General features: G+C 33.1%; 11 protein-coding genes, 1 long non-coding RNA gene and 2 pseudogenes across 24 annotated transcripts; 6 read left to right on the top strand and 8 right to left on the bottom strand.

Moving 5' to 3' along the window:
* The first annotated feature begins 4169 nt into the window (after positions 1-4169).
* Positions 4170-334434, top strand: Grip (Glutamate receptor interacting protein). Of its 2 annotated transcripts, XM_067269339.1 has the most exons (20): positions 19080-19445; positions 19659-19721; positions 26632-26700; positions 26780-26843; positions 28854-28999; positions 29092-29254; positions 29324-29469; positions 29546-29690; positions 30690-30871; positions 30940-31122; positions 32686-32863; positions 35981-36198; positions 36273-36488; positions 36564-36708; positions 40538-40683; positions 47184-47218; positions 53232-53355; positions 53425-54011; positions 54423-55067; positions 334364-334434. In XM_067269339.1, the coding sequence occupies exons 1-19, from the start codon at positions 19352-19354 to the stop codon at positions 54657-54659; spliced, it is 3141 nt and encodes a 1046-aa protein (XP_067125440.1). In that variant the 5' UTR covers positions 19080-19351; the 3' UTR covers positions 54660-55067; positions 334364-334434. The 2 variants fall into 2 exon arrangements, with proteins under 2 accessions (XP_067125441.1, XP_067125440.1); XM_067269340.1 differs by lacking the exons at positions 19080-19445; positions 334364-334434 and adding an exon at positions 4170-4320 and having other exon boundaries at positions 54423-54973.
* Positions 54962-85120, bottom strand: LOC136974451 (cysteine-rich with EGF-like domain protein 2). The gene is made up of 10 exons (XM_067269357.1): positions 85047-85120; positions 82654-82808; positions 82467-82549; positions 71966-72026; positions 71782-71890; positions 71620-71708; positions 71329-71554; positions 55847-55933; positions 55581-55676; positions 54962-55512 (listed from the first exon to the last, which is right to left on the bottom strand). The coding sequence occupies exons 2-10, from the start codon at positions 82798-82800 to the stop codon at positions 55292-55294; spliced, it is 1119 nt and encodes a 372-aa protein (XP_067125458.1). The 5' UTR covers positions 82801-82808; positions 85047-85120; the 3' UTR covers positions 54962-55291.
* Dcps (Decapping enzyme, scavenger) lies at positions 85119-92992 on the top strand. Its single transcript, XM_067269361.1, has 4 exons — positions 85119-85468; positions 90025-90170; positions 90248-90472; positions 92691-92992. Exons 1-4 carry the CDS (start codon positions 85147-85149, stop codon positions 92973-92975), a joined length of 978 nt encoding a protein of 325 aa, XP_067125462.1. The 5' UTR covers positions 85119-85146; the 3' UTR covers positions 92976-92992.
* Positions 92973-116594, bottom strand: Dus4 (Dihydrouridine synthase 4). Of its 5 annotated transcripts, none has more exons than XM_067269348.1 (8): positions 116494-116594; positions 106182-106292; positions 103059-103180; positions 98834-98909; positions 97791-97832; positions 93809-93949; positions 93351-93559; positions 92973-93278 (listed from the first exon to the last, which is right to left on the bottom strand). In XM_067269348.1, exons 2-8 carry the CDS (start codon positions 106283-106285, stop codon positions 93004-93006), a joined length of 969 nt encoding a protein of 322 aa, XP_067125449.1. In that variant the 5' UTR covers positions 106286-106292; positions 116494-116594; the 3' UTR covers positions 92973-93003. The 5 variants fall into 5 exon arrangements, with proteins under 5 accessions (XP_067125449.1, XP_067125450.1, XP_067125451.1 ...); XM_067269349.1 differs by having other exon boundaries at positions 116581-116591; XM_067269350.1 differs by lacking the exon at positions 116494-116594 and adding an exon at positions 114383-114407.
* On the top strand, positions 135314-159850 carry LOC136974438 (ELAV-like protein 1 pseudogene; annotated as a pseudogene).
* LOC136974443 (tyrosine-protein phosphatase 99A-like) lies at positions 179927-233513 on the top strand. Of its 3 annotated transcripts, none has more exons than XM_067269335.1 (25): positions 179927-180343; positions 187399-187686; positions 194616-194739; positions 197040-197221; positions 198365-198546; positions 214194-214308; positions 214382-214579; positions 214661-214756; positions 216389-216573; positions 216647-216776; positions 216853-216961; positions 217041-217120; positions 217187-217284; positions 217366-217459; positions 224488-224564; positions 226466-226600; positions 226931-227002; positions 230261-230395; positions 230463-230614; positions 230685-230973; positions 231045-231215; positions 231283-231411; positions 231470-231738; positions 231813-231948; positions 232020-233513. In XM_067269335.1, the coding sequence occupies exons 1-25, from the start codon at positions 180268-180270 to the stop codon at positions 232164-232166; spliced, it is 3669 nt and encodes a 1222-aa protein (XP_067125436.1). In that variant the 5' UTR covers positions 179927-180267; the 3' UTR covers positions 232167-233513. The 3 variants fall into 3 exon arrangements, with proteins under 3 accessions (XP_067125436.1, XP_067125438.1, XP_067125439.1); XM_067269337.1 differs by having other exon boundaries at positions 179928-180343; positions 226970-227002; XM_067269338.1 differs by lacking the exon at positions 226931-227002 and having other exon boundaries at positions 179928-180343.
* On the bottom strand, positions 224781-297962 carry Grip163 (gamma-tubulin complex component 6). Of its 3 annotated transcripts, XM_067269333.1 has the most exons (31): positions 297806-297962; positions 295620-295808; positions 295396-295548; positions 293446-293555; positions 289797-289885; positions 289655-289715; positions 289300-289356; positions 283577-283707; positions 278861-278909; positions 272145-272293; positions 271866-272073; positions 270593-270752; positions 266374-266512; positions 266233-266299; positions 259951-260060; positions 259766-259857; positions 257027-257169; positions 253821-254052; positions 253575-253749; positions 251884-252554; positions 248161-248250; positions 243685-243832; positions 243469-243610; positions 243245-243401; positions 243134-243171; positions 242531-242663; positions 236856-236910; positions 236623-236784; positions 236337-236536; positions 233939-233969; positions 233515-233699 (listed from the first exon to the last, which is right to left on the bottom strand). In XM_067269333.1, exons 1-31 carry the CDS (start codon positions 297834-297836, stop codon positions 233630-233632), a joined length of 4242 nt encoding a protein of 1413 aa, XP_067125434.1. In that variant the 5' UTR covers positions 297837-297962; the 3' UTR covers positions 233515-233629. The 3 variants fall into 3 exon arrangements, with proteins under 3 accessions (XP_067125435.1, XP_067125434.1, XP_067125433.1); XM_067269334.1 differs by lacking the exons at positions 233515-233699; positions 233939-233969 and adding an exon at positions 224781-224960 and having other exon boundaries at positions 236320-236536; XM_067269332.1 differs by lacking the exon at positions 233939-233969.
* Positions 286029-288220, top strand: LOC136974482 (histone-lysine N-methyltransferase SETMAR-like; annotated as a pseudogene).
* Positions 300219-301625, bottom strand: LOC136974509 (cilia- and flagella-associated protein 251-like). Its single transcript, XM_067269419.1, has one exon. It carries the CDS (start codon positions 301623-301625, stop codon positions 300219-300221), a length of 1407 nt encoding a protein of 468 aa, XP_067125520.1.
* Positions 301726-302247, bottom strand: LOC136974479 (uncharacterized). Its single transcript, XR_010880648.1, has 3 exons — positions 302163-302247; positions 302018-302098; positions 301726-301850 (listed from the first exon to the last, which is right to left on the bottom strand). It is a non-coding gene; the product is annotated as an uncharacterized lncRNA (long non-coding RNA).
* Positions 317000-375833, bottom strand: LOC136974441 (uncharacterized). Of its 4 annotated transcripts, none has more exons than XM_067269330.1 (31): positions 375653-375833; positions 363357-363526; positions 363092-363270; positions 362833-362905; positions 362473-362540; positions 359093-359215; positions 358877-359018; positions 358642-358766; positions 356224-356412; positions 353101-353405; positions 352850-353027; positions 352532-352737; positions 352359-352455; positions 346617-346749; positions 337070-337274; positions 334982-335042; positions 333913-334187; positions 326236-326365; positions 326009-326163; positions 325797-325947; positions 325599-325730; positions 325289-325528; positions 325102-325209; positions 320946-321074; positions 320656-320868; positions 320461-320577; positions 320138-320245; positions 319739-319833; positions 319604-319652; positions 319428-319534; positions 317000-318243 (listed from the first exon to the last, which is right to left on the bottom strand). In XM_067269330.1, exons 2-31 carry the CDS (start codon positions 363487-363489, stop codon positions 317682-317684), a joined length of 4788 nt encoding a protein of 1595 aa, XP_067125431.1. In that variant the 5' UTR covers positions 363490-363526; positions 375653-375833; the 3' UTR covers positions 317000-317681. The 4 variants fall into 4 exon arrangements, with proteins under 4 accessions (XP_067125431.1, XP_067125429.1, XP_067125430.1 ...); XM_067269328.1 differs by having other exon boundaries at positions 358642-358769; positions 375653-375832; XM_067269329.1 differs by lacking the exon at positions 375653-375833 and adding an exon at positions 375333-375351 and having other exon boundaries at positions 358642-358769.
* A 9-nt stretch (positions 375834-375842) lies between these two features.
* Positions 375843-408575, top strand: LOC136974450 (transmembrane protein adipocyte-associated 1-like). Its single transcript, XM_067269356.1, has 12 exons — positions 375843-375955; positions 386675-386902; positions 386974-387106; positions 388540-388629; positions 391805-391877; positions 393831-393910; positions 395467-395583; positions 402161-402221; positions 403883-403985; positions 406946-407026; positions 407108-407237; positions 407309-408575. Exons 2-12 carry the CDS (start codon positions 386823-386825, stop codon positions 407492-407494), a joined length of 1134 nt encoding a protein of 377 aa, XP_067125457.1. The 5' UTR covers positions 375843-375955; positions 386675-386822; the 3' UTR covers positions 407495-408575.
* A 7090-nt stretch (positions 408576-415665) lies between these two features.
* LOC136974480 (ciliary microtubule-associated protein 2-like) lies at positions 415666-419740 on the bottom strand. Its single transcript, XM_067269389.1, has 10 exons — positions 419674-419740; positions 419252-419300; positions 419029-419178; positions 418833-418946; positions 418623-418757; positions 418189-418332; positions 417990-418118; positions 417055-417180; positions 416873-416979; positions 415666-415763 (listed from the first exon to the last, which is right to left on the bottom strand). The coding sequence occupies exons 1-10, from the start codon at positions 419730-419732 to the stop codon at positions 415700-415702; spliced, it is 1077 nt and encodes a 358-aa protein (XP_067125490.1). The 5' UTR covers positions 419733-419740; the 3' UTR covers positions 415666-415699.
* A 16239-nt stretch (positions 419741-435979) lies between these two features.
* On the bottom strand, positions 435980-443354 carry LOC136974510 (constitutive coactivator of PPAR-gamma-like protein 2; the record flags this gene model as incomplete). The annotated part of the gene is made up of 8 exons (XM_067269420.1): positions 435980-436514; positions 436590-436687; positions 440576-440660; positions 440728-440881; positions 442028-442172; positions 442618-442824; positions 442906-443020; positions 443105-443354. Coding segments are annotated over 8 exons (1268 nt in total), but the record flags the coding sequence as incomplete, so codon positions are not given.
* Positions 443355-448280: the final 4926 nt, after the last annotated feature.

Consider the following 448280-nt stretch of genomic DNA (forward strand, 5'->3'; position numbering starts at 1 on the left):
TGAGTAACTCGTCCGTATTACGTTTCAACAATTTTTTTTTTTTTTTTTTATAATAATTGTTCCGTTCTGTACTTTGTACAAATAAAATCCGACAAGTTTACCTGTAAGTGTAAAATCTTAATAAAAGTGAAGGAACATTAAGTAATTCTTAGCGCCCTGGCGCTTTTTAACATACGACTACGCTCCCGGATCTGGCATACTTTTATTTTAACTGTCGGTCCCCGCCGACACCGAGAAGGTCCTTTTAAATGGGCTCGCATTAGGGACGGGTTCCGACGCGTTCGAAGAGAACAGTTTCCGTGATTTCTGGACCCGTTCGGATTCCTGGGAGCGGTTGGCCGCCCGGCCACTTTGGACCATCGTCGGTCGTTTCTCTAAAAACGAGATTTACCTACCTACGCCGTCGTTCCGCTACGTTCCTCCTTTTTTCCCCGAACTCACCGACGGAAACGCAACTGTCGTGCGCTACGAAAGACGTACGGTACGTAATGGGCATCTGGCTTTAGCTAATGAAGGAACGTCGAATTCTCTGACCGTCACCGGAAGTTCGCGGGGTAGTCGCGGATCGACCCGACTTTCCGGCGAAGACTTCACCCTCAAATGCAAACGCTAGCATTAGCGTGCGCATTTGAGAAAATATTTTGTACAGGGTGGCCATAGTTAAAGTTTCCCTATTCAGAAAGCTCTGTAGCTGGAACTAATCAGTGGATTGACACAAATTTTTATACAGACTACACAAATGATAACGGAAAAGGATTTTTCAAACGGGACATTCCAATTTTTAATGCTGACTCGGCGCTGATCTCAACGTTCGTTAAAAATCGTTCCTTTTTTTCAATGTTGAAGTGGCACTGTTTTCAGCGCTGATTCAACACACACAGCACTCAACTGATATGTTGACCGCTACTTTCCAATGAATTGTGGGTAATTGGTGAGACATTTGAATGGAATCCATCTTGCTGAGAATGGAATTATGGGAACTAAGCACTTCGTACACGAGTTGGAACGTCGTTGATGACGTCAAATTCTTGGTTTCAACACTCAACACTCGTGTGGAAAATTGGATTGTCCCGAAAAAAAAAGGTTCAGAAACTTCCGCTAGGGGAGTTTACGGGAAAATCCACGAAACAAAACAATAAAAACAAAGAAAACGCATTTATTCGTTCCGCAGGGGCCATGTCTTCTGCGGAATGAAATTTGCTATTGTGAGGATTATTACCTCATTGTTCGAGTGAAAAATTTGAAGGCAATGAATGGTTAGCTGTTCGTCGCCCGAACAGTTAACCGCAACTTCTCTAGTGATGCGTAACGTGTGAAGTGAAATACGATCCTTACTTTGTCAAAGTTGCAACATTTCCACGAAAAACTTTTCATTGTGTTCTTTGAATGACTCCCAAACCAGAAATAACATGGATTCAGATCCGAAGAACGTGGTGGCCAGGCATTGGAACCCGATGATTGACGAAATGAGGGTGCAAGCACCAACCCGCTCAAATGTTGCAGAACAAGGCATTGTCGCTATTGAGGTTGGGCCACGAAAAAAGTGCGGAGCATGTCGTGATATCAGCGATCCTAGCGAAAGTTTTTTAACTATCTTTGTTTTTTTTTTTTGAATAAATTTGTTTCGCATTCTTTGCATAGGCTGTATACAAATTTTGATTAAGTCTGCTTATTGGTTACAGTACTTTGTAACTAACCAATAAGTGGTCTCTAAAACTCCAATAAGACTATTGAAAATAAATAAATTTACCAGAAAACTGATCATTTTAATCTCCAAGGCACTACTTTAAAGTTAAGTAACTTTAATTGCTGTACCATGTAAGTAAAAAGAAATATGTAATGAAAGTTAAACAAACCGACTGTTTATGTTGTATCCACCTTTTCCTCAGCAACTGCCACTAATTATATCAACACACCTGAATTTTTTGCCGAGCCTCAATGTTGTATTATCGACAAATTTACGTTACGTAGCTGCTCGACGACTATTGGTTAGCATTCTTTCCTTAATGTTTTTTATAATAGTTTCGACTTTTACCATTTTAAATTTTCGTATAACGGAACGTCGATTGCGCGGCCGGTGTATATTAAAATGCAAAAGTCGGTAATCTGACGCATCCGCCAGACGTTTGCGGCCGTAAAATTTGGATTTTTCAGATTCTCTGACGCCCCAGGCGGTCGCGTTATACCAGGGTTCACCAAACTTTTTTAGACAGAGGCCACATATCTGAGAGAATGACGAGCGCGGGCTGCATAACCACGTTGTTCAATACAGTACACTGATACACGAAAAGTAAAGACAACAAACATATTTATATACCAATACACAAACACGATGGCTGCAGCGAGCTCGTAATTGCTTTTGTTAGAAACTTCATTGCAGGTACTTACACAAAAAACGCTCTGATATCCAAACTCTCAAAAAGCCGAAAATTTCATACTGATTTTCTTGAAAATTATATTACTGTAATCAGATTGGACCGCTTCTGGCATTTTTACTTAGGCCTATACTATTTTTAAAAAATTAAATGAGTTTATCTATAATCTATGATATTTCCTTATAAATAATTATATTTTAGCTCATTTGTATCACGGTTTAGCGGAGGGCCGGGTGAGCTGACCTCGCGGGCCGTAGTTTGGTGACTCCTGCGCTAGACGGAAGCATCGTCGATTACGCGAAGCGTGTGGAGAGTTTCGTCACCAGCGACGGATATCGGCCGCTTACCCTTCGTGTAAATTGGGCTTAATGTGACCGTCATTTGAGCACGTCCCGTCGTCCCCAAATGTTTGGTGGAATGCGTGAACGTCCGGATTTAGAGGCACGGCGTAACGAATGTCACTTACGAAGAAAAGAAGCTTTTGACGTTACTGTATAGGGTACATCGACGACCGATTGAACAATCTGTTGTAAGACGGAATTACTCTCGCACGTGTACTGTACACTGTACAGTTCATTATATCTATAAGTAAATATTTAATTGGAATATTATATTGGAATATAATCTCCCAATATGGCTCGAGAGATATTGCCGAAACAAGTCCGGCAGCTTTCTTTGACTTCCCGGGGCTAACACACCCACCGAAAGACTTCTCTCGTGGAAATACTACGTGGTGAATATGGACAAGCGAGAAAACTGGGAAACTTGTTGGAACACGGATGACGATGCTTTTTGGTGAAATTTAGCTTGATGCCGCCGGTACTGGGAACTGGTGCGAGAAACTATACCGGGCACTCAAACACGGGGTCGTCGAGATGTAGGGCGGGAGTAAAGCGGACTCTGGCCATTTTTTCCTGTTTTTTGATAATGGCATATGTTAAATTATTCTTTATTGATAAAAAGTAGTCTTAAAGATTTATTTTCTGTCCGTAGAAATAACGCTAATTTTGTAGAAGTAGAAATCACTAAGTTCTCTCTGAACCCGGTACAAATTTCCCGGCCTCTCCCCATAGACGGTCCTGCTCAAACAGCGATCAAATCTTATGCGAAACACTCATTTATCAACGAAATATTTCGCGACATGTGCTTCCATCAGATGACAGAGTTCACACGATCTGCTGCACGGCAGTGAATTCGGGTAAGTCGCGAGATAATCTAATTCGTAAATTTACAATTTTCACAATTCATTTTTGTAGTATAGTGGTATCCCGAATATCCCGAAATGTATCCTGCTCCGACGTCCACTGTAGTTATAAACTCACAAGTAACAGGCTTATTAGGTCAATAGAGAAGAAATTTTTAACATTTATTGGAATCGATTTGAATTAAACCTACTTTTTTTTATAGTAATAAAAATTTTACTTATGTTCAAATAACTTTACTATTAAACAAATAAATGGAAAAATAATTCGATATCGCTCGATTCCGGTTAGCGTTATTTGGGTTCCGACATCTGGCAACACTTGACGTTAGAATGTATCGGATAGAATTAGTTCGGTGTCGGAGGACGGAGATGGAAATAAATTCTCCGATCGAACGGCGAAATAATCTATAAAGAAAAATTTTACTTTTTAACTTTTGCGTAGAAATTTCAAACATTTTACAAATTATTAACGTTTTACGTGTCGAACGAGTCTTACAAAAAAAAATTAAAAATATCGTCTGGAACTAATTAAAAATGAATGTTAATTTATGAATGACGTAGTTCTACGTCACGGTATAACGTAACCCGATTGGTTGTAAAGGTAGAAAGTTTTTAGAAGAAGGGAAGATTTCGTCGTGTGGCAGGGGGAAAGAAGAGATTGTTTACATTGGGATGTGTTAAAAATAAATCTAAATATGCCAGGGTGGACATCTGCTTGTTTCAGGCCACAAAGAAGCAACTGTGAGTATCGTAGATCTGTCCTCTCTCTTTCTCAAAGTAACTCGATCTGTTTTTTTTTATTTTAAAGTTAACTTTTTAAACCCGCATCTTCGTATTGTGTAATTTATACTAGAATAATCGAATCTACGCTGTTATATTGTCGAATATTTGATCATTTTGCCAGCATTTTTCGTGAAGTTTTGTCAATGTTTTGTAACGAAAAAGTTTCTGCTAAATTTAGCACGGATGCATCTCGGTTGAATGATTGCTCCTCTCCACTTCCTGCTTAACTTCTCCACTATATTCCCTACATTAATGCTGTTAATAACTTAATTTAGTAATTAATGTAGAGTTTAATATAAAGTATACAAATATCGACTTTCGTTATATCAAACAGATAATCGAACAAACTTTCTCCGATTAAGTTTATGCATATATTGTATTTTAATTTATTGTTTACACTAATGACAAATACCTTTTTTTTTTTAAAGTAGATTTTGCTGTGTCTTTGCGATTTTATTTAGTTTTAATTTTTATGCACGTTACGAGTGTCTTTCTTTGTTTGCTTTTGATTTGTTTTTAAATATTTTAACTATTCTAATTGTATTTTTAATAATTTTGAAATTTTAAACTGTTATTCAAAGATCACAAAACTTGTATTTATACTTCATGAATAATGTATTATTAATTAATGTAGTTCGTATTAACCTTTTTTCTTTAAAGGTTAACTAAATTTTATGAAAATTAATTGTATTCCTTGTTAAACTTTAAAGAATTGTTTGTTAAAGAATCTAATTCTTGGAAAAAACTCCTTAAATGTTCTAATATCTTCTTCAGAGAAAAAGATTGAAAATTTAGATAATCTTTAAAATTTTATTATTATTTTAAGTAAAACAGGAATTGTCAAATATTTATTTGAAAACTTGTAAATTTATTAGGAGGTTTTGTGGTGAGTATTTAAAAATCAAGCGAGCTATTTATTTCTCCAATTTTCTTAAATGCTTAGAATTTTACTTTTCGGAGGAGATAAAAAATTCTGTTTAAACTCTATAAGTTATAGTAGTTTTGATCTTTCCGGTCCGTTCTTGGAGAAAATTCCATTTAAACCCTAATATTTTACCGGAAATCCCAAAATATTAAGGTTTAAATGTAATTTTTCATTTTGATCTCCTAAAACAGAAAACTGTACTTATCTATATACATTTACATAATGATATTTTGAGTATTCTGTTTCCTCTGATACATTCTACTTTGCGGGCACGGAATAAAAGCCGTCTGTGGCACAGAAGGCTTTTATTCTGTGCTTGTTGTGGTTTCGCGAGCCTATGACGGGGGCGGTCGGGAGGGCCCGGCGAGGGACGGAGCGTAATGTGTCGGGGTCGAGGCCACCGTAAAAATTCGAGGGTTCCGACCCGGACTGGAGTCTGGATCTATGTAGTGTCGGGTTGATACTTTTGCTCCGATGATGGACTTGGCAATAACAGAGGAGGGAGTAACGGAGCTCTACCACACGACGCCTACACCTTCTACATGCTAGATGTAATTTCTTTATACCCTTCTGTACCCACCTTTGAGGCCATAATGCTGGCTAACTCTCTCCTACTAAAAAACGGCTTCAGCAGGTACTTGATTTACGAGATGCGCTTGTTTTCGTCACTGAGCATAACTACTACTGTTTCAACCAGAGAATTTATTTACAAAAGCAAGGGGTCCCCATGGGCACCCCTTTATCTGCCATCTTAGTGGAACTCATCATGAGAGAGATAGAGCGCAGAACGTTCGATTCCCCACTTGCTATCCGCTACTCGCACTTGTATCTGCGCTATGTAGACGACATCTTAGTAGCGTGGGAAGACACAGAAGAGGCCTTTCTTACCTTTAAGCAACACCTCTCAAGCGTATACCCTTCTATTAATTTTACCTGGGAGAAAGAGAACGACACTGCAATTACGTTCTTAGACCTGCGTATACGTAAGTCTCCAAAAGGTCTACAATTCTCGGTACACCACAACTTCAGCATAGCTCTGTACATCATCCCAGCAGAGGCTTTTCAGCCTTCTCGATATGTCAACGCAGCCATCGCCTCCCTCATAAGAAGGGCATTTTTGCTTTCTTCTACACAGGAGCTGGCCAATATCGAGTTAGATAACATTAGTTTGGCAGTACGCACGGCTGGCTTCTTGCGTGCAAAATTTACACATGTGCTCAGTAGGGTAAAGAAATCATTTTTTCCAAGTACCACTCTAAGCAGCAAGAGAGAGGTTTCGGTGATTCAAACATCGTTGCCATACCTCGGACCCCTCTCTATATGTATCTGCAGAATGTTTAGGAAGCGCAACCTGGTACTACCATTAGCTTTACTTCCAAGCTTACACAAGCTTCTGTGTAACGACAGAGACAAGCTCTCCACGCTCGAGAAGTCGGGGGTCTATGCTGTCCCACTGGAAAATCTAGCAACGGGAGCAAGCACACGATATATCGGGGCCACCACCAGAATGCTTGCCAGCCGCCTTGCCGAGCACCAAGACGATGTGGTGAGGGGTAGGCACACCACAGAGCTAGCAAAAAAGGCTCTCAAACAGGGTTACAATCCGCTATGGTCGCAAGCGCATATGCTCAAGTGCTGCAATGATAGAAAAATAGTTTTCATCTGGGAATCCCTCCTTACCACCATGCTAGAAGCATGCAACACTCCCACTCTTGATCTGCCCAATATTTGGGTCACGTTATTCAAGCGTTTAAGTGCGTTTTAGTGTTATCTAATATACGATTAGCATGAGCGTGTGTCTGCACATGCGCGGCCTCGCTAGTCGCGGAGCCAGATGCTCAATCGGCTTTCGAATGTTTTTGAATTTTTGCTTTACGTTCGTAACGGCTTTGGTAAAGCTTTATGCGTTCTATTCTGCATCGGATTTGTTGTTTTTAAAGTTTTTCAGCAAATTTATGCACTCGCCTGAAGACGACGACAGTAAGGTTCGTCGAAAGTACTTGCGACAATCAAATGTGGATATAATGCTGAACTCAGTGAACTTTTCGCAGTGTTTGTACAGATTCAGAACAGAACATACATTTGTCTTTGTTTTCAATGTTTCAAATCTTTTCACACTTGCTGATTGAAAAAAAACAAAAAAAAAAGGCTTTCATCATGAATCTTTCAACTTGTATGGATCCTCAACTAGTTCATATTTTATTGCAGTTTGCACTTTCATTGTAAATTGCAAAACCATTTATCATTTTCCTAAATAGTAATTTTATTTATAAATACAGTAAGACCCCGCTTAACGCGGGGATGCATTCCTAGACGACAAAGTGCTAAACGAAACAGCGTTAAACGAGGTCATTTTAACATAGAGTAAATAGGGATAGGGGAACATGTGACGAAAAATAAACAAATTTTACTTTAATTTTAAGTTATTTTTGTATTAATTTGTATAATAATATATGTTAAATAACACACAAACATATGTACACAGAAATATAAAGTTCATTTTTAGTGACGAAGGTCCTAACTTTTCTGAAATTTCTGTTTTTTTTTTTTTTTGCAATAAAGTCATGAAGTTTCATTTGTTGCTTTTTTCTTTCCTTAAGCAAATGTCGGTAGCAGAAGATCGCATCCAAAACTCCTCGTTTTGCTTTTACACGTCTTTCAAAAATCTGAATCATTGGCTACAATTAGATCAATGATTTTGGTAATTGTTACCAAACTTTTACTAAGGAAATCTGCAGAGAAATTTTTTGGGTTCTTCATTTTCAGAATCTCTATTATCCAGTTCTACACGAATTCCTTGTTCTGCTAGTTCTTGAAAGTTGTCGTTGGTAAGGCTCTCACCAGAAACCTGCAATAATTCCTCAATATCCTGCTCATCTACATCTCCTAGTCCTGCTGTATCAATTAGGCTGAAAATTTGGTCAACCTAACAATACAGCAATAGGCTCTTCTCGTTGAGGATTCTTGGATACCTTCAGCCATAACTTCTACCACACTTCGTTCATGCATTTATTAGCTAATTCTTGCCAAGCAAAGTTGATATTTCCTATGGCTTTCGTAATGTTACATTTTTTCCAAAATTGCACCAAACATAGATTTAAAGAAAGTACACCTTTTTGTCATCTTTTGCTGATTGGTTCGTGGTTTGTAAATAATCGTATTATATACAAATCAATGAAATGCCGCAATAATTTAAATTGATGTAAATCTTGAGCTTTTTTTAGGCTTTGAGCAGACTGCGTTATATTGAATCAGCATTAAATGGGGTCTTACTGTATTTCTTAACTGTCTCTGATTGATACTTCTTCCAAACAGCTCTTGACCACCCTTTCATTTCAAATATACTTTTAATATGATTTTTGTTTAAACATTATGATTAAACATAATTACTATAAATATATATAAATAAAAACACCAAAACAATGAAATTACTGAAACCTGACCACTCAGGAACATAGTTTTACATGTATATGCCACCCTTAAACTCAAAACTGAAACTTAGCAATTGTATAAAATTTTCACAAACAGTTGTAAATGGGTGCAATTAATTTGTTAATGAAGGAGAAGCATAAAATTTTAAGAAAAAAAAATTTGGTTTTATTGGATTAATACTCCAAGATAAAATTTAAGTCAATTAAAATAGATGAAATTAAACTTTAGTAAACTAGCCTAGTAGTTTAATTACACTAAATTTGGACAGTACCAGTAGAGATGGGCAATAGCTAACTATTGCCCATCTCTACTGGTAACCATGAATACAGGTATATATATATATATTTTTTTTTTTCTTTTTTAGAAATAAGTGCACCACTCTTATGGGAGTATAACACTAAGAATGATTCAAAGTAAACATAAAATTAGAAATTCAGCTTTTAGTGAAAACTAAAAAGTAAGAAACTAGAAATTAGAAATTATAAATAGTCTTTTCTTCCATATTCTTTGAACAAAATTGTAAAAGGCATCAAATGGCTTCTGAACAAGCTTACCCAGTGGGCATGGCCACCTGAAACCATGCATGAAGATTTCTAATTTCAGAATAAGTCTATCTTGATCATAAATTGGACAATGATAGATCATATGGTTGACAGTGTCAAGGTTTACTGTAGAGCAAAAGCAAAAGGCAGTTTCTGCCCGGTTATACATCAACAGGTAGCTTCGAAAATTACCATGCTCAGTAAGTATCAGGTCAGTCCGTAAGTTCGTGCGTATTTTTATCTACAAAAAAAGCAGCAAAAAATTTTAATTAAATTTTATTTCAATCTATAATGTATTCACCATTATTTTGTACAATTTCTTGCCATCTCGATGGTAGCTTTTTAATCCCGTCTTCGTAAAATGATTTCGGTTTTGAATCAAAATATTCAGAAATAGCCTTTTTTACATTGTTCTCATCCTCAAAAGTTTTCCCTTTTAAAAAATTGTGCAAACTGCGAAAAAGATGATAATCACCGGGAGCAATATCTGGCGAATATGGTGGATGAGGTAAAATTTCCCAGTTGTAGCTTTCAAGTTTCTGTACAGTTATTTTTGCAGCGTGTGGTCTGGCATTGTTATGCTGCAAGAGAACCCGCTTTCTGTTCACTAACGACAGTCAAATTTTTTTCAATTTTTCATTTAAACGCTCTAATTGCTCACGATACATTTGAACTGTAATTGTTTGATTAGGTTCTAACAGCTCAAAGTGAATTACACCGGACATATCCCACTAAACAGACAAAAGAATTTTTTTTGGATGCAACCCACCTTTTGCAGTCTGTTTTGGCTACTTGCCGCGATCCATCCATTGTCTTTTTCTCGTCACATTATTATAGAGGATCCATTTTTCGTCTCCAGTAACCGGCCTACCAAGAAAAGGTTCTAAAGCAATATGGGATAAAAGAGACATGCAAATGTTTACACGTTGTCGGTTAGCTATTGACAGTTCATGTGGTATCCATTTTCCTAGCTTTGAAACTTTTCCAATTTGTTGTAGGTGTCTATGAACACTGTGGGATGAATTTAAATGTTCCACAATTTCATCAACTGTTAAAGATGGTTCTGCTTCAACTAGTGCAGAGAGAGCATCGTCATCAAAGTCGACGGGTCTTCCAGTACGAGCCTTATCCTCCACACTGAAATCATTGTTTCTAAATCTTTCAAACCACTTCTGTGCAGTCCTTGCACTAATTACAATTTGATTATGTACAGTATTTATTTTTTTGGCTGCATTTGTAGCATTCTCACCACTTAAAAATAAAAAGTATAAAACATGTCTTTTGTATTGGTCTGTGTTACTTCCATTTTAACGAAAATAAACAACTGAAATGTTCACAATTCTGAACAGTATTATATGAATAAGATCCAATTTAACACTTCAGTGTAAAAATTATCACATTAGACTGACATTTTTAACAGCAAAACAAGATTTTTCTCAAGATCATAAAAATGGGCATGGACTTGTGGACTGACCTGATAGTTGAACAGTAGCAAACGTTAAATCTCTAAGTGGTGACCAGAATCTGCAATCAACACTAGGAAAATAAAGTCTTGTTAAGTCCAAGTCAATGTCCTTTGCACCTGACTTAGCTTCAAAGTCAGCTTTTTCATTTCCTAGTATGCCAGTATGGCCAGGAACAAAAATAAAAGTTATCTTATTAACATGATTTCTAATATGGTACTGGATATATGTGATTTTGTTGCTATTGCAATTGGGATTTAATAGGGCTTTTAAGAAGACAGAGTCACTGTAAATGTTGATAGAGAGAGTTTTGTTAGGTAGTGAAGTATAATTTGGTGAATTCATTAGCCTACAGGATATTGCAAATTCACATACAAGATTTATTTTCTTTTATTTTTCTTTTTGAACAAAAGTTGTTTTATATGCCTTAAAATAAAGTAATAATAATGATTTTTTTATTATATTTGCCAAGTCCAATTTTGAATATTGTTAAATCTTTTAAGATGCTATGCATCAAGAAGGAAGCATTGGAATTGAATGAAACTTTGTTACTGTGAATGTAATGATGATGATAACTGATTATAATATTACAGCAAAGAAACAATTTCCTGTGGAACAACAATGCAATTTAAAGAACCTTTAGGTACCTTACAGGACATTTTATTTCTGTGGATTTTTTTTGCCTATCTTTAAGTTAGTTTTCTTTAGTTCTGTATTTCACCACTGGAGGCACTAAATTCATGTTCAGTGGACTGCCAATTATTTCCATGACACTATGACAGGTGGTTTAAAAGTTATAGTTTTATTAATGTTTATGTAAATTTAAAATTTACAAGCAAATTTTAAATGTTTTCATATGTTTTATGTATTAAGGCAGATAAGAGCTTACAATAAAAGATCGACTCTGCCCTAAGACTGTTTGTTCCTGATGCGTAAAAAGGACATAAGATGAAGAAGGACTGATTTCTTTTGTTTCTGTTGAAAATTTTAAACATACTTTGTTTTTTGTTAATAACAAAACATACAGTCTTCAAATAGTAAAATGGGCCTGCTTAGGGGCAAAAGGGGCATACACTACCCTGAGGTCCTATATGAGCTCTCAACAATCCTATCTATAAGCAGTGGTGATATTCGAAATAGTTAACAAAGGGTTCGCTAGCAGAAAATTTTTCCCTGACAATCACTGACAAACGAAATGGAAGTTTTGGCTAGAAATAAATACAATACCTTTTCTTGTGATATATCTAATAATCAGTGGCATATTTGGAACGTAATGAGCCCTGGGCGAAGACCAGGTAACAATAGTATATTAGTACTGTTAACTTTTTTTTTTTTTCTTTTTTTAGGCAGAGAAATTTTTCACTTTGAATGGCATTGCTGATAATAGACTGATGTCATCATCTCTCAAAATACAATATCCTTTTTATTTGTTCCACAGCCATCTTGTATTTATCTCACGCACATGAGATTGTGGGATCTCTCTTATGACTGGATCTAGTTTCAAGAACTCTCTTGAATCGATCGCAATTAAACCTCGTTTTGGTTGAGATTGAAACGGTCGAGAGAGATTGCACCAAGGCATAGTCCCTGACCTTGCTCACAATCTAGATTGAAATGCTCAGTGCGAACGGGGTATAAGGCTCTAGTTTAGTAGTGTTACAGAGTATAATACATATATTTTAATATATTTAAAAAAAAACAAAACCACTGAGAAATGTTCTGTGTGTTTAACAAGGTTCGGAAAACTGAAAATTTTAACAACGGGTTTGGCCGAACCTGTGCGAACCCACTGAATATCACCACTGTCTATAAGTATATGTATGGTTGTATCTTGTGTAATAGAAAGTATTCACATGATTTCAATTTGACAATGCCACTTGATTATGATAATGATAGATATTTTGATATTACAATATTAACATACTGGATATCATATACCATAAATTGAGTGAATAGAAACAAAACTTCAATAAAATTTGTACTTGCTTGACAAAAAACTAACCAACAAATCAGAAATTTTTCAATGCTGTTTCTTTGGACATTATTTTTCAAAGTACAGACATTGTTTCGTTAGACTTGTAATACTATTACAGATGCCAGTGCCATTTGTATGTTATGATCATTAGATACATGATTTCAATGGTTGACAAACTTTGTTGGTAAGAGAAATATTATAACAGTTCAAATACATTGGGCAAGTTAGTAGCCACTTGCTGTTGTTAAACTTCTGACTAGAAAACTCACTCTGTGTAATGACATGCAGTGAGTAACACAATAAGTAGATGATGTCTGCATCTCATCTTTTACTTTAATATTTACATAATTGGGATGTTTTATATTCTATGATGGTGGATATTGTTCATAAATGAGTAATTGATATTTTACACTTTCAATAAGTCAGTATCTAACAAAGAGCATCAGTGTTGCCTGCAGGCTACCAGAGTTTTGTTGATTTATGATGCCAAATTTGGAAACGAGCAGCTAAACAGTAGCCAAATCAGAAATTTTATACTGTCAAAGAAAAAACTTAAATTTTTCAGTTTTTTACAAACATTATGTATACTTCAATCAGATTTATTTTTAAAACATTTTAAGTCTTTTACATTATTACACTGAATTTTTGAGGATACATAATAGTCACATGATGCTTTGCTTGTACTTGATTATACTAAATAAATAAATAACTAAAGAAATTACTTAAATTATAATTTAAGACAAATGAGCCTATAGTGGCCAAGTAGCTAAAACTATCGAACATTGTACAAGGGTAATTCCAAAAGTAAGATCTCCTATTTCTTCAAAAATACAAAGAAATGTTTATTTTCAATAACGTTCATATCATTTTAAAGCTTGAACATTTATCTATTTTTCTACATAATTGCCATTTCGGTCAATGCATTTTTGTAGGCGCTGTGGCAATTTTTGTATACCCACGTCACACCAGCTTGCCACCATGTTGCGGGACCATCTTGTGCACACCTTTCGATATTGCAATTTTTCCATTCAAATCTTACGATTGGTACATCAGGAAACCCCAAGAACCAAAATGCAGACATCATTCAGAGTGATTCACCGATTTTCACGAACGGTTTGCTCAACCTTTACGATTGTCTCGTCAGAAATTGACGGTCTCCCGCTTCTTTCTTTGTCGTGAATTTCAGTACGATCAGCTGCAAACACTCTACACCACTCGAGGACGTTTTTGACATCTATGCACAACTCGCCATACCCTTCTGTCAATTGGCGATGAATTTCAGTCTGTTTAACACGACAAGGCGGCGAGCTGGTATGACATGGGCATACAAAAATTGCCACAGTGCGTAGAAAAATGCATCGATCAAAATGGCGATTATGTAGAAAAATAGACGAATGCTCAAGCTGAACATTATTGAACATTATTGAAAATAATGAATATGAACATTATTGAAAATAAACGTTTCTTCCTATTTTTAAAAAAATAGGAGACCTTACTTTTGGGATTACCCTCGTAGTTTGTTTTGGATTCCCAGCTCACCAAGTTGGAGTCTTCTAGGTTTTCTTCACGTGTATCCACAAGTTTTCAGAACATGTTTTGAATTATGCCACACAAGGGCATATATCTTTACAGCCATTAAGATACTGCTAGTTGTTAGTGTAGATCTGAAATTTTTAATTTTTCATTGGCAACATGCCTTATAAAATTCAGTTCAGGTATTTTCCGTAGTGGTTAGCTGCCATAGTAGCCAGCGAGTTCTTTACGAGTGGTGTGAAGCCGTATGCATTGTACTGTACGTAAAAACACGATGCATCAAGATTATCCATGTATACAGTCATTTTAGTTACATTCATTTCCACACGATGAAAATTTAAGAAGAAAATGGAAACTGGCCATGCATGTGCATCCAACTAGATAAATAACTTGGCCATCATTAGATACACAAGTCCATACAGAATGATAACTTGTAGATAGGGCTTGTGATGGCTCTACATTTGTCTTAAGGACACAAATGTTTTGTGACAATTTATTAATTAAAATTTTAAATTTTACCTACTTTACCATTTGAAAAATAACTTTGTAATCATAGCTTTACTTTTAATAAGATATTCAAATATAGCTGGATATTCCAAAGGTAGCCATTCTCTCATGTCATTATTCCACAATTCTATGGTACTAATTGGTGAAAACAACTGTACATCTATAAATAAACTAGAAAATACAAACAGTACTTAATTACTTATGACTAATGAACAGGCTTATTACACACCCAGCCTATTTAATTAACTTATCTAAAATGCATTTTGTTAAAGCTGAAATTCATTTTGGATAAGTTAATTAAATAAAATAGGCTGGATGTGTAATAAGCCTGTTCATTAGTCATAAGTAACTAAGTAGTTTTTGTAATTAAATAATACAGTCAAGAAGCTTTTTAATATAGAAAATACAAGTTTCCAGAAGTAATTATGCAAAAATCTGAAAATTTTGCATTAGACTTAATTCTATGATATTCTGTGGATGTTTTGGACTACTTTATGAATTAAACAACAGTATAAATATTTCTTGATAGATAACAGTGACATTTTAGTAAAATTACAGAAGCCAATTTTTCCAATTATTTTCTAGAAATAAAAAATAGGATTTTAGGTTTTCTTAATTTTACTTTAAATTTTTATCAGTTTTAAAAGATACTGTATTTCCCCACCATGCATGTAGCATGCTTTTTTTCTTTACATTAGAAAAATTTTAACTTGTGTAAAAATTGAAAATGCTCTCTCTATAATTTAAAATATATAAACCCTTACAATTGCTAACAAAGTGGGCTTTACGAACCAATTTCTATTAGTCATTTAAAAATCATATTCTCAGTTATACAGTTTTGCAGTATCTTAATAGCGAGGTTGAGGCCGAAGTTTTAAACGCGAAAACGTGTACGTCGGACGTTCGGCGCCGCTTTCCCGTAAGCCTAGAAGTTTGACAATGGCGTTTGGAAAGTCGGTGGAATCATGCTCGACATTCCAAACGCCATTGTCAAACTTCTAGGCTTACAGGAAAACGGCGCCGAACGTCCGACGTACACGTTTTCGCGTTGAAAACTTCGGCTTCAACCTCGCTAATGACGGCGCCACGGTACAGGAAAATACACGAACATTCTATCAGTCCAATTTAAGACACACAAAAGTTTGATGGTCTTTTACAGTCTCCAAACGTGCAGGATCAATTGAAAACACTTATCACACTATCTTTTTTTTTAGTTCGGACTCTAAGGACGTTAAAAACTCGTTGAGGAATTATTGTAAAGAAATGATTTCTATAAATACGAAGAACGTACAAAAATTTCGTCGATTTTTAATTGTAATTTATTATAACTCGAGATCGGAGCGAACATTCTCGTAACTTTTATAATACTTTTTATGGTTCACCCCTGAAGGTTAACGACGTGATTTCGATAAAGTATGGTGGCTGTTGTGGCTACAATTCGGTACCAACAATTCTCTAACAAAGGGGAAAGCGCGCTTTTCCAGAAAATTGAAGTTAAACGAGCAATTATTTATTGTGACATCATCCCAACACTCGATTTTACTAGTGTCTTGCCGTTACACGTCATACTTTTCCTGTTAGCAAGTAGTCGTGCCGGTCACCTGCCTAAATTACGTTGGAGAAAAACTCTGATGCTATCGATCTCATTGACGTCACTCGAATAGTGACGAAATTGATATTTTATAGATTATAACTTAAATCGAAAGCATTTCACGAAAATAGAATTTGATGGTTAATATTCCCCAAGATAATCTTGGCAATATATTCGATATTATCGTTTATATAAAATCTCTCTTTTACAACGTTAAAAAGTAAATATTGCGCCGTTCGTAGATGCAAAATGATAACGAATCTAGTAACTAAAACTTGGTGGAAAATAATAAAAACCAAAAGAATGAAGAATGAATGAAAGTTGCGACGTAAAAATTTCATTCATTCCTTAGTTATCCGAGTTTGAATTATTTTGTAATTTTATTAATTAATATACTGTTCTAGATTTCAGAAATTTTGAAAATATTAAATATAATTTTATATAGAAAATTAAATTTCTTAAATATTCGACTTTACTGTTTTTTCGTAAACACATTTAAGAAATCTCGACAAATATTGCGTATGCTTCGTTGTCTATTTGTAGCAAATCACCATCTTTGATATCTCCGTACACGTCTCAAATTCTATCTCGCAACTGTTTTTAATTAAATAATATCGCGAGAATCTAGACACGGTCGAGAGATTTTAGGGACACCGAAAGAAATCCGTCTCGCGACATTATTTTCGGAATTATTTATAAACATTTGAGCATATTTTTTAAATCGGATTGGCATGCTTCGAGACTTTGACCTTACTTGAGAACTTAAAAGGTCAAACGGAACATTATATTCGAATCTTAAGTAAATTTTAACTTTCAAGTTCTATAATAATAATAATAGAGTTTTAAAATCTAGAATATCGGATTAAAGAATATATAATTACTCGATTTTATTTCATTGTTTCTCGAAATAAGGTCTAAAAAGTAGTTTTAATGCTCAGATTGTTTTAGTTTATTCGAGAGTTGCAAACCGCATATTGTTAATTAACTGCTAATTTACACGAATAGTCAAGAGAAATCTGTTTGCCAGCTAAAATCAATCTACGTTTCGGTAGAATTTACGTTATAGTTCAAAGGTTAATTTCGAAATAAGGGGCAAACTCTTACGGTAAAAATAAATTTATCCTGGAAATATTTTACCGTGTAAAGTAACAAAATTTGTTTAAATCGAAAACTATAATAAACTTCCACCAACTGGGGTACATTTTTTTCGAAAAATTGTACAGTAATTTAAAATTCCTCCACCATAGAAAAATTTATAATTAACTAGTGTTTTCGATATCGTGCATTATATAACTCGGCAAGTTACTAGTGACTTTACAGTACGTTGCCGTGTAGTGTACCGTCACGAAAAATTTGAGCTCATTTCCCATAATAAATTCGGCAGTAGAAACTGCTAAAGCTCGGTAAACTTCTGCGTAGAGCCGATTGTAATAAATTACTATATTTTCCACGTCGTCGGATTTTCGCGAACTCTCGAAAACCTTCACCTATCATCCCAGTTAGCGGGGATTTACTGCGTATTGATAAATCTATATAAATAAAAATGTACACGTTCGTTTGTTCTTAATAGCTAATCTCCGAAAGTTCTTCACCAATTGCTTTGAAATTTTGACACAACGTTGCATTCGAATACGCGCCTTTTTATATAATATAGATGTCGAAATTCCCCCCCCCCGCGGGGAGAGGGACAAAATTAAGGCTTACCGCGAAGAACTGGGCTTCTATTATACTATTTTAGATGCGGTTTTTTGCGTTTTTGATTGCGTTTTAATATGGTACGTCAAGAGAATGTACACTAAGAAGGGATTTTTCGAAATTCCTTCCCCCCGCGGGGAAGTGTTATACATTTATAATAGTTACGTTTTGAGCCACAAACGCGTGGCGGGTACTGCTAGTTATCAATAAAATTTCATTTAAAACGGCGTTTCTTATTGTTTTTAGTATAATAGCGAGGTTGAAGCCGAAGTTTTAAACGCGAAAACGTGTACGTCGGACGTTCAACGCCGCTTTCCTATAAGCCTAGAAGTTTGACAATGGCGTTTGGAATGTCGAGCGTGATTCCACTGACTTTCCAAACGCCATTGTCAAACTTCTAGGCTTATAGGAAAGCGGCGTTGAACGTCCGACGTACAAGTTTTCGCGTTTAAAACTTCGGCCTCAACCTCGCCAATAGTTTTACGCTTACACAGTTTTTTTTTTTTTTTTTTACTCGATATTTGTAAACGTGGGCGAGATGTTAAAAATATATATTTGGGCCTACATTCGAGACCTTCAGAAAGTGAACGTTCCAAGCGAGCTATACTTACTTTAAATGTTTTCAAACAGTTACTATTCTTGCGAAAAAGAAATCGTAACTTGTAGTTAACGTTTTCTTCTTTCTTTTCTTTTTTTTCAAGTAGACAGAAATTGCCGAATTATTTAATATTAAACACTAGGCTTAATTATATAATATAATTGCATTCTGTAATTAAAAAATGTCGGAACATTTGTATATAAAAACGATTGTAAAATTCTAAAAGGAATCGGTAGTTTGTAAAAAAGTTTTTAAAATTAATTCATTTAGATATTATTTTATAAACGACTTAAGACGATAACGGAAAGTGCTTTTAATCATATAAATTAACGAATTAAATTTGATCAGTTTTGAAATAAATTACACGCGATAACGGAATGCGAAACATTAGAAGAACATCGATAACGGAACGTATTCCATCAGTCGAGTTTAAAAAAAAAGTCTGCGCGTCGTAGCTCATAAAACGTTTTATCCGACGTCCTTCTTTGCTATAAGTGGAAAGACGTTTCGCGTAAAAGTTCCGTCCGGGTGAATCACTGGGTTTGCCCCTCGATCATTCACCTGCAGCTCGAGTCGTCGGGGTAAAATAAAACGACCGTAAAATAAGATTGGCAGAGTGACAGACGAGAAGAAAAATAGAATCGAGTCTAGTCTAAATCTGTTTGAGAAAAAAGCTATTTTTTGCTTCTCTCTTATACGAAAACTTAAGAGCGTCGGGTGTAGTCGAAATGACATGGCAAAAAAACGCCGTGGTTACCGTCGTGAGCAAAGTATTGCAGTTTTGCGGAAAGCGAGAAAGCTTGAATGATAATTCGGCAGTCGGTAAGTCGTGCGAAATGCAATTTACTTTTAGTTTAAACTCCTCAAACGAAACCACCACCATTATCGTCTCCGTCTTGCTCGGTGTTACTGCCGGCCGCCAGTTTCTCCGAACGGAATTAAATCGAATTTATTAAATATAACTCACAATTTAAAATGTAATTATGTCTACCTAATCTTACGTTATTTATATATATATATATTTTCTTTTTAAAGATAATTCCTACGGACGAGATACTTCGGAAGCGCTGGCGATCGATAGGATGGGATTCGTCAGTGGTAAGTTAGTTTTTTTTAACTTTGTAACTTACGACGTCGGTGTCGTTCGAGTGGGTCCGTCGTGGCGAATAATTCTTGTTTAACTCGTAATTTGACGTGGTGATTACTTAAAACTTTATTTTGTCGTATTTTTGCGTTCGTAACTACCACCGAAAAGTTGTAAAGGGCAGTTATTTATGGATAGTTATTTTTAGAGGGAAAAATTGCTTTGTTGTTTATACTATTAAGAAATTTATTTATTTTCGATTTTATGAGATTATAAAGGTAATTCGGTAGCTTCGTCGGTTTGATCTTTATAAAAGACTTGTTTTTATATTTCCTTGATTAATAATTAATCATTAACGTGATGAATGTTTTATTCTTACGAGTAACGCGATGCGCTCTCTGAGACGGCCTAGTTTAAACCGTTTACCATTACAATATCCGTAATTAAGAATTTATTCGATTTGAAAGATAAGAATATACATTAGTCGATTCAGTAATAAACTTTATTTCTTTTGTTATTGATTAGTCCTGATTAAACCGAATTTTGTTCTTATATTGTCGGAATTAATTATTAATTCTTTTTTCCTTTCCTTTTCTTCGGGAATATGTATTATTTTTATGTCTTAACCGTGTGCGGCCTTTGCACGTTTTTTTGGCACGGCTAAGTCCCGCGATCGAAAAAATCTAGTAACGTTACTTACGGTGGTCTCGGAGACCGTTCGTGAAAACAAACTAGAATAAAATGAAAACTACTACGGATTATCACGAGCTTTGCTTTTAAACTGCAGACCGTAAATTCGTTTAAAGGTACGGGAAGAGAAGATTTTCTCTACTAATAGGAAAGAGTTATAAAAAAATTAAATTTCTTAGTGGTCTGTCGGACTGCTTCGTGACTTAACCGTCGAGAGTTAACCGCCGTTGGCTAGGCGCGGTACTAATGTATCTTAAGGTTCTGTCAAAGATCGAGTACAAAATGGTTATAATTAAAAAACCCCCATTTCGAGCCTACTCGGGTTAATTCTGACGGATGTGTGCCGACGACAGTTGGGATTATGCTATTTTTGCCATGGTGAGGCTCTGGGAAACAAAACTTGGTTCAGATTTTCACCACTAGGTGAAAATATGGTGCTACGAGAATAAAAACCATAAGTTCGTAAAGTGAAATTATTTATTTCGCTTCACACGAAATTATCATTATTTTACACCGTGTGTTCAAATGTGACCGTCCACGTCAATTATATGTCGTCGAAGTGTAATTTGGTGCAATTGATCCATCTGCTTTTGTAGGTTCTTTCCCTTTTGTTTGTGTTGTGGTTTGACAACCATCAGAAGTAAAACAAATGCATATGTTGAATTTTATAAAATGGCAGATGCATGAGAAATTTTGTTTGGTGTCTGAAAAGTTTAATTAGCAGCATTGGCTTTGATTATTTGGAAAAAATGTAATGGGAACATAAAGATATCGTGAAAGATTTTTTTCGTGGATGTTACGTTTGTGACATTTGTATCAATATCGAAAGTAGCCGTGTGGTCGTGTCACGGCAAAGTGTTGGAGGCAGATTAGAATAGGCTAAAGTAACTAGATCCTAAAATGTAAAAAAAACAGGATGTTAGATCAAACACTTCAGTGTGACATCAAGTGAGTCATGTGATCTATTCCAGAGACAATTATCTGTTTTCTAGGTTTTTGACATTGTCAATCACAGATGTTACAAACACCCAATGAACATTTTGCTTATTCATATACTCTCGTTTACAAAATAATGACTTTCAGCAATAGCAATAATGTGTAGTTTACTGTAAAATATATATATATATATATATATATATATATATATATATATAATTTTTTTTAAAGCAAAAACCAGAGCCTTCTGATCAGTATAAAAGGGAATTTTTTAACAAAAACTCCCCTTTTATAACTGATCAGTAAGGCCTAGTTCTTTCAGGTGATACATATTCACTGTTCTGAGAAATGGGTTGCTAGACTTTAATCTGTATGCTTTATTATTTCCAGAGGCATTGCTACCCAGCTACCATTATTTATGGAGTGTGCTTTTCAAGTTTCTGGTCATTCTTACATTTCAGAATAACAATTATAAAATTTATATATAAAAAATTAAAATATTAGTAAATTAAAACAAGATTATTGATATTTTAAAGAGTTGGCCATCTATCTGTAAAAAATGAAACAATTTAAACTAATGATGTCCCCATAGTGTGATCTGACATAAGAAAAGAAATTGAGAATTTGAACTCTAGGTAGTCAGGTGCTTGATAAAATGAGAATTAGTTATTTCTTCATAAACTTAGAAAAGAGAGACATTATCGTCGTATTTTTCCTTTCCCATTACTATATTCTGGCATTGTGTAGAGGGACGGCCAGACGGCGAAGTGATTACGGTGTTGGCCTACCGCTCTGGGATCAATCTGGGTCATCAAAAAACCCCAGGAATTTTTCAGGGGGTGGTCTGTCCTAGGTATGTCTGGCCCCATTCCTTACTTGTCAAAATTATGATGGGTATGATTAAAAGTAATCAGAGGACTGGAAGAATCAAAAATGAAAAAGAAAGCCTTGTGTAGAGAGTTACTGCATTAAAATTAAATGTTGTTTTATGTTTAAGTGCATATTCACTTTATTTCCAGATGTGGAACAAAATTACAAAGAACAAATAGAACAAGATAATCTTTAACTATCATTAATCTGTCTGTACAGGATTGAAAATCTCATGGCATAACAAATTCAAAATAAAAAAAATTAATAATCAAATCCATTAATAATTTTTCATCCAATAGAATAAGTTTCTATATCTTTTGCTGTTTCTAGGAATAAATTTGTGTGTTAAAATTAATTTCGTGTCTATAGTGTCTGTGATTGTCATGTTATTTTTTTTCAATGGTGCATTGGTTTATTGCTGTCTGTCTTCATGAGTGACTACTGTTTGGGTATTGTCAATGAATTGTGTGCCTGTTCTGCATTGTTGTTTGATATGTTCAGATGTTTGTGGAATATGGTTGTTGTTGATTAAAAAATAGATTATACACAACTTTCTGCTTTGTAACAGTGAGATATGGATACTTGTGTTTGAATTTGTGATGTATTTATCTGTATGATGTCATGTCTATTTCTAGTTTTGTGATGGTGTAGTAGGTGTGGATGATGGCTTTGTTTGAGTCCACTTTATCTGTTAGCATGTGGTTCCCCCCCCCCTAGTGGTCAGTGGCTAAATTGAATGAATGAGTATGAAATTTAAATCTGCTTCAATATATATAAATGTACCTTGATTTTCCAGCAATAAAATGTTTTCATTAGTAAATGCTGATACTTTTGGAAACTTTCAATGCCCATTATCAAGTGCTCATAAAATGGAACATCACATTTAGAGCGAAAAAAGATAGAATGCACAGTCTTCAAATTTAAACTTGAAGAACTTAACACACTAAATTTCAAATATTAAGTAGAACCTTATATAAGTTTTAAATTGACAGTTATAGAACAAAAGTGAGTGAATATAATGATCATTTGAGTGGGTTAAAAATTTAAATATATGTTAAGTGAATGAGGGTTTCTAATTGTCTGACTTAGTTTTGGGTAAATGGCTGGGGCTAAAAATATGGTCAGGTATCAAATTAAAGCACTTGCTCTGTAGATGAAGCTACTGAAAAGAGATTTGAGAAAGATGCAATGTTTCTGGCGTGATTGAGTGGCAAAGATACAATGTTAAATCTATGAAACAAACGTGTCAGGTACTCAAGCACCTTTATAGTGATTTTTTTTTAAGTCCTACTACAAACACATTTTATTTGAATTGAAATGGAAATTCCTTATTTTTCAAATTCTCAAAACTATTTGAATTAATTGGATTAAAATTATCGTAAATGTTATATTTGTTAATTTAATGACGTTAAATTTAAATCTTTCAAAACCTTGCATAAATATAATATACATTATTAAATATAAGAAAGATAATTTGTCATGAGTAAAGAAATCAAATGTTAGAGTATGGAGCGTGTAGAGAAAACATTCCATTTACATTGAATTAGGTTCAACCAATAATATAGATAAAATGGCAAAAATTAATGCTGAATTGTTAAGAAAGTATTGTACAGGAGTTTGGATCCTAGACTTTTGGAAACAGATGGAAGAATTCTTTATTTTAACAAATCATTTCTTGCTATAAACAGTTGAAGTATCTCAGCATGTTGAAAGGTCTTTATATCAATGCAAAATGAGTCATCAAAACAAGCCAAAGCAGAAATTGATTATAGATAAGTTCTTCAAGTAGTTGCACTGAAACTAACTTTAGTAGAATTCATATCAACTGGAAATAAAACATTACTATAAAGTTGAGTTTTATTATTGGGCTGCAACTTGAAAAAATTTCCACTGTCTGTCTGTCATTCCTGAATCTCAAGAACAGTGTTAGATGAAAGTCAACACCAGATATTGAAAGCTTTGGAGCAGGAGGCCTTGATTAACTATATATGAACATCTGGTCTAGACCAGAAGTCATATGAATTCAATTCAAAAATTTTCCCCTGAATGGAGTTACATATGTGATAGTCACGCAAGTGTACAATAGTCTACAAGAGGCAGTACACAAAAAAATAACAACAATTATTTATTTTTTTTTTTTCACGTGATTAGCAATATACAGGATTCTTTCGGATTCCAACTCTTAATGTTATACAATATCCCAAACTGGGGCGAAGAATCGAGCAAATACAGAACAAAAGAATGCACTCACAAAAATAAGAAAAGACGGACTTTTAATCTTACGACTAACTTACAGTAAATTATAAACTAAAAAGGAAAGGAAGAGTAGCAAGAAGTTTTAGTATGATAGAGGAGGTTATAAGGAATACCTGGGTTCTCTGTTTGGTATTGACACACTTGTGGTGGGAAACCACTCTAAATCGTTTCTCGCTGATCTTTTTTGGATCTCTTTGAAGATTCTCCTTATACAAAGGATGTTGTCTCTCTCTCTCTCTCTCTCTCTCTTTATGTTAGCAGGGTCTTTTCTCTTTCTTAAAACCACCTTTGTCTCCCTTTATCCTTCTAGATGACGAGCAGGAGCATAACTTTTGCACGTCTACCTTCACCGAGAGTCCGACCCAAGAATGAACCTTCTTATCATTCTAGTAGCCTCAGGGACTTCACTTCCCATTGTTAACGTGGTTTGTGGAAAAGGTTACCCCTCCCACAGGAAGGAACGTTAATAGAAAATTTGAGAAAACAAAAGGAAGAAGAAAGAAAATTAAAACTAAACTTATATCTAATATATACATTAATATGGTGCATTACCACACATAGAAGACTGGCATGACTACATTGTTATCAGAAAAAGTATGATGTACAGGGGCAAGTCATTACTAATTTGAGGTGGAAAGCATATATTTAAATTAAATAAATTAAGAATATGATTAAAAATTGCAGCATAGCATTGTGATAATGTCACAATAAATAATTGCTTTGTTTTAGTGACTTGATATTATTATCCAAACTGTTTGAGTTATAGATTTAAATTTTTTTAATTAAGACGTTTGCAAATTATTTCAAATTGTTTATGAAATTATTTAATAACCTTGTCACAATTTGACACATTGATTCACTACAAATTATATCCTTTATTAGAGATTGTTTTTAATTGTTAATTATCTGTTGTCTTAATTATGATACTTTTCTGTTGTATATAGTACAGTTTACTCCCACTAATCCAAACGAATTATTTATTAACTGCAGCTACAGCATTTAAATGTTTTGTATATCTTTAATCATCGTACTTCCTTTACATATTATTAAATGGTATGATGTCAGTATAAGATACCTTATGAGTTTGGATTTCAGGAGCTAATGGTGTTTTTTTTGTTTTGTTTGCTCTGGAATCTACTGTGTTTCCTATTGGTAAAATCACTTCTGATTATTTTAGAACAGATGAGCACTTGGGCCCCTGGGCTGCATGTGATTCACATTAGTATTTTTTGTAGCCTATGTTGCATAAACTATTTCAAAAATATATAAAATAAAATAAAAATTTAAAATGATGACATCAAGTGGTCTATAGTTGTACTGAATATCAAGAGCCCACTTCGTACACAATTAAGATTTTAAAACATTTTCTATTCTTACATTTAGTTTTTTGGTTTCTTTGCAAATTCTGTTAATCTATTAATCTGCGAAAACAAAATAGGGTTTATTTACGGCACTTTTTTCAGTAAATATAGAAAGTGTATCAAATGAACTTCAGTTAGAGATATCTTGCAGCATAATTTTGATTTGAAAGATACTTTTGAAGAAAAAATTTGATTTGATAAAAAGTTTAATAAAAATCTAAGAAAATAAATTTTCCAACTTAAGAAAGTATGCAGCAAAAATTCTATTGTTATTTTACTACAACTTACATAAGTGAACAGTTTTTCCCACAATGAATTAAGCGAAACAAGAAATTGGCTAACAGATTATCATCTCAAAACTAATTTAAAACTAGGAGTGACTAATATTTAACCAAATATTTCAGATATGTTATGCTCCTATCAGTCCTGGAGTTAAATTATGTATAATTATGTTAATTTGTAATCATAAATGAGTAAATAATTGTGATTTACTCACATATTTTTTTTTTTCTTTTTTTCTCATGTGTGGCTCACATCAATTCAAAAGTTTTAAACGTAGCTCTTACATAGAAAAAAGGTTGTCCTTAATGGTTCTAGAGGCTAAAGGCACTCAGCAAAATTTTGTTCTCATCACAAGCTGATATTGTAGCTTAGTATTAATGATTCCATTTACTCATTAAGTTCATATCTGTTTATGTTGAATCAATTATAATTAAATATACTTGACCAATACATTAAAGTATTTAGGGATTTAATCCCAAATGTAATATAAGCACAGAGTATTGTTTTGATTGATACTTTTATCATTTAGAAGAGAAAAGAGGAACATCGATAGTGGAATTGGTGAAAGAAGGCCATACTTTAGGTTTAACAATATCTGGTAAATATAGTCCAATGGTATATTATATTTAAAATTCAGGTATTTATTACTGATATGATATGATATATAAATTTTTCAGGTGGTATAGATAAAGGCTGCCATCCACACATATCTAATTTAAGACCAGGAAGTATTGCCCACAGGTTAGTATATCATTTAATTTCATAAATTTTGTGTAGTGAAAGGAAATAAATGTTTTGTAAAAATATTATTTAATTAAAATTATAAACAGATTGTCTGCGTGGGAAACTTGTCTGTTCTTTCTTAAAATATTTGTTAGTCTCTTTTGCCTAGAGTCGTTTTTGGTTTCTGATGGCTGAAAATGTTTGTAGAACTCCAATAAACTTTTAAAGTTAATTTTTAAAAATTAATATTGTTAATTTTACAATAACATCAATACTTGTTAAATTATTTCTTGTTTTGCGAGGACATTAATTCAATATTAAAACCTTAATTTTTATTAAATAGTAATAAGTTTTTTTGTTTTCAGACACCATTATCACAACAAGAATACTACTATTTGAGAAAAAATATTGAAAGCTTAAATTAAGAATTGTTAATTTCTACATTTAAAAAAAAATCTTTAACAGAGATTTTATAAATTATCTAAATAAATTACTGTAAATAAATTGTTATGACCATTCTTGAAGTAAAAACAATGCAAAGAAAACAATTACCATTTATTTATAATTGAAAATATATTTTAACATTAAAATAAAAAGTTAAAATGGCTTTGTCAAATTCAATGGAAAGACATGTTCTAAAAATGTGTAAACATCCTTTGTATTTAATAAACTTTTTTTTTTTTTATAAACATTTATTGTGGGAAAGTTTTAACATAAGGATGAAAATTCTACTTCTATTTAATTACAAAAGGAAGTATTTTTTATTTCTTCTAACATATTTTGTAGTTACAGTTTAACAGAAACTTTTAATGTTGTTCTCCTCAGTATCACTAAATGATCGAATATATTCATATTTAAGATTCACTTTTTCAAATGTTTCTAAACTTAGTTATGTGCTTAAATTTGAGATTCTTTTTAAATTTAGGATGTTCTTTGCCATGCCTCAAAAGTCTTTATGTAATGAAAATTTTCTACTTAATTGAAATAATACTTAATTTCAAATATACGGTAGAGCATCGATTATCCGATCCCCTATTAACCGACCGCGTTCTGGTCGGCAAATTCAAATGTCCGCTAGTGACGTGGCGCTACGATATTTGGTTATGTCTTGGCTACTTTAATATTATTTTTGTTAAATTTTTGCATGTTTTAGCTGGCAGCACTGGCTCGACCATGAAAGGGAGGCTAGTATTTAGACCAGGCCTAATACACTATACTAATAATGTATTTTTTCATACTTTTCGGTTATTCGACCAACCCCAGTCCCCAATTAAGTCGGATAATCGATGCTCTACTGTACTATTAAAAGAATTTATCAAAAAATAAAGATTTTTAAGTTATATTTATAGTACTTGTAATTATTGTCCAGCTTTTTTCCTGAAATTTTTTTTTTAAAAGTTAGGATATATTTTAAATTCAAATAATTATAATTGTGTGTTTATAAGAGATATACGCACAGTTATTGCAAAAACAAAGTTTATAGTTACGATTATATATATGAATTACGTATTAAATAAAATAACATAATCAAATTACCATTAATAACTATTTTATTTTATGCAAATAGTATAAAATAAAATTGTTGTTAATAGTAATTTGATTAACCGTAAAATGTAAATGTATTAATGTTACCTTAGGTGCCAAGATGGCAGCTCGTTTCTGATTCCAGCAAGGAAACAGTGGGACACACGTTCTAACCTAACCTAGCCTAACCTATTCTAATAATTTGGTTGCTAATAATTACGGTAATTTATTAAAATAGGTTAGGCTAGGTTAGAACGTGCATCCCACTGTTTCCTTGCTGGAATCGGAGACGAGCCGCCATCTTGGCACCTAGGGTAACATTAACCCATTTTACAAAAGTCAATAATAGATTTCTTTATAAAGATTGTTAAATTTGTTTGTATTGTTTTTTATAAAATAGTTTGAGATAAATTTTAATATACCATTATGTATCTTAAATAGTTTTATAAATTGTTTGGTCACAGAATATAATAATTATTTTTTTGCTGGGAAAAATTTTAATAGGTGTGATGCACTTGCCGTTGGAGATTATATTGTGTCAATAAATGGCATTCGGACAAATAAACTGAAACATGATGAAATTGTAAATTTATTAAAAAATGCAGAGGAAAAAGTTACTTTAGAAGTGGAGTATGAAATACCTACTTCATGTAAGCCAATTTTCAGAGCTATGTAAATTATTAGTCTGATAATGTTCATAGTATATGTGTTACAAAGGCAAAATTTTGCCTTTGATTTTCAGATGCTGAATCATCGCCCTGTGTCTGCCCAAAAGTAATTCAAATTAAATTAGAAAAAGAAACTGGTAGTTTCGGATTTACTCTTCGTGGTGGATCATGCTTGGACAGGTTAAAATCTAGGCCTCTAACAATTACAAACGTTCGATTTGGAGGACCAGCAGACAGGTTTGTTTCTCAATTCGTATCCTAATAAAATTCGTAATAAGAGAAATTAAATGTAATTTTGAATTAAAGAGAAGGGACCATTAAGGCAGGAGACCGTTTACTTGCAGTCGATAGTTTTAATTTAACTTTGGCAACTCTACAAGAAGCCATGAGTATCTTGAAACAGGTTTCCAGGGAGGCATTATTTACTCTTGAATATGATGTGTCTATTCTAGGTTAGTTTTAAATTTCAATTATTAGTTAACTTTTTTAAAAGATTTATTTTAAAATAAGTTGTTTTGTATGTTTTAGATGCTGTTAATAATGCCTCTGGTCCATTACTAGTTGAAATAGACAAAACACCTGGTTCTAATCTAGGAATTACATTAACAAGATTGCCAAAGCCTGAAAATAAAATGGTCATTGAAAGTATTAAACAAGCAAGCATTGCAGAAAGGTAAATTTTCAAAAACTTTAAAATGCACAGCAGTGTATTTAGAATTAAAAATTCATATTTTAAAGACTGATTAATCAAATTTGAAACATGAAGATTTCTTTAACTATATAAAGTGTCTAAAAGAATGTTGTTGTAATTCTTTAATATTGTGTAAATAAATGAGTGGAAGGGTAAGGGGACTGGAAAGAAATCTGGTAATTTTCACTTGTACTAAGATAAAATTTAAATAATAATAGCTTAAAAGGAGTAATTTTTTTAAATTATGGAAAAGTTTTCTATTTTTAAAAAAGAATATTCTAAGTTTACAAAAATTGTATATGGTGGCATCTGTTAAAAAATATTATTAAAAGAATAATTTTTATATTTTTAATTATTATAAAAATTCAAAAGTTTTATTTTTGGTATAGGAATTATTCATTATTGGTATTTACAATTAAATAAACAAAAATTGTAAATGTCATTAAGAAGTAAAGTTTTCATTATGTCTGACCCCACTTGAGATATGACCCATGACATCTTCTCTATCTTCCAAATCTCTCAATTTTCAATAACCAAAACTTAACAGCATCAATGCTTGATATATAGAAGTAACTCTGCTGAGTTTCAAAAGTTTTGGTCCATCCAATCCCAAAATTTGACTGTTTGTGAAACTTTCCTATGTTATATTCTATAATAGCTGGAAAAGTAATATTTTGAACATTATTTTTTTAACACTCAAAAATAATCAGAACTTTAAATCTGATACTTGTCTTCCTTTGTTTTCAATGCTGCTATCAAAATACTCCAAATTCTTATTGAATTACAAGCTGAATTTGGTCAGTTGGCATAATATTAAGATAATCCTCCAGTCTCTTCATTTTAAATTCATTGGCACTTGTAAATTGTTTGATATAATTACTTTAATTATTTTTAAATAGTTAATAAAAGTTTCATACAATGCAGAATTACCAACTGATTAAATATAAAATTATTATAATTGTCACATCATTTTCCATTTAGATGTGGTGCATTGCATGTAGGAGATCATATTCTTTCCATAGATGGTACAAAAGTAGATCAAATGACTCCAGCCGAAGCAATGCAATTGTTGAAAGTAAATGTAAATGACATGGTCAAACTGGAAATTTTACCGGCGAGACAAATAGCAATTAAACGTGTTCCAGATGTAAATGTTCGAAGAGGTATTTATTATTATTCACCATTAATTAAACAAATACAAAAATGTTTCAATAATAACTTATTATTTTAGGTGCATTAATGCCGCCCATGCCTTCTTATGTGCCAAGTGTATCTAGTTTCAATACTTTATCATCATTTGGTAGGCAATCTTTTTCATCATATTTGTCTAATCAACCATTCCATTCTACAAGAAAGTGGTCTGGATGTAACGATAATACGCAATCTTCACTTCCGTTATCGTGTATTTCAAATGGTAAGTTTTTATTTTATTTTGAATTTAAATATCATGATAAACTATAGCATTGTGATTATTATCTATTACTACTATTGTCATTAGTAAGTCTGTCAGTATATGCAAATGTTTAAATGTTATATGTTAGTTGAAAGCTATAAGACCATGTTTCCACAGGTGAGAAAACTCTAGGAAGTCTTGCAAAAGTTACTTTCAATACTGTTTACACTAGTGAGTAAATTGCTGCAATGTTATCAGCGATAACTGTCATGTGAGAGAAGCTGTCAAAAGATACTGTCATAAGTTTTTGCAGTGTTGTATACACAGGATAGTTCAAGATGTCACAAGAACTATCACAATTTCAGTTTTACATACATTGAAACCATGCCACATAGATGTGAACGAGTAGTAGCTGCAATATTAGCATTATTAAATAAAAAGAGGTCCATTTGGGTCCAATAATGGATTCTGAAGCAAACAAAATATATTTGTTTTAACAATTTAGTTACAGAACTGCAAATATAAGACTCTTACAAGTTTTTCAATTTCATTTGTATAACTATGGTAGATTTCAAGATTTTGCTACAAAAAGTTGGATACGTTATTAAAAAGCAAGATACTTATATACAAGATTCTATAACACCAATAGAAAGATTCATCTTAATGCTATGATTTTTGGCATTGGGTAAACATATTTAGGCCTAATTGTCTTTATTTCTCTATTGAATTTGCTTAAAATTTAAAGTTAGTTTCAGAAAAAAATTCCAAACAATTAATTCAAACATCCCATTGCCATTTTTCTTAATTTTGATTTTTTTTGATTCATTCTCTTATTGGGTCCTTAAGTTGTGCACTTTTCTACTCGCTTCTTGGGTAGTTGTTGAAAATTCTCTTGCAATGTTAGTAAATAAAGTGTTTTTCTTCATAGTCTTTATAATCTACATTTCAGCAATCCCATAAGCAAGAGTTTCATTTGTAAAGTTCTGTTAGCTTTTTAACATTGTCACAGGACCAATTTTGTTCCTTCCATTCACTTGTAAAAATATTCAAATATTGCCATATAACCAACAAACTTAACTGTTGCCACACTAGCAGCGATAGTTGATTTTGTTGGTTGTATAGTATTCAATACAAGAAATTCGAAACTAATTGTATTACTTGTGAGATCTGTCGGACATTGACACGATTGTGTCTACATTTGCAATTTATTATGCTCACAGCAAGTGCTTGAAAACAGTTGCAGTACCATATACACAAGCAACTTGGCTATCTGACAGTCTGTCAGACAATACTTGCAGAAGTTTTCTCATCTGTGGAAATGTGGCCTAATGAAGCACATTTGCCAGTTTGCTATATTGGAAATTTTTGTTTCATACCATTTATATATTGGTAACAACCTTGGTTTAATACTACTAAATCCAAATAGAATAATGCAATGCAAGTTAAATAGCTTGATAATAATTTTGCTGGTTTTATAAGTTTATAAGATATTTGACATTGTTGCAGAAAATTATTTATTTGTTTACTATTATCAAAAATGTGCAAAAATTTATGTAACTAATAAATGCATATTTCTCATTTTAGCATCTCTTGTTTTAGCTGGTGTTAGTGGACAGATATGCCATACTGATACAACCCAAGTCACTTTATGTGCTGACTATTGTGGATTTGGCTTTTCTCTGCGTGGCTCTGCATTTGCTACTGAATTGTTGACGTCTCCTCCAGTAATTTGCAGTGTTGATCCTGGCGGGATGGCTGAAAAGTTGGTTTTGATAATTATGAAATAATAATTATTTAACTATATGCCTTCCTATTCCTATCTATTTGCTATATAAAATTCATTTCATAATATTCACTCTACACAAAAAACGTTTTGATGGTTTTCTTTTAAATAGAAAATAAGTATTTAAGTTATAGGAGGTGTTTTTTTTATTGAATCATTAAATATGGTCATAACTTTTTTGAATAGTCAAATCTTAAATTTTAATAAATTTTAGTATTGATTTATTATGAATGTATGCATTTTTGAAATACAGTAGAGCGTCGAAAATTGGAACGTCGGTAATTGAAATGGCCGGAAACTGGAACGATTTTCAGTCGGACTGTGTCATGCTGAATCGAACGTTTTTGATACTAGATTTACTTCTAAAGTATAATTTTTATGTTTTTTATATTCTTCAATATATTTATTTTGTTTGTACAAAATGAAGAAATAATTTTTAACGATACGATAGCCTCGATTATTATTATAAAAATTTTCGTTAGGCTTAAAATCGACGAAAATTCAACACGAAGCGACACGCAACGGAGAAAAATTCAACAGGAAGCAATACACAACGGAGAAAAATTTGAACATCGGACAGGTTAATATATTTTTTCGTACATAATCGGAAATTGGAAAAAATCACTACTTGGAACGACCCCAGTCCCCAATTGGTTCCAGTTATCGACACTCTACTGTGTGTAAAAAAAGTAGATATCATGTACTTCTTTCAATGGTAAATTTTTCTTAAACAGCTAATCATTATGTAATTTTTTTTCTTCTTAACAAGTAAACTTTATTTGTGAATAAGTAGATGTATTGAGAATATATATGCAGTGCCAATTATCTGAGGCAAGGTAGACTGAGGATGCATTGGATAATATGGAATGTTTGGTAAATTATTAAATGAACTGAATTAATGTAGACACATTTCTGCACTCTATTTTTATGTTACATGTGCTTAAAAAAATTGAACTTTTAAAAAACAACTTTTAATTTATACTACAGGGAAGTACTCGATCTTTAGTGTTCCTTGTGAAGGAACAAAGGAAAAAAAGAACTTAGAAGAAATAAATCATGCATTCTATGACTCCAATGCAAGGAACTTAAAGTTTATTTTAGTCTTTTTGATCACTTCTCTGTCCATTTGCTACAACAGACACTAAGACAAAGGAAACAACGCAAAAAAGAAACGAACTCTTGTAAAGTACTATTTTTAGTATCTTAGGAAACCGACACTAATTGCGGTCGGTAAAACTTCCGTTAACCTAACGGGTACTTTACGCGGATTCGAGATTAGTTTGCCAGGCCTGGGCTTTTAAGCGTGCACCGAAAAATTAGTAATAATAACGATAAATATCAAGCCAGATCAAAAGTTCAAATATATTTAATTAGTAACTAGAATGTACTACGTACAAAATGTCAATAATCCAAACAAAATTTATTAACGAAAAATCAACAAGTCAACCCGACAATAAAACTCAGCTACTTAGCTTAACTTAATATTAATTCCCCTTTGAAAATTCGACAAATTAAATACTTAGAAACTATGAACAAAATCTCTTACTAATTAAACGTCTATCCGTCACCTCACTGTACGAAGAACCTATTTCCTCAATCCTTTCAATATCGTCAAATCGTCAATCGAACTTCTCTTTAACACCTTGGATCGTCCAATTATCAATCTGGACTTCTATCAGAAAATACTTCGCTTTCGAATTCACCTCGCTCTCAAAGTCACCTCGATTTGGAAATCACCTCTCTCTGGAATTCACCTCGATTTGGAAATTACCTCTCTCCCCTTCAGTTAACGTACGGGTTTTATACTGTGAGGTGATGTCACACTTGAGCTGAGTTACTCCCCTTATTTACATACTCAGTTGCTAACATTAATTTTCTTTTCTGGCAGCTTTAAGTTTCCGACAAAGCTTATAAACCGTTTACAAAGTATTTGTCATAATTTTCTGGGATGTTAAGACGGTTTATCAAGTATTTCTTTACTAGTGAATGTGGGGACTCCTCCCTCCATTTTTTTTCTGCGGACTGTTACTTCCGCCGGGCAGCGCAAGTGCGCAAGATTTTCCTACGGCGCTTATTTTTTCCGTGAGTTGTTTTATCTTCATTTTTCATTACTAACAAGAGAGTGGTGGGGAACCTTCGTCCTAAATAAACATAAACCCCAAACAAAAGATAATAAAACAGAAAAATAATAATAAAATAAAAATAACACTCGGACTCAGTTCCTTACACTCTCAACTCTTGTCTACACGTCTTTTCTCCTCTTTCCTTTCAAAATGTCTTGCTTCTTCTCTTGAGCATATGCAATATTCCTTCTTGATCCAGGTTCTTTGGTTGTCATAAGGCTCTGGAGGGTTTATAGATTACCTTAACTATAACAATGCCCATCCAGACAAAAGAGCTGGTCACATAACAGAACACATGGTCTTCAAACAACAAAACAATAAAGCACTTTAATCAATATGATTATAAGTGAAATTAAAAGAAAATGTAACTCTACAATTAAAATTTCTTTAATCATTTCAAAAATTTTTATTGTTGTTAGAAGTCACCAGAGCAAATTCTTTAAAAATTCTAGATCTACTTTAGAGCACCTTGTGTTGCTTAGCTGGGATTTATAAAACAACTGTTCTGTAATGCATTATCTTGTCTTTCTCAACAAAATATTCTTCTACAGTTCATCTTGGATAAACAGGTGTTGGCTAATCAAGACTGTACCACATAAAGAGTAAATTTATTTATTAGATCATGTCATTTGACTCTATCATATCACTTGCATATTTTTTAGATAATAGTAAATTTGTTAAAAAAAAGGTGATCATATGATTATAATAGCTTCCCATTTGTATTGAGAAATTTATAAAATATGATTTAAGATTATGATTGATTTTATTAAATTTTTTATAGCAGCTTCTGATTGTTCTTAATATTAAAATTTTGTTTATATAAAATTCTTACATAAAGTTGTATTTCTTTCTTTTTCATCTATTTTCAAAATTGAAATTGTTTTGTGTGTTGTAGCATTTACTTGATACAAAATGTTACAGATATATAAAATTTTAACTTTAAAATTTATAAAATGTTTTAATATTTTCATAGAACTGGAGTTATTCAAGTAGGTGATCGTGTATTGGCAGTCAATAATAAATGCACAAAAGGCATGACTACAGATGAAGTAATGCATCTCATTCAACAATCTCATCCCCGTGTCACATTGGATATAGAATTTGATGTTGCCGAATCTGTTGTACCTAGTAGTGGAACATTTACTGTAAAACTAGCAAAGAAAGGATCTGGGTTAGGTATAACTATTGCTAGTAAGTATTAAATTTAGAAATCATAATTACAAAATGCTGTTCCAAGTAAGTAAATGTTTAAAAAATCTTGATAGCACCAAAAAATCGCCAATCTGGAAATTTGCCAGTTATATCAGACATTAAAAAGGGAAGCTCTGCACACAGAATAGGAACATTACAACCAGGAGACAAATTACTTGCAATAGATTCTGTTTCAATGGATAATTGTAGCTTTGAAGATGCTGCACAAATTCTTCAGAACTGTGACAACATTGTTAAATTAAGAGTTCAGAAAGATGATTCTTTCTCAGGTAAATATATCAGTAAATTTAATAAAAATAATTTAAGTTTCTTTTAAAATTAATTTTAATTTACCAAAATTTCAGAAGATCCAAACAGTTCAGGAAATATAGTATATACAGTAGAATTAGTAAGACATGGTGGACCTTTGGGAATTACTATATCTGGATCAGAAGAACCATTTGAACCAATCACTATATCTGGTTTGACTGAAGATGGATTGGCTGAAAGGTAAGATTTTAAAAACATTTTTCAAATATTTAAGTTTGTTTATCAAATTATAGAAAAAAAAGTATATTTTTATTTTTTCTAACATTTATAAAAATATATATTACTAAGATATAGGTTTTAAATACTGATTTTGATTTCAATGTACCTGTCCTTGTATCTTCAAGACAAATGATGCACCCTCTTAGTGCCCATAGGGCAGAAAGAGTAAAAAACAGAAACAGAGAAAAATGATGCATGTTAAAATGAATTTTTACACAAACTTATTATTTTTAATTTATTTTTTCTTAACCAAATCTTTAGTGAAAGAAAAACAGCAGTTATGTAGAATACTGTGGTGATTGTAATATTTTCTAATTATTATTATTATTATCATCATTATCACAAACACTCAAATGATATACAAATGGAATTTGGTCTAGACAAATGCAAAACATTATACATTGAAAAAGGAACTGTGAAGAAAGAAGACTTTTTACTCAGAAGTGGCAATATTATTAAGTCCATGGAAGAGGGTGAGTTTTACAAATATTTAGGATTTCAACAGGCTAAACTTGCAGAACATGCATAAATAAAACAAAGATTAACACTTGAATACCAGAACACATTACATGTAGTATTAAGAACACATCTAAATGCAAAACATACTATTAAAGCTATGAATACATATGTTGTCGCTGAATACACTTATTCTTTTAGAGTTATACACTGGACACGCAAAGATCTGGAGCGTGGAAAACAAGAACGACACTTGCATAAACAATATCATCCAAAATCATCTGTAGAAAGACTAACTGTTTTTCATAAAGGTGGTGGCTGTGGCCTGACTAATATAGTTAACCTGCACTACAAACAAATTCTGACACTGTGGGAATTTTTCCACAAAAAACAAGAAACATCAAGATTACATAAAGCTATAATTCTTGCAGACAGTAATCACACACTTTTAAACTTACATCCTGAGCATCTGGACATAGCACAACACATAAATAACATAGACACTATTAAGCAGTCATGGGCCCAAAAGGCACTTCATGGCAGGCATGCCTATGACCTAGTTCAGGACTATGTTGGCAAAACTGCATTAAAGTACTGGCCGACTAGGGGCTGTCTGTTTGGAGAGACCGAGGAGTTTATGGCTACCATTCAAGGTCAAGTCATAAACACTAAAATCTATAGAAAGCACATCCTGAAGAATACATCACTAACAAATGACTCTTGCAGAAAATGCCACATTCAGCCAGAAACAATACAACATATAACTTCTGGTTTTTAGGTCTTAGCACAGACATACTATTTACATAGGCATAATCAAATAGCAAATATAATACACCAAGAGCTTGCACACAAACACAGAGTATTAAATATCCAGGTACGCTACTACAGATATACTCCACAGGCAATATTAGAAAATGCCATACACAAAATAAACTATGACAGAGCTATAATCACAGATAAAACAATTCATCACAATAGACCTGACATCACTCTCATTGACAAATGCAATAAGATTGCCTATATAATAGACATCTCCATTCCAAACACTCGTAACGTAAAAAAAGTGCACACACTGAAAAATCAACGAGTACACTCCACTCACCCAAGAATTAAGGTAGCTGTGAGGATGGATAGGGTATTTGTTGTGCCTGTGGTCTTCTCTTCCACCAGTGTTATACCACATACACTACACAACAGTCTAGAAACATTAAACCTTAATAAAAACATATATGTGGCATTACATAAAGCTGCAATATTGAACACTTTGTATTGTTAGGAAGTTTCTAGATGTTGACACACATACCAATAATGCAGCTTAATGTTGTACTTAATTATTATGCCTTTGTGTCCTTTCCATCTTAATTTAAAATTTATTTTGTATATTAGTACTTTTTATATATTAACAGAACTTATTATACTGGAAAATATGGATGCAGATATTTAGTCTTACAGATCAAAAATAATGTTCTTTATTTAGTTCACCTGTGAACTAAATAAAGAACATTTCGGATGCAATTACTGAAATTAATATATTTTTTATTTTTGTTATTTTTAGACCTATCTATTCTTGCTAAATGTATACTTGTCAAATATTTGAGACAAAATAGTCTGTATTTTTAATATGTTAGATATACTTGTACAGTATGACCTCCATTTTACAAGAATTCAATACAACGAACTGCTTTGGTTTACATTTTTTTCCAATTCATGAAGCAAAATATTTGACACCAATGAATGCTGACTAGTATTTATGAGAACAAAAGTATTTTAAGTGTGTGTGTGTGTCAAGAAATTTTTACTCTCTCCAATCAGATGGTGTATAGGTTTGTCAGGAGTGCTATTTATTCTAACATGATTGGTCAGTTTAATAAACTTCATCTCCAAATTACAAATCTTTGTTTGAGAGGTTTTTGAGAAGGTATGCTTATAAACAGAGATAAAAGAACAAATAATTCACTTATTCCTAGCAGAAATCTGATAACAATGACTTATTTTATCTGGATGAGTATTTAAACAATCTGGAAACACCCAACAAAATATTTTCTGCAAAAAATTGTTAAATTATAAATGAATGGGGAAAATAAGGTAAATAAATTTATTATTAAATATGACTTATAAAATATTTCAATATGCATTTTTTGTTTTAAATATCTCCAAGGTCAGATATTTATTTCTGCATGCAAATTAATTCAGCAAAATTTAATTGAACATAGTTTTGCATTTCTTTCTTAGCTATTCATAAGAGTTCTTTGTTTAGATAACATTTTTATTTGAAAGAAATATCTGTCGTCCTGAAAAAATTTAATTTACAATAATAATTCTATTAACTAAACAAAATTAAAAAGTAATGAAAAATCAATGAGAGAATATCGACTTGGAAGTTATTTTAGAAGCATTTTTATACCAGACTATGATAGCTGGAATGGCAGGAAGGAGTGACAGTATGGCAAGGTTAAAATTGGGCATATTTTTACTTCTAATTATTTTAAATAAAATTAAACAGTAAAATAGCTATAACACAGCTAATCTACATTAAATAAGCTTTAAAATGACGTGTACAATTTATATTTTATACAACTGTCTTAACAAACTGAAATAATTTTGCTTTAATGTATTCTGTTTACAGAATGTTAAGAAATTAGACCAATAAAATGAAATATAGATGGTAGAGGAAAGTTAATACAAGCAATTTGGTCCTAAGAACTGGAGGTTGCCACAACCCATCTTACAAGATTTGTCTAGTACACTTTTGGTAGTGATTTGCTGCCCTATGATGTACAGTATAAATACCATACAGTAAAGTTTGACATTACTGATAAATATTTGTTAAAGCTATACACAGTAATTGTTAATTGCACTTAAAATTTGACATGCAATTAAAAGTGGGTTATCAATCCTCTCTATCAGCCATTTCATTTTGTCAGTCTAACTTTTTTAACACCCTGTATTTAAGTTAGTGCCATGAAATTGAATATTGATTGTAAATAGTTGCTCTGCATTTTTCTGAAAAATTAAAATTTTTAAATTTAATTTTGGATAGGTCTGAAATTAATTGCGAAATTAGTATATTTCTAATTTGGACTGGAAATTTTGTTATAAGGAAGAATTTTGTTTATGCACATTTTTATTCACGAAAACTATCCTCGAGACATTATTATGATTTGGAATTCAGATTCTCAAACTAATTTAAAATATCTATTATTATCATGATTTTATAATTTGCATATTTTTGAATTTTGTTTTGCAGATGTTTTATAAAAAACATTGTAAAATCACAGAACAAATTATTTGTAATTTTGAATAATTTGTTGCTTTTATTATATTTAATTTAAAGGACTGGAGCCATCCACATTGGAGATCGATTATTAGCTATTAATGGACAGAGTCTATGCGGAAAGCCACTCAGCGAAGCAATCACTCTGCTACAAAATTCAGACGATAGTGTTACTCTTAAAATATCAAAGAGATCTACTGATCAGAGTTGGTTAATTTAATTTTTAATTATTTATAGTGAAATATTTTATTTAACATTGGAAAAATTCTCATATTCTTATTTTTATTTAAATTTAATTTAATTAGGATTTTATGAGCAATTTTCAGTTTATTTTTCACTATAAAAATTTTTGCTTTAGGAATTTTTAAAAATTTGTAATTATAACTGACCAAGTTTAGAAAAAATTACTCTAAAAGTATATTATTGATATTTAAGACAGAAAATATTCTAAAAATTAGCTTTGAAAAAAATCATTTCAGTGTCTAATATGATGATTGGGTAGGTTAATGTAAGATTGTAGTTGCTGACAAATTCTCTAATTTTTATGATGGTTGCTAAAACTTGCAAGGTCACAAGAAAAAGAAAAGAAAAATTCAATTCTAAATAAGAATTAGATGCAATCCAATAGTATGTGACCTTACAATCTGAGATCACTAAAATGCTAGATTTGGACTTTCTGATTTTTGGGAATGCCCGTTACTTAGGTTTTTCCATTCATATAACATAGAAACTAATCCACAGCCATTAAAATTTGACAGTAAAGAAAATCTTAGAAAATGGGTTAGAGCCATTCAAAATTTATTAATAAGGCAATTACAATTAACCAAGAATGTCTATAGTGCAAAAGTAAAGGAAAAAAACTATCACAAAAACAAAACTGACCTTTAATTTTACGTTAACACAAAAGAAACAATTCTTAATTCAAACTTACGAACTAAGCTTCCATAAACTGATAATAAACAAAAATAGCTTTATGAGAATTCCCTTCTCTTAAATCAATCCATGATCAAATAACTATCGTGCCTTGTCGTCGATGTTTTTTGTTTTTATTTGTCCATTTATAGTTGAGAGTGACACCGCAATAGTCATCCAAGGTCATTTATGTTTTCTTACATATACAAAACTTTGCCATTTTATGATACTAATGATAATAAGTAGTAAGTTTTAACATTTTCTATAAATTATTTGAATTTAATTCTTCTATCAACAAACTTTGATCAGAGACAGAGGGGGCACTAGAGTTTGTTGCCTGGGGCAAGACATGCATTTGATGTCCTTTATCCCCCTACATAAAATTTAAAAAATTTTGTTTTGAAATGCCATACCTTGCTCTGTCAATCAATATTTGACTTGTGCCACATAATATAAATAAAAATAAAAATATACAAAATTTTCAGGCATATTTTTTAAATTTATGAAAATTTGCCCATACCGTAGCACTGGCCCTGATCAGAGAAAACAAAACTGCAAGTGTTATGCAAAAATTCTCTCACTATATATAAATTGTGTCTATTTCCAAATAGGTATCTAGTGAAGTAATTTCGACTTCAAAAATTTTCACCCAACCAAGTAAAATGTGCAAAAACTAAAGAAAACAATAAGGTTGGGTTTCACCTCCAACAGACATAACTAGAATGAAATAAACATAAAAGTGAATTACTAGATATAAGAATTATTTTTACTTGTTTTCTTTATGTATAACCAATGTCAATTTATGTATAAAATGATGAAAATGCTCATCTCGATAATAGTAATTTTTTCCACTTACATTCTGCATTAGACTTTCATGTTACAGTTCCTCAAAATTGTTTTTTCTCTCAAATAATCTAAGTACTGTAACATCTTAAAGATGAGGATGAACTTTGTAAAACTAAACACTTAATTTCCAGCATTTAATTTTTATATAAACAAACATTTTTGATTAATTTAATGATGATGGCTGCTAATTAAATTACACAAAAATGTTTGTTGTGTAATAAATTAATCCTTGTCAAATTATGGAATATGGCAGAAAATATACATTAAAAATTCTGAAACCATAATTAATGAAATGACTTTTTAGAAATTGACTCAGAGTAACAAAAAATGTGTTATGTAATTTTTTTGTTAAATTGAATCTCAGATAAAATCTTGGAAATATGAAAAACCTTTCTAAGAAAACACCTCAGTTAGGTGAACAGCCAGAAAAATTCCCTTCGAAATTGTCATAAGTTATGCCATTTGAATCTTACTTAAATGAACATTTCAATCAATCCCACTTAAAACGGGGTACAAGACCCCGCTTTAAGTGACAGTTGTAATTACATCCCCTAATTGTTCTCTAGTCAATAAGCATGTAGCTTATTTCTTTTGATATAAAATGGCAGATGGTATATTTATAAAATATAGAAAATACAGAAGATATAAAAACATTTTCACTTCTGCCCTTTCCCAACCTACAGGAACTAACAGTCTTCTTTCGCAGAGACGACCTTTTATTGTAGGTTATAACTCTGCTACAATATGCAAAACAGATTTCACTTCCAGAAACAAAAATTAAGTGAACAAAAGTAGCATAAGAATGCAGAATTTTCTAGAATTCCTGAAATGAGATATAAAGTAGTCAGTATTTGTCACATTGTAAAGTACTATTTTTTTTAGTATCTTAGGAAACCGACTATAATTACGGTCGGTAAAACTTCCGTTAACCTAACGGGTACTTTACGCGGATTCGAGATTAGTTTGCCAGGCCTGGGCTTTTAAGCGTGCACCGAAAAATTAGTAATAACAACGATAAATATCAAGTCAAATCAAAAGTTCAAATATATTTAATTAGCAACTAGAACGTACTACGTACAAATATCAATAATTCCAAACAAAATTTATTAACAAAAATCAACAAGTCAACCTGACAATAAACTTAGCTTAACTTAATAGTAATTTCCCCTTTGAAATTCGACAAATCAAATACTTAGCAACTATGAACAAAATCTCTTACTAATTAAACGTCTATCCGTCACCTCACTATACAGAAGAAACTATTTCCTCAATCCTTTCGATATCGTCAATCAAACTCCTCTTTAGCACCTTGGATCGTCCAATTATCAATCTGGACTTCTATCAGAAAATACTTCGCTTTCGAATTAACCTCGCTCTCACAGTCGCCTCGATTTAGAATTCACCTCGGTTTGGAAATCACCTCGGTTTGGAAATCACCTCTCCTTCTTCGGTTAACGTACGGGTTTTATACTGTGAGGTGATGTCACACTTGAGCTGGGTTACTCCTCTTATTTACATACTTAGTTGCTAACATTAACTTTGTTCTGGCAGCTTTAAGTTTCCGACAAAGCTTATAAACCGTTTACAAAATATTTATCATAATTTTCTGGGATGTTTAAGACGGTTTATCAAGTATTTCTCTACTAGTGATTGTGGGGACCCCCCCATTTTTTTTCTGCGGACTGTTACTTCCGCCGGGCAGCGCAAGTGCGCAAGATGTTTCCTATGGCGCTTATTTCTCCGTGAGTTGTTTTTTCTTCATTTTTCATTACTAACAAGAGAGTGGTGGGGAACCTTCGTCCTAAATAAACATAAACCCCAAACAAAAAGATAATAAAACGGAAATAATAATAAAATAAAAAATAAGGTTCGGGCTCAGTTCCTTACAACATGATAGTAGCAATCTGTGAGAATCTGGACTAAATGGAAAAATTTTTGCTAAAATTATTTCTCTCACAAGAGCAGGAAGTGATCGAATTTTCCTTCAGACTTGCTTTCTTGTCCAGAGATGACACATCTCTTGACTGACTGATCGGAAACATAACACAAAAAATTGTTATTGGTCTAACTTGTCAACATTGTCTAAAAAAGGGCATTGAAGTTTAGGGGGAGGATCCTCATTTAAAAGAAAAAAGATCAATGATCGTGGTTTGGTCATTCGTTATCAAGAGTTAGTTGACATCAAGTGTTCACTCCTGTCTTGGATTACTTCCACTACTCTATCAACGTCATCGCTCCCAATTACCGCCTAGGCCAACCAGCCATCTACTTACCTGCCCTTAGAGGATCTTACATCAAACTGTCTAACATCCCGACGAACCTAGAGGCTGTCTATATAATCAAGGATCAAGTGCTACCAGCTTATCAAGTGTCTAAAGACTACAGGTATTTATCACCGTGTGCATAACTGTAAACTCTCTCTCTCTCTCTCTCTCTGTGTTAGGAATCCTTTACGGTTTAATTGATATGCTATTTGATTACTATATAGTCAACCCTATGTATAATCTGATGCATAAATAAAAGGTTATTAATTTTGATAATAGAGTTGTAGCATGTAGCGAGTAGCATGCACTTTCAGATGTGCTGTCTCCAGCTCTCCTCCATCCCAAATCCGACCACTTACATAAAAAAACAAACTTAGTGGTCATCGAGGTTTCTGTATCTGTCCATAAGACAGTGGTGTCAGTCCTGACAATGCAGTCATCGCAGACATGGTGTCAGTCCTTTGGTCAAGTGGTGCAGGAAGCATAAAGGTATTTCGCACATTGTTACAAGTCTGCTCATTTGTAGTTTTGAGTATTGTATACTTTTGGAATTTTGGCTAGCACTCTTTTTGCCAGAGATGCATTAGTACAAAAAATTGAAGTTTTGAAACTTCCCGACGAGTTGACCCAAAAAAATCATGCTATATATGAGATTAAGATAAGCAACTTCTATATTATGAAACGTCACATAATCCTAATAATAAGCAAAGATGGCTATCCAGTTATAAATACGAAGAACTTAATTTGTTGTATTTGTAGTGTGGCTTGAAACAAAACAAACAAGGATTTCCTATTTCTAGACCAATACTACAAGAAGCACTTTGTTTTGCTGCTTGCCTTGACATTTCTGAGGTTAAAGCTTCTAATGTCTGGTTAGAAAAATTTAAATAACATCACAACATTTCATGTAGGATTCTAAGTGGGGAAGATTTTTAGAATCTTTGTAATGTTTTTGAAGGCGAAAACTGGAAAATGAAACTGTCCTATCTGATAAAGGGTTATGCTGCAAGAGACATTTTCAATGCTAATGAAACTGTACTTTTTTTATAATGCTTTGCCAATATGGCCTTTTACAAAAAAAAAAAAAAAAAAAATAGCATAGCATGAAGTGATAAATTTGCAAAAAAGAGTATTGTGCCGTTTTTTTTTTTTTTTTAAGTTTTACCGGTGAGATATCAGATCCACTTATTATTGGCAGCAGCATTTATTTGGGCTGTTTCAAGGGATAAGAAAAAGCTTCTTTTATGGAAACATGACTATCATACATTGACCAAGATTAATTGAAAAAGTGAATCATAAAATGATGAGGAAGAATAGAATAATTCTACTAGTTTTGGACCATGCACCAAATCACCTTTTCGGCAAATGCTAGTTTCTTTCTGCTAAATGCTCTGTTTGTTCTAGAAAATGCTACTTTGGCAACTTCATATTTGGGCAGCATCAGAAATGTCGAGGCTTTTCACAGAAAATCAATGCTACATTCTTATGGCAAATGAATAAAAAAAACTACAGTTGTTTTGTTATTAGAGTTTGTGGTTTAGAATTTTGATTTTAGGACTGTTATAATTACACTGTCATCTCAAGTAAAGGGAATGTCTCAATTAAGTGTGCATTTTTTTTTATCATTCCAAGGGTTGTTTACTTAAAAAGAGGTTTTACTATACTATTCTGTTTGCGTAAAGATGTATTAAACATGTCTGACTATAATTTTTACATTTGTAATTGTAAGTTGGAGAATTTGAAAAATGTAATAAGAATTTCAACATTTATTCAGAATTCAATATGAGCATTTTTATTTTATTTTATATATTTTTAATATTAAATAATAATAAAAGTAATGTAGTATAAAAAGAAAAATTTTATAAATTTCTGTTTAGTTTCAATTTTATTTTTAATACATTGAAGCATTTGTTTTATAGCACCAAATACCTAAATTATAAAATATTAATTAATATAATAGATAACATTTTACATAAGTTAATAGTTTATTTAAATTACAATTGTTATAACAACAGTTTTAATTATACATTAATAATTATATTGGTTTAATAACATTACAACAGCAGTTCTTGATTTTTGGACCTAATGTGCATTTAAAATTACGTACAAATGTTGAAAGTTGTGTAATAATTTTTATATATTATAAAGGGAGTTTGTTCCCATAGAGACAAAAATAAAAATTATAAAATATCTTAAGATTTTTTTTTATATTTGGTTCCTTCCATCCTGAGGACACCAAGAGAGCTTTTTTTTTTTGTACTTGTTACAGGTTTAGACTACAACTAGGTGATGACACATGGATCACCTGTTGAAAAAGAACTCTGGTTCCCTCAGAGCAGAGGTCCAAAGCTTTCACCATCTATATCTTATTTGCTTTTATATAATATATACTCACCATACAAGGGTAAAACCTTTGTATGGTGAATATGCTATATTGCATGAAACATATTTGAAATGTTAAAACTATAGATTAAAATAGACAATAAAACTTAATTTTTGCAAACTATAAACTATTTTAGTGTTACTGGATAGAAAGTGCTACTGCATGATAAATTTGGCACACAAAAGACAGTTTGAGTATCACTCTTTTGTATGCAACACTTTAGGATGATCAAACTCAAGGACTGCTCTTATACAAAATTTGCCAAATTAATAAAATTCTTTTTTATTGTATTTCAAAATAGATAATGTGAACAAGGCGAAAGAGAATCGATGCTTCGTAAGTTGTTGTTTTTATTATATTTTCATTTTTAAATGTGCTGTCAAATGTCTATGCATCAATATTTAAATAAAGATTTGCCGTTCAAAAACTACTTCGTAATTTCTACGAAGTTTTGGGTTTTCAAACTAGCCTCAATCCAAATACACAAACACGGATAGTAGCGTAATCAATTTGGAGATTTGATTTAATTGAAAAAAGCTACCATTATTATAAAATGTCGATTGACAATAGTTATTACTGTTGTAAAAATTATGGTAAATTGACAAGATAATAGTATTTCGATATTGTTAATGAAATTAATAATATAAAAAATTGAATTTTAAATAAAATTTCCCTGTTATTTAAAATTAGAAATGTAAAATTCCAGCAATAAGCTATTTCTATAGATTTCCCAAAGAGATTGAATGTGTGATATATATACATATGCACAATACATTAGGGTGCCAATATATGATTCAAATTATTACAAAAATTTATTAGAGAAATATTTATTGTACAAAAATTAAACTTCAATCTTCTTTAATCTTGTTTTTCCATATTTAACTAACTAGACCTATGATGTGCAATCCAAACCCATTTGTTGCCCGGTAGATGTCTAATCAATGTTAGATTTCTCGCCGAGCCTTCTGTGGTTGCTAGCCAATTTGATCTTCGGTGATTGTTTTATAATTCTGAATTTTAAGTTGTAGAGATTAGAATTTTTTTGTTGTAGCTCTGTACAACACTTTCGGCATTTACAGCTATTACAACATAAACTCTAAAACACAAAATGGTTTTCTTACCAGGAAGTCATGCAATTTATGATGAATTGTAGTGGATAAAATTAGAGCTAGTTCCTTGCATGTGCATGGAGTAAAACTCTGATCAACTGTCTTAAATTATACTAGTTTCATTACCACATGCCACTTTGTGAATAATATGTTTTGTTAATCACTTTCATCATTTATAGACAGCCATTTTGTGTGTGTAGGTGTGTTGTGATATAATTTGTTTGTTCTTGTTTTGAATCAGAAATATAGTCAAGCCTCTGTTTTCAAATGGCAACTGGTGCAGTTATGAGTTTGAAATTCTGTTTGTGAACTGATCTTTTTGAAAAGAGAGGCATTCAAATCTCGAGAATTGACTATAATAGTCATTGTTAGAACAACGAAATTTTGTAATTTGAAGATTATTGGTAACTGGTAATACATCTGTATGGTAGACAGAAGTTGCAGTTTGAGTTCTGCTCCAGGCCAATTCTTTTATTCCAGAAATTATAAATTAAAATTAATTTCTTATAATTATTAAAATTATCACAAGATGGCAGCTTAACTGCCTACCCTAGACAAATTACTTTGTATCTAATTATTAACTTAGCCTTATTACAGCCTGATAATTTGGCAGATCATCTGGCTTTAATCAAAAATTGGGTTGTGGAGTTTTATACAAGATTTCTCATTGGTCAGTCAGAAATTTAAATATGCACAGATTAATTGTCTTACCTGTTCTAACTACTACTAATATATAAATGTCATTCTTTATAGTGTGTTCAATAAATGTGGGCTTCTCTCACTTAATGCCGGTAATCCAATTCTGAAAATGCTAACCTGGAATGCAATTCCCATTATTTCAAACCATAAATATTATAACATGGGTTGAAACCCATAACCATTATCCTAAATGTGACTAAAACTATCTCTACATAAAGTAACAAACTATTGCATCAGGAGAAAATGCTTAAAAGATTGGTTTCCAACCAAATAATTAACAGTTAGAGATAGGTGAATATCACTTTTCTCAAGTTCAAATATTAACCAGATTTCAAATATCTAAAATACTCGAACATCCCAAGTACTTACAGCTGGGTATTTTGGAACATCCTACCCTTACATCAAACAAAATATAGTTCATTTGACACAGAATTAAACCAGGAAAGTAATAATACCAGAATTATTCCCAAGAAAATAGATAGGGTGACTAAATTTAGGGTAAATGACACCAGAAGTGTTTTTTTTTTTTTTTATGGGATTTTATTGGTAAAAATTGAAATGGAAATCATTGACAAAGGTTTCAAACTTGCCAAAGAATTGTACATAGCAGAATGGAAGTGAAAAATATGAACAAAGAATAAACTTTCATAATTAGAAACAGCATATTTTTGATATAATAAACAAAATAATGTCACCTTGGATTCAATAACAATATTGTTATTAATATAACCGTATCTTTTCCGAGATGCTCTTCCGGACGATTCGTATTTTGGTAAGCACAGTCGATTATAAATTAATGAGAGTATTCTACAAAAATTTTCAGATGTGAACTTTCACATCTGGAAGATGTAGTTACATGTAAATGAGAACCTTTTTTATAGCAAATTTGAGATGTTTCAATATGTTATTTAATGGCTATATAAGTGGTGGTGTATTTTTTTAGAACGAATTTGACAGTGGTATTCTCCAATACTTATAGATCCATATTTACTTAAATAATTATTTTTTGGAAATAATTTTGGTATTATTGTTTTTTTTTTCTTGCTTAATTTTGTGTTGAATGAACTACATATTATAGGGGATAAGGGTGGATGTCCCAAAATACCCAGTTGTTAGGCCGAGATAAGATAATAAAGTTAACTAATAAATATTAGGAATAAGTAAAGCAATAATTCATTTATATATTAATAAAATGAAACTAAAAACAATTTAGTAAATTTTAAGAAAGGAAACTTCAATTAAATCACTAAAATGTGATAAGATATAACTTAAAACTTTTTTTAAAAAAGTCTTCAAACTTTTAATTTTGACTGAGTTTTAAAGTAGCTTTTCTTGCATACTCTTATCTCGACTACAATAGATTAACAAATAATTGTCCAATAAAAATCTTCAGTAGATGAGAATGAGAAGAAAATAAGAATTCAAAAATGCTTGGGATCTAATCTGCACCTTTTTTTTTTTTGTCAGAAATTAAACCAGAGGTATCGAAGAGACGGTCTGTAGACTGTGGCAGATACAAAAGCATTGACAGAAAAAAATTAAAATTTATTCATTCAAATTTTTATAAAATGGTATTTTTAAAATGTTGTGTACATGTTAATAAAAGGTATTTATAATTGTAAGTAGCTTTAAGAATTATTTAACAACAGTGGAACCTCTATATTTCTCATTAATCTGTTCCTAAGAATCTAACAAATATAGAAATAATTTTTCTCATAATAAATAACTGATATTCGATTAATCCGTACCCATCCTAAGAAAGGATAGAAGAATAAAAATTTGGTTGTTTGTAAAACTTTATCTTTATTGTACTAAATAAATACGGTATAGTGGTGGAAGGGGAAGAAGAGTAAGGTTATTATTGTTTAGAATAAGACATACCATCAATTAAAACATTAGGTAATTCCGATTATGATTTCGGCATATTAAATTCTTTGGCTAAGTTGGAAACACTAGAGAGGTTACGGCCGAAGCTTTCGTCTCTAAAACGTGAATGTCGAACGTCGAGCACCGCCGTCTCGTAAGCCTAAAGTTTGACAATGGCGCTTGGAACATCGTTGGAATAATGCTCGATGTTCCAAACGCCATTATCAAACTCCTAGGCTTACGAGATGGCGGTGCTCGACGTTCGACATTCACGTTTTAGAGACGAAAACTTTGGCCGCAACCTCTCTACTTTGTCCATTTTCAGACTTAGCAATAATTTTTTTTTTAATCTCTATTGTCGTTCTAACAGCTTTCCTTTTTTGCTGTTTTTCTTCGGTGTGCTTCGTTGGAGACATTGGAACGTGAATTTTTGAAAATAATCAACACGAGAAACAAAGAACACGCACGACGACCACACGAAGCAGACCGATTCACTACAGCTAGCCGACATAGTGTTGCCAACTCAAAATTCAAATTTATAGCTAGACATTTTAATAAAAATATTCAAATCATATTGTTTCTATTAAAATTGTTTGATTTCTTTTATATCTAGATAGCTATGCAAATTACCTAAATTATAATAGGCATTTTTATAACGCTAAGTTGTTCATAAATCCACTAAATCTAGCAAAAAATTAGTTAAATTGGTAACACTAAGCTAACACGGCTAGCTGATTGGCACAGGTGTGCAATTGTAGTGCTACTGCCTGTGTTGGGAATGATGATGAATACAGAAAATACTGACAAATATGGGGGGGAAGTTATCAAAATGTGACAAATATCAAATATTACAAATATAGAGGTTCAAGTGTATTTTTCATTTTTAAGTTATCACCTCTCTACCTCTCTCTTTAGGTACTTCTGGATTTATTACGACTGTATGTAAAACATGATATTGGGGAAATTGCAGCATTCAAATTGATATTTTAACAGTATATTTCAGATCTTAAAATTTCACAAGATAATTGAATTAAAATTACCTTCTAGTATTGCCCATCTGTAAACGCTTGCCTCGTACACAGTAACACCGTACGTAGTTGCACGTCATACGATACGCATTACAGATAACATACAGAAATAAATAACTACAGTAATGTAATGGTGGGATTAATGTTGTCGCACGTTTCGGTTTACTTTACAGATCCACCGATATATGGGAATGGCTATTTGCATCCCATTGCTGCGGTATGTATGCATATTGTTTTGCACAGAAATATACAAATTTCTTATAAAAAGAGAGCAGACTGAAGCTTATTTTTTTTTTTTTTAAAACAAAAAAGAGTCCAATAGTTTGTCATGGGAAATTTTCTGAGCGAGACAGAGACCGGAAGCAAGAAAATTAAACCCACCACCTACTTTCAAAAGTCCGCACAAAATTCTGATGTTCTGCTAATTGTATTTGGAACATAACACACACAGAATCAAACAAAAGACAAGCGGGGGAGAAAACGTCGTATCGAATTTTCGGGACATACGTAAATTTTTCCTACGCGAGCACTGCCGGAAAACACGGACGAAGTTTGGTATTAAAAATCAATAGATATTCTGCAGGGTCTGCCCATATATTATTTAAATTATATATATATAGAATATATTTTGATAATTGCCAAATATTGTTTTAAAGAAATTCTATTTAAAAAACTGAAATTCATTTAGAACTTTATTATGTTTATCAATTCCTCTCTCATAAACCATAAATATTAGTTTTTCAATATTTAAATCTCTGTTCTACAATAAGGAATTTAAGTTAATATAATGAATACACACACTCTTCTCGAACTGCACTTACAAAAATTTAATTGACCGCACGTTAAAGGTTGGTAAAGTGTAGTTATGAATACATACGTTTTCACAATTTGTATATATATGTATATATTTGTTAAGTTTGATAAAATGATAAAAGGTGTTATTTATACAATTTTCAATTTATGTTAATAAACTTAACATATTTAAATGTTTGATTTTATTTAAGAGATTTTCTAGATTATTTTTTTAAAATTAACGTAATTATTGTAGTAGTGTTTGATTAGTTTGAACTTTTTTTGTGTAAATGACATTTTTCAAGGAGTAACAAAAATTTATCAGAGAGAGAATAAATGATAAATTTTAATGCTCTATTTCTTTACCATTAACGGAGGTTGGTTCTGTGCTCTGACTGTTTAAGACTTGGGCCGTCGTTTAAGGCCTCGATTACCAATTTCAAATTGTGAGCTGCTGTGATGCAAAACAGAACATGATATAATTACTATTAATATATGAGTAATTTTATCATGTTCTGCATTTCAAATTCTGGTCTTTTAAAATATTAATAGTGTAATAAAGTTAAAGTTTTTCCTTTGATATTCCTTACTCGATTCCTGCTGGAATGTTAGTGCTTTGTTTGTTATTGTAATTATTCTATATTTTTGGGTCGACGATCTAGGAATCGTTTGCGCTTATATTGCCGGATTCTGCTAACGTTCGCTCGTCGTAAACCGCATTGTGCACGAATTGCTCGTCTGTGGGTCTGCCGTCGTCCGAACCGCTAAAGATCTTTTCCGTCCCGGACCGAACAAATTAAAAATGGTTAGGTTAATTCTAAATAAAATAATTGACCTTACCGTTTTAATTTTCAGATTGACACCACTCCCATTTCGAGTATCGACAGTGCAGTGGAATCGTGGGCGAGCTGTGGTTTGGATCTTTCTGTTAACGGAATGCAGACTCGTCCAAAATGCGATGCCGAATATTGTGATTTGGGTAAATAGGAACCTGTGTCGAAACTTAAGAGAAATGTATCGAGTACGATTTATTTCGTTTCTGTTTCAGTTTGTACGCCGACTTCTTTAAACATCCGTTCTGCCTACGACGACAAGTTCCAAGCGTCTTTAAAACGGTCGGATCATTTGAGTGAAAATTGGGAATTGAAGACGACGAGTTCGCAGAGTTATGCCAGTTCGGCGGTTTCCGAAGAAGAAAAGGCAGATTGGTCCAAGGTGTTGGAGGATCTGGAGACTTGCGGCCAGTCGCAACTGCTGCGACAAATCGAGAAGACGATCATGGGAAGCGACCCTTCGGTGGAATGCGATCGACAAGACGATGCTCACAGAAATCAACTACGGTATTTTTGCGAAGAATCTCCCTCGCTCTCCGACGCTCAGGACGTCGACGGCGAGAGAGAGGAAAGAAAACAGGGAGGGAGGGACGGTGGCTCGGCTCGTTATCCGGAAACCTACTCTGTGCCCGTACCCATAGAAGTGCACCGTGTGACGTTATTTAAAGACCAAATATACGAAGATTTTGGATTTAGCGTCTCGGACGGGCTCTACGAGAGGGGAGTCTACATTAATCGCATTCGAGCCAGAGGTCCGGCAGATCTGAGTGGACTTTTGAGACCTCTAGATAGAATTTTACAGGTACGTAAGAGTTTGATTTCAGTTTTAAGTCCAGTTCTCTCTTTTGTGCACATGTGTCGGTTGTATATGTTTAAATGCACAATTGACCAAAAGAATGATCATCAGAATTGTTTCGGCAGTAACCGGTTCCGTCTTGGCAAATACGGACAAACAGTCGAAATTATTAAAAACGAAAACTTGGCAGGTGAAAAGTTTCTCCCGCTGTGCATAGTATTACTAATTTCAAAATCCATACAAATCAAGAGAACAAATATTTTCCCCCTTGACAACATTATACCTTAGCATGGGGCCCCTAAAACCGGATCAATTCTGCTGGTAACTTTCTACACGTTGTCATATCATATATTCACCATACTGAGAATTAGGCTTTATGCTATTTTACAACAATAAATGTCATGCCCGTTTGTTTAGGTCAACGACACCAAGACACACGACTTTGATTGTTGTCTCACCGTTCCACTGATTGCGTCTGCAGGCGATCGCATCGAATTAGTCATCAGCAGACCGGCGTACGGCGTCGACGTCGATCCTTTACGAGAAGGCATCCCGACAGATCAGCATCCCTGGGTGGACGACGACGACGGCAATCTGTACTCCTCGTCTCGCACACAATCAAATAATAATCAAATGCTAACGAAGACGCTCTAAACACAACAGGACGTAAATGTAAATAGTCTGTATAGATATCAAATACTCATCAAATGTGTAAATTGTCATAAGACTGGTTGTCGATATTTTTGCAATAGATTCGACGTATTTTGCTATAAAATTTCGCACAAAACTTATTGCATTATACAATGTAGAAACAATGCAGCTGTACAGTTTATATTTAAATGCTTTTGCATAGTTCAAATTTGTAGATATTTAATGGAATGTTTATTTTCATTTAATAATAATTGCATTTATGATATACATTTTATTTGGGTATCATCACAAAATAAAACTAATAATGCAATATAAAATTATTTGTATTTTTATTATTTTGCATTCGATTGCTATAAAATATTTACATCCAATAATAGTGCAGGCACCAAAAATAAAAACGGAAACGACCGGGTAAAAAAGTGTTGGCGTTTTTCTTGTAAAAATATTCGCAGTCATGCAAGCAAGATGTCAAAAGCGTGCCAAATTTACATTTTGCCAAACATATATATTGTAGAGACTACTATTATATATACAAATCTTGCCTCTATTTTATTTACGCATCGTCTGCGATGCATACTAATGCAACGGTCACCGTCGAGAGATTTACAACCCGAAGAAGTAAATTCGAAGGAAGTTTATAACGATAACCAAGACTTCAATAACTTGGCAAACGATCGCCGATCCCAATCACCCAAAGTATATTCGGATAAAGCAATGTATACTGCTACAAAAACACCTATGAGCCCGGCAATAATGCTGCTACGCCTAAAGATGATGCAGGTCGCAATGCAGAGACCTCCGTACGTTGCATATCTTGCTATTTCGATATGGAAGTTTCGTTCTACTACACTTTTCTCTATAAGAAAATGACAAAAATTTAATGCCGCCATTAAAAGAAATTTATTGCGACCAAATGGCACTCACCTATACACAATCCGTCTTCTAAAGTATACTTATCGGCACACTTAATACACACGTCCGGGCCGTCGCCGGTGCAACCTTCGCAAGATTTGTCGCAAGCTAACGACGTCGATCGATAAAATAACTTATTTTGTTACTACGCACTGGACCTTTTCGTACGTAACAACCGAACGATACTGCCGGGTTCTAATAGCGTAGTTAAACATATTATAGCCGTATTAAAATCCGGAGGCATCGTTCGACTAATAAGAATAAAATAAATTACTAACCGAGGCATCGGTAAGTTCCGTAAGTATTTACGCAGAAAGTATTTCCGGTGCAAGGATCTTTATCCGATTCCAGACATTCGTCGATATCTTGAAAATATTAGTGACAAAAGGTTAATATAAAGTAATAATGGTAAATACAATTGTTTAATAAACCAATAAACGCCTAAATAATCAAGCTACTAAATGGCTATAATTAATTAATACAGTAAATACAAATGAATTTGGTATAGAGGTAAGCGTTAAGCCATTTAGTAGCCCGATTTATTTAGGTGTTTGTTGGTTTATTAATATATATATCATCGGGCTTTAAGTATCCAAAGTATTGTCATACATTACGAACAAAACATAAACAATATATAAAATTTAAGATTACTACTTCCATTTTAATAATAATGATAGAGAAAAGTAAAAATACAATCATAAGTATAATAACTTTTTACACTTTCTTAAATGCAAAAAAAATCTAAAAACAGTAAATGTTCGTTTTGCCAGAGCCGTAAACTATTAATAATATAGAACATCGCGAGATATCTACACACGGTTGTCACCATCCAGAGCCATTTCAATACTTGTCTCATTGGGGGAAACAAAGCTTCACTGTTAACACTCTTCCAACTTACCGTTTGCTTCACTTGGTTGTTCCCGGAGTAACTTCCTCCTCTTTCTTTTTACCATATAATTTGGGGTGAAGAGAAACAATAGTTGTAAAATAAAAACAAACGTGACTTTTAAACTAGAGAAGTGAAAGGAAATGATTTTTCTTCACAAAAACTGTTCATTAGTTACATAGGTCTTATATTTTGCACACTAGAACTTACACAAAGAAAACGCTGCTCGAGTTGCTCGGATAATCTGGAAAACAAACATTACGTTCTGGCTAAAAATATTTTTTTTCCATAGAGACTAGTAAATTATAAAAATGTCGTGTCTCTTCGACAACTGTTTTTTTCAAAAGGAACCAAGACTATTAATTCAGCCTTAAAAATCTTTGATGCTATGCATTTCAGGTGAAAGGAAACACATCCCTTTTTAGGCTTTGCTGGTTTCTATAAATCAAGGAACAGACAGAAAAATTACAATTATTTGTCTAAAAATAGTGGAATCTGTATATGTCAGAGAAAACAATGCCAAGTCAGAATATCATATGCAAACAGACAGCAGCATAAATGCAGGCATTTCAAAGTGGACCATTTTTTTTTGTTAGAACTAAAGGAAAAAATTGGAGATCGGGCTTTTTGTGGGAATAATGCCAAGACATCATTTATCAGAAGAACTGCATTGGAGAGCCATTGTCAACTGAAGGCAAGCCAAAGACGGGTACGTGCGGCAAGATGGTCGAATGTGAGTCGTTCTATAATCTACAGCAGGGGTCCCCAACCTTTTTGTACCTAAGAGCACATTCCAGAATACCGGCTGGACGACGGGCACCATTTATTTTTTCAAGGTGAATTCGTATTTGGACATAGTTAACAGCGCCGGATTAAGCCTCTAGCAGGCCCTACACAAAATTTAAATTGGAGCCCCATTTAAATAAGTTGCTTCTAAACAAATCTTATATAATGTGACATTAGCATGGGTGACACCCGGTGCGGATATCGCGGTGTCACCCGGGAATATTTCTAGATGGTGCAAGAGATATCGTGGCGGAGATTACTTCTGACACACGGATGGCTGTTGACTTTTTTTTTTTTTTTTTTAGCTAACGACTGCTGAAATTTCTAGGTCACTCCAAGTTACGGGCTGTACACGTGATTTTACGGTATTCAGAACGGATCGTTTTACTTCATTTCAGGTATGGGAAATTGAATTAGTGCACATTTGGCGGAGGAGAAAAAGAAATCGGTCGCATTTTGCTTTGTGCTTTCATCCGTGTTGGACGCCATTTCTACTTTTGAATGGTTAATCATTCAAAGTGAAAAAACTTTTACATAGCATTTTATTGAAAACCGAAATATTTTTATTTTTATCGTGGTCGCACAGTGGCGGGCACACGTAAAACGATTGGCGGGCGCCATGGTGCCCGCGGGCATAGGGTTGGGGACCACTGATCTACAGGCTACGGAACTAATTTCGAAACATGGGTTCGGCGTATAGAAGATTCGGCCGAGGAAGTTCTAGAGCCACGTCTGCAGCTGTGCTGACCTAACTATTATTTTCTCTTGCTTGGAGCTACTGGAAGAATGAAATTGGCTTCTCCTTCGCAAAGCCTTCTGTGCAAAATGGATCTGTACGCTAGGTGACCGGCAATTTGCATACAACTCGCCTCGCCGGAGGGAACATTTGAATTGGGCACGGTTGCATGTGAATTGGACTGAAAGTCAACGGAAGTCTGCACTTTTCACAGATGAGTTCAAGTATTGTTTGCAGAGTAATTTGAGGCATTGTTTGATCTGGAGAAAACCAAGGAACCCACTCTCGTTCCTGTAACATTTGTGAAAGTGATTGTTACAGTGGAGGTAGTGTGTTTGGAGTATAAAGCCTTTATACTCCAAACACATACGCAGATCTCTACATGCTGTGAAGTAGAAACCTCAATGCTTGAAAGTATAAAGATGATATCCTAGATCCCTACATACAACCTTATTCAGGTACAATAAGCAAAACATTTCTTCTACAAGAAAATAATGCCGGTCCTCACAGTTTGGATGACAAAACGGTACGTTTAGGAGGAGACTATCGTGTATGTGGAATAGTTGGCTCGATCTCGTCGAGTACGTGGGGAACGATCTAGAGAGACACGTTGCTGCCTTCGACCTACCTCCAGAAACTCGGGAGGGGCACGTAACGGTAACGACGGCTCTCAAATCGAAACGGCATCGTCGACAGCACGGAACCACACACTGTATTGAGGTACTTATTTTTTGGAAGTTCCTACGACTGAAATAGGCATCTATCTGTTAGTTTTCTGACAGAAAACTTGTCAGTTGTAAATATTTTTATGCTATTCTATAAAACACTATATATTTCATGCTGTCACCAAGTTTCATAAAATTCCAATAATTACTTTTTTATTTATTGTGGATTTTCTGTTTGTTTCTTAATTTATGGAAACCAGTGTGTAAAAAAAAAAACAAAATGTAAAATGTACAGTGTAAACCACTAACCTTTCACTCGCATAAAAAACACACAGATAAAAGTTATTATTCAACACTAATTCACACGAAGTTTTATTGCTCATTATGCATACATCTTTTATATAAATGAGTGAATTGTTTCGTCGTCAAAGGTCGGCGGTTTACATCGTACGTATTTATAGCCCGAAGAGGGGTATTTTTCTTTCGTCCGAAATACACAGCATTAAAGGTTTTGGTTCCTTTTGAAAAAAACAGATACAGAAGAGATGCCAGTTACTAACTAGTCTCTATAACAAAAAATAATATTTTTATCCATAACATACATCTGATATAATAAAAATGGGCGAGCTTTTAAAAAGTACTGTCAAGAAAAATTATCATGTTTTTGAAGCGTACCGACGAGCCGGTAACGGAAAAGAGTTTCCCATACGTGAATTAAATCCTCACTCGTCTCCAAAAATCTCATCTATGGTGTTCTCCTGTGGGAAGAACCCCATATACTTCAATTTGACAGATTTAACAGACTGTATGTGCCCAAGAGTCCTTCCACTTTCCATATGTCTTCACTAAGTTTAAGAGAAATATCCTCACTAAAATAAATCAAGACCAATATGGGAACATACAAACAGATCTATTTAAAATTTGAAAAAGTCCAAGCAGTAGCTAAACCACTTTTATTGAAAACAGCCGTTTTTTGTGGAGGGAATAGAATCATTATACCACAATAAGGGATCAGTGGTTGTGAAAAAAGCTTTAAAAATATGAGTGATATTAAAAAATAGGTAATAGGACTTAATTTTCATTAAGTTTGTCAAACATAAAAAGCATGTATCCAACCATTATAATGTGCAAACGGGCCTCAAATCTAGAACAGAACTTTCTGATTTGCTAGTTGGTTTCTTTGTCAGACACACTTTGGCAATGATGTTGGGTGTTGTTTTCTGTGAAATCCCTTTCTAACAACAGCATAGTATGTCAAATTTGTGGAAAAATGTACATAATCGAATCATAGCTCTACCTTCTTGCCAAACGGTGTTATGGGTTGACGGTAATTATCGGTAATGGCAATAAGATATTATCTGTTCGGAGCCCCTGTCAACTACCATTTTGTTCCAAATGAAGCAAGTACCAAGAACATAGTTTCCCCACAGTTAATTATATTGATATTGTACCTGCTGAAGGGTTTGGTGTAGGTAATGTCTATTGAAAATCAAATGTTACAACTGAATCAAGATTATTTTTAGCTGTCTATCTGTAATCTTTTATGGCATTCTTACATTGCACCAAACAAAGGCAGAAGTTGGTAAGTTCTCTTTCATCATTTGCGGATGTGATTCTTTGTCTAAGTGTCACTAGTTCGGATTTTTTAATGAAATATTATGCTCTTCAATGATTATTCTTCTGTACTTATCCTGTGAAACATGTGCAACATCTCTATTCTTGCTGAAAAAACCAGCGATGCTCGTAGCACAAGCTTATGGAATATTCCATTGAAAGACGGTATTGTCTTTCTGAATGCAATGGCACTTGTACTGTGGAAATAGGAAATTTTGTTCATTGACAACTGTGCAACAGTTTCATTGCATTTCCTTGGATGATTTTGATATTTACCCCTTGTCTGGCAAAGGTATCATAATCCCAGCCTTTATTTTTTTCACAAGTTCTACCCTGCCCTTTCTTTTAATTCATTGCTTAAAAATTTGCAATTTTGCACCAAGCATGCATTCGCACAATTTCACTATCAGTATCTTACAAAAAATCCTTTCGGCAGATAAAGCCAAACTGTGAAATATAATGTATGTTTGTGCAGAAACCTCTATCAATCCCACAATAAACTTATTTTGAACATCACAGGAACTGTATTTCCAAAACTTCTGGAAAATAGTGTTTCTTATCACCCCATCACACCCACAATCCTGTCTCTAATTACATGGCCTTTTGCCTTGTATTTCTTTCTTTTCATATCATTTTACTTTCTTCTACTTTTCTTATCCTCCATAACTGTACATTTGCAATGAAACAACCCACTCACTGGCCAATGAATTAGAAACTTCCATGTATGTTAAGTAAATGTAATTTTGCAGCTTATATGCAAAACACTCGAGTCGTGAGTTACCTCGCGACGCTCCTATTCGTGTTCGCGAGCTCCTATTTAAGAATGCCGTCGGTCGGTATGGTCGTTAAGTTTATGAAAATGGGAAAAGCGAAGGACTCGACAAAGTTTCAAAAAAGGCTGATTGTGGGTGCCTGTCTTGCTGGAGCCATGATATCGAGAATTGTAGAGCTGACTGGTTTTTTTGAAGATGAGATATCCTGAGTGTTCACAGTTGATGTGTAAAAAAAGTAACTGTGGCTCCAAAACAGTTAATTGGGAACTCCACCGACATCGTCTGAAAAGGCTAGTGCATAAAAAAAGGTCTTCTTCACTGCAGCAATTGATGGAAGAATTTAGGTTGGATTTGGGATTCGTTATGTGCAGGGAACTGAAAAGAATATGTACGAACAGTCGCAGGCCTATACGAAAACCACGAACTTTCTGGTTCTTCACAGAAATCGGTCTACAGTGGTGCCAAGAGCACAATCACGGTACACTTTATTCTGTACCGACGGTAGACCGAGGGTTTGGAGGGAGTCCGTCAAAGCAATGGGCCCTGCTTGCCTCGTTAACACGACTCAAGGTTTCGGTGGAGATGTTACGGTATGGAGCACGTTTTGTTGGGACGGAACTGGTCCGCCGATATTCCCGGAAGGTCGGGTGACTTCCGACGAGTATCCGAACATTGCAGATGAACTCAATCGGTAGCAACGTTGCATTTTTTTTCTGTCTGCGACAGCTCTTTTTTTGACGACAACACTAAAAGAATTGTTCGGCAGTGATTCAGCGAGCATCGAGACAACTTTTGTTGCCCACTCTGGCCATACAGAGCCGAGATTTTAATCCCGTCGAGACCGTACGGAACACGTTATAACGACAGATCCGCCAGAAAAATCCGCTTCCGTCAAATCTATGCAAACTAAAGGAAAGTCTAGTTAATGTCTGGTATGTACAGGACTTAGAAGCACTTCTGCACCTTGTAGAATCCATGTCAAATCAAGTAAATGATGTAATTCGAGCTAAAGGTGGTCCAATAAAAATATTAAACGGCTGTTTCTAATTCATTGGTCAGTACGTGTATCTAAGGTTAATTGAATGAATAGAACAAGAGAAGATTGATTTGGCAAAAGAATGCAGTTTAATGCCTGCACATAAAATTTGGTAACCACAACTTCAACTATTGCTTATCTTTGGTGTCCCTCTACCCTCATCCGGCACATTACTGTCACTTCATCACTCTCCGACTGCTCAAACTTGCTGTCATATCTACAATCAACTGCCATTGTTTTGATGGTTACCTTCTTTTTCTCTGAACAAGTGTGACATACCAAACTCCCCTAGGCCTTCTGTTAATAGAAGTTTCAAGTATAATAGTGACTCCTAGTGTATATAACTGAAATTCATGGAAGGGACATTTACTATCTTTCTCACCCATCTACATATATTATGATTGTGATTTGAGAATTCTGTAACAAGCTAAGTTTGGATGCATCTTTACATTCAAATTAATTAGAAAAAAAGTTTTTATTCAAATCACATAAGTTTCCTTTCAAATTTTCTCTATCAAAATTGAACATGTAACCATGGAACTGGAATGTTTGTTCTATGGTTCACTTCACTCACTCGTTCTCAATACATACTATTTACGAAAATTCAATCCCTACGAGGGGATTGCTTTACTCCCTTATTCAAAAGTTTCGTGACGATGCATCGATTCCCAGTGCCACCACGGGCAGCCAACTCTTGGCTCACCCTAAAGATTTCACCCCTTGTTCTCAATACAGACTATATTTTTTTTGTCAAAATTCTTGTGATGATTCAGTGATTCACAGTATTTTTTTTTTTTGTTACAATTTTATACGTAGGGTAGATGTACCAGTTTTGGCCAGTGTACCAGTTCTGGCCAGAAAACAAATTTAACTTAAAAATATAATCACCACATATTCAAATCTGTCCAATAAAACAAACTTTTATTGTTAACTGTTCACACAGTTAACAATAAAAGTTTGTTCCATTTGTGATTATATTTTTAAGTTAAATTTGTTTTCTGGCCAAAACTGGTACATCTACCCTATATATAGTAGATGTAGTTAGTTACATCACTTGTTTTGAGTTCTGGAGATGGTCAAGATTTAAATGGCTCAATTTTGACAACTAGAGCTTTATTTACATAATTTCAATAATGAATGAAATTGCATCCCACTAATTCAAACAGATATTTTAATGAACATTGTGAACTGACATGGCAAACTGGCCTTCACTCTTCCTGGTTAGATCCTAGCCATTGAATTATTGTATATTGTAATTTTTCATTGTTAACAACAAGGTTTATAATAATTGTTATTGTAACATTTGAGTTTGACTAAACAAGGAAACTTGCAATATATTATCAAAGTCCAGTACTGGTATTTTTAGTTTAACAACAAGAAACTAAAAAAGAAATAAAAACTGGAGCAAGGTTTAACATTTTGAACCTTGCAAATTGTAATTTTCTGTGGGTTATATGCAGTGGTGTATTGGAATACAGCTCGTGTGAGCCAGTTAAAATTGCTGATGAATGGATAAAGGATAAACATTGTTTTACATACTAAAAGCCTTTCGCTAGTTTTCAAAAACATAAATACAATAAAAATAGATTTTTCCAAATTAAAACTTAGTTTCATAGTCTTTTCCTCTTGGGTAGAGAAAATAAATTTTAGTGTAAGTTTAGTGACCGACCGAAAGATTGAACTACTTGATTTATTAGATGAATCCATTTGGCCCTATTAACAGGGTTCTTACTCAAATGTTTGTTTTAAAGTCCACGACTTTTCCCGACCCCTACGTCCCTTACGGTACGGCACGTTAACAAAGTAAAATGGCATTTAACTTACTACGCACGTAAGCTATTGCTTCTCCAACTTCATAATTGCCGAGTTATTAAAATTAAAAGTAATTTATCCTGTAATTAATTTGCAATTGTATGAAAAATAGGATTATTTATTAACAAATCCTTTAAAATCTATGTATAAAACTAAATTTAAATTTGTCCCTTAATAAACTAGGAAAAAAAAAACAAAAACAATCAAAATGATAAATAATACCATTTAAATTATTTATCATTGCCCTCAAACGAGAGTGCAAAAGGTTAATTATGAAGGATTCAGAGAGAGTTAAAATATTTCATCACTGTTAGATTATTAAAAGTATTAGATTTTTCTCTCAAATTTATAATATTTAATAATAAATACAGCAGTTTTAAAGTCTAAAATTAAAATTGTTGAAAAAATGTTTCTTATAAATCCAATGTAAATTTAAAAAAATGATATAACCACATTATCACGGAGAGGATTATCCAAAACGAAGTACGGTAGTGCCTCGTTATATCGCACGTGTCGGGAAACAAGTCGATAGATACGTCTTTTTTGCAAGTCGTATTTGGTATGTACGAGAGTAGTTTCGACGACAACGATTGGAATAAAATAATATTTCTTTGCCAGTAGAAATTAAATGGAAACTGATTTTTTTTCATTATTGGCAAGAGCATGATATAACTGAATGAGCGATATAATGAGGGGCTACCTGTAATAAAAAAAGAAAATAAAAAGCAAAACATTTAGCAACACTTTGCAAAATAATGAATCTCCCAAACTAAACAAGTCACTGATACGGCGAAATAGAGCATTGCCAACAATCCACGAATTGAAGAATGGTACCAAAGCAAGGATATAAAATTCCAAAACTAGAAATTTACATCAAGAAAGAAGAAAAACCAGTCCAATTAATTACTAATTAGTTTATGCTTGATATGTGTTAGAACTATTTCATATAAAATAAAGTCTGTATGTAATAAACTAATATTATTTGTTTCATAAAAATAGTCTTTTTAAAATATTTCCATAAGAAATAATATGAATGGCAAAAATTTCTTCACAAAGATCAGAGAAAATGATGTATTTAGTCATAATGTGCAAAACATCCAATTTTTGATCACCAAAAAAATATATTTTAGAAAAATTTCTCATTTATAATTTAATATATGTATAAGCTTTTTATTATTTGAATTATAGTAGAGAAAGGTTATTATTATAAAAGGAGTTATCAGAAACTAAAAGTCTTTATGCAAACTGTTATATACATTCACGGGTTGCACTGCACGGTGTCGAAATCGCCACTCGGCAATATTTTTATTAAAGTGGCTATAAAGCCTCGTCCACTTATTTCGACGTTAAACGTGAAATCGAAGCGCAAAGCACGCTTCGGGAAAAACGGCAGTATGTTGAGCTCGCGTGGCAAGTTCAAATGGGAAAGCAGAAAGTGACTTTGAAAACCAAAGATAGTTTTCGCATAATGCCGCCCGTAACCTCGGTCGATAAAATTCCACATTGGGGAATTTTTCGAGGTGACCGTTTTTTCACTTTAATCTTTTTTCAGTCGAAAGCATAAAAATTTTGACGTGACAGAACATTTGAAATACTGTTTAAGCATTGTGATCAAATGTGTTATTCGGAATTACTCTTTAAAAAATTATTCAAAAATGATAACGTATAATCCGAATCCCAATAAAATATTCTGTCGCTACCAAGTGATTTTGGTACAGATCTTCTATTCTGAATGTCGTGCAGATATTCTTCCCATATTTCTACATCATTCTATATTATTAATTATAGAATTGTGTAGAAGTGTAGAAATGTGGAAAGAATGTCTAGAATTTGACAGATAACTAAACAAATAGGACAATGCAGTATAGATACAAATGGCATTTAAAGTACTTTATATTAGAAAGAGAATAATAAAAAATGTGTCAAATGCTAGCACGGTTACTCGGTTCGTTGCGATTCTAGACAATTGAAATTCCGAACAGAATATCCGTACCAAAATCATTTGGTTACGAATTAAAGAGGTGATAAAAATAGAAATTAACTTCTGCACGAGTAAAACTGGTGGCGATAAATATTTTGAAATGGTGGAAAAAATTTAAAACTGGCAAAGTGGTTGGTGATTTTTTTTTTACAATTTTCCAGAGTGACCCCTACATACACTATTACCAATAAAATAATTTAAATCATTAATGTAATGATCTAAATAATTTATTAAAATTAAAAACATTTTATTACAGGTGCTAATTAAAAACTGAGTCCATGGATAACTATTGTGATTATAATGTACACTGTTAAACAACCAAAACTTAGTTCTAAAAATTCAACAGAAGGGATTTTTCGAAATTCCCCCGTGGGGAGAGGGAGAGGATTAAGGATCACCCCGAAAGAACTCGGCTTCTACTATACTATTTTAAATGCGGATTTTTGCATTTTTGACTATGTTATAAAACACAGTGAAACTGTGTTTTATAAAAAATGCAAAAACACAAAAAATGCAGAAACACAAAAAATGCAAAAATCCGGTATGCCACGAAATGCGCATTAATAAGAAATTTTTGGAAATTCAACTCTGAGGGAAAAGGAGGAGAAAGTTAGTTTTAGTCAGTATAAAGTGTAAATAATAGAGAAGGAAAGTAAATAGTGGCACATATAGCGTACATTTTGGAAATTAATAAATATTTTAATCATTTCCACTGTTCGGGTAACCCGAAAACAATAAATCCGAAATAAACAAATTTAAGCAAATATTTGAATTTGTTCCAAATTTGAAATATAATTTTTTTAGATTTTAGAATTTAAAATTAATCATTTTATTCGAGTAAGGTTATCCTCAAGTAAGTTAATTCTCCATTATAATGAGAATTAAGTTACTCGCCTGAGCAAAGCTGGGCTCATCCACTAGAGTAAGCTAATATTATGATAGTTGTAACACCGATAGTATATTAGACTCTTTCACATTCAGTCGTCCCATATCCAGACTGATCAAAGGTAACCAAAAATTTTTGAAAATATTGTACACTACTCTGAATCTTCTGTTTCTATACTGCAGTGTGTACATTTTTTTTAGGTTTTTTTTTTTATTAAGGTTGCATTGACATTTATAGAAAGATACAATATATCAACCACCACTGACTTGATAATGATGAGATATTGGCATGTGTAGCAGCTTGTAGGCAAATTGAAAAGAACAAAACAAACAACTTTAACATATTACTTATTTTTGTCAATTACAAAGTTAAAATAAACATTTTTTTATACATAGAGTAAGCATATATGTTACAGTTTTATTTAAAAATGATCACACTTCCTTAACTGAATTTAAGGACGTGTGATAATTTTTAAATCTAACATCTGGATTTTCCACATTAGTTTGGATATGGGTGAGTCTACTGTAATAACCTCATAAGCACAATTATTAATAACTTTTTAGTTTATTTTTGAAAGATTTAATTAAAGTAGAAGGACTCAAAACACAGCTCTATCTCTTTCCTTTGCCCATAAAAAAAAAAAGTTTTCAAAACAGAATTTACTTCAATATATTCTAATAATTATCATACAATTCAGATAATAATGAAGAAAATTTGAAACCAATATCATAGCTCAGAAATTTTCCTCACAATAAATTCCTATCCACATTATCAAATGCTGACAAAAGGTTAACAAAAAGCCACACACCTTACAACACTTTCTCATTAAAATCTTTATTTTACACACGTTGATTCAAAAATTATCATCTATTGGCAAGTAATTTGATCAAAAACCAGCCTGATTCTCATGTAATACTTTGGTCTTTTAACCCTAATAATCCAGAATCACTTCTATATTGATTTAGGTATATAAAAAATTTTTCTTCTGGTGTAATTCTAGTGTCCAAAACCTTATTGAAACAATTCATCAAAGAAAAAAAAAACAAAGGGGAGGATTCTAATCCTGGTGCTTTTCCACATTTTAATTTGCATATCATATTTCTTAACTCATACTATGAAATATTTAAATCTAAAATCCAACCATCCAACCAATACTTGCAATCACTAAAAACTGTTAAATCTATATGGCAATAGAATTCCAAACAACTTACAAAAATGCTCAAACCAATCTCTCAAAGACATCTAGTTCATATTTTGCAGAACTTCCAAAAATCATCTATTATCTCTGCAAAACCAGGTGGCAATTGTATACTAGAGAAAAAATTTTTTCTTGGCTAAGCATAAATTTTTTACCAGACTGACACACAAAATATCCTGTAGTAGAAGTTAAATTAGTTCTACAAAACCCAATTTCTAGTTGTCGTCAAGAATTGACAATCTAATTCAAACTAGGTATACAATTCACTATACTTAAAAATCATCCTATACGTAACGGCAATCCAAACAATAATCTCACATATTCTAGATAAAATAATAGCCGACATGTTTAAAATATCATCTATAAAGCTATCATTAATATTATTATTCCAAGATATTCTTTCATATAATACACCTAACTCCATTATAGAAGGTTGTTATATCTCATTCCTAGATGAAAATATAAAAGGGCAATAATCCAAAAAAGAGCAAATGTTAACATAAAACAATTCCAGATTTGAGGTGAAATAATCCCTAGATTGATAATAAAGTTCCATGATTGGACACAAATGTTATTTTTCACACTTGTCACCAATTAATCATCTCTATCCTTACATTATTCAAGTAAATTATGTTTGCTAAAAGTTATAAATAAAGTCTTTAGACTTAAAACTAAACATAACATTAAAACTTATACAAAATTTACTGCAAACATTATTCCAAATAATATTACCTTCGTTGACATGTGCAATAAAATCACCTAGAAAATTTACATTACATTCATCTAAAAACTTGTATCATATACAAAATACTCAGCCAATTTTCTTTACGCATATAGACATACTAAATAAAAGTTTTACTGGAAGGAAACACAATATTTATTACAACCAAGAACTTCTCTTTATATATGACTTAATAAATACTATCCAACCAGCTTTGAATCCACCTCTATTACAAACTTTAAAAGAATCACCAATAATACAAGTGGTCTTTCAAAATATCCAAATTAAGCCTGTGGAAAGATGAAGAAAATCAGGTTTCAAATAGAAATATTATCTCAAAATTCAATAAATACTCCCAGAAAAATCTGGGTTTATTACAGATTCCAGAACAATTTCAGCAAGCCACAGAGATAATTGATTTGATAGTTACTTTGAAGATACAGGAATCTGCTCTCCAGTTTTTATTTAATTCCCTCTATAATTATTTTTATCATATAGGGAAAATAGTACGGTTTATTGACCACCCACCAGACAGTAATTGGCTATTTCAAATTTATAGAACTCTTATTAAAGCGTTTCTGGAAATATTGCATAGTAGAATGTTATTAGCAAAAAATCCTGCAGGGTTTTCTGTCATTGCATGTAACCAATAACTATAAAATTTTGCATTTTCATAAAACAAGACACATTTTCTGTTAAATGATTGGATTGGATTTGCAATTTCTAGATGCTGGCAGTAGAAAGACTATAAAAAAATAAATTCATCAGTAAGTATAATATTTCCCATTTTAATCTTTCTGTTGTCATTGGTCACTTAAAGATATTGATTTAAAAATCTATAACTGTATTATTTACCCTATTAAATAAATAGTTTGAGCTTCCTCTAATTTTTTTTGTTCACCAAACGTTCTCAATTTATATCTGATATCTCATAAGCTGTGAAAAACCATTTGCATATACATTTGATTGTTTATTCAAGAAAATTGCTTTCTTAAAAAGCAACTTATCACCAAAAGAGGCAAAGTGGCACACAATTATTCTAGGCTTATCTCTAACTTTCTTACTAACTTGTTTAACATTAACAAACTGTAAAGAGGGCAGACTCAAAATATCCCTAAAATAATTTTTATCACCTCAAAAGTATCCAATAATGATTGCCCGTGTCTCCCCTCTAATCCAGGAATAACATTAGGTAACTTGATCAACCAAAGAAGAATAAATAATTCTTTATTGAATTAATTTCATAAATACATCGTCGACAGAAAAAGTCGGCCCTCTCTCAGATAAATATGAATATTGAGAATTTTTTCTATATGTGTCAATCTAGCATCAGAATCAACCATAGCTTCCTGTACATTCTTAATTCTTTCTGATAGATAAACTAATTTTTTAATAAAATCAACTTTACTATTAAGATACTCTAACTATACTAAATACTATTACGGTAGAGAGTCGTTCATCCGAACCCCGGTTATCCGAACGATTTTCAGTCGGACTGTGTCCTGCCGAATCGAACGTTTTTGATACTAGATTTAGGCCTACTTCTAAAGTATAATTTTCAAGTTTTTATATTCTTCAATATATTTATTTTGTTTGTACAAAATAAAGAAATAATTTTTAACGATACAGTAGCCTCGATTATTATTATAAAAATTTTCGTTAGGCTTAAACGACAAAAATTCAACACAAAGCGACACGCAATGGAGAAAAGTTTCAATGTCGGACAGGTTAATATATTTTTTTGTACATAATCGGTTATCCGAACAAATCACTAGTCCGAACAACCCCAGTCCCCAATTGATTTGGATTAACGACTCTCTACTGTATATGCAATCTCAAAAGAACACAAATTTCTTCATATAAAGATTTTCCTGTCCCAGAAAGCATATTTCATCAACCTGATAATCCAACTCGGATCCGGATCTAGCCGTAGCTCTTACTCTGTCATCAATAATCGGAAAAAATAATTTTCTCTTCCCAACCCGAGACATTCCGAATAATAAGAAGGCATTCATTCATAAATAAAATGAAAAAAATTAGCAACACTTTACAAAATAACAGATAGTTTCCCAAACTGCATAGATAAAGCTTGCTTCCATATTGAAATACCACACTGCCAATAATTCACAAATTGAAGTATAACACCAATGCAATGATATAAAATTCAAAACTAGAAATTTACATTTCAAACTCTAAGAAATTCCCATAAGAAATAGTCTGAATGCCAAAAATTTCTTTACAAAGATCAAAGAAAGTAACACATTTAGTCATAGTGTGAAAGCATCCAATTCTTGATTATCAGGAAATACACAAATTTCTCATTTATAATATAATAAAAAAACAGAGTTATTTCAAACAGAGAGTTAAAGAGTTTATGTATATTCTATATAATAATACATGTAACCATTATGCATTTTAATTTGATTAATTTTCATATGTATTTCATCATACAAACCGCAAAGATTAAACTATTACAATAATTTCTGGTAAAAGAGCATGAAACTGCCAAAAAGAAACATTTATTTCTGATAATCTGATAAATAAATGTCATTTTTCAATAGCTAATTTTATGATTATCTTCTACAACATCAAAATAAAACATAAATTAATATAAAAATTTATTATCATTCTTAAATTTACATGATATGATTCATATTGTAACTTACCCATACAACCATCTTCAATTATATATCTATAACCATCTGCACAAACTTCACAACCTTTTGAACCACCTTCTCGACAGTGGCCTTTACACGACCTGTCACATTTTAGACATACGTTGTCGTCATCTGTGGTTTCTTCGTAATAACCAATTAGACATCTATCGCAAACTTCACCGGTGTATCCTTCGTCACATTTACACTGACCCGATCCATTGCGGGTACCAGATCCCTATATTAAAAGGAATATTATGTATTTAATTTAATATTAAAGTTTTTAACTGTTAAAGGATTTACTTTGCATTGACCGTGACCACTGCAAGGTTTAGCTATGTCTCCAGGGCACGCTTTACATTCTGGCCCATAATGATTATCTGGACAGCAAACTGTAATAAAATTAATTAACAAAACTTTTCACAATGTCTTATTATTTGTCAGATTGTTGTCGATATCTGATACCTTTTAATTTATCAATGCAGAGATATTGATAGAGATCTGGTGTAGAATTTCTTTTATGGAACCACCATTCTTCTAAAACTGCTTCCTGCTCATCAGCCAGTGCTAAACACTAACAATTTTATAAATATATTATTTTAAAAAATATTAATGATAAATATGAAAAAGCAATAAATTTAATTTTTACCTGAATTTGCTGATCTGTATCTTTACATAATTTTTCTTGAATCTCCACTAATCGAACCTCGCTAAAAATGATTATAAAATTAAATAAATCTTAAAACAAAGTTAAAGTTAAAATTCTAGTAAAATAAAAATCATAAATGAGGTTTCTGATAATTAAAAAATGCAAGTTACTTTACAGCAATAAGCTTAATCGCGTTTTTATTATTTTTAATAGTGCTTGTTATAGTAATTGTCAGGTGACATTTGCTGGCATTCCATTGGTGATGGTGATAAATAATCATTCATTATTAGGAAGATATTGATTTGTCATCCATCTAACTGGATATACAAACAGTAAAAATGTCTGAATGATCGTTTTAGGGGGAGTGCTGCGACTAAAATAAGGAACATTCATCTGGGTAGCAGATTAAGAGTTGACTTAAAGATGTTCACTTGGAGAAGATAAATATGTGGATGTAAATGCCGTAATGTAGAGACCAGAGTAATGTGAGGACAGAACTAATTGCAAGATGCTGGATTACCAAAGATGTAGACATGGATATCAACTGAAGGTACTGTACCTAGGAGCCAAATATAACTCTCTCTCTCTCTGTAGTAACTTAGCAACATCAATGTGTAAATATGATAATAATAATAAATTAATTAACTTTTATCTCATTAACTGTTGAACATGGTCACTTTCTGTCCAAATTTACATGACAAAACATCTCTCACTAAGGTGTGTCAAAGATTAAAGTGAAGTTCACTGACCAGCTCTCACTCTGGCCAAGGTCACTTGTGTTGAAAGTAAAACAAAACCCAAGGCATCTCTCACTTGTTTACTATGTATAATTAGGTTATAAGACCACACAGCAACCCACGTATGGCAATTTTAGCAATTTTACAGTACATCTCCATGCAAGAGTTGCCTTATTTTCTGTTGATTCATCCACTCATCCATTCTTTCCCTACTCTATACCACTAGCCTCTTCTTACAGTCAAATCATATGAGTAGTTCCTAAACACTCAATAAGATTATTACACAAGGGCGTACCCAGCGAGGGGCAGGGAGGGGCAGCTGTCCCTCCCTAGAAGAAAAATTATAGTATAGTAATTGACACACAGCACAGTCATATCAATTTAGTATCAGTTTGAATAATGAATATTATGACTAGACTAGAGCCATCTATCATGAAATCTCACTCTCCCTCCCCACTTCCTCGAAACTAATATGAGGTGCCCCTCTCTAGTTCAGATCCTGGATGTGCCACCATTATTACATTTTAAATACGTATCTATTTTCTAAGCTTTTTAAAATAATTTTATTATGGAAAATATAATGCTTTTATTACATTACATTCATTTTATCTTGTTAAAAGAAGGCAAAAGGCAGTTTTAAATTCTTATCTCTGGCCAACCCCCATACGTAAATAATAGACTTTTCTCTGGTTAATATCGCTCTGCCTATTAGCACAAGTTGATTGATATCAAGGTATTTGGTGCATTGTGGATTTAAATATTCCATTTAATATCACATCGTTTGCAGCTACAAACAACTCAGCAAAGTGTTATCAGCATTGTCTATTGACATCTTTTTAATTTATAACAAAATATGAGATTTATAACTTATGAGTATTTTTTAATGGTTTTTAAGTGTGAAATCTAACAGTTTTCTTGTCCAAACTGCAGTTTTTGTGAGTGCTTTAGCAGTTTTCAGTTTCAGAATTAGCAATACTAATTATACTGTACCCTCATTTAGTTATTCTTATTAAGCAAAGTACACTGTAAGGATTTATTGAACTGTATAATTCTCATTATGATAAAAGAAATGGCAACTAAAATTTTTTTTTACTTTTTGATTATAGTATATGTAATAAACTGTGTGCTTGATAATGTATCTTAGTTGTTTATTAAGTGTATATGGCAAGTATATGACATATACAGTTGGCCTTCCTGCACTGGTGTAATTAAATCTCAAGCTTTTCTATTGTACTCCAATTAATGTCACCTTATGCTAACAGTCCTACAGATGTGATATTAAACGGATGTGGCTGTAAAGTAAAATCTAATTATTGGAATTATGGATATTATTCTCAGCAATTTAGTGTTATCAGAATTAGTAAGTCTTAAAACACACAAGTTAAAATCACTAAAAAAACTTTATATAAATTCTGATTACAATAAGCAGTTATTATCATTTTCAATAAAACTTCACTTTAAAAGTTTTCTTATTAATTGCTTTAACATTGTCATTTTAATATCAGAGTCAATAAAACTAGAATTTCCAGTAATTATAGTCCTACTTACATATCCAGCCTAATGTTATCAGACTGTTATTGTTATCACTATGAGTGATTTCCAAAGTGATTGTAATAAGCAAATCTGTTACCTGCCAGATGAATTAGGCAGTAAGGGTATCAGCTTCCACTCTGGGCAATCTGTCCTGAACATGTTGTGCCCAGTCCATCACCACCCAGCTGAACCCACAATGGGCCTGGAAAAAAAGGCCATCTTAGTGCCCACAGGGCAGAAAGTGTCAAAATGAAAAACCAAGCTACTGTTTTTTTTTTCCACTCACCTCTCTTTTTATTTTCTATCCAGAAAAAATATTTCTGGCCTATTTGTCAATTTCTTCATCCAGAAAGCCACACTCAACCAACAGAAATTTGTTTAATTCTGTAATTAAACAAAAAGTCTGCTCGTCAAGTGTGACTTCCTAAATGAAAGAACTGACAAATAGGTTTGGAAAAATAGTAAATATACTGTGTTAAAATTACAAAAATATCTTAAATTTTTGGATTCTATTATTCTTTCCCTACATGTTAGTTACAAAAATCTTTTTCTACATTCAAAATATGCTATTTGAATAAAACATGTAAAGATCACAACAATCACCCTTGGTTCTTATTAATTAATTAATTATTTAATTAATAGAAACCAAATTAATTAAAATTTAAACCAATGTAATTTTAATTTATGTTTAATTAATTAAATTAGTAATAGGATTGGTATCAAAAGTGTTTTATTATGGTGTTGACGAAGTGTTCCTACATGGTATGTATGCCAGTGCCTAGGGCTATGCCAGATCAAAGTCAAGACATAACAGAAAAAATCTTTTGTGTATGTATCTGTGTTTAAGAAATTTTTGACTATGTGACACATGTTTAATATGGCAGCCTTCTGCAGCATGATGTATGTGCTGTTATGAAGCCCTAACGTTTCAAGACTTTTGTGGAGTGTATGTGATATGACATCAGTGCAAAATAGGATTAATAGCACAATAAGTACCTTATTCATTTTCTATAGACACTTGATTTTGTGGGCATTTCTGAATATTTACAAATTTTTTCATTGATTGTATTTATGTATGTTGTGGATGTTTGGAACAGCAATGTGTTATGATGTATATCATTTTGTTTTTGTTTGTTAATAAATGTGAAATCTGATATGTTGTAATGGACTATTTTGTGTGATTACGGCACAGTACAGGGTATCTACAATGAAATGCCCAAAAAATAATGTGCTTGCAGGACATAAGGAATAAAGATATGATATGTTTATTAACAAATATCTGTCTGACAGTGTTAACAAATATCAATCATACAACACTACAAGTTTATAAAAATGTATGTTAGTACACCCCCATGAGCTCTCTTTATGACACATAAGAAATCGAGTCTGTACTCGATTTCTTCCCAGGTCCTCTGTAACATCTCTGGAATGATAATGCTGAAAGCTTCCACAATACTGACAGTAAAATCTTTAAAGTTTTACACTGGATTTTTGTAAATGTTGTTCTTGATATAGACCAAAGAAGGAAATCCAGAGACGTAATGTCAAGTAAATGTGAAGGCCATAGTCCATCTCACTCTATCCATTGACATGGAAATGTTTTATTCAGAACTCACCAGACATCTAGCAACCAGTGAAGTGGAGCACCATCTTGCTGGAACAAGCTATTTGGCTGCAGATGTTCCAGCTGAGCAAAGGCATAAAGCTGTAGTGTGTCCAGATATACATTGCCTATGACAGTGTATTCCACAAAGGCAAAAGGTCTGATAGCCATGTTCCTCATGAGACCACACCAGACATTGACTTTTGGGCTGTCTTGTGCATGTTCTCTGATACAATGAGAATTCTCAGGTCCCCATATTTAAACTAAACATTATGCCTGTTTATGGCTCCAGAAACTTAAAAAGTTGTCTTGTCAGGGAACAGAATGTTTGACAGAAAGTTCAGATCTCTTTTATTTCAGTGAAGCATGTCAATGGCAAATTCCTGTCATTGTTGTTTGTCATTTGGCTTTATCTCCCACAGAATCTGAAGCTTATAAATATACAGATGCAACCAATTGAGTAGAACCTTATGCACAGTTGCACATGAAATCTGCAATTCCCAGGAAGTTTGTCAAATTGGCTTTATCAGACTCTGGACAAACATTTGGCAGATGCTCTCAACTGCAACTTCAGACACACATCTTCAGCCATCTCTGAGTTGTTTCAGCATGCTTCCATTCTCCAGAAATTCCTTGTTCCAAGGAACCTGATGCTTCTTTCTAATAAACATGGTAAAAGTTCCTTTGCACCACAATAATGGAACAGAAAAGAACTGAGAATTTAACAGTTCTTGTCTGCTATGTACTATACAGAAGAGGTTAAACTGACTTGAAATGGTTAAATATTTGCTTGTGTCTGAAAAGTTTTTTTAATAATACCCATTTATCATCTTAACATTATTTCAAATAGTTGAAATATCTTTAATTGCTTTTCTGTCCACATACTTGGTTAAACATTGATTTAACAGTCATTTCCTTAATGAAAACCAGAAACAGACTGGATGTTGCAGTGTGATTTTCTTTGTTTAACATTGTCCAACTTCAAACCAGGCATAAGAAAACTTGTACAAGAATATTAAGCCAAAGGTTCACATTAAAAATGCAAAAATAAAATGTTTTAAATTTATTTATAAACTTCCTTATTCATTACTAATACACTTACTTTGTCATTTGATTGATTTATTATTATTTACTGATTATATTTCATTACTTTCCTTATGTCATTTCTTTTTTTTATTGTAATTTATTTTTAATATTTTATTTTTTTGTTCATTTTTATTTACTCAATGTTTAATTTTTCTTATTTTTTCTAAATTACTCTTATATAAATAAGAATATATAAGCTGTGATCACTGTTTACTTTTTCAACTTCACTTGAAAATCGCTAAAAACATAAGAAAATATACATTTGATAGGTATCGATGAGAAATATGTATTTTAGGAAAATATACGTTGGTTTATGAAAATCATATGATAATGAAGAAAAAGAAATAAAGAGGCCATGAAAATTGAGAAAAGCTCAAAGGAGACCACAATAGAAAAAGGTTGAGAAAGGCAGATCTATGTTATCTTTCACCTGGCTGTTTAGACCAAATCATTGGCCATCTTGTTCCGTCTAGCTGATGTGTGCCTTTACCCAACAAAAAAGAGCCCATTGTGATACTACTTCCCGTCTTCTTGCAAGAGATGTTTAAATTCAATCAAGTATTATCATCTTGAAAAGATTTGAGAGTTTCAAGGACAATCCTACTATCTGTTTGAATGACTATTTTAATTTGTGATGTTATCTTTTCATCACATTACTTGATAGCCAGCAGTTCAGTTTGGAAGATACTGCATTCATTCCCCAGGCACAGTTGTTTTCCTTCCATTCTGGTACAATTGGTAAAGACAGAGGAAACAGTCCCAGTTCTGTTCTCATTCTTGAAGCTGTCCATGCACAAGTCAATATTACAAGTCTGCTTGTTGTTTGATTCTGTTACCATGTAATATTTATTTGGTTTTCTCAGGCTTAGAAAGTCTGATTTAGTCTGAATATGATTTCCTTGGGTGTGTTGATTCAGCAAGGTCAATATATATCCATTATTTATTTATATATTTATTCATATTTATTACATTCAACTTCTATTTAAACAACTTATTTAAGCAATTATTTATTTATATTTATTCGTTTCTTCTGTTATAATGTCAATAGGTGGGAGGCCATAGATCACTAACAATACCTCTTATAGATACAGGGGTTGCTGGGAAAATTTTTAAAAATCAGCAACCATTTTGCCAGTTTAAAATTTTTTTTTTGCAATTTCAAATTATTTATCACCACCAATTTTACTAATTAATGCAGGTATGGTAGCCTGATCAATTTGGAATCTGGAAAGCAAAGTAATATGTATAAGTTATCACTTAGAAATAGCAATGATAATGAGGAGTGAGAGATTAAATTCTTTAGTCTTGTTATCTATTAAAAATGCTGTTGGTCAGAAAATAAACACTAAGAATAAACTCTTTCAATTTAAAACCAAAAGAAAAAAATACAGTAATACCTCACTTTTTGTTGGCTTCGGTTATCATTGGTTTCAGTTTTCGTTGATTTTTTTGTGAAAAATCAGTTTTGGTTTTCGTCGATTGCCTCAGATTTTGTCAGCATGCCCAAGTGATATTGCTACTAATTTTGCGAAAACAAAGGGCAACTCACACATTTTCTAGCTCAGTGTGACGTTATTTCTTGTCGTGTGAGCATTACCCCACGACGGCCCACCATTGGCCAAAGTTTCCATTCCCTGAACACTGTGAGTTTGATCGTGGGTTCGCGCTTTGCCAGGATGGGCTGGCTGTGTGGAGTTTTCTGGATTTTCTCCACGTCTCTAATGCCTGAATAGGGGCCAGTTACCCTTAAACAGACCTCCTGGAAGGCATTATTCCCCGCAATACGACCATCATAAATGCATACAACTACTATTACATGACAATTACGTCACACTTTACCACAGGGTGATATAGACTAGAAGCTCATGTCCAACTAACTTCTACAAGACATTATCCTGCGTGTCTAGCCAAACAATTCCATTGCTCTTATCTGAATGCTAATTAGTCTTTTATATTAATTTCTTATTGATTTTAGTATTTAACTCTATATTAATTCTCTATAAAATGTGTTTTTGGTATGTATTTTGGAGTGTCTAGAACAAATTAATTAGCTTTACATTGATTCATGTGGAAATAATTGTCTCTGTTTCGGATTTCGCCGATTGTTTTCAGACGGATTATCGACAAAAACCAAGGTATCACTGTATATCTAAATTATAATTGATTAAATTAAAATTATAGAGTAAAATAAACATTTTTCTTTGTAATCATTTTTACTTGTTTCTTTTTTCTGAATGAATAAAAATTGTAAGTAGAAATATTGAAGTTATGAAATTATTAATAATATGAAAAAATACTTAAACTTACAATTAGATATTAATTAAGTATAAGAAAATCTTAAGGGCATCACACAAGGAGGACTGCCTGCGGCATAAAATTATCTTGGTCTTGTCCTGTGTACACAAACTGGACATGGGGCCAACCTTCACACTTATCCTTTGTGGAGTTTGTGTACTGTCTGGTGGTCTTTACATTTGGCAATCTTTAAACTTATGCTGTTGCAAGCACTGGCTGCAGTCAGGGATTTTGTGATAGTCACGAGTGTACAATAGTCCACGAGAGGCAGTACACAAAAAAATAACAACAATTATTATTTTTTTTTTTTTCACATGATTAGCAATATACAAAATTCCAACTCTTAATGTTATACAATATCCCAAACTGGGGCGAAAAATACAGAACAAAAGAATGCGCTTGCAAACAAATAAACAAAGACGGACTTTTAATCTTACAACTAACTTACACTAAATTATAAACTAAAAAGGAAAGAAAGAATAGCAAGAAGTTTTAGTATGATAGATGAGGTTATAAGGAATACCCAGGTTCTCTGTTTGGTATTGACGATCTTCTGGTGGGGAACCACTCTAAATCGTTTCTCGCTGATCTTTTTCAAATCTCTTCGAAGATTCTCCTTATACAGGGACATTGTCTCTCTCTCTCTTTATGTTAGCGAGGTCCTTTCTCTTTCTGTAGGCCACCTTCGTCTCCCTTTATCCTTCTAGATGACAAGCAGGAGCATAACTTTTGCACTCCTACCTTCACCGAGAGTCCGACCCAAGAATGAACCTTCTTATCGTTCTAGTAGCCTCAGGGACTTCCCATTGTTAATGTGGTTCGTGGAAAGGGTTACCCCACCCACAGGAAGGAATGTTAATAGAAAATTTGAGAAAACAAAAGGAAGAACAAAGAAGAAAGAAAACTTAAAACTAAACTTATATCTAATATATACATTAATATGGCATATTGCCACAATTTTATCTGGGCAGTCTTTTTCCATATATCCAAGCTTGCAATAATTATAACATTGTAGGATAAATATAAAATCATCTATGCTGCATCTCAACCATTTTAAATTCACTTTCCTTAATGCAATAAGTTTCTGTATCTTTGGATCTAATTCAATAACCCAGTTAGTAGAGCTTTTATTTCTGGGTCCTAGTTGGTATTTAAGTTCCTCGTGATTTTGAAACTTCTCAGGAGAGTATTTGTCTATGAAATTATCATTTTTGCTATATAGAAAGTTAATAATATGGTTGGACCAGCACTTCTCTCTTGACTTCCTTTCTTTTTGAGCCTGCTACTTGGACATATGTGACTGGAGTAATCTTAGCTCCCTTGAGGACCTCCTCAAGTTTATAATTCATTTCTTTTAATGCTTGCTGCTATGGCATTTTTGGCATTGCAGGCAACAAATATTTTATTTTTGCAAGACACTTGTGTTATACAGAGACCTTAGTGATGCAGGGGATACTATTCAATGTGATCCCCACTCCAAAGGCATAAATCCCGAAGGTGATGAACAGTGTGTTTGATGGCCAATCTTAATTAATCCTTTCTGTGATGCTTTTCATATGCAGCCTGATATTGTCTTTTGAGGCTGCCAAACTTGCAACGTTTTCTCAATAAACCATATTTCTTAGTGTCCCCACAATGAAATTACTTTTTTGTTGTTTGAAGCATGAAAAGTGGAGAGTTTTGGTAATTTTTACAGAAATATCTTCTACATCCTGCAACGTCATCATACCAAACTTGGCATTTGGATTATAAATCTCTCTCCAGACAAAATTGAATATGAGTACTTAATTGCAATCACCCAGTATATACAGTGGAAACTTGATGAGATCAGGAGTATTTCAGATAATCCAGATACTCATTTGTGGTACATCAAGCACTGTGAATTTAGTTTCACAAATTACAGATACTCTAATGCAATTACTGTATTTGAAAGTAAATTAATTTACCCAAAATTTAAGAATGTTATGTAAATGACCTAGTTTTGTGTTGTTACACTCAACAGATGATGTAGTAATTTCTAGTTGCGTAAAGACTTTGTTTTGTGTGTATTTTACTCTATGGTATGTACAACATTACACATTCTAGTTTTCTTTTTTTTTTTAAAACCATTTCAGATAATCTGAAGTTTTGGATAACTGAATTTCTACAGTACTTGTAAATACGTTATTTGTATTTCTGAATCAAAAGTGATGATCTTTCAGACATGACTTATCTTATCATTGAATCAAGTTTTTGAATAATGATTTAAATTCTGTGTTATGAAATATTAAGTAAAATTTACAGGGTAATTATGATTAAAGAGTAGATGTTCAGAGCTATCTAAAGAAAGAACTATTGGGCAAATCTCAACCAAATTTGGTATATATACTTTACCAGATTTGGTTGAGATTTGATTGAGTATTCAGTTTCAATTGTTGAAAAAAATGTTACTTCAAAATTCAGCTGCTAGGGCAAAATATGGTACTACTCTCCATAATGCATATGTTATGAATTTGAGAGTTAAGAAACGAAATGCCATAATTTTATTTCAATGTGATTATAGACATGAAATGTGAAGTTGATGATTACTTAAAGATATGCTCTGTGCGCCCTCCATCTGCATGCTGTAAAAACTACATTTGCTACACAATAAATGAAATGACAGAACATAACTGATCCGTGTGGAGTTGTTGCACATACTGCGAAATTCTATCTTTTAAGACAGCTAGGTTTAAAACATTACCTCAATAAATGAGGCTTTTCAGGTAGTTCCATAACCAATGGTTGCATGTTTTGGAACTGATAATTGTGCCAGCTATAATGTTGGAAACAATCAGCTAATCATTCTCTTATGTAAAAAATGTTGCTTCAGTAAGGCTTACACATTTAAACTGATATGTGGGTGCTTACCATCTTACATAAAGACTGTGACGTTTGGACAATTTCTCATAGCATTGAAATATTATTTTCTGGCTCCTCCATACCCAAGATTTGTTACAAAATATATATAATATGCATATTAAAAAGACATCAATACCTAATTTCACTCTAGCAGCTAAATTTTAAAGTAATATTTTTTCCCCAAAAATTGAAACTATACTTGGGACAGTATATATACTAAATTTGGTTGAGATTTACCCAATAATTCTTTCTACAGAGAGATTTGAACAGCTAAAGTTTTAATTACAATCACCCAATATTCAAGATATGTGTTATGCTAATAAATAAATAAATAATTACAAAAATAAATTTAAAACTATGTTGTCACCTATTTGCATAACTTCCTAAACGACTCTCCTCCCAAGATGCATCACCACCTTCAAATTTTCCTCTTACTGTTGATTCTATACCCTAGAAAGTCAAAATAAATGTAATGTAGACTAATTTATCTTTTTAATTAACATAAAAATTCATTTTAAATACTGTATAATTTTTTAAAAAAATTTAAAATGTACCTTTTCAAATGATTTTGTGAGAATTTTACAAATCTGACACGGTGCCAACGATTCTTCTTTATTGTTAACTGTAGCTTCGTTAAAATTCGTATTTTTGATTAATATTAATATATACAAGAAAAATCTAGATATGTAATATATATCCATATTACAAACTGAAAATAAAATATCAAAATTAGTTAGCATCATGTAATGTTTTACTCTTTCTGATATCAAAATTTTTATAAACATAATTTGAATTACTGCATAAAGGAATATTTATTGAAATATTTCAGATGTCCCACAACGGGGAGCATCCAGATGGCGAGGGATCGGCCCAACATATCCAGGACAGACTACCCACAAAAAATTTCCAAAATTCCCAACCCAGACTTAAATCCGAGTTCCCAAGCAACAAACTAATGGCTTTACTGCCTCGGTCATCTAGCCATCATTAGATTTTAGGTGATCAGAATTGCCATCCTGGAAATTAGATCTTGTACCAAAAATTTGTATGCTTATACGAGCGTAACGACTTTACATAACATATTTGTCCGGAAGCAAAGATCGACTTGACATAATTTATTAATACGTTCATTCAGTTTGCAGGATTTGAATCCTATTCTAGAAAAAAAAATCTTTCTTTGTAGAATTTCTAAATTTATTAATTAAATTAAACATTATTCTAATTATTAACATACTTATAAGATAGTAACTCTGTCAATGTCTAGTCCAAAATACGTAATAAATAGATTAACTTCTAGTTTTAATACACTACAGAAAATTCTGCAATAGTTGGTTATTTGTGTGAATTAAATGTTCTAGGCTGATTTACTTTATTTAAAATGTATAGAATTCTTTTATTTTAATCTAATTTTAATTAATTTAAATTTACAGATTAGATAAATTCTCTAATACTAATAGGTATAAGATTTCCAAATGTCGACAAAGTAGAAAGATTTAATAATAGCAGCTAATATTTAGGTAGGACCACCTGCGACCACAGTCAATCGTCAATATAAATTTGCAACTAACAAGGTTGCCGAGCAAAAAAATTAAACGTCTTGGTACACATTTAAACAGATACCAATCCAAAAAAAAAAAAACAAAAAAAAAAGAAAAACCGGTCACCCTCCTCTTCTCCGGTAGCTTCGGCCCCATCACCTCACCGCAGTCTGGGCACGAATCGTGAAGTGCAAAGCAAAGCAAGGTAAGGCCAGGCAGAATATACCGAAACCGGAATACACGAAAAGCATCCGTTTTGACCGACAGACAAATACGGTCACTTTAGTTCATTATAAAATAAAATCGTTAGCATTACTAATATCTTAGGTTCTTAATTTAATTGAATTTTTGTACGAAAGCAAAGAGGTCGCGTCTCCGAAGTAAGCGTGCGACTCCGAAGACACGAGTGAAAATATATGATGAGAAGAGAGGAGGACATTTCACTCTCCATTTCTCGCTCTGGTTTATTACGACTGCACAGACAAGAAGAGTGCGAGACGTCGTCACCTCTTTTCACCACATATTCTCGCTCACCAGCATCCGCACATTTGCCCCCGAGAGTAATCTTTCCTTTCTTTGCAGAATACCAATTGCCCACATGTCAGATAATTTGTTAGTTTACTCGCATTTCTTTATTAATTTTAACTTGAAAAATACATTATTAAGGTGACCAATTTTTTTACAATGAAAAGGAGGACACACATAAATTGTTACTTTTATTTACAATATTGAAAAAATATTGTAAATAAAAGTAACATTTTATTCATTGCAACAATAATACACTATAATAATCTCTACTGCATGCGTATGTGTCGTGTTGTGTTTCGGTAAGAAGTAGACAAAACTACTTGCATGCAGCGCACTCTCTCAAGGTCTCCTGTGCAGAGCACATGCGTTTCATAATCGTGTTTTCTGCACTGTACCAAGCCTCGACGAACCGTCGTGTCAAATACAAACACATCACATCACATTACGAATCGGCTCGGCATCAATAAATATGGAGATTTACAGATTAATCTTCAAATATCAAAAAGAAGGAAACTTTTCGAGGGAGGACGGTTGGTCAACTTAACATTATACATATATTGTAATCTGACCAAGAACAGGACTAATTTATATCACTCATTCTTCACATTTACTTCAATACATTTGTGTAATCTCAAAGCTTATTTAAATGCCTCGGATATACTACTTAAAAATGAATAGATATTCTGACAAACTGTAATTTTAAATGAATTTTGATGTTAATATATCCACAAACTCGTATATCTCGATTCAGTACCTTCGATAATTAATAAATAACGACAAATTATGGCAAAATTTATCGCTGGTTTGTACCTAAAGTTTATATTAACGCGATATTAGATAACGAGAAACGACTAGAATGAATAATATTTAGGAAACTTTACCTCTTTTCAATTTTTCCTTAATGCAGACGAACTACGGCAACCATTTCCTGTGACGTCACGTACCATCTGATGGCAGGATGTGACGACACGGGATAGGGAAATGGCGGCCGTTTCGGAAGAGGCTTCGGTTAATAATAAGAAACGAAAGATAGAAGATTCGAAGGATTCCGTTCACGATACGATCGAGAATCTGGAGAATTTTCGTTTAAAGAGAGTATTAAATGAGGAGGTGTCGAATAAAATTATATTTTTAGAAGGAAGTTTCACGGGCGACGAGAGACCGGCCGTTTTGATTTTGGAGAAGACTTCCTTTGTTAAAGATAAATTAAGTGGTTGGTTGAGTGGCGAAACGTCGCTACAGAAGGTTTTCGTTAACGACATATATGGATCTTATCAAGCTTTTACCAAAGCCCATCTTAACGGTAAGTTAACGTGTAACAATGAAGCTCGGGATTGCTACACCCTGCACCTTTATTCGATGTAATGAGGTCACCCGGGATATTCAAATCTCTTCACCCCTTAATGTCTCGGCATCTCTGTATAACACTGTTCGTTATCACGCACTTTTACTGTATTTTCATGTTTGTTCCCAATCTTATATCGTTGATTTTATTGGCTACCTTTGGCAGACTCGACGGTTCCGTAGCCGTCGAGTATTTTTCTTCCCCGTGCCCTCTATGGTAGCACCATTTTGGAATGTGTTAGGTATTTTGATGTCCCGTTTGGTAGCGTCTTTCATTTATGCTACCCGTTGCTACCCAAAACTGACCGACCGTGGCTGCTTTGTTCCTACGCATACGTCGCCGGTCGTTCGACGGATGTAACTACATAACTGCTACTGATCGAAACGTCTTTGCTTGGTTACGACGGTTGACTCTGCCTGATGCATAGTCGACTGTTGTACTGAGCAACGGTATGTACCGAACATTGTTTTATCAAATAATCTGTAAACACGGTACATTTCCCTGTCGGGTTACTGTCGCTTCTTCCCAGAAATGCAGTAGGAGGCTTGGCTTAAAAGCCACAAATATCCTTGCTGCAAAATTTATGAATGTTCTGTGAGTCAAGATTTATTGGGCTAAATTATCGTAAGAAATATATTACAGGTATACCTCGACTTACGTCCCTCTCGAGTTACGTCGTTCCCGATTTTACGTCGTTTGTCAAAAAAGTATATGGAAAAATAAAAATCAAGTTTAAGTCAGTTTATTCGACTTTAAATCCATCCGCCATAAACATTGAAGACGTAATATCACTAGAAAAGCGTTGAAAGCACATAAAATCACATTAAAATATGTACATTTACAGTAAATGTTAATATAATCATCATAAATCCTAGGAAACGAACCATGAAAACATCTGTGTTTCTGTGTTGTCGTCTTATTTAGCGGTCTTTAAGTGCTCATTATTGGCATTTCCTTTATTATTGGCGTTTAGTTACGACCAATTTACTTGTGTAGTTACGGCGTAAGTCGTAGTTTCGACTTACGCCGTAACTACACAAGTAAATTCGACTTACGTCGTTTTTTGACTTACGTTGCCTCTCCTGGAACCAATTACTGACGTAAGTCGAGGTATACCTATAATTCTTTAAAATATTATTCACTGGGGAGGAAGTTGCATCCGTTGTTTTAGAGAAAAAAGGGAAACCAACTTCCTTTCCCACACTCCTTATCTACACAGTTAGGTGTCCGTCGGGATGTTCACCCTTCCGCATATCCACTGAACATCCCATTGACGTACAGAAAGTCCCTTGTTTCGATAGGCCAAGCATGTTTGTATATGCAGAGGCATTTCCTCTGTTTGGGGAGTTCTCCACTAGATTCAAAAAAGTAATGTGCTCCAGTAGTTCTCCATGTAGAGGAGTTCTCCATAGATCTCCGAGAGAGGCAGTCAGAGAAAGCATGACTGCATGAAAAGTCCTCGCATAAATATTTAAAATTGATGCATTAACATAGAGAGGATATAGAAGTTATTCCTCGAGAGCTCCATTCATCTCCCCGATTTTCTACCAACATAATAAGCTTCAACACCTATCCGAAGTATAGGCCAAGAATTACAATTGAGGTAGTAAGATTTAATATCTATGTGAGCTCTCTCTCTCCTTATTAGATGTATATGCGAAGCGTAATTGTATAGTTAAGTTTAGACGTTAGATCGTTAAATTTCAATATGATATTCTTGCCAATTTATAATACTTATAGAATCCTGTATATAATTTATTGTTTTAATTTAATAAATAATGTTTATATATATATAAACATTATACTGTGAAAAAAACACCCTGTATGTATGTATGTATGTATGTGTGTGTGTGTGTGTGTGTGTGTGTGTGTGTGTGTGTGTGTGTGTATATATATATATATATATACAGGGTGTTTTTTTTTAAGCTGATGGTACTCAGAGACATCTGTAGAAGAATCTAACAGCCAGACTGTTGCCAAATTTGGGAGAGTGACTAAGGACAACATGGGAAAGAGATTCTGCAAAGACAAAAGTAGTACCCAAATTCACCGGTAGGTGGATTTGGCACTGTTGTAACGAAACAGCTAAGAATTTGTTGAAGGTTCACAGGGGACTGTTGCTGGTAGTAGCAGTGCCTGGGGAGTGGCACAACAATTGGAAATGACGCCTTCAACAGTATGGCAAGTTCTGCCAAAAGTTCTCAAGTTCTATCCATACAAGATAAGCCACCTGCAAGAATTAAAACCAAACGACCATGCTACATGGTTGACATTTACTCTGACATTTTACCTAAATTCAGGTAAAAATAGCCCTCATCTCCCCAGAGAATTATCCACGGCCAAGCTTCATTTACCTCTATCCTGGCAAGAAATGTAACGGTTGACATTTAACCGTGTAGCATGACCATTTGGTTTTAATTCTTGCAGGTGGCTTATCTTGTATGGATAGAACTTGAGAACTTTTCGCAGCATTTGCCATACCGTCGAAGGCGTTATTTCCAATTGTCGTGCCACTCCCCAGATGTCGCTACCACCAGCAACGGTCCTCTGTGAACCTTCAACAAGTGCAGTCTGTGAACCTTCAATAAATTCTTAGCTGTTTTGCTACAACAGTGCCAAATCCACCCCTACCGGTGAATTCGGGTACTACTTTTTTCTTTGCGGAATGTCTCCCATGTCGTCCTTAGTCACTCTCCCAAATTTGGAAACAGTCCAGCTGTTAGATTATTCTACAGATGTCTCTGAGTACTGTCAGTTTAAAAAAAAACACCCAGTAATGTTCAAAATAACACCCAGTAGGTTTGACAAAACACAATGTTTATATTTAAGAGACAAACATACAAAATAAATACAAAATAACGTTACAACTAATTATGCACAAAACACTAATCCAAGTGACGACCGACTATATTCTGTACAAGTTCGTCGGAAAAACACCTTACGACCTCCACTAACAGACTTAGTATTAGCAACACCTCTGAGTCAGGAAAAGTTCGTAATAGTCCAACTGGAGTTCACTTTCACCAGGTTTCCGTAACGTCCAAAGAGAGAGATAGTTAGAACTTCGATAGAACCGATCCCCCGTTCCCGCCGAAAACTACTGCTTATATAATAGCCGGCGTTCGAATTCGCCACCAATCAACTTCGTTGTTTTCGTAACGTCCAGCCAACGGCCATTCTCCGACAGCCAATCGTCCGTTGATCGTTGATTCAAACCACAACGGTTTTTCCAACGAATCTTTCTAACGGTTGTTCCGTCTCGAAAGTTCGTTATCTTACAAACAGGGCGGGAATCGCTCGCCTGGGCGATTCCATACCCTACACACCCTGTATATATCTGGGTTCGAACCATTTATTATCTTTGAACTATTCATCATAGAATAGCCCTCCTGGTCATCATATATATATATATTGCGAGTTAGGACGCGAGATTAAACTAAGTTTTATCCTAACTGCTGTCAGTCCTGACATAGATCGGGATCGTACGATCTTGATCTCCAGTTTCACTCATTAAACGCCATCCTTTGACTCTGAGGCTAATCTAAACGATTAGTTAGCCGATTAAGTGGTATAACAAGTGTATTCAAAACTATATACCCATGGCAGACATCTCAATTATTTCTCTCTCTGGATAATTAAGCATATTTATAACAACTAAAACAAATATAATTTTGTTTACTTCAAATAAACTAGAATATCTAATTATCTAAAAGATAGAATTTTTTGTAGTACTGTATTTATTTATTCTCTGTCAAACTCTTACAGTATAACAAACATCACAAAAGCCGATAAGTATATAGAAACATGACTGAAATGTGACCAAACAATTTATTTATATTGGCGGAATTATAGCCTGATTATTTAGGCCATTGTTTTCTGATGTTTCTTTCTTATAGTAATTTACAAATGTGGAAATGGAACTATGCCTGCTTTCGTAAATATTCGTGCAACCAGGGCTGTGGAGTAGGAGTAAGAGTAAGGAGTTGGAGGTTTTTCAAGGAGTAAGCGTAAGGAGTAACAAAATATATTTGTTACTCCTTATTCCTTTAACTATATTACACATTCAAACATTAAAAAACAATTCACATGGCAATGATGAAATATTGTTATTGAGGAGTACGAGTAGGAGTAAGAGGGGTTAAAAGTTTTTCAAGTAGTAGTGGGAGTAAGAGTAACCTCAAAATCATCACTACTCCACAGCCCCGCATGCAACGAACGTCCATAAAGAAGTCCTTGATTTCCTTCAGATGCTTGCAGTTTTCTTCTCGATCGTTTCCTCGGTCTCATAAATCGCATTGTAGTTGGTAAAATTTTCTTCTAGATATTTTCTTGTCCTTCGATTTGGAAATGTTAGTTTTGAACCTGGCAATAACCATTTAAGATGGTAAAAAATGTTCATTCGTCGAAAAACGTGCTGCATTTGGTTTTTGGGGTTGAAGTTAAAATAGAGCTGATTCAAAATAAATAAAAGTTTTAATTTTTAACAATTATATACAAGTAATAATTTTTTGTAGATATCAAGGCCACTATAATTCATCCCGCCAGTGAAAAACATATTCAAAAGTATTCTCGTCAGCCACTCCATCTTATTACAGAAACTATAGAAATGTACAAAAATGTGATGCTTCCTTATTTGGAAACAAAGCAATTTTCATTACAGGTATTTATTTTACTTTTTTGAAAGTTTTGTATTTTAATAATCTTAAATTAAATTGATTATTTTATTAATTTTCTAAGTGGATTTATAATATCTTGGAACATAAATCGGAAGTAGATCGTATAATTTGCGAAGATGACGATCCAGATGTTGGTTTTATATTAATACCGGATTTAAAGTGTGACGAGAGTCAGAAAAATAGCTTGTACGTTGTGGCAATATGTCGTAAAAAAGGTTTGCGTTCGTTAAGAGATTTGACTGCCGAACATATTCCTCTGTTGAAAAATATAAAATCCAAGTGTCTGGTGAGTATTATGTCATTATTGAATCACCAGTTTAGTTAGAAATATAGTGAATAAACAATTTCTCTTTAACATTTTATTTGATTATGTACCAAAAGAAACGGGTAAAGATATTTTAATTTATGATTATGTATGTATGTGATATGTGGTGGTGGTGTATATATATATGTGTGTGTGTGTGTGTGTGTGTGTGTAATTATTATTATTAAATAAAAAATGCCAAAAAGTTTTCTGTTACAAATGATCATCTTTATAAACACAGTAGATTCTCCATATTGTTATCAGAATTTGGTTGTCATCATCTCTGAATAAATACAGTAGTATCTCATTTTAACGGATTTCTTGGAATAATGAATTTTTTTCCCAGGTCATGCCAAATCAATTAATTTTACCTCCTTTTAGCAGATCAGTAACTCAGAATAACAGATTTTTTTCTAGCCTCATCTATTGTATAATTGCATTTTTCAATGCTTAGTTAATATTTTGGAATTTATAGAGTTCAATGATGAGCTTATTACATCTGGGATATGTACAGTACAACTGAAGAATTGTACAAAAAAAATCAACTGAGGAGGAGCCACCTAATGAACAATCTGATGTAGGTCCAAGTGTAGTGCCAAAATTTAGCAAGGCCCCAAGTTGTGAAGACCTAACAAGTTTTATCATAAATGAACAGGCTGTACATAACATTACTGATGAACTTATGTAATGCCTCTTTTTTTGTGTTTACAGTATATATAGTTATTGTCAGCTTTATTCTACACACAAAGCATAATATACTATACAATTTTGTAATATACATATTTCTAGAGAATAAAAAATAGAGATTTCAACTACATGTATTTTTTATGTGTGGGGGTTAAATAACAGATGGGTGTGACGAAATTGAGAACAACACGTTTATATGTAATATATAAACCTGTTCTCGATATAACAGAGTCTCGGAACAACGGATGATTTTCGGCGGCCAAAGCGATCCGTTAAAATGATATTCTATTGTAGGTCTGCTTGCTTTTTTGTGCTATCAGTCTTAGCTAGTGCTTTAAATTAATTGTTTTAATCACTATTTGCTCACTATACAGAGGTTTAAATTGCTGTCATTGTGCTACCTGTTATTGAAGTTGGTAGCCGACAAACAATACCGGATGAATTATTTGTTAATGAGCCTAGAAGTTAAGACATTTTAAAAATGTCTGAACATTATGCAAAGCAAGTAAATAAGACTAATGAAACCAAAATTTCTTCTATTTATAAATGTAACATTAAAAGGATAAGTTATCAGTTTAGGCAAGTCCCAAAGTGACTATACTATATATCCAATAGACTTAAAATTTATACATAATCAGATTAAAATAAGTGAATATATATATATATATATATATATATAACTTATTTTATAATGTATTTATTATCATTGATTATCTCTATTTAATAATGGCAGAAACTGAAGGTAAATGAGAAGCGCACATAATATAATTCCAGCGATATAAGTTAGTTTTAATAAACCAAAAAATGTTTTCGTTTTGTTTTGTTTACTGGAACAGGACCTAAATGAAAAAGAATGAAAAGAACATTTTAAATAAAATTTGAACATGCATAAATTCAACATAAAAAGAAAAAATATGTTTTTTCTTTTCATTCAAATTTTGTTGTTCCAACTGAAGAAGACCTATCTTAGTAAGTTTAAAACTTTTTTTTGGTTTATTAAAAACTATATCACTAGAGATATAAGGTGTGCTTATCTCTAATATTATAGTTTTAAATACATATTTCCAAAGACATTGTCTCAATTTATGATGATGTGCTTAAAGAAAACAGAATTTGCTTACAATGGTGGTTTCATAAGATTTCCAGAAATGAATTAGAATGTTACAAGTGAGATCTGTAGTATTTATATTTAATGAAAATTAACAGATTGAAATGAGAAAGTATTCTTTTTTGAACATACACTCAAACCTGTTTTTGTGTGCAGTATATGAATTTCAATCAAATTGGTATACTGCACAAAACACATTGCACATATAAAAAAATCGCACAAAAAAAAGACTGCACAAAAACAGGTTTGAGTGTAATTATTTCGTGCATAGAAATTGCTATGCTAAATATTAATTTAATGAATGTTTTTAAATTTTATCGCACGGAATCTTAATTGCATAATATTTACTAATCGTTACTGTTTATTGTTGAAGATTAATTAATTAATTAATTTTTTTCTTCAAAGGTTGCAATTAAAGAGACGTACGACATTCCACCATCGCAGATTCTCTCCTATTTACATTATCAACCATCTTATTATCATTTGCATATCCATTTCACAGCACTGATGTCTAATATTCCTGGAACAAAAGCAGACAGAGCGCATCTCGTTGATTCAGTAATTTCTAACTTAGAGATAGCATCCGATTATTATCAGAAAGTAACATTGTGTTATTCTCTTAAAGATGATGATGACTTTTTGAAAATTTTACAAAAACAAGAACAAGTTTGTAGTGATAAAATAGAATAAAAGTTTTAAAAATTTTATTTTGATAATTTTAAAAAACACCATTTTGTAAATCAACTTCATTTATAAAATGTTTATCTAAATAGTCTATCACAGAAGAAATGCTTGTTAATACATTGAACACTTTTCTTTCTGATCTAGGAAGAATTTTTTCTAACATGAACATCAAATGTTGATGAAACATTGTAAAATGAGTTCCAAGTTGCATTGATATATCTAACCAATCTTTTATACATGTGCTAGGAGTATATTTGTATCCTGCAAACATCGCAGGATTTTGCAGTATCCCCCTTGCTGACATAACTCCTATCAAAATTTAAAAATAAATAATAATTCAATAGTTTGCTACATCAATAAATTAATAATTTAAAAATTTACCTTTAACACCGGTTATTTCATGCATTTCTTTTGCATCGTTTAAGCAAAATACGTCACCATTTCCGAGCACAGGTATCCGAACACTATCGACGACCGTTCTGATCGCTTCTAAATTTACAGGTTCTTTTCGCTGTTCGGTGGTCCTTCCGTGTATTGTTAGCCACGAAACACCACAATGTTCAGCTCTCTGACAAAATTCTATAGTTTTCCTAAAATAACACAAAATGGAGAAACTAAATTAGTAAAAATGATGTGTGGCAATCAAACTATGTCGAGACGAAGGTTTGTATACAAAATCGATCAGTTCTTAAGTGAAGAAAGGAAATATTTTTCAACACAAATTAATTATCCAAATATTCAAATGAATTTAATTATAGAATATTGTCATGTGTAATAAACAGTTTTTCTAGTAGTACTTATTAAACAAATTCTATTAAATATAAATTTTTTTAACTTACTTAATATCGTGATGAATACGAATCTTCAACGAAGTAGTGAATTCTGAATCTGGTATACGATTTCGTAATTGTAGCACCATATTTCGAACTAATTCTGGTTCATTTATCAAATAAGCACCATATTTTTCAGCTAAAGCCCATCTAAGTTATAAAAATACTTAAAATAAATTTTTAACTTATTAAGTAAATGCTAATTTTTTTCTTTAAAGTTAATTCTCCATAGGTTATTAATTCAAATTGATGATTTAATGTAGATTAGTGAAAATTATAAGTAGTTATTAAAACAGAGAATATAAACAATAACAGCAAGAAACAAATTTATTTTGTATAATTTATATATATACAGTCAACTTGCCTTAAAACGAACAGCAATAAAGCAAATTTTGCAGTTGCCCTGGAAAAATGCTATTGTCACAATGTTAATTTTCGTGGCTGTTTTGAATTAGCCGAACGCCTTGTGGTCTTTTTTCACTCAACGAGCGATTTCGGTCTTTGAGCCTAACATTTCTAAGTATATCTTGTAACGTAGAGAGAAATTTTCAATGTACAAAAGTGACATTACACCAAATTAATTTTCCTTCACCGAAGAAAATTTGACAAAATATTTCATTGTGAATTGTAATGCTCATATTTTTCCTACAATAAATAAATGTAAATAATGTACTTATTACATAGATGAATATTTAATAATGATATGTAGATAGTTTTTAGATAATGTTTAAGCTAATATTTTGATTATTTTTACGTCATATATATGCACATAAAACGACAGTTTTAACTGTGTAAAAATATGAGCTGTACTGATGTAATAAAAAAATAAAAATCATTTAATTTTTAGTTACAAGATTTTTTTACTCTTTCCACTCTGCAAATAACCTCTTTTCAAGCCCCATTTTGGTCAGGCTTGCAATGTGGGATAACTATGTGGGAGAGCCCAATTTATAAATGATCTAATCTCAATACAAATTTCTGAAATTCTAACCTAAATTGAACAACAAAGGTGATGCCTGCTGGCAGGCATCACCTTTACCATTTTAACATTCTTAGTCACCTTGGAAGGTTGACATTAACCAGATACAAAATGACCTAGCATGATTGTAATATAGGAACATTTTGGATCCGATAAAATATCACGTATGCTATTCTAATTTTTTTTCTATGTTAGAGCACATCTTTATTTAAGAAAAAATAAATTTGCAATAATGTATAAATTCGTAGTAATTTAAGAATATACTTTGCTGGAATTTAAATTTCTGACATTCCTAAATGAATATTTCACATTGAGTAATGGAAAGCATATTTAGACAATGCTTTTGAGTTTTAATTTTAAAAGTAAATATAGTAAAACCTTGATTTAATGGACCTATATTTAACAAACTTTGGATTTAACAGACAAAATTTCACTGTATGTCTTATGTGAAAATAAACATCCTGTTGATCTTAAAATGCTTTTTATTGGTAATTAAATTATCAGGGTTTTTTTTTCAAATCCAAGAGCCCACTTCTCTTAACTTTATGCTACAATAGGAGTAAATCAATATATCATCATCCGAAGACAATTAAATACAAAATTATTTTCTGTTTTTGTCAAATTTAAATATAGAAAACTTTTCTGCGAAATTAAACTTCTTGTACAGTAGAACCTCGGTTAACGACCAAATCAGTTAACAAACTTTTATTCTGCAAAAATTTTGTCTTGGATAACGAACATAACAGTTTTTTTGTGTCAAATTTTAGTTACTGTTAGGCATGTGCAAATTAAGCATTGCTTTTCCAAGTATTGTGCTAAACTTCTTTCTTCAGTTTTTTGATTTATATATTTAATCAATATGGCATCCAAGAAAGAGAAAAGTGATAGTGGCAATAGAAATGACAACGTGCTATCGCATTTGAGAAAAATTTTGATTAGGAAAGTAAGACAATCAACTTTAGATCAATTTCTGTTCCTTACCAAAAGAGACCTCGAATCTCCCAATGAAGTGCTACCCGTTATTTTTTTGGAGGGGGATTCCCTTCTAAGCATTAAGCTCCGTACATCTCCACTCCTCTGCCACCAACTACAACAAATGAAGGTATGTACAGTGCTATTTTATTAAATAAAGTTTACATGTTTGTTGCTGTAATGATAGATACTACATTTTCCTATATTTTCATCAAAGAAAACCCATTTTACAAATAAAATTATAAAAATTTTGGAGTCTAGAATGAATAAATTGTATTTGCATTAATTTCTATGGGAAAAATTACTTCGGTTAACGAACAGTCGTGGAACAGATTAAGTTCGTTAACCGAGGTTCCACTGTACGTACTTAATTGTAATTACATGAACGTATCTTTGTAAGTAAAAACAGATAAAAAATTGGCAAATTAGTTAGTTTAACACATGCAATTAGAAACCCTATTTCATTATATGACAGACTTTCAGCTTTAATGGAGACCCCTCACCTGAATTAGCAGTGGTGTGCCATCCATGGAAGCTGTGGAAGCGCAGCTTCCCAAGTATTTTCTAAAATATAAATACCTATTATGTGATTATTTTCATATTTTAACATACTTTGAACTACTTAAAATTAATATTTTATTATAACCTCATTATGTATTTTATTACAAATTTCTATACATGTGAAAAACAATGATAAGAATGCTATTGTATATTTGAATATAAATTTGTATATGCAATGGAAGCTCTGTATTGTTGAATATGGGACAGCTTCCACAGAGAAAATATATGAATGATGTAAAGCAGCCAGATGACAGTTATTTGTGCATGCGCTTTACAGAGCACCAACTTCTGGCAGTTTAGCTGGTTGATGCTACACACGAAAATATCGTATAACACTTACAATGATTCCATCCATTAGCCACTGGCAGGGAGCTATTTGACTAAGTGGATTATTTTAGAATTTAAAAAGTAAAGAATGTTTTATGTACATTTCTTTACAAAGCTATATATAATTATAATTTTCTTTTAATTATAATTATATTGACAGCTCAAACTCTTCAAGCCTGGAATATATTATACAAAATAACAACAAATTGAACTTTTAAAGAAATTCCGAGATAATTAATTGCAAATTTGATAAGAGCAGCCGTTGCATTAATTTGAAAGAGGATGGACAAGTATCTTACGCATGGCAATCATTATATCTAAGGGAGCAGTCGAATTAAAAATTATTTTGGAGAAATTTAAATTCGATTTAATCGATTTAAAATATTATTTTAAATTTTTAAGAGAATTAGTTGAAAAATTCTCGTTTATACGTTTCTAAATAAAAACGTTCCAATTTCTGCATTCTTTAGAATTTTTATCACTTTTAGATGTTAATAATTTTAAATATTATGAAAAACAATTTTCCAAAGCGAGTTTTAATTCTTTAAATTAAGTAAATTGTATGGAAAGTTTTTTGATTTATCTAAATTATGTAGACAATATTTATATTTGAGTCCAGACTATATTGGCAAGTCACTCTTAGACATAGAAAGTATTATAATTAATGACGATCTGAACAAAGACATATTAAAAGAATTATATGATTTAATATCATTAATTTTTAAGGTGCCATCTATGAGTACATCTGTTGAGTGCAGTTTTTCAACCATACGGCGAATTGATACATTTGCAAGGAATACTCAGTCAGAGGAAAGATTGTCGTCACTAGTGTTGTTTTCAATAGAAAAAGAGCTTTGATGGAATCGACAACTAGCAATTTTTATGATAAAGTAATTAACGACTTTGCGGAAAAAATTGACGAATAAAGTTTTAGTTTATAAAAAATAATAAAAACAACTTCTTGTATCTTTGTTTTGTGTCAATATATCTATCTTAGAATTAAAATATATAAACTGTTTATTTTTGTCATTTCCAGTATTTGTTTAAAATTTTTACGGAAACACAGCTTCCCTATCATCAAATGTCGTGGCAGGCCACTGTGAATTAGTCCATTAAATCGAGGTCTTACTGTAATGATAAAACATTCATTACCTTTGAGGGCAACCGCAATTAATGTCAACACCATCACAATATCTGAAATTAAGAATAAAGCTATTATTCACAAATTTTAGTTCTTATACTTAAAATATTTGTATTATAAAAACTGTACTTCAAATTTCTAGATGAAATTTGATGAATAATTTATGAAACTGTTGAAAACATTTTGAAAATATTTCAGCTACTTATGATTATTCAATTGATTTAAAGTTCAGTAAATAGTACTTTTAAAAGATTTATTGACAACAGAACAGAGAATATTCATAGAATATGTAAATTTATAATTTTTTTCTGAAAAAATTCAACAGAAATGAACCATTTTTATGATCATTAATTTTGATGAATTGTAAATGATTATTTACCAAATGATCAAATGAAAAGTTCATTTGCAAGTAGAGCTGATAATGCTGTGAACTGCCATTCTTGTTACTTCTTGCAATGAATGGCAGGGAGGGCAGTATTTAAATTATTTAAATCTTGCACAGTTATTTACTACAAACTATAGGGATATCATTTGAAACTCTAAGTAAATCAATGGCATGTGATAAGTCAGTCATGTGTCCCCAGCTTAACTCCTCACAAGTAAGTTTATTATTCGATCACCTTATGCACGCACACAAGGGCGATTCACAGGTGGTGGTCAGTTGTTTTTTCTCGGAAACCATTAGAGATAGGAAGATGACACTAATGACTGACTTTAGAGAGCAGATAGAGGACAATTCTTGGTGACCTTGAAAATCTTGATTTTGAACAAAATATAGTTTTTTTTTTAAAATTTATAAAGGGTTCTTTTCAGCCATTATATAAATAGTAATAAAACATAGTAATAAAACAACAAATCATTTTTGTTTTTCCTCTCTCTCTTCAAATTACATTAAAAATTTATATTAAATATATATTTTATATATTCTAATATAAACTAGCTTTGGAAAAAAAAAAATCAAATTACAACTAAAAAAATTTTTTTTCTTAAACTTAGATTTTTGCTATTTAAATTTTAAAGATAAAAATATTTTTAAAAAATGTAATAATCTTACCGAAAAACTAATTCTGCTGCATCAGCCAAATCTTTTCCATTATTTGCTGCAAACTGTACAATCAAAGGTCTATCCTCTGTAATATGAAACAATAATACTGTATAAACATATGTAGGGTATATAACCATAAGAATAAAATTCCAAAAGATTGCAAATATCGAATAATCGAATATATTTTCAAAACATTAAAAAAAAAACACTTGAAACATGGTTGGAGGGTTGAGCCACCCATCCACAAACACACACATCTGTAAGATAGCTATGTCAATTGATATTACTGATTAAATTCTGCATTTTGTTATGTTTATTTGGTTTTGGTGTGCGGAAGATGAGCGGGCACCCTCTAAGACATCATTAAAATGCATTATTATCAGACTTAGTTATGTCCTAAAAGTTTCAACCTTGTATCTTAATTATAAGTGGAAATTTGAACTGCAGTATTTAAGAACTTAATACAAAGCAATTTAAATAAAAACATTTAAAAAATATAAAAAATTATTATTCAATTCCAAAACTAATAATCACAATGATAAAATTTAAGAAAAAATTAAATATTCAGTATTACATATTGTGTGTTTACATAAGTTTTTGTCAGCTTATTACCAGATAATCAAATGTAAGAAAACTTGTGAGGCATTCGGCAACGGTGCAAGTCAAACTTTGTGAAACACGAGCCGCTGGCATCAGAAATATTACTTGCAATATCATTGAAGTTGGACTGCTCGCAGAATTGGGAAGGCAGACTTTTGGATCAACCAACTCCTCGTATGACTATTTGTGAGTTCTGCTTTTGTTTGATCACCTGTATTTGTCTATTAAATAACTCAATAAGAAATAAATTGGCAATAATATTCCAGATTGAATAAATTTTCCATTTCAAAACACTTTAATTTATAAACATCTGTAAGCCCAATAGGCAATCCAGCAATCATTTGGCTTTAACAGTTGCATATTTAATGAAATTTAAATTGGTTATGATAATATAAAATAAAAAGCAAAAGTTACAAAATATTCCTTAAGACAGTAAAAAACATCATAATGATATATAAAAATATTTATTAATAATTGACTTATAATAGATATTCATTTTAATGCTATTACATTAAATATTATTATTAAAATATAACAATTTTATAAAAATATGTTTAAAATTTCACATAAAACTCCAGAATGAGGAAATAAACCAGCAAAGTCATAGCAGATTTCTTCTAGTAGGCTACTTCTAGAACTATTATCCTCCTTGTAACTAGACTTCTGTCAGAATTGCCATAATAATGTAAATTTCCTTAAAAACTGGATGTATTTAGTATCCAAAACTAGGTTAATGTTACCTATGGTATCCAAGATGGCGACGGGGAAATTTTTCTACCCTACAATCTAGACGGCGGCAGGGATTTTTCCCCCGCCCGTATATTGCACGCGGCGACCGCGAAATTTTTTCTTTCTACCGTACATTTAAACGGCGACGTGAAGGTTATTTCTACCCGACGGTCTATATTAAGAATACTAAAAAACACCGAACGAAAAAACAAGAGCACTTACTTTGTTACTGAGCCTTTCCTCTTTTTCTTCGTTTCCCGTCGACTGAACTTGATTCTCCGGCATGAGAAGAGGATCTCTTTTGCGCTTTTCTTTTAACAATGTTCTCGTTTTTTTCCACCTTTTTCTTCTTGGCAATAGGTGCGGGAGCGGCCGGAATGGTCTCCGGTTCTTTCCAACTAGGTACTTTTCCGCGACCGGGAAATATCATTCTGACGTGTTTGATAAAGGTGTGGAATTTTTCGCCGGGATTTTTTGCCGTCCAATTGTGATACTTCTTATACATGAATGCGTACATATGCGAATCCGACAAATCTTCTGTGTAATGTTTCGGCAAATTCTTCTTGTTTTTTAAGTGACCCCACAATCTTTCGATATTCTGAGTATGAACGCCTGTAATCGGGTTGACAAAATTTTCAGAGTGGTTTACTGTTTTATGAGAAATTTCTATACCTTCTAAATCGTCGATGTGGTTATATCCCTTCCATTCGTCTGTGAACACTGAGCTGCCGGAGTTAACGTATTTCGAAATGATCCAATTGAGAGTTATTTCAGATCTGTCATTAACCTGGCATATAAAACAAGTCTTGTCCTCCCGGCACAAACCTCCGACGACCCATTTAGTGCTTTTCATCTTTCTTCCTTTCTCGTATTTTCGTTTACATATCACTGTTTCGTCTATTTCCACTGTTTTGCCGACGCCTCCTATTTTAAACGATGTCAGATTGTGTAAGGACACTAACATAACGAAACGTACGTGGTTAGCCCAGTCTATTCCTGCCTTTTTAGAAACGCCCGAGGAAATTGCCGAATTACTCGTCGTGCACTCTAAACCAATATAGTGCCATATGAATGCCAACAGATTGGCCCACGAAACATTGCCGCATTTCCCTTTGAACGTTCCATCGAAAGCCGAACTATTCCGCCTGCATTTTCGGCAACGCATCGCGCAAGAATTCCGGTCGCTGCGATAAATCAATTTGCATGTTTGCCCGCATTCCTCGCAAACTTCCTCGGCGTGTTGGAGGCCTAATTTCACGGCGAATTTCAGTCCGCCATCAATTCTTTCGTCTAATCCCAACTCGGAATACTCCGCTTCGATTAACTGATAAAAACGTCGTCCAGTACACTGTTTCCAAAATCCGTCCGATTCTAAATCACAATCCGCCATGACTCGGTTGCGAAATATCTATTCCAAAAATCACAGAAAACGCTTAGCCTACTTTTCAATATAAACAACTTTTCCAACAGCCTAAATTCGCAAATAAAATTAAGAACATTACAAATTACCTCGTAATAGAAATATTCCAGAAGTAAGAAAAAACCAACGAAATCTCTCGGCACGACAAGACGCCCACTCATACTCGGAGGAAAAATTTGCATAATTCCGATAACACGCAATTCGAAGAATCAAAGCGCCCTCTTCGGACATCTTCAGTTGATGACGAAATCATGACGTAATCCCGGTCGCAATCTCGAACGGAGATTGAAAAAATTTCTCCACAGCGGTCTAGAATTTCCCCGTCGGCCTCCAGAATTTCCCCGTCGCCATCTTGGCTACCATAGGTAACATTAACCCCAAAACTATAAAAAACCATAAATCCAGTTATTGATTAAACTCAGTTTATTGACAGAACAAACATTTTCAATCAATTTCAAAGGTCGTCTTCAAGTTCTAAAGATGGAATACAAATTGAATTGAAAATCCTACAAATGAAAAACTACAAAAAAACAAATTTTCAATTTTTTCTGTGTTCCATCTTTAGAACCTGAAGACGACTTTTGAAAAAGATTGAAAATGTTCATTCTCTCAATAAAGTGAGTTTAATCAATAACTGGATTTATAGTTTTTTTTGTCGTTTTGGTTTTTTAATACTGTTATGAAATCAAGCTTAAAGTACTGTCTCATTTTAAATGTTATAAACTACACTTACGTGCTGTGGCGTTACCACGGTGAATTGTTAAAATATAAAGATGTTCACGAGCACTTTCGGTAACATACAGTTACCATCTTCGGGTGAAAATGAATACTACAGTTTTCTGTATCAGAGTTATAGCACTTCTTGAAAAAGTGGCGAGATTTTAGCTGCACCGCATTTTCAAGAAGTGCTATAATTCTGATACAGAAAACTGTAGTATTCATATTCACCCGAAGATGGTAACTGTATGTTACCGAAGTGCTCGTGAACATCTTTATATTTTAACAATTCACCGTGGTAACGCCACAACATGTAAGTGTAGTTTATAATAATTATAAAGTCGATGTGAAGTGATAACCAGTATTATTATTTAAATGTTTTTATAAGCATTGATTTATTAACCTCGTAATGAAGTAAAGACAAAGAACAAATTTACAATTTGTTAGTAAGGTCCATCACTAGTGGCATCCTTGATTCCAATGTTTTTCTGGGTTAACAGTTTTGCCAGACCGAAAAATAATAACTCAATAGTACAGTATATCTTGGGTCACTAGTTATATGCCTCTCCTATCTCTTACGATATTGTGGACTAATATTTATTCTTGATATCATTGATACTTGCATTCTTTTTAGAAATCAAAATTAGAATTGATATAATTATTTGTTTCCAAGCTTTGCCTGTATGGAAAATTTTCTGTGGACACTCATATGCTTTGAGTAATCCTTTAAATAAAATTTATAAATTAAAAATTTAATTTCAAATTTACCTGGATTTGTTGTAAATTCCACATCTCTCGCTTTTGAAGACTGAACAAATGATCTCGATACAATCATTGGAGTAAATGCTAAATCGCAATTATATCTTCGAACCAAAGCACGAAACTGTAACCTAACAATCAAAATTAATTATTTCAAAGAACTGCTACATAATTTATTTTCTTGTTATTTAATAGTGTATTAAGCACATGAAACAATATTAATTACGATTTAATAAATATCCATACTTTGAGGTTTTATAATTCCATAACTTGTTTTAATAAGAGTAAATAAGTGAAATTGTTAATAAATGACAACAAATTATTAAAGTGTGTGCCTCGAAATGATGCTTGCAAGCAGCAAAATTAAAATTACCATCTTAATTGTCACTGAAGAAAATTAAAACAGTCACTAAAACTCATTGTCTTAATGGATTCAAATTATATTTTTTCTATCTAGTTTTTCAATTCTTCCTTTGATTGGACGCGTGTTTTTATGTATCAAAACTGGAGTTATTTAAGTATTTCCTGTATATCTCGGATATAAGAAATTAAAATCTAGGTAAAAGAAGCGTATTTCAATCATAGTTGACATCTGAATCCATTTCTTTTGTACAAGTGGGGGGAAAAAACTAAAGCACCTTGATCTGAAAAGTGTATTGTGTATCCATCCTATCCTTTACTAACATGCCAAATATTGTAAACAGACATAGTTGTGTTATCTTCTAATAAGAGTTTTGAACACTAAAAAATATTTTAACGTACAACTCCTAGACAAAAAATTAGAATACTCACCTAACTGAAAGTTTAGTGTACATTTTCTCGTGAACAATACAGAGTAGGAAAATTTTTTCGACACTACATAAACAATGTATATACCAGGTGTGGCCAAAGTTTTATCCCTTAGGGGCTACTTTTTCGGTAAAATATAGTCTGCGGGCAACTATGAATATGGGCAAGCAATTTTAGGATTTTTCAAATTTTTCATAGATATTTTAATAAATGATTAACAAGAATTTCAACTAAAAAACTATTATGGCAAATAAAGAAAACAAATAATTATATATTTTTTATTTTATGAAGCATAATAATACAGTATTTATTAAATTAAAAAAATTTCAATGTACAGAAATAAATACACAAAAAATAATTTAGCAAATAAAGAAAAAAATGTTAATTATAATTTTTTTATTTTTTGAGATGAAATACTTATTAACTTAAAAAAAACATACACTGTGAATAAGCAAATGAATAAAAATGTTTAATTGGACAAAATCTGACATTGCATAGGTGCAGCAAATTTTTCAAAATTTGGCGATTGCCATTTATATGCACATGCATTGCGACTACAATTAATTTAAAAGTTAACATTCATTTGCATTGTTCATTGGGATAAATACAAACATTATGGGTACGTTGCACAGACAATTCGATAATTTATTCTTACAATAATAGACTAAGATTTTTAAACATTAATTTAAGTGAAAGCAAATTGTTCAACTTTAGCTTTGCGGGCTACTTTCAAAACCTTTGCGGTCGACCGGGGTCTACGTGTTGGCCACCCCTGGTATATACAGTAGACCCACCTATAACACGGTAGATACGTTCCGTGTTGTACGAGTCACTTAAATACATGAGCCAATCACAGCCCGGCACGTGTGCAGTTTAGGGGCTACGGCTGTTTGAAAGGTTTTCTTCCACAAAATTAATTGATTCTAGACTAATTTGACTCAACATTTCCAAATCACGTATAATTTTTTGGGAATAATCCATATAAACTATGCTATAAACAAAAAATTGTAGGATTACTTACCGAGTGCACACCGTTTGACAACGCCATTGCTTAAGCTTGTTTTCGTCGCAGAGCGGCTCGTCGAACGGCGGGCGCATGTTTCCTAATAAGTTATTTTTTGCAGAAAAATTCACTGAGACATCATTAATATAAATATAATTTTTATGGTCGTTAAATAATAAATGGTTTTTAGTAGGTCTGCTGCTCGTTTAAACTCAACAGTTTGTGCAATGTCCGCTATTGGTCCAGATTTGACCAATCCTGTCGCGACACGAGTTGGCAATGACGTGTCCGTGTTTTACCGTGTTATACGAGTCTCTTTTAGAGTGTTATACGAACACAATTGCAATTTTTTCGCTGTGTTATACGAATCCACGTTATATGAACCCGTGTTATAGGGGGATCTACTGTATATATTTATTATACTTATTAATCAAACGGTACAAATTAACTCAAATGTTTTTTGTTACGTTCTTCAGGTTAGTTTTAGCAGAAAACAAAAATGAAATAATTTAATACATATAAAAAATAAAAAAACAAATATATAATATGGCAGTAACTTAAAGTATATACAGTAGGCACCACAAATCATTTGTTACACAGGAGCATTGATACATTATTAACAAGAAAAAGACTTAATGTGCAGATAATACAACCTACAAGTAACATGGCAGAGTAGAAAGGATTGGAGCTGCTAGAAATATTTAAATTAACTAAAAAGGCTTTCTTTATCAGCTATGAGGATGTGAACTCCCTCTCTACAGTCTAGAAAATGTATTTTGACACTCCATAATCATTCATTTGGAAAAACTCGCAGTTAATTTTATTCATGTTCTATCTTTATTATTTTTTCTTTGTTTTTTTATATATATTCTATTATTCATTTAATTTAACCTTTGATTTGTTGTTAATCTAGTTATGCATCTCTGTGAATGTAATTCAAATATTTAAACAATCTTATTTGAATCATTCTTCTAATTTGGACTACTCTATTTTAGTTGTTGTTCTATTTTATTTTCCGCCAGAGTTTCCTGCAAAAGGCCTTTCAAAAGCTGAAAATATTGTTATATTTTCGTATGCCGAAAAAGATTACAGTGTATTTGTTTAACTACTGTTTTGGTTTGTTTTTTCTTAGTATTTCTAGTTAAATTATTCATTGAATAATAAGATGGGTGAAAAGTCACTGAAGATTTTTTTATAACTTTATTTTTATTTTCTTATTTTTATAGATAAAATAAAAAAATAAATACTTTCGACAATTTTTAGCGTATCTTGCAAATATAATTTTAATAAATTTTCTTTGAACATTTTACGTAACAAAACTTGTTAATTTAATAACTCACTTTGAATATCTAACCATTGGAGCAGCTGCAAATACCAATTCCTTTTGAGAAAATAGATCCATTGGCTTTATATATTCTTTTATTACATAGTCAGTCAGAACCATTCTAGTGCTGCAATATAAAATATAAAAATTTAATAAGATTGTCGTGTAATTTTCTCCGTGGTATATATCACTGCAATTTGACATAATTTATTGGAAATTGATACAATTTTAATAGAATATTATAAATTAAAATTAATAAAATCATCATAAAATAGTTATAATGAGGAATCCCTTTTGCATCTTTAAAATTAATGCATAATTTATGTAATTATTTAATTTTATATTGTACACAGACACAGGAAACAAACTACTGATAACAAATGACAAATAAAATATCCAAAAATGATAAGATTATTCTTTTTTTCTAAATTTAGAATGTTTTTCATAGATGCAATTTTGCCGATATTAGTTTAAAATGAGTTGAAGGTTTCAATCTCTCTATTAGATCAACATCAAGACTACCATAGAACAATTTGAACTAAAACTGTTCTGTGGTGGTCCTGATGTTGATCTATTAAAGAGATTGAAAACATTTGACAGTTAAACTAATTTTGCCGTTTTTGGCGTATTTATTAATTGATGAATAAGTGATCAGTTTTACAGTTTTATTCACAAACATCCATCTATTAACATCAGTAGATTGAAAAATCTGTCATTCCTGTTCATTTTATGCACAAAAATAAATCTATGAATTTCGCATATTCATCATCATTAAACATTGCATTCTAATCAAAGGATAATCTTTTTATGTTCTCCCTAGCAGACCCGGCCACGCGTTGCTGTGGCTTAAAATGTATCTATTATAAATGTATAACGCCTACCCCGTGGGGGAATTTCAAAAAATCCCTTCTTAGTGTACATTCTCTTGACGTACCCTATTAAAACGCAATCAAACATGCATCTAAAATAGTATAATAAAAGTCGAGTTCTTCACAGTAAGCCTTAATCCTGTCCCTCTCCCCCGCAAGGAAATATCGAAAAATCCCTTTTTAGTGTATATTCTGTTGACGTAACCTATTAAAACGCAATTAAAAACGCAAAAAACCGCATCTAAAATAGTATAATAGAAGCCAAGTTCTTCGCGGTAAGCCTTAATCCTGTCCCTCTCCCCCGCAAGGAAATATCGAAAAATCCCTTTTTAGTGTATATTCTGTTGACGTAACCTATTAAAACGCAATTAAAAACGCAAAAAAACCGCATCTAAAATAGTATAATAGAAGCCAAGTTCTTCGCGGTAAGCCTTAATCCTGTCCCTCTCCCCGCAAGGGATTATCGAAAAATCTTTTTTTAGTGTATATTCTGTTGACGTAACCTATTAAAACGCAATTAAAAACGCAAAAAACCGCATCTAAAATAGTATAATAGAAGCCAAGTTCTTCGCGGTAAGCCTTAATCCTGTCCCTCTCCCCCGCAAGGAAATATCGAAAAATCCCTTTTTAGTGTATATTCTGTTGACGTAACCTATTAAAACGCAATTAAAAACGCAAAAAACCGCATCTAAAATAGTATAATAGAAGCCAAGTTCTTCGCGGTAAGCCTTAATCCTGTCCCTCTCCCCCGCAAGGGATTATCGAAAAATCCTTTTTTAGTGTATATTCTGTTGACGTAACCTATTAAAACGCAATTAAAAACGCAAAAAACCGCATCTAAAATAGTATAATAGAAGCCAAGTTCTTCACGGTAAGCCTTAATCCTGTCCCTCTCCCCCGCAAGGAAATATCGAAAAATCCCTTTTTAGTGTATATTCTGTTGACGTAACCTATTAAAACGCAATTAAAAACGCAAAAAACCGCATCTAAAATAGTATAATAGAAGCCAAGTTCTTCGCGGTAAGCCTTAATCCTGTCCCTCTCCCCGCAAGGGATTATCGAAAAATCTTTTTTTAGTGTATATTCTGTTGACGTAACCTATTAAAACGCAATTAAAAACGCAAAAAACCGCATCTAAAATAGTATAATAGAAGCCAAGTTCTTCGCGGTAAGCCTTAATCCTGTCCCTCTCCCTCGCAAGGGATTATCGAAAAATCTTTTTTTAGTGTATATTCTGTTGACGTAACCTATTAAAACGCAATTAAAAACGCAAAAAACCGCATCTAATATAGTATAATAGAAGCCAAGTTCTTCGTGGTAAGCCTTAATCCTGTCCCTCTCCCTCGCAAGGGATTATCGAAAAATCTTTTTTTAGTGTATATTCTGTTGACGTAACCTATTAAAACGCAATTAAAAACGCAAAAAACCGCATCTAAAATAGTATAATAGAAGCCAAGTTCTTCACGGTAAGCCTTAATCTGTCCCTCTCCCCCCAGTGGGGGAAATTTCGACATGTGTATTATATAAAAACACGTGCATATTCGAATGCAACGTGGTGTCAAAATTTCAAAGGAATCGGTAGGAACAAACAAACGTTATATTTTATTTATATAGATAGATAGAAAATGATCTGCTTTAGTCCATTCTCACAGAAAAGCAAACTTAAGTCGTCGGAAGTTAGCGCCATCTGTTGGACATGAAAGGCTTAATCCATATATAAATATATTTTTGAAAGGGGGAAATGGTGGTCTTCACATATGCCACAAACCTTCGCGGGAGTGTATTAAACTACTTCCCGAAGTTTCATGGCAATCGGATAAATGGTGTGGTAATGCATGAAGGACAGACAGACACACACACACACACACACACACAGACAGACATACATTCGTTTTTATATATATAGATTACATGCAGTCCTTGGACATAATGCATTCCTAAAAGTATATGCAAAAGTTTAACAGTAGAATTACTGGAGTATGTTAATAAAGTTCTGTTCCCGGAGACCCAAAAAGAAAAATTACAAAATTTCTTATAATAAGAATGCTATGGTTTTCTATAGTTAATATGTTACAATCAGCGCCATAATTAGCCTTTTACGTGCCAGGTGCGAGCATCTGTAACTACGCCCCAAAACTTGGTCCAGGTGATTTCTGCGCCCCCCAGGGTCTACGCCCTGTGTCTGGGCACTGCCCTAGTTACGGCACTGGTTACAATGCATAAATTATTATTTAAAACATTAAAACAAGACAGAAAACAGACAATAATAGTTTTTGTTCTTACTAAAGCCAAAACTGTAAGTGTCATTGTGCAATAGTTCAATTTTTGTTTGTTGATTAAAAATATATAAAAATCCAAAATTGGGATACATAAAGCATTCTACTGTTTGACCGTAATTAAAGTACGAGAGCCCTAGATGTACTATGCATGGGCAAAAAGACAAGTCCTTTATAAAAATACATAGTTACTTCAAAAAATGAATTAGTTTATATCAGTAAACAAATTTACAAATGAAATTAGAACTTACTTAATAATATTAACAATTGACTTCTTTGAATCTATACTTATTAATTAATTTGGATAAATTTCTTGCAAATATTATTAAGTACACTGTGAATGCACTTGCTTTGACTTTGAAATTGTTTATTACCCGAACTTATAGGTGTTGGATCCATGATCAAATTAATTCAACACAAATATAAACGACTAGCAGATGAGCCCAACGTTGCTCAGGCAAAAAGTAATGATAGCAAAGATTAAGATTATTAGATTATAGCCGATCTTGCTCATTTTCACTGACATTGTGAGTGCAAGAATTAGGTCCCCACCCTCTTCTGAGACTAATTAGAGAATTTTTAGATGGGTCTAAAAATATGGTTAATTTCCTACAAAGCAACTGCATCTAAAATAGTACAGTAGAAGCAGAGCTCTTCAGGGTAATCCCTCTCCTCCATGGGGGGATTTCCAAAAATCCCTTCTTAGTGTGCATTCTGATGATATACCCTAACTGTGTACCAAATTTCAGCTTCCAACTCCTAACCGTTTAGGCTCTGTGCTTATTATTATTATTATCAACCCATCTCAATTATATAGTGTACATAGATTATAAATAAAGAAAAATGATAAACTATAGCTCGACGACACATGCCGATTTACACTTGTTCCACTTTCTCACCCAACATGGAACTAGACCGTTCATGGAAATCTGCTAACTGGATGTGTGTTTGGACAGTAAGGATATTATTGTGTAAAAAAGGCATCACTGTCCAGGAATCAAGGACTGTGTATCATTATTTTCTTTTTCAACTTAATTACAGTTGAATGCTTTTTATTCATATCTCAATCTCTCCAGGAAAAAAAAAAAAAAATTCTTTTTACAGATGAGTCTGCTTAAAGACAGCATCCTAAGGGTTGCTGCATCATACTCCCTTATCCAGAGTAAAAAGATCACCCAGGAGGCTGTTTATGGTACTCAATTCTCTTCACTTTTTCATGTCTTAGGAGCTCTGTAACTTATAACGCACTTGAAAATTTTAAAATTCATTATCACACAATTTTACTGTATTTTCATATTGATTTCCATTCTTATATCATCAGTTTTATTGTTTTTTTTCCAAATAATCAGTAAATACAGTAAGTATATTTATCAGTCACATTTAGTCTAAAAATTTGTTTTCACTTTTTCCCAGAAATATAGGAGGAGGCCTAACTGAAAAAATGTGAACATCTTTGCTCCAAAACATTTCTGAATTCTCTGTAATGGGACTTGTTAAAGCCCAATATAATCTGGCAGATCATTTGGCCTTAATGGGACTTACAATGTAAAAACAAAAAAGCACAGTATCATTTTAAAGTAAGGTTGTGTGACCTCCAAAATCTGTTTGCTAATCACTACTTGCCTTGTCCCCTCAAGATGAAGGTGTACTGTACATGTGATTTGCACTATTTGTTCATATATATTTATGATACTTTTTTAATATGTAATTGTTCCTCGCATATCTAATAAAACTTATTCATTACGAATCTAAAAGGCTGTCCATCTATAAGAAAACTGACCAATGAAAGGTTTCACTAAATCTCAACAAATACTAATGTACAGAGCCCTGCTGCCATATGCTCTGGGCAGTGATGTACCATACAATTACATATAATTATTCACATGGACAACTGCTCTAAAATATCTCACTCAATTAAGTGACTGCTGTACTATCCAGTGATCTGTTAATAAGAATCCAATAATGTAAAAATAGGAAAAAACTTGGAAACATGGGAGTGTGTCCTCTTAAACAAACTGCTCCCTTATCTGGAGCTCTGTAGCAGTGCCGCTAACTGTTTGAGCTCCCGTGTGCAATACCGATTATGCCACCCCTGTTTAACTACGACTACCTATGCTGAGCTTGCCAGCAATACCAATTTGCCGCCCCTGGACGTGGCACTTGCACGCTCGCTTACGGCGGGCCTGGGTGAGGGTGCTCTGTTAAGTGGACAAAACTGTATATGCCTTTCATGTATTTTCTGAGATTCCCAAATACAGACATATCTTAATGTTTTCAAGTGCTCTTGCACCCATCACCAGGATTTAGCATATCTTGACAATAACAGATGATTGAAAATGTTATGTATAATAATCTTTTGTTCCTGAAAACTGTATATTCGTGATTTAGATGGATTAACAACTATACATATATGATTATGTTAAAAATCTCTTAGCTGCAGGGTAAATCATATCATTAATGGTTATAAATTCTACCATCAATTGGAATTTCCTTTCTCTGTCATCATGTAAAATAAGAAAAGCGTTACTTTAATTAAAATTCTTTTTGTGAAAGTATCTGCATTTATGTATATTTACAGCATTATATTATAGTTTTATGGTAAATCTAAAAGAACTGAATATTTTGATCAATCATTTAATATTATACTCTAAATATAGGCTAACATTCTTCTACAGAATTGAGACAAATAGTGCTTTTAACACAATACGGATATGTGAATTGTGGTTTCTAAGAATAATTAAATTCCACAGACAGACACTGAAGAAAAATTGAAAAAACCCTAAAGATGGTCAAAGACAATTTTATTAAGATTTATAAAGCAGAAAATTTTGAGATTCCTAGATCACATCTTCATATACAACATGATGCAAAGGACCGTATTAAAATTGGTTGACGGTAAAAGCGGAGGATAGCAAAAGAATAAGTGCGAGTAAAGAGATTATGAATTACATAGATTTTATAAGAGAAGCTCAAAAACATCTTAATAGAGATTTGTCGTTGTCAACTCCTTAGGATAGAGATAAGCCACAAAAAAAGTAAATTTAAATGTTTTCTAAAATTAAGTAACTAAAATTTTAATTGATGTATATGTAGCTTATATAAATATCAGGTCAGTCCATAAGTCCATGCCCATTTTTATGACCTTGAGAAAAATCTTGTTTTGCTGTTAAAAATGTCAGTCTAATGTGATAATTTTTACACTGAAGTGTTAAATTGGATCTCATTCATATGATACTGTAATTCAGAATTGTGAACATTTCAGTTGTTTATTTTTGTTAAAATGGAAGTAACCAACCAATACAAAAGACATGTTTTATACTTTTTATTTTTAAGTGGTGAGAATGCTACAAATGCAGCCAAAAAAATAAATACTGTACATAATCAAATTGTAATTACTGCAAGAACCGTGCAGAAGTGGTTTAAAAGATTTAGAAACAATTATTTTAGTGTGGAGGATAAGGCTCGTACTGGAAGACCCATCAACTTTGATGACGATGCTCTCTCTGCACTAGTCGAAGCAGAACCATCTTTAACAGTTGATGAAATTGCGGAACGTTTAAATTCATCCCACGGAACTGTTCATAAACACCTATAACAAATTGGAAAAGTTTCAAAGCTAGGAAAATGGATACCACACAAACTGTCAATAGCTAACCGAAACAACGTGTAAAAATTTGCACGTCTCTTTTATCCCGTATTGCTTTAGAACCTTTTATTGGTAGGCCGGTTACTGGAGACGAAAAATGGATCCTCTATAATAATGTGACGAGAAAAAGACAATGGATGGATCGCGACAAGCAGCCAACACTGACTGCAAAAGGTGGGTTGCATCCAAAAAAAATTCTTTTGTCTGTTTGGTGGGATATGTCAGGTGTAATTCACTTTGAGCTGTTAGAACCTAATCAAACAATTACAGCTCAAATGTATTGTGAGCAATTAGAGCGTTTAAATGAAAAATTGAAAAAAAAATTGACCGTCGTTAGTGAACAGAAAGCAGGTTCTCTTGCAGCATAACAGTGCCAGACCACACGCTGCAAAAATAACTGTACAGAAACTTGAAAGCTACAACTGGGAAATTTTACCTCATCCACCATATTTCCCAGATATTGCTCCCAGTGATTATCATCTTTTTTTGCAGTTTGCACAATTTTTTAAAAGGGAAAACTTTTGAGGATGAGAACAATGTAAAAAAGGCTATTTCTGAATATTTTGATTCAAAACCGAAATCATTTTACGAAGACGGGATTAAAAAGCTACCATCAAGATGGCAAGAAATTGTACAAAATAATGGTGAATACATTATAGATTGAAATAAAATTTAATTAAAACTTTTTGCTGCTTTTTTTGTAGATAAAAATACGCATGAACTTACGGACTGACCTGATATAATAGTCTTTTTATGAATAAATTTGAAGTTTGTTGCATAATTTGTATAATTTTACAACGATCCTATATTGCCAGCACAAGCTCCTTGCTTAACGGCATAGTCGTCGGAACGAAACTCGGTCGTAAAGTGAGGAGTACCTGTACTTGCAAATAAAGGGACAATATATATGACAGCTTGCTTAACAACATATATATATCCTATAAACATATATTGATATATTTACTGATCATTACAAAGTTTGCTATTTAAGTTAACAAATACACAAGTTTCTCACACTATAATTTCACAAATATCAATATATTACATAATGCATTAATATTTATTTTTCATAAATTACTTTAACAAAAAACATTAGATATGTTTAAAAACAATATTTTCAGTGTAAAATATTTAAGATAATTAGATATACAGTAGACCCCCCATTTTTATGACCAAACCGGTTCCTGAAAAACCACTGTTAAGCAAACTGTCATCAATTAAAATAATTTTCCGTAAATTTAGTTATAGACTGAAATTATGTTCCCAGAAATATAGTTTTAGCTATGTAATACAAAACAAAAATGGCCAATAAAAAAATATAATTAACCAATGAAATGGTAACAAACCACATTGTTTTTTTATTATGTAAAAGTGAAAATATTACAGAATTTACTGTTTAGAGGTTAAAAATTAAATTCTAATTTACTTTATTCAGAAGTAAAGAATTTTTTTTCTTTTCTCTATATATTTCCATATAACATGATAAAGAATCTCTGATCATATCCAAAACTAACGAGCTTCGTTCAAAATTTGGATCATCAGTTTGCAAGATTTTTAGTCCAGAGTCAATTTTTTCAAAAGCCTCTGCAAGTCTTTGCAACGTAAAGGTAGGGGCAGAATTAGGTTCTTCAAGTACTTCTTCTTCTTCTTCTTCTCCGTCATTGTTGTCTTCGTCTGTTTCAACAGTTCCTTGTTCGGCAATTTCAATAAGTTCCTCGACAGTAGGTTCCTTTTCGTGCGAGTTCAGCAATTCATTTACATCTTTAGCAGAGACTTCTAGATTCAAACGGTTTGCTATCTCAACCACAGTTGTCGTTTCCTTTTCCAACAACAATTCAAAATCTTCAAAGTCTTCAACAAAATGTGGGCAGAGTTTCTTCCAGACTCCCTTCAGGTTCAATTCAGTAATTTCGTTCCAGGCATCAACAATTATTTTTATAGCATCTAAAATGTTAAATTTTCGCCAAAACTCTCGAACTGTTAGGTTTTCTTCTGTATCAACTGCCTTTAAAATTTCTTCAAATGTCCTACGTAAATAATATGCCTTAAAGGCAGTTACAACACCTTGGTACATTGGTTGAAGAACTGAAGTGGTATTTAGAGGAAAGAACATTATCTTTATGTTTGGGTGAGCATGTTGAAGGATTAAAGGATGACATGGTGCATTATCCAAAAGTAGCAAAATTTTAAAAGGGAGATCGTTATTAGTACAATACTCTTTGACCTCGGGAACAAAATGCCGATAAAACCATTCTTTAAAAATCGATCCCGTCATCCAAGCTCTAGCATTCCATTTCCAAATCACCGGTAGCGTTCTCTTATACACTCCCTTAAGTGCTCTCGGAGTCTCGGCACGATAGATCAACAAGGGTTTCAATTTACAATCGCCTGCCGCATTTGCACCCAACAGTAACGTCACCCAATCTTTTGCCGCCTTAAAGCCAGGCATCGATTTTTCTTCTTTGGCAACAGAAGTTTGCAAAGGCATCCGTTTCCAAAAAAGTCCCGTTTCGTCTACATTAAAAACCTGTCGCAAACAATATCCTTCTTCTACAATGACTTTAGCCAACTTTTCCGGAAAATCTTTTACGGCTTCGTCGTCGGCACCCGCGGCTTTACCCCTCGCCTTTGTCTTGTGCCAACCGGCCCTCTTTCTAAAACGGTCAAACCAGCCTTTGCTCGCACTAAAAGTCTCGCCTTCCGACGTCTCGCCACGCCGGCTCTTCAACGTATCGAAGATGGACAGCGCCTTTGCCGAAATCGCAGCCTGACTCAACGGCGTACGAACGGTCCGAGTCCTCCGATTGATCCAGGCGATTAACACTTTTTCCACTTCGGGAATTAAGCCTTCCCTCTTCCTAATCGTGGTCGCCTGCATAGGACTAGCACTCTTCACTTCGTCCAAAACTTTGCGTCTGTTCTTTAAGATGGTGCTTATCGTAGAATGAGACAATCGAAACTTATAGGCAAGATCCATCACTTTCGTTCCCGCTTCGTGAAGGCTTAAAATTTCGAGTTTCTCTTCTAAGGTTATCGCCTTCCTCTTCTTCAAAGATTTCTTGTTCTCTAGTTTGACTTTTCTCTTTCCCGACATTTTCGAGGGCACAAATACGTACCCTACGGTAAACTGCCAATAAATATCGAAGCGCAAGGCAAATTGCAGTAATTCAATTCAACTGTAAATCATCGATTAATCTCCTTGTCTATTTGTGATCATGGCATAGTAACTCAGGCCAACGACTACAAAACTGGATACTGATTTGAATCTAAATTTCGAACTTGAATTTGGATAAGAAATAAACCATGTCGATTCCATTAGTAAAAAACCAATCATACCAATTACAACGTTTTATTCAGTTATGCGCAATGGCCTTGATCAGATGGTAATGTAACGTCGATGGAAACGCCTCGTTCCTGTGGCTCTGTATTTACAATAACAGAACATTTATTTCAATCATAAAAACCGGAGGTAATATAACGAGCGGTCGTAAAACAGGGGTCTACTGTATATATCTATAAAAATTACTTATTACTAACTTGCGACGAATCGTACAGCATTCTAAAGATTAAAAAAAATCACTCATGAAATTTAAACGATAAAAGAGCAGCAAAACACGAATTCACCAGCTGCTGTCGCCATGTTATATCGGAAGTGACTGAGCGCCCTCTTTCGATTTCACGGAAAGTAATATAATCGTGTCAAATTTGACCTCCGGGTTTTTTGTAAATCTCGACGTTTTCAGACCACTCAACTCAAAAGTAAAAAATAAATAAAATTAAGATAAAAGGAAAAATTCTCAGAATATTCGTGTGCTGATGTCTTATTTCTTATTTCATTTATTAATTTAACTCTGCGTGGAGACCACCTCCTCCGTCATCGCGGATCACAGATTAAATAACTTTTTATATTTTTAATTATTATCGAATGACAAAAAGTTTAATTTTGAGGGTAGAAATGAGTTTTACAAAAAAAAATAATAATAATCTTATATATAAAATTCTCGTGTCACAATGTTAGTTACCGTACTCCTCCGAAACGGCTTTACCGATTTTTACCAAATTTGATATGCATATTCAGTAGGTCTGAGAATCGGCTACTATCTATTTTTCATACCCCTACACCATCTCCCCCCTTTCAAAAATATATTTATATATAAATTAAGGCTTTTATGTCCAACAGATGGCGCTACCTTCCGACGAACTAAGTTTGCTTTTCTGTCAGGCATTATGCTTTTCTGTGAGAATGGACTGAAGCAGATCATTTTCTATCTATCTATATAAATAATATATAACGTTCGTTTGTTCTTTTCTATGTTGTTTATATTAGTTTTAGTTTACGTTGTTTAGCATCGCGCGTGAGTTCTTTTGTATTTTATTTAAATTTGAAATTGGTTATTCGGAACAGTATTCGAATGTTGTTAGCCTGACGATGGCCATGGAATGGGCCGAAAACGTTTGTTTATGATTAAAGTTAAAGGTTCTCAGCATCAAGGTGTTGTTGTCTTACAGTGTAATAGAGTCTGAGTGAGGTTAGGAGAATAACTATTAATTATTCCTATTTTATTAAAATTATTACTTAATATAAATATTAATATAAATAAAATATAACGTTCGTTTGTTCCTACCGATTCCTTTGAAATTTTGACACAACGTTGCATTCGAATACGCACGTGTTTTTATATAATATACATGTCGAAATTCCCCCCAGTGGGGGGAGATGGACGGGATTAAGGCTTACCGTGAAGAACTCGGCTTCTATTATACTATTTTACATGCGTTTTTTTGCGTTTTTAATTGCGTTTTAATAGGTTACGTCAACAGAATATACACTAAAAAGGGATTTTTCGATATTCCCCAGCGGGAAAAGTGACGGGATTAAGGCTTACTGTGAAGAACTCGGCTTTTATTATACTATTTTAGATGCGTTTTTGATTGCGTTTTAATAGGGTACGTCAAGAGAATGTACACTAAGAAGGAATTTTTTGAAATTTCCCCCACGGGGAAGTGTTACACATTTATAATAGATACATTTTGAGCCACAACAACGCGTGGCCGGGTCAGCTAGTAATTAATAATAATAATAACTGTAAATGCTAATAACGAGTAAAATCGTCATTAGGTTCGACCCTACTGGAGATACACACGACCCCATTATCTCCCAACCTTCTCGAACTTTAACCACCAAAATTTAATTGAATCAATTCCCATAATACACGAACTCTTCCTGCAAAATTCCTAAAATTTTCGACAATAAGCACAAGAGTTATTAGGCTTCAAACAAGATGAACAAAATCTTGCGACACACACTAACGTCCATACATGCAGACCCCCCCGAACTTCTTCGCATTTCTCGTAATTTCAAGGTCCCCGAGTCTAAAAATGTAAAAATCTCGAAGGGTCATTCTTTGACCGATCGCCATACTTTCTCGCTGCTATATGTAACAGCCGAGAAAGTAAAAATACTTTGCCCCTCTCTCGAATGATATATATTTTATTAAAATGTAAGACTGGCACGAGAAAATTCTCCCTTGTTCGTTCCAGGTGCAAAACAACGTGTTTTAAACTTTTAAGATGACAAAAACATAGATTTCTCTGTAAAATAATTAACTCTTTGTGGTTACCATTAACACAATGACAAGAAATATGTTTAGAAAAAGTGAATGTTTATCTTTAACTTAAGAATTTATGTAAATTTAAAACAGATTGAGAAAAAAGTTGCAATGGAGAATGTTGTTGCTAGAACGAATTTACAAATTGTCTGCAATAATTTAATTCATTAATTATGCATTAATATAATTGTGAAGAATTTCATTTATAAATTGCGAAAATATCAATATATCGATTGACGAAACAATAAACAATCGACAATACAAATAATAAGAATGAAACATAACAATCGGGCGTCTTATTTAATTGTTTGACTTCATTTAATGCGGAGAGACGAAATACGCGTCTCTACGGACTAAATGGGGGCGGAAGCAAAAATCCTCCGAGCCTTACCTCCTCGTGGTGCCCCCGGGGTATTCCTTTCTGCTGCACTCTCCCTCCTGGGATCTGACCAGGAATTTTTTCAGGATTCTTTTTGGTTTTTTTTGTTTTTTTCTACAGGATTATTTTTGTTTTTTTGTGTGTTTTTTGGATTATTTTTGTTTTTGTTTTTTTTTGGATTATTTTTGTATTTTTGGATTTTTTGTTTTGTTTTTCTTTTTTTCTCGCGGTCAGTGAGGGGAAGTGGGCAGATTGGAATACGCAAACAAGGCAGGGGGTAAATTTTTCCTCCCCGTCGTGTCTCCACCTTGTCGTGGTGGGGAGGCTTGGTGATCCGTGCTGCAGTATCTCGATGGGATTTCTCGTCGGAGTGTTGCGGCCAGATCAAACTAAGAGAGACACGCCAATGCAGATTAAAATCTCAATATTAACTTTAATAAACTGTTTTAAAAAGTTATTAAATTGCAACTATATATAATAGTTGCTATAATGATAATTTCTGCTTTTGTTTTTTTAAAACCAGAAAAGGAAAAAGTGTATGATACTTTACTCGAATAATATAACGTAATTATTTTAATAATAAATGTACGAGGAAATTGTAAAATAATAACAAATAAAATTTTAATTGAAATTATATTTGTAAACAGAAATTGTTATTACCGATATAAGTGAGTACATATTTTACTTAAATCGATACAGTATTTTGATATAAATTTGATTATCAGATTAATAAATTTACAGATAACGATTCTATTTTGAAAATTTCATATCAAGAGATGTATATTTTTGTGTAATGATCAGCAAATTCTTAAAAATCGATATAATAATAATATCAAATGTAAATCATTTATAATTTGATACGCACGATTAATGTAAATACGATATTAAATGGAGTGATGTCAAATTATTTTATTTAATTGCTTTAGTGTACATTGCAAAGATTGGTTTTACCGGAGTTTATCAGTATATTTTTCTGTTTAATACTTAAAATCAGATTTCGCTTTGAAAAGATTTGTTGAAAATGTTAATAAAATCAGAAATAATTTAAATTTTCTGTTGTAAACTCTGTTAATTACATATTCAATATTTGTTTCAGTGGTTTGCTATTGCACATGTACTTTAATTATGTAAAATAAATATTTAATAAAAATTTTACCAAATTTTATACAAATGCTAATACAGTCAAACCTGTTTTTATGCGGTGGATAAAGACCGCATAAAAAAACGCATAAAAAATCGCACGAAACTTCACGAGTGGCTATAAAAAATAGTTTTCGCAACACAATTAAAAAAATATTTTTTTATGCGGTCAATAGGGACCGCATAAAAAAGTCTCACAGAAAAGAACTCAAAACCGTACGAAATAAAATTTATTGACAACAGATGTCAGCACTTGACTGCATCGTCTCATCGATCGTCTGTTTTACATATTTTTGTCCAGGTGGTGTTTTGTTGACTTAAAAAATAAATTATTTCATTTTTCGCATATTTATGCAATAATATTACTATAATAAGTTTATTTAGCTATAATAAGTCAACGTGAGACATGACAAATCGCACGAGACTAGTCGCCGACTATACCGCACAAATAAAAAATCGCATAAAAAATCGCACAAATAAAAAATCGCACAAAAAAAGACCGCATAAAAACAGGTTTGACTGTATTTTTTATAGAAGTAAATTAAACATTTAGTATATATATATCCAATGCCGTAGTAATATGTTAAGAAAAAAAAAATAATAAGGAGCCTAACTCTTCATTTTAACACGAATACATAACTGATAAACTTAGTACCCAAAATAATCAGTTTCTATTACAATGTAATGAAAGTTAATCGTATTGCTAATAACATTACAAATCGGTATAAACGAGCAATTATTTGCAGTGACATCGTCACAATGGACGACTGCAATTTTCAATCGGTCTTAAGGAAGGCATAGAGAGTGACGAGTCCTCTTGGAATTCGACGTCACTTTCTATTTTCCTCGCGAGGTCTGCCTCTTCCTCTTCGCTCGAGACTGCGTCGTCATCGTCTTTCGGAAGTCGGAACGGGGAAGAATCGGAGGAGAGCGTCGCCGGTTCTGTTTCTGTGGGTGGCTGCGGTTCCCTTGGCCTAGGCCGTAATCCTCTTCGATTTTCCGCAACTCGTCCTTTGCACCCGCATTCGACACTTTTTACCGGACGTGGCCGTCTCTTACCCGGATGTTCTCGCGGACTTGTCTCCCGAACGTGACACTCGATCGACGACAACGGATTTGACCACCCGGACTTGACACGTTTCTTCACAGGACGCGACATTCGGCCCACCTTTCTTCCCAAACAGCTGATACGAGGATTGAGCTTCCGGTTAGGTTAGGCTAGGCTGGGTCAGGTCCTTCGCTCTCCTCACGACACTGTTCGGGTAGAAAGACTATCTGATAAAGGTAATAACGTTCACCTTAGATAATAAATGAATCGACTTCTCCTTTTCTCGCTGTCTTTGTGTTTTGCAGGAACATTTGGGAGGGAGAAGTATCTCCCTCCCCAACTTTACCACCAAGAGGACCAAGTGGCCATTTATCGTACAGGTGAATATTTTCCGAAATCTCCGATGGTAAGAATTCTTTCGTTTCATTTTTAACACATCTTATTCTCGTATCGTAATTTACTGTTTTTTCTGTTTTTAGACATGCCGAAGATGTTCTTCGATCACACACACACACACACACGCACGAACATAACATCACTGTACACGAAGTGCGTGATGTTATGTCCGTGAATTCGAATTCACGCACTTACACGTTAAGCGCCTCGTTCTCTAATTCCCACAATGAAACAACCCGAACACTCGCTTCCCACAAATCCAACCCCTGGGTCCTCGACCCGGGAAGTGAAAACGCCAATTTTAAAGATTAAAACACTTTAAATTGGCGGCCGAAGGGGCTTGGTCAATAATCGCATTCGCATCAATAATCTCTTTGTGATGAATTTTTCTGTTATTAAATCTCTGTAAATTTATTATGGTAGCACGTGGCGGCCGATAGTCCACTAAAGAATATAATTTTTTATACTGTAAATACAATAATCAACTGGCTCCTGCCGGTCGTTATCTTACTCCTTTCGGGGGAGAACTTTTTGAATGATGTATAGTTAATCGGGACATGCCACCCCTAAACTTTCTATATTTGGTCTCGAGTTTCATGTATCAAGTTCTCGAGATTAAGGAATTTATAGGTCTACAATTTTTTTCAAATTGCAGCCCAGTTTAAATAAACAAAGAGATGCATTGTTAATTTAAATAAAATTTTATATACACATATTCATTGATCGGCATTGATAGGGACGGTCAAGTATGTGTAGCACGCGGGCGGCTAACAGTCCAAAACATGTCCTGGCGGCGTCGACAAGAAAAGCCTCCCGCATATTGTAGTATTTTCCATTATCAGAAACAGCTACAGTGAGAAACTAAATTCATTTCACATTAAATAAATGTTCTAAAAACTGAAATAATTTCCTCGGGCTGCGAAGTATTAATTAATCATACCATTTATCTTGGTTCCAAGCAGCGGCGTAGCGTGGGTGTCAGCCGCCCGGGGCGGAGGAAAATTTCGCCGCCCCCTTATTTAGGTATTTTTACAAGATATTATTATTTATTGTGAAATTTTGCCGCCCCCTATAAGTGCCGCCCGGGTCGGGCCGCCCCTGCCGCCCCCCACTACGCTACGCCACTTATATTACTTCATTGAATTTAAAAAAGGATTGAAAACAAATTAGGTTAGCCAGATCATGTATGTCTTCTAAGTATTTCTTTGCTTCTTGATTTTGTTGTACCATGAATTCGATTAGTTCGTTGTAGCAAGAGGTTAAATTTATGGAGGGGTATAGGTTTTCAAAGTCCATAATAGTTCCTATTTCATCGTTCATTACATTTAAGTCTTGTATTTCTTGTACTACTCTGGTTGGATCATGGGTCACATAACCGTATCTTCCATTTTTTCACTGATGTATCTCTTTAACCGTTTCTCCAGAATGTATGTTGGTTCACAATATATAGTAATATAACAGTTTTAAACATTATAAAAGAGCTTCGTGTCTTAAAAATTGTTGAAACTAATAGTAAAAACGTTATTTGTACACGGCAAGCAGAAGTACACGGTTTACGTTTTATCTCCAAGAAAAAATCGTTGCAGCCCAGGTTCACAACATCACGTGACTCAGTGAACGTCGCGCAATGACTCACGGGAAATTTGTTGAAAAATGGCGGATACATTTAATATCGAGGGTTACAAGCGAAGGTAAGTAAACAAATTAAACTATTTAAAGTATTTATAGAATGTTTAATAACACTAAGTTATTTTAAAGGTATTTATACAGTTTAAGGGAATATGAGTTTTTTTAATTATTATTTTTTAAAAAGAAGGTATAACTTATTCTGGTTAATGTTACCTAGAGTACCTAGATGTCCGAGTAGCGAGTCATTGCCGCCATGTTCTGTTGACTGTCATCACGTGGTCTATGGATTTACATTAAGAAATGACGATGTTTTTTAGTTAAATAAAGCATTTTATTCGTTTAACGTAAGAAATCAGTCATTTCTTAATGTAACCCATTCTAATAATTTGGTAGGTAATAATTGTCGGAACGTAGTGACGACTAATACTTGACTTCGTGCATTTCTTGTCAGCAAAATAACGCTGGAATAAGTTGTCCGATCTTGATGAAATTTTCTACGACGACTCACCATCACTCAAGGACGAACTGATTAAAATTTCAACTCTCAAAAATGATCCATACTGAAGAAAAACCCCTATCTCCAGTTCTACAAAAACGGATCATTTTTGAAAGTTGAAATTTTAATCAGTTCGTCCTTGAGTGATGGTGAGTCGTCGTAGAAAATTTCATCAAGATCGGACAACTTATTCCAGAGTTATTTTGTTGACAAGAAATGCACGAAGTCAAGTGTTAGTCGCTTCCTGCACGCACGTATAGAAGCGTCATCTAGTGTCGGAAAATATGACAAGCATTAAAACGGTAATTTTGAAAGGTAAATTTTATCGCTAACTTTTAGTACGAAATTTCGATCTCTAAATGAAGAAGCTGCACAGAGATTCCAGATTGAGATGAAGTCGCTCAAATTCATCCTCATCGATGAAATGTCAATGATTGGTGCAAGAATGCTTTACATCAGTGTTTCTCAAACTTTTTGGACCGCGACCCCCCTTCTGCACTTAAAAATTTCAAAGGACCCCCGAAGAATGAGTGTGTCGAAAAACATCCCGGATGGACGGGGTTAGGCTCGTATTTAAATATTTATATTCTTTTTATTATTTATATGTGCAATTTATTTAAGTAAAATTATTTTATATAGTTTTTATTTCTATTATTTCTAAACATGAATCCATAGTAAATTTATAAAATATTTGAAAAAAATTGATCTAGAATCAATTTTTCAGCGACCCCCCAAATATTTTTCACGACCCCCACTTTGAGAATCACTGCTTTACATGATCGAGAGAAGATTGAGAGAGATAAACCCGAGAAAGATGAGCCGTTTGGTGGATTCTTTATCTATTTGTTTGGTGATTTTCGTCAGCTTCCTCCTGTTAAAGATACTCCTCTCTACTCGAGTGTGTAGTGCTTGATCACTAAATGTATTGCTTTTTTTTTTTTTGTATTAGTGTCAATTATTTGATTGATTGTGTATTGTAGTTGGTGAAACGGAAATAAATTCCGTTCCGTTTATGTTGTCGCGTACCAACCCTTGAGGAGTGAAGCTTGTAAGCGGTCATTGGTGAATTGACGGGTCACGTAGTACAGAAGTCCCCGGATGGCGGGAGCTTATAAAAAGTGCGTGTGGAGATATTTGTTTTTTACATTTTTTTCTTGGACATTGGCCTGGAAGAACCTCATCAGGGGCGATCGAGTGCGAAGGTTGTTTGCCAACGGATTGGAAGGCAAGAATCAAAGCGGTGAGACTGAGAAGAATAATCCAGATCCATCGGCGTGAGGAACCGGTATGTGCCTTTCGTAACAAGAGTATTACGTAGCGGAGGAATTGTTCATTTAATCACCATATTTATTTCGTTGATAAGAACTTTTTCCCAACACGTGTGGACGCCCCATTCTGAGTCGACTGAAATTATCGTGTGACCCGAACGTGTGTAATTATCGTCTGTAAAAATTTTTTCTTTTGTATCTTATTAGGTTAAGTCTGCGTTTTTCCTTCTCTTATTTTATTTAAATTAATAAATTTTGTTATTGTGTAAAGTTATATTGTTAAGTCCTCGTCATTCTTACCGATCTTTATGTCTAGATCGTTTCGTCCATCTCAGACACTACAAGTGTTTTTTACAATGTAATGTCCCAACAAGTTAGGGACCCTGTTGGGACATTACATTACATTTGTATTTGATTCTTTTGAGAAGTTCATTAAACTTAGTAATTCTCATAGACAAAATAGCACGGATAGTTCCTTCACAGATGTCTTACACCTAGCTTCGAGTGATTTCTGTGATACAGATCTGAACATTCTGACAAGAAATCGAGCCTGTTTATCCAGAGATGAACTTGATCAGTTCCAAAGGCTATATCTAACAAACGAGCAAGTTAAACAAAGCAACGAAGACTACTTGCAGTCAACTGGACGCCCTCTTGCTTATATAACATCTGAAAACACTCCAGATATTGCCCTGCCTTCGTCCAAAGATGGCTCAGCTCTTGGTCTCTCCAAGTATTTGAATGTCTCAATTAATGCCAGAATCATGCCGAGAGTCAATTTATGGGTGCAAGGAGGTCTCGTCAATGGTTCACTAGGAAGTATATGCTACATTATATATGCTCCTAATGCTCACCCTCCAGCTCTTCCTCTGTTTATTTTAGTGGAATTCGCTAGTTATCAGGAACCTTTCATCTATGGTAATCTGTTTCCAATAATCCCCATAATACGATCTTCGAACGATGGCAGTATATTGCGATCTCGTAGACAGTTTCCCCTTACCTTAGCATACTCAATGACTATACATAAATCATAGGGATTAACTCTTCCAAAAATCAAAATAGATATAGGTAAAAAAGAGATAGCTATGTTACATTGAGTCGAGTAAAGAAAATAACTGACTCAGTATTTTTAAAGAATTACAATAAAGATCGCTACGAGTCAATCTGTAAGTCTAAGGCCCATAGTGATAGGCAGAATTTCGCGAGACGTTGGCATAACAATTAATTGATGGCTTATTCTGACCTTATGTTTGTACCTTTTTTTTTTTTTTTAACTCTTTCCGCCCTGTGGGCACTAAGAGGGCCTCTTTTAGAATGCCCATTATGGGTTCGGCCAGGCCCACAATGGGGCGACCGGGTGGTGAGGGACGGGGCCCGACATATCTGAACAGACCACCCCCCGAAAAATTCCTGGGGATTTTCGACCCGTTCGGATTCGATCCCGGGTCCCCCAGAGCGGTAGGCTGCCACCTTCACCGCTCGGCCATCCGGCCGTCATGTTTGTACCTTTAAATGATCCAATAGAAATCAAATATATTGTTGAGAACGAATGATTCTCTTCTTTTTTCCCTGATAATCTAGAAAATAAAGGTGCGAGCAGCTTCGTTCCGACTACACGCTGATGCAGCGTTACTTAACTAGTTAGAATAGGTTAGGTTAGGTTAGAACGTGCGTCTCCACTGTTTCTTCTGTTTTCTTGAATGAGAGCCGAGCCGCCAGTTTGGTACTATGGTAACATTAACCCTTATTCTTCTCGCATCAGTTATATTTATTTACATCAAGACAATAGACATCTTATGTTGCATCTGACTAATAATTATCATCATAATACATATTGTGATAGAATTATTGTCGTTAACGAGCGGTTTTATCTTTGTTGTTTTATATATTTATTTATTATTATTATTATTAAATTATCAGGAACACGTCAGATGCGAGACGAGAGAGTAGTCACGTGGCCGGATGGCATCGAGAAATGTCACGTGACACACTTCGTACTGTACAGTACGTGTCCGTCGTCGCGTGCCGCCCCGCGACGAAAACAACTTAAGCAATGGCGTCTCGAACGGGGCACGATCGGTAAGTAGTCCTAAGATTTTTTGTTTATAACACTTTACATACGGATCGCCCGGAAAAATGTTATGCGTTTTCTGAATGTCTATTAAATATACCTTTTTTAAAAATATATTAATTAAAAAAAAACTCATATTCCCTTAAACTGTATAATTACCATTTTGGTATTTTAATTAGCGTCGAGTCTCTTACCGTACGGTCAGACGATAGGACTACCACATACTTTTGTCGAGGTAAGTAGTAGCTTATGTAAATCCGAAAGCGGTTAAAGTGTACCTAAGTAACCCCTATGGCGGCACTTCCGGTCGCCATCTTGTTTAACACTGTCACTGCGTAGTTACGAAACGCCGAAATACAAAATTCGCCAATTTGAGTTCTATGAGTAATTATGTTTACTATATAAAACTAATTATTTACCAAAAAAATTTTAATGCTCACTAATTCGGGGTTTTTAGTCCTTTTTTCCTTCTTTTCTCTCCACGACTTGATGTGGCAACTGTCTTTGATATATTCTTTTGGTTGTTGTTTTGACATTCTTACTTTCTTCTGCATTAACTTTTTTCCTTTCCGTTTTTTTCGTCTTCTTTTTAAAAGATTCGGCTGCTGCAGGCACTAATTCCAGTTTCTTCCATTTTGCGATTTTTCCTGAACCTGGATAAATCCAACTCAAATGTTGTATGAACATTTTAAAACGTTCCCCTGGTGATTTTAGGTGCCATTTCACAAACTTTTTGTACATGAAGGAGTATAAATACGAATCTGACATTTCCTCGGTATAATGTATTCGTAGATTTTTTCTATTTTTTAACAATTCCTATAATCTTTCTACTTTCTGGGTAAGTGCACCCTTTGCTGGATTGACGAAATTTTCTGAATGATTAACAGTCCTGTGTTCTATTTCAGTACCTTCTAGGTCATTTATGTTATTGTATCCTCTCCACTCGTCAGTCGTTACAATACTTCCAGATTTGACAAAGTTAGAAATTACCCAGTTGAGTGTAAATTCCCTTCTATCATTGACCTTACAGACGAAGCAAGAATTATTCTCTCTACATATACCGCCGACTATCCATCTCGTCCCCTTCAGTTTGCGTTCCTTTTCGTATTTTCTCTTTGCAATAACAGTTTTATCAATTTCTACAGTTTTATTTGGACCACCAATTTTGAATGATGACAAGTTATGAACAGCAATCATCATTACAAACCTTAAGTAATTAGCCCAATCGATAGCCGTTTTTTTAGTTATAGCCACAGCCAAAGCAGCAGTACTTATCGTACATTCTAAACAAAGAAGATGCCAAATGAATGATAAAATATCGGCCCAACTAATGCGTCTACATTTTCCTTTAAAAGTTCCCTCATATGCCGAATAGGTTTTTTTTACAATTATTACATCTCAGCATTACAGAATTTCTATCAGCTCTCTAGATTAATTTCCGACGTTTCCAACAATTAACACAAACGTCTTCAATACGTTGCAAACCCAACCATACAGCAAATTTAACATCTGAACTAATCTTTTTGTCCAAGCCTAATTCATCAAAATCTCATTCCATTAGGTGAAAAAACTTTCTAGAATTACAATGGGTCCAAAACTCGTCGGAATTAAGTTCAATTTCAGACATTATGTTGTTAAAAGTAATTAACCGGAAATTTAAAATATTAATATATAATGTTACCTATGGTTCCAAGATGGCGGCTCGTCTGATTCCAGCAAGGAAACAGTGAAGACGCACGTTCTAACCTAATCTAACCTATTCTAATAATTTTGTTGGTAATAATTATGGTAATTTATTAGAACAGGTTAGGTTAGGTTCGAACGTGCGTCCCCACTGTTTCCCTTCTTCTATTTGCTGGAATCAGAGACGAGCCGCCATCTTGGAACCATAGGTAACATTAACCAAATTTCCTTGAAATATCGAAACAAAAATAAGAATTATTACCAACTACAAGTTTTAAATTTTTCTTTAATTAAACGTTACAAATACAATTACAGAAAGAATACTTGAGACACTAACCAATTCTTCATGACGGCCGGATGGCCGAGCGGTCAAGGTGGCAGTCTACCGCTCTGGGGGACCCGGGATCGAATCCGAACGGGTCGAATAATCCCCAGGAATTTTTCGGGGGGTGGTCCGTTCGGATATGTCGGGCCCCGTCCCTCACCACCCGGTCGCCCCATTGTGGGCCTGGCCGAACCCATAATGGGCCTACTAAAAGAGGCCCTCTTAGTGCCCACAGGGCGGAAAGAGTTAAAAAAAAAAAAAACCAATTCTTCAAAAAAAGGTATACTCGTGTTTGCATAATGTCACATTCGCAAATACCATTAATTTCTATAAAATAAAACCAAAAGTGGCGCCATCTATTTTCTTTTTCATACACACCCGTCGAGATTACCGGAAGTGCTACCATTGGGATTACCTAGGTACACTTTAACTCCGAAAGCAGCTCGGAAAATTATTTTTAGAACATTTTTACAAACGTATTACGCTGTTGATGGTAGAAGATGCCGTGGAAGAACAAACCTACCTTAGATAAGCTATTATGAAGGCAAATATATGTAAATTCTATAGGCACTTCACATCACTTGCTAAAAAATTGAATAATTAAATAATTTCTGGATTAAAATCGTCTGTTTTTTGCAATATTATTTGTAAATGCTTAAATACTCATTATTTTAATAAAATACGTCATAATTTTAACCCCAAACACAAAAAATGAAGTTTAAACCGATCTCCTACTCACCATGCTAGACGTAGCGAACGCCATTATCGACCGTCTAGAATTGCCAGATGCGGCGCTCGATGATCCGCCGTTTACGGTTTGGGCTGAATACGACTGCCGCAACCTCTCTATTATCTCAAATACTATAGTAGAGGTAACAGAGACTTATCACCAGTGGCGGGCCGTGACATTTGATGATAGGGAAGCTGTGTTTCTGTAAGAAGCCGACTTCCAGGGAGCAATCAGTTAATTGCGCGTCAGTGATGGCCTAGGGTCCATTCGTACTGTACGTGCGTGGTGGCGGAAGAGACGTATCTGACAAAAACCGACAAAAAAGAAACATAAAATAAACATATACTATGTACAAAATAGTTTGCTTTAGGACAATCAGCCGTTCGGACATCCTGGGCGTCGATGTGGTTCTTAGATGGTCGATCGAAAATGACCTCGGGACAATGGCGTCAAGTCTGTAGGACACGAGGAGACTTCTTCTGTTGGCGTCGGGGACACGGTCTAAGTCCGAAGTGGCACGGGTTACAGGTTGGCACAATAGATGAGAAATTGTATTTTTTCTTTTTTTCTTTCTTTTTTTTTTGCGCGTTGACACGCAGCGTTTTGGTTATTCGGAACGTGTGGTTGGTCCCTGGATACTAAACGTAACGAGACTCTTACCTGGAGCGCGAGAAAAGTCCAAATCGAAGACGAATTCGATCTTCCACCGATCGTAGGACGACTTCCTTCCGCGATTTATGGTTTCTGCCTGGCAGTTTGATATAAACAATGGGTGTCCGACTACAAATGACTTTTACCTATGTTTTTTTAAACTAATAAATTTTTCTCCAAATTAACCGTTTTATCGCGTCTTTCGTGACGGTCAGACCTGTCCGGTACATCATATTTGCATAAAAGTTTTAAACAAATACTGGAAATGACAAAAATAAACAATTTATATATTTTAGTTCTAAAATACAAATAATACATACATAATACAAATTGATACGATACAAACAATGATAGAAAAACTTGTGTTTTAATTTTTTATAAACTAATTCTATTCGGCGATTTTTTCCGCAAAGTCGTTAATTACTTTATCATAAAAGTCGCTGGTCGTCGACTCCATCGACGTATTTAAAAGCTCTTTTTCTATCGAAAGCAACACTAGCGACGACAATTTTTCCTCCGACCGTGTGTTCCTGGCCAATGTATGAATTTGCTTCGTGGTCGAGAAACTACGCTCAACAGACGCACCGGTAGATGGTACTTCGGTTAATGATATTAAATCATATAATTCTTTTAGTACGTCTTTGTTCGGATCGACATTAATTATAATATGTTTTATGTTTAAGAGTTACTTGTCAATATAGTCCGGACGCGAATATAAATATTGCGATTCGCTACGTAATTTAGATAAATCAAAAAATTTCCCATAAAATTTACTTAATTTAAAGAATTAAAACACGCTTGGAAAAATTGTTTTTCATAATATTAAAATTATTAACATCTAAAAGTGATAAAAATTGTAAAGATTTTGTCTGAAAATCTGTCAATATAATTACAGTATAATTAAAAGAAAATTATAATTAAATATAACTTTGCAAAAAACGTACATAAAAATAACATTGAATACTCTTTACTTTTTAAATCTTAAACAATTCACTTAGTCAGATGCTCCCTACCCAGTGACTAAGGGATAGAATCGTTGGAAGCGTTCGACGTGTGTAGCTTCACCAGCTAAACCGAGTGAGGTTGGTGCTCTGTAAAGCGCATGCGCCAATGCCCTCTGGCTGCTTTACACCATTCAGTTATTCTCGCCGTGGAAGCTGTCTCGTAAGCGCTTCCATTCCGCCACTGATATTCGAATATACAATAGCAATCTTATCGTTTTTTTCACATTGTATAGAAATTTGTAATAAGATACATAATGCAGTTATAATAAAATATTAATTTTAATTAATTCAAAGTACGTTTATTTCATTTGGCAACAGAGGAGGTGTAGCATCTGTGGCTTTTACTCCCCAGAAGGAACAGAGCGATGATCGCGCAGCGATCGAAGAAGCGGCCTTATCGAGGACGGCCAGTCCGGGAGGACAGAGGAGGGGTCGCGACACGACCAAAGCCGGTCTTATAGGAGACGGCCCCCGCGAGAAAGGGAGATAGAATGCCTTCCGGGAGGACTTTGGGGGAAAGCTGGCCCCTATTCAGACGTCATCTGCAAGGAGGAAAACCCGGAAAAAACTCCTGCTGCCAGCCCGTCCGAGTGAGGCGCGAACCCCCTTATCAAACTCCAGTGTTTAGGATCTGGTCACCGCCGTGATGAACGGAAACGGAGTCCACTCAAAGTACGTTAAAATATGAGAATTTATATTTTAGAAACTACAAGGGAAGGTCATTGAAAGGTGGAAGCGGCGCTTCCACCGCTTCCAATGACGGCACGCCACTGCTTATCACAATGTTATTGGTAACATTAAAATGATAGAAGATTGCATTCTGATGATAGAAGAGTCATTTTTATGTTACCAGTAATTTGTTTGATAAGTTATGGCAAAGCAACACTTGGACAATCTGCCTAGGGATGGATGCCTTCCGGGAGGTCTTAAGAGAAACTGGCCGCTGTTTCGGCGTTACAGACGTGGAGAAAACTCAGAAAACTCCACGTGGCCAGCCCATCCTGGCGAGGCGCGAACTGCGAGTGTTCAGGGAACGGAACGCTTGGCCACTGGTGGGCACGTTACCATTAACAATGTGATAAGTCTCCGTTATCTCTACTATAGTATTCGAGTTATTAGTTTTAACAGTTTTAAACAGATATCTATTTAAAACCTGGAAAATTAAATCGAAAAGAGTTGTATTTTCGATTTATCCACTCCTCATCTGTAATTGAAAATGATAATGTTATTTTTTTTATAAACCAAATACACTTTTTTTTCTTTATACATGATATAAAATTAAAAAATGTAAATACGAATAAGATATTTTGACAGAACAGTAGAAAAAAGTTACAAAAATGCTCGAAAATGGTAAAACTACCTACTAACCAAGTAGATAAACCAACAACTTTTCGCCTAAGTGCGACTCTAACGCTAGCTATCGGCAACCTGACATAATAGCGAGATTGAGGCCGAAGTTTTAAACGCGAAAACGTGTACGTCGGACGCGTTTAAAACTTCTGCCTCAGCCTCGCTATTAACTGTAGTTTAGAACATAGTGCAAGGACCAGTATATCTATCGACTCTGGCTTAGGTTTTGAATTTATGAATTTACTCTCGATCACTATTGATGGGGCTGCCAAATATGTCGCACGCAGGTGGCTAACAGTCGAAAACTGCCTGTTGTGATCTTTATTGCGCGTAGTTATTTGGCGGGTGTATTCCATCAGAACTACGTTAGAATGATATTGGAAATTGTTATTTAATTATATAAAATTATTTCTAGAATTACCCCTTCTATGATCGCCCGGCTTCTGTGAGAAGCCCTCTGGTGGTTTTTTTTGTGGCATTTTTCTGAAATTTTTCAAAAAATTTTAAGTTCTCCGATCTTTTCGAACTGCGATAAATGCAATAAATAACGTTTTTATTGCGCGTCGAGTTTACTCGGAAAAAAAGTCTAAAAAGTGCCAGCTTCTAAGAGGCTTCCACGCGACTATGGGGGTAGGAAAAAATCGGGAAAAAAAACGAGTTTGCGATAGTCGCTATTGTCGATAGCGACCATCGCGAGAATCTTTTTCGCTATCAATTTTTTTCTCCCAACAGTTTTATTTTTTTTCAAGAGAGATCGATTCTAGCCTGATTTTGAAACGAGATATCGCAATTTATTATTGAACTCAGCGATGTCTCATTATGCTTTGCGAGAAATCGCGTTGTCCACGCGAGAAATAACAGCGACAAAAATTCTCAAAATTAATATCTCTAATACAAATTGCGCTAATTGTGCAATTTTTTTTTCTTGCGTAAGAATTTCATTTAGGTATTGTTGCAAATGCATTTTTTTGGTGAAATTTCGAGAATATTTTTAGTTATAAATAGATAAATTTACGCATTCGACATCATGTCGTAAATTGCCGAATTTTTGATGGTCCACACATTATTTTTGCTATTGCTTCATTTCTTGCACAGAAAACATTTATATCTAAACTATCAACAAAGAATTTTGATGGATTGAATAATATTTTGAGCGATGCCAATTTTTATATTAGGTGTTCGAGTTAAGCCTAACACGCGACTATATCACATTAAAAATTAAAAATAAAATTTATGTGTAAAAATATAAAAAAAATATCTGTTAAATCTTAAATACAACATTCATATGAGTAAAACAAAATAAAAACTTTGTCAATTGGTCGATTTACAAGTCAGAAAGAAGCATTTGAAAATAGGGTAACAAAATACAGTAGAGCATCGATTATCCGACTTAATTGGAGACTGGGGTTGGTCGGATAACTGAAAAGTCGGATGACCGAAAAGTATGAAAAAATACATTATTAGTATAGTGTATTAAGCCTGGTTTAAATACTAGCCTTTCTTTCATGGTCGAGCCAGTGCTGCCAGCTAAAACATGCAAAAATTTAACAAAAATAATATTAAAGTAGCCAAGACATAACCAAATATTGTAGCGCCACATCACTAGCGGTCATTTGAATTTGCCGACTAGAACGCGATCGGTTAACCGATAAGTCGGTTAATCGGGAGTCGGATAATCGATGCTCTACTGTAATTAACGTTTATTGACTTTCGCGGTAGGGGGTAAAGCTGGGTCTATTGACAAATTTTCTCGCAGTAGTGCGAAATTTCTACTGACTTCACTTGAAAGAGTCATATTTCTTCCCCATTTACAAACCTGATGGCAATCGGTGGAACGTGAGATAAATTACAGCGAGTTGAAATTTGATATGTTTATTTTTTGCGTTTTACGTATCAAATTACATTAAATTCGACACAAATAAAGCATTTGTGTCAATAAAAAAATATGTTACACTGTTTAAAAGTAAAAACAAAAATAAAAAAAAACAAAGATGTAATAATAATTTTCGAAGCGAAGCCAAAAATTTTACAATTTAAAGATGAAAAATGGAATCTGTTAGATGCCGCGCGATCAAGGGGGAAATCAGGTGACCATAGAAGGGGGTAATTTAAATGCCATTGAATAATCATCTCTCCTGGTATTAAAGTAAGTTATAGATACGAAGGGCCTATTGTATTGATGTATTCTGATCACGCATTTGCTTTAATTTCGTTTTATATCATTGCTATACATTCTCCGTTAAACCAAAACCTTATGGCCCGTCATGTTAAATTATGTGGCCCGCCAAGCTATTTTCGTATTGTGGCAATGCTGACACCTCCGGTAAGATGGTTGCAAGAATCCTGCCATTTCTATCACGTGACCGTCTCCCAATGGGATATCCCGTCTAATAGCAAATGAACTACAAATTATATACTGTATATACATGCCAAATATTAACACTTTACTATTAAATTAACATTATATTTATAAATAAGTATGCAACAATACAAAATATTATGTAGAATACATTTTGGAAAAAAAAATTTTTTCATAAAATATCGATTTTGAATTAAACGTTTGACATTTTTTGAAAAGTGGAAGCGCCATCTGGAATTTCATCCAGGAGCGACAAAGAGAAAGGAGATTTAGTCTTTATCTTTTAGATTTTTTTGGGTATGTGTCATAAGCCATATTGTAAATGAAATTAATTTTAAATAACTAAGTAATATCTTGTAATTATTAATTAAATTCTACAAAGAAAAATGAAAACTATATTTTATTACTAAAAACGTGATTAGGCCTAGCGACCGCGTGGCTTCTTTCAAAATGCGATATGTATTACCTTCATAATTGAGAGAAGCTAGGCAATTGTTTAATCATTTTTCTTCATTCGAAATTTAAAATTGCGTATCTTAAAATGGCGAATGCACTTTTTTTTCTTTTTAAATCAAAGTAAAGAAATAACGCTGTCATTGTCTGTTTTATTTGAATTTCATCCAAATGTCTTCGGCATTATGTAACGAGTTGTTAAGGGCATTTTTGCACACCGTTTATGGTTTAACTAATAGTTTTGAATTGTGTGTGTGAAAACTGCAAAATATTGTGCATGTTTGCATTAATAAAATGAATATTACAAAATCTAAAATCTTTTCCTTTTATCTGTATAATAGAATTTTATGCATTTTATATTGTAAAATTTATAATAGATTTAAGTCCGTTGGTGTTTTTCTTTTTCTTTTTAATTTTACAAAATTAAAGGCAAAATCTTATGAATTTGAAATTTAAAATAGCGTCTGCCGTTTTAATAATTCATTCTGAACCATTATTTTTCTACCTGGTGTCATCTATCGGCAATAGTATTGTTACGTATTATGCTTGTTATTTATATCTATACTTTTCTTTCACTCGTAACAAATTAAATTATCCGAAAAGTAAATAAATAGAAAGTTTCAATATTTTACTTTCAAAAGTTTCTTATTTATTTTTTCGTTCGTTTTCAATTTTTTTTTTTTTTAATCGTATTTTCGTTATTTTATTTATGTGCGTAACATTCAAATTCGACATGTTTGGAACCATAAGCAGATGTATAAATTTCCAAACAGTTACATTAAATGGGGTACCCGTCGGTTGCCAAGCAGTTCCGTTCTCCCGATGCTGGGAGTTCGGTATCGGATTTGTGCTTGGCTGGGATGGGCCGTCTGCTTGTAGTTTTCCGGGTTTTTTCCACGTCAAATGCCGGAATGGGGGCAATTACCCTTAAAAAGACCTCCGGGAAGGCATCCTCTAGGCCGGGCCTGGCCAACCCGCAGCCCATCATGTTAAATTATGTGGCCTGCTAAGCGATGATATATATTTATTAAAACTTTTGTGCCTCGTTATGTGTATACCAAAACAATTAAATAAATGAAAATTTGCATATGTCGTCATTATAATGCACAAGTGTGAGTACAAACTCTTGGTATAACAATAAAATCTTATTCCTTTTGTATTTGTTTTACTTTTTTAAAAGCATGTTTGCCTAAATTGTGGCTCACCGTAATGTTACGCGTGATCAAGGTGGCCCGCAAAACAATTTGGGTTGGCCAGGCCTGCCCTAGGCAGATCGCCCAAGTGTTGCTTTGCTGTAATTTAACAAAACAAGCATAAAAATAGCAAACGTTTGATGGGCCTGGCATTTGAAGGTTGGTCCAATGTTCAAATTCCATTTTCTAAATTACAATTTCATAGTTAGTTGCATATGGTTTTATACCCCATGACATAATGTATACTATTACAAAATGCATAATAAATTTTCTATATATTTTTTTTCTACTTTATTTTCTGTTTCTAGATTTTGTTTTTTGTTGTATATAATCTTTTAGAAGTTCAGAATTTTACAAGAACTGCCAACTATTTATTGTTGATTAATTAATTAATGATTCTAATTCCTTAAATATTATTTTATTAATGTTAGTCTAGATTAACGTTGTTAAAATATTTATTGTCAATGTACAATTTTTTAATGAAATCTTCAGATAAATCTTTTTTTTTAAGTTAATTATATGTAATACATTATATATGTTTTGATATGCAAAGCTAGATATTTATTCAATTATTTGTGACTGTTAAATTATTTTGATTGACTCACATAGGCTTTCTTTTGCAGTATTGAGATTGGCATACAATGTGTTATGCTATTTTTGATGTTACATAATGTTTAAACATGGGTGTCTTCAGAGGGGTCAAATGGAGCACTTGCCCCCCTCTGGGATCAAATAAAAAAATTCCACAAATTACAATCATAAGTGATTGATATGTATAACTGTACACCCTTGACTATAGAATACTCTGTTTTTTATATTGATACAATACAAATTATTCTATAATCTCTTGCAGGAAAAAAAAGAAAATTAAATAAAATTTATTGGTATAATTATTTTTCTTCAAGCTTATGTGGATGTAGTGTATAAAGGAAGATATGTTTTTTGACATTTTTGTTTTTGCATTTACACTGACACAAATTAGGAAAATCATTTCGTTCTTGTGGACTACATTTGAACAATTGTTTTGCTGCCACTTTGTAGATGATTTGGACCAACTGTTCCTGTAAGTGGTAAGTATTACAAAATACAAATGTCACCTATTTTCTAGTGACTAACATTATGTTGTGAACTTAGAGGTCTCATTGTCATTTATAAGAGTTCAAACAACAGCAAAATATTGTGGCATTGTTGAACCAAGCATTGTCAGTGTGGAAAATCATTTCAAGAATGGGTGTTAGCATTGATAGTGTTCCAAAATAAGGAAAAACAACTTGCTAGCTGTGGGAAAATTTAAAGCCAGGATGACCTTTCTTGCTGAGAGGAGCATCCTGAAATGCTATTCAGGAGAGGAGCATTGTAAAAAATGTAATATTAGGAAAAACAAACTGTTGTTCATGTGGTGAAAAATGAGCTATCAAGACAACATGCATTAATGTTTCTGTTCAGACAATGAATTACAAGCATGCATAATAAATAATTTTCAAGAAACCTTTATTGACTGCAAGCCACCAAAAACTGAGAATGAATTTTACTGAAAAATACAAAAACTGGACTATTGATGATTGGCACTGTTATTTCTAATGATACTAAACTTGAAAGTGGTGGATATAAATGATATTGGAAAACACCCACTGTAAAATTTGAAATTCTATCATGTAACTTACTACCTTCAGTTAAACAAGGGGTTGGATCTCCTTTGGTTTGGGGATGTATTACAGCTAATTGTACTGGTAATCTTGTTTTTAATGATGGTATTATGAACGTGGAAATATATTGCAATATTTTGCACTGTTATATTGGATACTTTTCTGTACTGAACTAACAAAATGTGGTGCTTCAGCATGATAACAATCCCAACACATTGCTAGCGAATGGATGCGACGGAATGGGATTACTCTAACTAGAACAGATAAGTCTAAAATGCTGGTCCTCATGAAATGCAGCTCCTACCAACAGGGTTTGAAAGAGTACACCAATAATACCATGTGTAAGGAGGAAAGGGACAATGCTGTAGACAGATTACAAGCTAAAGTTAAGCACTTTGCACACACTAAGTTAGCCAAGTGCTTAGCACTACACTACGTGGTGGTTGATTTGCCGGACGCACCTAGGCTTTTCGCCTACGCAAAAATGTATAAAGTGGGCACCTAAGTGATTTGCCTAATTGTAGATAAAGCAAGGGCACCCACACAGAAGCTTGAGAAAGCCATTTACAACCTTCTAGCTCCCCACCTGGAAGACTACTCTCACATCATCAATAAACTGGCTGACCTCATCTGCCTTCCTTGAGATCTACCCTCCCTGCCACGATTTATGACAGTCTTGGATTTCAAGTCTACGTACCCTTCGATGGAGCTCCCTCCAGCCTTTTGCTCCCTTAGAGATTTTTTTATTTAATATGGTTCAGGACTCAGTGCTATACCAACAGATACTAGAAGTGGCCCATCTCATATGTTATTATTCTACTTTTACGTTTGATGGTACTGTTTACTGGCAGAAGAGAGGGGTACCGATGGGTAGCTAGTGTCCAGGGACCTTTGTGAAATGGTCATCAGGCAGCTCGAACGCAAGGTCCTCCCACCTTTCCTCCCTAACATCCTAGTCTATAAAAGATACATCGACAACATTTTCATCATGTGGAGGAAAGTTCCTGACAAGGTGTCTTTCGTGCAAAGCCATCAACAACAACCCTTTCAGTTTGACAGTAGGAATGGAGCAGGCTAGCACAGAGGGTGTCCATTTTCTTGATGTTTACATTAGAATGGAAGGATCCAACATCCACACATCAGTATACCACAAACCATCTGCTATTTCTATGTACATACCAGTCGATTCGTGCAACCCATTCTCAAACAAGGCGGCAGCTTTTAACACTCTAGTCAGAAGGGTGTTTTCGCATTCATCAACCAAGCAAGCCCTAACAACTGAGTTAGCTCAAATTAGGAAGATTGCAACTGAACAAGGGTACCTGACTCTGACGTGCTGTTTAGTCGAGCAATACCAATGCTTGAAGCATGCCTCCACTATGAGTGATAATGCTGACTTAGAGCCTGACAGTTCGACACGTGTTCCCATCACGTTTAACCCATATCTTAAAGCAGTGCATACACAGATAGTCAACAAGCATCAGATATGGGTAGCATACAGGAGATGTCCCACAATTTTCAACATCCTATGAAATGAAAAAGACCCTCCGGATTGCATCAGACTCTTCGGTATCTATTTCATCCTGATTAGAGACAACAGGTGGGGCAAGGACTTATATATTGGTTTTATAAGGGAACACCAAGCGTATATCTGGCATGGGCAGCTCATTACTGCCCTTGCTACACATGCGTCCAATCCAGATGTCAAGGCGCAGTTTGATAAAGCTGCAGTCATCGTCAAAACACCCCACCAGGACCATCTAAAGTGGCTAGAAACCATAGCCATCTATAAAGCTGGCCAGGTAGCCACGTGCATCAACCGAAAGATGGAGCTGAGTCTGTCGCTGGCCTGACAGTTCCTATTAGATGCCAACCCATAGCTACCTCCACCAGCACACGACTGCGCGTGTCAGGCGAGACTGACTTTGTTGAAATGACATTTGATCCCGTTGAATTCCATACGCTCCATTCAGAAGCATTCCTAAGCTAGTTGACCTGAAGAAGAACTGCTAAATAGTTTGAAAACGTTTGTCACCCGCTGTATATCTTATATGCGTTACGCACCAGTAACAGGTTTAAGGAAGTGTGGAAAAAATAATGTTTTTGATCATATTCAATGATCATTTTCACATTGATGTTCCAAAAAAAATCAAACCTTAACAAATATTAATGCAAAAGAACAGAAATATGCAAATACTGGATGTGTTTAAATATAAAAATAAAAGATTTTACAATCCGTTACATTGCTGTGATACATGAAAAAAAAGCTATCGAGTTCTTGTAAATGCTGGTTTGAGATCTACATAACATAATGCAATGTGCTTTTTTTTTTTCCATGTCATGACAATATAGTAGACTGCAGAACTTCTTATATTTAAACATATTTAGTATTTGCATATTTCTGTTCTATTTTCATCAGTGTGTGTGTGTGTGTGTGTGATATTTTGAACATGAACTTGATGAATGTCATTAGATATGATCAAAAACATCAGTTTTTTTTCAGTTAAACTTTTTCTGCTGTACAAGGTTGTGTATAGATGATTGAGTGTTAAAATGTGACTACAATAATATACATTTTTATATTTTTAAAATTATTGCTTGTATTAGCTATATAACAAATTGTATAAAAGTGATATTCTTATATACAATTAAATTCACTAAGGTATAAAAGGAGGCTTAAAATTGATATATCATATAAATCTTTTATATTTGTAATTTTTAATCCAAATTGATGTGGTTGTTTATTTTATTCAAGTTTTCAGTTATCTGAGGTCAGGTGGATATCAGGAGGAAAAGTACTTTCTCATATACTTGAATTGAAAAATAAATGGCTTCTTTGCTTGAAAAATGAAAATAGGACATTCACACAATATCTTAAAAATATCTATGAGTCCAGTTGGCCTACTTAACAGATAAATAAATTTAAATAATGTTAATATAGTAGAGTCCTGGAAACTCAACTCTCAATAACTCAACATTCCATAAAACTTGTGTCATTCAAAAAAAATTATAAGCAACCTAATTTTTATCTTTATAACTTAACACTAGGTCAAATAAATTATTGTTCTTCACTGGAGATACTTTGATGATAACATCAATTCCACATATTAACAAAGAATATACAGTCAAACCTGTTTTTATGCGGGGGATAGGGACCGCATTAAAAAAAAACGCATTAAAAAAATCTCGCGAAACTTCACGAATGGCTGTAAATAATAGTTTTCGCAATACAATTAAAAAATATTTTTTTTTATGCGGTCAACAGGGACCGCATAAAAAAAGTCTCACATAGAAAATAACTCAAAACCGTACGAAATAGAATTTATTGACAACAGATGTCAGCACTTGACTGCATCGTCTGGTCTATCGTCTGTTTTACATATTTTTGTCCAGGTGGTGTTTTGTTGACTTAAAAAGTAAATTATTTCATTTTTCGCATATTCATGCAATAATATTACTATAATAAGTGCATTTATGCTATAATAAGTTTATTTAGCTATAATAAGTCAACGTAAGACATGACGAATCGCATGAGACTAGTCGCCAACTATACCGCACAAATTAAAACTTCGCATTAAAAAAATCGCACATAAAAAGAGCGCATAAAAACAGGTTTGACTGTACATTAGAGTATTGATTATCCAAAAATCCGTTCAACTGAAACATCGGTTTCGGTTAACTGAAAACGTTTCAATCGGCAAATTCAAATTTTCGCTGGTGCTGTGGCACTGTAGCACTCCCTGCCAACCTAAACTGTAGGCCTACTTTAATATACTACTTTATGTAAGATATGTATTTGCAAGACATGTGATACAAAATATATACAGTACAGTTTTGTGTTTAATAAATTTTTTTGTAAATGATCAGTTATCCGAACAACCCCAGTCCCGAATTGTTTTGGATAATCAATGATCTACTGTAATCAGTTTTTTCGAAGGTGCACTGCAAAACACAACAACACGAATGTCACTAACTTGAAAGTAGCCACTGAATAGCCATTTTTTTTTTTTAAATTAAAATTTAACTACAAATAGAAATATGTAGTTAATGCATACCATATTTACTCACACATAAGACAAAATTTTTATTCATTTTCACTGCTTCAAAAACTTAGGTTGTCCTATACATGTGAGCAAATGATTCTTAGCATTTTGCAATAATTTTTGTGAACCATGTATTTGCATTTTTTACCAGATGCTTACCCTCGGTGTTTAAAAACAAAAGTGTTTTATCTGGATCGTTTGAATTGTTCTTGTGTATTATCATGAGTAAAAATGATTTACTGTCATTTCTCATACTTAGTTTTAATCATTGATTTCAGATAATTAAACAGTTCAATGTTCTTAATGTGTACGTTGTAACTTGATCTAGGCATCAAGTCAAAGTTGGAAATTCCAACATACTTTCGTTCTGTCTGAGAGATTCCTTGTATAGTCATCACCCTAGTCAGTTGTGTCTAAGAGTGAATAAAATTAATTGTTAATTAATTACGTGTTTTTATGTGAAACAGTGTCGAAAACAAAATCGATATAAAATTGGTGACGAGGATTAAAATAGAGACTTGCCAGTGAAAATTACAATTTGAGATCAAAAGCCAAAAATGTCGATTCCAGGAACATCAATCAGTGGAGTTTGTTTCGAACCATTCAAGATGGACAGCCAGTGGAAAACTTATAAGGACTACTTTAATTTTTGCTTGAAGGCAAACCAGAATGAAAATGACCAAGATAAATGTGCTCTATTTTTATTGTTTGCGGTGAAACTTTATACAAACTTGTAGTAACACTCATAGCCCCGAATGAAACGACACAAGTTAACTTCAATGAAGTACTTAATGCTCTTGTAAGCTGTTTTAATCCAAAACCTAGTGAAATCGTTGAATCGTTTAAATTTAACCAGAGGTCACAAAAACCAGGAGAGAGTATCAATGACTATGTCGTGGAACTACAGAAAATTGCAATGAGTTGCAACTTTGGTGTCTCAATAGAGAATATGTTGAGAGATAGGCTAGTGGCTGGTTTAAGGGATAAAGGAATACAACACGTGTTATTGGCAAAAACAGACACTATTTATAAGGCCATTTTGGATGCAGCAGAGACAGCACTAAAAGATGTTAGCCAGATTGGGTCAGACAGAAACAACACTCAAGGGTATAACTTAAAGGCGGACTGTAAGAGAAATAATGAGCCGGCCACATTACACTGTTTTGGTGCACTGGGAATCATAACCCAAATAATTGCAGATTTGCTCAGGTAATCTGTAAATTCTACAGAAACAAATGGCACATAGAAAAAGCATGTATCATGAAACAAAAGAGTGGAAGAAGAAAAATTCCAAACCAGGGAAGAAACCAGATTGGGACACAACAGAAAGAGGTATCCAGCCAGAGAGCCGGAGTACACCAAATTGAGGAACAAAAACTTGACATCGAACCAGAATATACACCTCTATTCAAAATACATGGAAATGATACTATCCATAAAAATCTTAATTAATATTGAAAATATACCAGTCATGATGGAAATTGATTCAGGGGCTGAGTACACTGTAGTGAGTGAACGAACCTTAAAAGAAATTAAAATCCAGTGAGGCAAGTTAGAACCGGAAGAAGTCAAATTACAGACATGGGTGGAGAATAATCTGGAGGTAGTGGGCGCTACAATGGTGAGGGTGCAATTTCAAGGAAAAGTTATGAATCTGCCATTGTTAGTGATTAAAGGAAATGGATTAGGACTTGTTGAAAAAAACTGGTTTGAACCGTTAGGAATCAGAATAGAGGGACTATATCATCAACATGACACAGATGATCTGATGCAAGAATTCCAGCATTTGTCGAATAATTCAGAAATGGGTCTATTTAGAAGCAAGGCAGTCAGTTTAGCAATAAATAAAGAAGCAAAGCCTATTTTTATGCAAGCAAGACAGGTTCCTTTTGCATTAAGAACAAAGGTAGAACAAGAATTGAATCGACTTCATCAGTTAGGAGTTATAGAACCAGTTAGAACTTCCAAGTGGGCCACTCCTGTGGTACCCATTGTAAAACCAGATGGAAGTGTATGTTTATGTGGAGATTATCGCTGCACTGTAAACAGAGAGGCAATAAAAGTAGATGTATACCCATTGCCAGCCATTAACGATATACTTGTTTCATTATCTGGTGGAAAGGTATTTGCCAAGCTTGATTTCAAGGAAGCTTACTTCCAATTTCCTGTGGACCAGGAGTCGTCTGAGATACTGACTATCAACACATGCAAGGGTTTATATAGAATGAAAAGATTACCATTTGGAGTGAGTAGTTGTCCAGCTATTTGCCAGAGAGAGATGAAAAAGATTGGAGGAGGTATTCCAGGGACAATTGTGGTGATAGGTGATATACTTGTCACGGGACTCAATGAAGAAGCCTACATCAAAAGTTGAGGAAAATTCTTAACCGGATTTCAGAAGCTGGACTAAAACTGAACAAAAGCAAATGCCTATTCAAGACAAATCAACTTAAATTTTTAGGATATTTGATAGATGCTCATGGCATTCGACTCACACTGGATAAAATTGCAGCGATCCAACAGTTTCAGGATCCGTGAAACAAACAAAAGTTACAGGCATTTTTGGGATTTGTAAACTTCTATGATAGATTTTTGAAAGATAAAGCAACCGAAGCTGAACCCTTATATAGACTCCTTGATAAAAACAAACAATGGATCTGGAAAAAAGAACACAGCAAAGCATTCGTGAAAATAAAAAAGATGCTAACACCAGAAACATTATTAATCCATTATGATTTAAACAAACCAGTATTGTTGTCATGTGATGCTTCACCATATGGAGTTGGAGCAGTACTTTCACATGTATTACCAGATGGATCAGAAGCTCCTATATACTTTGCATCGAGGACACTCCATCCTGCGGAAAGAAATTATTCACAATTCGAGAGAGAAGTATTAGCTATAATCTTTGGCATTACAAAATTTCATAATTATCTAGCTGCCTGAAATTTTACTATATATACGAATTGTAAGCCAGTTGTGGGCATTCTGAACCCTGCTAAACCAATTCCCGATTTAATTGCACCCAGAATGATTTGTTGGTGTTTGAGATTAGCAACCTACTCATATAGGATTGAACATTGTCAGTCAGCAAAGATGACTAATGTTGATGCATTATCTTGTATACCAACTATTGTGGAAGACAAGACTATCCCTAAACCAGGAGAGATATTCCTTATATTTGAACAGCCAGAATTGCCCATCAAATCTCAGGAAGTAAGCAGAGAGACAAACAAAGACTCAGTGTTAAAAAAGAGTTCAATATGCAATCTTTACATGGATGGCCACTTAGTAGTTCAGAAGAACTGATGCCTTTTGCTAAGTGAAGACTAGAACTTTCAATTCACCATGGTTGCATTTTATGGGAACAAAGAGTAGTTATCCCTAGAACCTTGCAACCATAGCTATTACACCTGTTATACTCCACACATGAGAGCATGTCTAGCATGAAAAGAACAGCCAGGAGATATTTTTGGTGGCTTGAAATGGCTTGGACTCCCAAATTGAAGAGACAGTATCTATGTGTTGAAAATTCCAAGAGCAGAGGTCAAACCCAACCCCAGTTAAAGACACTCATTGGTAGTACCGATTACACGCTGATCATGCAGGACCACACTATGGACATACATATTTTATTCTAATGGATGCTTATTTGAAATGGGTAGAGGTAGAAGTACAAGCATAGTCAACCCAGGAAGCCATGAAATTATTGAGAAGACTATTTAGTATACATGGACTACCAAATACAATTGTATCAGACAATCATCAAAGCTTTAAATCCCAAGAAATGGAAGAATTTATACAAAAAAAAATGGGATACAACACATATTTACCCCTCCATATCATCCCTCTTCCAACGGACAAGTAGAGAGACAGGTGCAAACTATAAAGAGAAGAATTGGAAAATTACATCATAGCCAAGAAAAAAGTGAGGTGTTGCTCCCCAGACTTTTGTTTAGCTTATGCACAACACCTAGTAGCACTACAGGAAAAATGGCAGCGGAACTGTTAATGGGAAAAGGCTACGCACCATCTATGATCGACTAAATCCACATCTATATCAACATCAATTACAGGTGCTATAGAGATGCAAGGAAGTGGAAACCAGGTAAGGTGAAAGGAAAGACTGGACCATATACTGCATACATACATGATAGCCTCACCAGAAGGAACTATAGAAAGGAGACATATTGATCGACTTATAGCTCTAAGAGAACAACTACTTCAGAACAACCAACATCCAGTTCCCCAGAATAATCAGCACCCAGATAAAGGACCACCAGTTAGAAGGAGCTCTAGAACATGGATACTACCTGGACATCTCCGGGACTTCGTCTTAGAGGGAGAAGATTTGTTGTAACCAATGTTTCCTCTAAGCTGTGCAGCCGTGCACTGATCAAATTGTTGCCACGCACGAGAATTTATGTGCCGCACAGGCGAGCATGCACACTGATTTGAATTGTTGTTTACTTATTTCTCACTCTGTCTGCAACATGATTATTGCTACGTGTATTTTGATTAAATACATTAAATCATTGACAAAAGATAATATTTTGTATGGAAGTATGTTTTAAAATGAATTTTAATCTCTACTTTATAATTAATTATTTTAATTTTTATAGGAAAAAATAAGATTGTGTGTGTGTGTGTGTTCAGAAAAATTTTTTGCTCAGAATCTGCTCAGCAAAAATTTTTTTGCTCAGAGAAGTACTGTACATGTTCCACTCAGCTACAAAAAAAATTAGAGGGAACATTGGTTGTAACTGATCTGTTGTAATTTGATCTGGGTGTCAAGTCAAAGGTGGAAATTCCAACATACTTTCATTTTGTTTGAGTGATTCCTTGTGTAGTCGTCACCCCAGTCAGTTGTATCCGAGACTGAATAAAGTTGATTGTTAATTAACTGTGTTTTTATGTGAAACAGTGTCGAAAACAAAATTGATATAAAAGTATAACTGTTTCTTAAGAGATCTTTTAAATAATGATTTGTTACAAGGATTGGTTAAAGATATCATCATTAAATATATGCACATATGCATTAAATATATACTGTTATTATTTACAAAAATAAAATTATATAACTGATATTCTGATCAAAAGCAGTATTTATAATACTTAGTATGATAGCTTTTTATGATGATCAGTATTCTTTAATCCTGTTATTGTTCAATAATAATTATTAATTTTCATAACCAAAGTTAATGAGTACTTTTTGCTTGTTTTACTCAAGCTTTAGAATGTTTAAAAAGAACAACAATAACAGAGTTCGCTTAAGCAAATTATTGTGTTTTTTTAAACATTCTGACAAAGCTTCAGTGAAACAAACAAAAATACTCATTAAATACTTCAATTTTAATTTTGTGTATTATATATTGAAATTTATGAAGTTTACCTAGCTCCAATGAGTTTTACTACTGTTATACTTACTAATAATAATTATTGCTTATCAATCTCATTAAGGGAATTATTATTGCTGATATCAAATTGAGTTTGACTTTTTGTGACTTGATGGAAAAAGTAGAAATGGGCAGTAGTTACTATTAATCTAGTTAAAATATGTGTTTAGTTTCAACTACATTAACTACTATGTAGTTTTTCTTTTTAAAGTTTATTATAATGTTGCCTTGGAGTAATCTATTGTGTTAATATGTTAAGCAGAGTAAACCTGTCCCAATTTTTATGAAGATTGGTTTATCTTTAGTCAAAGTCACCAAGTTTGGTTCAGGTTTTTTTTTACTTGTTTTTATTGCCAGTTGGTAAAAGTTGAATTCAAACAAAAACAACCTATCAGGTTTTGCAATGTTTTGCCATTCATGTGTGTAAGAAAATACATAGCTTGTTTATGTAAGTATATTTTTATTTTGTTTTGTATTTGCATTGAGTTATTAATTATTACTCTGTTTAAATTATAATAGTTGGCAGGAATTTTCATGTAAAATCAGAAATTTAGAAAATAACAATGTTGGTGTGTGTGTGGGTGTGTTACACAACTGTTAGTATATAAAGAAGGAATTTTAAAATACAACATTACCATTGCCAGTAGTGTTTAAATAACTTGTTGGAACAAATTTCAATACCTAGATAATGCAGAATGTTGAATGAAAAGTTTAAAAAACATCTTTTTTGAAGTGATGTCTCAGAATTCAAGTGTTAAATAAGAAGGATGAAATGAAACAGAACTGCTGTTTTAATCTGTAAAATGTTTTTAAATGTTCCCGTTTACACGGTCTAAAACAGTACACAGATTCTTTGTAACACAACAACAAAAATTTGAACTTTAATTTCTCCACAAGTGAGCAACACTCAAGCACCCGACAATTAATTTAATAATCGCAACGCTGGTTGTTTACCACCACACAGCTACACACCCTGGTCAATACTCACCTGACACACCAAAGGGAATGCACAATTTCTCCCTCTCTAGGTGGGAAAATCTCACCCCGCATTCTTAAGTCTATGGTTATGTAACACACCTGATACGTGTTACAATCTTGTTTAATTGTATATCAAACTTAACATAATCCATTCTAATGTTTTGGTTTTTCTATTTCTGAATAGATTAAATGTAGTTAATTAGTATTTTGAACTATTTTTACAAAAGTCTTTTATATCATCCTGTTAACAGTTAGATCCCACAGCTCTGTTACGTAGAGCCTTGTAGTTTTCTTTATTCCATCCATCCATTTCATTTGCTGTCTTTATCTTCTGCTTCCTTCTACCTTGCTGAGCATGATTGTTTTTTTTCCATTCCATTTGTATGCATCAGGGCCAAAATAGGTTAATTCTTTTTATCATTGTCTCCAGAGAGCAATTAGGTTCTATTTGCCTCAGTATAAACTTGTTGATTCTTTTTAGTCCAAACGGGTGGATTTAGGGTGCACCTGCATCCCGTTTTGAGGTTATTCTAAGTAAAGCTGGATACCCGAGGTAGTAAAACACTTTGTAAGGCATATTGTTTATTTTTTTCACCCTCCCTCTAAAGATTTTTGGATCTGCTATTGAGTCTTAAGATATTCCAAGCAATCATTCCAGATCTATGTTTCAAATGACTCTACCTTTGTCACGTTTCCTGAGGGTCCAACTTTTACATTCATACAACAGGAAAAAGTTCCAGCAACGAGTGCTTAATTTTTCCAGCAACATTTAAAACCGTGTGTGTTGACCATCTGTTATGATATTTTATTATTTTTTTTAAATAATTTATTAAATAATTTAGATCCTTCTGGAATAAAAGAGTAAGGTTATATCCAAATTTAAATACCTCTGGAAGAAAGACTTGCTTGGGTCCAGGTGGCATAAGTGGTAAGCAGAGGTTGCAGGTTCAAGCCTTACCCTGGGTTAGTAGTTCTTTTATTCCAGAAGGCAATGACAAATTGCTTTATATTAATCATTTAATTACCACATTCTAACCCAAGCAGTCTGGCAATAATTGGTTGTGTCTGTTAAGTTTACAACTAAACAGAATTGTAACACATGTCAGGTTTATGTTATTGAGCATTGATGTACCGTCCACAGAATTGCCACACGTGTCAGGTGTGTTTATGTAATCATATACATAAGAATGTGGGGTGAGAATTTTCCTGCCTAGAGACAGAGAAATTGTGTGCTTCCCTTTGGTGTATCAGGTCAGTGCTGACCGGTGTGTATAGCTGTGTGGCAGTGAGAAACCAGTGTTGTGCTTATTAATTAATTGTTGGGTGCCAGAGTGTCACTCATTTGTAGAGAAAATAAATTTCAAGTATTTTTTGTTATGTTTTAAAGAATTTGTGTACTGTGTTTTAGAACGTGTAAACAGGAACATTTAAAACATTTTACAGTGTCTATCATTAGAGATGACTTTACATCACAATTGAAGACCATATGAACAACAAACTGAGTTTCAGAGGGGAAGGATCATCAGGTTGAGAGAAGCCAGATGGTCTCCTTACCAAATAGCCTGCCATCTAAGTCATTCTGACAACACTGTCAGGAAGTGTTGGGACCAGTGGACAAGAGAGCTTGCACCCATTGTACCCAGGCTCTGGATGCCCTCAATAACTCTAGCCTAAGAGGAACGCTGGTCTTCCAACAAGTATGTACACATCCAACTGTATTGTCGTCTGCTATCCGGATACAGATGACGCCATCATTACAGGCCCTGTGTCTGTCTGTACCATTTTGAGGTGCCTGAATGAGGAGCATTTGGTATTGCAGTGGCCATTATGTGTGCTACCATTGACAGCCACCCACCATTGCCTCCGTTTGGAGTGGTGTCACTCATGACAGGATTGGACCTCAAAAGAATGGAACTGGGTTGTCTACAATGATGAATCCAGATTCAGTTTGGGCACTGACGAAGGCTGTCTGGAGGTCGTGTGGTGAATGCCTCAACCCTGCCTATATTTGGAGTGGCACAGTGCCCCACAGCTGGGTGCCATCACATACAATAGCCAGTCACCTCTAGTAGTGATCCAAGGGACCATGACAACCCAGCAGTATGTTGGTGATCATGCAGTATCCTGCAGCCATTTGTATCGCTTCTCATGGCAGGGCTTCCAAGAGCTATTCTCCAATAGGACAATGCTTTACCACACACAGCAAGGGTGTCATAGGACTGACTGCCACATTGCTACACTTCTCTGGCCTGCTTGGTCCCTTGATTTGTCATTAAGCATGTCTGGGATCATCTGGGATTTCAAGTTGGACAGACTAGGAATTTGGCTGTGAACCACTTTGCATCAACTGTGGACTGAGATGATGCAGGACATCATAAGGCACCTGTATACTTCCATGCCCACCTATCTCACACTCCTTTAGAGGTGGCCCAAAAGAGTATTAGAACCTCATTTCATTTGTTGTTTTCCCTGCAATAAATGATCCTTTTGCTTTCATTTTGTAATCACTCACTTATATCAGTATTATACTTACACATGTACAGTTTCATTTGATTCTGACAACTCCTTCTTAGTGTGCTAATTTTTATGGCAATGAGTGTATATAACAAAGCTGGAAAAGTGTCAGAAAATATCACAAAAAGGTGTCAGAAAAACTGGCCAAATAATTAAACAACAATACAGTGAGAAATTTACCACAAGGACACTGCCCTAAGGCCAGAACATCAAGAGAAGATGCAATGATTTACTGTGGGGCCACCAAAAACTTTTTTATAACTACTAAAGAAATAAAAGAACAGTTTATTCTTGAAGTCAGTGTTTCAATTATTAAGAGATGATTAAATGAAAAGGGTCTCCATGGAAGAGTGGTTTGTAGAAAACCAATGATTTCAGCACTGAATCAGAAGAAAAGACTAGTTTTTGCCAAAAAATTTGCGGACAAGCCCCTAGAGTTTTGGAAGCGTGTTATTTGGAGTGATGAATCAAAATGAGAGTTGCAGGATGCTAAATGATGAAAATTTGTTTGGAGGAATAAAAATAAAGCATTTGAGAATAATAAAACTGTGGAAATAATAAAACACTCACCTTACATAATGGTTTGGGGGTGTTTTTCAGGGTTCGGAATGAGCAATATTGTTCAAATTCACAATCGCATAAAAGCAGTAGATTACAAACAGATACTTGAAGACAATTTAGTAGCATCAGCAAGGAAAATGGGGATTGAAAATGAATTTGTTTTTCAACAAGACAATAATCCCAAACATACAGCATTGCTTCTCAGAAAATATTTCAATGAAAATGATATCAAAGTTTTTGAATGGCCACTGCAGTCACCAGACTTAAATTTAATAGAACATCAGTGGGATGAATTAGACTGCTGTATTTCTCTTAGCCATAGAAAATCTTTATTGTTGTACAAACAATTATTTAAGGTTTGATCAGAAATTGAGCAGGATATCCTTGATAAATTAATTAACAGTATGCAATTGTAATTCAGGTAATTCAGGCCAAAGGTGGTCCAACAAAGTTCTGATTTCACTTTTTCTCAATGTTTTATTTTGTGTCAACTTTGAAATGGTTTTGCATACAACACAAATATACAATTTGTAAAACATACATAATATAATCTTCAAAAGTTTTTGTTGGATTTAATAAAAACATTAATATAAATAACATTGCTAAACCTGATATATTATAAGACCTGATATATTTTATTTCATAAATACCAACCAAATACCAAAACTCTATCAGGCTAGTTTAAGGCTAATTACTACATTTAGTAATTAGCCTTAAACTAGCCTGATAGAGTTTTGGCATTTGGTTGGTGTTTAGTCTTATAAAAAATTAAGCTTAATTAAATTTTTACATATTGATAAGATGATGATAAACTCAAAAGTTCAAAAAACAGGCTATGTCAACTTTGAAATGATCATGACTGTACCTGGAGGACCTCACGACACATCCTAGCTCTCCAACATTCAAGCCAAAAAGTAAAGACTTGTCCTACACTTAGCCCTTGGGGCTACCCCTTTCATTTGTCTTGTAATTAGGTCATTGCCACCTGAACAGGAAAGAGTTAGGGAAGAAGTTCCTAGGTGATATACAAAAGAACCAAGAACAAAGAGGAAATAAAAAGATGAAGAATAAGAAAATGAAAGAAATACTAAGAATAATATGTACAACAATATACAAAATAAGGCATTTGACCACACTATACAGTACAGCCAAACATCCACTGGAAAATCCAGTGGTGGTTTAGCTTTACAAATTTATTGCGTTTTGTGATTGTTTCTGTACAGTACATTTTGTTTCATAAATACCAGACTGTAAAAATGCACATTAGCAGGAACCAATCTATTTATATAGTGATGGAAACAGATTGTGAAATATGTGACAAGGTCACTGTGCATTTGAACTTTATATAAGATCCAGAGTCCCAGTGTATTTGCTCAGCTGACATACAAAATGATCTATACATACCTTTTTTTCCTTATATATATATTGTTTACTGTAAAGGTTTTTTTTAAATAGTACAATTAGATGTTCTGGAATGCTCATTTATCCTCAGTACATTCCATAATTTACGGTGGTCTATACAACCAAATGCCTTGTTTTAGCCAATGAACACAACAAAACTTCTTTTGGTATTCTCTTGCTCTTTCCAATATTTGTCCATGTTTATCTTATTTGGTGTTCCTTGACCTTTTCTAAACCCATCCTCTTGTTCTGGTATTTCTTTGTGTGATTGATGTTAGTCATTTTGTAAAATCAAGTAAAATTTTACTTACATGAGAAATCATTATGATGATACAGTTATTTCCAGAATGTTGTGCACTTCTTTCTTTGGTATGGGTCATACACTGACCTTTTCTGGTTTTTGCATCACTGCTGTCTTACATACTTTGCTAACAATGTAGTTAATATTCACCAACTCTCTATTTCCTTAAACAACTCCATAAGTATTTCATCAACTAGTGGTGCTTTTCTGTTTGGTAACCATCCAGATGCCAATGTCCACTGTAACTCATACTGCATTAGTTCAGGTTCCTGAGTATAGCAAGTCTTCACTTAATGTCACTTTGTTAGAATCATTTTATACTCAACTAGTTACAAACATAATCCAAGGAAAGTTAACTCTTGTTTATACCAAGTACCCTATAATAAAATTGGTTTTGTATTTAAATGATTATGCCATTCTACAATCTCAATTATGCAAACATTTAGTGGTGCCTCATATAACGTACTTAATCCGTTCCAGGTGCACGTCCGTTAAGTGAAACGTCCGTTATACGAAACGCATTTTCCCATAGAAATACATGTTAAAACATCTAATTCGTTCCGCAGCATAAAATAACCGTACTGTATCATAAAAAAATGAACATCCATTTTATGGTTAAATTTTACAATTGGGACCCTTCTTTTGCCTTTTAAAGCTCATATTTTAGAATTATAGATTCCTCCATCACGATACTATCGATAGTGCGGGCGCCGCCATCTTTCTTTCTTTCACCGTCGTTCCTAAATGCCTACAAACAGCAGCGCACTCCCGTAGTAGCGGAGACGCAGAGCGACCGCTATTAAAGAATGCACCCATGGAGCAGCCACCAATTATGCCGGAAAGTCCGTTGTTCGCAGCGTACAGTACGTTATACGAGGCACCACTGTATACACTTTCCATCTTTTGATCTTATTTCCTTCTGTTAGAACTGTTCCTTATATTCTCTAGAATTTTCATTTTAGGCAGAAAATATGGATATTTTCTGCCTGTAGTTTCTTGAATCTTTTTGAAAGGTCTCTAGTTTTTTCCTTTTTTATTGTTTTCGGGGATAGTATAGATTGCACCCTATGGAATTTCGGGACTTTGAGTATATATTTGAACTCGGGATCGAGACGAGTTCAACGATACCCTACTTTTGTACCGGAGACGAAAAATAAAAAAGTTATACTTTTTTAATGCTTTCATGCAGATGGCACCATAGTTGCTAGTGCTGCCATCTCGCGGTAAAGTCTGCAAACAAATTTAAAAAGAGCACTCTGAAAGGCAAGAAATTGCACGAACAGTCGAACGCCACTTCCTTTTTTTTCTTTTATTCAAGAACTACCGTGAATCAATAACTAGCGGCGTTAAACAATCGGTGGCCCCCTCCCGGGGGAGTCCGTCAGGAGCACGAATAGTCAAACGCCAGTTCCTTTTTTTCCTTTTGTTCAAGCATGGTGACTCTCGATTGCGATAGCGCGGTCGGCTAGTACTACGAGCCGACCGCGAACGATAGCGAGGCTGAGGGGCCGTAGCCCCCCAAGGCCGAGGAACGCGAGGGTGTGCGAAAAGGATTTAACTCGAACTGCAGACGATCTGTGTGTTCGTGGATCAACAAATGCCTCCGTTAAAGGTATATATGGCCGACTTGCCGGACTGCCTGTTAAACACGCGATAGGCTTAGCGGAGAGAGCGATGCGACTCCCGATCATCGCGCGATCGCCAAAAAAAGTATGATAACTTTCTTATTTTTCGTCTCCGGTTCAAAAGTAGGGTATCGTTGAACTCATCTCTGTCCCCGGAGTTCAAATATATACTCAAATTCCCGAAATTCCGTAGGGTGTGATCTATACTACACCCTTGTTTTCTTCTACTACTGACATTCCTAGTTAAGATGACTCTTCTTGTTTCTTCTTGCATGACATTGAAATTCTGCATTAATTCTTTGCACTTCTTGCACTCTGAGATCATGCACATAGTTTTCTCAGCAAGATTATAGAAGTGGATTTCTTTTGTTTTCTGGAATATTTATTGATCTCCCAGTCTAGATATCTGGTATTCTGTTAAAACAGGCAATTTAGGAAAGTTGTTGATTTTTATCATGCAATATGGTTCCAATGGAGGAGAGACTGACTTCAATGAGAATTATGTTCACTTCTTTCCCTCCTGGATGAATTCCTAATTAAAGGAATACTTTAAAAAAGCACTGTTTATGCAAATATTTATAGTTAAAACTTGCTTAATTAATATGTTATACAATTCATATACAACCTACTACAAAATAATTTTCTTCCTTCATAAACTTAATGAAGAAATTTTGACCAAAACGTTCTGACACTTGATCAAAACAGCTTTCTAGCAGAACTGCTACAGGAGTTTAAATTTACTTTCTGATATTTTTTGCAACAAGAACATCATATTTATTTCATTAATATTATATTCAGTTGGAACAATGTATTAATACTAAATCAAACAGTCGGCATAATTTAATCGTTAATTATGGTGATCGTTTAGTTTAGTATTAATACATCGGGCTTTGGGATGTTTATATATATATATGTATGTACTGTACCATGCCGCGTAAAGCGATACGCAGTTAAGCGCCACAGTGGAGGAGTACTGTACGTAGGCTGTGGACATAGAAGTCATCCCCAGTTGGTGCTGTGAATAACTATGAATGGTTATATCAAAGATTTAAATGTGTGGAAGTGAAGAATTGCTTGGAGGTTTGGGTGGAATAACTTGGACAGTGCATAGTAAGCAGAGGTTGCAGGTTCAACTTTGGCTCTGGGCTGATTCTTTCCTTCTAGACTGTTCTGAATTGTTTAATAAATATTAAATTATTATAATTGTTCATTTCAATAAGAGATGGCACCTAACATCTACTTCTAGTATCAAATTACTTTCAAAATAATTAATTGCAGTAGAAAATAGCTAGAGTAATTGCCGCAATCATTTGGTTTGATTGAAATTTTATTTTTAGATCTCAAGTATGCACCAAACAAAAACTTTACTACTGTATGAGATCTATTGTCTAATTTATAGCTATTTTTGAGAAAAATGTTCAAAGAATAAAAAATACATATAAAAGTAATATTTTAACAATTGTTAAAAATTGAAGAACATTACTAAAAAATTATTAGCCTTCAAGATAATACAAAGAGCACATTGTTCAATTAGAAAGAAGTGTCATCACATTTTCATTAGAACATTAATTATAAATTGGCTTACCTATAAATAAATTGATTATTTTGATTACTTTTTTTTGTTACATTTCATTTGTTTACAAGACATTAAATCATAATACAAATACAATAGAAATTAGTTAATCTAGCATTTAATAATCCAAAATGTCCAGCAATCTGGTATTATATTTTATTGAATATTCATTATAACCACTTAAGAAATAACATTTAAATAATATACTAGACATTTTTCAAGTTTTCGAAATTTTATTGATTTTGAATTAGCATTTACAACAGTCATTCTTAATTTAAGATTGATATAGTAAGGAATTTCTCACATTTCTGAAGCCTATTCATTTAAAGATTGTTTTCCTTCAGTCTTATGTCTGTTAATGCATAAATCTTAAGAGAATCAGATTTAAAATTGTCAATGACCTGATGTTTTAATATATTATAAACTGTATCTAGTAAATAGTTAATTATTTATAGATAACAAGACAACACAATGCTTTTCTGGATTAGCTTTATGTTTTAATAGAGAAAAATCATGCCACCAGCTGTTTGTTAACCTCTGTTTAAGAGTTGAAAATAAAAATTAAATTGTTGTTCAATTTTCTGTTTAAAAATGTGTAATTTTTTATAGTTTAATAGATCCGTTTTTCATCGAACAGATTAATTAATTAATTTATTTATTTATTAAATGAAATTGCTCTGCCATTTCATAAACTTTTTCCTTTTACAATATTTGTAGTAATACAGTAAATAAACGTTGTTTTTTCAATAATAATAATAATAATAATTGGATTTAAATTGTATTTCATACTTATAATTTAGAATCTAAAGAAGAAAAATTTTTATAATTGTATTTTATAAAACATTGTGTTTGTTGTAATAAACATTTAAGAAAATTAATTAGTATAATGGAAATCATTTGTGTATTTATGAAATGTGTAATAAAAATAAGAATAAATGTATTTTAACATCGATATTGCTTCTCAATATTGTTATGAAAACAGTATACAACTCTGTATGGGATCGCTGTTGTAGAGAAATTTTAGTTTATTGTTTTCGACTTTATTTTATAATAATTTATATGCTGATATTTGTATAAGCCGATCAAAAAGTCACTATGCACCTAAATTGTAGCTTGAGTGCATCGACCTATCCGCGAATTGTTTTAGACATAATTTACTCGTTTTTATTCCATTATTTTTTATTTTTTTTTCACTGGCTCAGTTATAAACTATAAATGTCGTCGTTCTGTCCGTCCCGAATAAAGATGTCGTATCTGCTCATTAAATGTACAGACATTGGAACAGACCGTATCGTAATGTGTTACGAATTCGGAGTTGATAGACTTCTTTCCGAGATTAATAACGCGATTTAACCGACGTGTTTTTTTCTAAATAATTTCTTTTCCTACAAGAAACAATATACTTTGCACCAGTCCATTTCGAGGAGTCTTTTCGTTCCGTCAAGATCCTTCCGACGGATCGGACGTTTTTACAAAGTTGTTTATTTTATTAATTTTTTTATTTAAATGTTAAAATTTTAATATTTTATTTTGTAAAAGTCACTTTATTTTTTTATTTTTATTTTTTTTCAGAAAATTCGTTTTTTTAAAAATAATTTAAAAAAACCCCCCAAAACAAGAGCTCGTTACCCAGAAGAGAATAATTTTATTAATTAAACATTAACGATGGACGAAGAAGACAATAGAATAAACGATGCGTTATGTAAATCGGAAAACAAAAGAAATCTAATCGTCAACTACTTGCCCCAAACATTAACGGACGGCGAATTCACAGCCATGTTTATGAATATCGGTCACCTGAAGTCGTCTAAGATAGTTCGACACAAAGCCACGGGTTATAGTTACGGTTTCGGTTTTGTAGAATACGAAAACGAAGCCGACGCAGCTAAAGCCATAGAAATGCTAAACGGATTTCAGTTGCAAAACAAAAAACTGAAGGTGGCTTACGCCAGACCCCGAAGCGACGAGATAAAACACGCCAACCTGTACGTTCGAGGAATACCCAGGAGCATGAAACAGGACGAATTAGAGAAACTGTTCGGACAGTGTGGAGAAATCATACAGTGCAGGATGCTGAAAGATAACACTTCCGACGGCAACAAGGGCGTGGCTTTCATTCTGTACGATCGCAAAGAACAGGCCGAAGCGGCAATCGTCAAATTCGACGGCGAGACCCTTTCCGGAGGATCCGAAACTCTCTCCGTCAAATTCGCCGACGACAACTCCAAAAAAGTGCCGCCCGCATTCCTCCAGTATCCCGTACCGCCGTTTCGGGGAGCGGGATTCGGCGGAGGACCGCTCAGACCGGGAAACGTCCAGAGTCGATATCGTTTTAATCCCATCTCCAATTCCTTCGTCGGCACCAACCCCGGCACCACTTCCGCAAACGGCGGATACATCCTCTTCGTTTACAACATCGGAGCGGAAGTCGACGAGAGGAACCTTCACCATTTGTTTCTCTCCTACGGAACCGTACTTAAAACTAACGTCATTCGCGATCCCAACACCAATCAGAGCAAAGGGTACGGTTTCGTCACCATGAGCAATTACGAAGACGCTCTTTGGGCCATAGAAGCCTTAAACGGTTTTACTTACGGTGGTAGGCCATTACAGGTTTCCTTCAAAACCCCCAAGTAAAAACAAAACCATTTCTTTTAATTGGTAGTTCCTACAGTAGAAAAAAATGTAAAGAATTTTCTTTTCCGTTTCGTAAACCTATTCGTTAATTAAAAGAAATATCGCACTTTTCGATACATTTGGGCCTTGGAGAAGGTTTTTTTTATTTTAGAAAATTCATTTCTTATAAAATAAGTATTTAGTGGTAACATTGACATTTAATTTTAATTAAAAATAATATTTCTTTTTCTTTTTGCCACCGTCAAATGTTTTGTTTCAAATTATTCTTTTTCTCAAATTATACATTTAAGTGTGTTCGAGAAATCCGTTCCTAAAATAAAGAAAGTAATGACAATTACATTATTATATGTAAAATAGATTCCGTAATCTATTAAAAAATTCTTTGTATTGTTTTCGTTACTTACTAAGGATCTAATTAAATTTATCCTTTTTTTATATTTGTTTTTACTGATTTTTTTTGTTTTAAGTGCGTAATATTAATTTTTACTAAAAATATTAGTAAAAATATATATTGTACTCTACTAATTTAAATACTTTTTGTAAAAGATATGTAATTTAAAGTATTTAGAGTCGGAAAACGATTTTAAATTTTTAGCAAAAAGCAACCTCCTTTCGGTTTTGACTCTAGAAGCATTTTAACACAAAGAATCCAGGGGCCGTATTCTGGTCACAGTCTCTTGTCTCTCATAAGCCAGTCGCTGATTGGCTAATCATTTGGATTAGCCAATCCGCGACCGGCTTGTGAGGCCAGAGACAGTGACCAGAATACGTCCCTTGATATTCTGTTTAGTTTCGAGCTGAAGTTAAAGATTACCTATCGATGTATAGAAAATAAGTTTTTGTTCGGAATACAGTATTATAATTGTTACCAATCGGAGCGGGCTTAAATATATAAAGCAGGAGGGTGTCAAACTCAAACTACTTAAGTGCCAATTTTTTGTCTGGAGTATGACAGCAGGCCAGATACTTTTAGCTTTTGTAGCCAAAAATGTTCTAAAAAGTAGCCGACTCAAAAAACTCCTTCCTCCGAGATTTGACAATAAATTTAAAAAACCACCATTTGTACTTTTCCAGCAATAAGCAACAATAATCACAAAACAAACATTTTCGGCGGCCAATTTACAGGCCTGAAGTAGGGCTGTAAATTGATCCGAAAATAAGGATTGTGTAAAACTTAAAGTACAAGAATAAATACTATAATTTACTAATATTTCGATAACGCTCATTTTATATGCAAAATAGTGCGAATTACGTAATAAATGGATCTTGCGAAGACTGACTTTAATTTGAAATTCAAAAGATGAAATAGAGAAAACAATGCAAACAAGAAATTAAACATAAAAATAAATCAAATAAAATAAAGAACTAAGTAATATGAATAAATAAACATAAAAACAACAATAATAATAATAATAATAAAATTGTTGAACTTAATTATTATTAAGTATTACTTATTTTTGAACTCAATAATTAAGTATTAACACAGAACTTGAGCACCGGGGTGAAATCTACACACTGGAACCTGTAACCGGCGCGTGACGTGTATATACAGTAGAGCATCGATTATCCGACGCAATTGGGGACGGGTTGGACGGATAACCGAAAAGTATGAAAAAAATGCTTTATTAGTATAATATATTAGAATACTTCGCGTTGAATTTTCATCGATGTTAAGCCTAACAAATTTTTTTTAAAAATAATAATCGTCGCTATTGTATCGTTAAAAATTATTTCTTTATTTTGCAAGAATAAAGGAAAAATAGAAAATTAAGCCTGGTTTAAATACTGACCTCCCTTTCATGGTCGAGCCAGTGTTTCCAGCTAAAACACGCAAAAATTTAACAAAAATAATATTAAAGTAGCCAAGACATGGCCATATATTATAGTGTCACATCACTAGGGGACATTTGAATTTGCCGACTAGAACGCGGTCGGTTAACCGATGTGACGGTTGATCGGAGGTCGGATAATCGATGCTCTACTGTATTGTATATCGTGAGTGACCCGCGATATACAATATATACGCGTTACGCGCCGGTTACATGTTCCAGAGAGTGTAGATTAAGTATTGTTTATTTAAGTATAAAATATCACATTTTCTTTGGTATTAAGATAATAAAATGTAAACAAATAGTATTACTGAATTTATGTCGCGGGCCGTATCTTTTATATTCCTGATATAGAGGTTTAAAACGTTACAAAAAGCAGCTTCAGCGTAACCTAAGACGATCCGAGTCTGCCTTACATTAGAACTTAAGATCCCGAAGTTTATAGCGCAATAAAAGACCTTTTACCCCGACAAGCAATAAGTTCGAAAAATCCAGCAACCGAGTTGCATAATTTTCCCGGCTGCTATTAGATTTCATTTAGAAAATAACTTTTAATTACAATATACAGTAGAGCGTCGATAAGTGGAACGTCGGTAAGTGGATATCATCATTAAGTCCGATCCCACGCGAGATGTAACACAAGACCGCTTTATCTCCTCACTCCCTCCCAAAATTTAATAGAATCGATGTCCCTTATACACAAGTTGCCGTGCGGAATTTCGTTCCTTTATCTTCATCCCATCCTGAGATATTGAACGAAATAGATGCCAAACGCACATCTACGGATTTTTTTAAAATACTTTTTTGGGGTTCAGGAGGATGTGGAGATCGCAGTAAAGCTGAGGGTAAAATTTAAGAAGGGGAAGTATTAGTATTGAAATTTCCATGTATACATAACAGCCGGAAAGGTAAAACGTGGCTGTTTGTGTGAATTAGGCTCCGAGTCTATTAATCTAACAAAATAGAGCAAATTTTCATCAGATATTCGTGCATTTCACAATTCGAGGGCGGGAAATATTTACATTAAATTAGTTTGTCTATTCAAACTCTAGAACGCGTTAGAATATTCTTTAGGGTGGGAAAATTACACCCGTCCGTATTTTATAATTACCTGTTTAACCATCGAATATTTAAAATCCGTAATGTTTTGAAACGTCACATTTTTTAATATTCAAATCGTTAATTTAAATCCCAAAACAGTGGGCGGATCCAAAGAGTGAATCCACCTAAGAGACTTCGTGTAAAAATGGCGCCTCGTTTTATAACTGATCGTGCCAGTATTATTTAAATCGCAGAAAGCGTGATGTTGCGTTTTAAAAATATATATAAACGAACTAACGAGCTTATATTTATAAACCTGGGCGTATACATTCGCGTGTCGTTTGCAATGAAGTTCGCTTCTGTTGTCACGAATTTGACGGTAACGTTAAACGTGCGAAATTTCATATAACACTCAATTTTTAATCAAGTTTTTCAAATTTAGACAATTTTTTGGAAATTTTATGTTCATAACATACACACTAATTTATTTAAGTATAAAATTATTACATTTCAATTTGTAAGAAGATATTTTTGGAAAGAAAATTACAGAACTGTACGAAATAAGAGGTTCTATAACTGTACAGGTCTCAAGAACCCCCCTTGTTATAGTAGACCTCCCCTATAACACGGGTTCATATAACACGGCGAAAAAATTGCGATCGTATTCGTATAACACGCTAAAAGAAACTCGTATAACACGGTAAAACGTCATCGCCGACTCGTGTCGCGACAGGATCGGTCGAATCTGGACCAATAGCAGATATCGTACAAACCGTTGAGTTTAAACGAGCACCGGACCTAGTAAAAAACATTTATTATTCAACGGCCATAAAAATTATATTTATAGTAATGATGTCTCCAAAGTTAAGTTATTTTTCTGGGAAAAATTCCCGATCAGGAAAATTCCCGCCGTTCGATGAGCCGCTCCGCGACGAAAACAAGCTTAAGCAATGGCGTCGTCGAACGGTGCGCACTCGGTAAGTAATCCTACAATTTTTTATTTACAGCTTAGTTTATATGGATTATTCCCCAAAAAATTATACGTTATTTGCAAATGTTGAGTCAAATTAGTCTAGAATCGATTAATTTTATGGAAGAAAACCTTTCAAACAACCGTAGCTCCTAAACTGCACACGTGCCGGGCTGCCATTGGCTTGTGTATTTAAGTTACTCGTACAACACGTATTCACATAACATGGAACGTATCTACCGTGTTATAGGGGGTCTACTGTATACGGATAATTTACACCTTATTAATATAAACCCTTATTGTTCTTTCTAGTCGATTTAAATCGCCGTATTTTTATACGCTGTTGATATTCGAGTACATTACAGGATTTCTTACATCGCGACTACACAAATTTATGAAAACATTTAAAATACATTTGCGTATAAGATAATATTTATTTCAATTGTGAAAAATATATACAAACGCATCGTAACGCAATCCAAGTACTACCCGAATAAACCTGTTTAACATTAAACAGCTTGCTGATAAAATATGCTGGGCAGAGCCCCAAAGTTCTATTTCATATTTCGTCTTAGATCACGCAGTGATTATATAAAAAAATTTTTAAATTAATTTTTTCAGTACTTTACCGTGTATATACTGTATACGCTGCTAGCCATTATAATACAACACTAACGAGCAATTGTTTATTGCGACATCGTCACAATGCCGGGCTGCAATTTTTTATCATATTTTTAATTTATCTCATTTAAAATATATGCTTTCCCCCTAAACTAGTCTTGTTTCTGTACTGTACATCATACTTTCGTTAGCAATGGAGTCGTGCTGGTCATCTATCTAACGCCTTTCAGGGGAAAAGTTTTGAACTGAAATAATGTAACTTCCGGTTTGCATCGGAAGTTCATATATAGGTTAATCGTAACTTATGGAACGAAGGTGAAGTGATTACGATTTCAGCTCGGTTTCAGCTGCGAAACTTTGCATAAATCAGTGCATTATCTTGTGCAGCCACCATGGGCAGTAATAATTCTTGTAACAGCCTGGCACAGAGAGGAATAGACGTTGGACGTTGCCTTGGATACTTCAGTTTATGCTGTTTGACACGATGCCAAAGTTCATCTGCATGGTGTGAGAGTCGTTGCGAAATCACAGACCATATGTGTTCATAGGCAAAAGATCCGGTCGGTGACCAAGCGGGTCAAGGAAGAAGTAGAGCATGATGATTGAGGAATTTTGGACGATGCGTGCCACACGAGGTCGCGCATTGTACTGTTGGTACGTGGCCCAAGCATGCCTCGAAGATAAGGGACATCAAGCCCCAGAATCTCATAGATGTTACAATGAGCATTCAATATTGTAGGGAGTGCGTACTGGAATGCAATGGCACTACACTAACGCCAGCGCTGGACTAATATGGCGATGCATAAGCAAGTGTTACTCAGTCTTTCGCTCGGTACCGCCAGATACAGGTGCGCTCATCATACGATGTCACACCATTCGTTTTTCCATGCGTGATGTTCTATATACCATTGTAGCAGCAGACGCCTGTGGAATACAATCAAAGGTAGCCGAAGTAATAAATTGTATAAATTTCCCAATGCTGCAACGGTGTCGAACTGTTTGTGCAGAGAGAAATTCTTGAGCAGGAGCGCCCGTACATTGAGAAACGTTCTCCATTTGCTATAAGGTTGTCCTTTTCTTAATCCCTAAAGGAGCTCTGAGATTTCATTTTACTTTTAAATTAGTTACTCTTTTTCTATCACAAAAGCTTTTTTACTGATGACAAAATAAAAATATTTGCTATTAACCGAAAATTTGTTCTAGTGGGTGATGATTGTTCGGTTGAATACCGAAGTACCACTGCATTTGATTAGCGTGATTTTTATATACGCGGTAGCATCGAGGGATTAATTGCGTTAATCAAGGGATACACACATATATACACTGTATATTTTATATAATATACGTAAGATTCTCTTTTTTATTGTCTCCGGGCGACGCTGTTCTTGAGCTATGGTTTGTGATGTGGCTGTGCAATCCACAATAGTTGAGTGGCTAAGACGTCTGTCCTCTCGTTCGGTGGTGTGGCATAAATGTTAAAATACTTTACGTCAGTTCATTTGTCCCTCCTAGATCCACTGATTCCATATTTGCATCACTATGTCCGCATTTCTTTCAGCATGAGCACCAATTTCACGGCAGGATGATCGTCAGTCTCAACATACCACAGTTCTTCCGCTATTAAAATCAGAAATCCGGCGGTATGGCTGCAATAATTTTTGACAAGGTGTACTCAAGCCGTCTTTGCGCAAGAACAGTGAGGAAAACAATTCTTACTTAACCGGCTCTTTTTTCCCCCTCTTACACTGCTTCCAAGGGGCGTTACTGGCGCAGGTAATTTGCATTTGTGTTGCGCTGCTAATCGTTTACACGAACTCATACGATTACGCATCCTGCAAATTTCGAGACAATCGGATAAATCGTTGGTGTTGCGATTTTAATGGCCAGCAGTGTGGATATTAGTTATTTATAAATAAACTGAGTCAGTTTTTTGAGTAAGTGGTGAATACGAGGTTGCCGAATTAAATGACGAATGTTGGCGATACACTCATCATTTTACAGTTTAGATTACAATGGTATTTACCAGCTGTTTGCTTTTAGTTACCGATAAAAACGTGTGTCCAACATTTCAGAATGGCGTTTTCTTTTAATCCGCGGTCGTATGGTCATTCAAGGACGAAGGCGGCCAACGTGGATCGAAATCGAATTCGGGATTTAGTAACTCCAAATCACGGGTCAAATACTGTATATAATTTATACTGTAATTACGTCGCTTGCTATTGATCGATATTTGATTTTTGAAACGAATTCGAGTGGAATCGACAAAGAATAAGAAATTTTCGTATACGCCTCGAATTCAGAAGTTCCCCGGGGAACGTATAATATATCTCTAGGAAATTAATTTTATGTACCCCGAGGGTAAATCTACCGGATATCCTCCGCGACTCGACATCGATCGCCTGTGGACGGTTGTTCCCGAGTTTCCCCTCGATTTCGTCCGCTTCTATTTATGTAAATCGTATCTAACTTATTACAACTGTTCCGATAATAAAATTTCCGGAGATAAAGTTGACCGAAGTTAAAGTTCCCGATATATTATCGAGAGATATAGAGAGATCCATTGTATTACTCGACGCTAACCGTTGGAAGTTATTTGAAATACTGCACTGTAGTTCAGTGTTTTTCAATCTTTTTACTCTCGTGGTACATTTTCCAAAGAAGAAAAATTTCGCGGCACACCTACGTAGTCATAGAAGAAATTTCTAAATTAAATAAATAGAACAAAAAATATATTAATAATTTTTTATATATACTTACATTATATCGGTGTTATGCAAACAATTCTTACAACCAAAATAAAATATAAAAATAATTAAAAAAAGAAAATATGTATGCCTTCAACAAAGCTTTAAATTATTCAAACATTTGAGAGAGATCAAATGAGTTTTTATGTAAAAAACTGCAGTCGATGTGAATTATTTGATTGACGATAATTTGTTTTGCATATCACAATTCGTTGTTAAAACAATAATAAAATTTTTGCATTTTCATACGATTTTTTTGTTTTCCGGCGGTGCTTATTTCTTTTTTTTTTTAAGAATGTGCGAACTTCTACTCGCAATTCAAATACTCGGGTACACGGGCTAAAACTTTTTCTATAAGAAGCCAACGAATATCATTATGCAATAATAGACAATTGTAGTTAGACTCCGTGCTGTCGCATAATTCACTGAAAATTCGTGATTTTAATATTGTTAACAATTTTTGTTACGCCATCTAGTACAATGCTTAATTCTGTCGGAAGAGCTTTGCCTACTAAAGCTTCTCGATGAATAATGCAGTATGTAAAAGTATTTTGATTTTTTTTTTTTTGGTATTTTTTTAAATGTTATCTTGGGTGCCAAGATGGCGGCGCTTCCGGTAATCTCGAAACAGAGACACACAAGGTACTGATGATAGAGGGAGCTATCTTATAATAGTGTGACGAAATATGAAAATACGTTGAACGTGATGTAAAATGTGATTGTAAACGGGTATGCAAATTTGTTAGATTTGGCGTTGTAGATGGAAGTTTATCGTGGAAATATGCAAATTAACATGTAGGTAGACGATACCGACAGTGTTGCGTTGTATGAGTAGTGGAATATTTGATTTTGTTTTTTACAATATTTTTCTCCAAAAAAGTTAAATAGGTAAATAAATTTTTCTTAAACGATAGTATTTGAGAATTTGTTTTAAATATCATCAAAATTTGTTGTTAAATTTTAACTTTTGGGTGTACTATAGATTATTCCCTATGGAATTTCAGGACTTTGATTATATATTTGAACTCAGGGGACCGAGACGAGTTCAACGGTACCCTATTTTTGGACCGGAGAAGAAAAATAAAAACGTTATCACAGTTTTTAAGTTACCATACTTTTTTAATGCTCTCGTGCAGACGGCACCGTAGTTGCCAGTATTGCCATCTTGCGGTAAAGTCTGCAAATCGTGACGTCGGACTACGGTCATCTCCCGGAGCGTTAAACACGCGATACGAGAGCAGAGAGAGCGACGCGACTTCCGATCATCGCGCGATCGCCATTTCGGTTAATGCTACTTATGGCGGCCCGACTGACCTCTCGTATGGGCGCCACCACACGCCTCCATGTGCTAAACTAGTGATCGATTCACGGTAGTTCTTGAACAAAGTAAAAAAGGGGGAGAAACGTCTACTAAAGGCAATTTTAACGGCAAGCACGCGACTCCCGATCGCGATAGCGAGGCCGACTTAGCGGAGAGCGACGAGACTCCCTATCATCGCGCGATCGCCGGAGAAAAGTATGATAACTTTTTTATTTTTCGTCTCCGGTCCAAAAGTAGAGTATCGTTGAACTCGTCTCGGTCCCCTCAGTTCAGATATACACCCAAACACACGAAATTCCATAGGGAGTAATCTATAGTATACCCTAACTTTTTTTTAGTTTTTTGCTAATATTGCGCCAATGAGTTGTGTAGAATTAAGTTCCGATGAAATTTTGGTTAGGTTGTACCAACCCGTAAATTCTATCGGCTAATGGAAAATGAATATTTAAAATTAGGGTAGGAACATGCTAATGATAATGCCTATAGATTTGCTTGAAAATTAGAGTGAATGTTACATATGGTAGCGAACATGCGGCTCGTCTCTGAAACAATGGGGACGCTCGTACTAACCTAACCTAACCTATTCTAATAAATTACCATAATTAATGCCAACCAAATTATTAGAATAGGTTAGGTTAGTACGTGCGTCCCCACTGTTTCAGAGACGAGCCCGCCATGTTCGCTACAATAGGTTACATTAACCGTGGTGGTCTTTTGTAGTTCATTGGGCAGTCTCTTCGTCTAGAATGTATGGCATTTGGCACTATCTCACTCATACGTATGTTTGTTTATGTATAAAGAAAACCTGGAGAGATTCCAAATTTTTGCAAAACGATCGGCTATGATATATCCAGGGACTGGAAAAACACCAAAACGGCACCAAAATCTGTTCCATCTGCACCAGTGACAAGTTTTAAAAATAAGGAAACACAGAAAACAGAGAAGAAAAAGAAAAGCCAACAACCAATTCGAATACAAAGACAAGGAAAAAAAGTGTACAAGTGTAGCAAAATCGACAAGATCAGGGAAGAAATGCAGGTTCGAAAGAATAAAAGAAGTGTTAATGTGAGTAAATTTTTATTTATTTTACTATGGAAGTTTATTACGGCTTGGGAGTCACGTGATCTCCGATCAAAGTATCGCTTACCGCGCAGTATCCCGACTAATACAATAAGGCCACCGGAAGCGCCGCCATCTTGGCACCTAAGGTAACATTAACCAATTATTTTTTTGCAAACGCCAATTTGATTGCTTTTGATGCAGCATCATCTGTACAAATGCCTGTACAAAATTCCATGATAACTTTGTTTTTTCGTAAAAGCTATCTACACAATTAAATATTTTCCTTCCTCGCAATTCTTGACAAAATAAAATTGGTTCATAATTAAATCTCCGTTAATGAATTCAACAAATCCCATTAATTGTGCTTTCCCGCTGATATCCGTTGACTGTTTGCAGAGCAAAAATTTGACCATCAAGTTTTCGTTGAGCATTTTCTACTATATTTTCCGCCATATCGATTATTCTTCGACTTATAATCTCGTTCGAAAGAGGAATTTTATTTATTTCAGCTTCCGCATCTTTGCCGAATATACATACCAGCAAGACCGATTAACGTTTCTCCAATCGAATGAGGTTTCCCTTTTTGTGCAATACGTCGCGCTACTTTATAGGAGGCAATTTGTGTTTTGCCGGACACTTTTATTGTGTTTTCAAATTGGCACTATTTGTCATTGATCGTTCGAAATACCTTTTGTTTTTAGACATGGTATTTCGAACGATCAATGAAAAACCAAAATTTAAGTAATCTTCATTATATTTTTTTGTACTAATTTTCGATCTTTTTGGCCGAGATTCGTCGACGCTGGTATTGTCCATATTATCACTATTTTCAACGGATATATTTGTATCTGCTGCAGAACTACTGTAAATTTTAAGTTTTTATATACATTTAAATTATCTTAATAAATCGCTTAACCCTATTTATACAGTATAGCGTCGATCCGATTTACATGGTCAGCGGGCACAGATAATTGGTCTTTACTGAAATTGGCATATCCGAACACAGGTGTGCCTGAATGCAGATGTCCCTGTGTTCGGATACGTCGATTTCAATTCGTCACAAAAAGGTCCTTCGTGTACTTTATTTTTATTAATGGTATTGTATGTACTGTACGTATATTCGGACAATGATTTTAAAATAAAAACGAAGCTTTTTTTTTAAGAATTCTTTGAGAACCGCTGCTGTAGTTAATGGTTTATTTCTCTTATTTATTTTGTACGAATGACGCTTATCTCGATGTAAATAAATCGTGTAGGTACTGTACGTATGCACTTATTTATATTGTGAATGTTACTTTTTTTATGGTTTTAACGATTACTTTAACTATTAAAATAACGAGCAATTACTTATTGTTATATCCTCACAATGCCGAGCTGCAGTTTTTAATCATATATTAAATTTATTTCATTTAAAATATATGCTATCCACCTCAAATTACTACTGTAGTACATCATACTTTTTCTTTAACAATAGAGTCGTGCCGATTATCTAACTCGAGGAAAATTTTTGAATCGAAATAACACGACTTTCGGTTTGCACCGGAACTTCTTATATAGTTAATCGTAGTTTCTTGCCCCTAAGCTTTTCTTATCTGTTCTCGGATTTAGTGTGTCTAACTCCGTTCTCGAGATTAATGAAGGACAGACACGCGGACAACAGCGGGAATTTATAGGTATACAATTTTTTTAAATTGCAGCCTAATAAGCATCGAAAAATGTCACATCAGGATTTTTGCCCGATTTATATTTTGCTAATCATATAAGTCCAACATCGCACTCTAGCAAAGTGCCGCCGTTATTTGTCTCTCGCTTCCAACATTTAATCCATGATTTCGAGTTCTTACAGCACATTTTGTCTTAAAAGTTTGTCGTAATCTGCGTATATTTTGATATTAATTATATATTTTCCTAATTGCTTTTGTGTTTCTAGTTGTTTGAGACGAAAATAATTCATATTGCAGGCGATAATAATGGCGGCGAATCCTCTATTGCTACGGTGCGGTTCTATTTTACCTCCTGAAATTTACTTTTTTATATAATCATATAATCAATCAACGCAATTAATTTTAAATTATATGTTTTATAAACATAGTTACGATGATCATAAGTTATGTAGACTTAATGCAGATATGAGCGGATGAGTATATATATATACTGTAATCGTTATTATGCATTACAAGTCGGTGGAATGTTTATAAAAACGTTACTTAATGCTAGGATCTCGAGGTTTGGGTAACAATATTTCTGTTTGAAAGAGGTACATAGGGATCTTTACTGTTTATATCGGTGCTTTGTACTTAATTAATAAAATAACGTAATGTAACGATACCGGGTGCAGTGTATTATTCCTTAGTACAATCAAGGGCTGGGTTATAAATTCCGTACCGTTACCGTATCCGTATAGCCGTGCCGCATTCCGTAAGAAAAGTTTTGTATCCATCAAACCTTACGGTAGGGATACGGAAAATTGGCGAATTACTCATGCACTAAGTCTCCATTAGTCGGTACATTCGAAGACCAGAAGCCGGAAACAACCGATGAAAAAGAATGGATTGGATCAAAAATAATTTTTGACCGACTCATATTACTTCTCAATATCAAAGAGCTCAGTCATACGTGTAATATAAAATGACAATTTTGACCGTTAATATCTCCAAGACCAATGAACCAATTTGAATAAAATTTAAAATATTTAGTGCCCACGATGAATACTATGGACACGTTAAATTTTGAATGAATTCGTTAGATCGTTTTAGACTTACGCAATCCCAAATTCAGTATTTTGACGCCTAAATATACGAGAAAGAATAGCTCCGTTCCTCACCAATGGGGCTGGCCGAACCCATTATGGGTTGCTAAAAGAGGCCCTCTTAGCGACCACAGGGGGAATTTTAAAAAATGTGATCACCATCACTTTCCGAAAGCCATAATATATATATATATATATATATATATAATCGAGAAGACAGAATTTCTTTCAACCCATTATTATTTTCGTATCGCGCTCTTTATGTAATGGACTAAATTTCGGGGACCGTTTTGTGACTCTGACCGGGACAAAATGGCCCCGAGGGCACTCCGCTATTTAGACTACAGTTGAGCTTATTACGCTGACATCGGTGCATAGGCCGTACACGTGGAAGGTTTTGAAGGTTTAACCCCCCCGTTTGGAAAGAAGTAATAAATTTAAAATCAAATTTAAATAGTATGTTGTGTGAGGTCGCCTAACCGCTCTTATCTACAGGATGCCCGAGTGGTGTCGAATACGAGTGGAGCATTGGACACACACACAACTTTCTCCGGTTATAAACAGTTACTCGGTTTAATGTAACAAAAAAGGATCTTATATAACAATAATACACTATTAACGGGCGGCGGAGGCCAAATCTTCTGGGTCCTTTTTTTCGGATGACGAAGGTCCAACGAGAGGTTCTCCAATGTTTTTCGATCTTAGGACTCGTATTATTCTTTTGTCTTAATTTGTTCTTCAAACGTGTCCTTCTACGGACATGAAATTTTCTATTTTTTCCCTTTTTAATGTGTTTTTTACATTTAACCTTGATGTTATCTTTACGCACCCAAATCTTCCTTTTCTCTCGTGATAAATTAAAATTGACAAAATTCTATTATATATAATAAATTACTTAATAAAAATTAAGTACGATGTTGTTAGCATTTAATTTTTAATTATCAAATTGTTTTCTTCGATCAAAATTTAATTATTCTATTATTAAAACCGATATAAGCTTAATTGCCGTTCGTTATAATTTAATTTAATTTCTTAAATACATTATAAAGTAAATCAATTTAGTGTCGACCGGTAGATTTGAATTTCCTCTATTAATCGATACGATTTTATTATTTAGATTAATTTAATAATATATATTTAAATATTTGACATTTTTAATTAATCCGAATAACACTAGGATAATAAATTTAATAATAAAAAAAATTGTTTTTAATTTATACCGTCGTTTTAATTAATAAGTTTCGTTTACTTTTAATTATATTTGGAATTATAGAGATTAATATCAAGGTTACAATTTTTAATTAAGCTTCTAGGAATAAAATCGATTAATTAATAAATCATTCGTTATATTAACAATAAAAACATATATTTAACGGGCATTTATATATATGTTTTTCTTATTATCGTATCTTGTTTCCGATGTTCCTAATATTATTTGGTTAATGTAACCCTTGGTGCCAAGATGGCGGCTCGTCTCTGATTCCAGCAAATAGAAGGAAACAGTGGGACGCACGTTCTAACTTAACCTAACCTATTCTAATAATTTTGTTGCTAATAATTATGGTAATTTATTAGAATAGGTTAGGTTAGGTTAGAACGTGCGTCCCCACTGTTTCCCTTCTATTTGCTGGAATCAGAGACCGGCCGCCATCTTGGAACCATAGGTAACATTAACCGAATTTTTAAATAAATTGTAAATCGAATAACGAGTAAAATTTTCATTAAATCCGATTCCACAGATACATACATAAAGAATTTTATAAGGTTTATATATATATAATATTAATAAGCCTATATATATATATATATATGCTATATATTTGGACTCTTGGAGTATTAAAACATCGAGAAAATAAAAAAAGTGGGATGTTTAAAACTTGACCGATCATCATACTTTTCCCATGATAACAGCCAGGAAAGTAAAATATGACATGAGTCAAGAAAGGTCCGGATGTAAGTAGCATATTTTTAACATTTACATTCGATCATTTAATGAAATGCGATAAATGTTTGCCTAAAAAATAAAAGACCTCTTTAATAGTCATCTGTGTGGTGCCACAATGACGCGACTAACGCATCTCTTTCCGATACTTTTAGCGCAAATATTATTTTAGTATTTTTTTCGTAGAGCCACTGTTGTACTTTATTGACTAGAAAACTTTATTTAACTTTCAAGTAAGACTTTATAAAATTAATATACATATTAAAAGACACGATACGAAATAAAACAGGCATCTTCATGTACAGTACAAGTTCAATCAGAAAGTTTAAGTTATACTGTATAAGTTACAATACCTACAGTATGTACCGGTATAAGACGTGCTTGGGCCGTATATTCATATATATATATACAGGCAGGATAGCTCAAAAAAAGTAATCGAAGTTTATTGTTCACGTTTGTATTGTGTCGTGTATGAAAAACCGATGCGTGTAGTCGAAATCTGACGTTTATTTACCTTTTATCAATGAAATTAGATATTACTATACTTGTTAGAAAAGTGTACGACGTGTTCTCTTGTGTTTCTGTTACTTTATTTTTTGAGCCACTGTTTATTAATATATACGGGTTAATTAGTTTTTAAAAAATTAATTTATTGTAGGATAGAATTACAGAATTAGTAATAATATTTAAATATATGTTTGTCGCTTTAAATATTTATAATTTTTAATTAACTTATGAATATATTAAAATATATCTCAGCAATGGCGCGTTATAACTTCATGGGTCCCATGAAAATTTGAATTAGGGGTCCCCATGTACGGTGTTGACTTCAGACATTTTTCTTTAGGGGAATTTTTGAGGGAATTTACAGACATCCTCTTAGATTCAACATTGCGCGTGCAAAAAAACAAAGAAAAAAAAACTAAAAATCGATTTTAGATAAAATTTCATTAAAACAAAACAAAACAAAATTAGTTGTATGACATTTATGAACAATTAAATGTAATCCATAAGAAAAATTCATAAATAATTCACTTAATTGAGTTAGTGGACACTTTTAATGCATCAAATAATGAACTAGATTAATTAAACAAGAATTAGATTAATATGTATTTATAAACTGCAGTCATTTTTATAAGTTAAAAAAGCATCTTATAAAAACCACCCTTTTTATAAATAAATTAAAATTTTTAACAAAATATTACAAATTCCAAAAAAAAAATTCACAATTACAACGAAAATTTAGAGAAATTACCAGACAGATTAGGGGCCGTCCATAAATTACGTAAGGTATTTTGGGGTGGGTGGGGGTCAAGGATTTCTTACGATTTCTTACTCGGGTAGGGGGGGTAATAGATCTCGTCTTACGTAATATTATTTTTTGATCTCGTTGAGTGGTGGCGTTTTCAATTTGGCGGTTTCTATTAAGAACGCTCGTTGTACTAACGCCATCAAGTGTGACATAATAGAATAATGACGCTAGCAGACACATTTTTTATCACGGGAGAAAGGCCATGTAGTTGTCTCTCTCTTTTTTTTTATTTTTTATTTGAATAAATGCATTATTCCTATGGGTGTGTAACACTAAGAATACATAAACCAAAATACACGATACAAAGTAAACATAAATTAGTATTCGGTTTTTAGTGAAAACGAAAATGTAAAACTAGAAATTAGAAATAGTTTTATCTTCCATATTTTTTTAAACATAATTGTAAAAATCATCAAACAGTGGCTTCTGAACAAGCTTATCGAGTGGATATGGCCACCCGAAACCAAGCGTAAAGATTTCTAATTTCAGAATAAGTCTATCTTGATCGTAAATTGGACAATGATAGATCATATGGTCGACGGTGTCCAGGTTTTCTGTAGAGCAAAAGCAAGAGGCAGTTTCTGTCCGGTTATACGTGCTCAGTAAGTAGTTGAGCAGTAGCAAATGTTAAATCTCTAAGTGGTGATGAGAAACTGCATTCAACACTAGGAAAATAAACTCTTCTAAAGTTATTCTACCAGTTTTATTTCTCAACTATTGTTAATTCCACTTTTGCATAGCGTTGTAATAAATATAATTTTTAAGGCTGCTGAGTGAGAGAGGGATGTGAGTGTAGTCCTTTGCAGCTGACTTAGCCTCAAAGTCGGCTTTTTCATTTCCTAAGATGCCAGTATGGCCGCGAACAAACATAAAAGTTCTTATTCACAAGATTTTTAATATGGTGCTGGGTATATGTGATTTTATTGCTATTGCAATTGGAATTTAATAGAGCTTTTAGGACAGACTAAGAATCACTGTAAATGTTGATAGACAGAGTTTTGTTTGGTAGTGAAGTGGCCCACTGAACAGCTTGGTAGACAGCATATTCTACAGTTTGATATGTGGGGGTATCTGTACCTTCTAACATATTTTGGGCAAAATATGTCAGTTTGGAGGAAGATACAGATACTTGGGTACAAAAGCCCCCTTCATATCTACTCATCTATGTAGATATTAATGTCTGCACGGTTATCCATGGAGGAAGCGGATGACACCAATTGTACAGAACCCTGGGGATAACCTTGTTTACGAAGTGGTGATCAGAGATAGGGTAATTGCAATATGATAGCATTTGAACAGCCGTAGATAGGAGTAGAGACTGTTGTTGAGCCTTGATGTTTGTAGTTCTGATGTAGTAGTTCAGAACCTTTTCTATAATACATAGTGGCAAAGGAAGGAGCTCTGCTAGAATCAAGAGGCATTAGTAGAAACAGTTCTGCAGCACTTTGAAATTCTGATTGAAAACTGTCCTTGAAGAGAGAGTAATTTACTTGCTACTGAATTTTTACTAGTTACATGATCCCAGCTAGAGGCCACGTAAAGTAGCATTGGCTGTATTGCCCCATTATATAGAGTTTTATAAGCTTTATGATTTAGCCCCCCGGTGCACCTAGCACATTTTATCAGCATGTAGTTTATTTTCTTGGCCTTAGCCAAGATGTAATTAATATGGCAACGGAATGTGGTTTCTATTCTCTCGTTTTATTTTGTATGGCGTTTGTTTTTCACGTGCTACTCGATCTGTCAAAGTATTTTGCGTCCTTTTGTGAAAATTAATATAAAAATGAATATTATGAATTTGATTAATGATAATAATAATAAAAAAATTGTTAATAATTAAAAAATAAATTTCTTAAAATAAATTGTTTATTCGAATTCATTAAATTTTTATATTTTTAAATTTGTTCACATAGTCTTTAGTTAATTAATATGTACTATTATTTATAAATTAATAATTATATATTTTGGACCTAAGGTTTTTAGGGTTTCATTAAAAAAAATTATTTTTGTTAAAATCTTTCTATAAAATAATGCCTAAATATTACGTAAGGAAGGGAAGGGGAGGGGGATCAAAGAAAATATTACGGTTTCTTTCACAGGGGCGGGTGGGTGTCTAGAATGACCGAAATCGCCCTTACGTAATTTATGGACAAGAATGAATAAACAAAATGTATTATATCTTCACTCTTCGTGCTTTTTGAGCTGAGAAATTGTCAATCTTCATGGTTTGAATGTCATTCCCTATGTATAATATTGCCAAATTACTAAATTTTTTGTCTAATTGAATTTCAAATATAATTTTTAATTTAAATTTCGATAGAATTAGTACAGTAATGGGTTTATAAAAGACTGGTTTGGATCCCTGTCGGTGGGGGCCCCAGGCATTTGCCCCTTTTTCCCCATAGGCCCAGCGTGCCACTATATCGTGGGTATAGAACCGTACTACTCTAACTACGAAACCGTAACTTTCAGAAGATGAGGTTTGAAATTTGGATACCAGTCTTTGATTGCCCACCGAGCACTTGCTATTTTATGCAACCGTTCGGAAATTTACTTCCTTTAACACGTTATACAAATGCAGAGATGGAATAATCCGTAACTTACTAGTAATAAAGCAGTGAGACGAGGCCCCCGAGGAGACGGAGCCCCCGGCCATTGTCACATTTAGTCGATAGCGCTCTTATTAGAATGGAATGTTGACATCAGAATACTTACGTAATATACATAGAGGATTCGTAATAATTTTCAAAACCGTTTGGTTAAATTAAAATAAAAATGTCACTTGCCAAAAGTTTAGTTTGTCGAGATAACTTCGAGAGAGAACGTGGAATTCGTGGCATTTTTCCAAAAATATGAGAAAAAACACTTGTTATAGTTACATAAATATTATATACAACATTACATATACTATTATTTCGATTTACTTAGAAAAATAGAAAGGAAATGCATAATATCTCGGTTTACGACCGATGGCTTTCCCTCGTTTTACGACAGTATAAATTTTTCGTAACAACTGTATAAAGTGTACCGTGATTTATCGACCACTTCGACGTATTATTATATAATTAAAAAGTATTCTTCTAGGAACACAATCTCGGCGAACAAATATAAAATTATAAGAAAGAGGACGGTTGGCTTTACGACAGATCTCCAGCAACCAATTAGGCTAGACGACAAAAGCAGGATCTACTATACTTAAAGTGGTATTAATGCAACATTATAATAATATTTTAATAAAAATATTGAATAATTTCTACGATATAATACTAAAATAATATAACTTATACGAATTCGAGTAGATATGACACATTTCTATTACATTCAAGGATTAATGCTACCTATGGTTCCAAGATGGCGGCTCGTCTCTGATTCCAGCAAATAGAACGTGCGTCCCCACTGTTTCCCTTCTTCTAACCTAACCTAATCTATTCTAATAAATGATCATAATGATTACTAACAAAATTATTAGAATAGGTTAAGTTAGAACGTGCGTCCCCACTGTTTCCTTGTTGGAATCAGACGAGCCGCCATCTTGGAACCATAGGTAACATTAACCCATTTAAGTATCGTCAGACTATTCGAGAGTTGTGACAAGTAATCATTCACGGCAATTGAAGGAAAATCGGTTGATTTAAAACATAAAAAAAAGCACGATTCTCACTCGTGTTCATTATTCACGCAACGTGTAAGACACGATATTGCATGACACAATTATAAATACAGTTATGCACTTGTCTGATGTTTATCTAGAATCAATTCTAATGTAGCTGACTTTACTTACGGAATTTTACACCCTACTTTATTAAACTACTGTATAAATGGCCATTTTATGCACCGTATTTGTTTTAGTATATAAAATGCGAAAATGCTAAATTGTAGGATAATAGAGAAAAATATAGGCCTATGTAAAATATATTTTGTAGATATGGCCGTATACAAAAAATCTCTCTGGAATGTGTAGAATATATCTAGAATATCTCCAAATTAAATTTAAAATAACTTCTAGAATTATTGTAAATATTTATTATTATTATTTAAAAGGCTTAATATTTAATAAGCGAGCGAAACACGTGTTCAGTAGTCTTAATTAGCTTCGTCCTACCATTTCCGCTCTTTATTAATCAAATTCTCTGCTTTACGTTTATGACATTACGAAAAGGGAAATTAGAAAAGTTTCTAATAATATAATTTTTATGCCATGGAAATGTATTTTGAATGAGACTAAAGGTGTTTTCATTGCTTCGTCACGTATTAGGTTAGAAACATTCCTCTTTCCGAACTTCGTTTTAAAACGTCATTTTTGACTATTTAAGAATCGTTCTAATAAATTTTAATTAGTTATTAATTGTTTATTTAAATTTAAGAGTATAAAAATAAACAAAAAAAAATGCCACTCTTAATCGCCAGATGGCGCTACGCAGAAATCAAAGAAACTTTTTAAAAGATAAATTTAAAAATTACTTATTTTATTTTATTTATTAAATAAATTAAAAAATAAAAATGAAATAAAATATATATGTAAAAATTTAGGATTTTATTTTGTATATAAACTCATTTAAGTTTTTCTTTCGAAATTATTACAAAATGTCGAATTGTCTTTCTCTTTAATATATTGGAAATCGAATTTATTAAATACGAAAAATATTTTATAATCTTCCTTTTTAATAAGTTTTTTAAAATATATTAATCGGTTGTTAAAAGAATTTAATATGTGACGAAATCATTAAGCGTCGTTAATAAAATATTAGTTTTGCGCATGAATTAAATGGCAGAATTAAAGAATTTCTTGGAAAACGAATTGATAAAAATGTATTGGATTGGGAATTATTTAAAAAAAATAATTTAATTACCGGCAATAAAAACAGCTGACGTCATAAAATATTAATGCTAGTACTCTTAATCACCGATAGATGTCGTATGACAGAATAGGAGATTGACAGGCAGTCGAGTGGAGGATAGCGGAGAGACGAGTGGCGTCTGTTATTAAGATAAGCCGCGAACGAGTGTTTCTGATGAATCGGCATCGGGATCGAACACAGAGGTAATTCGTATCGACGCGGGACGTTGGAAAATATAATTAGTGCGCCGCTTATGTTATACTCTGGGATAAGTGCGGAGCCCCCGATGGAGGTGTATTACCCGTGCTACCTGTTTTGTCACTCTACACTCCGGCACGTGTGACGGGGGGATGTATCGTACGGCCACTATCTTCGATGCATCGGTGTGGTTTAGTGTAAGATGACTTGTGTTATCCACGCAGAATGAAGGGACAAGTTAATATATGGATCGCTTTTTGTTACCTACTTACGATCCGGTATTGTCTGGATGCCTATCGAGGTGAGTTACGTTTAATCGCACTTTTTCCATTTAAAGATTGGGCGTAGGCGTTTGGAGAAATCGAAGAAAACATACCAATAACCCATGCTTTTATTCGTGAGAATTTGTATATACGATAAGGGCGACATTCAATCTCCTTCTCGAGCAGGATACACAGATGGTCGCATGGCCTGGCCTTGGCGGTCATCTGTACGAAACGGCGACTCAGCCTGGCGTGATGATTTTAGTTCCAGTAGAAACGTTTAAATTCTAAAGAATGCCATCTCCCTTCAACCATCCGGAACTTAATCCCTAACACCGTAAAAGACAGGGTTCTCCATGCGAAATTTTCCTGTTTTAAGATACTTTTCCATTTTGGCCTCCGTCGGTGTAATCTGTTACACATCGTTGGACGACTTCCTGTTTTTTCAAGAATTTCTGAATCGCTGCACTTTGAGGAATGGTTGAAGTGTTATAAAAGGAATTTCACATGTCGCTGCAGCTAATTATTCTGTCGAAAAAGTTATATATATATATTTTTTGTAGAGCTCGGTACCGCACGTCCTGCCATAGTTACCCAAGACATTTTGTTAACTCTACTAACATATTTAGTATTGTAGGTCGTGCACAGTTTTATTGTACCGGTCTAAATAAAAAATCGAAAAGATCCGACGTTTACGCGGCTTGTATTCTACTTTTAATCTTTTGTAGACTTGGAATTTTTAGAAAATATCCCGTTTTTGAAACGAAATTGTGTCTCGAGGTATTAAATTTGTATGTAGGGTGAAAGAAACGCCAATGCAACCTGTTTCGACTTGGACCAGTCGATTAAAAAGAGGGAGGTGTGTTTAACAGACCGATATTGCTAGATGAATTTGCATATATTTAGGCGTGTCGATTCCCTAATGGTATTTGAAGCCCGGACGGAAAATCTTGCACTTGTGTTTCAGTTTATTGCTGGCGAGTAATCGTATATTGGATTCAATATCTTTATCCACTCCGACGGCCCCGCACAAAGGAAACGCTTTCGATTTCATTAAGATGTCGACCACTCCGTCGCTTTTCTTAATTTTCCTATCAAACCAATCGAGTTACGTAATTCGATAGTTCCTTTTGGATATTTTTTACGAACCCTCATAAAAAGAATCTTCACAACGACCATCTAGAGAAATATTTTTCTTAAAGGTATTTATTTATTTATTCCGTAACAGATCCCGGTTTTGCTGAGCGGAGCGGAGCGAAGCAAAATTATACTGTTAACAGGGCGACGGGAGGCAATCGAAATCTGTTAATTAGATGCGCTATTTTAAATAAGGCGAAGAAAAATGTATTAATGTTAGAGCGGATGTGGTAGTAACGCGCTTTTCGACTTCCTTACTATACACACAGGGGTCTCTTTGTTAACGTACTAACTGGAGTGCCTGTAGAACGAAAAAAAGAAGAACCTTTTTAATTGCTTGTTACTCACTCGGGGTATTTTTGAACGTGTAATACACGTAAACACCCGTCCTTTTCAAATATCTATATTGTAATTTGCTACTCGAAGCGACTTATTTTTTATGTTGTTACCGTAGACCGAATTAATCCTACCGTTAAGCAAACTCTGCTGTATTGATTTAATTTTAGTTCGTGGAAGATCTTATCGAATCCTTTCAGTAATTAGAGGTAGAATCATTCTGATAAATTGGTTCAAGTTTTTAATTTAGTCACGGTCGTTGTCATTAGCAAGGGCTCGGCTTCCGCTTACTATTAATATATATATATCAGTTGGTTATTTTAGTTTCTTATTATAAATTCACCCACTGTTTCTTCTTATAACGAGGTGCTTTATAACGAAAATTATTAGTATGGAGGTGTTGGCATGTAGCAACGAGTTACAAGAAGAATCGATTGTATTTTCCGGATAAAACGGTACTTGTACTATCGCAAAATACAGTATTTCAGTCGATGTAGTAATAATTTCAGAATTAAAAAGAGCGAAGGGAAAAAAAAGAAATAATTTTCGGCATGGCTTCAGATAGCGATAATTGATGTTTCAACTCTCGAGTGGACGCTTCCAACTAATTGTTCGTTGATATTTTCCCCCTTCTTATATACTATATATATGCTGTATATATATATTTTTTACCGATGTGTATTCTTATCTTTCGAGAAACATTCATTGATCCTATTCGCTGATACCACCTTTTTTTATCGATACGTTTTATTTCGTGTGAATTTTAATACTTTTCGCTATCATTTTTTGCCTACGTAATGGGATCTCTTCTACCATTTTTTCCCCCTCTCCTTCCTCAAGTTTTCTAAAGAGCAATTTCGGAACGTCTTAGCTTAGTTAAGCGATCGATATTTTATTCTAAATACATTTTAAAATCTATTTCGACAATTTCCAGCGCCGGTTTTGATCTTTAATGTATCTAGATGCCGGAAATTATTTACGTCTTACGAGAAGTGAGAGAGAGAGAGTTTGGAGGGGGAAACACGATGGAGGTTGGACGAAAACGTAAACAAAAACTCTGGAAACAACTCCGAAGGACGTCGATTTGAAAACATAGGAAATGAGACAGACACAAACCGATCCCCTTCGCCGTGAAAAGCTTTAGACTTTCCCCTTCTTTGTCCTTTCCTTTGACCCATTATTGATCCGACTCGTTGCTCCAGCTAGACGGCGCCACGGCAGTTCCTTGCCTCCACTTTATATTACATGGCAGGAAAAATATCGAACTTCCTCAAAACTTTGTCTTAAAAACACCCCAAATGTGTTTTTCCTATTTATTTTGCTTCGTCGGTCTTAACCCATGCCAGAGTCACGACGTTCTTATCTACCGATACGTAACTCGTTGCTGTGTTTTTCCATTCATAAGAACTCGAAAAAATTCTTGTTGCAAACAGTTAAGAAAAAACTGCGCTTAGATATTGCTCTAGATATGCCAACCGGACGCACAAATGCCCGAAAATTAAGGCAAATCCTCCGAAGTTTCGGAGTTAACGAAGCATACATATTGGAGTGCATGCGTGCATTGGATACTTCGACACGACATTCTTTAAAAATATAAATGAAAAATTGAAAATTGGAAAGCCAGCGGACTCGGTAATTCTACAAAAAAAAAAAAAAAATAATAATAATAATTTAAAAATTCAAATTGACAAATTACGAGTGCGCGCACTTAGCGACATCACACGAAAAAATTTGCCGTCTCGTCTCGTTAGTGGGAACGAGAAATTTCGAGATGCTTTCGTGAATTATGAGAATCGTTTAAAACGAAATGTTTTATTGCACTTCTCCAGAAAAAATGCAAGGAAAATTCGATTTTCTAAATGTCTTTTATAGATATTTTTCGGTCTAATGAGGAGAAAAACGGTATAAGTTTCACTCGTTCTTTTTTTAATGTCACGCTTGAAATGACGTTAAAGGAAATATTTGAATTTTTTTTTTTTTTTTTGTTCTCTTAAATGCAAACCTGTTATCGTCCGAACAAAATCATGAATAGAACAAAATTCAAAAATTATTTTATTAAATTATATATTTCTAAATTAGCCGTTTCGAGATTAAACGAAAAACGTGACGTCAACTAAATATGTTCATTAAGTGAGAAATTACGTCATTTTACGTAATGGTTTTCCAAAAAAAATATCATCGAAAATTGCATCCGAAAGATTAAAATTAATTTCTGAAAATAATTTAGTCAAGATGGTTTTTCCCCCTTTAATTCTTAAATAGCGAGGAGACCGAAGAAATCGCCGTTTTCTCCTTCGCCACTTACCGTTAATAACCGCTATCTCGATTGGTTGGGATTATAAAAACGGTGAATGGCGGACCATAAACATCGGATTTGATCGATTTATCGATTTATTTCTGCAGTCCGTCTTCTTCCATCTTTCCATTTTCTTACCTGGAGGTTGTCGCCGATTTTCTTTTTTTTATTATTTTTTATTTATCGACGAACGAGAAGAAGAAACTCCGCAACACAATTGCATTCGGCACATAAAATAAGAGAATTTTACGTAGTCGGCGAATCTCGCGCCATCGTCTGCTGACGTTTGAACTTTTACCAGAATTGAAAAAAAAATTAATATTTGTCAGCCGACTTTGCAACACGAATCTTTACGTTTTCGAAAGGAAGTACAGTGCGAGTGAATCGTTCTTCGATCGATACATTTCGATTTTTCTTTTCGAAAATTCCACGGTTTCATTTAATTTTTTTTTAAAGTTTTATCCGCCAGGAGGCGCGAAAACTAATTGTTTCCCCTATCGATAAAATTAAGATGAATATACTGTATATTTTAATTTTATCAACCAGGAGTTTCGGTTAATTACTGCCCTCCCTAACTTATAAAGACTATAAAATTAAAGTTCAAATTATTGGCCATATATGCTTTTTTTTTTTTTTTTTTTTCAATCGCGAAAATATATGGTTCAGTTTTCAAAGCCGTTTGTGTGGGAGGGTGGATGCCCGTTGTCTGTTAACTCCCATTTTTACCGCGAGATTACTAAGAGAGGCCCTAGAGAGGAATAAGAACGTAATTCGCCCGAGTGGACACGAACTCGGACCCTCCCGAAGGAAGCGCCACAAGTTCTCTGGTCGTCACGTGCTCAAACCAAAGCGTAGATGAGACGATGGAATGCGATTTTGCCGTAATTTCCGTATCGTTCGCGTTTGTTACATATATTAAACTTTTTTTTATTAGGTTACGCGGTGGAATTAATCGTAAAAGTAGACGAAAATTATCGTATTAAATTTTTCATCCGATCGATCGAAGAAATAAACTGGAGGAGAATGGTATAATGTTACGACGTTACGACTTACAAATCGGGTTTTTCGTACGTCCTACATAAGAAATAAAATAATATAAAACAAAACAACAAAAAGATAATCGCTAAGTTCATCTATCAAATACTTTTGACCTCGTTCTTATTTCGACAACTCGTATTCGGAAAGTTCGTGTTGCTTATGGTCACGTGACGAAGTTAGAATCGGAGTTAACAGTTTGCGTAAACAGATTTTTGTTTAAAAGAAAAGAAATACTGTATATGAATCCGCGTCGTATTTAATCCGACATTCTTTTTTTGATTTACAACGTCACGAAACGAAATTAGCTGCGGTAAAATTTTGCCCGACGGAGATCTGTTTCTAATCACGTGGTCGTAAGTTAAGGCCCGGAATTAAATTACTCGTCCTTCGGGTCAGATTTTATTTTTTAACGCCGGAAACGTATCGCTTGATATAAGCTTATGACGAGGTAATTTCGAATACGGATTTTACTAAATAGGCTTGTTTGTGGTAATAGTCTACTCTCCTTGACAAACAATCGAATAACCTGCAGTTAGAACGCATTGTATTTCTTTAAAGGAACGGCTTCGTTTCCGGATTTTAGTGTCAAAACTCTATTCGTAGCTCTCTCGACGTCCTCGAGACAAGAAAATTTTGTTTTGAGCAGTTTTATTAATAGAAGCCTTTTTTTTACGTGGTGGTCCGACCAGTGGCACGACGCCACTGGTCGGACGATAGATGTCGCTCGAACGCGAATTTTGTAGTTTTACGTAAGTGGAAATGCGTATTTTGTTTTTGGCATAAAATATTACGCATCGATAAACGTATTCGTGTCGTTTTTAGACGCAGGATTTATTAATTGCCGAATTATCGGAGTGGTCCCGCCACCCGCCGCCGGTAACAGAAACGGCGCGCGTACGGCAATTAGACCTATTTAGGACGACAAAAGTCTATTTTTCTATTAGGGCTAAAAACCAAGTTGGTTTTAATAACCCATTCCTAATCTCAGCTATGTTTCATTTGTGTTGGTAGTAATAAGACCGCTAGCGGCCCCTCGAGAGAACGTTCCTTCCCACTAGACCGCACCCGCCTCAGTATCATCGGAAACGTCGACGTAGTAGGTGCATTTTTTTACCTTTTTATCACCCCCGTAAACGATTTTTCGGCACGGATTTCGAAGCCACAGGTACGCGCGTTCTGATTGTGTTATAATATCGATTAATTATTAAATTATTGTCGAAAAATATACGAATTTATAAGATGCAGTTTTGTTCGATAATTTTAAGTAACGATTTCGCGCCAAGCTTTCAAAGAAAGTTCCGCTAGTTTCTGTTGCTTGTGTTGCTTGCATTAATCTCGAAGGTTAAACAATAAAAAAACCCAGCTATTCCAAATGACCCCTTTGTTACATAGACCTCTTTGTTTACAGTTATTCGCCACGCGTATACACCGCATTCCACAAGAAAAATACATTCTTTATTATGTGATAGACCCCTTTCGAGAGGAATTCTTCAATTTTTCCTAACTTACTCCACAGACATCGAGCTTAAATATTAGTTTTTACGAAGAAAACACTTTTGTCTCTCCAAACGTGTGTAATTGCCGTACGTGCCGCGTTAGAAAGTAATCGTGAAGTAACCCGTTCGGACCCCTCCCGCCGTCGGCGTACTTTAAAATTACGCCACCTCTAGGAGTCGTTCGTAAACACTTATTGTCGCGCATTTAATACGGCGGTGCCGCTCGCAATTTAACTTCGCATTAATTTACGACCAAATCGTTCCGGCTTCTACAGAAAACGTAAAAATGCCAGGAATTCCTCACGCGATCTTTTGTTTTTTGTTAGAAGATCCAAATCGTTAGTAATACGAGAAACGCGAACTGTTTTTTCTTTTTTGTTTTTACGTTCAAAGCGCTACGTCTGCTTACAAATTCAAAAGCGCCAGGCGTTTATACCGTATAAGCGAAACGGGCTTGGACTAAATTTCGGAAAGGCCATCCATTTTTATTTTTAAAAGTATATCTGAGGCATTTTTCGAATCTGCCGACCTGCCAAAAAAGAAAGGAAAAGTGCCCGTTTGGGCAATTCTTTCCGTAAACACACAATCGCGTTGTATAACCAGTCGTGCGGACTGGATATACTCGATGGAATTCATCCGTCCGAGTTTAAGAACGGTCGAGACGTCTCCTACGATTTATTTATTTATGTCCGGCGAGTAAATCTTTTTCGGTCGCTCGCGTCCACACCTTTAACAGTTGCCGCGACTCGTTTTAATGTAAGATTGCACGATTTCTTTTTCTTTCTTTCAGGCGAGAAAGAAGTGTATGTCAGAGCCGGCAACAATGCAACTCTGCCTTGCACCGCGGCGGGGAACGCGGAGGTGGTCGGACGACTAGAATGGTGGAAGGAGTACAAGAAGATAGTGGAACTTCGAGAGGACAGAAGGACCGTGTGGGAAGCCGAACCTCACGTTTCGCTCCTCCAGGACAGTTACGCTCTGTACCTGCAACCGGTGATCTACGAGGACAGCGGAGAATACCGGTGCGTAGTCGACGGACGCAGCAATAACGACGGGACCGTGCGTCTTTTCGTGCAAGGTAAACCTTTCACCGTATTTCGTTCTTAACCGAGATCATCGCTCTGTCTCAGTCGCGTATCTGACGTTTTTAAACGGATCTAGTTCCGCAAGTAATGTACCCATAAACGGGTAACGGAGTTTGCGCTTTAAAGATCGGCGTCGGACACTTGGCGAATAAATCGATAGAGATAGGTTAATGGCAAAAATTTCAAAATAGGGGTCGAATGCCGCGCGCCGTTCTCGAGGTACTCGCGTGACCGGAATCGCCAGGGTGGAGTTCCGACGCGTGACCAAGCCGTTGCGTCATGGGTTTTCTTTATATTTCGCCGAGAATCGCCGTTTAGATGCTGGACTATAAATAACTGAGAAAACTAGAATACCTGCGAGAAATTCGGCATCTTGTAACAAAAGATGGAAGAGAAACGGCATCGATTCTACGGCCGATAAGTTTTCCGTTGGCGCGCTCTAAATGAACTTTCCACGAAATACGATTAAAACGCGGAAAGATTATCGGGCGGAGTTCGAGAAAAAACCAAAGGTGAGGTACGGACGGCGCGAGGCATCGACCCTTTACCACCAAGCGCCGAGCTAAAATAGTGCAAATTAAAACGTCGACGCCGCCGCCCGAACGCTCCACGGCGTCGGCTTGGTCACCGACCGATGTCTTTTAAGAAAAATTAGAGCAAATCATGGCGTTATTTTTATTCCTACGAAACTCGATCGGTCCTCCGACAAAACGGTCGAGTTTGGGCAGGAGTCACACGCTGTGGGGGGACCATTTCTATCGATTAACCGGGCCGAGTTTGCCACTGATTTGGCAAATCCGGGCCGGGCCGTAAAAACGCGCGGCGGCAGGGACCGGTCTATTTACTTAGCGAAGGGAGCGGGCGGTGGACGGGGTGGCCGAAAAGGCGTCCGAAACTTTTTAAAACTTCCAGCGGAGAGCTACGAAACGATCCGTACCGACGGGAACGGTTACGGGGCATTCGCCTCAGTCTATTAGCCTCCGTCTTTCGTTTCCTCCCAAATAACATCCTTCCCGTCGTCGGTCTCGTCCCACGCTATCTTCTACCGCGTCCGTAATCGCGTCCCGTGGCCGAGTCGGGCGTACCCGCGTCGAAACCGAGTTAAGGGTTTCGAAGGTCGAAGGCGTGCGTCACGAATCGTTTTCCGAAGCCACGTCACACCCTCCGTCGCCCTTTTCTAAGCGCGGGTAGTAAAATCCCATTCGCCAACTCGTCGGACATCGAACTCCTAAAGGAACGTGCGAGTGTCCGAGACGGTTTTTGGAATGCTTTCGCACATTTTTAACGTTACGATGAAAAAAGTGTATATTAAACGTGCTTTTAAGTAAATAAATATGGAGTGGCGTGGAAATTTTAGAAACACTTTCGGATGTATTCTAAAAACATATTTTCCGACATTCCGAGTAGAAAACGAAAGTAAAAGAAGTCGGTCTGGCGGCCGGAAAAACCCGTAAACGTCGGTGGGTCTTATTATATAGAGCGTCGAGAGCCGAGGGACGAGTTCCCCGACCGCGGTTAATAAAAAAGAACGAGGCTAAAACCGGTCGGGTGGGTTTGCCAAAGGAACGCCTTCAAACACTCGTGTTATGCGGCGCGCCGCGGCACCCAACGCTACCGTTCGGAGGAACCGGCGCGTATTCCCCGCCCGGCTACCTTCTCCGCTCTGGTCCGTCCTAATTTAGTGCGTGGGCCGCCAGACGGCACGTTCTCGCGCGCCTGCCAAAACGCGTCCTCCGACCCTCGCCGGTAGCGACCGACCTTATCGTTTCTCGGTAGGCGACCGCACCCGGCGTCGGATCCTCCCCGGATCCCCGGTGGCCGGAGGCGCCCGCGGACCGGCCATTATTAAGGCCATACCGACGTTTTTCGGGTCGTTCTCCGGTAGCCGGTGCCGGCTACCAGTAGGCGGACGTCCTCTTCTGCGGAGGTTATAAATTACTCCGCTCCTGACCCGGTTTTTCGGCCACGAATTCCAACCGCGGGGTGGCAGGACACGCGTTTCTCGGTCCACCGTTAAACTTTACCGTCCGTCCGAAGTCCGAACTGTTAAAATATTTTTCATTCGCCGCCGGTTCGCTACGAGTTTTCAGGTGGTCGGTGAAAGTTTCGCGCGTTTGCCACCGGAGGCGCCTCGACATTAGTATACTAGTTGGAAAAATCGTTTCGTTTTCGACCGTCATCCTTGGATTTTTTAAAATTACTTTTTCATTAAAATTAATAATTTCTTATTTCCGTAACGTTTTCCATCTCCGGTCTTCGTTTGCGCATTATTCTGATGGGCATTAACGTTCCTGTTGGAAAAATAAGTACTCTTGTACGACGTGAAAGGCCCAAGGCGACGAGCGACGACGGTAATCTTTTTAACCATCGAACGACGTAAGAAATAGTTACGTCGCTCCCAAAAAGCATCGACGCCGTAAGTGACGACGACGGAGACGGAATTGTTTTTTTTACTTATTTATTTATTCAAATAAAATAATTGATGTTTGAAACCAGTCAAAGGTAATAATTGTAAATATTTATCTTTAAACGATAGTTAATTAAAATAATATATATTTATAAAAATAACTACCGTTTAAATTTTTATCCTCGTCTGGTTTCGAATACGTTGGTTATTTTAATAATAAAAATAAATAAATAAATTTTTCGTCGTCCCTTACATTTGTTGGTGTTTTTTGAATCGATAAAATAAACCGCAGGATTTTTGTTTCCAAATTTATTGCAAAAATCAGTTTATTGCCAAGCAAAAGGCGCCAGTTTGCTTTTATACTCTTAGCGGCCTCTCGTGGCCGCCAGAGAACCGTGCAGAATCGACGGTGTTTCGTATCCGTTTTGCTTAATCCGCGACTCAACTTATAAAAGGCGTTTTTCTTTTGTTTCTCGCTACGTTCGGCAGATTGGACAGTTGCGGCTAATCCTCCGTAATCCACGAAGACCGCGCACCACTCACGGATCTAATCGATTGTAGCGGAGTATCGATTACGGATCCTCGGCATAGATATACAGCGGTGTTAGAAATTGCCAAGCAGGCTACCGAATATCTCCAAAGCATTCCGACGAATTAAAAAGAAATCAAACGGAATAGTCTGGAGTGGGGTGTAATATACCCGTATCGGGATATCTTTCTTGACTTAATGGATGTCGTATTTATGATTCGGTATTTATCAAAATACGAAAAAATACTCTTCCTTTCTATTGATTAAAATACGCAATTTGTATTAATTATATCGTGTTAATATTAACGTTTCCTTTAAAGAAAGTCGCCGTTAAGGGGCGCGTAATTTCCCACCGGCCGTTAATATTAACGGCCGGTGTGAAATTACGCGCCCCTTAACGGCGACTTTCTTTAGTTCGTTTTTAAAAGAAATAATTTCAAAAAATATCAAATATTTTGAAATTACGAGAAAGAAATGGTTTGTTTCGAGAAGTATTTATAAAATAACTCTCGAAAGTCGAAATGTTGCGTGGATGAGGAACGGTGCAAAATCGACCATTATATTGCACCCTGCCGGAAAGTAACTCCTGTTATTTAATAGATTCGAGGTAAATCCGTGTATTTGCTTTATTCCATACTGTATTTATTTTCCTTCGGATACCGATGTTCGGAAAAAAATAATAAAATAAATGGAACTATGTCGACCGCGTGCGGAAAGCGCGATGCCGTCGAAGACGCCGCTTATATAAATAACCAGAATCCGTCAGTGGCAATTCCGGTATCGTCGATTATATTTTATTTTATCGTCGACGAAATCTACGAATAAAAATCATCCGGTCACCTTATCTAAAATGATTTAACGGAAAATACGGCCGTCCCTACATCGATTGTCCTGGCCGTTTTGCCATTGATCAATTTAATAATTAACGGCTTTAAAACTACGTTAATTGTTAAATATATTTAAAGAAATCGCCGTGCTAATTTTCTTGCCGGATTAACGAATTTAACTAAATTCGTAATCAAGCCGCGATTTAACTTATATTATTATAAAATGTTCATAGGTTCGTACTATAGGCCGACTCGCCTTCGAAAGTAAATAATAAAAAATCGCGCCGGAAAATAAAAATATTTTCCATCGAGGAATTAATTTTTAATTAAGTTCTATTTAATTATATATATATAGAGAGAGAAATCGCCGATAGAAATTTCCTCGGTTGAGCGATTTTACGATGCGTTGCCGAGAATCTTAGATTTTGCTATTGTGATTCGTAATTCGGATCGGAGGAGAGATGTGGTCGCGGGTGTATTATTAATGAATAAAAACCCCAACGCGTATTGTTGTAACGGGAATAATGCAGTTTAACGATAGAAGAAACGTCTATAGACATATTTTGATTTAACGAGACGGTAGTCACAGAATTACTCGTATAAATTGCTAAATTTAATAATTCGCGTAGAGAATACCAACCGTTCACCCTGGAGTATCCGTGCATAAAAAGACCTTTACCGCAATGCTATTTGTTAAAATTAATATATAATTAAATACCGAGGATGATAATCCTTTTTCCTTAGCTACGTTTTCGTAATTTAATTAATTCTATAAATAATTAGAATTAACCGTTGTCGGGTACCTCGGGATCATTTCGATCCCAGAATCTTTTCGAAGCGATACAAAACGAAAACGGTCAATTTTTCGGGTCGTGGTTTTATGTATTTCTTTTGCCGCTTCAATATGTACACTAACGGAATATCGAAGTAATTAATGGAAGACTAATTAGTACAAAAACAATTACTTTTATTTGGCTACAGTATATGTCGAAAACGTCTCTTCTCGGTGCAGCTGGAAAATGCTGGTGGAATTTAGACACACGTCGCTTCTCGTACATTTCGTCTCGTTTCCTCGTAACATAAAATCATTTCACGGTAGTGTTGGCGAGTATAAGGCATTGCCACCGTGTATTACCGATTAGTAGACTGTGTAATATCGGCCCTATTATAAGCGTCGCGTGTCGTCACACGATTTGCGAACATCGTATTTCTTTTTTAATTTTGCATTTTGTTCCTACGTTTGAGAAATGTACGTATTGCCGCAAGACTTCCGCGCGATTTTTCACGTTTCGTTTCTTTTCGAACGAATTAATTCAGTTTGGTGTAAACGTTGCAGGGAAACGAAGAACCCTGACTACGAATATGCCGGAAAGATCTCTTCTGCGCCCGGATAAGTATAAAAGCGATCATCCAGTATATTTTTCTTTCGGTAGGATTCTATAACGACACCGAAAAATTCTTCTTGTTTCGAAATAGTATTGGAAAGAAATGTTTCGTATTTTTTTTTTTTTTTTGTTTGTCTTAGGAGAACTGCGGCATAAAATCGAGAGTTAGGGACACAGAATTTGTATGACGACGTTCCATTTGGTTTATAACAACGACCCGGACGTTTTCCCAAACCCCCATTCATTACGACGTATTCGTTTTCCCGTCTGCGCTTTAAGTAGAATGAGTCATATCCCGAGTAGCCACATTTCCCGTCTTTCGAATTTTCCTTCAATCGATATCCGAGTCCCGGACCGGGTTTTATGTTCTTTCCCAGTTATCGATACGACGTCTTACGAATCGAACTAAGTATAAAAATTTGCTTTTGCACAGTTTTAATTAATACGGGCGTAAAACGACCTGGTTTTACTATTATTTTTCTCGATTTGTTGTGTATATTTCTCTGACTCGATAGAAGAGAACGTAAATAAACTCCATTTTACACGTTTTAATATCGTAATAGGAGGCACCCTCGTCAAAAGACGCGTCCTATTCGACCCCTCGGGAAATTCGCCGCATCCCCCCGTCCCGTCGCTGGTCGAAGCTTTTAGGTAAGACTTATTAGACTTTGGAAGAAGACCGAAGGGATAAATGGAAAAGAGGATAAATGGTTTACAAACTCGACCGATAGAAAATGTAATCCGATAAAATAGGAAAGCCGGAAAGTCGGCGACGTCCCCTAAGGGTCGATTCTCAATCGTAGAATTTACGAATCCGTTTTCGAAAGTTTCGGATGCAGAGTTTTAAAGACGCCGTTCTCGTCTTTGGTCAGTCGGTGTAAGAAAGTTCGAAAGTCGTACCGTTCTACCACGACGAAATGTCCTTAGGAACGAGCCGGAGTCGATTCAAAGAGAAAAATCCGGCGTAACCGGATTTACGCGGTCGGCGTTTTTAATCCGAACGGAAACTTAATCGTTTAAGAACCGAGGCAAGGGCCGACACCCGAGTTTTGGCATCGTAAGTTACAGGCTCCGTCCTTACGCGTTTAAACGATCTTCCATTCGGTGGAGTAGGAGTTCCGTAACGAAATTAGCCGAGCAAACCGAAGGGAGAAGAGCCGTTTAAGTATATTGTGAAGAGAACCCCGAATGGAGCCTCCGTCGACGGATTTTACGGAAACCCTACGTAATCGCCAGACTAATCCGTTATTCCGAACGGCGCGGCGGGCGTTAGCCCCCTCCTAAACGGCTTTAGAAGCCGGAATGGAAGAAAACGGCCGAGATTTCCAGCGCGCGCCATCGTAATTTATATTCGACGATTTTAGGGCCGGAAACTCGGCCGGTCCATTTGACGGGTGTGGGGGTTTTGCCGGCCACCACCTACCTCCTCCCGGTTAGCCCGGAGCCGTCGTCCTCCGGGCCCGAGTCGAGTGGCTGGACGGACCGAGCCTCGTGGCATAGTCGCGCGTGCCGCGTGGTTGCCGGGGCCTTTTTTAAAATGGGCGTGGCGGCCTTCTTACCGACAATTATCGTCCAGGCCCGTCTCCAGCGAAATTCTAAGGCCGTGGCGTAAACGGTTTCCCCCCTTTCTTTTAGTGGCGTAAGAACCTCTCGCGGGTCGATAAAGTAAAAACGAAATCGATAAGCGATTCCACTCTGTCTCTTTTATCGCCGGACGTCCTCCGTCCGTCGGATTTTATCGCCTTTGACTATATTTGCCACTTTGTTTTTGCAGACGTGCCCGACCCTCCCGGAATGCCGCTGATCATGAGTTTTACCTCGCGATCGGTCAATCTTTCGTGGGCGCCCAGCATCGACACCCATTACAGTCCCATCGTGCACTACGTCGTCCACGTCAGGTAAGATTTTTTTTAACCTTCCGTTTCCGCCCCTTCGCGTCCCCTCCGGTACGGATTTCGTCCACTCCGACGACGGTCCGATGTACGGCCGATGGAAAGTTTACCATCTTCTGACGGTAATAGCGAGGTTGAGGCCGAAGTTTTAAACGCGAAAACGTGTACGTCGGACGTTCGGCGCCGTTTAAACCTAGAAGTTTGACTATGGCGTTTGGAATGTGGAGCATGTTTGATAATGGCGTTTGGAGTCAGTGGAATCATGCTCGACGTTCCAAACGCCATTGTCAAACTTCTAGGCTTACAGGAAAGCGGCGTCGAACGTCCGACGTACAGGTTTACGCGTTTAAAACTTCGGCCTCGACCTCGCTATTAACGCTAAAAAATCTTCTTTTATAAATTCTCTTCCGGACAGAAAAGTTTTAATTTTCCTCGCTCGACGGAAAGTAATCGCGACGACGAAAACGACTGGAAATGTTCTTACGTTAAAGTTGGTTGTGTTGTTAGGAAAGTTTGCGATTTCCTTACGGAATTTTCCCGTGCTCCTGTAATTTATCGTAAGATTTCTTTGGGGGCGTCGGAATATTTTCTTCCTTCGACGTAACGCCCGGTTGCGCGGTTGGCGGGAGAGTGATGCGACGGATTCCGATCCGGAATCCGAATCGATCGGCCTCGTCCGCCGTTCCGATAGAAGAATCCGCTTTTCTCTCTTCCTCTTTTCTTTTCGTCTTCCTTATTCAATTCCGATATTAAAAAATAACGCGTTCGGAAATAAATGCGTCGTTCCTAACGCCTCCCCGAGTAACTTGGTGGCGCTTTAAAGAAAGCTTTCTCGTCTTTTAGACTTTTCCCCCGTTTTCTTTCTTTTCAAATAAATAAATAAATAAATAAATAAATATATATATATATATATTTTATATTTACAAGATGGCGGAGGATATCCGTCGAGCCGAGGAATCCGCGCCGCCGTTACCATGGCGACCCACCGTCGGCGCCTCCTCGACTTACTCCGGTTTGTAGGCAAATGGACGTCTGGTGGCCGGCCGGTGTTATCCGTCTCGTTAAAGGCCCTCGGGCGTCGCACCCAAACTAGTTTATTGAATGCGCGCGCGCGTAATTCACGATAAAATATTTGAATACTTTGCCATTAAGTAAATAAATAATAATAGGATTTTTTGGCTCTCGACCGTTTCGTCCCAGCCCTGGCAATTACCGCCATCTGCCGACCGAGAAACGAATCGGTAGAATTTTATTCGTGACGCGGAAACCGTACTTATCGTGACGTTGCGTGCGACGACGACAAATCGTTCCTCGGAACAATTAGTGATCTATTCGTTCTGCACGTTTTCTTTTCACGTGTCCGACCCCCGTAATCTGTAGTCTTTTTCCGTACGCCAGTTCGGAATTATATAAATTGCAAATTTCTTTTGGCCACGACGATTCCCAGTCGAATTAAGAATTTATTAAGAGTCGGACGCGATCGCCTGCCCAGTCGTCGGTGTTCCACTTCGAAATTCTATATTTTACGCGTTAGAGGCCCGATTATAAGTTGCCATTAAGAACGGAACGGAACGGAACGGAACGTTCGCCGTCTGACGGAATTCGAACCCGCTGGCGAAAATACGATATTCTTCTATCTTCGATGTAAAAAATTAATTTATAAAATAAATAAATAAATTGCCAGCTATTCAGCGCTTTTTTTAAACGGCTACTTTTCTTTGACTTTTAAAAAAGTTTTCGTAATTTAAGTTTTTTTCAGCTCGTGGGATTATCGACGGGGGTCGGTAAGTTCGATCCGAGCTTCTAAAGTGTAGGCTACTCCTTAAATTTTGTCGTTAAAAAATAGGTTAATGTTACCCTAGGTATACAAAATGGCGGCTCGTCTCGGATTCCAGCAATCAGAAGACAGGGAACAGTGGGACGCACGTTCTAACCTAACCTATTCTAATAATTTGGTTGCTAATAATTATGGTAATTTATTAGAATAGGTTAGGTTAGAACGTGCGTCCCGACTGTTTCCTGTCTTCTGATTGCTGGAATCCGAGACGAGCCGCCATTTTGTATACCTAGGGTTACATTAATCAAAAAATATAATACGATTTTTAAAAACTATTTTGTCTTTTTAAAGTACCGAGGGCCCGGAAGACCGCGTGGTCCGGGCCTCGATAACTCCGAAAAGCTGGCGATTGGTAAAAATTGTAAGGATTCCCGACTCGCCGGTCGGGAGTCGTTAAGCGTAATAATATTTTTGATTTCTAGAATTTGTTTTAAAGTAAATAATTTAAACGGAATTATATGTGTTGTAGGGTCGGAGAGAAGGGAGAATGGGACCTGTTCAACGGTATCGTTACAGGCGATAATCAAACGAACTATCAGGTGATCGGATTGCAACCGTATACGGTTTATTCCTTTCGAGTGTTAGCCGTCAATTCTATAGGAGAGAGTCAGCCCAGCAAAGAATCTTATTATATGGTGACGCTGAGAGAAGGTGAGTCTAAACATCTCGTTCGAGTTCTAAGCACAAAAAAAAAAAAAAAGAAATTTCTATAATGAATATGCTGACACAATAGACGAGAATAATACATTTATTAACATAACCGACCGAATGATTTATATGCGCTTCCTTTCTCGCTTTTGTCGTATTTTATGCATCAACGATATTCGTACACAAATATGAATTGACACACTCGCTTACTTTATATTCGCCTCCATAAATTTGAATGTAGTTAAGATCTCTTCCACAGATAGTTAATATAAATAAGTAAATAAATAAAAACAGCTAAAAATGTGTAAATTAATTTTCAAAACTCGATAAAGGCGGGAAGAGATCCGTATTGGCAAACATTTTTTATACACATTTTAAATTCTAAGAGGGACTTTTAAAAATGAAAGCCGGCTATTTCTAAACACTAGACCTGTGTGTGTCAGCGATACGACATTTCGGTTCCCTTAACCGGATTGAAAATCCATACTTTCTGCATCTATTTCCTGCGGTAGTGCAACTAATCGAATATTATTTGATGATTTCGTACAAAATTTCCGACTTAACGACATACGCCGTAGTACTACTAATGCGTTCGCGTTTAGTACGTAGGTGCTAACAAAAGGTAAAATTTTCATTTATTTATTTATTCAAATTTGTTCTCCTCCTCCTTACGAAAGTTGGGCGACGCTTGAACTCTATCTTTAATTGGAATCACGCTTGACCGATCGACCTTTGTTTGTCTATAAGCGTCGACCCGAGCTCCGAACCACCTTTTATAATATTAAAAGAGAAAAGTCGAAAAATTCAGAAAAGTTTTGAACCGAATTAACTCTTATTAATAAATTTCCAGACAATATTTTGTTGTTTAGAAGCGTCTAGACGGTTGGTTAATACGCCAGACCGACATTTATCGAAAAGGAAATCGCCATCAGAACGAATATTAAATGGAAAAATTAATATTTTATTCCGTAATTCGGGCGGATACGTTACGTTAACACGCCAAAGCAGGCATTTTTTTAAATCACAATTCGTTAAAGTTAATTGAATTATTATTATTAGTAAACTAAATTAAATTATTAATATAATCGAATTAAAATTTCTAAGTCGCAATTTGTTTATTTTGCCTTTTTTTCTCCCACTTCGTAGTTCCCGACGGTAAGCCTACCATCATAGGGGCTCATAATACTAGTAGTTCCACTATTCGAATCCAGTGGGCGCCACCACCTAGGCATTCCATCCACGGAGAGTTCTTGGGATACAAGATCTCTTATCGTCCCAGAGATCGACCCGAAGAAAAAACAATCATTCTTCGAGATCCGTCTGCTAGGGTGAGTGCATCTTTCAAATAATTTTCGTTTCGTCAATCGAAAATGGAATAAATTATCCCCTTTGTTTGATAAAATGGGCCAAGTTCGACTCTCGTGTCGATACAAACACATTGAACCTGGACGTTGTTTTGAGCCCTTTCTGGTGTAAAGTCATCGAAATTTCAATGCATTTTTACATGATTTTAATACTCTTCACGTGATTTTCGCGTAAATGATTGATTTAATTTAATTCTCTGTCTTTGAAATTACATCCCTGCATAAGTTTTTGTTAGAAAGTCGACTTTTTTTTTGTTAGATTGATCTGCCTTGAAATGTGTTTTATGGATGAAGTTGAAATCTTTCAATGCCACACCCACATTTAAGTTTTATGAGATTTGATGGCTTTTTTCTTCATTTGATGAATTTTCACTCCTAAGTTCAAAGTATTAGGTCTTCTGTCATTTTGTTTTTGTCTTGACAGCAGAGAATGGATACAATAGCTGCAAATACGCTTAAATTGTTATAATGGCTATCCGGTATAAAAGAAAATAACGACGACAACCACCAAAATAACAATTAATTTGCCCCACAAAAACATAAGTAACAAAATGACAAAAAAAAAACAAAAATAAAATATATATAAATTATTAAAAACTAAGGAAGAAGAGATAAAATTTACAAAATGTATAAAATTTATGAACTACGTATGATATAAGAGCATTAAAAATTATAAGATAAAACCCGGACGTGTGTATAAAATAAAAGAATTACCGCAGTAAATTATAAAGCATTTTTCTGAACTTAGATTTAAAAAAGCGAAATCGAAAAATAAAAATGATCGTGACTGCAAGATAAAAGAATGGCTTCTAGATGATAAAAGACGAAAATTAGGAAACGACGAGATAAATTTCGAGTCGGCCTAGAAGGAACGCGGATAAAAGTATGTGCCATTATGCGGAGAAAGTAACCCGTCGGAGTACAGATAAAACGTTCGATCAAAATAATTAGTGCGTGCAAAGAATTTTTGGATTCCGAACCTTATTCGTGCCTCCTCGCTAGAGTGGTGTAAGATAGATGACCTAGCTTGTTAAATAAAAGATAAATCTTATGGGTGAATTTGAAATTTTTGTTAAGAAACGACGGAGCTGCCGCCGACCGTATGCGCAGGCAATAGACGACCGGGAAGTGAAAATTAGTGAAGAAGAGAGATCTGAAAACAGTCTGACAAAATTAAGTTACAGTGATGCCACAAGATTCCCCTTAGTTACTGAAATTTTTTTATTAGTTTATCAGTATGGTGTTTAAATGTTAATTTTTTATTGAAAATTACTTCAAGGTTGGTGTAAGAATGAACAGAATTAAAATTTGCTACACCAATAATATAAAAAGTATAATAATTTGGACTTTTTAATAGCAAGTAACAAACAGATACTATTTTGGATAGATTAATTTTGGTATTTAGAAATTTGAGGGGGACAACTAAAATATTGAGATTGTCTTGAAAAGTTTCTGGATCGGAGTTGATAATTTTTAGATCATTAGCGTAAGTTATAATTTTAGAATTAACACAAGAAATAATAAGATCCAGATAAGCAATAGAAAGAAAGCTATTTAAAATGTATTTTTGAGGAATTTTGCACACTGATGAAAAATTACAAAAGATCTCCTAGTTCAACTCTGCAGGAACATAGTAAATAATAATTATTTAGCCAAATTTGAACAGTAGGATGAATGTCAAAATGGTTTTTTTAAAAAGTCTGGTAGAAGAGGAAGATATAACTGAATCAAATAAATGCCTTACTGATTTCAATGTATATGATATAGATAGGTGTTTTTATTCTCAAGATTCTTAACTATTTCTTGTTGAATAGAAACTAAATTAGTGATGGTAAATTGAAACTGGATAACACAGTGTTGGATGGCATTTACCTGTAGTATGGTCACAACTGGACACTAAATGTAATTTTAAATACAGCTGACCATTGATAATCCAACAGGTATGGGATCAAAGGGGTGTCGGATTACCGAAAGTGATTACATATTTGGCATTGTTTTGCTAGCAGTAGCCTACAATATTCCTACATTTTATGAGTAAAATGCTGCCTAGGTTAATATGGAAATGAAACACCCATTTCGGTTAACTAAAACATGTTTATTAAAAGAAATATGGAAGCCAATAAATGTACATACAGTATGTATAAGCATAAATAATACAGTACGTACAGAACTGCTCACAGAAAACACAAGAAATGTGTGTCATCGTGTAAGAATTGGGTGGGAGATTCATGTCGCGACATCCTTCTGTGCAAGCAGACACGTAACGGGACGGGGACTACGGTGACCTTGACGGGAGATGCGTCGGACTACTGAGCATGTCGGATTATCAAGGGTCAGCTGTAGAAATTTCAAAAATTTTCAGCCTAACTGCAGACAAAGATATGGGTTTATAAGATGATGAGTATCTTTTAGGAATAACAACAATAAAAGAGGTACACCATGTTTCTGAAATATGCCAGAATTATTATGGTAAATATACAAGATAAAACAGAAGATGCAATAGGTGAAATATTAATTAAAATATAGCAGGAATAAAATTGGGGCTATAATACAAGTGTGAAAGTTTCAAAATATTAGAAATGAGAAAGGAATGCTCATAGTAGTATTATTACTAAAATGCATCATAAAGTTGACAAATCTTCTGGCTTAAAGGCTGGCTATCATATTCCAGAAATGACCAATTCAGGAAACACAAGTAGTTGGAAACTATTTTCTGATTGACTTTGAACCATATTAGTAGGGACACATACATTTTTCATTTCAGATGGATTGATCCCTAAGATCGGACCAGACTTTATCACATGATACAGATTGTTTCTGCCACGTGTGTTAGTTAGCGGAAAGTATACAAACAAGATCAAATTGTATTTACTCTGTGAATGAAACTGCTGACAAAATAGGAGAGTGCACGCCATGCATTCTTACCACAGGGATGTGGAGTATGTGTCCTAAAATCAAAATTCTAAGTACAGAAGCGTTTTTCATAGTAAAACTACAAAGCTAGATTTGTGAGTACCAGTTTCAATCCCATAGTGCATTGCAAACTGGCTTAAATTTCCCCAGCAGATAGCAACTTATAAATCCCCCTACTAGAATAATTGTGACCTATTCTTAGTGACACTTGTCTTAGTGCCCAAAGGTGTGCAAACACAGGGCTATGATAGCTCGACCAACTCACTACTGATGATGCAGACTGTCAACCAATCATTAGCCCATCAACGTACAACTTGCACAGAATTTAACTGCTGATCTAATCAGAGCCCGACCCAATTTAAAAAAGCGACAGGTTATTTGCTCTTGTGTCTGAATAAAAGTATCGACAAAATGCAAAAAGAAGTTGCTGCTTTATATGTAATTGAGAAAGACATTTTGCTTTTCTGTGGCATAATTTTTCCGATAAAATAATGGCGTGTGTTTGCAAACAAACTTTGCCGAAATTCAACAAAACAACTGTGATACGAAAACAAATTAACTATGTTGTTAGATCTGAAACTAAAAATAGCACAAATTTTAATAATAATTCTATCGATTCTGTATGGCATTTGTATACACAGATGAAGATTGATCAGATTGCTATACTTTGTTCGTATACACAATTTGAATGATCAGAGTAATCTTGGATCAGTTTGATTCCAAAAATATTTGCATCCTAAGAGAATTTGCTGACTACTCCTTGGGAGTGAAAATAGACAGTAATTCAGTTGATATAATTGTATGATCAGATGCAAAACCCTGTACCAAATGTATCAAAATCAAGAGCCTTATGGAAAAACTAGGTTGAGAAAACAGTTATTCCTAGTAGGAAATATATTTTTAGAATTGAAAAAATAATAGGTGTTGTTAATAAAATAAAGTTCAGGAGATTTCAAATTATGATAACAAGGTCGGCAAGTAAACCTGGTAATGTTAGTTAAATTAATATTGCTCCATAACAAAGTTGTAAAGATCGTTATACGAAGATAAGAACATATAAAATATAAAAATTAGTTCTACTTAAAGGATGAAAGGTGTAAAAAATAATAATGGTTAAATTTTAGGTAATTTGACAACTAGAATTAACATATCTTCCTCACACACACCGGGGTGTATATTAGATAAATACAACACTTACTTGAGCCTGTGATCGGTGTGAAAATAACCAAATCAAATCAACAAACGTTTTCCGGACACCTTCCGTGTCCTTCCTCAGGTTAAAACTGCTGGATTCTTTTTTATATAACGCCATTTCAAACTTTTAAAAAACGAATTTGAACGATGATAGTTCGATTGCGTAATGTCCATCGTTCAAATTCGTTTTTTAAAAGTTTGGAATGGTGTTATATAAAAAAGAATCCAGCAGTTTTAACCTGAGGAAGGACACGGAAGGTGTCCGGAAAACGTTTGTTGATTTGATTTGATTATTTTCACACCGGTCACAGGCTCAAGTAAGTGTTGTATTTATCTAACTAGAATTGAATCTTTATATTCAAAGCTTTTTGACACAAATAATAAGGGGCACTAAACTAGCAGTAAACCACCATCATGAAGAATTAAAAACATTTAAGTAACCATGTGTTCAAGATATGCTATGTTGTTTCCAAGCCAGCTCTTGAAGATGAAAAAATTGTAGTAATTGTTAACCACTCTGCAGTGACCGACGGATATATCCGTCAAGGGCAATCGTGTGGCACTGGTAAATGACGGCTATATCCGCAAAAATCTTTTGTGGATATAGCCGTAGATTTTGGCGATATCCGCAAAAGACACTAAACTACCCAAAAACTATCGCGAAAAAAAAATTCACAAAAAAGGAATTATGTGACAATAAAAAAAGACTTTTCTTTACTAGACATAACTGTTCACAAAATGTTTTTCTGAAACAGTAATGAGAAAAAACGTGTGGGAAAATACTTAAAAAATTTTCCACATTTATTCTCCACTACATAGGGATAGCACCATACCTGACTAACCCACTGCAGAAAGGTTAAATAGAAAACTACATTTGTTTGTAATACAGTGGATGATGGTTAACAAACATAATCATTTCCAAAACTTTGTTTGCTAACCGAATTGTTCATTAACCAATTATCGATTTATCATAGATTTTTAGGGAATTTGATTAATTCATTCTGGAGATCCCAAAAATAAAAAATATATACTTTCTTACGTTTACATTTCTTACTATTTACTACATTTATTTATATGTAATAATAAAAATACATACATACACAGTCTTGCATTTTTATTAGTCATGTTTTTTCTGTTTTTGGGTGTTAAAGAATTTGTCTAATGTTGATTGCATTTCTCTCTTCTTCAGGATTTTTCAGAAGTAATTAATAGCATTGTAATTGTAGAGATTCCTAAGCCTATTAACCTCAACCTGGTTTGGATGCTCTTCTAACATCGTTGTTCTGACTTCTTTCCACTTCATCAAAAGGTTTTTAATAGCGAATGTCGGCATCAATTTTCTTTTTCAGAAGAAAACATATCCCGCCGAGTTTCTTGGTGCTTTTCGTTTAAGAGTTCTTGGCATTCTTCTACCATCAGATCAGTTTCAGGTTCCATTATGAGCACTTCAATGTTCTTTATTTCTCAGATGTAATTTTTGTTACTCCTTTAGCTGCTTGAGTCTTCTTGATTATGCAGTATCTTTCTTAGATAAAATTGAACTCCAGCTTACTATAGACCAGTTTGAGCCATACTGCCCAGCAACATTAGACGACATCTGCCCACTCTACCTTTACTATTATACTCTCACCTTTCGAAAATAAAAACAGATGCAAAACTTAGCGAGTGCCTGCCTGACAGTCTCACGAATACTATAAAAGAATTGCTTCTGTCAGAAAAATAAAAGGCTGGAATTACAAGGGAGAGTTTCAAAGTTCGGAGGAATACTATCCGATCGGTATATACTGGGTTGAGTATCAATGTTAATGTCTCCTGCGCTCCGAAAAGTTTTGAATTGTTGCCTGAAGACAAGGAAAGACCAATCAGTGTTCATTATTTTACATTGCTGCTTCTTGTGTTTGTTCTGTGAGGTGTTTGTTGTCAGAACATAAAAATCTTTTGCGAGTTTCTTCCTTTTGCTTATTTTGCACAGACAAGTGAAACAGGAACATCAAAATGATGTGAACATCATTGTTTACTTTATTTTTTTTTTCTTATATTTATTTATCTTTTTACCTCCCTCATATCTGTTATACAATCCCAAATAATTTGCATGAAGCATGATGCTACTTCACCACATTATCATGCAAATGCATGATAATGTGGTGAAGTAGCTATGATAATTTGTTGATATTTTCAGAACAGATGTAGTCTACTGTCTTCTGAAGAAATTGTTAAAATTAAAGTTTAGAATGCAGACAGACACTCCAAACAAAATTTCACATTGATTAAACAGTTTGCCACACATTCAAAACTGGTGACCTTTCTGTGTAAACAGATCTAGCAAGATCTCAAACATTTTAAGTTATGTTCAGCTCTGGATCTTTGCTAAGTCTGGAGATTATGTTTGGCAAACCAAGATTTTGTTTCCTTGGATGCTAGCATTATCTTGTTGGAATATGTAATCAGAACCACCTATTTGTCCAGGTATATTCAACAAGTTGTTTTCTAGCATCTGTATGTATGATTTTAAGTCTAATTTTCCAGAACAGAAAACCACATTCCATTTTCTATACCATCCTATTCCATTCTATTCTATGGCTGACCAAATAATTACTGATCCATTTACCTCTTGGACAACATTTGCTTGTCTTTTCTCAAATCTTGTCAGTAGCACTTGAATCTATTGGGGCCATCCAGGAATCCATGGGACCATCAAATTAAATTGTTTTTCATCTGGAAAAATGATAATCTTTTACTTTTTAGTCTACAACATTCTTTATATTATATAAAACTGCTGGGACGATTTCACGTTTAGAAGAAAAAAAAAAATATATATATTTTTTACTAGACTATACAAATACTTGAGTCCATATCTATCCGTCCCTTCACACGCTTTTGTAGAGACGTTAACAAGTCTACGGCGGAACCGTCCTTTTATTTGAGACTACTGTTTGCCAACAAATGTAAAAAACAAAAAAAAAACACACACAACATTGTTGTTTGTACAGACTCTAGTCTTACTTTTTGTACTGGTCAGTCAAAGTGGGGATTCTTTATCATCATCATATTTATGTTTTAAGTTTGGTGATTTTTGTAACACTCTTTGGATAGTTTGAAGATGATCACTTATGTCAAATTATTTTCAAATTTTAAATGCAGAACTGAAACTGTTGCTGATACTACAAAATTTCTCTCTCTTTGTGTTGGCTAAAAATGTTTTGGACATCCTATATTCTTTTTCTTTCCATAACTATTCTCATCTGTGAGAAAACTACTGATGACACCAGCACTCCTGTTTAATTTATGTGCAGTTTTGTTTGGAGTGTCCATTTGGGGTGTTCAGGCTTTAATTTTACCAATTTATTCAGAAGACAGAGTGTTTTTATTTATATTCTGGAATTTTCAACAAATTATCATAGTTCCATCACAATATGCAAATTATTTGGGTTTATGTAACTGCTATGAGGGAGATAAATAGATTAATAAAACATAAGAAAATTGAAATGGAAATAAAATAAACACTGATGTTCATCTCATTTTGGAACTCCTGTTCTCATTTATTTGTGCAAAATAAATTTTTTTTAGTAATTTTTGTGCATATATTTAATTTATTAATACACTATAATAATATAGTGTATTATAATATAATATATTTAATTTGTAAATACAACAAGAATATGACTCTGTATGATAGATAAATGCTCATTAAACCTTATCAAAATTGCCTTTAATCTTGGAGCTGGGTATCTTGTAGTGTTTATATTATTTTGATGCAGAGTATATGTATATAATAAAAATTACTTAACAGTAAATCTTTTACTGTAATGCATTGATTACAGAACTTGTTATTGGTTTGATTTTTCATACATTTGTATTGATTTCAAATTAATTTTCAAAAATTTTAAATCAGAATTTCTTTGCGACAATATTGTATTTTAAAATTGTGTTACATACTTTATTATTATAGTAGAGCATTGATTATCCCATCCCCGATCAACCGTCACATCGGTTAACCGATTGCGTTCTAGTCGGCAAATTCAAACGTCCGCTAGTGATGTGGCGCTATAATATTTGTCCATGTCTTGGCTACTTTAATATTATTTTTAAATTTTTGAGTGGTGTAGCTGGCTCAACCGTAAAAGGGAAGCCGGTATTTAAACAAGGCTTAATTTTCTATTTTTCTTTATTTTTGAATTTATTTTGTGCAAAATAAAAAAATAATTTTTAACGATACAATAGCGACGATTATTATTAAAAAAATAATTTGTTAGGCTTAACATCGATGAAAATTCAATGCGAAGTACGTTAATGGCGATATATATTAATATACTAATTACATGGGATATACTAATATACTATACTAATAACGTATTTTTTCATACTTCTCGGTTATCCGTTTTTTCTGTTATCCGACCAATCCCAGTCCCCAATTGAGTCGCATAATCGATGCTCTACTGTATTTTTAAAATTACAATAAGCTTAATATACGTAGATAAGTAAAGACATCAACATCCAGACATTTCAAACTTCTGTTTTTGTGAAATGAAAAAATAACAATATTGCCAGAATTAATTAATAACAATTACAATTATTGTATTAGATACATATCAATATGAAAAAACTACTCAAAATTACAATGTTTTAGATAATTAAATATTAGTACTAAAAGGAAACAGCAAGTTTCCTTTTCTATAGCTTCCTTATGAAACATAACCAAAAAAAAATCATAAAGAAATATATATAATTCATATAACTGCTATTTTATAAGGCAGACTGCATTAGCTTAAGTTAAATCACGTTTTATAATTGATAAATTACAGATTGAATCTGAGAGTTTCAGAAAATCAGCTATTCTCAGTGATTTACCTGTTCCAACTTTCATTATCTTCTGCTTGTAACAATCCAATAAAATTGTCTTAATATACTGTATAATTAGTAATTTTATTGTATTTATAAAATAAGTTTTGTATAAATTTAACATTGATACATTCCATTTCAATAACAACGTAAGCCTTATATATCTTTGTTAACATATTGAGTTTAACATTTTTTGGTTCAGATCTCCAGATTAAACGTAACTTGGGTCGAACCATTGTTACATACAAACCGTTAATAACAGTTAACGACAAAAAATGTCTCGTAGTTTATAATACACCAATAAATTTAGCCAAAAAAGTTCTCAGTTATATAATATAGCTTTTCCGTAATGAGTTTTTATGAAAATATACCAAAATATTAAATATTATCAACTGTTTTCCATTGATTGTTACTGGGCAAAATATTTAATTCAGAATTATCTAGTATTTTATTCCTAGTTCGATTGTTCGAAAATCGTTTAAGTAAATCATTTAAGAAGACGGGAAGGCTTGAGGAAGGTCACAGTGAAGTGTCCGAAAACGTTCACCATGAAAATATAATTGGTTTGCACCAGTTATTAGGTTTTGACTGGAAGATTTTATTCCTAGTATTATCTAGTATTGTGTAAATGATAACATTTGATTTATCTTAATTAGCACAATTTATGTTTATGCAAATAACAGGAGATTCTATCTAATAACTTAATAATCATGTGATTTTTTTTAGTTTTATACATTTAAATAACATTATTATCTAGCTTTAATTATGGATATTTGATAATTACTTACATTTAATGTGTAATTCTCTATATTTCATTGTCTCACTTTATAATTTAATAATTTACTTGTATTAACAACCAAACAAACTTATGAGAGTGATATTGGCCAATTAAGGACTGAATCAATTTCCATCTGCATACAGATGCTTTTAGTTACAGAGTTGGTACTGTTTTTGTTCAGATATAAGCAAGCTGTTTTGTTGTCTCCCATGCAAGCCAAGTAGTTTTGTAATTATATTACAAAGCTGGCTAATTTTGAAAATGAATACAAGAGCAGTAAATGTTAAAAGACTTGTTTTGTTTAGTTTTAATTATTTAATGCCTAATATCGTAACAATTGGTATAGAGCAGTAGTACTCGGTTATATTATCCGCAGACTATTAAATCAGGTTTCGGATGAACTGTAGACTGTTTATGACCATCTGTTTCTTGTAAATATTACTTTAAATGGATAACAAAATATTTTATCTATACTTACATAAACCAGAAAACTCCTTGCTTATGCTGGAACAGTTAAGGAGTCCACTTTTTTACTTGGATTTAGACATTTTTAGGGACCATAAATCCCATCAGAATCCACAAACAGAAAATGGAACTAACATCAATTATTTATTATAAAGCAGTTTTGAGTCCATACATTTCTGTCTTTACTTGTTTTATGTTTAGAAATTTTCTGTCGTGCAATAGAATTCTTAAAAGGATGTTCAAACTTTCAAATGCTCAGTGCTTTATAACATGTTACCAATGTTTGTGTTTCATTTTTCTTTGTTTGTGGATTTTGACGATAGACTTTATGGTCCAGAAAAAATGTTTAAATCTTAACTCTTCTAGCAATATGTTTTCTTCTAGCATTTTGCAGAGGTACAGAAAATTTTCAAGACCCAAAATTTACCTTAAAATTATTGCAAGCAGAATAAAAGAACAATTTATGAACGAATGAATAATTATCACTGTTTAGTTTGGAAAATTCAAATTAAATTCTATAAATAATTAAATGGGCCTACTGTATAATTCGCAACACAACACTAAACCAATAAATTAACATAAAAATTTTAAAAATTAAAAAAATGCTTTAATTTAAGAATGTGTTATTGTCGTAGAAGAGCTTATACAATTATAAAATTGATGTGATGTGTTTATTAATAGAAATAAAATAGAATTTGTCACCAACGAAACAAATGACCTATTTTTAGCTTGGGGTATTAATGGACTTTTTTGATGGATATTTGCATACTGAGGCATCATTTCTATCCGTGCCATCTACATTTATTTTCTAAAAACACTTGCCATCGAGGTTACCGGAAGCGCCGCCATTTTGTATACCTAGGTTCACATTAACTGTTTTTTTTAAAAATGTGACCATATTTTTATGTTTTTAAAATATATCTTGACTTTAATAGTGTTTTTTTATTTTACACAGTACGTCATTTAAATAGTGAGACTGGGACGCTGGTGTATGTTCTATGGGTAAAAATAAAAAACTATTTTTTCCTACAACAAAAAATAAGAAATAATGTTTATAACAAATTACTAAGCTATTAAAGAACTACTATATATTAACATAAAGTAAGTTCCCGTAAATAAATCTCGTGCGTTATTTTTGTAGACAGACAAAATATCAGGGATGCTGAATATGTCTGATCTTGCAAATAAGGTTCAAGGAAAATTAAATCCTGAGGAGTAGAAGAAATAATAATATAACAATAGTTGAAAAAAATGGAGTAGCATCTTGGCTAATTCTTTAGCAATTATTGTTAACTTTATTTTATGTAACTGCTTTAGAATGCTTGTATTATATGTTCAAATTAGAACAGTATTGCAGATCTGATGATAAAATGGTCAGTTTCAAAAAATGTTCTATCTGAAATGAAAGGACTGCTTAACTTTCTAGTGTTTATGATTGTTAAAAATCTCAACTATGGTATTAAAAATTACAATTCTTTTTATTAGGCCATATGCATTTGTTCTACTTGTTGGTAAGCAGCAGTTATATTAAACGTAGATGTTGTTGTTAGATGTGAATTCATTGTAATTGATTGACCCTCTTTTGACTAATCGGAATGTAATTTGCATACATTTCAACGTGTTCTAATAATTATATTTCTTCTGAATTTTTAAATCAAATTTTCTGAATGAAAATAAATCAGATTAATACACATGTAAACAAATAAGAATAACAAACATCAGCTGAAACATACAAGATCCAAACTTAGCCAAATATACAAAAATGTTAGAATATTTAAATACAGTAGACCCCCCTATAATACGGTAGATACGTTCCGTGTTATATGAATCCGTGTTGTACGAGTCACTTAAATACATGACCCAATCACAGCCCGGACGTGTGCAGTTTAGGAGCTACGGCTGTTTGAAAGGTTTTCTTCCATAAAAGTAATCGATTCTAGACTAATTTAACTCAACGTTTCCAAATCACGTATAATTTTTTGGGAATAATCCACATAAACTATGCTATAAACAAAAATTTGTAGGATTACTTACCGAGTGTACACCGTTCGACGACGCCATTGCTTAAGCTTGTTTTCGTTGCGGAGCGGCTCGTTAAATGGCGGACGCATGTTTCCCGATCAGTGAATTTTTTGCAGAAAAATAACTTAACTTTGGAGACATCATTACTATAAATATAATTTTTATGGCCATTGAATAATAAATGTTTTTTACTAGGTCCAGTGCTCGTTTAAACTCAACGGTTTGTACGATATCTGCTATTGGTCCAGATTCGACCAATCCTGTCGCGACACGAGTTGGCAATGACGTTTTTCCATGTTATACGAGTCTCTTTTAGCATGTTGTACGAATATGATCACAATTTTTTTGCCGTGTTATATGAATCCACGTTATATGAACCCATGTTATAGGGGGGGGGTCTACTGTACTGTCAAAAAAAGATTATTATATCAATTGCCTGATGTAAATTTAACACCTAAAACACACTAAATGCTTTATAAACAGCATAATGTGTTTCATTTTTAAAGTTTAACTGTTTATCAGCTTAGTATATTTTAAATCGTGTGTATATTTTTGCTTATATTCATTACTTGCATACTTGTTTTTAAATGTTACACATTTTGAAACATATATATCTTAAAACATTGTTTTTGAACCCAAAGGTGGTTGACAAATGGTTGTTTCTAAATAAATCCCCCCGTTTAAAGGTTTATTTCTTTATGGTTATAGATTTTAACTAATCTTTTCCATTTGTCTGTTAGTGAGCTCCGGTATTGGATCTTCCATGTTAAATATTAACTCTTTATTAGTTTATGGCTTTAATCATTTTCGTACTCATAAAAATTCTTTTTATAATTTAGATGTAATTTTAGATAATTCGGAATCTTATAAAAAGAAACATTTCTTTTCCGAAATTAAATTAAATATCGGACAAAAGATTGGAATAAGAAGGAAATTGTATCTGTGCTTGTATTCAGTAAAATAAAAATACATGTGGTCATTCTTCAATTTACATAAAGGTTGGATTTTATAGAACTTTATTTAAGCTGAAGTTTCCTTGAATGCTTATGTAGCACTCGACTGTACACACTGAATTTGATTGAAGCGAAACAATTTTTGCTGCAAATATATGTAGATTTATTCAACTTTTTAGAAATCTTGTAGGAAAATTACAAGGATATGCTTCGAAATGTAGAATAAAAATATTAAGGTAAGTGTCATTACAAACACCTAATAATCAAAAATAATATAAAAATCAAAAGATAGATGTAAAATAAAACTTTTCCAGAAACTGGGCTATACTAGATTTTAGAACTTTTACACTTGGATGCGTCCTATTGGTCGATTCTATAAAATTTTAAGTTTGAATGTACGTGTGAGCTCTTCTGCATTCTTTTTAAACTGATGGAACACTCTCTCTTTTCTTCTCTTCAAGTTGATATGGAGATACTAGCTTTGCGACTCTTTCTCCGACTAGACTGCCCTCTATTGGTCATTGGGAGCAACCGGTGCAAGTGACGTAGTTCTCAAGCCCCAACGCGTGCTGGCGGGGAGTGGTTGAGGTCGGAGGCTCGTAAATAGGAAGCAAAGTGCAGACGTGGTCAAAATTGATGTTCTGTGATGAGCTTGGCTCGCGACGAGCTCTGGCGTAGTGGGGACAAACTGATGGAACTTCTAACATTGAAATGTTAGAAGTTCCATCAGTTTAAAAATTTTTCACCTGAAGCAGGTCTTAGAAGTAGACCAAAAACGTTTGTTTTTTTCAGAAAAATCAGCTGGGTGAATATAAAGGTAATGAATTTTTGTACACAAAAGATACATAACATATTTGTATTGGCAGAGTGGCGATCATGGCCTGAGGGGTATATAACTGTGACAGCTTTTTTAAAATTTGCACCAGCTGGAAAAATTTTAAGTAAGGTTGAATGTATGTAAGTCAGATAGCAGCTATTTATATGTAAATCTTAACAATTACATTTAAAATATTTATGAACCTTTTAAACGTTGCATCGACTCGGTCGAAATAACTTCTTTAGTGTCATTACATTAAAGATTGAGATCTTGTCTTTGCTATAGATAGCAATTAATTAATGATGATAGTTTTTAAGGATTTTTTAATAAGATTTTAACTTCAGATAAAAATTAACTCAACACAAATTAGTTTAAAGGCAACTTTCTTCCTATAAAATCCTATTTAGATCAAGAAAAATTACTTTTAAAATTTTAATCAACAAACCATATTTCATTATTTTACAATTTTTTTAATGATTAGTGAAACGTCACTAACTCAACACCGGGGTGCAGTAAATAAACAACACCTTTCAACCTGTTACTGGTGTATTGTCCCACAACGATGAAAAACGAAAAAATAGTTTGTTACAACTCTAAAACCGAACCTGTTATCAGTGTTCTTTGTAAAAATCATCTTACCTGTTCACACCGGTAACAGGTTTATTTTTAGAGTTGTAGTTTATAAATCCCGGTGTCAGTAGAGAGTGGAATGGTTCGTTACTAACGTTTTCGAACCTAACAGGTTCGTCTTCGGGTAACATTGAATTCCTGATAGAATGCAGATCGACGAAGGAACACAATTTATGCATGCCCGGGAAGATGTAATCGAGAGGCACGTGTTTGAGTTTCAAATTGTGTTCCTTCTCATTGATTTGCATTCTATCGGGTATTCGACGTTACCCGAGGAAGATACCTGTTAGGTTCGAAAACGTTAGGAACAAACTATTTTTTTGTTTTTCGTCGTCGTGGGACAACACACCGGTAACAGGTTGGAAGGTATTGTTTTTGTTAAATATTTAGTTGTAATGAATAATGCATAAGATATAACTAGAACTATGAGATTACTTTTAACACTTATAATAAAATTGATTTGAAATATGGAAATGCTATAAAAGCCAAGTTTATTTTTATTTTGTAAAATTTAGCAGTTTTAAACATTTTCAAACAGTATTCATTATTAATTTAGTTTATATTATATAAGACTTGAAACAAAAAGAAATATATTATATATGGTTCAAGAAGTTAAAACAGTTCATTCTGATTAAGATATTGCACATCTCAGATCAAACACTTAAAGACAAATGGATTCAAACATAGTACAGCTTGAGGAGTCAAAACTGTTTTGACTCCTTGAAGTGTTTCTTTGGTTTAAAGATTTCTAATAAAGTTGATTGATAAAGGAAGATAAATGACTACTTTTAAGAGACATTATTTGGTTTAAAGAACTTCTAGTGCAGTAATGGTAGATTAAGTTCATCAGTGGTTATTTTAAAATTTTTAATGTGTTCAAAATATTTTTATTGTTGCTTAAGCTGCAATAACACTTTAAAAGTAATTGAATAGTTTCATTAACTAATTTGATATGTTCTGATTTTTAATTAGCTTTTTAAAAGTATTTATTTATTTGCAGCAATATACCTTCAGAAATTTGGAAACTTTCACTCAGTATTTGGTATCTGTTCAAGTATTTAACCCTGCGGGTCAGGGACCAGCTGCTACCGTAGCAGTCATGACCGATGAAGGACGTAAGCATTATCGAAAGTTAGTTAGATATTATTAAGTTAAATTAATATAAAATTGACATTACTATGATTTTAGATCCTACAAAACCAAGAAATATAACAGGAATATTGATAACTGACAATTCTTTAAGAATTCGTTGGGAAGAACCAGAATCTCCTAATGGTGTTATACAAGGATATCGTATATATGTTCTTCATGTAAATCAAAATTTTACGGATGTACATAAAGTTTTGAATCCGCAACCAGTTATGGAATATTTAATTCAGAATCTCAGTTAGTAATATTTGTAAACTTAATGTTAAAATGTACTTTAATAATATAATTAATGTATTAAATTTTTTTTTGTAATTTTAGAGCCTTATACTGTTTATAAGATTATAGTAAAAGCATTTACAGGAAAATATGAAGGCGATCCAAGCAATACATTGGAAATTAGAACTGATGTTCAAGGTAAATTTATTATATTTATTTTTGAAGAAATTCAAATTGATCAGATTTTTATAAATCTTAATTGATTTACAAAACTGTTAAATACAACTATATTAGATGCAACACTGTTTACTTTTACTTAAATTCTTTTAAAGTTTATAGTATATTAAGGCTCATTGGTTATACCCTATTCACACTGTACATTTTAAGCGGGATTAAGATTTAAGCAGAATTAAGTTAAGTCACATTGTTGAAAACAAGATTAAGTACTTGTTCACACTAGGTAATTAAAGCAAATTATTCGCTTAGCCCTCAAGTGGGTGTACTCAATATTACATTTTAAATAAAATCAAACTTTTGCTTATTTTCATAAATCATCATAAATTAATTTATATTTAGTAATTTAAAATATAAATAACTTATTTAAAATGCATAAGACGTTAGTTAGGAATTATTAACATTTATTATCGGTGACGTCGTCGTCGTTGGCAGCACGATTCTCTCAATGTTTATATCACTTCAGTGATAGAACTATGGTAAGAATGGATTTTTGACAGAAATTTATATTACTATTTAAACTTTTTGTACCGAAGCAGCATATACATGCTAACGGAGAAGAGTATTGTTTGTTCGCAAGGTTCTAGGACCTTGGTTTGTTCGAACATCTGTACATCTGCTTCTGCCATTATTTTTGAACTTGTGGCGGAAAGCTTGAAGCGACTTAAGCTTCTTTGAGAAAGCGATTTAAGCCGAGCCGGTTGTTGGTAGTTAAACCGGTTTAACATTAAGTCAGTTCCATTCATATTTCATACCTTAAGCTGGCTTAAAATATACATCGTGAATAGGGTATTATGTATTTGATCTTTAGCAAATGACAGTAAAAATGTAATGGCTTTTCTATGAGAAAATCTTTTTCTAAAAATTCTTGAAAACACAAGCAGATAGAAGCAAAGTTTTTTGTATTAGAATCATAATTCCTCTATTAACATACAGTTCAAAATTTTTAAAGTTGAATTTGTTAATTTATATGAATTTTTAAAGTTGTAGAAAATTTTGTAAAAAATAACAAATTTGATTTTCTAATTCTGAGTTGAACATTAATAGAATGTTGAGTTCAGAATTTTATTTCAATTGTTGTTTTAATAATTTTGATTGTGTAACGAAAAATTAATTTTGGATTACATTTTTTTTTTCAATAAATTAGTAATTTTATAAAATTCATGAACATTTATTAACAATTTAATAAATTTATATTTTCATTGTCAGTAATGAGGTTAATGTCAATGTTTGTTAATCAAACTTTCTTTGAGTTTTGTTTGGATGAATATACTAGCTAGCCATGTTACGTAAATAAATAAAGAAATCTTTTTTCGGCTGACTTGACCATAATATTAACAAAGGAAGTGGACATACATTTTTACAGGTGCCTTCAAAATTTGTGTCACTCCCTTTTGGGAAAGGCGAGGGAGATTCTCCCTCTCATTTGGAAACATGAATTGTGGCTCCTGAATGTAACCCAGAAAAGTTTTATGAATAAATCTCTTTTAATTTAAAATAATGTCTTTAATTTTTGTTTGAGAATATTGATTTTAAATTGTTTTGTTTGTTTTTTTAAAATACTTTTTAATGAAAAATATTTTTTTTCCTTCATAGGTCCAAGTGCACCTTACATAGTGAACCTCACTTGTCAATCTTTGGATACTTTGTTTCTTCAGTGGGAACGTCCACACACCGTATTTAATAGAATTGATTATTATTTTGTTTACTATCGATCCGAGAAGAGTTGGAAATTTGAAGAGATCACGATGGCTTCGACGCACGACAAACCCGACCATGCGGTAATATAATGAGGTTTCTTAATTTCTTACGGTAAAAAATATAATTTAAATTATATATATTATGAATTTTTAGGTACTGATACCTAACTTAACGGCTAATGCAATGTATGAAGTGAAAGTGAGAGGAGCTACTCGTAGCATTGTGGAACAAAATAAATTATATAAAGGCCCCTTTTCCGAATCTCGTAAAGTTCTCCTTCAAAGTGAGCAAAGTTTGAAAATAGTAATAAAATGCTTATTTAATGACATTAAGTTTAATATTTGATATAATGTTTAAAGGTTATACTGCTCCTTATGAAGAAGTTGGGATAAGTGCTGGATTGATTGCCGGAATTGTTTGCGTGTCATTTGCTCTCCTCCTCGCTATAATTTCTTTTATTTTATGGAGGTACATGTCTGATGATAAATAAGGACTTGCTTAATTTTATTTATTTAATTTTTTACATATCCTTTCCTTCATATTACAGAAAGTATTTCCAAGCTGCATATTACTACTTAGATGATCCGCCTGGCAATCGTATTTCTCCTCCTCTGTCTGAAACTTTTGGTAAGAAACCAATAATTTTTAAAATTTATTTTCTAAACAAGATCTTAACTGTTAAATTTACTACAGATGAGTCTGAATATGCTTCTATTCCTGTTCACCAATGGGCTAAGCACGTTTCCAATCTTCATGCTGATGGAGATATAGGATTTGCTAAAGAATATGAAGTAATCTATTTTCTCAATTACTGAAATTGGATTTTTGATTGATATTCCTTTTTCTAAATGTTAATGACTTATTTTTTGCAGGCAATCCAGCAGTCGTCTGACTTAGATCTTTCAGCTGAACATTCTCAAATGGCAGAGAATAAAAGCAAAAATAGATATGTTAATATTGTAGCATGTAAGTTGATTATTTTATTTTTTGTTTGGATACATTTAATTTAAATATAGTTAATTATACAAAATGAATTGGAATAACTGCCATTTTTAATATTTCTTATTTGAAATATAGATATAACATAGCATTTACTAAAGACAAATCATAGCAGACCCTAGAATTTCCTTGCCAATTGCTAACTAGTTTCCAACGTTTTTATTTTTATTGACATATCTTCTAGAGTGTTATTTATATGATCTCTTTAGCACTGAAGTTTTTGACACCACGATTCCACGACATTGTCAAATGATGTAATACAGTAAGGAAATTTTTCTAGCAATACTAATTTGTCTTTAACTATCTAATAGTTTTACTGAAATCCTTTCATAGATTTCACTTTTGCAATAAGCCTTTAAATTAGATACAGATCCTTGGTTGCATAGCTAAGTTAGAGATGTTGAATTTGCAGAAGAAATATTTATGTTTTACAATGACACATTGTTAATTCATGAGTGTGCCATATAGTTGTATACCAACAAAACAATCTTTTGTTTCAAGTTTTATACCACTAGCTAATATACCCAGAAATGCTCAAGTTATCTTTGTTATTTAGTTTTTTCAATCACTACATATCTTTGTTTCTGTCCTTTTATATTAAGAAGGCAAAGAATTGTGATATGTTCATTCAGTTATTTAAATTCATTAGCACTTTCATGTTTAAACATATTAGTACAGCAAGTCCTTATTTAATATTGTTTTGTTATAATAATGTTGAGGAAAGGTAAAAAGTACATTGTAATTATTTACAATTATTGTTATTCAGTTTTCTTTATAACATTAAAATTTGATTCTTTGAAGTGGGAAATAAATGCTGGAGGTTGGTTCTAGAAAACTTTGCAGTTTCCAAGAACCAATCGATAACATTAATCAAAGACTTAATACAGTGAAATATTACGCAAGAATAAAGTGCTGTTTTGTCTGCATTGCGTATATTTCTTGATGAATATTTGATCATTCTGATTTTTGTCCATAATTTGGTCTATTCAGAATCAAAACTTTTTTCCTCACCACAATTGCATCTGTAAACAGTTTTCTGTCATTTTCTCCATCAGTTGAACCATTTCTTGGTTGCAGTAAAATCTTTACTTTCCATATTTTTAACTAATTCTGCTTCATGTTGCATTAGTGTCTTATTAATGGGTCCATTTTTAAAGAAAACTACTGAACCAAATATTTGAAGCTAACTCAACTTTACTATTTTTTCTGGTTCGATTTCTCCTACAAATGATGCCAACATTTCAATATTCACTCTGTTTTTAAGATCTCAAACAAAATTGACTGTGAAGTTTTTAATTGTGAAGCAGCATTTGCATTGACTTATCTTTGGCAACTTATACCATTCAAAACTTTTAAGTTTATATTTGAAGGGCAAACTTTCTTTTTTTATGTACTTCTTTTATTATGAATGTATTGTACTTAATTCAAACAGTGAAGATCACAATCTTTGACAATAGCAAACAGGTAGCCTATAAATGAAGTAGTAAGTGCCAGAAGTTGAAGTTGAAATTTAAACTAGGGTACTGATTCAGTTCCATCAATAATGTGGCACTAATTTTGATAGGCATAATTTCAAATTTCCTGTTTCTCTCTACCACCTTCCATTATTGTTTGGTGGCACTCAGCATTGCCAGATATATGATAATTGTTTATTGTATTAGGTGCAATACAAGATAGTACTTGTATGATAATTTGACAGTGTTAATTTCTCAATATTTTTAATAATGTTTACATATTTTTAATATATGAATTTTGAAAATAACTGGAGGAGATAGTTCACAAAAACTTATGCCTCAGGTACAGAATATGACAGAATGGAAGAATAAAAGAACGTAAACACAAATTTAAAAGAACGATAATTTGAATTTAAGGACATTATCTTAAAATAATAAAATGCACAAATAAATAAATAAATACAATAAATAAATTTTTAAAAAATTATTATTATTAATTTTGCATGTATTATTTATTTATTTATTCATGTATTTTATTATTTTAATGTAACGTCCTTAAATTCAAATTATCGTTCTTTTAAATTTGTATTTACCTTCTTTTATTCTTCCATTCTGTTATATTCTGTAACTGAGGACGATCAGTGAAACTGATCAAAAATGTTTTTATTTTATTAAATTCGTTTCTGGATTTATAAAGGTGTAAATTTTTGTGATATTTTTAATTATTTATTCAAAAGAGCATGTTCAAATACATCAATAATAAATATAGGAATCAATCTATTGTCTATTGAAATGAAGAAAACATCTCTAACAATGTGGCAACGATGTTGATTGTTAGTAGCCTAGTCATTTGTGGGAGATGGCCAGGTATAATCTTACTTCTCTGATGAACTTGGGAACATATCCAGATGGATTGAAAAACTCAAGAAATTTTTATGTGAAGGAGTGGTCTGTCCCATCTTGAAAATGAACAGTGACTCCATGGACATTAAACACACAAAACACAAACCTTCATCAAGGAATCAGCTTAATTTCCAAACTTCCAATACATGTTCCTATGTAAAAGTGGAGAGGTTTTTATGGAAGTTATTTGAAGATGTTATTGAGTGAAGGATATCTACAAGATGTTAACAAGTGATGGACAATGTGAAAAAACTATAAGTGATATAGATAGGTGGGTTAATGGTTTTATATTACAGAAACTCATATCAGTGGTAAAAAAGGGGTATTATGGTTGACCAGAAATTGAAATTTAAATTAAATTGATGAAGAGAAAATAGAACAAACAGTTGGTTTGATGATTTTAAACTTAAATATGATTGGAAAGAACACGGAAAGGAACATTGACTGTATCATTCCAATAAGAATGTTTGAAAAGATGTATTCATTGTGTACCACTGATGATGGGAAAATATTCTTCTTCAAAACATTTCAGAGATTAAATTAAGATGATTCCTTGACGAAGGTTTGACTTTGTGTGTTTAAGTGTCATCTATTTGGATTTTCCATATTAAGATAAACATTTATTAACCCATCGTTAAGGTAAAAGATTATATCATTTGATAAAAATTGCCAGGACAAATAACTGTAAAAATTTTAACAAATATTAGACTATATACTGAAGAGTCTTCCTGAAGAAAATAACGGTCTTATGGTAGAGTTGACCTTTTTATTGGAGGTTGCTTCATCTGCCTCATTATGCAAAGTGTTAGAAAAAATCTTTTCGGTGATGGCACAGTTAAACAATATAAAATAAATTCGATAAAATTTCCAGGCATCAATAAAAGCAACTGCCAATAAAAGATCGACTCTGCCAAAAGACTTATTTTCCTGAAGTGTGAACAAGGACAAAGAAGACTCTTCATTGTATAGTATAATATTTGTTAATTATTATATCATTTGTTAATTCCCTCATTTTCAAAAATGGTTCCTTCCGATAGGCGTTCCTCATTTCTTTGGAAATATACCACAAAATTGTTTGTAGATAAATACAAAAATTATTCCTGGTTTTAGTAACAATAAGCTATCATACTGTGACAACAAAAGAAATGTCCATTTTGCAGTATATAAAGCAACACAAAGAAGGGTTGTCCCAAAAAAGATAAGTGGGGAAGGAATCATATAGATTATTTAACACAGAAGTCATTCTTACCTGTAGCTATAAGTTATATTTAAATATCATGGGATGTAAATGTTGACTTGATGAATAAGAAAAAAGAGCAAATAAATGGATATAATGATCTGCATTTAAGTGTTAAGGAAATGTTCAGTAAACATGATCATTCTGAGAATGAAATGTGAAATTATTTGAAAAACCCTGAAGTTTATGGAATCAAGAGCGGCTCTGGACAGACATGTGTATTAAGTAATTGAGACAAACATGTTTTAGTACATTAAATTGATCAGAAGGCCATGAGTGTTTGACAAATAGTTGCATCAATGTTTATTCATCCATCCAGAGTGACAGTTTGGAGGACATGAAAATCACACCCTGACATGGAATATGTAAAAGGTATCCTACTTAAATACTGATAAAACAAAATTTCTTCAGAATTAAGGTCAAGGGCAGCCAGCTTGGACTTGGAAGCACAAGGAGCATTGAGAAGAGTTTGCTTATCAATAACTCAAAAAGTAGGCAAACTCTTGAAAGACACAAGTGGTAAAAATGATGTTTTACCACTTGTGTCTATTACTCAGACATGAGTGGTAAAACATCATTTTTTTGTTTTTTTCACTCACACACTATTCAGGAATATCTTGTGGGCCAATACGTGTTTCGGGTATGTGCCCCTTGTCTGTCGGTTTTACTTTTGAAATATCTGTACAGATACGATCTAAGTGCTGTTGAGAGTAATGCTAAGAAATTTTAACTGTAATAATTTTTAACCGTAACTAGTGTAATTTTTAAGTAAGATGTATATTTGTTAGCACCTTATAAGATATGTCAAAAGTAAAACCGACAGAAGAGGGGTACATGTCCGAAACACATGTCGGCCCACAAGATATTCCTGAATAAAGAGTGATGTCAAAGATGCCCAGTGTCTTTCTATGCACCTAGTTGTAACAGAAAAAAACAAATAAAAGAAGACACGGTTTCAGAATAAGCAATAATTATCATTTTTTTCGAATGAGAAAAGGTAGAACTTGGGTTGATCAGATGGATTACCGTATTTTACGGACTATAAGACGCATTTTTTTCTTCGAAAAATTGCCTCCAAAATTCAGGTGCGTCTTATAGTCCGTAGCATCTTATAGATATTTAAATAAAAAAAAAATGCTTAAAAATTAAAGTGCGTCTTACAGTCTGTAGCGTCTTATAGTCCATAAAATACGGTATGTTACTGGCACAATATTTGGAAAGAAAAGCATTTGTTCAAGAAGAGACAGCAGGGCAATGGAGCATTAATGACAAGAGATGCATTTGATGCTTTAGATAAAACTAACTTTTGTGTTGTAGCAGGATGATTTAATGCACAGGATTATGTTAACTTGCTTCAGGAACAGTTTCCACCAAATTTACATGCAGTTGCTGGTGAAAATTCTATTTTCAAGCAGCATAATGCCCCATTCACATTGCTGCAGTGACCAAAGGGTGGTTTCAACAGAAAATTTGAAAATATTCTACAATGGCCAGCATTGTTGCCAGACATGAACTCTATAGGAACTTGTGGGGCTATATGGTTTACAAAATTTATCATGGTGAACACCAACTCAGTTGCAGCTCTCCAAACAGAAGTGTTGACAGCATGGGAAAATATTCCAATTGAAATGCATTATGCACTTTTGGACTATGTGTCTCACTGATGTATCTCATTATTTCAAGCAAAAGGGGAAAAACTTACTAATTAAATGCATACTATTATTTTTTGTTAGGTTTTCATGTTATGGATGCAAAAAATAATCTTTTTGGAACAAACCAACTCTGTAGTTTTTGTTACTATTGTATATTTCTCGATTTATTGTTTTTTTCCTTGTTACTGTAAGAAAGCTTACTGTTATTAAAACTATGAATATGTTTAATATGCATCTAGAAGCATTTCTTGTAGCAGATATCATAGAAAATGTAAAACATCTATCTTTTTGAGACAGTGTGTATTTGAAATGCAGAATCAAGAATATGGCAAAGACAAACTTTAATTTGGCCCACCAGTGACCAAGTGGTCTTTGTTTCCCGAACACTGTCAAGATCGGGCATGGGTTTGCGCCTCACTCGGACGGGCTGGCCACGCGGAGTTTTTCGGGTTTCCTCCATGTCTGTAACACCTAAATAGGGGCTAGTTTCCCTTAAAAAGACCTCCCGGAAGGCACCCCTGTTAGGCAGATTGCCAAAGTGTTCCATTGCTGTAACTAAACAGCAAACAAACTTTAATTTTAAGATTTTTAAGGAAAGAGAACAATCTCAAATAGCTTAATATTGTTTCATTTTATAGTTTGGTTTACTAATAAATGTTTTTTTGTTTTGTTAATAAGAATTTTTTTTCAAGTTTTGTATTTATTTGTGTGTGTATATAGTCTAATAAAAATTACAATATTCAATAATATATACAATAAAATATGATAATTTTTAGATCTATGTACTGTAAACAGCTTTTTCCAATTGGACAGTGTAGTGGTGCTAGTTGCTGCATAAACGCTGTTGGCATCACTTGCAAACACATGCAAGCCATTCTAATTTGTTTCTCTCTTTACTGTGATCTGGCAAAATCACTAGTCTAGCACCCTACAGAGGTCCCAATGATGTATTAAAGATGGTTGACTGGTACCATATATGGTATAGAATTCAAGAGAAGAAGAACATTTAACGTACTAAGAGTAAAACGACTCATAGGATCGAAGGATTCAATTTAAATTGTGACTGTTATGCAAATATTTTAAATTAATAATATTTATATATTTTTAAAAATATCTGTTTTGTCAGTTGGCTATTTGTTTAGTTAACTGTCCAATAAGTTGAAACTTATTAGTAACATAATTATAAGCAAATTACTGATCATGGTTAAGTGAAGGTTGTATAATGTTTAATTTACGTTTTGGGACTTATTGATTTCAATAATTTCAGACGATTGATAACTCTGTTTGCAGTAAAAGTAAGTTATATTTTTATAACCAAAATCGATATGGTAAAATCTTGTAAAAGGTATTCAGATTTGCCTAATTGCTTACTGGCAATTGGATGTATACCTGCAACCAGCTGTCAATATCATTGGATGCGGACGGCCACATGAAGTGTGGGTTTTCTTTGTGTCTAACAACTACAGGCTTATCACACTACAGTTCTTTAATCGGAAAGTTGACTAAGAGATTTTTTATTAAATCAAAAATTTAGTTTAATAAAAAGTCTGTTAGTCACTTTCCAATTAAAGAACTGTGGTGAGATAAGTGCTTTTGAGTAACAGCAAATGTAAAAGTAGCTAATAAGAATATTAATTGTATAATGGCTTTGAAGTACATATTTAGAGGCTTATTTAAAAATAAGCAAAAATATTTGAAGTGATGTTTGTTAAGATTCTATTCGCGATTTAATTCTTTTAATAATTACAGACGATCATACCAGAGTTAGCCTGAAACCTCTTCCTGGCCAAAAGAAGTCAGATTATATTAATGCAAATTACATCGACGTAAGTTTGAATTAATTTGTTTGACTTTTAAATATGATTTTAATATGCAAATGTAATGTTTTTATAGCTTTAATTATAAAAAGATTAGTAAAAACTTGTAACATAAGTTTCCTAATAAAATGACGTGAGGTAGAGTGCCGATTATCCAAAATTGAAGAATACTAATCCTAGAAATTATGAAGGTTTTACGTAATAACGATCATTGGCAATCTTTCGCGGGCCCACTGCCGAGCTAGCATCATCTTTTATTTATTACGGTACAAATAGAAAAGTACAGTTAACGAATCGCAGGCTTTTAATGCATCCATTGCTTCCCTCCGCCTACGTGCGGCAAAGCATTTGATGTGTTAGAAACAGTATTGACTCAGAAATGTGATCCCAAGCAGATTTTTAACTCTGACAATCCAGTGATCCGGAGATTTAGTGGCATTAAAAAAAACAAAAACATACATAAAACGAAGAAAAATAAGCGACTTCTAAAAACCTAATAAATAATTTTTACATAAGTATTGTATTTTAATATTAATTTTACTAATAGCGCTCAGTTTTTGTTATTTTTTATTGTTGGTATGTGTTACGTTTCTGCAGAAGACACCTTTGTTTGCCCAAACCATTTTTTTCCTTAATCATCGTATAGAATTAAAATTAATATTTTTGCTTTAATGCAATGTATTTATCTTTTTATTTTTCCCCTGCCAAGCCTTCCGTTATCTCATTGTCCCGCCTTGATTATTTCTCACGTTTATATCAATAATATGGGTCATTCCGTGATCGAACCGATTGAAGGAATCGAATTTGGAACGAATCGTTGATAGTGTAAATCACTATCCCTATCACGGACCCTAGAAAATATTGTAATTGTTTAACACGATAAATTCTTTATAGTTTTTATGTTAGTTTGATAATGAATCCTAAATAGTTAATTTCATATCTAGTGAATTGACATTTTTAAACTTTACATAAGACCCTCTTTCAAGTATAAGCTAAACACTTGTTTAAGACACACTAAACGTTCTTGAATATTTTGAGTAAAAATCGACAAATTGTCAAAATAGCTAATAATAGAAAATAATCTGTATTTATTTAAGGTGTTTTAGAGTTTCTGGTAAATCTGAGACGTTTCCAACCTAAACTTGTAAGCGATTCCGTTGAAAATGGCTACAAAAGTTGTGATTTCCTTATCGGGACATAGGGTAACTTGCCAATAAGTGGACACTATATCGAGGAGTTAAAAAACTTTGCACGTATAGGTCTATCAAACAGTTCACCAGTTGTCAGAAAAGGCTGGTAGTTAGCATTAGCTTCCTCATTTAGCCTTCAATAGTTCACGGTCTTGTCTTCCCTTCATCCTTTTTCTTTCCAAAATGACTGGGATGACATAAGTCGACGGGAATGGTTGTTAGGTGGCATTATTGTTATAATTATCTGTTAATTTCTTCCCTATCCATACAGTTAAAGAAAGATACTTTCATTACGCTTAATATGTATTTGGAGAGGATCTAGCTATAAAGATGGAACTGCAAATTTTTCAGCCGAAAATATTTGTTTCTATCAATAAATTTTGAGTAAACCGATGTCCGGCAGCAAAGTTTGACAATGGCGTTTGGAAAGTCAGTGGAATCGTGCTCGACGTTCCAAATGCTATTGTCAAACTTCTAGGCTTACAGGAAGGCGACGCTCAACGTCCGGCGTACACGTTTTCGCGTTTAAAACTTCGGCCTCAACCTCACTATTATTTTTAGACTATTGAGAGGATGGGAATATGTGTAAAAAAACTGACAATTTTAAGTTATTCCTATATTTATAATAGTTAATTGTGGGTCTTGCGAAATTTATCTTTGACGTTCTATAACAGATTCTATTGTTAAATATTTAAAATGCAAATAAAATGTTGTGGACAGGGATACGGAAAATCCAGAGCGTACATCGGAACTCAGGGTCCTCTGCCTTGTACGTTCGACGACTATTGGAGAATGGTGTGGGAACAGCGAGTCTTCGTCATCGTCATGATCACCAACCTGATGGAGAGGGGACGCGTAAGTAGAGTCGACCGAACTATTTCATTTCCCGCTACGTATCTATGTGTATTTTGTAAAGCTTTTACTATTTATAACAATTGTAACGCTCCCGTTTTACTTCCGTTTTGCTTTCCAGATGTTTATTTTATTTATTTATTTATTTAACTTTTTTTTTGCTGTCGGCGTTCTCCTAATATGTATTTACTAACATTTGAAGTTATATTTTTATATAGGTGTACGTACGTATATATATATTTATATAAATGGGTTAAAAACCAATTTGATTTTATTGATTTTATTTTAAAAAATATAACATTTTGTTAGCGACTAACATAGTTTGCTTGCCAGTTATTCAATGGGCACAAATTTTGGTCTTTTGCATGCCAGCACGAAACTAGCACCTCTGATTTGGACGACAGTGTAAGTACTCACCCCTCTAAATCCATTAAACTATTAATTCTTCTCCGCTATTGTTTTTAATTTATTTGTTTTTTCTCACGCTATTAAACCATTAACGATTAACTATATGTTTCTTCCTTGTTTCCTTTTAAGTTTAATTCTTTAACCCGGGAGAAAACTACGATTAACTTATTTTTTGACATAATGCTTAATAATTAAGGCACTTGGAAAAAGTTTATTGCCAATTTTATAGCCATAGAAGTCGACGTGACGTATCCAAATTAGTAAAGGTGAAGATAAAGTTACAAATATGTCTTGTTCTTTGCCTATCGCGTCATCTTACGGAATAAGAATAATTTACTTATATATTATCACGATATAATTATGAAAGGCATCATTATACCCTGGCTTTAAGTAAAAAAATTATAACTTTAAATTCGGATCCCAACAAAAACTTGACGTTTTAAATAGCTAATTATTATTATATTCTCACGCATAAAAGTTTTTTCGATGAACAATAGCATGCGTATTTTTAAACGAACTATATTAAGGAAATTCTAGTTGTTTAGTTATTATGCCGTATTAAATGCGTTAATGTAATTACAGTAGACCCTCCTATAACACGGTAGATACGTTCCGTGTTGTACGAGTCACTTAAACACACGAGCCAATCACAGCCCGGCACGCGTGCAGTTTAGGGGCTACGGCTGTTTGAAAGGTTTTCTTCCATAAAATTAATCGATTCTAGACTAATTTGACTCAACGTTTCCAAATCACGTATAATTTTTGTGAATAATCCATATAAACTATGCTATAAACAAAAAAATGTAGGATTACTTACCGAGTGCGCACCGTTCGACGACGCCATTGCTTAAGCTTGTTTTCGTCGCGGAGTGGCTCGTCGAATGGCGGACGCGTGTTTCCCGATCGGCGAATTTTTCGCAGAAAAATAACTTAACTTTAGAGACATCATTAATAAAAATATCATTTTTATGGCCGTTGAATAATAAATGGTTTTTAGTAGGTCCGTGCTGGTTTAAACGGGACGGTTTGTACAATATCCGCTATTGGTCCAGATTCGACCAATCCTGTCGCGACACGAGTCGGCGATGACGTTTTACCGCGTTATACGAGTTTCTTTTAGCATGTTGTACGAATATGATCGTAATTTTTTTGCCGTGTTATATGAACCCGTGTTATAGGGGGTCCTACTGTAATATATAATGAATTAGTACAGAACTCGAAAATAATATAGTTGTGTGTAAAGCGTTTTGGCTCGGAGAACGGTTCATTGACTTTTGTTTTTTCCCCCTCCGAATTCAGTATATAATCTCGATGTAATTAGGCTATAAAGTTCGAAAACTATTTCTGCCAAATTTTATACCGTGAAAGTTTCGACATTTCCTCTAAACCATACAAAAATTACTTTTGTTTAACCATCAGTTGCAGATAGATCTTTTACTAAAAATCAATATAGGCCTGTCTCAAATTTTTTTATTTTGAGAAATGTGAGCAAATTTCTCTGCAATTGCAATTGCAGTGCCAATATTCCAAAAAATGTTGCAGCGCGTTCGAGATTCGGATTTGCGCAGACTGTAGAAAAGACTCGTAAAAATCCATTACGTGGTCACTTTTGCACTTTATATTGCTATTGTTGTGCACATGGAAGTTTTTCTGTTCAAAAGTGATCTGTGTTGGCAATTTTTTAAGTGATTCGGAATATACTAGTGTCGTATCTAGCCGTTTCTTTATTAAAAAAGTCCCGCATTTTACACAAACCACGAGAACAAACTAGAAGCAGGCTGTAAAAATCATCTTCCCTGATGCAATGATTTCTCCTTTTTTCAAAATATTGGATAGCATCATCGGTGGTGTAGCGAGGGGGGTGCAAGGGGGTGGGTGTATCGTGCACCAGTCTCCACTCGCAGAGGGGCACCCAAATGGTTTCCAAGACAAACTATATATGTTTCTGGGGGAGGGGGACGCCAATAAAGTGTCGTGCTCCGGGCGCCAGTTATATTCGCTATGCCACTGAGCGTCATGACTCACGATGTAGCTCGTTTACGAAATATCTTTCCTGGCCTTGAGACCAATATCACACACCATTTGTGTGTGGTGCAGATTGTTTGGTATTTGTTTTTCTTCTTGGACACACGAGACTTACACTAGTTGTAAAGTAAAACTTAAATAATTGTCAATATTTTGTTTTAGAATAACAACGATTGCGGTTCAGTTTTACAGGTAATCACCATCAATCATATCTCTCTATCTTTGCTGCGAACTTTCAATCGCGTCAGCACAGAATTATTAGGGTTTTTCTTTGAAGAAAGTCTCGAGCATTGTTCTCATATGGGTGTCGTCATTACGATTTTGCAGGTCATGAAATAGATGGTAATCAGTTGGCATCGAGTCTGAGCTGTAAGATGAATGAGGCAGAACGTCCCAGCCCAGACTGACCAGCTTCTCTTAGGTCATCTTTTCTGTGTTGGCGGTACCGGAGTTTGTCAGTTTTTGGACAAAGTTCCTCGATCTTTAAACATTCAAGTTGTTCTTATTCTCTGGTGCCAAACCGTGGATTAAAGTGTTATCCGGTTGCAGCGCATTTTAGGACTCTTCACCAACAATGCTATTAACAGCTATATATTCACACACCGATGTCGATGGCAAAACAACCGACTCGATTGGAAAATTTTTCGAGTGGCCGTAACTCGGGACACGCATTTTCAGAATCAATACGCACCGATTTTTCCCCATGATTTCCATCCACGATAGGCTTATTACTTAATTAGGTGCACTTTTTCCAACTCTTTCCGCCCCGCGGGCACTAAGAGGACCTCTTAGCAAGCCCGTTATGGGTTTGGCCAGGTCCACAATGGGGCCCAACGTATCCGTACGAACCACCCCCGAAATAATCCTGGAATTTATCGACCACTTGGCCATCCCGCTGTCTAATTAGATGTATTGTACGGTATTCTATAATGCGAATAGGCCAATTTCGTTGTACCCGTGACAAATTATAAGATGAACGTACTTGTCTTTGCGAGATGGCTCGAAACGTCCGTCGTAAGTAGTTTTTTTATTAAATTGTCTTTCGTTACTTTTACGTTGGGAGGGAGGAATCGAACGTTAAAAAGATTCTTTCGCGTGTAGATTGTGTTTGGGAATGGCGTCGATTAATAATTGGAACGGAGGCAATGATGAATATTTTCCAAGAGCCTGGAAATTTGCACGCTTTTAATTCGAGCGTTTAAGCACTTTTTAAAAATGTTTTACTGACAGCGCAAGTGCGACATGTACTGGCCCAAGGAAGGAGTGGAAACTTACGGAATCATACAAGTCAAACTGGTGCGGGAAGTGACCATGGCCACCTACACCGTTCGCACCTTCCTGGTCAGAAACGTCAAGATTAAAAAGGTAAGGCCCGCGGCCGGGACGCCGAGGCTTGCATTTTGTCGTCCTGACCAAATTTAAATTCGAACAGAAAACGGCGGCGGAGAGGACCGTCCGCCAGTACCACTACACCAACTGGCCCGACCACGGCGTTCCCGAACATCCTCTGCCCGTCTTGAGTTTCGTGTGCAAGTCGTCGGCCGCCAATCCGCCCGACGCCGGACCCATCATCGTGCACTGCAGGTGAGGACCACCGCACGCACCCGAAGGTAAATACGCTCGACGGATCGATGGTAACCGCAGTTTCTTTCAGCGCCGGAGTGGGACGGACCGGAACTTACATAGTGTTGGACGCCATGCTGCAGCAAATAAAACACCGCCGGAGCGTCAACGTCTTCGGCTTCTTGAAGCACATTAGACGCCAGCGGAACTTCCTGGTCCAGACGGAAGAGCAATACGTTTTCATTCACGACGCCCTGCTGGAAGCCATCGACGGCGGCCAGACCGAGCTGAAGAGAGAAGACCTGCCGGCACGCCTACGACTTTCCGACGACGACGCGGACGAAAAGGGATTGCGGCCGGCTCTGGAGAACCAATTCGAGGTGGGCCTCTTCCCATCCATTCTGTCCCGGTATCGCGTCGACCCCGTTTAAACCGTTTATTCCCTCCTCAGCTGGTGACGACATTTCGAGCCCGAGACTTTCAAACCGCGTCGGCATACAAACCGTGCAACAAGATGAAGAATCGTCTGCCGAATCTGGTTCCAGTCGAGTCTCAGAGAGTCCACATCGTGGCCAAACCGGGCGTCGAAGGCTCCGATTACATCAACGCCAGCTTTCTACCGGTGAGTCCCTAGCCCGGTCTTTCGGGGTTCTCTCTTCGGTCGCGCTCATTCCCTGTTCTCTTTCCAGGGTTTCGATAAATTGCGGGAATTTATAATAACTCAACACCCCCTACGCGAAACCGTGGCAGACTTTTGGCAGATGGTGTGGGACCACAATTCGCAGACCGTGGTCGTGCTGTCGTACGTGGACGAAAAGGTAAGAGAATTTCTTCCCTCCTTGCGGGTTCGAATTTTAACGTGGCGCCGGTTTTCAGGAATATCCGTGCTTTTGGCCGGAATCGGAGGAGTACGACTACGGTAGTTTCAAAGTGAAGACGACCGAAGAGTCGGTGCAGGGTAACGTGGCCACGCACGATTTCGTCATCCAGTCGACCCAGGACGATTACGAGGTGACTTGCCGCATCATCCGCTGTCCCGGCTGGCCCGAATCCTGTTCCCCCGTCAGTTCGGTATTCGATCTGGTGCACGTGGTGCAAGAGTGGCACCTGGAATATCAGAACGGACCGATAATAGTCGTCGACAGGTGAGAACGGTAAACCTATTACCGAGGTGAGAATTACGCATCCCATTCCGATTGACGCGCTTATTTATATACAGGTTCGGCGGAACGGAAGCGGCCAAATTTTGCTGTCTGACCACCATCCGTAAGCAGCTGGAGCGCGAAAACTGCGTGGATGTTTACATGTACTCCAAGCTGTATCACATGAGAAGGCCCGGAATCTGGCAGACTCAGGTTAGCCACCTTTCCACCGTTTTCGGCGGAACGCCGGGCTCCCACTCACCTATCGCCTTTTGTATTTTCAGGAGGACTACGTATTCTTTTACCGAGCCTTGGAAAGCCTGTTTCCGGCATCGGCTGCGGGCGAGGGAACCATGGCCAACGGACACGTTAACACTAACGGTCACGCAACGAAGACGGCCCCTTCTTTAAAAGAAGAGACGGCGGCGTAGTGGCGACGACGGACTCCGACCGCGTCCCGCACGTATATCGTCCGAGACTTTAGTTTAATCGGCATTTAAAACGATCGTGGCTCGACACGAGACGCTGCCGGGCCAGCGCCACCGTCACCGTCCGTTTAGATCGCCCGCTCCTCTTTGAAACTGCCATTTTTATTGGGAAGAAAGGACGCGCCGAAGCACGGATGCAAAACGGCCACTTTGTGCCGCCCGTCGTCGAGTAAATATGCAAGCCAACTTTTTATTTTCCATCGGCGCAGACTCGCGTAGCCGCTTGCCAGCAGCAAAACCTCCTCCGTCTGGTGTCAAATCTAAGAGTCGTTTCGCTTGTAGCAGTGTCTATCGTCCGAGAAACGTAGAATAGTTATTTTAAAATGGATGTTAGCTACGTTGTTGACTCGCCGTGCGGTATCGAAAATGTTGCCGAGTATTTTTTTGCCTCCGGTTAATGTTTGTAAAATACTGGCGATAATCAAAACAGAAGAAAAAGTAAAAATATTTCCTTTGCCCATGCGTTACGGACGATCTCGAACCCGAGAAACGTCGCTCGGAATTTCCTGCCAAATACCGCTTCGCACCAGAAAGAGCACCGTCTTGCCTTAAAGGATAAGGAACGAGGAAAAAAAGCCAGTTATATATTATACTTAAAAAACCAAAATAGTGCGAGGTGCATGCAGTAGTTTATTTATGTAATTATTGTACATAGTGTCAGTTTGTCGTTGTCGTCGACGTACGTACGTTTGAAAATGGTGTGGTAGCGACAGTGTCGGTGTTTTACTATCGCTTGTGATAAAGAACGACGCTCCGCGCCCGTAAATCTAGTAAGTTACATCCTTTTAATAATAATAAAAAATCCATCCGACGTCGTGAAGATAGCGATGCACCCGATGAACGAAAATATCGTTTTCTCTCTCTCTCTCTCGTTTCTTTTTAAATTCCCACTTTCTTTTAACGTATTTATGTACACGGAGACGACGTCGTCCGCTTTTTATATATAAAAATATACAATTTGTTTTTATAGAATTTTTTATATTTTACATAAAATTTCCCTCCTCGAATGCACAATTTTTCCATTTATATATAACTTTTAATTTTGATTGGAACACGATACATTCCAAGCGAAAAATTGTGCGGATTTACATGTAAAGAACGCCCTTTTCCTAATCTTCCTTTGATAAAATGATATTCTGTATAGTATAATTGTTTTCTATTATATATATATATATGACAACATTGTTTGTAGTTATGTTTTATCAGTGCAATCGACATTCATAGAGTTTTTGTATTATAGAGAAACTGTCACGTTTACTTGTACTCTTGAAATAAAAAGTACAAACATTACTTAGGGTGCTCGGTGCCTTTTTATTTACGTAAACGCCCGGTTAAATACCATACACGACGGTGGTCACGACGGATCGTCGCCGTCGCAAGTCCCGACGGTTTTCTCGTGGTAGTGGTTAACGTCGAACGTTGCCAAGAATTCTTGCAAGTGGGGTTGGTATCCTTTTGCTACCAATTTCTTCAGCACTGAAAAAGTCCGTGGTAATTTGTTATAGCATTTTTCGTAAAAGCTGGCGCCCGGAACGGACGTAATCGTTCAGAAAAACTAAAGCATGCGTAATTAATAAGAAAGCAGCCATTAATTTTAATTAGTATCGTTAATAGCATGCACTTTGTTAAGGTTAATTAAGAGACAAATACGAGAAATTAGTTTTATTTACGTATGAGAAAAAAAGTGCCAAAGCAACGAGTGTTTGAAGCTATACCTGGGTGCCCCGACGGCTCTGTACAGCCAAGCTACCGACGGAAGGTGCGAGAAGTGGTACGGGAAAGGGGACGAAAAGTAAAAAGTGGGAGAAATGCAGAAAACCAATGAGTTTTATAATGATTATAAAATATGGTTTATGTAACCCTTGGTGCCAAGATGTTGGAATCAGAGACGAGCCGCCAAGGAAACAGTGGGACGCACGTTCTAACCTAATGGTAATTTATTAGAATAGATTAGGTTAGGTTAGAACGTGCGTCCCACTGTTTCCTTGTTGGAATCAGAGACGAGCCGCCATCTTGGCACCAAGGGTTACATAAACCTAAAATATATCTATAAATATGGTACGTTTCATTCTGTGTTAAGTTAGCTCCAGTGACAATTTAGCACTTAGAAGTATCGCGGTTCGACTTTGGTCTAGGATAAAATTAATAATCTCTGCACACAAAGCTAGAACTAATTTAAAATCGTAGGCACAAAAAAACCTTTCACACACTATTTCTAGCAGACAAAATTAATGAGCACAAACGTTTTCGGCCGTTTTAAAAGGCCTCCTTCAGGTGCACTGAGGACCGTTGGAAAGTCGGATAGCCAATGTTTACGTGACGTCATTGTTTACGAGGGGTTTCCTCTTACAATTGACGTCTTAGCAGAGAAGGTTTAAACGAAATTGACCTTGGAAAATATTTTAAGATTAGCCAAGATGCGTGAACTATTGTCGAAGATATGCGAATCGTGAAAGGCGGAAAAAGGAAAAAGAAACCTGATAAATTTAGAAACTGCACGAGAGAACGAAACGGACAAGGAGAGGGTGGACCGGCCTATTTAATTAAGGGGGTTATCGAGGAGTGACCGCCAGGCGGGGGAAAGCGAATCTGCATCCCTGCTGTTAATGCAGTTTCCTTCGAGGGATTCAGTAAAGATCTCTATCGCTTCGATTGTTCTAAGTTTGCTAGAGTCAAGAATAGGAACGGTAATCCTAGCATCTTCCCATTCGGCCGTTATACTGGGTTCGCTTGCGTACTGGGCTAGGGTGGAATTAAATTTTTTGTTGCGCGCGTCGTACCTATGCTCAGCTATCCTTTTGGTAAGCGATCTGTTGGTTGAGCCTATGTAGGTTAATTTATTGCTCGGCTTAACTCTATTGTCCACCAGCGGAACAGAGTAGACCCCTGGAATCCTGGCTTCGCTGCATTTATCCTTGTTATTTGTTAGAAGCTTATAAATCGAAGGGCTGCGCTTGTACGTAAGACCAACTTTGGCTTTTTTGGATAAGATTTTATACGCTTGGCTCAACCTAGGGTCGAAATCAACAACAACGTGCTTAAACTTATACATGTGCTGGCCCAGAGAATGCATGATCGCGGTGTTAACAAAGCCGTCAGTTCCAGTCATCGATAATCTGCGAAGTAAGCAAGTTGTTGTTGATTTCGACCCTAGGTTGAGCCAAGCGTATAAAATCTTATCCAAAAAAGCCAAAGCTGGTCTTACGTACAAGCGCAGCCCTTCGATTTATAAGCTTCTAACAAATAACAAGGATAAATGCAGCGAAGCCAGGATTCCAGGGGTCTACTCTGTTCCGCTGGTGGACAATAGAGTTAAGCCAAGCAATAAATTAACCTACATAGGCTCAACCAACAGATCGCTTACCAAAAGGATAGCTGAGCATAGGTACGACGCGCGCAACAAAAAATTTAATTCCACCCTAGCCCAGTACGCAAGCGAACCCAGTATAACGGCCGAATGGGAAGATGCTAGGATTACCGTTCCTATTCTTGACTCTAGCAAACTTAGAACAATCGAAGCGATAGAGATCTTTACTGAATCCCTCGAAGGAAACTGCATTAACAGCAGGGATGCAGATTCGCTTTCCCCCGCCTGGCGGTCACTCCTCGATAACCCCCTTAATTAAATAGGCCGGTCCACCCTCTCCTTGTCCGTTTCGTTCTCTCGTGCAGTTTCTAAATTTATCAGGTTTCTTTTTCCTTTTTCTTTCTATTTCTTTTTCCGCCTTTCACGATTCGCATATCTTCGACAATAGTTCACGCATCTTGGCTAATCTTAAAATATTTTCCAAGGTCAATTTCGTTTAAACCTTCTCTGCTAAGACGTCAATTGTAAGAGGAAACCCCTCGTAAACAATGACGTCACGTAAACATTGGCTATCCGACTTTCCAACGGTCCTCAGTGCACCTGAAGGAGGCCTTTTAAAACGGCCGAAAACGTTTGTGCTCATTAATTTTGTCTGCTAGAAATAGTGTGTGAAAGGTTTTTTGTGCCTACGATAAAATTAATTCAAACAAAACCGTTAGAATAATTTTGGTCTTAACACAAAATTGAATTAGAAAACAATCAATTAAAATTTCGAATTAGAGTATTTACTTTTGAAATTGTCTTACCTCTGTACAAAAAGGAAGAATACTCTTTAAAAATTTTATAGGACGTCACCAGAAGAGGGTAGGAAGGATGTTCCATTTCTTTCGTTTGCCCGTTTAACTGCCAGGAGGCGGTAAAAAGTTGGGAACGGAATTTGGTTACGATGTTGAAAATGTCTTGAATGATCTTCATGACGGGCGCCGCTTTTTTCGACAACAGACACCTGCCGACGCAAAAGTCTTGCCATTTTAATCTACGCCTTTAAACTAATGCCAAAAAAATAATAAATTGCATAGGTGTAATTTTTACCTGAAACCCGCTTTTTTAAGATAAGAAATGTGAACGTCTCTCAGTTGGTCCAGGTTAAAGACTTTATTTTGCAAAACGGTCTGGAAACTATTCCACGTCACTTGTAACACTTGACTGGCGATGTAGGATTGCATTACGCGTGCGAAATGCTGCATTTCGTGTCTAAAATAATATAATTTGTAATAAGAGTCCGTCGCGTCCGAGAGACGACTTTCAAAAAAATTAAAACTCACCTGTATAATTGTAACTGTCGACACTGTAACGAACTCCGTACCTTACGTTCCCTTTCTGCCAACAAAATAAATTGCAACCAGTCAAATAATAGCGATGTTGAGGCCGAAGTTTTCAACGCGTAAACGTGTACGTCGGACGTTCGGCGCCGCTTTCCTGTAAGCCTAGAAGTTTGACAATGGCGTTTGGAACGTCGAGCACGATTCCAAACGCCATTGTCAAACTTCTAGGCTTACAGGAAAGCGGCGCCGAACGTCCGACGTACACGTTTACGCGTTGAAAACTTTGGCCTCAACCTCGCTAATAGTTATTGTTGGTTTCATACAATATGATGAACTTAATGTTTTTTACACAGTTTAAATATTTTCGTCCGATATTTATATATCGTCGAAAATTCTCTGACGATATATAAATTTAATTTTATTTAAATTTCAATTAAATTTTTTTTTATTTTCGACCGAAGAAAAGTTGATTCTCGTATTAAAAAAAATTCAGCAACTAGCTGCTTAACTTTCCCGGCAACATTCAAAACTGCGCCTGTGGTGCCATCTATTACGATATTTTATTAAAAATTACTTATTAAAAATATAAAAAGTTTTTTTTTTATTTTGTAATTAATTTTGAGGGTAGGGATGGGTTTTTATAAAAAAATTGTAAGTTTTTTTTACTAAACCCTTCCCTAATTGAGTTAATATTACCCTTGGTGCAAAGATGGCGGCCCGTCTCTGATTCCAGCAAGGAAACAGTGAGACGCACGTTCTAACCTAACCTAATCTTTTCTAATAAATTACTATAATTATTAGCAACCAAATTATTAGAATAGGTTAGGTTAGGTTAGAACGTGCGTCCCACTTGTTTCCTTGCTGCCATCTTGGCACCAAGGGTAACATTAACCCCTAATTGTATTTACTTCTTTCCGTTTTCCAATCGTCGATATACTTAACCACTAAGACAGCCGAAATAAGTATTAGGTGGAAAATTTTACGAGTATGGCGATGCTAAAGGCGAAAATTGGAACAAAAAATTGATTACGAGACTGAAAATATTTAACGGATTAACTATTCCGAATTTAAATAAAATCGTTGCTAGACTGCAACGAGAAACGGAGGCAGTAAAGTGTCGGCTCGGCCCGCTACTTCCTGATTTGCAAATATGGAGCTATAATATCTAACTGGAGGGCAGCGCTCTGTTTCTACTAGCGGCATACTAGAAGCCGGAAGTAGCTTCACTGCGAGTAGCTTCAACAAACCGCCATTCTGCGAGGGAAAGAAAGTTTTTCTTCCGAAACTGACGTTGGAAAAGAGAAGGCAAAGATAAAGAACAACATAAAAAACGAAGAGCAATTATATATTGTGACATCGTCGCCGGGCTGCAATTTTTTAATTTAAAATATATGTTCGCCCCTGTACGTCATACTTTTCCCGTCAGCGATAGAGTCGTATCGGTTTTTATATATCCTGTAAGTCTAGAAGTTTGACAATGGCGTTTGAAACGTCGACCATGATGGTCGACGTTCCAAACGCCATTGTCTTACTTCTAGGCTTACAGGAAAGTGGCGAGCGGGTACTGTAATCTATAAATTCCCACTGTCGTCCGGTCCCTTATTTCCATATCTGGTCTAATTTTTCATCTATCTAACTCTACTCTCGATATTAAGGAAGGAAAGACGGACGGCCACAGTGGGAATTTATAGATTACAGTTTTTTCAAATATCAGCCCAATAAAGAAAATATTGGGTTAGGTTTATTTATCATAGGCAGTGCAATCGCAAATCCTATATGTTTCGTCGGCATATCTCTCGCTTCTAGTAGTTTTTGATGCTCTATCTGATTTTCCAACCTGGAAGTTTCTATGTTAGGGGGATGGTGAGTTGCACCTTATTAAAAATCTCCAGATCTTTTGATCTGATGTGGTTAGGCTAAACTATAGGGTATTGAAAAATATCCTTGAATTTATCCTGTCGGAGGATATTTTTCAAATACGCTTTTTGTTTTCCCTGTTGTTATGTACCATACTGTGTATATATATATATATCAAGGGAAAGCATTGGAATCGTGTCTGATTTCTTTCTCCAAATCTTGCACACGCAGGTATGTTGGCATTTATTTTGTTTAATATCTCGGGTTGGAGTAATGATTAAGAAACGAAATTTAGCATAATAGTAGTTTGTATATAAGGAAGATTGATGCTATTAAATTTTGGTGGTTAAAGGGGAGATATGACGAGTGATCCCTCTATCTCGTGAGGGATATTTTACAATTTTATTCATTATAATTAAAAATATAAGTTATTTTTAAAACAAAATCTCATAACAGCAGGGAAAATTACGCAACTCATTGCAGGATTTTTTATTTTTGCAATGTTTAATGTTTCGACTGAGATAAGCTAATTTTTGTGGCATTGTAAAAAATTGTCAAGAATGAAAATTTTGGGTATACCATGAGATTTAACATCAAAAAATCTCTTATGATGTACAAATGTTTTTGCCTGAAATCCTACTGCAGCCAGTAATTTACGTTAAAAGTTAGTTTTTGAAAAGTCGTGTGATTTCTATATGCAGCACAATTTTTTACCATTCTTCTGTATTTAACAAATTAAGACGTAAATTTACTATACAGGATGTATCAGTATGGCAGTTACAAACTTTCGGGAGAGATAGAGTACACCTAGACGACGGGAAATCGCATTGCAATGAACGGTCGGAAACGCTTTCCCGGCACGGTAGTGACAACACAAAACACAAGAAAGGAAGGACACGAACGGGGTGAGAAGACACGTTTATTATTCTTAGTACGGCAAAAATGCCGGGACGTCTTTGGCTGGTGTAGTGACATCTGTCACGTACGTACGTACACCAGCCAAAGACGTCCCGGCATTTTTGCCGTACTAAGAATAATAAACGTGTCTTCTCACCCCGTTCGTGTCCTTCCTTTCTTGTGTTTTGTGTTGTCACTACCGTGCCGGGAAAGCGTTTCCGACCGTTCATTGCAATGCGATTTCCCGTCGTCTAGGTGTACTCTATCTCTCCCGAAAGTTTGTAACTGCTGTACCGATACCATATGTTTACTATACAGGGTGTACTACCACTTGGTGCATTTTATTTTATTTGGACAAGTAGTGTATTGTGTCAGTTAAATAAAAGCAGTTAAAACACATTTTCCTTATTAACTATAAAATTTATATCTATTGTTATTACTTATTAAAAAAGCTTTAAAATTAAGTTTCTAAGAGCTTTCGAGTTAATCAAAATTGTAATAAACAAACAAATTGCAGAAATGCTTTGTCAAAGTACGACTTTGAGCAATGAGTTTATTATGTTTCTTCCGTGCTCAAGATGGTAACTTCTGTCCCGTGTGCACCTAACTTGCTTTGCTTGATTCCACAGGCTGCCTCTCCAGTATTATAGCTCCCTCTTTGCAAATGTCTGGATGTATAGACAAACCCCATTTCTTGTGAGAGGTATGGTAAAGCAACCCTCTTAATTCCTGTGTGACGTAAACGATTAAAGAAAATTGAAGAAAAAAATTCCAGAAATTCTAACAAGCGTACATTTTATCTTTTCTGTACACTGTATATTAACAATGATCTTTACAACTTTATATATTAACCAGAATTTAACTAAATGCCACTAAAGTTCTGGACAGAGTTAGTTTAAAAGAAGTAATCAACAAGAGAAGATATGGTGTGTCAAGTGGTTTATCAAAACAAAATTGCATACTATGGTTTGCCCTAAGTTTATAACCCGACGTAACAGACTGCCACCGTTGATGCCTACCATTTGCTCTTAGTACGAAAGGTTTATGGCTGTGGGAAGAGTCGAGCGTAAGAAAGCTTACGGGTGACTTGAAGTGTCCAATAAGAATATCAAACGAGTGCTAGTGCAGAAATGCTACTATCCAAAGATTCAAATCATTTTTTTGTGCCCTGTAGAAGTTGATATGAATGGCAGAATGAGAGTTAAGTGTGTTTTGCATGACTGTTCATAAAGTGCTACAAAGACATTTACAAATGCATTCTGACAAAATTCAAATCCTACAAGATGAATGAATTATTTGTAAAGATTTTGCAGCTCCCATGCTCGATTGTTTGGAAGACAATGACAATTTTCTCGAAAAAGTAATTTTTTCTTATGAAACCATTTTTCGTTTGTCCAACAAGGCAAATAAACAATATGTCAGAGACTGGAGCATGAAAAAATCACATTTCACTTACAAATGCATCCAGGGTGGGTCCCAAAGTTAATGTGTGGTATGGTATGAAAGTCATGTGACAGAGTGATTGGTCTGTTTTTCTTTCACAAACCAATTTTGGATGTCGATATTTATCTTAACGTACTATAAAACTTTGCCCGTCCTTGGCTACGAGAGTTGCAACCCAATACTGTGTTCTGGCAAAATGGAATCCAACCATATCAGGCATCAATCATTTGTAAATTTCCAAACACAAAATTCTCTAATTGGTGGATTGGCCACAACAATTCTGCAGTTTGGCCGGCAGACGTAACACCTACGGTTTCGTCAAATAACCAACACAAACGATTAAGGTGTGAAATATTATTGCCAAGTTTGCCGACACCAATGCCATACACAGAAAAAACTGGAATACAGACTGAACATTGTATGCATAACCAACAAAATGCTTGTTGAATGTTTGTGATTAAAAGCATACTCTTTGGTATACCAGAAAAAACTTACCTTATTTTACCTAAATCATAATTGTAAATTGTTTAATAAATTTTGTATGCTCATAGTTGTAAAGATCTTTTATTACAATATTGGGTGTACCCCAAAATAGTAGACTGTTGCTTTAAAATCATTCACTTCACAACCAATATAAATTTCCTATTATAATTGTATGAACTGGTGCAGTGTTATAGAGTTCAGAGTGGAATAAAATCTCAATTCACGATAATGATTCTAAGGGAAGTTAGAGTTTGATTTGTGACTTGCTAAATAACAATTTCCTACGAACCAATTAGTCTCAAAACAAGTTTTACTAAATATTTTTTTAATAGGATAACATATCTTTATTCGATAAAACTGAGATGTTTATCAAATTACAAGAAACAAGAAAACCTGAAATCCGAATCAATGATGTTTGTAAAAACTATCCAAACTAAAAATTGCAAATTTAAGATTAAATTGTACAGTACCACTGCGCATGTTTCAAACTACTTTGATTGGATTTAAATGTATTTGATGGCTTCTGCTTTCCTTACAAAATACCTAAGGATGATTGTTACAAATGGACAAAAACATTTATGTAAGTAAATAATTCTTATTCCTTTTACTAGTTTTTTTGGTATTTTGTGTGTAATTTTATTCTAAACAACCAGTTTTTTTGCTGTGGTGAATGTTATAATTGATCTTTTTTGTTTGGCAAGAAAGTAATTACTTGTATTTGGTTGGATTAAATTGCATTGTTTGACAGCATGGGGTCCTTCTGGACCAGACTGTGTCACACAACAAAATATTTATTGGAATTATGATTAATGTGTCAAATTTAGCACGGGGTTTCAATAAAATGATCTACAATGAGCGGATGAAATTCTTAAATTGACAATTGCTCAAACGACGAAACAGTCCCGGAGTATATTTTCAAATCACCATGATCTCTACATTTAACTAATTATTTTGGTTTTAGTAATTTAAAAATAAATAATTGATTAAATTCTTACCAATAGTTTTTAAATGATACCATATATCATTAAGTAACCACAGCATTCGTTTTACTTGAAGCAGTAATCCAAAGAGAAGATTATACTGATCGATGCATTTGTCCGTAATGACAATATTTAGTGGCCACGATACCTTAATACAAAAAGAAAAAACACGTATAACATCGGTATTGGTTTTTTCTAAAATTAAAATGTCAAGTAACTAAATTAGATGCCAATATATGAGCCGTTCACGGGCCAAATCGATTAACTCCATTTGTAAATCCTTAATACAATCGTTATTATTTTCAAATTTAGTTATGCATATTAAAGCATAGCTTTAATGTAACAGTATACAATAATACATTTTGCAATGTTTATTTAAATTTAAAGTTTAAAAGAAATTAAAAACTAATTTATATTTTCAATTTTTATACTTTTTGTTTTGTGGAGTTAATCGATTTGGCAAGTGAGCGACTCGTAAGGGTAAGAAAATTAACGCCAAATTGTTCTTCCGATTCTTTCTTTTGACCTTAAGCCTGTTGCTGATACTGACCGTCGTCTTAATTCTATCCCCATATGCATTGGCTTTAAGACATTAAATTAAAATATTAAAAATTTTACCTTATATCTAAGTTCAAGACAATTTAAAATGCTGGATGCTATTTGAAAAAAAGAAATAAAAATTATTTAAATTGAAAATTACTTATATATTAAATAAATAATAAGACAGACCATTGTGAGGGAACACAACAGGTATAAATTTCACAGCAAAACTAAGATTATCGGCCAGAGGATTATCTGCGTGAATGGTCGAAGCAATTGCTCTGGCCAAGATTGAGTTAAGTGTTGGTGGATTCAGCAATTCTGCTGGAGCATTACACTGTGCTATCTGAAATACAAAGTTTTTATAATTAAACGAAATATATTATTTAGTTATAAACTCTTATTTTATCAACCTTATCAAAAAGGAGTTGACTGAGCATTTGTCCAAATTCGCCGTCTTGAAAGAAATAGTAATTTCGAAGAGCTTTAAAGTGGTTGTTAATACGGAGATCGGTCATGAAGAAATCGACAACACTCTTATTTACCAAATGAATTCTAAAAGTCAAATATAAAAATCTGTATTTAATGCACAGTAATTACAGAGAAGAAAACACAATTTCATTACTTACTGTGTTTGAATAAGAGGAAGAATCGATCGGTTTAACAGAACTGGTAATGGAATGTATTGTGTGGATTTTTCATCATCCATGCATTCGTTGATTTTGCTGTTCTTTGTTTTAGGAATATTCATCAGTATGTCAAACATTGGTGTTTTATCTGTAATGTATGTATAAATATATTAGTATAATTCAAAAACTTAATATTTTAAATAATGATATACAGGTCAATCACTGACTTTCCAGCACGTTTGGTTCTAAAGCTTTGCCAAATTAACAGTTTTGATGGAAATTTAGGCAATCGCCAACAATTACAGTACAGACAATGCAGCGAATGTACATTCCGTGCAATATTGTCTGTGGGCATATAATGTGGTTTCCAAATGTGTAATTTCTCTATTGTGTTCAAAATTTTTGAAATTTGAAAGATTTAGCATGTTTCCATCACTAATTTAAAAGAATAAATTGCTTAGATATAGAATATGGTTTAAAAATCAGTTAATTGTGTTTTATTCTATGTTCTACATACATTTGTAAATATGAATTTTAAATTGGATTTAGAGCAGTGCATTAAAAAAATATAACTGAATTAATTGCAATAAATTAAAAAAATATAAATTTATTGCAATTAATTCAGTTATATTTTTGTTCTAAATTCAATTGGTTTTGTTAAATTTTAAGTACTTTGCTGATATATATATATTTAAAATTTAATAATTTTTAACCAATAATATTTCAACACTCTCTCTCCAACATGAGTGTGCCTTCACATATTGGACAAAGCATTCCACAGACCCTCGGGACTAGTTTCTTCAAAGAAGAATGGTCTAAGGATAAATGTGGTTATGAATCAACACCGGACAAATTTTAGGGTAAATGCAATGAAATCCACTGGAAAACATAAGTGTTTTCCCATAGCCAAATGTAACTTTTATAAGTGTTTATTGTTTTACCGAAAATGTGTCTTATTGTTCCAGGAGATCTTCCGAAACAATGTCACATCCACTCCCATTCTGACATGGAATTTTGAAGCAAAGTCATTTTGATTCCCCTGCTAGTAGCAAGCAACTGCTGGTTGTGGCTGATCTTATGTGGATAACAATGCAGCAACTTTGCCCGGTACTTTCCACACTGTGCCACAGGATACACCTAACTGCTGTGACACTACATACACTGTCACAAAAGTACATCTTATAGGTCAACACCTATAAGATGTAAGAATTTTTAGTTACAACTTATTTCTCTCTTAGAAATAGGAAAAAAATAAGGACAGATCTGAAATCCTCAGGCTTTTCTACACTAGAAAAAATATTTACATATACAAAAAGCATTGATCAAAACAAAAAATATAATTTTATTTCAAACTTTGAAAATTTTCACATCACAAAAATATCCAGACAGAGGAAATAAATAACGAAAAAACAATATTTTATACCTTTAAAAACAATTGAACCACCTTTTGTCCCGATTACAACTTCTAAACGACTAGGCATTGATTCAACCAATTTTTCTGTAATACTTTTTTTTTATCTATTAAATTCCAAACTCTGATGATGATGTTTTTAAGATCAGTTTTATTTGTTATTTGTTATTGATGGATTTATTTATTTATTTTATTGTTATTTGTTCAATGCGATCCCAAATGCTCAATCGGGTTAAGGTCGGGCAATTGTGGAGGCCAGGGAAGCACTTTTCTACGGTGCACATCAATGAACTCCGACTGTATGTTTTGGATTATTGTCATGCTGGAAAACGAACCCTCGCCCTAACTTTAATTTTCTTACTGATTTCTGAACATTTTTATTTAAAATCTGTTTATGCACATGTTGCTTCATTATTGCATCAATGAATTCCAGAGTTCCAACACCATTTGCAGACATACAACCCCAAACTAGCACTGAACCATCTCCATATTTCATTGTAGAATTCGGGTTTTTCATTTTTAGAGTTTCTCCATACTTTTCGGCAATCATCTGAATCAAAAACATTGAATTTGGATTCATCTGCCCACAAAACTGAGTTCCAAAATGTTACTGGTTTTGTATAAAACTCTTTTGCAAACTTTAACTCTTTCCTGATAAATGGTGTTTTCTTAGCTATACAACTTTTATAATTACTTTTTCTTAAGATTTTTCCTCACAGTTTCTGCAGATGTTTGTACTCTAAATTTTACAGAAGTGTCAGCAGCAAGCTTAGGGGCATTTATTCATGAATTTTTCTTCACTTTCCTGATGATGGCACATTTCTGTCTCAAGGTAAATACGGTCGACTCTGCATAACTCGACACTATAGGTTAATTAGTCAGTTTTCTGTGGTCCCGCCCGGCTTACATAGGCAATAATGTTATTAACGTTAAAAAACTCGGTTTATTTGACATTGTTTAACTCGTCACCACTGGATAAATCAACATACTTTTTCTGTTTCGCACTTTTTAGACGTCTGATAAGTCGACTCCCCTCCTGAAAAAATGAGTTCACACCATACAATAAGCTGTGTGGTGTGAACTCATTTTTCAGAGGGGAGTCGACTTATCAGAATTATAAAATGTGTGAAACAGAAAAAGTATGTTGATTTATCCAGTGGTGACGAGTTAAACGATGTCGAGTAAACCGAGTTTTTTAAGGTTAACAACATTAATGCCTATGTAAGTCGGTCGGGACCACAAAAAACTGACTACGTAACAGACGAGTGTCGAGTTATCCGGGTGTCGACTTATGCGGAGTCAACTGTATTCCAGGGCGTCCAGTTATTACGATCCTTATTTACTACACTGTTTGTTGTTCTAAATTTTGTAATTGTATCTTGTATTGTAGACTTTGGAATTTAGAACTGTTCTGAAAGATTTCATACAGATTTTCCCTTTCCCACTCCTTAATATCAAGTTTTTTAACAAGACTGGTTAACTCTTTTGTTTTCATTGTTTACACGAGAAAAGAAAACAGTTGAAGAATCAAATGAATACTTTAATTAACTTGCTGATGCACATTATTGGACACACGTTTTTACACAAATAATCTGACATTTTCTATCATTTATTTCCTTTGTCCAGATACTTTTGTGATGCAAAGATTTTCACAGTTTGAAATAAAATTATTCAGCGTGTCCATAAAGTCCATGTGCAATTTTAAAAAATTGATAACTTTATTAGTATTTGTGATAGAGAAATTCTGTAGAATGTATCGGAAATAAGAAAATCTATATTTTTTTTTATTGTTTTATGTATTTTATTAAGTTTCCATCATTAGTAATACATATTTTGTAGTTCTCTAAAAACATTTGTTAACTGATTTACAGTAATGCCTGAAATCACATTGGTTATTTTAGCTTTCAAGTCTTCTAACAATCAAGGTTCAGATGCATACACTATTGTTTTCATATGCGCCCATAAAAAAATCTAATGGAGTGAAGTCTGGCAAGCATGGAGGCTAAGAAAATGGTCCTCTTCCAATTTCTAAAAACATTTGTTACTAAATAATTTTACTTAAAACTAGGTACATTAAGCTTTCTAATACATTTTACAGATTTTTTTTCTATCACAAATACTAATAAAATTATAATTTTTAAAATTGCACATAGACTTTATGTCTTTTGGCTATCCTAAAATGTCACCGTACCAGATTTGGTTGCATTTGGATTGCTAAATATTTCTACAGAAGCATTTAGTATACATCTTACATAAATACTATATAGTTACTAGCTGACCTGGCCACGCGTTGCTGTGGCTCAAAATGTATCTATTATAAATGTATAACACTTCCCCCATGGGGGGAATTTCAAAAAATCCCTTCTTAGTGTACATTCTCTTGACGTACCCTATTAAAACGCAATCAAAAACGCGTCTAAAATAGTATAATAAAAGCCGAGTTCTTCACAGTAAGCCTTAATCCCGTCACTTTTCCCGCTGGGGAATATCGAAAAATCCCTTTTTAGTGTATATTCTGTTGACGTAACCTATTAAAACGCAATTAAAAACGCAAAAAACCACATGTAAAATAGTATAATAGAAGCCGAGTTCTTCACGGTAAGCCTTAATCCCGTCCATCTCCCCGCACTGGGGGAATTTCGACATGTATATTATATAAAAACACGTGCGTATTCGAATGCAACGTTGTGTCAAAATTTCAAAGGAATCGGTAGGAACAGATGAACGTTATATTTTATTTATATAGATAGAAGATAGAAAATGACCTGCTTCAGTCCATTTTCACAGAAAAGCAGAATGCCTGACAGAAAAGCAAACTTAGGTCATTGGAAGTTAGTGCCATCTGTTGGACATAAAAGCCTTAATCCATTATAAATATATTTTTGAAAGGGGGGAAATGGTGTAGGGGTATGAAAAATAGATAGTAGCCGATTCTCAGACCTACTGAATATGCATATAAAATTTGGTGAAAATCGGTAAAGCCGTTTCGGAGGAGTACGGTAACAAAAATTGTGACACGACAATTTTATATATAAGATATACAAAATAATAAAAAATTGACTTACCAAACATATCAAAGTCCTTTTTGTACGAATGTAACTTTTCTGGGATTTCGTAAACGGTTTTTTCTAGTAACAGATGATCGTCAAGGATAACTGTAAGAATAACTATAACTGAATAAAAATAACTATCTTCTAAATTAAATAAAGTGAGCTAATCATGAAAGACAGAATATATTTAGGATATAATCACAAACAAACACATGTTGATTGATTATACCTTCACATACCTCCCTTATATTTATATCCTTATTATATGTAAATCCAAAATTGCACCTTGAACTATAAGATTCAAAGCAATACAAAAACAAAAAATAAAATAGAAAAAGAATGTCATAAAAATTAAATTTATATATGTAACAGAGGGAAAAAAATAAATGTAATGGATTAATAACATAAATTAAAAGCACAGAATAAGTACAAGATTCAAACACCTTAAAATAGAGAAGACTTCAGAGAGTTAGATATAATGCATTTTCACGTGGTCTGTAACTCTGTACTCTTTGCATTCAAGCATAGTTTCTAACTATACATTTCAATTTTCTTAGTAGCAGTCACATTGTGTCTGACCTGATACTCCCGATTACTTTAGCATCAATCTATCTTTGGCATTAGTGAAACACATGAGTGGTCACTCGTGTGTTTCACTAATGCCATCGTCAGCCATCGTCTTATGTAAAGAATAAAGTAATGAGCATCATATTGGTGCTCATACAACTATGTTTAAAATTCCTTCTGGTGTATCCCATGTATGCCATATTATTCTCCCCATTCCAGCTTTTAGCTGGTATGACGTAGATCCTGGTTTATGTTCATTTGGGATTTTGTTTTTATCGTGTCTTAAACAACAAGGAATTTCTTAACCCATAAATTCTTGTGATTAGCACATGTGACAATGTTTGAAGGGCCCCTTATGCTTTGGCACCACTTGACTAAAGAGTCAACATTGCGTTGGCAATGACTACGATGACTAATTCATCAGGACTGACACCACCGTGTCTTTCAGACAGACATAGAAACCATTATGTTCGCTTTTACGCACAAGTGGTCACGTTTGTAGGCACTTGGATCCGGGATGGAGATGGGCTGAGAGACAACTGGAAGAAGTGCACGCTACTACAAATTTAACAATTTACAATACCTGTTTATTTATATAGCAATAATATACAAAAATTGGTTAAGATGATTAGTTGGCACTAATTTTGTATAACAATTATAGAACAAACTAACCCTTGTCATTAATATCATGGATCCCTGACAGAGAGAGAGAGAGAGAGAGAGTTTACAATCATTCACACATCGGTAAATACCTTAGTTAGCAGAAGTTGGTCCCTTTTTGGAATTGCAGAATCGGTGGATCAATGTACTCCTCGCAAGGTGGTTCGAAAGAAATTTGAGGAGATGGCTTGTCAGGTTGGGGTCAAGAGAAAAACTATAACAAGAATGATAAACAAATGGAGAACAGAAGACATTAAGATAAGAAGAAATGATATACAGAACGAATATGCTGTCATTGAATACTTGTCAACCTTCAGAAATGTCTATAGAGAAATTGGGGTTGAAACTAACAAAAAAAATTGTATTTAAAAGAAACCCATGGTATACGGGATGCTAAGAAATGACAAAGACGCCATTGATCCAATATGCATTCCTGGAATGTACAGAATACCTATAAAAGACAGCAGAAGGTCTAATGGCTTATGCTACATTGGCCATTAGATCACTACAGAACATAAAGTAACATCCAAAAGGAGCAGCCAATTACAGCATTAGTAACTTATGCCATAGTGGACCCAGATTCTATAATGATAGAATGGAACAGAGCAGGAATGATCCAAAAGATGCAGGATAAGTGACAGATTAAATACGTGGAGGATGACACATTCATAAGGCTACAATCCCAGATTCGATTCTGGGTCCCAGAGCAGTGGGCCAACGTCTTAACTGCCTCGGTCATCCTGCCAGTTTTGCTTTTTTACTTCTATCTGCTATTTCTTTTAAATATTTATAAAATAAATGAACATGACACGAGTACTCATATTTTGCAGTGTTGCCTGAATTATGAAAATTATATGATTATATTCTGAATTGGCATGCAATTTCGTTTTATAATTTGGACTATTTTCAACTTTCTGCCCTGAAAAATCTCAAATCAACTTAAAAATTCTGCTGTGTGAGCTGTAATATCGGTATTGTAAATATGACAACAAAACTAAGCCAGTTGTATTTAGACTAAACCACTGATTGTATTTTATTTTTAATAATTTGTGAAGATAAAATACAATTAGTAATCATGTTTTGTTTCCTTACATCTTTACTAATAATGCTTCAAAGACTGACAATTTCAGTTTAATGCAGTTAAAATATATGAACTTTGGATTGTCCTCACCATGTTTTAGTTTGAGTATTGAGTCTGAGTAAAGTGAAGAGAGTTGATATGAACACAGAACTGAAAAATCCTATCATCTATTCTATGGGACCCCCCTGCTTTGTACATTAAATTTAATTTCCCGTGATGCTCATAATGTAGTTTTTAGTATTAATTATTTTGAATCTTGTTTTGGAATGCTTCTGTTTTTTAATTTGGAATGTATCTTGTTGATGTGAAAGTGTATTTCACTTTCTAGAAGAAAAATAAATTTGCATTTGGTAGCTACATAAAACATTTCTAAAACCAGAATAAAATAAAACAACTTAATAACAACTAACTCTAACTTTCAGCCATATGTACAAATTTAAGAACAAAATATCAATACATACTACTGTATGCTGTATAAAGAATATGTGTAATGATAGTCATTTCATTTCCCATGAATGATTCTACACAGAATCTAAAGATGATAGAAATCAGATGGATAATGTAGGCCGTGTGCTTTGGTCATGACAAGTTTTAACCAATCACGGTGGAAGCTGACGATGCTTTTTCTGATCACAGTTGTATAAAAAAAATTTGCATCAGTCTCTCGCAAAGCAGCTTTCCCTACCAAGTTGGCACTTTCTAACTTGAACAATAATTGTACACTACATGGCTATTGGTAGTGATTTACATGCAGAGAGGACACACTGTCTACTGTGGATTAGTTTTTTAGCATGTTATGTCCATTGCCATGTTCAAATGCCTGCCATGGTAAAATAACATAAAGACTACATTAAAAACACAAAAACAGATAATGAAAATCTTCTTTACTTGCCATGTCCAATCACCAGGAACAAACTATTCTCCACAGCAGAGACGACCTTTCTTTAGAGGCTATGCCTCTGCCAAATTATGTAACTTTACATAACTTTCTGTTTTACATAATTTGGCAGAGGCATAGCCTCTAAAGAAAGGTCGTCTCTGCTGTGGAAAATAGTTTGTTCCTGGTGATTGGACATGGCAAGTAAAGAAGATTTTTATTATCTGTTTACGTGTTTTTACTGTATTTCCGCCAGCCCTATTTTACAAAGATAAAGACTACATATTAGAAAAGAAAAATTAAAGTCAGTTTGTAACAAAAACCAATATATTGGGAACATTCCAATATGTTGATATATTGGTATCGATTACATCTCTAAAGACAACATTCGATGCTTTTGCTTTCGCTGCGAAAACAACGTAAGATATTCTGTTTTTAGTTAATATAAAAACTGTGCAATGAAATAAAATCTATTATTTATACAGATATTATTATAAGTTTCTGTATTATTATTAATATATTAAGACATATCAAAAATAAATAAATTAATTACCATTTTCTTTTCTTTCATTCTTTTCTACTTCCTTTGTTGATTCATCTTGCATTGTCTTATTATAGATGATATTTTGGATTACAGAATCCGAAGAATGGCCATGAATGTTCTTTCCTCGAAATCTTAGAACAGCATTTGTAGTATTTTCCCGCAGAGCTGTTTTCCAGGAATCTGGATCACTTTTAGTATCGACGGCATTTGTTTCTTTTGAAGATTGTACGTTATTATTATTTGATAAATCTTCATCATAAGATTCTTTATTATCTTTTAATAATTCCTCAGTTTGATTTTTTAATTCGTTATTTGCTTTTTCTGATTTTACAGGACTGAAATAAACAGGATTATTTACTTTATCCTCACAGTCTTTTGCTGAAGTTTCATTTGTATTCTGAATGTCATTGCTTTCATTACATATTTCATTTTCTATGGTTTTACTTAGACTTAATTCTTGATCTGAATTAGATTTACGTTTTGGAGAAATATCTGAATTTGAAGTTTCTACTTTATCCTTATTTTTTTCTGTTGATAAGCTTCTTTCCTGATTTTCTAATTTTAATAAATTATCAATTCTTTCAGGTTGCAATTTCCATCTCTTTGTACTCCATTCTGTTAAATTTTTCTTATATGTAGCATCATTTGTTAATTTTTGATATTCTGAAATGATATCCTCTCTGAAAAAGAAAAATTAACACTTAATACAAATACAATATAGAATCAACACAGATTATATTAATTTTACACATAATTTAAAAAATTTTAAATATTAATGCCTATGATATATTTGCACTTTAATATCATCTATGCCAAAATTCTGGCCACACATTCTTTAATGTCACTTAATATTACACAAGATGAAAACCAGTGTTTTGTGACTTTTTCAAATGTCTTTCCATAATAAACACAAAGTGTAAAATCTTTAGTTAGCAAATATTTCCTATTAAAAATCAGTCTAAACTTGTTATGTCTTAGTTGTACAATCAAACACTTCATGAAAAAACTTAGCTCAGACAGTAAATATCCCATGGCATCACACTTTGTAAACAATTCTACATTTCCTTTTCGAGTAATTTACGTCCAGATTCCAAAGATAGTTACTGTACCATTGAAGAATATCTGGTAAGTTGTCCTCAGGTACTGATGCCTAATGCCCTTCATATATTGCAAAGCCTATCATACTGTAATAAAGAAGTTTTTTGTACCTGTTACCCAATTTGGAGTTTTCTTCCTCGACTCCTTTCGACGTATTAAATAAAGTTTGTTATAGATTACTTTTCTTAAATCATCATCTTATGATATCAATAATTGGCCCCAAAACTTTACAATTCTTTTGACCAAATGTATTGCCAAGGGTATTTGGCCTAGTTTCAACTGAATATAGGATCCATGTTCTGATTGATCTATTCTGAAAAGCTTCCTTAAGTACAATATTTGGATGCCTTCAATTTCTTCTAAATAATTTATTCCTCATATTGGAAACAACTAAGAGACACTTAACATTAACAGTACATTAACGCTACTTGATATATTGTTTTATAAATGAAGCCGGATATCTCAGTTAGTGATATACTGTAAATGTGTCTAGGTATAATTTTTTTTTTATTACAAAAACCAAGTTCTCACAATATGATAAAATCAAAAAATGCTATCTAAATGCTAAAATAAGTATAGAAAATAATAATGAAATACAAAACCTGGCAATTTCTGCTTGTTCATTTTCATTATTGTCAAGTAATCTTTCTTCCTTTTCTTTTAATTTCTCTTTTTCTAGGATTTGCCTTGCCTCTTTGTCTTCGATTTGACTTTGTATATCTCTCATTTGTTGTTGTTTCTTTTCTAGTTGTTCTTTTAGAAATTCCTCTTGACTTCCTATAAAAATATTTATTTATTATTTATTACATTAATTTGCATTTAAAAGTATGAAAATATACTAGTAATACTTTTAATTTTTTCTGTATATTGTTTAATTCTTTGATGGCATTTGTTTAAAATCTTCAACCGATCTTGTTCTTTTAATGCAGCTATTTTTTGTTTTGTTTGTTTTTCTTCTTCAAATATCTTTGTCATTTTCAGTTTATATTCTTCGCTTAACTTCTTGTTATGTTCGGCCATTTCGTTAGAAGTAGATAATATTAAAGTTGGAGCAAATTCTTGCGTATGACACATGTGATGCTAGTAAATTAAAAACAACAAAAATTTATTAATACTTTTTAACAAATAACTCTATTAAAAGCTATCACATATATTATTAATAAAATGATAATATATACATATAAATCTCTTTTATCCAATCAAACTGTTCAAACTACAATTAATACTATTATTATAAAGCTTATACAGTGGCATCACTAGAGATGCAGGAGGTGCAGACTGCACCAGGTGACAGCAAAATAAATATAAAATTTTTATGCGGTGTTTCAGCTAAAATTTATTATTATTTTTGTAGGCCCGACTTACATGTATCAATATAATTACAGTGCTAAAACTATGTGCTAATTTACTTTTTAAATCGAATGCATTATGATCATAGCTGTCATTATTACCAAATTACAAAATATTTAATATTTTACAAATAAAATACAATTACTAAAATAAAAAATATTAAAATTTAATGTAAATACATGTAGGCATGTGTACGATATTGAAATTTAAAGGTGTAAATTTAATTTTTCTAGTTGTAAATGTACTTTCATTTCGGTTGCCAAGTAAAAATTATGGCACTTGAAATGAAAGTAAAATTTTTTCTTGGGAGCTTCTCTTTGGTAAAGATAAGCTTGGCGCTTCAAAGCGATACCATAAGCATTTACTTTCCAGGCACAATCCCAAATTTGATGGATTTATTCGCTTTGTGTAAACCTTAAATTAATAAAAGCTATTTTCTGAAAGTATAGGGCATGTTGTGTGAGATATGCATAACATTTTGCTATGAAATGGCCTTTGTGGGTTAATATCATTTTAATATCTAAATTTATTGAAGAGTCCGTTTTCTAAGAAATTTCTTTAGATACTAATTAATTAAAAAGTACTTTTCTTACTTCACATTTTATCAATAGTAAACTTCAAGGTTGGAGTTGCTGGAGTCGAGAGAATTTTACCAACTCCGACCAAAAACATCTGACTCTGGTGACTCCAACTCAGACTCCACAACACTGGTCATGATGACATAATACATATTTTAATTATTTAAAATGACAAGTTGATTATTAGATTCATAGTTAAACTTCATTAAATTAATTGACGTGAAAGGAATGTCCGTTAAGAAGTGAAAAGTTTGAAAATAACTTTAATGTGGATATTTTACCATGGAAAATTGTAAAAACTGAGTTATACATCAAAATATATCCTATGCACTTATGAATGAAAATCTGAACTATAGATGAGAGAATATTGTTCAAATAAGAACTGATGCATGTATGATGATTGCTATATAAACTGGTCACTAAATCAAACATAAATCATTCCTAAATTTTTTCAAATTAACTTAACATTTTTCTGAAAAACTGTTCAGATAGATCTTTGTATTATTCTGTCTGCTAGTTGAGTTTTTGATGAAGGATAAGGGTTTTGAGAGGTTTAGGAAAGATAAACTAGCAAAGTTAGTTGGAGTATTTATGAATGAGTCCTGTTTCTGTATCGACAAGAAATACTATAAGTAGAATAAAGGAATACTGATTGGTTTGCCAATTGCTAGTAGTATTGGTAGTGAGAATAATGAAGAGAATGGAAGCAGGATTAGCTTTTATGCAAGTTTTGTCAGTAACTTTTATGCCCTTGACACTAACAGTCATATTGATATTTTTGCCTGTGGGTAAAAACACTAATGCAACAGTTAGCCAAGGGCAAATTTTGCCAATTTCCATTCCAACTAATTTGAAAATACCCAGCTTCGTTTGAGTTCCCAGGTATGACAGTGCTATACATTGACAATGGCAATGTACAGGTACATTGGCAACCAATCAGATAATGAAAAGGTTTCATTCACCACACTGTTTCTTGCAATGACAAAAATAGAGTATGGAGAAATGTTTGAGGAAATATTAATTAAAGAACTCAGGAAAAGGCCTTTTTGTATGCATTTGGATATTTTCTGTCTAATCCACCATTGTCAAGTTTATTCTCCATAAAGTTCTTCCTACAGTATAATACAGATGAAGTTCAACATATAACAAAAACATAACCTTTTTGATCTCTTTTGTCAATTCATTTAATTTGTTTGAATTCTATACATACACAGTATCTACACACTATCATAAATGCCTTCAACAACAAACTGAGTGGTACAAATTATAAGGAAAACATGATAATTTTACAATCCACTGGTCAACAATTAATTCCAATATATACAATTGCTATAGTGACAATAGGCAAAAACAACAAACATTAAAGGTTTTTAACATTCACTGTCACATTAATTTTGTTGCCTGTGGGCATCAGCCTTACGTTGTACTTATGGCTGATGAAAGAGCGGAAACTGGAAAAAGAAGTTCATTTCTTAGACATAGGAATATTGAGACAGTATGATACATTTAGGTCAAGTGTTTAAAGAAAAGAATGTTTTAACCCTTATTTGTCTCCAGAAATCTGCTGGAATATAAGAGAATCACATTCAAAACCCTTGTAAGAAAATGTTAAAAGTGAGAGAATGAACTGAATTTTCCAAAAGCAACAGAGAGCAGTTGGGATGTCTAATCAATTTTGTTGACATAATATCAAAGAAGATAGTGACAGAACTAGAAGCGAAGCCTAAGCTAAAAGGGAAGGAGAAAGAGCAGTGTTACATTATGCTGAGGAATGAAATAGTAAGAACATGTTGTACAAGTTGGAAACATGAGATGATAAGACTTTGGTAGTGGTAGGAAATCCTATGCTCTTTGTACAAAAACTCTCCAAAATAAATCTTTACCAGCAGTATTCATTATTTTTCAAATGTTTTTAGTTGTTTGTGCGGCTGTGATCAGGATACAACAAATAAAATTTTTAAAAAATATGCACGTCATGCATATCCACATATACTATATATATACAGCTATATATAGTATATGTGGAGCTACAGCTATATATATTAAAATAATCTGTTAATATAACCTATAATTATTTGCAAGTATTACTACCTGCTTTCACTATTGTTAAAATATTTTCTAATTACCTGTGAACAGCATAATTTTAATAAATTAAGAGATTTTCCACAAATAAATATATGCTTTGCTATATCTGTCAAGAATAATGGAATGCTATCAGTTGAAGCATCTGGAATCTTCCAAATAAATCTCTTTGTCCAATACATTTCATCTGTAAAAATATTTAAAGGAAAAAATTCAGTTATTTCCTTAATATTATACAGAAAGTCTTCACTTAAAGGTTCTTGGAAACTCTGACTTTATGCAAAACAGCATATAAAGAAACCACTTTTACCATAAGCTAATTGATATAAACAAGAGTTAAGTTCCCATGGCTTATTTCTGGTCACAAAAAAATCATCAAACTCCTAAATAAAGATCCAAAACACTTGTAATATTAAAAACTGAAATAAATGTGAGCTTTATATATATTTAAGAAAGATTAAAAAGAAGCAAGATAATTATTTACTCAATTTTTGATAAATCGGTGAATGATGCAATCATAGCAGTGATGGGTAATGTGAAGGGGAAGGTTTAATCCTCATCGCTGGTGATTGGTAAAGAAGTAACAAAGAATAAATATTTGCAAAGCAAACATTGTAAGGAGCACCTCTTACCAGCAAGCAGTTCAAAATAAAATAATTGGCAATTCCAACAAACTATAGAGGATTTTGTAAAACTATAAAATGGCAAATACAGAGAGTAAGTTTGTTTACAATTTACATTGAAGTGTAGAACTGGCATTTATCATGAAAACTTAATAATTTGAGAAACTCAGTTCACAGGTGTTAATTAACAGTTTAAATAATAACAAACATTTTTGTCATGTATGAACTGTCTTCATAAGGCAAGAAAAACAAAAAATATATAGAACTACAGAATATGTTTTTAAAATATAGTCATAAGCAAAGCAAAAGATAATTAATGACTTTTTTTACATAAAATTGGAAAAGAATTATAAAACAAAGACAAAATAAAACATTATAAGTATAAGTAGATATTAAAAAGTGGAAAGGTAACTTTGGCTTGATGTAATTTTTAACCAATAGTATTCTATTACAATTGCCAGTAAAGTGTGAGATTATGTTAAGAATTTGTTTATGGTTAGCCAATGGTCCGACAAACGAAATGTGGGCTGGTTAATGAGTAAGTTTGTAACTAGTAAGGTTTCCCCATAAAAATTTGTTTTGGATTGGATACCTATTTTAACAGGGATAATCTTTCCAATATGGTACGTATCAGTCTTGTAATATATACTTGGGAAGTTCCATCTCCATCTGCGTTTTATTAACAGAATTTTTATGTTCTAGTATACAAACTATTAGTTTTCCAATTGTCGTCCCTGAATTATTGATGGGGTGAGATCAGTATAGCATATACGTCTGTACACTCTAATAAAGTGAAAGGTGTTCTTCCATGACTTATAACCTAACAATCATATTTTTTTAAACAAATAAATGAGTACAGATCATTAATTCAGACAGATCATTTATGTAGGGATTGGCTGATGTATAGCATTGATGTTAAAGTTTAGCGTATAGGTAGAGAGAATGGGAACAAAGAAGATTTTACCTTACAATCTTTGCAGTTAAATTTGCTAGTGTGATATATTGCTTTGATCATAGCTAACTGGCAATATTTGATGTATTTTTTAGTAAATCTAATGAGGATGTTAGAAGGTAAGCCGTATGTATCAAAGCATAAATTGCATATGCTTGTACACCTGTGGTTGGAATACATCACTAGGGATTAAATTAGGAGGGGCATTAAACTTATGATATATTCTGAAACTCAAATGACTTGCCTTAATGTGGCTTTAATGATTTTGTGTAACTTTACACAACCACTCAGACTGTACAGCTCCCAAACAGAAACTTTTTGATCATGTCTTATACATATGTTATACAAAATGCAGAGCATAAAGTTGTGACAGGATAATTTCTTCTATATTCCCCATAAATGGTTAAAAAGTCACGTAGCTCTGCATTTGTGAATCACATACTTGATTTGTTGTTTAATTCAATAGTATGCAATTTGCAAAGAAGTAATACTGGCTAACATAAAAGGAACTTCTAATTTTGTATAACTTGAATATGGTTTGGTTCAACAATGTTACCAGCTTGAGTAACATGTTGATTTTAGATTGAATAAGCAACTAATTTTAATACAATATTAATTTACCTCATATCATAGTCAATGCTTTCATAGAATTGATACCAAAAGCATTACAAACAATAGAGTGGCAGTATATTCACCACACACAACTTTGAATTGGAGTAGTTTGTTATGACACTATCGTATGGTTTTTATTTGTTTAGAGATACCAAGTAGAGGTACTTTTTCTCTTTCATGATTGTCATTTGAACTCCTTCATTGCATTATGTGACCAGTTTCTCTGTATTTTGCTCCAGCTTTATACTGTAGCCTACCTTACCATATCATCCATCACAATTTTACATGATATAGCCTGTATATAAAATAATTTAAACAATTTTATGAACACATATAGAATACATTTTATATATGTTATGTATAAAATATTTGTATTTCAAGGTTGATAATTATAGTTTTATGTTCTATTTTTTCTTAACACTGAAATATTATTATATATGTACTCTGAATGCTTCAAAAATTTAAATAAAATTATATATTAAAAATAAATGCTTTAAACTGAGATAAATTTGATTTCAGTGATTAAATTTTTATAATAATAACATGCAATGTTTTGATCAATCACATGTATTATGCATTAAAAAAAATACACACACCTCGAGTATTTATATACATATCATTAACTTCGATATGAAATTCGTTATACGGATCATTACAAACACCTTCAAACATCCATTGAGTTAAATATCTGAAAAAGATTTACTATTTTCTTATTTGTTACCATCATATAATATTATTTATTTCATTAATCATAATATATTTAACGCTTTATCTACATTACCTTAAGTAAGGTGTGCATGCAGATTTAAGAAGAAATACCACCACAACACCATGTTCTTGCCCCCAAGATTCATAAGCATGTTGATAAAGATATGATAATAAATCTAGTCCCTAAAAAATAATAAAAAGTTTTTAGCATTTATTTCTAAACATTCAAGTAAAACAACGAAGCTTGTACTTTAAAAAAATTATTAAAAATTTTTTAAAGTACAAACTTTCAACAAGAAGATCTTTCTGAGAAAAAAATATGTCAAAATGCCTTTTGTAAAATAAAAGGCATTTTGGTGTTACGATTTTTCCATAAAACAGGGAAAAAATGAATTAATAGCAATGTCGGAAATCAGATTTTTTCTCCTCTTAAGATGCGTTCTTTTATTCCTCCGCGTAACTCTGCGCGAGCAACATCCATTTAAAAATTCCTGCGGTACGCGTTCCTAAATTCCAGTGGGAGTGCGCACCATCAAACGGCAAAAGCAGCCATTTGTAGCAGTAGTTTACGGTGGAAAGCAAAATGGCGTCCTCCATGGCTCAGATAGTTTTGTTTCGGGGTCCATTATGTGGCTTTATGAATGAAAATTTAGAAGTTGTGAAAGTGCAAGTTAGTGCACGTGGTGATGTGTCTTTTCAAATATTTTCGAATGGTAGCCAGTATTCTAATTTTTTTCGTGGCTATTTTGAATGCTCTTTCAACAAATAATCCATTTTATGGTTAAATTTTACAATTGGGACCCTTCTTTTGCCTTTAAAAGCTCATATTTTAGAATTATAGATACCTCCATCACAATACTATCAATAGTGCGGGCGCCGCCATCTTTCTTTCTTTCACCGTCGTTCCTAAATGCCTACAAACGGCAGTGCACTCCCGTAGTAGCGGCAACGCGGAACGATCACTATTAAAGAATGCACCCCTCCTCCTCAATTTTTCCTTGTGTACATCATAATTAATTCTGATTTTGTCGGCACTTCCGATCTCTCTTGATCTCTCTTTATCTGTTGAATAGACAGTACAATGACAATAAAGCTATTTCTGCTTGGATTAATTTGCATATTTTAATTTCATACAAATTTTACTGTACATATTTTGCATCCTGCACTACTAATTTTGGAGAACAGTATATTATACTGTTGTCATGAGTATAAGTATCATAATTGTACTTTCATAACTTATCACATAATAAAATAGTATGTATAGAGTTGATTTATTTTTTTACTGTATATCAAATTTAATCCAAATGAACAGCAATTTTTCAAGTGAAATTGCTGGTCATTCAAGATAACAAATATCGTAATAAAGCATATGCAGGAAATCATTAAAAAAAAAGGCATTCTGAAAAATTATGAATCAGATGATATGAATAAGTGGGAAAAAAGGTGATTTTAAAAGCATTTAATCAGCAAAAGACAAAACTCAGCTATTTTAAAGAAATCAAATCACTCTAAGTCATATATTATGCAAATTCTAAAGCTTGGATGACCATAAAAATCTACAAAGTCCTCTTGATTATGGATAATTGCTCTATACATAAGTTGGTAAGATGAAACAGTCAAACATTAGAATTAGTTTTCTGCCACCAAACTGCACTGCAAAGTTACAGACACTGTATCAGAGAATTGTAGAGAAGTTTGGTTCTCTTCTGTCATCACTTGTTTTAGCAAACAGTTGGAGAAATAAAGATATCACAAACTAGTATGACCAAAACTAAGTTCGCAGGATGCATTATTGTACTGTGTATGCTTAGAAGCAGGTAACTAAAGAACAAAATGCTGAAAGGTTGAGAAATAATGGGAATCACTCAGAAAGTATTCTAATTTGCAGACAATACTAGAAGAGTTTTCAACTATTGATAATCTCGTCAATATTAACAATATTCTAACAGTTATTATTTCTTCAATACGCAACTGTAATCATGACAATGCAACAGAAGCTGATGCTAAGATTTCATGTCGTCAACATTATCAAAGGCATTTGCTACGCTATAATAACTTGAAAGATATTTTATAAGCATTGGAGACAGCTCTCTGTGAGCAATGTACAATAAAAACAAAACAAGTTTTTTAAGGGCATTTAATTTTTTTTAGCAATTTTCAGTGTACACAGCACTGGAGTACAATAAGTTGCTACTTTTTTTATTTAGTGTGTTTTTTAAAACTACTTATAATATAGGCCGCGTTTCTTTATGCAGCGCTCGAGAAGCCCTTTACAGCGAACACACTGAAACTGGTTTCTAATTGGCCAACACTGCTTGTGATGTCATTTCACTACACTCTCGCTGCATAAAGAAATACAGCCATACTCATTTTGATATGTTGTAATCATATTTGGCTGTGTGAGACCGCTGATTTTAGCAGGAAAATTTTGTTAAATGAAAGGAAACTTTCCATTTTTTCCATCGGAAATTATTGTAAACATCCTCCTTCAACTATCAACAGTTAGGTGGGAAAGTTGACACTCAGCTGTCAAGAACTGCAAGTCATCATCAACAACAGACTACTTTCCCACACTAATGCTATAAAAGCTTGCGCAGCTGGAAACTTGGCGCGCATCAGCACACGGAAGTTATTATTGTACTTGTGCCAGTCAACCTCCATGCTTCGGACTTGAATCCCGTTGGAGAAGACATTCAACAGCAGATCTTCCATACCGTCGGCGACTGCCATACTTCGGCCATACCGTCCAGTCTCACATAGAGGTATTTTGTTAGAATTCTGTGAACTCTCTCTCCCTAGCAACAGCATTAGGTTTAGCTCATAGCCGTCCCATTTTGAACAGGTAAAGCATTGCATTTAATCCTATGTTAACCGCATTTAATCTAGTAGAATAGACTTGTAACCAATTTTGTTGTTAATCTAGTTAATCAATAAAAGTTTTATTTGTTAAGACCTGTCTTCTGTCAATTTAAAGACACCTGTTCACTTACCGACACACCTCCCCACTCATTTTTGCTCTCCTAGCCATCCAACCAACAAGGAGATCAGGTTTCGCCAACCCGTCCAGTGTAAGTGGTCAGTGAGGATTAACCCCTGACCCTCTGCTTATCTCACAGCTGTATATTTAGAATAAGTAAAAATATAATATAATAAAGTTATGCTGACTTCATTGATTCACTGATTAACATGAAACATTTGAATAGACACAGGCATTTTACAAAAATACAAAGTATTATAATCAAAAGGAAATGACAAAATACGTTATCAGTGAAATCTAAAATCTGAAAATAGTGAAATGTTTTAGGTACTACAAAAAAGCAAAGTTTGGTCTGCGACACCTCTTAACACGTCAGTGTCTGAGAACTAATTAATTTAATTATCATCTACCTGTTTTTAAAGATGCTTATTATTATTAATTCATTTTGCATCACTTTAAATTATAACATTTTTTTCTTTGTTAACATTGATTATTTATTATTATTTATTTAGTCTTTTAATCAATATATACAAAAACTAATAATGTCTATATAAAAAATTATAAATTTGCAACAGAAATGTAGAAAATTTCACAAAGTAATGCAAAATGATGAGGTGAGGTCACAGAAGGCAATGAGTGGGCAGAGTCCCTAGTAAATTAATAAAATATAAATAGATAATAAAGAAGTTATCATTCAATTCATTTTTTAAGGACAAATTATCTCCATATCGGACATTAACTGTATGTTGGCATGGAAATATTTTTTGTAATAAATTTATATTTTCAGTCCTGTTAGCGTAAAAATGCAAATTTTCACATTTTGTTTCACAACTTTTTTAAATTGCCTTTTTTCCCCACTTTTTTGCATCATTATGAATGACCTTTATTCAATATTTTATGCTTTTGCCAGAATCATTTTTCACTTTACTTGGAAAAATTTATTTGATCTGTTAGTTTTCTTTCTCTTTGATGGGTCTCAACTAGCTATTTCTGCAATTGATTTTATGCATTATCTATAATGACTATGGCACTTTTCAAAATTGTGTTTGCTACTTCTGTCTTGATTAAATCTCTTTATCTACGATCTTCTTAGAATGTTTCCATTCTTTCTTTCATTAAATTCTGCCATCTTAACTACTGGGCTTGAAGTTAGATAGATCTGGAATTTTTGAGGATGTTGATGCTCCTAACAAGGATTCTTCATCCTCTTTTCATTTACCTGATTCCTTTTGCTTTGTAATTCTTTCCTTATAGAGCTTGCGTTGAGTATGTAAATTCTTGGCTGACTGCAGAACCTTTCCATGTAAACTTTCCAGGTTTCCATTGAGTCTGTCCATAAAAAATGAAGTGGTTCTTAATCCGTTAATGCTTTCTACACTGAGGCTTGCTTTGTCTGGGCAAAATATCCTTTTGTCTTTGCTAAATCCCCTTTCGACATCTGCACTGTAAGGAGTTAAACACACATTTTTATCAGCCAGCTGTACCTGCTTGGTTCATTACGTTAAACACTTAAACCCAGTAATGGTCAATCCTCTAGTGAAGTAGTATCTTGTAATTGGCAATTGCTTCAGGTTTAAGGAACCTTCATGTAAAGGTAAGAATTAGAGATGACATCTCATCATATAAAATATGAATAAGGAAGGTTTTGCTCTTGCATTAACTTTGTCATTCTAGTAAATTTTTTTCATTGCAAATCACAGAAAGCTCATCTCTACTTCTAACAGTTCATTTTGTAGAATGCCATACATATGTATTATATGATCCGTATCTTTCTATTTCTTACGTAGCTTGAACAAAAATTGAATAATCATATACTCAGGGAGACAGCAAAAATAGTTAATGAAAGGATGAATGAATTATTTATCCAAATTCCTAATGCTGATATTTTATTTGTCCTAATTGCTAAATAATTTAGATAATTTATCGAGCATAGATTTTTATGTCCAAGCATTTAAGAACTAAATAGTAAATTTGCTAAAAAATATTAGTGAAAACACTCCCGTAACATACGATATTGAACTAATCCAACAGAAAGAGTTAAATGCCTTGAATATTATGAGTAATAATGCAACTGTTTTTTACTAATCACATTGTTAAAATATCTGGCTTGAGTTTAATGAAAATTCAAAAATAAAATATCAGATTATATATTTTCTGACCAATAATTTAACAAATAACAGTAAAATATTTTGTTGTTAAATTCACCTATCAACATTGATAGTGCCATGTGCTTTAAAATTTTTGGTTAATGTTACCTGTGGTTCCAAAATGGTGGCTGGTCTCTGATTCCTGCAAATAGAAGAAAGGAAACAGTGGGGATGCACATTCTAACCTAATCTAACCTATTCTAATAAATTACCATAATTATTAGCAACAAAATTATTAGAATAGGTTAAGTTAGGTTAGGACGTGCGTCCCACTGTTTCCTTTCTTCTATTTGCTAAAATCAAAGACAAGCCACCATTTTGGAACCATAGGTAACATTAAACAAATTTTCAATGTGCAAAAACAAAGTGTACCATGGCTGCTGAACTGATTTATTACAGTTAAATTAAATCACACTGTAAAATACTGCACAATCTATAGCAGGGATCGGCAACCCACAGCCCTTGGGCTGCATGCGGCTCGCAGTAATATTTTTTGCGGCCCGCGTTGCATAAAATATGAATAAATATATCAATTTCCTGGCTTAAGGAAGTATGTGGCAGAAATTCAAACGTTATTTTCTACAATTTATGTATGTGAATAGTTTTTTTCACAACGAATTTAGTAAAAATTAAAACCGGCTAACAGACACATCGAAACTAATTTAAAGCTAGCAGTGACTAACATTTAACCAAATATTTTCGATATATTATGTTTACATCAGTTCCAGAAGCTAAATTAAGTGTACAGTGCCTGCGCTAATTTATAATTATATATGAATAAATAATTGTGATTTACCGACATTTTCTTTCCTCTTTTCTTTTGTGCGCGGCCCGTGTCAGCTCCAAAGTTTTAAAATGCAGCCCTTACGTAGAAAAAGGTTGCCGACCCCCGATCTATAGCATCAAGCAATAACCAACATATATGATCTGTAGTACAATGGTAAAAGTGCATAAAATGAGATTATTATTCATAATTCTATGTTATAAAATACCAAGTATCATAACATAACATTACATGGAGTCTCCATTTCAATATTCAATTTAACTTAAATATCTGTTTTCATTAATCCCATGTTTCTCACATTTTCATACCTGCTAACAGTAATGTGTTTTATATTCATGTGTTCAGACAAATATATATACATCAAGTGCATTGTACTTGTAAAATCTTATTAAAAAATAAATTTTATGAACCAAAATAAATATCTTAAAATTAAAATTTTTAACTAACCTGAGGAAAAAAGACTTGTGAACTAACATTAGATGAGCTTGAACATTTGCACAGTTTTGCAATATAGCTGAAATACAGTTTGAAATTCATAAAAAATTACCATAAAAATTACATTAGTATAAATTTATATAATCTTTATACCTTAATTGTCTGAAGAGTTTTCCAAAAGTTTGATCTAATTGTAATACAGTAAAGTCATATTGTGATAGATAAAGTACCATAGCTTGATAATAATGAAGGTATTGTTGTAATCCTCCTTTAAAAGCCTGCATTACTAAACCTACAAAACAAAAATTAATTACCTAATTCATTATATACATAACATTTTACTATTGTATTGATTTCTTAATTATTCTTTCCTTCAATTGACTTTTATTCATTCTGAACAAGAATAAATTCCTTTATATAAAAATTTAAAATAATTTTTTTAAAAATACTGTACAATAAAACATATATATATATATTTATCATATATTAACAAAATAAATAAATATAGATATGTAGAAATACTTTAAAGATAATATGTTTGTAAATACAGTAGAGTCCTGTACAATGCAGGGGATTCGTTACGCATTATAGGAAATCACGTTATCGAAACCTGCATTATCACACAATTTATGAAAGTTTAAACCTTGGCTTATAAATTGAAAAAAAAGCATACCTCTGATTAACAAAATTTAGGGGTTGTTGCTTGCTTCATTTGCGCGTTGTACGGGACTCTACTGTATAATTTACAGCAAAACACTTGAATAAATATAATGATAACAAAAACTATACAAACAACAAACAATAACAAAAGGTAAGTAACAAAAAACTGCATGAAATAATTACAGTAGAGCATCGATTATCCGACTTAATTGGGGACCGGGGTTGGTCGGATAACTGAAAAGTATGAAAAAATACATTATTAGTATAGTGTATTAGGCCTGGTTTAAATACTAGCCTCCCTTTCATGGTCAAGCCAGTGCTGCCAGCAAAAAGATGCAAAAATTTAACAAAAATAATATTAAAGTAGCCAAGACATAACCAAATATTGTAGCGCCACATCACTAGCGGACATTTGAATTTGCCGACTAGAACGCGGTCGGTTAACCGATAAGTCGGTTAATTGGGGGTCGGATAACCGATGCTCTACTGTATAACAAAACGTGCATAGACAAAATACTATTTACAACAAAATATGTTAAATTGCTTTAAGCATATTAGTGAGTTATAAAAAGCCGAGGATCATATCCAAATTTGGCCGACGATCCAACATCCCTAGTAAATTCACATCACTCCCAAAATGCTGCATATGAACATTACTGAACTCATAGCATTCTATCAATATGCACAGTCATATACTTGACACTGGTTTAAGATATACGAAATCTAAATCAATGACTAAAATATATTTTAAGAATAGCTAAAATCAGTTTATTTTGTGATTTGGTAACCACAGAATAGCCACATGTTATTATTTGCAATTCATTTGCTCCATCAGAAGTGACTAAATTGCAAACAGTGGCATATGGCCACTTGAAATTGGTTTTAACCATTCTTAAATACTGTACAGTAGTTCAGTACTGAGAAGCTGTGCAAAGAAAGACAAAACTGCAGCATAGCCTTCTCTTTTAACCTTTCAGCAGTGGGAGAGTCAGGTATGGTTCTATCCCTTGATAGTGGAGAATATACCCGAAAAATTTTTAAAGTATTTTTTCACGCAATTTTTCTCATTTCCGTTTTAGAAAAAGTATTTGTAAACAGTTATGTCTAGTAAAGAAAAGTCTTTTTTTATTGTTACATAATTCATTTTTTATGTGAATTTTTTTTTTGCGGTAGTTTTTGGCTAGATTTTAATGATACCCTTAACAGAATTTAACGTATATATACGTCCCTCACCACTGCCACATGATCGCCCTCGACGTATATATACGTCCCTCACTGCTGAGTGGTTAATATTGTCTTTATATGAGATAAGATAATATGTATTGTGTTCAAAAATTCCATTAAACTTTATATTGCATATATTGATATATTTCCAAACTTATAAATATATTGCTTATTTACAAAAATCAAAAACTTTTCATTTCAGAAATGTTTTAAGCTTTCTTCGAGCCATCCTCAATTACTGCAATTAGAGAGGTACACATTTTTGAAATTTCAAAATGTATTCCAATGATATTGAATAGAATTTTAAAAACACAACACAACACACATTATCTAACTGGGCTACAACTTGAAAAAATTTTAGACCTATAAATTCCTACAGTCTGTCCACTGTCTTTCCTTAATCTCAAGAACAGAGATAGATAAAATATGAGAGCAGATATAAAAACCTTAGAAGCAAAAGGCCCCTATTAATTATATATGAACTTCTGACGCAAACCAGAAATTTTTTCCTGAAAAGTATTAGATAGACAACTGGCATGACTATTGTTAAAGAAAAAGTATGATGTACAAGAGCAAGCCACTACTAATTTGAGGTGGAGAGCATATATTTTAAATTAAATAAATTAAAAATATGATTAAAAATTGTAGTGAACCATTGCAAAAATGTCACAATAAATAATTGCTCATTCAATATACGTGGTACGATCCAAAAGTTTGGGGAATGCAGTAATCTACGACAACAAAAGCATGTATTTGAAGTTACAGCATACGAAATGGATTCTACCAAACCACCTCTACGTGTTCAGGTTAATTTCACCCATGTCATGTGATTAAACCGCAAGCGCTGCTGTTTTTTTCCAGAGATAGTTACTTTTGTCCTGCGACGTAATCAAAGTGGAGTTTCAAGAACAACCTCCAACATTAAATTTTGTCGGCGTTTAGGTAAAACACCTACGGAGATTTTAAAATTGCTAAGAAAGGTGTACGGTGATTCTACGGTGAAAGGTCACGGTGAAGTCGAAATGTTGGAGGTTGTTTTTGAAACTCCACTTTGATTACGTCGCAGGACAAAGGTAACTATCTCCGGAAAAAAACAGCAGCGCTCGCGGTTTAATCACATGACATGGGTGAAATTAACCTGAATATGTAGAGGTGGTTTGGTAGAATCCATTTCATATGCTGTAACTTCAAATACATGCTTTTGTTGTCGTAGATTACTGCATTCCCCAAACTTTTGGATTGTACCACATATATCTATTTATACAATTATTAGATTGGCTATTGTAGTTATTATATACAGACTAATCAACTAATCACACACCACAAAAATCTTTATTAACTACTTCAAATCCTGGTATACGCTTTGGCTTTTACAGTGGCCTCATTAGCCAGTCTGTGATTTTTCTTAACAACTTAAGGACAATGTATATCTAACTAATATATTTCCTGAAAAAAAAAAACTTTCTCTCCAGTTTCTCAACATTTTTCTGCAAACAATGTAAGAATGCAGTCTGGGAAAAGAGAAGAGAAAATTTTGAGTGAACCAGCAGAACAAATGATACTTTCATATATTAAAACTAAAAAAGAAATTAATGTTCAGGAAGGGGTTCATCTTTTGCTTAAATCATTATTTCAGGCAGATACATTCCTATTTCTGTGGATAATTAATGTAAAACACTATTTCTTGAAAATGACATTAGTTTAGTGTTCACTAATACAATTAATACATTTATTCAGCTTGGTCAGAAAATATAACTTATTACAACATCTCTTGGAATCTCCTAAGTGCACTCACAAATTCAATCTTTTCAATCATTGATACTGGCCAAATATTGCTTATAAACTTTGTTTCACATATCAGCCCAGAAATGACAGTTCTGTTTATTCACAAATCCAGACGTATGGAAGTGGGCTTCATCTGACATCAGTAACCTATTTACAATATATTTACAACTCTCAGTAACTACAAAAACTCACAAAACTAAAGTTGCTGTCTCTTATCCCATTCACTAAGCTCTGGACAGCTTGGATCCTGTACAGATGGTAATGAAGATTGTGCAAATGCTGCCATCTGCCATACCAAGTGCAACAGCTTGCCTGTGAGCTGCCTGTGCAAAACTATGCCAAATAACATTGTTCACAATTCACATCACAATGTACTTACTGAACAAAGACATCACAAAAACTTGCTATCTTCTATACTTTTTTCTTGAAGCCATTTTGACACCCAGAGTAACAGAGTATTACAACTAGGGTGATCATGTTGCCCAAACTGGAGTCAAAAACTGCATTGTGTAGCTGTGATAGACTCTGTCTTATAATGTCTTTGTAAACATGTATAAGTATAAGAACCTTGTATAAGTAACAAGAATACTTGAGACATACTTAGCATTACAACAATGTTTAAAAATTGTTCAACAAATGCAGAACTTCATTCATTTACAACATAATTATATATTACATAAAGATAAGAAAGCCAAAGACTTACCTTTATTGTAGCATACATTCGAACTAATTTCTGTTGCAAATTTTTCTAATCGACAGTACTCGGTACCACTATCAACAAATCTTTCTAGAAGTTTAGCAGTACAACCTGGAGTCAAACCAGCTAAATGGATCCCAGCTTTAACAGTAAACATCATTTGTTCCTATAAAATAAGGATTAGCATTTATTATGAGAAAGTAGTTTGATACCATAAAAATAATTGAGTTATTCAGAACTTAGAATAAAGTTGCTATTGAAATATATAATTAAGTTTCTTTGTTACATTCATTTATTTATTTTCTCATTATATTTAAATAATATTTAATCTTGAGATGTAGATATTGTTTTAGCTTCTTATTAACAGAAATAACTTAGTAAATACAAAATATTAAAAGTTTGGATAAATGAAAAGAATGTGACCATTCAAAGTTATTTCTTTATATTTTCAGAATAGTTATAACAAGAACATTTAATTTTCTGTACAGCTTTATAATTTCAGTGAAACATTGATACATATTCATTAAATTTTATAAGCATACAGAACGGTAATTAATTTGTGCATTATTTATGTAATATTTGAGTGAGATACTAAAACTGTTCACCTTACAAACATTTCTTCTGTAAGAATTACCTAATATAAACTAAATGATTATCAACCAGTTTATATGAAAGTTCTTAGCTAAACATGACTGTAATGTATCAATGACCTACACAATTTTGTTGTGTTCAAAGGGGTTCAATAAAGGCTTATAAAATTGACTATTAACTGAAGATATCAAAAAGTTTCAGTGAGTGTTATTTACCAGTTACATTACATAAGAAACCCAACTGAGATTTAATGAAAATAATTTTCTCTCTCATAGAATATGTGCAAATTTTTATGGGAAAAAACTTTCTTTAATTTTAATTTATCTACATAAAATAAGATGAAAGAATTGTTACATTGATGTTTGTTTATGCATTTGTAGAATGTATCCTTCATTTTTTAAAATATATTTCTATATTTATTTGGTCTTAATAAATATAGAATTATACTTTCTAATAACTATTACTTTTTAATATTCAGTATTAGTATAGTTTTAGCTTACTAAAACTAAATCTAAAACTTGATTTTAGTCATTCAAATGTAGTTTTAGTATAAAAACTAAAAACTACACATTATATATATAGTAAATAAAACTGTCTATTCTAATTTGCTGTTTATTTTAACTACGTCCTTTAGTACTAATTTGCCAAGTTATTAAAACTGATGTAAAATGAAATTAAATAGCATTACCTTCATGTAAAGAAATGTTTTTGATGGAACCCCAATTAACAAATAAAAAACATCTCTGATTAAAGATTTGTGTGTCACTGTGATAGTGGGAACAACTGAAAAAGTAGGATCCATTAGATATAATTCATAAAGATGAACTTGATGAATCATTTCAGTTGCCCTTGGTCCTGCTTCAGTAATAAATGCTTTTTCTTTCATAATATTTGAACTACAAAAAAAAAGTATTTAAACAATTAATCTAAAAAATATCATGTATTATAAAAATCAAACTAAATATACCATCCAACAGTTTCCCAAGAGAAATAATCTCTCTGATCCGACTTAAGAGCAATCTCCCAGATATCATTGTAACAAGATAATCCGGAGTGAAAACTTAAGGGTGAATCCGTTTCATTAAATCCTTCATCTTCTGATAATATATTTAATTTCTAAATAAAAAATATAATAAAAAATTAAAATATAAAATTTATATTTATGAAATACAAAAATTGTTAATTTATAATTTATTCAATCTTAAGTTAGGAATAATTTTCTACTTCTACTAAATAATAAACTTTTGGAAATAAAACTGAAAAAATACACTTGTTAACGAAATAGTTAGATAAAATTGTCCTATTATTGCAAAAAACTGCAACTAATCTCAAATAGATATGTAAATGCTTACAGTTATGGTTCAATTGCAAGCTAGGTAATGCCATTGGCGCCTTAAAATCACTACTCAGGTATCCTATAAAGAGGTTTGTGGAAGCTCAGTGTTAAGAATTTTTCAGGTATTTGTTGTTTGAAGATCTTCAAATGGCAGGCATGCATGTGTGAGGACCCTGGTCCCGAATACAGCCCGTATTATTTTCCCTCAATGTCTCCCCCCATGGGAAATGTTAGAAAAACTCAAAACATAGACGGGATATTCATCCTTCCTCCTTCAGAGAGGCTTCCTGACTCTCTGGATTCAAAACTTGAGTCACGGAGAGTTAATCATCCCCCTTCACGATTGGTACTTGACTATAACATGACCCAGGGTATATAAAGGGGGTAAGAACAACAAACGGGGTTGCCAAAGGTCCGAATAAGACACCCGTCCCGTCTGATCCCGATCGAGAATCTAGAGCCGATACTTGAGGACGACAAAGCCCGCCGACAAGCCACCACGACCGATCCTCCTGCCGACCTCAACGACCAGAGAGAGACCGATCTGAAGACGATTACTATTCCAGTCTATCCATCCTAGGAAGAGGTATAATCCCGAACATTGTAAACTCTCTCTCTTAGCCCCGCGGTTAGGAACCAGACTATTTGTATTAATCTTGATCTCCAATAAACCGTTGTTTTGTTTAAGTGTAGTTGATTATTTGAATATCGCCGTGATCTTATCGACGAACCCACACGCTTCCTCCACTCGACCTGACAATTAATTACTTATCCCGACAATTCGGGATATCAGACACGATTAGCCATCCGCGACAGTGGGGCGGGTCTTGCCGACCTGTGAGCCAAAAGAAAGAAGGTACGACTCCGGCTACCTCCCGGCGTTCCCACACATGTATAATGTATTAGTTTAATTCATATTAGTATGTAATGTGGTAATGTGGTAGTAATGTATTAGTAAAGTTTAGTTCTATTGCAAAACAAGTTTAGCTCCAGGGACGAAATTCTACAGCTGGGTCTGTGAGAGGGGTGGACCTGACCTCTCTGTGGCAAAGAAAACATTTATTTAAAAAAAACTATATACACAAGGATTAATCAACAACAATATAAAAGTTGACAGATTATTTAGTAAAAAAAACAAGGATTTTATAATGCTTATAAATACAAAAAAGTTATTAAATATCACAATGTGTTAGAAAAAAATTAAATAATATATTAATCTTCAAAACTTCTTTGATTAGAAGAACTTCTGAAATAGCAAAAGTTAATATATACATAAGCAATTATACACTTAGTCCTCGATTACCTTTTCTAATCTAGCAGTGCTAAACCTTTCCTTGATATTGCCACTTTCCATCTGACTAATTATACCTATCGGTGCCATTACAATTGCTGCCTACCTCATTTACATATTTGACTCGACATATACCTCACGTGTTTACTGCCGGCAGCAACTTTAGTTCTGCCAATTCTGTAATTACTATTAAGTATGAAACAAATTAGATTTTTGATATATTTTTGGTTTGTTCCAAAGTTATTTTGGTTTCTTTATGGAAGTTCAAAGGTCACACGATAATGGCAGTCTCCATGGAATGTGCTTTTTGAGTTTTTTTCCAGTTGGAAGTAAGAAGTTGCCCTAACTAAATAAAATCCTAAAAATAAACCTTACTAAACAAAACTAAGTAATTAAGAACAAAGTTGAGGTCGCCTCACAACAAGACACTCAAAGACATGACATATGGCTAATGAAATAAAGTAAACTTAATGCCAACAGATAATAGTAAGAACTTTAATTGATAAAAATATAATAACCAATTTCACAAAAATTTGCAAGCACATTTTACATCGTATGACTGTCAAAAATACTTGCAAAAAAGTACAGGCAATTTCAAAATTAGAACACACACATACAAACTTCCTGAAAGACTTGGAAAAGAATAAATATATTTTAAATTTACAGGATTTAAAGTGTAGATAAGAAACAAAATTATTATATTAATACTAACAATACTTTTCATATCATCATTAGTTATCCAAACCTACTATATCTAATCCTATTTAACTGACTTACAGAGAGACACCAAATAATGCAGAAGTTCAAATGTGGGCTAATTACAAGATTCACAAGATAAAATGTATAGCATCTCCCAAATAAATAACACAGTAAGCTAGCTTTTGACCATAATAGCTCATAATTATAATCCAATACCTTTTTAAGTACATCTGTGGTTCACCTTATAGATACAATATCATTCCAGTGTTCAGATAATCTATTGGCTAGAATTCTAAATGTAGCTCCTACGTAAGAAAGATCCGAGTTTACCGAATCATATCTAATGGGAATTTTATAAATTCCTAACTTCTCCGACAAAGAATAATGGTAGAGACTACCATTAAACAATATTCTACGTAAAGATGTCTGGAAAGATAATATCAAGCTTCCCAAACAAGCTAAATGCAGTGACACGTCTTGAATTTTGAATGGAAATGCGTGTAAACATCTTCCTTAACAGATATATTGAAAATTGAGAATAATGATCTCAAAACCCTATAATTTTCTGTAAGGTATAACCTATTTTCCTAATTGCAGTTTCCACAATTAGGAAAGAAGGCTATACTCTAAAGATATCCTACAATAATAATAATGATAAACCACTCGTCGACTTTCATGATATCCTACAATTTATTACAGAATTTTTAATTATTTTGTAATAAATTGTATATAAAAGGATTCCTACAGTAGATCATTATTATGAAATGATAAAGAGTGATGCACCCTACAAGAATACTATAAGTTGGGTGTCTATCAGATTCCAGATAGAAACAATCAATTTAACATTTGCATGAAATATGTTGGATACACTTCTGAAAACTTGAAACACATATAAAAGATAATCATTGTGAAGCCAATTATGTATATGTTACAGTAAAAACCCGTTTTTAGTGAAAACGCGTTTTAACTAGTTAAAACTAGTTTTTACTGGATGTCATTGTTAAAACTAGAATTTACTGCTAGTCAAAAATGATTTTGAGTTAAAACTAGTTTTAACTAGACAAAACAGGTTTTAACAAAATGGCTTAGTAAAAACTGTTTCGACCAAGGTCATTCGGCTAACACGTTCCTATAGTGTATGACGAATTTCGTATCGCTTTAACCCTTTTCCCCCGACATCTTGTTTACGTTTATTTTGCGATCCCTCCTAAGGCAATATAGGTCAGTCGGGCGATGTTATTTTAAAAGTTCACCAAAAATCAAATTATCATTATATCTATATGAAAAAAATCACTTACATTTATTAATATCTTTAGTTTTAAATATGATATTTTTCAATGCATTTTATTAGAAAAATTTATAAGAAAAAAAATAATATATATCAGAACTGACACACAAACTTGATAATTTGTAACATTTTGTGAAAATTAACATTGTCTAGTTACCTAGTTGTTTGCTGGCACTGAGCCAGAAAGACGTAGAATATTGTTTTGTACAATTCGATATAACACTTATGCATGTATGTTTATTCGTTGTGAAATTATCGCGCATTATATCAAACATTTGTTTGAAATCAAAATTTTATACTGCTATCAACTAATATAATGAATTATTATACTTTATTCGCTTCGTATCGAACGAGATTATATCCGTTGTTAATAAATTTTACAAAAATCAATATTTACAAAAGTAACGACGAATCGGTACAGTTTTGCTTAAAAAGCCTGGGTACCGATCGATCGGTGCCTTCGGGGACAAAGGGTTAATTAATGTTAATAACACAGATGTGTGACCAATATTTTCAATAAATATCGTATTAAATAATACAAATGTTTTAATCCCAATCGTCACTTTATTTATTTCCCCCAAACATATTTATGTAGCTAAAATTAGTTTTAACTAATGTTAAAAGTTAAAAGTTAATGTTTGATTTTAGTTTTATCTAAAATCAAAACATGTACAGCAGTAAATTCTAGTTTTAACTAGACAAAACAGATTATAACAATGACATCCAGTAAAAACTAGTTTCAACTAGTTAAAATGGGTTTTTACTGTAACATATATATAAACATCACCAAATGATCGCCTAAATAATCAGGCTATAACACTACTTAGGAGATTGTTTGGTAGTGTTTATAGTGGTGTTATAGCCTGATTATTTAGGCGATTGTTTAGTGATATTTACGTATATAAAAGAACATGTTAAATTGACATGTAGAGCATAACAATGGCATTACCAGCCTTTGCTATCAAGGATGATAATATAATAGAACGTGAGAAAACCAGGATCATAAGACCAGTTAGACAGAGCAAATTGATGAAATTTGCTGAAATGTTTGAAATATAAAGGCAACAAATAGTAAATTTACCAACAGGAGGGATGCAGCATAGATTTCCAGTAGATGCAGTGGAAATTGCTGTTAAAAGATATACACTCTGATTAAGGTAATATTATATATAGGTTCATTCAAATAGAATGTCCACACTGGGGAGGGAATATGTAAGGATTTTGTGACAGTGTGTGACAAGGTTTTAGTAGAATAGTGATGTCCTAAAGATTCTCAAAAATGTTCCTATTTGAAATAATTTTTTACCAAAATCATTATGCATAGGTGTTTTGATCAATAATCACATAGTAAGTTCTTGCTTATTTAAATAGTTGCACTTTAGTAAAGTTAATAGTTGGACTCTAATAAGTTTAATTTGAAATGATAGTGACAACAATTTAATCTTTACAGATATAGATATAGATAGCACTGAAAAATATATCATACTAAATACTTGAAAATATATATAACATACTAACTTTAGTCTAGGAGTTATCTAGTACAGTGTCATCAGATTCTTCTGTGGTAAATTAGAGAATTTTTTTTATTGACCTATTTTTAAGATTAGCCTTGACATGGCAGGAAATATGAAACAGAAATACTTGATTTTAATATCAGGAGTAGATCAAGTGTAATATCAGTATAGGGGGATGTCTAAAAATTGATGACAAAAAGTGATAGGGAGAATCCTGTCACTTTTGTCACCAAGCTAGGTCTTAAGTCCGAAAGAACAAAATTGGTGACATCATATTTAAATGACTCCTATTGTACTAATGGATTTGGATGTTTGCTTGTTTGATGTGACACAGATGATGTTCATGTTAATACTTATCCCAGCATTAGTTAGTCAATAAGAATACATTTTGGTGTATTTCTCTTTCTTTTTTATTTTATTAAGTTTGTCAGTTATATGGCAATTCTCTTATTTGAATGCTACTGTATTTAAATATTTCCAAACACTGGCATTTCTTTGATGATTTTGAAATGGTTAAGTTAAAACTTGACAAAGAGCCATACACTAACTCAAAAACATTAGTTTAGCAGAATCAGAAATTTTCTGCTGAATATTTAAGAAGTTGTGTTATAAATTCATTAAATATAGCCAGTTAAAAATTTTTCATTGAATAATGGCAGATTTGTCCAAAGTATTCAGAAAACTTGTGTCGAAGATTGTAAGAATCAGATGCAAGTAAAATTTCCTAACATTCCGTCCTTTATGCATTCAACGACATCCAGGTAAGTAACTTCCTCCATCACTCGTCTGCAGGCAATACATAGAGCCCAGGCATCAATCTGGGAAACAATTAGTTATCACTCTCATACACATATGAATGTTTGTGCAGGGTATACTGAATAACAATACGAGTATGTACAGTACATCAGTGGCATTATATTGCCAGTCATCCTGCCGTTTTTGAGCGGAATTGCCATGCAATATTCCAGCAGGAAATGACCATCTCTCAATTACATGTCCAAGTAGAGAGTGCATGAAATGCTATTTGCCAGCAAGACATCTAGCATTTGTAACCTTTTGTATGCCATATTGGAGACTTGTATTGCTGCTCATGGAGGTTCAATACCTCATTACAATGTGCCTTGTGAAAATGTGACGTTCGTTAAAAGATAAGATACACATTGTTTCGACTCTCGGCACATTTGGTTGTTTAGACGCCAGTATAAAGTAAACCCATATTTCAGGCAAGTTGAGGGTGGGGACGTTGCATGCGTCTGAGGTCGTCGTGAGGAGTGCTTCCCAAATAAATGATGCCGAGAGTCGCACAATTAGCACGATTGCTCCTCAACGCATGCGCTGCCAGTCGCGTGGATTTAAGATCTTTCGAACACATTGTTTCACTTCAAATATGTTATCACTGTCTTCTCTTAACATGCTGTTTCTACCATATAACTTCATTGATTATGTTTTAGTTTTTAATGGTGTTCTTTTTTCATTCTCTACCAGTGTATTGTATATTTATTAAAGTAGAATATAAAGTTTTACTATAATTTCTATAATAAATATATTTATTTACCTCTTGTTTTTTCACTGTTGGCAAGGATACATTTTTCAATATTTCAGTTCTAAATTTAAAAATTACAAGTTTTATTTTATTTATAAAATTATTACTTTTTAACAATTTAATTGAAAATATTTGAATACAATAACAAGTTCTAATTAAAATCTTAAATACATTTTAATAAATATAACAGATGATCGATCATCATTGCTAATATGTTCATATGTTATTTTTAAAATGGAATATAAGAAATTTTGACAACAAAATGCGTAAGATATTATAATGATAATAATTAGATTTAAACTATATTTATAAATAAAGATTTCTTAATAAAATTTAATATATAATATACTTAAAGTATTTTTATGTTACTTAAGAAATATTAATATAAAACTTCTTAAATAATCTAAATGTTTAAAAACCACTTTTGTACTATGAAATAAGTTTTTAAAGGTTTTTGTTATAAAAATTGCCTTTTTTATAACATATTTTCAAGAAATCAAACTATGTCAATTAACAAATTTGAATATCACTATGATAATTTTCACGCCAAATACTGTATAAATGATACGAAAAATACACTCCTACTCTTGATCTGCCCAATGTATGGGTCACACTGTACAGGCGATTGAGAACATTTTAGCATTGGCTAATATGCATGCAGCATGAGCTTGGGTCTGCGCATGCACAACTTCGCTAGTCACGGAGCTAGATGCTCGATTGGTTTTCGAACATTTTTGAACTTTTGTTTTAGGTTCTTAACGGCTTTGGCAAAACTTTATGCGTTCTATTCTATATTGAATTAGTTCTATTTAAAGTTTTTTCGGCAAATTTATGTACTCGCCTGACGACGACGACAATAAGGTTTGTCGAAAGTACTTGCGACAAGCAAATGTGTATATAACACTGAACTCAGTGTATTCTTTGTATCGTTTAACAAATTTGATAAAAAAATAATTAAATCTATAAAAAAAGATATGGAAAATTTAAAATCTTTTAATAACATTTCCTATTAAAACATAGAAAACTGGAGCATTTTTGATACAAGACATTTGTTACAAATCAGATACAAAAATAACTAATTGTTAAAAATATAAATAAGAAAAAAGTGCATCACAAAACTAAATTCAGTTCTTAATTAATAGTTTTTTCAATATGTTGGGTTGAATCATAAGTAATGACGTTTTTTTTTTTTTTTATAAGTTTCAGCATACTTTATTAACATAAAAAAGTAGTTGTTTAATCCAATATATAATGTTCTCCATTAAATATGACATTTTTCCATCAATCTACAGGATGTTTCACAATGTTTTGATGATTTCAAAGTTGAATAACTCACAAACTAATTGCTAAAAACAGTGAAAATTTTACACGAGGTACAAAATTTATTCAATTTTACTTATGAAATACTACATCGGACAAATGACGACCATTCGTGGCTACACAAGACTTGAGGCGTTTCACCCAGCTTTTAAACACATTTTCCGTAACTGCTGGAGGAATTCTGGAAATTTCATCTTGAATCCGATCTCTTAATTGTTCCAAGCTTCTTGGCCAGTCAGAGTACACTCTTGCCTTCAAATAATCCCATAGGTAAAAGTCTGGCAGGGTTAAATCAGGCGAGCGAGATGGCCATTCAAAACGAATGCATTTGGAAATTATGCAATTGCCAAAAGCTTCGTGGAGAACTTCAAAGGTCTTGTTGGCTGTGTGGCATGCACTGGCAGTTTCAAAGAAGTTTTTTACCCAATTCAATATTGTTCTATGAGCAGGAATTGGATATTGCAGCTGAATCTTAAAATGTTTACAAAATTCACGTTCCACGCACACGACAGATTTGCCGATGCAAAAATGGCACTCTATCGTGAACACACAATGTTGCTTCCACCAATATGCCACAATACTACGTAGTAACCTATATGAGATGAAAGTTGACAGTCTGCACTACTAACAGAGAGCACCACCGTCACTGTATCTCTGTTTTAACACGAGTTATTCAACTTTGAAATCATCAAAACATTGTGAAACACCCTGTATAAGTTTTTCTGATGCCTTTCCTATAAGAATTATCAGATTTTTATTCAAAAAATGTTTATGTATGCTTCTGAATAACTTTTTTGAATTAACACTTTTTTCATTTTGAGTGTTAAAGTTCCAAATAGATTGAAAGAGTTAGTAATCTGTAAATGCCAGATTGAGGCATAAGGAGATGAAGAGAACTTCTCAATTAAGTCTCTTAATTTTTGTTGGAATGTTGTTGCAATGTGGGACAAGTGTTATTGTGTAACAAAATAAATGTCCTTCCCATTTGTCAAGTATGGTCATTTTTCACAAAGTTTTTCTAATTGTTGGCAGTCATTTATTGTTTCATTTGAATTCAACAACCCAAAATAGTTTTCTCCTTATATCTCAACCATACATACAGCAATAGCTTTTGAATCTAATCACCATCTTTTATGAATGACATCTTCTTGTTCCCAGTTACTAATCTGTCTAAAAATGGGGTTTACTCTTGCCTATTAAGTGAAAAACACATCTAATTCTGTTTTTATACAATTTTGATTAAATAGTGTGGAGGAAAACTACTAATTCTCTTTTCATGTGATTTGTTTTGATTTAACACATTATACACTCAAACCTGTTTTTGTGCAGTCTATTTTTGTGCGATTTTTTATTTGTGCGATTTGTTTTGTGTGATTTTTTGTGTGCGGTATATGAATTTCAATCAAATTGGTATACTGCACAAAAATAATTGCACAAAACACATTGCACATGTAAAAAATCGCAAAAAAAAAGACCGCACAAAAACAGGTTTGAGTGTAAATTTGACTTTTTAAAAAATCTTTGTTTCATTTTAATTCTAAGAAAAATATTTACTGCCTTTTCTAGCAAATTGCTCTTTTAAAAAAAAAATTCTTAAAATTTACATTTAAGGCTGCTATATATGCTTCAGTTAAATTTCAAAATTTGACTGTTTTTAATAACTTATTTAAACTTGTCTAGCCATGGAGTTTTCTGGGTTTTCTCCATGTTTGTAACACATGAATAGGGGCCAGTTTCCCTTACAAGACTCCCGGAAGGCATTTCCCCTCATGTAACATCGTGCACCAGAGAAGGCAACAGGAAACCACTCTGGTTGTAACTTCCCCCAGGATACACCTTGGTGCCTTAACTAACCACTTATTAACCTGCACCAGGTGTTTGCCGACGTCAGGATTTCTGATATGGCATGCAGAGAGAGAGAGAGAGAGAGAGAGAGAGATAGCAAGCAGCTAAACAAACAAACTGTAAGCAAGCAACATAATTTGTTTCTTATAAAACAAACATAGTTTATTATTTTTTGTTATTGGTTTACTTACTTAATTAACTGCTTTTCCACCTAACTCACTCAATCAGACTTTCATTCTGGCTTTATTCGTGATTGAAGTAGTCAGGACATTGAAGCAGTTCAAACATTTACTTGTACAACTTTTCTTTGCATTTCTTCTGATCTCTTTTAATACGAAATAGTTTTTGTGTGCCATTTGGTGCTAAAAGCTAGATGTGTTTTGATGTTTTATTAAAAAAGTTCAATAAAAAATAAAATTTGTGTAAATAATATAAATTTAGTAAGTTTTGCTGATAAGTAAGATACAATTATCCTTCCTGTCATTTATAAACTACTTTAAATATTTTATTTAAACACTCTAATATATTATTTTACTAGTTTAAAGTATGGAACCAATTTTCCATTTTTTCACATGCACAGTATTGGTTTTTATCAAATTTTTTAGAAATATATCTGCTATAAAAAACAGAATTGAGTGTATAGATATTCAATGTAGATAGTTCTGTTCTGAAATATCACATGGAATTCATATCCCGCACTTCTTTATCTTCCCTAGTTGGTACAATTGCCTCATTGTTGTTGATAAAAACACTCAGTTTTTCTATAATTTCTCTTGTAGATAGCTTTGGATCAGCTTTCACTAATGCAGCAATTTCAGCATTTTCTAAATCAAAAGGTCTCTGTAAAAAAGTTCATCTTCAAGAGTTCAACTTCATCTCCATTCTTAAATTTTTTAAACCAGCATCTGTCCTTTGCGACATGTATGGCTTTACTGCCACACATGCTACATATATTGTTTTTTTGCTATAACAATAGTGTTACTTTTTCTAAATTTGTATAACATTATATGCCTTAAATATTCTTTCAAGAAGCTCATTTTGATTCAAACTAATAACTTAATTTTTTAAAAATAATCAAAAACTATTATGAAAACTGTTATTATAACCATTACGCCATTAATAAATTAGCAATTGAGCTAATTGGTGTATTACACAAATTATGCTATACTACAGAAATAATTCTTAGAAAAAACATTCTACTCAATAAATATTTAGACATTAATAAATTATTTATCAAAATGATGACTTTGCTCATTTAAAGATAAAGTAATATGGTAATAGCTTAAAAATTTCTTAAACTTTGAATTTAAAATAATGTAATGTAAATATTGTATGTAAAACAAGAAGTTATAGAAAGAAATCATAGTCTTAATCACTAGAAAACTCATACAATTAAAGCTTTTAATCTCCCAAATGATAAAAGAGAAACTGAAACAATTTAATGACCTTTAGTTTCTAGCATTTAATAGCTTATTTTAAAACACACTATTTATATCCAGTTTGTATTCATTAACTACTATAAAATGTTTACAAAATTCCAATGTTGAATAAATAATAACTTACTCATTAAAATATTTTTCTTTTAAATCTGGAATATCTAATGGCAGATCTAAAGTGCTTTTTGATGTAATCTTCTCTGGATGGCATAATGCACCCATAAATGGTTGTTTTTCATATTTACCAGATGAAAAACTCTGTAAAAATATAAAATATTTGAAAAATAGTAATGTTTCCTTATGCCAATGACACACTAGCCAAGTAAATTCAACTATACAATATGTCTGAAAAGAAATTTGAAATTTAATTAGTTATATGGTAGTTAAATGACTCTTCTGCCGCAAACAAAAATATAAGACTGTTTCTTTGCAACCGATGAAAAGGTGTATAGAAGATGTGTGATCTTCATTTGAAGTAAACATGACAGCCTGAAATTTTATTTAGAACTAGCTGACCCGGCCACGCGTTGTTGTGGCTCAAAATGTATCTATTATAAATGTATAACACTTCCCCCGTGGGGGGAATTTCAAAAAATCCCTTCTTAGTGTACATTCTCTTGACGTACCCTATTAAAACGCAATCAAAAACGCATCTAAAATAGTATAATAAAAGCCGAGTTCTTCACAGTAAGCCTTAATCCTGTCCCTCTCCCTGCTGGGGAATATCGAAAAATCCCTTTTTAGTATATATTCTGTTGACGTAACCTATTAAAATGCAATTAAAAAACACATCTAAAATAGTATAATAGAAGCCAAGTTCTTCACGGTAAGCCTTAATCCTGTCTGTCTCCCCCCAGTGGGGGGAGTTTCGACGTGTATATTATATAAAAACACGTGCGTATTCGAATGCAACGTTGTGTCAAAATTTCAAAGGAATCGGTAGGAACAAACAAATGTTATATTTTATTTATACAGATAGATAGAAAATGATCTGTTTTAGTCCATTCTCACAGAAAAGCAAACTTAGGTCGTCAGAGTTAGCACCATCTGTTGGACATAAAAGCCTTAATCCATATATAAAGATATTTTTGAAAGGGGGGAAATGGTGGTCTTCACATATGCCACAAACCTTCGCGGGAGTGTATTAAACAACTTCCCGAAATTTCATGGCAATCGGATAAATGGTGTGGTAATGCATGAAGGACAAACACACACACAGACAGACATACATTCGTTTTTATATATATAGATAATGAGAAAGTTATATGCTTGATTGACAAAATATAAAATTATCTATACAACATTAATTTTCAAGAATACCAGGATAAAATAAATAAGAAAACAGCTATCATCATTTTTTTTGGAAACAACAGGTAAGATTACTTGCTTTTTGTATATATGCCTATAGTGTATGTGCTGTATACAGTATAGTAATTTTGATAATAAATAAGTAAATAACATAAAATATAAAACTGAGATGGCTACACTTTTCAGCTTTTTCTGAAGTAAATGAAATCTAGCAGGAGGTATTTTAATTTAAAGTTTTATATACCTATTATATGATGACAGCAGGTGATGAGTCATCACACTAAGAGCTAAAATTCATGTTTCCAAATGAAAGGAAATTTCTCATCTTTCCCAAAAGATGACAACAGAGATTTTGGAGGGCTTGTAAAAATGTATGTCCCATTTCTGTTATCAACATTATGTTCTGTTTGTAGTCAAAAAAGGTTTATTTATATTGATATATTTGGTGGTGTTAGCAGCTATAAAGACCAGTCCACGTTCCCTTAATCTCACTTCTCTAAATATTCCCTGAATAGTTATGTTATATCTCACTTGACAATAGTAGTAAGAATATTAACTAACTAATAATTAATAGTAAAATTATATAATGTTATTATGTAATATTTTAGTATTAGTCATTTTTGTTTGTTAATTTTAATTGCTAATAAAATAAATTTTTCATTAGGTAAAATTATTTGTTCCAAAATTTTGCTTGAATTTCATTTAGCATATACATTTTTCTGCTACAACACATCTATTCATAAAATTATTTAAATACATGAATTTACAAATTAGATACAGCATTACTTCTTTATAACCTACTATAAAACATCATACATAAAGCAGTATGCTATAAAACTTTAAAGAAAGCTTGAAACTAATATTTTACAAAATATACTATATATGTGTTTTAAAATGTTAAGATGTTATACAGTAGACCCCCCTATAACACGGGTTCGTATAACACGGATTCCTATAACATGGCAAAAAAATTGCGATCGTATTCGTATAACACGCTAAAAGAGACTCGTATAACACGGTAAAACGTCATCGCCGACTCGTGTCGCAACAGGATTGGTCAAATCTGGACCAATAGCAGATATTGTACAAACTGTTGCATTTAAACCAGCACTGGACCTACTCAAAACAATTATTATTCGACGGCCATAAAAATTATATTTTTATTAATGATGTCCCCAAGGTTAAGTTATTTTTCTGCGAAAAATTCGCCGATCGGGAAACACGCGTCCATCGTTCGACGAGCCGCTCTGCGACGAAAACAAGCTTAAGCAATGGCGTCGTCGAACAGTGAGCACTCGGTAAGTAATCCTACAATTTTTTGTTTATAGCATAGTTTATATGGATTATTCCCAAAAAATTATACGTGTTTTGGAAATGTTGAGTCAAATTAGTCTAGAATCGGTTAATTTTACGGAAGAAAACCTTTCAAACAGCCGTACCCCCTAAACTGCACACGTGCCGGGCTGCGATTGGCTCGTACAACACGAATTCACATAACACAAAATGTATCTACCATGTTATAGGGGGGTCTACTGTACAATCATTTTGTGAATATTTTATTTTGTATATAGATAACACTCAAAAAATTAGAAAGTTTCAGCACTAACAAGTAACTGTGCCTTTTTTTCTTTAATGTATTAATCATTCTACTTGTAATTTTTTAAAAATTGCAGATGAACTATGCTCCAATAGCAGCATTTCATTAAATTTTAAAGAAAGAAGAACAAGAAACTAAAAATATTTTTATGAATATAAAGAAGATTTGAGTTTAAATTATCCCAAAAGTAATTTTTTTAGAAATTGTTTTTTGCTATTTTTGATCAAGAATAATTTCTATCAAAGTTAGCAACATTCTCCTACATTTAGATTTTTATACAACATACAAATACTAAAATGAAAAATAAGAATTAAGAAAATACTGTATGTATTTAGATATCATTTTACAAAATGAAGAACATTGAGAAATAAATAGAAGCAACTTTTTCCAATTGGTGTTGTACAGATTGTAAATTTACATTCTGTACAACTCCAATGCAATGTTTAAATATGATATGTAAAATTACAGATTAATTTCCAAATTTACATGTAGCTTTAAGAATCTTATTAACTCTTCCAATTGGTAGTGCTTCTGCAAAGCATAGTTTTTCATAGTTAAAATTAATAATAAATTCCCAAAGAATTTCTATGATTCATGAAAGTTTATCTAATTTGAAATTACTGTCTATTAACATAATTATGTGAATAACACATCACTCAACAAGTCTCCAGTCTGTACATATATAGCAACACTGTTGACAGACCCGTATGATTTCTGGATAGTACCAACCTTCAATACGTGTCAAAATTTCATGACATTCTTACAATTAGTTTACAGGTTACAATGGTTTTAGTGACCCCAGTTTTGTAATTTTCAAAACAACAAATAAAAAAGAATTTCGTGTGTTGATTAAACATTGTTTTTTGATGGGGAAAAATACTGTTGAAGCCAAACAGTGACTTGATAAGCATTACGGAGACTCTGCACCAGGGAAATCAACTATTATTGACTGGTATGCTGAATTTAAGCACGGTCGTACAAACACCAATGATGCTGAACGCTCTAGTCGCCCAAAATTGGCAGTTGTTCCGGAAAACATAAAAAAGTCCACAAAATAGTTTCGAAAAACTGTAAAGTGAAGTTGCGTGAGGTAGCTGACACCTTAAAGATATCAGTAGTGTGTTTACAATTTTACATGAAAAGTTAAGCATGCGTAAGTTGCTTTTGAAGTAGGTGCTGCATTTGCTCAAACCAGACCAAAAACAACAACCCGTCAACGATTCAGAGTGCTATTTGGAGCTGTTCAAGTGAGATAAAAAGGATTTCTTGCATCGGTATTTGACAATGGATGAAACATGGATCCATTACTACACACCTGAACCAAAAAGATCGTCAGCCGAGTGGACAGCAGTCGGTGAAAGTCGTCCAAAGCGACCAAAAACTCAAAAGTCAGCTGGCAAGGTTATGGCATCCGTATTTTGGAACGCGCATGGTATTTTGTTCATCGACTATCTTGAGAAAGGTAAAACTATCAATAGCGAATATTACGTGGCAGTACTGGATTGATTGAGTGTAGAAATCAAGAAAAAACACCCTCACATGCAAAAGAAAAAAGCGCTGTTCCACTAAGACAATGCCCCGTATCACAAGTCGATGAAAACGATGGTTAAATTGAATTAATTATGCTTCAAATTGCTTCCTCACCCACCGTACTCTCCAGATCTGGCCCCCAGTGACTACTGGCTTTTTGCAGACATCAAAAAGATGCTCCAGGGAAAGAAATTTGGCTCAAATGAAGAAGTGATTGCTGAAACTGAAGCCTATTTTGAGAGCAAAGACAGATCGTTCTACAAAAAAGACATCGAAAAGTTAAAGAAGCATTGGAATGAATGTAACACTCTTGAAGGAGAGTATGTTGATGAATAAAGTCAAATTTCTAAAAAAAATTGTTTTTCTTAGTTAGACCGGAGACTTATTGAGTGACATATTAAGATGGTATAATTAATGATTTTGCAGAACATAAGGCAAGAACAGCAAATTTTGTGAAATAATTGTAGTTCACTGTAAATTTTGAAATAATAAATCTACCTCTATATTTTGTTATTATTTAATCAATATTGTTAATTGCACCTGAAAAAATTTTACTTTATCATTTTATTAAATATATTTTTGTAAGCCTAAGCTTCATATGAAATAGAAAGTCAAGCTTTATCACAGCAATATCTTTGTACCAATAACCAATCATAGAAATTAGATTTCTCTATGGATAACAGATCAGAATTTATACATTTAAATTCCCACATTTTTACAATACTCCTAACATAGGAATAAAAATTATCGGTAGACTAAAAGAATCAGCTAAGAAGACAAACCAAACTCCAAAATGTGTAATATTTTGGAGATTGCTGTACTTATTAAAAATTAGCTGGAAGTTTACAGTTAATTTTTAATAAATCTAAATAAACTATAAATTTAATCCAAGCTTAAATAATTATAAAAATTCTCAATGGAGCAGTTATTTTGTACAAAAATGGTATAGAAGAAAATTTTCTCCTATACCTTATCTATACCTTTCTTCTATACCTTAATTATACTTAAATAATTAAACTAAGCATTAAAGATGTATAGACAAATATAGTGAACACACTCCCTACAAAACAGTTGTTAAGGTAAGTATCAAATGTCTATAAATTTGTTCTGACAAAATGCTGGAGTTTGAAGCATAAAACTATGCAGCTGTATTTTCAAATTGGCTATTGAATATACAAAAGGAAATTAATTAAAAAAGAAGTGACACTCCAAGCAAAGTAACCATCTTGGAAAAATTAGGTTTATATGAATTTTCATGTAGTAGTAAACATTAAACTAAAATTTTATCAACTTCCAATAATTCTAATAACTTTTACAAAAAAACTTTGGTGATCTCAAAATGTAGGAAGATCTCACAAAAATGAATAGAAAATGAAAAATAAAAAGGTATAAAGAAAAAATCTTATTTTACTTACTGGAATATTAAACAAATAGTTTCCATTTTTATCAAAACCAGGATAACATTCAAAGAGCTGAGGAGGAAAAAAAAAATCAAAATTATAGTAGTTTAAGTTAAATTTTTATATTAGAGAGGTTGAGGCCGAAGTCTTAAACACGAAAACGTGTATGATGGACATTCGGCGCCGCTTTCCTGTAAACATAGAAGTTTGACAATGGCATTTGGAACGTCGAGCGTGATTCCACTGACTTTCCAAACGCCATTGTCAAACTTCTAGGCTTACAGGAAAGCGGCGCCGAATGTCCGACATACACGTTTTTGTGTTTAAAACTTCGGCCTCAACCTCGCTATTATTTTCAAAAATAACTTACAGCAGTATTTTCATTTACAAATTGATCATCTGAAACGGTCATTTCGATTTCAAAAATTTCTCTGTAAACAATTACATTTTGGTTTTATTAATTTTAATTTTTACGATATTCATAATTATATAATTTAAAAAAGAATTATTACTTTGGATAGTGCATATAAAAAGAATTTTTTCTATAGTATCTGGTATCACCATAATGTAATGGTTCTAGTGGAAGAACATTAACTTCATCCTGAAAATAAAAAGCAAACATTACAATTTCAATAAAAAAGAAAATTATTAAATTGTCACTATCATAATTTGAAAGTGTAAAAAATATCAGAATTTGTAACTAAATCTTACATAATAATATAATGTTATGTTTATACGCGCTTTTGTCCTTAATTACTTATATTATACTTGTGTCCACTTTGGGCATTCTCGTGAACTAGGACTTGCTATACTGAAGGAAGAGAAACATATAATTTCCAATTAAAATATATTAACTGTAACATAATTTTGTATTGTGAAAGATTGTGTTACAATAAATATATTTTAATTGGAAATTATGTGTTTCTCTTCCCTCGGTATAATAAGTCCAAGTTCACAAAACGTCCAAAGTGGACACAAGTATAGCATTACGTTGTTTAAACATCTGATTAAAAGTTTAATTATTCTTGTAGAAAATGAATAAATATATTATATTAATAATCATATTTAAAGTTGAAATATACTCTTATTAAGGAAACTGAAATAATTTGTTAACTAGCAATGTTTTTGGCCTTTATTGATTGTTGTCGGTCATACAAAAAAATAGATACCATTTGAATTGTATAACAAATATATAGAATAGAAGTTAAAATAACTGATTTAAAAAAAACATACATTATTAGTCATGTGTTGAGGCTGATGGCTTGAAAACAGCATTTGAAATTGCCCATTTTTCTGAAGATAATGTTAATAGAGATGATAAGATACTAAATTCTGCCAATATGACCCAATACCAATCATTTTTCAATCAATCCAACCTTCGCTTCTATCCATACTCTACAGATTTGGTAATAAATGAAAGCCTGAAAGATTATTGGTTTCAAGAATGATCACTTTGTTCACTAACAATTTAAATTCAAATATAAAAATTTATAGGTGCTTTTCAGATATGGGGCTCCAAAAAATTGTAATTGTTTAATTTGTCTAGGCTTGACTCAAGTCCTGTCTTTAGGAAAAAATTCAACATAAAATTTTATAAACAAGACTATGTCTTGTTTATAAAATCGTATGTCCTGCTGGCTTGTCAGCTTAGAGGTATGAAGGAGTACATCTCAGGAGTTCAAATTTGGTACAGAGTATTAGGTGCCCAAATCATGGGCGTATAAAATAAACCAGACTCAGGTAGTCAGGGGACTGAGAACTGAAACACAATAAAATACAAAATGGCGACACTCTCTACAAACAGGCAGTAGTGCGAGATTTGCGCATGCGTTGCTTGTTGGTAAGTTGGAAATACGAATATTGTTAAATCAAATTTTGACAAACATGTTCGAAAAGCAAATGTTTCTAAATTGAATTCTGACAAACAAATCTTTGAAAAAAACCTATTTACCTGTCCCGTGTTATTCCCCACATATTTCTGGTCGCCACGTGGTAACCTTGACTGATTGACCGGAGATATCTCGTTTCATCATTGGAACTTTTTGAAACTAGATGACGAGTCATTATAATTTTATAATTTTATATTAAAACTAACTTCCGAAATATAATTATTTTTTCTTTTTACATTTATTAATATATATATTTCATTTGTGAAAAATAAAAAAATAATTGCAAATGATACAATAGCCACCATTATTTTTTTCAAAAACAGGAAATTTTCGCATTGACAAAAATTCAACCGGGGATGTCACGCAACGGAGATAAATTTCAACATTCGATAGGTTAATTTCACTGAAAATGTATGGTGGATGAACTTGTGGTCGTGGCTGTGGCTGGAGAAGTTTGAATGATTGCACTCAAAACCAACGATACCAAAGATGATTGGAGAATGAGAACGAGACCCGCCGTGAGCGTCGAAGTGATCCCGCTTAGTAGTGAGTCTCCAAGACATAGCCTTGTCCCAAATACGGCTTTGCCATTTTACATGTATATATCTATAGTGTTATAGTATATTTATAGTATAGAAAAATTGGCAGTGAAAAAACTGTCACCAAATTGTTAACTGGCTTGAAATATTACCAAATCTGGCAATAAATGTCATCAGACCTAACAACATTGCTCACTTGTTGCCTGTCCATTGCTATAAAGCACCCCTACAAAGTTGGCATTCTCCAAAAGCTCATATGTCACATATGTCACATGACCATCAACAGTGCATCACACGTGGAGAGGACGTTCTGTCTACCACAGATTACAAAACAATGCAAAGGATGGGTATCAAAAAATAATAAAAGGCCAGAGTGTTAAAGTCAGACAATTTGCCAATTATTGACATATAATTAGGCTAAGTTAATAATTAGATATGAAGTAATTTGTCTAGAGGTAGACTGTTAAGCTGCTATCTTATAACTGAAATGGTATTGGTGTGTAAAACAAACAAATTCTGATATATCAAGAACATTGGTATCAGTTATATCTCTAAATACTAATTATAACCAAAACTTTAATTACAAGTTTTATGTATGTTTTTAACTTGTATGTTTTGGGATAAGCTAATTATGAATTAGACAGCTCATAACGTTATCTATGGTAAATAAGCAAATTCTACTATATTTAAATGTTGATTTACATTCAAATGTCCTTAAGAAGATAGGGAATAAGCATCCAAATAGCTAAATTTCTAGAGATAGCTTTGTTTTTTACAGAAAGACATAACATACATTATGCATGGTTGAATAAAGTCTACAGAAGTGAAAATCAACAGTGTTTATATTTAATTTTGAAATTAAATGAGTGAATTTAGATCTAAGTGATGAAATTTACAGTAATTCATCTCAAGCAACTGAGCACTTTGTTTCAATTTAAAAAATAAAGTAGAGATATGCATCTGTTATTACTAGATGTAATGAACAAAGGAGGAAAGTAAACTGACTAGCATCATTCCTGGCTATTAACACTTATTAAAATTATTTCAGATACTTATCGGAAAACAAGCTAAGCAGACTTCAGAGGTAAGCAAAACAGCAAATGCCAAAGAAAATGCCAATTAAAAATTCAATTATCATCAAGTCTCTTCATACATTATGAGGAAAATGAAACAAAAATTTAAAATTATTTTTTCATGTGAATTGATTTCTAGCAATAATTTTTATATATTGTTTTAATATAACTAAACTTTTTTGAGAAATTTTCAATATATGTATACCTAATTACTGTACTACCTTGACTTGTGACATGCCTCCATTACAACAGCCTGGTTTTAAGTCTGATACAGTATACATAAAGAAAAACCCAATGCCAGATGGTGGGAAAAAGGTTAAGTGATCATTACAAAAGTATCTATCACGAAACATTTTTATGCAAAAAGTACATAATAAACAGTAATCAATATCAGTAATGACAAAAACAGAACATACATTTCATTTAATAAAACCATTTATTACTGCTTTTACAAAGTGTTATAAAGAATATGAGGTTGATGAAGTTTCTTTGTATAGTTTTACAGATGGCAGTGTGTTTGCTTTGTTTCGTTTCAACCAATGCACCTTGCATTTATAAATAAGACTACTAAAATGAGTGTCATGAGTTTGATTAGCTGCATATTGAGGAGTCATAAGTCAAGGTATATCTGATATGTATAAATCTTATAAATTATCTTACCTTTTCAAAAGTTGATTTAGGTATATGCAAGTTATTCGCAAGATCATTATGTTTATTCTCTCCACTTTCCATCAGACAAACAAGAAATTGCAGATTCATTTTAATGTTATCTATTAAAATATCATTTAAAGATTTATTAAACCAATTGAAGATAAAACTATACAGGCTTATCATTATGCATTATTTCTTAATTTTTTTTCTAAAGACACACATTTGATAGACATTTACAAAACACAGAAAGAACTTTTTGTTCCTGACACATATAAAAAATGCTATAAAGAAAAAAATTATAGGACTATTTACTGACTCTACAGTGTTTGAGTCACCATTGGTTAAGCTTGTTTCTGTCATAGAATGTCACATTGGACAGCAAACACATAAAAAACATGATGCATGACTACCACAAAACATCATGCACCTCAGCCAAGTGACACCTCTGATGTACTTCCCAAGAACTTTCTTCTTACAGAAGACTTCATTCTTTCGAGTTGAACTTTGGAGGAATCACATGATAGAGTTGTCAGTGATGTCATTTTTTAACATGTGATTAGCACCATAACTAGCCTTTTATGTGCCCGGTGCGAGCATTTGTAACTACGCCCCAAAACTCTGACCCAAAACTCGGTTCCGGTCATTTCTGCGACCCCCAGGGTCTACGCCCTGTGCCTGGGCACCACCTCAGTTATGGCACTGCATGTGATTCACCTTTTTTTTTGAACTTCGAACACACCACAGACCACAGTTTGATAAACATTGTATTAGTTACATTTCTAATAATACTGTAACCTGGTACAACTGGTACAACAAAGCCCACTGACTTAAGATTTGATAACAATGATTTATCAAATCATTTGCAAAGTTAAATCTTTCAAGATTTAACTTTGCAAAATGCAGAACAAATAAATTATCAAATTATTTTAAAATTCAGATTAAATGCTTGTAATCCTAAATAAATAATTATAGATTTGTTATCTAAATTTACAAATATATATGTTTTATTTAACTAATTGTTTTATTTTAAAATTTAACAGTATTGTATTTTCATCAGCATTCGAGTGAATACATTATGAAATTGTATCAATCATTTTTAGATACCGACTTTTAATTTTCAAATTAATTTCCTTACTTCATTTAGTCTTTATTCATTCTTTACTTTCAGAAGTAATGTTTTACCATTTGTCAATTTTCTAACATAACTTATCCCAGTTGGTATTCTTGTAATATACTGTATGGTATGTAAATAGGTATTTTTATTATTTTTGAATTAAACGTAATTCTAAGAACAAATGGTTAAACAAAAGAATTAAGAAATAGGATTAGAATAGATTAGATTCTTTATTAATTTGTAGTAAAAACTAGATGTTAAAAGCAGAACTGTCAAGAGGATGGAGCTGGAAAGTTTTCCCAGAGCTATAATGGTTCCTACTCCTATAAAATTAAAGTTATTTTTACTAACAGAAAATAGTCTTTAAGACTAATTATAAAAATTGTTTGATTCATTCCATATTAGTATATTTTGGAACAATTGCTAGAAAGATACCAGAAACATATTAAAACATTACTACATCTTAAATATCGATTTAAATCAATATATAACAATGTATTATAATTTGATAAATAACTAATACTTCTACTCTGCATTTAAAAGTATACTCCCTTTATTCTTTGTCGTCTTAATCAATCAACACTGAGTTTTATTATATTTATTTACACCAAAACATTTAGTATCTTTTGCTGCGTCTGGTAATATTTATCATGATAATCTATATAGTTATAGAATTATTGTCATCAACAAGATGTTTTGTCTTCATTCTATTATTATTATTATTATCATTAACTTTTTATTGCTTAATAAATATGTAATTTAAAAAAAATGGATTCTTAATCATTAATGAATATTAATAGTTTTAAAGTGAAGCTTATAATTATTCAAATATTAAAATTATATACCTGGGGTATAATTGTCATTGTCTTTTAACCTGTTTAAGAGTGTTTCTAATTGATTTGCTTTATCAAACTGTCTTGTAATTCTGAGATTATAAATATGTGCCAAAATATAATCAATAGGTGACAAATCCGAAAGTCCCGAACTTGTAGACACATCTAAACAAAAATTTTTTATAAATTATTTTCTTTATCTAATAAAAAACAAAGTTTAATAATTTAAATTTCACCTATTTTTGAAAATTTCAGCAAAATTTCGTATGCTTTTCTTTTCATGTGCTTCGTTATTTTTTCTTGTTGTATAAGATGGTTGAAACATCTGTATTGATGGCAAGTATGTTTTCTGTTGAATGAATCATTAACAATATTTTCACATAATTTAGCAATAAGATTATTAATACTTGAATCTTCTGCCAACTCTGAAATAAATTAAATATTTGAAATTTAAGTTCTTTTTACAATTGAATGAATAAAAATCATAATTAAAATATACAAGTTAATCATAATGATTAATACAATAATATTTTCAAAGTGACCAGTATATTATAACTTTCTTTCTTCTTCTTTGGTTTATATGGAGATGTTAGCCTTGTAGGCTCTTTCTCCGAATAGACTGCGCTTATTGGTCGGTGAAAGTGACCGGTACGAGTGACATAATTTTCGAGCCCCATCACGTGTCGGTGGGGAGTACTGGTAGTCGAAGGCTCGTAAATGAGAAGCAAAGTTTGGACAGGTTTATTGTCAGAGTAGTGCCCAGATCGTGACGGGCTCTAGCATAATGGGGGCATTGCAACCAGAAATGGAGCGACGTTTCCTGGGCATCGCAGTGGGAGCAAATTGGTGAATCCCCGAGATGGCAAGAGTATAAGAAAGCATGCGTAGCCAGGCTAACAATGTTTCCACGTACCGATTCAAAGTATAGTGGTAAAGTCACGGGGAGATGGCGATCTCGGCCGTTCTTTCGAAGATCGGCTTTCCAGGAATCCATATTATAACTTAGTAAATGGAAAAAGATTTATATTAGAGTTTCTCAATGGACCAGTTGTGAAAATAAGTTCAAGAGTAAGCTCTAGTTTAAACTGATTTCTATCTAAATTTATGTTTATGATTATGAAATTTTAGTAATGAATTTAATTATTATTTATTATGCATATTTATCAAAAACAAATACTTTATTTGCAGATTTTTGCTTTTTCTTGGATTTTTCAAATTGATTGCTGCAATTTGTTATACTGCATTAATGTCAAAATAATAACGTTTACAATAAGCAATAAATCTTTTTTTTTGTGAGAAAAAATTTAGAACTTTAAAACTGTGCAAAACAATCTTCAAGTATTTGTGGAAATTTTAATATTGGAGAAGTTTTTCAGCAATTTATATAGATGAATGACTATAGAAAAAAGTAGTTTTCATTCATTAAGCATTATTTTTTTTTAATATTTAATATTTGCATGTAGAATGTAAATATGATGTTAATTCTCCCAATGTATGGTAGATTTGCAAAACTTACCGCATTGCTCTTAAATTTTGTTTTATTTCTTTTCAAAAATTTTTAAGTGTGTTTCTCAAATCTTCAGTTTGAAGAGACTTGCTCAGCAAGTGGATGAGTATGTTTATGTCACCATGGTGAAAGGATTTCATTGCTCATCATCAGCCATTGACTGCATGTGCCCTGCTTCTTGTCACGTCCAGCCTTCTTCAAAAATCATATCTATGGGTCTAGATGGCTCTCCTTTTGCTTTCTATTCGAAATGGGCCCATCTACTGGATCCTTGATGGCCATTCTTACAGCATTGAATCCCAAATCATGTATAAGACCCAAGCTTTGTCCCATTGTACTTCCATTTTTTTTGTTTAATGTTAACTCTTCAGCAAGCAATGTTAACTTTTCAAAGTCTTTATGGTGTTCTTTTAACCTATCTGCTAGCAGGTGGTGCATGCTACCAATATAAAGCCTAGTCTGTCCCACCTTTATATTCAACAAATATGTTGTACACACCACATTTCTAGTCCACTCTTACCGAACTTCCTTCTTCCACTATTCGTAATCTCGTCATTCTCTCTCTCTAACATCCCGTACGGGATCGAAACATCTCCAAACCACCCACGGGGCAACACCATTTTCGGAGACAGGCCATTCCTTCTTTTCCAGAATCTCCAGTTACAAGTTATACGATCCTGGCAAACAAATTTAATGTCGTCTTGACAAAATAATTGTATAAGTAGCACAAATTTTTTAAAAAAAAGCACATAGCATCCTTCAAATAAGCATATATTTTCGCCTTATAACATAAGTTTTAAACACAATTAGAAGTTTAACGTGCACAAAATCCCGAAACTTTACATACACCAAATAAAAATAAAAGTATTAACACGATAACGTTGTCATTATTAACATTTAAAATAGTAAATATACCTAAGTTTGTGATATCTTTTCGGCCAATCATCTTTCACATCAAGCCAAGTCATTCATTCTGCTTTACATTTTCACATATCGTTTTCTAAATATTAATACCATTTATTGTGCGCCAAACAATATATCTGTGTATTAGAAACTAATATTTACGATCATTTCTTTTTCTAATTTATTATTAACTTATACCGTAATTATATACGGATTGCCTCCTTTCAAATACAGTAACAACACACATGTACTGTACTCGACGGTAGTTCTTTATTTTGATACCAGAGGTCGCGTTTCGAAATCGGCTGATTAAAGCCATTTAGAAACGCGACCTCTGGTATTTTATATATAATTAATTGTTTCTTTTTAAGTGTTCATTTTGTAGTATCTACATTGTTTACTCGAAACGAAATCGTAATAGCTTTATTCAGTGTTTTCTTATATTTATTTGAAATGTAACTCGTTTCGCGTTTTAAGTCGTAACGACTTTTACCTGCCGAGTGTCTTTTTTTTTTAAGCTCTTTCCGCCCTGTGGGCACTAAGAGGGCCTCTTTTAGTAGGCCCATTATGGGTTCGGCCAGGCCCACAATGGGGCGACCGGGTGGTGAGGGTCGGGGCCCGACATATCCGAACGGACCACCCCCCGAAAAATTCCTGGGGATTATTCGACCCGTTCGGATTCGATCCCGGGTCCCCCAGAGCGGTAGGCTGCCACCTTGACCGCTCGGCCATCCGGCCGTCAAACCTGCCGAGTGTCGGTAGAAGTAAGACAGTGCATTAACAACACATAATATTGTTTTGATTTTGATGTTTTTGTTTTATTATAGACCATAAACATGACAAAACGAATTTATAATTGTCGGAAACAATAAGATATGGACGAGGCGTTAAGCAAATTACACAGTAGTGATATTGAGTTTAACGAGCACACAGCAGTGGCGTAGCGAACATAACTGGCGCCCGACACTTTTATTGGCGCCCCCTCCCCCCTCCAGGAACACACACAGTTTGTCTTGGAGACCATTTGGGCGCCCCTCTGCGAGTGGCGCCCTGTGCATGATACACCCCCTTGCACCCCTCTCGCTACGCCACTGGCACACAGACAGTATAAAATGGCTAAACCGACTCTACGACGCCATCTTCGAGGATCAAATTCGTAAGGTCTAAAGATCTGACTGGAAATATGAAGAAAGAGTTAGTTAAACATGTTCTTTAGAATCATATTTCTTTGGGCTTCTGTGAAAACTGGTACTTCTATTGGCAAATATATATATATATATAAATTATCACATCTTTTTAACACAGAAAAAAGAATTGCAAAGAAGAAATGATACTATAAATTCATAAAGATAACCCTTCTTTGTCTGTACGCTATTCAGAGGCAGCCTCAATGACAAGAGCAGAAAATAAAATGATCGGTTGAAAGATACAAACAATGAAAATTAATTTTCTCCTGCGAAAGTTCACATTTAATATTAAAATATTTACATAAGTTATCTATTTTTCCTTAAGACATCGGGGTCGATCTGTATAAATCTTAAGAGGATAGGCCAACGACAATGAGTAAGAAAAATTTCCCTGGCCGCCATTTTTGATCCTAAGGTAACATTAACCCTCGTTTGTATTCTTAATTTTTGTAGTATGGTATACAATTAAAATACGTTGGGACAGGTCAAATTTCTTGGTACAAAAATATCGAGGGTCCCATGTGGATCGTATACATGCGTTTAGAAGTAGAAATGAATCAAGATAATTGGCCGCAGATGTCACGTGATTTTGACGTCACCGTCTTTCTTCCGCTCCTGTAGAAAAAAAATTGTAGACCTATAAATTTCCACTGTCGTCCGTCTGTCCGTCTTTACTTTAATCTATAGCACAGTGTTAGATAAATGAAATTCAAGACCAGATGATGTAAGCTTGAGAGCAGGGAACCCAGATTAACTATATATTTGTACTAAAAGCAGCGTTATTTCAATTCAAAAATTTTTCTTTGGAAGGAGTTAAATTAACAGTGAGGTTGAGGCCGAAGTTTTAAACGCGAAAACATGCACGTCGGACGTCGAGCGCCGCTTTCCTGTAAGCCTAGAATTTTGGCAATGGCGTTTGGAAAGTCAGTGGAATCACGCTCGACGTTCCAAAGGTCATTGTCAAACTTCTAGGCTTACAGGAAGGGCGGCGCTCAACGTCCGACGTACACGTTTTCGCGTTTAAAACTTCGGTCTCAACCTGGCTAATAAGGCGATTTTTGAATCCACGGATTATTTTAGAATTCTACAATAAACGCGCCAAAGACTTTATATATTTTTTATTATTCTTTGAACTCAATTTTGACATCTGAACAAAATTAATTCTTATTTAATGGCGGGAACGTAACGGAAAACGCTTTAGCACAATCTTAATATCCCGTTTATTGCCGCCTCGGGTTCTATTCGTTGGATTTATACTGGAAATATTCTCCGCTGATGATCATTTTATTCGTTCTTCCCGATTTAACGTCGTCCCAATTTTCGATTTTGCCCGTGACGTAAATCGAATCGCTTCCTCGAGAATCGTCTCTCGCGTCTTCGGAAAACGAAACTCCTAGATGATGGCCACTTTTAGAGGAAGACCGGTATTCCACCCGTCGGACTTCGGTGACGACCGGAGTAGCGGCGTGACGGACATTTTCCTGTTTCGGTCCGTGGCTGTCGGCTAGCGTTGTCGTCGGTGGACTTTCAGCTTCATTCGAGATACTTTCGGTTTTTCTTTGATAACAGAAAGTCTGCGTCGTTTCAACCGTAACGCTATCTCGAGAGGGAGGTTGGGAATGGACCGTCACCGCTTTGTCCGTCTCGTAACGAATCGAAGGAATTTGTTTTTGCCGGTCTCTATACGGAGGTATTGTTTTTATCGACGCGCTCTGTTCGGATAGAGACTCTACAGTTTGTTCGCCACTCTCCTCCGTTGGAAAAACGGCTACGACTTGCTGATATTCGTGAGGAGCTACGGTTTTTTGCAATTCCTCCGTTACCGGCTGGCTTTTAAAATTTTCCGGAGATAATTCTTCGTTTACGGCCTCCCCCTTTTCGTTTTCTTCTTCTTCCTCCTCCTCCTCCTCCTCCTCCTCCTCTTCCTCTACTTCTTCTTCGTCGTCTTTCACTGCATTCTCCGGAGACGTCTCGAGTGACGCAATTTTTGCTGGTTTTTCTTTTTCGGGTGTCGTTTTCGATTCTTTGGCCATTTCCAGCGCTTTATCTTTTTTCCCTCTGGGTTCACTGTCGCTTTCCTCCGACGATTCTTCTTTGTTCTTTATGATATTTTTAAAAAAACGAAAGCAAGGAATAGAAATGGAACTTTCGGTTTCTTCGTCGAGACTAGAATTTCCTTGGCCCACGTCCACGAAATCGTCGAAGACTCGCAACGCCATGGTGAAAAGCACGGCGTCCGACTCTTCCGTAGTCGCGTCGGCGCCATTTTTCGTTAACGGTTGGACAGTCTCGTTTTCAAATTTATCACGTGACGAGAAAGCCCGACGGTCGTTTCCGGTAGGGGAAATTAAGGCGGGCAGGGAACTATCGCCGCGCCTAGATTTATTATTATCGACTTTAACCAAGGGAATTCTTTTTTCTCGTTGGAGCAATCCAAGAATCGCGTCTTTTATTGTTTCTTCTAGAGTTTTTCGATAATTCGATTTAATGTATTGTTCGGCCAAGAAAAAACGCGACGGACTATTAATTATTTTTTCTCGAACGTTAGAACCTGCGTAGTTAACACGGCCCTTCCTTCGTCGTACGGTATCGTCCGACGAGTTTGGAGATTCCGACACTCCACTGTAATCGGCGTTCTTCTCCATAGAACCTCCCTGTCTATCCGTATTATTTAAACGGCCAGTGCCGGAAGTAGGCTTAATCGTTTCCGTGTTACGCCATTTTGCACGGGTTGGAGTCGGAGCCGTTGCCGCGTTTAATCGGGAAACGTCGACTTGGTCTTTAAAATCGATGGAAGAAAATCGGAGTTCCTTCTCGCAGCCTTGGATTTTCCAATCGGTCTCCGTACAGTCTGAGGTCTTTTCTTCGCTCTTGTCTGTCTAGAAATTTAATAATAATTTCTTTAAAAGACGAACGGGAAATTATTTATTAACTCTCCTCTCGGCGGGCATCGAGAGGAACCCGTAAAACGGCCGAATGATGTAATACGGGTGCCACCCTCCTGTGGTCTCATTAATTAAGAAAGAAAATCAATTACTTTATTTTGGTTTTTCTTCTCTTTTTCGTCGTCACAGAAATCTGACAAATCGTGCACGTAGACGGATGTGGTCCCCTCTTCCTACAAAGCTACAACCTTGTAGTTACGGCTTCCTCTAAACCTAAACTTTAACCTAGAAATTTACCTCTTTGTCTAATTTACGACTTCTTCTGGAATTCAAGAAACTCTTGAGAAAACTTTTCATGGAGATTTTCTGAAAAATATATTTCGATTGATTCGATTCCGAGTCAAAAAGAAGCTAAAAATGGCGCTGGCTAACCTTTTTGCTGTCGTTCGAAGTGCTTTTTATTTATGAACACCTCTTTACAGAAATGTATTTATAAAAATGTTTTCGGTATGAGAAAGTGAAATTCGTCAAATAAGTTGTTTTTGTTTAGTATAAGAAAACAAATTAATCGATATTTGCAAGCCTTTATCCTCCTAACAAACGGAATAATATCGTTACAACAAATGGATTCCGTTATTATTATAAATTATTCGAATATTTTCCGTGGTTAAGACAGATTTAGGAGATGATTGTTATGGGGAAATGACCGATGGAAAGACCTGGATAAAGGTGTAGAGAGCGAAGTGGTCGATCGTGGGATGTAAAACAGGAGTATACCAGTGGCGTGCCGTCATTGGAAGCGACGGAAGCGCCGCTTCCACCTTCCAACGACCTTCCCTTGTATTTTATAAAATATAAATTTTCATATTTTAACGTACTTTTAATTAATTAAAATTAATATTTTATTATAACTGCATTATGTATCTTTTACAAATTTCTATACTACGTGTGAAAAAAACGATAAGATTGCTATCGTATATTCGAATAATTCGGTGGCGGAAGGAATGTCGAAACCGGGTCAGTCTCCAATCAGCCAGATTACATAGGCATTGGCACATGCGGTTTACAGAGCACCAACCTCACCCGGTTTAGCAGGCAGAAGCGACACACGCGTAAAGCGTCCAATTTTATATCCCGGAGCGGTTCTGAGCTGTTAGCCGCCTGCTAGGTATTCGGCCACCCTCGCCCGATTATGCGAATCACGAGTAGACTAGATCAACGGCGGGCAACCCCCAGCCCGCGGGCCAGCTACGGCTGGCGAAAAGTTTCTATTTGGCCCGCGAGATCTTTAATAGATTATTAAATTGGAAAAATACCTAATTAATAGTTATTTTTCCAATTCTTTGTAATTTTCGAAAACGATAAGAGAAATAAATGTAGTAATTAACTTTTTATTTATTTATTTCATATTTGCAGAATAAAAAAAATTACGAGTCACAAGAAGGCGTCAATTAACTACTACGGCGCGGAAAAAAACGTAAAATTTATTCTGGCCCGTGTTATAAAAAGGGTTGCCCACCCTAGACTAGATTTATAACAACCCAACCGATAGGAGTTTACTGGCACGTTTTTATGATAGTTCTGTATAGTTGACGGGAGTTTAAAAAAACTCCATTAAAATATTTGATATATTTATTCTGCGTTTATTCCGCTCTCCCATCTTATATTACTTACGGATTTCGATGTTAAACCGGTGATATTACGATTTAGTACGTCCCATCTGTAAGGGGATGCAGAAAAAACGTGTACAATTCTAGCGCAGTGTTAAAAATTAACTGTTACTTTGGCAGCATCATTTACAACCAAATTTAATGAATGAGACGTACAAGGTACAAAAAAGCTCTAGAATTTATTTTTCTTAAATTTACGATCTATGTATCCGTTATCATAAAAATTTGTCTTCCAATGTTTTCCCAAGACTACAGATATTCAAGTACAAAGTAACTGGTTTCGACTTATTTCTACTAAGAAGTAGTTAAATAATAAAGAAATTAGGGAATGGGGACATAAATAAAACCCTGCCGAAAGAGCCAGAATTTTACTTAAACAAAAGCGTAACCGAACCAATTACTAGCTCGGTACAGTGGGGAACTGATTCCCGTGTACACCTGGTACTAAAACGAATTACAGTAGTTAGAAAACAAATGACTATTAAGTTTAACATATTTACATATGGTGAGAAACATTTAAAATTTACAACGGCCCTGTGGCGTCCTTTGAGATATACTAGTGACGCGACAAAAGAGGCATTTGGCATTGACCGGTATCGACACCCTCGGAATTTGTCACGCATGCATTCACTGTACACCTAGCAAAATCGTCTCTGTTTCCATTCATGAGCCACTCGCAGGTATGTACCAGGTATGTATAATTGTATATTCATCACAAATTTTATTTTACGAAGTAAATTTTAATAATTTTATTTTTAATTTTAGCCCTTATATCGTGGCTAGTGATTCAAAAATTTATTTTAAAAAAGTTTTGGCTGAAGACCATATAATGAAAAAGAAAACATTATTAAAAGAGAAAGACCAATGCCTAAATTAAATATAAATACGTCGACAAAAAAATTTCGACATTTTGACGATAAAATTTACGACGAATGACGATCCTTTCGTAAAATTGATGCAATTTGGAAATCAAAATAGAATAGAATTTAACATTGGAAGACAATATAAAATAAATATTGAAAATTATAACGAGATAATTACGATTAATAGACGTTATATGTCTTTTCTCGAAGCGAGAATTGGCATTTAGAAGGCATAGGGAATTTATTGAAGCTAATAACGGAGGTAAAAAATTGATCTTTCTTATTTATTAAGTACGTCGGATAATCTATTGAAAATACATTTAAAGAAGTATACGGTTTTTACTGGCTTATCGAACAAACTAGTACGAATGGACCCTGACGCGCAATTAACTGATTGCCCCTGTAAGTCGGCTTCCCTATTATCAAATGTCACGGCACGCCACTAGAGGAGAGTTAAAATTCAAAGAACCTCGTTCATCACGTGAAGTAACGATATTGTTTTTTTTTGTATGTATATCTTTGTGTGCACCCTTTCGCGACGAACATCACACATTGAATTCGGATTTCGTAAAATTCAGTTATTGGAATCTTTATTGTGAGATTAATTGAAACAGAAACAAAAGAACGCATTAATATAAATATAAAAATAGTTATAGATAAAAAGATAAATAAAAATATAAAATACCATTTTCCCTAATACAGTATGTTTTACATTCTTTTACATTTATTGTATCAATGAGTAAAAATTCGCCGTGGGATTACTTCAATCGCACAACAGAAAGAGATGCTGGAGTGTGCAAAATGTGCTTTAAACAATCAAAGCAGTCGGAGAAAGTACTAGCGGGCTGCGTAATCACCTCATACGACGTCATGATATAAACTTACTGCCGGAAAAAGTGCACAAAATGAATATAATAAAAAAATAACTACGTTTTTCAAGAAAGAAAATGACGAGTCTTTGCCTATAGTATTATCTCGTATGGCTTCAGTTTACGGTCTGCCATTCTCCAAATTTTGCACATCGAATGACCTAAGACGACTTTTCTCTGCAAGCGGATATGTGAATTTTCCTAAATTTCCTCATTCGATTAAAAGAATGATCACTGAATTTGGAAAAAAAAATCAGGATAAGATTATTAAAGATATATCGGAACGAAAAGTTCGAGGAGAATCTTTCAGTATATACCTTGTGACGAATGGACATCACTTAACAACCGTCGATATACGAATGTCAATCTCCACGCAAGTAACAAATTTTGGAATCTTGGTTTGATTCGCGCACGTGGATCTATGTGTGCTGAAAAATGCGTTGAAATTTTAAATGCCAGATTAAAAGAATTCAATGTTGACTATAACAACCTAATTTCAATTGTCACGGACGGAGCTGCAGTGATGAAAAAGTGTCAAGATTAATCAATGTAAACAGCCAAGTGTGCTTTGCTCACGGCTTACACTTAGCAGTAGCGAAAGTTCTATACAAAAAAGGCCACGTTAAAGAAAACAGTACTGAACCCATACATTCGAAACTGGATGAGGAATATTCCGAAACCTCAGACAATGAATCTGATGATGGAGGATTTGAAGTAATACAGGAAAGCCTCGATGACACTAAGTTTCGCAGGGATGTTTTTCAAAATGAAACTTTAAATTTTTTAATTAAGAAAATACGAAAATCACCACCAAAAAATGACATTCTTCAGAAGCATATTAAAGTTGAATTAGAAAAAGAATTATCTCTACTGTTAGACTCAAAAACACGTTGGAGCAGTATGTTGACCATGCTGGAACGTTTTTCACAGGTCCGAAATTCTGTCAGAAAAAAGTCTAATTGGTATTAGTTCAGATCTGAAGATGAACCTATAAAAGTAGCGGTCGAATCATTGTGTTGCGAAAACACAAATTTGTACGTTGCAGATGTAACGTTAGAATTTCTGATAGAAGAACTATCAAAGCAGGATTTCTTTCTGTGTAACGAACTAAAGAAAGAAATTATTTTTCATGTGAAAGAGAGACGAACCATTTACTCTGATATTTTAATGTATCTACACGCAGAAAAATTAAACAAACATAAGTCACACGAAATATTCAATGATGTTAACAAAAATACAATTTTAAATGGAATCGACCGAGAACAAAATCTACAATAAAGAACTCAAATTTAACAATGAAAGAAAAATTGGATTTATTCATTAAACATCAAACGAGCGTAGACGCTGATAATAGTAATATTAAATAACAGTAAATTTAAAAGTGTGAAAGAGATAGTTAAAAATGAAATGAATTATTTCGTAGAGCAAAAAATACAAGGTAATGCAGCTGCCATTTGTACGAAAATTAGATCTAGATTAGATGACGAGAGCCTAAATGTATTATGTTTTCTAACAGCCTACTTTCAAAGTAAAGAAAAACATGATTAATAATTAGCATTATTTGTGAGGCCCGGAAATAGCCCCAAAAGGGATATGTACAAGTTTGTTAAGTCAAACCCTAAGATTATAACTTTTATAAGTGTCGAGTCGGCGACACCGGACTTTGATGTCGACGCTCATAAAGAGTAACGGGAAAAACAAAATTTTAGGTAAAGAAAATTTAGAAAGAAAAATATTAAAAATTTAAGACGCAGTTTAGAAAGCAAAACGAAACTAGAAAGAAAAAAATATCAAAATGAGCGTAGGTGTCATAGTCCACAATTAAACGCGATCATAGTCTAAAAGACGGTGTCGGATAAACCTTCTCTTGTCGACCTTTCCTGCGACCTAACGAAGCTCCATTTACACCTGGAGACAGGTGGGATACCAATTGGGAAGCGAGCAGGAGAAGAGTTAGCCAATTAGCGATGATTCGATCCCGAGAAAATTATAAAGCCTTCGATGTCAAGGACAGAAGAGCTTCCTCTAGACTACCTGTTGTGTTCTTTACCTCCAATAGTGGTGTTTCCGTTCATCTTGTGCGCACTGTCTCTTCAGAATTTCGAACTTTTAACTCGACGTTGCTACGGGGCCCCTCCAGCGTAGGACCAGACCGAAACCGAAAACAACCTAAAGCTCTGAACTCGAGGACCATTGCTAAATTTATGTAAGCATTTTCGACTAAAATAAACGGTTTCTATGTGAAACGCTTGTTTTTCTGCCTCCTCAAAACCGCCACCCACATGCGAATAGCCCTTAGCCATCCCGACGGTTGGGAATAAAAACTCCCCCCATTTCGGCGAACTTACATATTTCAATGTCGTTATGTCATAATAATTACTATTATAAGAATATTGTTTGCGTAAACCAGCGGTTCCCAACCTTTTTTTGACCAGGGACCACTTTGATTTCATTGTTGTTAGCAGGGACCACAAGGTTTAAGGAAAATAAACTTTAACGATTACTTATGTTAAAAGTCTTGATTAAACTCGAGAGTAACATGCTTTAACAGTACTATTATAATAGAAAACATAACACTTTTAGTAAAAATTAAATTCAGTTTGTATCGATGTGGGAATAATAATTTAAAATGAATAAAAGTTTTAAATCTTTCGCGGACCATATTTTAGCTCTTGAGAACCGCTGGTCTAAACTGATAGAAAACTTAAAAATAAATGGTTATTCAATAATACTGTCAGTAATTCAGTTTCGTTTTAAATCATTCCTTAATACGATTTTACCGGTAATTCCAAATATAATTACCGAATTACCGGTAACGTAATATCCGGCAAATTTGCAATCACTAGGCAGGATTAACGATATACACGGTTCCTACTCAAATTTTTGTTTGAAATTCCCTGACCAACTTTGTACAAATTCTCGGACATTAACAAAATAAAACAGCATACGATTTACTATGCAAATATGCTATTGCTTCTTTGACCTTTTAGTCAGTTATTTTTTCTAATTAACAGTTACGTAATTTATATAATTGCTGAATAATTAAAATTATTAAATTAATCCACAATCGTAAATCTATGCGGCTTTGAAAAAAAATAAAAAGCCATTACTTATTGATCCCCGTACAAAAGTATACGTTTATTGAATTTATCTCTTAAGAAATTTCCTGGGTTTTATAAAATATTAATAAGATCAGAAATTGTTTTCGTAACAAAATCGCCTAACAGATGGCGCCACACACGATTCTATTTATTATATCGTAGTTAAAAACACAGAAGTTATTTTCTAAATGAAATCTCGCAACAGCCGAGAAAGTTGCGCAACTCGTTGCCGGGTTTTTTGACTATAAAAAAGAAAATTAAATCGTTCGTTTCGAGCAGTAGGCCCATCACTTTTCTTCATTTCCATACAAGAACAACTATAATATTTTGATTCCTTGGTGTAGAATACGTACACGATATTTTCTTTGGGGCGGGTAAATTCATAAAATTCGCTTATTTAATAAATAAGTCACTTCGATTAACGTTTACGTAACTAAACTATAACGCGCATATTTCATATAACCAATGTCCGACGACGTCAGATAACCGCTTTTAAAATGGCGTCGGATGAACGAAATATTAGGAAATTTAGTAAAAATTGCGCTGTCGGTCAATCGGAGAATACCGGACGAACGAGAGGAATGATTTGTTGTAGTTTTGGGGGTGGCGACGTCGATTATAGAAAATCTTGCTTCTAACCCCTTGTGGGGAATGGAAATGGAAGGCGGAGGGTGGTAGGGAGTCTCTCGATCCCAATCCGCCGTCATTCGAGGGATAGGAACGTAAAAAATGCGGATATTTAGCCTTAAAATTCAAAAAGAATCCATTACGTCAATCGCATTCGAATTCGTTAGGCGCTTTCTAATCTCCATAGAAACGGCAACAATTGCCGTCTCCATAGAAACGCGTATTGTTGCAACACGATTTTGCGTCACTTTGCCCGTTTTTCGCTTGCCGAACGGACGTGTGCGCTCTTTGCTCTGGTTTCTGCTGTGTTTTTTGCCTTTCTTCGGTGTTCTTTGCTACTCGAAGAGGTTTTACGAAGACTTTTAGACGCCGACATTACACCAAGTAAGATTTTAATTAGAATTTAGCTAGCTGTAAGATTTTATTTTCGCTTCGTTTAGTCCAACTTTCGGAGACGACGTCGGCCGGCGTATTTGCGTTTAAATCTGCCGTCGCTTGTGAATTAGGACTTTTAAACGAGCCGCCACATTGGACAGCGACCGAAGCGCCGTAAACGGATTAAGTATTTGCTCGTTTCGTAATTAATTCATTTATATTTTATAAACACGGTCAAAGAATAAGAATTATTTATAGAAATTTAATTAAAAATTATTTAATACTAACTGTAAATACGAATTTTAACTAAAATATACTCTGGTAACATTGATGGCGGAAACCCGTATTCCGAAGCATGGGATGTTCCCAGTGGCGTAGCGTGGGTGTCAGCCGCCCGGGGCGGAGGAAAATTTCGCCGCCTCTTATTTAGGTATTATTATTATTTATTGTGAAATTTTGCCGCCCCATTAAAGTGCCGCCCGGGGCGGGCCTCCCCTGCCGCCCCCACTACGCTACGCCACTGGATGTTCCTTCGACAGGTCAAAAATTTCGCCCTTTGACCTCCGACTTCTCCAAGCAATTTATGTATTAGTTACAACGCTTTTCAATAACTTATTTTGCCAGAATTAAATTGTCTGCACTAATACTAATACACTTAACAGTTATCTATACAGGCTGGACACAAATAATTCTTTTCCTTAGGCTCTTTGTCTCTTTCCACAAGGTGGGTCTTTTCCGAGTGCGGTCGATCTTCCACACTTACGTAACTTTCTGCCAATGCTTTGTGCCACTTAAACGTTCGTGTCCCGAATGGCGAGTTGGGCTGTGGACACGTTTCGCGTCTTCGTACGTTTGTCTAGTGTTTTGGTCGTCTCGTTGGCAATTTCTTTGCACGAAAGTCTTTTAGATGTCGTCGTTGCGTTTATGTGACGTACACGTTAGGGAAAATTGCTCTAGAAGGAAACACTTGTTACGACTTGGGCTCGAATGCCTTTTCCTCGTGGCTACGTGCGGCGTGTCTTTAATTTACTGTCGTACAAATACAAATTACACGTAAGAGAGTTTCTTCGTTCTGGGTCGGTCGTCTCTACTGCAAATACACTTGGAACGTTCTAGCAATTTCCGGTAGGATCTAACGCGAGCTATCCGAATTCCGATTCGTCATGAGTATAATCTTGGACATTTTCTGCGTTAATCGGCCCCAGAAGACATCTCGGCACGTCGTTCGATGGTCGGATTCGAATCTTTTAGATTTAAAAAGGCAGCTGCTGTTAGCATTTTGCTTTTCTCGGAAGAATTTAGACATTAATTTAAGCTTTTGTTTTAATGGACTAATTGCAAATTTTCTTTTTTTTTCAGAACGAAGATGTTGGAGTAGTTTCGCCGGATGTTCCGACGGAAGAATGCGGTGACGCTGGAGGGAGGTGGTTCCTCGGACAACGCAGAACCAGTCTGTCGTTCCGTGCCATTGGAGGAGCGAGAGGCAGCGGGTGAAGAAGACCTTCCCCAAGTGCGCGTGGCGTGGCATCCTCCCGGAGTCGGGATCATGCGACGCTACACCCTGGGTCCAATGCACTTGGCCAAGGTCTTCGGGGGTCATCCGGCCACAGACCTTTGCTGTGGAGGATGTAGAAAATGACAACTCCTCCGAGTTGACATTTTCTGGTTGGTCGCGTTCTGCCCGTTCGTCCGCGACGGCGACGCCACCGCTTTGCCGAAGTCGGAACGGGGAGGAATCGGAGGAGAGAGCCGCCGAAGTTGAGGGACCGTGCTGTCCGTGGTTTTGTCGCTGCGGACAGCTGTACTGGCCTAGGCTTGCTTTATTGTCGAAATTCCTAAAATTTTCGAAAAAAAGCACAAGAGTTATTAGGCTTCAAACAGGGTGAACAAAATCGTGCAACACACACACTAACATCCATACATGCAGAACACCCACCCGAATTTCTTTGCATTTCTCGTAATTTCAAGGTCCCCGAGTCCAAAAATGTAAAAATCTCGAAGGGTCATTCTTTGACCGATCGCCATACTTTCTCGCTGCTATATGTAACAGCCGAGAAAGTAAAAATACTCTGCCTCTCTCTCGAATGATATATATTTTATTAAAATGTAAACCATTAAGACAATGACAAGAAATATGTTTTTTTTTTAACTATTTCCGCCCTGTGGGCACTAAGAGGGCCTCTTTCAGAAGGCCCATTATGGGTTCGGCCAGGCCCACAATGGGGCGACCGGGTGGTGAGGGACGGGGCCCGACATATCCGAACGGACCACCCCCGAAAAATTCTCCTTGTTCGTTCCAGGTGCAAAACAACGTGTTTTAAACTTTTAAGATGACAAAAACATAGATTTCTCTGTAAAATAATTAACTCTTTGTGGTTACCATTAACACAATGACAAGAAATATGTTTAGAAAAAGTGAATGTTTATTTTTAACTTAAGAATTTATGTAAATTTAAAACAGATTGAGAAAAAAGTTGCAATGGAGAATGTTGTTGCTAGAACGAATTTACAAATTGTCTGCAATAATTTAATTCATTAATTATGCATTAATATAATTGTGAAGAATTTCATTTATAAATTGCGAAAATATCAATATATCGATTGACGAAACAATAAACAATCGACAATACAAATAATAAGAATGAAACATAACAATCGGGCGTCTTATTTAATTGTTTGACTTCATTTAATGCGGAGAGACGAAATACGCGTCTCTACGGACTAAATGGGGGCGGAAGCAAAAATCCTCCGAGCCTTACCTCCTCGTGGTGCCCCCGGGGTATTCCTTTCTGCTGCACTCTCCCTCCTGGGATCTGACCAGGAATTTTTTCAGGATTCTTTTTGGTTTTTTTTGTTTTTTTCTACAGGATTATTTTTGTTTTTTTGTGTGTTTTTTGGATTATTTTTGTTTTTGTGTTTTTTTGGATTATTTTTGTATTTTTGGATTTTTTGTTTTGTTTTTCTTTTTTTCTCGCGGTCAGTGAGGGGAAGTGGGCAGATTGGAATACGCAAACAAGGCAGGGGGTAAATTTTTCCTCCCCGTCGTGTCTCCACCTTGTCGTGGTGGGGAGGCTTGGTGATCCGTGCTGCAGTATCTCGATGGGATTTCTCGTCGGAGTGTTGCGGCCAGATCAAACTAAGAGAGACACGCCAATGCAGATTAAAATCTCAATATTAACTTTAATAAACTGTTTTAAAAAGTTATTAAATTGCAACTATATATAATAGTTGCTATAATGATAATTTCTGCTTTTGTTTTTTTAAAACCAGAAAAGGAAAAAGTGTATGATACTTTACTCGAATAATATAACGTAATTATTTTAATAATAAATGTACGAGGAAATTGTAAAATAATAATAAATAAAATTTTAATTGAAATTATATTTGTAAACAGAAATTGTTATTACCGATATAAGTGAGTACATATTTTACTTAAATCGATACAGTATTTTGATATAAATTTGATTATCAGATTAATAAATTTACAGATAACGATTCTATTTTGAAAATTTCATATCAAGAGATGTATATTTTTGTGTAATGATCAGCAAATTCTTAAAAATCGATATAATAATAATATCAAATGTAAATCATTTATAATTTGATACGCACGATTAATGTAAATACGATATTAAATGGAGTGATGTCAAATTATTTTATTTAATTGCTTTAGTGTACATTGCAAAGATTGGTTTTACCGGAGTTTATCAGTATATTTTTCTGTTTAATACTTAAAATCAGATTTCGCTTTGAAAAGATATTTGTTGAAAATGTTAATAAAATCAGAAATAATTTAAATTTTCTGTTGTAAACTCTGTTAATTACATATTCAATATTTGTTTCAAGGTGTTTTGCTATTGCACATGTACTTTAATTATGTAAAATAAATATTTAATAAAAATTTCACCAAATTTTATACAAATGTTAATACTTTTTTTAAATAAAAATAAATTAAACATTTAGTATGTATATATCCAATGCCGTAGTAATGTTAAAAAATAATAATAATAATAATAATAATAAGGAGCCTAACTCTTCATTTTAACACGAATACATAACTGATAAACTTAGTACCCAAAATAATCAGTTTCTATTACAATGTAATGAAAGTTAATCGTATTGCTAATAACATTACAAATCGGTATAAACGAGCAATTATTTGCAGTGACATCGTCACAATGGCAGACTGCAATTTTCAATCGTTCTTAAGGAAGGCATAGAGAGTGACGAGTCCTCTTGGAGTTCGACGTCACTTTCTATTTTCCTCGCGAGGTCTGCCTCTTCCTCCTCGCTCGAGACTGCGTCGCCGGTTCTGTTTCTGTGGGTGGCTGCGGTTCCCTTGGCCTAGGCCGTAATCCTCTTCGATTTTCCGCAACTCGTCCTTTGCACCCGCATTCGACACTTTTTACCGGACGTGGCCGTCTCTTACCCGGATGTTCTCGCGGACTTGTCTCCCGAACGTGACACTCGATCGACGACAACGGATTTGACCACCCGGACTTGACACGTTTCTTCACAGGACGCGACATTCGGCCCACCTTTCTTCCCAAACAGCTGATACGAGGATTGAGCTTCCGGTTAGGTTAGGCTAGGCTGGGTCAGGTCCTTCGCTCTCCTCACGACACTGTTCGGGTAGAAAGACTATCTGATAAAGGTAATAACGTTCACCTTAGATAATAAATGAATCGACTTCTCCTTTTCTCGCTGTCTTTGTGTTTTGCAGGAACATTTGGGAGGGAGAAGTATCTCCCTCCCCAACTTTACCACCAAGAGGACCAAGTGGCCATTTATCGTACAGGTGAATATTTTCCGAAATCTCCGATGGTAAGAATTCTTTCGTTTCATTTTTAACACATCTTATTCTCGTATCGTAATTTACTGTTTTTCTGTTTTCAGACATGCCGAAGGTGTTCTTCGATCACACACACACACACGCACGAACATAACATCGCTGTACACGAAGTGCGTGATGTTATGTCCGTGAATTCGAATTCTCGAATTCACGCACTTACACGTCAAGCGCCTCGTTCTCTGTAATTCCCCACAATGAAACAACCCGAACACTCGCTTCCCACAAATCCAACTCCTGGGTCCTCGTCCCGGGAAGTGGAAACGCCAATTTTAAAGATTAAAACACTTTAAATTGGCGGCCGAAGGGGCTCTGGTAATCACACATCTTGCACGGATTAAATGGAATTTACACATTCGCATCAATAATCTCTTTGTGATGAATTTTTCTGTTATTAAATCTCTGTAAATTTATTATGGTAAGAAATTATTTGCGTCAAATCTCGGTCGTATTTCAGTATTGCTAACTCTTACCTAAGATCATCAATTAAAGATCTTCGTGCTCATCGTATATTTCATCACACTTGCAATACGGCAGCTGGTGATTTTTTGTTTTGTTTCTTTTATGGAGGGCCTTTTTAATTTTTCCCATCGTCGGTTTCTGAAGATCCACAATTTGGGCTGCCGGACTGTCTCGACACACCAGGTACAGATCGCCCCGGGTTCTTCGACGGCCCGAAATCGATGTCAGAGCGGTAGACCGAAGTCTTAACAGCTCAAACATCCGGCCGTCACCTTGTTATATCGGGTGTTGAAAGTATAACAAGTAGCGACAATTCCATATAAACAGTTTCTTATTGTACGCTGGACACTCGCACATAAATTGTTTTTAGTTGGTCCGCAATGTACAGTACCATATCTCTCACACAATATATTATTTCGGTGAGAAATTGACACCATTTTGTTCACGACGCGTTTTAGATCTTAGTAGCCAATTGTTTCTAATACGATCGGATTTCAACAAATCTAACCAAACTTGGGCCAAAGGTTATACAGGAAAGACGGGTGGGAGGCCGACAAAGTCTCGCTCGGAACGACTCGGGGCCGGTTTTGGTAGGTACGCAGTGCGTGCATGCACGTGGCGGCCGATTGTCCACTAAAGAATATAATTTTTCATACTGTAAATATAATAATCAACTGGCTCCAGCCGGTCGTTATCTTACTCCTTTCGGGGGAAAACTTTTTGAATGATGTATAGTTAATCGGGACACGCCACCCCTAAGCTTTCTATATTTCGTCTCGAGTTTCATGTATCGAACTCCGTTCTCGAGATTAAGGAATTTATAGGTCTACACTTTTTTTCAAATTGCAGCCCAATTTAAATAAACAAAGAGATGCGTTGTTAATTTAAATAAATTTTTATATACACATATTCATTTACTAAATAAGAAAAATTTCATTTTAATTTGCAGCTTGTATTTCACGGAGGCGCAGAAAGGCGCCTATTATCAACGGGGAGGTTCGATTTGAATAAAATTAAAATTAATTTTAATGGATGTTTTTAACCCCTGTCAACTACACGAAACTGTCGATAGTACGCTCTCGTGGGTTTTGAATTTACTCGCGATCGGCATTGATAGGGGCGGTCAAGTATGTGTAGCACGCCGGCGAGTAACAGTCCAAAACATGTCCTGGCGGCGTCGACAAGAAAAGCCTCCCGCATATTGTAGTATTTTCCATTATCAGAAACAGCTACAGTGAGAAACTAAATTCATTCCACATTAAATAAATGTTCTAAAAACCGAAATAATTTCCTCGGGCTGCAAAGTATTAATTAATCATACCATTTATCTTGGTTCCAAGGTTGATCACCTTAAGCAGGTGCTACTGTCATATAGAATTTCAAATTAATCGTTAAGCGACGATTACTTGTCTAATAATCGGAGTAATAGGTAAATAATCATTCCACCGCAAAAACAATTTAATAATTTTTAGTTTAAAAAAATCCAGCAACGAGTTGCGTAACTTTCCTAGCTGTAGTGAGATTTATTAAAAATACAACTTTTATTAATCGTAATAATTACAATTGTGTTGGCGCCATCAGTTAAGAGATTTTGTTGTAAAAACTTTTATGTTATCATCGGATGGCAAGACAGTTTTGAGGGTAGAGACGAGTTTTATTTTTGAATAAAACCTTTATTCAGTCTGACCCTTCTCGAGATACGATACGTGATCCCCTCGACCTTTAACCACCAAAATTTAGTACCATCGATGCCCCTTATATACAAGTTACCATGCCAAATTTCGTTTCTTAATCTTTATCTCGTCCTGAATTATTAAACGAACACACACATTCTGGGTATCAGTTTTTTCGACTTTTCTGGGTTCAGACGTTACGATTACAAAAACAAAGACATCAAACGTGACAGGATTACAATATTACGACAGCCGGAAATATATCCCATGTTGTGTTATAATAGCCAGGAAAGTAGAAGTCAATTAATTTATTAATTACTAATTAATAATTCTACACAAAGTTTTTTTTTGTTTTTTACTTTTAACGCCCTATGGATATTAAATGGGCCTTTTTAATCGAGCCCATTGCAGGCGAGTTTTCAATTTCAACACGCTTTGGGTCAATGGGATTGTTTTCAGAACTCTAACATATTAAAACGTGATGTCAGAAGAATGGTGTGTCCGTACGAAGTGTCTTATCCACCTGATCTTCGATACGTACAGGGCAGAAAGGGATTAATAATATAGAATAATAAAGTTTAGAACATTGAAAGAAATTTTAATTATGTTAACAATTAACTCATACAAAATTGACTTAAATATAAATCATCTTTTTTCAAAAACATTTATTAAGCAAACAATCGATATGAAATATATACAAAAACCAAAAAGTTCTCATAGGTTTAAAAAATCTTAAACAAAAAATCAACAAGACCAAATTTTGGTTTCAATAAAAAGTGTTGAAAGCAAATTAATAATATATTCACAATTCCTTTAACAAAACAAAAGAATGCTTTTCATTCTTGCCTCACATTCGGTCAAACAATAAGAGCAATTAACGAGTAAAATCAAGCACCCATACGAGATTTTCATTTCTATTCATCAAAGTCCACAATTTACACAATTTTAAAGAATTACACATTAATATAACATCCTACTTTCACTATTATCTGGGACGATAAGGTATAAAATTTGAATCAAAACAAGAGTATGAATCGTTCGGTGTGAATGTCAATTTGCCTTATTTGTATGAAAGCATCTATGGTACGATTTCTTAAAAAACGTCTGTCGAAAATTGCTATGTTTTTTTTTAAATTTATTGGCACTATAAACAAAATGGAAAGTATCCAAATATAAATACATAATCGGATGAATAAAACTTATAGGAACGACTTTATTTTTAACGAAAAATGATCGTGCGTGTATTCCTGAGATTAAAAACAAAACACCCCAATGACTTTTACATTTACTGAACATTAATAACCTTAATATTAACGATAATTTGTTGTTAAAGTTCGCTTTTAATTTCTGTCACCACGCATCTGGGACAAGCGGCCGGTATTGCTCCGTCGGACTGGTATCGGGCCAACATCTGCTTGCTGGTCTGAGGAAACGTGTGCAACGATTCCTTAAAATACGGAAGTATTATCGACTTGAAATTCTGAGTAGTGTAATGGTGACCGCAGGTGAAAATGATCACGTCTTTGCTACACGAAGTAGAAACGTGAGATCCTACGCGCTCGCTTATTAACGATTTGCTCAGACGTTCGACGTCGTTGGACGACAGATGAATGCTACAATTGGCCAGAGCTCGCTTCTGTAGATTGTGAAAAATTTCTTGCCACAGACAATGAGTGGGAACCGGTCCCTCCCATCTATCTACCATATGAATCTGCTGTAGCATGCTTGCAGTTCCGGTTAATTCCATCATGTAATCCATTAATTCTGTATGTTGTTGACCAGACTGTACATGCTTGATGATTGAAGATACCACAGTCAGACAAAAGTTTGTGGATAATTTATTTAAAAAGTGCTGAATTGTAGAAACCGTTTCTTTACTTGTAGTGTTACTGTTAAAACAAAAGTACCAGTGTCAATGGAGTTTTTAAATAGATTTATGCCGATACTATTATTAGAATTTAAATGTATAATTAAATAAATAATACCGTACTTATTCGATTCTAAGCCGCACTTTTAATGTCCCCGAAAATCCGGTCCTGCTTACATTCGAAAGTGGCTAAATTTTACCTCAAAATACAATTTTTTAAGTCCTGTAAATCATATCGTATCTACAATCCCACGACCTACTTTCATCCTCGTCCCACTAGAGTTTTCAGTCGGGATCCTTTCCACGGAAACGATTCCTCCATCTGCCAAAGGATAATATTGCATCGCTTATTTTGTAGTATTTTTAACCTTTTGAGGTGTTTTAACTTTAAAAAACAAATAAAAACAAAGAAATTGTAAATTGGTGATGTTACTGAACCGTAAGATGAGCCAACATCAACAAGCCCTTTAAGGACTAGGCCCTAGGTAAGAAAACAATACAAAAATTGGTTATATTCGGAAAACCACGCTTTAACTGCTTGTGGGAAAATAAAGAAGGTGAGTGCTTCAAAAATTGTGGAATGGTTATCTGTCTCCTGAAAAATGTTCCAACTGAATTGCTATTACAGATGCAATGGATGGCACAGAAGAAGACGCAGATTCTGAACAGTGGCGTAGCGACGGGAGTGCAAGGGGGTGTATCACGCACCGGGCGCCACTCGCAGAGGGGTGCCCAAATGGTCTCTAAGACAAACTATATGTGTTTCTGGAGGGGGAGAGGGGTGCCAATAAAGTGTCCAGCGCCAGTTATGTTCGCTACGCCACTGATTCCAAAGCCAGCTGTGATAGTGCCAATAATGAATCATTTTCACAATATGATAGTGACAACAGTGAGAGAAATTCAGATTTATCTAAATTATGTACTTAATAAATTATTTTAATAAATTAATTCTTCACTCCTCGTCATTCTCGTTTTTTGAACTTTGTAAGTTTTACTACTGGGTACTTTTTTTATTTTTTCGGGAAAACCTGTTAAGAAATCGAGGTGCGGCTTAGAATCGAATAAATATGGTAATTAATAATTTGAGTAATAGTAATTGAGTAATTATTAATAGTAATTAATAATTCGAATAAATATGGTAATTAATTTAAATTAATAATATGGTAATTAATTATTGTATAATTAATTTTGTACTAGAAAACGCACCAAAATAACAGCAATCCTAGTGGATAATAAAATAGAGTTGGACGTTTCTGGAAAAATGATTCAATTTGTTCTATGGATAAGTCGTGATCCATCCAAAATGTAATTACCTAAAAGTTTGTTTAAAAAAATTATCGTCAAAAATTATACAATAATTGATTCGCCTAAAGCTTACTTACGTGTTCGAGAAACTGCTTGACGGCATCGAAGTTATCCTGATCTAACATCCTAAGAATTGTGTTATATTTGATTAGAAATCATAATAATAATAATTTTAATTCAAAAAAATAATAATAATTAAATCAATGAAAAACCTGGTGTAATATTGAATGACTTCTAATGTTACTGAAAGTAGATTGGTGATACTTTGAACGCTTTCTCCTAGAGCTTGCAATTGATACTTAACTGCCTGAATTAAATATTATAATATATAAATCATCATTTCATTAGTAGTAATTAAATAATGTTAGTATTCAATAATAACAACATTACAATTGAATAGAAACACATACATCACACTACAGAAGGCCACTATATTGAATACATGTCATATTGTTAGGAAATTCCTGAATACACACACACGCCGACACGCTTATTTAATTTTTGCCTTGTTTTGGTTGCTATGCCTCGACTCTGGTCCGGCATAGTACAGAGCAACCGGCGTCAACCCAGTATAACTCACGTAACCCAACATAATAATAATGTTAACTGACCTGAGCGTATAATCCTTCTAACCTACAGAGTTCTGCGGCAGCTTGAAACTGATGAAATGCCAAACAGCGATTCAATGTGGCAGTAAAATCACAGGAACGATGAAATATCTTTATGAAAATAAAAACAGTTTACTAAGTGTATTCGTAATTTTTATTTATTTTTTTTTTGTATAAAATAGATAAATGTGAGGAATTTTAGTCCGAGCGTGTGTTAAAAAATTAGTGACGACAAATATATTTTATTATAACGTGTTAAAAAATTAAATTAAATGTATTAAAATTGAAAAAAATTATGCAAATATTGAGAATATTAAAATTTTAACCTTTAATGTGGCGTGAAGAGCTCTTGGACCGTAAGGAGGATTGTCGAGTTTTGACAATGTAGGCAAACAAATATTTGTCTGATTATTTCTTGCTTGATAGTAAATAATTTGATACAGCTTAAAAATGAAAGTTATTATTATTATTAATTATTGAAAAATACATCATAAACTTAAAACTAAAACAGTGTTACTTACTGCCATATCATTTTCAAAACTTCCACTCTCCCAATCCATAACAGTCTGACCTTGAAATCCCGAAAATGCATTAATTTGTACAGGACGTAATATACCCTGTCTGCATCCCTGAGTGATGGTTATCATTCTACGATTTGTTCGGATAGTAATTACACGATTACTGGTGGAACTTTGTGACCTCGACGTAGACTCTTGTGTAGGTTTTTGTCCTAACTAATCAGTTTTATTCGACATAAATAATTTATATAAGTATTTTAAAAAAGTAAATATAAATTTTAATTGATTTTTACCTGTCCACTGTCGTTTTGACCCCATCCCCATAATTTTCCAACAGAATCTAATACAATAGTGAAATCGGAACCGCAAGCAATCGATACGATCTTTCGATCGTTAACGGCAAGCACCATAGATGGCAATTTCTGAAAATATATTTATTCGTTATTTTAACTGATATATATGCCATGCTGTCAAGCATAAACCAAATTTTCATAATTGAAAAAAGCACAGACTCAAGGTATTTGAATGAAATTTTATTTTTATTCAACATATTTCCCTTTATCATTGATGCATTTCTTGAAATGATCGTACATCCAGTCAAATATTTTCAAAAAATGAAGCTGCTCATATAAATACAGACAACCAAACAAATACCAGCTACTATGTAAATAATAAATAAAGAAAATATTTACTAACGTTTTTGTCTATTTAATATAGACATCAAGTACAGGTACTCCTCACTTTACGACCTATCTGCTTAATGACCACTCGCACTTACGACCAATCGAGTTTCGACCCGCAATTCGGGGAATTCCCTTTCTTGGCTTGAGTGTCGGTCAGTGGCGAATGGTGACATGCGAACTAAGCATACTATAATAGTCTTTTTATGAATAAATTTGAAGTTTGTTGCATAACTTTTATAATTTTACGACGATCCTATATTCCCGGTGCAAGCTCTTCGCTTATCGACAAATTCGCTTAACGATGTAGTTGTCGGAACGGAACTCGGTCGTAAAGTGAGGAGTACCTGTATGTATCACAGAACAAAAATGGCTATTTATAAAAATCAAACGCGTTTTACATGTTCAAATTGACATTGTAAATGGAACACATTACACTTATTTTTTTTATTTATTATTTACATAGTAGCTGGTATTAGTTTGGTTGTCTGTGTTTACAATCAGGAATGAGCAAAACAATAATGAAATTAAACAATAACTGAATGATAAGTGTCAGTTCTGAAAAGGAACCAGAAATAGTCATTTTGCATTCTGATCTGAAGGAAAATTCAGTAGATACTTGTCTCCGGTTTCATTGTTCTGTTTTCTCTTTATGAATTTTTAACACCATCAACTAAAATGAGATGCAGTTTCATCATTGTTGCAGAGAGGAACTTTTTATAAGCCTTAGTGCTATAAATGATTGTTCACTTGATGCTTTCATAGCAGGTACCACAATAACAAGCCTAAAATGTTTAATAATTTTAATTGAAATTTTTCAGTTATCCTGGGGTAAACTGCCTGAACAATTTTATAAAATCACGAATTATTACACTTGTACATTCATGAAAATTCCTTCATTTTCATTATAGAAATTTGAAAGGCCTGCAAGCTGAACTTTCAAGTAGGTTTTGTTAAAATCAGAACCATGATTATATTATGCATTACTTCTTGGAATTCTGCTCTATAATTCACTCCTTTAACAGATTTTCATAAATCTTGAAACCTAGCTAATTGAATTGTGATTCTATCGCAGAGATAATGAGATCTAAAGCTTCAAAACAGATCCTCCTATAGCAGACCTCAGACCTCACGGGTTCATTACTACCCTCTTCATCCAAGTTTTTTAGGACTCCTTTTTCTACGAAAACTTGCTTTGTTTATGTCACATCTCTTGAACAATATCCAAGTCCAAAATACCCAAACTCTGCTTCAGAATGAATTTTTTTCAAAGTGTAATTATCAAGTCTTTCCTTTCCACTGCTGTTATCTTTGATGACTGAAAAGAGTGGCACTTAAATTGTCACAGTGACTGAAGATGAGAATGTTCAGTTTGAGTTCAAAGAGAAAGGTAGGTAAAACTTTCCACCTGAAAAGAAAATCCAACAATTCATGCTCTGATCTCACCGTCTTGCACCTCTTTTAATGCTATTCTTCATACCTGTTTTAGGACATTGTAATTCTCAAGAATGCTGACCAGTCCAATGCAATGGATACAAGATCTCAAGTCAGATGTTCGGTAACCACAATCCTGATATAATTCGTTCTTTATTTTCTTGAATTAGGCTTTTCGTTTTGGAGAATACTTTATTAACTTTGTCACATCAGTCAAAACATCCAGATATTGCATCAGAACAAGAAAGATACCTAATAACTGACTTATGTTATTGTAAGATTCTTGCTAATCTTACTGATTGATGTTTGAGAAAGGAAATAGATATAAGCCATTAACACATTACAAGTTTATTCTCTACACAGAATCACATATACAAGAGAACAGGACCAAAGAGACCAGGGCTGTGGTTTCTGAGCTTATATACTGGACAGCACAACCCTCAGGCTCTGCACTTGACACACACCCGCATGAGTTGTGGTGAGACATGATATGACAGTTACTTAAATTATGAGTTTCATTTTTCTGCTTATTTAATAGATTTAAATTAATACAGTTAACATGTTAAGTAAGTACAAGAAGAACATATAAACAATGACAATACCCAATTGCATCTATCAGAGCAGATGCACTTGAAACTTGTAATTGAAAGTACAAAGAAATGAAATTGGAAAAATAACTAAAAATGATGCAAAATGCCAATAATTGCATAAAAATTGCAATAAATTGTACTTTAAAATTTTGTCTTTTGAACCAAAGATGGCCATTTGGCCTAAATACTTGATCTTCACTAGTGATTCCCAACTGAGGGTACGTGCTTGGTGGTTTAGGAGTATATGAAGAAAATTTAATAATGGTGGATATAGTATAAGAATATTTGGATTCTGCATTGAGACTTTTGGCCATGTCACGGCACTCGATGCTCAGTTTTAAATAAAATTATTATTATATTTTCACTATATTGGGTTGTTCGGAAAGTAATTTCGTTTTTTTATTACTAGAGGAATTAGATGTATTTTTACCAGCCAATTTTATTTTAAACCACATTTTCATTATATACTTCGACAACTGACATTTTAAGGCTTATTTGTAAAAAATTTCGTTTGATTCTGTACAATTGTTTTTTTTCTGTGACCCATCAAATATGGAAAATCGAAAGCATCATTTTCGGCATATTTTGCTTTTTCATAACTAAAAAATCAAAATGCTGTTCAAACACGAAAAAAATTATGGTACATGTTCGGAGAAGATGTGTTGAGAGAAAGACAGAGCCAAAACTGGTTTAAAAAATTGCATTCTGGCAATTTTAATATCGAAGATACACCACATTCTGGATGGCCATTCGAAGCCAACGAAAACAAAATAAAGGTACCGATCGAAGCAATCTGCCGTATAACAACACACGAAATCACTAAGAGATTAAATCTGTTAAATTGAACCGTTTATTATTACTTAAAACGAATTGGTTTCGTTTCAAAGCTCGATATATGGGTTTTGCATGTTATTAACGAGAGATGCTCTCTATGGTTGGATTTTATAGAAATTTTTTTTTGAGCTTTTACCAGACAATTTAACAATTGATTCGAAAGTGTACTGCCGTCGAGTAAACAAATTGAGTAATATCATCAAACAGAAAAGGCCAGAATTGATCAACAAACAAAGTGTACTGTTTTACCATGATAATGCCAAATTTCACACGAGTTTGGTAACTCGTCAGAAACTGTTATAGCTTAGGTGGGATGTGTTATCGCACCAACCATATTCGCCAGATCGGGCACACTCAGATTATTACTTGTTCCGGTCGATACAATTTTTTTTAACTGCAAGACATTTACTTGAAATGACAATGTCAAAAATCACTTGGATCAGTTTTTTGTAAACAACAATCAAAATTTTTATGAATGTGAAATCATGCTACTGCCAGAAACAACGACAACAGGTATTTGACCAAAATGGTCAATATATAATTCAATAAAATATTTATTTATTATAATAATATTGCGTTTATTTTTTTATGGAAAAAACGAAATTACTTTCCGAACAACCCAATATTTATTTGTGTCCTTCCTCCAATGCTTTTCAATTTTTTACATATAATTTTACTGTGCTGTATAATTGACCAAGGTGCCACTGTTTGACAAACATGAAAAGTAAAACTTAGAGAAAATGAGAAATGGGAAATAGAACTTAGGAAAATGGGCTTCCAAGGGACACGCAAGTAAAAAAAAAGGGTGGAAACTGCTGATCAACACAATCCATCTATTAGAAAACAAAAGTTGCAATACCAATAAAATCCAGGCTATAATTACAATTAAAGTAAAAATAATGACTATTTACCTGTTCTTTTCTTGTCCCATTACCTAATTGTCCATCAGTATTTCTTCCCCAGACAAACACTTCTCCATCACTTGTTAATAATGCTGAATGATGACTACCACAAGACACCTGTCATTTTCATTAATAAAAATTTCTAATACATATGACATAAAATATTGATTAATTAAAATCAATAATTATATTATACCTGGATAATGTTACAACTTATATGTGAGGTATTAACAACAGAAGGTAAAATATGATTTTGATTAAGTGATGAACTTTGACTGGCATGACTAGAATTGTTTTGTTGTCGATTTAAATGAGCTTGATTAGAGCTTTCGGATGAAGTCTGAAGTCTCGCTCGCCGCGAACACTGTGCTTGTAAGCGTAAAGCTTGCGGATTACATCCCCAAATATACACTTTATCTGTATTTGAGACTGCAATCTAAATATGACAAAATACTTAAAATCTTAAAATTTAATAAAATTAATTACAGAATAATATTTTTACTTACTGTATGGAAATAATTTGATGAAATTAATTTAATTGATTCAACTAAATCGACCTTCTTTGGTAGAGATTGTTTAGTGAGAATGCCTGTACCTAACTGACCAAATAAACCTGAGCCAAATGTGTAAACTTCTCCCTAAAAACAATAATACATAATTATTTATTTACATTTTTATTAATAATAAATGTAAAAAATTAATACCTTGTGGGTTAAAACAACACTATGACCTTGACCACCACATATAATCAAGACAGGCTTATCTAATAGACTTTGGACAACTTGTGGATGATGTAAATCTTCTGGTTTTCCATGTCCCAATTGACCATGAACTCCCCATCCCCAAGTGAATACTCTTTATAAAAATATAATTTGTTTTATCTTTTAATAAATTAAAGTTAAAAAAATTTTTTTACCTTCCATCTTTTGATAAGGCAAGAGAATGGTATTGACCGCAAGCTACCGAGACTATTTCTTCTCTAGCTAAAGTTTCGACAAATACCGGATGGCACGAACGTTGCACATTTCCTATTCCCAACTGACCGAATCGTGACGATCCCCATGCAAAAACCTTTCATAACAATTAAATTAAAAAATTATTTAAAAAAATACTGATTATTATAAAAAAAATTCCTATTCTTACCCCACAATCTGTCAATACTATTGTGTGCAAAGCACCACAAGCAACAGAACTGACTTTCACTTTTAATGTCTCAAAATATGTAACACATGTAGGACTGGTGTATTCTTGACTAGGATCTCCATGACCCAATCTAAAAATTCGTAATTAATTTTTTTAAAACAGAAAAAGAAAGAATTTAAATATAATTACAAATGATAGCCTAAATTGCTGGATAATTTTAGGATATATTAATACTAATTTTAATTAATTAAAAGCCTAAAAATAGATGGTGACAACAGTGGTGCAGCGAACATAACTGGCGCCGGGGCATAACTAGTGCCCGACACTTTATTGGCACCCCTCTCCCCCTCCAGAAACACATATAGTTTGTCTTGGAGACCATTTGGGCACCCCTCTGCGAGTGGTGCCCTGTGCATGATACACCCCCTTGCACCCCCTTCGCTACACCACTGGGTGAAAATACTGTCTTGTATAAATATTAATAATTAGAATTATCTTGATCTAGAATAAACATTAAACTAGACAAAAATTTTAGTCTTAATCTAACATCAATATAGTCTGAAATAATCTGGCAGTTTAGATTTGTATTTTAAAATAAGATTTGATAATTATAAATGTCTTATAGTAAATGAACCATATAATTTTAATACTTAGAACTATAAAATAATCATTTTTGTATGTACGTAGAATAAATTTATTATTTTTATAAAGGATAAATTAAAATGTAAATATTCAACATAAACAACCCTTACTTCACTTCAGCACCGAATATTTACATGTAACAAATGTTTTCAAGTTGATTCATAACTCTCCCTTGAGTTTTTTCAAAACTAATACAAACTGCATGCTTACGCAGTGGCGTAGCGTGGGTGTCAGCCGCCTAGGGTGGAGGAAAATTTCGCCGCCCTCTTATTTAGATATTTTTACAAGATATTATTATTTATTGTGAAATTTTGCCGCCTCCTATAAGTGCCGCCCGGGGCGGGCCGCCCCTGCCGCCCCCACTACGCTACGCCACTGTGCATACGTTTGAATTATTTAAATACACGTGCAAATGATGTATTTAAAATTAGAAGTAAATTAGATTACAAACCAAGTAGATACATTATCAGTAAAATATACTAATACAGTATATATATATATAAAGTAGTACTATCTGGCATGCTATGTTCCACTGCAAAATCACTAATTTACTGATTATATGTGTTGATTACATTGTAGTTCTTTTTCACTTATATATTTCCAGGAATTGGAGATGCTTGCTGCATCCTTTCTATGTAGTAATTCCCTTATATACCTGAATAAAGCTATATACTGACAAATTTCCAGGTGAGAAAAGATTAACTAATATATAAATGGAAACCAACAATATGTAATCATCTTAGAATGATCAAATAACAATTTCAATATTAACAGTGTTTATGGGATATACATCTAGGTGGTTCAGAGCAATACTAAAAGAACAGTATGACATTACCAAGAAAAGTAACTATGCCTTATCAGCTTTTGCCAAGAGAGAACAATGCAGTGCACAAATGAAGCTAAAGTGATAAGAAACCCCAGGATATGAAGACGGCAAAGTTGTCTGATATTCTAGAATTAACGAAGCCTCAAAGAGAGAATGCATTAACAGAAAACTGAGTCGTTAAATTGAAAAGGAGTTATACTGCAACCAACTCATATAATGCAGTAAATTAACGATTTAGCATTAGAACATGTTTAAACATAGTCATACCAAATGGCATTGCTTTGTGTGTGCATAACTATATTTAGTTTATATTGTACTGATATCTACTTAGTTTGTAAATTAATTTAATTTAATAAATAATTGGAATGCATGCATGTTTATGTTCTTGTAAAACCTGAGGAAGGATTGTGAATTACCCAAAAACATTTGTTAAATGTAAATATTTGATGCTGGAGTGACATAAATGTTATTTATTTGTGTTGAAGTGTAGTATTCCAGTTTATTTTCAATTATTTTGGACTTAAAATGAGAATTAAAAAAAACCAGTAAATTTTAATTCCATTTCTCATAATATATTTTAAAGATTTTTTTTATTTTCAATACGACAAAGTATTGATTTAGAGAATATTCATTCACTAACAATTTATATGCAAATATAAACGAGCATTTAATTATTTATTGTGACATCATCACAATGCTGGGTTGCAATTTTTAATCATATTTTTTAATTTATTTAATTTAAAATGTGTGTGTTCCACCTTCAAATTAGCACTGTCTTGCCCCTGTACATCATACTTTTCCTTTAGTAATTGAGTCGTGCCAGTCATCTATCTAACTTTTTTCAGGGGAAAATTTTTGAATTCAAACAACATAACTTCCAGTTTGCATTGAAAGTTCATATATTGTTAATCAGGGCCTCCCACCCGAAGGTTTCCATATCTAGTCTAAGATTACACCTATCTAACTCTGTTCTCAAGATTAAGGAAAGACATAGACAACAGTGGGAATTTATGGGTGTACAATTTTTCAAATTGTAGCCCCAAAAATAAAAGTATATAATAGAAATTTACTGGCTCCTTTCAGATCTGGCCTTGAGAAATTGTAATTGTCTAGTTTGTCTAAGCCTGAATCTGGCCCTGTTTTTCAGAAAAAATTTCAAACACACCTTGAATAAATTTGTAATAGTATAGAAAAATTACCACATCAAAAACATCATTGCTAAATTGTTAACTAGCTTAAATTGTCTCCATACTGGAGTCAGAGCAATATTGCCCATCCATCACTGAAAATGCTTGTCCTGGTTATAACCATGATCAAAAAGTATTAGGAATGGTTCAATAATATGTAAGATTTTAATTTATTCATCAAAAATTATTTTATCCCCTTCAAAGTAATCTCCTCCCACTGCAATGTATTTATGCCAATTTTTTTCATTCCTTAAAACATACTTTAAAGTCATTTTTGTAAAACTCCTTTGAAACTAGCAGCAAATTTTGTTTTATGCAGAGCTGTGGAGTTGGAGTCGTGGAGTTTTGGCGTTTTAGTTGAAGTCGTCAAAAATTCCCCCGATTCTGACTCCTTTTTACTTTCCCAGCTTGTTATGTATACAAAAACAAAAAAGAATTTGAATCGTGTCACATCTGATCCTCTGAGTTTTTTGAAAATCTATGTTTGGAGATCTCTCGAACCCAAAAGATGTCAAATAAAGGGAAAAATTCGCACACGTGCATGCGTATGTTGGTGTTTAATTTGTTTAATTTCTTTATTCTGTTCTGAAATATTAAACAATATCTCAGAGCGAGTAAAGTTTAAGAAACAAAATTTGGTACAGTAGCATGTGTATAAAGGGCATTAATGCTATTAAATTTTGGTTCTTAATTAAAGGTCGACAGGGTAGAGACATAGAAGGAGTCGTGTGTCATATCTCCAGTGTGGTCGGACTTAATGAATATTTTACTTGTTCGCATCCACAATCTTATAATATAATTGAGATGGGTTAATAATAATAATAATAAGCTCAGAGTTCGAACAGTTAGAAGTTGAAAGTTGAAATTTTGTACGCAGTTAGGATATGTCATAAGAACATATGCACACGAAGAAGGGATTTTTCGCAATTCCTCTCACGAGGGGAAGAGAGGGAGACTGTTAAGGATTACCCCGAAGAACTCTGTTTCTACCGTACTATTTTAGATGTGGTTTTTTTGCATTTTTGCAAACAATCGAACATACTTTTAGATCCACTAAACATTCTCTAATTAGTCTCGGAAGAGGGGACCTAATTCTTGCACCCAGTGAAAATGGGTAAAATCGGCTATAATCTAATAATCTTAATTTTTGTTATTGTTACTTTTTGTCTGAGCAACATCTGGCTCATCTGCTATTTTTTTTTTTTTTTATAAAACTCATCTCTACCCTCAAAATTAAGCTTGAGTTCTAATATGAGTACAGACAAAAAAAAAAATACAAAATTTGAGATGATATTTACTATGCACTGGAAAAAATAAATCACATTGACCACTCTTCAAGTTTGGATGTAATAACGGCAATACTGTTTATTTTCCGCTCTTAAAATTATTAAATATGATTTAAGAGCTTCGGTGAATGCCGACTTAATAGAAGTGATTTGTTTTGTTAGGAGTAGTTCGGTTTATAACAGAGATGAAAAATAATAAATTAATCAACGTGGCAAAATAAGCAACCCTTCTCTTTACCAGTCTAAATGTTATATTTCTCATTCTTGACTTAGTTTAATGTATCTGTATACTTATATATTACCCAATATACTCGTACATTATGTACCGTACAACATTTTTATTAAACTAATTTGTTTGTGTACGAATGTATTTACTATTTTTATTCATACATGATTACCAAATATTATTGCCATCATCAAATGAGTCAATAAATGTGAATTTATATACAGTGGAACCTCGGTATACGACCTTAATCCGTTCCTGTTGTTTGGACTTATACCGAATAGGACGTATAACCAAACCAACCTTTCCCATAAGAAGTAATGTAAAAATGATTAATCCGTTCTCGTGTAAAAAAAATCCTCTTGATACGATATATTAATGGGGTTGTAAAATAATTTAAACACTGTTTGAGCACATTAATAAAAATAATAAAGTTTTACTTACAAATTAAAATCAGAAGAAATTTAACAAAGTTATAAACCGTGGGACCGCGAACGTCTAGTCTGGTTTAGTACACCGATAGTGCTACTTGTTCGTAGATGGCGCATATAATTGAATTAAGTCGTATACCGAGCAAAATTTGTTTGTCCAAACGGGACGTATTTCGAATTGGACGTATTCTAAAGCAGACGTATACCGAGGTTCCACTGTATTCAGTAGATGTGTCAAATTTCAATGTTTAATTAATTTTTTAAAATCGTTTTATTTTGTATTTTTTTCAAAATAATCAGAATCGTCATCATTATTATTTACCCAGTTGTTATACAGTAAAGGCCTATAACGAAGGAAAAGAATGACAATCAGTCAAAAAATAAGTTTCTCAGATTTTTACTCTTTTGGACTCGGGAATCCTCAAAACAGAAGTGCAAACAGATGTTAGAATGTGTACCAACTGATTTAGTTCGACCATTTTGAAGTTTAATAACTCCTGTGTTAAACCATTCGACTCCGATTCAAAATCGTGCCTCCCATACTGAATAACATTCGTACATACAGAAAAAAACCTGAATCTTTTGCATATCACGAAATTTCAAAGTGCCCTGAGTCCAAAAATGCAAAAATTTGGGGTGGGATCATTTTTTGACCGATTGCTACACTTTTCTTCTGTTATATGTAACAGTCGGAAAAGTAAAAATTATCGAATATGTATTTATATATTGACTATGTCATTACTTAAGAGAGTATTTTAGCTTTGGAATAGAAAAGTTTCTACGTTCTATCTTTATTAGAACTATATTTATTGAAGCTTATATTCTGAGGTCACATGATAACGTTGGAATTTTCGGGCTTACTTTGTTAACAAGTCCAACCCTGGTTGGAGTTGGAGTCGGAGTCGTGTAAAAAATCTACCAACTCCACAGCCTTGGTTTTATGGCATCAGTCAACTCAAAGTGATGACCACAAAGCAGAAATTTTAGTCGAGGAAATGGGATAGAGTCACAGAGTGCCATATTGGGAGAAGCTTGCAGAACTGTATTTTAAATTTTTTGGCCAAAAATTTACAAACATCAAGAGCATTGTGAGCAGATGCATTATTGTGATGAAAAATGACATTTTGAGTTTTCTCATTACAGATCAGATCGTTTTCTATGAATTGTTTCACACAAATAGTGCAAAATGCTCAAATAATAATCTTCGTTGACAGTTTGGCCAGTCAGATGAAATTCATGATGCACAACACCATGATAATCGAAGTAAACAGTCAAGATGACATTGATTTTTGACTGATTTTGATGTGGTCTTTTTGTCTTGCTTCACCTTTCAACCTTTCAAGCACCTTGATTGTTGAGCTGTTTGGTGTCAGAAGCATAGATTTATATTTCATCACCCATAATGAAGTGTTTTAAGAACAATTTTCCTTGAGAAAGCATTTCCTCAGTCACTTGATAACATTGTTTTTGGTAAAAATTGAACATTTTTGGGACAACTTGAGAAGCAATGCTCTGCAAGCCCAAATGATCTTTCAAAATTGCTTGACAAAATCCAAATGATACCAAAACATGTTCAATAATGTCCCTAACTGTTAAATGATGATCATTAAGCACCAAATCTCTGACTTGAGCAATCATCAGTTGAAGTGGATGGTCTACCAGAGTGTGTTTCATCTTTGACTCATTCTCTGCCTTCCTTGTATTGTACTTGTGCCACTCAAAAACTCTTGTTTTGATAGACTATCATCACCAAAGGCTTTTTGCAACATTTCCAATATTTTTGTATCAGTAATTCCGTTATAAAAACAAAATTTAATGCACTTCTTTGCTCAATTGCACTTGACATTTTGAAACATCACTGATGCAAAAATTCTTTACACACAAAACAAGCATTTATTTACAAACAAAAACAGATGATGACATAGGGATTGCTGTCAATGAAAGCCATGCCAAATGAAAAAAATGCTGACAAGCCCATCTTTCATGTATGTAGTTTAAATGAACAATTTCCAATACTTTTTGATCACAGTAGTATAAAAAAATTTGTATCTGACCCCCCTTAAAGCAGTGCCTCCTAACGAGTTGACACCAGCTAAAAGTAATGACAACCATATGTCAAGTGACCACTGGTGGCAAATCATGTGTAGAGAAGACACTGTCTACCAGAGGCATACCGAGGGGGGCGTTGGGGGTGGTCCGCCCCGGGTGTCACCCGTTCAGGGGTGACACCCAACTGTGAAAAAATAAGTTGCAAAATAAACCTCGATAACGCGCTTTAACATTAAGTCATGGAAAGTTCGATCGGCTTAACAACCAATGCCTAAAAAAAAGAAGTCAACGGATACGGGCTAGTCAATATAAACCTACGTGTTGACATCACTTATTCGATATAGCGTTCAAGTTTGCTCGAGTACAGACATATTACGATTCAATAATCCAATAATGTTTTATAAAAGAGTTAAGAAGGGTGACACCACGATATCCACCCCGGGTGTCACCCATGCTAGTTACGCCACTGCTGTCTACTAAGGTGTTAGTTTTAAAACATGGTATGTCCATTGCCATGTTTGAATGCCTGTCATGGAAAAATGATGTAAAGGATATGTAAAAAAAAAGAGAAACAGATTAGAGCACTGTTTGTAAGCCAATTCTGATATACCGATACACTCGTATCAATGTTGGATCAATATAAGCAGTGGCATAGCGTAGTGGGGGCGGCAGGGCGGCCCGCCCCAGGAGGCACTTTAAGGGGGCGGCAAAATTTCACAATAAATAATAATAATACCTAAATAAGGGGGCGGCCGACACCCATGCTACGCCACCGAATATAAGTTATCATCTCTAATAAAAATGCTTTAATTAATTTTCTTTCAAATCTTTCTTTAATTGAAAAATTTTAATAGATTTCTTAGTAAATCAATGAAATCTCAACTTTATCACATAATTACATCAATTGAGAAAATATTAAAAATAACTTAATTATAGTTATAAATGTAATGCACTAAATATCAGGATAACATTTTTCACGTTTAAAAATTTTTGATTTGTTACTTTAAAATTAATAAAATAAAATTTAACCTACCTTCCGTGAAGAGATTTCCCCCACGTATAAACATTTCCATTTCTTGCAAAAGCAACATGTGCAAATCCACAAGCTAATGGGACAAAAGGAAGTAAAGTTGACTGAATTTGATTGTCTTTAAAATTTGGCAAATCAAAATGCTGACTTTGGCACAAATCAGTAATTTCGTCAGTTAATAAACAAATATCAAATTGATTTTTTCCTCTTTTGTGGATTAGCATTAATAGAATAAATATAAAGAATTTCAATATATCTTCTTCACTAATATCTTCCTCCTTTAATACAATAATATATCATTGAAATAAATGTTATTTAGCTAAAAAACTAAAATTAGATGTATGTGTATACTGTATTTGTTGGCTTACAAGATGCATTTTTTTTCTTGTATCAATGAATACTTTAAAAATCATCCAGCATCTTAGATGCCAAAAGTGACAATATAACGTATAAGCAAAAGAGTTGGCAAATGATAAAATATAGTTAATTGATCAAAAAAACAAAATTATATTATTGGATTTAAGTTAAGTACAGTAGACCCCCCTATAACACGGTAGATACGTTCCGTGTTGTACGAGTCACTTAAGTACACGAGCCAATCACAGCCCGTGTGCCGGGCTGTGATTGGCTCGTGTATTTTAAGTGACTCGTACAATACGGATTCGTATAACACGGAACGTATCTACCGTGTTATAGGGAGTCTACTGTAATAAAAATAGTACAATATGCCAAAGAACTCTGAACAGCGCTGAAGAATAAAATTTCAGACCACCTCAAATTACTGAGAAAATCATTTGTCAATGAATAAAACAGGAAAATTTATCATAAAAAACTAATAAAAGAATTCATGATTGATGTAAATTTCCACCCAATTAGCCAAATTTGGAAGAAAGTTTGCATACTTGGATAAAGTTTGCATAGAGATGTGGATTCATTGTATTAACAATACATTTCTTAAAAGTTTTTCTTACTCTAATTTTGAAATGATAAATTTATGTCTTCTATGCCACAGCATCTTACGTGCCATCAAATACATTTTTTTTAAATCATGAAAAATATAATTTCACCATACAGCCTGATTCCATTCCGTTATATCACCAGTCAAAGAGCTTATAGAGTCTGAAGTCCAGTATCTGAAAAATTACAAAAAACAACGGCATAACTTTATTCATTTTAAGGAGAGATTAATATAGTTATACAAGAATTTATTAGAATCTTGCAATAAAACTGATTAATAGAAATTATCTTATAAAGAATCATATAGTAAAATGTAGATAATAACGGTAGTAGCTATAAGATTTCTTTAGCCGCGCAGATATAGATATAACAAAAATATTAGCCGTTAAATTATATTTATTTTGAAACGACTATTTTTTTAACACTACTTCTAGTAATTCTTTGAACCGTTAATGGAATCATCATTCCTACAGCTCATTTTCACGATTAGCCTGTCATAGTTAGGTATGTAAATTAACGGATCGGCTTTGTCTCAAAATTAAAAATAATCGAGTATACAGCAAAACTTAGCTTTGTGGACACCCCTGAAATTCTTCTGTCAAACTGCCTAAGTTTTAATACGAATCAAACTTCACGCTGTCGGTCATCTCGTCTAAGTGGCCAAGATAAAAGTGCCCCGAAGTGATATTTAGATCTGTTTACAAGCCAACAGAATAGTAAAATTCTGTATTCCTAAACACAGTATATTGTTTAAACTGTTTAAATGCAAAATTGGCCAAAACTGGCTTAATCGTTTCGAGACAAACTCGACCGAAAGAAAAGGTATTTGAATAGTTTTGTTTTACAAATTCCCCTTGTAGCCTGAAGGATTAAAAAGAAAATTGTCACCAAGAACAGAAAAAAGAGAACTTTTTAGAAGTTAAAGAGTTAATTAACTGATTTTGAAGCAGTGTGTAAAATCAGATTGTACATGTACAGAGAATTTGGCTTTTCTTGCAACAGTAATCATGTAACTGGATATTTGGTTGTTTTTGTTTCTTATTAAAAACGGATTTAGTGGTTTTTTGAAACTGAGCAACTCATTTAGCGAATGTTTGTTGAAATAAACTTTGTGTTAATTAATTCTGTGTCACTGATTGTATTGTGTTTAGTGTTTCATTAGTATATATTATGCTGTGTGTGTTTTTGAATGACTGTCAGTGATATCTGATTTTCTATGTGATTTATAGTTTGTGTGTGTTGATGTATCTGTTATGTAACTTGTTGTTTAATATGTTCAAGTACTGTTTGTGAAATAAGGTTGTTGTATATAATTATTTTTTCTAATTAACAAGCTGTTCACAAAATATACAAATAACAACATCTCAACACCCGAAGAGTATATAATAAAACACCAAACGATCGCCTAAATATCGATATTTAGGCGATCGTTTGGTGTTCTATTATTCACAAAATATTCACATTGCCACATAGTTCCACTTCATAACTATGTGGAGATGTGGAGATAAATATTTTTATGTAAATTTGTCATTAGTGTCTATCTGTGTGCTGTTGTGTCTGTTACTTGTTTTGTAACAATATAGTAGATACAGATGATAAATTCATTTTTTAGTCCACTTCATCCGCTGGCATGGTTTTATGGCTTTGGTGATTGGTGGCCAGATTGCTGCTGAAGTACTGTACATTGGCTGAATTGGTATTTGTTGTCTATTGTGTGTGAGTGAGGTTGTGAATATATTTTTGATTCAGTACCCATATTCAGACCAGTGCTGTTTTTGCCACCAGTGCCCAAGGTAGACTCTGACAAATATTTTGAATATGAGAATCTAACTCACGAATATGGACCTTGTCAACTTGAGTGAAATCTAAGCCAATATTATGCCATAAACATGAAATAACCATTTTTGTGTTTGCTACAGAAGTGGATATGCTTATATATCTTAAGCCAATTGTTTATAAATCAGCTGTCCCTGTTTAGTAGTTACCTACTCTGGGCCAGATACAGTTTAAGGATCTCTCTTTGCTGCATTTCACCCGAAAGACCGTACTGGAGGAGTGGCCTACTGGAAGCTTATACTCTCACCAGTTTTGCTTTATCGTTCGTTGGAACTACTGAGCTCTATAACCCCGACAAGGGTAACTAGTAAAAGAGAAGTTGTCGTCGTTATTATTATTATTATAAATGTAAATTACGTATACTAACCTACTCCGTGATAAATGTACACTTCTCATAATTAATCTTGAAACTGGTCTGGATGGATCATAAAGTTCAGCTATTTGACTTAGAAAAGCCACTTTAAGATCAGGTAAAATTTGGGCTAGATACTGGATATGTTTATAAAGCAATTTAGGTTTACAGGCTAAAAACTGTAATATTTTTGGACTTGTGATACAGTGAAGAAAGCTTTCTGAAATAATAATATAGTTAAATTAATTTATAATTTTTACTTTATGTTAAAATCTTATAAACATTATATAAATTATAATCTATAAATCAGCATTGGCTCAGGGCATCTAATATGAGTTGCTGTCACAAGCTAATGCACAACATGCAACACAAATACAATTGTTTTTGTTTACTATAATGTTTTGATTGATGCTAGTTTTGATAAAAACATAAATTTTAACTTAAAATTAACCAAAACTAGTGCCAATCAAAACATTATATGAAATGAAAATAATTCTATTAGTGATGCATACTGTGCATCCTCTTGTGACAGCACCCCATAGTTAAGGTGACCAGATTTTAACATTGGTGAAGTGGGACAAAATTGACGGGGGGAGTGTTGTCTTGTTGAAAATATTATTCTAGGGCAGCAGTTCTTAACCTTTTTAGTGGTCAGCACCCCCTTGAATATGAAAATAAGCTCTTGCACCCCCTTAAAAAATGTGTGTATATTTTTTATTTAAGCAAAAATATTTATTGCATAAACAAATGTCGTGTTTATTTACAATATATATTACTATATAACATAAAAAGCAATACTTAAAGTTTAATGGCTAGGTTGTTGTTGTTTATTCATAATAATTCTATTAAAACAAGGCTTTTTTTTTTCTTTTTTTGAAAAAGCCACGCGTAAGTCATCAGATGCATTTAAGCAATTTCTGGCTTTTGTTATGATGTGCAAAAGTGCTGAAAATCCCATTTCACAATAGTAGGTGGTGGCAAATGGTAGTGCTGCTTTTGCCAGTTGTGGATAAGCTTCTAACTGTTTACACCAGAACTGTTCTAAGTCTATTTTTTCAAATTCCATTTCCATACGCGCATTAGCTATTTTTTTTTAATTTTTGAAATTTCTCTCGCACCCCCGGAAATGCTCTCTTGCACCCCCGAGGGCGCACGCACCCCAGGTTAAGAACCACTGTTCTAGAGCAACAAAATTTTATCATCAAAGAATGCAAAAATTGTATTGTATTATATTTAATAATAATAATAATAATAATAATACTAACATGTATTACTTTTCCTCTGAATTTTCCTTGAGTGTCACTTTATTATTGCAATTTTTTTATTATATAATACTATCGGTAACCAAAATGAACCCCAGTCCCACCGCTTGCAACAGAACAATGCAAACCGATGTGCTTACTCTCACTAGTAGCTAGCTTTCTAAGACGGCGGCTCTGTGCCACGTAACATGCAACAAACAAAATGTTTGCTTGTTTGGACAGCCTGTGAACATGCGCCGGTCCGTTGCTGCAGCTACGCGCCCCAAACCATTTTCTGTCGGTCTTTGCCACAAACACAAAGGGTTTTGTCGATGCAGCATTCTTTTTTCCGACGCTCAAGCACACCTCGGTACCGATACACGTAAAACAAAATGATCTTTACGAATCTTAAATGTAAGACATAAGTTAACGACACATAATTGACAAAAACTTAATCTTTCCAAAACTCGAGACATTTTTAAAACGCCGTGGGACGCGGGACAAATTGTTAAAAATCGGGACTGTCCTGCCAAAAGCAGAATGTCTGGTCACCTTATCCATATTAGAAACCATGAGCCAACACTGTAAATTAAATTAAAAATTACTTTATAGCAAAGATTGATGATATAAAATAAAAACAAAAATTTAAAATCTTATCTTAATTATATAAAATAGTTGTAAAGTTTAAATTTCAAACTACGTTCTTTTAAACCCGTGCTTCTTAATGTGACTGTCTTTCAGCATTAAAATGACTTTAAATTCACATTAAACAAAATTCGCACAAGTGCTGTCAATAATATATTACCATTATCCTCAATGTCATTTGAATACAGAATACAAATGATTTAAATTTGTTTGGAAACATTCAAGATTTCAAATACAATATTTAAGAGTGAAACATTAATGTACAATTTTCTAAATGTATACAACTAAATTAACATTGACATTATTTTAAGATCATTTTATGATGATGATATTAACAAAGCTTACTTAGAATTTGTGAGTTCCTTAATGCATATTTTCCATTAAAAAAAACATTAAAAATAGAAGCCGAACAAAATTTTATGTTGGAAGTAATGGATACAATAAATTCATCAGCACATACATTGAATAATATGTATAAAGAATAACTTTTTCCAATCAAAGTACAATCTATTTTGTCTGAAAATAAAGAAAACAAATTGCAAAATAAAATAGATAAATTCAATTTAAATTGCACGAATTGCTGTAAAAAATTGTACATATATATTTGAGGTTATGGATTAATCAACTATCAAATTTTAATAGTTTAACTTGGATGAAATTAGACAGGGTTCCAATATGGAAAGAACTTGAAAATTCAATAGTAATTCTCGACTCTAAAAACATCAGCCGTGATGATGTTTTTAGAGTTAATACTAGCCAGCCCAATTAATACAGGTGACAGATCATCTTACTGTTGATTTAGCATTATCTGGATGGAACAAAACTCCCTTCTGGTTGACTAATGATGGGAGAGTTTTGACAATCCTTGCAGCCAGATTATTGAACGTAGTGCAATAGCAGTCACTATCAATTGTTTTTCCTGAGATGTGTAGTGATGATAAATGACACTTTGATAATCCCATAACACACAAAGCAGCATTATCTTGTTGCTCAAAGCTTTCTTAAACTTGGTTGGTGGCCATTCTCTAGGCATCACGTGGGATCCTTGGATAGTTGGATTATCATATTACATCTACTTCACATCATGGTTTAAAAAGGTGATTGAGGTAGGGGCATTTCTGGTACCATTTCAGAAGTGATGTGCATTTGGAAATTTGGTCATGATTGTTCTGTTCAGTCAGAATATGCAGAACCCTCTTTACACTTGATGCCTAGCTGCTTCAGTGTCATTGAATGAGTAAAGTCCAGCTCAGACACTCTCTGTGTAATTTGGTCATCCCTGCTGACCTACTGCCTCGCCAGATCATCATAAATTTCCTGTGGTTGTCCAGAACATGATTTGTGTTCGATGCTGTAGTCTCTGGACGTGAACTGAGCAAACCAGTTTCCAACAGTGCTCTCAGATGGTCCACTGTCACCATTACACCTTTTCTGTAATTTTGACAGTCTGCTTCTGCTTCATAAAGGATGCAAAACTCTTGACTATTTACCCTTTTTCTTATTGATTTTTAACTAACATTTTTGCAAACAGACTCAGAATACAGTTTTGTTACATCCCTTTTGAAAGTTTGTTTCAAACTACCAATTGAAAAAACATGTTTTTTAAATTTTTACTTAAAGTGTCTACAGGCATTTTTGCAAATGCTTTTCTCAATCAACAACAATCCGACCGACCTGATATAACTGTATATAGAGTAGATATCCAATCAAAACTTTCTGATCAAAAATAAACATATTTACTCTAATGTAAGATACCATCAAACCTAAGATGCACACTTATTAAGATTATATTTTTATTGACATAATCAGCTGATTTGGTTAATTTCATAAAATGTAATAAATGTGAAGTAAATTTTAGCAAAATATATATATATATATATATTTTGTCATTCGTAATATGCAATTGTTTTATCGAATTGGCTACCCTTTATCAAAATGATTTAGTTCTGAAAAGAACTTTTTAAAATTATGCACATTAAGGCATTCTGAGAATTTCTATTCCAAGAACATCTTCATTACTACTTGTAACGAAATCACCAGAAACAATATGCTAAATGGTTTGACAAGTTCTTCGTGGTTCACGTTAAGTGGTTTAATTCTCAAAATATCTGTTCAATATTGAAAATATGCTTCACTTCATTTTTCCAATTATGGGTACTCCTCACTTTACGACAGAGTTCCGTTCCGACGACTATGTCGTTAAGCGAGATGGTCGATAAGCGAGGAGCTTGCGCTGGGAATATAGGATCGTTGTAAAATTATACAAATTATGCAACAAACTTCAAATTTATTCATAAAAAGACTATTATAGTACAAAATGAAATACGAATGATTCTACAACAGGAAGACATCTCCTGGCCTTGTGAATTAGTACACCTAGTTAATAGAAGCGATACCTTCTTATATTTCAACACTTTAACTGAGCGATATGGTGAATTAACTACCATCCAAGCTTAATAAACTACCATATTGATGTTTCATATTTCACCACTAAACTGCCTCTTCCGCAGAATGAATGAGGCTTTAATTAATCTATCATGCAATCAATTTATTCTCTTCTATAATATAATCTCTGCCAACTAATTGCTCTACCCGCTACTTCCTTTGGTTCTTACGTCCATCTTGATCATTTGGGTATACATATATAACATACTCCATTCCCATAGATTCCGTACTATCAATATGGTGATTTAACTATAACTTTCTCCACCTGCTTCTCTTTTACTACAACGGCTGGGTGTCTGCACAATCTATCTGTAACCCTCCTCTGATTTGTTTGCTGGGTATGATCCTGCATGGTCAAAAATAAACATTCGCCAAATATAGCTCACACATCCCACTCTACAAGTTGGATACCTCCTGTAATGTCTGACTGCACAGGAAATAGAACCAGTGATACTACCAGACTTACAAAGCTAGATATTCCAATTTATTAAGGACCCTACATTACTGTAGCCTACTGCTGTCTCCCCATCTTGCGTTGGACATGAAGACATTCACCGACTTTGTGCACAGATTGTCATGGGACTGAGTGCTACATACCTCCCATCTAATTACATACTGCGGACACGACACTCGTGGACTTAAACTGGACATCTAATAGTGTTTATCATACAGTACTGCTACCACTGTTTAGCTGGACTATGATACATATATGTCAAGAAGACATGTACAAAATATTAATCATGGCTAACATGGTAGCGCATCGTGTGTTGATTATTTCTTCGTGATACCTTTGGACCACTTACGATAGACACAACGTTATATTCTTATCTGTATAAAAATTTAGTTTTAGGATTAGTATTAGAACTATGTTATTGTTAAATTAGTTATAGGCTTGCATTGGAATTAAACTCTTACCAGCACCTACTCCCTTCTCATGAAGTATGCTTCATGGGATAACTACTATCCAACAAACATAGAAAGCATTCATTGGTAAGTATCACGCCCCTATACATGGCTAAAGGTAAGTACTCACCCTTCTGACACACAAATAAAGGTTAGTATTTAAGTTAAATAAGCTATTTGATATTGCTCACAGTATTGTAAACAATGAAACATGCATATTTATACAGTTATTATATTATAAAGCTTAAATACTTACTGTCAGATATAATCTATTTAAGGAATACTATTAATATAAATACACGTGTAATTACATCTTAACATCTATATATTGATAAATATATTGTTAAATATATTAAATCATATGTACTTTATCTTATCCATATGTAATTTAACATATATTAACTTTTGTAGAACTTACCCACATTTTGTTACACTTATGAAATAACATGTATATCCAATTGTATTTATTCCTTATTCTACTACATATAATTATCCTTGTAATTATCATATAATTTATGATGACCTGTAATACTTATCAAACACTATGTCATACTCAAGCTTTCATGTATATATATTCAGCATTCTCCTTTGTAACTGGCTATGCTCTGCGGTGCCAGAAATTTAATACCCTTTGTATTAAGTTAATAAAAGAATTGTGTGTGTATAGTATGCTATTAGCCTATTATAGTACTATAAGACAATTATAGTATGCGCAAGCCTATTATCGTACGCTTAGAGCGCGTGTCACCATTTGCCACTGATCGACACTCAAGCCGAGAAAGGGGATTCCCCAAATTGCAAGTAGAAACTCGATTGGTCGTAAGTGCGAGCGGTCGTTAAGCAGATAGTCGTAAAGTGAGGAGTACCTGTACATGTTGTAATGCTATTCATGGCAAATGATGTCAGTTCTTCTATGTGAGCAAGTTTCAATGATACATCTTTTGCTTTAACCTCTTCTTCTATTCGTGCCCAAATGAATTCAATCAGATTTAAATCACAATTACAGGGAGGTAAACATAAAACAACATGTTCTTGAGACCCTGCTAATTTGTCAATTTCTTTTACTTTATATAGTCTAATTATGTTATATAAATCTACCTCAAGAATATTGGAAAAACAAATGATTTCTTTTTTTTATTTAATCACATAATCAACTTGTTTTTTTTGTGATAATATTGGAGCTTTCTGTTTTGTTTTGAATGGTAAGGAACATTATCTATAATTATTACATATTTTTCTGGAATATTTGGCAAAAGCTGTTTTTCAAACAATGTACCAAAGCAAACATTGTTCATTTCATCATGATAACTAAATCTCTAACTGCACTTACTATAATAAACCTAAATACCCAAGTAACCTTTAAAATGTAGTCCAATTTATTTACGTACCAAACGTTTTCAGTCAAATTAACTGACCTTCGTCAGGAGCAAAAATGTTTGGTACGTAAATAAATTGGACTGCATTTTAAAGGCTATTTGGGTATTTAGGTTCATCATGATAATTACTGAAGTTTGTTTTTGATTGAAATAAGTATTTGGCATTTGGTACAAAACTATTTGAACTACGAGCATGAAATAAATTAATCGACAATCTTTACCAACAAGAAATTGGTAACCACAAATAAATCTGCCATTGTTCCACTGTTTACTTTTGCCTTGGTGTTCATCTATCCATGTTTTATCTAAATAAATAAAAGAAGCACCTGACAGTTCTTGTCTATGAACAACAATTTTTGGTTTTTTGATATAAAATTTCCTGTCATCTATTTTTTTTTACCATATTTTAAATTAAGCATTTTTTGTTAAAATATGATGTACTAAATCTCTATCATCTGTAAACAAAATATTTTCTTGTACTGTTTCTTTGCCTGAAGAAAACATTAAATAATTACCTTGAAATACAGTAGAGCATTGTTTATCCGAAAGCCGGTCAACCGAAAGCTTTCCAGTTGGACTGTGTCGTGCCGAATTGAATGTTTTTGATACTAGATTATCTTCTAAAGTATAATTTTTTTGTTTTTATAATTTTCAATATATTTATTTTGTTTGTACAAAATAAAGAAATAATTTTTAATGATACAATAGCCTCGATTATTATTATATAAATTTTCATTAGGCTTAAAATCGACGAAAATTCAACACAAAGTGACACGCGACGGAAAAAAATTTCAACATCGAATAGGTTAATATATTTTTTCGTACATAATCGGTTATCCGAACAACCCCAGTTCCCAATTGACTCGGATAAACAATGCTCTACTGTATTTCCAAAATTGTGACACAAATAGCAGTTAACTCTAAATTTGTAACAGGAACTCTTCATAGTTGTTTCTTTCTAGGTGTAGAAAATGTCAGCTATGTAGTAGGCTTGTCAATGTTTACAAACGCGGCAATGCTGGCAATCTTATCTTCGGTAGAAATCTTTCCGATTGTCAATAGAGATATAGCAGTAGTTTTTGATGTTTTTGAAGAACATTAGAATGTGATAAATTTTGGCAATTAAAATAATTATATACAATAAACACAATAGTTCTAGTACGATTGTGCAATGTTTCACCTTGCTCAGTACAACATTACCTGTTACCACTTTCCAGACTAAGACATGATGTCATTACTATTCTTATTTTCTTTAATTTATACTGCTAAAATCTGTTAAATTTGTACAATATTTATTGCTAGTAAAGTAAGTTATATATAACTGTCTTCTATAGTACTGAAGTCAGAAACTTCTTCACTTTCCATGCTATGCTCTTCTGAATCGATACAAGATTAATTCTCACATTTTCAAATATGTAATCATCCTCGGTTCTGTTTAAAGCATTGAAAATGAAATTATTTCTTGAAAAGTGAGATTCAGATTATCTAGAATACCCTGTTAATTTAGTCACATTAGCAGCACAATTAAAATTTATAATATGAAACAACTATATAAAATTGAAAACATATTTCAATTTTAATCATTCACAGAGGGGAAAATAGTCTATATAACAAATTAAAAAACAATATATTTTATCATATTACAATCCACAATTGACTAATATTTATATTATAAATTAGCATTGCATTAAAATAAAAAAATGCTGTAAGATTTATGAAAGATTATATATTAATATTTTAGTTTGAGATTTATTTGCATTATCTCTCTGCATGCCATATCAGAAATCCTGATGTCAGTGAGCACCTGGCGCAGGTTAATAAGTGGTTAGTAAGGTGCCAAGGTGTATCCTGGGGGAAGTTACAACCAGAATGGTTCCCCATTGCCTTCTCTGGTGTGCGATGTTACGCGAGGGAAAATGCCTTCCAGGAGATCATGTAAGAGAAACTGGACCCTATTCAGGTGTTACAAACGTGGAGAAAACCTGGAAAACTCCACGTGGCCAGCCCGTCCGAGCGCGGCGCGGCGCAAACCGCTCGGCCACTGGTGGGCACTATTTGCGTTATAAAAGTAATTAAATTTAAAGTTGTAACCAATACTTATCTGATACCAGTAAACAGATGTATATGTATTAATTATCGTCTCTAATTAAATTGATGGCAATTAAAAAAATATTAAATTTATTATATAGAGAGTAAACCCCCACTAACTTGGACTTCACATAATTCAGACAAATTTTTCCAAAACAGTAATTTAACATTTCGTAACAATAGAAAAATTGTAATTAAGGAGTATTTTCAATTTCTGAATATCTTTGAAATACTATGCATTATATTACTGTAGTGGTAAATTAACAAAGATTCATTCAGCAATATTAGTTAGCTTAATTGGTTATTTATCTAACCACCTAAAAGAGGTTTGTGGACTAATAAACAGAAATTTATCGTTTATTAGTCCACAAACTCCTTTTAGATGGTTAGATAAATATTAATAAAGATTGTACACTGCAACATGCTGCACTGTCATAAAATTTTTAAGTTTATTTCCCACAATAATAAATTTGGCAGTATAATCTAATAAAGTTCAGTAAAACTTCTGTATAGAGCTGATTGTAATAAATTACTGTATTGTATATCCAGCTTCTCATTTTCCACATCATCAAAGAAAACATCTCATTAGCTTGGACTTGGATAAATTTGGATAACCTTCACCCTTCATTAGTCTAAGTTAGCTGGTGTTTACCTTTAAAATTATTTTAAATTATTATTATTATGAAAAATTTTACAAATAAAGGTAAACACCAGCTAACCATATTGTTGTAACATTATTAATCTTATACCAGTGTTTACCTTTATTTGTAAAATTTTTCATAATAATAATAATAATAAAAATTTAAAATAATTTTAATAATGTATTATAATTATTTGATTAAAATGATATAAATAAAATCATACCATTTTCAGAAAATAATAACAATTTTCCATAATCATTTTCCATAAGAACATTATATGCTAAAACATCCAAAGAATCTTTTATGGAATTGATAGATAACAAGAATTCCACCATCAAGCCAAGCTGACAACGGATCTACGTTTTTGTAAAAATACAAAAATATAAAATAGAATTAATAATAATAATAATAATATTTAATTAATTCTAATTCTTCATATATAAAAATATGATTCTGTTTATGTATTTATCATATATTCAAAGAAAAATAATGATGCTAAATACACATTGACCTAATATGAGAATCATCATCGTTTTTAGACAAGTTATTACCCTTCAGAAAATGACAGGAAAAGAAATGAAATCATCAGTCATTTAATAAAATCAGTGATTTTGTTACAAAAACTTAATTGTGAATAAAAATCCATAAAATACGATGAGAGAAGAAATAAAAAAATTGATTTTTATTTAAAACTATGCCAGCTTTATTGTATTAATACTAAAACAAATTTTTTTTATTACATTTTTCATAAAGATTATTGTCTCCTAATAATTTTCCACACTATCCTGAATCCAAAATATAAATTTTTAAACTCTTACCATTACTGCAATATAATCCTAACTTGCCCAATTTTGTTAATATTTGAATGTAAGCATGCACCATCCAATACAATTAGTATATTTAACTTGTGATAGAAATATCCATTGGCACAGATAACATTATTGAGGGAATTTTGTCAATTCTGTTTTCAAAATATGATTTTTTGTATTTCAAATCACTTATGTGAGATTGAGGGAGGTAGGAGGAAGTCATATCTCCCCTTTCTGGCAACAGGTCGTTGACCTTTCACTCGTCAAGATGGCTAAAGTTTCGATTTCGGTCCCGAGAGTCGGGACTCTTCTTGTCGGGCGAGTGGATAGGAGGTGAGATGGGGTCGACGATAAGGCGAAAGCGATATTCGAGTCAAAAAGGACACCATTTAACAATTAAAACAAGATTTATTGGAATTAAACAAAGGACACAATTACAAAAATTAACTAATTTCCCTAATTCGCGTAGAGTTCGAGAGAGAGCTTACAGGTTCAGTTCATAACTCATTATTAGTTTCCTTATAGAGTTAGCACTTTGATATCCAAGAAGTGTAAATCGGTATCCGGGAAGGGCACAGTTTTATAAAGTCACGACTGAGCACGGTGACGCTGGAACTTAAGTCCAGAGCGGTGACGACCTGCGATGGCGTTGGTCCGGCAGATGATAAGAGACTCCCCTGAGGGGGGAAAGAAGTGGCTTTTATAGCTTTAGGCTGGGAAAATTGGTCACGTGATCGATGGTTGATGGCGATTTGGGTCATAGGTGTTCCCGGGACCAAAAATATATGACGAATTCGGACGTTAACTATAAACTTAAGTTGAAAGACGATCTGTACACAGCTTAAGAACAATGGATAGTTGACAGTTATACGGCCAGGGACGCATATTTTCTCGGCTAGGAATTTTTTTCTATCAAGGATGTTTACAATAGGGAAAATTATTACAATTTTGAGTCTGATGGAATTTCAGATCTCACACTCACATTCCAGAAAATTATTTATTTCTGACACTAAGAACCAGCTTAAAATTAATCAAAGTACATTGCAAAATACAATAATCACTTTTGTTCATCATTAAGCTTCTGTAAAAGAAATTATTGATTTTATTAAATGACAATGATGAAAACTAAAATGACATGACTAATGGATTTTTCTAAGAAAAATCTGAATTCATAGTTCCACAGAAGCACACATTCCACCAATAAAAGTTTTTCCTAGAAATGTCAATGTATAAACACACACTTATAAGATATTATATTATTAGATGTTTCAGAATTTAAATCTAATTTTAAATACAGGTAGTCTCAAACTCTGACATAATTTGTTCCTAAAAATGTGTATAAAAGCTGAACAACGGAGTTGCATATAAACAACTATACAAAAACCTGATGCACTGCAATGACACACCAACAACTGCCGTAAATGATCGAGCTGTAATTTGGAAATAATAATAATAAATTACAAATGAATTTTACACTGGAAGGAGGTGTTAGGCACCATCTCGTATCTCAACTGAATGCCTCATGTGGATGTTTACAGGACGAGGGCACTGAATGCGTCCCCAGTCGGCACCTTAGTAACCGACAATGGTTATATCTTATGGTTAATTATACTGGAAGAGAAGATCAGACTGGAGGTCCTGGCAGCGTAACTGGCATTGCATTCGCATGGTAAGTGGGAGTTGCAATTTCGAGTCCTGCCTCGGGTCGACTGTTTTCTTCCAGTTTAATTTAAAATTATTTAATTATAAATTATAATTACTAAATTTAATACAAGATGGCATGTAATGCCTCTGTCTAGTGTCAAATTCATTTGTAATTTATTATTATTTCCAAATTACAGCCCAATGATTTACGGCAATTGTTGATGTGTCAACAGAGTTGCATGTTGTAAAAGCAGTTCCATTTCCCACAGAACTGAAATGGAAAGTTATAATTTGGAAAGTTTTACTTTTTTTATGGTGAATATGTTACAATGCTTAAAACATTAGACCAGTAATTCCCAAACTTTTTCGATCCACCACCCTCTTTGTTCCATAAAGTTATACCCAATGCCCCCTAGCCCATTTTCTCTTGTATGAGAAAGGATTGGAAATATTCTTAGGAAAACTTTTCTACAAATCTCACACTTTGTGCCCTTACTGTACATTGTTCTCAACATCTGGAAACCATTAAACGCAATGTTTCCTCTTATCCGTTTAACAGAGGAAAGGGAACGACTGTCAGTGACCCCAACTTTTGCCTTTGGTCACCGTTCGGTACCCTGCCTCCAGCACCCCAAGATTTACTCACCGCCCACAAGGGGGCGTTATTGCCCACTTTGAGAAACGCTGCATTAGACAGACAATAAAAATTGATCTTCACAAATAATTTTGTTGTTACCAAAACTGAAACAGGCAGAAAGTGTCGCAACAAGCTTGGAATTTTTGTTTGTCAGTCGAAAATGTTCAAAAATCAAAATTTGGAATATAAAAAGTGATATAAAAGTATCAAAGTTTTATGCACAAAAGAGTAAGTTGTCTGAAAGTTAAAGATTGCCTGTACTTATTCTACACTTATAAATTTCTACAATTTTATAACTTCAACTTGAAAGACACTTAAAAATAGAGATAAATAAAATAAATATTTCAAAAATCCATTCATTTTCTCTTAGAAATAATCTTTAAAAATTGAATAATTAAAAGATAAATAATAAACTAAAATCATAACAGTATATTTTAAAATTATGTTCTAGGCAAACAAATCATAAGCATTTAGAAATAATTTTAAAACATTAATTATATTTCAATTTAAAAATTAATTTGCCATAATTTTTGTACCCTATTTTTGTGGAATGACCGGCATGCTGCATATAAATGGGGGAGACCAGCATGCCAGAAACCCTGAGATTACCGGCATGCCGGTTACACTGCAATTAAAATATAAAATTAATCAGATCTAATAAAACTAGTCGTTAATTAAACATTAAAGAAAACATTTTTCTGAGTACAATAAAATAATAACATGTAATTTGACTGACTTAAAATCAGGAAGAGATTTTGTTTACAAGGCAATAAAAATATTAGCAACTTATTGACATTCATAGTAGTGGCAATAGTAGTCTTCAGTGTGGGCTACACTGACCATCTACCCAAACCTTAAAAATAACACCTTCTTCTCAAATTTCATACAAAGTGGATGTTAATAGGTGTAAGATGAGATAATTTACAGTAAGTTGCTTATATTTAATATGTTTATTTTTGTGTTTTTGAATCAAATAACAATAAAATGCATGTGAGGACTGAACTTTTGTTACAAAAAGGAACCTTCAAAATTTAAATTTATAACGTATTATAACATTTGTTTTTCGAGAAATTATCAGATCATTTTAGTAATAAAAACTGTTTCCCTGAGTTAACCTCTGAACTCTACCTGGATTCGCACCTCAAGCACCCGAACTCTTACTACTTCCTGAACTCGTCCTCCACGAGACCTAATCGGACACCAGGTATTTATTGCCATGCTAACCTCGTGTAAACTCTGTCTCTCGAGCTGTTCGATAGTTTAGCGATAAGTAATTCCTTAACCCTGTAAATAGTTTTGATAAATAAACGGGTATTTGTTAAATGAATAATCATGTGGTGTGCACTTCTTCCGGAAATCTCCTTCCGTCTCCATTCCGAACCTAAATTACTACATACACGACTGCTCGCAGTGAGAACATAATGGTTTCTGTGCCTGTCCGCAAAGACACAGTGGTGTCATCCCGACAGGGTGCCAAAGAGGTACCGACCCTGCGGTCACATACAAATAAAAAAAAAAGCACTTTTAAAATTCCAAGAGTATTTTAGGTCTTTAGAAAGAAAACAAAATGAAGAAATTAAACACATAATCGTAGTTTTTGATGTAATGCCGACAGTTTCAGTTTTAGAATACAAACTTGTTTGTGTTTTTAATACGCTCTCTAGAGAGAGATCTATAACCTTATTAAACCAGCATGCCAGTATTACACAAAAATACTGTAGATATAATGTGAAAAATAAAAGAATTACTTTGATTCTAAAAATTCAAAAATTATTTTGTGCATACTAGCTATAGTAAAAGTAAGAATCCTTTAATCCTAATGTGAAACAATAATGAAAAACAAGTAGCACTTGACAAATGACTAACATCCAGATCAATTCATGAGTGAGTACTGGCAAAATAAACACCATGAAAACCTTTCAGCAGTAAGGAAATAAACAGTTCATTTAGTTAACACAAATGTTTTCAGCCGTATTAAATGATCATCCTTGGATGACTGAAAATTGCTCAAGGATGCATGCTCATATGACAGAATAGAACACACAAAAATCAGATAAATTGTTACATAAATCTGCCATGTATGTTATATTTATATTCTTTTCCAAAAGAACTAGAGTGAAACCTATGGGTATATAACACAAATCCTTAGAGGAGATATTGTAGACAGGGATCCTGTATATTCCAGATCTAGAACATAGGTCCTGACATGTTAGCATTCTTCAGCAGGTCCTACACTGTTCGACTCCTTTGGTACACTATGTTGCAATATGCATCTGGATAATCTGTGAAAAAGTTTTTATAGGAGTACTATATTTAACAAGAGTAGGTGTCCAAGTTCATCCAAAGTGTGGAGAGAAAATTTTAGGTTTTCGGTAAATGTAAAATTTTGGATGAATGTATTTATCACGTTCAGAGTATATCTGTGGCTATTTATAATATCTCTGGTGTAATTTAATGCAGTTAAGATATTGGTGACTTCTGAAGAATAGATGTAGGCTTTTATAATAAAGTTTTTGAGTTTCTGACAGGATCCTTGGCCATTTTGTAAGGCCAAGAATCATGTCAGAAACTTGGAATTTAAATGAAAACAAATGTCATTTTCCTATAAACCTTGGATTTTAATCCTCCCTTGTAAGAATAAGTAAATGTCCATGAAATATGCTTTCTTGTGGCTTTTCTGTTCTAGATTAATAGATAATCCATATATATTATTTGTTGAATACTGATACAAGTCCTAAAGTCATAATATTTTGTAAAATTTTACAAATGTTTTTAATATTTATCATCATAAACATTTCAGTTCTTATTTGTATTATACATCCGAACTAATTTATCACCAAAATAAAAAATTAAAAAGGCCATAAACTTTGCATACCTCTGAACAGAAGAATAATAAATCAAATAATCCTTCTTGACTAAGTAATCTTATTGCAACTTCATCATCATAAAAAATATTTTCTTGAAGAAATTTTCTAAATTAGTATTATAATAATAATAATGTTAATCAAAAATTATTTTATGCAATAAAAAATTTAGTATTTATTTTACCTAAATGCTTGATAAACAGCAGGCCTTTCCAAGCACTTCTCTGTAATTTGTTGAACAAAACAATGCAAAGCAATGTTAGCAAAATGTACCTTATCTGGTGTTGGAATCTCAATACTTTTTGTACTAAATAACACTTGAATGTAAGCTATTAATTCTGATAAATAGCCATAATTCATAAAATAGGCAACTCTTTTAAGTTGAGAACACTATCAAAAAAATATACAGTTATTAAATTAAATGAGGAATTATTTAAAAGATAAGTTGTTATTAACTTATTGAAAAAAATAAATTTTTAATTATAAATAATATAGCATTCACCTTTGACAACTGGTAAAGATGAACAGCTTGAGCAAATTGGCCATTAGCCAATTGCAAATCAGCAGCAATTTCGTATAAACGATGTATATCTAAACCTATCATTACCCCTAATTTCTCAGCTTGAGGAAGATTCGATGGAATATCTGTAAGGCTGAGAAATAACTTTTCTGGAAGTATCCTATAAGTTAAATTATTAAAATTATTAAACTAAATGGTAAAAAATATACATTTAAATTTAATAAACAACGTACCTTAGTCTACATTCCCAAACAGAATCTTTTAAAATTAAAAGACATCCATCCAAAATAAGTTCAGAATGTAAAGAAAGATTACTTTTACTTCTTAATTTTTCTGAGAATTGAACAGATTTATAAACAGAAATATCTGTTTTAATGCTAATTTCATCATTATCTTTTCCACTGACAGTTAAAGGTACTTCTTGTCTTGCTTCATTTTTCAATCTCTCTTTTCTCCAAGAAGAACAAGATTTTTTATATATTGCTATAATATCTGTATTTAAAATGAAATTTTGAATCTCTGCTTCCATTGTTTCTTTCTACATAAAATATAAAATATTTAATTTTATTGTATAAAAATATTAACAGAGAATGTAATTTTTAATACAATGATAACGAATGAATCAAATGCTATAATTTTGTTGCATTATAACTTTTGATTAATATTAGTTTAATTATTATTCATCAAACAAATTAACTAATTAATTTCTTTAGTTATACTTCCAAAAAGAATCTTTCAAAACTGTTCTTATTCTATAATTCTATACTATTGGGGTTGATTATTTCATCCAGCAATTCTGGATACTCAATACCCAATAATGGGAATGTAGAATTACAGAATAAGAACAATAGAAATACAGCATCTCTAATTCACACAAAATCTTTTAAATTTTTGTATAATACGACGATAAATATTTAAGTATATTTAAAATATAGTAGCCCCTCATTATATTGTGCATAACAAGACGTAAATCAAATTTGTGTGTTTTGTATTTCATACAATAGTAGTTTCAAGGACAACCAATAATTGGAATAAAGTAATATTTCTTTGCCAGTAGAGATTCAATGGCAACAAATGTTAAATGTTTTATATTCAGAAGACCAAAAAAGTATGATATATTATTTTTATATACAGTAATTTAGTAAATTTATCTTGTATTTTATTTTATCCTTTGTAAATTCATTGTATATGTTCCTGTTTACTTGTAATACCTGTTTTTATATGTTCTAACTTATACTAATTTTTATTTAATTTTAACTGGATTTTATATTGTTAACTGGAAGAGTTATTTCTTGCCTAATGCATTATCTTCATAATCAATTAATAAAAAAATAATTGTTAAAGACAGAAAGCCTACCTACAAATTAAAGTTAAATTGCATACCTACATAGGTGTCTTTGTGTGCAAAATGTATTCCTCCTAAAAATTTATGCTTATTTTTTTGTTTACATATTTCTTTTAATTTTACTGAAAATTTCAGTTTAATACGTAGATTTTTGTATTAAGACATTAAAATATCATCCACATCATTTCAAATACAATAGTTTTGTCAAATGACCATCATTTTTGTATTGCATTGTAGTTTTTGTCAATGTACACTTTCTGTAATAGACTTTCATCTGAAATTTTTTTCTTGGTGTATTTTTCCAAGAACTATTTTAAAAAATTAGCTTAATTGGTTAAATTTTTAAAACTAGCTTAATTTCTATAAAGGAATTGCACCTTATAACACTGCAATGAAATTCAAAGTTGTAGTAGTATTTTTAGAAGCATTAAGTGTTTAGTTTGTGAATAAATTTTTCACTTATTTGCTCTGGTCTAAAGTTTTAAGTTCCTTATGCTTCTTATCAGCTCGATTCTTCATGTTTTTTCACTAGCAGACTCACGCTTCTCGTTAACTTGAATTCAGTTGTCATGATAGCCTCATATTAAAACAGTTCCAACTGTATCTAAACCTTCTCTCAGAAATTGTTTAGTTAAATTTTGAAGCCTTGATTTTTTTACTTTGCCCATAGTTTTATTTTTAAATATTCAGAATTTCACAACTAAACTATAGCACTATAACAGAAAATAAGTGAATGAAAAAGAAACCTTGGTAGTTTCTGTAGATTGAGAGGTTTCTCTCAATCTACAGAAATTTTGGATGATAGTGATTTTAGACTTATTTTTATTAATAACTAATGATTTATTTAGTAATCAATAAATAACTACTTAAATGTAGCATTCAATTCATTTCAGGTGTAAAATGAATTCAAAAACCAAACTTTCCATTCAAAGGCATAAAATGAATGCAAAACACACAAGACTAACAATCCCTAGAACCTGTCAAAAATGTGTCCAACATTCCAGTTATGTCAACTTATGATGTGTTAGTAATGTTTTATTTAATGTGTTCTGCATGCAGGATTCCACTATCTAATAATAATAATATCCAAACAAACAATATAATGAGGCACAACATAATGAGGGGTTACCATTATATTAATCATCATTAGAAATGTTTGTGTTGTTTGAAATAAGTTTTTATTGCATTAAATGAAAGATACAACAAAATACAATCAACTTATATTACAATCAACAAAATATATTACAAAATCTCAAAAATAAGTTTATTTTTGTTGATAGGGAAAAATAAAATAAATTAATTCACTAAGGATTTGTCTCATAGAAGAGATTTGATAAAAATAATTATCTGATAACTAAAGAAATGAATTATCCAATTAAAATCAATCTTGAAAACTATTGCTGGAGATGGTGTTTTCAAGCATTTCTAAACATATTTATGCATTATCTCACTGGTGCATTTGTTTAAAAAATAAGCTATTTATTATCCATTTCTTCTCAACCTTCCTTAAGAAAGTGGCTTACCAATGGTGAGAATCCATCATCATATGAAAAAATTAGGAGTTTACAAAATCCCCTTTGTATCCATTTACGAGCACTTATAATAGTACAAGTAGGTGCTACTTCCTGTACATTGACCACATAGTTGTGAAAACACCAAGTAGACATTTGAAAATCCTAATTATATGAAAGAATTAGCTGCCTGTGTTATTACACAGACCTAGCGAATTCTATACACATCTAGCATGTTCAATGTTTGGAATCCTTTTTGTCTGAGTTCAAGCTGTTGCAATTTGTTTGATACTAATTTGTTTTTCATTTGAAAAATGCTAAATATCACTTGTAACAACTCTTGCAATCAAGCCTACTTTTTCCTTGTCCAAGCACTGAATAAACATTATCGAAAATCTTGATTACTTTTTAATACATTTTGTTTTTAAAAATTTTAAAATATAGAAAATAAATAAAAGTTTCATGTTATAGATAAATAATGTAATAAATTTTGGTCCTACCTTTTTGGAGTGATCACTTGTTGCTTCTGCAAATTTACGAGATAATAACAGCAATTTGTATGTTTTATTATCATCATTTTCAATCAATTGAATTATGAATATAAGCTTATCTGTTAAGATGATATGTTTACAATTATTTGGCAGTTGATAAGAAAACAAATGCATATGTTCCAAACCACCATCTAAAATCTAAAATAAATGATTAAAATATACTTTTTTGTAATTTAAAAATGTAAATAAGTTGTTTCAAAATTGTAGACTAGTTTTAACTTAAATCAAGCATCAAAAACACAGTAAACGTTTGATTTAACAAACTAATTGGGGGAAGGAATGTCTGCTATTGCTGAAAGTCCATTAAATTGAATGTTTTAAAAACATATATTAATAACAAACCTAAAATGTGCAAGATGTGTTAAAATGTATCACGATATATAAAACCATATAATCATATAAAATAATTTAAAATATCAAATGTAAAAGACTATCACGCTGCATATGAGAAGCATCATAGATCAATAATAGTCGACTATTGAACACACCGTTTATTGCCTTCAGATTTTACATATTTAGAATGGGGATCACATTTAAGTGTTCCCAGCATCACTATATCTGTGTATAACATGAATATTTTGTAAAAATTAAACATTTATTCCTTGCAGTGCCAAAAGTATCACAGTCCTTCATATCTTCAGGGCAGATAAAGTAAAAAAAATTACCAGTGTTAAACTTGTATTTTTATTTTTTCAAATTATCTTCTGCATGTACTGAAATATCACTATACCATAGCTGGTTGGATTTGAACTTCTAAATATCTTAAAATTTGTATATTCTAAAAATAAATCATTTCTAGATTAAAGCAAGTAGATATACTCTTTTCATCCGAAATTTACTTGCATAGACAAATGAAAAACGAAGAAATATTAAACCTTTATTCTTAACAATTCCATTCTCAAAAAATTCAAACAATCCAAATGCATTTTGCCTTTACAATCAGGCCTCGTCAGTGGATACAATTAACTGCAGGTTGCTGTTCATTTTTATGTCTGGTGATCTCTTCCCAGCATGCATCTACATTTATTCCCGTATTCAGATTTATTACATTTGCATATGTTATAACACAAAAATTTTCTACAATTCTCCTTTTTAAACAGTTTTTTACCTTATATAATATTTTAACATTATTTCTATCTATTTTACAATTATAATTATTACAATGTGAATATCATGGAGATTCTTGTCTTTTTAACCTAATGGCAGCTTCATGTTCTTTTAACCGTATTTCTAATTTTCTTCTTTGTATTATAACATATGCAAATGTAATAAATCTGAGTACGGGAATAAATGTAAATGCATGCTAGGAAGAGATCACCAGACATAAAAATGAACAGCAATCTGCAGTTAATTGTATCCACTGACAAGGCCTGATTGTAAAGGCGAAATGCATTCGGATTGCTTGAATTTTTTTGAGAATGGAACCGTTAAGAATAAAGGTTTAGTATTTCTTTGTTTTTCATTTGTCTATGTGAGTAAATTTCTCAAAGTCAGGTGTGAAGAGTATATCTACTTGCTTTAATCTAGAAATGGTTTATTTTTAGAATATACAAATTTTAATAATATTGTTACCGATCCCATTGGTTTTAATTTTACAAATATTTCTAAATATCACTCTAGACACTACTGAACAGGGGTACTTTAATTACAATCACCCAGTATATACAAACATTTAAATCAGGGCTGTCCAAACCGCAGCCCAGCGTTGTAATGAATGTGACCCAACATAAAATTGTAGCCAAAACTTCCTTAAAACATTGAGATCTTTATGTACTTATTTTTTAATTTTCTGAAATTTGCTGAGCATTGTAATACTTTTTATTAAAAAAATTGTCACAAGATGTCATCAGTATACACTTATGGTCTTTAAAAATACACATAGGATGCATTTCCTAGTAAAACTGCTTAAAACCATTTTATTAAAAGACACTTGAGCTATTTCACTTTATGTAAGTTGCAGTGAGGTTCCTAAGCACTGAAGACAGAAGATGGCTGCCACCATAAATTATACGCATATTATGTACTGTATAATTCCTCATATACCTCAAATAAAAAGATTTGACTACTTTGTACCAAAATAGGCTAGTCTTTTTTTAGTTTGGCATGAAAAAAATCATTGGTGCATCGACTAATTTTTGGACTACAGAATTTTGAGTTAGTCACATAAATTATTTAATCATTTGTTTCGACCTAGAATAGCAATTGTCACCTTTACACATAGTTTTACAGTTTGTGTGTGGCTCAATACAATTTTTTGTCTTCAGATGAAGCCAAGGAAGCCAAAAGGTTGGACCAACATACTTAAATAATGAGTATTTTCATAAATAATAATAAATTTTATTTGGAAAATAAATAAGTAAAACATACTTGTAGTCTGTTTGAAGAGAAACTATACGCTGATACTAAATTATGTCCTCCAACATTCTGAGGTGCAAGATATATACCACTTTCAAATTTGGAAAGACGATTAGGCCGAAGTTCTGGACTTTTATCTTCTAAGAAAAAGAAAAAATATTCCTGTTTTTCATTTATAGAAGCAGTTTTGTAAAAAGAAAAGAAAAACAGAAGAACACATTTTATAACAATTTTTTAGAAATATTACCAGAAGAAGAAGAAGAAGAAGATTTGTCTCCTTGTAATTTTCTATCAGATACCGAATCAATTTCTTGATTTATTAACCAATAAAATTCTGTTCGCTTATCTTCTAGCATTAAATGCCATTGCTGTTCATTATTAGCTGTAATCTTTTTAAAAATATATTGTTTTATGTTAATAAATTAAAATAGTGTAGACAAAAAACATTTCTTTAAATACTTGCCAGAAGATAAGTTGTATTATGGTGATCATCATGAAGTAAATCTAGATTTTTAATTCCTATGGTAATATAAGTTCCACCAATTTCTTTCTGGGTCTTCATATTAATGAAGGAAATCTCACCATGCTGTTAAGTTAAAAAAAAACTCATTAAATATAAATTTATAATGTACAGGTATTAATGTTTTTCTGGTAGAATGCCTTTTAGTTTTTAATACCCAAACTTCATAAAATGTAAATAAATCTTAATAAATTGTTTTTGGCTGATGTTTCATAAGAAAATTTTTTATTTATGTCCCAAAAATTCAATACATCTTCAACAAAACAATATACAGGTTTACCGCAGTAGATGAAACTAGTGTTGCTATAAAACCTTTCATAAGCTAAAGTGACATAAAACAAAGAAGCAATTACCATTAATTTATATAGAAAAATTTCTTGAGAATTCCTACCAAAATTAACCTACCAACAAGTCACACACCAAATACTGCAGTGTTTCCCAAAGTGTGGTACGCGTACCCCCAGGGGTACGGGAAGAGTTTAGTGGGGGTACACGCTGCACTGTGCTTCGGCTGTTCCTGATGCAACAAGCAGTTTACTTTTTTTCGATTACGAACATAGAAAAATAATAAAAAACTTTGTTACTTCTTAGCGGTTTCGCCGGGTGCTGTGATTCTGTGTATTCCTCCACCTTATGGCCAAGACAACAGCGTCACACAAAAACCTCCAGTATCTACACATTGAATTGTTACAATGTGCGCGTGTGTATTTTTAGCTTTTGTGCGATTTTTCTAACAGGAAAGGTTTGTTATGTGCTTTAGTATTAATAAAAAGCTAAAAATGCCGAATAAACCAATTTTTCTGTAGCTAGTTACTACAACTAACAATTCTTAGCAGAGACTTACTTTGACAGGGCTTCTAGAAAGACGAAAATAAGACCTAAAGTCCATATCGCTATATCTAGGAACAATATTTTCCACATAGTCTTTTATTTTGGCTTTTTCGATTTTTCATTTGCAGCAGCATATAGAAATGGAATATCCTCGTTTTCTTTGGTTTTTGATTTAAAGTATATGCAATTTTTTTGACGAGGGGTACTCAGCATTAAGAAAATTATACAAAGGGTACACAGATGTCAAAAGTTTGGGAAACACTGAAATACTGTAATACCAGAATATAGTAAAAGTGGGAAACAATGTGATAAATACACAGCTTATATAAAGTACAAATGTATGTACAGTTTGTCTATGTGTGTTCACTTTTACCAGAATTAGAAAGGCTAAGAAATGGTAATGGTGGAAATGATACTGCGTTAGGTTGAGTTGTCAGAGACTGAAACAAAACTAGTACTCTGTACCCATGGATTGGGTACAGAGTATTAGTTTTAAAAGATTACATGTACTGTACAACATACAAAATCGTCAATAAGCAAAATTATATAATTATAATAAATTTTTACTAATGCATTTAGTTATTTTTAATTAATCATTCTGTCTAATGATTTATTATTTTCAATCTTTAACAGATCAGTTTTGCAAATCAAACTTTTTAAAATTGAAATTAATAATGTGAGGAATTCCCAAAGTTATCTGTGGTACCAATATCAGACTATTGTGATGCAGTCAATACTCTTTTTGGAGGAAGAGTTCTAACTGCTTATAATGATGCAGAGAGGTAAAATACTATATGTGAAGTAGTATGGACACTGAGGAAAGGCATTCTCAAAAGTGTTCAGTGTTTATTTGATAGAGAGAATTCTTACAAAGTATGGTCTTCTCTGTGTGGTCATCCAAGATACATTATTGTTTTGTGTTGTATTGTCCATATTGTTGTGTTCAAAACGTAATTTTTTAAATCATTTTACATTTTAATATAATAGTTTTAACTTATGTGTTATATTGGGTTTAGATGTTTTTGGAAAGTAATTGAAAATTATGGATTAATGTTGTAAAGTCTTATAATCTTTCCCATTTAATATAATGAAAAATAAGCTCCTGGTTAATGTTTTCCTGTATGAATCTCTGATTTTCATCAATAGATTACTGATGTTAAGCAGGAGGATGCCAGAATTTGTGTTTTATAAAACTTTTGAGTATTTAGGTATGTTATATACAGTAGACCCCCCTATAACACGGTAAATACGTTCTGTGTTATATGAATTCCTTGTTGTACGAGTCACTTAGATTTTACAAATACATGAGCCGTTCACAGCCCGGCACTTGTGCAGTTTAGGGGGTACGGCTGATTGAAAGGTTTTCTTCCATAAAATTAATCGATTCTAGACTAATTTGACTCGAACATTTCCAAAACACACATAATTTTTTGGGAATAATCCATATAAACTATGCTATAAACAACAAATTGTAGAAATACTTACTGAATGCGCACCGTTCGAAGACGCCATTGCTTAAGCTTGTTTTCGTCGCAGAGCAGCTCATCGAATGGCAGACGTGTTTCCTGATAAGTTATTCTTTCTGTGAAAACTTCGTCAAACTTTGGAGACATCATTAATAGAAATATAATTTTTATTGCCGTAGAATAATAAATGTTTTTTAGTAGGTCTGCTGCTTGTTTAAACTCAAAGATTTGTGCAATGTCCATTATTCGTCCAGATTCAACCAATCCTGCCAAGACACGAGTCGGCCATGACAATCTGTCTCATTCTTTTACCGTGTTATACGAGCCTCTTTTAGCATGTTATACGAACACTATCACAATATTTCTGCCGTGTTATACGAATCCGTCTTATGTAAACCCGTGTTATAGGGGGGTCTACTGTATATTTATGCTTTTTATAATAATAATAATTTAAAATAATAGTTAATATTATGAACTGACTTGTCTCAAAAATGCATGAATTTGAAGTTATATCTTTAGCCATATCTTATTTAATATGATTGTTAAAAATTATTTAAGAAATGACTGCTTTGTTAGACTTATTTCATTTTAAGTTTTTTGTGATAAAGAAAAAACCTCAAATCTATTTGAATTTTCTTTTGATTTTTTTAAATGTGTATGTTAATTTATGTTAATTTATATTTCAAAAGTTTTCTTTCAAAAAACAATCTTTCAAAGGCAAATAGGTTTAACAGGTATAAAATATATCCAAAATCATTAAAAAATCCTGGAAAATGCAAAAATTGTAAAATTCATTCACGATTAGGAAGAGAATTACATTAATATTACGTCATTTTAAATATCATTTAATAATGACGATAACTTATATCTTCAATGAATATTACTTTGTGGTTACAATCTTCTACTAAACTTTACTATTTAGATGCTTAAATTAATATTTCTTGAATAAAATCATTTAATTAATAATTTATATATCTAGAATTATTTAAAGTTAAAAAAAAACAATTGATATAATATAAAGATTACCTCATTTCCTATAATGGCAACATGTTGACCTTGAAGAGTCTCCCACCATTTGATAGATGTTGGCATTGCTAAAGCAATTTAAAATATTAGTTTTATTGATTAATTTTTATTAATATTTCATTTTTAATAAATTAATATTAAACAAATATGGAATTTTTGTATTATATTTATATACATAAATAAGTGAATAATAAACATATAAATTGAATCACATTAATTCAAAAATGATTGTCCTTTTTTTGACAGCAATTTTCAAATTAAACGAGAATACATTTTTGTCCTAACAGAATGATGTACTACTGTTTAATACATTATATAAGTTACATTAATTATTATGGGTATTAAAAATACATAACTTACCTCTTTGGCCACTTAATTTAATTTCTGTGATGTCATCTGTCTTCCATAATGTATTAATTTTAACTGTATGATCCTGTAAATTATTATTAATAGAAAATAAATTAAATATAAATTATAAATATTTCACGTAAAAATTCAGATAGTTTTATATTCAATTATCAAATATATACTTTATTAAATTTCCGAAAAATATTAAAAGTTTCGTACGAATACTATTTTATAATGAATTACAGTTAAATTTACTAAATAAAATACTTGCCATATAAGAAAAAACAGGAAAAATATATAATGTAGAATCCACGGCAGCTAACAATAACCAATTTCCATTTGGATCAAAACACATTGCTTTGATTAATTTACCTCTATGACCGTACCATTGTAATTGGCGTATCACAGGCTTACTGGCAGTATTGTTTGTATAATGAAACAATAAATAACCTGTTTGAAAAATAAAGAAAACATTATTTAACATGTTATAATTTATGAAATGCAAAGAAAGTTATTATATAAATTTTTGATTTTACCATTATCACAAAAAAGTGATAAGATGCTTTTCTCTCCTATTTCAAGAAAAGTTGAAAGCAAAATATTATGACCAGTAGATTTTTTATGAGATTTTATGGTAAGAATTTTACTGAATTCAAATAATGAATTCATAATTGAATGAATGAATAATCCCTCAATTGTCACATGCCTAAATTAAAAAATATATAATTAGTATGTATATAATAATAATTTCATAATTCCAAAAATCAAATTAAAATTTTTTTATTAATTTCTTTTAAAATTTTTGTAAAATATTTTAATTCTTAATACCTAATACAAGTAGACTGTGTCATTCAATTCTAATTATCAAATTGAAGTAAATCATTAAAATTCCAAAAACATTTGTCATTTTCAAATGTTACATAAAATTCAAAAAGATAAACAAGTTTAAGTTTTAAAAATTCTCATTGAATTAAAAAAAAAAAAAAAAGATTTCGGTTAGAAATTTGTTTAACTACTGCACTACAGGCAGTCCTCTACTTACAAACATTCGACTTACGAACAAAGCCGACAGATGGCGGGTTAAAGTGCAGTTGGTTATTTTTTATGTATAGTCAAGTTTATTTTTGAAGTTTTACGTTAAAACATTTACAGTACATACGTATGTACATTTGTAGTTGTTTTAAATGAGTAATTTTAATAAATAATGTACTGTACATGTGATTGATTTGAATTTATACTTCCCTTTAACAATCTTAATTCAACATTATTCAAGTAGCCTAAACATTACATAATTGTAAAAACAACGTTGTATTTGAGTTTTTGCTCCAAACGTCGTCTTTTTGAGTTACGAACTTTTCGACTTGCGAACGACCTCTACGAACGGATTAAGTTCGTAAGTAGACTTACTGTACTATGATTTCTTACACTTTGTTCAAAATTTAATAAATCACATTCTATTGGATAGGGTTTTGTTAAATCAATAAATTCCTTTGCCATTAGTTATCTTATACTTGAGACTCAATACAATACATCTCAATATCAAAATGTCAGCCTGTATCATAAGCAAATCCATGTTCTACTGAGAAAACATATGATAGATAAACATATTAGCAACTGATTATTCAATATGTAAGTATGTGAAAATACATCATCATAATAGTGTATATTCTTTTGTAAACTTCATTTTAATATAGTCTAGTATGCTATTTATGCCAAGTAATATCAATAAGAAGTAGAACTCAAAGCACTCTGAAGGAAAATATTTGGTAGCACCGCACACAGCGAGTTCTACTTCTTATTAAACTTCATTTTAATGCATATATATATATATAAAATATAAAATTAAAATATACTGGTATTCCATAAGATTGCACACCTATGGCAAAATGCATATTTTTTGCTAAATTTAGTGTTAATGTTACAATATAATAACTTAAGTAATGATTCTTGTTGTAAAGAATTGCTTTTGTCCATATTATACAATATAGTGTCATCTGATAATATAAATGAGAGATGCATAGTAAACTGCTCACTTTCATGTCAGCTACTGTTTGAGCTTGTAAGCATTGTGTCCACACAGCTGTACAGTAAGTCCATGATGTGTGAGTTGACACTTAGAAAGAAGAAATGCATGACAGCTTTACACAGAGAAGGATTACTTTACTCAAACCGATCAGAGACTGAATTATTCCTGTCCCACTGTTAGATGTCACTACAAAGTTTTGCAAAGTCCAAGCACAATTTCAAGACAAGTATAAGCAACTGACAAACTGGTAAAATACGTCCTTTTTTTTCTATTAATAAAATTATAATCATTAATAGAAGAGATAAAGTTAATATACTTCATAATTGCATTATAATGAATGGCATTAACCCTAAAAAATAAATACACATTATAAAAGAGAGAGAGAGAGAAGCCGGAATCTATAAACTATTTAAAGGAAGCAAGTGGACAAGGAAATTTTGATCTTGTCACAATCAAAATTAAAACATTTTGTCCTTGTAAATATTGGTCAGTAGTTGTTATATCAAATTCTCACATATCAAGTACAGTGAGTGATCAGTTAACAAACATAATCTGTTCCAAGACTTTGTTCACTATCCGAATTGTTCGTTAGCCGATTATCGATTTATCATAGGTTTTTATGGGAATTTGGTTAATTCATTCTGGAGACCTCCAAAAATAAAAAAATATATACTTTCTTACTACGTTTATTTATATGTAATAATAAAAATACATATATACATATATACACAGTCTTGCATTTTTATTAGTCATGTTTTTTCCGTTTCTGGGGGTTAAAGAATCTATCTAATGTCGATTGCTTTTCTCTCTTCTTCAGGATTTCTCAGAAGTAATTAATAGCATTGTAATTGTAGAGATCCCTAAGCCTATTAACCTCAACCTGGCTTGGATGCCATTCTAAGACTGTTTTTCTGACATTCTCCCACTTCTTCAAAAGATGTTTAATAGCAGATGTCAGCATTAATCCTCTTTTTTCAGAAGAAAACATATCTTGCCGAGTTTCTTGATGTTCTTCGTTCAAGAGTTCTTGGTGTTCTTCTGTCGTCAGATCAGTTTCAGGTTCCATTATGAGCTCTTCAATGTTCTTTATTTCTCAGATGTGATTTTTGTTACTTCTTTAGCTGCTTGAATCTTCTTGATTATACTGTATCTTTCTTAGATAAGATTGAACTGCAGCCTACTGTAGACCTGTTCAAAACCGTGCCCAGCAACATCAGACATCTTCTGCCCACTCTCTCTACCTTTGCTATTATACTCTCACCTTTCGAAAATAAAAACCAACGCAAAACTTAACGAGTGCCTGCCCAACAGTCTCGCAAATACTATAAAAGAATTGTTTCTGTCAGAAAAATAAAAGGCTGGAATTACAAAGGAGAGTTTCAAAGTTCGGAGGAATACTATCCGATCGGTATATACCGGGTTGAGCATCGATGTCAACATCTCCCGCACTCCAAAAGTTTCGAATTGTTGCCCAAAGACAAGGAAGGGAAGACCAATCGGTATTCATTATTTTATGTTGCTTCTTCTTGTGTTTGTTCTGTGAGGTGTTCATTGTCTGAACATAAAAATCTTTTGCGAAAGTGTTCGTTATCTAATTTGTTTGTTAACCGATCACCCACTGTATTCATAAATCGGGTTATACTGTAATAGCTGAAAGCATATATGTGAAATATCCATATTAATATTGTATATGTATTATATCAATTGAATATAATATGTATTTGATGATAGGTATAATGAAATGAATTACTGCTAATTTTAGGAATTTATCTTTTATTAATTAAAAGAAATGTTTTCAGTCAAGATTTGACCATCCTTAGCTTGCAATCTTAATATTTAACAGCATTTATTAATATATAGGATGTATATGAAATTAATAATGCATTTATATGGTTGACAAATTTCATTAATTTCTCTTTTTTCTATAAGAGGTTAATGAGAAAATTCATCTACAATAATTACATTAGTTTGTTCTTGAAGTCGTACGAAATTTTAGGTTTTGTTGATTTTATTTATTTATTTGTAATATTTATTTTATTTTATGTAATTTCACATTATACACAGTTCTGTTCTATTAAATTTGTTTTGAATTTAAAAATTTTAACTCTTTAGAATGTTAATTTTGAATGTATTCCATTTTGTATACTCTATGTCATTATTCCAAACTGTTAAATATTATGATGATGAATACGCGGTTAATCAGATTTCGAGAAAATACTTCTTTTAATTAATAAAAGTTGGCTTACTGAAATTAGCAGTCATTTATTCATTTCTTTACAAGGATGGTGTCAAATTTTATAAAGCTTTATGTTCGTTTAACTCGTCACCACTGGATAAATCAACATATTTTTTCTGTTTCACACTTTTTAGAATTCTGATAAGTCGACTCCCCCTTGAAAAACGAGTTCACACCACACAGCTTATTACACGGTGTGAACTCATTTTTTCAGGAGGGGAGTCGACTTATCAGACGTCTAAAAAGTGCGAAACAGAAAAAGTATGTTGATTTATCCAGTGGTGACGAGTTAAACGATGTCGAGTAAACCGAGTTTTTTAAGGTTAATAACATTATTGCCTATGTAAGTCGGCCGGGACCACAGAAAACTGACTGATTAACCTACGGTGTCGAGTTATCCGGGTGTCGACTTATGAAGAGTTGACTGTATAAATATTTACTGATTTTTCACTTAAAATTAGAGTTTGAAAGTAATAATTTCAATTCAGTTACAACTTGAGTTTGAGTGGAAAAAAAATCAACTAAACCTGATTATAATTTCCAAGTTTCGGTTTAAACATGTAATGCAGCTATAATAATATAAATAATAAAGTTAAAAAAATAATCAGCACTTTAGCATAAATATTATTTCATCAGTTTTAAATGATATCAGAGGCTATTATTTCTATTGTGGTTTGTTATCACTTATCAGCTTTAAAGGTTTAAACAGTGTATAGTGATATAAGATAATGATAATTTAATTTAGATTGTTAATAACGGCTATTGAGATAAAACAGCTACAACATAAACAAAAAAAAAAATCAACACATTACACACAACAAAAAACAAAACAAATCAACAAAAAAACACACACACACATTAGATATATTTTATCCAAAATATTCTCAATAAAAAACAAACTATTTTTTAAATCAGACATTAAACAAACCATATTTATGTAGATGTAAAAACTGATTTTATGGATATTCAATAATAATTATATTTATGTATTTAGATTTAAAAATTTTTGTAAATATACTCTATCAGTCGTCATCAAACATTAATGTTCACTGATATTAAGTGAGATCAGTTAACGTAATTTATTTCTATTTCTTAAAAGTTCCTTACGCAAAGTTCAGATTGCTGACTAACCATTTGTCATTATTTAATACCACTTCCTATCAATTCATATCATATAAATATATTATTAGTAATCGATTTAAAGTGATATTTTTATTAGTGATGTTATCGTTAAAGTAACATTACACGAGTAATTGTAAATTGATTTGAATGCTAACAAAAATGTGAGATTATTTTTTTTTAAAAATAAGCTCTAATAATCTAAAAATATAAAATTACATGTCTTGAGTGACTGAGCGATTGATTCATCACCACCCAGATCAAACCGCTGAATCTAGAGGTGAAATTTGGTACACAGTTAGGGTGCGTCGTAAAAATGCACGCTAAGAAGGGATTTTTCGAAATCCCCCCGCGGGGGAGAGGGAAAGGATTAAGGTTTAACCTGAAGAACAGCTTCTACTGTACTATTTTAGATGCAATTTTTTATTTTTAACCACGTTTAGTCTTCATTGAGTTTTGTATTTATTGAGTACTTAAGTGTAATAAATTGATAACATTTCAGATATTGTTATAAATATTTTTATATATTTTGATTTTTTAACTAAATGTTCGAACTGTTTTAAATTTGAATTTGTTATTGCATATTGTTTCAATTATAGAATGATTGTAAATATTCCAGAAAATTGATCAGGTTGAAAACATTCGTTTGAAGCAGTAAAATGATTCTCAGCAATAAGGGGTATGTGCTATATAACAATTACTATGGTTGTTGAAGTATAACCACTGATAGTATAACTTAATTTCCAAACATACAATATTTACCAAATCATCCAAATCATTTGCCTAAGCCAGGGGTTCCCAACCTTTTTGTACCTAAGAGCACATTTTAGGATACCGGCCGGACGGCGGGCACCATTTATTTTTTCAAGGTGAATTTATACTTGGACATAGTTAATAATACATACACATAATGTACAGAAAACATTTAATTCCAAAAATGTAATAAAACATACACAAGACTATTAACAATAATTTTTACAAAACAAGTAATTACTAAACAATGCATACAAAATCTACAGAGTATAAAAATTCTTTATAAAAAATATAAATCTGAAAGTAAATGTGATTTTTGGCATTGCATTTCATTGGCCATTGCTTCGTAATTAGGAGAGTATGATGATATTCCTGCTCGTAAGCAATCGTCAAGGTGTTCATCTGTAAGTCGTGATCTGTACTTTGATTTTATGATATTCAGAACGGACCAGTTTATTTCATTTCAGGCATGGGAAATTTGGTTGGTGAAGATTTGGCGCAGGGGAAAAAGAGATCGGTCGCATTTAGCTTTGTGCTTTTATCTGTGTTGGACGCCATTTCTACTTTTGAGTGGTTAATCATTAAAAACAAAAAAACTTTTACATAGCATTTTATTGAAAACCGAAATATCTTTATTTTTATCGTGGTCGCACAGCGGCGGGCACACGTAAAACGATCGGCGGGCGCTATGGTGCCCGCGGGCATAGGGTTGGGGACCACTGGCCTAAGCAATGCTGGGCTCATTTGCTAGTGTTAATATCTTAATCCTAAAAATTTGCCTTATTGTTAATGTGAAGTCATTATTTTACTTAATGATAAAATATATAAATCAATAAAAATATATAAATATTCTTTAATTATTTAAGTGTTTCAAAACAGACTCTATTAGTAATTACTCAAATGGTTGGATATTTTTCCTCTCTGTGGCACTTCCCATGAGTGACCCATCATGTGATGGGCCATTCAAATTCTCAGGAAACAATCTATGGCTAGGAAAAAAGTTTTTACAGCTACATACATTTGACATCAAGTAATAGGAAAAATAAAAAAAAGGCAAAATTATGAAATACAAACAAAACAAACATTAAACATTTTTGTAATTTCTTAGCACAATGTTGCTGTTGAGAACATATCACACAGGGAACACTTTTAAAGGTAAAAAGGTTGGTTTATTGGTGTGAACGGATTTGCATTTCAGGCTTAACGCCCCTCTTCAGTCCTGAGATAGTGACAGTAGGAAGGTATACACGTATACCTTCCTATGAGTCATGTCAGTTTAACTGTCACTATCTCAGGACTGAAGAGGGGCGTTAAGCCCAAAATGCAAATCCGTTCACACCAATAAACCAACCCTTTTTCCTCTAAAACTGTTTCCTGTGTAATATGTTCTCAACGGCAACATTGTGCTAAGAAATTACATATAATAGAGAACAACATGCAACCAAGATTAAACATTTTTGTACTTAAACAAAATTTCTGATTTTTTTAAGTACCATTAACTTTATAATTTTTATATGCATAATAATTAAGGATAATAGAGCTACTACTATTACTCAATTTAATTAATTTACCTTTAACAGTAGTAAAAATTTGAATAACACAAATGATTCCAACCTTCAACTGTTCACACCTGAAAATGGCTGTTAGCTCAACCAAATACATTTATGTTGTTTAAATTTCACCACTGTTAAAGTTGCATTAATTATATCTACTACTTTAATTTACCACATTACACTTTTTGTGTTGTCGAGATAGTTTTATTGGATAGTTTAGATAGTTTTAAAACTATCTCGGCAACACAAAAGATTAATGTGGTAAATTAAATTAATTATTTGCTGAGCACATATCTGTTTAATATATCTACTACTTTAGAAAAATAGGCAATTTCTTAAAAAGTGCAATATAATGTCATTTTTGAGGTTGTTGTTGAAAAATATTTATCTAAAATCAAGTATATTAAAACTATATTTACATATGTATAATTTTGTAGTTTTACTTATATAAGTTACACTTATAAGTTACTTGTTTTAATAATTACTATTGTTTACAATACAATAATACCATTTATAGTTATCAATGCATCATGAAAAATTAAACAGTAAAAAGTTAGTGTTTTAGTTTTCATAATGCAATGATAACTATAATAATAAACAAATTACTAGCTTATCATTATTATTCATTAGCTTAAAAGTCAATGAATATCATTCACATTAAAAGTGCAGAATATTTTCTATATTTTCAAAAATGCAGTAACAAAACAAAAACGCAGAAATTTTATCTTTACGTTAGAGTATCTGTTACTCACCTAATAATTACTAATACATAACTGGTTTATTTATATTTCAAATGGAAGAAAATTATGAATGTTGAGAAATAGCTGTTATTCGTTCTGTAATTTGAATTTCAAAATGGTATCTTAAAGTAAAATAAAGTAATATCTCTCTTGAAAATTATATCATATTTATATTTATATGTAACTTTTTGTTCCCCAGAAAATGATATTACATTATTTTTCAATTAATTTTATATTCAATCTAATTTTTGCTACATTATTAATTTGATTTATGTCTACAGTTCAAACTCTTAGTCAATATTTCATAAATTCTCTCAGTTTAAATGCAGTCTGCTCAATTGAGTTTAACAAGTGTCCACAGACAAGAGATGAATGATGCATCTAGTAATTTAAATCTATGATTATGTTGCCAAACAATCTTCCAAATGATCTATTTGGTTATATTAAAACCCTGCAGAGGTTGAGGTGTCAAAATTATCAAGTGAGGTCATGGTGTATCTGTTAGATATAATAAAAAATTGTTTTGAAATGTGTTGGTTGTCAAAAGTTTAAATGAAAAACATTTATTGCCTTTCTAATCAAAATGTTAAATTGTTTTTAAATTAACACAGAAAAATATTAATTTTTAACAGAGTTTTAAAAAAAATTACAAAATTAAATTGATGTAAAACCTGCAATAATTGATTTTACAAATAGTCTATAGCAGAGTCGATAGATATAGAGCTAGTGGAAGGAATGGCGAAACTAGATCGAGGTGCCTGTAGTGGCGACGCTGAGTAACAGAATCGGGGCTACAAAGCAGACACCAGTGTTGTTCCACCTAGTACTTTTGTACTAATCTAGTACCTTTTTACTTGTTCCAGTACCAAGATACCCTACACCATCTTTTTAGTACTATTCATGAAATCCTAATACCTTTCCTTTCAATTGAATACCTTTCAAAACATTCGTTTTTATTCTATATTTCTATATTTTTTTACTTTACTTTGGCAGATGTTTTTATTGCTTCCTCATTCAAGTGCAGCAGTTGAATGTATTTTTTTGCAATTAAATTTAATAGAAACTAAACTACAAAATCGAATTCTTACCGATTCCCGTGAAGCACTGTTATTAGCAAAGGAGCTACTTAAAAGCAACAACGATAAAATGTTACACTTGGAAACCATCATCTGCTTCAACCATACAAAAACATTCTAGTGAGGAAGATTCCGATGATGATGATCTTACCAGTGATTTTTCAATGTGATAATTTTGCAGAAAGCTGTGGTTCATTATCACAGAAAGAAAACAAGCACTGAGTTTCGGTACGTATCCAACCCAAAGATGCACGTGTTTTCCCGAAGCAGTTTGTTTTGCCTGCGTACAGGTGTTGCTCAACTCAGTTCCACTAGCTCTATACTGGTCTCACAGCTACCAATAGCTATAATGCTATGAAAGTGGCTTAATAAAAATTTCTACCACTGAGTATGAAAAAGTTTGGCTCAAATACCGTCAGAGTCAGCTGTAAACATTTGAAATATTTATTAAAGATTAAATTTTTCTTGTTTTTGATCTGATATTGCTCTTATTCTTTTTAAAGGATTGTTTCTAAATACTTTTTAATTTGGTTTTGAACATTATTTATTCATAAATGTTGCTAATATCACAGAATTCTATTAACTGTTAACTTGTGATTTTATACTTTGATATGGTTTGTTTTTTGCTCACAGTTTCCATTCATTTTGAAATAGTTTTGGGCGTTTTCCTAATGGTAAGAAAAGATAGTCAAAAAATTGTAGTTAGGCCTATCTATACATTATTAATATGGGATGCCCTCAGGATTTCTGTGAATTTTTTCTGAGTCGGGAAGAAAGGGGAGGTTGATAAGAATCATATAAATTTAATTACGGAAATGTATAAAAATGTTCAACCAAGTGTTAAGATAGATTAAAGTGTCACAAAAAGGGGATTTGGAGTTTATCAAGGTTTAACTTTAAACCCATATCTTTTTTTATTAATATTAGATAAATTATTGCAGGAGTCAGTGAGAAAGGTGTTATAGTATGTTATTCACAATCAATATTGTTTTTTTAATAACATTTATAAGATAAATAATTAAAGTTGAGTCAGAAAAAGTTAGGAACAGTATAGAGAGGGGGGGATTCAAACTTAGTAAGAATTACACTTCGTATTATATATTTTGTCAACGTGGACATTAATTATTAATAGGACAGTTATACTGGTTTTAAGCTTTTATGCAAGAATTGAGGAAAAAGTTCTTAAAGAAAACAGACTTTCTTTATTGGTAGCTTAATAAAGAAAGTCTGTTTTCTTTAAGAACTTTTTCCTCAATTCTTGCATAAAAGCTTAAAACCAGTATAACTGTCCTATTAATAATTAATGTCCACGTTGACAAAATATATAATAAGAAACTAAAGGACAGTAAGGCAATAATAAGAATTAGACTTCAAATTAAGTTAAAAATAAGGAAAGTTCAATTTTCATATTTACAGGCAGATGGTTAGACATTGATAGAATAAATGTAAGATGGCAAGAACTCAAACAGTTCTATTAGATATTGACAGCAATAGCAATGATATGGAATCTAAAAAACATGTTACATGGTTTTTAGTCATATATATATATATATATATATATATATATATATTCATATATGATTATATATACATGGTGTATCAGTACAGCGGTTACAAACTTTCAGGAATGATAGAGTACACCTAGATGAAGGGAAATCACATAGCAATGCATGGTCGGTAGTGACGACACAAAACACAAGGAAGGACACGAATAGGGCGAGAAAACATATTTATTATTCTTAGTACTGCAAAAATGCTGGGACATTTTTGGCTGGTGTACGTAATATGTCAAGGCACTGGTGTACAAAACTTTCATTAACAGTGCTGAGGAACTTGTTGCACGCTTCGTGGCAGCTGCTGGAGAAGTCCGGGACATGCCCAATATTTTCGACAACATTAGATATTCAATGTGCCGGAGATGTGAGGCCTGCATCACGGCCCGGGGTCGTAATTTCGAACACCTTCTTTGATTTTTGCCGTACTAAGAATAGTAAACATGTTTTCTCACCCTGTTTGTGTCCTTCTTTACTTGTGTTTTGTGTCATCACTACTGCACCAGGAAAGCATTTCTGACCATGCATTGCTATGTGATTTCCCATCGTCTAGGTGTACTCTATCTCTCCTGAAAATTTGTAACCACTGTACTGATACACCCTGTATATATATGTATGCCTATTTATAAACAAAAAAAAAATATGTCATTGGGCTATCAATAGATCTGCATTTATATTCTGCTTTTGATACAGAATATCTTATAAACTACCTACATATGTAGGCACAATGTGAATGTAATAAAAAATGTAATTTTATATGTCAGAAATACAAAAGTGTATATCATCCCAAATACTGTTTATCATTGTACCGAATCAAGCAAAAATAGCATTTTATTAATACAATCAATAAATTTGTAGATTTAATAGAAACAACTCTTATTTTGGAGGAATATTAGTTATAATTATCTATACACACTTTGTCAGGTTCTCTGTAAAGCATCAAATGCCTTATGTAGATAATACAGCTTTGTGGGGTATAATTGAGCATTTACATAATCAAATCATATTATTTAAATTTTAATTTATAAAAAATATAACAATTATTTATGTAAATCTCACATTTTTCGTATAGAAAATCAATTTAACACAGTTCAGCCGTACTAAATGCATCAAAAATCGCTTATTTTTCCTTTTAAATTATAAATGGTAAGCATAACTAGTAACAGATCAATCAATATGATATTTATATGAAACTAAACATATAAAATTAATTGAAACGAATGTTAAATCTTTCAATTTTTCAAATGAAAAGCATATTAACTTAGCAATTCCGATATACAAAATGCCACGTATCGGGAAGATATCATACCAACGAGTTCCACATTTTATGTCAACAAGAGGAGTCTAATATGAAGTAGTGCAGCTAATGATTCAAAAACCTTTAAAATGGAGCAATTAAAAAATGAAGAGCTCAACAGCTGATTTATTTTAACTCCCATCTTATTTATATACTTACAAACTTCATACTTTATATATATTTAAACTCTTTCATTTGTATAGCGTAAACTGAAGCTTGTAAATCGTGATTTAATATTGCTTAACACACGAACCCGTTGATATGAGCAGAAGTTATAGTAATTTGTACCTCGGGGTAATTCCGTCGGGAACTTCTACCCATATATAAGCTATAGGTTTAAAATGATTCTTATTTTAAACCGATATTACGCAATAAAAGTAATTTTAAACTTAAAAAAGTACAGAAAATTTTATAAAAACAACAAAATCGTCATTATTAAAAATAATAATTATCGTGTTACATATTATATAATTACTTACTTCAAGTTGTAAATGACTCCATAGCTTAACGCTTATACATTATAAATGGAAATAAATAAATAAATAAATAAATAAAATTTAAGTGAAATTCTAATTAATCATTTTTGAAGTAAATTACTCGGGAAAATGAAAAGTAGATTTTTAAATTTGTTCAATCGGGCACGAGATGGATCATGGAAACGTTTTATGTATTTAGAACGCCAGAGGGCGCTCGCTTATCCAAAATGGTGGATGGTGTTTAAGAAAAATTGGCGACAATAACAAAATAACAATTCAATGTTAAAAGTAGAGTAGAAAGAATATGTAAGTACGAATAGTTTAAATAAATACACTCGTTTGGTTATATCTACGGCGTTTAACGCTTTTAATATTTATAATACGGCATTTTTTATGTTATTTAACGGCGAAATGAATAGTCCAATCAAACGTATAAACAACTTGTTTATTTGTAATTAGTTTAACGCTGTTTCAACGTAAATATTTGTAATAAAATGTACATTTTTAGTTATTATGACGAATTAAATATCTTTGTGACTCATAATGCTTCTATTTATTGCACAGGAATATATTAAAATCAATTTCTTCGATTTATTTTTAAACATATTAAACATATGTACGTTCATTTATACGATTAATTTCTAATGAAACTGGTAAATCTTAATCACCTTTATCAAAATATGTTATAAAACATGAATTTTAGCTTCTGTTGGTTCATTTCATTTATTCTTATTCTTTATAATACTTATAAATAATTAAAATGTTTTGGAATAGTTTCAATTTAGGGTTATTTCGGTATGTAACGGATGAGATATTTGAGTCATTAAACTTTACTTTAGGTTTATTGATGTTATATAGAGAGTTCCTGTATAGATTTTTATCTTAATATCTGTGACTATTTATATTTCATTAATTTGTCAAGGAAAGTATACTTTGAAATAAAATATTTATAATTTATAATATATTTTTTTGACAAGTGATTGATATATATACCAAAATATATATATATATGGCTTTTCCGGAAGTTTTTAATAACTGGGTAGAATGTAGTAATAGTCAGGTGGACTAAACAAATATTGCATGATATAAAATTTCTTGTTATGGTAGTTGTAAATACATCCCTTCTGTTCTGTGCAAACAGACACCGACATTAAACAGAGACTGTCAGAGTCTGAAATGTGACGTTATCTTTTGATCATCAGACAGTTTTTTACTCTGTTCTATTCATATATATTTCTTCCTTGTGTTTCTTCCCATTGTTTGTGTACAGAGTCTTCCTCTTTTGTGGTTTTTGTTAAGTGGCTGACAGTAGCAGTTTGTACTTTGTAATTATTTTCAAACTGTCATACTGTATTAACTGCCTTCTTTTTATTTAATCAATAGGTGGTTCCATTATTTTTCATTTTCGTTCTTTATTTTGCCCGTGCATAATATTTTGATGATCTCATCAGTGAATCCATTTCCATTACATTTAACCTTCTTTCATCTGTTTCTGATTTTCACCATATTTTATACATAATCCTAGTACATGCTTACATTAAAGCTCATTTGAAAGAGATTGTGCTGAAGTTAATTTGCCACATGTATTAGTTTCTGCAGTTGCTGACTGATGATTCAGTTGTTAGTTCGATATCCATATTTTCGCTATCATATTTATCACCAGTAGTGTAACCAGTTCTGATGTAAAGGTGAATCCAAGCTAAAATCTAATATAAATCATTATACATTTTAATAAATTTTTGCTTTTAATACTTAAATACAGATTATAACAAATATATATATATAAATTACTAAGTCAGTATTTATACTCAATCTTCCTTACACACCGGTGATTCAATCAAAAAATACACTTACGTAAAACCAGATAACCGGAGTGATTAGTATTCGGGTCGCAAACGTTTTCGTAGCCTCTTCTAGGCTCTTCTTCAGGCTTAGTAGTAATAAATAAGTCAGTATTTAACTCCACGATTAACTAAAATGTTAAAGATAAATAGATAAAAGATAAAATGGAAAAATAATTTAAATTTTTTATTACAAAAGGGCTTCAAACCCCTTGGGCCATTTCTGGTTACTCCACTGTTATCACTTTTGTTTTCCTTAACCTGGCAACAGACATGTCTTTTAATGTTGCACGATCAGATACATTCTGCATTTCGTGCACCTTTGTTAATTTTTCATTGTTTTGGTTGAAAATTGGTTGTTTTTTAGACAATTATCGGTATTTATTTTTATTAAAAAACAAAATTTTACATTTAATTTAGTTTTTAAAATGAACAAAAGTAGAAAGTAAATTAAAGGAACAATAAATTATGAAAACAGAATAATTTTTTTATTTACTTTCTATACTGCAGAGCTAGGATTATTACTAAGGGCCAGATTTATATGCATATTACGATGCTTGAAATATGCATTGTATGTGTTAAAAGCACCAATAACATAAACAACAATTTGTAGGTTGGAATGCATGCATACTTTACTTCTGTTTGCAAGCAAATCTTACTAACATCTGTTAAGTTACACTTTTTAGGTGGGAGGGGATAAACATGGAAGAATAGCTGACATGAAGGATTTGAAAATTATGACATTTCAAAACACATATTGGAATAATGTTTCATGTACTGTACAAGGTATGCAGTTGAGTCAATTATGAATAAAAAATTAAATGTTCAATAAAATTTTCTAATTAATCATTATTGAATTTATTTCTATGTATAGTATACAATTGTTTACAAGATGTTTGAGGATGACTGGGTTAATGTAGTTTTTCTTGTCTTATTGGTCTAAAGCAGGCATATCAAAGATACGGCTCATGGGCCATATCTTTGACATGCCTGAGATAATTAGTTGCGGCCCACGAAATAAATTCAATAATGCTATTTGTTTATATTTTTATTATCTTTATACCAAAGAAAATGCGATATTTTGTACTTAAACAAATAATATTTAATAAACAAAATTGTTGAACTCAATTATTATTGTTTTTTATTTTTATTTATTCATATTACTTAGAGATATTTATTTTATTTGATTTATTTTTATGTTTAATTTCTTGTTTACATTATGTTTTCTCTATTTCATCTTTTGAATTTCAAATTAAAGTCTGTCTTTTCAAGATCATTTATAACATAATTCAATTCACACTATTTTGTATATAAAATGCATGTTTTCCATATATTAGTAAATTACAGTTTATGCTTGTATTTTGATTCTTGCAATACTTATTTCGATCAGTTTACAGACTTGCTTCAGGTCTGTAAATTGGCCGAAAATGTTTGTTCTGTGATTAAAGTTATTGCTGGAAAAGTACAAATGGTTTTTTTTTTATTTTATTGTGAAATCTTGGGTTATTAAAAAGGAATTTTTTGAGTCGGCTACTTTTGGGCCACTTTTTAGAAAATTTTTGGCTACAAAAGCTAAAAACATCTGGCCCGCTGTCATACTCAAGACAAAAAATTGTCACTTAAGCAGTTTGAGTTTGACACTCCTGATCTAAAGTAATCATATATTTTTTTGTAGCACTGTGTGAATGGTGAGAAATGACTAATGCTCTTATTAAGTTATAGATTTTATGTTGAAGTTAATAGTAATGTTTTGTTTTCAATTGTTAACATGAACTGTTAATAAAGTTAGTTTCAGTATGTGAGGTTCAAAAAACGGGTTGACATTAAACATTTATATTAGAAAATTGTTAAAACGAAACTAGAAAGAAAAAACCCTCCATTGTTAAAAACTGATCAAAGATCAGATTAGTTGTGCTAGTCATATGAAACTGCGATGAGAAAGATGCTATTGATGTAAAACAGAATGCAATAATTGTAAATGAGCATCCTCCAGTGGAAATGGACCTTTGACAAGGTGCTCGTATACAAATAATTAGAACATAGAAATTTTGAAAAGGGGAAAGGTTAATGACAAAAAGGAACATCATGTCAGGTTGTTAAAATTATAAAATGCACAGACTAGACAACAATGGGGGAAAAATATGAGTGCAAGTTCCAAAGTTCCATCAGCTCTTAACGTCCAGAGTTAACAGATGGTGTCAAGTAGATTCTTCGAAACGGATCTTTCTCATGACTCGAACAGGGGTTGTTGTTTGCTTGGGAACAGACATGGGACCAATCAGGGAGTGGGAAAGTGGAACTTAGAACCAATCGGGTAGACAAAAAGGGAGAAAACGGAGATTGATAAGACCGATTTGGAAGGACATGACAGAGGACTCTCTGGGAAGTTTCGGAAGCCAGAAGACGTGTGCGCCAATGCACAGAGGTTTCTGTACTTGTGTCCATCAAGAGCGCCACCGACACCAACCGACGAATCTCCTCACCTGCTGCTGCCGTGGGTCTACCTTTGAGCGATGTTAGAAAACACCCTTGACACTTAGGACTTTCGAACAATGTTCAATTGTTTAAAGAACTTTGTGCATAGTGTAAGTTATTTCATGTTTAAATAAATGTGTTTTTGTGAGATACTTGTCATCTGTGACTTCTCTGCCACACTCACACACGAACGACTCTAGATCATCCTGTCACGGGATTATCGATTCCCCCTAGAAGTCGGCGAACGTACACTGGTGTCCGAGAAGTGGGATTTTAAGTCCCCAATCTCCACCAGGTCAGCAAACTTACAAGTACAACTAGAACATAAACCTATAGTCAATTGTTGTATTGGCTTGTTTTGACACTTAATGTTGAGATGTAAGGAAATTTCAACATGCTGAAATTGTTTTTTTTAGCAGGAAACAGTTGGCATGCATTATAACAAAAGAATTTTTCTATCCATTTTAAATGTCTAAAATCTAAACTTCTTCCTTAACAATTTATCATTAGTTTTTGTTGCTTTTCCTATATTGTTAATTAAACTGAACACAACATAAAATTTTTTTGTATGTTTCATACCTGGAACATACAAAAACCTTTACTCACAAGAAATTCTCTCCCTTAAGCTTATATTTAATTAAACAATATATTTACACAATTTTTGGAAAGATGTAAATATTATACTTATTAATTTAATAATGTTAAATATAAAATAATTTTTAAACCAGTTTATTCAGAAGATTTTGAGAATTTGGAAGATGAGAGGTTTCCATGGCGACATAAAACATGTTTGTTTGTGAAACTTTAAAAGGATGCAAGTTATATGATTCAAATTTAAATATTTCATGCTCATATCTTCCTCATACACACCGGGGTGTATAATATTCGTTAACTTGAATTAATTAATTTCACACCGGTCACAGGCACAAGTGAGTTCTAATTATATATTCCATGCTCATCTCTATTATATGGTAGATTGATATTTTTCATGTGTACGTGCACAAAAAAGATTTACTGAACTGATAACAAAAATCAACTACAGATCACTTGAAAAATATTAGCACTTGTAATCATGCAAACAAGCTATAAATTTTTATAAAACGCTTATTTAGTACTGAAAATGATCAAATCGCAATATATGCAGTAAAAATCGTAAATGCATATAAAATTTGAATTATTGGATAATCCTAATTTAATCCACTTGGACTGAAATTGTTCATATCAAGATTTCAATATAGTATTTAAGAAAAAACATGCACATACATACAAATCTGGCTCAGTTATGATATTTTTTACATGCAGTTTTTATAATAGCAAATGAATATTTTATAAGTATCACATCTCGTAGTTTTGCCATTTTGGCTTATTTGGTGTATCTTTCTAATCTAAAATAATTTCTAGTTTTTTTTGAAATTGGATCTATATCACCAAAGTCATGCATTGTAACTAGTACATAGCACACCTGTTCTTCATTAGAACATAAGGTTATATCGTTTTGAATTCCAGATAAGGATGATTTTTATGTGATAAAAGTTCTAGTAGAATTTCCTATTTATTTTATTATATTCTTTTTTATAGTTCTTATGCTTGTAATTTTATCTTACTTAAGCTCAACTGCTAATAGCTTAGATAGCCAGTATACCAATTGTTAGTGATAAGATTTATTCTGTGTATGTAAAAAAACTAAAAAAATCACTAAGTGCTTGTACATGTAAGTGCTTAGTGTTTAAATATGATGTTTAATTGTGTAGCATTTAACCTGTGTATTCAATGATATTAACATTCTATATGTTAAAGTATTGTTATTTTTTTAAAATAGTCAGAGAGACAAAAGGCAACTGAAGAGTTATTTTTGTAAGACCTGCAATACAGTTATTGTAAAACGTAAGAGAAATTTTAATTGTGTTGATTTAATTTTCTGGAAATGTAGAATGTCCGGAATAACCTCAATTGTTGGTGCCATTGAAATGGTGTCAAAATTCCAAGATAAACAATAGTATGGTTGATAGAAAATTACAGATAGTTTGCAAATTATGATGGAATCTCAGGACAGAACTCCATTCTATGTCAAACATGACAATAGTTTCAAACACTGCATAATCCTACGTAATGTCACATAAGCATATATATTTTAATCAATTACTGTTTATGTACTGCAATACAATACAGAAATGATATTTAGGTTTATTGATTTTCAAACCATTTCATATTTTTGGTAATTTTTGTTAATATAATTAAGGTTTACAGGAAGACAGGTAAAACCATGCTGAAAGAAAACAAAAATTTTAGTAAAAAAGGATTGCAATCTTTGTGTGAAATTGATTTTATTTTTATTAATTTTTATATTTTTAACTTTATAAAATTAAAATTTTGAAATGAACTAACTTTTTCCTAAAAATTAAAACTACTTTTTCAAGACAGTATGCATATTAAATTTGGTTATTTGTACAATGGCTCTTACCTACAGAAAGCTCTGAATCTTTACTCTTTAATAAGGATCACCTTCTATTTTGTAGCATGTAAAGTGCAATTATTTCTAAGATAATTTGCAGGTTCCTTAGTGAATCTTTTGAAATGAAATTCTTTTATAGCAGTCTGCATGAATGCTCTTAGGCACATGTAACCTGGCAGTCATTAAGTGATCTCATACATCAAAGACCATTTTCTGTCATTGATATAGCATGTACAGTACAGTTTGATACAAAGTTATTAAGTTATAAAGTCACTAAGCATTTACATGTAAGTGCTTAGTGATTTTTTACACACAGTTTTTGAATAGTTCTTACAAACCAATATAACAGTATCTTACATTAATCTCACACACATTTCCAGCAGCAACAAGACAATGTGAAATATACAGTGCAAATGTTTTCAGTCCTGTTTTGTTGTCAGCTTCAGGCTTCTACTGAATATTTGCATTGCAAGCTGAATGTTCTAAATGTTCTGGAATTTTCTTCAAATTTGTTTTTCTATGTCACCAGTTTCAAAAGCATTTTACAAAGAACCAAACATCTCTTATTCCAATATTGATGTTCACACTATACAACCATGTAAATAAAATCGTAAAATGAAGTAGTAAAATAAACAGTAACAAAAATATTTTATAACAGCATCTTACTGCATGGCTTCCCTGTTGCTGTGTATTAGATTATCAATAATAGATTTCCAAAGCTGTTAAAATGAATTCAGCACCTTTGTCATTTATACATCTCTTACAGTATGATCTTTTATAAATTTCCCATGTCTCAAGTATTCTAAGCCTTTCTTTGTCAGAGATTTTTTTAATTAACTTGGCCTGATCCCACTTTAACAACAACCCCAGCTCAGTTGTCTATTAGGTTAGAGTCATCAATATTTTATTTCTGGAGATATTATACTTATGCTCAGTATTTTTCTATAGGACTTACTAGCAGGTCATTTAAGGCATATTTAATGTGCATGAAAGAAGCTATTCTGAAAATGCTTATCATCCAAAACTTTCATCTCTAAAGATCAAAAAAAGCTTCTGGATTTAAAGAAGTTAAGGATCAATTAATACTATTGTTGGGATAAAATGCTTCTGGATGTAAATGTTATGATGTAGTTATGAAGTTAAAACTACGGTTTTATACCACTCGGAAACTCCTTGAGCTATGAAGAGATTCTCTAAACCTAATTTATCTGTAATATGGAAATTCAATAGAAAAGTCTAGGTAACAGTGGAATTGTTTTCCAATTGGTTTGTCAGCTCTTTTTGTTCTACTGTCCAATGTTATTGCAAATGAAATGATTTTGAACCCAAAGCACTTTTGCTACTGGACAATGCATCACACTATGCTTTGAAATCTTGGCTTACATCAAATATTTACTCCATGTCAGAGTAATATTCCACTTAATATTAATTCGCTGCTGCATCCAATGGTTCAGAGTGTAATAGGAACTTTTAAAGCTTATTAACTGTGACACACTTTTACTCAGTTGAGATTAATGCTAAGGAACAAGTATCTAGTGAAGGTTTCTGGAAAAATTATAACATTTTGAAATCAATTGGCATTATCAAAAGCCTAGAATGGTGTAACAAATCAGTGTCTTAATCATATTTGATGACAAGTGTAACTAGATGTTGTTAAGAGATGTAATAGAGTTGAGCTTGTACCTCTAAGGTATTTCTACTTCCACCAATGAATAAAAATACAACTTAAACTTCTATATGAATTAAACAAACATAAGCATTCAAACCTGACAGTTATATATTAAAGCCAAATGATTACGGGATTATATCGAGCTATACTACTACTACTACTACTACTAATTATTATTATTATTAATTAAATGTGTTTAATGACTGCCTCTAATGCCTAATTACTTTACATTTAATTAATAATACTAGTGCTAATATAGCCCAATATAATCTGTCAATTGTTAGAATTAAACGAATTGAAATGCATCTGCTTTGTTAATTGAAGTAAAACTATATTAATAACACTTACGTTAAACCTTGTAACCAGAGTGGTGGTGTTATATGATAGCTAATGTTTTTGAGGCCCCTTCTGGGCTCTTCTTCAGGTTTTTGTATAAATAATAAGCCAGACATTGATAATCGAATATTTTTTCTTTTGAAGAGTTTACCATTCAAATCACCACATGTGTAAACCTTCCATAGTGGAAGGTTTATACGTGTGGTGATTCAAATGGTAAACTCTTCCATAGTGGAAGGTTTACACATGTGGTGATTCGAATGGTAAACTCTTCAAAAGAAAAAATATTCGGTTATCAATGTCTGGCTTATTAGTTATACAAAAACCCGAAGAAGAGCCCAGAAGGGGCCTCAAAAACGTTAGCTATCATATAACACAACCACTCCGGTTACAAGGCTTAACATAAGTGTTATTTTTATCTTATCCTGGTGTGTGGGGACGACTATATTAAAATATTGTGTGTTTATTATATCTTTGATGCTTTTATAGCTCTTGATTATAGAATCTATCAGTTTGCCGAGATAATGAAAATTTTTGCCTTATTGAGTGCTATTTTTCTTCGATTTCTACTCTTATCTGACAATGTAGCCATTCAATATTGTTGTAAATAGTTGTCTAGGATTATCCCAGAATATTTTCTTTTACAATATTGTGATGCTGTATCATTATCTTCTGATGTCAATGATAATGAATTAGTCAGAGTATAACATAGTTAAGCAGATAATACTGGCATATAATAGAATAAAATACTTTTGAATTTCTGAAATTGAAAAAACTTTAATATCAAAGGTGAAAGATTTTTTCATAAAACTTTTCAATTAACATTTACACATTAATATTGTTTCTTATTCTTTCTTTATATTAATGATACATTATGCAAAACTTATGTAATTCTAAAAAACTTTAAGTTAAAAACCAAGTAGAAAACTACTCTTTAAAATCCGACTTCGAGTGAGTTAGAAAACAAATAAACAGAAACGAAAAGATGCTATACTTTTTTCATAATTTTATTAATCAATCTGAATGACGGTATGCAGATAGATGCATGCTGGGAAAACATCATCCAGCATAAAAAGAACGGAGGTTACCAAAACTCAACTACCCACTGATGAGGCTTGCGAAATGCATTTGGGGAATAGAACCAATAAAATTATGAAAAAAGTATAGCATCTTTTCGTTTCTGTTTATTTGTTTTCTAACTCACTCGAAGTCGGATTTTAAAGAGTAGTTTTCTACTTGGTTTTTAACTTAAAGTTTTTTAGAATTGAAAATTTTACCGATCCCATTGGTTTTTTAAATTATTTGATTAGTTTCAAAACTTATGTAATTATTTATAAATGCAAATCAATTTTGAAATATTTTAAATAAATACATGATATTTTGGAGTAAATCATTATTTGTGAAATTTAAAACACTTTTTTTATGTTCAATGTTCAGTAGTTTTATTGAATTTTTTTTAGATCTCTAATTGATTTGGAGGAAAGTGTTTTATATAAGGCATATTCAATAGAAAACCAGAAAAGTACCATCAAAAGTCAGGAGGGTGAGTAATAGCATATAAATTTAAACAACAAAGTCAGAGGCAGCAATAACTGCAACTGGTAACACTGTTGATGTGTGAGAACATAAAACAGACTGATAAAATGGCAGCAGCACCTCTTAAGCAGTGCTTGAAGAGCTGTTTAGCATTGTTTGATTTTCAACAAAAACCAATTAACATTCTTAGACACACGCAAGAACAGTAAGAAAACAACTGCATGAGTTGTACCCAGCTGTATGAGTTTCAAGCTGGAATTGCAGTCTCAGCTGTGGAGAATTTTTTACAGAACTATGACTTTTTAAACCATAGAACTCTACTTGTACACTTGAGTGTAACTTGAGCGGTTGTCTCTTTACTGTACTTGCATGTGCCAATGGATCAGTTTTTGTCAAAATTGAACAATGCTACACTGCTCTTCATACATTGCTGCTGGAGAAGTGCTGCCATTTTATCAGTGTTGTCTATGTTCTCACACATTACCAGTATTGCCAGTTGCAGTTACTGTTGCCTCTGACTTGGAAGTTCACATTTCAAAATTACTATACTATTGTAAATTTTCCCAACTTTTAATGGTACTTTTCTAGTTGTCTATTGAACTTGCCTTATGTAATTATATAATAATTTGTCTTAAAAACTGGAAAATATATATCTTTACTGAATTTTTCAATAATACTTTATAATAATTTAAAATATATTTTCTTCTTTTTTACAGAAACATTTTTCTTCAATCATAATATTGGCAATATTTAAATAAAAGTAATATAAATGTCTTTTTAAAAATTTCATCATCTTGTCTCTGAAAGTTTTAATAATTTAAACATCAAATTTGGAATGAAAGATTGAAGTTTTGTTACACAGATATGAACTCTAGCAATATGACCAATAATCCAGAAGAAAATTTCTGCAAATCTATCTTATATGACGACATACTTGATTCTAGGTACTTAACTCAAATTTTATATAAGCATTATTGAAAGGCTGAAATTAAATTGATGATTTTATTTCTTTTAGAGTTCGTATTTGGGATATAAGCATAATTATTCCAAATACTTTATTTCTTTTTTTCCTATTAATTCGTTTCAATAGAGCTCGACTAAAATTACGAGCTACAAGCAGTCCAATATTTTCAACGTTTTACATATTGGTAAGTAATTTTAAGTACAGTACATGATTTATAAAAGTATATCATTATTTTGTAAATAAATGAAAGTTTAAAATTTTAATTATATGAATATATAATTAAACTTTGTATAATATTGATTACTTATTGTTAAATGTATTTTTTTTAACAAATCAATGAAATTACTTCTTATTTATCACCTTTTTTTCATAAGACTTAAATGCTGAAGAATTACCTATTGAAAAATTATTACATCAATACTGGAGTCCCTGATTTATGACTAAGTTCTGTTCTGGACGTATGTTATAAGTCAAATTGATCATAAAAAATAATAAAAGGGTATGGTTTCCAAGGCTGCATATAAGCCTTTGTATATAAATACTTCCAATTCAGATACAGATTAATCTTCAGTCTAACACAAAAAAAAGAGGCTAAAATGAATTAAATTCTTGCACACTAATTATTTGTGATTAAAAAGCTTGAACTAGCACTAATGCCCTTTTTGTTGAAAACAATTTTAATTTAAATGAATATATATTTTTGAATTTAAACTTTAGTGAGTGTTTTTAATAAGGATAAATATTATAAGAATTTTTTTTACAATATGATATGTTTCTTTTTTCTTCTGAGAACTCAAAATTTTCATCAATGCATTTGTGAACTCCTTGGAGATTGTGGACTAAGTTTGAGAAACAATGCATTACCCAAGTAAGAAAAAAAAGCTACTCAGATAAAAAAAATTTTCTACAGTGTTCAGCACTAGTGTTTATAAAGAATACAGTAGAGCATCGATTATCCAAATCAATTGGGGACTGGGGTTGTTTGGAAAATCGATTTTTCGGATAACCAATTATGTACGAAAAAATATTAACCTATCCCATATTGAAATTCATTCAAATCTTGGCATGTCCTTAAGTACCCTCTCATGGTCATGCTAGTGCTGCCAGCTAAAACATGCACACCAACAAAAATAATATTGGAGTAGCCCAAGACATGGCCAAAGATTGCAACGTCACAGCATTAGCGGAAATTTAAATTTGCCAACTGGAAAGCTTTCGGTTAATTGACGTTTCTGTTGATCGATATTCAGATAATCGATGCTCCACTGTGTGTTGTAGTGTGATTTCAAGAGGAACTGTGAAATAGCAAATAAATAGAAATTTTCCAGGGATTTTTTTCATGTAATTTCAGCTCATGTAATTTTGAAAAATATTGCTTTGTGCATAACTATCTTTATTCTGCATTTTTTTCCTTACATTTAATGGTTAAAAATTAATGGCTACTTGAGCCTAAAATCTATTTAAACTTCTCTGGAATGATTATTGGATTCAGCACCATCAATTTAATATGTAAAAAACTGCCATTTCTGAAATTTCAGTATATTAAATTAAACAAGTTAAATTTAAATAATAAAATCATTTAATATACTTTTTAACATTAAAAAATATATTTTTCAGGTAATAGTTAATGCAGTTATCAGTTGTATACGTTGTGTGGTAGCTATGACTGTAAATGCTGCAGCTGATACTGGAGATAAAGTAGATAAGGTAAAATAATATAATCTAAGTAAAGAATATATTAATTGTTATTTCACTAATTTACTATTTGTTAAAATATAACAACATATTTAACAATCCAATATTCCTGTGGTACCGAATGATCTGCCAAACTTTTTATCAGGCTATATTAAATTTAATTATAATATGATTATTAATTAACCTTAATATAGCCCAATAAAAAATTTGGCAGATTATTTCGTACTAATTGACAAATATCTGATTTTTACATTAAGTTAATACAAAAAAAATTGAAATACTTTTTCAAACAGATAAAATTTTTGTGTGATGTAACATAATTTAGTAAAATGTCCTTATTTTGATGTCGGATAATTTGAAGTCAAGTCTAGTCCCTGACCAAAAAAATAAGATTTTGCATATATTTTAGTTTAGATAATTTGAAATGCACACAACGAAATTCAAAGTCATTATCTGGTTCAGTGACCTGCAAAAATATTGTTTAATTTGAAATCTTTCATCATATTACATGTTTGTAAGGAAAGTTTTTACACCCAAGTGGCATTTTCAGTTTTGGTTTAACCAGTTATACATTGTTGATTTATTGGACGTCTGTTTAAGGTCATTCAGATACACAGTTTTGTCAGTGAAGAGAGAGTTTTTTTTTTTTTTTAATGGAAGAAATCTGTTTGGCATTTAATTATTTTGGGCAAAAAACCTATTGTTTCATTAATTCCAAAATCAATTAAATACATATGCATTCAGAACAGAATGTGTACTTACAGCTTTAGCCATTAATAGAGTTTGTTTTCATCAGATCACGTGAAAACCGTTGGGAAAACACTCGTGTTAGATGTAAAGAGGCATTTTCTTTAATTTCCACTGTGGAAAAGGTGTTATGTAAGCACTTATGTGAGGATGATAGTCTAGCATTGCATGGACAAATTAGCAAAAAAAAAAGTACCTGAACTATATGAAAAGAATGAAACAAACTACATTGGATTACTTTGTTAATTAATAAAAAATTAAATCTGTGCAAATGTCATTTCAATTATTTTCTTTTTTTTCTGTAATAAAGGTCAATGTTAAATTTTTTATAGTTTATTTTAAAACTGTGATTTTTTTTTTAACTTTTTTGCCAAATTGATGCAGTTAGTATTATGAAGCTGCAGAAAATTGTGTATTTGATCTTCACAAGTTTTATTTTCAGGCATCCTTACTACTAGTGCCGAGGGAACCAGTACTCATTACATATGACTTTCCTATCAATTTCAAACATTAGTGTGTAGATGATTTCTTTTGTACATTATTTTTAGGTCTTGCTTTGAATGTAGTTTGGATATACAGTAGAGCGTCGATAAGTGGAACCAATTGGGGACTGGGGTCCTTCCAGTTAATGATTTGTTCCAGTTTCCGACTTTGTACGAAAAAATACATTAACCTGTCCGATGTTCAAATTTTTTTCTGTTGCGTATCGCTTCCTGTTGAATTTTTCTCCGTTGCGTGTCGCTTTGTGTTGAATTTTCGTCGATTTTAAGCCTAACGAAAATTTTTATAATAATCATCGAGGCTATCGTATCGTTAAAAATTATTTCTGCATTTTGTACAAACAAAATAAATATATTAAAGAATATAAAAAACATAAAAATTATACTTTAGAAGTAAATTTAGTATCAAAAACATTCGATTCAGCACGACACAGTCTGACTGAAAATCGTTCCACTTTCCGGCCGTTCCACTTACCGACGTTCCACTTATCGACGCTCTACTGTATTTTCATTAAGTACATACCAACTTAGTTTTTCTGAAATAGCTTAAATTTCTAAGTAATACCGTATTTTACGGACTATAAGACGCACCTTAATTTTTAAGCAATTTTTTTTTTTTAATACCTATAAGACGCACCTGAATTTTGGAGGCAATTTTTCGAAGAAAAAAGTGCGTCTTATAGTCCGTAAAATACGGTAACTTGTAATTAAACAGGTGAAATTGTATACAATAATGTCATAATTTTATTTTAAAATTACAAAAAATAATATAATTCAATTTTAGAAAATATAGAATACAGTAGAGCATCTATTATCTGACCCCCGATCAACTGTCAAATCGGTTAACTGACCGTGTTCTAGTCGGCAAATTCAAATGTCCGCTAGTGATGTGGCGCTACAATATTTGGCTATGTCTTGGCTACTTTCATATTATTTTTGTTAACTTTTTGCATGTTTTAGCTGGCAGCACTGGCTCGACCATGAAAGGGAGGCCAGTATTTAAATCATGCTTAATTTTTTATTTTGTTTTTATTTTTGTATTTATTTTGTGGGGAAAATAAAGAAATAACTTTTTACCGATACAATAGCGAAGATTATTATTTTTAAAAAATTTTGTTAGGCTTAACATCGATGAAAATTCAACGCGAAGTAGGTTAATAGCGATATACTAATTACATGGGATATACTAATAATGTATTTTTTCATACTTTTCAGTTATCCGTTTTTTCAGTTATCTGACCAACCCCAGTCCCCAATTGAGTCGGATAATCGATGCTCTACTATATATTTTTTTTTATAACGATTATTCAAAATATTACAGCTTGCATACAATAACAAGTACAATTTTGAGTTAGTTTAAACATAATAAAATCTTTAGATTTACTATGATTTAACAAATTGCTAATAAGGTTAGACTAATCAAATTTTATTAGATAATGCATATAGCTATTTTTTACACTGTTTATTATAGTTTGTGTATAGCTATTTTTAATCTTTTTACATTCTCTGTCTTTATTGTTTTTAATAGAGATCTGTATATTTGATTTTTATTGTTATGGGATAATTATTCCAGATCATGTAAGATTACTTCTGTATCTTATTTATTTCACATTTTTAGTTGACTTGTTATAATAATCAACTGAATATTTTATAGAAAACACAAATCTATTTCTTATTTTGCATTAGCTGTCCTATTCTTATTGTTTGTTGTTTTTTGGATAATTTGACCAGTTTAAAACCTCCTGTTTACATATTTTTTTAGTAAATATCTGTTATAATAATTTATTATCCATTATAGTTTTTTCCCATTAAAATGTTTCAGTATTTAGTATTAAAGGAGTTTAGTACTTTTCCTTAATGTTATAAATCTAAAGATAATTTTAATGTAATAAAACGATAATACCAAATACATATTAACATACTTTTCAAAATAATTATAGATTCTTTGGATAGTTGTCCGTTTTTTTCTGCTGTCAACCGAAATCAGCGTCCTTGTTTTTGGACTTGCCTTTGGTATGGTTTTATTAATAATGTTAAAATTGATATTTTGAAAAATAATTTTATATATTGAATTTAAATGTGTTTGATATCATCTTTATAAGAAGCTTCATTATTTTGAGAAGTTAGATAACGTAATAATGGTTGTTAAATAAGATGGCAATAAAATTCAAAATTATAAAAAAGAAACAATTAACAGAACTAATAAAACAAAGATGAAATAATTAGAATCTTGATATTGAAATTTACATTCAAATAGATTTTAAAAAATTTTAAATAGAAGAACACTTTGATAAATTATACATTATACTTTCATTAAAGAAAATTCAATGCTTTCTGTATTGAACTGAATTTGCAAGTTTACCTAAAAGTTGAAATACTTAAATGATTTTTTAAAATTATATAATCTTAAAAAATATTTTTGTAAGATTATATAATAATATTATTATTATTATTATTATATTATTAAGATTATATATAATAAAAATATTTTGAAATTACTATCTAAATTTGAATTTATCTATCAACCTGTTTATTATACACACTATCAATCAATAAAAATCAAAAACCTACAAAATTTAGTACTGTTATGTGATTATTTTAAAAGTATGTATAAATTTATATATAAATTTATATTCTGCTTGAAAGTAATCATTCAACAGTATTAAAAAACACCAAATTAATAAAAAAGTAATACACAAATAACCACACCTTTATATACTTTTCCAGTAAACATTTTTGGCTCACTTGATAAGCTTGCCTCATGTCTATCAAGAATTAAAAATTTCAGCATTCCAATTTGGAATGTTGAAATTTGATCACAGATGTGATGATGCATAAATTTTTAAAAGGATGGAACACTTAAGCTTTCCATGACCTTATAAGCTCTAATTTCCAGAATTATGAGATGGCTTCTATTGTGACATGATTACATGATACTCTTATATTAATACCTCACACAATATTATAAGTTGTGGGTATCTTGTTGGGTTTTTTTTCCAGGGTTATCATAAAGCAATTTCCAGCAGCCGATAAGGCTTTGTGAATATCTAAAATTATTTTAACATATCTCTGTGGATATCATTTTTCTCTCTCAAAAATATTTTTACTTTCCAATGTAAGTAAATAAGTTTAACAAAAACAATAAATATGTGAAATCATGACATTGTGATAAATAATTTTTCTTTTAGAATACAACTTAAAAACGTTTTTAATTTCTAGAATGTTTTTCAAAGTTGTATTGATCATTCTGTTCAAATATTGTTTAGTTGATGAAGCTTTAAATAAAGTAGGAAAAGTGTTTATTTAACATAAAAAGATTAGAAAGTTATTCTGTTATACACCAAATTTTAAAAAATGTATTCAAATAGATGCGTGAAAAGTTTTTCTATTATCAAAAGTTAATAAAAAAAATTCCTAAGTAAACAACATAAAAGAAAAAAAAAAGAAATATCCAAACTAATTTAGGTTTTTAATAAGAAAATGGCCAAAGTAATGATAACAATTTTAAAATAATAAGACCACTGATTTCAAACTGGAACATCAAAGCTATTATCTTTGTTCAAAATAGAATAAGGTTATGTATGGGAGTATGTCCAGCAGTTTTTATTGACCATCTGGCAATAGTCAATAAAAATTGCTGGGCATAAAATATTAGGTTACTGTAATTTACATATAGAAAATGTACATTGCTTCTATATTTTTTAAAATATTTATAGAGCCTTTAAATAATTATAATTAAAGCTTATTTATTAATTCTGATACATTAATTTTCAATTATTGTTAAAATATGTGATTCTGTAATTTATATGTAGAAATGTTATACTCTATATTGTTTTTAAATAATTTATACTTTCCAAAGGAGTGTATTTTTTTTACGTAGTAATAAAATATTAACTTATATATAATGTAAATATACTTTAAAGCATCTATTTGAATTTTTCTGTTAAACTCAATAATATATTTTAGGTCATTTGGACAGCAGAACAAGTATTCAAAGAGTGTTGATTGTAACTTCATGCATAGCCCTAATTTATTCTTCAACACAGGTAACTTGAAATATTAATAATACAAAATAATAACAAATAAAATGTAAGAATAAATCAAAAACATATATAATCACAAGATAACATTTACGCAACCTTTTAAATCAGTAAAAATCATCCTTTAACGCAACCAGCAGACATTTTTGATTGTTTTAAACAGTTGCCTTCAAGCTAGCGTGAAAATTTTGAATGTTCTAAAATCTAATAGGACATAAAAACACCTTGTCAAACATAAGCTCAAATTTAAATTAAAACCAAATACAGTAATATAATTGGTTGTAAAAAGTTATATACAAATGTAACTTATGTGTTGTGGAAAGTTTAATTCATTTCTATTTATAGAGACCTAAGCACAATCTCTCAAGCCTTCTAGGCTTGAGAGATTGTGCTTAGGTCATCTCGATGTTGGTAAATTGTTCTGAATAGTCAACAGTCATGCCACCAAAATAAAAAGATGTTTTTTCGGGATTAAGAGAAGTACAGCAGTAAAGAAGGAGAGAGTTGAAGAGAGCAAGTTGTCTTGATTACACTTTATGTGAAGTAGCAGTATCAGCCATAGGTATTAATCAGCAAAATCAACTTCCTATCCTCATGATAAATGTTTAAATATGACCCTGAATGAAACATCAGTGAAGAATGGTTTGTCTTTATTATTTCAGCTTTTTATTCTATCAGAGAGCAAGCACTCTTTGAGAGAGTACAATAAAATGCGATTTGTCATTATAATTGTATAAGGAAATTTGTGGTTACACTTCAAACATTTATTGTAAATACACATAAAAATATCAGTTTTATTTATTATACTGTATTTATCTAGTACTCATTATCCCAAAATACATACACAATAAGACAGAGAAGGTATAGGTAGAAATGTGATGACAGTTGCCTACCACACAGATATGTTCAAATTTTCTGAAGGCCATGGCACCCAATTTTTTGTGAAAAATTCCAACCCTAGGTTGCTTCATAAAAGATGATCTCCTTACTTAAATTTACAGCATATCAAACATTAATATCTTGTATATGTATATATATAGGGTATTAACATTTGACTTTCCAGGTATGTAATAATTTGAGCAGTGACAGATCCAAGGGATAGACTACAGTGGCTTAAGTCCTTTCCATTGACACCAAAAAATTTAAATTTATTCATTTTAATTTTAAAACATTTCTGGTTGCAAATATGGTTTATCGGACCATTCACAATACAATTGTTGTCCACATGTTAACAAGATACTTATTAATAATTCAGCTATTTATAATTTTTGAGTTAGGTTTCCTTTGGTATTTTTTGATGTGCTATTGATTTGATGTTCTTATGAATTTTCTGATATAACTGACCATTTCCTCTTGCCAAAGATATTCCTTTTAGCACTAACTTTGCTAAAGGGGAAATATCAAAATATGGCGAATACCTAAGAAGACTAGTACTTCAGTTTTTTGTTTATTAATATTGATTAAGTATTTGAAAATTTTAAAGTTTATGTACAAATGACAACAATTATAACATTTTGGCAGAGATATAATTAACATAATAGTAATTATAAAAAATTTTGCAGGGCGCTTTAGAAATAATTGCTCCAGATGAGATGTTTTATATTTTTGAATCAAAGAAAGGTATATTTAGTCATGGAGGTATGATTTTCTGGTTTGTCAGTTCTCTACTGTTTTCATTGGTAAGTTTTAACCTATCTTCTTATCTCAAAATGAATACTATAGTTTCAATCAAAATTAAAGATAAATAAATAATACCAATAATTTATTTTTAATAATTGTAGAAAATGTACTAAATATTGTATATCATTCAGTTTGATGTTGTTTTAAAAATCATTTTATTCATAAAAGCAACTTATTTTTACTTTTTCAAATTATAAAAGTTTTAAAATTATGATAATGAAATTATTTCATATTTTAAATTTCAATTATTTGAATATATTTGCGAGACTTGTTTTTTTTTTATTTCTACTTTATATAATTATGTAAGTGAAGTTAGCAGTTTAATTTTAGAGAAATGGTAACTTTATTTGAGAAATCTTAGAACTATACATTTAGCTTTATATATCTAGTGTAAGATAAATTGCTTTTATAAATATATGTAATATTATGTGATTGTGGTTTCTATGGCAACAGACTATTTAAAAGTTTTGTATTCTCCAATTACATTATTCATTATGGCTGATGTTTGATTTGCAGTGATTTGCACCAGTGTGCAATGTTGCTATGCTTATCATTTTATTCATGATGAATCATTTTTGTATGATTATGAGTCAACAGCAACTACTTTATAGGTTTGTTATTCTGTGTAACTTGTATTTTTGATGAAAGGGTTTACTTTAAAAAAGATGTTTTTGGGAGCTTATTTAATAAAAAACAGGATTAGGTTTTCAGAGTGTTGATTCTATGAATAAAGTGGTCAAAAAAATTTTTATTATAGTGCATAGGTTTGCTTTTTTGAGTTGTGTAATGAGTTCATAACAGTAACAGCATGTAACCCTGAAAAACTGAAATAGGGGTATTTTTTGGTGGGAGTGTTGATTTTGTAATTACAGGAATAAATTCTTTCTTTTTTTCTTTTATTGTAGTTGGCATAGGTCTGCCATATTACATTATCCAAGAATCAGTTCTTGGGTAATATGATGTGGTTGTAACAATACTATGATGTGACCAGTGGTGATATTCAGCGGGTTCGCACAGGTTCGGCCGAACCCGTTGGTAAAATTTTTAGTTTCCCGAACCTTCTTAAACACACGTAACATTTCTTAGTAGTTTTGTTTCTTTTAAAAAATATATTAAAAGATATGTATTATACTCTGTAACACTACTAAACTAGAGCCTTATACCCCGTTCGCACCGTGCATTTCAATCTAGATTGTGAGCAAGGTCGGGGACTATGCCTTGGTGCGATCCCTCTTGACCATTTCAATGTTGACTGAAATGAGGTTTAATTGCGATCGATTCAAGAGAGTTCTGGAAAATAGATCCACAAGGGGACCTTACGGTCTCGGAAATTCAGTTCGGGATGAGACTTCGCAGGTTTGTAGTATACCTCAAGGATGTCCACCTAAAAAAATTTTAAAGCGCACTAGCCAGAAGATTCCGAAAAAAAGGGCTCTAAAGTTTTAAGCGCAGCTCATATACCGATCGATTTTAAGTTTTCGCAGCACGGCGAAATGGCTGAGTCTGTAGCGAACCTTCTTGCCACGCGGGTGAGCTGGGATCGCGCCTACCTTTGGCTAATTTTTTTTTTTTTTTTTTTTTTTGTTTTAAAAATTATAACAACTTTTAAATAAAGTTAATGACCTAAAAGTATTATTAATTAAATCATAAATCATTTTATTTTATTTATGAAATGACTGTTACAGATAATTAAAATGTGAATTAAAGATATTTTATTTTTAAAAAGTTTAATAATTTCAAATGCATTTTTAATGGAGGTAAATTAAACCTTTAATTACCACTATAACAAATTTTCGGGTAGGGTTTTATTTATATAAAAATTTTTACAATATCGTCTTTATTTGTCAATTTTTTTATTTTACATACAATCACCAGAATGATAATTATCATAAAAACATTGAAAACAAAAACTATTTCGACATCTTGCACAATTTATGAAGGACGATTGTTTACACGAACAACCTTTCTTTAAAAGATCTATTGGAAAACATACTTCGTTGACATTCATAAAAATTTCTCTGTCATCAGAAAGCCTGGAAGCATACCAGGCATACCGGATCATTTCATTAAAAATTGGCGATGACAGTTGATGATGCACTATTGATTGTATTTTTACACAGTCTTCACGGGAGTTTATTTCTCTATTATTCTCAATCAGATACGTGCAATTTTGTATACGTTTTATTAAATTTTTTACCTGTCTATAAAAATATACGTCGCAAGGTTGAGCAAGAGGAGTACATTTTGGTGGAATTACTTTAATTGTACAAGTCGGTGATTTTTCGTCATCCTGAAAGATTTCGTCATATAATTCAGGCTTTGTTTGGCCACCCCAAGAGTCAATAATTAATAAAAACTGTTCTTTTCCCACATAAGACTTTAAACAACGGTTGAGAAAGTCAATATAAAGTCGTGTCGTTAGTTTCCCAGATTTCGAGGACGTTATTACGACATTTTTATATTTTTGTGCATATTCATCTACTGTTTTTTGAACTCGGGGACCAAAATTACCGGTTGCTTCTTGCAAACAAACAAATACTTGAGGTAGGACTTTTCCAGACAGAGTAACAGCATATTGAGCGGTATATGTATGAGTCAGTTTATTCATGTCGTGCCTTTTAACGAAAATAGTTTTGCTTCCTTTTTCACCCAGAGTCCTGTTGTACACCGACTGATACTGACATCCTGGAAAGAGAAAACAACCGAAATTGAAGTATTTTGTCAGAGAGTCGTAAAAATAGAGAGCAAAATAAGTTAGTAAATACTCTGCAAAAATTTACCTGTCTGGTCAGTGTTGATAACAAAATCTTTGTTGAAATTCGGTATCAATTTCAACGTCTGGGTTCGAAAAATGTCTGCAGAAGCCAAGGTTTCTTCGATCGTCGCTGTTTCTTTTTTTGAAAGAAATTTTGTCACTTTTCGTTGACGAATTCCATGCTTTTTTTTGAATTTATGAACCCAGCTGTCAGAAGCTTTAAATTGAAAATCTGTAAATTGTCGTGCTGCTGCTAAAGCCCACTGTTGTAAATTCCGAGTTGTCACTTGTTGATAATTCTCTCGGGCTTCAACAAAACGATCATGTGTCCAGGAATCGATTGTTGCGTACTTATCAAATTGATTTCCTCCTTTTTTTATTTCTTTTTCCCATTGGGATAAATATTCCATCTTTTTTAACCGGCTGCATCCTTTTTTTTGCAATGTTCGTAAATTCCACGTGGGGTGAGCCTTTGCAATATTAACAACTTTAATTTTGTAATCCAAAGAAAGATGGTCTACCTCTCTTCTTTTTTTTTCTTCTGGTTCATATTCATCTGATGAGCTATGGTCTTCGACTTGTTCAAAAAGTTCCTCATCACAGTTTTCATTTTCATGAACAAGTTCTTCATCAGTCACAAGTATTTTTTCAGCCAGCATGTCCATAGTACGTTCGTAAATTTCTTCACCCATCAACATTGCTTCACGAGAAATTGAAGTTGAAGATTCTGATGTTGTCAAATTATTTTCAGCAAGCAAGCTTTCGTAATAAACGACCGCATCTTTTAACCTCAACTTTGACTTTTCACTGTATAATGAATCTTGACTGATATCATTTCCATCTTCTGATACTTTTGCGATTTCTCCATTAACAGACATTTTCAATTCACAATATTTTAAAAATTTTGATAATATTTCACAGTACAGAACGCTCCAATCCTGCGAAAGTCAAGAATGAACTGGCACGTTAGATCGAGTTTCTAGAGGAATAAGGGTGGGTAAACCTGTATATATTGTTCTGTAGCAGATAAGGACCATTGTTCGATTAGTTCCGTTAGAGTTTTGAAAATTCCTGACTATCTGCCTCTCTTTCAACGAATATTTTTAACCTCTCCACAGCTTATAATATCTTAAAATTTGTAATAACTTTTTAATGACAATAGTAATTAAAGGTTTGATTTACCTCCATTAAAAATGCATTTGAAATTATTAAACTTTTTAAAAATAAAATATCTTTAACTCACATTTTAATTATCTGTAACAGTCATTTCATAAATAAAATAAAATGATTTATGATTTAATTAATAATACTTTTAGGTCATTAACTTTATTTAAAAGTTGTTATAATTTTTAAAACAAAAAAAAAAAAAAAAAAATTAGCCAAAGGTAGGCGCGATCCCAGCTCACCCGCGTGGCAAGAAGGTTCGCTACAGACTCAGCCATTTCGCCGTGCTGCGAAAACTTACAATCGATCGGTATATGAGCTGCGCTTAAAACTTTAGAGCCCTTTTTTTCGGAATCTTCTGGCTAGTGCGCTTTAAAATTTTTTTAGGTGGACATCCTTGAGGTATACTACAAACCTGCGAAGTCTCATCCCGAACTGAATTTCCGAGACCGTAAGGTCCCCTTGCCAGTCATAAGAGAGATCCCACAATCTCGCGCGCGAGATAATACAAGATGGCTGCGAAACATGTGTCGGGCTATGGACAGCGAAATAAAAAGGATATTGTATTTTGAGAGACAATGACATCTGTCTATTATCAGCAGTGCCATTCGGGGTGAAAAATGTCTCTGCCTAAAAAAAAAAGAAACGGTCGACAGCACTAATATACTATTGTTACCTGGTCTTCGCCCAGGGCCCCTTACGTTCTAAATACACCACTGATTATTAGATATATCGCAAGAAAAGGTATTGTATTTATTTCTAGCCAAAACTTCCATTTTGTTTGTCAGTGATTGTTAGGGAAAAATTTTTGCTAGCGAACCCTTTGTTAAATATTTTGAATATCACCACTGGATGTGACCCTGACTAAATATCAGCCTGTCTATCTAGGTCAAGGGGCAAAATTTTCTTCAGGGGGCTGTACATAAGAAAACCAGAAAATGTAATGACCTATTCACCAGCCAGTGTAGTTTGATATCAGACTATTCTGTATGTTAACAGGGGACCATGTATTCAGACTAAAGCAAGTCTGTTTCTTGATCCTTTCCTGTTCAAGATCTGTTTCTCAAACAGAATAATTGGAACGTTTTATGTAATATAATTAAACGTTATGTTAAGAATGAAACAGGTACATTAAGTGATATGACAGCATTATGTATGCTTGTAATTACTTATAAGTGCAAGTTGACAGGATATAATCTGATAGTATTGAAATAGAACAATACATAACTTATAGTAGGTAGTGGGTAATGTAATGAGTCTCAGGTTTGTTTGTTAAATGATCCAAAAACTTCATTAGCCCATTTAGTGAAGGAGTCCAATGAGGTTTTGGGGTTCTCTAATGAGACACAGGACTGATACAACAAATTGTTGTGAATGTGTTTAGCCATAGCCACTTCTTTTCTTCAGTACTTTGGGAGGAATCTAAAATCATTAAGGAAGTACACTCACCATCTACAGCCATGAATAAAGAAAAAATTGAGATTTTTAAACATGAACTTAGAAATGAATGCGTTAATGCCAGGAATGTAGAGTGATTTCCAACGGCAAGGAGATATGCTATTAAAAAAAGACTTGGGACGAGTAATAACGCTGGGTAATATGTACAACAGGACAGTTGTCAGTCTTAAATAGTAATTTGTTAGGTTATTGTATTAATTTTTTGGAGATTGATTATTATTATAATAATTTAGGATTTTAAAGTTAAAAAATCTGTTAACCATATTCTTGTTAGTTTCATTTTAAATTTGAAAAGATACGTTTGATGACGATCTGCATTTGAACACAATTTACCTGACGAGGGCTCATAAATAGAGCCGAAAAACGTTTGTAAAGAAAATTTAAATACTCCAGTGGTAAGGTGTTTTTATATTTAGTTAAAATAGGAGCTGGGTTAGAACAGATTGTTATTTTTATTTGAAATTGTTCATTATCATTTTAAGAATGTTAATGATAACTGATAAGTATTTACTTAGATGAATGGCAACACCGGATCAATTTATTCAGAATGCACTACACATTCTAATGAAGTGAAAAACACTATTGATTTGTTTGTTAATGTCACTTTGGGATTTTCAAGATAATCATTCATATAAATTTTTTTTCTTAAGCAAAACTGAAACGAAAATACTGTATTTTTTGTTAAATAAATTATAATTATAGTATATCCTAGTATGTTAATCTGTCAGCCCTAAAAATAAACTAAGACAAATGAATCATTTGTTAGGGAGAAAAGTTTTTGGATTTTGTTTTCCTCTATGATGAAATGCATTTTTTCTGTTTAGGATTTGATTTTTTTTCTTTTCTTGCATTATTACTAATTACTATAATATATGACAGAGTTAAAATTGTTTCCAAAGTAAATGTAATCTTGTGTAATCTAGGAGACAGGACAAATGTTTGGTTGTTTAGAATATTTATCTTGTTATCAAAGAATATGAGTCTAGTTTCTTTTCTGAAGATGGACATGCAGTTTAATTGAATTTACATTTTAGATGTTAATTGTTTGAATGATTTACATTTATCGTACGAATAATAACTACATTTTTTAATTGTATATTTTTTACACTAGTTTGTTTGCCTTGATTAATAAAGTCATATGCACATTTTTATTGTTTTCTGTAATCAAGTAATGCCTATTTAAACAAAAGTTTTTATAGGTGTATCTTACGGTCCTGATTCTGCCATGGACAAAATTAAGAGAGCGACTCGCATTACCATGTGAGTATTTCTTATTGAAATGTAATTTTATTATATTTTTTATCTCAAGAAATAAGATATCTCAGAATGGAAAATAAATAAATAAGATTAAAAAAACACAATAAAGTTTAAAAATTATTTTTTAAGATTTCTTGGTTAAATTTAAAAACTTTATATTAATTTGTGCTACAGTTTAAATGTGATGCTTATAATCTACATAATCGATATATTTGCTATAAAGTGTAACTACTAGTGTCCAAGTGAATTATTCCCACTTATATATAAAACAAAATGTGAAATGAAAAAAGTATGTTAATAAGTTTTTATTTGAGAAATTATTGCAACCAGAATTTGGGATGGGGAATTATTGGGACAGTCTTTGTGACCTGGTTAATCATGAATATAAAGTTTTTTTTGTTCTCGATTTAAATGAGAGTTTACCGTTATTTTTTCAGATTAGATTGATGGAATAAGGTAATGCAACAGTTGGCAATCTGCCAAGGTGGTACATCCAGAGTTTACTTTCTAAGGGAATTGGCCTTATTTAGTTTTTAGACACACAAAGAAAACCTAAAAAGTTCATGCAGCTAGTTGCCCTTTGGTCACGTACAAACCCACAAACCCAGATTCAATAATTTTATCCTCTCAATTTATTTTATTTTTTTGTTCAGCATTATTAGTTAATAATTGCTTTCCAGGCGGCATTGTTGTCACAATGGAATTAATATTTAATATAAAAATACTTGCCAAGTTTTGTTGTGGATTAAAAAATTTTTATGTCAAAGAACACACACTTGCTTTTAAAACTAATCATTCAATGTAAAAAGTGATAGTTTTCTCTCTCTCTCTTTTTAGGCTTTTCTTTATAGATACAAAGAGGGCCTTTATATCAAGCCCATTGTGAGTTCAGCCAGGCCCACAATGGGGTGCCTGAGTGACAAGAGACAGGACGCTGTATTCAGGATGGACACCTCCAAAGGATTTTGGGGTATTTTAATCCATCCAGATTCATTTCTGGGTCTCCCAAAGCAGTAGGCTGACACCTTAACAGTTCAGGCATCTGGCCGTCAAAGTGACGGTGCTGCAAAAACATTTTGACAGCCTTATGAATTTTTATATTTAATTTTAACATGTTAATTTTTTTCCTTATGGTTATGAATTAATAAAAATACCACCTATAATGGCTTTAAAGGTAAATCATAAAGTTTGTAAGAATATATTATTATGATAAGACACAGAGAAATTGAAGTTGACAGTACTGTCTCTAAAAAAGTAAGGCTCAAAGTTTGAATCCTAAATCTCGTTTCTTGTAAAAAAATATGTAAATTGTAAAGAGCTATATAATAGTTTCTTAGATTAAAATCGCAATACAGACATTTCACGAATAACAGAAGAAATATGCTATTTAAAATAAACTTTGTAGAAAAGATATACTTAGGTATTACAGAATAATAAAACACATAGTTATAATAAAAGAAATGTTATGTTATAATATAAAAATTTTCGTCGGAAAATAAATTTGATAAGTTTTATCAAAAATGCTTGTATTGATATTTAGACTAATAAAACAAAAGTGTAATAGGATTTTCTTTCAGAATGATTTCATTTAATTATCAACTAAACAATTGTATAAAAATTTATGTAAACTGTATTAATTAATTTTCATATTTTTAACTTTACAGCCAAACAATCCTTCTACTGGTACTCACTATTTTTAGCTGTTTTAAATATTTTGCAGAGTATTGGAAGTGGTTTAATTTTAAAAAAAATGAACAATGGTCTATGGTAAGCATCTATATTAAAATATTAATTTTAACATTAATATAATGAATATTATCTATATACAGTGGTATCTTGTACTTTAAATGATTCTAACTTCAAGTGTTCCAGAGTTCAAACAGTGCTTCTATGTTCAAACTGCAGATGCTGTGAAAAATGTGCTTGTTACGTAAACAACACCATCTGTTATGCACTCAAGTTGTCTCTCTCTTTACTAGTGTTTTCAAGGCTTTTTTTGCTTTATATTTGGTTGGGTTATTTATATATATATATATAGAAGACCAAACACATCAAACATAGATTATTTGTAGATAGAAAAGTTGTAAGACTGAAAAGGGTTACGAATAGAAAAAGTACCCAAAATGCATATTGAAAACAAAGGTTATATTATGAAGTAAAGCTGCCATTATGAGAATGATTTGATAAGTCTGGAAGAAAAGCAAATCAGTTAGCCTATTAACTAAATATATAACTCCTACCTTTTAACCATGGCATCTAAGAAGTGTGTGGAAGCAAAGCCTAGCTTAAGAGGAAGGTTGTTGTATTGACAATCGAGATATAAAAAGAACTTATCATAAAGCATGAAACTGGTACAAGTGAGTGGATCTGGTGGCCACGTTCAAGACGCCAAAATCAATGGTGTGCAACAGTAAATGCAATTTTCATCTTATTATACAATATTTACATATTTTAATTATTATTTAGGGCATTTAATTGTGTTATTTTTACCTTAAATTATGTGCTATTTAAGTTTATCAAAATGGGTATTGGTTAGAGTCTGAGAATAGATTAATTCATTTTCCATTACATCTAATGGGAAAAATTGATTTGGACTTCAAGCAATTCAGAGTTTGAACATCCTCTTGAAACAGATTAAATTTGAAGTACAAGGCACCACAGTATTAAATTTTAAAATAAATCTATATATAGTTTTTCATTTTTCACTCCACCCTATGGGTCGGTTTTCTATATTCATGGGTTTGGCCAGACCTATGGTGGGGATGGCCAAATGATGAGGAACAGACTCAACACATCTGGGACTTACAACTTGTGGAGTTATTTGCTTGGATTTGATCCTGGATCTCTGGAGGGGTTGGCCATTACCTTAACCATCTCAGCCATCTGGTTGTTGAAATACTTTTATATTTTAAAAACTACATTACTTACTGTTGTAATTGGTGCAGAGTGTAGTAGCAGAGTAAAGCAAAAAGGGAACTGCTTGGTTGGAACAGAGAGTTTAATATATGCTACATAGAGTACACATACCAAAGAATGAGAGGAAATAAGGTACAAAGTACAGGATCATCTTATATTAATAAAGATCTAGATATCACCTGGAATGTCCCTAGGAGAGTGTTGTGATATCTCGCCAACACTTATTAATTGAAGTTAAGAAATATGTACGGTTCAGTTATTTGGTCTTCATTTTGCTGTATTAATTATCAAAGAATATTCAAAAATCATGTAGATTCCTAGGTGTTCAGTGTTTTAAGATGTTAATTTTTGAAAATTTATAGGATGTTAAATTTGAAATGAGAGTAAAATATAAGAAAATGTATTACTGTTAGTGTTACTGACAGTGGTTTGTTTGACTGATTAACTTATGCCACATTAGCTTTTCATTTGATTGAAACACTGAAAATTTTTATTTATTTAGTTAGGTTAAATTTGTTATAAAATACCATCTTATGTTGTTAATTCTTTTTAATTCAGTAAACTTCAACATTGCGTGAGGATTATCTACAAATTATTATTTTATTCTAATAAAAGTTATCAGATAATGCAAATAGTATACAGAGAATTTTAATAAAATGAAAACCATACTTATTAAAAAATACAACATTTCAAATAAATAAATTGCTTCAGTACTGTCAATTTTCAGAAAATAACTTGTGTCAGAATAAAATGTGTGTTGTGTGTTCTTACTCTTGCATTTTATTATCATTTTAGCTCAATGTTTTAAGTTTTAAGCGAATATCATATTAAAAAGTAATTTTTGAGATAGAGAGACCAACAAAAAAAAAAAACGTATAGTGAAGAACTTTTATACAAAAAGAAAAATATTGCTGATTTAACTATAGAAGAATTGTTAGTTTCAATATTATTTTTTTTAAATTACTGGCAGCAATATTTAATGTTGTTGTTCAGCCTTTTGTTTTTTTCTTATTTGGATTCTAACCAAGTAATCTTAAGCTGAACTTTGTGAATTAACATTTTCATTTGTATTCATTTTACTTGACCTCTTTCTTATATCATTATTATTTGTTAGGCTGATTAATTTAGATTAAATGTGAATTTGTTATGTTTCCTATTTAGTTAATTTGTTATGAATATTAAAATATATATCAGTGGTCGGCAACCTTTCTGACCTCACGGACCACTAAACTCGCAATTTTGAATCCCGCAGTTTGTTATCGTGAATTTTTTTAAACGACACAAAATCTGTAGAATAATGATCATAAAAATTCAATTTTACTATATTAATATGAACTCTGTGTTTAATTATAACAAATTAATGCAAGCCTAAAGTTCATTGCTGCTTGTTTGAAATGGATTCTTGACGCTTTTCCACGAAGGATGACAATTGCACTCACAATATTGTTTATCGTTCATTATTTATTGATAACAGTCACTTCGTATTTGGTTTTAGATGCGAATAAAAACCCCCAATGAGTGAAAAAAGCAACTAAGCATTTTGCATTTCTTTTGTAATTCTTTGCATAATCTTCAGTTGATCGATGTCCAAATTTCTCCACGGACCACCCAAATTTTCTCGCGGACCACCGGTTGCCGACCATTGATATATATAATAAAATTATATAATTTATATTTAGAAATAATATCTGAGAATATAAAGGGTATCTCATTTTAATCAATACATGTGAATATTTTCAGAATTAATTTCATTAATATTGATTTTAATTATATAAATGAAAATAAAGCTGTGCATTTCTTTTCTTTTGTAGTGTTGTGGACATTACAACATATATATACTTTACCATATTTACTCCTTTAGTCTATCGAACGTTCTTGGCCGATTTCTTTAGGTAAGACGAAAATATTTTGTAATTTGTTTGTACGTAACCTGCAGTTTTGTATTCAAATTCAACAAGGATTGCATATTTCAGTATTTCGCAACCAAGTATCATGTTTTCATATAAAGCCCAAGTAGATGATGTGGTTGAAGATGACACTGTTAGTTTACCTCATCAGTTATCTTGTTCATCATTAAAAACTGATTCAGATTATATTTATCAGGTATTTCCTTAAACGATCTTTTAGTATACGATGATATCTGATTGAAATTATAAATATAAGTATTTTTTCAGAATAATTCACTCTATGATAGCACACACTTTGATTCTTCTAACATCAATCCACTTTATACTCATTCACTCCAATCACCAGATAGCTTTCCAGGATTTGATGCCCCTGCAATATCTGGTAGCATTAACACCTCACCACAGCATTACCAAAGACAAACTGCTAGCAATGGTAATGTGGTTTCACCATGATAGTACAATATAGACATCAAAATTTGTATTTATATATGTGTGCTTGTGCAATCACAAAGATTTTGAAGTGAATTCTTCCAGATCGGTTTATAATTCCAGTTATTATAATTAACAATCTGTCATCTGGAAAAAGAATATCATTGTAAGATACAATTCCAAAGAGAGCTCAAGAGAATAAGGAGTTAAAATATTTTCGAGTGATAATGCAAATATATAAATATATATATATATATATATATATATGTGTGAAAATATATATATGTATATATAGCACATTAAAAAAAACTTGCTGTAATAATACGTGATCTGTTATAATTACTCTTTTTGTAATGCTTCAAGAATTCAAGATTCTGTTTCATCATTATTGTTGCAATTATGAAACTGTGATAAATTCTATTTATACTATCTATTGTTTAATGTTCCAGTTTCTTTGACCTCCAAAAATTGTAGTCAAGTACATCTGTGTAACATTTCCTTATACATTAGTCTGTCATAGACGTAATCTGTAATAATTTAAATTCTTAAAGAGAAATTTAGATTTAGATTACTCCAATTTAATGTAGTTACCAAAGCTTTCATTCATTTCCTCGAAATCAATAAATTATTCTGTGAGGTCACAGAGGATATATTTTTAAATAATGTTATATTTTTTTAAATTTAATTTTTGCATTTATTCTACGTGACGTAAGGAGCAAACGTAAAAAATCAAGGTGTAAAAAATTATTATTTAAAACGTGTATATTCAGTATCGCAATACACACTAATTATTTTAATCAACTTTTTCACCATATTTTGTATATGATTACATATGGCCCAAAACTTATTTTGTATAGTTCAGTTGAATGTAATGTGTAAATAATAAATATATCATAGAAAAGTGAAGAGTAATTGTGAAAAAAACAAAAAAAAAGGATGAAAATGATATCGGTTAATATTCAAAGTATAGAATTAAATCATGTTACGATTCACAAACAAATTATAAAAGAATTTTAATTAAGATTTCTTGTATTGTAATTATCTCTATTGATGTATAAAAAATTAAATTAAAAACAGATTTGCAATAAAATTCTTTTATCATTGATTTTGATTTATATAATTAATTTTCTTATAGTTTTCTATTATTATTATTATGTTATAATTTTCCTTATGAATATTTAAATTAATAATTAATTGTCTTCATCTAAAACCTTTACTGTAAGAGAACTTTTTATTTTAATATTTTCTATTCAATTAAAAGATATTATAAATAATTTACTTACTTTATTGTTTATTTTAATGATATTTAACAGCATTTAACAACTTATATATTGTTACCTAATTAACACTCGTTAAAGATGATTTATGAAATTAAATTATGTAATACTGTTTGAATTTTCTGATAAGTTTTTAGTGAAAACAATTCTTTGCTGGTTTAAGAATTGGTTGATTTTGGTGAAAAGTATAACACTTTAAATTATCTTACAATTAACAGCTCATTTCTGAATTTTCCTGTCACTGGCACTGACATACGGTTTTCATTATGATGTTGACGTCGGTGGATAAAGCACTATCGGCGAAGTTGTTTTATCTCGGTCACGAATCGCCGGCCGAAAGGTTTAGGACACAGAAGAGAACGAAGAAAGGTTCGGGTCCAATCACTCCTGCCGGATTGGTTTCCCTAGTACGACGTTTCGAAGAAACGGGAAGTTTGTGTAATTGCCCACGCAGTGGTGCACCATGATTATCAGAGGTCCATACCTCTGATGTGGCTTCACAAATGGAAACCAATTTGGCAGGAGTGATTGGACCTGAACCTTTCTTCATTATCTTCTGTGTTATAAAGTTAAAAATCTAATTATCATAATTGCTTTTAAAATAAATCTAGTCTGGATACTTTAACTCCAGGACCCACATATTCAGTAAATTTGATGCTTTTATTTGGCTTCGTATATATTTTTAACTGTAATAGAAGGAGAACATTTGCTGAGTTTATCATCATCATTTCAACATGCAGCAAAATCCAATTTTAACACTTCTTGTTTTAATGTTTACCTTGTTTATACATTTGTTTTCAGTAGTCCCATTAGTTCTCTGTAAAAACAATTAAATTTAGTCTTCGGTTAGCATTTTACTTTCCCGGCTGTAATGTATACATATCGAGGGAGAGTGTGGGAATTGTATCGTATTTGACCCTCTCAGTTCTTTGCAAATCTTCACATTTTGAGACCTCCGGACCCAAAAAAGTGAAAAAAAAAGCAAAAAACGAAATTCCGCATGCATGTGTATTGGCATCTATTTCGCTTAATATCTCAGTACGAGGTGAAGATAGAGAAAATTTGGGAGGATAGCTTTTATATAAGGGGCATTGATGCTATTAAATTTTGGTTGTGAAAGGTCAATGGGATGGAGAGATAGAGGATGGTTACATATCATATCTCACAAGGGATCAGACTTAATGAAGATTTTACTTGTTACCATTAACAGTATTTTATAAAATTCATCTCCACCCTCAAAATTAAGTCTTTTGCTATTTTATAATAACTAAAAATATGAAAATGTGTTATAAAAACTTCATATAATAGATCGCAGCATACATAATTTTAGTTAGTTATTTTGGTTAATAATACAAATGTTATTTTTAAAATAAAATGTCATAAAAGCCGGAAAAGTTGTTGTGCAACTCGTTTCTAAATCTTTTGATTTTACCTTAAATTCTGATTTTAAGGAACAATTTTTTGAACACAGACATCCAAAGATGATTTTAACATTTACGAGATATAGTGGGAGGATTCGCTGGGCAATTTTTGGATCTCAAATTTTCTAACTTTTGCTTCCTGCAAGAAGCAAAAATTTATTCTGTTTAAAAATAACTCCTGCTTTTTTGAAACAAAATAGAAAAAGAAAACAATGGAGTATATATATACAGGGTGTTCGGAAATTCCCGTTACAAACTTCTAGGACTTGTAGAGGGGAGTGAGTACATAATATTTTGATTAGAAACCCATGTCCGGAAACGTACCATTTCCGTTCTACGACGGTTTCAATTCGGATGTTTCGTTCAACTCTTCCACTTCTGCTTGAAGAATTTGAATTAGCCGTGACGCACTGCAATTACTAGTTAACTATTCAAAAGGAAACATAACGAAACATTTATCACTTAAGCACATTTGTTTTTATTAACACTTAAACTTTACTTGTTTAAATTATTCCAAAAAATAGAACCCAGCATACTATACGTACAGAACAGTACTGATGTATTACAACAGCGGCTCAATGTGGCGACCACCAACATTCTTACAGACATTGTACCTACGAAGCATGTTCTGGTACACTCTGAGACGTTTCTCTTTCCGTCAGCAGAAGTGGAAGAATTAAACATCTGAACTGAAACTGTCGTAGAACAGAAACAGTACATTTCCAGACACGGGGTTCCTAATCAAAATATTATGTACTCACTCCCTTCTACAAGTCCTAGAAGTTTGTAACGGAAATTTCCGAACACCCTGTATATAACTATTTGTGTACCATAAAACTTCCACTGATCCCTTTTCTGCTACAGTTCTAAAATTTTGCAGATCCTGTTTTGTGGGAGCAGACTCTTTTAGGGTCTAATCTGCAAACTTTCTGTGGAGTTGAATGAAGAAAAAAGTGCTGGAGGTTGGACAGAGGAAAGCGAAAGGCCATCACACGCTAGGCAATTTTTGTGGGAGACATGTCTCCCTCCGGGATGAGAAATCGTCTAGTGTGTCACAACCCGAAGTGAGCAGGGTTCAGGGTTGAGTCACTCATCCTGGCGGGAGGGAGAGCAAAGGAAGCGAAGCGACTGCTATCCTCTCGGGGTTGAATTATAAAATTTTGTTACGAATTACAAAATGCATATTTCATCATTATCTACAATAGAGTCCAAATCTTTCCCTTCTAGCCAAGCGTTTGTTTTAATTTTTACAGCATTTTTATAACAATTTTATATACATTTCTTGAGAAGTTCAAAAACAACGTAATTGTAAACATTAAGAATTTTAAAAATAAAACTTTTTTTTTAACACTGCTATTATTATTTTATCTGTTATTTTGCTGCCCAAATAATAAATTTTTCAAATTTAATATACAGTATATTTAATACGTACAAAGTGCCGAGGGATCTCGACGGTTATCTTCCCAAACTCGAACGGGAATGTAACCGGAACCAGAACGAAGTTCGAAAGGTTCGAATTATACTATATTATAAAATAGATAATGTTGAAGAGCAAAAGGTGAATTTTGTCTAAATAAATGAAATTTCTCTCTCAAAACACAAAAACAAGAAAAAATGCTAAAATCTTTTCTGATGCCATCTGTGTGACCCAAACATAACCCCCTCCCTCTACCTGCGGGAGAGAATTTCCAAAAATTCCTTCTTTGTGTGCACTCACGACATACCCTAACCGTGTACCAAATTTCAACTTTCAATTCCTAACTGTTTGGACTCTACGCTTACAATTATTATTATTATGTCGAGTTTAGCGAGTTATACTCGGTCGACACCGGCGGCTGCGTACTATGCCGGTCCAGAGTCGAGGCATAGTAACCAACACAAGACACAAATAAGTATGCCGTGTGTGTGTCTGTATTTGGTAATTAACAATATGACACGTATTCAGGCCTCGGAGTCGCTCACTTTTCTCACTTGTACTCACTTTTCTGAAGTATCCTCACTTTTCTCACTTTTCAGGTCATTTTCTCACTTTTCTCACTTTTTTGGTCATTTTCACGTGCTTAATTAAGATGTGGGGCAAACCAAAAATAATTTTAAAGCCAAACGAATTGCCGAATTATCGGACTATCAGAATAGAATTTTTTAGAAGAAAATACGCGGCCCTGAGCAGACTCAAAATTGCAACTGCCCGCTCAGTGTCGTTAGGTTATAGAAAACAAAAATTTATTTAACGTATTTAAAAAAATCTTTTATGCACTTAAAAAACCCCTCTCATTACAAATTCAGAAGCCAGTGTTGAGTAAAGTTATGTACTCATGCCATATTTTCATTATTCGCCAAAATCTACCTTATCCGAATTGCATTTCCTTCTACAGAGTTTAAAAATAAGTATTCTAAGCATCCCTGCAGTTTTGGCTGTTTTCTAAGAAAATCACTAAAGTCCTTTTGCAGGGGAAAGCACATTACGCAGAGGGATTAATCTCTCAAGCTGACAACACTGCTGCCGCTTTTAAATTCAAAATATATAATTATTAAAATTAACACGAGATAGTAGCGTAACCTCCTACCACTAAAAAAGATTTCGTTTCTGACCATTTAGTTATCCTGGTTATAGCCCAATAATTTGGCAGATTATTTGGTTTTAATTAACAATCGGGTTATGGAGTTGTCGTTTACAAAAATATTTTTTTACTTGATTTATCTTTAAATAATTTCATAAACTTGAGTTTAATAAAATTACTTTAATGATTTCATAGCATATTGTTAACGTTAAATCACATTTACATCTTCCCATAAATGTATGTTTAAATTGACTACAAGTATAATTATTCCATATAGTAAGTGTTATTTTCATAAAATGTGTGATTACTTAGCTTGTGAAATATCCATTTTTTAATCTTCTCTTATGCCGATTATAATTGTGCATTAATTGAGAGACTAAAAAAGTAAACGAAAATGTAAATTCATATTTACATATAAAATTTACCAAATAAATTAAAATATTCGAAGTGTTGTAAAAAGTACAACACGTAATTGCTTGTGAGAAAGATTTTCACAGGCTTCCCAAAGGTTAACAACTTTGCAACGATGTTGGTTTTTATTCATCTGCAGGAAAAAGTTTTTTGTTATTTATGAAATCATTAATAAAATATTATTTTACTTATATTATTTGGAGTATATTTATTTCAGATTTATTATTTTATTTGGAAATCAATATTTACACATCTCGAAGCATTAAAAAATAAACAGTTTCTGATAATGATAAATATCCGAGAATAGCCAAATTAGTGAAATCAGCATCGAAAATCCCGTTCCCATGAATGAGAGGATCAATTTTATGCCGGGCACTTTCTCCTGATAGAGCATCAGTGTTGGAAAGAATGCTTAATTCACTTTTGATTGTTAAGGAGGGACTAAACATGTATGACCAAAGCCCACACCTTGTACCTATTGCAAAGGACGACTGAAATTAGCTTCCTCGGTGCATGGAAATTATCAAGAACGATTGGAAAATGAAAAGAAGTTAAAAGAATAAGAGAAACGGAAAAAAGAGCACAGAAATGTTTTGAAGAACAACAAAAGAAAGCTGTTCGTAACATGAAGATTATGGAACGGCAACTGAGTTTAAACCAGAAAAATGTAGAAGAAAATGAAATACATGCGACAGTCTAAGTTTTGTTAGAAGCAGCAAACAAAAAAACTGGAGAAGGCTATTAACAGCAAGAACATGAATGAAGTACAAGCAGCACGTGTGATGCTTATTAGTGTTAAGTGTTCAAAAGCAAGAGGAAGCGAAATAGAAGGAAGTTGATAACATGCAGAATAATCTTAATAAAAGAACATCATCTTTCATGACTGATTATTTACAGAAGCCAAAGACTTTTCAAGTATTCATGGTTTACTGAAAATACAAAAGCCACTGGTTATCGGGAAACAGAAAAAAAAACGCGATATAACCGAGTAATAAAAATTCTGGGCTTTTACTAAACAGATTATACATGCTATGGAATCTCTGTTCTTTCATCAGCAAGTGTTTCTGATATAAAATAAGCTTAGTTTTTCAATCCTGAATTTTATTCGTAGGTTATATCGAATTACCGGTAATTGACGTTTACGTAAACATCGAAACCATGAACGCCCATTTAGCATTGTTTCTTTAACAATGACATTGAAAGACAAATACTGTCGATATAAAAACATCAATTGCGATTTTATTATACAGTACTATATAAATCGCTTATTAGAAATTCGTGTAGTTTATATTTTTCAATAAAAATTATAAATGCTGTAATTGAAAATTTAAAAAAAATGAATATTGAATATATAATAGAACACCAAAACTTATAAAATTACAGAGTAAAAATTCTCTAAAAAGCAAAATGAAGTTACTACTGTATAAAAATTTTAGAAGTTTTCGTTCAGAATCAGAGAGATCTTTTCCTTACACGTTATGCGGTGAATTCGAAATTTCACACCTTTATGTGAATTGACGCAATACCGTTAATTCACATAAATGTATGAAATTTCGAATTCACAGAAACTTGTAAATGAGGAGACTGTACTTAAAACTAATAAATAAACAACTTTTATATCAAAAGGAAACAAATGACAATCGATCTATCCACCTGTTCTGCATATTTAGCTCTTTCTCGTATTTCGTTGCAAATAGAAATTCAGTGGTAATTGGTAATTTAAAATTAATTGACTCAAATGCTTTTAAAATTTAGGGGACCAAAAAAACGCGATATAACGAGTGGCTACTATATTACAGTATATACAGAAATTTTTAAAATGTGTTTAACCATAACAGAATAAAAAGAAATAACAATTTTTACTGCTGTTTTGCTGAGTTTTCCTTCTGTGTTTTCACTTTGTTTTGTCACTATTGCACTCACTTTTTATTCACTTTTTCTGTATTTCAACTCACTTTTCTCACTTTTTCAAAGGGGAAATAGCACTCCGAGGCCTGCGTATTCAATATAGTGGCCTTCCTTAGTGTGATGTATGTTCTATTCGATTGTAATGTTCCCAGGCTTTTGTGTAGTGTGTGTGGTATGACACCTATAGAGGTGAGAACAACAGGTACCGTACATTTTGGGTTCATCAATATCCTTCACCAGTCGGGTTTTTGTTTTTCTGTTTTAATAGAGGGAGGAAGTGATTTTAACTTTTTCTTGTGATATTATCAATGATAAATTTAATATCTGTTTTTTAATATTTTAATTTGTTTCTCTAGTCTACTTTTTGTACTGTGGAATGTAGGCATTCTTTATCTATTAATAATAATAATATAAAGAATGCCTAAATCCCTCCTACGGTAAAAATAATTTCTTTATTAAATAAGAGAACGTGGTGCCCAAACTAACAGCCCAAAAATTACATTGATCCTGTCAAAATTAGAGGATGGATAAATTTCATTTGAACATCAAATTTAGTCCAAAATTGAGAAAAAATATTTTAATGCATTTTTTTCATCTGTATTTCTCTTATAATTGTAAATGTAAACAAGTTTGTAAGTCTGGATCATATTATTAGCATTCTTCCTGTAAAAGATGGCGATAGCAAGGAGCCATTGTCTTATGCTTGCTGATTAAACTGAAAAAGAAATGATGTTCAAAATGTATTAGTTATGCTAAGTCAAACTCTCTAAACTTAATCTATTAAAATCTCAAATTTATAAATTCGGTTAAAAATTTAAAATTAATCTTTATCAATTACTAGTATAGATTATTGTAATTTTATAATATATTTTAATAAGTAATCAAAGTTAAAAGTGCATATACAGGTACATTTTTTCTTTTTAAACTCATCCTGTCCTTTGGGCACCGAAGGCCTTTTCAGCAAGCTGGTTACGGGTTCTGTCAGGCCTACAATGCGACTGCCGGGTGGTGAGGGACGAAACCCAAACATAGTCGGATGGACCACCCAATACCTAGCGTTTTCGACCCAACCGGATCCGATCCCGGTACCCAGAGAGATAGGGTGCCACCTCGATCGCTCGGCCATCCCACCGTCTCTGTTTTAATTAGTTGCGTTCGGGACCTACGAGAGGGGGTGCCGCCCCGAGACCCACGAACTTTAGAGGCCCGACAAAGGGGGAGAAATTGGCCGTTTTATGATTTTTTTTCTAAATAATGAAATAACTTTGCTAATATTTAAGTAGAAAAAATTATCTAGTATATATATATGTTGTTTGTATAAGCAGGGTGTCTAAAAGAGATCTTTGCACCGACAATTCTCCATTAACTCGATGGTCATGGTTGCGTTTATTGCTTCGTCAAAGATGGTAGATTACACGCCTCGTCGCTAAATGAAAGACACGAAACGAGTCAGGACAAACTACGTTATTCATAAACGATAATTCGGTTAATATTACCTATGGTGCCAAAATGGCGGCTCGTCTCTGATTCAAGGAAACAGAAGAAGGGAAACAGTGGGGACGCACGTTCTAACCTAACCTATTCTAATAAATTACCATAATTATTACCAACAAAATGATTAGAATAGGTTAGAACGTGCGTCCCCACTGTTTGCTTGAATCAGAGACGAGCCGCCATTTTGAAACCATAGGTAACATTAATCGATAATTCATACAGAAGAAAACGAAAGCGTTTAGACACAGGTATTTTTGGATAATTTTTCTTGTTCTAATTGGCAATAATGAGAGCAAGGAAAGGGAGTTGGTAGATAAATAAATCACTTACTTGTGATTTTGAGAAATAAACTTCCTGGGTGATTTAAACGAACTAATACATCCGTTCTTCTCTTTAGGGTCTCGTTTAATTTCATAAGATCCGGGACCGCTTCGAGTCTAATACATTGTAGACAATAATCTTATTAAAATATTTTAACTAATTATTACGATATTTAAATTAATCAGACTGACTGGCATTCGGTTAAATAGAGTAGGACGAATTGCCGTAAACAAAAATGGAATTTTTTTATCCCCCCGTAGTATGTCTTCTTTTACTTTAGGAAATTTTACGTTATAATGGCCCGGTCCGGGTAAGACCTGAAAAATAAATATCAAATATTAAAATCGTGATTGTTGTTTATAAAACAATGGTTGTTGGCATACCCGCCGGCAGAAAATTTTCCAAGGAGGGGCAAAGCTCGGAGACATAAATTACATCAATAAATTCTTATTTATTTAATTAATTTCTGGAGGGTTTTCGCAGATAGACTGTAAAATACAGTATTGCGTCAGAGGGTACCGTACATATCTCAATTTTACAATAATAATACTTAATTCCAGGGAGCGAGTGTCGTTACCCCCTCTGGACGCCCACGATTGCCGATATATCAAGTTAATTATATACAGTGTATTTAAAAAATAAGAAATACACGTAAGAATAGAATTTAAATTAAATAAAAAAAGATTATTTTCGTTTTTAATTTTAAAAAATTTATTAACATTCAATCTTATTTTTACAGCAAGACAATAAAGAAGTATTGTATACTATGCTATTTATATAATGCAGTCATCGGTGTTAATTATTAATATAATATAAATACGGTATAACAGGTATTATTCCGTTAAATCGAAGGTTTATAAAGAAATTAGGTTAATGTTACTTTAGGTGCCAAGATGGCGGCTCGTCTCTGATTCCAGCAAGGAAACAGTGGGACGCACGTTCTAACCTAACCTAACCATAATTTGGTTGCTAATAATTATGGTAATTTATTAGAATAGGTTAGGTTAGAACGTGCGTCCCACTGTTTCCTTGCTGGAATCAGAGACGAGCCGCCATCTTGGCACCTAGAGGTAACATTAACCAGAAATTAAAATGTACATGCATTATTATTTTCCATGGCTCTTACCTCTTTTTTATGAATAAAACGTGGAGCTTTGGCAAATTTTCCATTATGTCGTCTATATACGTCATCCCATTTGTCCAGGAAATATTCGTAACGATAAACGCCAGGAGATAAATTTAATGCGCATTTAGACTGTAAAATTTAACATCGTATAAAGTAAAAAGTAAATTTAATTATTATTTAATAAAATATCGCCTATTACCGGTTTCATTTGACAACCGTACAAACTGCTATCGTCTCGTTTACCGCTAAACAAATCGTAAGGACCTCTAACGCTGACAAGCTTATTTAATACTTCATTGGTAAATGATTTAATTTCATATAATCCCGGTCCTTTAAAATCTTTCTACGTATGAATTTAAAATAGTTTTATTAAATTAATAGCGAGGTTGAGGCCGAAGTTTTAAACGCGAAAACGTGCACGTCGGACGTTCGGCGCCGCTTTCCTGTAAGCCTAGAAGTCTGACAATGACCTTTGGAACGTCGAGCGTGATTCCAAACGCCACTGTCAAACTTCTGGGCTTACAGGAAAGCGGCGCCGAACGTCCGACGTACACGTTTTCGCGTTTAAAACTTCGGCCCCAACCTCTCTAATGTCAAAATTAAATCTATATAATTCTTATAATTTATGAAAACCGAAATTTTTTCTCCTCTTTTAACAATTGTTTCGCTGCTCATAATTCCTTTTGTCTTCATTGATCTTTTTAAATTTGCATTCTCTATCGCTTCGTAAGGATTTCCGTAAGCGCCCGGGCCCGGATTTTCAAATGTCTAGCAATGTACCATACAACATTCAATAGAAATTCGCATTTAAAACATTCTTTACAAAATTATGTATTGTTATACATTTGGTCCCTCGAATCGTTTACCGAAAATGGTATAAGGTCCGTATATAGAAGAACTTTTCAGTTTATATCCAGCATCGTGTCGTAAATATTTTCCGGGACCTCTTCTATTTGGCTATTTAAATTTGTTTTTAATTTTAATCGATAGAAAAGTAATAGAATTAGGCCTATTATCTATATATTTCACATATAATAACCTCGTCTTTCATATAAAGGTACCAATCCTTTCTAAAAACTTGAGGAAGTCGAGAAAAGTCTTCGTCTTCTAACGCTTTAGTCCACGATGAATGAAATGTTTTCTCCTTATTTTCGGTTACTTCGTAAGATCCCGGTCCCAAATTACTTTTCTTATGAAATTTAATTTAATTTTAGATAATATTTTTGAAATTTAAACAATACACTTACAATTTTATTTCGTACATTTATATTTTTAAGTCTCAGACGTGGATGTACTCGTAAATCGTTAAATCTGGAAAAATCGAATGTTTAGATTTTAAAATATAATTTATAATAATAATAAAAAATCCAAGTTAATGTTACCTATGGTTCCAAAATGGCGGCTGGTCTCCGATTCCAGCAAACAGAAGAAAGGAAACAATGGGGACGCACGTTCTAACCTAACCTATTCTAATAAATTACCATAATAATTACCAACAAAAATATTAGAATAGGTTAGGTTAGGTTAGAACGTGCGTCCCCATTGTTTTCTTTCTTCTATTTGCTGGAATCGGAGACCAGCCGCCATTTTGGAACCATAGGTAACATTAACCAAAATATACAAGCGCAATCTATCAATAAATGCTAAGAAGCTTTGATTGAGAGAATTAACGAATTTCTCTCACCTTTTCGACTGAATACCAAATGGAGCATTTAGAAAACCTTTTTCCACTCTGCAGCTCATTTTGATTTGAATTAAATAAATAAAGTTAATTGTTTCGATATTGCAACAATAACTGAATAAATATATTTCATTTTTAAATAAAAATTAGGTTTAAACAATGAATACAATACATCCGAATTAACATAAAAAATAGAAGAAAAATGTTACTTATACATTTGGTTCATAAAAATATTAACACTGAGAATTATGTATTTTCATAAATTTTGAATTATATTGAATTACTTGAATTTTTTAATTTAAAAAAAGTGAGAAAGTAATCGATGTAACGAACGTAAAAACGTTAAAAAAATCGAAAAAGAGAAATTTATTTTAAAATAGGGTTAATGTTACCTTAGGTTCCAAGATGGCGGCTCGTCTCTGATTCCAGAAAACAGTGGGGACGCACGTTTTAACCAAACCTAACCTAGTCTAATAAATTACCATAATTATTACCAACCGAATTATTAGAATAAGTTAGGTTTAGGAAAACGTGCGTTCCCACTGTTTCCTGTCTTCTGTTTGCTGGAATCAGAGACGAGCCGCCATCTTGGAACCTAAGGTAACATTAACTAAAAATAGTAATATATTTTTTTGGATTTTGTGTAGAATAAAAACAGAAGGAAACGATGGTGTAATCTGCTTATGTCTAGGATGTGTTATTCTCAAGAAAAATGAAATTAAAAACGCGGGCGAGAGTTTTCAAACGTCTCAAACCGGTTTCTTGTATGGCAAAGAAGTTCGCCGGCGAGGTCGTAAGGTAATGCTTTAAGTATGACATATGTGGAGGACGTTCTGTATTTAATGATAACAGATGAAATTCTAGATGATGCAATAATCTAGTGTCTTAGATCAGAAGTCCCCGGGAAAGTGAAAACGTCACCGACTGACTACATCATACATGTTCAGGCAGAGTTCGTATGCCTCCCTCCTCTACACACGCGATCTTTCAGATATCTCCACAACCATACGGACTCTGCCAAAATTATTTGCGCATAAATCTCGCTCGTATTACAGTATTGCTAACTCTTACCTAAGATCATCAATTAAAGATCTTCGTGCTCATCGTATATTTCATCACACTTGCAATACGGCAGCTGGTGATTTTTTGTTTTGTTTCTTTTATGGAGGGCCTTTTTAATTTTTCCCATCGTCGGTTTCTGAAGATCCACAATTTGGGCTGCCGGACTGTCTCGACACACCAGGTACAGATCGCCCCGGGTTCTTCGACGGCCCGAAATCGATGTCAGAGCGGTAGACCGAAGTCTTAACAGCTCAAACATCCGGCCGTCACCTTGTTATATCGGGTGTTGAAAGTATAACAAGTAGCGACAATTCCATATAAACAGTTTCTTATTGTACGCTGGACACTCGCACATAAATTGTTTTTAGTTGGTCCGCAATGTACAGTACCATATCTCTCACACAATATATTATTTCGGTGAGAAATTGACACCATTTTGTTCACGACGCGTTTTAGATCTTAGTAGCCAATTGTTTCTAATACGATCGGATTTCAACAAATCTAACCAAACTTGGGCCAAAGGTTATACAGGAAAGACGGGTGGGAGGCCGACAAAGTCTCGCTCGGAACGACTCGGGGCCGGTTTTGGTAGGTACGCAGTGCGTGCATGCACGTGGCGGCCGATTGTCCACTAAAGAATATAATTTTTCATACTGTAAATATAATAATCAACTGGCTCCAGCCGGTCGTTATCTTACTCCTTTCGGGGGAAAACTTTTTGAATGATGTATAGTTAATCGGGACACGCCACCCCTAAGCTTTCTATATTTCGTCTCGAGTTTCATGTATCGAACTCCGTTCTCGAGATTAAGGAATTTATAGGTCTACACTTTTTTTCAAATTGCAGCCCAATTTAAATAAACAAAGAGATGCGTTGTTAATTTAAATAAATTTTTATATACACATATTCATTTACTAAATAAGAAAAATTTCATTTTAATTTGCAGCTTGTATTTCACGGAGGCGCAGAAAGGCGCCTATTATCAACGGGGAGGTTCGATTTGAATAAAATTAAAATTAATTTTAATGGATGTTTTTAACCCCTGTCAACTACACGAAACTGTCGATAGTACGCTCTCGTGGGTTTTGAATTTACTCGCGATCGGCATTGATAGGGGCGGTCAAGTATGTGTAGCACGCCGGCGACTAACAGTCCAAAACATGTCCTGGCGGCGTCGGCAAGAAAAGCCTCCCGCATATTGTAGTATTTTCCATTATCAGAAACAGCTACAGTGAGAAACTAAATTCATTCCACATTAAATAAATGTTCTAAAAACCGAAATAATTTCCTCGGGCTGCAAAGTATTAATTAATCATACCATTTATCTTGGTTCCAAGGCTGATCACTATAAGCAGGTGCTACTGTCGTATAAAATTTCAAATTATATGTCTGCAAAGACTTCAAGTTTATTAAACATTAACTAAATCTGATGAAAAATATGCATTTTCCGAAATTCGTTAAAAGTTTATTTTAAAAAATTTGTTTATTTTTACTTAAAAATTTTTTACTGTAAATAAATAAATGATTAATTCTTGCTGTATTCATTAACATTAAGATATTTAAAGAGACAGGATGAAGTATATACACGGTTCCTACTCAAATTTTTGTTTTAAATTCCCTGACCAACTTTGTACAAATTCTCGGACATTGACAAAATAAAACAGCATACGACTTACTATGCAAATATGCTATTGCTTCTTTGACCTTTTAGTCAGTTATTTTTTCTAATTAACAGTTACGTAATTTATATAATTGCTGAATAATTAAAATTATTAAATTAATCCACAATCGTAAATCTATGCGGCTTTGAAAAAAAATAAAAAGCCATTACTTATTGATCCCCGTACAAAAGTATACGTTTATTGAATTTATCTCTTAAGAAATTTCCTGGGTTTTATAAAATATTAATAAGATCAGAAATTGTTTTCGTAACAAAATCGCCTAACAGATGGCGCCACACACGATTCTATTTATTATATCGTAGTTAAAAACACAAAAGTTATTTTCTAAATGAAATCTCGCAACAGCCGAGAAAGTTGCGCAACTCGTTGCCGGGTTTTTTGACTACAAAAAAGAAAACTAAATCGTTCGTTTCGAGCAGTAGGCCCATCACTTTTCTTTATTTCCGTACAAGAACTACTACAATATTTTGATTCCTTGGTGTAGATACGTATACGATGTTTTCATTGGGCGGGTAAAATTCATAAAATTCGCTTATTTAATTTATAAGCAGGGCTGTGGCGTCGGAGTCGGAGTAGTCAAAAATCACCCCCAACCCGACTCATTTTTACTTTCCCAACTTGTTATGTATATAAAAAACGAAAAAGTATTTGAATCGTGTCACGTTTGACTCTCCGAGTTTTTTGCAAATCTATACGTTTGGAAATCTCTCGAACCCGAAAAATGTCAAATAAAGGGAAAAATTCGCGCGTCCACGCGCGTATGTTGGCGTCTAATTTGTTTAATTTCTTTATTCTGTTCCGAACTATTAAACAATATTTCAGAATGAGTAAAGTTTAAGAAACAAAATTTGGCCCAATAGCTTGTGTACAAAGGGCATTAATGCTATTAAATTTTGGTTCTTTATTAAAGGTCGACGGGGTAGAGACATAGAAGGAGTCGTGCGTCATATCTCCAGTGTGGGCGGACTTAATGAATATTTTACTCGTTATTAGCATTCGCATCTTATAATATGATCGAGATGGGTTAATAATAATAGTAATACTGTAATAATAAATAATGATAGACTCAAATTCAAACGGTTAAGAGTTGAAATTTGGTACACAGTTAGGATACATCATAAGAATGTACACTAAGAAGGGATTTTTCGAAATTCCTTTCGCGGGGGAGAGGGAGAGGGTTAAGGATTCCCCGAACAACTCCGTTTCTACCGTACTATTTTAGATGCGGTATTTTGCGTTTTTGCGAAAAATCGAACATACTCTTAGACCCATCTAAAAATTCTCTGATTAGTCTCGGAAGAGGGGACTTAATTCTTGCACCCAGTGGAAACGGGTAAAATCGGCTATAATCTAATAATCTTAATCTTCTTTATTGTTACTTTTTGCGTGAGCAACATCTGGCTCATCTGCTAGTTTTTATTTTTTCATTTTTTTTATAAAACTCGTCTCCACCTTCAAAATTAAGCCCGAGTTCTAATATGAGTACAGACAGAAAAGGAAATCTTACAAAACTTGAAGATGATATTTATTATGCACTGGAAAAAATAATTCACATTGACCACTCTTCCAGTTTGGATGTTAAAACGATTTAGTACGATGTGTACCAACCGATTTAGTTCGACCATTTTCAAGCTTAACAACTTCTGTGTTAAACCATACGACTCCGATTCAAAATCGTGCCTTTCGTACAGTCTAACATTCGTACATACAGGAAAAAAACCCCAATCTTTTGGATATCTCGACATTTCGAGACGCCATCAGTCCAAAAATGCAAAAATTTTGGGTGGGATCATTTTTTGAACGATGGCTACACTTTTCCTCTGTTGTATATAACAACAGAAAAGTAAAAATTATCGCATTGACTCATTACTTAGAGGCATATTTTAGCTTTGGAATTAAAAAGTTTCTACGTTCTATCTATATTAGAACTACATTTATTGATGCTAATATTCTAAGGTCACGTGATGACGTCAGAATCTTCGTGCCTACTTTGTTAACAAGTCCGCCCCTGGTCGGAGTTGGAGTCGGAGTCGAATCGTAAGAAAAAGTCGGGGAGTCGGAGTCGTGTAAAAATCTACCGACTCCACAGCCCTGTTTATAAGTCACTTTGATTAACGTTTACGTAACTAAACTATAACGCGCATATTTCCGATGACGTCAGATAACAGCTTTTAAAATGGCGTCGGATGAACGAAATATTAGGAAATTTAGTAAAAATTGCGCTTTCGGTCAATCGGAGAATACCGGACGAACGAGAGGAATGACTTGTTGTAGTTTTGGGGGTGGCGACGTCGATTATAGAAAATCTTACTTCTAACCCATTGTGGGAAATGGAAATGGAAGGCGGAGGGTGGTAGGGAGTCTCTCGATCCCAATCCGCCGTCATTCGAGGGATAGGAACGTAAAAAATGCGGATATTTAGCCTTAAAATTCAAAAAGAATCCATTACGTCAATCGCATTCGAATTCGTTAGGCGCTTTCTAATCTCCATGGAAACGGCAACAATTGCCGTCTCCATAGAAACGCGTATTGTTGCAACACGATTTTGCGTCACTTTGCCCGTTTTTCGCTTGCCGAACGGACGTGTGCGCTCTTTGCTCTGGTTTCTGCTGTGTTTTTTGCCTTTCTTCGGTGTTCTTTGCTACTCGAAGAGGTTTTAAGAAGACTTTTAGACGCCGACATTACACCAAGTAAGATTTTAATTAGAATTTAGCTAGCTGTAAGTTTTTATTTTCGCTTCGTTTAGTCCAACTTTCGGAGACGACGTCGGCCGGCGTATTTGCGTTTAAATCTGCCGTCGCTTGTGAATTAGGACTTTTAAACGAGCCGCCACATTGGACAGCGACCGAAGCGCCGTAAACGGATTAAGTATTTGCTCGTTTCGTAATTAATTCATTTATATTTTATAAACACGGTCAAAGAATAAGGATTATTTATAGAAATTCAATTAAAAATTATTTAATACTAACTGTAAATACGAATTTTAACTAAAATATACTCTGGTAACATTGATGGCGGAGACCCGTATTCCGATGCACTGGATGTTCCTTCGACAGGTCAAAAATTTCGCCCTTTGACCTCCGACTTCTCCAAGCAATTTATGTATTAGTTACAACGCTTTTCAATAACTTATTTTGCCAGAATTAAATTGTCTGCACTAATACTAATACACTTAACAGTTATCTATACAGGCTGGACACAAATAATTCTTTTCCTTAGGCTCTTTGTCTCTTTCCACAAGGTGGGTCTTTTCCGAGTGCGGTCGATTTTCCACACTTACGTAACTTTCTGCCAATGCTTTGTGCCACTTAAACGTTCGTGTCCCGAATGGCGAGTTGGGCTGTGGACACGTTTCGCGTCTTCGTACGTTTGTGTAGTGTTTTGGTCGACTCGTTGGCAATTTCTTTGCACGAAAGTCTTTTAGATGACGTCGTTGCGTTTATGTGACGTTCACGTTAGGGAAAATTGCTCTAGAAGGAAACACTTGTTACGACTTGGGCTCGAATGCCTTTTCCTCGTGGCTACGTGCGGCGTGTCTTTGATTTACTGTCGTACAAATACAAATTACACGTAAGAGTTTCTCGTAATTTCAAGGTCTCCGAGTCCAAAAATGTAAAAATCTTGAAGGGCATTACTTGACCGATCGCCATACTTTCTCGCTGCTATATGTAAGAGCCAAGAAAGTAAAAATATTTTCCTCCTCTCTTCAATCATATATATTTTATTAAAATGTAAGACTCGCACAAAAAAATCCTCCCTTGTTCGTTCCAGGTGCAAAACAACGTGTTTTAAGATGACAAAAACGAAGATTTCTCTGTAAACCATTAAGACAACGACAATAAATATGTGTAGAAAAAGTAAACGTTTATCTTTAATATATTAATTTATGTAAATTTAAAACAGAATAAGTAAAAAGTTGCAATGGAGAATGTTGTTGCTAGAACGAATTTTAAAATTGTGTGCCATAATTTAATTCATTAATTATACATTAATATAATTGAGAAAAATTTGATTTATAAATTGCAAAAATATCTATATACCGACTGACGATACAATAAATAATGACAATGCAAATAATAAAAATGAAATATAACAATCGGGCGTCCTATTTAATTGTTTGACTTCATTTAATGCGAAGAGACGAAATACGAATCTCTCCAAACTAAATAATAGCAAAAACAAAAATCCTTCGAACCTTACCTCCTCCTGGTACCCCCCGGAATACTTCCGTTCTGCTGCACTGTGTGGCGACCGAAACTTTTTCTCCTGGTCGGTTACCCGGATTCTTTTTGTTTTGTTATTTTGAATATCCCGGTCGGTTACGGGATTCTTTTTGTTTTGTTATTTTGAATATCCCGGTCGGTTACGGGATTCTTTTTGTTTTGTTATTTTGAATATCCCGGTCGGTTACGGGATTCTTTTTGTTTTGTTATTTTGAATATCCCGGTCGGTTACGGGATTCTTTTTGTTTTGTTATTTTGAATATCCCGGTCGGTTACGGGATTCTTTTTGTTTTGTTATTTTGAATATCCCAATCGGTTACGGGATTCTTTTTGTTTTGTTATTTTGAATATCCCAATCGGTTACGGGATTCTTTTTGTTTTGTTATTTTGAATATCCCAATCGGTTACGGGATTCTTTTTGTTTTGTTATTTTGAATATCCCAATCGGTTACGGGATTCTTTTTGTTTTGTTATTTTGAATATCCCAATCGGTTACGGGATTCTTTTTGTTTTGTTATTTTGAATATCCCAATCGGTTACGGGATTCTTTTTGTTTTGTTATTTTGAATATCCCAATCGGTTACGGGATTCTTTTTGTTTTGTTATTTTGAATATCCCAATCGGTTACGGGATTCTTTTTGTTTTGTTATTTTGAATATCCCAATCGGTTACGGGATTCTTTTTGTTTTGTTATTTTGAATATCCCAATCGGTTACGGGATTCTTTTTGTTTTGTTATTTTGAATATCCCGATCGGTTACGGGATTCTTTTTGTTTTGTTATTTTGAATATCCCAATCGGTTACGGGATTCTTTTTGTTTTGTTATTTTGAATATCCCGATCGGTTACGGGATTCTTTTTGTTTTGTTATTTTGAATATCCCATCGGTTACGGGATTCTTTTTGTTTTGTTATTTTGAATATCCCAATCGGTTACGGGATTCTTTTTGTTTTGTTATTTTGAATATCCCAATCGGTTACGGGATTCTTTTTGTTTTGTTATTTTGAATATCCCAATCGGTTACGGGATTCTTTTTGTTTTGTTATTTTGAATATCCCAATCGGTTACGGGATTCTTTTTGTTTTGTTATTTTGAATATCCCAATCGGTTACGGGATTCTTTTTGTTTTGTTATTTTGAATATCCCAATCGGTTACGGGATTCTTTTTGTTTTGTTATTTTGAATATCCCAATCGGTTACGGGATTCTTTTTGTTTTGTTATTTTGAATATCCCAATCGGTTACGGGATTCTTTTTGTTTTGTTATTTTGAATATCCCAATCGGTTACGGGATTCTTTTTGTTTTGTTATTTTGAATATCCCAATCGGTTACGGGATTCTTTTTGTTTTGTTATTTTGAATATCCCGATCGGTTACGGGATTCTTTTTGTTTTGTTATTTTGAATATCCCAGTCGGTTACGGGATTCTTTTTGTTTTGTTATTTTGAATATCCCGATCGGTTACGGGATTCTTTTTGTTTTGTTATTTTGAATATCCCAATCGGTTACGGGATTCTTTTTGTTTTGTTATTTTGAATATCCCGGTCGGTTACGGGATTCTTTTTGTTTTGTTATTTTGAATATCCCGATCGGTTACGGGATTCTTTTTGTTTTGTTATTTTGAATATCCCGGTCGGTTACGGGATTCTTTTTGTTTTGTTATTTTGAATATCCCAATCGGTTACGGGATTCTTTTTGTTTTGTTATTTTGAATATCCCAATCGGTTACGGGATTCTTTTTGTTTTGTTATTTTGAATATCCCAATCGGTTACGGGATTCTTTTTGTTTTGTTATTTTGAATATCCCAATCGGTTACGGGATTCTTTTTGTTTTGTTATTTTGAATATCCCAATCGGTTACGGGATTCTTTTTGTTTTGTTATTTTGAATATCCCAATCGGTTACGGGATTCTTTTTGTTTTGTTATTTTGAATATCCCGATCGGTTACGGGATTCTTTTTGTTTTGTTATTTTGAATATCCCAGTCGGTTACGGGATTCTTTTTGTTTTGTTATTTTGAATATCCCGATCGGTTACGGGATTCTTTTTGTTTTGTTATTTTGAATATCCCAGTCGGTTACGGGATTCTTTTTGTTTTGTTATTTTGAATATCCCGATCGGTTACGGGATTCTTTTTGTTTTGTTATTTTGAATATCCCGATCGGTTACGGGATTCTTTTTGTTTTGTTATTTTGAATATCCCGGTCGGTTACGGGATTCTTTTTGTTTTGTTATTTTGAATATCCCAATCGGTTACGGGATTCTTTTTGTTTTGTTATTTTGAATATCCCGATCGGTTACGGGATTCTTTTTGTTTTGTTATTTTGAATATCCCGATCGGTTACGGGATTCTTTTTGTTTTGTTATTTTGAATATCCCGATCGGTTACGGGATTCTTTTTGTTTTGTTATTTTGAATATCCCGATCGGTTACGGGATTCTTTTTGTTTTGTTATTTTGAATATCCCAATCGGTTACGGGATTCTTTTTGTTTTGTTATTTTGAATATCCCAATCGGTTACGGGATTCTTTTTGTTTTGTTATTTTGAATATCCCGATCGGTTACGGGATTCTTTTTGTTTTGTTATTTTGAATATCCCGGTCGGTTACGGGATTCTTTTTGTTTTGTTATTTTGAATATCCCGATCGGTTACGGGATTCTTTTTGTTTTGTTATTTTGAATATCCCAATCGGTTACGGGATTCTTTTTGTTTTGTTATTTTGAATATCCCAATCGGTTACGGGATTCTTTTTGTTTTGTTATTTTGAATATCCCAATCGGTTACGGGATTCTTTTTGTTTTGTTATTTTGAATATCCCAATCGGTTACGGGATTCTTTTTGTTTTGTTATTTTGAATATCCCAATCGGTTACGGGATTCTTTTTGTTTTGTTATTTTGAATATCCCAATCGGTTACGGGATTCTTTTTGTTTTGTTATTTTGAATATCCCAATCGGTTACGGGATTCTTTTTGTTTTGTTATTTTGAATATCCCAATCGGTTACGGGATTCTTTTTGTTTTGTTATTTTGAATATCCCAATCGGTTACGGGATTCTTTTTGTTTTGTTATTTTGAATATCCCAATCGGTTACGGGATTCTTTTTGTTTTGTTATTTTGAATATCCCAATCGGTTACGGGATTCTTTTTGTTTTGTTATTTTGAATATCCCAATCGGTTACGGGATTCTTTTTGTTTTGTTATTTTGAATATCCCAATCGGTTACGGGATTCTTTTTGTTTTGTTATTTTGAATATCCCAATCGGTTACGGGATTCTTTTTGTTTTGTTATTTTGAATATCCCAATCGGTTACGGGATTCTTTTTGTTTTGTTATTTTGAATATCCCAATCGGTTACGGGATTCTTTTTGTTTTGTTATTTTGAATATCCCGATCGGTTACGGGATTCTTTTTGTTTTGTTATTTTGAATATCCCAATCGGTTACGGGATTCTTTTTGTTTTGTTATTTTGAATATCCCGATCGGTTACGGGATTCTTTTTGTTTTGTTATTTTGAATATCCCGATCGGTTACGGGATTCTTTTTGTTTTGTTATTTTGAATATCCCAATCGGTTACGGGATTCTTTTTGTTTTGTTATTTTGAATATCCCAATCGGTTACGGGATTCTTTTTGTTTTGTTATTTTGAATATCCCAATCGGTTACGGGATTCTTTTTGTTTTGTTATTTTGAATATCCCGATCGGTTACGGGATTCTTTTTGTTTTGTTATTTTGAATATCCCAATCGGTTACGGGATTCTTTTTGTTTTGTTATTTTGAATATCCCAATCGGTTACGGGATTCTTTTTGTTTTGTTATTTTGAATATCCCAATCGGTTACGGGATTCTTTTTGTTTTGTTATTTTGAATATCCCGATCGGTTACGGGATTCTTTTTGTTTTGTTATTTTGAATATCCCGATCGGTTACGGGATTCTTTTTGTTTTGTTATTTTGAATATCCCAATCGGTTACGGGATTCTTTTTGTTTTGTTATTTTGAATATCCCAATCGGTTACGGGATTCTTTTTGTTTTGTTATTTTGAATATCCCAATCGGTTACGGGATTCTTTTTGTTTTGTTATTTTGAATATCCCGGTCGGTTACGGGATTCTTTTTGTTTTGTTATTTTGAATATCCCAATCGGTTACGGGATTCTTTTTGTTTTGTTATTTTGAATATCCCGATCGGTTACGGGATTCTTTTTGTTTTGTTATTTTGAATATCCCGATCGGTTACGGGATTCTTTTTGTTTTGTTATTTTGAATATCCCGATCGGTTACGGGATTCTTTTTGTTTTGTTATTTTGAATATCCCGATCGGTTACGGGATTCTTTTTGTTTTGTTATTTTTAATATCCCGGTCGGTTACGGGATTCTTTTTGTTTTGTTATTTTGAATATCCCGGTCGGTTACGGGATTCTTTTTGTTTTGTTATTTTTAATATCCCGGTCGGTTACGGGATTCTTTTTGTTTTGTTATTTTTAATATCCCGGTCGGTTACGGGATTCTTTTTGTTTTGTTATTTTTAATATTCCGGTCGGTTACGGGATTCTTTTTGTTTTGTTATTTTTAATATCCCGGTCGGTTACGGGATTCTTTTTGTTTTGTTATTTTTAATATTCCGGTCGGTTACGGGATTCTTTTTGTTTTGTTATTTTTAATATCCCGGTCGGTTACGGGATTCTTTTTGTTTTGTTATTTTTAATATCCCGGTCGGTTACGGGATTCTTTTTGTTTTGTTATTTTTAATATCCCGGTCGGTTACGGGATTCTTTTTGTTTTGTTATTTTTAATATCCCGGTCGGTTACGGGATTCTTTTTGTTTTGTTATTTTTAATATCCCGGTCGGTTACGGGATTCTTTTTGTTTTGTTATTTTTAATATCCCGGTCGGTTACGGGATTCTTTTTGTTTTGTTATTTTTAATATCCCGGTCGGTTACGGGATTCTTTTTGTTTTGTTATTTTTAATATTCCGGTCGGTTACGGGATTCTTTTTGTTTTGTTATTTTTAATATCCCGGTCGGTTACGGGATTCTTTTTGTTTTGTTATTTTTAATATTCCGGTCGGTTACGGGATTCTTTTTGTTTTGTTATTTTTAATATTCCGGTCGGTTACGGGATTCTTTTTGTTTTGTTATTTTTAATATCCCGGTCGGTTACGGGATTCTTTTTGTTTTGTTATTTTTAATATCCCGGTCGGTTACGGGATTCTTTTTGTTTTGTTATTTTTAATATCCCGGTCGGTTACGGGATTCTTTTTGTTTTGTTATTTTGAATATCCCGGTCGGTTACGGGATTTTTTTACTCATGTTCGATTGGTTTACAAGATTCCTGCTTTTTTTTGTCATCAACGGACAGTTGTCAGTTGGGAATGCGCAAACAAGGCAGGGGGTACATTTTTTATCCCCGTTGTGTTTCCACCTTGTCGTGGTGGGGAGGATTGGTGGTCTGTGCTGCAGCATTTCGATGGGATTTTTCGTCAGAATGTTGCGGCCAAATTTAACTAAGAGAGACAGACGCCAATGCCAACAGAAAGGCATGGTGCAGAGGTAGCTTTTTGCCTTATCTTTGAGTATGCGTTGTCAAAAACTTTACATGGCTGATGAGAATCACTCTTTTATAGATGTTCAGTCTTCGGTCTTCGGAGTGCTTCCAGAATATTCTAAGTGTGTGTGCATCAGGCTTCTTCTAGACATGCTTGACACTTTCTAAGTTTTCTAATCTAGCCCATCCTAGTGTTTTGACATACAGATGCTAAATATAGGAAAAATTTTGGAATACTGCAAGTAACAAATACATTAGTTTATTTCAATACGTAAACGGTACAGAATTTACAAAACCACACTTTCGTACACAGTTTCTATTGACATAGATTCGGCTATAAAATTCAAGTTGGAAAAGTTTTATTACTACTATATTTGTTGCAGTTTGTTATTAAAAGAATATATTTATTGAAACAAATAAGGCAAATCTATGTATTGACACAAAGAAAAAAGAAAGAGCTCTCTAGCAATCGCATGGGCTCAAGGATACTGGCACATTTCATGGTAACACAATGACGTCACTGCTATTCAGTTTTTCACCTTTATTCCGCTCGTCAAATAGTCCGTGTTTTACTTTTTATATTCTGATGAAAATCGTATTAATTTATATTGTACCCAATTGAATGTTTCATGGATAGGAAACTGTAAAGAGATTTATTCCAGTTTGTATTTCATTACAAAAGGCAACTTTGTAATGTTGGTGCCAAGGTGTTTTATCCAGGCCCATTCAATATAACGAGTACAGAGCTAGTACGAGTACAGAGCAGAGAAGTACAGTTTCCACGTACTTCTCTGAAAAATTTCTGAGGTTGCTGACCCAGGCATGAGCAGCAATACATCATATTTGCACCTTTGACTGCCTGTACCATATACAAAACCTCTTATGACAACCTACGTATGCTGTCATAAGAGGTTTTGTATTATAAGAAATCTAGTGAAAGCCAGATAGGTTTTCAGTAGTGTGGCATAAGCGATTTTGTACATTGTCCATCTGTTGAGTCTGGTGCATGTTTCAGTCTACCTTGTAAAACAAAGTAAATATAAACAAATATTAGCACTATTTCTGAGTTCAAGTATGAGCTTGTGTAATGTTTGAAGTAAATTCGGAGAGACTTTATTAAAATTTAAAATGTGGAGTTTAGAGGCAGTTTCTGTAGTTACTATAAATATACACCGAATTCTAGTCTGTAACAAATGTATAAATACAAACAAATATTTAAAATTTTTCAGTTTGTAACGATAAAATATTTCATGATTATTGGTAACCAGACTGACTTCCGACCTCTAGTTATCAAGATTAATTATTATATGTTCAAATAGCGTAATTCCGAAACACATCCGCTTGTTGCCTCTGGGTGTCCATAGATAACAGTGAGAGTAATTGCAGCGTTATGCGAGCCTCTGTTGTCATTTTCTAGTCATTCTTATATAATAAAGTAATGAACATCCTTAATAAAATGTTAATTAAGTCAAACAGGGTCTCAGAAAGAATCAGCAGCGATGCTCACGCGTGACTTATGTTCACTTTACACGTACCAGTCCATTATTTTAGTTAGGGGCAATCAACCAGCTACAATATACTATATACAGTGGCTGTGACCAGTGTTGTTCCACCTAGCACTTTTGTACTAATCTAGTCCAAGATACCCAACACCATTTTCCTAGTACCATTCGTGAAATCCTAATACCTTTCCTTTCAATTTAGTACCTTTCAAAAAATTCATTTTTATTGTATATTTTTAATACTTTACTTTGGCAGTAAATACATTTTTTGGGCTCTAACCTCTAACGGTTCCAATGCTAAACAATTGGTAGTGTACAAAGTGATGACTAAAGGTGCACGAAAACCGATACGGTCAGTGAACACTGTTTTGGATCGCACTCCACTGTGAAGTGGAGTCTCCACCTCCTCTCCAGCCTCCAATGGTAATATATGAATTTGGCCTGTATGAATTTTGTATGTTACATGTAACACACTATATATTTTAATAAATAGAAATTTCAAAAATTATAAGTTTATTATTTATATATTTAAATAATATATAATATATACATACATTCAGCAGTTTACAGTCGAAATAATGCCTGCATGAATCAATAGATCATTTTCACTTAATGTATTGATTCTGTACATACTTATGTCGTATTATCGATATTAATATTGATTTTTTAAAAAAATACTATCGCACATTACTGATCGATTTCTTTTTAGAGAAAACTTAGTACCATTTTTTATCATCTAGTACTCTTTCTAGTACAAGCTTTTATAGAAAGGCTTGGAACAACACTGGCTGTGACTTAGATATGGCGCTCTTGGTGGCGACGACGGGCACTATCCACCGCCATTTTACTTTAAGTCAAAACACTAAAGTCTATACAACGCGTTTAGAATCTGTTTTTCTCCCGTAAATCTAGACTGTCGTGTTTGCCCCTAGTTTTGAGATTTAGGCAATTAGTTAAGCGATATAAATCTACATTATTTCATCTCTAATTTCTCTCTTTTCTATTTTTCTTTTAATTATCATAAAGGCAGATAAGAGTTTAAGCTTGAATGTGTAGTACTTAACCCTCAATATACCAATATTTTTATAATGTAAGTGCGTTCCAACTCATGAAAGAGCTTTACTCTCAGCCATATGATTGATTAATTATACTGTCCTCAGGTCACTCTGATCTTATACTCAGTACGTTGTTGATTTTTTTCAGACAGTGCTTTTTTTTCCGAATATAAGTAGTGTTCTTATTATAATTATAGTTTATTTGTGAAAATATTCACAACGAAAAACGACATTTTGACTTTTGTCATGTTATGAACCACACTGTTACAGTTAAAGTTTAAAAAATGCTTCAAAGAAGTAATAAAGAGCAAATAATTGTTTTTGGTTTGGTTTGGTCATTTAAAGATGAAATACCACCAAGTGTTGAAATGGTAACACACCTTGTGTTAGTGAATCAAAAAAATATAAAAAGAAAATTAAATCGTTCGTTTCGAGCAGTAGGCCCAACACTTTTCTCCATTTCTGTACAACTATAATATTTTGATTCCTTGGTGTAGAATAGGTACACGATATTTTTTTGGGGGGGGCAGGTAAATTCATAAAATTCGCTTATTTAAGTTATAAATCAACTGGCGGTGGAAGTGGCCAAATATCTCTAGCACACTTTATGTAAATTTTAACGAGAGGGAAATATTTTACGCTTTTTTACCCGAAAAGACTAAGTCGGGAAAAGGGGCGTAGGTTCTACCGGCAGGGTTCTTACAGGCCTCTAAAACTATTTCCGTAATTCGAAAAATAGACTCACCCCGCAACTTCTTATGTTCCAGGTACAAATATCTCAAAGACGAAGTACACCATACAACTTCGGGGTTCCGTTTCCGCTTACCCACTCCATAAGTCACTGATATGGACGGATGGGTTTACTAGAGTAGCCTTAGGATTAAATTCCTAAGACCACCGATCCTCAAAGACAGACGCTTACTATACGTAAAATCTCCGTTTTTTCGTAAACTAATAAACATAATACGTTGGATACCGGTAAATTTCCGTCTACTAAGCCATGCTGTGGTAAACGACTTAATCACTTAGAGATATACATACATTTAGGCTTATAACTGGTAAATTAAATGACGGAGGAACACGTACTTTTGACGAGTCAATGGTATTACGGACACACGAAATAGAAAGAGCCGATAATTTCGTTTCGTTTGGCTTCTTTTTCCGTAGAACCCACCCCCGTTTGGGCCCGGAAGACCGCACCTAATATTAGTACCGTATTTCATATAATAAAATCAAAGAACTAAATTTATTAAAAATACTTTAATTAATTAATGGAAATAGAAATGACAGAATTAATAAAGACGCGGTGGAAACCGTTCATAAGTTAATTATCTTGACGATTTCCAGACGAACAGAGTTTGTCGTCTTCCCGTAAAACAAGAGAGAAAAATTAAACTCGCGTCTCTCTGGAAATTATAATTTGTACGAAATATCTGCTCCTGCCGACCAGTGAGAGTCCTTGCATCAAAAAACGACGGGTCTCCTCGTCCTTTCACCAGTTTTACAGACGGACAAAGGGGAAGAGAATTTGACACGTCACCGTGGCCATCAGTCAAAGAGTTTCAATTTTCGGTTTTCAGAGACAAATAACTGTTCAGGGTAAACTGAGGAATGAGATCTCCATCGTCGCCTTCTTCTTCTTCTTCCGTTCGCGTCGTTGGATTCTCCTCTTTCGCCGAAAATATTTCCCTTTCGTTTCCTTCGCCGGTTATTTCGTTACTTTCCGAATCTGAATCGTCCGAGTCTAACTTAAACTGGCCGACGGGCAACACTTTACTAAAAATAAATAACCGGCGCATTAAATACTTATGTTTATTATTATTATTATCGTTATCGTTAAGCCTCACCCACCTTTTCGTCTCCACCGTACACCCTCTACCCAAACCTAAATTCATTTTTATCATTCCGTCTGCGATATTATTTCCTAACTTTTTCTCTCTCTTGTTCTTCTGAAAGAAAAAAAGAGCTTAATTTCAATTTAATCGAATCAGTTAAAATTATCTTTTATAATTACAAAATTAAATAAACAAATAACTGTACATCATACTTTTCCGTTAGCAACAGAGTCGTGCCGGTCATTTGAATAACCCCTTTTGGGAAAGTTTTCAATTGAAATAACGTGTCTTCCGGTTTGCATCGGAAGTTCGTATATAGTTATTCGGAGCCTCCTGCCCCAAGCTTTCCATATTTGGTCTCGATTTTCATCTATCTAACTCTGTTGTTCTCGAGATTAAGGAAGAACAGACAATGGGAATTTGTCTACGATTTTTTTCAAATTGCAACTCAATAACGGGTGTCGATCGTACAGTTTCGCCCGTTCTCTCAAACTGAGACTTTGTAACTTTGTATAAGTTTGAGAAGAATCGGTTTTGCCCCCCGTTGTCCATTAACGTGGTAGACTGCGGAGGACTAACCGCCGCTATCGAATCGATCGGCAATGAAATGCTAGGCCAGATGTGGTCCAAACTGGACTATCGGCTCGCCATCTCTTAAGGTTTGTAAACAAAAATTGTACGGTCTGTCTTTCCCTTCGTGCATAAAGTGTCTTAACAAGTTGTAGGAAAAAATTTCTGAAATGCTGTTCCAAACTTTTAGAACATACAGTATATGGTCAATCGAGTACAGTGATGTGAACTGGGCAGGAGCTCTTCACATTGCAAGTAGAATAGTGTGAAATTAATGGAATATCAATTAAAATATTAAAGCATAAAAGTAATTTAATAGACAGTACTTAGTAGTACATAATACTGTCTATGTATAGAGTCGTACATTATTTTCATAAAGACGACATATCCCGAGGATTATCTTTATTTGAAGCTATAGAAGGTGGGCATTTTGATCATTTTTTAACTTTGTGGTAATTTTTTAATAATCTATTTATAATGTCTTAAGAAGATTTTTTATTTCTTCGAGCTAATTGACTGTTATTTCTGAACTGGTCTGTAAAAAAGGAAAAGAAAGACTTGAAAAATTATAGCTTCAAACTATCTATGTAATTTAATATACAGACAGTACAATTTATGGTTATGATTATCAACGCTATGTTGGATCATTCTGATCTTAGTTGTAAAATGTGTAATTGCTTTGTCGACCTTCTTACTGTTAATAGTTTTTATAATTTTACTAGCAGACCCGGCCACGCGTTGCTGTGGCTCAAAATGTATCTATTATAAATGTATAACGCCATCCCCGTGGGGGGAATTTCAAAAAATCCCTTCTTAGTGTACATTCTCTTGACGTACCCTATTAAAACGCAATCAAACAAGCATCTAAAATAGTATAATAAAAGTCGAGTTCTTCACAGTAAGCCTTAATCCTGTCCCTCTCCCCCGCAGGGAAATATCGAAAAATCCATTTTTAGTGTATATTCTGTTGACGTAACCTATTAAAACGCAATTAAAAACGCAAAAAACCGCATGCAAAATAGTATAAATAGAAGCCGAGTTCTTCACGGTAAGCCTTAATCCCGTCCATCTCCCCCCAGTAGGGGGAATTTAGACGTGTATATTATATACAAACACTTGCGTATTCGAATGCAACGTTGTGTCAAAATTCAAAAGGAATCGGTAGGAACAAACAAACGTTATATTTCATTTATATAGATAGATAGAAAATGATCTGCTTTAGTCCATTCTAACAGAAAAGCATAATGCCTCACAGAAAAGCCAACTTAGGTTGTCAGAAGTTAGCGCCATCTGTTGGACATGAAAGCCTTAATCCATATATAAATATATTTTTGAAAGGGGGGAAATAGTGGTCTTCACATATGCCACAAACCTTCGCGGGAGTGTATTAAACAACTTCCCAAAGTTTCATGGCAATCGGATAAATAGTGTGGTAATGCATGAAGGACAGACACACAGACACACACACATTCGTTTTTATATATATAGATAATGATTGTAGATACCTGTTTATTCATTTATGGCTGAAGAGGGTCTTAATTAAGAGCTAAAATGCATACCAGAAATAAAGATTCATTCTAACTATAGAAGTGGCAGACCTCACTAATAGTGTGATAAATCTCTGATATCTCTGCTACATAGTGTATAAGACATCTTTACTGAAAATTAATTCGTTCAAGAAGCCGTAATCGTTTTGGGACTCGCCCGTACAGATGACAATAAGCAATGACACATTATCCTACAGGCAAAAAAGGCAATTCCTCGGGGTCTCCACCAACAGGACATTCCAAACCAATCTTTTATATGAATATATTTCCATGTAAAAAAATCCCCTAAAGAAGTGTCTGAAGTCAACACTGTGTATGGGGCCACCTAATTCAAATTTGCATGGGCTTCGTGTAAGCTATAATACACTACCGATGATAATCAGTTGGTAGGCTTACCATAATATTTTTTCCTCAAACCGGAATAATTATGAGAAAATACTCACAACAGAAAATAAAACCTACTATGATAAGTACCTATGATTAAAAAATCTAAATAAAGAAGTTGTTAACAAAAACCAATTTTTAATAATTCAACTGAACATACCTTATTATTAAGAAGTTATTAATATTTATCACTAGTGTAAACTTTATTTGAAAATTCTATGTTATTTTTAATGGCATCGAAATTTAATGCAATTTAAACCGGTGCCTTTAAATATGATAATACGAGTATATTCGAGAAAGTTCCTTCCACTGCTACTAGGCTCGTCTTATGTTTCGTACATTTCCAGAGATTTTAATGTCCGAATGCCCTTCACGAGTTACCGAAAATTCTGAAAAGCACAGTTCACATTTCATTTTGTCAATATGATCGCAAACTTTTTTCGAAAATGGATAATCCTTTCTTAATTCATTGGTAAACACGTGGTTTCTTTTTGGAATTTTGACGATTAAATTAATTTAATGCACGGTACAAAATAATTGCAAATGCCGACTAGCAATTCAAACTCGACTAAGATAGGACACGTGAAACAATGATGTGACAGTGTAAGTTTCAGTGTTGCCAACCCTAAGTGAAACAAAATATCTAAAAAATGAAAATAAAAACATCCAGATCTCATAGACTACATGCTATCATAAATTCTGTGAAAAATATCTACATGAAAAAATAAAACATCTAAATTCATTAGGCCACATGCTATAAATTTTGGGGAAAACATCTAGACAACATTAAAAGTACTTAGGTCTAGATACAAAATATTTAGATTGGCAAGAGTGAGTGTAACAGAGGGGATATTTTAGTTACCAAATTGTAATTTTACCCAAGGCTGCATTTTACTTCTTGTATATTCGTCCCTTTAAAAATGTTACCAAATAACCGGGACAAAATGACAAACTGGTCGGGATGCAGGGACCACGTCGTCAAATCGGGATGGTCCCGGTCAAAGCGGGACATCGGTAAGCCTAACAATTGGTAATTTTAGTGGGTAAGTAAATAAGGCCTGCAGTTATAATTCCACTTTTTGTTGATCGTGAGATTAAAAACACGTGTTAAAATGAATAAAAATGAAATGAAGATAGTTGTTATTAACTATATTCAAGTTATTCATTTTTTTAATCACTTTATCAACTGCCTACTGAGACTGATAGCAGGAAAAGATTGTTCAAAAATGACTATAAATTCTGATTACAATAAGCAAAGTTTTATAAATGTATTTTTTAACTTATGTGCTTGAAACTTGTACTTTTGATAACACTACGTGACCGGTAACGGTATTATCAACTACACAATAAGCAGACTCTATCGTATGCAAATACAGTGTTTTTCAATTGTTGCTTTGATTATGTAGATTCTATTACAATAATATATATCATTACTGTTAAATAAATAAAAAATAAAACTCTTATAAAAGATATTAATTAGATATAAATTTATTTTTCTTACTAGTAGTTGGCCAAATCCACGATCGACTTCCTTATTACTATACATATAATTTGTACGTTTTTGTTGACAATTTTGTTTTTCTGTTCTAAAATATAAAATTTTATTAAGAAAAATTTTTAATGACTACGATTCAATTTATAAATAAAGCATACTTAAAACATCTTCCGACTTTTCGTAGCGAGGTACTTTTATCCGTTTGCACCGGATTCCCTCGACAGTAAGGGACTTTTTTTTTAATGTTGGGTGCCCATTTTCCGACCACCGTACCGGCAACTTTAAGCTCCCCTCCGAGATTAAGAGAATATCCTAAAAATATAAACAAAATGGATTAAATTGAATTTGCAAAGCAAAGAATCGGCAGACGAGTGACAAACTGCATGCCGATGCATAAAAATCAAGTGATTGTGGCATGGCATAATCGCTCGAAAGCCCTAATGCCCTATCCTAACGAATGCCCTAGTTGCTAATTATAAATGAATTGTCGTACAGTATTTTGCGGTTAGACTATACATATAACACTATACTTACGGAAATCAAAATCACGTATAAACACGGTGTTTGCGACACCCGTACCATGAAGTAGTGTCGTAAAAATTTTACGGCACAGGTGTCGCAAACACTGTTTATACACGATTTTGATTTCCATAAGTATAGTGTTATAGATGTAGTCAACCACAAAAAATATTTAAAGAGGAAATTTACTTTTTCTTTGAAAAGAAAGAAAGAAATTAATGTTAAACAATATAATATTTATATTTTTGTTGTTGTTTTTCAACATTATCCTATCTAAAATTCAATATGCAGGAACATAATTATTCATATGAAAAATTAGTTTCTGCTTTATGAGTAACTTCTAAGAACCAATTAACTTCTAAAGGTGGGAACCACCTGTATTACACAAATGATTGAAATAAACACATTTAAATATTTTGAAGAGTTTATCTGGTTTGTAAGGATTGTCTAGCGTTTAAAGGAAAAAATTTCTCACTTGACACTGGATTTTCAAGATCATCACTACAAAGAAAGTCTTTATACACTTTATGGAGCTTTTATATCTTTACTTTCTATTCTACTTTTTTAAACAATTTCCTGTTACTAGCAAGAAAGTTATGACTATGCGAAAAAGTAGAAAATTCTGCCATATATAAAAAGCATAATTTATTATTATTTTAGAAAATTGATAATATTTGGCATCCCTGTTGACAAGAATTGTCTCTGATAAAAGCAAAATAAGAGATTTATAAAATTTCATCTTTAGTTTCTACTCATATGATTATTTTAATATAGAAGAAAAACTGCAAAATAAGTTTGATTTGATATTTAAATTAATTCAAATGTAACAAATATTTCTGCTAATAAAAACTGCCAGATTAAGAAACGAATATAAATTCAAAAACAAAACATTTTATATATTTCATTTCATATTATTATTATTATTTTGTATTTTCTTACCAGCAGGTATGAATTTTTCTTTATTTTCAAAATATTCTTTTGACATTTCACTTTTTGTCCGTTTTAATAATGGAAATGCAAAACGAACATTCAATCCGTCAAGTATTGCTGTTCTCAGTTTCTCGAGGACTGCCACTTCACTAAGCTAAAAATAATAATAAATTTGACATTTCAAGCCAAGTAGTTTTCTTTTCAATTCTTTGGTTGTGAAATCTGTTCATTGCATTCCAATGATCAATGTAAACATGCAAAATTTCTTTCTTTTTCCTTTAAAATATTCTTATATCTATTCGAGTCTATTTAACAGAGACTTAGCAATAAACATTTTGAGCTATTATCTTCGCTTCGGTCGTCTCTTAATTATTGTTCGAAGAAAGATAAACACACAGCCTGAAATAAAGGAGTTTTTTTGCAGTTCTCTCCCTACTTATTGGAATGTGAAGAAATAATTTCACAACTAAAAATGAAAATGTAATAATAAATGTCTAATAATTAATAAATAATAATGTAATAAAGTAAATTTAAATTAATAATGTTTTAACTATTACTGTTTATTAAATATATATACTGTATATTACGCATTTACTTACATTTCCATCACAGAGTTCAACAATATCTTTCACTTTGTTTATTTTTGATAATTTATCTTGAAAACGTTTTCCATCAAAGAAAAGAAATGGATAATACATAGCAGGCGGAATAGGTAAACCACATACTTCATTAACAAATATTGCATGTTCGACACCATGCATAAAAAAAGATGCTAATAATAAACCTCGTACAGTAAGTTCAGTTATCTAAAATATAATATGTATAATTTAGGAATATGAAATTTACATTATCAATTTAGTTATAACAGAATAAAATTATATTCTTACTTCTATATTATGATTGAAACTTGGATTTAGCAAGGTGTTTGATACAGCTTGTGCTAAAAAACAATCAAATTCTTCTTTATATAACACTGGTCCATTAGGATGTGTTATTATATATCTATAAGTAAATTTAACATTTTTAAATTGATAATAAAACTGTAAGTTTAAAATATCAGTTACTCTAAATTGTAATAAAACTTACCTCAAAACACAACAGAAAATAATTAAATGCTTAGGAACATATGATAAATTTAATATCAATTTAGAATCACATTTCATACAGAATAAAAAAGTTTTCATACGGTCGACGATATCGTCTCCGGTATTTCCAAACCATAACCTTTCGATAGGTAATACCGATTCATCAAGAGATAAAATATTGACTAAATCTGGATAATTATAGTTACTTCCTTTCTTCCAAATCCACTCTTTAACAGAGACTATATTATCATCTAAAAAATATAAAAAAGTTAAATTATTTAATAATCAAATTTTTTTAAACTTCTTGTTTAGAGTTATATTTCAAAATTCTTCCTCTTTACTATATCTGTGCATTAGAATTGAATGAATAAAGTTAGAGTTAACTTACAAATTGTCAAATGCAGACTGGATGAAAACACATTTAATTCATTTACGACGTGTTCATTTTTTGATAACAAACCATTGGGTGTATAAATGTGACTCCGCCCTTTTTTAATAGACGGCATTAATAGTACTGCTTGCATGCAAACTGATTCTGGCAACAATTTTATTTGAAAGGTTTTACAGCATTCTTTAAAGATAAATCCCAGACATCCGTTTAAAGTGTAAACCGTAATTATTTTTATTTGATTAAAAATGTCGAGTTTTGTGCAGGAAAACAGCATTTGTGGGAAGTCTTGCTTCATTATTTTATTTTGAAGAAAACTGCAGCAGAAACATATCATTTGCTGTTGGAAATTTACGGTGAACATGCTCCATCCAATACAACATGCAAAGAGTGTTTTCGACGGTTTAAAAATAATAATTTTGGTACACATGACAAAGAGCATGGAAAACCACCAAAAAAATTCCAAGATGAAGAATTTGAAGCATACTTGACAACAATCCTTGCCAAACACAATCGGAACTGGCTGCTGCTTTAAATGTTTCTCAACCGTGTATTTCCCAACGTCTACATTCGATGGGAATGATTCAAAAGCAAGGAAATTGGGTCCCATATGAACTGAAAGAAAGAGACATTGAATGTCGAAAAAACCACATATGAATTATTGCGCCAAAGACGAAAAGGAAAAGGTTTTTTGCACCAAATTGTTACTGGAAACAAAAAATGGATACACTTTGACAATCCTAAATGACCAAAGGTATGGGTGCATCCAGGTGACCCAGGTCCATCAATGCCAAAACATAATATTCGTGGAAGTAAAGTTATGCTGTGTATCTGGTGGGACCAAAAGGGTGTCGTGTACTATAAGCTGTTGCAACTGAGTCAATCAATGCCGAATGTTACAAACAACAGTTAATCAAATTGAACGAAGCACTGAAGCAAAAATGTCCAGAATATGCCAAAAGACATGGCAAGGTTGTCTTCCAACATGACAACATTCACCCACATGTTGCTAAATCAGTCAAAGAAACTAGAACTTTGCTAGGATGTATTGCCCCACCCACCATATTCTCCAGATGTCACTCCTTCAGATTACTATTTGTTTCAATCTATGCAGAGCGACCTTTCAGGAAAACAGTCCAGATATTATGAGGATATTCAAAATAGGGTTGATAACTGAATTGCTTCAAAACAACCAGACTTCTTACTTCGTGGAATCTGTTTGTTGCCTGACAGATGGGCAAATGTTATAACTTCTGATGGAAAATACTTTGATTAAATTTTTCTTTCATTTTAAAAACAAACAAATGTGTTATATTTACTGAAAAAGGGCAGAGTCATATTTATACACCCAATACATTAGTTTCTTCGAAATATATGTCTGGTAAAGAGTAAATGCAAAAAACACAGACTGCATCCAAAATTCAAAATACAAGGTAGCTCAGAAGCAATAGAATAGATAAAGTTTTCATATGTTAACAGAAAAGTTTAATAAACAGAGCATAATATGTTAGAAATAACTATCCATGGTTACTATGGCACCAACTTGAGATTACCATGGCCCATAATCATTCACTATGGCACTCAGCCAGCCATTGTTTTACCCTGGCATGATGTATATATGTTACTGTGAAAGACCAAAATTAGAAAATGTTGATATTCTCTGGTGAATGTCGAAACATACAAAATGCATCAGTGAAAGACTGAATATTTGGTTATATTATTATACATGTGAACAATCGCCGGTGTATGCCGACAAGCACAAATAAGCTTTCGTGGAGGTCGAAACAACACCCGAGAAGCGAATGTCAACAGAGAGGCGACAGTCTGTCACCAAATACTTTGTGGGTAGCAAGAGGTAGGATAAGGTCGTCTCTCTTTTCCCAGCAAGCATTTGTTGGAAACCACCCACTTTGTAACTGGATGGCGTTTTTGTTCTTTTGATCCCGTGAGGTGGGGATCAGTTTGTCAGCTCTATACCCATAATCAGTTCGTAATTTGTAAAGAAAAGTTACTTTCCATAGATGAGATTTCTTCTCAAGAAATATTTCTGAGAGAAGCAGCTGCAGCTAATTCAAAAAGTGGCGGGCAAGGCTATACACACTGTCATTGCAAAAAGAAGGTTCCACGAATAAATGCAATTGTAAAAGCAAGGGACTCTTGTGCAATTCAAAGTGCCATAACAGTTTAAGTTGTTGCAATAAATAAGATTGTATAATGTTAATCACATCATTTATGTGTAAGTTTATTATTGTATTATTTTCTTTAACGATTTAGAATGTACTGTTTGTTTTAGGTTCAACAGTTTATTTACATGTGCTGTTACTTAAGCTTTCTCCTATTTTGACATATTAAAAAGTTGAATTTTTGTCTTAACGTAAGAAAAATATTTTTATTCAACATTCACCATCAGTGCGTGCCGAATGTCAACATTTGCCGACGTAAGTGAGAAATAATGATATTTGGCAAATACTTCGTACATACACGAAACAACTGTGTAAATGCTGATGTTCACCAGAAAATGTCAACATTCGCCAGATATCAGTCATTCACAGTAACATTAATACAACTATAACAGTAGTTCTTAACACATGAAAAACATAATATTGTAATGTGTTTAAGTGCAGAACATAACATTTAGACACAAAACAAAACAGTCTAATTATTTAACCCTTTCCCTGCCGTTTGCCACGCCCCCTTATTTTGTAAAACGGCCAAGGTCAAAATAGGTAAATCAGGCAATATTATTTTAAAAATTCACCAAAAATTAAATTATTATTTGATTCATATGAAAAAAATCACATATATTTATCAATATAGTTAGTTTTAAATACGACATTTTTCAATAAAGTTTGTTTGAAAAATTTATGTGAAAAAAAAAATAATATATGATAATTGACATTCAAACTTGAAAATTTGTTACTTTTTGTCAAAATTAACATTGTCTGGTTACTTTATTCTTATTGTCACTGAGCCAGAATGACGTAGAATATTGTTCTGTACAATTTGATATTACATTTATGCACGTACGTTTATTCGTTGTAAAATTATCGCACATTATATCAAACATTTGTTTGAAATCTGAACTTTATTCTGCTTTCATTTAATATAATTAACTAATATACTTTATTCATTTCATATCAAACAAGACTATATATTTTTGTAATAAACATATGATTACCAATAGCAATAGATGTAACATTTGCTAATATTTTAGATTTAAAAAAAAATTAAAAATTAAAAATTAAAAAAAATATATAAAATATCAGAACTGAAGGTCATAACTTAAATATTTACGATATATTAACATATTATAGCTGAATAAACTTATTATAGCATAAATCAACTTATTATAGTAATATTATTGCATGAATATGCTAAAAATAAAATAAAAAATTATCAGAAAATGAAAAATTAAGAAAAAATAACCGATAATTAAAATTTTTTAAGTCGACAAAACACCACCTGAACAAAAATATGTAGAATGAACGATAAACAAGACGATGCCGTCAAGTGCTGACATCTATTGTCAATAAATTTTATAAAAATCGATTGTTAACAGGGTAACGATCAATCGGTACCCTGGCCGTTTTGCTAAACGAATAGGGTAACGATAGATCGGTACCCTGGCCGGGAAAGGGTTAAAGTGCTATCTGTATACATCAATTCATTTATTAACTCTTGCCACCAAGTTGTTAGTTTTCCTTATATCTAAACCAGGGCGGTGGAATCATGTAAAATCTACCAACTTTGACTTTGCCTTACCATCCGACTCCGACCAGGGGCAGACTTGTTACCATAATAGGCCAGGAATTCTAATGTCATCATGTGACAATAAAAGTTTCAGTAAATAGAGTTCTAATAAAGATAGAATGTAAAAACTTTTTTATTCCAAAGCTAAAAGACTCTTCTAAGTAATGACATAGTCAATGGTATGTATTCAATAATTTTCACTTTTCCAGCTGCTGTATATAACAGAGGGAAAGTGTACCAATAGACCCCCAAAATTTTTATATTTTTGGACTTCGGACACCTTGAAATGTCAAGATATGCAAAAGATTCAAGGTTTTTTTTCTGTATGTATAGATATTAGACTGTGTGTGAACCACAATTTTGTTCACCCTGTTTGAAGCTTAATAATATCTGTGGTTTTTGAACTGGAGTCTGATGATTTAACAAAGGAGTTATTAAGGTTCAAAGTGGTTGAACTAAATCGTGCCCCCACACACATTCTAACATTTGTGCATACAGAAAAAACCCCAAATGTTTTTTGCACTTCTCTATGTTTCAAGGCTTTCAAAGTCCAAAAGAATAAAAATCTGGGAAAGTCATTTTTTGACTGATTGTCATTCTTTTTCTTTGTTACAGGCCTATACTGTATAACAGCCAAGAAAGTAATAATGACGACGATTCCGATTACTTTTTTTAAAAATACAAAATAAAATGATTAGTTGGTTAGAAAACAGTTAGAAATTGTTTAATTGTCAATACTGGAATCAATTGTAACAAATCTCATTTGTAATCAAAATTTTAAAATTTCTTAGCATTGGGTTGTTAAATTAATTAACTTCATAAATTTCAGTATTAACTCCCGATATCAGTAATATCGAAAATTGCACTGCCCTTCTATTGAGACTACAGAATTTCTGTGCATGCATTTTCTAAGGAAAACACTATCGGTCACCGACATCTTTAATATAACGATTCAATCTCTAACAAAGAATTTCAAGTTGGTTGGTTATAACTGTCTGGATTGGACTCCCGTCACATCCTGCTCGTCTAACTGACCCGA

This window comes from Centruroides vittatus, unplaced genomic scaffold (assembly GCF_030686945.1).
Source record: "Centruroides vittatus isolate TY-2023 unplaced genomic scaffold, ASM3068694v2 contig_349, whole genome shotgun sequence".
NCBI classification, from domain to species: domain Eukaryota; kingdom Metazoa; phylum Arthropoda; class Arachnida; order Scorpiones; family Buthidae; genus Centruroides; species Centruroides vittatus.

Excerpts from the sequence above, each read along its gene's own strand:
- Grip (XM_067269339.1), top strand. The coding sequence starts at position 19,352 with ATGACATGGCAAAAAAACGCCGTGGTTACCGTCGTGAGCAAAGTATTG. Across the intron at positions 29,691-30,689 it reads CAAGCAAGCATTGCAGAAAG|ATGTGGTGCATTGCATGTAG; the intron begins GTAAATTTTCAA and ends TTTTCCATTTAG. Across the intron at positions 31,123-32,685 it reads GTTATCGTGTATTTCAAATG|CATCTCTTGTTTTAGCTGGT; the intron begins GTAAGTTTTTAT and ends TTCTCATTTTAG.
- LOC136974451 (XM_067269357.1), bottom strand. The coding sequence starts at position 82,800 with ATGGATATATATTACATATCTAGATTTTTCTTGTATATATTAATATTA. Across the intron at positions 71,891-71,965 it reads ATACAGATCAGCAAATTCAG|TGTTTAGCACTGGCTGATGA; the intron begins GTAAAAATTAAA and ends TAAAATTGTTAG. Across the intron at positions 71,555-71,619 it reads GTGGTCACGGTCAATGCAAA|GGATCTGGTACCCGCAATGG; the intron begins GTAAATCCTTTA and ends CTTTTAATATAG.
- Dcps (XM_067269361.1), top strand. The coding sequence starts at position 85,147 with ATGGCGGCCGTTTCGGAAGAGGCTTCGGTTAATAATAAGAAACGAAAG. Across the intron at positions 90,171-90,247 it reads CAAAGCAATTTTCATTACAG|TGGATTTATAATATCTTGGA; the intron begins GTATTTATTTTA and ends TAATTTTCTAAG. Across the intron at positions 90,473-92,690 it reads ATATAAAATCCAAGTGTCTG|GTTGCAATTAAAGAGACGTA; the intron begins GTGAGTATTATG and ends TTTTCTTCAAAG.
- Dus4 (XM_067269347.1), bottom strand. The coding sequence starts at position 116,050 with ATGTCGGGAAAGAGAAAAGTCAAACTAGAGAACAAGAAATCTTTGAAG.
- LOC136974443 (XM_067269335.1), top strand. The coding sequence starts at position 180,268 with ATGAAGGGACAAGTTAATATATGGATCGCTTTTTGTTACCTACTTACG. Across the intron at positions 216,777-216,852 it reads TCGTAAAGTTCTCCTTCAAA|GTTATACTGCTCCTTATGAA; the intron begins GTGAGCAAAGTT and ends TAATGTTTAAAG. Across the intron at positions 231,739-231,812 it reads CCGATAATAGTCGTCGACAG|GTTCGGCGGAACGGAAGCGG; the intron begins GTGAGAACGGTA and ends ATTTATATACAG.
- Grip163 (XM_067269332.1), bottom strand. The coding sequence starts at position 297,836 with ATGATTGGCCGAAAAGATATCACAAACTTAG. Across the intron at positions 266,300-266,373 it reads AAACTCTTCAGACAATTAAG|CTATATTGCAAAACTGTGCA; the intron begins GTATAAAGATTA and ends ACTGTATTTCAG. Across the intron at positions 243,402-243,468 it reads GTCAACTCCTTTTTGATAAG|ATAGCACAGTGTAATGCTCC; the intron begins GTTGATAAAATA and ends TTTGTATTTCAG.
- LOC136974509 (XM_067269419.1), bottom strand. The coding sequence starts at position 301,625 with ATGGAGAAGAACGCCGATTACAGTGGAGTGTCGGAATCTCCAAACTCG.
- LOC136974441 (XM_067269328.1), bottom strand. The coding sequence starts at position 363,489 with ATGAATTCATTATTTGAATTCAGTAAAATTCTTACCATAAAATCTCAT. Across the intron at positions 337,275-346,616 it reads GTTATTATTTTCTGAAAATG|AAAGCTTTCTTCACTGTATC; the intron begins GTATGATTTTAT and ends TTATTATTTCAG. Across the intron at positions 321,075-325,101 it reads ATGGGACAAGAAAAGAACAG|AAATTGCCATCTATGGTGCT; the intron begins GTAAATAGTCAT and ends ATATATTTTCAG.
- LOC136974450 (XM_067269356.1), top strand. The coding sequence starts at position 386,823 with ATGAACTCTAGCAATATGACCAATAATCCAGAAGAAAATTTCTGCAAA. Across the intron at positions 391,878-393,830 it reads TGTTTTTGGACTTGCCTTTG|GTCATTTGGACAGCAGAACA; the intron begins GTATGGTTTTAT and ends AATATATTTTAG. Across the intron at positions 402,222-403,882 it reads AGAGCGACTCGCATTACCAT|CCAAACAATCCTTCTACTGG; the intron begins GTGAGTATTTCT and ends TTAACTTTACAG.
- LOC136974480 (XM_067269389.1), bottom strand. The coding sequence starts at position 419,732 with ATGAGCTGCAGAGTGGAAAAAGGTTTTCTAAATGCTCCATTTGGTATT. Across the intron at positions 418,333-418,622 it reads AAAGAGGAGAAAAAATTTCG|AAAGATTTTAAAGGACCGGG; the intron begins GTTTTCATAAAT and ends ATTCATACGTAG. Across the intron at positions 415,764-416,872 it reads TTTATTTCTCAAAATCACAA|TTTAATCAGCAAGCATAAGA; the intron begins GTAAGTGATTTA and ends TTTCTTTTTCAG.